Source organism: Rhopalosiphum maidis, chromosome 2, assembly GCF_003676215.2.
Source record: "Rhopalosiphum maidis isolate BTI-1 chromosome 2, ASM367621v3, whole genome shotgun sequence".
NCBI lineage: Eukaryota > Metazoa > Arthropoda > Insecta > Hemiptera > Aphididae > Rhopalosiphum > Rhopalosiphum maidis.
This window is the reverse complement of record NC_040878.1, coordinates 72,682,836-73,259,551: the sequence shown is the minus strand read 5'-3', so window position 1 is coordinate 73,259,551 and position 576,716 is coordinate 72,682,836. Positions and strand designations below refer to the sequence as shown.

Below are 576,716 nucleotides of genomic sequence, written 5' to 3'. Positions count from 1 at the left end.
TTTTTAACCACCGCGATGCTAAAATTATCTTTCCGCAGTACAACAAGAAACTTGAATAGCCAATAGAATTTTTATAAGTTTATTCTTTTCTGAAAGCCTATTACGAAGTGAATACTTCGATTTTAAAACATCTATAGCATTCATCTTGAGTATTATTGATTTTAAGTTGTTTTGACTTGAAAATTGGAAATTGTGTATGAACAATATGAACGATACCAATTAATATTTAATAAAGTAAGTACATTCTAAATTTATACAATTATATCAGTCGCTTTAAACTTTAGTACTTGACATTGACAAATACTTAGTAAATATAAAATCAATATCATGAATTATACCGATTCAGTAAAGTTGAACCCACCATTTAAGATAGTACTATCGTAGTATCGTGGTTGAGCTGTCTCCATACCGCAATTTGGTGTGAAACCATCACGGTTGTAGATATACAACCGTGATTATTAGTAAAATTATATTATCTTGAATCTGGTGTCAACTATTAAATATCTGTAAAACACACTGTACGATTTCATATTTACATTTATTTTTTAAATAAAAAAAATGTTCTATTTAGTTTTTTTTTTAAGTAGAAGAAGCAGAAGAAAAATGTATAAGATGTGAAGAATAAAGTGGTAAACGCGAAACATTTTTAAGCAAGACAAATTAAAACATCCGAGTACGTACATTTAATAGATTCTGAATAGATGATTCTAATGATTTTACATTTACAATGATGTTATTTATTATTTTTTTTTTTTAAAGCAAATTGTTTTCGCTCAGTATCATCTTTTGTTTACAATGATTTATTAATGAATTCAAATTCAACACATACATTACAGTGACTTAATCAATAACGAAGTACTCTGAACATCTACCGTACAGCAGATCAGTTACCTACATTTCCCTACTTGTATTATAAAATGTAGTGACACTTATTTGCCACTTCACTATAGTTGCGTTGTTGTTGATTTTCAAAAACATAAATGCAGAAGCCTTTTTTAATTTGCTCAACTGTGCTTGTTCTCTTAACATAAAAAATTTGTCATAAGCAACTTACAATTAATTGAAACAATTTACTATTTTACTATTGTTCTTATACTAATGATCACTAACATTCGTAAAAGAACAATGAATTCAATTTATTGTTACACCAATATCATTTTTATGATAATCATTAATGTTTATTCAGAATCATTTAAAGACTATTGTTATATTACAGGTAACGAATTTATTTTATATACTTACTCAAATATATTATATTCTTATAACTTATTTAAAATTTTATCGCAATGAATTTAGACGTTTTAGATGCTGAGCAGAGCGATTAAAATACTGATTTTACAACGATCTATATTATTATTTTTTTTTTTTGCGACACAAATTTTCATATTATACTAAAAATAAAAGATTATTAATTTTAATTTATTTTTTAGTAAGAAAATAAATTTATTGGTATATTTGGGTTCAAAAAAAAAAAAAAAAATGCACAGTACTTTTCTTAATAATTGGTAAAAACAAAAAACAATTTGAGAAAAACAGTACTTCGTTTGCTAATCCAGTTTTAAGCAAAATTGATTTTCTGATATTACTGTAATTTAAAAATTACCATAGATTACAATGATATATTTAACGACGAGATTCACTCAACACTTACTAACTATAATATAGCATATTGATTTTGCTCTTTCCTTCTTTCTAAATTTGACCTCTGCCCCCTCCCTAAGTATCTACTAAATTCATTTTTTACCAAATAAGATATTTATGTTAAAAATTGAAATACTAATTGGTACTCCAAAATTTATGACAAATAAAATAGAAGTTTTTTTTAAAAACACGTTTCATTGTAAAATGAATATTCATTGCAATGTTTAGAATTTAAATACTTAAATGTATAATTTAATTTGGCGAACTTAAAAATATTGCATATTCACCAACTTCCTCTCTCACAAAACTCAGCCATACTTACTAATTGCTTTGTTGTAGGCTTTATAAAATACAAATTTAGTAGGCTTATTTAATTTACATAACTATGCTTGTTCTTATAACTCACTATAGGGTAAAAAGAATAGAATAAAATATTATTTATGGTTTCTTGTCGCTTTCTATTTTGATTATTCTTTTATATTTTTATCAGATAAATATGACGCCGTCGCTACCTATAATACGATTTATCAAACGAGATTATTGTTGAAACGTGTAAACACTTAGTATACATGTATGCAATTAGATGAATAATTAATAAGAATAAGCATTTATTCAATGTTAAAAATAATTTTAAGAGCATTTTTCAAAAACAATTTCTATTATGAGTGTCTAAAATCGTATTTTTTTAAGGAATTTTTCTTGTTTTTCAGAACATTGAAATCCGTTGGCTAATAATAACCTTTTTCAAAGCAATTTTCAGATTACTATAATTGCGCTCTCTTTTAATCTTCAAATTTCAAGACGTTAGTAGATTAGATTATTACATTTATGTTTCATATATATTCTTATAATTTTTATTTGATTTCAATAAATAATTGTATCTAGTATATATTTCAAAGTTTTTTGCACTTTTTTACCATGTCGTAGATTTTATAGTAATTATAGAAATCATTTTTAATATATATAACGAGATAAAAAAATAATTTTAAATCTTATTAAAATGAAAATTTCATACATATTTTATTATTATAAGTATTATGATTGCTAAATACAACTTATTTTTGACATTTTTATCTTTTTGTTCCAGAATTCGATGATAATATTATATCAGAGGAAGAATATTTGGACTACTGCAGGATTATACCATATAAAAAATGTTAGTATTTCTACATAACTAAATATAAAAATTGTATACCACATTTATTTCAAATTTATTTTTAAAAATATTATTTTCTATAAAAAAAGTTACCTTCAAATAATATTTAATTTTTTAAAATCAAGCAAGTGGTACTACTCTGCTGTACATAAGATGTTCAGGGAATCATTATTATAGGTGTATTGAATTTAATGATATATTATTGTATACATGAAACGATTCTGAGTGGAGTCGGTCTGTCGACTTATAATTACATTTTTTGATATACCTAGCTATTAAAGTATTTTATTTTTTTGTTTTTAGTATAACTGTAGGTTGATAAATTGTTTTCGAAAATATTGCATTTATCATATTATAAGTAGAGCTTTTCACCCGAATTATCCCGAACCCATAATACCCCTAAAAACCTCTAAAAACCCTTAAAAAAAAAAAAATCAAACACTTTAAACGATTAAAACTAATATAACCCGAATGATTTTATTTTCAAAACTATCGAACTAACCAAAACCCGAATAAAACATTTTGGTTAACCCGAAACATTTTGTTTTTTACAACCTTCATGTGATATATCATCCACATCCAGCATTTGAAAACCCGAAACCCGAATAAAATATAATTCGAGTGCAAAGCCCTGATTATAAGTATTTAATTGTTATAAAAATATATAATTATACTATATTAATAACATCCTTGTGTAAATACCATAAAACATTAAAAAAAATAGGTTCATAATATAATATAGTATAACTCATGGTAGCTTTTAAAAATAAAAATGTTCCCAGTATAATTTTTACGATTGGGAAAAACAAACAGAGGATAAAGAATTTATTTTAATACAAACCCCATTTTTGACAGACGAAATCGATTTTGTTTTTGTTTTTGGTGTAATTCGAAAAGGAATAACTAAACGTTTATATTATCAATTTATGATGAAATTTTTAATTTTTTTTTCTATAAGTGTTGATTAAAAATTATTCGCTAGATTAAAATTCTTGAAAATTTATACAAAATCTCACATAAATTGTTCTTATATCTTTATAATAAAAAATATTAAAAGTACATAGGCACACGTTTTTTTATGCATTTGAAATATTTGAAGTTAGAACTTTGACGAAATGTTTTAAAACTTTTCTTTTTGTATCTAAGATTTGAATATTTATTACAAGATTCTTCATTAATTAGTATTTCATACTTAAACAATAAAATGTAAAATGTATAGAAATATAATTATTTTTACAGACATTTTAAGTTCCAACTTTGACAATATGTCAATTATTTGTAAAAAATTAAATTGTTATCTATTTTATAATATTATAAATTTTACTATAGGTACACAACAAATTTTTGATTTATTTTAAAATATTATTTATTTATTGTTATTACAATATACGATATTTACAAAAAGATGTTATTAACTTTTAAGTTGTATAAGAATAAGTTGATATAATATGGTATAAAATATAAATACATATTATTATAATAATTAAATACTAATAATATAATAAATGCAACGTTTTCGAAAAACTTAAATCAATCTCACATACTACTAAAAGTAAAATAAATTACTTCAATAGTTATATCAAAATAACATAATCGTAAAGTACACTTTATGATAAAATCTTACAGATCGTCTCTGCTCAAAATCGTTTTTCGTTTACAATAATATATTATTGAATTCAACACACTCATAATAGTGACTCACTCGACATCTTATGTGCAGCAGTGTGATACCCCCTTGCCTACCCCTTTTTTATTACTATTATTATTGTATTTTTTTTACCCTTTTATTTTTAAGTGATTTTATAAGAATCAAATCTGCCAATAAAAACTTTTCAAATTAACTGATCATTGCTCATTGTATAATAAATTAATACAATTTTAGTCAATCAGGAGATATTAGAACCAGAATACTATTATTTGTCATTGTATAGTAAGTTGGTTTAACTTTTAATTTTTCTAATCAATTTAATACACAATATAATGTTTAATACATAAATTAAGTTCTAAGAAATAATCCATCACAAAAATATCATACCAAATAAATGCATACGAATTATTAAAGAAAACCAATTAAGTAGATTTCTGTTATCAATATAAAGGTTATTCAAAAATAGTTATCTTATTCTATTTTAAATCTGAATAGAGTATATTACTATGCTATCTTTATTTTTTTAGACCAATCACTATTTCAAGTCTTTAAAGATATATATATTTGTGTATGTGTGTGGGTATGATATAATTACCAATGTCGGTTATTGATAATAAGTCCCTTGTATTACAATAATAGTAATAAAGCGATGCCGTAAACACACACTACTTCGTTTTTCATGTATGGCCGTTCGATTTTAATAAAATAGCTATTTTTGTCTTTGTTAAAAAAATTTTAAATTTTCATAACTCATTTTTGTTGAAATAATAAATTTATTAACAATAAGTACATTGAGTTGATTCACTCAACTAATATTAATTGTAGTACGATTGTAGACTTCGACAACTGTCAACCAGACAATATGCAGAACGAAGACAATATTCAACCCACGTCACAAGATAAATACGACTACAGTGAACCGTGTAGTAATAAAAGCATTGTCATTTAAAAACAGAGATTTAGCAATATTGCAATAAGGTTTACATCGATTGAAGCATATAGTTCGTTTTGAGCGGTATCACAAATTGTAGTAGTAAATATTTCTACATTAAAGTGCAGGCATTACGTGGTTCAATCTAAAATTTTAAACAAGAAAAAAATACTTGTTTTTTTTCAAAATATAATAATTAATATTATTGTATTATTGTGAAACTAAACACCATCATCAAAATATACCTAAATGGTATATGAAAATCATTTATATAAACCAATAATCTTTGTATATATAATTATAAGGGAGTTGTATAATTTTAGACAAAATAAATGAAGGGATGAAATATGTAAATTATAAAAAGTAGAAGAAAGCCTTTTCCTCGAGCTTTTTCCCACTTTGACAATTGAGTACATACTTTTACAGTTAGTTAATAATAGTTGGATCTAGTCAATTTTGTCAATAATAAAAAAAAGTTAAAATTAGGTTATTATTACAAACGAGAAACATAATAATTTTAACAATACATTTTGAAAGAAATTGGCTAAAGCCTAAACATTTTATTTGAATAAATAAATGGAATACAGGATCATATTTTTAAATAATTATAGGTAATAAGAACAATTGCTTAGTTAGATATAAAAATAATCAAGACAAATGTTTCTATAAGTACATTTTCAACGTAAGCAGTATTCAAAAAATGTTTTATTATGTAAATTGATATCAAATTTAATTATACAACATTATTTAACACCTATAGAAAACATATTAAAATAGAGGATATAAACTTTATTTATATTTATATCAGCTTAACAAATATTTTAAGTTAAACATTTAAAATGTATTTATTTCAATCCTTTTAATGTTTTATTTTAACAGATCCTTATTTTTTTTGTAAGTATTAAAATTTAATAATAATTATCTATATAAAAATAAAGTATTTTTACATTTTTGAGAATATTTATCCTTTACTTTCACTGCAATTGATGGAAGCCATCGCAATGAAACTATTTTCAATAGATTCGGCATGCAAGAATAACGCATTATGGTGTCCTATCTATTACACATACACATACCTACTTATTATTATTGAATATTCTGACTAAAGAGCTTTACGCTCTTACTAAAATGTACCGATTATCAAGGCTCTTTATTCTAAACTGTCATGGAGCCAGTCAGCCAGAAATATGACCATAAAATTAAAGTAATTTTGTATAACCTAAATGAACAAGTGAGCAACAGTAAAAGTATACTTGATACACTCAGACATATATACTTGATTTTATAAGATTCATCAACACTCAAAAAATGAAGCTTATAAATTCTAAATTCTGAACTTTGGAAATTATTAACTCATTATATAGTAAGTATAACCTAACCTATCACACGCCAAAAAAAAATTTACATCATTATAAAACCATAAAAACTTTTATTATTTCCTATAATCAAGTATTTTTAGTATCTCAGCTATATACAATTCATAATTAATGCTGTATTGAATAATGTAAAATAATTTAAATGTTCAACATTTATTTCAAAAAGAATAAAAATCGTCAAAATGTATATATGAATAGAAAAAGTTATTCGATTTTTATGCCATTATGACGACATTTTATTTTCTCTTAAATAAAACTGAAAATATTAAATGCCAGTAAATATATACTATCAATCAATATAAAACAAGATTTTTTTTTTTTTATTATTTAATATTAGGTTATAAATTATCTTAAATTATATAAAACATATAATAATAATTTTAATTTTTAATTTTATTTAAAATCAAGGTTATTTTGATCCTGAATACGAAAGTTATGAAAATCTAAGTAAGACTTTTAAACCATTGTATTGTTTTAATTTATAGTAATTTTTATATCATCAGTGTAATGATTAGTTTATTGATTTTATAATAATCTGTTTTTGTACTATGAGTATAGTATAAAAGTCTTTAATTTTCAACATAACTATTTTTTCTAGTTAGAAACAAATTTGTTTGGTACTGAGAGGTCAAAATTGTAAATTTTCATCGCTTTTTTAAAATAATGGAGAAAAAAATGTATCAGTCAATAAGCTTGAAAGTTTAATACAAAATTCCTCATAATTAGTTTTTACTGGAACTAAGAAATTTAAAAAATTTACTGGGTACTTAATTCACAAAACGTATTCACTCTGGTCTCTCATTGTTTTTATTTAATAATTAATTTATTCAAATTCTAATTTTTTAAATCAATAAATATAATACTTAAAATCTTAAAGACCATATTTTTAGATTTTTGAGTAGCACTATTTTGTATACTACTTAGAAGCGTAGATGATGATAGTATGATACTACATATAAAATTTTAAATAAGAATTTCCCTTTTTAATTTTAAATTAGGTATTAAGTGAATTATTAATGAAATAATAAATAGCTGCATTCGATTAAAGAAAACTCAAATTGAAATTTAATTCATGGGCTAGAATTGGCAAATACTAACGTTTCCTATCCTCTATTTCAAACCAAAATTTCAAATCTTACCAATACTTCGTCAGGCGAACAATCTAGAAATCTCTCAAGTATTACACATTACACTTACACAGTTACACTAGCTTCAAATAAAACCAATAATAAACTCTATATTTTAAAAAATATACATTTTCAATATTATAGACAAGAATTTTATCATATAATACAAAATGTCATAATTCATAAACAAAGAAAATTATATAGACGCTTCAAAAAGTCAAAACGAGGTTGGAACCACAGTATTGTGAAACAACACGCAATATATAAAATATACTCCCCAGCTCTATTTTAGTTTTTATAACAGTCTATGGCCGTGATAAAGCACTAAAAAATTAATATCTCCAAGACACTATCATTTTTTCAGACTCTCTGAGTAATATCAATAATATTAAAAATATATTTAATCCATTAGATATTAAGCTACATATTCCAAATAAAAATCGCGTTCTACAAAATGATTACAATTATAAGATCGAAAACTTTTAAATTTTCGGACATTTTAACAAGTAAATAAATTTGCTACTATTTCAGCCTATACCACAATAAATTGTCCTCTTTAATCATGCGAATATAATACGACCATTGAATTATCCTCTGTCAATCTCCAACATCATGAGGTTCATCAATACCGCCAAACTTAAAAACCATAATCACAATATGTTTTAAGTAAATTTATATAAGTGTATAGAAATTATTTGTATACTCAATGGCTTATTATTGAATTCAAATGACTCCTGCTATACAGCAAAAAAATTATTTACCTTTTCTCTTTTTTAAACTAGTTCTTTATTTATTTCACTAATTATCATAACAATTTGTCTTCTATAATGTGTTGTATTGGTAACATATTTTTACACTTGTAAATGTATTTTTTATACAATATAAATTTTTATTTAAATAAATAGTCTTATTATAGTTGTTGTTAAAGATTATTTTGTATATGATGTAGATAATTGTAAATTGATATATTTTCCAAAATATAAATCGTATGGTAATGTTAATATAAATATTAACTCAATACATACATAAAGTAACAAACACAAAGTACATAAATAATGTGAGATTTGATAATATTGATACGATACAAAGATATAAGAATATTTTATCATGTCTTAAATAAAGGCACATATTACAAAAAAAAGTCTGTCAACTGTATAAATACAGACAAAAGAATTCTGGTTCACCAAAAAATAAGTTGTAAATCTATTTCCTATCGTAATCTTATATCTATATATTTAAGTAAGTAAATAAATCATTTCTAATATATTCTAGTATAGATAATAATACCAGTTTAATGCTTAAACTACCAACAACTTGTATTTTGTGAGATCTGGTATTTTTGTATAATAATTGTAATTTATTCATTTTTATTCAGGTAAAAATTATGATTCTATTATGGAAGTTTCATTCTCATTAATTGCTACGGATGAAGGTAAGTTTATTTGTATAATAGTTGACAGTTTTATTGATTATATTTAGTAAAATGTACAATTTAAAATAAAATAAATATAAATTATCTAAGTCAACATTTTCAGATCAAAACTATACTGGCGTTTTTCCTAAATATTGGAATAAAAGACCAGAATTCTTTAGTAAATATACTATAGTTTATCACATCAATTTATAAAATAACATTTTAATTAATATATAATACAATTAATGTTAAATTTATGTCAATATTAATTCAATATATTACAAAAATTGTGATTTTCAGAATTGAATAAAAACATAGCAAAGCTTTTCACTATATACAAATTAATGCGTGAGCCATTTAATAGTTAGCTAAATAATGTAATTTTAGAGAAATAGTATACAATATTATTTTTAGTTATAATTTAATTAAATAACTTATTTCTTACATTTTCATCAGTAACGCCTGAAAGTAGAAGAATATAAAGGTTACCCGTAGTATAATCGCAATTAACGAGTTGTGTCCCAATAATAGAAGCGGGATACACGAATTATGTTCCAACTGTTTTATAAAGTTCTAGGTACACAAGTTGTGTGCTGATAAATTCAAAACGATATTTTACACAAGAATAAAATATTTATAAAATGTATAAAAACGGTATTATTTAAATAGTTGCCAAATATGTAATATTATTAAAATGATTTATGTAGTTATTTTTACTTTTTATTTATATTAATTAGACCACAATTGATTATTGTTAGGTTAGGTAATTATTTTTAGTACACTAAAAAGAAACAAGAATTGTTTTTGAAAAGTTAAAAGGAAAAGGAGTTATTCAAAAATATGTCGAAAACGATACTTTTCAGTTGTTCCAAAAGTTATAAATACAATATGTACAATGTACATATTATATTATTATTTATTCATTTTTAAATAATCAAAAATCAAGTATATATTATATTAACTGAATATAGACTTTAATTTCAGGCTAATATGAAAATGAAATTAGTAGATTCTCAAGTACAATCAAAAATAAATAGTTTCTTCACTTAATTTTTAATTTATTTTATTTTTATCTAATTTTAAACATACATATAAATATAAACTCATCAATAAAAAAAAATGTTTTGTGAAATCAACCGGTTAATAGAATCAAAATGATCTGAACCAATGTGATCACATTAAGCGGAATTCACTGTATACCTAATAATATGACAATTTTTTTACGAATTTCTCATTTCTCATTTTTCATATATAATATAATATATAACACAATTAACACATCTTTAATTGAGTTTAATATTGTAATGGAAGAATTTCTCAATGTGAATTTATAAAAATGGTTTTATTTACTTTTTTGCCTGATATTTAATATTATTAAAACTATTTGTGTAGTTATTTTTAATTTTAATTTATATTAGTTAGACCAAACTTGTGTGTAACACGAAAAAAACCGAGGGACACAATTCGAGTAACCTGAAAAAACCTAAGGACACAATTTAGTATTTGGAACACATCTCATTTGCAGCCAGTATAATATATCATTAGTTATCATTAATGCGTTTTTATTGCACATACTTGAAAATAATGGAAAGTAACTACATAGAAATTGTCTTAAAATTCAAAGAGAACTTTGTAAGAAGACGATAATAATATCACACATATAAACACTTTTAAATAGTGCTATTAACTATTCATATCAAACATACGAGTAAATAGTATATACAAGTAGGATAAAGTATATTGAAAACATAAATAAATTATTTGTTAAGTGTACAATTTACTATATTATGTTTTAAGAAATACATATCCAAAATAAATTTAATTATATTAAATTTAATTTTCAGATATATTTTATGGTTTAAATGATAATTTCGTTGGTATGTATCAATCTTTTATAATTTAATATATTTAATATATTTTTTTTTTTTATCTTTTGGTGAATAATCAATAACTTTTTCACAGTTGTAGATTTTATATACAATTAAAATAGAAATTTATTTCTAAATAATAATTGATAGTTATCATGACGTCGTACACATTGAAGGTTAAATGAAGAATATCGTAATGTTATTTGTTTAATATATGTAACAACAATCATACATAAGAAAAAAAATAAAAAAATATTTATGATTCGATAGGTTCTATAAATTAAATGTACAAATTCGTTTTAGAAATAGTATCACACAACTTATTCCATCAATATCCAATAATAAAAATGATTGTATATTGCATCTACCTTATTGATTCGAAAATAAGAAGAACACTAAAGAATAAAATATCAACACATCTTGTTATTATTTAGTTGTCCAATTTATAAATAGGTATTTCCTTTTCTTCTCAACAATAAGTGATTTTGATCGCATTGTTATGTGTTTTAATCCTCACCTCAAAATTTTCTATTTTTTTGATTATTAAAAATTATAAGAATTTCATTAAGTAATTTTGCATCTGTCATTAATCGTTATTCATTTTTAAAGTTTATGTTTTAATTGTTTGTTTCGATCATCATCTGTATATATCTAAATTTTTGTTATTTTTTTTTTTAATTCTAGTCTTATTTTATTTATTATTTTCCACGCAGGGCAAAATAGATAATGACCACATGAAAGGAATTATGTTGTCCCTTGTAACTTGTTTCGGGTTTTTCATGCGTTCGTGATTGTTTTTTAGAAAATTCAGTATACAGCTTTCATGAAATACCATTTAAATTTATTATAAGTGGTTTTTACTTTATTCTATGCGAAGCATTTCCTAATGTTTAGGGTATTACTACTTCTTTCGGTTATTTTTTATTATTCCAGATTTTTTTTTTTTGTGTTTTAACGGAGATGTTCTACGATTAAAATTTGTATTTAATCTATTAAAAATCTTCCTAAAAGCATTCCAGTACTAATTGTTAATCTAAAATACTTGATTTTTAAACTTAATTGTAACAAATATATTTATGTATTTACATACAAGTGTACCAATGAAATCTCGTAACATCAAAAGCTTCTCATATATATATATATTGAACCAGATAAACATAACGTCTAAAACTTACTACCTCATAACTGTAAATTGATCAATACATAATAAATACCCCAAAATGGATAATATTGTATCCACTTTAAAAATATCAAACAGCAATGTATTTATTTTTTAATGGATTACAAAAAATTTTAAAATGTATTTTAAATTGTTATCGTTTATACCAAACTTAATTATTTCTTAATAGATATCTGGTTTATAGTATAAATACTAATTTTTAGTAAAAATTAAAATTATATTTTAGGTAATCAGAAAAAATTTGAAATAGAAAAAAGTGGTAAAATTGATAAGAAAATTATGATTATAAATAAACGTGTAAAATGTATTACTTTAGAAAATACTAAATTGATTTACATTTTCAGCAAACAGAGCTTACCAAAAACCAAGTAATTAAATTTAACATAATTTTAAGCAGCAATACTAATAATTAGGGTTCGGATATAAATGCCCTTTCAAAAAATTCACTATTTATTAAATAAATTATGTACATTATGTACAAAAAAATTTGTAAAAAATTAAATTACATTTGCATTAAATTGTACATTAAGAAGAATTTACAATTTCAGCCTTGTCTATTTTAAAACTAGATTACTTGGTGGTTACCGGTTAAGTTCAAAATGAAAATAATTTATATTACGTAGTAGGTACTGTGTAGGTAGTACTTAACTTTCAATGAAGTCAATTTTTGTACAAACACATTTTTAGCTTGAAATATATCGTTTAAGACATTCCAAAAAAAAAGTTTCAAATCCATTGAAATCCGAGCCCTACTAATAATAAACTTCATATTATTGCTTACAACGTTCTGAGTAGAGTTTGAAATTAACCAACAATATATCAATTGATGTACTTTAAAAAAGGGTCTAGTATAAGGGTCTGTTAGTAAATATATCATTAATTCATAACAACTCGTCAATTATCAAGTAGGTAGTGTAATAATATTTACTATGATAATTTTTTTTTAAATACTAAGTTTTTGTCCAAAAAACTATTTTGCATATTTTAAGGTATTAAATTTAAAATAAAATGTATACAACAAGAAATTCTTCTTCTTAAAAAAAAGACATATAAACCGAACACGTTATTGAAGAAGAGTTAATTGATGGTATTTCCTGAGATTTGTCTCTCGTTTAACGATAATAACGATAGAACGATAAATTATATTGGCCACATATCGTAATTTTATAAAAACTTCATGTTTGTATTAATAAAATATTAATGTTATGAAATCGATTATGTTATAATTATCATAAGACCAATAATAAAACCATATTCAGTTATATAAGGTATCTTGAACGGTGTTTTATTTTTTTTATGCTCGTACAACGAGTATACGATACCAACGTATAATCGAGAACTGTTCCACCATACCTGACTATCGTTCGAAGATGTACAGATGACCGATTTTTGTATGGCAGTGGCATGCTCTTGCTGTACAAACTACAAAGTACAGCTTCCTTGTGAATGCATAAAATAATTAAAACATTCCCATTTTTAATTTAAAGCATTTATCATGTAAGGACATTCTGTAATTTTAATATAAATTCACTTGTCGCTATTAGAGTCTTTAGGTTAGAGTGCATATTTCAGTTACTAACACTTAAAAATAATTATATAATTTTTATGTTTAGATACATCAATACTGGATATAAAAGATATAATAATGCTGAATAAAGGTATAATTGTTTTAAAGCATTTAATTAATATTTAAAAATCATTATTTTTAATTATTACCCAAAGCATCATGTAGCTATAAACAATAATAATTTATTACTACTTATATCAGTTGTATCTATATTTTAATAAATTTAAGTAAATAATCGTATAATAAATCATCAATAAATTATTGTTATATTTAATTTGTATAAGTTTTTATAATAAAGTTAAATAATAAAACATGCAATTCTACATTTTATCAACAGTTTTTAACCCCAATCCCATTGATACAGGTAATAATAAGTTTACCTATATTTGAATGTTTAGTTATACTTAAAAAAAATATGGAATAATGTAGATAAACTTGATAAACGGATAATTAAACGATTTGTACAGCTAAAAATTATTGAAACTGTCGAATTCAAGTGAAAAAGGCTGAATTTAAAAATAATAAATTTATGCTTAGAATTATTTTTAAATGACGTAGTAATTATTAAGAAAAAATATTGTTTTAAAGGTTAACCTAATGGACTTGTTACAAATAGTTCATTACCTATATACCTTTATATTGTTATTATCTTTTTGTTTTTACACAATTTTATTACATAACAAATTCCAAATCAGATAAGTACATTGTTTGAAGAATTGTATTTATATTATGATTTTGATTTAAAATTATATTAGATATAAGTACCTATATTTACTGTAGTTTATTTCGTATCTATTCTTGAATATTTATCCTGTAAATCCACACGTACTCTGTCAAGTATAAAAATAATTTAATTAATAAATGATATGTGTGTGTATGTGTGTGTGTACGATCATGTATATATGTATTATACATGGTTGTTCGAGGGTGATGTGGATGAGTGATAGTGAATCACTCCCACCCTTTCAAAATTGTTGTGTTTAAAATTTTAAATTAGAGTTGGAAAAATTGTAATATCCAAAAAATGCACATATACAATTCAACTTTTTTTTTAAAAATATTAAACAGCCATATTATTACAACACTTACAAGATTAATTTTTGCTAATTTTTTTTATATTGGATCAAAAATATCTGACTGAGCTTAGTGAGCTATAATAATATTATGATTTTTATTATTTAAGATGCAACATTTAGGCAATTTTTAATCTTGTAGTAGACATTCGAGATTTGTATGATAGTTATAATTGATTATTAGTGTGATACTCAATATGTGGTATATTGGTACAAATACTTTTGGTCAATATTCTTTAAGTAAAAAGATTATAATCGGTATTTTTAAAAATGTTTAACCCCTTTGATTTTTATTTTCGGAACGCCTCTGAATATATTATATTCATTATATTCCAGTGGTATTAGACGAAAAAAAGGGTCCAGCTCGGAAAAATTCCCACCTAGCTGAATTTTGGTACACACCTTTATGACATCGTTGTAAACTACTAGGTGGGAATTTTCCGAGCTGTAAACCTAATATTACTGAATTATTATAATTGAAATAGGTTATTACGTATTAATGAGATTATCAGAATGTGAATATAAATATATATGTAATAGTGTAAATGAATAATACATTTTGCAGTTGATCCGAAGTTTTACAAACTGAATGAAAAAGAATTGAATTTGATTAAAACACGTAAGTTCGATAATATAACTAATTATTATATCAAAAAAATATGCTCAAATATAAAACATAATAACATCTAAGCCCTAATAGCTAAAAATTGAATATATATCTTACTGAAATATTTATATTGGCTGATCTTCACGCGTTTCAGCAAATCACGTGTAGATACACGAAAAAAATTATTTCATTTGTAACGTGCATAGTTCATACTGTAATTCCAAAGTCATGATTTTAAATGATTGTTAAGATAAACATAGTTGTAAATAATTTATTAATAATTACTCAATTAAATTTTATTAAGTTTACAAAAGTACACGGCGTAAAGATTTTGTATACTCGACCACCATGGTACATTTAAAAATGCTGTACTGCGAACTTTCTTATAATTTATGACGTTCCCGTTCATCTTTTACTTGATCTTAATTTATTTAGATCCTTAATTTAGCTACAATCCAGTTGTTGCATCTTTTTGGAAGCTATTTAATTATATTATGTGGCTTACTATAATATAATTCAAATATGTCGGAGCAAGTATTCGTACATTGTATTGTATTTAATTAATGTTATTATAACAATCGATTCCGATTTCTATATTTATACCAAGATCATGGTTTGGCAAGCCCCAAGTTTCATAATTATTGTGATATAAAATATTTCCTGATAGTTCTTAAAATCAATAATTTGTTACACCTTAAATTTTAAATAATTCTAATTATTATAAGATAGTATAGGTACTTGATTATTAAATAAAAATAATATGATTATTTTAATTATTTTTAGTCATGAAATGTAAGTAATTTTTACTCGCATTTTGTTTTTATTTAATATTATTTAACTTATAAAACTATTAGTAATTACATTTTCTAATACTAAATTATTTAATTTAGAAATTTAACTGATATAATAGGAGTTTAATAACATTAGGAATTACATAGCGATTTCATACATCACTAAATTTAATCCCTGATGATGTACTCTTCACGAAAAATTTGAGCGGCAAAATTTGTTGAATCACGTATACGTTGTTTTACAATATTAATTTTTTTATTTTACTTCAATTTTTGCCGAGTCATATTTACATTGATGAATGGTAATATTTAAAATTTTATTACATTATAAATTACATTACAAATTTTATTTTATTAGTAAATATCTCGACCGTATCGGTACCAACACCGATTTTCATAGAGACTTTTTTGTAGACAATTCTAATAGGTATATCAAATTCATTGAAAGATTTTTACTAATCATTATTCGTTAGTTAAAATCTAATAAATTAATGAAATCTATATTCTATAGTCAATTTTAAATTGATTATTACATTTGTATAATTGAATAATGCATACTTATTTTCAGTTCTACCTAAAAAAAATGAGCCACCTAATCGTTGTTTGATAAGACATTATAAAACAGGTATTTCAATATTATTTTAAGATAATATAGTTCTAAAGAAAAACAATAAGTTTTCAATATAGGCCGAGTTTCCACGTCCATCATTAAAAATTAGTTCTGCTTTCTTCAATTATCTTCTACAATTACTATTAAATAAATACAATTCATCTAATACTAGGTGAGAACGCAGTGGGGTTTTAGGTGTTTAAACCCCCCTCCGAATTATCAGAAACAAAAAATTAACTACCTGATCTCCTAGGATTTTTTTTCCTGCGTTCGCGACTGTCTTATACTATTTCCTACGAAGTTAAAAATATTTATAGTGATGTAGATTAATTTATTATTCATTGCCTATCCTACTTTGGCGTTAAATCAATATCTTATTTGTCTATAAAGTATTATTTATTGGCTTAATTTAAAAGTATGGAAGTGATCTATCTAGTATCTACTACACATACTCTTGTAAGATGTTATGTGAAAATATGCATTTTTAAGAACCGGTAAGACCCTTATTTAATAATTTTAAACACCGGAATCGTAACAAGAACCAATTCATTTTTATTTTTATGAGCTGAACCGGAAACAGGAATAGGAATTTAATGATTAAGTTACTAGTCTCTGGCGTCTCTGATACCAACTACCTACGTTTAAAGGAGTAATTCAAATGTAATTCATATACTTAAGATAAATATATCAGAATTTCTTCTGTAAATTAAATTTAATCTAAAGACTAAATATTTTTTAATATTTATTTAAACATGTAGTCATGATCTAATCTAGAATATAAATGCAATATTTATAATTTATAAAGTTATCACCCAACATCTTTATTCAAAAAAAAATACTAAATTATTTAGGATAGGTAATACACAAAATATTTTATACAAATACCTGTAATTCAGTATTAAATGACAAACCATCAATGTTACCTAATGAAGTAATGAATGTTTTGTTATATTTATAAATAAATAATGAAATTAATTTTTATATTTTATATGCAGTACAGGCATTGTGTAAGTACATTTTTACCAACTATATAAAGATAGGGAATGTTAACAATACTAAAATTCTTGTTTTAAACTAAAAATCCCATCTATAGTATATCTTAACAAAAATATTGCGAACTACATCGAGAATAACTTTACGAATGGTAAGTTAAAATTATTTTTAACTACTATAGGTTTATACTGTTTATAGGTATAAATCAACTATCAAAATTCTAATAGTTACTAATAAACCTACTACCTAGAAAAGATTTTTTGATTAAATTAATTTTTTTTTCTTTTTCATTTTCTTTAAATTGTAACTTTTATTTAAAAAAAAAACGAAAATTATAACAATTAATGAAAAACTATTTCTTAAAGATACCAACTTGCTTAATTTTAAATTAATAGAAAATTTCGAAACTTTTTTATAACAGCTTAAGAATTACAAAATAAATAACAAAAATGTTTCAATAATATTTTAATGGCCTACATTAGAATTTTAAATACTTGATACTAATACATAAACCTTGTTTATTAATATTTGCTAATTTTCGTCACGAAGATCAGCAATTCGTATTGATTACAAAATATGCATATAAACTATTTAATTTGGGATATTTTTAAATTTGAATTGTTTATTAATTACAATAATTCTTAAAAGTATTTTTTTACAGAATCAGTTATGAATAAAAATAAATAATAATTATTATTATTTATAGATATAATTTTCATTTTACCATACTTGTATAGTTGTATCTGCTATTTATTACCACTACAAATCTTATAATATGAGTCAACAGCAGTGACTCGCCCTCCGACCGGATTTCAACACATACAAATAATGTATAATAGAATAAAGTTTTATAAGTAAAAAATTTACTAAAAGTATTTATTTAATGGATAAATAAATTTAAATTAAACCAAAACAATAGGAACATCTTACATGATTAATCACAGAATATAATATTATAAATTACTAATTTATCTTTGCACTGGGAAATCAGGTGATAGGAACGATTTATTAATATTATTAAGTTGATGACTAGCGATAACTCGAAATTGATTTAAATTTTAAGATAAAAATTAACCATGATACAACGATATCATAAGTTTGTAAAACGAATGTATATGTATTATTTAATAAATACAGGAGAAATATAATATGTTATTAATTTTTGGTTTTTCGGCCGTTTATTGACAAAATCCTCTAATATGCTTACGACTTCCAAAATAGAATAAAAGATGTCCATACCTTCGATAAATTTAATAAATTGCCTAACAGTTTGTATTTGATGGAATATTAAATTCTTTCACGATATTTTGTTTTATTTAGTTACCTTTCTCCAACCAATTGTTTCACTCGAATTTTGTCAGCTATAGCTATATTTAAATGATTTAATTATCGTTTTTGAGACATAAATGTTTAAAAACATACAAAAATACGAACGATAGACATATGAGTATATTATGACACTAAGTAAAACAAATCTAGGAAAAAAAATCCCTATCATAGGAAAAAAAAGTCCCTTACAAGCTAAATACATTATTTGTTATTTTATTATCATTTACATAATTAAATATAATCATTATATTTATCTATGTAACACTTTTTAACATATTTATAAGTATAGCTGCAATCTGCATTTAAAATTGTCAATAATTGTCATTTGTACCTACATAATTTAAAAAATATTTAAAGGTAAAAATTTTAAATAATTTTAATTTGTCATTTGTATTATATAATTAAAAAAATGTTAAATAGATTATTTAAATTAAATAAAAATGACCATTAATTTTATATTTTTTAATTATTTTAAATTTTTACCCTAAACATTTTTAAATTATATAAGTACAAATGACAAATGACAATTATCGACAATGTTAAATGCAGATTGCAGTAAGTTATACTTTTAGATATGTTAAAGAAATGTTAAATAGATAAATGTAATGATTATATTTAGTTATGTAAATCATAATAAAATAACGAATAATGTATTTAGTTGATACAGCGCTTTTTTTCTGGGGCTTTTGTTTCCGATTACCAAGTAAAACACACAGTACACGCTATAACCATAGTAAAAATTTCAAACCTGATGGTAATTGCTCGGCATTACCCAAGTTCATGAAGTCTGCAAAATATAGTCGGCGCAGACGTATAGTTCAATAGTAGATATAGTAGAAAAAGTATTGTACTCTAGAATTTCTAAAATTCTTTTTACTAAACGATTAAAAATATTGATACTTTGTCTTATACTCTTATAAATTATAATAATAACCAACACTATTTTATTACGGGTCTTGTGAGAACCTTTACAACTGTATCTATGTCATCAGAACCGGTTAATAACTGTTCCACACGACTCGTACGCAATAACAAAGGTGATGATTGATTTTCATTGATACTATCAATTAACCAAGTTGGAAATTTAGCTTATTGGAACTCCACCGGCTAAAAAATTGTAATTAGTGAAGGTACCTACTCTCACGACCACTTTTTTTAAGAAATACTAAGAGCATTGCGAAAAAACTTCCAACATTGACATATATTGACATGACCGGTCTCCATATATAACTCCAGAACTGAGCAATAGTTGGCCAACTTAACAAAATACCTTATGTTAAATACTTTAAGTCATTAGACTATCATGATTATGGTACTAGCGGTCATGAATTTAAAATCCCTTCGACTCGGCATAATACAACTGTCAAAATAAACCAAATAACAAGCTTTCATCGATGATAAAAGATCCTGATTGGCGGCACTATTACATAACAAATTATGTAAGAATAATATATGATAATATTATCGATAAAACTTAATTGAAATTACTCTATAACTAAAAAAAATATGCAGTAGTTATATTAGTTTTAATATACTATAAAATATACACAGCTGGTTAGTTACAAAGTTTTTACTTAATTTTTCGTATACTAATATTTATCATTAGATTCTAACTTAATATATTAAGTAAGCTTACTAACTTAACGATGAGATATAGACATATAATCAAAAGCTACTAAACAGATAAGGGATTTAGCGGTTTCTCCTATTTCAATGTAAATTATTTACTTTGTTTTAATTAGGTTATTTTTAATGCTTAATTTTATATCAATTATTTGTTTACTTGTTTATAATATTTTATAAATTGTTATTAAATTATTTAAATTATTTATTACGAATTTTTAGTGAAGACGATGAGCCTAGATCGAGTGAAAAATTTACAATCACGTATGCTATTCTATATTTATGGACGCGCGTAAACCAAAGCATTACAAAAGAAGTGGCCAGCTTAATGAAGCGGGTCATGGCAGTTATTTTTTACAGTGCATTGGTATGCGTGTGCCCAGCCTACTATCTATATACAACATTAAGATTATCTTCAAATAAAACTCAACTTAAATTTACTCTATGAGTAATCTTTACCCTGCAATTCTGTCGAATTTCTAGCTTTTATTATATAAAATAAGTTATAATATTCAATACGGTAAAATTTACCACTACTATTTTCAAACCTTCCTTCAAAATTTTAAATAAAAAATACTCTTAAATTTTATATATTTATGTTTACAGCGTATTTATTAAGACATGAAAGCTATAACTTTTACGTATTGAGAATGAAAAATATGAGTAAGATATTTAATTTACGAACTTTTTGATTTTAGCTGTATACTTATTGCAATAACAATATGAAATATATTTTTTAAATTCTAAGTTATAAATATTATTGGCAGAAATGGGGAGTACTTGGGGGATTAGCGCCCCCTCCCCCAAATACGCGGGAATAATAATAATAATCTATACGGTTAAGAGTTAGGATAAAAATAAAATTACCAAGACTTTTCAATAAGTCCTTTTTAATAATAATATCTTTAACAATCAAGAAGGTATAATAAAAAATAATTAAAGAATAAATAATAAAAAAAAATTAATGAATAAGAAAACATAATTTGAACAACTTATAAGTAATATGTTTTATTAAAGTTCCATATACTTTGTTTAGCGGTAGGGTCTAATGTTATATACATTTCTATTACTTCTTCATACATTTTAAATGTGTATTTTGTTTTGTTTGGATCTAAAATGAAATTTTAATAAGGATTGCTAACGTATGTAAATTCACACTAATTTATTATGGATTTTAATATTTACTATTTTCAAGTGTTAAATAGCATAGGTACTAGTATACCGTATACCAATATTAAATATTTGAACATATTATTATTTAAATATTATCAAAAATTGGTAGGTATTATTGGTATTCAGGCCCGGATAGGGACCAAGAAACTAACTGAGCACAATAATTTTACCAGCCCAGTTAATTTAGCTAGATATTTTAGCAAGCGACCCATGTATCATAATAGTCTTGCGGCCAATTACGCTTATCGCGGCAGCTCACCAGTCCAATCCGGGCCTGTTGGTATTAATGAATAAATATAAGATTTTTGGGAAGTAGAAAATCTCGCAGGGGAGCCAGCTGCCTCCCCCATGCGCACTCTTATGAGTATATCTAATACAATCTACAAGAATAAGAAAATTATAAACTGTTTTATAAACTTGTAGGTATTCTCTTGAAACAGAAACAAATTAAGAACCCTACAGATTTTAACTTACTATACTAATTACAAAACTGATTCAATTAATTTTACTTGTCTCCTTATACAAAAATATATTATAATGTATATCCATTGAAAAAATGAAAACATTAGATAAAAGTTTTTTGTTATTATTAAAATTTTGTTTACTTCCACGCATCAATCAGGATAATATTTTTTATAATTTTTTATTACTTCTTTTTAGACATAATACCGTTCCATATAGACTTTTTCAAAAAGAAATTTGATTTGTTTAAAGGTATGCAACTTTTTAATTATTTTATAATATTTTTTCATTCATCATTAAGTAGCTTTGTATAATCTATCATTTACTAAATTATAAAGTCAACTATAAAATTAAAAATTTCATAAATTGAATAGTATTATAGGTGTTTCAAACACTTGGTTAAACATTAGGTATTATCGTGTATCTATTTTTATAAGTTATAATACTCGTATATTTTTTTATAGTTTATAGCTATATGATTGAGTTACACCAACACCAATTACAATGTTTTCTAATAAGAAATAAAATGAGGAATTTATATTTTAATAGCTTAAATATTTTATAAAGAAACATTAATACTATTTCAAATTTAATATCCGATTAGTATAATATTAATTATTAAACTAGTTTTACATGTTTTTGAAATTATTTGAATGGAATAGCAATAATAGCATTATTGTGTTATTAATTGATTATATTTTCAGACGAAGAACAAACTCTAATTTTTGATGAGCTGGAAGTTGATTTCTAAAATAATCCAGGATCATCTACAGCAAAGAATATCCAATTAATACACTTATAGACTCATTAGAGGACTAAGATTTATGCACTTACTCTACACTGCAATTTTACATTTACAGAAGTTATATTATTATATAAATCGTTTTTAAATATACTAAGAGGGCTGTATAATTAGTTTTACGTTTTTTTTTACTTTATATTATAAAAATTTTAAATAAAATTTATTGGCCACCAAAAATATATTATCTTATCATAATATTTATAGGTTATCATCGGTTAATATACCAAAAGATAATTAAATTTAATACATAATGATAATATGTAATAAGTAATGTTATAATTGAATTCCTTTATTAGTTTTATTGTCTTATTGATGCCAGTATTGTATTATAAGTATAATTATTAAAAATATTTACAGTTAATAGATTTTACCAAAATAAAATGCATGGTAGATCCCTATATTTTTTAATTATTTAGTAAATTAATGAGAATTACACTATTATATCAGCACAATATTGTATTAAAAATAATATTGAATTGCTTAAACTGAATTTTTATAATAGGACATAGTACATACAAAATAAAAAAAATTTAAAACAAATAGTATTCTACATTTATATTATACTTATCACCTATACATATACATCATACTTATAAATTGAGCTATTTAGTGTGAAAGCATTTTTTTTTAGTGTGAGCCAACAGTTCACATTAATTGTTGGCGCTGCGACAGATCTTACGAAAAAGCAGTTGTTTGCCGCAACTTGCGCAGATGTTAGACAGATATAGATGACCAATATATAATAATAAATTAATTACGAATTTTCAATATATATATATATATATATAATAACAATACGACACTTTCGCAAAGTGTTACAAATAAATATAATATTAGACTAACACGAGGCCCCAAAATAATGATAATAATAACATACAAATAATAATCATAAATAACATAAAAAAATATGAATTTTACAATAAATTATGACCTGAAAGTTACCTTTTAAAGGCAAATAGTGGTATATAATATAAAAGGAAAGATATAGACCTGATTCCGGTAGCGGTGTCGATCGCACGATCCAAGTTGGCAGTCTTCACTGGTATGATGGAATATGAATGGACGATGTAACAAGTGTAGTATTATAACATAAGTTACTAATGACGCGAAAATGTGTAATAACAAACACGTAGTTTTTGATATCACTGGACAACAAACCGGGCACACACGTACACAGTGTAGAGCCGACGCAATGACAAATAAATCGACGACTGTAATTTTATAGGACACGAACTTGCGTATAATAAAAAAAAGGAGCACGTGGTTTTTGTGTCACCATACAACAAAACGGACACACACATACATAAAAAATGTGTCGAGCCTACCGCGGCAACAACACACGTCGACCGGTTTTTAACGAATGTGTCAAAGGTGTGAAGATGGCGCAGCAAAGTTGACACGTCGATCACAACTTGACCACTCGGGAAGGAAAATGGACAATTGTGATGACCGGACTGTCACTTGCGTCGCGATGGCCTTTGACCCGGCTGAAACGCGCCAAGAGGATCGGTGTTCGAACATTAATTATCGAAATCTGTATGAAAAGGATGTCAACGTAATTACCTATTTGTATTCTCTCTCAGACCCACGCACAATATAGATTGCTTGCACCTAACATTGTTTTTTATGACTTTTAGGTAACCTCAGAATGAAATCACTTATTGGTTATTACAAAAATTATAGAGAGAATGACATACCCATAGGTTTTATATTTGATTGTTATTTGATTTTGTATTCGACTTTTAAAATAAAAAATTTATGTAAATTTAAATATCATTTAAATTGTTTTGAGACAATACTTAGACAAATCAATATGTCATACCCTCAAAAATGTTATTCTCTATCGTTTTTGTAATAAGTAATTTTACTCTAAGATTACTCAAAAACATAAAAAAATGATTCTGCGTAAATGTGTTTTATCTATGTTGTGCATAGGCTAGAGAGAGAAAACAGTGTGCTGACACCCTCTTAAGAAAAACTTTTTTGAAAATATTTTTTTATATAATTTCAAATCAAAATAAAACGTTTGAAAAAAAGCAATAATTTTTAATATTTTTTATCTTTATCATTTTTTTTAAATTTTACTTTGAATACTATATAGTAGAATTGTTAGTTTTTATTCTTTGATTCGATGGTGGTTTAATCAATTATATTTTAAACTTCATAATAATTAGGTGCATCATACATTTTTAATTTCATATTCTGAAGTTGAATATTTTTTGGATTATTTCGATTTATCAAATATAATTAAATACAAGCTATGCCTGTTATTAGGCATATGATATAAAATATTTGTTTTACTATAATAATTACTATAATTATTTATTTATATTTACTTAACAATTTTTTAATAATACAAAACTTTAAACAGTGTAAATATATACCTAATTAAAAAGTAAAATTACCGAGTTAATATCCAAGTGAAAAATGGGCATAGTTGCCGTTTAGCTCTCACGCGATTTTTTTTGTTGATACATACGTATTTCAAAGGGTTAAGAACGATAGTGCGAAAACGAATTTACTCAAATGATTATTTTGGAAGTTATACCCTTCCGAAGTTTGCGATTTTACGTAAATACGCATGCACACAACACATGTTATTTTTGCCGTGCGCGGCGTCTACAACGAATTTTTCAATGTTTTTTTACATATTTTAATAAATTATGAATGATGGTGAAATCATAACACGATCAACTGTCAAGATTTACAACAGCTGTGAACGGAGCTAGTGATCATGGGGGTATGACAACTTTTTGTATTTTACTGGTGGTTTAGATTAAGTATTTATTAGGTTACTAGCTGTAAGGGCGGGTATGCTTTCCCCCCTAAGACCCCGAAGGACAATCAAAATTGATATCGTCTTCCACACGATAACAATATATTTCAATTTCATTCATTCATTGGCTATTGTCTAAAAGCAAACAGACTAGCGTAAGGGACAGTAGTCTTATAATAATCACAGAATAAATGAAATATTTATTCTATGTAATAATTATATAAATAATAGGTACTAGTCAGTAATCAGGCGCAAGCGCCCAGCAACACATATAACTCGTAGGTATAACAATACATTAAATGTTATATTATATTTGTGGTTGGCAGGCGTCATAGAAAGCGTCAAACAACAATTAATATTTAATTCGATTCGAATTCAGGTTAAATATTGGGTTAAAGTAACAAAGTGCCTTATTTGTAAGTTGAATATTCAAATTTTGAGTTTTACACGGCACCATCCTTAACCCTTTTGAGGCCCTTGGGCCCCAACGAGCCGTGTTTAACAGGGGACAAAGGGGGCAACTGCCCCCGGCGTCATAATTTTCATATGTTAAGAACGGCGTCAAAATTTTAGTACCAATAACTTATTATTTGGAAAATTTATTTTTCCCTCGGCGTCTTTAGCTCTTAATACGTCACTGCGGCTACAACTTGGACAGAAATATTTTATAAAACAGGTAAATGGCGTGGTGATAAATAAGAAAAAAATCTAGATTAATTTAACTATAAATGATTTTAATTTTTTCATTATTATTATTAATTATACTACAGGGCGTAGATTTATATGCTCTAAAAACCTTAAAAATATATACTATAAAGTATGCATTTATGCCCTTATTTTGTAGAAATATATCCTTAAAACTAAAAAATATGATAAAAAAATTTTTGATTTAATTATTTTTAATATCTTTACAAAAAATTATTTTATATAATAATACATTTTTAGTGGTGATGTATATTATAATTATTTTAATCTGAAAAAGCAATAACGAAAATATTTCCTTTTTTTTTATAAATTCGGTATTTGGCTAAATGAAAATAAATATATTCCAATATCAAATTGTTATTTAAATTAATATAATACAAATATTACATATTATTATGCATTAAGAAACCGTCTATATGCAAAGAAAAATCTTAAAATCAGAAATATGCTATACGTGTCGAAAAACGGCAAAACATGTAAAAATATGGAAAATAAAACTTTTTATTTCAGGTCTATTGACTAGGTATAATTCAAACTTGTAGCTTATCTAGCAGCTACTTTTTTGACTGTTTGAAAATAACATACAAATTCAGGCCCTTTGCTATTAACGATTATTCTTTGATTTTTCTCAAAATAAGTTGATTTATCGGTAACTAGCTGTCCTGCCTGTCACGGCGTTGCCCGTACAAAAGGGCGGTGGTTATTTGGGCGAAGGTAATAATTTTGACCAAAAAAATAGTAGCCAATTTGGGCGACTATCATTTGTACCGTTTGGGCGAGTGAAATTATTTGTACCTATATGCGAGATAAAAAGTAAAAACCTGGTGACAAATAAGCATGATATTATTGCTAATCATTGTTAATCACTACTATCGAAAATTTAAATAATTAATTGTTGAATGTATATTATGAGCATTTTCATACAAAGCCAATAGATTACTTCAAAATGACGTAGGTACTAATCATATTAAATGTAATTTTATTTATAACTTTTTGACTGTAGATTACTATTTACCTATATAATAATATTATGTATTATTATCTATACCAATATTTTTTTTTAAATAGAACTTATTATTAATTATTTATATTTTGTACCGTATTTCCCGTTATCGGCCGTCTGTTATTGTTATTATTATATGAATATAGATATTTAGATATAAAAATTACACGTAAACATTTATTATTACCGATTTCAAAAATCATTCTCAGTGCGCCCTTCATCGTTTAAGGAACCTCTGTACAAAATGTCAAGTCTCTAGACCCAGCGGTTCGATCTGGGCGTTGATGAGTGAATAGGGGCGGTCTCCTATATGTATATTAGTAAAATATAGTATATAGATAAAAATCGATTATCGATTATCAATTGGTGATCTAGCAGGAGCTAGGGGCCCTGGGCACGTGCCCAATGGGTAAGAGGTGCCTGCGCGACCCGCCTTATAGGCCAGTTTTAGGCGAACTTACTCCTCACTCATTCATGGTTCACGACTTCCTGAGCCAGGAATCAGGATAACATGTTACGACAATCGAGAGTACTCGAAGTACTTGTTCAGTAAGTTTCCATCGAGTGCCCAATAGCGTATCACACTATCAAATCAAATACCAGTGTGTCACTGACAGACGACACTATATAGTATACTACGATTACTGCGACAGTCACCGGCCTGATAGCGAATTACCGGCTACCGAGAATCATTGAGACATTGACTGGTAAAGTGATAACCAATAACCATTGTAATAGGTACACACCAAACTTGACGTATAATAATATAATTGTTATCGTGACGTATCTAAATTATTATACAATAGTTATGCAAATGTCAATGCCAAATAACATACAAGTATACCATCGTACTTAACCGTTTAAAACCGTGAGACAGAAAAAGATAAAAATAAAAATGTGTAATTGTGTAAACAACAAATATTACACGAAATATGTTATAATTACAAATATTATACAACATGGTATAATAGGCGCTGTAACAGTCGACATCACACCGTATTAAAAATTAATATTATTACACGTTATACAGAGTGCTGTCGACCCGCGACCGTTGCTTCCTTCTCGCTTTACCCACACTGCTCGCAAATCGGAATGCATCTACAATCTGCATCACTCGCGCCGCACGAGTACGATAACGCTGTATGAAATCACTATAAAATAATAAATTAACATAATACGATATATCCCAGTTCAACAGTCGTAGTGTTGTACGGACGTCGTGGTAGCTGGTAGTGTGTCGTGCTGCACTACGGCCGTTCACGTGAAAGCCTAACGCCCAGACCGAACTACTCAACTACCGCACACGCGGCGCGCTCTCGCACCGACGGCAAGCCAACCGGCAACCGTCATTGTCGTTGTCCGGCAACCGTTGCAACGCACGCCGCTCTTGACTCTATCGCGCTTAACGCTTTACGTAACCCCTAACCGCCCGTCGTAGTGCCGCCGCCGCCGTCGTCGTTGGGCCTGCCGAACGCCGAACGTTTGTTAATTACGGTGATGGCGCGTCAATTGTTGGACGTGTCGTGTTAAGCGCGTATAATTTCACTTGTGTTCTTTCGCCGTACATTAGTTTTTGTTTGATGTATAACTCTGTTTACTCGTCGTCGTAAATCATAATATCACTATTAGGTACTGCCAAGTAACGTTGCTTTAATTTTTAATTACCAAGTACCTACATAATACATACCAGTAAAATATATTTTATTTTGTACCGCCTGCTCTGAGTTAGTTTTTTCACTCGGTTTCCAAAACTCGAGTAGTACCTATACTATTCTAACTATGTGAGATTGGTGTGCCGTCAACTGTTGACATATGTGCTCGACCCGTGTTTGGGTATATTCATTATTGTGACTTATTGACTGTGTTGGTGAAGTTTCATACCAAACACAATGTTTGCAAAAGTTAGTGTGCTGTTAGTGGTCCTGATTGCCGCGGCCACAACCAGCTCACTCCCAGTGGATGAAAATGATGATCTACTGCCTACAATGGTACCAGACAATAGTGATACGTTGACTTCCGAGCAGACAACGAAACATACACCTACCGTTTCTTTGGGATTAGTACATGCCTTTGTTGCATCACTTTCTGTGATAGTTGTCTCAGAGTTGGGCGACAAGACATTTTTCATTGCTGCTATTATGGCCATGCGACATTCAAGAATTACTGTGTTCACTGGTGCTATATCTGCTCTTGCACTTATGACTGTCTTATCAGGTAATAACTACATTTTTTATTTTATATCTAAAATAATTCTAAGTACCTACTTCATTAGATTTTGTACATGAAAATATTAAATGTATTTATTTACATAAACTGATTCATAACCCTTGCATTGTATTGCCTGATTGGTATTTAGTTACCTGCTAATCAGTAACTACTAATCACTAAAGGTTATTGCGCAATACTAGTGTAATTAGCATCAGACAAATTAATTTTATATTTTTGTTTTTTTTTTTTTAATATTCTTGAGTTTTCCTTAAAAGTTGTAAAATTAATTGTTTTTTACATTTATCTGTATAATCGGTAGTACCGTAGTATTATGTATCCACACAAATCACCTTTATAAATTTATTTTATGAGATAAGTATAGGCACAACTAAAATTCAAATATTGAGTATTTTTAAATTATGTAATGTTAACAAAATGTCTGTAATTACTTATCAGGCAATCTACCTAAATATGTGTTATAACTTATTAACATCCTATAATAAAAATGAAGTAAACACATATTTTTGTATATTTAATATATTATTATTTTAGTTAATAAAATATTCAATACCACAAGCCATCTCAAGAATTTTTTTTTAAATCTATATTTTAATAATTGTTTAAAGGAAACTAAACATTACATCTAGAATTCTATTTAATTACTAATTTACAGTATTTTTCGTTTGAATGTAAAATTGGACATCTTAAATGATTTACCTAAGTACAGGCTGGATTAGCCTGACGAGTTAACGAGTAAAACTCGATGGGCCGCTCAAAATATGGATTGGTTTTGAGTGTTTTATTGTGTTTTTTTTTTATTATTATTATTATTATAGTGATAAATTAATACAAACATTAGTAGAAAATATATTTGAATTGAATTATTTAAACCGTACAGTAGCTTCAGCTGTAGTCAAACGTTTAAAATTATTAAGCTCGGTAGGCTGATACCTTGCCAATCCGGCGCTGTGTATAGTACCTACCTAGTTTTAATAATAAAATTAATATAATTTAATGGACCCGGGACTTCTAACTTCTATAAAATGTAGTTTCAATCATAACTTTTAAAATACTTTATTTGATCTTTTATTTTTAAATGAGTGTATGGTATAATAATAGGTATGTACCTATAAATAATCTCTTTATATAAAATGTATATATCGAAATCCGCAGGGGGTGTTACATATATGTACCTAATAATGCACAAAACATATAATTTTTATCATTATGATATGAGTGGAATGCAAGATAAAAATAAAATTAAATACAGTTATTGCATCCTCCTTGTTGCGCCACTGTTATTAGTTTTAGAAATTAGTATAGCTTGTTCAGAATAAAGATTTTTATCTCTACAAAATTTTAAATAATTTTAATTATAGGTTAGGACGTTAGGTGGTACTTATTTGTTGTTTTAAATTTTTTTTTTTTTTTTAAACCCATAAATTAGGTACCTACTATAAAAGAGGTATTAAAATAAAAAAAATTGAATAATTTGATGCAAATTTTTATATTTTTTCTTGAACTTTAGGTACTTTTTAAAGAATTTATTGTTTTAAACAATTTTTATTATATAGAGTAAGTAGGTACCTACTTCTTTTTTATTGCTTAGTAGCAATTGTTTTTAAATAGGTAATTAAAATTTCTGTTATTAAATAATGAAAGGATATAATAACATAACTATTAAAAAGTTTTTGTTATTTATACATCTAAAATTTTTTTAATATTTGTATAGTGTACAATACTGCAGTAACAACAAATATATAGGTACTATATTTACCTATTACTATTGAATGCATATTGATATACTAATATAAATCCAATGCTATTACTCTTTGTTAGTAACTATGTTGAAATGCTAACATTGAAAGTTTTGACATATTCAATTGTTTATATGGTTTTGTTATTCATTGGCATACAGTATTTAGGAATGAAACTGTTTATGTAATAATTGTACATTATGTATAGGGTAGTTCACCAAGTCTGCTCAATCCTTATATCCTTAAAAGATGCATTTATTTAAATTCTGAATTTTGGAATCAAGTGTACTTACATAAAATTAATATTCTGATTTTAATATAAACATCTGTTTTTATAATGAGAACGGTTTTTAAAGTAAGTAAGTAACATATTTATTTTTTGAAAATGTTGATGTTTTTAAAAATTTAAATATTCTAAACTGAAATTCATATAAATAATTTCTCAGTTATTATATTTATTATTTTAACTATTATGGATAATACGAGGGATAATATAATGATTTTACATATACAATCTTAGTATAGTGTACTTACTACTAAATTCAAAAACTTAGAATTTTAATAAATGCATGATTAAAGATAAAAAGGAGGTGAGCATGCTTGGTGAATTGTACCCTGTATAATACAAAATATTCTCAAATATTTTAGGTTAGATACTCTGTTGAAGAAAATATTTTATTGATTTTGCAGTTTTATTTGGATATGCAGCAACAGTTATACCTCGTGCATACACATACTATATATCAACAGCTTTGTTTGCTGTGTTTGGACTTAAAATGCTAAGAGAAGGGTTCAAAATGTCTCCTAATGAAGGACAAGATGAACTTGAAGAAGTACAAGCAAATTTGCGACGCAAAGATGATGAGGTAATAATTAATTTTTATCTATAAATAAGCAGAAAGCTTTAATTTGGCAAACAACTTTATATTTTTTTGTGTATGTTATTTTAAAATTTAGTATGTGTTAATGAAAGTGGTGCTATATAAAATATAATGCTTGGTAACTTAATTTTTAACCAATAATATAATAATATTATAGTTCTATTAAATGTATACTAAAGTTAAATTAATTATATCATACACACAATAAAAAAAATTAAATCAACTTTGTTAAATTTAAATAAAAAATTAAGAACTAGCTCTGCTCTATAGTAGGTCTTAAGTATATCTCGTCATTGAGTGGGTTATGATGATGGATTTGTTAAATTTTAATTCAATGACAAATCATTGTATACTAAAAATTATTCTGAGCTTAAATGGTTTTGTCAACCAATATTTCTCCAGTCAGGACCGATATATAGTATAATTGTCAAGTCATTCATTTTCTAATTATTAATATTAGTAAAAAAGTAATGATATGTAAAAATTACGTATGATATTATTTTAATATTATTAACTTATAACTAGGGCTGTGAATTTAATACACTAAAAAACCTTAAAAAATGTCTTTAAAATGTTAAAAAATGCAATAAAATATGTGTGAATATGTTTATAACACCTATATAATAACAATAAAATTTAAATATTTTATTGTGTAGTTAATGTACGTATATAATTGCAAAATAAATCCCTTAAAATAATATTTGTTAAATTACAAAAAATAACTATAATAGTTATTTTTTATTCCCAATTTCATCAAAATAATGTTTAGAATATAATGATATAAATTTTTGGTACAAATTTTGTCTGTGGATATACATTTTTTAATAAATAAAGATCAAACTATTTATTTTTAGGCAAAAGTAAAAATAATAACTATCAATAACACTTAAGTATGAAAAATATATTATCTATAGTCACTAATTGTGTTTTCTAATAACTCTGTAAATTGTTATACTACTTTTCTATTTTGTATATAGTTAGATAATATGAAATAATAATTAATACATTCAATTTAAAATATTTAAAAGTTATTATCAAAAAATTATTTGTACAATACATTTTAACATAAGTATTAAAATAGGTTAAATATGAAGTACTATACCGTTGTTGTGCTATATAAAATAAATAGAACCTTTTTATCAGTACTTTAGTACTGCAGCAGTATACGAGCTTTTAACTTTTAATTCAAAATTTTTTAATTAAATTAGAGAACCTTATTTTGTGTATGATATATCCACGTCTAAAATCTATCTGTCATCTGACTTTTTTTACTGTCCATAAATATTTTTCTATTTATAATTTTTCTTTAATGAGTTAATTTTGAAACTTAGTATCTAAAAAAAAATAAAGCTCTCCTGTCAAATTAATCTGTTTTTGTAATATCACTTGTACTTATTCTGTATAAAAAACTTAATTTATTTATCAGTATGAATATAATTCTTTTATCAATGCCACTATTAATATCATAAAATGCATTTTAACATAACATAATATAATATGTAAATCAACTCTAATTTTACTTATTAGTTAAGATTTTAAGAATATTAAGTACTATATTTAGTTATGTTATATTATTGAGTACTTTAGAGAGTTAATTGCGATGAAACTCAAAATAAAAATATTTTAATATATATTTATATTTAAGCATTAAAAGAATAGGTATATAAATTGTAATACACAAAATTATACACAAGTAAATAATGCAAATTTCTGCTAATTGTTCTAATTGCTTTTTTGCCTGTGCTGATTACCTTTATTATTTGTGTAAACATCTGTATTATCTTTGCTTAGCTTACTTTTCATTTATATGCCATTTCTAGTTAAATTAAAAATAAATTATGATTATCAAATTAAATGTGTTTGTTTCACAGATGTATAGTATATATTAGATGCCCGACTCCTATATTCCACTATATGAGTTTTTGAAGTCAAATAAGATTGGAAATGTTTACAATTTGTTTTTTATGATAATGTAACCACAAATTTAAAAATCTAGTTTTCACTTCACTAATTTACACTCTACACTGAGGTCTTCAACTTTTTCAAACTAGTGAGCTACATTCGAAATTTTAAGTCTGGTGGTCTACATCTAGGAGAATTTAGGTTTTTAGAAGGAAATTTGTTTGAAAGAAGAGTAAACTCCAAAGAATTATTTATTGTTTCCCCATAATATTAATAATAATAATCTAATATTCTAATAATACACGAGAAAAAGTAAAAAAAAATCATATTTTGTTCGATAATGCCTTTTTAAGTTTGAAATTGAAAGCGTATTTTGTCATAATAAACATACGCACTTGCCTTTAATGTCAATAAAACAACTCCAACTTCCATTCCTGGTTAAAACGATAAATTTTGTATTTTTTATTTGCATTCATTTTATTATTCATTTTATTAAAAATTTAAAATTCTAAATAAATTCGGTAAAAATGAAAATACACGGAACATACAATACACGTTGCACGTGACTAATTGACAGTCAAGTTATAACTTATAACTGACAATAATAAAGTATTCCGACTATCACAATGACCAATAATGGTAGATTTCTAGAATACAATATATATATATCAATTTACATTATCTGATTATTTAGTATGCAATCGACTGATAATGGTAAAATTAATTTTTATTACGATCGACCTACATTCCTAGAAAGATCGACCAGGCGATCGCGATTGACTGTTTGGTGACCCCTGTAGTCTACAGTCTACATTTAATTTAAATACTATTTTAGCTTAAAGTTAAGTTTCAAGTTTCAATTTTTATACTTTCAACAATCATTTATTATAATTTTATTAAATATCGTTAAGATTATTAAAATTGGTTTGTAAACATTACCCAACGTACATTATGACGGTTTGCTTCAAGTAAGGGTGCCGGCCACCAAGTCGGGCGTCTATATACAGTATATAGTCTATACTCGATATAACATTGACTATTATAAAATCAATGTCTATAGTATACATCTGTGGTTTGCCTTTAATGCTTCATATTTTTTCCTTTGCCTTTTATTTTTGTTTGTATTCTCTAATTATGAAATATTTGGTACATACATCTAAATTAATATACTCTATTAATCTTTAAATGTACCTATACGTATTAATTAATTAATTTTTTTTTTGCTATTTATACTACTTATTATTTTAGTATCTGATTAAAAACTAAACATATTCTCTGAGGATAGGATTACTAACTACCTAGGTTTCACTTTAATGGTTAAGATTTGGGAAATTTAACATATTGTCCTTAGCCATCAAAAGTTATTATTATTAAAGAAACAGAAAATGTTTAAATCTAAGATTTTTTATTAAATAATTATATTACATAATATAATTTGAATAATTTTGGTTCTATAACACTACATTTAATAAAATAGTAAAGGATTGCATAATAATATGTGTCCGTTTTTAAAGATATCGTAATAAATAACTTGAAATATACATGCATTCAAGTCTTATAGTAGTTGATTATAAGTGCGTGTGTGTGCACAGCCACACAGGTATCAAACGCATATAACTTGCACGCACATGGGCGTTATGTTACTATTCCGCTGTCGTACGTTTATTATTAAAATAAAATATATATATGTACCTTTGTCCTGTCCGGTGGAAGTAGTCAGGATTTTGGATTGACTGCGGGAGATGCCGATAAAAAGGTGGGAAATGGGTAACCGCTGTATAGTGTATTAGTATGTGTCTTGCATAGGCATATTAATCTATGCACTACGCGTCCCCATCCCTATAGTTGTAAAATGCCAACATTTTTAGAAAGAAATAGTCCATATCTGTTCATACGATGGAACCTGAAGTGTATGCAATCTTTTTTAACAATGTTGGCTCCCGGACCTCTTTATTATCACTCCGTTTCTTTATACATCTATGATACCTTGTTATTGAGTAAGTCACTATACATATAATAAATTGTATGTCTTAAATTTGAATTCAATAATAAATCATTTTTATTTTCATTTATTCAATTTTTATCAAAATGCACGTGATAACATCATAATAATTTTTCTTACCATAGATTTAATAATTATTAAGATATTTATTATTATTATTATTTAACTAATTATCTTAAATCATCACTACAAATTGTGCCACAAAATATTTGTTCCACATTATATTTGTTCTAACTACTATTGCATCCTAGAGTATACGTCTTATGATAAATTATGGAACTATTTAAATAAATAGTTAAAATGAATTGTTTTTTATTTAGTTAGTCTTGAGTTTGTTATAATATTAGTTATAACTAAAATATACAATATAATATTTACAGTAATTTTTTTTTAGTTTGATTATTTATAAATATTTTTCATATGATTTAAAGAGGGGTATAGGGGGTGTGGATGCGTAGCCCCCACGGCTTTGTAACATTTAACAAGTGATGGGGAAGATCTTTTTTTTAAAGTTAATGGAGTCCCCCCTACTTTAATTTTACCAAGTCGAGCACTGTTTACTATTAGTAATTCAGTAGATTGAATTAATTTTTGCCAAAATCATTGTATTTTCAATTTCCCGAGCAATTTCCATTATGTGTATAAAATATAATAATAATATACATATACCTACGTTAAGTTTCAAGAACACACGAATTATATTTTTAAATTATAACAAAAGAATTATAAAATTGTTATTTTTCGTTTAAATACATCATTTTTTTCAAAATTTGAGTTTAAAATGTGTTTAAAATTAAATTTTATAAAAGATTGGTTTTGCGAAAAATGTTCATTAATTTTTTCGCTAGTTTTTTGTTGTTGAAAAGTTTGCATTTTGTATTCTGAGTTGAGAGGATGATAAAGGTCTTTACTTATACCACAACCTATATTACTAAGTTAATTTTATTTTATATTTATACAGTTATATTAAAGTAATTAATTTTACTATTTTTAATCCGGTAGGTTGAATAAGTTTTTACCTAGAACATAGTATGTATCTTTAAATGTCATTGTGTGTAAAAAAGTATAATAATAAACGAAAGTCTCAAACCTTCAATAATAATATTTTTAAAGTGCAAAAAAAAATATAATAAATTGTTATTCTTCGTTTAAATATTAAATGTCTATAAAAAGAAATTATGTTTATACATTTTTAAATTATTTGGTTTTAGTATTATTATTATTATTATTATTGAGTTATGAAGAACTTTGTATTATATTTTCAAACTCCTTAATGAAGTATAAAACGATTTATCGAAATTTATTAAAATAAAAAATGTTTATAAAAAGAGTCAAAATATTTTTAAAATTATTACCATCATTGGTAGATTCAAGGACGGGACCAAGGGCTCGCCACCCCCACAGTTATATTATATTTGTAAGACCTAACACTAAATCTTAAATATTATGTTTACGAAATTATATAATATACATATAATAATATTTTTAATTTCCCCCCCCCAAAAAATCTAGATCCGCCACTGTATGTGGCAACCATGATCATTTTGAAAAGTATTTGGAATATTATTTTCAGATTCCTCTCCCCTGAATACCGACTATATTCAAACTGCTACTAAAAACCATCTTTAAAATTAATACAAACATTTGTTGCTCTGTGCACCGCTCAGAATATAAAACTCATAATTTTATATAATATAATGAACAAAATGGTAAAAAATTTTGAAATAAATTAGTTTTGAAAAATTATTTTTATGTCGTGATTTTAATTCATGTCTTATCACACTTTACGTGCTAGCAGAAAAAAGAAAAGATATGAAAAGAATAATAATGTTGAATGAGCGTTAAAAGGGTTTGTGAAAGTCAAAAATAAAGATGCTCGCGTCAAAAAACTGAAGAATTGGCAGATAAAATGAGGTAGGTTAACTACTTCATGGCGACAGAAGTGTAGTTCCACCGGTGGAATAAAAGAGAAAACTATTCTTACTAAAAAAAAAACTCTTGGAGAATAATAAATTGAGGCACTAATTTTAATATAAACATATGAGTACGAGCAATATATCGACATAATAGTCGAAAGTAACAAAACACAAATAAAAATAATAATTTTATATGTATAGTGTACATCATACAAATTATAGGAGATTATTTACAACAGCGTTATTTAAATAATAAATAATAATATATAATATTATGTAAAATGAAAATAGCTCGATAAAGTTAAAGATTAATTAATTTTTTTCGTTTTTCTCTACTTTGCCTATAAGATTTATCGGGCTATAACTATAAGACTCACTTTGTGCTGGTCTCAAAACTAGTTTTATAAGCAGCAGCGTCCACTGTTTCGTTTATAAATATTATTATAATTTAGCCTAAAGTTTTTATTTTTAACAATTATTTTACCCAGTTCAGCTAGGTGTATTTTTAATCTAGTAAGTATGGTAATTGAAATGAAAAATTCTTAATTTTTAAAACATTTTAAAATTTTTTTTTTTTGGGGGAGGGGGTCTTGTTAGATTCACACTGGCTAGGAGAAGTACTGTGAAGATTTTCAGAACTTTATCTTCAATCGTTAACTCACTTCAAAGCTATAAAACTGAAAAACATAAAAAATGTCCAATAAATGTATTTTAATTTTTTTTTGAAACTCTGTAGTGAATTAAAAGGATGTCACACAGTTTTTTTCTCTCTCTAGTCCACGCGCAACATAGACAAAACGCATTTACGCAGTCTGTGTATAACTCGCTTAATTTTGGTTCTAGAATAAATATACATGTATATATTTATTATAAAATTAAATTTTGATAATATTCCTGAGTATAAGACGATGAGTTTTTTCCATTATTCTCAATACATCGTTAATTATATTGTTTAGAAATAGCTATAAATTACAACATTTTTAAATAACCTTTAACTTTTCAAAATTTTAATTTTTTAAAAAAAACTCGTCGTCTTGTACTCAGAAATATTATCAAAATTTAATTTTATAATATGTATATTTACTCTACAACCAAAATTGAGCGGGTTCTACTCAGACTGCGTGTAAAAATGCGTTTCGTCTATGTTGTGCGTGGGCTAGAGAGAGAAAACAAACAGTGTGTGACATCCTCTTAACACTATAAAAGATAAAGTTGCACTTCTCTTAGCCAATGTGAATCTAACAAGACCCCAAACAACAAAATTCGCTCTCCAGTTTCAGAGATCTATTTCACAAAATGAAAATAAAATACATTATGTATATTGCATACAATTAATACATTTCTAAAAGATGAAAATCAAGAAAGTAAGATCTCTGACTTGGCAAGCGTTTTATTTCGGCAAAAATTTGTGAATAATTTCTGGTTCAAATATTTCTTTCAGATTTATTTATTTGAATATAAATTTTTGTATAAACTTTTAATTTTCAATATTTAATACAGAATTTAAATTGTTAAAGGGGGTTCATAAATTCCTTGCCCCTGTTCTTCCTTACTATGTAACTGTTGCTGCCCATTATATCAAATAATCCATTTATCAACAAAGACTACCAAAACAAATTGTAATTCATCATTCTGAAGTAAACTTCATGATAAATTCAGTAATATTTTCAATCATAATACTACGCTTTATGTATGTTGAACAAATTACCAAATATTTGTATTTCTGATACTTCTTAAATATGTTTTGGCGCTAGATAATAAGTAATGACTGTTTGCAATCCCGTAAAAAGTGTGCTTTCGTGCGCAAATTACATAATATAATGTAATATACGTCCTGGTACATAATATAAAATTTGTTTTTGTCTAATTTGCCAATTATAAATTATTTTATTTTTTTATGTACAAATAAGAGGGTTAAAAATTGTGTTTAGATTTATGTAAAATAACTTATAATAACTTTAATTTTTACTAAATTGTATTATTGTATACCCCTTTAAACAAATAAAAATATTAGATTGTTTTCAGTATGTTTATTACGTGAGATAAATAATGCGTTTATTTTTAAATTTTCAAAATTAACTCGCGTTAAAATTGAAATATTTAGAAAAACTAACGAATGAACACAGATATTGTTTTATATGCAAGTTCTGTATTGGATTAATTTACTGTTCATTAAAAAAATTTTAATTTTTAAGCCACACGTTTCGCATGATGTATTTAAAGGATTATTTTACAGATCCTTATTGTCATGCTATAAATAATACTAACTATTTCCATTTCAACAGTGTCATAATTTAATTGATATGAAAATAATTATGAAAGATAAATAGATATATTATTATAAAGCTTATTTTCATTAAAAAGTTGAAATATCATTCTCAATAAAACAAGATAAGAAATTTAAATTAATTTTCATTATCACATCATTAAAAGACGGATTGTATGAAAATAAGCCTATTTATCTTAAAATTGTATGTTTGCAATCCCCTAAGAAATAATTTTCTAGTGTAGCATAATAGTTTATTAAGTGTAAAACTGTGAATTGTTACAACATTCATAACAAGATTTGTAATGTGTCTATTATTATCTCCATTAGTTTGACAAAGAAGATAAGGTAATGAGTGTTGGCTCCTTTAAAGTATATAACATGTAATTGATGGCCATTTTCATTAATGGCGTAGCTGTGTTTAATTTTAAAATTATAACCATAATTATCTATATATGACCTAAATGCTTGTATTAATTATTATCTGTATTGGACTCAAATTAATTAATTTTGCTTCCATAATCGGTAAATTAATACAAATATTTGGTCTATGGTTCCAATATTGGGTAATTTTATTATTATTTTTAATTATTTGGATTATAACATAATTGTGTTACTATTATCACATTAAATCGATTCTGAGCTGAGCTTGGTTTAAAAAAAATGTTTAACATCATTTTGTTAGTTGTTTCTAATTTTTTCTTTAAAAAAAAAAATATATTGGTAAATTTTAAAAATGTGTCATTGAAAAACTATAAATTGCCTTGCTCTATTCAGAATCCATTAATAATCTATATTGATAAACAATAATAACAATTTTAGTATTAAATATTTTAATTTTAAACTGTATTTATTATTTGCTGTAGTCTTCAAATTATTAATTAATATTTTAGGTTAATTCATATTTTTTTTTTTTTCATTTTGGCATTTTTTTAACATTATCCTTCTACACTTCTTTGGGCTGTTTATTATTTGGGAATAAATTATTAAATACCTAAAGAACAAGAAGAATAATAAAGATGCGTCACCAGTCACCGAGAAAGATGATAAATCGCCCGCGGTTATGCCATCCGTGGTTGAAACTATCAACGTGACTGTTGACAATAGTACTGACTTAAAGGTAAGAATTACTGAATAAAATACCTACATACAGTAAAATATGATTACAAAATCTGCTAGATCTCCTAAATTATGCATTACGATTTACGCTGTAATAAACAATACCAAATTAATAAAGATGTAGGTATATTTTGTTTTGTTTTTAAAATCATTGCAGCATGAACTATTTCCCCAGCAAAATAACCGCTCGTAGATTTTCAATGGCTTTTTAATTAGGTATAATTTATATTTCACTTAAATGATTAACTTTAGTAATAATTATTACCTAATCGCAATTTCTCTAAAGTACTCAAGTGAAATATAATGTAATCTGAAATTATTATATTCACAATTATAGAATTAAATAAATTCTATGTTTTGTGCTAACATTGACTTTGATATAGGATGCAGACATAGAACAACAAGCTCCAAAAAGATGTCGATTACGATTCGGCAGTAAGAGTTTGTTGATTGTGTCAAAAACTCTGATTCAAGCTTTTACAATGACATTCCTCGCAGAATGGGGTGACCGTAGTCAATTAGCCACTATAATTTTAGCAGCTAGAGAAGTATAAAATATTAAAACTAAATTTATATTTTGATTTTTAATTGTTAAATTATTTTTAGGATGCTTATGGTGTTGCGCTTGGGGGAGTCTTAGGACATTCTTTATGTACAGGACTAGCTGTTATTGGCGGTCGTTTCATTGCTCAAAAAATATCTGTTCGAACTGGTAAGTTTTTAATATAAAAATAAATAAGAACATAACATAATAAATAATATATTTGTATTTTTAATAGTAACTATTGTGGGTGGTGTTGTATTTATAATGTTTGCTGTGACTGCATTAATGTTTGATCCGAATGAAGGAGAAACGTAGCCATAAGAATGTCACAACAACTATTAAGGCCATTGCAAATGCTACAGTATCAGAGCTCAGCATACTTAGTTCATCTGTGATATTTATATTTCACTACTGTTATTTTAGTGTATGCTTTCATTCAAGTGTAAAATTCAATAATATTTGTTAATTTTTGTATTATTGATTTATTTATGTTTGTTATATTTGTATAAATAAAGTATTATTAATGAGATTTGCCATGAGGTATAACAATGTATAGTATATAATATAAAGATTGATGATAATAAAATTGATATATTTGCCTAAGTACTTTTGTCAATTATTTAATTATTTTTGATTATATTTTAATAGTTTTAATTATCTAACTATGTATGATAAGTATCACACAAATAAATTATAGTTTGTTTGAATATGCATCATGCAGCATATTATTTTTATTTTTAAATCAAATGAATTCTATCTGTATAATATAATATTTATTTTTAATTATAAAAAACATAATATAATACTAATTATTATTACTTTTTATTTGTCATACAATAACTGTTATATATTATTCAGCTGTACGTTTAAGTCCAATCTCTTAGTATCCATGAACCTAAATTGAAAAGTATACTGTTAATAATAATGATATAGTGATGCAAGGCTATGTTGAAATTATTAGTACATAGAATTATTTCATGGCATAGTGTTGGTTTATGAAAACTATAGTTTATTTAATAACTAATTTTTTTTTTTATAATATAAGACTTCTTTAATCGTAAAAATTAACAGTATATACACGTCATATATATACATTTTATTCTCCAGTTAGTAAAGTATTTTTAGTTTAAATGATTGGAAGATTGTAATTATCAATTTTGGAATAGGTATACAGTTCTTATTAGCACTCTTGATTTCCATGTCATTTCATAACATTCTTAAATCCTAAATATTTTCTCTGTTTCAAGAGTCTCCAACTTAAAGCTTGCAGGTAGATTCTGACCAATGTTTTTGCTGTCACGCTAATTAATGTTTTGAAAATAATATATTAGTTTTCATTATTCTTAATTTATTAATTTCTTACTAAAAAGAAATAATAAAATACAAGGTGTTTCTTTTAGTGTTATTCATAATAACTAATAATAGTCAGATTTATATTTGTTACGTATTCCGTATTTTTGAAAATCTGTTCACCATAGGCATATACAAATTTTTAACAGAGCATCAGCTTGAAGAAGTCGTCAAGTTGTCAAGCTCATTAAGTCATAACAAATAATTATTTCAAGGTACCTAGATTCTAGAATTTTGTACCATTTTGCCAGAAAAATGTTTTCCAAATCTTAAGAAATGTGCATATAAAATGATTATAACACTTAATAAAAGTTATTAATTCCAAAATTAAATTTTGTGATACATTAATATACAACTTCTTGTGATACAGATTAAATCATAGTAATCATATATTTATGTACACTTTGAACAAATTTCATATTAATTATTAATAGGTAAAATATTTAAATTTTCTTTATAAAACATTTAAATTATATGTTACGTTTGTTTTACTTAGAATTTTGAGGTAAATACAGGGTGTCACATGAGGATTTACTCATTGCTATATCTCCTGAAATAATGGAAATATCATAGTTGTGATTTTTTAATAAGATTTACAGGGACAAGAACTACAAATATTTCATATTTTAATTTATTTAAATGTTTTGGTAAAAATGTTAAAAAATATATTTTGTTTTATTTTATTTTTTTCAGAAAAATGAACTTACAAAATGGATATCTTCAATTTTTAAGAAAATAATTAAATAAAAAAAAAATATATTTTTTAACATTTTTACCAAAACATTTAAATAAATTAAAATATGAAATATTTATAGTTCTTGTCCCTGTAAATCTTATTAAAAAATCACAACTATGATATTTCCATTATTTCAGGAGATATAACAATGTCTTTGTTCAATATTAATCACATGCAATCATAAACAGGGACGGACTGGCCTATACATTAGGCTGGTACATTTTTTCTAAATATGCATTCAAATGAATGTATAATAAAAACTACCTAATTAATATTATTTTTTATATAATACTTAAAAAATCAAATAAATATAGAATGTTCAAGTTACTGGTTTTAATATTGACAAAAAAGATAACTCTGGTATTTTTTTTTTCTTGCACATTAGTTGTATTTGATTATAATTATTAATTTATTATTATATAAAAAAAAATTATAACAAATTTTAAAAGTTATTCAATAGTAACAATTATTATGTTATTTAGTACATTAAGTGTAAATTATTTAAGAATGAATAATTATTTTGTATTTACATGAATTAACTTAATACCTAATCAATATACAAACTACAAAGTCATTAAAAATAAAGGTATGTAGTGCGAAAGTATTACAAAGATGGCTTGTATTGCAAAGAATAATTAGTATTATATGTAATATATATTGGAACTCGGGGTCCGAAATTTAGAGGAAAACATAAAGCAGCATATTCACCTGATAAAAATAATGCAATCTTTCTCTTGTATTAATATTTTTTTTTTTTCTTACAAAACATGATATTGTGCTTGGTCATCATATCTAAATGTCCAATAGAAGCGAGTAAAAAAAGAAAAGAAGCTTATCAAAATACTAAGGGACATGGGAAGTTGATAACTTTTTTAAAAATCTAAAACAATAAATAAATCCATCATTATTTGTGGAAATCAAATAAAATTGGCCATCACTTCTCAAGTAAAAGAAGTGCAGAAGTTTAGTTTAAGTCATAATATAAGAATAATGAACCAAGTTACAATTTATGTTAGATATGTTCAAAATTGTATCATGCATGAACAATTATTACCTATGTATGACTACCAGAAGACAATACTACTATTGGTTAAAACTGCTTTGCATAACTTAGTATTAGATATTAAAAATATTATCAGTTCAGATTTTGACGGTTTTAGTAATTTGTCTGGTAGGTATAACTATACACAACTATAATTTTTGGATAAATCACCATTTCCCAATATGTCTTCCTGCTAACTCCAATATTTTTTATATGTTTTTTTAATACTTTGTGAAAAGTTAAAACATTTAATAAACAATGGGTAAAAAAAAAATTACATTATAACTTACATTTATAATAGATTAACGTCACTACGTTAATCTTATGAATCTTTTGTAGTTTTGTACCATTATGTTTAATGTTCGTTCACAAGTGAAACCAAGTATTGTTGCCAATGTGTATTTGGATTAAATATTATAAATTGTACAGTTAACCTGGACATTTTAGTTTTCAAATTCAAAGTCATGAATATCATCTACTTATATAACAACACAAAAGTAAAATTACAATACAATATTAAAACTATAATTGTATATATTGTATCTATATCTAATTATTGTTCTATTTTAATCAGATAAAAGCGTGACAAATGCATTAAAATGAGTTGTATTAATTTTTTATCCTTTTAATTTCAGTACTTGAGTATTGAAGCACACATTATTCAAGCAAAAGAACATGCAAATTTGCACTCAAACTATTTGTTGTTACGTTGCTCTCAATAACCATTGGCATTAGTACTTATCTTGTATTCATATTTTACTTATAATTAATAATGCAATATGTGAGAGCTATTTACAACATTTAAGACAAAAATTTTAATAGATAACCATCCAGTTATGATGAACTAAATGTTATGAGAAATTATACAGTGGGTAGTTAGGATATTGCATATATTTTAGCTGATGATGATAACTTTTTTTAGGATTTGTGAATATCTATTTATTAACTTTATTTTATTAATAATACTAAAGGCATTAATTTAGGTAGAATATGTGTAACAAAATGAAAAACTAGTATAAACAAACTAACCAGTAATATTTAGTCATAACAAATATACTTAATATAGTGATGGAATTTTTAGTATTATATAAAAAAAAAATTATTAAATGTAAATTATTATTAATAAATGATACTTGACATAAAGGGAAAGACAATTTTGAAGTTCTATTATTGAGTGGATTCTTTTTAAACATTTGTATTTTTTTAATGTGATAGTAACATTTATTTATTATTTTTAATTACTTAATAGTTCAATTAAGTAATTAACCTACATTTTAACATTAACCTTCTATTTCTTACAGAAGTCTAGTGTTTTAATTTTTTACTTTTCATTATTGAAAGTAAAATATTGTGACCTCAAACAAAAATTTGTTGAAAAGGTTCTAAATGTTGATGATTACAATGTAAATTGGGGGATAATGGTAAATATTTTTATCAGCAAACAATAATTAATAATGATTTATGTCAAATTAAAGACAGCTGATGAATGTTAAGCACTGAACAGTTCCATAAATAAATATATCAAATACACTTAAAAAATTGTTTTTATTATATAATATCATCGTAAAAAAACAAATTAGAACATATCTTATAAAATTAATGTAAATTACTTATTATATTATTATATAATAATAAGTTTTCTAAAAATAAAATAGATAATATAGATGAGAAAAAAAGGAATATTTAAGTTCATTCAGTTTGACTAGATCATTGTAACAGTATTCATGATTTTCTAACATTGAGTAAATAAGTATTATACAATTTTGAACAGTTTTGGTTTTGTAGATTTATAATTTAGATGTCTGAAGACATTGCTGTAGGGGCATTGGTAGTTTTTACGACTTGATTCGTACAAGATTTGGAAAGTGGAAGAAAATTAGGCCTAGTGATTGCAATAGCGTTTGGACAACTCTCTTCAGCTGGTGTCTGTACAGCAGTAATATCCGTTTGTGTTTCTGCAACACTCTGTGATGAGGGACTCACACATCGTAACACATGGTTCATAGACTCCTGTAGCTGTTGAACCTTAAAAAAAAAAAAAAAATAATCAAGTTTCAAAATACTGATATTACCAATTAAACTTGATTTATAATTTATAAATAAGATTTAAACATTAAGAGATTTTTTATTATCTAAACATTTTTTCATATTTAAAAATAAATTATACATTGTTCTAAACCAATAGTAACAATTTTCTCTCTCCATTTATTATTGTCTAAATCTAAAAATATAATATAATTACAATAATATTAAGTACCTTAATATCCAATGAAGAGCACGTCTGACACTTGGAATCACTATTATTATCACTGCCTAATCTGTTGTCCATACTGTTAACCTTTAATTATTTACAATGATTATTTATTAATTTTTAAATACATGAAAAAGATTGTATTGAGGAGGGTCCATATAAAAATAAAGTGACAAGAATTTTGTATGATTTTAGACTGATGTTATAATACTGATCATGCTTACACTAACAGCTATTCATTTAAATAGAATATATTATCAAACTTGACAATGAGCAAAACCAAACATAATTTAACACAAGATTACTAAGAAATTTTTATTAAAAAACAGTCATTACTTCAATACTATTGACTGTGATAAACATATATATTAAATATACTAAAAAAAGTACATTTAAAAAGATATATTTTCGAAAAGTTTTTGATTTACAATTCAATGCGCCCACCTATTTAGCTAACATGCCGTTGATGCTGTTCGAGAAACAATCTCACACTGGTAAATGTATGAATTTTATATTGATAATACATGAATAAAATTATACCACATTATTATTGCTATATAATATATATTGTCATTCAGAATTTTATTATTATTATTTTCATGTATTTTTATTTTTTGTTATTTTTGATTTATTTAATTAATTAATATTATTATCATCAAATTATTTGTGTTTACTTATATTACCTATAAATTATTTTTTTTTTATTACATAAAATTAGCTTTTTAACATAAATATTGTTAATACCTGTTCTATAATTTATATATAGATAACCCTGGACCTTCAAATGAGTTTGTCTCGGTGAGGCCCAGTAATCTCATAGAAGATTTAATTAAATAAATAAATAATATACAAAATACATTATATTATAGTATAAATATACCTTTTTCCACAACTCATTTATAGCTTGCATTTGTAATACCACTAATTTATGTTCTTTTTCGAGAGTACTTTTGGTATCTACTAAATCTTTACTCATTTGCCTAAAAATTTCAAAATGATATAATTTTTAAAAAAAACACTAAGATGAAAAACCTTACTTAATGTATTGATTAAAACGCAGCATTTGTACATGCTGATATATATTGGTTACATTTTTGTTCAAATTTCTAGTATGATATCCTCTCCACATTTTTTGTATTACTATAGCTGACTGGTGTAAATCTATATAATAAATAAATAACATATACATTATTAAGTGTTGAATATTAATAATGTTTATATTTACCTTTGTTCTCGATACCATTCATTTGTGATGCTTTATTTTTAATCATTTGCAATTTTTCCATAGTAGGTGCTCGTGATTCTTCACCAGCTGGTGTTTGAACACCAATTATAGGTCTTGATTTAGGTACACTTGGTGTCAGTGGGCTAGGTAATGAGTCTAATATTGGTAGCATAGTGCTAGCAGCTGGTAAAGGTGGAGATTGGACAAAACAATTGACTTCAGTCACTGGTAAATGGACACTACGAGACATACTACTAGGTGTTCCTTGGCAACTTTCTGAACCAGTAGACAGCCTTTGAGTAGTAGACTTCAGTACACTAGGGTCTAGACTCCTAGTCATCAATGATTCTTGTCCTGATTCTTTAATATTTGGTGTGCTCGTTCCTAATACAGAGCAAAATAATAAATATTAAAAGACAATAAAAATGCACTCTAATTCAAATTATATACATACTATGTAATTGTTCTCTATATTGTTGAGCTTTACTCAAAACTAATCTTAATTTCCTTTCTTGCTCAGTCTCTAAAGCATGACTTGTAATTGGACATGTTTCTGTTAAATAACGGACAAGAGCTGCATGTTGTCCAGTGTGAAATTTTCGTCCTTGACCTTGACTATACAGCCACTCAGCTTTAAGACTGAAAAATAATGAGATTTATTAAATAATTTCAAAACTTTTGCCTAGTATAAATTAAGTATTAATTTTCAAAAAATTAGACATACCTAAAAAAAATCAATTTTAAATTATATAATTTTGTTGTTGAAAATACATATTATTATTATCATTATACATATTATTACATATCAATCATATCATTATCTATTATTAGCAAGTATAATTTACATTAACTTATCAAATACTTACTTTTCAATGTCATCTACAGCATAACCATCAACTAATTTTACACTAGGACACCAATTGACTACAAATGGTCTATAGTTAAATGTGTACCCTTCTAGGCAACTATTACCATTTAAAGTGATTTCTCTTAATGAATCAAGACGACAAAGCTGTGATATTTCATTCAAATCATTAAGATTGTTATTGGCTAAAGTAAGAGTAAGCAAGTTGACTGGAAGGAAATGTTGACAGTTGGTTAAATGGCAAATATGATTTGAATGCAAAAAAAGTCTCTGTAAGAATAAAATGTTATTCTCAATAATTCATAGTAGTTATCAATAATTATAATAAATATCATAATTTTTATTTAGATAATTTAAATATGTATTCAAAATATACTTCAAGCTTTAAGAGATGACTCAAATTGGTAATGTACGATATGCTATTGAATGACAAATCTATGTGCACTAAGTTGACATTAGTTGATAAATGTTCAATAATCTAAAAAAAAAAAAAATAGGAAAAATATTTTATGCATCATTATGTTATATTATATATTTGATAGGAGAATAGAACATACTTTGATTTTGTTATTGGACAAATTAAGCCATGATAGGTTTATTAAATCTCTGAGCCCTTCAATACTCATCAAATGATTATTAGATAAATCTAGTTTTACTATTTTTGTTAATTTTGCTACTGTATACATTCTCATCATCTGATTGTGGCTTGCAATTAACTTAAAAAAAATTATGTATATAATTTGGTTACTTATAGAAATGTTTTATATTATTTTTCAAAATTATTTACTTCATTAAGGTCGGTAAAATATTCAATATTTTCCAGTTTCTGTAAACAATTTTTTCGCACATCTAAGACTTTAATAATATGGCTGTTTTCGTGTTTTGGCAACTTTCGCAATTCTTGACCAGATAAATCCAACAACGAAATATCTAAAAATTTGAATATTAAAACAATTATTTTACAATACAGTTCGTTTTTCATTTTATACTAATTACTATAAGCTAGAATATTTATTAAAATTCATTAAATCTAAACATTAAAGAAGCTATTGTTAATTTCTGGTAATTGTTATTATGTTCAAACATAATGATTATTATTAACACAATTATTGAAATTATCAATTCAAATTTAAAAAAATTAAGAATATATACAAATTAGCTTACCAGTCATTTTGATGAGTATGTATAAATAATATTTTTGTGTATAATACGTTATACGATTCAACTTTGGCACCAAAATAACACAAGTAATTGGTAAACAACGAATTTAAAATATTATATTCATACCATTAATACAAGGATCTGATGAAAACAAAATATAAATTGAAAAAATACAAATACTTATATTTAATAAATCAAACATTTAGGTAAGTTATGATTTCAGCGTAAACTGTAAATATCATTCCGATTCTTATCAAGTATCACTATCTTTTTAGACCGATAGTAAACTAACTAGAACTTACGAACGGACTTGAATGTTTTGTTATATTTTGAAAACCACATACTATTCGTATTTCATTGGTGTTACAGCCTACAGAGTACCTACTATTTACTGAATGCGCATGTTTATTACTATTTACTTATTATTTATTTTTATTATTTTCATCGCCTCGTTCACTTTAAGATCAATTCGAGTGAACGCAGTTCTTTCTGTTGGCTTTTTACATAAAAAAAATAAGAAAAAGAATAAATAATGTAAAATATACTTATTAGTATTACACGTATTTTTTCAATTATATTTATATATTATAAATGTTTGAAGGTTGATTTATTTACTAAGGTAAGTGCCGTTAATCAGAATTATAAACTTTTTAGATTATATGCTTTATGTACATGTAACGCACGTGTTTTGATAATTTAAATTATATAGTGTATTGGAATGTATTGGAACCGTGCTAACGTTTATTATGCGCAATGTGTGCGCGGCCATGGAAAATACTGTACCGTATCCAAATTCCAACAACGAGGCAAAATAACCGAACTGTTGGCCGAGAAATCTCGAAAAGAAGAAACTATGGTGTCAGACTCGTTGACCAAAATACCGCGTTTGATACCAAAGGAGAAGACGGAATTTCGTAAAAACCCATTGAACATTCAAATGTTGTCAGCCAACTTGTATGATCAGCTTTTCAACGACTCTCATACTACAGATGAAAATGTTCTGAAGATGGCCCTAAATGAGCTGTCCAAATATGATTTACCTTCAAAATTGCACAAAGTGCCCGATATTGAACTCCAATTACCTCCATTGGAGGGAAACATAGTCGATCACTTTTATGAAATTGGTAAAATGCAAAGTGAACCCTATTCAATACTGATGGATGAATTTTTAAAACAAAAAATACCAGATATGCCTAAAGAATGGGTGTTCAGAGAAGGTTGGACTAGGTATGGAAAGGAAATCGAGCAATGTGATTATCCTAAAGAAAAAGTAATGATTTTTGATGTTGAAGTATGTTGTAGAGAAGGTGACTTACCTACCTTAGCAACTGCTGTTACATCAGAAGCTTGGTACAGTTGGGTGAGTAAAGACTTAATCAGCTGTAATACTAGGTCAGGTAGATATCTTGGTTATTCGTGTAACGATCTTATTCCATTAGAGACATCAACTAAATCCAAAGAAAAAATTACAGAATGGTCAAATACTCCCAAGTTGTGTGTAGGCCATCATGTTGCTTTTGATAGAGCTAGAATTATGGAGCAATATTGGCTAAATCGTACAGCTCTTAGATTTATAGATACCATGTCTTTACATGTTGCCATCAGTGGAATCACTAGTTATCAGAAAACATTATTAAAATCTAAGGATATCATTGAAGATGAATCTTGGCAACAACATAGTTCATTAAATAGTTTAAATGAAGTGTATAAATTATATTGTAAGGCTGAGTTGTCCAAGAGTGATCGTGATATATTTGTTAAAGGTTCACTACAAGATATTAATAATGATTTTCAAAATTTAATGAGCTACTGCGCAAACGATGTTAAAGCCACTACTAAAGTCTTGAGTAAACTATGGCCTTTATTTTTAGAACGTTTTCCTCATCCTGTTACACTAGCTGGTATTTTGGAATTGGGTACATCATATTTGCCAGTAAATTCTAATTGGAAAAGGTATTTGGAGACTTCAAATGAAATATATGAAGACTTGGACATTGAATCTAAATTTTTGCTTTCACAACAAGCAAATCAAGCTTGTCAATTGATGTATAATGACAATTATAAAAAAGATTTGTGGCTCTGGGATCAAAATTGGATACCTAAGCAATTAAAACTGAAAAAAGAAAAAAAGAAGAAACTAGAGATTACAGTAGAAAATAAACCTATAGAAACAGAAGACATTTACGAAAAGAAATTCTTAGAATTGCAAGAAATGTTTAAGCCATTGATGGCAACATGTGAACGAATGCCACTAAAAACACCTCATCTAGCTGGCTATCCAGAATGGTATAGAAAATTGTGTGCACCTCCTAAAGACCTCCATTGGGTTCCCGGTCCATTACTTATAAGCTCTGGCATGCATCTTGTGCCTAAATTACTTTCTCTTATGTGGAAATCTCTCCCCCTACATTATGTGAGGGGAAATGGTTGGGGCCAACTTGTTCCATATGACACTGACATAAAACTTCCAGATGCTGAATTGGTACCACTTAATGAATTAAAAAACCACTATATTAAAAATAAAGTATCTTGCGACTGTAAAATAAAAATAAATAATACTGAACTCCATGAAAATGTCCAAACAAATCTAGTCAAATATGAATGTATTTTCAAAAAAAAAAATCACAAAACCTTAAGAAATAAACCTTGCAAAGAAAATTTAGCAACAGGCTGTGGTATATTGAAACTTCCACATAAAGATGGAAATCATTTAAATGTTGGAAATCCACTTGCACGAGATTTCTTAAATAAATTTTCTCAAAATGGACTGTCTGGCAAGGATAGCAATGCTGAGCATATTATTGAAATATCACGCATGTTATCTTATTGGAGAAACAACAAAGAACGGGTTGAAGGACAAATTGTGGTTTGGACTGATAAATCAAAGGGATATGGTGCTATCATACCGCAGGTTGTCGTTTGTGGAACATTAACTCGTAGAGCAGTTGAAAGAACATGGATGACAGCTGCTAATGCTATCGATGAACGCGTTGGATCTGAATTACGTAGTATGATCCAATCACCTCCTGGTTATTCTTTAGTTGGAGCAGATGTCGATTCTCAAGAACTGTGGATTGCATCTGTTATTGGAGATTCTTATTATGGTAAAGAACATGGCGCTACTGCTTTTGGGTGGATGACACTCAGTGGTAGGAAAAGTGATGGCACAGATATGCACAGTACAACTGCTAAAGCAATAGGCATCACAAGAGATAATGCAAAAGTATTAAATTATGCTAGGATTTATGGTGCAGGAAAACCTTTTTCTGAACGATTATTAAAGCAGTTCAATCCAGACTTAAGTCCTGCACAAGCAAAACAAAAAGCAATAGCCATGTTTAATATGACAAAAGGAAATAGAATCTACAAACTTCATGACACTGTTTTACCAGAAGTTAAAAAAAGAGAACATTCCCGACTTGGCGCACAAGAGCTATGTACTATTTATAATAAGAGTGTTGATGAATTGTTTAATAAACCTATTTGGAGTGGAGGTTCAGAATCTGCAATGTTCAACAGTCTAGAACAAATTGCATGTTCAAAACAGCCAAAAACTCCGTTCTTAGAATCAAGACTCAGTCGAGCTTTAGAAATGAATGAAGTGGACATAGATAAATTTATACCTACTAGAATTAATTGGGTTGTGCAAAGTGGTGCTGTTGATTTCCTTCATTTAATGTTGGTTTGCATGCGTTGGTTAATCCATCCTAATGTACGATTTTGCCTAAGTTTTCATGATGAGATACGTTATTTGGTACCAAATGAACATCGTTATCAGACTGCATTAGCTTTGCATGTAACAAACTTACTAGTCAGAGCATTTTGTGTCAAAAAATTAGGTATGACTGATTTGCCTCAATCAGTAGCATTTTTTAGTTCAGTTGAAGTTGATACTGCTCTTAGAAAAGATGCTCTAAATGATTGTGTTACACCATCCAACCCGCATGGATTATTTAAAGGCTATGGAGTACCACTTGGAGAATCTTTAGACATTATAAAAGCTATAGAGTTGTCAGGTGGAAACATTGGCGCGTTCAAAAGGAAAAAAAGGAAAACTGATAAAATTAAAGACTAAACAAAAAAATAAATATATGTGAATCATAGATTTAAGATTTATGTTAACATTGAAAATAATTTTGTAAATTTTTTTTTTTTTCGTGTTATTTTTTACAGAATGTCTAGGGCGACTAAACGTAAACATGTGCAGAAAGAAATGCTTACTGCTGATTGGAATGGTCCAGTAGATGATCAACGCATTGTTCGCATAATTGCTGGTCGCGGCAACAATCTTCATGAAGTATTCTCAGTTGAAGACAATGAAACATTTCTTGTTTCAATGCCAGCTAAATTCAGACGAAATGTATGGGTAAAGCGTAATGATTATGTTGTTATTGAACCAATAGCTGAAGGAGACAAGGTACGTGGTGAAATCGTACGTGTGTTGACCAAGGAAGACATGAAACTAATGAAACAGAAAGGATGGAGGAAGGAAGACATTAATTATGATATTGAACCAAATACAAATCGACCTATTGTTACTACGATCAGCGACTTAAGTTGTACTGATACAGATACTGATCATGATGACCCGTCAGAAGATACAGATTATTCTTCATGATCACTAGAATAAGAGTATGTTTATATTTGTAATTTCTGTACATGTATTGTGCCAAACTAAGACTATTCTGTTACTAAACATTATGTGATTTATATATTAAGCTTCGATTTGGAAAATAAATACATTTAAGTAATTGTAAGTACTATTATATTGTACAATACTTAAATAGTGTACAAGTAATTGTAATGATTTGTTTGTTATGAAATCAATTGAATTTTTTATTAAACGAAAAAAAGTTATTATTTAAATAAAAAATAAAATTATAATAATTTGGCCATTGTTTAAATAATTATATAAGTAGGAAGTAGATATACAAATCAGGGATAAATAACTAAACAAATTGAAGAGTTAAAATGTTTATTAAATTGTATGCAAGTTACATGAGTTACTGTAGTCTCTTTAAATCAGAACTTGCTTGATTTTTATTTAAACTAAATCAATTTGTAGGCTTTTAGTTTATTCTATACCATAGAAACAGTTTACTGTGGAATACTAACCTTTGGTCAGTTTTAGATCACTATTTAAAGTGACCAGACCATAAATTCTATCATACTGTAGATCTTTTTGTTAGCTTGATATTATAGAGGAAAAAAAATGTTGTCTTAAAAAATGTATTGAAGAGAAGAAACATATTTTTCATATTTCATTATAATTATTAATAAGTATTATATTTTTAACATGAAATTGTTAAATACTTTATTCATCCCTAAAACTTTAATTTATCTTAATGAATAAAACAATGTCCGATTGTATTCATCACAACATGTATTATTTAATTCATATTTATTAATGGATACTTTTTTTAATAAATGACAATAATTCTAATTAATATCTGTACATCTAATATATTGTTTTACTGCAAATATTGGCAGTTGAATATAAAATCTATTTGAAACAAACATTAACTACCTTCATAAATCATAAGTATTAAATCTAAGTTATTTAATAACTTAATATTGGTTCAATATTTCCAAAAAGGCAAAACAATAAAATTGCTTTCCTTTCACATATTGTTAATTTCATTCAATTTATTGTTTTAAACCAACAATCCTAAACATATGAACCATTAAGTGACTTCTTCCAGATCTAAAAATATTTATGATTCATTAATAATTTATCAAAACAACTGTAAAAGTAGGTTATTTACTTGTATTATCTTACATGATATATTACAATAAGTAAATATAGCTAATTAGTTGAGTAAAAGCTCAAAAAGCCATGTTATAGTTGTTGTACCACTTTTACCTTCAGAGATTATAAATTGAGTATGTGGGTGCATAAAGCAGAAGTCATTTTTTAAGAGTAGGAGAAAACAGCCTAAAATGATGATTTGAATGCATAAATAGCTTAATTCAAGTTCCAGTTGAATTTTTTTTTTTGCTTTTAAATTTAATATCACATTGCTCAATTATCTTAAAAAGTATAAGTAAAATCTAATATCTTATTAAACTAAAAAATGACTTGAACTTGCTTTTTCTCTCATTGGTACAATGCATTTAATATAATAATAATTGTCAATTGAATATATAAAACATTAGGAATTGTTGTGAAATTTTAAATTATGAATAAATCTATTAATATTTTGATAATTTAGTATAAAGGTGATAAATATGAGTTAATATGAGATAAATATTGAGCTTGTTCAACAAGTAAATGTCAAATATTTTATACATAATATGACAACCTATGTTATAACACTTACATATTATATGTATTACATTTTAAAGATGTGACTGAAATTTTTTTTTTTTATAATGGATAATCTTTGAACTAATGAGAAAACAAACTATATCAAATTTATAACCATTTATAGTCCAATTTTGAATATTTTTTATATTCTTATTCATATTATTTTTATCGTTACTAATTACTACAGCTGAAAAAAGTCAACAATATTTTCTATAAATATTAATATTTAACAAGACATATTATCACTTATATAGGCACAACTCATTATGGCTTTATATTTCAGTAGCTCAATATTATTAGCGTAGAACTAAATGTTTTGTATAAAATAAAATAAAATAACATAACATTTTTTTTTTTTACAAAAATGTGAAACGAACTATTTTTTATGTATATATTTATACTTTTACAATTTATTTATAAACAGTAATAAACTGTTTTCTACGAATAAAGGCCGGCATAAATTTAAAAGCGCAGTTCAATGTAAACCGATTAATAAATTATATGAACATATTGGTAATTTATTTTTAAGTTTCATTAAGGATGAAAAAAATAAAAATGGAATTATATAAACATATTTTTCCACCACTTTTAAGTACAAGTTTACGTGTTTAGGTAAGATGAGATTCTGAAATATAAATCAAACTATTATTGCTTATAATACTGAAAAGTACTGTCTATTCAGATCTGATCGGTCATACAATTAAGTTAAGTTTATAATGGAGGGAGAATAGTAATAAAATAAGACTAATCGGCATACCATCAGAGACTTGCGCTTACTATATGATATTAAGGCTTATATTTCGTTCTTAAACTGGCGTATAATTGCCATTAGGTTTGTAGAAAAACTGCCCACGCAGTATGCGCCTGATAAGTTCTTTTCTCAGTAATGTTTTCTCCTTGGCCAACTTCTTTAGCACACCCTTGTTCTCCATAGCTCGGCGAGACAGATATGGTAGCACTTCGTTGACTGGACCATATGGTATATACTTGTACGCTGAATATCCTGCTTGGCCTGTCAAATTCAAAACAAATTATATTTATTTTATGCTCAATAGATTAACGTATATGAATATATTATTTATGTAACATACCCAAGGGGAACGTGATGAAGTCACACATGCCAAGCAGCTGTCCGAAGCAGATTACTTTGTCTTCAGGAGAGATTCCAATTTCTTTCATTCTGATAAGTGAGGAAAACAAAAACGAAAAATGTTTTATGAAACAAATTTTAAATTATTATGTTGGTGGTGGTTTTCATAAATGATGAGTACTGTTGTTTTGTTTTGTTTTATTGTTTTGTGTAATATCCATTTCTGCATTTTATTCCAGTAATCGCTATTCCCTTGTATTGGATGGCGTTGGAAATGCTTTTTTAGACACTATTCTATGTGTCTCTGCAAAATTTATCAAATTAACAAACGTAGCCTAACCATTTCTAACCCCGTTTTGATTTTTACCTACCGCATTACATTTTAGGTATAACATTGAAAGATTCACTTAAAGTATTGGACCAATGTCAAAATGACATAAATAAATGTATTTATTTACATATTAGCATTATGTTAATTTTACTCACTGTGATAATGCGAAACGTACAGTATCTTCGTTATGTGATGCAACCATTATACCAATCTTGCTGCAAACATCACCTTGATCTTTCAGTTGCTTAATGCGTGTTAAACATTCAGTCAGTGTTTGATGATAAGTTTCTGTGGTGGCTTCATAAGATGGATTGGTTGGATCAGCATAGCCCAATGCTGCAGCTCTTGCCCTCTCCTATAAAATACATAATATTTATAGGATATTAAAATAATTTATTATAAGTCAAATAAATTTATAATATTAACAGTTAATAATAATTAATAAATCTTTCTAAATTAGAAGTATTCTTTTATTAAAAAATACAATTTTTAATAACCACAACTTAAAAAATTTACCTGATCAATATAAGCACCCCTCACAAGTTTGGCTCCAAAATAGAATTTTTGTCTCTTAGCTTGATTTAAATCAGTCTTGACTTCATTAAGTGTTTCTTTTAGGTAACATTGGTATGTGTTAAATACAATAGCTTTTTCTGTATTATACTTTTGCATCAATTCTAGAGTTAATCTAGATATAGCTGGTTGAAAATATGTTTGTTCAGCATCAATCATTATACGGACATCTAGGTCTTTAGCGGTCTGTTAAAAAATTGTATAAATTAATATAATTAATTTGACTCCACTTTGATCATTTAACATAATAATCATTATTTCAGACTTAAAAAATTTTCTTTTATTATTTCTTTTGGATTGTTACTAAATAAAATTTTTGAAATTGTTAAGATGTTATTCTTATAAATTACATAATATAATAATTATATTATGAAGCAAAATATTATTCAGAATACTTTTATCTATAAAAATCATATTTTGGATAAGTAATTTATGTTCATTAGTTATAACAAATTGAAATACTCAAAGTAATTCAAAACTACATGTTATCATTAAAAAAGTATGCAACTAAAAAAATTCTTATGTTTAAGTTAAAGATAAAAAGTTAAAAGTTTTTTAAGTTAAAAATTCTGTATCTTTCATACTTGGACTAATGTGTTAAGTCGATGAACCATATTACGGAACATTTCCTCTTCTTTTTTAGATAATTGAGATAACAGTCTGACCATACGACCTTCTTTCAAGCAAGGGACACGGAACGAATCACTTAGTTCAGAATTTTCATCTAACAGACCACTCCATGGGAATAAATGAATAACACTAAATAAAACAATAACAATTTTACTATTTAAATAAAAACAAACATTTTAAATTTATAAATTAATTTTACCCTTGACTGTCCTTGGTGACTTTTTCCAAAAACTTTTTTGTATCCTTGATTCCAGCTTCAAACAAACGCTTATCTAATTCCTCGAGAGTAAGATGCTGTCCAATTACATTACCTTTGCCACCCATAATTTCACTAGCTAATGTACGAGCTCTCATAATTACTTCTGACAATTGCAACTGTAATATAAAATAAATATTTTTAGTTTTATACTTAACATTTGATATTCTTTATCATTTATTTTTTTGAAAATAAATTATGAACTGAAATTATTTAACAATTTAAACAGGATATATAATTTATTTCAAGTAGGTACCTATTATTTTTAAGAAAATGTCTTAAGAGAATACTAAACCCCAGTGTATCAAAATCATTTTACACATAGCAAATTTTTTATTCACAATAATTCATTACACAATTATTTTAAGCAAGTTTATGAGGATTCTAAAAGTGTAATTGTTTTCACTATGTACTATGTATACTGGCTTATTGTTTTATAGAGCATTTAACTTAATAATTTAATATTTAATTCAAATATCAATAAAAGCCTCCTATATACCATTATAAATAATAATCTTACTTTTAAATTTTATAATAAGTAAATTCACTCTAATTTATAAAATAATTGAGTAAAATAAACAGTGTAAATGTAAAATTTAATTTTTTATAATTGTAATACAGAAAAATCACTTGCAGATATAGCATTCTTTAAATAAAATGTACAAATCTTTTTGAAATTTAAGAAAAATTTATTTTGGATATTAATATTTTCTTTGAATGTAGTGAATATTCAATAGTATTTAAATTGTAAGAAATGGTATTATCTGAATAAAATTGTCTTTGTTAAGGGATAATGTATTTTTTTTTACTTGAAATGAATGCACTTGGTTCAATAAATTTGCACATTACTTAACCATTTGTTTGCAATTTAACAATTGTTTTATAATTTACCATAAAAAAAATGGAGCAATAGGGTAAGATTAGTAAAAAGTATTGGGATTTCAGTCAGTATAATTACAATCATTACTGAATTATAGTAACCACTAGTAAGTGATTAGTAGAACACTAACCACTTTTATTCATTGTTAAATTGTAATAACATAAAAAATAAAATATATTTTGGCTTAATTCTTTCAGATAATTCAACATGTTATTAATTTGGTATTTATAAATAATATTAACCTAATATATTTGACATTAGTAGATTTCTACATTTATTAAGAGGACGTAGAACCCGCATATGTTATCTCCGTCTTACACACATGCGACAGAAAATTCTCGTTCATTAGTTTCAATATTGTACCGTTAGATTTTATATTAGAGTGAACTGACCTATTATACAAATTCAAAGTCAGTAGCTTTTTATTGGTACTATTATTTTTAAGTAAATTATGATCTTTTTGAAACTGTACACTATAAAATGATCATAACTTAATTAAAAATAACAATATCAATAAAAGGCTATGTGGGGCTCTGGATAATAATCTTACTTTTGAATTTTATAATAGATCAGTTGATCAGTTCACTCTAATATCAAATCTAACAGCACAATATTGAAAATGGCAAACAAGAATTTGCTGTCGCACGTGTGTAAGACGGAGACATACAAGCGGGTACTACGTCCTCTTAAGAATAATTATAGCAATTGTTTCAACACTTTTACATAAGTCATTAATCCATAAATATTTTTTTAATCTAAAATTTACCAAAAGTTGAGGACGTCCAAGAGCTGTTAATTTGATTGCTGTAATTCCTGTTCCATAGGTAGCACCTAAACAGTAATATAACATTAAAATTTTAAATATTTATAAGTAAAAAATTGTTTTTTAATGTTAATTAACATTTAGCTATACCAATACTATTAAGTATTATTATTTATTATCAATGTTTTTTTTTTTAAGTTATAACAAAAGTTTACATAAAATATACAGAGATAAGCATTACCTAACATAAAAATTGTATACTCAACAATCTGCAAAACATGTCACTTATCTACACCTTAAGAGGTTACAGGCCATACCTGAATTGTTGTCTCCGTCTTACAAACGGACGAAACCGTTTTCGACCAAAAAAGAGTACCCTTCCTCTTTTAGGCCGATTCACTTTTCAACCAAAAACAAACCTTTACCTTTTCGACCAAATTTAAAAAATACCGATTTTCCTTTCGGCTAAAACAAAAATTATAAACAAAATAATATTTATATATAATTTTTGTAAAATTATAGTAATTATATAATTTTGAAAATTATTCAAAATTTAAGCATATCTATATATTAACATTATTTTTATGTTAATATGTTATAATATGTATAATATTAAATAAAAACATAAAATAATAATGTACAATTTTTGTCAATAATAATTAAGTATAATAGTAATATAAAATAGGAAATTCTGAAAATTACATGATACAAAAAGTTTAACACATTACGTTTTATGTTATACATATCGAAAATGATTAAAATCTATATATAATATTTGTTATTATTCATTAATTATTTGAAGAAAAAAAATGGTCGAAAAATGAATCGGCCTTTACAAACGTATAACATGGCAAATATACGTCCAGCGAAATCAATTTTATGCTATTAGCTTTAATATTAGACTATTAGAGTTAATTTACTTTTAAATTTAATAATAGCCAATAGGTAAATTAAAAATTTACTATAATATTAAAACTAAAAGCATAAATTTGATTCCGCTAAACGCAAATTTGCCAGGTTTTACGTTCATAAGGGCATAAGGCGGACACAACATGTGCGGGTATGACGACCCGACTCCTCGAGCATGTCAGATTTGCAGTATGTGAGTTGATTCCCAAGACCTACTTTATGTATTAGTATTTAGTTGGATTCCCGGGTCATTAATAAATATGTACTAATTGATTCCCTAGTTAAAATAATATGTAATGACCAATGACCCGGGAATCAACTCAATAGTATCAGTGTAGGTAAACAGGTACCCGGGAATTAACTCGTACACAGTCGTCAGATTGTCAGCACACTGTTTATTTTCTCTCTAACCCACATTCTATATAGCAAAATTGATATTTGCGTTTAGTAGAACAATCTACTGTTATTACTTATTAACATTAATAAGGAATAGGAGTAAATTAAACATTTAAACCTGATATCAAATAAAAATTAAAATTAAAAAAATTATAGGTTTTCTTTATTACAGTATTTCGAATTGAAATGGTATAGTAAGAAACAAAAAAACGTTTTACGATATGAGAAAGCTAGTTTTATAATTTATTTTTTTTTTTTTGCTTTTAGACAATATTTCTTTCATTTTATACTTGATAATAGGTACACTTTATCATTAATTTATTTTATTTATATTTATGTACATAACCAAAATTGTTGGATTTAAATATATATCATATTATATAAATATATGCGGACACATGTATTTCCAAGAATCGCTAATTAGATTAATTTTATTTATAGTTATTAGTTGGATAATTTTTCATAGGACAAAATATAGTATGATCTATAATATCGATAAGCGGGTCATACGGGTTCTCTGATAACAACATAAACATATCACATTCAGGGTTCACTGTTCAGTCTTCTCTTCAGCGTATTTTTACGGTTTATTAAACACGTTCTGTCTGCAATTTTTTTATTTTTAAATTAAGATGATCAAAATTGAAGTATCTTTATTTTAGCAATTTTTTTTTGTTAATTGTTTATATATATTTAAAATACATATTTGGTGACTTTTTAGTACTAAGTCCTCTTCCCAAACGCATAGCGTTTTCTAAAAATTGAAACATCATAATAAAGCAAGTATACAAACAAGTCATGTTCTTAACTTTAACTTGTATAATACAATATAGATTAATTCACTCTAACAATAAAGCAAACACACGATTATTTCCGATGAACGCTACTGGCAATGCCTACTTTGAAAATTTATAAAAATAAATAGACAATTTGGATGTAGAATAATTTTACTGTATTACAAAAAAAAAAAATATGGAACACCAGATAAATAATTTTATAATTAAAAACTATTTTATGAATTATCGAGATTAAAAAAAGGAATATAATTATGTATTATGTTACATAAATCAGTTTTTATTAAGTTATTGAAAATGAACAATGCAACGCTTATAAGTTATAGGTAATACTCTTAATACCATAATATAAATTATCAATGGATTATATTTTATTAGCATGATATATTTATAATGAATGCAAAAAATTTCTTTCAAGAATGTGAAACAAGTTTTTTTATGGTCATAACTCACAATATAGGTCAGTAAATTGAGAAAAAAAAATGTTTTCTGAATTATTCCTTGACCCATAATGAAGGTCTGACTAACGACTAATGACAATTCTATTATTAGGCATTGGTTTGGTCACAAAACAAAACTCAGTAGTTTAAGTATAACGACTGGTGTTTATACAACTTTTGACTTGAAATTTATAAAGTTGATAATATTGTGATTAAAACAAAATACAAATATTAATATAATTATGAATATTAGGTATACTCCCAAAATATTTATTATCTTTAAAACCATTGTAATTTTAAATTTTTATTTGTGTCATTATTATTTTTTTTATTTATTATAATTAACCATAATGCATTAACTAAAATTAATAAAATGTATAGACATCTTTTGTATAATTTATTGAGAAATTAAGGATATACCTAATTTTATTTATTACGTTTATTGTTTTAATATTTTATTTATCATTAACATTTTACAAAGTTGTATTTTTCGACGTTGATTTATTAATAATAAAAATTAGTTTTATAAATCTTACCGGCTACTGCATGTAGACAATTTTGGAATACTTCCATGTTACGTTCACAAGTAGCTTCATTAAGGTAGAAATAGGTTCGAGCACTCTGCACCTTGTACCTTCTGTCTGCGAATTGTTTATCCACGTGGTACTGTGGTAAAGAACCTCCAACTGTTTCCGCTGTAACAGAACCTGTCCAATAGGAGCCACCCCAAACACAAATATGCATGCGTTAGTCAAATCAAACACAAAATTAGTTAAAATGGCAGTGTTAAAAATATGTAAGACATAATAGGACCGCCATGTCTTTTCTCCGTCAAACAAAATAGAAGATATTATACATATTTGTTTAACAGCAGTTCCAATTTTATGTAGCTAGCTAAATTAGAATGAATTCACCTATTATTAAACAATGGTAAATACATTAATATATAGTTTTATTGTATAAAACTTTACATAATCATAACTCAGTTAACAATTATTAAAATATTGTGATAAAGAATAAGAGAAGAGAGAACAAAGATAATATTCTTACTTCTTAGCTTAGAGTTAATAAAAGCTAAAAAAAAAAAAAGCTAATAGATTAATTATTAATTCACTCTAATATTTAACTATTTAGGCAAAATTGAAACTGCTGAATGAAAATTCTCGAATACATTACGAAGACAAAACATGTGGGTAGGTAGTCCTCTTTAAATGTTACATTAATATTTTATAATAAATTATTTTGAAATTTGTTATTTAATATTATTAAAAAGGTAGGTAACGAGTAGATCTATTAAACTTGAATTCAATAACACATCATTAAAGATGAAAAACGATTCTGAACGAAAACGGTCTATTAGCCTACATCACCAATAGGGCAATAAATAATGTTTTTTGATACAGCTATTAGTTATATATTTTAATATTAGTATTATTATAATACTATAATAGTGGGTTGCTATAATTTTTTCCGAAATTATAGAATTATTAAGTATTATTTCTTAATGTAAATTTATACCATATTATATGAACTATAAATTTAATAACATTTTTCTGTGAATACTGTAAAACGATAAAAATAGATTCATAGTATCTATAAATAGTATTGAATAGATAAAATTTTAAAATAAATAAAACTTTTATTTCCCATAACGAATTAAGATAATATTAAAATAATTATCATATCATTATTTATTGTTTAAATAAGTAATTTCGTCCAAATTGGAACTTAAAATCTTCATAAAAAAATAGTTGATTAATGCATTTTTTAGATTTTATATTTCAGTAAGAACTAATTATGAAGAATTTTGTATTACATTTTCAAAACTTAAATATAAGAGAAAAGTGTAATAAATTTTTACCTACAAATTGAAATTTATTAGATTTAGACGAATTTCGTAAATAAAAAAATTGTGCCTATATAGTATTTTAAATTTTTTAATATTTTTATACAGCTATAAAAATAATATTTGTGTAATCTTGTGTTAAAGTCAAAAACTTGATCAAGCGAATAATTTGTTTACGACATTTATAAGATTAAAATTTTTCATACCTATAAATAATTCAATTTTTTTTTTTTTAAAAACTGTATTGTATAATAAAAATGATAATATAAATATTTGGTAAAAACTTCAAGTACAAACTAGAACCAATTTGATGCATAAAACGACCCCCCATTTTTGAAAATCGAAGAATTTATTTGACAAATTATAGTACTATTATTATAATTATTTGTACTTTAGTACAAAAAAAATTTATAAACACATAAAAATAAAATCAATAGGTACATTCATCGTTCCGCTAAAAAATCTAAAATGGATATGTACATTCTACTTAGAATTTAATCTATAAATAATAGCACAAATTTGCTAGAATTTTTATTTTTTTGCTATCAAAAACGACATTATTTTGAAACTATTTTAAATTTGCTGTGTATTCTCTATTTTGTATGCATCAATTTAAGTTTAAAAAAATGCAGAACACCCAATTATAAACTAACATGTACTCGAAGTAAAATATCCTATACTCATTATATACGGCCAATTACTGACTGTAAAAAGTTAAGTATAAATAAATCAATATCATTAATGATAAATTAACAAATATGACAAAAATTATAGACAATTGAAATGAAAAGATCCATTATCTGATTACAATCTGTACGGGAAGGAAAAAAAATATATATATATCTGAGCTTATTTAGTGGATTAAAATTAGCACAGACATATTCAATACAAATTAGAGCGTTTAACAAACAAATAAATCGAGCAGTTAAATAAAATATAAACCAGTGCTGTTTAATTTCCATATTCATAAAAGTTTACCTTCTTTTTGAGCAGCATCTTGGTCTCTTTTTTCGATTTCCGACATGCTTGATCTAAAAATAAATATTAAATATTAGTAAATTTCATACTATTGCTATTGTAAAGTCATAATACTATAAATATTTTTTCATAAAATAATATACCTTTACATTCTAAATAGTGATATTTTGAATGACGTTTATTAATTTAAATTTAAATCCATAAATAATAAATAACGATAAAACAATAATAAATATATTGTATAATAAAATTACCTACTATTGAAGTTCAATTTTATGATTGTTATATATTTATAGTCTTAAGTTGCATTCTTATTGAATAAATAAATAATAATTATCAATATTTCAAACTGAAGCATATACTATTAATTATTATTAGCTAAATTGAAATATTGCGTAAAAAAGTCATCACCGAGTTGTGAATATTACACACAAAATTTGTCTACAAGCGTATTTAACATACCCTGGTTAGGTATATAATTAGATATATTTAAAAATAATAATAAAGTGTATTAGAACTGACTTAATTATATATATTTTTTAAACGTATAATAATTATACGTTATAGTATTAAAATGGTAGGTTTAAGATAAGAAAATATCAATTAATATAAGAATGAATAATTTATGACGAATCAATTAAATGTAATTTAAACATATTTATATTTTTGGGAACTTTTTATAATTTTAATTTTAAATATTTTATAAATAAAATAATAGGTGGAGATAGCTTGTATTATTATATATAGACATATCACTTAAAATATAAATCTTATATTATATACTCGGGTCAATTAGGAACGCTCAACACTAGCTTTTATTATATTTTATTAATTAAAAAACGATTTAGATACAATTGGAAACTATTTAGTTCAGTCCTTAGATTAGTATTTTTTGTAATTTTAAATTCTAACAAAGAAAATACATTTTAACATATCAAATATTGGCTATAAATAACTTATGTTTAATCATGGTTACGTATATAATAAAAGATAACATATGTAAAAAGTATTAAGCGTATCTTACACCATTATCCAACTTGAATATTCTTATAAAAAAATAATTTAGATAAATATTTATAATTAATAAATTGAAATTTTCATAAAAACGAACTAATTTAAAATAAGAAAAAGACTTACTCGCATTATTTTTTTAAATTTTTATTAATAACAACTATTAAAGAACATTTTATTTAACTCAAGGATTTTGATCAAGCGAAATTTTTTATATTAACGTTAAAAAAAATTAATTTGCCTATAAATAGCTCAAAAACAAACGAAATATTTAAAATACTTTGTTAAAATTTTAATAATTATGTTAAAAATCGGTTTAACGTGAAAATATCCGTTATCCTTAATTTTTTCGTTTTTGTTTTCCTGATTAATAAGTACAAGGAATTTATTACTATTGACAAGTACTCACGATTGCGTATGATTTTTAACTACAATTTTAGGGCACTGTTGCCATTTAATTTTACCTAACCTAACCTAACATATTCATGTATGTATAAGAACCATCTGAAAATCCTTGGTAAATATTAAAATATTATTTGTATCTTAATTACTTAGCATTTTTTTTTTTTTTAGTATAAAAAATGAACCGAAGAGGTTCTATCGAACTTATAACGCTCAGTTTTAAAACTCTCATCCTTCTACCAATTTAATTTCAATTCTAAAACAAACGCAAAAGAAAGAAATTGAAAAAAGCTGATCTAATTCGTACATAATAAATCACGAAAAAATATATTAATAGGTATGAAATTCATAAAAATATAACTATTTATCAAAAATGAGTTACACATTTTAAATTGAATACTCTTAATTCTTGAATACACGTAATAACAATTTCGTCATAAATCTTATTTTTTTTAATTATTGTATTTTTTATAGTAATATTAATATATTATATTAATATATATTTAAAATTATAAACTTTTTTTATTTTTTCATGTTTAAAACTGACGGCACTGTGGGAACTGCTTTCGTATTACTTCCACGAAAATTAAAAACTTAAATGTAACAATGATGCACGGCAAATCATAAACAATCGTTTAACTTTTGAGTAAAATTTATGGTATTTGACCAACTTTCAAAATATTTTAACTCTATTTGAGTTCTGATCACATGGCCACACCAAGTACTGGCCTACCAGAAAATTTCTCAGTGTTCCATTATGATAGATCATTGCTGCATACTCTTTAGTGACTTCTACTCAATGACGAGGGTCATTCTCAACACCTACTATTACTTATTACTTATTCTCTCACTTTTATTACTCTAACATTAAGAACTTTAAGATTCCATTTTTTAAGAGTTTAATTGTATTTGGTACAATATAATCATCAAGATTCTAAATTTTGATACAAATACAAACATGTAATAAAATCATTGATTTGAAATAAGTTAATATATCTGATGAAATTGAAAAAGTGGCTGATAAGAATATAAAATAACTTCTAGCCATTCAATAACAACTGTTTTAAAAATAATTGTTTTTTAAAATATTAATAACAAGTATAACAATTCATTAGGAAAGAATATGTACCTAAATTATAAACTTGGTAAAAGAATTTAGTATTCATAAAAATAAATAAATACATTTGATAATAAATGAATTACTTTTTAAAGGTTATTAAGAAATATCAATATTTCTGAGTGGCAATTATAAAAACACATTCTCAAATTTCATTAGATCCTGAGAGGGGGGTTCAAAACTAAAGCATATACAATTTTAACCGAAATCAATTTTTGAATTTGATTATTTATTGTTTTCAAAGTAAGAACCTTATATATATTTTAACTAGAACAAAATAATCATAATTGATTGTATTAAAACAGAGTACACTATTATTAATTATAATTTGAATATGTTATTTTTTTTCAGATATAGAGAAAAAAAATTATCAAAAGTAATAAATAAAATTAACATTAATACATTTTAGCTATGTAAAAAACAAATAATATATTATTAAAAGTAACCATGTAAACTATTAATACGCTAAACGTATGATTTTGTCCTTGGGCTTAATACATTTTATACAAAACAAACAAATATTATACAAAATATTTTTCCTTATAGAATAAAATTTTAATTAAATTGAGTTCTAATCCATAGTTGGAGTTATTCTTATAAAACTTGATCAAAATATTATGTTGCATGATTGCACACCATATGCATTTGTGTCTTTATCTTACAGTGTGTAATATTTTTACTTAACAAGTGCATGTTTAACTTAATTAATTTTAATATTAGAGTAAATTGACTCATTATCAAATGTAAAGGTTAAACCATTTTCCACTTTTTTCTTAGTATTTAAATGTTAAAGAAAGTAGTTATTAGTGCAAACTATTAGAACTTATAACTGATTATAAGTTACTACAACATAAAATTATTTCTAAATTGAATTTATATTTAAATTATAACATTACATAAAACATCATTGATCTATATACTATTTGTATTTTACTAATAAGATAAACTAAGTATGATACATTAAATAAAAGATCTCACATTCCTGTAATACCCCCCCTGGGATCTCTTTTCAACTTTGTACATATCAATGATCAAGGCTATTTAATTATAATCTGTAGGTACCTAATATTAAATTCTATCATCTTTGTGAATATTTGATTGATATAATAAACATTAGCATTTATTTATCTAATTTAATAAAATTTAATTTAGGACTATAAAATCATACTTACTCAACTTCACGTTTTTCTGCCTCTTCTTGACTAATATCTTCTTCAACAGAATAGTCCAATATTGGTTTAACACCAAAAGATCTTAAGCGTTTCAATGTAGGAACAATACGATACTGATCTTCTCCCGCAACAAAATGACCATAAAATGTCATTTTCATCATTAGGGTAAATAATTTTTCACCAAAAACAGCTTTGCAAAGTTTCATGAGCTAAAAAAGTTATAAAATATATAATAAATACAAAAATAAAGTTGTGTGATACAATAAAAATTGGTTCAAGCAACATGCAAGGGACAAACACTTTTGGATTAATTTAATGGGTAGGTCGTTATCCCTGTCATCATTCATATCAAGATATTGAAAAATACTGTAATGTCACATTCACATAAAAGTTACGTATGAGGTTATGTAACAATATATTTTTGTTTTCTTTACTACCAAACTATCTCAGATATCTAAAATGTAGTTAAAAATAATATATAGGCATCAACATAAAGTTAAAATTTAAAATATTTTAGCTGAGTTAATAGTTATAAGTAAAGTAGATTAAGTTAACCTCTATTCCTCAATCTATTTTAATTCTTAAAAAAAAAAAATTAAACTATAATTATATAAATAAATTATGATATAGGATTAAATAACCTACCTATCTGAACTCATAAGTCAATATTTGTGCATTTTACAAACATAATTGTTATATTAAATAAAGTATTAACTATCTTAACCTATCATCCAATATATTTTTTGCAGTGAATAAAATAAGGCTTGCATTTAAAAAAATATTTTAAGTTTGAATTAATAATTATAAAGTCAAAATATCAATCTCACATTTAAAATTTAACATCTGAATATTTTTATATTTTATATATATTTATTTATTTAATATTATGTGTTTATTATAATAGTACTGTAACTATAAAAAATACACAAGTTGAAAACTTAAAATTAAGTGGTAATAACTAACATGATGATTGGTGATATGATCTAGATTTTAGACTAATTACAGTTAATACGAAATAAGATACCTACAGTGTAAAAAGTGGTTGAGGTAAATAAACTTCCCAACTTATATTTTAATATTAAGACTAATAGTTTCTTTTTAAAAAAATATCCTAGGTATTTATAATTTTTAATAGATATTGAATGGCTATCTATACAATTTTAAACAATAAGTGAAAAATTATCCAAAATATACAAGATAATACCTAGATCTTATACCTAGATGTGTTCTGACATATGCCAAATATAATGTGCAGACAGATTTTTTATTTTTAGCAAATTTGAAACACGGGTTCTGTATTTAACCAGCAGCCTTATTGATCATAATAAATACAGAAAACATATTTTAAATATGGTGACTCATAATAATAATAATATTATCAATTTTTTTTTAATTGTTATCTATTATATGAGAAAGAAAAAATATGTAATTAATATAATACATAATAATTGACCAATTGACCTGTAACTTACATTTTTTTTTTAATGTTTTTAATTATTTTTATGATAACCTTCACATAAATTAAATCAATTCAAATTTAGACTTCATGAATTGTATCTATTTAATATCAATAATGGATTAGAAACATAAGAAATATTAATGTTAAAAGAGGTAGAAAACAAGCATGTTAACTTCAAGTTAATTATTTAGCAAACAAAAATCATCTGATTTTTTAACTTGAAAATTAAATAGGTACCTAGAATAGTGAAGCTATATAAAATAGTGGACGTATAGAATATAATTTATGTATCATTATAGATGAATATAAATACAAAAATTAGAAATAAGAATTGATTAGGCATATACTGAATATCACAATTACGTCTAATTTAAGTAAATTATATGATAAGTTGTATGGTAGTTTTTTTTAAGTAGGTAGGTAAAACGACAATAATTTTGTTTCATCACTCTAAATGTATAAGTGTATACTAAAATACTTAATGAAATAAAATGATTTTAAGTTTAAAACCATAATGTCTAAAGAACAAAGATAAGCATTGTCGAGTGATAAGTGTGTAGGGACACAAAGTAGGTACCTACTGCCTATAGAATAGATACAAACCACCAGTCACCACACACTAGTGTTACACGACTATGTAGTCCATGCACACACGACTCCTAGAGTGACGATGTATCCAACTACCCACAAATATAGTACACTATACTCGCGTTTAGCGTGACGGTGGTTACAGATCGAGGCAGAGTGATGTGTTTACCTGCATGTTGTTCTCGACAAGGTAACTGGACGAGCATAGTTGGTACACTATGTAAGCTCTAAATATTTCCCAGGTGGTCTTGCTCTTAAATGTGGCCTCCGGGTTGGCGAACGACGTGTCCAGTTGATCCCATTTGGGCTTCGCGTCGACAACGCCAGCCGTCGGGCCGGACACCACGCTGCTGTTCCTGCGCTGTTGGTGCTGTTCTGCGGATCCATTGGCGTTGGTAGTCAGCGACCGAACCAGTCGAGCGTAAACGTCGTTTCTGAGCGGCTCTTGCAATAGTAATTGACTGCACTTACGGGATGTGGATATTTTCAGAAAAGCCATTTAACGGACAATTTGATTGGATCGTTCCTCCGATGGACTGAGTGTGTACTTGTCTATATTACAATATCGTTAACGGCGCAGTTCGATTACCAACGTATATTTCCGCCGACCGACCCAATTCCACAGCACGAAACTGTCACGAAGTTGTGTGTGCACTTGTGAGCAGGCGACAGACGTTCGTGTGATCCCGTCGACTGGGGCCGCCGGTTGGTTCCTTCGGGTCGTCTACACACGCACGCACTCGCACACCACCGTCACTATAGAACACACGGACACGCGCTCTCACACTTGCACACGCACACTATCGTGCCTGCCCGCCAGTTGTAGCGAAAAGACACACACACACACACACACACAGCAGTGTGTGCGCGCGCCGCAAAACTCGCACAAAATTCGACGACGACGTTGACGCGCGCGCGCTCTCCGAATCCTGACGATTCGACGTAAGTCTCACGAACGCGCGTAGGACGGGGTGGGGAACTGGGGAACGGCTGAGGAGACGAAATTAGAAAACCGTCGACGTGAGAATGCCGTCGCCGGCTATCGAGTTAGTTGTGCCCGTTAGCGGGAAACACGACGGCAACCGATACGTCGAGCGAAAAAATATAACAATTATAATATTATATTATATTACTATAGCAATATATACACGTGTAAGGTGCGAGCGTGAGCCGCGGGGTGAACGCCAAACGGGTGCAGATTACGGGGACGAAAAAGTAGGGGCTACAGAGAGTAGTAGACAGCGATTTGGTGACTACAATACAACAGTGTTGAGAGAACGACCGTCGAGTGATAATCTCAACGAGGTAACCTTCGATGCAAAGGCAAAAACGTCCTCGGCCGTACGGCACCACCGTAGTAGGACGTATGTGTGTGTGTGTGTGTGTGTGTGTATACAACTGTACAAGCGGACAGCCGCGGTGGCGGCGTACCCGCAAGAGCGCCGGTCGCGAAAATTAATTTTGACCCAGTGCCGCCCGCTCAGACGCCGCTGAATCGTGACTGGCGCGCCGTAATAATGCTGGCGCCGGTGGCACTGCGGTAGAACCGCCGACGCGCGACGTTTGGCACATTTTTCCTTTTTTATGAATTTTTTTTCGTAAAGTTTTCCCAACACGGACGCATCAGTAGTTCGTTGTCGGAGTCCGGGTGACGCGACGCTATTTATTGACTAATCTATTATTTGTAATATTATTTACTATTAATTAATAATTTATACTACATCGACTTGCCGGACTAAACCTTCGTCAACACGGGTTTAGTGTTTAGTTATACGTTTTAGCTCCGTTATAGTCAACACATTCTTTTCATCAAACATTAACAACCAATCAAGTCTATTATTCGATTTTTTTAAACATAATACTTCAAATAAACATTTAAATTTTGTTGTTATTATGTCGTTACACAATATGATAATAAACATTATATGATGAAAAGAAACCCAATTTTTAGTTTGAAATACAACTCCATCGATGATTTTTTTTCACTGTTTAACAAATTAATAATTATTATTTATCTCGTATATTATTTTCGTCGTAAAAACCAATACTATTTCAATTAACAGCACATTATTCTTCTAATAATTATTTATATTTTATAGTTTGATTCACGAAAAATCTTTTTAAAGCAAGTTTTTAATTTCTCCTCAAACGGTTCAAACTCGAATTATATTTCTTTGTTTTGGATTTTTTTACATTTATACTTATGACGGATAGAAAAATAACCTTGTTCGAGTATTATTTTTAAATCAATAATTTGAGATGCCTACTTGAATTTTTTACAACATCTACTTACCTACATAGCAGTGGCGTAAACTGGGTGGTGCAAAATGCAGCACTTGCACCACCACATCTAAAATGTGGTGGTGCAAAGATGTTTTTGCACCACCAGAAAATCATTGAAATATATTAAATAATTTATAAACTGGTACAAAATTGTAATTTTGGTGCATGTATTGGGCATTATCAATTAAATTATTGTTCTATCTATATTCAAAAATAGTAAAATCAAAAATATGGTAATAATTCAGTACCTGACAAATTAGAATCAAAAATAGAATACATAAAACTAAATGACATTTAAAAAGATTTTCAATTAATTACAGAGACATTAAAAATATTCCGAACAATACCTACTAATACAGCAGATTGCAAAAGATCTTTTTCTTGTCTAAAGAGGTTAAAAACTTGCCTTAGAACGACTATGGGACAAGAAAGGCTTAGTAGTTTAGCTACTTTGTAGCTCGAAAAAAATAATAATATTAATTTGGACCAAGTAATTGATGAATTTGATTCGGGATCTGTGGGAAAAGGACGTCGTCTTAACTAAAAATAAATAAAAAACATTTTTGACTGTTTTTTTTATTAATATTATAATAATAAAGGTTTTACTGCTAAAATAATTCAAAATGTATGTATTATTTAAAGAAATATATTATAGTTTATAGGGAAGGATTTTACATAGGAAGTTGGATTATTGGTGTGTTGGAAATAATTATACGTTGAAAATATGCCACTGCACCACCAGAAATTGGACCCAATTTACGCCACTGCTACCTAATACCTTTTATATTGTTTTTCTTCAACATTAATATTGACGTTAAACGTTAACGAATCATAATCATTTACGATAATGAAACATCTATGATTGAAGTGTTCGAGTAAATATACTCGGGTACATTTTTAAGATTAAATTCAGCGTGATGTTGAAGGATCCATATTCACGTATGTGATATGTGTTAATATTAAATATTAGAACACTATCTTTGACATACTGCTTTGTCATAATTAAATAACTATTATATACTTTAATCGTTATATAGATCTCATGATCAATTTCTCTATGTGTAATTGTAATATGTATAGAAAACATCTTCGAAAATGTTACCTGAAGAACTTGAACAAATTCACAGGTAGATATAGTGGAATATGTATGGCTTTTGTTCCTTTGGCCAATTTAGCCATACTTAGGCTGCTACCTTGTTTCTTATAAAAAACAACGAACATAATTAAATTCATACATATTATTCTCGCCTATTCAAGAACACATCGATCGTCACGATATCGGGATACATTTTTGATAAATGAACGCTTTTATATTTTATATTCAAAAAGTTATGGACTTAAGTCACTAAGATTAAAAAATTAATATAAATATAGAATGAAGAAGAAAAGAAAGAAAGAAGCTATGAGCGGCACGAGCAGATGTTACGAACTTTGGCGGAAATTTACAATCATATGCAGGGCCTCGGGCAGTTCGGCCCCAAGATAACAGCCAGACTTGTTCTCATCACGATACTTTTTTAAATCGTGGTTCTCAATTTCTCATACATGCATATGGATAAGATAATCATAATTTTTGTTTGGTTTGAATTAAAATTAAAGTCATTAGCATAATGGCATCATATTTACTAGGTACATTATTTTTAAAATTCAAAATTAATCGAATACCTAATTTGAATTTTAATAACTTTATAGAGGTTAATGATTTCTCTAGCGCTTTTTGATATAAAAGTAGTTTAATTTTTGTATTTCTCGATTACATATTTAAATGGTAATAACAAGGTTTGACATACAACGGGTAAAATAAGTTAGGTAGGTATGCTAAACATTTTGGATAAGTAGGTATACTACATTTTGCAATAATGTGAGAAGCGTGACCTATAATTTAGTATTGGAATTTGGAAACAACACGTTTAGAAAAAAAAGTAACATTTAAAATTTAATTTCAACATCCTAATTAAAATTATTTTATATTTTTTAAGAGTATTATATTACATACAATGTTTTGGCTTTTAACAAAAACTATCGGTTACGTTTGATTTATTAAAATTTTCTTTTGAGAATCGATTTTGTCTAACATAGAGATAAAACGTTTTTCATAACGTTGCCTCTGGGCTCTGATAAAGTGACACGTATTATTTATTGTATTTTCATATTTTTATAATATTGTTTGGAAAAATACTAGAATACATTTTCTTTTTTATATTTTTTCCTATGCTAAACATCAAGTAATTTAAAATGTATAATAGGTATTAGCATTGATTATATACCTATAGTTATTAGTTTGATCTATTGACTACTCCATAGTCTATAAGTCAATGGTTTTAAGTATTGGAAAATACTTTTTAGGCACAGTGACCTAACCAAAAAAAGAAAGCTTCATTTGTATGTTTTATGCAGTTTATTAAGTTAAGTATGGGTGTAGTGTGTTTTATTTGTTAATATATATTTTTTTTACATTTTACGATATAATTATATAGCCACGTGGGCCTATAATTCATTAGAAGTGGGATAATGTTCAAGTTTGTTAGTTGTTACACACTGATCAGTATTCAGTATTTAGAATGTAATTTGGTCTTAACACTCATGATTACAATTGATCAGTCTTTCTGCTATATATCAATCTATTCAATAAAATGCTGAATTGCATGGCGCACGCTGATATTAGTGAATAGTGACTAGTATTTCACTCATTCGACATTAAAAAATGATTTGGTTATCACAGTTGTATGTTAATCAATATTTGGACGAATCACAGTACAGGATGCACAAATATGTAATAAATACTAATAACTGATTAGACGCTGAAAATTGAAATTTAAAATTTGAATTTTGGAATTCATATCTAATAGTCACTATTTTACTTTTATATTCACTTTATGTTTAATAAGTTATTCTAACGCTGTGTTTTAATACATAAATGTTGTGTATAATATTATTTATGGTCATCTTTTCAGTGAGTTTCTTAAGTTATACTTACTACCATAGTAAAATTTTGTTTACTGCTAACTAATATACTGATTTCTTTTGTATAGAATTGTGTCATTATTTCTAGGTACGATATTGACAATTGACAATGTTTCAAGAAAAAAAAATCCATTAGAATAAGAAACTAACTACTATCTGCAATAGTTACAACAATCAAATGGGTATTCAAATCTTCATAAAACAGATCAAATAAGTTCTGCAATTTTGGATTTACTATAATAAGTTATTGGTAATGATAAATGTTCTCCAACATGCTTCTGTTATTTCATCTATAATATTTGACTATAGTTTAATATTGTTTTTAGATATAAAAAGAAGATTTTTGGGTGACTTAATATTATACAAATTTATAATGGAGATGTTAAAGGATAAATTATATAAAATAAGCTCCATGGTTTAAAATAATTCCTGTTTAAATATGGATGGTGAAATTTAAACCATGAGAAAATTCTTATTTTGTATTATTCGTTCCATTATGACCTGACTGAATATTTTGCTTCATGATAATAACAGGTAACTCTAAGTTTTCATATATTCCTCAAACATATAAGTATATATTATATATGTTAACTATTATTTTTATATTTTTGTTTAATATGTTACTGTATGTAATCCTTTTCATAATACAACATATGTCCATTACAAATAATAAAAAATTGTAATATAGTTATGAGTATGCCTATACTTTGTTCAAGTTAAAAAATGTAGTTTGCAGTTACCAGTTTTAGTTGAGCGAGGGTCAGACAATACTCGTTTTTTCTAACTTCACCAAATCAACCTCGAAGGCCTATTGTGTACATACTGTGCATATTGTAATTGACAGAGCACATCATGCCTCTGCAAAATATTCAGCCACTGACTACGTTTATCATAAACAGAACATAAGAGTTATACTATTTGACTAAACTACTATTTTTTCCAGAAATATTCTGAAAATGTTGATACCTAAAAATATATATTTTTTTAAACTTTTACTGATTTTATATTGATGAGTATTATTTTAGTATTCAACTTAATTTGAATTTTGTAATTAAAATATACACAGTGGCGTCGCTGTAATCAAAAGTGAATTAGGGAAAAGGGTTGTTAACTATTAATTTGGATTACCTATGATTTTGTTACAAAATTAAACTTAAAAATTTTTTTATTTATTTGGGTATAATAAATATAATAATTGATTACATTTTTTTAAAAAATTTATATACATACTCGTTTGTTATTGAAATATTCAGTAATTTTTTTTTTGAATACTGGTTTTTATATTTTGCTCGAGTGCTTTATCTTGTATATGTCTGAGTAACATCATTTCCTTATAGTTTATATGTTATTTTTTATCCATTGGATAGCTGTGTTTAATGCTTTCATGGCTCTGAAGCTGATATTTTTAAAGGCAGAAGTCCATTGTCTCCTTCCTCTTCAACATCGTCTTTCGTGACAGCATGCACAATTTTTTCATTGGTTAAAATGTTTTGATGCTAAATAGTTTCATCACAAACACCTGATGTCCACTGTTGAATCTCGGTTTCAATTGTAGTCGTACTGGAGCTAACTTAGCTAATAATGAGGAGACTGTTCTCTTGAACTAAAAATGTTTCATTGTCAGTAGTTAGGTATGAACTTTATAATAACCTAATAACCTTCTAATCCCATTGTAATAGGAATAAGAAATAAAAATATAAAATTAAAATTAAATATAAATGGTTGAAGTCAAGATATGTGCACGAGTATATTTCTATTTCTTATCTCCAACTACTATTTAAAGTATTGTTCATTATGATGTGTAAATGAACATTAAATATGAGTAAATATTTTGTGTGTATATTATGTGAAATTATATATTTCTTATATTTATGCTCTGTCTTTTATATCTGTTTAAACACATATCAGTAAATTTGATAAACAATAATACCATTTTACTATTTGTGTTACTTCAATAGAACTGCATTGTAGCATTGTATGATGTTGATACCTTGCATTTATTATGAAAGTGAATCAAGAAATATGTACATATAAACTCTAAATACTTTAAATATGATTAGGAAGTGTTTTAAATACATTTTAACAATAGTATAATAAGTAACACATAATAGTTTAATCATTCATAAGATGTGTGACAATTTAATGGTTTACTTCTAAGATAATTATGTTTTATACTTACAAGACGTGTTGAGGTGTATTTATGGGCATTTTTGGCAGATTTAAGAGGAAAAAATAAAAATATAAAGATTATTTTATTTTTAAAGAGTAACTATGTGCTTTAAAGAAAAAAGAGTAACTGTGTAAAAATAAATATAGTTTCAAGTGAATCTATATGTGATTGTTTAAATTAATATGTTTGTATATAAAACACACTGACTAACATTATAGACAGAAGACTGAGAGACTTTTTCAGCTTCTGAAGCCTTTTTAAAGAAAAGCGAAGGTCATGGACTATTCCTATTATTTGCATGTGACCAATGACTTGCTGATAGAGATATGATTTAGTCAGTATGTAATTAGTGTAAATATTTTTGATTATTTGTTTAGTGATTCTTAGTGTTATTTTAATTTGTTAACTATTTTGCTTTTATATATTTTTAATTATAACCAATCAACTATATTACATTGTAATATGTATTATTTAAGTACTTTAAATAATAGTTCATTGGATAAAGTCATGGTACACTTATAATATATTTATATGATTTATATTAATTTGTTTATTTGTTATAGTCAGCAAAGAAGAGCTTCTAGAGAAACTATGTTAAGAACATCTTACATTTACTAACATGGATTACCCTCAGAGAACCATTATTGGATAGTCTCTCCACTCAAGGCACGCACCTGTAAATTAAAATAATTTATATTTTTAGTTTATTGTATTAAGAATGTACAGTCAGTTGAATTTATCAAATACACATTTTTTTTTCAAAAAAACTGAATACTTAACCTTAACATTATCTGATTCAGATCATATATCTTTTATCTTCTAGGACCATTACAAGTGTTTTTTTTTTACCTTTTTACTCTTAATTTGTATAACAAATAAGTATTATGGTAAGTATTTATTGACAAATATTAACAAAATTTATATGTTTTTTAATTTCAACCATAATTTATTTAAAAGAATTTACGATATAAGATTGCAATTTCTTTTTATATACATTTACATTCAAAATCCTTATATTATCACATAATATTATAATCATAAAATATAATGTTAATAACATATATTGTAAGACCTTTGATAAAATTATCTGATTAAATGATTAGATTAAGTTACATGATTTAAAAATAGAATATAATTCTATATTAAACACTAAATTAATCAATTCTTTATTTGGTCTATAATTCATATGATTGTAAACTATATTTTTAATTCCATGTTCATTAATTGCCAAGTACAGTTTACAAGTAATATTTGTTATAAATATATATGATAGTTCTTGGAACTGTATTAAATTAAAAAACAAATTATTGCATATTATAAAAAAATATCACCATTTTGAAGTACACTACATTTTAACGTTGATGTATTTAATTGATGGGTAAAGTACTGAAACTGAAGTATTTTTTCCCTTTAAATAATTTATTAATAATAAATCTGTACAATTTCACCAGCATAATATTTTAAGTTAATGTTCAAAGTGTTATACATATAATGTAGGCAATAAGTACTTTAAAATATCCTTAGGATAATATATGTGTTGTAATAAGGGGGTATGCATTAAATCAATAACATGTTTGCCCCAAATATTCAGCTGTGTTGTGATTAAAATTAATTTAAATATATTTTTTTAATTAATTATGTTCTAGGTAATGATTTTAAATAAAAGTAAATTAGTAATCATTTCTTGATTCAATAATTTAGTGTCTACCTACTAAATACACAGGTAGATATTTAAATTGACTGAGATATAAAAGTTTACAATAAAAATGAATAATAAGATTAATTAATAAAAAATGATGAGTTATTTAAAAAAAATTGAAAGTTGCATGATCATTAATCATTAATAGGTGACCTGAGTGTTAATTATCATAATATAATAATCATTTTTATTTGAATTAAGTAAGTAATTTTTTTTAAAAATATTTTAAATTGTTAGGCATTTCCTCCCTTGCTCTTCACACACGCAAAATAAACAACGTAATTGATAATATGTAAATTCAAAACTCAAAAAGAAATTAGAAAAAAAAATATGGAACTTGTGTATTTTATCGAGTTAAGAACGATGATGTTATTAGATATTTCCAAAATTAAACCCATAGAGTAATTATAATAATTATTACTTTTTACTTTATGATTTATGTATAGACGTAGGTATAGTTGTTACGTCGTCTACGTATGGAGGCTAATTTGCTTTATATCGTATTCTGCCAGCTTCGATCACAAACCTAGGTCTTTCGGACCTCTCGTTTAATAGAAGCTCATTCCCTGCAAGCCGGCCAAACCCTTAATTGTGGAAGTAGTCCACCTGCAATGAGATATCTTCTCTAACAATTACATATTTACATAACTACCCTTCGGATAGATTTTGTCAGTTATATAAGTATTATTGTCAAGTAGTCACTCTCTATGCCTACCAAGCACCAGCCCCGGTCGCAAAACTTGGCGGCAAAACAAAGATATTCCATTGCTGAGGTCGAATTGATCTCAGTATTATACTTTCTACGGTATAGAGTTGGTAAAGACTTAACTCAATAGATGTAACTATATATATCACTGTAAAAGTAATAAATTAATTCATCGCTTTGTTGAAGATCTGTGTATAACTACAATAGCTATATATAAATTTACATATTAGTCATGTACTCATATTGCTGTAGTTGGTTAGATTAGGTTTTATGACGCGTAACGATATTACACCGATGTCCAATTCACCACGACCAATTTACTGTGATGTATTTTCGCGACACCTGCAGCTAATGTCCGGCACATAGTACATTTTTTACTATTTCTGAATCAGGAAAGCATTCTTGTAATAATTAAGGTAGATAATCAGCAGATCAGCAGCTAAGATAAGTATATTGACATATTCTGATATTGGATATAAATGAAGGTATTTGAAATTGATATTTTAATTAGTATCTATATATGTGCACAAAGATTGAATTAATGTTTTCTATGCCGCTGACTATTCCGGGACTCCATCATAATGCTAGGATTAAGGATAGTAATAATTAATATTTGTTAGTGTTTTATACCTACCTACCCTGCATATTTTAGATAGTTCTGCTATCATTGACAATTTACAGAGACAATGTACTACATTTTAGCATTGATTATAAATATAACTATAGAAGTATTTATAATCAATGATTTTAGTTATAAAGAATTCTTTTTTTATCATTACTTTGGATGAAAAGATCATCATTCTTATGACGTTTTTAAGTACAGTGATGGATATTTTTATTTTACGAGGTAAATCTCTTAACATTTAAGGTTTATCCTCGAAATATTTCTCATTTTTATGAAGATAAAAAATTAAAAAACCAAAAACCATAATGATGATGATTTAATAGATAATAATAATAATAATAAAATAATAAACTTGTGTTTTCATGGTGTCTTAGACTAGTGACGAATTACTATGGTTATTAAATTATTTAAATTTATTTCCAAATTTCTATAGTAATATCGTAGAAAGTATCGATGATTTTATTTTATTGTTAAACTGCTTAACGACATTAATCTCAAATAATAATATAAAAGTTTATTATTAAGTGAATAGTGATATAATTTTTAATAATCATATAATTTGTAAAATCAAATTGGAATTGTATGGGAAAATGTGTGAAATAAATACTAAAATTATGTTCACTTTTTTATCTTACACCCCTATCTACAGGTAGTCATTAGAAGACAAAATAAATTTATTTTCTTAGAACAAAAAAAATCTATTACTATTTATTTATTAAATAATTATTTATTTCTTGTTTAATTTTCTTCGTATTTGATACTTACAAAAAAAAAAATTTTTTTTTTTTTTGTACTACTCAATTTATATTAAACTTTGCATTACCACGGGATGCTTTGCTTAATATATAAATTTATTTAAACCATACACATAAACACGAATTAGTCTAAGTTTCTGTATGAATAATATATAGTACATTATTTAATCTATAAATACATAGTTAACATTTAGCTTATATGTTACAGTTAAAAGTTGAAATCAAGCAAACCTCAAAAATGCCAGGAGCAAAATGCAAACTGCCCACAATACTTGGCCAAATGTCATATTTTGGTTTTTTCCCGGGCAAACCTTATTGTGACTAATCTTATTTGGGAAAAACTGTAGCGTTGTAAATACTCTAATATTAATTAAAAATTACTATAAAATAAATATTGTTATTAAAATATAATTAAGTATGGTTACGTATAAGGCATAAATGATAATAAAAATATAATGTGAATTAAAAAAATTTATAAATTTAATTATAAAAATACATGTACTTTATACTTATACACCTATATACAGGGCTAGGATTCGTATGCAATAAAAGATTGTAAAATATTCATTTTATTTACCAGAATATGTAAAAATATGTTTTTAAATTAGAAGATAAAAACAAAAATATAATTACAAAAGACTATTTATTTATTGAAATACATCAGTGATTGGCTGTTTGTCTTAGAATAGAATAATCGAAAAATAAAATAAAATAATTTAAAAATAAAATTTATAATTCACATTCAACAGTGGAAATACGTGTTACATGCTACGAACACATACTTTTTTAAATTTTCGATTATAAACGATCGGCGATTGGATCGTAGTATTGATTTATATTGACTAAAGATTTTATCGCATACCTATTGTACCATAAATTTGTATTTATAAAAATAAAGTTTATGTTTGACAAAAAAACAAAGTTTTTTTCTTTAATCAGCGCAAGGCTATAATTAAATAAGAAATATTAATCACGAAATATATTATAAAACATGCATTTTTTGTATTCTTATAATCAAAATATGCTTATTATATAATAATATAATTAAATATTATTCATTTTATTCAATATATGCAATAATATGCATTTTATCCAAAATATGCAAAAACATGCAAAATAAAAACACCACAATTTATCTCATCTTAAGGTGATTCGTGGACATTAATGACAAAATCAATAATCAGAAGTTGCAAAAAAACATGCTGTTGCATATAAATCCTAGCCCTGCCTATATATATTAAAATTTAATTTTGAGGTGTTTACATGTATGATTAATTATATTTAATAATATTGTTATTACCCTATCGCTTACAATATTATACCAATTAGATGAGGTGTATGTGAATTAATTATAGATAAAAACAATAAATTAACTACATGTAGTAAAAAATCTTACGATAAAAGTCACTGTGGTTTCGCCCAAATGTCAAGAGAAGTTCACGTTTTGCTTTTCTAGATTTTGCTCGATTTTGACTTTTGCTTGTTACATAAAATTATATATTAGGTATACAGAGAATATATTTTTACATAATGTATTAATAGATACAGAATATGAACGAATGAATTAAAAATACAAAAACAAAGAAAAAACACACTTACCTAGCCTTTTGTATTATAGTATTACATGCAATTATAGTTACTGGCGTTTCTGCTATTATATTAATGTGATATTAATTAAGTCTTAAGTGAGTAAGTGTATTTAAACATTAAATTAATATAAGAGTTTCATCATATTATCCGTATTAATATGAAAATTACTTTAAGTTATAAATACGTTAGGTAGGTAGTTGGTAGTATACTAATATACTATAGGTACTTCATAGTTTATATTACTATTAAATTTGCTCATATCAATACTTTAATATGTTATGGGGAATCTAAACTTTTTAAATCAAAATCGTAATGAAATTCAGACGTAGGTATATCCCCAGACTCCAACAGCTAATCACAATCCCTATTTAATATTTAAATATCATGCACGTGTGCAGAAACTTTGCAGTGATGACTTTTCACATAACTTCGCATAACTGCCATGCATATCGCATATGCATAACATGGTATGAAATATGGACTGAGGTTTTAAAAAAAATAATACTGCAAGATTATAAGATAATAATGTTATATATAAACATAAAGTCATAGGCGAGATGGCTGAGCTGCAACTACTGAAAAACCCACGTGACCCAATGGATTAATTTTTTTTTTTTTTAGACTTAGGATTTGTTAATTTTATTCGTTCTTATTATTATAATAATATTATCATCGTTCTTGTGATTGGCAATCGCCGTGATTTCAAATCGTTTTCGGCGAGCACGTCCGAAGACCTCCGTCGGTAGACGGATCGTCTTCGGCATTGGAGGACCACGACGAATGTTTTTTACTTTATGCTCGCCCAACGAAGATCTAACTTAATCGACCCCTCCTCCCCCAAAAAACCTTTATCTACGCGAAAATATACAACAGACACCAACACTTGCACGTCAACGCTATACTATGTAATATTACAACTACCAATACAACTATTATTATTATTAGGTATTGTTTATTATATTTTAATATTATCAACATCATTGTTATTTTGTCGTCTTATGACTGTTCTTAAAAAAATATTTTGATACGTTTTTTTTTACTAAAATAAATAGTTTTTATACAATTGAACGTCGTTTATCGTAACATTTAATAACAATAAAATAATATTTTGGTAATGCCGTAGTCGTTGTGCTAACCGTTGTTATCGTCGTCCATCGTCGCCGAACGTCATGAGCGATATTAATTTGTCTATGAATTCGTCGCCAGACAGTAGTGATATTATTAGTTTTCAGTCGAATCAGTCGATCGACAACGACTCACTAGCAGTAGTGACTCAAAGTTATTGCGGAAATTCCATCATTATTGCTCCCATCTTACCACAGGTAAGTAATTATTGAAATACCTAATAATAAAAAAAAAACTATACATCATAGGACATAGGCATTCTAAAGATTATGGTTATTTTTAGAAATGTCTCCTTAGTAATTAAATGACTTGTTTTTATCGTACAAATGATCATTTGAACGTTTTATAGGTTAAAAGTTCTAAAACTTATATGTAATGTAGGTATGTACTAGTTGCGTGATTAACCTAACCTAATATGTAAGACTATGATAATAATTGTAGGTATTATATTTTATATGTGTTAAAATGTTCAATGCATAGGAGAAACATAAAAAAAAATATTTCAATATTTAGAGACTTATTTACATGATATACGTTAATTACGTTATAAAAATACAATTTTTTAACCTGATAAATATTAAGTTTACAGTTTATCAATCATAAATTTATGATATTATTAATAATATCAGATTTCAGTACCATTATTCGATTTTGATAGAAAAAAGTTTTGGACTTGATTCATAATTTTTATTATTATAATACAATATAATATAATAAACAATGCAATATTTTAAAAAAATACCTATATAATATTATGCTTAACAGTTATCAATAAAAAAAGTTTATATTGCTATAGCACACTTCTTATATTGAAAATTATTTTTAGTACTTATTTTAAAATTATAGGGTTTTAAATCATTAAAAATCAAAATTTGAATAAATAGTTTATTAAAGGTTAAAAGGAGTTGGTGAACATGCTTACTAAATAATTATAATTTTTATTATTTTTTTTATTTATTTTTACATCTTACACTGACAGTGTGACCATAATACAACTATATGTATTCTAAATAAATCATAATAATATAATGACTCATTAGTCTTTTTATACGACTATTGAATACGATAGGATGACACATTAACGACTTGTAACACAGTTTTTAATGATAAACAATATTATTTTGTAGAGGTAGGTACCTATATTAACGACCGTATATTATAACGAAATGTCCAATATTATTATACTCTAATTAATAATATAATAAATAAAATAAAATAAAAAAATAATAACAATGTAATAATTAATTTTAAATTAATTTAACTAATTTATAACATATAAACAGAAAAAGAGAAATAAACAGTAAAACTATGTTCAATACATTATAATCTCAAAGTCTTTGTACAAACATTATGCCCTTTGATCTCCATCTTCAAATATTATATGAAATGTATGCGTATTGATTTGGCGGTGTATTTGTGTATGATGTCCTTTATGTTCACATATATTATACAGATGAATGACGATTAAAGATAGCAAAACATTTGTCCAATGTTTTAGATAATACTAAAATATTATATAAGTATATTGGTTGTAGTTATTATGTATAACTTGATAAAAAAACCGGTAATACATGATAAAAAAAACAGTTTAAAATTAAAAAAAAATTTTTTGTATAGTTTTATGATTTTAGCGAGTAATTTATTGAGATTATTGAAACAATTATGAACAAAATAATGTTACAAAAAAAAAAAAATAAATAATAATCAATTGTAATAGTAAACAGTAACAAGTGCCTACAACCGCATTGTATTTAACTTGTAACGTTTTAGTAGTTCTGGAATTTATTCTAGTAAAAATAAATATTATTATACGTTAATTTAATATATAATATTACGTTAATATAATATCTTATACACGGTATTAAATTATTTTTTTGCCATAATGTATAAAAACAGCTTTTATTTTATTAATTTATCCTAATACAATAATGAGAAAATTCAAATACACTACACTCGCATTTCTGCTTACATTGTATACACACATATTCGTATGCATTATATTATTACAAATTACAACGTATTCAATGTTCACGGTAACATCGTTATACCTAAGTGTTTACCAGTATTTTTAGTGTGTTTACTGTTTAGAATAAAATGTTTATACAACTAAATATTTTAGCTGGACGAACTTGAATTAAAATCGGATTTTTGAGAGGTATCTTATAGATACTTCGGGAAATAATATAGTTTGAATCTCAGTCGTTCGAGACTTCATAATATACATTTATTGAACATACGTATTATATACACACGAGTACTTAATCAACGCTGAAACCTACATTATTCAAATCTATGTTCAAATGTTTTATAGAAAATTACGATTTCAATTGTATGTTGTAAACTTTTACTACTATATACATGTGATTTGTTATTAATTTATTATTTTTCATAGAATTTTTTATTTCGTACGTATAATTGATGGCTGGTCAGAAATAATGAACATACTTACATTTAAATATAGCGGTTGAACATTTTGAATGTTTTAAAATTATTGTAGCATTATAAAATATTTTAAAGAAATATGTCCACGTAATAAAGTTAGCTAGTTAGGTAGGTACTTTATTTCTCCATTAGTTTTTTCCGACGATTTCCTTTTTATATTTTTCAATGGTTTTGTTTTTTATTATCATAAATTACCATTATAACTACTTATGGATGACAGGTTATACAATTTTTTTTCACGCTTAACTACACTATTTTACATTATGTTTATACAAATAATGTAGTGTATTTTTTTAAAAATAAGATTAGTGATCAATGTATTTTTTTAGTCCAGGTGTATTAATCAAAACAACCAAAGATCATTAACATGGAATATATCGTTGACTGATGAACAAGATGAAGTATCTGAAAACTTTTTAAGGATGTATAATGAGCCAATAACAGTTGCTGAAAATTTTGGTCCAGCTATGTTAACGGTTCCCGAGAACATAAGAAAACAAGCTGATGAATTATTCAAACCTTCGGAAATCAATCCAAACGAAATATTTGATTGGGTAAATACCAAAGTATCGTGGATTCTTTCATCTAGCTATCAACAATACCTTAAGTCTATTCCTCTAAACGTAAGTATTTTTTTTTATTACTTATGCGATAATTATCGTCGTTTATTTTTTTTATTGAAAACAATATAACATACAATATATTACAAAATACTATAGTAATTAATAATAAAAAGTAATAAAGCTAAAAGCTTGAATTTTAATTAGTAACTTATTAGAATATGTACGTCAGAGTGTAATAAATCCAACATTAATCACTATAAGAATTATCCTCATTAATTAATAGTGGTTATTATCTCATTGGAATACATTTGTATTTGTACAATTTAAAATAGTTGAACAATTTATCAGTATTTATGGAAAAATTCGATGATTTTAATTATTATTAATCACAGATAACCCTTATAATGCGTGTTTTTGATTAATTATATGACGGTTTTTTTTTAATTGTACTCGGAAATATAAAAATACCGATGGAATATATTTTAAAATAGGAATTAGTTACCAGCTAACGGAATAAAAATAAAATTTAAAAAGTAGGTAAGTATTTGACGTAACATTGTTATATATACCTATGGTTTGATTTATTTGAAAAATGTACACGTATTAATAGTCTATCAACAAAATCAACTCGAGATAAATTACCCGTCAGAAACTTTTGGCGGTATACACGAGTTAAATGTATTTAAATGTATTTTTTTCATGCGGGTCGTCGGGTACTTGTATTGATTTAGAATTAAAAAATAAAAAAGTATTACATAGACCGCTAAAGCAATAATGTGAAATATTAAATAAGAGAACGGGCGGCGCACATGTGCAGTAACCTATTATATTATATAACATCACTATCAAAACAATATGCATATTATATGTGTGACTGCATAATATGCTATTACGGAATTTCGTTATAAATTATAATAATATTCATAATAACGTTCGATGATTTATCGTGGCTGGCGCTTTCCGTCGAAAACTCACGCGTTTCAAGTATAAAATATAATAATATTATAATATCGCCACTGGCATGTTGTGACGGCGACGATCTCATATAATAGGTACCTAGTAATAGTGGCGGCGTGAAATTTTTTATTTCTTGAGGCCAATACACAGATATCCACTATAAAGGACCCAAAGAGGCCACGAGACCATCACCACCACCTGAATATTGTATAGGTATTACAAAACCGTACATGTAACAATAAATGTCATATTTTATAGCTGGCGGGCCACAGCCTCCCAATTGGTGGTCGTGAGACAATGATGGTCTCATGAGTTAATCTATCGCCCAACCACTATAATAATAACATTGCAATATAATGATATGCGAATTTGTCCTTCTTCCGATTCAGGTGATGGAGAAGAGAGAAAGACACGTGCTGTACCCTTGGACGCAGTGGAACACGTCGACCGGCACGCAACGCCGTCCGTCGCTCAACACAACAGCCGTAGCGTCTCCGGCGGCGTCCGACCGTTCCATGTCATCGTCGTCTTCATCGTCAGTGAGCGCCCACGCGGTGCACGGCAGATCACCAAACAACAACAACAACAACAATTGCAGCAGTAGCAGCAACAGCAGCAATAACAACAACGACTCATTTGGCTACCGGAGCGGCGGCGTCGGTGCGACGGTAGCGGCGGCGTCCGCGATGGCTGATTGCACGTTGTCGTCTTCGTCGGCCAGTGAACTGAGCTTTTCGCATTGGGCGGCCGTCGACGCTACATCGTCACCGCAACAACAGCAGCAGCAATACCATTACTACCACAACCAATACCACCACCACCACCACCACCACCACCATCACCACCACCAACAACAACAGCAACAACAACAACAACAGTCGGTCACGGGCTGGACACCGGTGGCGGTCCAATCGTCACCGTCCGACTGCGGCCGGTCAGTGTCATCGGCCGAGTTCGTTCAGCACAACGCCGCGGACGGCCGCTCGCCATCGCCAACGGTCCGCTGGCCGTCGCGTCTGTTCTACTGCGTGAACACCGACAACAACACGATCAACAAGTTGGTTGAGCACTATTGCACATTCTGCTACAAGAACCACGAACCGCCCGAGGTGTACGGCAGCCACCTGGTACGGGACGACACGCGCACCACTTGTCCCAAGCTCAGGGCGCTCCGGTGCAGGCACTGCAACGGCACCGGCGACAACGCGCACACCATCAAATACTGTCCGTTTCTGTACTCGAACTACAGTTGATGGACGGCCGGCGATCGTGTTGTGTAGACGTCATGCGCGATCGATCGATTCCGCTGGTAGTTTGTGGGGACGGATGGGTGGCGGGTTACTGGGGGGGTGGGTCTAAGGGTTATCGAGTGATCGTTTTTTCGTATCGATCTCGGATTTTTTTCGTTTTGTATGTATTATATAAACGTGTAAGTACTCGAATTTACCGTTATTCAACCATTGCATGTGTGTTATTATCATAATAATAATGTTAATGATCATTATTATTTTTTATAAACTTCTTATCTATAACTTTCGCACTCATTCGCGAGTTAATAACAATTATATCGACACTCTCGAACGAGCGGATAAGATAAGTACGATTTTATGAGTTTATAATGACCGTCACCGTTCGTTTATCATCATAATACAAGTCTACAATATGCTTGATGTTATATTATATTTAGCAGTCGGGTGATAATAATAATGTAATGTTACGCTTGTTCGTTGTTGCAATATGCGTCGTGCGTGTAGCGTGCACACACCGTGCACCTCATCGCGACGGCGGTTCTTGTCCCAATTCCGCCTTACCTGTGTAAACTTTACACGGCGGTACCTTCCTACATTTTTACACTATTATAACGATAACGACCGGTGTGGGTCTAGACTTTAACTGTACAGAGAAGATAAAAATAAAATCCAGAACTTTATTACGATATTGATGTGTTGCTTTTCTACGGTTTGTTATATTATTCTTTTTGTTATGTATTATTCGTTACGGTAAACTTTTCTTTATTCGAAGTCGTTATTATTAATTTTATTTTTTTATCATTATTATCAATATTTAATATTATATTTCACGGACGTTTGACACGCATGCTAAAATTATTCATGTTGGTATTCTAAAAATTAAAAACCATCTAGAGTTTGTTTTGTTTTTTTAATCGTCGGATGGAATATTTTTTACGTCGACATATTATAAAATATAGTTTATTATTTATTTTGGCTATAACGTTGTTTTGAGTTGAATAGGTTCTGTGACGCGCGTTCTCGGCAATATAATTTATATAAATTACCACTTCTTAATGTTAAAAACTGATTATATTTCGTGTATTACGTATTTACGTATGTTAATATTGTGTAGTGCAACTCAAAAATACCAATCCGTGTATTTTGTGACAAAATAATTTATTGACATTGTCAACACTGTCATACACTGTTTCAATATAGGTATTCAAATTTAGCTATATTTTTAATATTGTAAATATTGTCATTTTAAGAATATGCAGATAAATGTACTGTAAATGTTTATAAAATATTGTAATTTGTTTGATGTAATTATGTGATATTATTTTGTCTTGATAAAAATAACTATAATTTTAAGGTAATAGTATTTCAATATCTTATAACAAATCACACGACTAATAAATGAACTATTATTAACTACAATGACTATGTTATATTATTATTATGTACATTGGGTATCGAACATTCTTCGGTAAAACCAATTACTATTTCATAGGATGAAATAAATTAAATACATAACACAAATAATGAAGTATATAATTATTACTGATTGAACGAGAAATGTATTTAAATATAAAACGTTTTTAAAAATTATTTTTTATTCAATTAAATAGTTATAGTCTATGACCTATATAGTATAATAGTCATAGTTATATTTATTATTAAGAGTTGAAATATTTTAAATGGTGAACTTTAAGTTCCTACTTGTAGTTTTGTGTTTGGAAACAGAATGTATTTTATAAAAAATGTTGATGGTGTTTAATACATTATGTATTTAATATAAAAAAAATTAAATAAGTAATCGAATTGGTAAAACAAAAAATATTCAAACCCTGGATGTAAATTATTTGTTGTGAGTATTCCCTATTAGGTACAGTGTCTTAGGAACGATCACAGTCGTAATCACGTTTCGATTAGCTTCTGAAAAGGTAATTCTGCATTAAAAATGTTTTCTCTGTTTCATAGATACACATAGAAAATAGTAAAACCTCCATATTCTACTTATTAAGATTAAATAATTGAAATTAAAGTATAATTATATGACCCTTTACTTATAATAATTATCAAGAATAATATTATTTGTGTTTTACCAGAAGCATTTATTTATTTTTATTTTTAAGTTAGTTATGACTTTATGAGTATTGAGTATCTAACTAAAAAAAATTTATGAAAAGTTATGAAAAGTTATTATATAACATTGATTCGGACAATGTAATCACTATGAGTGAAATAAGAATAAAGGCTTAAACTATATTTAACTTAATACACGTGTGTAAGCAGACGAAGAAAAAATTAAACAGGTTTAGTGGTATGCCCATTTATAAGATCATAGCGACGCAAGTACACCACCGATCAATGATGAGTAAAAGATTTGATTGAGGTAAGAACTTACTTCAATAGGTACTTGTGTACTTCTAATAGTATTTTGAATTAATAAATATTATAGTCATTATTATTGTTTTATTTATAGGTACTTCTATCAGTTTTGTTATTGTTATTTTGTTGGAACACACAATATGAACTGAGAAAACGAATGTCTTTATTTCATTATGAAAAATAAAATCTCTTAGTAATATAACTAAAAATTACTAAATATGAGTTTTTTTTTGTATTAAATTTTAATAAATGAAAAATTGATAACTTGACAATTAATTTAAGTACATAATATAAATAATAAATAACGAAGCTAGCATCCAATACTAAATTAATTATTTTTGATAACCATCACTTAAGATTTAATGTTTAGTACAGATGAGGTGTTGGAGGGGGGATATTAAGAGATTTAAAGTAACAGAGCAAAATTATACGTTTGGTATGCAATGTAGGATAGTCTAAGAGTAGGTAAATATGAGAGATCGCAGACCCTTTTAGTTAAGTATAAGTGTACAAAGAGGAGAGACATTTAAGCTCTAACTCAAATGTATAGGCGTGATCGGATAAAAGCGAATGGCCTTCGTGGAGTCTGCTGAAACGGATAATAGTATTATTAGTATTTCTTGGCAGTACTCGGCTAGGACAAATTAAAGTAAGGGTACTCTGTTTACTTTAAAAAAACGTCCCCATTACTTGTTAAACATTATTGAGCTGTAGGGGCTATATACTTCTCTTTAAATCATATACAAATATTTATAAATAATTAATTTAAAAAATAAAAAAAATACAAGTTAATATAAAATATAGGTTATTACTGTACCTATTATGTACATTATAAATAATAATAAAAGTAAATAAATAAGAGACATCCATAAATTATTACTTATTAGTATTATGTTGTTTTTTATCTTCCAATTTTATCCTTTTTTGGATAACTGAATCTAATTGCCCTAATCGATTTTTATTATACCAAATGAGTAAATAAGGTTCAATAGAATACAAGCCGTAAAGTAATATACGATAAAAATATTGGAGTTCAGGATCGTATTGCTTGAAAGAGACATCGGTGATGTAGAGTTATCGCGAGGTTAGGGGTACTCGGATTAGACTCATTAAAATGTACTGTAGAGATAGCATGATTAATGATTATGGTAACAGACTAATCGTTGTCGTTGATAAGGATTTATTATAATTGGAGGCAGAGTTTGAAGTATTTAAAATCGGTGGATTATTTATAATATGTTGAAATCCAGCCAATCCAAAGAACGTCAGTATAAGTAAATCAGTACTTGATATACGTGCATTTTTTTTTTTTGAAGTGACAAGGGTGTAGCTGGGATTTGTACCACGATTAATAGTCAAAGAAGATTTGGTTTTATTGTTAGCAGGTAATTTACCTGCACGTGAGTTGTCGCCCAAAGACGATAACGTATAGATATATTACACTAACAATTTAGATAATGTAAACTGTTGTAACGAGTAAGTAGACGGAATAACAGCCGCGGAATTGCTGAAAAGCGAATGAAATATGAGCTTATGCGCCAATATTGACCAAATATCTGGTAAAATACGCTCATAATAAAACAATATTTTAAAAATAAAGACGAATTTGGTTTTCAATTAATATAAAGCAAGGTTTATCAATATTTATATTTTATTCATTTATTATTAAATAATTATGATTTTTATCAAATTAGCATAGATATTGTTGTATAAATTTAAAATTGTAAAATATATTCTAAAAACTGTATAATGTTGAAATATATTTTAAAATAATTCGCATTTTCAATCATATATTATACATTCATGTATACAAATATGAGCCCTTATTATAATATATTAAATCTATGCAGAGAGCTGAGAAGGAAAAGTATAAAATAGGGAAATTGTTGGACATGGTCAGAATAAAACGAGTACTTAAGTATATGAAGTATTAAGTACACCCAAAGTAAAATAAAAATATAATTATATAGAGGAAGATTTTTTTCATTGCGTACTGACGATTGCGCGAAAAACGTATAGTGTGTATTTTTTATGTCAAGGTAAATTTCACAACGCAATGCATTTTTCGGGTATGATGATTTAAGTCAATCACACCATGACAAAAAACATCACACAGACCGACATCTTTCCAAATAATAATCATAGTTATTATTAACATTATACATATATATATATACAATACACGTAATAGTATTTAATTATAGTACTGATAATAATACTAAGATAATATTTTATGACATTCAGTAAATCATCGTTGTCACTCCTCAAACTACTTGAACTTTTGAAAAGTCGACCTGCTGTTTCGACTACAATGCTGCTTGTACTCGCACCGTCATGTCCTGATTATTGGTTTTTGGTTATAGGATTACAACGAGGAACGCATAAAAGTGTACGAAAATCCACTGTTTCCCGGCACTTGTAATAAGTTATACCTTTAAAGGTATACGTACGTGTCAGTAGTGCAAATCAGGATTTTATTTCGTGGGTGAAGATCTGATAAAGAAATATATTCCCATACCATGCATTTAGATAGCTGTATACTGTACAGTAAGTAAAATTATAATAATAGGTACGTTGAGACGAATAGATCATTTTTTTTTATCATAGGAGCATTTTTTAAAAGGCCAAGAATGCAAATTGCATTGCGAATGACACACCACGCAAAGCCGTTCACTGAACCAAAAAAATAATGAAACAGATTTGTTGAATATAATAAATTATAAATTTTTAATTTTATTACACAATTACTATATCTATTTATTAAATAATAGTTATTGGTTACTATATACAAACATTGTTATTACGTGTCCGCATACATTTATACAATAGTAAAAATAATTTTAGTACCAACTTACCATTGATTGTAATCTGTAGGTATACAAGTTTGAAGTTTTCTTCCGCCACTTGTTGTGTGAAATAAATTTACCTATTATTTATGATACCACCAACCAGGCATATTATTTCATTCAGAAATTATTACCTAGAATTATAAACTATTTAACATATGGTGTGAAAAACAATATTTAGAAATTTTCATTTATCAATTAGAATGATGGACAACTTTTTTTTTTTTATAGATAAAAAGTTGGTATAGTAAAATACTAAAATTCATGAGAAAACAAACTATAGTGTCTTTTTGTAGGGTTTTAGGGCCACCAAAAGTTAGTGCCTTCAGGGCCGGTAAATACAGTAATGGTTTTGATAAACATCAAGGGGGGGCGATTTCAAGTTTGTTGGGCTTCCACACCATAATTACATATATCAAATAAAGAATACAATTTGTTGATGGCCCCCTATCATAAATAACGAATAACTTAAATTTTTTACTTCATAATTTAAAAAGTTTAGTTTTATTGGAATTTTTATCAAGCAACTACCTTCGAATTATATTTACTTTTAACCGTATACATTATATATTATATGATAAAAAGTTTGCAAATGTGTCTATAATCTAAGGAAAAATGCATTATATATATAATATACAATGATAATATGTAAGACACTTAAAAGCATTATTTAGATAAGCTGCTTAAAATAATTTAACATGCAAAAAAATTAAAGTTATTAATAATAATTAATAACTATAATATTAGAATATTCAGAATATCGCATTTACAATAATTATTTAAAAAAAAATTAATAACGATTAAATTATTTAAAGTATGATGCGTTTAATCATATTCTAGAATTCTTCACTCTAGTTGTGGGTTCTGTATTTTGTGATAACAAATATTATTCTATTGTTATGGTCTTAAATTTTTTATTTAAAAAAAAGTTTGAACATATTATAGTATAAAAATAATCTGAATATAAAACTTAGAAAAAATCCAAGGGGGCAGGTGCCCCCACCACCCCCTGTAAACCATCAATGAGTAAATATCCTATTAGCCCTATGTCCAGTGTCCACCCATGATATTCGAATCATTATTTATTCTTCATGTCGGTAAAAATATTATTTCATGTAGACCCGAAGTTCGCTCACTGCGGTGCACTGCCACTGACACGTGTACTCGGACTTGAAGACGGTACCCCACCCCCTCTACAGGAAATCGACAAACGATACTGTTACATTGGCGTCAATAACGTTATCAATCGTCATTATATGCTGTCTATGTATTTATATTTTTTCATCGTCGTTAGGGTCGTCATTTTATGAAGGTGGTTGCTGGCAGGATTCGATTAGCCTTGTTAGTTTCAATATATTACTATATTAGTGTCATGCAATTATATAGGATACACGTAAAGCCTTTAAGGCAAGAAACAACCTGTCATAATTTTCAAGCGAATCACGAACATTTAAATATTTTTTATAGGTCATAGACATATCCGTTTAATGATAACTCGCTTAAAAATTGAAATATCGCGAAAAAAACCGGGACACGAGAAACATTGCTGCCGAGATCGGCAATATTCAACATAGCGTTGTAAAACAATATACTAAAACCATATAACGATGGTAAAAGCTGAACTTTCATCTGAAGTCTGGCGAAAATTGTCCGTGTCGCGCACGCTTATACATCGTAAGTCGTACCACGTAGGGTGCCTATATTATATAGGTATAAGATTACAATATATCGTTTATTATATAATAGACGACAAACGCGGGCGTGGCATTTCTCATCTCGATGTTTACATTGTTCTGTACTGTCCGACGTGTTTTTTGCGTGTCGCCGATGGAAATGCGACGAAACACGTTTGGACGCGAAAACCACCCACCCCATAGCGTCGACGCGACGGCCGCGCGTTATCGCACGATTTTATTATACGCGCACATTATTATACGGTAGTAATATTGTTATGTTATGCCATTGATGGGCACCATCACCGTCGTTTTTTAGCCACTACACAGTTGTCGCCCGCCGTGTTATCTATATCATATATACAATAGTCGTCGTTTGGCAATAATGATTTATCAATTCGTCGAGAGTCGCGCACACGATATAGTCGACCAGGTGCTCGTGACAGGTTGGTTAGCTTACACGCACACACACACACACACACACACAAATACAACACACACACGCGCGCGCGGGCGCACACACACACACACACACAACACGGTTTCGAGTGTTCAAACAAATAATAATAATAATAATGACGATACATGCGCCCACGTCGAGCACCGTGTATTCCGCATATTATCGTGTGTGTGTTTTACTTCTGTCGTTTCTTCGTCCGCTATCTCGGCAGTCCGCGAACACACGCACCGACGAAAACGTCTGCCGCCGCCGATCATGACCCGCGGGCCGATTGCGGTCGCCGTCGTGTCGTTCGTACCGCCACCGCCGTCGTCGTTGTTGTTGTTGTTTTTGTCGTTGTCGTCGACGAGTGCCGGGTCGACCGCCGTGGGACGGCCGGTGGAGATCCGCGCGGCCGTCATACTGCCCGCCGAGCCCAAGTTCATCATTACGCTGTCCAAAGTGATGCCCGTGCTGGACATCGCGGTCCGCGACCTGTACGCCAAGGGCATACTCCGGGAGACGGACGTCACGTTCAGGTTCATGCAAAAGGACGACAACTGCGAGGACATCGAGGCCATGCGCTCCGGTTTCGAGCTGATCATCAACGGTCGCGTCGACCTGTTCCTGGGACCCACTTGCGATTATGGCGTCGGTCAGTTTGTTTTAGATAAGATATTATCAGAGGCGTGTCTATGACCAACATTTAGGACAGGTCTGGTTACATTCAGTATTCAGTGTGCTTATATAAATAAAACAAATCTTGTTTTTAATTTTAGAATGCATATTTTGGGTATACTTAAGGGTTAAAGATCAGGGTGAGCCCGGGCCTACCCGTTGGACACGCCTCTGGATATTATTATATAATATATATAGCGATAAACGACTGTGACGAAAATATATATTATTGTGATGAGCAGTTAAGTCTGTGGCATGCCTGAAAATGACGAAACATTTGATTTGATTTTCGTATGTGTTTGTGAAATCCACTTGTTTAAGTATATAACCCCCCTCTCCCCGAAAAACACAAACAAAATCAATTTTTATTTGATACGTGAATGAAATCAAAAATTGAAACACAACGCTACAGCACTACCTTCCATGACTTCGGTAAAAAATTTTCACCGTTAAAGATAATACGACTGTAAAACGTATATACAGTTTATTTCAACCTTCAATTTTCAGCGCCTTAAGTTCCATGTCATCGTAGTTTAAAATACCTATAGATTTAACAATGTAATTTTATTTTTTAAGAATTTATCATTATTTCATTTATTATACACCTTGCATTCCGATTATATGTGTTATTATTGTAGTAAATAAGTAACGTCATAATATCGTCACGTAGTGATTACTGGAACATCTTTATTATGCCACCGATGACTGACCGACTACGGGTCTCAGCAAATAGCAATGCCACAAGCGTATCTTACACATAGATAAAACGTGTATAACTGCAGTAATTGATAATCCTGGTGATAAATGATATCCTCTAAGAAAACTACGTAAACGCATGTTTTAAACATTGTGATAAATAAATATTTAAAAGTATAATATTTGATAATTTAAAGTTTAGGTTTTCAAAAGAAATCTTTAGATGGCTAAATAAGGTATTGTTAATGTTTGAATATGAACCATAAATATAGTCATCATAATTAAGTACATACTAGATAATATAAGTAAGTACTTAAGTTTTAAGTAATGTCAATATCTTCTTTAAATTTTAGTAAAATTCTTTAATTTTCTATGATTTTGAGATGTAATAAATTCTAACACGTGAAGTTCACTAAACAGAAATGCTTGTATGGAAAAATTGTTTGAAAACAGTAACAATGACATTAAATAAATAATTATAAACAAAGAAGTATTCTTTAAATGTTATGGATGTCGCATTAGCAGTCCTTGTTAGTTCAACAACGCGTGAACGCAGTCTTTTCTCAATACGAAGACTAAACAACTGGCTTGAAAGTAGTAGTTATGGTATAGCAGTGCTTCACCAGCTTAAGTGTCAAATATATTGAAAAAAGATTCGGATAATGCAATTGAAACAGAAGAAACATTAAACACATTTGTTAAAATTAATAGAAAATTATGTGTTAACAATTTAGTATAAAACGAGTTGAAATTGTTTTTTTAATAAAAGCATTATAAGTATCATAATAGTTCATATTGTCTGTATTTAATGTTGAAGGGTATGGTGGGAGGAACCTTCCACAGCTATGCGAGTGTTACTTAATTGTACCATCCCCAAGATGAAAACTTTAGATACGCCACCGGTCACTGCACAACAGTACCTTTTATACACTCAGGAAAACTTTTCACTATAAAAGATAATACGAATACATTATCACGAATCGTACATACGGTAACCTAACCCACACGGTCCTCGTTTCGTTTCAAATCAAAAACCAACCTACCGTTAGTATTCACAGGAAGTAACATTGTATGTACGATGTATCGACTATATTCTCAAATAGTCGTATTGATTATCCATCGACCAGGTGGCACAGACCGACGATCACAGTACCCATAACTATTTAAGTATAAAATAGTATAGTAACATAGTACTTTTTAAATATTGTAGCAATAAAATACGGTTTTATAGGATTTTCATATATTTCTAGTTTCTACCAAACTTTATTTACTCGATAACCTCCCCCTCACCGACTACGTCACAGTTACTTTGTATAAATATGACTGTGTGTATATTGTGGAAGTTAAATTGTATACATTTCACAGTGACACCACCACGCTTAGGGACGTGGCCTCGTTGATATGTGTGGGCGAGTATGTATTACGTATATAATTATGGGCGATGGGCGATGGAGTATACCCAGGTATCAATAATTATTTCGAAAGGGTTGTAAACTATTAAAGTAACATAACACAGAGTGATTTTATATACGTATACTGTATATATAATATTATATGGTTAAAAGTTTTATTTTCTCGAATCACGAAATTTTTTCTTTTTAAACTTTTACACATTTCTTTGAATGCCTTTAATTTCTGTAGGGTTTGATTTTGATTGTATGGTAGTCGAGTGTACCGGTTAACATAATTCATGTATTGTAAATAGGCATTGATTATTCATTGTAAAAAGTAGGTATTTTGTTAAAATGTGCATAAAAGTGTGGAAATCATCACAAGCGCATAATATGCCCATAAATAAAACTTCAGTATACAGGTTTTGGTTTAATATACTTTATAACACACAACTGTACATGAACACTATATTTTTGCAATAGTAACTGTGAATCGCGATTAGTAAATTTAAAATGATTTGGTAAGAATAGTTGACATATAGCTACTGAACCATGGTAAATGAGTTAACTTGTTTTCTTTTTTGCATAAAAATAATTTAAAAAACAATTGCCGTTCTGTGTATACATTTGCGGGTTGCAGAACATCAACAATAATATTGTATTATTTTATAACATTTTTTTTCACATTGTGAGCGCGACTCATCGTCACGCCTTTCATTTCGAGAAAAATCCCCTTAAAATGTTGAGCCGGCGCGTCGTCGTACTGCAGTTTATTTTGAGTTGTTGCGCAATACTGGAAATTTTAATTGCAACTATAGTAACATCGAGCTAACTGCATTAGCAAAGATTTAAAAACACCTCATAATTATTTTACTTGTCTCTGCGGACAACAGCAACGTTTTATTTCTATGGTACAAACTTTTATGCTATAGCGAACGTTTTCGATATAGACGACCACTATGATACACAAACATTGTAAACGTCACGAGCCTTATATTATATAATCCGAAATTCTAAACTTGTGAACGATATCGATTTCCGCGGGATTTTAAATTTTATATTTACATTTGTACAGTATAGTTAATTTTGTTTTAATATCTTATGATTTACATAGCATTTCTCACTGTCTGTCTCAACAATATTCGTACAATTGTAGGGATTATTTATCGGCATTATTTTTTAGCAGATATACATATAGGTAATTTCAATTCAAAACCATACACAACCAATCTTTATTATCTTAACTACAATTCTGGAAAACTAATAAAGTGGAAAAGTTTTACTGGTGAAGATTTTGATTTATTTCGATTAATAGAACTAATTAATTATACGTAATGCAGCAGTGTGCGTATGTGTCTATTATCATTAATTTGATTTATAAAATATTAGAAATAATCAATGTTTCGTTTGACTTGTTTGAGTCTTATCCCTGATTAGGACTTATTGATTTTATGTCTTATAATATTTTCGTTTTAATATGTTTTCTGTTGTAACATCATGTCTTAGTGACTTAGTATTAAGACTTCTTGAACATATTTCGGTAGGTTTTTGATTTTGTTGTAGAAATGTCATCGTTGATTGTGGATTATTATTTTTGTTTTTTTCTTATATATGATGGCTGAAGTAAAAATTCGACTGAAAATCTATTGAAGTTCAAATATCAATATTAAAAAAGAAAAGTTCTCAAAACTAATAATATAACTTATGTATTTGATAATAGGATTTTAACTTACATAGTTATATGTTATCTCAGTTTTTGATCCCTTAAAAGTATTATATAAAGTTTATTATGTTCCTTATTTGTCAGTTAACAACATGTTTTTTACATTAGGTTATTATTTGAGAGTTTCCAAACGGATATCAATGATTTTAATCAATGTATATATATATATATATATATATGAGTGTGTACTGTGTACCCATTTATAGTATACATACCAATAACCTGTATACAAATAAAATGTAAGTATAATATAATCCACGTACCTATAATAGATATAGGCGCTCTGCCATTATTGCCATTGAATCATGCTAATGGTGTGAATAATTAATAATTGATATGAGCTTAAATAAGATTTATTATGAATATTAAAATACGATTGCGATGAATTCGTCGAATTTTAGTTTAAATATTTTCATTTAATTCTTTTATTTGATTCAATGAAATTAGGGTGTCTAAAATATTTTTATACTTGCATCATATTTTTAGATATATGATGAATTATTTTTTAAGTTTGAAATGTTTGAATTAAACGAAATCATCTTACGTCATGAATTAATAAATGAGTATAATTTTGCAAAATTTTACATAACTTAAGAAGCTTTAACGTAAATTGATTATTATTGTTCTTTATTATATTTCAAATTATTTAAAAAATAATTCATTTTATATGGTATAAGTAAGTGAATATTTTTTCATTGAAATGTATACATTAATATTTTCTAATTAATAATAATAATAATAATAATAATAAAAAAAATTAAATTTGACATTTTATATTAAAAATAATAAACCAATTTGAATTAATATATCTTTACCATTTTAAAATTTTAAATGCTAAAAATGTAGAATGTTGAAAATAAAAGTACTTAACTTTAATCTTTATACCTTACTAAACGTGTTCTCGAAAATCTCGGGTAACATAGGCATTTATATAGCAATAGGATTATTATTGGAGTTCAGCGTGAATTACACAATATTTAATGACACAACACATAATGTTTTATAGGTAGTATACAATTTATCCGTACATATTATACTGCGTCAGTTTACCACTAATTAAATTATAAAATAATAATTTATTGATAATTCTTATTCCTAGCTAAATATAATTAAATTAAATAGTGGATATTATAATTGTTTATGCTACATTTTATACTTTACTACGCTATATACGTATTTAACCTATTTAAGTGTTGATAGTGTTTTATTCTATCCAATGTCAATAATACGATTTGTTAAAAATATTCGAATGATTGTTACGAAGTTGAACTTTTGCTTAAACAAGAACTGTTTTTGTATTAATTTTATTTAACCTACAATACGTGTACCAGGTATTTAATACTGTGCTAATACAGCAATACATAAGCTATGGCGAGTTGAACACTTTAGTAATTCATATTAATCAATTAACATTAATAACATTTATAATGTGTAAAAATGGTTCAAGTTTATTAAACTTAAGTTTCAATGACACATTTATTTAACATTTTTGTAAAATCATTTTTAAGGACATTTATGCTTAGTATATAATATAGTTAAATGAAAAAATGGAAGCGTGAATAATCCTCTATGCAATATTATATAAGCAATACGCATGATAATATAATCAATAAAATTGTATGATATTGATTATTTATTTTTTATGGTTACGCTTTATTTATGTTTCAGGACATTAGGACAAGAATAAAATAAACCATAATATAACGATCAATTTATATATATTATATACATAGGTGTAACTAAGGGGAGCTTGGGCGAGCTTTAGTCCCCTCAAAAATTTCTTAAAGCCCTATAATTTGCTTTATGAAAGTTACGATCTATGTTAAAAAATATCAAAGTACAGAACTATACCGTATACGGTATGCGTACAATGTTTGATATTGAATATTATTAATTATTATATTAGATATAATATATATTTTATAATTTTATGGAATTCAAGTAAAACAACAATTTTTATGGATTATTAATTATTAATCAATCTAAATTTTACTAGATAATAATTTTTCTAGATAATTCATATAAATTAAAACTTATAGCTTTGTGGTGGCAATATTGTGTTCTCTTATTTTGTTATAAAACATTTTTTGGACTCCCAATCTCCATTATAGATACATGTTCACACAAAATAAGTAATAATAATAATAATTCTTACATAATAAGTACCATAACATTTATTTAAAAATTTGAAGTATTTATACATTGAGCTTTTTTATATTAAACAGGTACACTTTTAATTCAAAAGTATAGTAGATATTTAATTAAATAAAAAAAAAACAATGATTCCCGTACTTAAATATTTTTTGATGCTATATCAACGTAATATGAGTTCCACGAACAACAAATGTGAGTGTCATGTCCTTTTTGCATTTAGTTTGTGTTTGAATATTCGTTAGTAAGTATATTAAGTTGTTTAAACATTAATTTATTCACGTCGGATGAGAAATGTATGCGTGTTGTTACCATGGAAATGTGTAGTGTGATCTTTATCTTTTCAAACATTTTACACCCTTCGTTAGTCTATTTTTTTAAAACAAATCTCAATATATAAAATAATAATTGTCAATAAGAAAATTTAAATTACAAAAAACTGATTTCTTATAAGAACACTTCTCTTTGTTTTGAAAATGCTGCTATTCAGTGTTCACTTATCAAATTTCTTATTATTTATATTTTGAAACGAGAAGGTGTATTGCTATAAAATGTGTAATACAATTACTTGTGTAGAAATCATCTTTTTTAAATAAATAGGAATGATTCAAAAAACTAAATATACTATAATATTTCATTCATTTATTGTAAATAAATAAATTTGAACATAACAAAAATCATTACTATATGTGTTGGCAGTATTTTATGTGCAACTAGAGCTAAAATATTTTATGTCTTATAAATATATTATGCTCACAGACCCATGGGATAGTATCACCCATGTATACTGTTTTGTTTATACTGATTTGGTAATTACATACATTTTTAAATATTGCTAAAATAACAACTTATTTAGTGTGTTGTATACGATTTCAAACTTCTTGACTTTGACTAAAACGTTTTATCAACTTTTTAAATTTTCAAATTTAAAATGCCTATAAATAGCAATTATTTTAATATAAATATATTGTAAATTTAATGGTGTATAGATGCCTATCGAACATAATAATTTAAGAGATAGCGGATTGCTTCAAGTTTCTACGATCCGTATATTTTGAATAATCATAATATGTATAACAAAAATCATTAGGTTAGGTATAAGGTAAGCTTTTTTAAAATAAAACAATTGAATTACTTATAAATATTACAAAATGAGTCACATTATTATGAACATTATATCATGGTACATTTAATACCCAGTATATGGTAAAGTAGATAATTCCCAGGTTTTTAAATATCACAAGATATGTTAATATTGTACTTATTGCAATAACAAAAAAAAAAAAAAAATATTTACTCAATAAAAAAAAAAGATGTTTTATACCATTTGATCCATTTTTGAAATGCAAATAGTTCAACAAGTGATTCAATATGTTTAAATTATTTATAATTTTTAATTGATTCATTACCTAAATCAATAAAACTAGTGTCAGTAATAACAGTTACAAGAATTCATCGAGTGAAAAAGTAGTTATTTTTCAATGTTTTACTATAATTCAATGCGCAAAATGATGCACTATAATACAAATACAATATTGATTTATGTATTATATTAAAACGTAAATGGGTTTTAATATTTATGTACCCACTTATGAATTAAATAAAAACACAATTTTATACTATTTTTATATTTAAGTTTCCTAGTTTCCTCATTAGAACACAAGTTTGATAACTTTGAAACATGTGTCTGTTATTGTTTCTTGCGGTTAATATAACATTACATAACGTCATTACTGTTAAACTAGTATAAAACTGTTAGTTTTATGGATATCATTCCAAATATTGTTTAATAACCATTAAAAATTTAATAACAAATTTACAAATACGTAGTAGGATAATTGAAGACTTAGACAAAATATATTTTTATTGTACAACTAGTACAGTAAGGTAAAAAATCATAAATCCACAAAGAGTAATTTAAATTTTAAACTACTGTAACAAAGGTTTTGATATGTAAATAAAGATTTACAATATAATTACATTTAAAGAATTTTTAAATTAATAATATTATGATATTGCTTATAAATGCGTAATTAAAAAAAAAATTATAATTTTAATGCATTTTGTACTTATATACTAAAACTTAATCTGACTTAATAATATTTTGAAAAAAATGTTGTTAATTTATTAATAGTTAAATTTATTTTTCTTGGATTTTAAGTTCTATAAAAATACTCTACGATATAAGTAGTAGGTACTAGTTAAAGAAGGCGTAAAATTACCTATATCGATTATCATTGATATTGTTAAATTTGTCTTTTATCACATTTCAATTTTAACGAATACTTATAATAATTATTCAAATGCATTGAAATCGTTTATCGTACATTCATTTTAAAACATATTTTTGTGAAGTGTGTAGTTTTTGTTTTTCAAATAATAACAGATGATGATAACTGCTTTTTTCAATAAGTATATGTTCGATTATAAAATATGTAGGTACCAATGTATATTAGTTACTTGCATAAGCCAATAACGATTTCAAGAGGTATATTTAAATTAGCTTTACATCTATTAGACTTATAATAATGCTGACTAAAGTGTTTTTAATATTCAGTATTATTTGTAGTATTTATAGACATTGGATATCATATATTTTAAATTTCATATGTGCGTACAATTGTTGCTATTACTATTCGTATAATAAGTACTATAAGTACACATATATTATGTAAATAAATGAACGATGACTATCGGAATATAATGATATTGATGTATCTTAACGATTCATTCGTGTACATTATAAAATACGTCACATGTTATTAGTATAAAAATAATCGTTATACATATAATTGAAATATCAAATACAATCAAACTATATTGGTCATAATATTAATAACAATTAACAATAATGGTTTATACAATTATATATACAAATATACAATAGTTGGCGTATCTAGAATTTTAATTCAGGGAGGGAGCCGATAAAATTGTATAAACATCGTCGTACAATAAAATAAAAAAATATATATATAATGCAGCATAAAATAAGAGATAATAAAAGATACGAATTTAAAATCAATAAATTTAAGACTATTGAAGCAACTTTCATAGACTTGCATGGAAATAATTTTTAGATTTTCTTAAAATGTCAAGGGGAGCTGAAGTCCGCTCAGTTTGCCCCCTCATAAATATGTCCATGTAGTGACTAATAAATAATACAATGAAATGTCAATTATATTTTGTATTTTTGTTTAAAGTATTACTATTTTTATTCAATGAAGTAAAAATATTAATATTTAATTTTCAATTATAAAAACTATATAAAAAATATATGATTTAATACCTCTTAGTTTTTAAGTGTTATCTATAATCTATAAGATTCTGAGCCAAATTTCGAAAAGCGGAAAAATAACAGAAAATAAATATAAGCATGTACTATTTGTTCAACTCAGTTAAGACAAATATTTAGTATTCTAAGGTCTCTGAAAAACGTTATTTGAATGCAATGATTTGTTTTTAGTCAATACTGCTTATAGACTTCTGTCACATTTTTCATTCATTCGTATAATTCGAGCATCAGACATTTTAGGCATTTTAAGTTCTGCTAAACTATTTTCTTTTTTTGTTAAACCTTACGATTAATCTAACTCGAAAAGTTTCATGTAAAGACACGCTAAAATAACTTAATTAGATTGAATAGTCGATGATTTTTTTTTACATAAATAAGTGTTTCGAGAAACGAAGAACATATATTTATTATACTTAAAAATTAACGAAATTATCTTTCCTGGAAATTCATGTTATAATATACTTATATTGTTATACTATTATTATACCCTCATAAAATGAAAATATGGTATTTTATAGTGTTGTAACTTTTAGATAGTGTTTATAAATATTAGTCTTTTTAATATTGAAAATGTAGATGAAAATTTTTAATAAAATAAATTAATTTTTAATTTTTAAATATTTTTCAAAAAATCAATACAATACTATTATTTAAATAAATTAGGTATATTAATAAATATTAATATTCAATAATTTTGGAAATAAATAATATTTTATAATAATATTAATAATCAAATAAACTGTTTGAACAGTATTTATGATTATATATTGATGTTACATATTATATGCTTTACTGTTAATCTTATTAATTTATATCCGTACGTTACACATTCGAGTAAATACATACTACATTGGATTTTAGAATTAAATTTTAAAAATATCTAGTATAAAAACCCTATGGTGTTTTTCCCGAAGAAAGCTATTTAATTTAAAAATGCTTTTATTGTTTATTTCAAAGCACTTTAAATTTGATAATGTCTTATTAAATATGTAATACAAAAAGAAAACATATAATTTTGTTTTTAAAAATTTTAAAAATAATCAAGCTAAAATAGTATTACAAATATAGCTTTAAAATAAACTATATAATATTATACTGATAATAATTATATTTATATATACAGTAATTAGGTACGTATTTTAATGTTTTTTTTTATCGATATCGGAACTGGTATAGTTTAAAATTATAAGAAAAAAATAATTGAAATGGGTTAAGACGAGCAATATAATATGTCATAAAATATGTGTACCTACTAAGTTACTTAGTCACTACTTACTTTAATGGCTTTTATTCAACATACTGCAGTCTTGCGTTTATATATTCGATCCAGTCCATGTATCTTGTCTGGCACTACTCGTTAGAATTGCTTTAATATACGATTGAAATAGTGTTTAAGGGATTAAAACCATCGATATAAGTTTTATTTGTTTTACAGTGTACAAATCCTAAAAGATTTAAATCAATTTTTATTCCGTATAGGTATCTACTTTTTAAAATTTGTGTGCTCAATTTTATTTTTAATTAGTTTGAATATTTATTATATTTTTAATTCGTGTATACCATAAAAATGTGATAGATACATTTATGCCATTAACAATAAACAGTATTTATAAAAACAAAGTCTATCCTTTTTTGGCACTTATTCTTGCTGTTCGCATAATCATTTCATTTGACTTAAGACAAATATATAAGATTCATATTTTATTGAAGTTTAGTTGGTTTTATCTTTTAGATTGTATTGGTATACCGACTCGACTGCAGGGAATATAGGACATCATTAAATAAACTTTCTGAAATTAGTCCCCATGATTATATATAATTATTATTACCTGAATGTGCTTATTGACTGAACAATCCCACTATACGCTGATGTTTATTAGATTGCAGTGATTGTACAGTTGTACTACAGATATTATATATACATATTTCCAATAAATTTCAGCCTACTTTTTATCATCCGTATGACGTGTTTTGTTAAAAGATATTTTGACTGAATTGACCGATCACTTCGTGATTTGTCATACCACATCCACTTATACTACATATACAAATAAAAGTTTAAAATAAGCCATATAATTAAAAGGTCCTCTTTGTCATTAAAAAATAATAATTTTCATAAATCAAATTTTAAATAATAAATTTATATTAAGAACATATTTTATATTCTATAGTACATTATAAATTGTATAATTGTATATGCCTGTATTTTGAAGTGAATACTTTTAAAGTATAATATGCATACTTTATTATAGGACATTTCAAAAAATGCACGAAAAATCGTGATGCATATTTCAGATTATTCTTCAATTTGTGGTAAAGAGTTGGCCATTAGTGTGATCTTAGTAATGCTTTATAATAAAACCTCACGCATTTTTAACGAGGGTCTAAAAAGTTATAAGAATATATCAATTATATGTCCAATAAATGGCCAACAATATTATTAAATAGGTTTTTTTATGAATTCTGTTACATAAGTATCACTAAGTTTATGGATGAAACTAAGTTATCTGATATTTTACATAATAACATATTATTATATGTTAAAAAAAATTGAGAAAGATATTTAGATATATTATACTACTCAAAAATGCACAGGTAATATATTTATTTAGTATTTGTAATTTGTATATTAACATATAATTTTTAAATTTTTAAATTTTCAAAATGTTTATTTATAAAGTTTATTTTTAAAATGTTGTTAATTTATTAATTCATCTATAAGTTTATACTAGCTGTTATAAAATTAAAAATAAATGGCACTTTATTTATTTTGTTTATTTCTTCTTATTTCGAATAATTGTAATAATATATGTGAATAAAATAAAATAATGACCATGGTTTATAGTTAGGTATAGAACCTTTATAATACGCTTTGAATAATGAAAATATACAATAATATTTTTAAATTAGTATTAGTCATAGTAATAATATGTTTACAAGTATCCTGTTATTGAGTTTATTTTGGAATAATAGTTATCTTGGATTTAAGGCAAACTAAATATTATGTGAAAATAGGTTATATTTAAATTGCATTAGATACTAGAATAATAGATTTATACATAGTTAGTGTTAATGTAAGTTAAATCATGCTTATATGTCTACTTTGAAAGTTACATGTTATTCTATATACGTGTTTTCATAAATCTAGTGGACCATTTTATTGGTGATTATTTAACTAGTAGCGAAATGTGTGGGGTAGCTTGTCCCCTTTATTCGCGTCAATTATTATTTGAATCGACTAAATCAACCAATCAAATAGTTGAGTCAGTTATAATATTATAAGCTATAAAATGAATAATGATTAATTCAAGTACGAAGATAGCAAAATTATAACTTATTCCACTATCTACTCACTATTAAACATTTATTTAGGAAAAATGTGTATAATATGATGGCTTTTATTTGTTAGAAATTTAAAATTGTATTAAATATTAACAACATATAATGATTACTAATAATGTAACTATACAATTTAGGCCAAAAATTATATTCAAACAATTATATAAATACCACCTACTTTAATAATTTATGTTTAATGTGTAGTGTATTGCTTTGGTTGAGCTATTTAAGCGATTGTGTTGAGGTGATGTACATATTGTATTATATTAATGTTGCCGTATTACATTTGAAAGCAATGAATTATAAAACTGTAATGAGTGAAACTAATTTATTATTTATAATAAACCATATTTTATGTCAAATATTGTCAAAGGCCTATAAATTAAACGTTAACAAGCTATTTTCGAAATATTGCGTTCATATCATTGGAGTATATAATCCAAGGTTTTGGACTACAAATTGAGATGAATAAAATCCTTGTTAATTGTAAAAGAATAAACATTTTTTTACAGAACTTTCAAGATAGTCAATGATAAAAAATTTTAATAAGTCAAAAATTAAAATAATCATTATATACTTTATTAAGAAGTAAGTTACCTATACATTTCATATTAATAACTATTTTAAAGTATATACTAAAAATTATATATACAATATTGTTAAATAATAGATACGTGCTTCCATATTGGAGTATTTAATATTAATAATACTATATTACTAAAACTATGTAAGCCATACTTAGTTTATTCAGCAGTTAAAAATTGTGATTTCTCATTGCATAGAAGGTTAACTCTATAAATAAGTTTAAATAATGGCATTAAATTATAGGTAAAGAGAACTAATTTCACGTATAATTCTACAAAATATTATTTTTTGTAAATGCATTTTCATATTGTTCATAAAAAAAAATTACATAGATATAATTTTTAGTTAGTTTACTATTAACCAAGATTTATGTTTTTAAAATAAAACTTTAAAAAAAAATATTGTATTTTATAAATTTAAAATTGTATTTGTATGTTGGTATACACAATACGACAGCTGTTTATACTTTGAATAATTTTAATGAACTTTGAGTACTTAAACATTCTAAATTTAAAAAATAATTGTTTAAATAAAAGATTTCACAATTATTTACTTGTTAAAATATTGTATATTTATGCGAGATCATAAATTATAATACTGTTAATAATAATCCGTAATTGAATTGTTCTATAATAACTTCAAGTGGTTACTATATTTACCGGACAACATAAAATATATTCAGTAAAAGTATCTTAAAATGATTATACATATTAATTTAAATAAATAATTAATGCTAAAAACGTACATGAAAATGTAATTTAGGTATATATATATTAGGTAAGTAGTTGTTATTTATAATTAATTATATAATTTTAAAGTAGAAAACAATCATCTAATAAAAGAAAAACTATTTAATTTTGTATCTTTTCTAGAAATGGCATAATGTATTAGAACAGATAATTCACTTAAAATAGTTACTAAAATTATATTATCTCAATAAATTTAATTTTTTCAATAGTTTTAAGTCGTTGTAAGCTTTTCGTATGTCGTAAGATAAAAAAACTATTCTTCTTAATTACACAAAAATACAAAATAAATGTTCTGTTAATTTTATAGTATTTAATGATAACCTATTATATTAGTGTAGTTTAAATAATTTCAAAAACCATTTAGACATTTGAAATGGATTTTAAGTTTAATTTGAAGTATATATTATTTTTTTAGATCTCGTTGCTAGGATGATAAAGTTCTGGAATGCACCATTGCTCACGACGGGTGGTTTTACAAATGATTTTTCATTGGACAAACGAGATCCTAAAAGCAAGTACTTCCTATTAGTACGCACAGGCACGTTAGATTTCCAAGACATAGCGGATGTGGTTGTCAGTGTTTTAAACAGGTAGCCACTACCGGTGTGATGTAACTTCCAGCGGTGTACTTAAAACCATGTGAGTTATATGAGCTTTTTTGAAAGGGTTTTTTCAGATATTCGTGGAAAAACGTATTACTTATATACGACATTGACGGGTATTGGAGAGTATCTGGAAAACAGTCTTGTGGATTGATGACAAAGACTCTAGTGGAGATGTTCAAAGGAAATGCGAGTATTAGGTACGATGCATTCGATTTGGCGAAAAACCCGCAGAACAACTTAACGGAGAACTTACGCAACGAGGTCGGTTCTAAGCACACAAGTAAGCATTGCACATTTATAATATACAAGATTATAATATTGATGCCAATTTTGGAAATGCTGTTATCAAGAAATTTCATAACACTACGTTAAGGGGTAGGTAGGTAGGTAGGTAGATAGGCGTTTTCTTAAAAATTACTTGAAGCATTTTAGACTGCACATACGTGCTTGCGTTACATCCTGTTTGGAACGATTAAGTATGTACCGAATTGTATGCGTTATTATGAACCGTGCCACGCCTAGTACCTTGCATAATAATAATAATAATACTATCATAACATAATATACCTAGCCATAAATATTTCACCACAGTTTAAATAATAAAAGAATATGTAAATTAATGAAATACTTTTGTAATTTGTTAGTTGTACAAATGTCTGTCAATATTTTATTTTAAGATTGTTGTTTTTTTGTTTAATGAAAATTAACATTTTGAAAAATATTACAAACCGTTTATTTGAACTTCGAAACTACCAAGTTTTTATATTATAATATCATAAAATTGAATAAAACTTCGAACGAACTATACACCAATATTTATTTAATGTTGTACAACGTAAACATATACCTACCAGTTTATAACATTATTAACTAGACATATTTGCTTACATTTCACTATACATTCCACAACAACAATTTTAGACCATTTTTTAAATTTCCTTCTGTATTTGAACAACCATCATTTCTAGATATGTGGACATATTAATGACAACTGCAATTAATATTACTTTATTAAGTTCAACTCTTTTCATTTTTTTATACTAATTTTAAGTTTCCTAAAATATTATTTTACTACATACAGTATACAATTTTAAAGTTATTATAGGTTTTATATATCTTTAATATTTAAGATTCATATACTATTTTTCATCATAATGTATGATAGTTTTTATCTACATACATTATATAAAACATAAAATAATGACCTATACTAAATGAGGGTAATTAATAGGTAGTATAATATATTCTACTATTACAATGATACTATTTCATTGACCACCTTGATAAATATTTTATTTATGTCCTCAATACCTATGGTTCTTAATATTTTACTATACACCTATGATTTAAAAAAATATATGATTAAAATACTTATTTAAATTGTCAAAAATAATATTTTATTGGTGTGATAATGTGTATTTTAAATTAATATGATATTCATAGGTACACCGCATAGGAATTATAATTTTATTTTACGATGATTGACATAGCCATTATGTTTATGTGAAACTATTTTAGAAGGAACTCATTTGACACGTGATTGTCTGGATGCGTTTTAAAGGTCTGCACGAATAGTGGACCTCTATGTGCTATGTAATTATAAGACTGTTTAAATTACACGTAAAAAAATAGCAGAGATCATTTTATAGTTGATCATTCTTGTACATTAAATGATTCAAAAGTTAAAATATATTACAAGTATTGACAGTTACTATTTACTAAGCTGAATACGGGATAAGTAATAAGTACGATAGTTGAAAGAAGAATTCGACGACAGTATTACGTACAATATATTAATGAGAAGTAGGTATTTATAAAGTTATAACTATATAGCACTTTGAATTATTTGAATGCATTGAAATAAACTATGGAACATTATGTTAATTATCTGAATTTTAAAATACCTATGGCCTTTATGCACGATAAAAGTTTTTTGTTACTAAAATATTATGTAGGTATTAGGTATCAGATTTGTCCAAAATCAACACCCCTCACCCCTGTCTAAATATAATATATAATCTATAACAAAAGAAAAAAATTTTTGCGCGCTTAGATATAAAATAAAATTTCGCATTTAGAACGGCAATGTATCGAATCAAATTTGTATCTCATCTAATACTTTGAGTCCTCAGATCGATGAATTCGTCCACATGTAAAAATCATATTGTCCACGGCAAATTATGCATATTCCTATTATATTTATAGTAGACATCTCTATGACTCTACAATGTAATCGTATACCTGCGACCCACTATTGAGCACCACATAGATAGATATCATAATGGTATACTTAATAATATTGTAACGCGTAAACGAACTCTTTGGTGGCGGCGGCGGCGGTGGTGGCGTGTCGGTGTATGATGATAATAATAATAATAATAATAATAATATTGTATACTGTTGTCGCGGCGGATCAACAGGTTTGAGAGGAAAATCGCCGAGCAATAGTCGGGAGAGTGTAAAAATAGGGAGGGGTAAGGGGGAAAGGGGAAAAAAAAGAAATGAAAATAAAAATTAAACGAAACGCGCGCGCGATGTCGCCGACGCCGACGCCGCCGCCAACAGCTGTCGGTAGCGGTAGTGAGGGGATATTATGCCGCGCGCACGCCGACGAAGAGACCTGATCGTCGTGTGGTCCGGACGTGCCGCAGCCGACAGAGCCAGTGCGTCGTGTTCGCTCCGCCGTCTCCGTCCGTTCGCGTTTTTACCTCGCCTCGCCGCTACGCGTATTTTAGGCACCGGGCACCTGTCGTTGTTGTTGTTATTATTATTATCGTCATCGACATCGCCGCGTATCCCCAAAGTCTGTCGGGCCGTCGTCGACATCAATTCGACTCGTTGTGCGTTTATATAATTTTTTTTTTTTTTGATACAATCGTTTTTCGATCGGAGTTCGCCGCGAGTATTCGAATCGTTCCGATTTAGCAAACCCGTCCGCTACCGCTGAACGACGGCCGGTCCCGTTCGCGGGTTGTCGGTTTTAAACGTGCCCGGTGGGAAGGAAGAACAAAAGCGACATTGTTCTCCGTCGAAATCCGATTTTTTTCGCCGAGACGCCGCGTGTGCGGTTCGCCGTGTGTATAGCCGTAATATAATACGATTTATTATAGTGACGTCCGTATACCTAGGTCTTAGAAAAATAAGAAATTAAAGATTTAACTGCCCCAGGCCAAAGGTTTTTACCTCGAGAACGGTCGCCTTCGCTCGGACATGTCCTGCCGGACAACGTGATCATCGGTTATCCTGGGCCGTGCGCCCGCAACATTATAGCTGCCACCACCGCTACTACCACAAAACGCCGCTGACGCATAGAGGTAAGACATCGATAATGATATTATGTTATTTTATTTTTACCACCGACTATACAGAGATATACATCGTAATATTATGTATTGTTATTTTTATGTATGCACACACAAGTGATATGATGTTCCTTACTAAAGATTATTATATTGGTCGGGAAAGTCAATTCATCAAGAATAATTGTATTACTAATAACGCATACGTTATACATAATATATTATATGAGTATATGCCTATTATACACATCGCTGTACCACCCCAAATAATAATTAACGGCGTAAGTGCATAAGCACACATTATTAAAAATAACTATCTACGTAAATATTACGAGTGATGATCTTCGAGGTATATAGTGTTAGTTATAATTAACAATTATTTTCAAAGCATCAAAATTTTCTACTCTTTTCGTAATCTCAGTGCTTAATAGTATTGTAGTTTTGGCGCGAACCCAAGCCAATTTGCACTAGTGAAATTCCGAGTGCACTTTTATGATGTTTGTTCGTCACCAAAATTATTTAGGTACACCTATATTGGATATATTTTATTCGTTTTGTAATGTTTTTTTTTTTTTTTGTAATCTATAGTCAAAATTCAGAGTTTTCGAGGGATTCAATAATATTTGAAATAGGATATGAATTTTTTCCGATAACATAGCAATTTTGTAAATGTTTAAATTTCTTAAAGAAGTGACATAAAATTTTGATGTATCTAAAAATATTATAGCAGCCATAAAGAAAACAAAATAATATTAGATATTATGTACGAAGTATAATAATAAAGTATTCACATATAAAATGTTTTTTCATTAATATTTGTATTTTTATAAGTATTTATATCTTATTGATAATCAATCTATTTAAAAAAAAAGCATTATACATTTGGAAATAAAGTATATATTTGAAATATACAATTATTTGCTTTAAGGCATGAAATGTATTATTACCTGTAAGTTATATAAGTTCAAATTATTTTAAAATTAATAAAATGTGGGTTGAAAATAATTAATAAATAATGATAGAATTTTAATATTAATATTTAAATAATAAGCAGTACCTACCTATATATATTTAATACATTTACACTCGATTAAAATTTTTTAGTGAACTTCTTATCAAACACTTAGAACATAATGTATATTTAATAATAATAATTCATTAACGAAAATATAAAGTATGTATATTAAATACTTGTACTTTCACAATTTACCGATTGCACTAATAGTTAATATATTTTAATAATATAAATATTTCAGCATTACCTATATATGTTATATAAAATAAAATATATAATATTATACTGCCCTAAATAATATTTATTATTTTTATCTATTTTAATGATGTAGTATTAAGAATAAATGCCTTTTAATTGGATATTTAAATAGCTATTTAATTTAAGACATATGTAGGATATTTTGTCATTATGAAAAATTAGTTAAAAGTTCATAATTCATAGCACCTTAATTACGATATCGTATTCATATAATAAATTATATATTATTTACTAGGTATATTATGTCATTAGAAAAATAATGAAGACATTTTATATATGATAACTAAAATTCATATTTTAATATTCTATAAACGTGTACTATTACGTACATTTATTTTTAAACAAAATGCATATTAAGATGCAACTGAACTGTATATAGTTATATATTGAACAATGGATATTATTATTTTTATTGTTATTTGTTACACAAAATAAATATATAGGTACATCAGCAAGCGTATTATTAGTCAATTCTTTTTGTTAATATTTTGCAATAACCAATAAAGTATCATTCACATGTTATGACACTTTTTTATTTTAAAATTGTATTTGAATAATCAACATTATACCATATGAAAATATTGTTGACAGCTGTAGACCGATTGTTCGTCTGAGTATAATTGTTAGTGAAGTTGGAAATGTCAAATATATTGGACATTTTGGATTTAGATTTTATGTTTACGACTCTTGTTTAGGATTGCAGCTGAAAATTGTTATCTAGTCGGTCACGCAATTTTATTACCAATATGTTTATAGGTAATATCAGATACATAACATTTACTGTATGAAAGTAAATTCGAATTTTGAATTTATATAAATGTATTCTTCTTATTATTATTTTTATGAGTGTTTGAGATATTTTATTTAACTTATTCAAAATATCACTTAAGTGATATTTTTACTGTAACTGTAATTTTTTTTATCCATTTAGAGAATGTAATTAGTTTTAAAAATTTTCTAACATACGTTTATAAGATTTGTTAACCAAACCCTGTGAAATAATTGTCAATGATATAGTATAATTTATGGTTGGTTAAAGTTCTTCAGGAAACGCGCTAAGTGAAATTGTTTACGTTGCTTTATTAATCATTGTTGGAAATGATTCGCTTGGAATTCATTTTTTACATTAATATTCTGTTTAGTTAATCTTATTTTTTTTTTTGTCTACATTTGTAGACATTAAAATTACAACTGTAAAGTTCTTCTAGTAAATTTGTATTTTTTTTTTTTCAAAAATATATTTATTAATAATATATTAAATTGTTTTTATAACGAAGAGTAATTAATTAAATAACAACATTATTTACAATATTGATATTATAGAACTCTAATTTTATAAATGAAATTATTTCGAATTGATTAATCAAAAAAACAAAAAAATTATTCACTTATATTAATTTAATGAACTAATTAATTATTTTATGTATGTGTTCAATTCATTTTTTTTTATGTTAAATTTTAGGTAATTTTAGTTATAAGTAACTTATAGTTAGTTTGTATTTACCAAAAATTGTGATTCGTATTATTCGATATTCATTTTTAAACGCTTTTAAATTATAAACTTTTTAATAAAAAACAGCATATTATTCAAATTCTAATTTTTTAAATAATATATTTAAATACCATATTTTAAAGTTCTTGACATTTTTCGTGGTACTTAAGCGTGTTCTGTGATGAAGCAATTTTCTAATTTCTAAATGAGCTAGTAATTTTTTACTATAAATTATTTTAAAATTGTATGATGTACCTATTTCAAAAGTTGAACGAACAATTAAAATGTTTTTGTTAAGGATAATATTATTTTAAAATGGTTTCATAAAAAATATAAAATGGATAAATCAATATTAATTTTAATTTTTCTTTCAAAACCCATTATCATGGACCTATTATTCTTAATACACAAAGTTAAATAACTCAAACACTTGTAGCTAGAATTTTGATTTTGATATGTTATAATCTTCAAATAAATGATTCGCTAAAAATATTACAGTAAAAAGAGAAAGGAGACTAATTTTAAAATAAATGTTTGTATTTCTACAATATATTCTTTAAGTACGTAGTAAAAAAAAGTTCAAGAAATATAAAATGTAGTCTTTAATTAAACTTGAAAATTCTAAAATCATTTTGAATAACTGCATTATTGAAGAAAAAGGGGTAACTCAGGGCGAGAATGATTGGTAAATCACCCTGTAGAGTATAAAAAGGCTTGGGTTCGTAGAAACTTTTAAACTTTTCCTCGTTAATATTCTAAACTTTTCTACTTCTATATTTAATAACAAACTTCTTAAAAAAAAAAAAAAAAAAAAAAATGATCTATTGAGATGATCAGTACTTCAATTTATTGTGGTCTAACTTTTATAATTTATTCATTACAAGCATTACAATTATTTGAAAATGTGTAATATATAGGTATATTTATAACTTGAAAACAATATTAGAAATCATTATGATGTTAAAGTTGATAAGAAGATGATTTTATAGTTACAATGACTACATTTATATTCAACAATTGTTAATCTCTAAGAAATATTTTACCTAATGACACGGATAAATAATATACTAATCGAGAATGTTCTATTATTGTAAGATGTTGTATCGTGTATGTATTTTTCTAAATTTATTTAAATAGTTTATTAAATATTTTAGGTAAATATGTTTTTAAGATAAGATTATTTACTTTACAGCAATGAACAATAATAAGTATAAAATGTATTGTGCGTTTGTTAATATTCGCTCATCTCTAAAACTGTTTGTCTGTTTATCCAATTAGCGCCGCCGAATGTTGTTCATACGTATACATTCCTTGAAAACCGGGGAGTGTTCAAAATTTCATATTTAAATCTATTTATATATTACTTTTAGGTAGGCGAATCTAGAATTAAAAGAGGGAAGAGCTAGACTAAAAAATTTACTCCAAGTACATAAAAACATAGGCATTAAGTTTAAGTTATTTATGTGTATTATAGTAATTTATTTAATATTAATAATTATAATAATAACAAACTTTAATAAACATATCAAATTTAATTCAAAAATCCTTTGTCATCCTTCTAGATGGTCTTGAAAATATATTGATCACTTCATCAATATGTATCGGTATTTTTTTTTTTATGAATGTTTAAACAGCTAAGCCGTTCAAACGCTTCTGACCCATGGTTGAATTCAAATAATTTTTTAAACGTTTTAATGACGAGAACCTTCTTTCAGTATTAGTTGATGTTTTTATAATAGGGAAAAATTCATCAGTTCATCACAGTGTTAAAGTTTCGTTCACGATATCTGGTTTCACAGTTTGAGTATTACGCCATTTATTCTTCCAGATTTACATTTCTGATTTGTTGTATGTGCATTTTTTGGGCTGATCAATCTTCTCTATATACCTATCATTGCACCTTTAATAATATTTCATTCATCATATATTGTATTAATTCTTCTAAAGGCATTACTTCTCTAAGTTTTTCATTGAGCCTTCTTTTAGTTTAGAAATCAAATGATCAATAAAAGGTAAAAAAAAAAAATTGTTATCCTATACCATGGTATTTGGATCAGTCGTTTGAATATTACATCGTGTTGTTTGATGTCTACATAAACAAAGTATTAGGCTTGTAATGTATCGTATTTAGGAATTATGTCCAACATAATATTTGTGAGTTACAGCTTTATTCGTTGTGCATGTCAATTTGTACGTTTTTCTTACGTCTAATCTTTGTAATATTTTAAGCGTTTACTTACAAGATAGTGTTGCTTACTTAGACATTTTTTTTAGCTCACGAAAATTGAATATTTAAATATAAGATCACATATATTACAAAATACAAGTTACTTTTATATAATACACTAGTTGCCGCTTATTTAACTCACAATAATTGATTTATTCACCTAATAAGCTCAAAACAGCAGATCCCTACTTGTACCTATATTAATAAATAGCAATAATTTTGTCTATTAAACTCATTACACCATTTAATGGGATCATTTGAAAATTAGATGAATAAAAAACAATATGTTCATACATAAAATGATCATGCTGTTAATGCGAGTCTATGGTACCGAGAGCGGAGAAGGGAAAATCCATTCAACCCTGGATAGATTTCTATCAAAAATCAATTAGGTACCTTGGTTATTATAATAAACAAAAAAAATACATATTTAAATTATATTTTTCTATTAAATATCCAAAAATTATATTACATATTTCTATTTACAAAATATATTTTATATATTTATTAATTTATGTATAAATACATATTACATACGTACATATCTGTGTAAGCTGAAATCTCAATAAATATTTTCAATGTTTGTAAAAAATATGTGTATTTTTTTTTTTGAGGGGGGGAGCCTTTTGCTTTATTAACTAATCCTGTTAATTAAATAAAATGGTACTGGTCTTAAAGTAAGTCCAATAAACAGTAATAACTACGCATAAAAATAAATTTATATGCGTAGTTTATAGATTCAATAACTGCATGACCAATTTTGACGAAAATTTCAGAAGTTATTATCCTTAGAGATATCAGAAACATGTAAAGAGTAGTTTTAAACATTTTTGAAAATATATTAAGTGTTCCATTCAATAAGCGGATTGTTTATTTCGTTGGAAATAATTCACAAAATGAAATCACCGACCCTGGTTCAACCGTGAACTTTGGTACACTAAAACTGAAATATACCTATCTAGTAATGTATTTTATATTTTTTCATATTTTCATCGGGCGAATTTGGTTTGTATTAATTAGTATATTATGATTAGGGCCCAGATTTCAATGCAAAGTGCATATTTTTTTGGTTGATATTACTCAATGCTTTCTAAGTACATAATTTGTTTCGTGTAACGAGGGTTTCAAAACTACAAAGTTTATTTTGCATTTTTTCTGCATATTTCGACATTTTTCATTTTTAGAGCATTTTTAGCTATATTGGCTTATTTTATTGATTATTAATGCATACTTGTTAAATATACGATAAATAGAAGATCTTTGAAGTTTGAACATATTAAACAATATATTATTGTTCAATGCAATGTTCAAAATTTAGTAAGTACAATAGGCTTACTTAGAATTTTAATTTTACATAAATTTTAATATATTTTGGTATGTTTAGAATGAATAATATTTCCCCAAAACGGCCAAAACGTATGCGTGTCAGCATCAAGTCTTCACTTCAAATTTTCAGTTTTTTTTTTTTTAATAAGATAATAAATAATAATTATAGCTTATTTATAAATTACAAAGTCAATATAAAAATATACGGCATTTTAAGGTCATTTTTTTCATTTTTAATGTCATTTTTGTGGCAAAATGCATTTTTTAAAGGCATTTTTGGCTATTTTTTTAGAGAATTTTGTATGGTTTTAAGTGCATTTAAATCCGGGCCCTAATTATGATAATTATAAAACTGAATTTAATAACTTGAAAACGTTTTTAGCATTACATTTCATTATTTCCTATTTATTAGTTTCACCATTTTTAATTATACTACTGGAGAGAGGTAAATCAAAACTGTGTTTATTTTAAATTTGTAAATTTGTAAACATTTCTTTTTTATTTAAAAAAAAAAGTAGTATATACTAATGCTACGTTTTACTGTTATTGGTTGGTTACATATATATTTTCATGATTTTTTTTTCTTTTTTTGCTCGTAATACATATTACATATAGGTAATTCATCATTTAATATTTATCCATAAATATTATAATTTAAAGTAATACAAGTTTGTAATATAATGCCAGTACTGGTTGTATTTATTAGAATATACATCTTTTCGCATGAATTGAGTATTAATTGCTACATTATTCTATAAATTGTTTTTATTTCTTATAACATTTTAAATTTTGTAATCATTTTATAAAGTTTATAAATTGTGTTTTAAATTCAATGGAAATAATGTTAATGACTCTTAATATAAATTCTTAGTATTGTGATTTTAAAATTTTGATTATAAAGACGCATTTTACTTACTACAAATTTTGGTCGCAAGCTTAGTAATTTTACTTTATTTTAATAATTTAAATATAATTTTATAAATTGATTTAGTTAATTAATACAATCTAGGGTTACTTAATGTGGATGTACCATTAGTTCGTATAAATACATTCTAAATATTTTGTTAGTGGACCACTGGCCAATTGAAGTGAATTCATTTTCAATGACTACCTAATGACTTTCAATGTTAATAAGTATTAACTAAAATCCTGAATTTTATATTGTTAGAATAATGTTGTAATATAAGAAACTTCAATGTAGAATAGTTAAATAATTAACTAATTTAGTATACAGGTTTAGAACACATATTTCACAATATAATCAGTGAAAAAAATGTGTACCTACTGCTCTCTTATAGCTTACAATCCTTGTTATCATCATTTGTAGTGTAACGATATATTTTTAGTATCACATTACATATTAACTGTCGTCTGTTTTCAATCATTATATTATTATTTTATTAGTAGTTAATATATTATTTTCAGTAATAATTTAGATACATTGAATACGTAGGTAGTATGAACGTAGAGCGTAGGCTGCTCATAGTTATAGACTAACATGAAGCCAGACGTGTACTTACTTGGAAAGGAATCAAAAGTTTTAGACCTCAGGAAAGTTGGACTTAAGGATAACCTTTCTGGAAAAGTCATAATAATCTGGATTACATGTAAGGTTTCAAAACTATATTGGTCATATTTTAGTACAATATTCCAACATATACATATTGTAATAACGTGGATTCAAAAATTGATTAGCTATGTATATATTGTATATTATTATAGTACTAAATGAAATGTAGAAAGTTTAATTATATGCTTGTACATTACTCTTAATAATTATTTATATGAATTTAAAATATATTTATGTTTACCTACTATAAATATTAAAAAATTGATAATATTATATACAAGATAAAATATAATTAATTTATTGTAAAATTACAGTATAATTTATGTTTTGTTTTGAGTACAACAAAGAATGTATTATTGTTGTTTTTTATATTGTGTATCCATAAAGGTCTAAAAAGTATTTTCTAGCAGAAAAAATTTTTCAATTTTAAATGTTGAGGGTGGTTTTTATTAAAAATGTATTTAATTTAAACTCTGTTGGGAAATGGACAAATATAAAAATGTACTAAATTATTATGGCCGATTGGAAGTTTTCAAAATAATCGGGAAAAACAAAAAAAAAAAAAATTATGGTAAAACAGAGATATTTATTATTTATCGATATTTATCAATATTTATCGATTTTGTTTTAGGTAGGTATATAACAAGTTTTTAAATTGTTATCAAATATGTTTAATTAATTTTTTTTATATATGATATAATTGTAAACAAAAAACTTGTATTTTGGATCTTTATAAACATTTATCACCTCTTCTTTTCTTTATTTTTATAAATGATTTACCTGACGTAATTTTTAGTTCTAATATATAATTATTTGCTGACGATGCAAAAATCTTTAAAGAAATACAAAATTTAAAAGACACAGATGATTTGAAAATGGATTTAAAAATTATACAGGATTGGTGTATTAGAAATAATTTATCCTTAAACCTAAGTAAATGCTTAAATATCTCGTTCTCGTTAAAAAAATTCCCATCATAGTTCATTATAATCTAAATGACCAATAATTAATAGAGTTAATATTGTAAATTATTTTATTGGTATAATCTTTGACTCAAAATTATCGTTTACTTACCATATTGACTCCATAAAAAAAGCGTTATTGTTATTTTAAACTAATTGTTATAAATCTATATGTTAAATATTGTAATTATTATGTTATATTTACACTGTTTTTCTTTACCACACTGTTATATTTAAATTGTAATTGGTATTATATTCCATAAATAAAGATTAAATAATTACTAAATTATTATCATTAAAATTATTTTAAATTTTCAAAATTTTTGATTAAGGTTGATATAATTTTGTTTTTAATTTGAAAAATTTGAAGAAAATGTTTTATTTTTTTTTTAAATAATAAAATTTCAAACGATCATAAAACAGTTTTCTTTCAGTTATAAAACTAAATTAAATCAATTAAAAAAATTTTGTTTATACATTTCTTTTTACTTGTCAAAATAATAAATGTTCACTAAAAAAACCACTCTGCATATGTTTTGCTGGATATTATAGTGCTTTCATTTAAAAACTAAATTAATTTTTTCTACATAGAACCTGAACAGATATATTATATTAAAAAGTCATCATTAACTAAATATTGTATGTTTAAATTTTAAAAATAATAAAAGAAAAACAATGTATTTAATTTTCATAATATTTAAAATATACTTAAATTGTTTGTTTCGCATGATATTATGCGTTATAATAATTTTTTTATTATATAATTATTATTTGTAATAAATCTGGTACACATACTTGGAACAATATAAAGTGGAAATTAAAAATGATATGTTAAATTTTTTTTAAAGATAAAATAATTTACTTAATAGTTTTTAATGCTTGACGTTTGATAAAACTAATGTTTAACACAATAATAGTATAATCTAATAATAATTAAAAAAAATTAAAAGCAGTTACAATATTTATAGCATAAAAGTTAAATTTATACTATTTACTTTAAACGATCATTATGCAAAATATTTTTATGTCTGCAGTGTGTCAGTGTGTGTCAAAATGTATCTTGTATATATATAATTCATTATAATATTGTTTTACGAACGTGTTTTAAAAAATTACAAATTCCTTGGATTATCTTGGTTTATCAAATAGTTAACAGTTTAATATTTCAAAAATTGTTTTACCACTATAATGGTTTTATTAGTTGTAATTAAACAATCAATGTTCGTGCATGGTGCTGTGTATGCGGTAATAAATTTACATTAAAATTATTATTCAGGTGACGAACTTGAATGAGTTGAATGTAAATAATATGCTTTGGTACAGTAATATAGGTATAATATATAAATATACATATTGTAAATTATTAATTGATTGTGACGTATAAAAATTGTTTTTATATTAGTCGTAGTACAAAAACGTATCCTTTTAAACGTAATATAATATGATAACAGATGAGTGTTCGTATTTTGATTTTAACGTTTTTAAATTGACAATGACTCTATTTCTTCGTTTAAAGAATCTAACTGTTTACTGATCGACGATAATAGGTAGACGTTAAATACATTTTTATATTAATGTCGTATGGTTTATGTTTGCGTTGAGTTTACACATATAGGAATATAATATATAAAAAGTATGAACACATTTCGAAGAACGACGTTTCTTTAAACATTTATACATTATGGTTGTGTGCGTTCATACTGGGGTTTGTACGTCATATTTATCATAACTAACAAAATTGTTCTACTATAAAAGCTATAAAAGCATTAAACTTCGAAACGTTGTCTGTTTCATATTGTGTAGACTCATTGACTTTTAGAACTTTTGTAGTTCAAACTATACTAAATTATTGTGTAAAAATATTTTTGTGGTTACACACTAAGACATTAATATGAGCATCTTATTAATCCTTTAATCATCATTATATTTTAAATCAATATTAGCAGATATTATTTTATTATTACATAAGTTTTTTTTATTGGTGCATTGATTTGTTGTTGTTTTTTTGAATTGGTATGGTTTATTAACTGTTTGAAAAAAACGAATAAATTAAAACGCGTAGTATTTGAATAAATGTATACATTATAATATTGTATTATTATTCAATTATAAATAGGTAAACAGACAACAGCTGATATATATATATATATATATGTGTGTGTATACAAGTTGTATAAAAGTTATCGAATAGTTCAGCGTTTTATTATTTAATATACATGACGGTTTATCATAATAATAATAATATACGAGTTCTAGTTTGCATTGTATGCAATTCGAGTTTATCGCGTAATCTTAAATGAGTTTTGTTCAGTTCTCATTAAAGACTATAACACGTGCAGACTAATTATATTATTACTAAATCGAATTCGCAATTCTCAGGTGTGTGTGACGACACCGACAGCAGCAGGGGCGACGTCTCTATCGTTATCAACTACACCGACACCGTGTGACGGCCGTGATTATAGGTATGATAATTTTGTTGTGTTCCTACCGGAGCATTGCGCGGTCCTGCGCAAGCCGCCCGGGCGCTCGTGTAAAATAGAAAGTACACGGTCAGACGTCGGCGGTTAACCATATAATTAACTTTGTCGTCGGACCGATACGAATTTCGGAGAAAAATAGCGTATATGTATATATTTTATAGTACATAATAGTATATTATAATAAGTAATGCGCACGTTCACGAGTACTATCGCGTTTATACCGAATAACAACATAATAAATAATAATAACTTACTGTTGTGGAATATTATAGATCATCGTCGTATCGAAACGAGGAATAAAAAACAATTAACCATTATAACTAAATTTATCGACTATTTTTTTTTTTTTTAACCTATCATTCGCCAAGTGTGTATCATGTGTTATCTGATGTACAGATGTTAATAATTTCAAATCTGTATACCTATAAGTTTGGATGGTCTGATGTCAGGAAAACTCGAAAAAAAATAAAAATAAACAGCGTGTATGTATGTAATAACGCCACAGTAGTTATTACGCAGTAAAATATAAGATGGTTTCTAACGATTACCTTTTTCGCACACCACTTCCTCGCCACTTGCAATAACGGGGTGTGACTTATGATAACACGTTCCGTTGTTCCGCAGAGCTTAATTGTTATTATCCTGTTTTCGGACGGTTGTCACCGGCAGGAGGTCTTTGTGCTCGTTGTTTTCGAAAAAATAAAAAATAAATACCTACCATTGTTGGTGTTTATTTTAGGTTTAGGTATTATAGATATGTATACACCATATATTTCTTCGTGCATATAGAAACTTTGACCTGATTTGAGTATGTGGATTTATTAATCGTTCGTATAACACATCGAATATTTTTTGTATTTTTTTCAATAATCAAGAGATGCGATAAAAAGTTAAAAAAAAAAAGTAATAACTGATGAAAAATATTAATATGGTTAATATTATTACGATTGTTGACCTGAAAGATATAATCTCTCTCCCTTTTCACCGATCCCCTCCGCCCCACGAATTTGATCGCTGTCCATTGCCCTTTGGCTGTCATGACCGAATATAATTTATACTGCATAACATACGATTGTCATCATAACAGTATTGGGATATCACGACCATGGAATGCCGATATTATATTATATACATATTGTACCTACCTACCTATATTACCAGTATTACCTAATATGCACGCTTAGACCATCTGCATTATTGAATGACGTGATGTATAGTATAGGCACCTTATAATTATTGTACGAATAACAGAATGTTTTTAACACATTCGAGGTTAGGTTGCTTCGATCGCATGGTATACCTATTTTGTTATCTATATGATATTCTTGACGTCGCAACACAATAATAATACATTGTAAAATCGACGCAAAACTGTCAATTGCGGTTTGTAATGATAATATTGTGTGTTTATTATTAATATTATTTATTTTGTTGATTCGCCGCCAAATGGGAGATGTCACATACCGGGAAGCGCAATGATAATGGGTTATTAGCAAAACGCGTGGGCATATATGTAAGCCGTGTGGTAATAAACGGTATATTATGTGCATCGGAAGTGTGGTGGCTCAGTCGCTCAGTTACGGGTTCTGTACATACAATATAAATTAATAATAATCTTGACAATTCACATTTTTAGCAAATTTCTTCATTTTTTAAGAATATTTTAAGATTGTTATGGCGTTTAACACAAAGTCTGGATTTCCTTTAAATGTTTGTTTTAAAATTTGTAATTAAAAAAAAATTTTTTTAGCCTGCTATCAAGGTTTAATTAATTGACTATTATTATTTTTTAAACGAATTCATACGGAAAAAAACCTAAATCACGAGTGGTAATGTTAAATTAAATAAGAAGAATTCGTTTTTCAGAATAAAAGTACAAAAAAATTAATTTTAAGCAAATTGGTTTCAAAACTTATTAAAATAAAAAAAAATATTGATATTATTTTGAATTTTTGGGGCATTTATGGGATTTTTTTAGGCCATTTCATTGTCAGTTTTAATTATAACTAATGGTATTATAATATTGTTATGAATATTCACGGGGCAGTGTCCACGGCGCCGATCGTCGCAGCCGTTGCCGCGGGACCGGTGTGTGCTCTCTACCGCGGATGTCGTACGTAATCCCTAGCGATCTCCGTGTACAGAACGATGTAATCCTCTCGCAGCACTTCAACTAAAAGACTGTACAACATAGTGCTCGAAGCCTTTTGTCCGTCTTAAAACCCTCCTAACCCATACGCCTAGACCGTTTTCTTCGTCCATAGTTGTAAACTTCGAACGACACTATTATAATATAGTTGTATGTACGCCGCGCCGAAAACGACCACTACATAATATTGTTTTTTTGTTGTTTTATCGGCTTTCAGTATTTTACAGATTATATTATTATTATTAACTCGACGGTTATGTGATTATAACATAATTAGGCGCGTGCACAAGGTAGTTGATAAGAAAATTAAAAATAAGTACCTCTACACCTAACGCGATAATTTTTAAAGAATATCAAATTTCAACAGTCACTATACCAAAAATGAATTGGTGCTTAGAATAGAATAATGATAATAATAATAATATGCAAATTATTACGAGGAGAATGTTATTGTTTTTTTTTTTGGAATTTCAAAACAACGATAGAGCGTTTAGAGAAGAACCCTCGAACAACTCGAATAATAGATTAGGTTAGGCATATATGTGAGAAAAAACGTATACATTTTATTTCCACGTAGAGTACTTACACGGAAGAAAATATTGAGTGAAAACTGAAAGTGAGGTATATACATGTCTATAAAAAACGATATTATCGACTATTGATTATTTTCTGTTTTAAGACTTAGTTTCGTTTATGATTCCAGATTTAGCGTTTTTAAAAACTAGTTAACATTTGTAGGTAATTTATTGCTTCATATTATTATTATACCACGATGGTGTTAGTTGGTATGTCGTTGTACTCAATAACAGATGATGCAGGACTTGATTTTGTTCCATATACATCCACATCTACTTTAGGTCTTCAGACCATCTTTAGATTTCGGACGTATGACGGAACGTGTATGATATTATTATCATGATGTAATACACTTTGGCATTTTGGCTCGAATATACTTGAATATAGACAAACATAAATTAAGATGCTTTTAAAAAAACCAAAAATGATACTTAAAACACCCAAATATACTAGATACAACCAATATATGTTAGGTACTTATTTATTCTGCTTGAAATTAAAAATATATTTGAAAACCACATAAAACGTCATTGACCAATACTTGGCAAGTATTACAAACCAATATTATACGTATATTTAATTTTTCTTTCAGATTAATGATTACTGTGATTAAAAATAGATTATAAATGCATATATAATTTATAAAATAAAATTAATTAACATACTTTGATAAATTTAATATTGTACATTTTGACAATTATTTATACTGTCTATATATTAAAAGATGTTTTTCAAAAAAATATTTGTTACTAAAACTCATTATTCATATTAGCATTCAAATAGACTAAAATATTATATAACTACCAGTTTATCACTTGTCTTATCGTTATCATTATGCACAATTATTTAAAAAATAAAATATTTAATACGATTAGTAGGAAAATTTTAAGTCACAAATATGAGAAAATAAGTGGGTAATACAAATTTAATTAAATTTTTTTAATTATCTATTTTAATAATATTACATTTTATACAATCCATTAATCCCATTTTCCGTAATAAAAGAAAAATTAAGATAATAACATAAGAAATCGTGTATTTTGTCTTAGAAAGATGTCACTGTAATGGATGTGTTAAAATTTAATTTGATCTAAATCACTGCACATGATTAATCATAAATATCAAATATTTATAAATAAAAGAGCTAAAATATTTTGAAAATTATATTACGTCTAGAAAAATATAATATTAATGATTTTGACGAAATTCGGTGTTGCGTTGATAATACTTCATCATAAAAGTATTGAACTTGATTAACTACCAGAAACCACATTCAATATTGAAGTAATTTTTTTTTTGGTACAAAAAGTGTCTTAAGACACAAATGCATATATAAATTGTCAGACGAATACATTCTTCGATTCGATCAGAATATAAAATAAACCTTTACTATTTGAATTGTAATATTGGTTCAAACATATTTTTATAATAAATTTATTCGTACAATTGGAAAATATCACATTTTTGATTGAGTATATTTTTTCGATCTATTTTAAAATCATAGGACCCTAAGGGGCAGTTAAGTATACACAACCCAATCTGGAGGACGTTTATCAAAACATATTTTACTTCTTATTGAAAATTGTGAATTTTTATTTTCATAATTTAAACACAGTTTGATTATCATACTATTTGACACTCAAAACAAAACAAAACACTTCAATTTTTTTTATATTACTATAAATATATATTTATTATTTATATTGTATCTATTATTATTTTTAATTTTAATAATTTAGTCTACTGTCAAATCCTATGTATATATGTATTGATAGTAATTAAGTAGGTATTCGGGTGTTTTTGTCGAACTTATTTCTACTAATATCACTTAAATTCATAAAATTTTTTTAAAAGTCATTATGCGTATCATCTATGCATATCGGTTTCAATAAAATTTATGTGAATGATTCTAAATACAACTGTTGATAAATATTGATCTATTATTCTTTGAACTCTATAATCAGAAGTTGGTAACTACTATCTTAATTCACTATTTAAATCTGATACATTTAACATGTGCTATTATTAATATGAGCTACTGTCAGAAACCAAACTCAAGTGATTTAATTTATAGTTAAATAGCTTCAAATAATTCATTGGAGCTATTTGCTCAATACTATGAAAATAATATAGGTATTGATATGAAATTTTCATGTTTAATAAGCAATAAAATGAAAATAATGAAAATGAAGGTATATGTATTTCTTATACGATAAATTTGGCTCTGATATATTAGATTTTTACTTTTATTTATCATACATTAGAATTAAAAAAAAGTTTTAATAATTGTTATAACTTATAAGTATCGTAAATCTAAAAAATACTGTTGAAAAAAATATAATATAGAGTACTAAAAATTCTTAAAAACAGTAGTATTATTATTTATTACGTAAAAATAGTCTTCAACAGATTCAAAAAAATTGTATTTTGATATTTTTTTAAAGTGAAATAGATAATTATTATGTAAGAGTGCATTTAACAATGAAATTAATGAGAATACCACGTCTGTGAACAGTGTATAATATGAAACTTCCTAAATTTCATTATATACATTATTTTCATTATTTTATTGTCTTTGAGTAACACTGAATATAAGTACTTAAAGGTTTTGTTTAACTTAGCTGGAGGTAAAATCTTTAGAAAATAACGTATTATTTAAATATAAAACCACAATAATGAAGAGCAGAAGCTTAATAAATTAAATAGAAACATCTTATTTAAACTGATAACATAATAATATAATCGGTACGAGTATAATGTAAAATAAAAAAAAATTATGAAAAACAATACAAAACAAGTTTCAATATATTACAGTCACTTAAGACTAATACATTTTATGAATGGGAATTACATTATGGAAATTAATTCAGTTAAAATAGGCGTACAATAAATTAAAATGTTTACACATACAATATTAAAATTAATAATTTATAATTATACCATACCACAATTCTGGTTTCATGTAATGACCTAACTATATTATATGTTTGTATATTTGTCATTACTTAATGATAATCTATTAAAATAAAGCTACAAGGTCATACATAAATAGGTATTGGTCAATCTTCTCAATCAATCAAAGGATCGTCTTGGTGCAAGATAGTTGTGTACTATTATTTAAAAAAACGTTAAAAATATTATCAAACCACTATTCTAACCAGGATAATAAAAATAAAAATTGGTAGCTTACTAACAATACTTCATTGATTCTAAATGCATTTTAAGAAATGAAAAAATACAAAAATAATTGTTTAAGATTAAATACAATTTGTATTGAATTTTCAGCTTGTGCTATATTACTAAAAACTTAAAAAATTGTTACTATTTAAAAAAAGAAAGATCCTATAACTTTACAAAGTCAGCATTATAATTATCTTTTCCTACCTAACCAATAGGTGCTACTGAAACTAAAACATATACGACAAAGTGAGTTAACGTTAATCATTTATTTTTTTTAGTTACTATTTATAATATTTTAATTTAAAATATTTGAAACAAAACCTATAATAATTAAGTTTGTATAAAAAAAAAAAACTTAAAAAGATTTTATAATTTAAACTTATTTTCAATAAAATTTGTTTAAGCAAAACAATCATTACTTTGAAACGCTAATAGAATGAAATTAATTATCTATATATAGGTCTTTTCATTATTAAAAATAATATACACATATATTACATTGAAATATCTCCCTCGGCCCGTTTAGAATTTAAAATGTAAAATATTTTAGGAAATGAATAATTTATTAAAGCAATACGATTTTTTTTATAATTGAAATGATATATAGATTTAAAATTATGTTCACTTACTGTTTTATAAATACATTATTATTAAGACTTAAATCAACAATATAATACTCGTAGAAATTTTTAATAATTTATTAATTGTGAAGTCGTATAAGTTTTTAAATTTCATTTAGGAGTATGAAAACAGTAATATTTGTAATTTTGTATAAGCTCATGTTATTATTAAACATTTTGCTATGTAATGTATTAATGTATACAGAATTACTATGTAAAAAATGTTGCGTCCATTGACCTTTTGTGACCAGTGTTCTAAAAAAAATATAGGAACACCATTTATATAACAAAAATATAGGCACTTATATAGTTATATCTACACTTTTAGTCATAATATTTTTTTTCTATTAGTTTGATCAACAAATATATATTTATTTGTATATCTTGTTGAACTTTAAACAATATTAAAATATATATATATATATATAAATTTATATAAATAGTATAGGAAAGAGTAAAGTGTATATAAGTATGTCTTTGTTTTTCTGTACATATACAATTTAATATAACTAATGATAATGTACTTGCTTGCATTTGCAGACATTGAGCCACCTGCTGTTGTTTGACATGTATACATAATAGGCGTGGCATGAAAAAGATTTAGTGTTAATAGTACTGTCTGGCGTGAAGGATATACACACATTATATATGTATTTCGGGATAAAAAAAAAACCGTTTAGTAAAGTCCATTTAATAGCTTAACAAGCAGTGTCGATGAACGGTTTCAGTTTATTGTTTCAGTCAACTAATTTCAAATTTTTCTAGAAAAAAAAAACAATACACCGATTACATATTATAATAACTACCTACTACTATAGATTATATGTTTACTATACTATCTATTGCTAATCGGGCTTACTGAATATATTGTTATAATTATTAATTTTATTAGTTTGTACAAATAATTTGCATGTTTTTTGAATCGCAATCAAATAAAAAACCTTATTGTACACTATCATGATATAGCCTTATATTTTAAAAATAAATTCCATTGGCAAAAGTCTATAATATTATATTCCCATTTAGATTCAGAAAAGTAAGCCATGTAAATATTAACTTTAATAAGATTATATTGGGCTTATAATCTCGTATAATTTTCATATACATAATTGTATTTTTATTTAGGGTTAAGTTGTCTGAGATGGGTCAAAGAATGTAACTAATGCAAGTGTTTCAAGTTATACAATATCAACATGATAATAAACCACGAACATTTTATAAGTACTAAAATGATAAATTGATAACATACCTTATTTTTAGTAAGTTACTGATCATGATAAAATTTTTAACACTATTACATTATTGCGTATCAAAAATAAACGTGGGGCGAGGGTTTTAAAAATCAATTATTGATAAACGTACATTTTCTATTTGTTATTAATCATTATTAGACAATAATATTTTTTTTTTGCATTAACCTTGTTGTTGTGTAGGTTGTCCTATAGTTTCAATAAAACCAACAAGTACAAAAATAATACATACTTTGTAAATTCGTAATGTAACAATAATATTATATTATAATTTCTACAGATACAATTATAGAATAACACTCGACCCGCTTTCCTAGGCCCATTTCCGTTTAGTTACGTGATCTATAGCCTACGGGTAACTTGTAGTCTCGTCGCAAAAACGTGTCGAACACACGCACTTGAACAAACGTTTATAAAATACCTACTAGTCGGCTTTCAGTCAAAATATTTTTGAACGGTTTTTTTCCTAGTCTCTATACTATGTCTTTGTGTCATTATTGTCTATATTATTAACTTTTCAACAGTTGCTATCAATTACTCGTACGTCATATTTGTTCATAAAATTAACGAAATACATTTAATAGCTGATTAAATGAAACACTATTTTTAATCACTCATTATATCTCAGATTTCTGAACTATAATATACATACATAAATTTATATTCATATTATGCAAAACAAATTTTTAGTCTATTAATTATTAATTGTAATACGATTGGAAGTGTTAATTATTCCTTATTACACGATAATTATTACATTGTTTGTTATGAGAAAAATGTAGTACCTATTTGGTAAATTTAATGCACGTTAAAAGTATATTACCCACTTAAATAGGTGTATTGTAATATATACTTTTGTTTTCAGCTCGGGTTTAAATTATTATAACTGAAAAAGTGTCTTATATTTTACTATATATTTTAGATTCTGAACGGAGTGATGAATGTATTGATTTTCTTTTATGTATTTAATGTTTATATAATAATTTTCACTTTGATTCAATTGGTCTAATTTGTAAATTCTATAGTATTTTAAACTAAAAATATCCGAGCTTATTCCATACAAATTCGTGATAATTGGAATTTCACTAACGATATTTTTTTAGTAATTACCTATCACGTTATTTACTGATAAGATTTCGTGATTGTTGGAGGCGTTAGATTGTTAGAATGTTGTTTCAGTAAAACGTGTAATATATTTATGTTACCTACATAACGTCCGTAAACTAAATTTAGAAGAAAACGTAATATAATGGTATGAACGTTGTATTATACTTTGAAATTTCATACCTGTATTTGTGATTTAATTTTTAATTCAGTATAATTCAGTACCTACTTACATATACTATACAGTTTTTATTTCCATATTTTTTCTACAATTTAAATAAATTAAATTAGTTATTGAGTTAAAACATATTTTATTTTTATTTTGTATTGAATTTTTTGAAAATACCGTTTCCAATGTATTGAATATTTATATTTATGTAAGTAATAATGTTATAAAATATCGAGTCACAATATCTAAATTTATTTATTCTTTTAATATTAAAAAAAGCCCTCAAATAGTTTGAACAATGCCATTCTCAAATTAAAATGCATATTAAACAATATTGAATTATGTTTTTAAGGAACTCTGATAAGTTATTGTAAGTCTAAAATTATACTTTTAATTGATAATAGTAAAAGTTGAAAATTAAAAAAAATTAAATTAAATTATTATTAGGCATTAATTATTAAAATTAATTATACCATTTTATATCAATACAAACTTTCCAATTGGAACTATTAAATACACGAATAGGCTTACGAGTATTAACAGGAATATTAAGCTAACATAGTAACATTACATATTATGTAAGAATAAATATTTGTTGGTATGATACAAAAAAGTGTTTTCTAGAAAAACGTTTATACAATTTCGTAAATTATGATGTTCAATAGGTTAGATAATATTTTTAAAATATAAACATTTCTCTTTAAGTTACATAAATATAAATATGATTTCAATAGATAACAATAAATAAATAATGTTTACAATTTTAAATTATTATTATTATTAATTATTTTTTGTGATCTATGGTACTTTAGTACTCTGGTTAGATTGTAGTTTGTTCATTAGGTTTAGATTTATTTGATTGGTATAAAGTCTAAACAAATTAAATTAAATTAATTGAAAAAACTAATCATCATTTTACTTATTATCAATAAGTAATAAAACAATTCTTAGTTAATATTTATTTTTTGACGAAACCGAAGTCTATTATCTATTTAAAACTACACAGTACTTACATTTTTAGTTCTGTAATAATAAATAATATAGTTTTAATCAAAAATATTATTAGTTATAACCATACGCATACCTTATAATAAAAGGTAATACAATATTTATTGATTTATTTTTATTACACAAATTGATTTTGTTCTATTTAATCAATATGAAGATAAATTTAATCTAAAATTATTTATCAATTAAATAATATTTATATCAGCTCATCTTTAAATGTAAAATAATAGTAATATTATGCATCAAAATATTAAGAATCATCATTATAAAACAGTTTTTTCCAAGTCGAATTTTAAAAACACAAATACTTTGTACATATTATTTACATTTAAAATGTTTGCAGTTATTTCATATTATTATTGTTATGAAAAGTTAAAAATTATAATTTTTTATGAAAATTATTTTAGTAGTATCAGTTGTTTTAGAGTTGACTCCACTGATAACATGGAGGAATTATGTTTAATTTTAATATGTTAATCACTTATTATATTGCCTGTAGTGAAAACTCATCCATTTACAACTGTTCACATTACTCTAATTTGTCTCACAAACAACAATAAGTTAAATTAATGCTTTTAATCAAGATATTATTGTGATTCGTCGTTTGTCTTATTGTTTATAGTTTGATTGATTTGAAAATTGACTTATTATCCATATTCTGTAGCTTGAAATATTATTGATAATGAATTTTGATAAAAAAAAAGGATATATTTTGATTATATTATTTGCAAGACAACGATGATTTTATATTCATCATAGCGATTCGGCACAGGGTAAAAGCATACACCCAATTAACATTAAGTAACGAAAAGGTTTTTATTGTTACGAATAGTACGTGTTGGAACACCGTAGAGTCAACACACACAGCACGTTAATTACCACGCACTGGTTTTAATAGCCATCGATAGCAGTATTACACAGTGAATACGCTACACTGCTATTCACTGGTAATGTATTATACCTTTATGATACAAGGTGCATAAAAACCAGCTATATTGTGACAAATCTGCTCATGGCCAAACGGACGATAGGCCTGTTAAAAACTCTTTAAATACACATATTCACAATGAGTCTTACATCAGGTTCAATAAACTCAAGTTATTCAAACGATATAAAAGAATGTAAAGTCCCTTCACGGCTTCACTCAATACTTTTAAAAAACTCAATTTTTTCCATGGATAACAAAGGTTTTCAGATACCATCAGGTCTCCTAAAAGAATTTAGAAGTCAAAGATTAATAAAATAAAAATAATTTTCCTCTTAACTTAATTGTTACTTCTCATTAGAAACAATGGAAACAAATCAAGAAGGAACATCAAATAATGGAATTAATTTATCACTCGACACTCAAATAGATAATCAAAATAATCAAACACCACAAACATAGACAAATGATAAAACTATATCTTCAAATTACCACCATTGTCATCAATCGTTCACAGTATTTTATTTTCATCAAGAAACATCAGAAGCAATAAAAATGATTTCACTGTTACTTACTTTGATAAATCAGACAAAATATATTAAATAAACATAAAACGATTGTTGATTTTCACACAAATTTCTAAAAGGAAAAATGTTTGAATACTATATTATATCATAGTATCAAAAATTAAAAAGAAATATCGACAGTAAAAAGAAGTCTGCAAAATATAATTATAATAATATAAATTTAATATTGGAAGAATTTAAAATGTCTAATAGCTATAGTGTAATTAACCAATAAAAAAATACGTCCATCCAACAAATATCAGTTTAGCTATTTAAAATCCTCTATCACAACTCATCTTCAGATTAAGTATATTATTAAATTGTTTAATTGTGTAATAATTACAGAATAATGTCGAAAATCTAAAGACGCCTCACAATATACTAATTTTCAATGATAAGAACATATCTATAAATCTTTTAAGTTCCAGCTTTGATGCGTTATATGTGATGATTCATATAAATACTGCACTTACTAAACAAAAAATATCCTCAACTTTCGTAAACTGTTATCTCAAAAAAAAAAAAATAAAAATAAAAAAAAATACAAACCTTAGCAAACATTCTTACAGATAAGTTTAAAGGCTTCTTATTTCAAGAGAAATACCTCTTCTACTAAAGCTTAGAATTAAAAACTAATTTAAAAATGTCCATATGAAATTCAAAATATTTCAAGAAACCCGGTACTATAAAATAGAGATCAAAACAAAAATGTACGTCAACAACCACAGCTGCCACATGTCATTTTACTATCAGGTGACACTGATAACATACTCTTATATTATAACGCAGAGTAGTATTTGCGTATATAAACTTAATTTTCCATATTATTTCAATCAATGGTTATTATCGTTAAGTAGAACGCATCTTTTCTAAAATTATTAATATTATATTATAATATGTATATACGTATTAAAATTATTACAACTATCAAACTTTTAATAAAATGTTATGTGTCGACATATTTTAAATATAATAAGCAAAGAAATTGTTGCGAGTCACTTACTTTCGACGACTACATTCTTTAAATCGATTATCGTAAAACGCGCATCACGTACGGTACTAAAACGGAGATGATTAATCAAACCTAAAAGCTGTACGGGTGTTGAAGTTGGATCAGCGGACGCAAATAATGATTCGATTGTTGTAGTTCGTATAATATGATGTAAATGTGCTGTAAATAAAACGACCGATTAACCACAGTCACGTCTAATCATTGTGGTTTATCAATATACAATCAAACTTTTATTAGCTTTTCATATCGTAACACAATGTTATGTGTAATGCGTTTAACAGACACATGTATGCCTTGATAAACAAACGAAAAGTAGAGAAACAACTTATTTGTATCAAACTACCAATACAACATATAAATAATAAACATTATGTATAAAAAAAAAAACATTTATTTTATCGACATTGCTATTATAGTGTAAATATTAACAACATATTATTAATTAGTATTAAATAATATTTTTATAATAAATAAGTGTGTAGTATAAGTTGTAGCCTAACCAAATGACATAAATACATAAATACATGATCAAGTTTTAGTTTCTGAATCGTATTATTATATATAAGTATTATGCAATAAAAATCAATTCTAGGTAAGAATTCGTAAATAGGTATAATATAGGTAAACCTAAAAAATCAAATTTTGTTAAAAATGGTTGTGTTTAGATTTTTCTTCTTTTGTTACAGTTTTAGGTTCTCATTGGAGCGATGAATATATTAATTTTACAATGACGTGTGTTTTTTTTCTCTCTCTCTATTATCACCTTTTGGAACAGTAAAAATTATTTGGTGGGGGTAAGGGGGATGGTTTCTGATAGGAAATTGGATCCAGTTTGTTTTATAAAATGCTTAGATTTTTTATGAACGAGAAAAACAAACAAAAACATTAACGAAAAACGTGAATTTTTATGTAATACCAATTTTCATCAAAATCGATTTTATTTTTTTTTTTTGGTATAACTCGAAAACAAATAACCGTATATACTTGAAATTTTCACCAAATGTTTAAATTACAACATTTTAAAAATATTTTAATTATTTTTGATCTAATTTAATCATGATGAGAAATTTTCAATATTTTTTTTATGAATGTCGATTAAAAATTATTCAATAGATAGAAATGTTAAAAAATACAAAGCTCCCCATAAATTGTTAATTTTTCAATTAAAAAATATCAAAAATCTATAGTCACGAATAAAATAATATTATTTAATAGCTTAAAGTTCGAATTTCGATAAAATTCATAGAAATCGCGAAAATTAGCAAATTATTTTGTTGAAATTTATAATAATGTTTCATGCATAAGATTTGAAAATGTAATATAAAGTTTTATTTAATTTTTTCAACTCTACCAAAAAACAAAATTAGTTTTTTATGAGAATTTTAAATCATAATTGTTACAACGTTTGATATTCATGCGTAAAATAATTATTTCTGCTCAAACAATTTTTTATATTTTGTTGTATTTAAAAAAATAAAAAGTAAATAATGTAAACCAAAAGTTTATTCTATCATTAAATCATATAATTTTCATTTTTTTAAAACTCTTTTTATTAAGAGGTCGATAAAATATTATTTGCTGGATTAAAATTCTTGAAAATTCAATATAGTATCCTACATAAGTTTTTTTACGTTAATACAAAAATATTTAAAATACACTGGTACAATTTTTTTTTTACATTTGAATTAAGAGTTTTGACAAAATTTGTTAAAAGGGTAAATAATTGGAAGCTATAAGAGCAATTATGTTTTATAGAATTTTTAAGTTCAAATAATTTAGACACAATTTATTATTTAAAGATAAAGAATGATGTAAATTATTTCGTTATAATTTAAAAATATTATTGGTGGAAATTTTAAACTTTAATGTTTTACGTATATTATATTACTATTATTATTATTTTTATTTTACGCATTGCGATTTATTTTAAGATTTATCTTAACTACCTATGCATTTATTTTTATATACATTTTGAGCTATATTAATTGAAATAATATGCTATTAAAATATATTGTTATAGTAATTAAATACTAATAATAATGTAATAAATTATATTAATAGCTATATCAAAAAATCATATCATGAAATATACTTTGTGATATAGGTTGACAGGCTGTCTCCACTCAGAATCGTTTTTCGTACACGCTAATAATACGTATATATCAATGAATTTAAATTTAACGCACCCTTTATATAGTAGCCCACTTGGCACTTAATATAATATAGCTAAGCGGTAGGTACCCACTCGCTTATCTTTTTTACTATGTTTTTTTTTTTTAATTGCCGTCTTTGTTTACTTTCCTATCAATTAATACACTTGCATTCCAAGATGTTGATCATATTATCTGGTCAACATTATTTTCTTTAAAATGCTTACATTTCATCATAAGTATACTTTAATTTTATTCGTTTTATTTTGAATCTAGAATAAACTAAATATGCCAGACATTCTCCTCATGAATAGTAAGCCACTATTTCGGGTAAGTGGTATTGTTAGAGGTGTGTTGTCATTTTTCATCGTCATGAGTCATTACGTTTTTAAAAACTATTCTCGACGATGCTCAATTATTGATGAGTAATGAATATTCATGTTTTATGTTAATATATTTATGCATTTATAAGATACTTTAGGTTCTAAAAATTTCTGAGAATCAATTTATTTTTATAATTTATAATATATTCGGTTAAATGCCCATACTTAATGTCTGGAAAGTTAAAAAGTTTTTGTTGTAAGATATAGACTTAAATTAGAACATTTTAAAAACGTAACCCTGAAAGTACTTGTATAATAATGTGTAATCTATCACAAATTTATGTATTTATTTATTATAATATTTTCAAAATATTTATAGATCATCTTACGGTAATAGTGGTTTATTTTGATAATTATAATATCTTTGTTATAGCCACTAGCCACATTATTATATATAATCGCATCTATTATATACATTTATGATTTATTATTAATCCGATTTCCTGTATAATATTCAAATTTGAATTGGTTTAAGTAACCGGTAATAATTTCTAAATTTCAGAAACTGGTCAAAGGTCCTTTAATGCGATACAAATGCCGGGCGAGTTTATAAAATGAAAACCGACTAGCGAAAGATCGGGTCGGTGTGTTATATACGTGGATTAGTATTCCTATATCATAACCTTAATGTTGGCTGGTTGATGGATATTATTTTATCGTCCGACCGACGGCGGTGTAGGTCATTTTACCGTGCTAACTCTGATAGACGTGTGCACTTAATTATAAGTAATCAGACTGAGTGTTTTACGATAGAGAAGAGGGAACGATTGGTTGATGTTAGGGTTTGTCTATTTTTCGATTAAATTTCCATATTATCCTTAACCTTTCTCAAATTTAAGCACAAATATGCAATTCACGGTAATTATTATGACAATTTTTATTATAGCAAGCACAATGATTATTAAAATGAAAGATTTGAACGTTATCAATGCGTTAATTAATTAATGCTGTTCTTATTTCATTTTTATTTATGTAAAGAATAAAAATATTTAGACTAAGGACTCATAAATTATGAATTTTATGTGATTATTATATAAAATATGATTATTTAGTTATTATACTTATTATGTATAAATAATTGATAAACAAATTTACAATTATTTACTTGATTATTCATTGTAAAATTAGCTATCAACATAAGATAGGTTTCACAGATAGATCTGTAGGTTTTTTTACAAATATAAATTTAAATTTAAGTTAAATTTAATTTTAAATAAATTGCATAATATTGACTTTTTTGTCTTTAGATAAAATCTTAATAATTTGTAGTAGAATAATTACCACTATAATTAAAACTTAAATAAAAATAAATTTAAATTTATTCATTTAGGTATTAGACTACAATTTTCCGAAGTAGTGAAACTTAAATAATATATAGATAATAAGGCCTATATTAGTATAATCATTGAAGTATAAAGATAAAGTGAGCGCATCAGTAAATATTTTTATTCCGTTTTACACACGTACAGACGTACAATATAGTAAAAAAACTTCTATGAGTATTTCATTCATTTTCATTATATTATTGAAACTGAAGAATCATCACTTATTATAAAAATTATAAAAAATAAAATAATCTGTATCTGAAGCTTTTTTTTTAGTAAGGTATAATTATTTATTTTTTTAATTATTTATAATAATTAAAAACTTTCTTAAAAATAAAAATACTAAAAAACACACTAAACACAAGATAGGTAATATTAATATTTTTAATTATAATAGTATGTTACAATACTTCAATTTAAATAATGTAATCACAATTGGTGAAACATGGAGAGAGAGGATATTACACATGCGTGAAAACGGAAACAAAAATTATACTGGCGTGACCTTTTAAGTAGTACAATTACTGCTGAATATGTTTAAAATCTGGACATATATATATATTTTTTTAACGGTTTATTTATCTATTTTTGTTTGTTGATGACTATGATTGTTATAAGTAATATGAGTACAAAAATATAAATTATTTTATTTTGTAATGTAGTTTACACACAAATACACATCATTCCTTTTATGAAGGCATATATAAATAAGGAGTTATTATTATTATCATTAGCAGGCCTATAAAATTGGTTAGAATAGTTAAATTTTAATCACGTGTCACTTATCTATACAATGTCCAGGTCATCAACTACATTCCATCATACACTTTTTGCAGTTACAGTACGTATATAAATTGATAAACATAAACACGATGAATAGCGACCTGATATATACTTAAATTAGGCGTGGATTGAAATTTTTTTAAAGCAAGACGAACAATTAAACTAGATTTTTAGCATAGAAGACGACTTTCACAAGCAGAAGCGTCACTGATAGACGGGCATCATTAATGTTGTCAATCAATTTCAAGTATTCTTTAAAGTGCACATGTGGCATTGAAAGAGGGTGCTCTAGTCAATTGTTTGTATTATTTTGAATTTCGCTATCCTAAAGTGATCATAGCTATTTACTTACGTGGAATAACGATGCAATAGTCAATATATTATATTGAACATTAATTGTCCGTCCATAGACTATATTTAACTTTGAAAAAAATATTAAATATCTGCACTTTACAGTATATTTAAGTAATGCAATTGAGGATAATCATTGTATAACTTACTATACTATTATATTTAAGTACGTACCTACAGCAAAATTTCACCTAAATAAAATATGATACGTAATGGTATAATTACCACAGTTTTAATAGTATATTTTTTGAATAAAGAATAATTGTTTCTCACTGGTATAATAGTTACTTAGAAGTTTGTTTTAATCTTCTGTTAGCAAATTCATTGCTTCGCTGTTGTTGTTTCATCGTATTCACTAAAATAATCAAACCGGATTTACTGAAGCGCGTAAGTACGCCAATAAATTGTAAATACACATCGTATAATTTAAGATCAAAATGTGATGATATAAAGTTAATCGTGTATAGATGTTCTCAATTTATATTTAAATTTACATGCATATTCTACTCCATAATAGAGTATTTTAACATTATTGTTGAAAATTATTATTAAATAATATTATTTTATATAATCTATCATTACTAATAATATTACTATCAATATTCATTACTCAATTATATTTTATATATCATATGCTTTTAAGACTTGCAGGACACTGCGTGCGATTTAAATTCACACTAATAACTTTATCCAATACTAATATTATTAGCAATAGTCCATATTGTCACTCCTTTAAACGGTTGATCGAAATAACATTACCATCATCCTTATAGTATTAATATGGGTCATTGGAATTATGTAGAAGACATTAATAGTATTAGAATATTTTAGGTCTTAGAGGACAGTAAAAATTTCTATATCATTGGATATAATAATTATGCCCATCCCATTATATTTTAATTTGAATCATTAGTAGTAAGATGATGTATAATCCGTATAGTCCATTTAATAAATATAAGAATGATATTGCTGGAAAAATTACTATGATTATTATTTTTAGTTCAGTAAGCCATACTATATTGGTTAGTAGTTAAGTTTAGTTAATTAGTAGTTATATCTGATTGATTTATGTACAGTTTACTATGAATAAATATATAAAAACTATAGAATTATAAAAAAATATACAATTAAATTGTTATTTCATTTTAAAAGTCTTAAAAATGTATAAACAGTTTTTCATTATATTAAATAATTGTTAACCGTCTTTAAGTGTAAAGTGACACATTATATAAAATGAGTGATCCTTTAATTAACGCAAAAATGGTTTTGAATATTAAATAATTTCAAAATAATCAATCAAAACAAAACATATACTAGCACAATATTTTCTAAAACTTTCTATAAATTCGAACTAAACTACCTATATAAATATATTATATAATTTAAAAACATAAGAATAAATTAAATATGTAAAAGAAAATTGAAAAGTACCGATGAATGATATGCGTACAATTTTACAATTTTTAAAAATAAATTTTATATATTATGAAAAAAAAAATAATATATATAAACTTATTAATTTTTTGTAAACAATATTATTCATTGAACGAATTTATGAAAAATATGTACTATGATTAAAATGTATAAGCATTTTATATTCAAATATTATATACTAATATATTATTGTTATAAGATGCTGGAATCCATTAATTTTCAAAAATACACAATAAAATCTTTTAAAAACAGTTGAATATTCAAATTTAAATTCGTTATTAAATATGCTTATAATGTTTATAATCAAAATTGTATTACATTTATTTTAACTAATGAATGAAATTTAATGATATTTAAAATCATTATATTAATTTGATAATTGGAAATAGTTCTATAGTTTAATGTTTTTCTATTTTTATAGAATATAAATTTAATTTTTGAAAGTATACAGAATGGAAAATAGTATGAATTAGAAGTTCGTCTATAAATGGGTTTGATAGTTTTTAATATTATGAAATTATTTTATTAAGTGCATGGACAATACCATTATAAGCTCAGTTGGTCTAAACTATAAACATTTTTAAAATGGGAAACATAATGAATTAAACTTACAATTTGTTCATAGATTACTAGATATTTTTAGATTATTATTATTATTATGTATTATTATTTAAATAAATTCATTACAAATATAAATAAATGCTATTTCCCTTTAGTATCTAAATATTTACATCTGTTATAATGTCTTAATAACTTACGATACCCAATACTCTCTTAAAATGTAAAATCAATATTGTATCATATTATTCTAATGCATTCATTTTCAGTTAATATTTTAGGTATTAGGCTTGACCATTTTGCAAAATTAGAAAACATAATATTAAGTTTAGAAAAAAGTTAAAACAATTTTAAAGCTATTAAAGTGTATGCAGTAAACTTTAGAATTTAGAAATTGTACATTGTACAGTTACTGTATAACCATGACGATATATAGTTCTGAATTCACTGTATATTATGATATTATGTTGTCCTATGTTTTAGAGTGTTTTAAATCCAAATTAAAATACTTTTGAAAATTAAAAATATATTACTATAATATAATACACTGAAATATGACATAAGATAAAATATTTTATAGTTTTATGTTACTCCATACCCGTGTTAAAATAATATCTGAGGTTCAAACAATTTTGTCATATGTGTGTGTTTTAAAATAAAATAAAATATCAATTTATTATCAATATATACAATATTCAATATATTTGTAGTAGGTAGAAGGTACCATTAATTTATAGAAAACAACAAACTAAAAAAATAATATTATTTATATTTAGTAATCTATAGGTACATATTATACTTATAAGTCATAACTTTAAAGATATAAATTATAATCAATATATATATATCTTCTCTCGCTTTATTTTGATGAAAATTTATCTCGGTTAGGAATGTGTTATTTTCATAATCTCGTATTTTAAGTAAATTATTTATTAAATATAGTTGGTCATCGGTTAGTTGTTGTAAGAACTGGTAAAATAGCTTAAAAAAATAATTTATTTTAAACAAGGAAAATCTGAGTGTACTGTACTGCTTTCCAACATTAATTATTGTTACGTGTAATATACAAAGTCAAAAAAATTAAGATTTAAAGGCAATTAGCCAAGTTTGAATTTAAAAAAGGAATAAATTTGGTCACCTGGGATTTTATTTAGTTTCCGAATGTAACAAATCGTTAACAATGGCAATTTTTGGTCTTTCGCCAAAAGCATTCAGGTTTCTTATTTCTGTATTAATCGTGCTCGAGTTATAGAGCGACGTAAACAATGTGATACCTACTTTTAGATTTATATTTACATTCTTTAATTATTGATCGTGTAGAGCTTTTTTTATCAAAAAAGTGTTGGGAAACTTTTACCAATTAAAAATTACGGTAATACAGTTTGTAGTTTTGCTATTGTAGATTTATACTTTGCCATGTCATAAACGAAATGCAATATCTTAATCTGTATTTTAGCCAAATAATTATACAAAACAAAGAGATAGTGCCCTTTGCAAATTAACTCTTTAAATTATTCGATTAGTGTTTGATAATATAATTATTTTATCGACCGGTAGAATTTGTTAACCATCTGTGGTATTTTGTCAAGTATATTATGGTACGATGCAATTATTAATGCAGCGTTGTAAACTTGACCAATCAATCACTTTGTAGAACTAATACACCCAAGGAACTTGATTAGGATTGAGTAGTAACATATTGTGCACGGGTTTCATTTTAAATATTATACAGAAATGTCAAATCCGTTATGGCTGTAAACAATTTAAACTACCTATTGATGCATTTGTGCACTTAATATATTGACGTATGGCTATGATATGTATTTATAATGATAATATATCTATCAAAATCAAATGAACATATAGTATTGTACCTATATATCGTATAGAATCTGTATAGGAATTGTGTCAAATCTATCATTCGTATTTCGTGTTGAATTTCACGTATGAAAACTTTAAACAATAATAGATAACGATTTAAATAGTAAATAAATCGTAAGTTTATGTATTCCTAATAACAATATTGTTATATAAGATTTTACCTAGCAGTTACATTTTACTCCGATACTTAATACTTACCAGGCTCACTGTAAAATTTAATTACTCTGTAACATTGTAACATCGAATGATTGCAACGATCGATCAAGTTCCTTGTCGTCTTTTAGATTGTCTGAATTCTCCAACTATATAATGTTTTTGTGATAAACTTGGATGTCCACAGGAATTTTATATAGAGAGCAAAACATATACGGTCACTCGGCATTGAAATTTTTATTTGAAAACAATTGGTCGTTAAACAATTACACGAATCCAACGGTGTGGCAAACCCCCAATTTACTACTACTCCGGAAGCCTTTGTTTGGAGGTTATATAATTGAACAATTTTGTCTGATGGATATCTAAACGTTTCTGGATTTAATTGTTGCATAAGTAATCCTAGACATAAATTATGCTTTGCTAATGATCATCGAAGATCTTGAAATACGCATGTTTGTTTATTGTCAATTATTTGAACGATTAAATTACAGTTAATTCATTTAATATTTAATTAAATCGTATTGAATCAGCTAGAGGCCCTGTATTATTAATAATACGAGTGTAAATTTTTTTTTTAATTTTAAAATATTTACTATAAATATAAATAGTTTAATGTACTTGAAATATAATGTTACGATTTTAATCTTAAAACATTTTATCGTTTAATTTTATAATAATTTATATAGTCTATAATGACTATAACTAGTACTATATAATTTTTTAATTTTAAGTTGTGTAAAAACTTTTTGACAGACATCCGAATTGTATATAATCCATGTCCATGGTACTTTGTCTAACTTTATCGTTATATTTTTTTTCTTTTGATAAAAATCTGTTGTTACTATAACTATAATTAGTGATATACCGAAAAACCTACTAGTTATATAGACGTAAATTTAATTTAATATAATAAATTATAATATTTTATCTACAATCGTTTTAAATTAGCTATTTTTGAATACTTCGTATTATCATTGATTAATCATTTATAATCAATGGTACTATGTTTTTATAAAAATTAATTGTAATATACTTAGTTCCGGTAATGACAACATGGTTATCAAGTTGTTGACATGTGTCTTTATTAAAATTTAAAGAAAATAATATCTGTGAATTATTAAATACTATAAATTATTATTAAAATTATTAAATTTATTATTATTAATATATTAGTATATAGTCACTTTTGTTAAATACAATTATTTTTTTCTTGCATCGCATAATTTTTTTTGATAGAATTTTATATTTTTAAGTTTTTTTTAAGAGGGAAAGGATGAAAATTATACGATTAAATTATAGAAGTTATAAACTTTGTTCATTGAATTTTTAAATAAAGTAGAAAATTATTAAATTAAAAAGTTTAATCTATTCAGGAAATAATGAATATCTTTAAAAACAACCTAAAATATGATATTGCTCTGAAATTTGAACTCAAAAAGAGAAAGGAAAAAGATAAATACATTTTTTTATCAGTATATCTATTATTAGATAATTTAAATTAATTTTAATAAAGTTATTTAAAATAGAAAACAAATGATTACGTCAATAATTGTAAAATAATTTAAGTCTCACTAAATTATGGTGTGAACATTTTGTTAGTTTATAAGTTATTTATAAATTATATTTATTGCACTTATAAAAAAAAATAAAATTTATATAGAAGATATTTATTACAAAAAAATAATATTGAATTTATTGAGGTTAGTCTTATAGGTATAATTCAAAATACAAATTATTATTAAAAACATAAATAATAAATACATATGTTTTATTTATCATAATTTTCTAATTATTTCAATGTACCTATAATATTACGACACTGATTAAAATGCGATTTATGCTTGAGACTATGCTAGTTTTACTATAATTATATATATATGTGTGTGTATAGTTTATCTATGTATTGTTAACGATCAGAAACATGGCTATATTAACCAAATGATGATTATGTTTAATTTGAATTTTAAATAAGTATATTTAAAGTTAAAGCATATTTCAATATTATGCATTGTTTGCGAATATAATATTATATCTAAGTGCATCCGGTTGAATTTGGTTTCCGGTTTCTGATGTAATAGTGCTTGTACCTATACAAGTCCCAACTTAGCAAGTTTAAAATAGGAATTTAAAGGGAGTTTTAGTAGAGTAAGTCTTTTGTTCAGATATTAATGCCGGTCAGATTGTGTTGACCATAAAATATTAATATCATGAATCCGTAATTAATTCGCGATCTAAAAATGGTCACTTTGAATTCCGAACCATCTTTGTCACATAATAGAAGTATATTGTTATTTTATTATGATGATTACCTATCTACCTTCAGAATACAATTTTAATGAAATATAGTCACATGTTAAATATTAAATTTGATTATTTGCCTATTTCATATACCATATTTTCGTATAAATAATTATTGTCGTATATATCAAGATAATAATTTGTAACACAAAATTTTTTCTAAAATATAAATTTGTTCTTTTAAGAGTTTGTTATGATAATGGAATACAGAGAATTTTAATATTACGTTTAATATTTTTTACCAGTTGTGTTCAATACATTAATAATGTTATTATTAATTTAGAGTATCTATTCTTAATATTTATAATTGTCATCTAATATGAAATTTTTAAAATGGTATTTTTAGTAGAAAGTCATATTTATAATATTATTATAACAAACTTTGTTATATTATTACAAATAATCGATTGATAATTGTAATACATTTTTAATAACAAGTAAATCATAAATTAATGTTTTTCATAAATATATTTTGTTCATAATTATAAATGTATATTAGGTATTCATATCACGTATAAATTATAATGATTTATTCCTTAAAATGTTAACCACATAAATAATAGAATATATAAAATAAAAAAAAAAATAGTTGCGTAAGTGTTTATTTTAATTCGCTCGAAACATGTATTTAAAACAGTTTTTGTACATCAATTAACACTTTTAAGATTAAAGTACAATAATTTATTATATTTTTTTAATAATTAAGTAATAATCTATACATTTTATATTACCATTAGATATAGTAAGTATAGCTTCAACGTCAATATATTGTACTTATATTACCTTGAAAATGGACTAAAAATCTCCAAAAATATTTTTTTTTGCAGGACAAAATAGTTATGAATATTCATTAAATTAAAAATATGTCTAGTATTTATTTAAATTAAACTGTGGTTAATCTAAACTATAATATAAACCTATGTAGTAGGTATATAAAGGATTCATAGATATTTCCCCGTAACCACTTCCCCGTCCAATACCTCTCCCCATAAGACACTTCCCCGTCTGATACCTTTACCTGCTAATATTATATTTATATCATCTGGTTAGGTTAGGTCAAAAATATAAAAATGTTAATTTATAGAGCATTTAAATAGTACATATTATAAATGATGAATTAAAAAAAAAATGTTAATGTATAAATCATGTAAATAGAATATACTATAAATTATACTATATATTATATTGATATAATTATATTAGTAACGAAAGGTATCAGACGGGGAAATGTCTCACGGGGAAGTGGTTACGGGGAAATGGCAGACGGGGAAGTGACCGGGTACTATATAAAGGGCCTAATATGCATATTAAACATACGCACATTTATAAATTTAAATGATAAGTTTTAAAATATAAAATATACTGTATACACAGTGAAAATATAAATTATTGATTACAGTAATGTAGAAAATTTGTAGTAGTAGAGCACTAAATTAGTAATACTTTTACCAAATTTAAATTGGAAACTGAATTTTCTTCATAAAAATTTAAACTTGCTTGATAATTTATTATTATTATTTTTTTTTTTGTGAAGTTATAAAAGTAGGTATATCTACAAATAAGTTTAAATGTATATAAATTTATGAACTTTTTTGAAGACTTTTACTATTTATTAGTAAAACTTTTAGTTGACAAATTAATTAAAAATAATTTTATTATTAAAATTATGCCTGTATTTGAACTAAATACAAGTTATACTCTTTGTTTATTTAACATAATTAATTATTTATTCATTTTTATTATTATATTAAATTTATTCTAACCTGTTTGCTATAAAAACACTCAATAATCAAATTATTATTTTTCCTATTTTTGTTTAATGAACCACAAAAAATGTGCTTTTTTATATTTTAAACTATAATACTAACTTATAGTAACGATACTTTGCGTGTTTATTTTTATTTGTAACGTGTTTATTCATTTTCTATTTATATAAAAAAAATAATTTAGTTTAGTGTAATTTTGATATTGTATTTTTGTAATAGCTTATTATTAATTTTTAAACTAACAAAATTATGTTTTTATTGACATTTTATAGTGACACAATTATTAATATTTATTTTTTGCGAAAAAACACGGTGTAACATTAACTTAATTTCAAACTATTATTTTATATTTTATTATCGTTATTATTATTATTATCTATCACTTTTATTCACAATATTGTTTGAACTTATTTATTTATAGATAAATACTTATGTTTATTGACTTATTGTTATTGTATTACTTAATAATTTGGCCGAAGCCATAGGCAATAAAAAAAAAAAAAATTCAAAGTGAATTTATGAAAAAAACAAATATGATGTAATGGTGTATATTATATACTTAGTCTTATTTTTTTGGATTTTATATATGATTATACCCAATCTGCAGTATTTTATACCAAACTATTATTATTAAATATCTAACTAAATTCAATAGGAAATATTTATTTTATTCAATGACTGATAATAATTTTTAATAATAACTTAACAGTAATGAATTAAATTATTATTTTTTTATTATTGTAAAATATTTTTACAAATCATAAAAAATTATAATACCTATTCAAAATAAATATTTTCAAAATATAAAATGTATTATGAATTTAAACGCGTATCTTAAAGATAAAGTAAAATTGAAAAAAAAAACACATTAGATCAAAATATGTATTAGTTACTATAGATAGCGAAAAGAATAAATTTATAAGTATAGTTGGTTAAGTAAAATGTGTTATATTACATTATGACGTGCTCTATGGTAAATATATTTGAAATTAGGACTTTTTTTGAAAAATAATTGAACTCAATCCGATCACTCCAGTCGAATATTCAATTTTTTGATTAGTATATATAGTTTTTAGTTTAGCTGATGAAAATGAAACAATACATTAAACTAATATTTTGTGGAAATATTAAATTAATTTTTATTATTTATCGATATTGTATAATATTATGATATTAAACATACTATATTGCAATAAATTAAATTAAAATTTATATTTGCTACCTACTTTTTAATTATTAATATTTTTATATATAAATCATAGTAGAGTTACTAGATATTCGTATAATTTGTATAAAATTATTTTTATTCGTTCACAATTTTATTACTTGCAAATATTACGATGCCTTAATTTGTCATCAATGTGTTTTAGCACCACTGAAAATTGATATTCTGGCAATATTCTGAATATTATTATATTAGATTATTTGCTTAAGGATGTTTATTTTGAACTCTAAAATAATGGTTCTAGCAATTAATTTGTACATACTATATATGTATCATAATTGTAATCGTGAATTACTCTAATGCTCTAACAGCATATATTATTTTAATTTTATAAACTTCAATGAACATACTTGTTCGATTTACTAAACTGCATAATTTCATTCAATATATTATTTGATGCTTGCATATTTATTAACAAATTTTTATAAAATTAACGTAATCAGCTCGTGAATTCCCCATTTCCCCTTTTTTTTTATTGTACAACATAATATTACATATTTTATTAATATATATATATTATTGTATTATATTAGTTTTAGAACAGTTGACTTATGGTATGGATTATTAAACATAAAAATATATGTCGTTTTATTTTAAATTCATGCAATTCAGTGCTACACCTATACGATTTTGAAAAAAAAAAAATATAAAGTTATAAATAAAAACTGAATGTTATCACTTGTCAATATTCATGCAATTTTTTGAAAAGGTTTTTCTTTATAGTTTATCCTACTTGTTAAAATCACTTATTTAATGTATTTGAGAAATGTAATCTCACTTATTTATTCACAATTCTTTACCTTGCGTTATCATTCAAATTATCTTACATTTTTCGTATCACCATTTATTTATTGTACACATTTATTCTTGAGACTACCATTGTTTAGATTTATATTCACTTACAAGTTGAGTATATTACTAAACATTATTCTGCCAGAATGTAGGTTATACTGTGATCTTTTTTTTTTGTTTTATTATTTCAGCGATTGTTCTAAATAATATAAAATGATTATTTTAAAGTTAAATAAATTTGATCCCTTAAATTTACGGTAATTTAACTCTATTAATTATAAATTAGACATTTATACCTATTTTTTCAAAATGTACACACGGCTATACAATTATAGTTGAATTTAAAAGTTATCATTAGCATTATTATTATTTTTGTATGAAACAAACTAAAAATTATATTAAATAATCATAGTAATCATCCAACATAGCTATGTTTATAGCTGAATTAATAATACATTTTTTTGTGAGGGGAGATGCTGATGTTAGTTAATTTTATTTGGTTTTAAGAAATTTTTCCTTTGTTACCTACTAATTATCCATGATTAATTACACACCTAAGTAAATACTACTAAATTTTACTAAATATTCTAGTGTTTGTGTCTTGTTATTATGATATAGATAATCGAATGATAAATTAGTAATTAAGTATTATTCTGTTATATAAAATATAGATACTAAATTGTAAATGTTAAATTTAGAATATTGGATACATTATTATTGGAGAATCGAATATCTAATTTATAAAAGGGAGAAGGTTAAAATTCTATGAGAAGTTAAATGTCTGTAACTTTAATGTAGAATGTTCCATTTTAATTTTATCATAAGTTCATAATTATTTTATCGGATACTTTTATGTAAATCGTAAATCGTAATACTTCATATTTTAGATTACCTATAATATATAATTACATTTTTACTGTATTTGTTTAGTTATTAAACGCTTTTGGATGGAGGTATATATTTATTCGTTACTACTTGGCATGATTCATTAGTTAGGTGTTTTTTAATGTACAAAAATTTCATCCAAGTACTTCTATTTTGTAACACTTGATATTAATGTTTGAATTATTTTATTTTTCTACCTTTTAAATGAGTTACATTTCAACATGCATTATTTTTTGATAGCTCTACGACGTTGACTTGTGAATTTCATCTATTATCCATGTCATCAACTCTAATGAGAGATAATATACGAGTAGTTGAATGTTTTGTGGCTGATAAGCATTTTAAACTGGAGGTACAGGGTCGTGATAAAAAATGTAAATAATAATTTATATAAAATATATATATACTTATTTATAAGATGCAATGATTTTTTTTCGGTTATGAAGGGAACCCACGTAATTTGAATTATATATTTTTTGTGTTCTACCACTATGAAAAATGACTGGCTTAGAACCTAAAATGTCTTTCTCAACAGAAATGTCCACACTTATCATAATCCCAATCGCGTTTTGATAATGTATTATCACATAATATTTGATAAAAAAAAAAAAATTAAAATATTGTCAAATGGGGCATTTTGATATGTAATAATATTTTAAATTATATTCAGAAATAAATTGATATTCAGATGAAGCTGAATTCGATAATATAATGTAATTATATGAATATATTTTTACTATTATTTGAATATTTATACCCAAATTTCTTAATTGTATTACTTACATAGTTATAGGTATATACCTTTAATATATATATATACTCAAAATAAATAATACGGTTGTATAATTTAAAAACATATAGTTCACCGTAAATTTAATTTTAAATATTTGTAAAAAATATTGTAATTTAATGTTTATGACAGGTACCTATTTGATACAACGCGATAACGTACCTATAGTAAAATGTACTTTGTATTCAAAACACGTAACAAGATTGCCAAATTTATAAAAAGACAACAGATGAATGGGTTCAAGTAGACACGGTGACCCTAGCAGAGATCTTGTATTATTGGCTTATTTTTTCTCGGTATAAAAATAATGATTGATTAAAGTATTATTCAATCATTATAATACAGTTATGCAAAATAAGAAAATCAAACGTCCGTGACATGATAAACGATTTAAGTATTTTGTTTGATTGTATGCTACCGACGAGATGAACCACAATAACTTGTTATGAACATTCTGGTAGGACTTATCGATCATTTTGAATATATTATAGGCATAAAAAATATAGTTTATTGAGTTGTTTGGTTTATCGATCCTTAATAAAAACCTTAAGAAGTATTTTTTATTTTTTTTATTGACATCGTTTTAATTTGTCTAGGTTTATTGGTTTAATGGTTGTACAATAAATCATTATAATTAAATATTATTATTTTAAATTAATTATTGTATGTTGCTTTTAATTATTTTACTACACATTAGATTAGATATAATACTATTTAATTTTTTTTTTTAAATTTAAAGTAAAAGCTTCAACAACATAGATTATTGGCCTACATTTAAATATAGAAATAAAAATAGGTTACGAAAAACAAGAATGAAATAATTACAGTTATTAACACATTTTTATTTAAATGTATTGCGTGGAAAAAAATGTAAATTGCTTCGGTGTTTTTTTTTGCTGAGAGCTAGTTGGAGAGATGTTGAGTTGATGAAAATTATTCGAGTTTTGGTGTATTTTGGACATCTAATAACGGTGTAGTGAATTGAAAGGTTTTCCTCGCGTGTGTCGTATACTGGAGCAGGTTCTTTGGTGATGAGGAATGAGTGGATAAGATGCGTCATGCGTGTGGCCTATTCTAGGCTTACGGGGAAATTCCATTTTTCGATGGAAGGCTTTATGTATCTTAGTTTATTTGTAAGAATAATACTATTATTAGAATTAGTTTTATATTATTTAAAAAGCTTATCAAATTTCAAATAAATAATTGTATGATTTATGTATATTTAAAAAGTAAAATATAAAATAGATAACAATTATAATTTGCTTAAATAGTTATTTAATATATGTAACTAAACTCAATTTGATTTTTTTTTCATAGTAGTACATCAAACATTTGAATATATTATTATTTAATTTTATTTGCTTTACAATCTTAAATTTTAAATTAAATAGAAAATTATACATATGAAATAATGTATTTATATTTTAAAAGTTAATAGTTTTTTTTTTAAATATTAAATATTTTCATCGAGTAAAACTCATTAGCTGTAATACTCATTAATTAAAAAAAAAAAAAATGTTAACATTGATTATTATAAAAATTGTCGGTGTTTCAGAAATAATATTTTGAGCTTACTTTATAGGTACAAATAATGTATTTACTATGAAAATGTCAAATATGTAATAAATTAGTCATAAAAAAACCATTTTTAATTTTTTTTTTAATTGAACAGTTTATAAATTTCAGTTTTTACAATAAGATCAATTTTATGATGTAAAGTTAACATAAAATAATCAATATATTAAGTTAAGATCTTAGAATCTGGGGACTTGGTTGAAAATTTAGGTACTCCGTTGATGGAACTTCGTGACAGGAATATCAAGGGAGTTAATAATTTAATAGATCAGGACACCGCGTTCGTTTTATGCGCCTTCTGGGATCACTGGGAATGGTGAGGATGAATAGTCTCGAAATCAGGGGTTTACAGTGGTTGAGTAAATTCGAATGAAAGCGCTTGTAAAATATTTTGGCAACACTTTTAACGAGTTGAATTGAGAGATCTTGGTGGTCAGTAACATTTGAGACAAAGTATAGGACTTAGATTATTTGGCGAAGGAATTTATACCTGAATGTATGAATTTTATGGATGTTAGAGGATCTGGTGACTCCCCATAACTGGATTTCATAAATCCATATTGGTTTTAAGAGCATCTGTATAAAATAAGTTTATCTTTTAGGTTGATATGTTTGGAAGACAGTAAAAGGCGTAGTTTGCGGGACCGGTTGTTTAGAGCCAGGCTTTTGGTATTGATATGGGTTGCACAGGTTAGTCGGCGATCTAGTGAAGATTTAGGTAAAGGACATTTTGGGAAGATAATAGGAGTAGATGATTGATGCAGATCGAGCAGATAATTTATCGAAGCGTGAATGTATAGTGGATTAATTTTGTTTTATTGGTTTTTACTCCTTTACATAACTTAAAAAAAATAAAATGAATCACAATAAATGTTTTGAATATTCTAGTTAATCTGTATATATTCATGAGAAATTTAAGTTCCTCTACATGGCTATCTACATTTACAAATAATTACTAATAATTTATAATGAAAAAAAAGTAATAAAAAGTGATCTGTTACCGAGAATTATACATGTAAAATAACGTTTACTGTAAACTGTGTACCGGTGTAAATCACTTAAGTTTTGACTGATTTTTACTTAATTTCAGACTTTTAGAGTCAAATTTTAGAGCACTTGTAAGCGTTCTAAGATAGAGAACTTGAAACTATTTGGTGTGGTCACCAGTGATACTAATATGTGAAAGATAAATATATATATAACAGAGTATGTTAGCAGAGGACATTACCTGACAGATGTCTGAATCCTATTCTCTCTTCACATGTATATAGGTAGGTACACTCATTATATAATATGTATATCGATACTCCGAATGTCACTTACACTAGCAAAAATGTAACTTATAAGTGCAAATGTTAGATGCAATGCACTGGGCAACTCGATGCGCATAGAAAAAATGATTTAACACTTAATTTTGTCTTGTCGTTAAAATATTGCTGTCCTATGGGAAACGTTGCAAGGGAAATGGACGTATGAAGTCCTTCTTCAAGGGCCTCCTTGGCCCTCTTTGCCGAGGTCCAAAGAACGACATGCGATGTAGAACCAAAAGATTCATTCCCACTAAACAATATTTATAATAGTAGTGGTGGTCATCATCGTCAAAAATCATCCACGTGGGAGTGGTCAAATAACAACTTTAGGTACTTTTGGACACTTGTCATTGTCCATTTCCACATCAGTGGGATCCTTCAATGACCTAAATTTATGTTGATCCTCTTAGACACCAATGCGTATTGATTTATTAATTTTTATTATGGATTAACTTAACCGAATAATAAAACTGGGTCAAAGCTTATAGATTTTTTTTACATGATCCTATCTCACTAAATTCTAATAATATCACATAAATCTACTTTTTTAATTTTTAAACAATAATTTTAATTTTAAATTATTATTATGTAACTCAAGTACTAAATCTTTAATTAAAAAAATCAGAGTTTTTAAGTATTAGCAGTGCATTGACGATATAATTAGCATTTGTTTGGTTATTGGATTTTTTTCATTGATTGTCATATTTCTAAAAAATACTTTTACTTCTCAGTGTCACTAAACCTACTCGAAGTATAAAATACTGAAATATTATGTACAACTGTACAAGGTAATATTTATATATAAATAAAAGCACCATAACATTTTTATTTTTATAATATTACAAGAAAATATTTTTTTTTATGCTTTACCTTGTAGGTTTATTCTCTATAATAAGCTACTTTAGTTATTGTTATATAGTGCAGCATGAAACTGATGCGAAAATTTATAACGAATGTTTAAATTGGATGGATACCTTATAATCCATTAAATGTTTTTAAGTAATAATACCGTGTACTTTCTATAAACTTCCTATTTGATAGAAACCAGACCACCTAGACTGTTAGAACATATTGTCGTAAATATATTTGTAAAAAAATGTGTATACTGTTAAGTGTTGTTTCCATATTTATTTTCATAAAAAAACTAATGCCTTAATATATTTCTTACCTACAATAAATATTTAAGTATTATTTTGTTCATATAAGTTTTATGATTTTTAAATATTATATTATTAATTTAGAAAACAAAGGTACTAAATCAAGTATTTTATACATGTAAATTACAGATAATAAAATAAATTAGGTACTTTTTTGTTATTTACAACATTGAAAATTTTTTATTTTACAATTATAGAATAGTTATAATATAATAAAGTGCATTTCTAAAATGTTTAATTAAAATTTATAGTCTAGTAAATATTATGTTTTTACTAATTTAATTGCTTATATTTAAATTTATAAACTAATTTTTATATTTTTTTATTTTTACTTATCTTAAAACTAGTAATATATATATATATATATATGGTAATTTTTACCAAAAAATAATATTTTCGTCTTAAAATGTACAGTAAAATTATAAAAAAGTAATTGAACAATTAGTTATAATCATTGGGAAAGACATTTACTTTAAAAAATATAATTAAATATTCAATTTAAACTTGTGGTTTTGGTGGAAGGTTGAAACAAAATTGTTTCCCTGAAAATGAAAGTTCTGATTTTCGTTTCTATATTATGATATAATAATTCGTGATATTTTCAATCAACATTATCGATTCTTTGGTGGTATTATGTTACGTGGTCATTATTACTTTGTAGTAAAAATCGTATGAATGCATTTTAGATGTTTAAATTTAATATTTAAACAACTTCTTGCTACTTTTCATTATATGTACTTTGATCATAAAATAGCTGTAGATAATATCCGGTCTTATTTATATGCTGCTGTGTAATAATACTTGCTTAAAAAATTTAAAATTCTTTTTTTCCTTTTTATACTCCAACCTAATTTTCTTGAGCTTCGAAATTAAATTTATCAAGATAAAATATAGCATGGAGATGATAACCTAGCCAATTATTATAGGTAATAGCGGAAAGTACTGCTTTAAAATGATGCAACGATTTATTTTTCGTACCTTATATATTTTACAATTTCGCTCGAATCGTTCTTTACATTGTCACTCAGTGTTTTTATGAAAAGAATTTTAATTCTGACCAGGTTTTATATTAGTTTTCATACGTTGACATTTTTATTAAACATAATTTTCTTCAATACCTACCACTTCTTTTTCTAAAAAAAAAAATGTTTCGTGAGGTGAATAATCGTGTGAATGATCCCAAATATTACATAACATATTGTCGAGGAACCAAATTTATTTTTTACTTGATGTATACTAGTACTTTATATCTGCGACAGCGTAATATATACATATCTAGATTATAATAATATTATATTATTTAATATTTTAACAAGAACCCTACATATGAAAAAAAAAATGTATAATTTGTGTGAATAATGATTTCCTATAAGGATTGAAAAACTATGCTTTTATAAATATTCTCCTTGTGTCAATGGTTAAGTAGTTTCTAAATTTGTAAGCTCCATTCAAACGTATATTAATTTATATACATATAAATATTTTAATATTTAATTTTTAAAAGTAATCAATTTACTAAAATTGGTATTATTTTACTTTTTTTTTATTTATGACATTATATAAGATATATTTTTGTACCATACGAAAATGTTACTTTTCGTATCTACTATAATAAAATTACTGTAGTGAGATTGTGAGAACGTCACATGTGTTTTTAAGTTGTTTTAACTAGGCAATTTAAAAAAAAAAAAATAACAGTTAAAATAAATTCAAATACCTACAGTAAACTTTATATTTCAAATTATCCCATGTTATAATGGCCGTATACTTACTATAGAAGATTGTTGCGTTATTTTGAAATTACATTTAGTGTATAGAACACTTCTATGTTACAAACCAACAGAACTTAAAAATATATTAAATTTAACATAAATAATAGAACATTTGAATAATTATTATTTGTTTTGTGTTTTTGATAACCCAGTTTAATAATTTAAAATAATAAAACAAAAATCTTAATGATTAACAAAAGCTTACAAATAAGACATTTTAAATAAATTAAATAAGTAATAACTTATAAATTGTTTCATATTTTATTGTTAGTGTTTGATCATTGATTTCGTATTATAAATTCATACTAGCAATATAGTGTTGTTATCTTAAATATGCACTAGTTTACACTGAAGTTTACTAGTCATGTAGTGTATATTATTACCATCGAAAAATATTTTTTCTAAAAATGTAAACTAATGTAAACATTTCATGATAACGGGACAAAGAAAAGTGATAAATAAACGGGATCTGCGTTCACTTAAACTGTAACTACTGATATATTGAAATATAATTTAATTGTATTTCAATTGTTTCCATTATAAACGTATGTTGAAATGTCTGTACATAAAAGTATAAAACACTAAAGTGTCTAAAGTATAAAGTGGTATTATAAATTGAATACATAGGTATGGGCGTATGATATAAAATGTAATCGACAGCAAATTAGATCCACTCAACGTCAGTAGTTTTACCGTGCTGATGATGATGGCTAAGTTTTTAATTATTCATAATTTTTAACATTTGAAAAATGTAATAAATTATAGGTATACTACTTTGAAGCAATATCAATATCGTACATTTTTATTTTAATTATATCTTTACGAGTTACGGCCCAAAAATTATTTATAATATAGTAATGGGCTTAAGCGAAACAGAACCTTTGTCTATTGTAAGTTATTATAGTATTAAACGAGGTATAAATTAAATTAATATAAAAGTGTTTAAATAGAATTACTGATAAACGGTTAATAAGGTTTTGAAAAAGTTTTGTTCATTTCGAATTTCGATACACCATAATATAAATCCGTTTAGGAAAAATTGCGTTGACCGTAAAGTTAGAGCTAAGTTTTTACTCTCTAAATTTGTTTCGACATTTAGTGAAAATGAAAAAGAAGAACAAATATGATGATATCTGTTGAACTGTTGAAAAATATTGAATACATTTTTAAGATGATGATTTTGTTGTTTTATTAAATCTATGATAAACATTCAGAGAACAAGTTGAAAGCAAATTTTCCTGTATTACCTATATAAGTAGGTATTTTGCAGTTTAGAACTCCAATACTTTAGATTCAGAGTAACACTTATTAATGTATTGATGTACAATTGGTAATTTCTCAATTAAAGAAAAAATATAACAATATTAATATTTACTGAGATGACGAAAAATATATCGCAGATGTATAAGATTATATTATTATTAAAATAATAATTTATATTCTTTATAATATTATTATTAATTTTTTTTTTTTACTGTTAGTTTTATTTCCTCGTTAGCAAACTTAATTTATTTTAAAACCGGTATGATTAATTAAGTACTAACATGCATTTTTCTACATCGATATTGAGAATATTCTTTAACGATAAAATATTATTATTATTAAAATCGAAAAAACAAAATTCAGTTTAAATGATTGGTGAACTTGTATTGAAAGAAAATGTTGAGATCATAACGTACACAACCAAACCGTAGGCAACCGTCAATTCAATTCTATTATCATATTCAGATTTAGATTTTATTCGAAATCAAACCCTTGTAAAAAAAGTTAGAGTTTTTTTCTATTGAGGGATACGAACAAACATACAAAATTCGTAAACGATGACACGACTGCGTGTGTCGTAAACGGACGTCTCCGGCGCCATTTTTATATACCATTGGTATGATCAGTAAAATAACGTCAGGAATTTGCTCGTTGCGCATCTGATAGGCGGCGAAGGTTGCAAAGTAAGACACTTTAAACCCAAATCTCGATGTGATGATGGGCATATGAAAAGTAAAATGTTATATAGTTTTGTGGAGCTTTACAATAAACCAATTTTTGGTAAAATTTTTTTCTTGATGTAATTCAAAAAGAAATTTTTTTAGATAAATGTTTCGACACATTGATTTATATATTGAGATTTTTGATTTTTTTTCAATGAATTTCATTGGTAAAAACCTTTGAAAATGTAATACCATATTCTTCTAATATGTTATTATTGTATTTAATAAAAAAAAAATTATGTATAATTATCACAAATATTTTTTGAAAATTAAATTTTAATTCTATTTACTGATTAAATTATTTCCTTATTCTTTTCGATCCATATGGTCGTGGTAATTAATAGTACCTGTTGGTTAATTGTTTATTTTATTTTTCATCGTGTTTTTATAATTATTTCAATGTATTTAATTTCGATAAAATAACATTATATTATGTTCTGCATTATTGATTTTTATCTTCAATTTATATCTTTATATTGTTTAGTAATAATTTCTTTTTTTAGTAATTTTTTTTTCATTTTATTTATTTTAGTTAATAAACTGTACTTTAATCTGGAAATATTCGTTTTGATTTATCATTGCTTTAATGAGTCGTTTTGATTTTTCTTAAACATTTCGGAAAAATAATGTTTTTGTGACTTATGTTGTACTAGTCTGTAGGGTTTTGTTTTTAGAATTTTATGGGACTTGAATAGTTTTTACAACATTAATGCGAGGATTGACAAAATTATTCTGATATTAATGATGTAACCAAATTATGAAAAATATTCAATGATTTAGCTTACAATAGTTTGTTGTACTGTATGATAAATATAATACATTCATTGGATAAACTTATATTTATTTAGTATATTTGATATTTTTTCATTCATATCAATGGCACGTTCATATATGACTTGCTGCACAAAGGGCCTAGAATTTAATCTTTTGACTATTGAAGCTTCAATCTATTTACCAAATAGAATCACTTAATAACAATAACTTTATGTAGGGCATTAAAATACTTTATGCTTGGGAGTGATATATATTATCCATTGTATATAAAAATATCAATAATAATAACTACAACAGTGCATATCTCTAAAAATTATTTATTTAGTACTTAATAACTATATAATATAATTAATATAAAAATTGTTATATCTTATATTTAATTCTTTTCTCACATCATACAGTATCAAAATTAAATACAAAGTTGAAAGTTTCCTGTTATTTTTTATTTATAAATCTATAAATAACATTTTATTATAGTTGAATAAATATGTTTTTACGATCGTCTAAAGTTTAAATTTTGACCAACTAGAATTTGAAACATAAAATAGTGATTTTTTATATGATTTTTTTTAATTATATGAATTATTATAAAATTACTGTTATTATTAAATATTGAACGAATAGTTTTTATGTATAAAATAGATAATAGTATAATACTATAGTAGAAATAGTATTATAGATTATATTAGATAGGTTAAGTATTAAGAATTAAATCTATAGATGGTTGTTGAAAATAGATAAAAAAAAAAAAAAACACGGAAGTTGATAAAAATCCAAAAAAGTAATTTTACCTTGATCAAATATTATATGCATATAAATTAAAAATCATATTTTATTTCAATTTTAAATTATTAAAAAAAAATTAATTAAAACATTCAAATTTTTAAAGGATTGCATAATAGTATATCATCAATTATAAATACATATATGTTTAGATAATATTATATAATATCTATAGGTATATGGTAACAAGATTCTCAATAAAACTGTTGTGATAAAAATTACGGTTTTTTATTTTCTAGACGTTGATGGATTGATTAAGATCTCGATGGAGTGTGATGATAGGTCATCAGTCTAAAGTCGATAATGCAGAGTTTACATCGGATAACGGTTATTTGCTACTGACGAGAAAAGTCTTAACGCAAGTATGGGTGCGTTGATATGGTTGTTGGTGAGCACAGCGATCTTCGCCGATTGGGCGATGACCACAGTACCTGGTGTGGTGCGGTTTGCAGTCATAGCACCATTGAATGCATCCAAGAATGAAGAGACGTTGGGCGCCATTTTGCCATCTGTTAAATTGGCTGCACAAGCAATCGCTCAGCCTAAAGGATCGTTGCCAGGATGGACGATAAATATCGAACACAGGAATGGAAATTGTTCATCTACAGAAGGTCCACTGGCAGCATTTGAAGTACACACTTTTAGCGGTAAGTCAGATTTTTCTCTAAATTTTTCAATTAATTAATTAAAACCCATTTACTTGAACAAACCGCTAATTTACATATTAATTAATTATTTATAAAGTATATATTTAAAATATTGAGTTAAGTAATTTCATTATTTCAATAAAAACATGAGTGAAAAATCGTTATGAAATCGGTATTAACTATAGAGATCCTTTTCTTTCATGGTTTTCATCTATTTTATAAAACTAAATTTGAAAAATATAAATTTTTATTTTTTATGATTTCACTAGGAGTCTTTTAAGGTAGCCATTTATCATCATTACTTTTCTTACTTATCAACGATATCAAAGAGTCGTTAAATTACTCAAAATTATTACAATATTAAAATATTCACATTTATATCAAATTTAAATGATATTATTAAGGATTTAAAATAACCGATATAAATAATGCTAACTGATGCAATGATAATAACATGGTTATAAGTATTAATAAATATAATTCTTTATTTTTTTATTATACAATGTATCAGTAAAATACTTGGGAAAAAGTTTTGACAACAAACAACTATTAAAATCAATCTAAACAGCATTGCAAATAAAGTTGTCTCTCAAATTTAAGCTTCCTAAAAAGAAGTTGCAAAAGTTTCAATGATTCAAAATTACTGTGTTTAGTTTATTAATCTTAGAATATGGTTCTCAGTCAATTGAAAATAAAAACTATAAACACAAATAATCTATTCAAAATAACTTTATATATTAATATATCATAACTATTACTATAGTTACTGCTAATATTATTATATTATGATTAACCTTGTTATCTTATAATTAAATTGTATAATATCTATTGGACTTTGTCCGTAAATAAATAAATAAATAATAAGAGAAAGGAACTATCTAAATAGTGGCAAAGTTAACATTAAAAACAAGACACTTATCTACAAATTTAAAAAAATCTCAAAAAAGAACTTATATAATTAATTTATCTTATATTGTTATATAACACTTTATTCAATCATTGGTGGAAAATGATTGAAAGTTGTAAATCATTTTTAATTATTAGTGGTTGGATCTTATGGGTTTTTAATTTTTAAAAAGAAAAGTTAATTTGAGATAATTAACCGTTGTTAATGCTTAGTAATAGTATATTACTAAAACGCATAATTAGATATTTTAAATAATAATATTTGGTTCAATAAATAGGTATGTAAATTACTTATTCATTTTTATCTACGTACGTACAATAAAAATCATTTTTTTATGGCTATACCTAAATTTTCATATTAAAATCATAAGTAAATTATATAAATAAAATCAGTTTTGTCATTTACGACATATTTATTAATTTATCAGTAAAATTCTGTTTTTACACAAATAGGTTGATACAAATACTTTATTTGGGAATATAAAGTATTTTCTAAAAAGAAACATAAATATTGTTGTATTATTAATAGATATTTTATATAATATTTATCATACTGGCAGACATACTGACAAAATATTTCTGGAATTAAAAAAAAAATCATTTTTATTTTATAAATTATTAAATAAATACATACTATTTTGGTTGTTTCTGGTCGACTGGTAGGGCTCAAAATACATTAAGTTTTTGGCTGTGCATGCGAAAAAAATAAACTTTTTTGTTGTTTAACTAAATCGCGATCATCAGTCTTGTCAAAAAATATTTTTTGCTCTATTTAATATACTCATTGATTTTCTACCATATTTTTTTATTTTCAAACAATCATAGTACATTCTATGTTAAAAATAATAATAAATTAATAATTGTCCTGGAAAGTGTTGTAGATAAATATAATTATAATACATAAAAAGTACAAAACTGTTTATTGACTCTCAGAAACCTTATTTTTTTAAATTTTTGTTGATTTATCAATCATTTTTTTAACCATTAATAACCATTTTAGTGTTATTTTATTTTGTAGTCATAGCATTATTTTTAACATTTTATATATACATCAAAAGGAAAATATCTAGCCTTTAAGGCTATGCCTATTTTTAGTCCCTACCGCTAACAAGTGCGTGTGACTGTGTTAGCATTATGTTCTTATTGGATTAATTATCAAACATTTTAATTCCCTTTGACATAATGAGATGACAGTTTAAGCTTATTAATCAATGATATTTTATCAACTTATAACATTAAACTTCAATATTTTGTGATGATATCGTGGTGTGAATTTTCACCATCAAACGTGGAATAATAAAGTAAATTATTCTGAAATATAATCTCTGATCCTGAGTTTAACGGTTCTTTATGTACATAATTATTTTAATTATATACATTAAAAACTTATGGTTCAATATTATATAGGTATTATTAACGAAAATGCATTGAGAGTGATATTTTTTAATCATATAATTATATAATATGTTTAATCGTTAATTGGTGAAAAACCCAGATGTGGATTTCTATCCTTCTTATAATACTTATTATTTTGTTTTAACTACAGTAAAAGGTATATTATGGTTCAGATCTCTAATATTTAAATTGAATCATAACAACACTATAAACTACACATAAAAATATTTTATGAAGGGTTTTTTTAATAAAATTAATTAAAATTAAAAAGGGAAGTAGCCAGTAGGTATTTTTTTCTATCGTCGAGTTGATTAATTGTTGTAGACCTTGGAGAAATGGAAGAATATTTCCGAGATTTAACAAAATTAATTCATAATCCCTAATTTTGAAAACAAGATATGCCTTTCAAATAACATAAACAACGTCCTTTAGCTTAATTAGGAAAAACCCGGTAGTCGTGTTTTGAGTTTCTACATTTCTAATCATAACAATGGATGACAGTGTTTTTGATACTTTATTTCTACCACTGGGAATTATAAGAGTCCGAACTTTTCACTTTTAAAGCTTATTTGGCAATAAACTAATATATATATATATATTGGATTTGTTTCATGTAATTCCATGCTAGTTCTATTGTTTGGCAACAATGAATGATTACTTTTTTGATTACTATTGTTTTTAATTCAATTTCATATTATAATCATCCGAGACCACATTCTTCATACATGTATTACTTATTTGATTATTTATTAAAACACGGTGGCATACTAATTAAAATATTTTAAACAATAATAACTGTTAATAAATGTTATAGACTCACACACAAATAAAATTTAATAAAATTTAATACATGATTAAGTAATATTAAAAAATTTAGATACATATTTTCAATATATAAAAATATAAAAATTAAATTTTTAATGTCTTTAGTAGTATATACAAAAAATTTAGGTGATACTATTTGAATCATAATGTAAGATAAAGCAAGTCTTTATTTTCCTTTATTGAATTTTTTTTTTTGTGTTTGTAATCATTTTTAAAAATACTTCAATTTTGAATTTTGAGATTAGTTTCTGGTGGAAAATTGTATGCAGTTGGTACTTGGTAAAAAAACTTCAATTGATTATTAAAACAATTGAGAAAAACAAAAATAAAATTAGAAATAGTGTTTTTTTTAAGCAAAAGCAAATTGTTATTTTTATTTTATTGTAATTTAAAATTAAATTACTTAAATTTTCTTGAAAATATTTTTATTTTTTATTATTTTAATGATAATTAACACAACATTTTCATATTTTGAATTTATTTTGATTTATGTATAATAAAATATTTGTTAGTGAGTAAAGCGCTTGAAAATTAAATATTAAATTATATTTAAATTGTTTTTGACGCAACTAAAAAAAATATTAAAAATACAAATATCAACATTTTTTTTTTTTTTTAAACGTTTGATTTTAAATATTGACAAAATTAGTCGATACCACCGTTTTATTACCACCGGTATACAATATTGTATATTTAACCAAAAAATAACAATATTAGTTATTTTGTTGTAATTTAAAAAATATTCGAAGATACTCAAACTTTTTCACTATTACTTTAATTAGTTTCTAGTTACAATACTACACATATAAATAATTTTTAAATATCTTTAGATAAAAATCAATCTATTTATACCACACATCTCTTCGCATTTTTCTACAGTATCCACGTCAGTATTGACTAATAAGTTAATGATAAGTGGTTATTTTATATTAAATAGTGTTATAATAATTATATCATATTATTATCACATTACATCATGCACTTTTTTCTCAAAGATAAGTTCAACCGATCGTATTACTAATTGCATTAAATATATAATATTTATTAAAAAAAACCTTAAAAATATTAAAATATAGAATATAGGCCGATTGTTTTTGCTCAGTGTCGTTGTTAAGATATAATGAATTATCATTGAATTAAAATTTTAAATATTCATTACAGTAATGACGAAGTAGGTATATGTACATTCGACATTTACTATAATACACCAGTCAGACAAAGAGTTACTTTACTTTTTTATTAGAAAACGGAACATACAATATACGATATTATTCGTTTTAGATATTACTACTAACCACTATAAATAAATAATTTGACCGTTACAATCATTAATACATTTGGAAAACCTGTTTTATATATAATTTATTATATAATTCCACAATGAAGAAGACTATAACAATTAATTTAGTCTTCTTATAATAATATATCTTATTTCCTTTACAATTTTCTCTGAAATTATGTACCTAGCTATTGCCTACATAATATTTTGATAACTATCACGATTTTATAATTTTAACGAAGTACCTACCATCAACTACTAAAATCTGAATATATTTTACATATAACATTCATTTCATTTATATTCACTATAATTTAAATATAATTTATAACGTTTGATTATTATTAAATTATAAGGAATTACAAGTATATATAGTAAATTATTAACAACATTTAAAATTAATTGTTTATTTTGGTATATAATATTTGTACTTTTAGTTTGTATACACATAAGTATTCAACTAACCTAGCTCAATTGGATCATTAGTTAACTGTGCATGTTATGTTATCTGTTTAATAATTCTTTATAAAAATTTAATGTTTGAAGCAGACATAAATAATATACAGTTAGTTACTGGCAATGTGAATAACTTATAAATAATTAATTACTTAAAAAGCATTAGTTTCTATCTGTTATACAAACAATTTTCAAAAAATAATTTCGTCAAATGATTGCCCTGGTGACCGATATTAGAGTTTTTTTCTAAATTGCAGGACAAGTAGGAAGAGAAGCTTAAAATATTAGATAAAGAACGTGAAATACAAAAAAAAAAAATAAATAACAATATCAAAAAAAAAAATAAAAAATCCGAGAAAATAATATACGAAAATACAAAAAGCATTACAACAAGAAAACAAAGTTACATTTAGAGATAAAATAACCAGATGCGTTTGAGTATTTAGATATTGGTGATTTAACGAAAAAAATGAAAAGATACCACATATGATGTATTGAGGATAATTTGCCAATATTAAATCAGAATTAATTTGAAACCAATTTAAGAATTTGTAATAAGTAACAAAGTGTATGTAAGGATAACATTAATAGAGATGTATTCTTGAGTTTTTATGTTAGCATTGTGGATCATTCATGAATTTATAAATGTTAACAGTTTATAATATTTGTACTATTTTTCGTTCATATTTTTATATTAGCTATAAATTCTTCACTCTCAAAAAAAAAAATGATCGGGGGTTTGGCGAATCAAAACGATCAGCGTTTAGAACCTCCTAGTTTATAATACATAAGACAATGTATAATATTGCATAATAAATACGTAATTGCTATTGAATTGAAAAACCTGATGTTCATGTAACCTATGGTAATATGTGGTATTAGTCTAAACAACGATGATCAAAAAACTTTACCCATTCAAAGTATATTAAAAACTTTGAGGGGTCATAAAATGTGTGTGTAAATGTACTGGAACAATGTTGCTTTCCATGATCCATTCTCATTTTATCATTATATATGTTCATTAGTTAATATGTATTTTATAACAAGAGTTTTGTATATTTAAGGATAATTTATGTTAACGAACACATGTACATTAATCTGCCATTAATTCGTTAAAATGCATTTTATGTATTTGACTTTCAAATAGAAAGAGAGCAGACTTTCCACATTCATTCGACTCAAAGCAAGCTAATATTTTAACTTAAATTATAATACATTAGAATTGATAGCATTTAAACACAATTGTTAGACAAATTTGATTAAGTATTGCGATGAAGTTCGTATGTTTTCAAGTTTTTGGTGGTAGATGAAAGGTTTTTGAATTTATTGCATTTAGACAAGACTACAATATCACTAATAACATAAATTTATTTAATTATTTAAAAAAAATAACAATAACAAATAATTATTAAACAAATTATTAGAGTCTAATACATTAGAGTTTTACTATAGTTTAAATATGAAGTTGAATGAATTATGAAATTAGCCTTTAAAGTATAAGACTTATAAAGGATTTTTTACATAATAATAATAATAATTATTATTATTATAATTAATAATAATCCTTGAAATAAATATTTAAGAAAATGATTTTCAAAGTTGACTGAAATAAATAATTTTTTAATTAGAATTTGTATGATAAATAATTTAGTATGTTTTAAATTTTAAAAATTAATAATATTTAAACAAAAAAATCTGAGGCATAGTTATAAAATGATGGTTATAAATAAAACATTTTCCTCCAGCGTTTATATTATGTGTCAAGCATTGTGATATAGTTAATGATTAATTTCTATGATTATTATGGAATATAGATAATAAATATACTATTATAATATCGTCTATATCTAAACTCTAAAGTAGGTATAATTTGTATCCAATTTTTAATTAAATCAAAATCAGTAACTACAAACAGCTATTTATAAATTATAATTCTTCAATTGAAAAATGTAACTAATAAAATTAAACATTTATTAATTATTTAGATGAAAACAATTACAGTGTCATTAAATTCAACATTATTTATATATTATATTACTTGAATAGTAAACAGAATTAACATTTATTAAACCATTACATGATCGCGGAGAAGCCATATTAATAATTTGAAATACTCAAAGGATCAAAATGTTATAAAATATATAAAATCATGTAGTGGTTTATTTAATTATTTATTAAGATATCATTGTACAAATGTTGCTCTAAAAATACAAAGTGAGAAAAATATTTATACGATTTGGATTAATATATGCATACGTTATTAGTTGGTAACTATAATATGCAGATGGAAAGAAGATTATTTTTTTTTAAATTATATTATAATTAAATTAAAAAAATATATATTATAAAAATGTATTACAATATTTCGGTATTTAAAGTTATTATTATAATTTACTAAGGCTTGATGGTAAATGCAAGAATACAATTTTCGCTTTTGTTGGAATAAGACCAGTAACCAGAAAAAAAATTCATCCTATCCCCCTTTAAAAAAATCTGAGCACGCCACTGTCATTTGAAAATTTTATTCTGAATTAAATGTATATTTAATAATAATTATACGAAAAACGAAAAAATTAACTAAATATAGTCTGAATTTATTTTTAAATCGTTCTTTGATTAATTCCTAATAGCTCCCAAATTTATATCATACTTTTAAGCATATTTTAAAAAAATATCAAAATAAAACACCTATAGCCTAATAATAATAATAATAAGATTACACGTGTTTTATTTTTAAACAAATGTATTTTAACTATAATATATCCGTAAAAAAATATCCTTAGTCCTATATCCTAAGTTTATTTTGTAATAAATTTTATCAAAGATTCAAAGAGAATATTTTATAGTTCTGTATAGTTAGCAGGTAGCGATTGATTCGTTACAACTCACAGCATATTAAAAATACATTGCAAGTATACATAGTATATTATGACTTTTATATAATCATAAATTATAAAATAAATAATTCTAATAAGACATTTAAAAAGCATAATAACCATTTTAAACCATTTTGTTTCAATTTTTTTCAGGATTAACTACAATAGGAATCATGCAGTTTACTGTAATATCTATTTATCTTAAAATATAAGCTGAAATAATAATATACTAAGAAAATTCCAGATAAAAAAAAATATAAAACTATTTTCGTGTTATTTTCTAAATAAAATTAAAAAACAAATTCCAAAATACCTCATAAGGTTGTATCTGTATTATCGGATAATAATTATTTATCTATATTATGCACATTATAAAATTCGTGTTATAGTGAAAATACATTTTGCGTTAATTGTTTTAACAATAGTTGTGAGTGGCATGGGATTGTATTACTAAAATATAGGTAGATTTGTTAAAAGAAACATGATTAATATAAAATTTTATTTCCGGAATAAAATATGCGGAGAATTTTTTATTTTTAATAAAAATAATTTAAAATCAATACGTTCATTTATACGCTAAAAAAATTAAAAATTAATTTAAGTATACTTATATATTATTATATTATTCATACAATAGTGTTTATAAAATTAAATTTTAAATAGGTACTTTTTAATTTTATAATACAGTGTTCGGCAACTTTTTTGGACTCTTGGGCCACATTCACGAATTAAAAAGAATTTGCAAGTCAGACAAAAATAAAAATTGTATATTCTTAAATTTAAAGCGGTATACGGTGCGTATTAGCGGCGCGAGCCACCGGTTGCGATCACTGTTGTAATAATATGTTAGTTTGGGGATATCAAGTGTATAATATATTTTTAACATCAAATAAATATCGAAGACTGGTTAAATATTTCTATGGAGTTAAAAACATTAGCACTAAGTACTTGGAGCACCCACTTAATATAATCATATTACACAATATATTTATATTAATAGTTTTATACTCTATTTAAATGTGTTAATTTATCATCGTTTGATTCAATTATTTCTAGTTTATAAATAATAGTCAATTATTAAAGTGAAATATTCGTAAATATATCGGTTTTTTACATTATACAATAATGTAAATAGTTAAAATAAATTATTGTTAGATGTTTGTCGTTTGATAGTTATTCAAAACTTAATAAATATAAATTTGAAATAAATAATAGTATTTTTATAAAAATTAAAATTTTTTTGTTTAGATTTTTAACATGTCGTTTGTAGAATAAATTGTCTTAGATAATATAATCCTAACAGACCAAACTAAAAAATACATTGAATAATTGGTATATTAATTACTTCAATGGGTATGTTGTATGTAAGTCCCTAATTCTGAATTCATTGTCTTCATTAGGACAATACATTTGTTACAATGAATTGTTGTAATATATTTCCAAAGTTGTTAATTATAACTATATACAAAGAAAATATATCAATTCTTTATGATAACTGTCAGAGTGCATAAATATTTTGATGAATTTTCCGTTAACTTTAGAAGGTAACGATGAAACGATTGTTGTTCTACGCGTTAAGAAAGGGAATGCAATTTCAATTTGTTCTACAGAAGTCTTTCATTTACATTTTCTATAAATTATTAAAACAATAATTACATTTACGATGTTATCGAAAACTTTATAAACTTGTATGTTCATTTAGGGTATAAATATGTGCACCAACTTCACATCAGATTCTTGTTTGTCTTGTTTGAACATTTGAATTAAAAGCCAAATTGAAATTATTATAAAAACTGAAATATGTTGTAATTCAGTTTTTCAATTTAAATTTTAATTTTTATTCATAATTATATATTATTATAGTTGTTTAATTTTCAAAGAATTTGTTATAATTGACTAATAAATTAACTAACTTTATTATAAAGTATGTTAAGTTTATCATGTAAAAATATAGATATTATATTTAGTTTTTTAATTAGTAGTATGGATGTTTTTATGACAGAAAATAATAGAAAATTTTAGATGTTTGAACAGTGTTTTATTTAAGATACTGGAAAAATATATAATATATATCACAGGTACCTAAAAATAAAACATCTGTTGAAATTTATATCTACATTAAGCCTAGAGCCAAAAACAAACTATGATTACATACATTTAAATTAGTCTCATGATTTACTGTATCTATATATTTCCATATTTTCTTTTTTTTAAATTCTTTAGTAGGCACACACTTCATTTATTTAATTTGTGATACATGGATTCAAATCATAAATCATCAGCATTTTATACATAACATAAAATTATAATGGGGTTAACATAAAACACGACAGTTGATGTCAGTAGCAACTACTTATGATTGGAAAGTTATGTACAAATAATATTTACCAAGAGTAAACATTTTCAAGTTTTATTTATCTGTCAACTGAATTTGTAAGAATAATATTCAATATGCAAATATATGGTTTTTTTTACTTATAATATACATTTTATAGCTTACTCTATATAATAATATTGTTCAATATAGATTTTAAAATATATAATATAACATCTGAGTAGGTAATATATACGATTATGCTATCTATTTACAATAAAACATTTATTAACTAATTCTAATGTATTTTTGCTTAAATTATTTTAAGTATAAAATCGTATAACATGTATCAATTAAAATTGTTTTTATTCATTTGACAGACAATGATTTATATTTTAGCAATTTATGTAGATGTACCTATTTATGAATTACATGTTTAAAAATATTTGTATACACTGTATAGGTAGTACCTAATATTATTTTCAATAATTAATAATTATCATAGTTAACATATTTTTATTGCAAACTAAATTGCAGTTAAATGATAATTTTTTTTACTGCCTAATATTGAAAAAAAATTAACGATCTATCATTATAATAAACAAATGTAAACCATGTACATCGAAATTGATTACCTGCTTTATTTTTGGTTGTAAATTATTGACAGATAATATTGAATAAATATGATTTGTATTAATAGTGGCAATATTATAATGTTATGCATTGCTAAATGAAAATAACTCGTGTAATTTGTGTAAGTAATACTAAAAATAAGCCTGGTTGTCGTGGTAAAGTTGAAAGTCGAATGGATATTTTTAAAATTATTATGCAAAATCTGAACATACAATAGATTATACTACATACAACTTTTCATTGGAATGTACATGACGATGGTTAAGTAATTTATTCTAAACAAAGTTTTAAATGAAATTCTATGTATTTTTGATTTTTATTTTCATTAAGTAAATATAAAACTAAGTTTCAATATTTAACAAATTGATGTATTTTTATTCCTATTTTGTTTCTAAATTTTTTTTGTGTTATTTTTTTTTTTTAATAACATCACGCGATTTATTTTCGTTTGCAGTAGTTACACGAGTATTATGGTTTTTTTAAATACTTAATCAATATTATCAAATCAGTATTGTTTAATTGCTTTTTAACATGGATAATTTAATTGTACGATTTATTTTTATTTTTAAAACTTAAAATTCATTATTTATACTAATTACCAGGCACTTTGGAAATATTATGTCAATACTTATGACATCATAGTAATACAATATTATTTGAATTTTGAAAGTATCTAATAAAACATCTAATAATTAATCAATTGTTATTAATTCTAGCATAAATTAAGATATTATTAACAACTGCTGCAAGTTAATCATACACAGCATTTTAACTTGACTAAAAGCAGATTTGTGCAATCATCATATATATATTTATCATAATTATTGTTTAAGCCATTTAAAACCATTAACTGCGTAACTATTGACCGGCGATTTTATTATTTACATAATAAATTACACAAACATTATATTGTGTTTATGTATTTATATTTGTTCATTGATTTACTGAGCTAATGGAATTCAGCTTTGTTTATGAAATTTATTAGTTTTCTGGATACATAATCAGTGGTGATTCCTATAATATTATACCACTAAGAGCCTGAAAATTATGACTAAAATGTATCCAAACCACCGTCGACTTGTTAAAACCATGCGCGGTCGATGCAATTACAAAACTTATCAGTTTGTATGTATAGTGTATAGTGGGCGTTCCTCTAAAAGGTACTGAGTCATTCTTTCTAAACTTAGAGGTGGGCGAGCGCAAAATTACATTTCACGCGCTTTCTTACTTTCTTATGAACGGATAACTTGGTTTTGTGGGTCTAATTTTTTTCGTTCAACCAACATAACGTTACAGAAATCGCGTCGTTTCAAAGACAAGTCACGCATTAGTTATAAAGTCAATTTTGAAAGAAGAAACCTAGTCCTTTAATCGAAATTTGTAAATATAACCACTATTTTTTAATAATATGTCATCGAAACCTTAAACTTAATTATACAATTAAATAAAAAATTATAAAATGTGTTAAATAATTCAAAGGTCTAATAGTAATACAACCAATATCCCTTATGTCTTATGATAATTTATATTTTATAAAAAAACATTACGATTTGATTAAAGTTTCGATTAAAAACAAATATTTAATTTTGGCTTGGTGGTTAATACTATGAGTATAGATAAAAGAATAATTGTAAAACTATAACTTATGCCTATATCTATCTAAAATTTAAAATTTAAATTTTAGTAATTTATTATACCAAATACTTACTACTAATAGTACAAGTCTGCTGCTTTATCTATTGTTGGTTTATTTATCTTAAGTTATAGTATCCGCATGGTTGAGAAGCGCTGCTGTTATTTTCAAAGTATGTGAATTATTTTTTGTAGCACTGGATAATGTTAGATCAGTTTAAAAGGATGGTAAAATTGGAAAAATTAGGCCTAAAACAGTTATAGTACATAATAATTTAATATTTGAACATATTTGACATCATATTTTGAACCGGTTATTGGAAGTTTATCAAAAAAGTTTTGTGTAAAAAGCAAAATAAATGTATGGTTTGTTTAACCACCTATTTGTAGAAAATAGTGTATACCATTTGAGTGAATAATTATAAATATGTTGATCAGTAAATCAATTTATATATATTATTTAGTAATGTACTATAATGAGTTTTTAGTTTTTTACACTGAAAAACAAAAATAATAAAATAAAACCATATACAATATACATAATATTAATAATGAACTTACATTTTAAAAGGTATTAGTATAGTAATATTGTAATTTAGTAATGTACAGTAAACAATATTAATAAAATAAATCGTATTGTGTACATTAAAGTCTGTAGGTATCACTCACGCCGGTAAAAATAATTTCATTAGTCCAAACGACAACTGACCGGCGTTACGGTGGTATATGCCACGAGTAACCTTAATGCAGTGCCAGTAGATCGCAATAATAGTAAAGATAGGAAAAATAATAATATGGGTAGGTGTAGGTAATATTGTATAATATTATGGCTGCCCATCTGCTGGTTAACCGGCTATACTTGTATATCACAGCACGCATGATAATATACGTAATATTTTAGCGTACCTCATACCCGACCCAAACCAATCTAACCACAATAATGGACATGTGCTGTTTTCAGATCTGTTCCTGGGACCGGTGTGCGACTACGTGATCGCTCCCGTGTCGCGGTACGCGGGAGTGTGGAAGATACCGGTGCTGACGGCGGGCGCGCTGGCCGAGAACTTCGACAACCGTTCCGAGTACCCGACGCTGACCAGGATGATGGGCTCGTACAAGCTGGTCGGCGAGGCGCTCCGGCACATACTTCACGTGTTCGGCTGGAACGTGGCTGGTCTGATGTTCTACAATCACGGGCTCAACTCGCTGATGGGCAACTCCAAGTGCTATTTCACGCTGTCGGCCGTGTTCATCGCGCTGGGTATGAAGCCCGTGCACAAGAGCTTTAACGACACCGACAACAGAGACTCGTTCAAAAAGTTGCTCACCGAGTTGTCGCACAGCGCACGAAGTGAGTGTCGTTGGTTTATGCGCGTCGTCGTCGTCGTCGTCGTCGTCGTCATCGTCGTCGTTGTCGTCGTCGTCGTTCGCGTTTATAATATTATTATTTAAAACCCATGGTGTCAGGTTTTGAGGTTTCAATTCGTTCTGCAGATTAAGTAAAAAGTATTGCGCTTCTTTTTTTTTTTTTTGACGTACACGGAACAAGTCAAATAATCTTACTTATTTATAATAATACTGTATTTTTAACAAGAAAATAGCGATTTTTAGAGTTTATAATAACCAAAAATGTCGAAAATCTGACTAATCCTTTTCGACCCTGCGTCGAAGATATATCGATTCGAGCGGCCCTATTTCACGAGTTGCAGCTGGTGCGGTTTCGTTTCTACGACTCAGTGGTCGGTGCCGTTGATGGAGGGCTCGATAATAATTCCGTTTGTCGACCATTGTTTTAAAAACGATAATCGTAATCCGTCCAAGTCAAATAATAATGTCATGATACAATATCACCATTGCTTTTAGTACACTGTATACATAATCCGAATTCAAAATTTATTAAAGCTTATCGTTAAAGAGCAACTGAAATAATTGCACCTGTAAATACCTAATTTAACTCAACTGTACTAGGAAACCTTATAGATTATAATCTACGGCATCTAGGCACTAATACAACTAGGTACTTTTAACTTATTACATTTTTCAAAAAACCTACACATTATTTATTAATTTTTTGTTCAATGTATTATAATTATATTTATAGCTGCGAAAATGTCCATTACAATTTTTACATCTCCAACGTTCCAAAACGTTTTTAAACTTATACCATTATTTAAATCTTTCTCGTTTCACAACTTAGAACGCCTTATTGTTATAGCAAGGGCTGAAAACGGAAACAAAATAAGTTGTGATAGATATTAGATTACCATCTACTTTAAAAAAAAAAAATAGTCTTATCCGAGAAGCTGGGACGGTTGAATGCTATTTTAAATAATATTGCTATACTCTTTCAATTCGTACCAAAAAAGGCATAACCATGAATATCCATTTAATTTGTTTAGAAATAATCTAAAATTGTATTTAGTATTTCAATCACATTCTTATAGTTTTTTTTTAAGATGAATGAACTGTAAAATAATTTTGATCGGTTGATAAAAATTCGTATAATCTTGCACGAGCATATGAATGTAAAAAAAACGTTATATTTGATATAAAATTTAATATCACCACATTAGTAAATAAAAAAATCGTGTTTCTTAAAGATTTATATTTTTGGGAATTGATAAAACGTCCTTAGCTATATTAATTGAAAAATGTTTATCTTGACTGACATTGATGTTTTTATAGAACTGTACCTTACGATGATCAGTCACTTATATTGAATTGTACCGTCTCGTGTACACTTTACTTCCTTTTTGAACATTTCTGTTTCAATCAAAACAAGGTCAAAAGTTAAATTTGGTTAAAAATTCATCAAACAATATTAGATAAAACTATAGTTTATTTTTTATGTTATTGAGTATAAAGACTTTTATATTAAAATGTCAAATACTTATTGAATTTTATATGCATTAGTATATAGATTTATTGCTTCTGTGTTTTCTATATGATTATATTCGAAAATGTTTGCTAAAAAACAATCACATACACTCAAAATACTTAAAAATATAAATTATAATTCGATGCGTAAGTTAAACGCTGATAATATGGATACAGTGTAGATAGAAAAATTTTACTTTTTTATATACTTAGATTTGAAGAGTTATACATTGTTGGTGTAAAAAATACATTTATTGTACGCTGTATATATTATACTATAAATTTTCGTTAATGATATACAAATATATTTTTATTGAATATTAAACAAACACTGGTAAATACAAAAAAAAAAAAATAAAGTTGTAACAGAATAAAATACATTTAAAGTATTCAAACTAAAGCATCACGGTTTGGACATCAAACGTATACAAATTAATTGTTAGAAAAAAAAGAATGCACAGAGAAACGTAATTTTCTCCAAAACACTAATTATATTTTGTAGTTAATTAACGTAAATTCGAGGTAGTTATAGAATAACAGATTTCGAGACAAATGTTTATATTTATATCCCTTCAGTATTTTTTTGAACAATTATTTATTATAATCAGATATCTTCATAAACGCAATATAGTTATTTAGTACCCACAGACATAGTTTAATTTCGAATTAAATGTGTGTTTTAAATACCAATAACAATATCTGTTGAAAAATCTAATCAGTAAATCTGGTTTATATCTAAAAGTACATCAATGTTATTATTTTTTTTTTTTTGCTATAACGGATAAATTCGGACAAGCAATAAATCGTATAGTGATTGATTCTGTAGAGTCATCAATATCGTTCAAATAATGAGAAAGTTAAGCTTAGATGGTTTTAGAAAAATTGCGTTTGTAGTAACTATATTGTAAACAGCGTTCTGTGTCTATGTGTAAATGGATGTGCGTCTGGTGCTTTGTTGAAAAGCTGTTTTAATCGAATAAAATAAAAACGAACAGTGTTTAAACATACAATAACCCACGAAATGTCTACAAAAACGTTTACCAAATTTATTTTCAAAAATATTATAACTTAGTACGACCACAATATCTCTACCAAAAATCAGTTAATCACCGTATATTTTGGATACTTCAATACTCGATGCCTCGTTTAAAATATTTATTGCTACACGCGATACCAGTGCCATTTTACATAGTTTTTTTTTTTTTCAAACGAGTATTAACAACAAATTGTATTAATTTAACATTGAATTAATAACGATTAAAAATATTGACGTCGGTATTTTTGAAGTAATTAGCATTTTTTAGCGCGTAATGAATCAACAACTGTGACGGGCATTTTGTTTATCCCCGCAGATATACTCAGGATCAATCGCTTAGGTTAATTTAATATGCACTGACATCGCACGGCAGCAGCCGCTTTCAATATATTTCTATTTCGTTTCATGCACACAGTGTTCGTATGAACGCGAACGCCACTGCGTCATTTAATTATGGCTCGTAGAGCTATCGTTTCTGTGAACTGTGCTGCCGTTTATATCGATAGCGTTGGTGGTTTCGTATATCTCTAATAATATTGTTCGTCATCTGCGGCGAACTCGGGGCGCCCGTGAAAGTTCTCTTCCACTAGTCCCACTACAGCTATTATATGGTGTACACCTACTTCAAAATAATATACATGCAGACAACGGTTGCAGTGACTGGTGACTTAAACGTGCAAGTTCTATATATTTCCTCCACCTTTCCGCCCTATCATCATAGCTATTAGTTTGATCAAACAATAATACTATTAACAAGCTCGTTTGAGTAATCGACATCGTTTAGACCCGTACCTTACACGCACAAAAATAAATGAAAAACACCACCGATTTTGTGCACGCATGATAAAATACTAGGGTCTACAATGCATTATAAAGAACAATCGTGTAGCCTCCTAAGTAAAAAGTATAGTTGTGCCCGTTAAATTTATGTTTAAACGAGTGTATAGTTATTTTTTGAAATTACATCGTTAATAATTTTTGAATTGAAATTGTATATTTAAAAATAAATAATCCGTCGTATAAAATGATTAACTAGTTTTTAATATTATTATTATTGGAAATATTGAATAATGAAATCGTATAACATGTTAGCTAAATAATTGTATTGAAACACCGTGATTGTTTCTGTTATTGCTACGAGTTAATTAAGTAGTGTTATTTATGTACCATGTCCAGAAAATGATGAAAACATTTGTAATTTTAAGGTGGTTTTTTTTGTAACGTCCCGAGACAAAATAGCACTTTGTTTCAATTCAAGTAGTCTCCGTCAAGTTCATGAGTTTCGAGGGATGCCAGTACGAAAAATTAACAGTAGACACGTTAAATTACGGTTTAAGATTCCAGTAAAAGGTTGTAATTTATTTGCTACGTACATTTTATAGTTGCGTCTTGGTAGGCCAGATTACAATGTCGAATTGGGATTAATAGTCAATTTATAGAGTTTTTACACAGTAGGCTGATTTGTATTAGTTAATGTCAAACATGAGCAGAAAGCATTACATTAAAGACTTGTAATGGATAAGTAAAATCGTAAATCATGCGTGTAACAAATGCATGAACATCACAACAATGATATATATATATATATATATATGAACATCGCGTAGGGAAGGAATGAATTTCTGAATGTGTCTTTGAATTTTATTAATCAACGTCATCTACATTTCCCAAATCAAACCATGTCAATGTTATAAATATTTATTTGTCATTTCAAAAACTTTACACAAACATTGAATATTATGTACTCAAATTTTGTTGACAGTTTAAATGTTTTTATCGTAAATCAGTGTTATTTTCACGTGGGAGATTTTTTTCTTTATTATGATTTACTTGCAGAATTTATTGTTGATGTTGAGTATAATTTTGTTCTTAGTATTTCGTTTTAAAATTGTATCCTTGTAAATAAATATATAGTGTGGAAATTGAAAACATATTATACTAATTATAAATAATTTTCTAACACAAGCCTTAAAAAATATGAATTTACATATATTACCCTATTAAAGCCTATAAGGTTTGGACATTTTTCTTAAAATTAATGAATGGAAATCATGAAATTTGTTATAAATTACATTATTAAACTTATAATATCTAAAGCGGATTTATTTATATCGTATAGGTATAATACAAGAAGCCACACAATATAATAAACAATTTAAATTTATATTGAGTATATAATAATAGTATAGGATTTTATATTTCGTTATTTGATTCGATATAATATTATATTTAACTAAACTATTGTGAAAATAAAAATTGAACAAGATTTTATCTTAATATTTTTATTTCCTTTACCAATTGCAATTCATGTTTTTTTTTCCAATTATATTTTTTTACCACGATTGTATCATAATTTTATGTTTGCGCAACACAACAATTTTCTAACTTACCACAGTTTTGTGAATACAATAACATTTTTTAACACGAGTATAAAATACAGAAGGATTGTTTACTTATATGTCACAAGTTTAGTATATATCAACATAATAATATATTAGTATGGAGTTTTACTGGAAATTTTTGTTTAAATACACAAAATGTATATTCAAGTTGATTCAGTGAAATTGATATGCTGAAATGATTTATGTTGAATATGAATAGACATATATATATATATATACAATATAATATATAAATGTTACGGAGAATAACCACCATGAAAACTTTTTAAAATATAAACAACATCAATGAACATAGATGATAAATTTAAACATAAAAGTACTTAATATATGTTCTATGAATTAATGAAAATAAATATATCATCGCCGTATTATTATTAACAACAAAAGTAGATTATAATTTTATAAGAATAAAATATGCTTCTAGTAGTCTGAGAGAAACTATATTGTTAACAGTTACATATAGGTAGCGGCTATTACATAAGGATTTCTTTTTTGATTGACTGATAAATCTTCAGAAAACATATGAAATATTAAAAACCTAAATACATTAATGTGATACAAAGACTATTTTTTCAAATACTACCGTTATTAATTCAAATAGTTATTTTGAGGTTCATAGTAGACATTGGTAATAATTTACAACTCATTAGTGCAATTATAAAAGTTTTAAGAATTGTGAAAATTAAAAAAAGGTAAAAATCAAATTCATAATCGTTAATAATATTTTTTAATACACATTCCCAAATACTTTTCAGATTAAATGATTAAATTCATAAAAACCATATTCAAATAAAGTATAATATGCACAGCGATTTAAGTTACAGTAAAATGATATGCACTTATTATAAGTAAATTTTTGAAATATTAGAAACACAATATGAGTGTTTAATTTGGATTAAAGAACCAAGGAAATTTTTTATAATGCAGTGATAATTTGTTAAACAGGTAAACAATTCCTATAATTTTTATAAATAAATTAAAATCATAAGTTAGTACAACATATTTATAAATTCTATAATATATGATTTTACTTTGGTAAATTTGCAAATATTTTTACATTTTACCTTAGTATTTAATTATAGCCATAAATACATTAAAGCTAAACAAGTAAAAATTAATATGATAGGAATTGACATTTGGTAGTAGTTACTCGAAATTAAATTATATGAAATAGGTAACTAAACATTTATAATTACATTTTCTTTGCTATCATATATGCAACTATAAGTTATTCATAGTATAAATAATCTGATTATAATGATAGTTATCTAGTATTTGAATAGTAATAAATAACTAGATTCCCATTATTATTCAAATTTATTAATAACAGTAGTCGACCAATCATAAATATAAATAATTTCCTACTATTCAAAAACAAATCATCACATACCTTTAGTTTTTGGCTTTATAAACCTAAATGTTTCAGATTTTACTTATTTAAAAGGAAAGTTTTTTTTTATGGTATTTGTCATTTTTATTAGTGCTTATAATGGCCTAAGCGCAGTTTACTCCATTTACACGATTTTTAAAAATATTCAATTGATACCATTTATACCATGATCATTATTTTGCATTACGTTATATTCTATAAATTTCCATATTATGTATAAGAACCTACCTTTTTGTTATTATTTTTACAATTGGTACATTCAAAATAAACATAAAATATGAGCCCATAAATATTACGTAACTATATATATATATTTACGAGCATATACTATCCTCTCATTTGTTATTTACAAAAAGAAGTTTATGAAATTCCCGAGAAAAAAAAATTCTAGATATAACATAACATAAATCGTCATGCGACCTAATGTCCTACGTTTTACTTTACCTGTGTTCCGTTATACATTGGGTAAATGGTCCACACATTCGATTTGAGTTAGTTTTCTACCATAAACATTGATTATACTCGTATTCTGTCGTTTAGTATTGTTTAGTATTATTATACGTTCATATATACTGATATAATATTATGTAATATTCAACTCAAATAGTAAACCATACATATACTCGAATTCAAATTTTATTGAAAATGCAAAATAATAAAATCCAATGAACACAAAACTGACCTAAATATTTGTATTATGTTACCTATTTGGTTTATGTTTTCACGCTAAAAATAATAATTGTTAAATTGACTTATATTACTTGTAAAATTGTATATACACAGTTAATTATTTTTGCAATGAGTGGCAAAATTTAATAAGTTTTTTTTTTAAAAAGTCAACTTGGTTATGTAAGAAATTTAACACGTTTAATATGCTACAATATAGGTGTACGGCACGGAAACTTGTGCGTTGCTGATAATTAAAAGTAGCTCGATGCCATTATTTTATGTAAAAGAAAACAATGAGATACATGAATTACAGACAAACTTAAATATATTTCTGAACGCAAACTCGATAAATGTAATGATGAAAAAGTTAAAACGTTAGTTTAAAATTTATAACGCCTTTACGGAAAAAAATTATTTATTAATATGTTTTGGTATCACACTGTATGCATTAACTTATGATATTTTATGTAAATTCAAGTATAAGTTTTAAAATTATTTTATAATCTTTTATTGTTGAAATTATAATATAATAATGTATATGATAAGATATTATTGTATAAAATACAAGTCATTGATGCATATCTACTCGAAATCGTGAAAAATAATTTAAAAATAGCTCTAATCGGAAATCTAACTATACCATACGACTCATGAAAAAGATATGAGCATTCATAGTGAAGAATAAAAATAATTCTATTTAATCCGGTAAGGCATCATAATAGCAATATAATATGTATATATTATAAATATAAAATATAAATTAATTACGTATTGATACCGCCAACCGGCGCGATAATACGTAAATTACTCAATTACTTGTTGACATACACGTTTAACGTGTATAACTATTTTGATATTATTAATCTATTAAGAAAAAACTAAAAATAGAGAAGAACAATACTTTTTGTCGTTTAAAAATAATGGAATAAAAATACTCGTTCTAGAAATTATATGGTATTGATGCTTTTGGAAAAACAATTTTTTATAGATGCATCTATGATGTATTTCTAAAAATCCCGAAAAAAATCTTTATTTCTACTATGAAAATATTATACTTACATAATTATTTTTATATAAAATAAACACATTTATTTATACATTTTATTCCATAAATAAATTGTTTATTAATATTATTGTTATTATGCTCATATAGTATATTTAATAATCCAATTAGGATTTTATGGACAATATCGTTTACACAAACAAGGATTACAAACGTTACATATTAGGATTAATGGGAATAAAATGGAAACGCTCAAGTAGGTTTGGGAATCGGCTTAGCAAGTTGTCTGATTTTATTTAGAAAATATGGTAGGTGATTATAGAGAAGAGTTAATAGTACAATACATTTTTGTATATAGATATTATATATGTATGTATCCATCGATTTACAATTAATCTGTTATAGTTTTATAAACTAGTTTTTCGGGTTATTTTATGGTTGTCAAATATAATATATTTTTAACTACATAATAAAAATAAAAATATTGTATTTTGTAACCCTTTGTACAAGTCACGAAGTCATAAATATTAAGAACAACATCAATAATCTTTCTCAGTTTATCTTTTTGTGTAGTCTGACTGGAATATCCTGAAAGGATACTGTTTTACAATTAATTGTAATGAAAATACAAATATTTTGTATCTTTATGACTATTGTGGTAAACTGATTATTTTCATTAGGTTAGAAAATATATTTCCATTAATATTAATTCCAAAAAATCTTTGTTCTATAGCGTTCTATAATTTTATTTTAATTTGCTGAAGTAAAATATTTAGACAATTTGACATTGGAATAATAATGGTTAGCAAAATACAATATTACACATGTCCTATTGGCATTGTATGTGAATTATCTATTTATAAAACCATAGCAGTAATTGTATGCATCAAAAAGAGAATTAGATCAGAGGTTAATTAATTTGGGTCTTAGGTTTGGTCGTGATTAACCTTCCAAAATACTTTTATGTTCCACGTGACCACGCATGCTATATACTTTAATTGCTATAGTTTAATCGCCTCGTCATTTTGAATCTCCGCTAAAACCCTATCTTTATTGTTTTGTTCCTACCTACACGTCTTACATATAATCCATTTATATAAAATGGTGTAGTAGTTATATTTGTATACGTCGTTTGGATTTGGACTACCCATCATTTTCTGTTATATTTTTTGTATTTCATGGTGCATATTATATTACCTTTTATTGTATTTATGGAAATATGGACAAACTATATGGAAAGGGTTAATTGGGATTTGCCTACCCGGTCCCGCCTCCGAAATGTCAACGGTATAAAATATTTTCATGTGATTAACATTTAATCTAATACATAAATTATATTATATATAAATATATTGAATAATATAATAATAGATATTAATAATAATTTTTAATTTTAAAATGCTAATGATTTGCTTTAAAATAATAAAATATTAATATATATATGTGTGTGTGTGTGTGTGTGTGTGTGTGTGTGTGTTTATATAAATCTGCACTTGTTAGCACATGTATTATAATTTAAATTGCAATGTCTGTATAGACCCTACCATAATAATATATTGTCTGAAATCAGTGTTATAATAAAATAATTTAACAATTTTTATTTGATTAAATAAGTAATTTACAAAACATATTTTAATACTACCCAAATATAGTTCATACACGATTTTTCTAATCAGCATTAGATACAATTTCAAATGAAAAATAATATATTATACATGCAGAAATTTACCTATAGTATACTTTAGATAAAATAAAAATAACTCGCAAACGTATCTGCAAGAATCACAATATTTTGAAAGATAACCCGTAACAACATGATAGGTTATGGTAGTTGTTTGTTGTAATCCTTGTGCTAAGTCCTCGGGCTAAGATAAAAGACTAAACGTAATTTGACATTTGATTATAAGTTCTCACCAGTTTGTTTCCTAGGTATTGTCACAACTGATTATTTATTTCAATTTGATATTATTTTTAGGATTATTTTATTAACTTATTTTAATAGTTTATTCGTTTTTTATCTCTTTAATTGATTAAATAGTCTGGAAAAGTACTATTTTTAGCACGCGTTGTTTTTAATTTTATAATTATTTACGTATATTTGGCAAAATAATGACGTTAAGTCAGTCAAAAATATTTCATCATGCATATCTATTTTTTTTTTAATTAGCAACTTAATTAGCGTAAAATCATATCACCTAAGAATATTAATATATACTTTAATATTATAGAATATATAATAAATGTATGATATTAAAACCAGTGTTTTGTTAACACTTGACTAAAAATTAGGTATAGAAAGTTTTTGTAGGAAACTTTTTACACAGTAATTTACGTACTATAATAATTCCATTAATTTAGCAGATATGTTCTAATTGTAGTAATTTATTTATTAAACGTAGATGTATATATGATATAATATTTCTGTTAAAGCTAATACATTTTATTTTTTGATATTCATATACATGTATAAATACACATCAAGTATCTATTTAAAAAAACTATAATTATCTAAATTAAAAAAAATTTATAATATGTTACTATTGAAATATAAATTCGATTTAGTTATCTTTTTAGTTACAGTTTTTCATTAATTTCATTAATTCTTATGTCTAAGAAAAATACTGTGAAAATAAAATATTATTATTCATAATTTTTATCATTTTAAGGGTTCTACGTAAATTACTGGTCATTTACATAAAATAAAATATTTATAATATAATTGTAAAACAAATACTTGCCTTACTTTATTTTGATTCTAAAATATAAAACACAAAGCTGCATTATATAATTTCAGTCTTAATAGTATAACATTAAGCTGTTTAATAATTCTTGAAAAATATTTTATTCTGTTTGAACAAAAATAATAATTTGATTATCCGTTTTAAAATGTGGAACTTACAATTATGCTTAAAAATGTGTTTACTTGTATATATTAATATATCATGATACTTATATATATATATATTATATATATATTTAAATATTTTAAATTTATGATTGAACTTTTCTTTTATATTATTTTTTGATGCGTAACATACCTTTTAAAAAGCCACAGTATGAAAAAAAATATGTAAGAAGGCAAATTAAAAAAAAATCAGTTATTTTGATAAGTTTTATAACAATAATCAAGAGAATTTCCGGCATTAATTATAAAATTAATAAACTGAAAATATTAAACAATTTTTAGATTTTTTTATAATTTTGAATAAGAATAATATATAATACACTTTTAAATAACTATTATAAAATCCATTTCAGCTTAATCATCATAAAAAATTCAATTTTTGATTTTATACTAAAAAATGTAAAACAAAGTAGGTACTTACACAATATTCGTTAATTACTCTAAATATTTTTAAAAGGCTACAAATGTATACAGTTGTGAATTTTTAAATCACTAGAAATTATATTTCAAAATTATTTTTTGTTTATATTTTTTTTTTAACTTCAGATTTTAATTGAAGTTGTTTATTTATATCTATATGTATCATTACTTCTAATATATTTTTTAACTTATAATCTTCTTTTTTTTTTAATTTTAATTTTTACATTCATTTTAAAATTGTAATTTAAGATAAATAATAATTAATGGTATAAAATATGTCTTGATGAGTAAAAATTATTATTATTTTAACAGGATTCACATTTAGTTTAATTTATTTTTAATATTACATTTTTGGTGTTTAATACAAATCTATGTAATTACTCGATAAAATTATATTTATACTATTTTAGTTTCCTACTTTGATTTTTTAGTATTTATTGAAATGACTGATGTATAGTTAGAAATATAATAGGTGATTTATAAAACTAAACATTTTCTGTAGTCGCAATGTTTTCCAACAAAATGTAGAATAGAAAAATGAAGTTTTAATTGCTATAGTTTTACACTGACTAAATAATCACTTTTTATAACTATACTATGTAAAATTTTAGGTTAGTGGTTTTTTTAAAGCAAAAACATAATATTAATCATGTGTTATTTGAATTCTTTTTATTATATCATAATTAGTAAACGTCAACTAAAAGATGAATTAATTGTTTTTATTTTGGGTAATTTTTGTTTTCTTTTGCCCAAAGTATATTTATGTTATTCTACCATTGTTCTAAAAAAAGGAAAGATTAAACCCTGAAATTATTATTTTACCCAATAGAGCTTTTATTTTAAGGTTGAGAAGACATTATTTTAAGCTTATTATTATTATTTTTTCGTCCCTTTTTATAGATTTTTTATAAAACTTCTACATCTGAAAGTATTTAGTCATTAATTGAATATAATTCAAATTTTTACTAATTGAATTAAGAATATTCACTAGATTAACCAAATAGTATTGTTAAATGGTTAATTCATATATTAAGCATTGTAATTGTAAATTATTAATACGTCAATTTCAAAGCTTTTTGATTTTCTTTATAAGCAATTTAATAAAATATATTATTTTTTAAATAATTAAAAAAAATACATATATGAGTTAATACAGCTTTCATTTATCTTTCACTTTTTTAAAATCATATAATTATTATAGTTTTACTTATTAAATCATTTTATTTGTTAATAATGGGTATATTAAATACATTATGCATAACTTAAACAGTGAATGTTAAAATTCATTGACATTTTAAACCTGTGCCTGAATACGTATAGTCACACGATATGTGTGCTATCTATCAGTGCGTTTTACTTAGCTTTCACATTCAACTCCTTTCGATGTACATTTAATTGAATTATTTACTAATTATAATTATAATTTTACTGTTCACTCTCTATAACATTATAATAGGTCTGATAGGAGTGACAGTTTCTTGATGAGGATAATGGTCATTCTTATGTTTATCAATCAGGAGTATAGGTAGATTTATATATATCTTCTTAACCAAATATTATTATTATATTGTTCTTGACAAATAATATTTCTATTCATGTACCCATCCATTCATTATTATGGTGGTTACTGGTTAACAATGGAATGCATACCTTTGGGATCTAGTCAATTTAGTTAGTTTATCGATATAGTTTATTATAATATATTATTATTCAATTTATTTTATACAAAGCCTTCTAAAATAATAGGTTTACTTTATTTTGATAGTTAATTTGTGAGCGATATCCGTTTTATTGAATAAGCTATATTGTTACTTGTTCGTAAAAACATTAACCTTTTTTGAGTTCGTTAAAAATAAAATTACCTCTTTTGTTTAAAATGATATGATTGTTTATAAAATTAAATATTTTTTTAATTATTGATTTCGTAAGCTTAAAAGTTCTCCATTAATTGACATACAATATAATAAATAATGATTTATATTAAAATTAAAATAAATATCAAACGATAAAAAATTATATTGCTTTTTTTTTAAAACTATTTAGTTATAGATTATATAATAATTATATTCTATAGGTACAAACCGTATTTTAATAAATACTTTACAATTCGTTAAGATTATTTTTGTTTTAGTTTATTTCAAGTACTTCTTAATGATTTAATAAACTAATGAAAATAAATTATAAATAGAAAAAAAAAATAGTTTCAACTACTTTAATGATACGAAAATATTGTTTTAAATTTTGAGTTTTAAAGCGTAGTTCTAATTTACGTGTTTGACAATAATTCTGTTATATTTGTAAAAAGCGCGTTAAATTAAAATAAATAAACAAAATTTAGTTGTCAATATGTTTATAAAAACCTTTTTGGTACTTGAATGCAATATTTAAAGTTAGTTTTAAAGGTTTTACTATAGTAGTTTCTAATACATTCGTTTTTTTTTTTAGAATTTGACTTGAATAAAATTGAAAGTTTGTAAGCCGAATATTTACAAAAAAAAGAAATTAACATTTGATTTGTTGATTTAATTTAATCTACGAATATTCTATATTGAACGCCTTTAATATTGAATATAAATTGTCAGAAACATTTTTATTGCGCTCTATAACATACTGCATGATTAATAAATTCTATATTATCGAAAAAGTCATTATATTATGTTGGTATTGTTCCATCCAATGTAGTGGGTGTATCTAATACACCAAATAATACAACGTACGGGTGAGACATTTTTAGAAAATATTTACCATAGGTGCGCAATGATAGTTGTGCTTCAACTCAACAAAGCTGCACTCGGCAAAAGCTTTTGAAAGTCTGTTTTTGAATTATGTTCTGAAAGCCGTAATCTCAGTAATACGGGCAACGGTATTGTGCACGCGTGACGTGCGGTGGGAAAAGTTTTTATCCTCGGAAATTGTCAGATAGAGACGGGTTCGGAAATGGATTGGGTACGGTGACGGGTATAATCCGATTAACTTAACGAGCCCCTGGTGTGCAATGTACTTCGACAGTGGTAGCGATGGATGTGGTAAGATTTCACGAGGAATGAAATGAAACATTATATTGTTGGGATCAGTTTTTCAAGCTTTATTATCATAGCAAATTGTTTCTAAATAGCGTTGGATGTAAAACATAACAAGCGTAATATATTATTTTTTTAGTTCAAACACAGTTATAGTTTACACGTTTATCATCAATTAAATTCAAAGGTTTAAAATAATTACATTGATTGGGACTATTATGATGAATAATTATTTTAAGCTGAATTATATTCACGTCGTTTTATAAAGTACATATATGAAATTTGTTTTATGAGTTCAGAAATTACTAAATTATTATGCGCGTATATTGAGAATGGACAAATTTAGTAGTTAAGTGGTTTATCTTTTATAGGTAAATCCCAACCATTATATATTTAATACACATTTTATGATCGAATTGAATTAAAATTTTTGTCGTCATAAAAATATGAAAATCAATGCTATAAAGTATTTTATGAAGGTAGTAGACCGTAAATCGTATGTAGCCATCGATAAAGTAATCTCATTAGTGAAAATGCAATTAATCGTTTGCATTTAACAAAAACCGTTTCATATTCAGTCAGTAAATACGTTATCTAAATCAGTTTTCTGTTTCATATCGTTCACTATTTAATACGGTTATATAATACGATTACGGTATATTACCCGCTTAATAAAGTTTATAAAAAACATTTGATGTTAAAAACGTGTTCAGTGAAAAAGACTCCGGAGAAATGTACAAATGTATAGATTATAGGTACAAAATAGACAAAATATTTTATTGAAAACATTTTATGACGAATAGATTATATGATAAATACTATGTCCCTACTTCTTAAATTAAAAAAAAATATATTTTATCGGATTAACAATGGGGTTTTAGAAATATAAGACCTATTAGAATATTACTAACTGCAGTTATACAAATAAAAATTAAACGTTATTATATAGACTACGGTGATTTTGTAAGTTAATATTATACATAGTTTATAGGTTGAAAACCTCTTAAGATATGTTGTATATATATCTTATTTATTATTAATTTTACGTATAATCTACCGGTCATGTACAGAATGCCTATTATATTATAATTAATCGAAGTTTGTGGGAGTTAATCGTGCATCATCAATTACATTTCTCGGTATGTTCGTTCCCGAAGTGCACTGGTTATGTGATGGACATTTATACGTGCACGGTCGATATACGGTGACCGCATTTCAACGTATAAACATTTTTGGTATACGATAGACGATAGGACGAGAAGGAACTTCATTATTCGGTAGACTTTTGAGGTGGTTTGGTGAGCTAAGGGCATGCCTTGCCGAGTGGTCAACATATGCCATATAAACCATATATATATATATATATATACGTTTATAAGTAACTTAAATTATTGTACTCTATAACAATATATCTATACATGATTACATAAGCCAATCAAAATGTCTGTGCGGTTTTGCATAATATCAACTATTGGCAATTTTGGATAGAGGTTTACAAAGCACAAAAGGTGATTGGATTTCGAGTGTAGCGCTGTAGTGTCTCTTGCACAGTATCCATTACTAATAATTTACTAATTATTATTATTGTAATATAATACGACTTGTAGACTTTAAGGAGAGATCACCCAAAATCTACTATCAGATGGTGGACTTGAATTTTCCTTATACTTAAAAACAATATTGTATTCGAATTTTCGTAACTTCAAACTTAAAAATATACGTGTATATAAGTAATTAGACGTTGGAGACTTCAACAGTTGATAAATTCGTCAAATAAAAAAACAATTATTTTACATAAAAATGTTAGACAAAAAAATGTGCATTGTTAATATTTTTTTGTTTGTTTTCTAATTTATAAAACCTAAACTAAACCAACTATAAGCACTAATACTCAATGCTTGGTATAATATTATGAAAATAAATGCAATAAAATCACGAGAATCCTGCATGTGTTAAAAATCAAAATGAAAACATCTGTTCAATTGTCGGTTGGGCGTTACGTGGGATGTTGTCAAGGGACCAAATATAAAAATATACCAAATATTATCAACGATATATACAATTTCCCAGCATTCGTTGGGTTGTATTTTATGTTTTATTCATGAAAACATTTTTCCAAGATTGTATAGTATGCGTGTAAAAATAATATACCGATATGGTCATTGTATACAATTTCAGAGATAGCCGATTGGTAGGTATAAAAGAAGAATCGAATGGCCTAGTAATAATATCTATTTGGCATTTTCTTTCAATATTTAGAAAAACAGGTTTTACCTTTAATGATTACCTAGTTAATGCACAAACAATAATAGTAAACTACATCACGATGAGGTTTTGTATTAGCTAACCATAAGTATAGTATGCCAGCTCCTTAGTTTTTATTGAAACCTTAACGTTATACAGGACAATAAACCATAAGTTTCATATAATAATAAAATAGTACAAGTATTAAAATAAGTCAAATATACTGGGCCTTAGTTTATTTGACTATTTATTTTTATTTAATCAATGTGTAAAAATCAATTCTACAGGGAATGTATAACTTTTTAGATTTTTTATTAAAGATTTATGTTTAATAGAGCGAGAAAGTAGATATTTATAACATGTAATACAATACACAGTTACTTAAATTTAGTATTTAAAAGTTTAAATCACACATGCGACTTATCACCTTTATTTTTTATGCAATAGAAACGTCTTTTACAAACATAAATAGGTATTTATATTTCGTAGATTAAATATCGAGGAAGCGAGTTCAAAGTTTTGTGCTTACCAGACGTTAAGTAACCCGATTTCTTGAATATCGTCCAAATAAATGACATTATTCCGTATCAAAGATTCCACGACACTATTAACGTGGCATGCGAGTAATCTGCTAGCTATTCCCAGTGGCGTTGATTCCTCAAACTCCAATGAACAAAGCACAACGGCTGAGTCTCAAAAATGAAGACACAAAGACCCAAACTTATAAATATATAAAATATGTTTTGTTTGTTGTATGTATTCAAGCGTTACAGAACATGGAAAAATAAAACATTCAAATTTTATCAGCTACATTTTATGTAGATAGTAGCGACACACAAGATGATCAATTTGAAATCAACCTATTTTGCGTAACATGATAAAAAATATTTGATTTTTCGTTTGAAATCTTTTTCAAAAAATGTATTACTTCGTTTTAAATCAAATCAATGTCATTGTGTAGGTACAATCTGGTACATTGGGTTGCCATATTAAATTTGAGACACAAAATTGAATTTTTCTCATAAACAATTAGGTAATTATGTATAGAGTTAAGAAATTACACGTTATTTAGGTATAAAAAAATATTAAAATTAATAATTTTGATTAGATATTTTACTTGGGATAAATATAGGTACAAATCTAGATAGATTTTCAGATTTATTATTTTTTATATTTGGACGCCTTGTATTTTTCAGTGCTGTGGGGCTTTTTTTCAGTATTGTACGATTTTTTTTATTATTTCGTTGTTAAGTTCAATGCAACTCAAGCCGTAGTTTTTGTTACCATATAACATTCTATTGTTTTTGTATCCATGTGATTTTAAAAATTAGCCCAATTGTTTATTATCAAAGAAAATACTCGCTCTATTGATGTGTTTGATACCGGTAAACAAAATACAAACTCTACAACCGTTGTAAGATTTGAAACATTTACATATTTTTCTTTGAATAATATGATATTAAATATTTGTAATAGTTTTTGCTATAGTAAAACATAATTTTTTCACCAGCTATTAAATTTATTTATAAAAGCCATAGACTCATCAAAGTATTCATTTTTATTTATCTCAACATATTTTGATAACATTTTTATTGTATTCTATGAACTGCAGTATTTTTATTTTCTCAGTGTAACTAGTTTAATTCAATCAATAGTGTCGGGTTAGGTAATGTACACTGTTTAATAATGTTACACATGTTACACATGTTTTATGATTAGTGTAAATCATATAACTTTTGACAATTTATATCAAATTCTTTTTCAATAACTAATTAACTCTCTTCTTTGTTTTCTTCAATATTACCTATTGAGATTTCCACTTCAATATTAATACAATGTTTATTGTTTATATTTTCTAGGTTATTTAGTATACTGCATAATATAATAATTAACTCAAATGTTAAAAATTGTTCCCTATAAACTGTTTAAAAAAGTTTAAAAATGTAAAACAAGGTTACTTGTAAATTATTAAAAAGTATTAAAAATAGCCAAAAGAATAAAAGTATTAAAAGTGAAATAAATTACTTTAGTAAATGCATCAAAAAATATTTCATGAAATGAACTTGGTGATATAGGTTGACACTATTTGAAACCATCTCAGCTCAGAATCATTTTTCGTCTATAATGATAGATCATTGAATTCAAATTTAAGGCACCCAAAATAATGACACATTCGACACCCAATATACAGCAGAACGGTATGTCGGTATCCACTTGCCACTACCTTTAGTAGTATTGATTTTACAATGATATATGTTTTCATATTTTGAGTAGAGTGACGAATATATTGATTAACATTGATGTGTTGTATTTAATTTGTACTTTAGAGAGATCAAAATTAAAAATGATCAGTATTTTTTTTTATAATTTCTTACGCTCAACTGGATTCCGATAAAATTTATTTTTTAATTTAAAAATAAATAATCATAGAAACTTGAAATTTTCACCGATAATTTATGTTGTTAATTTTTTATATTTTATATTTTTATAATTTTCAAAATATATGGACAATTGAAATTTCTTATTTTTTATTTTTTTTTTTATAAATGTCAATAAAAATATAATATGAATGGATAAAAATGCTTAAAAATGTAATACTAGGTTCTAGTAAGTGGTTAATATCCCAATTAAAAATATCATAAACATAATAGTCACAATATTTTTTATTATAAGTATTAAATTTATAATTATGAAAAAATGCATGAAAATTTCAAAAAAATATAAGATATTTATAAAAATGCTTGTTTTTTCCTGAGATTTATAAATTTAGTATAAGATGATTCTTTATAAGATTTTCAAACTATACATAAATATATATATATTTTCTGAAAATTCTGCCAAATTAATTTTTAAGAGTATTTGAAATTTTAACTTGAAAGAAATTATCTATTTAAATGATAAATTAATTAAATTAATTACTTTATTATGATTTAAAAATATTAATTTTGGAAATTTAAAATTTAATAAATAAGAATAGACAGTCTTGATAGTTTCAATAAAAACACACGGGTAATAAAATATACGTATATTGTGTTCACGTATGTGTATTTTAATTACATTAGCCTTAATCTCGTTTCAGATAAAGACACGTGTACCGCTGTACCTATGCGTATAATAATGGTAAACACTATTAAAAATAAATAAAAACATTTTATTTTACACTTAAGATTTGAAAATTAAATACAAGATTCTTTATTAGTTTTTCGACCTTTATAAAAAAAAATTCTACCGGAATGTCAAATAAATTTTTTAGAGTATTTGTAGTTCAAAATACATATTTTAGTATCAATTAATTAAACTTGGTCTTGTTAATTAATTTTAATAACGTACCTAAAATCTTCATGGTTTTTTTTTTAAGACAATTACTTCAAGGAATATTCAAAATAAACACTGTGAAGCACAAACACTACAAACTATACCTTTATGATTAACATAATAAGTGGTCGGTTTAAATAACTTTTTAGAGTGAAGCGTGAACGATTTTTTTTTTTTACTTAATGATAAGGTTTTTGCCATATTACTTGCCTATACGTCAAAAAGGCATAGCTAGTTGCTAGTATAACTCATACATTTTTTTTTTTTTTTGGAAATACATTATTATTTGTACCATATTAGTTATAGATTAATATAATTCAATAAAACATTAGTATCGAACCCAGATAGTAGATAAAATACAATAAGCTTGTATTTTTCTACATTATGTTTTCGATAATTTTATTTTATTACTATTAAATAATTGAGCTAGAATAATGCATAGAATTGTTTTCATACATTTACATTTATACATTTTTTTTTATTGTTCCTTAGAATATTACGGTTTTGATGTTTGTTATGACATTTGTAATTTAATAGGGGAGTGAGCAATTGTTGTTTTAGCCGAGTCTAGTCAATAAATATTGATGGTTCCGGTGTTCGAAGCTCCCATACCTCCGGTAGTGGCACCACTGCTGACTCAGTTGTATTATTTATTCTTGTTGTGATTTTTAACTTGTTGATATTTTGATGCATCATTTGTCATCATAATAACGCACCATGAAAATGGTTCACGCAAACGGGCTTTCGTATATCTGTAAAATACGTATTAGCTGATAGGTATATTAAAAAACAGTAGGTAAGGAACCTCAATACAATAATATAAAGAGATAAACATGGTTTTCTCGGAATATCCACACACCTATAATGATAAAAATGTGAAGTTTTGTACTTTTACGGGCTATAAAAAAACTATATTTATCATTTATATTTACATAAAATCAAACAGCCAACAAAGTTTAATTCAGACGAGCACACAAGAAACAGCCTCGGTTCAGAATAATATTATAATACAGAGCGTGAACTTCGAGTGTATGTGTATTTTTTACCTGTTTAACATGTATGTACGTATGTACTATGGTGCTCTACGTTAAAAGTTTGTCGACGGGTAATCCTATGAAATACGAACTAGATATCTCGATATACGGTACAGACAGTCTTTACAATTTGATTCACCCGACGTAACTTATAATGTATTAAATGGTTTACCAAGCACGCTCGCCTCTGTTTTATGCTATAATCGAGAAATTTATAATTATTGAAATTGTTTAGTACAGATATTAGATATAATACCATATTTTCAACTATGTATTTAAATTTAGTTATGTATAATTGTACATGATGTGTATTACGTGTGGTCCTATTGCAATTCAATCTTCATTTTTTTTTTTTATGGTAGTTGAAAGTTTTTTTATTGTGATTTTATAATAAATTACTAATAAATATCTTGCTAAAACAATTAAAAAAAATTATAATATTATCATTAATAGATAACTATCAACATTTTAAGACAACCCTAAATTATATTTATGTATACGCATAATACATATATATTCTCAATTCTCATATCTTTAAACCTATTATTTATTATTATATTATACTATTTATTTTTACTGAATTAAGTGAAGTATCTCAAAAACTACTTATTCGAATTTCGATTTACACAAACTAAAATGTACCTATTAAAAAAAAAAAAATCATGTTTCTAAATAAACAAAAAAAAAAGGAGTGTTCTCTTTTTTTTAAAAAAGGAGATTTTATTTCACAGAACACTAGTCATAAATGTTATGTGATTGTAATTATTTGAAAATACTCTATTTCAGTAAGTATACACAAAAATTCCGAAAATTCGAATTCGAATAAATTCAAAATTGTATGAACACATTGTGAGAGGTGAATATCCGGTTTTCTTTGGTTCTTTGGTTGTACCACTGTTGCAGTACGTGTAAATTTCAAATAACTTGACTTCTTTTATGCGTATTCATAGTGTATTATTTAAGCACGCATACATAATACACATCGACAATAGTGCGCAGTTTTCAAACGAAAGCTGTTTAAATTGTGTTCGCCAAGTGAGGGGTGATGAAAAAGTTGGTTTTTAATTATTTTTTCTTTTTATTACCATTAAATGCGATATTACCTAAAGTTCTCAGTTTTGTCTGCGTGTGTTTTTTGGGAGAAGCTTATTATGGTTCGTTTTAAGAATAATGATCATTATTACGGAGTAGTGAATGTATACAGATAAGAAATTATTCCGCATCCGGACCGTTAAACGAAGGCCAAGGCACTATTTGTATAGGTACACCAAACAACAATGCTTCCCCGAGAGATAAATTCGTTTTTAGGGGTGGTTATCAAAATGACATTTATTATACCTATACCTACTCACGCGCATCTTACATAAACAATAAATATTATCATAATTGGCTTTTATTAACAATAATTACACTTATCTCGCTTCGCATATATACATTTATATATACCTAAGTATACTATGTAACCATATTATAATATCATATTCTATAATATTTCATTGTACTTATATTGCAACTCGCAAATCTACAGTGTGTTTATTGTATTTATTTTGCATTTGATACGTTCGCGCTGAAACACCGTACACTAATGTGCCCTCATAAATATTCATTTAGTTGCAATAACCGTAATAAACATTACGATGTTCTTTATTTGTTTCGAAAATACTCGAACAAAATGTATTTTTAATGTAAATGTGACATCTGAAAAAACACGTATTGTTAAATTAATATATCAACAAATATAATATAGCATGTTATAATGTATCATTATATCTATAACGAGCGTAAAACAATTTATACAGCGGCTGCATATGTGTAAATTAATTCCCTTACCGGAACGTTAATTTTCAACTCGGAACTCTGTTCACGATTTATAATGAATTACACACGGTGGATATACTTGTAAGTTATAAAACAGTAGGTAACATAAAAGCGGAATTTGATTATAAATTAATATAATGATCTACAAACGTTGTAATATTATTATTTTATGTTATGAACATTATAGATCTCGTATGCCCCTGTATATAATGTTGTATTATGTACCAACAAATTATAGTTTCTCATTGTATAAGCTTTTTACATCAAAATACCCGTCAATGAATAACTACAGCCGTACATGAATTACCTTCAATATATGGGGTAACCCGAGAATTAATGTACAATTGTTTCTAAATGTTGGCAATAAATAATCTTATATTTCATAGCAGATATTATCTAATATCTGCCACCTAATTATTAATATTTATCCTTGAACTTTTCTTAAATAATTTGATTTATATATTTTATTGGTTTTATTGAAAAATCTTATTTTAAGTAAATGTTTAAGTGTTTCATATTAATAATAAAAGTGAAGTTCAAAACTTCAAAAGATAAACTTCAATTGTATCACAGTAAGATGATCATATCAGATCGTATAAAGAATTACAATGGAAGTTCAATAATTTCTAAATATAATTTTAGTACAAATTCCACAAAATATAATCTAAGATATGAAAAGTTTCTTAATGAATTAAAAGAAAAAAAAGATTACTTATATTTGAGCAGAGTCAACAAACTATTTCTTAGAAATATTTTCAACTTATAGATACGTGGAAATATATTTTAAGATAATATACATTGTACAATATATTTATATTTAAAAACTATGAAGAAGTTATGTTAAAATAAATAAATTATTAAACTGAAAATATTATAGAATTAAAAAAATAGCTATAGAGCTCAATTTATTATGGTTAATTATAATTTATCAGTATATCAGGTATATGAAATTATTTCATACATTTTTAAATTATCAAAAGTTCATTATTTAACTATTATACTTTTAACAAAAATAAAAAAATAATTTTTTTCTTAAAATAATCTTGCAATTGAATAATTAATATTGTATTCATATTTAACCAATATAACTATTTAGTCAAATAGTAGCAGGAGAAGCACTAAGAAGCCACAATTAATGTAAAAAAAAAATATATCTATTATCAGTTATCAGTTTATCACCAATGGAAAATAAAAATAAAAATAACTATCAAATTTCTTACATGCATGCAGGATTAATTATAACGTGTGTATTTATTGTTTTTATTACATGAAGCATTCATGTAATAATTATGTCGAATTATAACATAATACTTTATCTAGATATGTGAATTTTATTTACTAGATATTTATTTTATTCTGTACTCAACAGTATATTATATAACACAATTTAAGTAGGTAGGTAGTAATGATGATATACTAAAATCGTATGACATATTCAATATATTTTATTTTTATTAAAAGATCTTTTTTTATAATATATTACTATTGATGGTTTAAAATCCTATAATTATATTATTAAAATGCGAAAACTAATTTCGTCAATACAAACAACAATATTAATAATAATTTAATTTCGTGGCAAAATACGATTTGTATTTATATTATTTATACGTTTATGAACATTTATTTTGAATAATAATAATAATAAATTGTTTTATGTCTAACAAAGATTTAAAATTGTATTACTTTGATGTTATAATGTCAACACTTAACAGTATTTAGAACGTTTATAAAATAATTGAATACCACGTTGAAATTGGGTGTACTTTGCGAAGTCGGCTTGTGAAGGTAATATTATATTGATTTAAGTTTTTGTTGTATATAGTTTTCAATGTAAAACTGTTATTGAACATTAATTAGAAGGTAATACATAATACATTAAGCCCTTTGTTTAATTATTCTAATAACATTAATATAAAACTATGTCATTCCAATAAGCAATAATATAATAATAAGTATATGGAATATGCATGGATTACGAGTCTTTTTAATATTTATTTTATTATTTGGTGGGTATTTATAATACTACTTGATACAAGAATTGTGTTATATTTTATTTCAATGAAGATATAGCCAGAACGTGACTAAAAATTAGATTCCACTATTATTCGAGGTCGCCTTTCATAGGTATCTCTAACGATAGATATTAAATATTTTATATTTTTGGAATTTTAAATATATTATTGTTATTTTCAATTTTAAAATGTTTTAAAAATATTATACTGGAATATAATTGGAAGTTTAATGATAAAACATTACAAGTTAGTTTTATATTTGTAGATAAAATTTAAAATGTTTAGCTTAATTGTGAATATTGGAATAACGTGGAAATTGAGTTAATTTTCTCAAAATGTATAAATAAATAGAGGATATACTTGGTATATATGTTAATGGTTTAAAACTGTTTAAACAACTGATATTATTAGGTACAAATATGCATTTTATAATATACGCAATTTCAGCAACACATTGCTATAACTAAGTTCCGCATACTCAACAAATTGGGGCCTTTTTACTATCTTAGAGTAAACACTATAGTAGAATATTATGATAATAATAAATAGTTAAAACACGGTTGAGAGCGTTTTATTTTTGTAAATAATGTTTGTTAAATGTTGCAGAAATTGTATTTATTTATTTTTGTTCTCTTATAATTTATATAATATGTTTGTACTAACTTAATATATAGGTAAATTTTCTTAAAATGCGTTAACAAAGTCAAGATGACGCAGTAGGTAAACATACATTAGTATATATGTTGGGTTGAAACCATTTGAATACATAAAATATAAGTCAAGTATATATGTATACATTATACACAAAGTCGTTTGTCACACAGGTCGTCTAATTCATGTTCTTATGATACTTGCGAGAGCATTTAATTAAGTGCGTTTCAAACGTCTGAATTGTTTTGTGCAACACGGAAGACGGGGATAAGTGTAAACCGTTTGAAGATGCATAAAGTGTAATAATTGTAGCGATCACGTGTCGTAATTCATTCAACTATAATCATTGTGTTTAATTGGATTTGATGGTTGAACGATAAACATTAACTTTAAGACTAGTTAATGTCCTCATGATAAAATTTGTACTCAATAGAATATAAGACGTGTAGTACACATATTGTCAAATGTTTTAAGATTTATTCGTCTAAGAGTGCAATTTAGGAAATTCGATCGTTTTACTACACACATTATTATTATTATGACGCTCTAAGATAATAATTGCATTGTTTATAATATATACATTATAATATTACGTCTGTTAAGTGACTATGGGTCGCTTAATTTGAAGTGAGTTCCGTCCGGTAAACGAGGTAAGGGTCGACGAATTAGTTCATTATAGCTCGGTCGCTCCTGTCAGGAACACTTAGCTAAGTAACTGTTATATTGTCGTGAACAGACTACTGGATGTATTTAAACGATATTGTATAAAGGGTCGATGTCAAAAAAATATGAATATCACATCCCCCGATGATTTACCTACTAATTTAAAGCAGTATGGGTCAAACTCAATTATCACGCCGGTTAGATTAGCGTCGTAAAGCATCGTCTAGGGTATTATTATACTCGTGGTGGGGTAGGTTGATAGATAGGTAACCTAGCTATATATTGTATTTTCACTTCAATTTTCTACCGTTAATTTCACGTTCGAAGAACTAAATTTGCACTTAATATTCAACAACTTAGCCGACATGAGTATAATACCAGTTTGAACGACAAAACCAATCTTGTCCAACATATTTTATCGAGAATATTTAAATACATTGTTATTATAATATTAATAGCTAAGAAATCAAATACTTTAATCAAATCATGGTTACCATACATTGAATTGTATTTGCATACCTTAAATGTTTAAAATGTTACTTTCAAAAAACTTTGGGATAGAACTTTAATTCATAAATTATTTGTTTAGTTTAATGTTTTTAATTTGATAAAAGAAAACTTATTTTTTTTTTTAAAACATTCGATTAAAAAAAATAATTTGCTTGGCCATATCGTTTAAAGCTTAATTAAAATAAAGTAATGTTTACAGAAACATATAACTAAGTTAAATAAAAATGTTTGTTAATCAAAAATTGATTAAAAATTACGAGTTAACGAAAGTATAGATTTCCAATTATACAATGTTTTATTTGAAAAAAAAAACAACTTTAAAATAGTGGTTTTCAGAATAATTATATTGAATGGTCTACAAAGGGTTTTGAATCAAATTCATTATATAAGCTTGTCCAACTGTTTTGTTTTTACTACTTTTATATATATTAGAAATTCTATAAAAAGATCTATAGTCCTTTAGCTGTTGTGTATAGATTTAAAATATGTTGACTGTACAATGTAAGCTTGAAAACTTTTAAGAATCACTTATGCGAGGAATTGTATACTTTCCGAAATATAGCACTTTTAAATGTCTCTGATTTTGTCAGGAAAAACTTTGTAAAGTAGCACCTTATGTGCTTGTACGTGAACGACGTGTTAAATCCTCTTTACAATATACTTACCTGTCACCTTCAGTAGTTATGTTATTTAACCATGATTTTTAATGACGATACTGTAGTTATATCTATCAGCTAACATGTTGGAATATTTTTCATTCAATCATTGTTTTATTAATTAAGATAAAAATACGAGTATAATAAATAAAATATACACGGTATAATCTCAATATATATGTTAACGATGAAAACAAATCTTGCATGTTTTTAATTGGTATAATACTCAATGTAATATAGCTGCAGCTTTTGGTGGAACTTTGGTATTACGTACATGTGACACTTTCCAAAGGTCTCAAATATTTAAAGGAATCGAATGAGTGACCACTTAAATAATTTATTTTTATCACGCTTTATTATTACTGCATGAAAAAAAAAAAACGGTGGAGAAGTGCACTTCACTGTACGACAAGTGTTGGATAACTTTAATGGATATGTGCAATCTTAATTGCACGCGAAAACGATTTTGAATGGATGTGGTCTATATCACTAAGTATATTTTATGTTATGTTTTTTGATATTTCTATAAAGTAAAGTATTTTATTTAAATATTAGTAATACAGTAAGTGTCATTAATTTTGTTAATGATATTAATGATGTTGTTGATATTGCATTTCAAAATATTATTATGTGTATAAAATATAATACTGCTCATAATAATTGTATGTTCCATGAACGATGTTTTTGAACTATGACAAAAATAATGAATATCGTTTTTTATAAGCACATAGTTTAAATATGTAATTTTATCAAAATTTAAAATGTCTATAAAAAAAAAAATTATGCTTATATAATTTTTTTAGATTTTTGGTTTTAGTATAAGCTAGTTATGAGGAAAATAATATTAAATTTCCAAGTTTTAGCCATAAAAAAAATAATATATATATATATATTATATGCATTTTCAATTTCGAAAAATTTTTTAAAGTTTTGTGAATTTGGCAAATTTTCTCAAATTCTAAAATCAACTTCTTATAAAAACAAATTTCGACTATGAATGAATTTTAATATTTTTTTATGTCTATAAAAACAATTTATGTGGAATCTTATATTTAATTTAAAATTTTTTTGAACAAGTGAAATTTTTTATCAAAATTTATATGTTAAACTAAAATAACTTTAAATTTCAAATGTCTTTAAATAACTTAATATGATTGGAAGTATTTTTTAAATTTTATCATGCATAGTAAATTGCCATATAAACATTTGTGTTAGTTCATTCGTTTTCGAGTTAAACAAAAAAATTAGAATTTTTAATTTTTTCCCCTTTAAGTACAAAATTATTCAATTTTTTATTCAAAACCATTCTTGAATTTGAAAACTAAAGTGTTTTTTATAAAAAAAAACGCACATAGTTGTAAAATTAATACATTTATCACTTCGCTCAGAATCTAAAATGGGAGAGGTATGACGTGTTTTTGTGTATCAGCGTTTATAAATTGAAAACCCTTTGAATATTTAGAGTGTAGTTATTTGGCCATCAAGATTCTATTGCTTCAACGATAATATTTAGTATATCTATACCGATAAAAGTATAATTATTATCTATGTCTATATAGTTGTTTGCACGAACTAAGATATACTATAGATAAATCTTAGTTTGTGGTTGTTTGATATTTATTATCTACATATATATATTATAACCATAGACCTTATACTATTAGGTCTACGACTATAGTCTACATGTTTCTATTGCAATATCTGATATTATATTATGATAACGTGTACTTCTTCACAATTATAATAAATTGGTATTACTCATTAGTAATGAGTCATTACTTTTTTTTTTATAGTCAGAACACAACACGGTTTTGGTTCATTTCTTTATGTAGCTAACAAATACCGACTATTGTGTTTTATTTACAAAATCATAAATATGTATGCATTGGTTGTTTTACGAGATACGAGTGGAAACTGTAAGTGAAAAGGTGCTATATCATGAGATTTTTTTGCATTATTCAACTAGTTTGTAAAAATTATAAAAGACAGTAATTTTATTATTTCACATTATACTTGTTTTTAAACTTATTTTTCAAATAATAATAATTAACGAATCTGGTAATGGTCATTTTTGTTCTTTAGTTTTACATTTTAAAACAAACTACCGTATTTAGTGTTCAGTGTTCACGTATAGAATTAAATTTAAAATAGACGTATCCATATGTGATACAATTTTTTCTCAAATATTTAGTTAAACTACCTACCTATAGAATAACGATGACAAAGATTGGAAGGAAAAAAGATATAGTCCCTGATTTAAAATTAAAAGTTCATATTAATGATAGTAAAAATTAGTTTGTTTTTATTAGTATGTGTATGATGTTACAACTCAAATAAATTAGCAATGGGCGCGCGTGTCGTTGGAGTATGACTGTTTTACAAAGATGTATTTTTATGTTTAATCTACAGCCCTTTTAATTCAAGTACCTACCTAATGACTTCTTTTTTTTTATACTTTTGTGCGCTCTTTTTAAAATTAAAAAAATAATTCAATTTTTAATTAAATATTAGTTTTTAATATATATATTAGTATTTTTAGTAATTATTTTTCAATACTTATGCATTTTTTTTATGGCGTATATGATATGTATATCATCCCTAGCAAACTGATTAAATGACGCACTTTTGTAGTCTACGATTATTTTGTAATTTTATATGTACATTTGAAGATGTTGATAGTTGTCAAAAAAAAAAAACAAAAATATCCTAATATAATTTTTCTTTTAAATCATATTTTTTTTTTGTCAATTTACGATAGATAGATAAAAATATTTAATTTATAGGGTTTAAAGCAAAATAGAGAATTATAATAAGAGAAAAAAATGACTTTTGCATGTATAATAATTAGTAAAATATACATAAAATACATATTCTATAATATGGGTTATTTATTATAATTTTTAGTGTACGATGTACATATTATTATAGACATTTTAGAAATTATGGTGTTAAAAATACATTTTAATAAAAAATCTTAGTGGGGCTCTGGGAGTTCTATTCACCGGCCTTGGGCAATCTAGTTTCGCTACCAAATGAAAATAATACTATATTATACGCCTCGAGTATATGACATAGATATTATGCTCCGTATAGTGTTTTTTATTGCATTTTAAACGCATACAATTTATTAAATAAACCAACCAGCGGAATAATAAAAAAAAAATCTACGCTTTTCAATAATAATAAACAACTACCTACTCTTTTTGACAGCAGTAACAGCATTTCATTGTACACATACAACCACCCGGAAGCGGATTTTCAACCATAGTTTGAATTTTCAAAACTATTTTCTGTTTCAGTTATGGTGGTGTGTGCCAATCCGTTAACAGTCAGGGAAATACTGTTGGCCGCTGAAGAACTCAACATGATTGATAGTGGAGAATACGTATTTTTCAACATTGAGCTATTCAGCAGGTAATTCATCTTTATATTAATGCAATGCGCTTTTATATATAAGAAACGGCTTACTCAGTGGGAAAATAATGTATTTATTATTAGCTAAGATTAGTAGATCGCATAGGTGCACATGTTTTATAATTATACAGAAAAAAATGATTTTGCATAAATCCAACAACAACCTAAGGTAATACATATATTAATATTTATTATATTATTGACTACATTTATTAAATCAAAATTTAAAATACAATTATAATCTTTTAAATTATATTTTATTTAAAATGGCTGTTTAATATAAAAATTATACTGAATTTTAATTTACATTTAATTCATCTGTAGATAAATCTTTGTATTTGACTATACAAAAGAATTCTTTTGACAGTATAATTCTCAGACCAAATATTAATGCAATTGCTAATAAAATTGAAATAAATGTTACTGAAATTCTCTACATCTGACTGAATACGAAGGAAAATACTGTAAACGATGTGGAATAAGCTTAAAATATCACGTCTAATGACTTGCATTTCATTAAGGATTCGCTTATTGAATGAATATTAAGAAAAGACAGAAACCTAAATAACATTTTATTATTAAAAATGCGATAAAGTGAGTCTTTTATAAATTATAATTTATTTATTATGTAATTATAGACAGTAAAACAAAAGTAACTGGATAAATTAAAAAGTAATTTTGGACGGAAAGAGAATGTTTAGTTGCTATTAAATTATAAAAAAAATCTATACAACAATGTAAATAATTAAAAAATTGTTGCAATTCGATATTTAACTGTTATTTATGTGTGAATAATATGGCTTAAAATTTCCAAAAAATGTTCAAATAAATATATAATTGTTTTTAATAAAATATCAATATATTATCATATTCAAATCCAGTGTATGGTACCTATAGATAATTATATTATTGCATAGATGAATATTATCACCGATTTTACTTGTCAAATATTTTGAACAATTTTCTCTCCAGCTTCTAGGTGTGAATAAAAACCAATAATGGGATAGATAATAAAAATCAAAAACGATCAAAACTTATAAAAATATATTTTACAGCTTTTTATGGATAATAATCTTTCCCGAAAATGCAACGAGATCTGAGTAGGAAGTAAGAGTGAGTATATTGGCAATATTTTCCGGATAGTACATACGTTAAGTTTATTTGGTTTTCGTTTCTCTGCAACGTTTCATAAGTATCCGCCTATATAGTATCTACAGGGTGAATCTTATAACATAATTTCATAATATCAAATACAACTTTGAGTGATTATAAAACAGCATTATTAAAATAAAAATTATATTTTCATTATTTTAAGTTATACATTTTTTGAATTATTACATACATTTTAATTAATTTTTTTGATGGGGAATATTTTCAGAGTACTTTAATACATACAAATAAGATTTCTAACGAGTAATTAATATTAGTTCATAATATTCAAAGCTTGGATAAATGAAATAGAGAATACATTTATTATGGGGTACATCTGTGCAATTTACTCTCTCACTCTAATCCGATTATCAAAATATTTTATATTTTATATTTTATATATAAATATATCCTACTAAAAAATTAATAAACTGGTTAAAAACTTGATATTGATGTAGTACCTCGAAAATATTTTTCTATGGAATGCAAAATTATAAATGCATATTGTACATAAAAAAGGTAAAAATTAAAAAAAAAAAATCAAATGTTAACGATAAAGTTGTATTTCTTTTTTTTTAAATATGTGTTGTTTTTCAATGATTAATGTAAAAAAAAAATTGTGTTTGTGAACACTTATGTATCACATTGTATACAACTTTTCGAAACTCTCGACACAAGGTAAGTAGTTTATTGGCTGTAGATAAAATCCGGGGAGCGTACACGCAAGCCTGCTATGAAGCAATTGCCAAAATCTGTAATTTTTCATCCCCGAAGGCCATTTCCAGTATTTAGTGTGTACAAAGTACGTAAATCAATCGATTTATACTCTAAGATTCAAAGTGAAGTATATAGAGAGTAAAACTATTGAAATATTTTACTTTAAATTAATATTTCTATTATCAAACATCTTATAGGTAGTACATTTCTGAATTTCTAATAAGAATAACCTTTAAAACTATTAATGTATCATTGTATACGCATTTATTCTAAAAATTATTGTTGTTATATTTAATAATGAATTTATCTGGGATATTAGGTATAGTTGAATGATACTGGAATTTTTGAATCATAATTTTGTGACCTAATTTAAATAATTTCTAATTAAGTTATCAAAATACGAAGTTATAAATATCGGTATTATTAAAATTCTATTTAAATATAATTTGAAATAGTTTAAATAACAAAAACGATTCAGATAAAAAATTATTTACACTTGAGCTATGAGAAACCTCTCATGTATTAAATTTCCAAACATTATGACGGAGCAAAAAACATTTTATTAACATTTATAGAAAAAACGAAAAAAAAAATCCGAAATTATAAATGTACATAAATATTTAAAAAAAGAGTCAACATATTTTGAAAAACTCTCCCGTGTATAAACTATAATAATTTTTAAAAGTACTCTGGCTTTCTTTTTTAAATCCCCAAACTATCAAATAAATTTAATTTGCTACCAAAAACCTCACTCAAAGTTTAAAAATGAAGAATTGTTATTGCTCCAAAAGGCGACGATAGACATAAAAAAATAACACACACACATCATTGTAAAATCAATAGATTCACCGCTTTGCTTAGAATCAAAAATAAAAATATATTTTCTAAAAGACATACTAGATGACGCCATACACCCGTAAAATGTTTGTTAAAACCATTTCGTGTAAAAAAGAGCCAATAAAGAATATTTGCAGTGTCATACCGGTTTTTTTAAAGTTTTTATAAAAAAAAAGTTAGTTAAGTTAAAAAAGACATTAAACTACCGAATTTCAAAACTATAATTACTATTTTTATATAAATAATACAAATAAATAAAATAAAATAAAATAATAATACAAACGTTACGAAAAATAAAATATATTCTTTTTTATTGAGTATATATTTGATTTCTCAATTATGCTTAAGTGATTGTTTTTCGAGCATGATGTTTTTTTTATAATAATTATCTTAAGCAACAATAAGTGTAACTTACTTTCAAATAGTATTTAATATATTTAAGATTTTTAATTTTCATATTTCTCATTATGCCATTAGAGTTTACTACGTCAAATACCTTTAAAAGTGGATGTGTAGTTCAATAAGTGTGTGGCGTTCTTTTAAGAATGGATAAAATAAAAAAAAAATTTTAATCGTACATTATAACCTATGTCAAAAATGGAAAGCAAACGAGTAGAAATAAAGTTCTAATGTAATTGTTAAATGAAAATAATATTTTTAATAAATTATTTAAAAAAATTTTACCTAATTATTTTTTTTTTAATTATTCTTTTACAGCGCATGTATGTTTTATTTATTTTAAGAAAATTAGGTACCATCTAATATATATATGCGTTTGTATTTAATTTTATATATTTATTTTTAGTATTAAAGAAGTTTTTCTCAAATATTTTTCGTCTATTTGGTAATATGTTATCACTCAACCGTTGTTATCATTATAAACTTACACATTAATTTATTCGAATTATTTAGAAAGTTTTTGTACCAATTCATCATTATTTAAAATTTTAAAATTTTACAATTAAAGTTTGTATTTAGGTATTCCTCTACAACTTTAGATTCATTTAACTTTAAAAATAAATTCTATTTACGTTACTGATATATTCACTATTGTTTATCTACTATTCACATTACAACAATATTTTAGTCACTAAATTTTTAATATAGATGATTGTTGATTCGTTTTATTACTGAACTTGTCAATTTTAATATACAATTATAAGATATTAAATTGCATTTCGCTCTTTTAGATAACCTTTGGTTACCGTATTGTTCAAAAATTAATTAAAAATAAATAAATAAAATTAGCATAATTGTAATATACCTAGATACTTTTGTATAAAAATACTATCAATTTTATCACACATATTAATTTGCTTTGTTTTTTCAAAAAAAAAAAAACATGGATTTAAATTGATAAATGTACATTATTTTTATGCATCTAAAATCTATACACAACATACATGCTATCAATTATAATATTTTATTATTTATTAGTATAAATAACATTCATTTTTACTTTTTTGTTTGTATTATTAATGGATCACATTACCCGCACTCATTTGGAAGGGCCAGGAATTTTAATAAAAAATAACATTTAAATTATTTTATTTTGAATTGCCCAAATTTAAAAGGCAAAGTGGTATACGTTAGCCATATGGACATAAATATTCTGGTACAAATAATAATAATATAAAGATAAATACGTTTTTATAGAGCGAGATCCAAATAAAATGTCTGTGGAATCTATTGCATCATTCATCAAAACTAAATTAACACTGTTATAGATTGCTATTTAGTTTCACATTTTACAGAGTACCCAAAATAGGGTTGTAATTTATTTCAAACGTGGATTTCCCTTTAAGTTAAACTCTATTTTATAATCAAAAATCTTCTCGCTAATACATTTTTTTACACTAATTAATAACAGAAATAAAAGATTAAAATAATATTACGAAAATATTTAATTTATTAAATATAAAAATATTTAAGTTACACGGGCTTTGCTATTTTTAAATAATCATTTTTATCACAATTATAAATTATAAAGGCAGACAGAACAATAAGCCACGAGAGAAATTCGCGTATATTTTTTCAAAATAGCACTTAATTAGTTCTATCAATCATCTAATTCATTCAGAAAACTTTCCATATCTTAAACATCTAAAAATAAAAAAACTGTATTGATATTTAATATATAAATAACATGAACCATTCAAACGTACTGACAAAAATCATCGTGATCTTAATATTTTATATGGAACTCATAATTGAAAAAAAAATTATAAAGTACTCATACGTACTTTGTCATGAATGAAAATATAACTGCTAATATCAACAATAATGCATTCGAGTGATAATATTAATGATACATTTTTTGATAGCATTAATTTACTTTATTCAAATAAAATATAATAAATAATTAACTACCTACTCAAATTACTATTCGTATACTGTCTTATAGATATTAAATTTATTAACAAGTTTTTAATTTGTATATCCAGTAAATTATATTTATTGCTCATCACAACTGTGATTCATGATGCTGAAATAAGTGTTGAGTAGTATATTTTGTTTGATGAATGCCGAATGGTATTTTATTTTTGAATATATATTTTATCATCGCCTATTTTTTTTTTTTATCGAAAGATTAAAAGATATGATGTACATGATGTAATATAATGGTCTGAGTTTTTTTTTTTTTTTATTGAGTTTGGAATTTAACATAGGTTCTTCAAGTTCTCCATCAACGATAATAATAATATAATCGTGATAAAATGCAGCTAAAATATATTTTGGAATATTTTATACATGACAATACTTCTATGACAGCCAACTTTGTCGTTTACGTGTAACCATTTACCATTTTTCAATTCTTTTTTTTGTATCACACTCATAAGCCATTTACACTTAACCTATTTTTTTTCTTAAAAACGTCGAAATAACAAATAAATAATTTTAGTAGGCTAAAAATGCATGATACTTCCACTGTATTTTATAAAATACAATATTAATTTAGTTTCAATTAGAATAGTTTATTTCAATTAGCTTATATTTGCCAAAACATGAATTATGGGAAATAAATGTTCTTTAATTGTTGATTAAAATTGTAATACACTTAATCATACATCGAGAAGGGGATAAACCCAGACGCTGAAGCTATATAATTTATGCAGTTTGATGTTAATTTATTAATTTTTTAGTATTTATAATATGTTATAAATAAATACACCTACACTTTCAACGTTGTAATAAACATAATCGTTTATTCCTTATGAGTCAACAATTAAAAGAATTTATTATGTTGAAACAGATTTTTGAATTGTTTGAATATAAATAAAATATTTGTTTTAAGAAGTATTCAGAAAGTGACTTGAAAAATGATAAAAAAATGTATGTACTGACTTCTGTTAATATGAGTGACATTTGAAAATTTAATAAATGTATATTGTTCTTATAAGTCTGTTGTAAAAACTAAAAGTATAATTTAAGTGTTAGAACTAATAAAGTGTGTGTATTCGTATCAACAATTTTGAAACGGTAGGTGAACACAAAAAAATATCAATTTTTAGCTATAAAACAGAATAATAATAAGGTTTTTTTTTGGATTTTTGATAAGCAAGGATAAAATATTATAGATAAAAATAAATTCTACATATTTTGAAATGTAGTAAAAATAAATAAATTCAATATACAATCAACAAACGGATTTTGACTAATTTATATGGATTAAATACATATTTTATTATTTTCATTTTTTAAATGAATTACTTTATTTACAACATTAATCAGCTATAGAATTAGAACCAATACTTAATTATACTAGTTCTGAGTGAAAAAATTTCACAGACAAAATTTCATCAAATGAAAATTTATAATAATTTAGTCTGTGCATTACAAAACAATCTAACTACACGAATTTGTTTATGGTTAAAAATATGTTTATGTAAAATGTATTGTACACAAATAGTTTATTGTAATATAAGCTGTCTTGAAGTGTCCTCTATAGAGTTTTCAGATTTTTAGTATTCAAATAATATCACATTTATTTTTAATTGCCACGATGTATTGTGGAAAAATTTGTGACAGAAACAATACTTAAGCAATAATTATACTGAAAAAAAACTATCTTATAATTCATTTTTATTTTATCGCGTAATAAAAGCTCCTATACTATATTTCGGTATCGGATAAGTCTAGAAACGAATACGACATTTGTATTAAGAACGTTGATGGCGCGAAACCTTTCTCACTATTTTTATTTTTTTTTTTACTCTTTTCTTTCTTACTCCAATGTTTTATTTTTATTCTTTCGAACATGTGACAGTGGGTCCATTGGATTACGGGAGCAGAAAAAAAATGGAGTGAAATAATTGGGACCCACATTTTAACTTGACCGTCGTATGTCGGTCGTGGGTTTAACAACACGGTGAAACAATAATTTAAACGCATGTGTATACTAGGTACTGTAAGTTACTCCGCCTATATTGCCCAAAAACGCGAATAACGAAAATCTCATTAAAACTCAAGCCCGCAGTCAATGTATATTTTATTATATGATACCGAATAGTATACGTAGACCATACCAATTAAGCTAATTTGGCCGTATAAACGAAAAAAAAAATAAATTTATTTTTATTTTTATAACCATAATGTTCCTGCATTTATTTGTAAATTGCTTGTACGAGTATGACAGTCGTTTTCCGTTATTATATTATTATTTAAACCTCGTGCGTCTTTGTCAATTCGCGTATATTTGAAACTATTTTGTTATCTTTTTAATAATTTACAATAAACTAACACAGAAATATATTGCGTTTTTTTTTACAGTTTATATAGTAAAATAGGTACTAAATATTATACGGTTTATGCAAATTAATTTGTTTGATAAAAATATTCTGGGTGAGGTACTTTTTTTTCTATTAGCTGAAAAGGTACTTCTAAACATGTTATGATAATATATCATTCGTAAAATTATTTAAATTGACATTTACGGGATTTTCATTTTTTTTTTTGTCGAGAGTTCCGTATTGATATTTCACACGTCGTATGTTACAGTGTTTGAAGGACGAGAAAGGCTTTATCGTATTACTTTAAAGCAGCTTGTATTACCACCCTAAAATGAACATTCCACGAGTTTTCCCTAAAGTATATAATGCAATGTCAAAGCTTCTTTTTTTTCCATTTAAATTTAATAGTATATGTATGTTTTATGATGGGTATACGGGGACAAATATAGTTCAATATAACTAAGGTCTATGGACTATGACATTGGATTTTGAAGAACCTTTTTTTTCCACATTTAATTTAATGAAATTTTATCAAAAGTCACTTCAATTTTTAGTATTCATGCTTTAAGTATATGCTACGAGATTGAAATTTAATTTTTGAAAATAAATAATGCTCATTACGGGTTTTAATAATTTTCAAGCATCAATATTTCGATTTCAGTTTCATTTATATAATAATCGAATTTGTAACTGTTTCTCGATGTAAAATACTTCGTTAATATCAGATATAATTATATTATAAAATAAATGAAGTTATTCTTTGCGTGGCTCTTGATAGAAGAATATAATATAATTATATTATCAAGTGAATTTTGTTACAATATTATAAATAATATACACGTTTAAAGTTAATAACTGAACTGTGATAGGTATACAATATTATAATAACATAAATAAAAATCTATTAAATATTCATTACTATAATATTGTTATGAACATTATGGATATTATTTTAGTGTAGCGTAAAGTGAGAGAAAAGTCGTTGCGAAAATTATCTCGTCGAGAGAACGATGTAGGTGTGCGATGAGTTACATCAGCCACTGCATCTGTTCCTCGTCTCTAACACCACGCGTTTATATATTTATATATATATATATATATATATATATATATATTATGTATAATATTTATGTACACAAAATTTATGTTATGTATATAATATTGTATATATATATAGTATATACGTATAGTAGGTATATTAAGAGTATTCTTAATGGTCTGTAATTGTCGTGAATGTGCGTCTGGCGAAGGCCCGTGTTAAGCTACTTCAAATGGTCTTTTTATCACTCAGCGTAAAAGCCAAGAGAACATCCGCATACTTTTGTGTAAAATGTTTGTTATTTTTTATTATTTATTTATTTATTTTTTTTTGTTGTTAATTTTTGTGTGCTCTCTTCGCAGTCTGAACAACGGATCCTTAACACCATGGTACGTGGGCAACGACACAGCGGAGCGGAACGAACGGGCAAAAAAGGCGTACAGCGCACTGCTTACGGTGACGGCACGTACGCCCAACAACGAGGCGTATCGCAACTTTTCCGTCGAGGTAAGTAAAAAAAAGCGACGAGAACAAAAAAAAAAATCATTTCAATTTTTATTCTACTGACATTATTTGATGCATGATGGATTTTTTGTATTATTTGTATTTTACATTTAAAACACAGTTTTATATATTTGTGTATTTGGGTTGGTCATAAATAAATCAGTTTACCTTATTGCGACAATTCGCTATGGCTCCGCTAGGTCATGTGCGTTAGGTTAGACGGGCATTTTGTTTTGTAAAATGACTTATGTGACCCGAAACAATGGTCGTATATATCATCCGGAATATCAAAAATATTCATAATCATACGAAAATTATTATGTACAGGGTGATTCATTAGGAATGTTTACTTTTATTTTTTTTTAAGTAATATATGTATTTTGATTCTTATTTTTGAAGTTTTAGGTAAACTTATAGACCATATTTCCATTAATTTAGATTTGTTATACCGTTTCAAAAGTGTCCTATGGGCTACGAAACAAACTTCATAGTTATTCAAATGAAAACTATACGTTAAGTGTTAAAGTATATGAATCAAAAATTGAACAGATAATCAGTTAATTATTAAACTCTATATACTAAGAATAATAATCATAGTCCATGGTAATAGCTTTCAAAAATATGGGGGACAATTGATAAAGAATAATTTGAAAATTATATTTATACTGACCTTATATAATTCGCAAAAATTGTCTAAATATAATAAATACAAGACTAAATATTAAAACTGTACTACACCTTTGTATATTTACTATATACATTTTCATAGTTCAGAAATTATTAGTTTAGATTTTGGTATACAACGATAATTTAACAAACGATCTATTTCACAATTTACAATAAAACTATTTGTTTTCATTTGAAAATAAAAGATTTGGATTAGTTCATATATTTTTGTAAAAGCAAATTCGTGAATAAAAAAAATCCAATATCTACAAGTTACAACTACTGATTTTGAAACATTAATATAATTAATATGTAGGTAGGTATTCATTTTACTAAAATATAATCTACATAAATAATTAAAAAATATGCAAATGAATAATATCAGAATTAAATAATTATTCGCATGCATACCATTAATAAAATATTACAATATGATGATATTACAATATTATTTTAATTTATAACTGAAACAAATTTATTAATTTTTCCAAGAGTTAAATATCAATAAATTATTATACCAAGATTTTATATTTTTATATAAAACTATTAATAACCTACACTTATTAAACGTTAATGTATAATGCTTATGACTTATTTACATATTTTGTTAATTTTTTGGGTTTCATACATATTTTTTATCATTATATTTCTTAAATATAATCGTTTTTAATACGTGAATACTATTGTTTAAATCAGGCACCTATCAAATATATGCTTGAGTGCTTGAACATTACTATTTCGTTACCTACTAGACTTCATCAAACGTATAGAGTTATAAATTCATAATATTATAATACAAGCTAGTAAAGAATATGATGAGAAAAAAATATGATAAATATAACGAATATGATTTGCATTTCCGGATGATATGATGAAATAAATATGTCATAATATTATCTTTAATTAAGCTAAAATATTTTTTAAATCATAATGTGAAAAGGTGAAATGAATAATTTAAAATATAAAAATGTTAGGGAGTAATATCATTATATATATATATAAATAAAGACCTTAATATATATTTCATAATACTAAACAAATTATCATATAATTCAAATTACGAGGCGGTGTAGGTTTATCAACGGTGAGTTCATTCCGAAAGAACTAATTCCTGTTCAGTGTATATACACGCATGCTCTCGAATCCATATATTATTTACAAACTTATTAGGTGTTGAATGTGAGAAAAGCTTCAGTTTTATTTATTTTTCTACCCTCATTCATTACAACGTCCTTACTAAGTCCCCATTGCTCACGTATCGGATTAAACGGTTTATTTTTTATTTCATAATATATTTATTAGATAGTTAATCTTTGAATATTTTCCGTTGATTTTTACCGACTTGGAATTCAGGTTGTTGTTTAGGTGTACATAAACATTGCGAGCTAACATTTGTATAAATTGTCCATGACAAATTATCATAAAAATATGCAAAAACAAAAAAATAGATATTCGTTTTTACGTACGTTTTGTATTGTGATATATGCGTTTTGTATACCTACATTATTTGTTTAGTTTTAATGTATGATTAATGATTATACGTTATTGAATATTTGTATAATACGTACCTAAACATAGCACAATTATTTATTTGTATAATATGATAACGGGGACAATGAAACATATATACCATTACTATAAAACAAATTCCTTTGACAATACCCAGATAATTATATTAGTGGATATTAAAAACAAATAATAGTTAGTTTAAACATCAATGTTAGTGTGAAATGGTAGCTATTCTCAAAAACACATTTTAAAGGATGAAAAATAATGTTATCTATAATAGGCACCTTATAATTGTTGGGTAATTGTATAGTATACATAGTCTCCGGGACTTTTGTCTAACAAGCCATGTTAATTGTAAATACTTTGAGGACCTTACTTGTGGTGATGTAATTGGGTTTATATTTATCCTTTGCACAATACTAGGGTTTACTTTGTACTAAACAATCTATTCAAAAGAATTCCATTGTACCTATTCAACTTATTATTCATTGTTGACATAGGTTATTCAATTTATTTCACTCTATAATAATTACATTGGTCATATATTCAAACACAAAAATAACTCTGTGAATAAATGTTTTTTTTTTTTTTTACAGAAAGAGAAGAAGAATTATATAAAAACAACATAATATAATATAACTGGTATAGAGACGTGCTTAAGCAATAGAAGAATAATAATTAATAAAAATATCACCTTAAAATACACCACAAATACATATAAATATATTCCCAGCTCGAAAAATTATGTACCTCAATTAATGTGTTAATAAGTTTAATTAATAAATACGTGTTAAAATTCTTTGAACAAAATAATTTATTTATATAATAACTTTAAAAACAACATCATAACATTATTATTAAATAATATAAAACTTGTCGAAGTTGTACAGGAATAATACATATTCCGGGAAGACACTCGTCTTTCAATTTATAATACGACGATGACGTAAAGTTTACGTACTGTATATTGAATACATTCTTACTCGTTCCCCGGAGTTGTGTACTTACATTATAATATAGTATAATATAAACGGCTGAGACGCTATCTGTCGACGCGGCATTTACTTCTCTTTAATACAATGTAAATTCGTATTGAAAATTGAAATGATTTGACTTTATGCGTTTACGACGTAATATCGATCATCGATCTATTCGTGTGTTATACGACATTTTATAATAATTCGTTATCATTGGACTTTTCAATAATTATCAAAAATAATAACGAAGACTTCTAAATTATTGTTTTATTTTTTTTTTTTGTTTAGGTAAAACGCGTGGCCGAAGAGAAATATAACTTCACATTTGGCAACGAATCCGTGTCCACGTTCGTGACAGCGTTCTACGATGCGGTGTTGCTGTATGGGCTGGCGCTTAACGAGACACTGGCGAGGGGCGGCAATCAGTCCGACGGGACGGCCATCGTCAAAGCCATGTGGAACAGGACGTTTACGGGGATCACCGGCGACGTCAATATCGACGCGAACGGCGACCGGATCGCCGACTATTCACTGCTCGACATGGACCCAACGACACACGAATTCAAGGTACATCGATTTATAGCCTGTTATTATTTCGACCATAGGGTGCTATATGGTGCTATATAAGTACTTAAGATTCTCGGTGGGGGGGTAAAAAATTATAGGGACTAGAAAAAATGTTTACTATAGATGTGACGTGGAGTTTCTAAAGTAAAATATTTCTAATATTATAATCAGAAAAAACAAACAAACAAAAAAAAAAAATTATAGTTATAACTGAGATTTTTTACACTAATACAATTTTCGAATTGACAAAATCAATTTTGTTTTTCTGATTTAACTCACAATACACAAAACTACATTGGCTAATTAACAGTTTCATAAAATGTGGAAAATTATATTTTCTATATACGGTAGAAAAATTCATAATTTGTTGATTTTTTTGAGTTATTTATTGACATCTGTTTAGTTTATTTTCAATAAATATAGATTAAAAATGATTCGATGGCTAGAAATGATTGGGAATTTAATATAAAGCTAAAAATCTCAAGAAGTTCATAATTAAATTACACAATGACTTTGGTATCCTGTGTATATCTGATGAACCTTTATGCTCCATTGGCCATATTGGGAGCTAGGTTCCATTACAGTTGGTATTAAATTATTTTTAATTAAAATGAAGTAGCTGAACCTTTAACATACATGACACCTTAAGCAATTGTATTAATTAATTTTATCCTTAAAAATACGGTAGGAAATACTAAAATAAATGTTATTTCATATATCGAAGAATGATTAATACATTTTGTATATGAGTTTTGTACAAGTAATTCGATATTTATGTAAATTTTAATAAATATTATTACAAAATGTATACGGCAAATACCCTTCGGTATTGTATCTGACACATTATAATATCATTTCCAGTTCTTTTCCTTCTTGTCGTATTTCATTACTTGCTGACGGCGACGATGTCATATTGTCATGTCACATCAAAATATCTCAATCCTCGATATTTGTTTATTTGTTTTTCGTCGTAAATAATTGAAATGGGTGTATATTTTGTTACTTGTTATAATGCATTGTGTTCTAAAGTCATCATAAAAAAAAAAAAATTGAATTAGTTGTTGGATACTATTAACACAGTACCGAATATCATAGATCTCGCCTTGTGTTGTGCGAGTAGGTTTGATAATATGAAATATGTAGGTTAGGTACGTATTTCCTACTTTGGTTTTGTTTCGTGTGTACTTGTACATCCGTCAACTGTCCAATGTGAGTTCTATTGTCCGCAATGATAAGTATGTGCTTGAAATAATCATTCATCCGTGTTACATTTTCGCCAATTTGGATTTATCATATTTACTACTGAAGAGTGATTTCCGTATATTATTTATCGTACGTTCATTAAAGTCAAAGCCGTTTCGTGTAGATTACTAATCATTTTAACGGTGTAAAAACCACATTGCTACGATACTATTAGGAACTGTGAATTACTAGATATTATGTCTCTTTAGGTTTTAAATAATATGTCGTAAAATATCGTATTATGGTAACTACCTATATGTTATTAGGAATAAATTTATTTTTGGAAAAAAAAAATACAATAATTAATCAGTTACTCTAATCAGTTTAAAGTTTAGACTATAAATCAGTATTATAGGGCGTGACGCGCGCGTGTGTGTGTGAAAAACCAAATTACAAATTAATATTATCTCGTTACTGTTAAAACATATGACAATCTACAATATTCGTGTGTTTTGCTTTACGTTTAGTAATAATAGATCACTTACATTACATCGAAAACACCATCCATAGGACCTTATCTATCATTTAGAGGTATTTACCGAATAATATAGCTATTAATATTGTAAAATGCCACGACAAATATAAATTTATACTATTTTATTAAATTGTAAAGATTCTAAGTACTTTTTGAATTGCAAGGTAATTACTTACTAAATACTTTACGAAATTCACAACTTCAAAATTTAAATTTGGGATGAACGGTTATTTAAGTGATAAAATGATAAAATAAAATTTAGATAAATGCGTATGGTTTAATTGGTTTTATTTATGTGTTGTGTAAAATATACAGTTGAATTTTTCATTTTTTTTTTGTTATTCGTAAAATGGATAGAATGACATAATAATTATAATTTCAAAATTAGGTTGCTAATTTCCTACAACCTTTCTCGAAATAGCATCTAAAAATATCACGAATATAAAAATTATATTTCTATATTATATAGGCAGTATATTAAACAATATTTCAGTATAGAGTTTAAAAACTAAAGCGTCATTTTTAATTTAAAGTTCGTTAAAAAAAAAAAAAGATTAAAAAATTAAATTTAACATAGATTTGTGTTTTTAAGTTAAAGCAAACTTTAATTCCAGAAAACTGAAGAAAAATATTCCTTTTTTTTGTTATTTTTTATTATTGAATTAAATTACTTAATTTAAAATTAAAATTTTAATTTTGTAACTAATAACAAGTTTTGGCACACTTTGAAAATAAATTGAAATGTTTTTAAGCAGTGGTTTTCGTGTTTAATAAAATTCTTTTACTTTAGTATTAATAAATATGAAATATGTCTTTAATTTTTACACTAGTTTTAAAAACTAAAAAGAATTTTTGAACTTTGAGATGAGTTATGTATATTCTTAGAGTGATAGAATCAATAGTGGTTGAAAAATGCGAAAAGATAATTTTAGAAAACTAAATATTTAAATATTGTCTATAATGTATTTCTAAAAATATTTAAAAGATCTTATATAAAATTATAAACGGGTAATTAAAAATATGTTTGAACATCAATTTACGTTATTTATTTTAATAAAAGTTCTTTGTTTTTACTTAACATTCATTGTAGTGTTTATTATTATAAGCAAAAACATTATTAATGTTATGAAATTCTTTATTTGTTTTTAGATTTAAAAATATTTATAAATTTAAACAAGAAAAAAATGTTCATATCATGTAGTTTTATTTACAACATAAATTATACATCTTCACGAATCATGGATCACGTTATTTAATTTTAAATCGATGAAATTTAGTTAAAATACATCAAATTCATAATGACGTATATTATGTAATTTTTTCAGAAAAATAAGTTATGTATTATATACATTTTTAAAAATAATACAAATTTTAAATTTTAATAATTGAAATAGCGAATATAATAAATTATTTATAGTTTCTGTACCTATAATACTTACCATTTTTAATAAAGGGGTTTTCAAGTACTTTAGTAAATAAAATTTATCTTAAGCGTACAGATAGTGGTATACTTATAGTACACTCGATTTTAACGATAATAATATAAGATAAAATTAGCACTACTCGTATTATATATTATATTATGGTAAAAATGGTTATTTTTACCAGGAAAAATGTGTACGTGCTGTAATTCCTAGTTTCCGGGTAAATTTTATGGTTAGGTACATAGAAAATATAACATTTTACTACCATTATTAATTTTGTTTATTTTTTTTCGTAAAAAATATTTTATAGCGTATTCTATTCGTTTTTTTTTTTATTAGTAAATTTAGTTTTATGCTAACTATTAAATTGATGTCATGTAATTTGGAAGATACAACACACGTGAAAATTGAGAATTTTGTGTTTGAGAAAATAGAAGATATTATCGAGTAAAAAGGGCTAAAAATTACGGCAGTACGGCAGAGTACAAATAAAACTAACCGTGCATACTTTGCAATAAATAAAATATTTAGTTACAAAATGTTACCGTGGAAAACTAAAGAAAAACTACACATATTAATCTAGCTTTATAAGACCAATTGTCGTGTAGGATTGTGGGACATGGTCAATTAATTAATACTGATAAAAACAAATTATTATTCTTTGAAAAGAAGGTACTCGTATTAAGAAAGATTTATGAACCAACAAGGAACGCAATTATAGATGATTATAAAAGGAAAAAGATGAAGTCCTGGAAAAATTATATAGTAAACATACCAATACATTGTAATGCAAAAAAAATAGTTTATGGATTTTTTTTATTATTATATAAGAATTGTCAGAATTATAAGTAGACTACATAGCCTAGTAACTATGAATTATAAAAAGCTGTAAAAATACAAAATTTTTAGTAAAACAATTAGGGTGGTTATGTTTAATTAGGTATTAATATATTTAATCAATTACAGATAGTATTAAGTTAAATAATGACTATAATAATAATACTATTTTAATTGTATAACAATTAGTCAATAACCAAAATACTTTGTAACTAACATACCAATTTAACTCACTCAATAATGTGTCACAAAATATACTGTTATCAAATGCTTTAATTAGAAAAACCATGATTAATAATTAAAAAAAAAAATTAAGTTAAATTAAACTTTTATTAAATTGAATTGTCAAAAAATTAAAACAAATAAAAATATTAGAAATACTTTATGAGCACATTTAATCATCACAGTATAGACATGCTTCTATACCAGAAAGTAACTTATCAAACGGAAATAAAATTTAAATTTATGATTATAAAATACACGGTGTTGATCGAGCCACACGCAAGTATGTGCTATGAGGGGTATAGTTTTAATAGTTAGCATGAAAATCAAGTTAAGCATCAAACATAAGTAAAACTTAGGAAGTGTACAGAGAATTTTCACACCCCCAAATTTAAAATACGCACGCTATAAATAAAACAATTTTGTATTAAAATTTAACAGTTTTCAAGAAAATATTATTATCATCAATAAAAATATTTTGTACTGTAATACTGTATATTAAGAAAAATAAATACCAATCATGTCTCTAGTTATTATGCTAAATACACAATGGGATTTACATAACAAATAGTTTGAAAAGTGAACAAATTTTAAATAAATATAATTTGCATTCATGAAAAATCATGTTACAATAGTTTTGATCGTTTTATTTTGTTAACCTGTAATTATATTGCCAATATTAAAATAAAATACATACATATATTTCAAATAATATTGTTATTATAAACATAATGTGAAGACTATAAAGACCGCGCGGGTTTGTGAGCTCTTCATTTTTTGTGCACCCACAAAAATATTAGTCTACTTGCGACTATGTCACCAAACATTAATAACCCGTCAACCACCCACTCATCATAATATTTGCATATCGCTGATTATCATAAATCATATATTAGTGTAAATAATTTAGCCTACCGTCATGGACTTCAAATCTAAACATAATAACTATTGGAACTGTCATGTTATTATAACCCGATATTAAACCGCACAAAAACTATACGACAAAACACACGGAATATTTGTACCAAACGATCCAACTTATTGTTTTATGGTCATTAATTAACTCTAAGATATATTAGTTTTTTCATTAACGAAAATAATCCCGAATATATGCGTGGAAAAACATCTCACACAACTCATCTCATACCACGTTCTAAGAAAAATTACAACAAATAAATTATTATTCGAAATTATATCTTTAAAGTTCATCAAAGAGTTGAATCAAATTGCACGAATGTATTTTTTAATCAAGGAACGTCTTGTTTTAGATTAATAATGAAAAAGTAATTCACCAAAAATCAATTTTAAAATGTAAACAGTACACAGCAATCTAAAAATAAATTTCGTGTGTAGACTGGAAAAAATATAAAATAAGAAAAAACACGTAATGAGAACCGAGAACCATCGACGTTTTTGATAAATTACTGTGTAAGAACGTCGCAGTTCATTTTTTTCTTCAAACAGTATGGCAATATTCTGTTTACCAAATTTACGTTTTATGCATATGATATGGATAAAATAGTGCTGTGTCGTATATTTGTTTTCTATACGATGAAAGGCTTCTTCTGTACACATCAAGGAGTTTTGTAATGTCTTGTATAACTAAAATGCGGAATGAATGTAAAATTAGGGCTGTTCAGAATCGAAAAGATAGCCAATAAGTAAACGACTAAGATTTCTCGGCATACTCTGTGGCTTAAACATAATGTCGATAAATGCGTTTCCAACGATAACGGCGGCAGTAGCGGATTTGTATTATACGCATAGGTGACGCGCAAGACGAAACAAGCAGTGTTTGAAAAAAAAAAAAATAATATTATTATGAAATATAAAAGGAAAGTCAGAACGGTGTCTGCAGGCGTCTAAATACATATACATATATAATTACTTAGTGCCGAGAAGGGTGAAAAAGTTAAGCCGATATTTTCACAGCAGAGTTCCATTAAATTACATTTATATTCTTGCCGAAAGCAATGGCTTTATACAAGAGAAGTGTTTTCAATTTTACGGCGGCCGAAATATATTTCGCTGCGAACGAAAAACACCCCCAAACGCGTATAACCTATGGTTATATAATAATCAGTATCGCATCGGTCGCCGCGTGTTCACATAGTAGGTACATCGTCAGATTAGTGTTCTGGTGTACCGTTAAGCGGAAGGGTGGTGTATGGAGACCAAACGTTGTACTACCTGCGGTATTTCTCGTCGGGTTTTTATGATAATTTCTAAGGGAGTTATGAGAATTTTTTTTTATATTAGTGTTTTACATACTCACAACTCAATTAAAAATTAATATAATGAACGAGAAATAAAAAAGAATTTTTAAATTTGATTATAGGTTAGTTCACTCTATAATAGGTATTATAATTCTAACGACACAAAAGCGATTCTACTGAATGGGAATTTTCTATATCGTACATTTGTAAGACCAAACCAACACAAACGGGTGTAGTGTCCTCTTGACATAATATTATAATAAGTACCAATATACTGATCACAAAATTTAAGTTCTGGTACATTTATAATTCTTTTAAATTCGTTTTTATTTTTAATAATTCATTTTTTTTTGTCCCAACTATTTAATCGATGGGTCGGTGGTGTAAATATTGGCCCACTTAAAATGTTCACAATACCGTTTAAACTCTGAAATGTCGTGTCTACAAATGATGCACCACCTATTTTATCAGTGGGGAAATCAGAATTTTCTTATGAGCATTCAAGTATTATTATTATAAATTATGATAATCCTTAATAATAATTATTTATTAAGTTTCCTAGGTTGATGAAATAAAAACAATTTTAATTTATTATATTTTTTAAACAAATTTGCACTTAAGTAATCAATATTACACCAGAGTCCATCTCCTCTAGTTCTCCACTGACTGTATAATGTATTAGATATTAATTCTTTATTATTATCTTAAAGTAACGGTATACAATGTACATATAGTCATATACTCATATTATTATAATAATAATAATCTTTCTTGTTTATGAGTGCATGGATTTAATCATAGTTAATGGGTAGAACAGATCGGAGAGGATATGGACGGAGGCTATATCATTGATATTATAACGTTAAAAATAAATATTTGACTGAATAAAATATTAAATGTATTCTATTAAATATTTGTTTTTTGTTTTTCTCGATTATTATTGAAAATAATTAATAATTTTATAAGTTTTTACTAGCCCTAGAAAGCGATGATGCACATAATAACAAAAGTAATAAAAAATAATACACCTATCGTAAAATCAATACATTTATCGTTTTGTTCAAAAAATAAGAAAGTGCATTGGACCCTTTGCCTTAAAAATTGTTCTAGTTACTACGTCACTATATTAACGTCATAATATGTTAAATTATTCCCATACGTATACGAAAATATAATCAAACGTGTTGCGCATTCATATTATATCGTAAATGTTGTCACGGTCCATAGGTACCTATAGTTATTCTGCCGCTTTACATCGTTTTATTCGTTCGTCGTAACTATATAACATCACTTCGTATTTACGCGAAACGGATGATCCGCCGTGTTTGAACAGCCACACGAATATAACAATATTATTATACCATATAATAACATCGCTATATTGTAGGACTACGTTGGTGACACGAACACGCAGAGACAATGCAGCAATATCGTACAGGTACATTATTATTAATACGACGATGCGTATTTTCGATGAAATCGACGAAACATTTGATGTGTCGTACGTTTCCGATCGACGTGCTCGCGTCGTCAGACGACAAACAGTGTCAAATTCTAGGAAATAATAATAAGTATCTACCTACTCTACCGCCGCACAATACGCATAGTTGTCTGTCAGTATAACTACGACAACCACGACGACGATGTTGATGATTATCACGATAAATAAACGTGTGTACGACGAAATTTTTTTACGATTTATCTCCCACCCGTCGGTATCGGAAACAACGATGAATTGTTTTTAAATCGTGTTGAAAAAAAAAAAAAAAACAAAAAAAAAACACAAAAACAAAATTGTTTTACCTCTAATATAATATTATTGCAGCGTTTATCGTCCGGTAACGACGCGATGGATGCGTAGTCAGTACACCAATGCATTACACGATTTCACGATTTCTATTCACGTGGGTATGCGTAAAAGTACACAATTGTATGATAAACGCATTTTTAGTGTTAGTTTATTTATAATAAACATAAAATTGTACAAACTATCATGTTATTGTTTATTTTTATTGACAAATTTCATTTATAGTGATAATAATATGAGTTATATCGATGCTTTAAAATGTTTAAAGACTACTTGTGTGTTTAGTTTTAGTTTTTTATTACTTATCATTTAATTATTTTATTTTAGTATTGTATAACTACGGGCAAGAAAAGTAATAATAATATTGTTATAAAGTGAAATTGTAATGTTGGTATAAATTCATAAATTAGTTTTAATATGGGTGTATGAACCAATTTCAGAAAAATATTTTTCATACCATTTTAAGTTCGTATTTCAATATAAAACTAGGCAAATTCGAGTGTCTGTGTTGAGGTATAGGGATTAGGCACGAATGTTTAATGATTTATTGTATATAACTGACAAAAAAATACATGAAAGATTTTGTTAAAAAACGGGTTTCAGGTATGGATTCAAATATACAATAAAAAAAACAAAAATATATGTCCCCAGGAAAATGTATGTCTGTTGAACAGACTACGTATTAATAAAAGTATGCTTATACGATGCAGCACCTACAACACGTGACTCAGTACCATTTACGTCGTATGCATGATATTGCGATTAAAAACCTTCAATTGGAATAATATATTTAAAATTAAAATCAAAAAAAATTTATTTTAAAACGCATTTTAATAGGGTTTATACATTTGTCTTATTGGCTTCGAGTACCAAACAAGGGCGACTCGACTAATAATATTCTAACAACCCCCCAAACTATTCCCTTTGTTTTTGGCTCGGGTAGCGAACAATTCTCTGGAAGTAACGGCGTAACGCGTGCCACCTTTTGACACGACTTATCAAAATTGCCAGCCAAAACCAACAAAAATAATAAACATACAACAATGACAATAATAATAATATAATTGTTATTGCCATTAGATAAACAAAGTTCATTTTGTTTTTAGTAGTTAGTGCATTTTATATAAAGTTCGCTATGTTTAGAAAAAAAAATATATATAATACTATACCATGATGTACGTAGTTGTACCTACAATATATATTTAATTGACAAACGCGTTCCTCATTAAATGTGACAAAACTGAATTAAAATCAAATTAAATATACATTATCTTAAATTATTATAACAATATTATTTATTTCGAGTATACGCAGTGTTGAGATCGTGATCCCAATTGTTTTGACGCTATAGTTTGAATATTTAATTTAATTTTTAAAATATTATGTTTTTTTTTATGAACAATACAATTTTACTTGGTATAATCCAAATTCCAAGTGGTGTATCAATAATATATACAGCGAAAGAATGCTAATGAAAATATATAGAGTGATATTATATTAATTTCTATTGTTTATTTTGCTCAAACCGCTCAGGAATCAAATATAGAAATAAATATTGAACGTGTTTGCTGAAATGATTGTATCTGTATGAATAGAATTCAACCTTAAACGGTACACTTTGAACACAATAATATAGATTGTTTGTATATGACAAGATTGTAAAAATGATTGCATTGTGAACGATCTCAATAAAAAAGTTTAATAATTGTTAGGCTCTCCACTCTGGAGATACGATATTGTATCGTTCACTGGCAGTATTGTATGGAATCATCTTAAATTACATTATTCAATAATTTGATAACTAGATGTACAAAAAAAAAAAAAAATTACTAACTATTAAAAAAAATCTGAAATCCTATTTTTAAAATTAATAAGTAAAGATTTTTGGAATTTTTATCTATTTTTCAGGTAAACTCAGATTTACTAAAAAATTCGAAATCATAAACAAAAAAAAAAAATTGTTTCGTATTTATTAAAAACCATAACAAGATTAACAACGCGAAAATTATAAAAGAAAATAAATGTATATTTTACTGTTTTATAGTAATTTGGTGCATTAACCGTAACGATAAAATCAAAAGAATTTAAATTTGTCACCACGATAATGCATTTCCTATGTTTTATTTATAAATTACTAAACGGATAATCGTATTCAAATTGTGTTTCTTTTATAAATATCATGTGTAATAAAAAACATAAAAAATAAATCCATTTATAAAATCAAAACTCGATGTTGGTTGAACAACGGATCGTTGAGTCAATCAATTTGTTTTTATTCGACAAATGAAATTCATGACTAAAATCCGAAAACTTGACATACTCAGAACAATGTCTCATGATAAGTCATCAGGTGAAATGCATAAAAACAACTGTGTTTTATTTTTAATATTATCTCGGTTGTCATTATTATAATAAATTATATAGGTAATGTGGATCAATTTCAATACACACATTTAATAAGTTGTTTACAAATTATTGATTTTTGAGAGAATAATATTTAAATTTATTCTTTGTCGTTGTAATTGAATAATCATTAATGTTTTGCTTTTTTATATTTTTTTTGGCAGATAGTGGCAAACTATATTGGAAAAAATCAATCGTTAGAATACGTGCCGGGCATGAGCATCCATTGGGCCGGTGGCAGAACAAGCCCACCACCGGATATACCGAGCTGTGGATTTGACAATTCTCTTTGCAAAAGTAATGACTTTCATTTCTACTTTAAGTCTCTCTGAGGGATTTCTCATATGAGAATAACGGAACGTGTGTTATCTTTACATTCAAGAAAATCACCATTCGCCAGTATCGACATAACTTATAATGGTTTTCGCTATATTTTACTTAATATGATGTTTATAGTTTTTACTGTTCCAATTTCACATCAGCACGAAACATTCGTGATATTTTTTTATGTTTTTATTATTTTCCCTGCTTTTCTCACTTTAAAACCATTTATAAAGAAATACACAAAAATAAAGTTCCATCTACCTTTTACTTTATATACGAGTATAACTATTATTATTTTATATATTTATTTTATTTTTAGATTTATAATATCCTTCTTTTACCAATATATTTGCTCTTTATATTGGTTCTTTTCAATTTCAATGTTATCTGAAATTTGATTTTTTCTGTTCATATATTTTCAACTAACTTGAATACGGATTTCAATATAATATGATTTCGCAAGTTTTATCCGTTTTCTATTAGGAACGAATAAAATTAGTTGAAATATTTTATCATAGTATGAATTTAATAATTTTAATTTTAAATTAATTTTTCACGATCAAACCGTATACTCTTTAATATTAGTTAAGATAACTATTCAGAAGGATATTTACTTTTACTAATAATAATTAATATTATAATACACGTAATTATATTTATTGTATAATTTAGGGTTTTGGTGAATTATGGTGTAATTTGTTTACTATATATAGGTTAAGGTATAAGTGTATTTTAAATAAATATGAAATATTGGCAATAATATTATTTTTTATTTTTGTTTAGCAATGCCTGGTTATGCAATACTCAGTATAGTCCTTAGTTCAGTTGTAGTGATCCTCGCAATAGCTTCAGCTCTTATATACAGGTAATACATGAAAAAATTAAATAATTATTGTAGTTATGAAATAAATAGAAACTATAACGAATCGCAGTGTTATAATTTTTCGATTAAAATATAAAAATTCTTTAATTTTATCTCATCATAATACTATTTTTTACTATTATTTGTAGATTTATTTATAGTTCGAAAGAATATTTTCGTGTTGAATATGATTTTCATCGTAGAAACGCCGTAGTTTCCAAAAATGTTTTTATGCTGCGTTTTACCATCTCGTAAAAAGAAAAAAAAAATGAAAACATTGAAAATACCGGTTAAACGACCATATATTTTTTTTCTTATTCTTTGGCACGTATCCGGCTGCATTATTAATGGTCTAATCAGGATCCCTTTTCGTTGGAATTCGGGTGGGCATTGTTGCGTGCTTTGAATCATCCAGAAGAAGTATGGTTGACTATTATTCTCATGTTTACTATTTTTCATCAAAAATGATACCAGTTATTTGACAAGTTAAACTTTAATTTTCTACCTAGAAAAGTTTTGTTGTATATATTTTTTTTATTTTAGTAACGTCTTTACAGTTTTTAACCTGATATCTAGTTGGTTCTTTTATATTATATTTTTTCCTCGCCTATTTATATTTATTGAACGCTATTTAATTTGAATAATAATGAATAAAATTAAAGTATAAATTAGATAACTGTATTATTAAAATTTCATTATTTTTTTTTTATTTTTTAAAATAAAACTATTTAATTATAGTGTTTTTAAAATATTATTAGTTTAGAATAAAACGATAGTAATTATTTACATAATTAAATTCATAAGTATTGGGACTAAAATATTTGTTTTTGTAGGTACAGTTGAAATTCACTCATATTTTCATCATATAATATGCCTGTATTATATGAATTTCTAACTGAATATGTGTAAGTACTGTAATAATGTTAAAAATTATTCTAAAATTCAAAGTACTTTGTTAACCCTGTGTTACATATTATGTATGGTATAGAATATATTCCAATAAATTAAATTGTATAGTGATTATAAAATCATTGATTCTTTGGGAGAGGTAAAAATAAAAAATTTGTTTACTTGATTTAGAGAAATAATTATCTGATTTTATTTTATGTTATTTGTCTACACATTTATTTTTTTTGAATATAATTCGATTTATTTTATATTATCAACATGCATTATAAAAACTATTAATAAAGATTCAATATAATATTATGTGATACTAAAACATAGCACAGTAATGCTAATATAAAATATAAATATATATAATATATAAATTATATGTAGCTATCTACAATATTTGTATTTAAACAACATGTTTAAGATACGTTCTTACAGCATAATGTATAATTAAATCGTTTTATTAAAATATTTAAAATTTCAGAAAACTCTAACGAAAGCTTCTGAAATTCGGAAAAAGTTTTAAAGACTTGAATAATTTAACACAGCCGAAGGCATTTTCAGTTTTCATCGAGTATCCTATGCACTTTCTTCTGATCGAAAAATAAATAAAAAGAAAAAAAATGAAAAAGAAGTTTATTTGACCGCACGTCAAGACACGTCCTATACACTAACTTTTCATTACTAAACATTTATTATTCAGGTAAAGCTCTTATATAGATTATTTATGTTTACGATTCAGTGTCAGCGTTTTTTTTTTTTTTTTATATCCGATTATTTTTCATTGTATTATTGGTAGTGTGCTTTTGTGGAATATTATCAGATCCCTTTCAACGATATAAATAATTCAGAGTGATCTTTAAGCCATTTAAACAAATAATACAATTTTTTTTCAACCTTTAATAATTGAAACTATACTATTAGAGACGATCCAAAAAATAAGTTTTTTTTTTAATCATAATTTCTAAGTAAACATATCGTTAAATTTCTGTTATAAAATGCGATATTATAAGGAATAAAATAATTATTTATAATTGTTACAATTGGGATAACAATAAGCTGATTAACCCAATTCTAATATTATAGTATAAATTTATTATTTTTATAACATAATAAATATTGAGGTATTAAATTGACTGGTGTTATAGTATGATTTGTTGGTGGATTAAATGGCATATTCTGCATTTGCATATATTAAAGATTTACTGCAATGGTGATATATTAATAGGTTTACAAACATTTCACTAGTATTGTTAGAATTTATTCTAATAGTATTTTAGACTAGTGTCACAGTCAACGTGGACCATTTATGTGTAATTTAAATACATTTACAAGTTTACAACCCATAATCCATATATTAAACAATTTGAATTAATGTATTTTAATGAGTTGTTCAACGATACAATGAATTTTAACAGAATAATGTTTATTAAACATGGGTGTAATGCCTATTAATTAAATTGAAAATATTTAATTGACCAATGGAAAATATAAATTATAATACGTTAATTATTATTGAGAAATTGTTAAATCTATAAACCATCAAAAACAAATATTTGTGATTTTATAAATTAAAAAAACACTGCAGTGTTTTTGATAAACGGTAAGACTTTAAAGGAAAAACAATATCAACATTTTACTGAAGACTGGTAACTAATAAATTTTATTACTATGATATTGTTATCTAAGATTAGTTGGATAGATATTAAATTAACAAAATAGCAATGTTTGTAGTATAAATCGTGGCCTTATTTTAATCGTCTCAATATCGTTTTATTTAAAATTATAATTTTCTTACAGGATGATAATTTATAATATAAAAAAAGTATATAACAATATTATTTAATCACATACGATCAAATAAATTATAATTAATACTATTATGGTATAATATATATTAATTACCTATGTTTGAATTTCGTTTTATTCCACGTTTAATATTTAATATGAATCATTTCCAATGGTTTTTTTTTCAGTGGCTTTTGTTTATGACACATTGGTCTTTTATATATTAATTTATTTTCAAATCGTGTTTCAAACTGAAATTGTTATATTAAATTTGCATAAATAATGATAACTTTTATCTGAAAAATAAAGTAAGTTGTAATCGTAATGCAGAATATTTTAAAGTTTCATAATTGTATTATCTGATTACCGTTAAGAGTAATAGGGTTAATATGTTAATATCATTAGTAAGTACGTGTTGGTGCCGATCGCATTCATTAATTTGTATTCTTAATTTACGTAAAAATATATTCAATTGAGAATAACCGTAGATTGCTTACCAAACGAGTAGACAAAAGTTAGTAACTATTTGATGTATATTAGTGTATTTTGGTATATAATAAAAACAGATATTGCAGTAATATGTAATAATCTGATTGATAAAAATGGTTTAAAATTTAAAACGCCTCCCCCCTCCCTACAGTGGGCGGTGAACTAGTTTTGGGTAGTAAGGGGGGCGAAGAGAGTTTTCACCCTAAAAACGTTGAACATGGTGTAACCTAAAAATAATACATACTTGATCATCCATATTAACAATTATCAGTCATTAGTAGGTACTATGTTGAGCTATACACAATAACTTATTATTGATTGTTGACAAAATTATTATTTTTATTAGATCTTTATTAATATCAATTCTAATGTCAAAAAACTTGCTAAAAACCAACAAGTTCAACCATCTAACTGAAAATAATTTTTTATGCAACAATTAAAAATCATATCTACAAAAACAAATAAGCATAGCCATATTTTTTTTAAACAAACTAAAAAATGTATTTTATTATTATATATAAGTTGATAATATTATTATTATGTTTTTTTTTAAATGATTAATTTAATTAATTTACTTATAACTAGTACCTACTATAAATAAAAATATAAAACATAAATGAAAACATGAGTTAGATCTTTTTTTTTTTTTTTTTAAAGTTTCCAAATCATCAATTCCCTCCCTATCTCTCTTCCTATACCCTTAATTATAAAATTATCACATAGGGAAGGGGAGAGTTAAAAAAATTATTGCCACTCAAGGGGGTGGTAACTTAAATACGATTGAGAAAAACTGGTTTAAATAGTAAAAACACTAGAATAATGAATAACCTAACCAATTGTGACATAAAAAAATAACAATATGAGACTTTGTTAAATTTTGATTCAAGTCCATTACAGTATAAACGTATTTTTAATATTTATATTAGCATTAAATTAGGCCGGAAATAAATTATGTTGTGTTCTTTGACGCAATGTGTCGTGGAAATGAGTAGTCTTGGTAGTCAACCAAAATTGGTATTGTGGTTTGTGAAAAATTATTATTAACAATTAAATATAGAATAATGACATATTGCATTTTTGTTTAAAGTATTATAACAATTAATCAAATTTATTAATAATATAATAATTTTAACACTTAGAATTATTATCATGTTTTTTAAATATTCTAAAAGACATATACCTAAATGGTTAAATTGTTCAAAATAAATAATTGCACATTAATTTAGGTAAAAAATAAATAATATCTGACTGTTTGTTAATTCATTTGAATTATTTAACAGTTTTATTGTTTTGAGTTGAAGGCAATCAAAATATATAATATGTCTAATTGGAAACCTTTTGAATTAATTGAAAAATCTATAAATTATATACTAATAGAAGGTATTATGTTAAAGGTTTAAAGGACTTCATTTGATACTGGAATTTGATTGCCTCTTTAATTGTAAGATACTACGAAGGTAAAATCACCTTTAATACTATTCAAATTATCTATTGTCTCCAAAAATATTTTAAATTAAAATCCATTGACTTCTTATTTGTCTTATTCCCAAATGACGTATAAATGTCAGCAGTTTTGTACAATAATTACAAATGACTATCTTTATAAATTTATGTAAATATGTATTACAAGCTAACTTATTGGCTCTATTATTATAGTAAACATTATAATACAAATATATGGAAAAGAATATAATAAATACATTTATTCTGTTAATATTTGTATTAATTTTTTTATTTATTGTTATTAATTATTAATTAGCGTTTTGTGTTTTTTGTTCTTGTAAATTAAAACAGTACTTAAAGATTTTGAACATATTTTGTTTTGTACAAAATGTATTCTCGTTTATGTTTACCAATTTACCATACAAAAAAAGTTAGTAATTAGCATTGTGTTTTATGAATTCGACGGTGTAATAAGTCTAAATTTATTGTGTATAATTGGTGCACTTTTTAAAATAATCAAATGATCCAAAATTTGAGATTCAAATAATCGATAACTATTAAACCATATTTATTTTATTTTTATTTTAACCCTTAGGAGTTTTTTTAGTGTCACTACTCACTATTATTCCTTAGAGATTTAAAATGCAAAAAAAAAATTAAAGTGTTTTGGCTAAAAGTATTAATATTAAAGTAAAAAAAAAAGTAGTACGCAGTTAAAAATGTTATTGACAGTATAGTCGACAACATAATAATATATATAAATTATATGTATATATATATATATATATATGTATAAAATATGAGTATGATTTATGTATGCTTATTTTTTGCAATACTCATCAGTGCATTTAATGAATTGTATATACTGTTATTACGTAAAATGTTTCTCGACTGAAATTACGATTTTATAGTGAATTTTTAAAATTAAATATAGTAAGTGTAACACAATGCATATAGTTATTATATTAAATATATAACTACCTACTATCAAATGTAGGAATCAAACAATGTAAATATTTCACATTATTATAAATACATGTACAAGTAGTTGTATTTATACATATTTTTCTGTAACAAAGTAATCACGAATATAATTAAGTTTATACGTAAAATAATAACCAAAAATAGTTTGAAAACGTAAATCATGAATACATATGTGTGTCTATGATTTATCTGAAAAGTTTTTAGTATACGGAGCTTAAACTTTCAATAATTGTATGAGTGTAAACATACTTTATACTTTTCATATTATACTGTTAATGTTCTTTTGTGTTTTATTTAACTCCTATTGAAGGTTATGTCTTATATTAATTTCGGTACTTACTGAATCTAGAAACGTATACAATTCATGGTTACTTTCTCTCCTAGTAATCGATAAGGATATGACTTTGACGCACTTGTTCGGAGTATAATAGTGAAACACGGTATAACTTAATTTATACTTGTTTCGTTTATATTTATATAATTTTTACGGTAATATGAAACACTAGAATCTTTTACAATTAAAAAATAGATAAAAAAATACTTTCGTGAACAAATGTACATCTAAAAGTTTTGAGCTAAAAAAAAACTCAAATTAATGTTAAAAACTACGGATGAGTTGGGGTTTTTGTAACCAAATCATAAACTTTTATTGTGATAGGTGTTGAGGACTTTTAAGCACAGTTATAAAAACTTTTACGTGGTGGTGGCATACTCAACTGCTTTCATATTATGACTGCGAAGTTCACACGAAAAATATTATAAAAGTAATAAATCTTTAGACAACTATACCATTTATGAAATGTATACAACTGTCGTAGCGCCATACAATTAATTCATTGCCATTGTTTACTTATTATTTATTTTAAAGTGATAAAATGAATATCTGTTGTAATTTAAACTAAAATTAATTTAGTTTCTCTAATTTATTGCACCGTGTATATTTTTTTTTTAATTTTTAACAATAGTTTCGAGTTATGTATTACCCTTTAATTGCATTGAAATGTGTATAATAAAATGGTTTGAATCAAGCCGATATTATAAATAATATATAAGTCATAATATTTTTTTCTAGGATTTAATTTGCAATGCATATATACTTACAAATGCTATAGTTATTTAATTTATTTAAATTTAATATATTATATTGTATAACTTTATTATTAATTATATATTCCATAGTTAAAAATATAAAATATTCAGAATGGATATAACAAAGTAAATACTTACATCGAATAAACATTTATAAATATTAAAATATGTTATGAATTATGATCTAAGTCGGTGGAATTGTGCTTACATTAATAATTCTTTATACCATGACATAAAAAAATATAATAATAATAATAAATACTTTGTGTATGCTATAATGTTTTGTATTTTTAACATTTTTTTTTTTTTTATTACACTTGGTCAAAACAAAATGTTGTGTATAGGTAGTATCTAATATTTAATGTATAATTTCATTTAATTCTGAAACTAGTTATACTTTTTAGATGTTGGTAGGTACATATTATTATACCTGAAATAATATTTTTAATAATATGTTATGTATTTTCTAATAATATCAGTAATGTAAATACTTCGGAGGGGTTAATAGCTGTTTAGCAGTATATAAAAATGTTTTTTTATACATATCAATCGGACATTTCAGTACATACCGGTAATCATGAATATATATGTATGAATTTCTACAATTAATATTTATTGTATTGCATTAAAAAAAGGTTATTTATGAATTTATAAAAAAATGTCTACCATGGTTATTGCATATAGTATTAAGATAACGAACACTGAAAAATAGTGAACGTTTAATCTGACAAACTAGTAGAAATTTACACGTGTCGTATCATATTAGATTCTATTTGTCTGCCGTAAATGTCGGTAAATTTGTTCCTAAAACTAGTATTTACTCAAACACGCGTGATGTGTATAAATAATTCATTTAAACTATGAAGTTTTAGGCTCCTAGAATAATTTACTAAATGCAAAATTGTAGTTGAATTTTAACATATTTTAAAGTATATAAATCGATTTCGAAAAAAATTGGTTAAAAGTTAATATCCAAACGTTTGATATATGTTTTACTATTATTATTTATTTCCTGCATAATAGTATATTATATTATTTTACACTGGGAAAACTGTGACGGGATACGTTTTTTGTAAGTTTTATATTTGTTAAAACATCTAATACAACCACCAAACACTATTATCTGATCAATCATCAAAAAATGTAATTAATTTCATGACTTATGAACTTGTGGTTGGGTCTATGATAAAAAAAATATATAAGACATATGATATAATATTATATTATTTAAGTAATAAATATCTATGTGATTTTATAATTAATAATTTTAAAATGGATTTTCTAAAGAAATAATTTGCATTAACGAATATAAAGTTGAATTTTTGTATATGATCTCAAGTCTATATGTCCTTAAAATATTCTTTGCTTTACCAAAGTACACATTTAAGCATAGGGTGACTTAGTAGTTAATATAAATAAAAATTAGAAATATAAATCATTTGATTATTAAGTATGATTTTTTTCTAAATTTTTAATTTTTATTCATGTTACAGTAGTTATGAAACAAGAATATATCAGAAAACAAAAGTAATTGGTAAAGTAAAATAATCAATACGCGACCTAAAAATATTCATTATATATATTTATATTTAATATATCTAAGAGCTTCGACGCCTAAATGTAAAAATATTTTAGTAGAAAACCTATTTCCTCAACTATTTGTTTATGGTTCACAATTTTAGCAAAAATATATATTGTAAAACCGGCTTTTCACATTTCAACAATGTGGTTGATTTAAATTCGTTTGACGTGAAATTGTGTAAGCGTGAAAATAAGATTGTCGTTCAGCAATATTTCTATAGCTTATAAATTCTATTTTATTATTATTATTATAAGATTATGATTATGAAGGTTAATACAACATTTTCACAAAAAAATAAAATATATTTTAAAAATTTGCTTTTTTTAGAGTAATATTGTAGAATTACCATTAACAATAATAAGTAGAATTACTTTATTAGAATACTAATAAATAATAATTATTGCTATTAAAAAAATGAATAATTGTCTATGTGAAATTTATACAAATTCTATTGATTTACATAGTATACATATTGCTATTTTTATAAACAATAGTACCTATAAATAATTATGACGATATTAATATTTTTGTTTCTAGACATTATAAGCTTGAAGCTGAAATCGCATCCATGACGTGGAAAGTCAATTGCAACGACATCATACGAGTGCCGCAGGAAAAATGGAGAATGAGCATGACAAGTCTCATTAGAAGAAACAGCCAAAGGGTAAATTATGCAATTATTACATTTTGTTGTGCTTTGCAGAAATCGAAAATTATACACAGAGAAGAATTCGTTTTAAAAGTCCGTTTATGTTTCCGTCGTTAATACTTTCTGTGGTTGTTTCGTGAATCCACTTGTTTCATGATGCCAATTGCATACACTTATCAAACAAAGGACGGCAATGATGATAATTATAATAATAATAATAATAATATATAGTAATGTACCTAATATAACGATAATAATTATAATTAATATAATTTTATAATATATTATAATCGTCTTATTACATTTGTATTTTGATCACAAAACTAAATCTCATACTTCATTGGTATCGAAGTCAAAAATAAAAAAAATTAAATATTTTTACTCCTACTAACCATATTTGAAATAGAAAATTTTCATAAGACAATTGACATATTATGTTCAAATCAGATTCAATCAAAAACAAATTATTATAAAAATATAAAAAATAGCCTAAAGAATATTATTAGAATATATTCTGAAAAAAGGAATGGTGTTTACATTTTTTAAAAACACAAGTGTCTAAGTTATACAAGTTCTTTACGTACAATTTTACAACCTGTAAACTGAAAAATAGTATACCTACCTAATGAAAATAGTGTTGTAATACACATAATATTTGTGGTTGCGGAAATGCGGGGAGACAATTTTAAAAGCCTTTGCAGATGGTGTATTTTATACAAAGATTGTAGAACACATGTATTTTATTTAATATTAAACGAAAATTATACTTTCTCCGCGTCACCGCAATTTGGATAAGCACTTTTGGCTGCCTTAAACATTTACCATGTGCCCCGAGTTTCGAGGTAGGTACGAGGATTTTGCTATCGCCCGTCATTATTCAGCAGTCATGATACGACATTTTTGCTGCTTTTTATTAATTAATCATATATATTTTTTTTTTTATGTTAACCGAATCCTTTATCTGTATCTGCTGCTTTTCGATTTGTGACCGTGCCAAAATGATTGGTCTCTGCTGGATTTATAAAATATAGGGCTTCTTTTAAAACCGACGCAGCAATAGTTACACTCGTAGTATATATATCTGGTAATGCGGTTTTAACCATCATCGGATGACTATGAAAGTCAAACTGATTGCAACTCAGCCATTCCGAGCCTTACTAAATACCGCTGAGATACGTTTTTGTGAAAAATATAATATTTAAGAAAAAAAATCCAGGAAGGAATCGACTTGCTCTTAAATTCAACCCTCTTATCTTCCCTACCACCGCGCGTTCTCCTATGATTTTACGTCGTCACGCTTACACGAAATAATATTATTACATACCGCCACGGCGACATTCGTTTTCATAACGCCTGCATAGCTTCAAATCGACCCCTTCGCTATAACCGTCATTTGCGTGTCGAATAACAAACTATGTAATAAAATATCCACGAAATAATAATAAAATTACAATCAAGTATACTAAAATATTCTATTATGTTATTGTTACGTTACATTTTGCGCGTTTTACCAGAATTTCAGTTGCGTACTCGCTACTGTAATGACGCGTATATTTAAGTGTTGTTATACCACCACGTTAACTACACGATAATTAGCTCGTGGTGTATATAAGTTGTTGAACTTAACCCGTCAACATTTTTACTAGATTTTCCCCTTATAACAATTACGCGAACGTTCGAAAAAAAAATCGTGTTTTACAAATCTACACTTTTGCACGAATTCCTAAAAAGTTAATTAGGTGCATTATTAAGAGTACACTATTATTATACCTTAAGAGTATACCTTTATTCACTATAAAAATAATTTGGTTATTTTTTTTTCAATTGCAGACCGTCATATCAGATGACCTCATGAGTCTCATGAGTCAATGTGACTATGGACGCCAAATATTCATTCAAACGGCATTTTACAAGGTCAGTACCTGGACAGCTTTTCATGATAATTAGAATTATAAATGTATATATGTATATTGATTTTCTGACAAACACAGTACTATTTTATATACCACGTATATAGTTATTATTAACATTTTAACTATTGGTAATTTGTTAAATTTAAGAAAAACGTATTTTATGTACCTAAGTTCTGCATAGCCCATTGATAATAAGTATTTTTATTGGGTTAGGTATCATATTATTATACGTTGGTCAATGGGATATTATGTTACAAACGAATATATAAAGACTCCTATCATAGTATCTTCCCAATTTAAACATTTTAATAATTTGTTATTTTTCAAAGCAAATATTGGTATACATTTACCTGCGAATCGTATTATTACATTATTAGTAAGTAGCATAATTGATCAAGTATTTAATTAAAAAATATTCGTATGAAAACCCGATTTTTATTCAACGAACTAAAAATATATTAATACTAATTATAATACTAGTAATTCTGTAAAAGCACCTTTACTGAGAATATTTAAAACTGTATAAAAAACGAGACATTTTTATTTGCTTAAAAAAAAAGAAAATATGATAAATTATATGTAATTAAAATATTTCCGTTTGTATTATAAATTGGTTGAATAATTTTGTCGTAAAATATTATATTTTTGGTCACAATTTTTATTCAAATAATATCAAGCATAGTTATATTTTATAATTAAACTGGTGAAACATTTGTTTATTATCTTGGTCTTGAAAATAATGATTTTATCAAAAGTTCGTGTAGCGAATAAAATATAAAAAATGAGAAAAATCGTTGTTCAATTTTTATCTTTGAATTATGAATGTTTAAAAATTAGGTTAGAATTGATTGAATTAGCTGAATAGTACTTTTTAATCTTTATAAGAACTCTCGACAAAGATGTAAGCATTATAAGCTATATTTATTTACTATTTCAAGGATTATTATAATTATACTATAGGAAAAATTATAACGTTGTAAAACAATTACCTAAGATTAAATACCAATTACAAAATCATTAATATTTGTGATACTTTGAAGCATTTATATGGTTTTAGAAAAATATAATATTATAATATATTAAGGTTAGGTTTACTATAAATATATTATAATACTTAATTAATATATATCATTCAATTTTCCTGAAATACATATTACAATTATGTACAACTTTATTATATAATTTATTTAGATAGTTTTATTTTGTAAGATTTATTTTTGGTACATTTTACCGACTGCATAAAATTTAGACAGACAGAATTCATAAACGTGTATTTGTTCAATGTGATAATAACTGTACGTTGGCGTTTCATAAAGAAACTTTTGATTCAATTATTTTGTCACTGAAGAACCAAGGGTTGAACGATTTAATCTTATTATTTTACATGTATATTTTTGTTTCAAATTCTGTTGACTTTACTTGACGCATACGAAATTGATAGAAACAAGATATTATTAACTAAAAGTCAAAATATAACAGAGGATGTCTTAAAAAAAAAAAAAAAATATTTTGTTTATTTGAGTTTTTACTTTTGCCCTCATAACTTAAATGTTATATATTATGTTAAAAGTTTGGATCTGAATCGTTTGTTACTATGAAAACTTCATATTTCATGATTAATTCAAATGTTTACATAATAATAAACGATATTTAAACCTTAAAAGGATTGTAAAACAAATATTTTAACAGATTCTAGTGATAAAATAGCCAGGTAGTAGAATTATTTTAAAAAGTTACTAATCCGTGATTTTTAGAGTTACCAGGACGTACATCGGTTAGTTATAAGAACAAAGAATAGACATTTTAATTGCAGAAGAACTATAATGAGTATCAATAGCTTGGATAATTAGAAACTCAGAGATCGGATGGAATACCCGAAAACATAATATAATGGAGCAACAGTAAACAGTTATAGAATAAGATGTTTACGTATAAGCTACATTTAAGCCTGGAGACTACAAAATCAATTTTTTTTTAAAAACTAAAATAACAAGTGTCAGAGGTATATGGAATGATAAACTGATGAGATAAAAACAATTTAGAAGTGGTGTATGCACGACTTGGGAAAATAGAATTTAAGGCGTAGACGATAATAAAACAGTGGTGCTAGTGGCTAAAATATTTACAAAATATTATAAAGTCAAATAATAAAAAGATAAATTAAAACCTAATGTGTGTAGAAACATTAGAAAGATTTGGTTTAAAATCAAAGTTTAATGCTATGGAATATATCATATTTTATGGTAGCACTGGAAATCAATATATTTAATATCGTTCTTAATAAACGTTATCTTGTTGCACCCAATAATTTATTAGTTAACGCAAAATTCAAATTTATTGTATATCATCTATGATTAACTACGGTTATCCCATTCGCTATAAGGAATTGATCAATAATTTATTTCTTACTGTACGTCTCACATGTAGTTTCATGTTACGATTTTTCCATAATATTATGTCGATACTTTAATGGCCCCATGACTATACCAATAATACGGGTACAGCCATTACATTTGTATTATGTGAGTATTTCAATGGATTCAATGTAAGTACGTATACTGATCGTGGTAAATTGACCGTACCAAAATAGCTGGTGTCAAAGTTATTTGATCACGTTGAAATAAGGTCGGATATAAAATGAACAATAGTTATTTGGGATGTCTTCTCTTAGGTACTTAGGAGTATTATTAATATTGTACTCTTACTGTGTTATGTTGATTATATTAACAGCGGTACCACTCAAAGCAATATGAATATTCTAAAACGTTATATTATTGGTCGAGGCCAATATCATAGTTTAATTTTGATAATTTAATTAATTAAAATTGATTTTCTAGAATAATTATTATTGTATAATATGATTTACATTTTATTCATTATAAACTTGATTGTAATGAATAATATGTGTAATAATAATATTTTATTTTTAAAATCCCGAAGACACAAATTGGCACAAATTCAATTAATCCGAGGCATACTATATATGCACTTAATAACGATTGTACATATTTTTCTCAACTTACCCAATAGAACTGCTTAAATTTCTGAACAAAATAAAGTTCTATTGCGTTTTTAGATATTTTTAGGTATAGTTATTTTTTATTTCAAACATCATTGCACGGTGCTGGAAAATTTTTTTCTTAAATACATTAAAATTTGGAAAGATAACGGAGGATTGACTATGTTTGTTATATTATTGGTCTAGACTAATCTTATGGAAAAATTTCAAAATAATTGAGTCCAAGTATGTAATGTCGTTAGCACAATCGCCGCGATCGTGTCGAGTGGTGGAAGTTCCGACGCAAGGATCGGGGGTTTCGACTATGTTTTGATGTTGGAGAGGTATCCGCTGTGACTGTTGTCGTATTTGATTATTTCCATCATCACTGTTGTTGTATTGACGATTACTGTTCATCGAGGAAGTCATTCCTACCGCCGAAATTGACGCATTAGTAACATGCCTGCAGCTTTTTCGTTGTTCCTGTTGTCTTTGTTGTAGTTCCGGTTTTCGTTGTGGTGGCACCTTTTCGACGTTCCGTTGAACTTGACACGTGCACGCAAATTTCTGTCTGCCAAAGTCGTATTTATAGTGATCATAGTTGGAGTACGGTATGGTGGAGCCGATGCCGACGTTCGAGGTAATCCCGGGGGTGGTGGCATCGCACATCTTGTGTTCAAACCAGACGGGAACGACTTCTTGCTCAGAGCGATGCGGCCCATGAAGCATCTGCAACCGGATACGCCGTTCCCGGTCGCGGAGCACCCGTTCCCGGATGTGTTTTTCGGCGGGTGGTTTGGCCCATGACACGTCGATCCGGACGCCGGATGCTTCGTCCACAGCGCCATCCAGCGCATCCATAGCGTCCTTAGCGTCCGACCGACGTTCGAAATGCACGAACGCGTAATTTTTCAGGTTCTTGACACGTTCGACCTTGCCGTATCGGCCGAATACGTCGCCCAGTGTGCGCTCATCAAGCATTCCACCGTACTGCCGGACAAACAGTATTCGGACGGCGGCCATCTGTTGGGCATCTGCTTCCGGTTCCGGGTCCGCCCAGTCAACAATCGTCTTGCACCCAAACACCGTGCACCCAGACAGCCGGCGCTTGGCCTCTGCGGCCGCTGCACTGGACTCGTAGTCTAGGAAACAGAAGCCTCGGTGCAACATGGGGTTTTCAAAGTTTTTATACGTGATGACGCGCACCAGGCCGTCTGTGTTTCGGCTGACTTCTTCGCAAATTTCCATTTCCGATTTCACCTTTGGCAGGTTGCCCATGAACAGCCGGCGTCCTTCATCTCCATTTGATTGGTCAGAAGTGGTACTGGCGGTTGTGGTGGTGGTGGTGGTGGTGGTGGTGGTGGTGGTGGTAGTGATGGTAGTTGTGGTAGTAATGGTAGTGGTGTTGGTTGGGGTAGTCGCTATCAGTGGGGAGGTAGTAGTGGTGATGGTCTGCAGAGACGATACTTCTAACGATTCTACGGCCGGCGAATTATCCAACATGACGTAGACTGACTTGATAAAATGTGTTGTTATGATATTATTGAAACACGAAATAATTGTATCGTTGTCACGAAAATCGACCCCACAAATTTTATGTAATTCTCAAAAACTAGTACGAATGGATATTTTTAAATAATGAATGTTAATAATAATATAAATATAAAAAAAAAACCAACAAAAAATTATCAAATTGATAGTAGCCAGTGATTGTTGTCTAGTCTTTAAACTAGGTGTTTCGTTGAAACAAAACATTTACACTGCGGAAGATTTTCGATAAAATAACAGTACTATTGGTAATATTTATTGACAAATAAACAACATGATATGACCTATATAATTTTAATTATAATTACGATATTTATTCTCGTTTGATTACTTTATCATAATAAATTATAAAAATATAATATATGATTTTAAATTCCTGTAGGATTTTCGTCATTAATCTTTTATGATAATATATATTTATAGATATTTTTGTGTCATAGAAAAATAATAAGTACTTTGAAAATATAGCAAGATTTTAAGACGTATCTTTGTGCCGTTTTTGTTTTTATATATTTTTTTTTTTTTTGATCACTTGTCTCATTCTCGATAGATTCTAAACAGTTATTGTTACTGTAAATGGGTGTCATGACATAACTTGGCATTATATCCCACTTATTCAGCATGTTGGTTTTTTTCGATTCTACTGTAAGATAAACGATTTTAACTTTTTTTATTTTATCAACAACAACTATAATGTTAGGATACTTTCAACTATTGTTTCGCAAGAGTAAAGAGGTAATATTTGTAACAAACATATCGTATAAACTGTAGTATACAATTGTACACATAGGTTTTATACTGTTTATATTTTTATTATCATGTTCCAAAGAATTCTTCTAATGTAAATTTGTTTTAAAGTTTCATAAAGCTTCGTTAACCACTGAAAAGAAAACACTGCAAATGATTGATTCTTTGCAGTATTTAGAACCATTTTGCATGACATATTATTATTAACACCATTAATTAAAGTGTTCAATTTTTAGAGAATTAAAAATTTTAAAAAAATATCCTTAAGTAAATTAAATTAATGTTTAGTTTTTGTATATATTTTAAATCTAATCTATATTATTTCAATCAAAATACTTTTAGTGTATAATTTACTGGTAAAAGATCTTATTTTATGTTCACTTAATTAGTTTTATAAGGAATTCATAATAATTAATTATAACTTGTATTATTTTTATTTTGAAAGTTTTAACTCATGTTATGAATATTGTTATTTTTGATAATTCTTCTTATTATGTATTTATTATTTAAGTAAATAAAATAAGACATAGATAAGAAAAATAATAAGTATGATTTTTTTCTTCTTTTTTTTATAGTTTTCAACACAAAATATATAAATTTGTATTACTTATTGTGTGTTTATGCTTAAGAAATTAAGATAATTATTTACTAATGCACAATTGTATATCTAATTTAGTAACTGAAACATGAAATGAATAATGCAAATAACAATATTATTCTTTTGAAATAAATTCCATAACAGTAGTTTGCACATTGTATCTTAATATTCAAAAAAATAAACAATATTATCGAAACTTAAAAATAAATGAATATTTAAAAAATTTGAAAATCTAAAGTATTATAATATATATATATATATAATATGATTTATCATAAATAATTTCCTCTACAATTCTTGAAAAACATTTTATTTAAAATTAATAATTGTTGCTTAATAGTATCTCATATATTGCTTAAAATGTTCGTTAAAAGTATAAATTTATAATCATTACCTAATAGGCTAGAGATAAATAATCTCAGTTGCATATATTTTGTTTCGCTTTTTATAACAATATACATATTATTTTAGTATCTCAGAAAGTTTCGTCACTATTAATCAAAGTTCATTAAAATGGCTACTTATTATAGATGAAGCATTTTTGCATTAATGATTGCCAAGTCATAAAATAAAAATATTTTAACATTCGTTTTACTAAGATGTATTTAAAATTTAAATAATATTGGTGTAGAATGTAAATACAATTCAAATTTGACTTTATGTTTTTAGTAGTATTAAGATTATGAATTTATAATCCAAGCGAGAATAAACATTTAAAACGGAAACGTAAAATGTTTTTAATAGTTATTCATATAAATATACATACCAGATAATATGTACACAATTTGGTGATGAAATAAATAAATGGTTTAAAACAAAACTAGTTAATTCTTATTATAAACGTCACATAATAATTATCGTATGTTTAATTTCCAAAAATAAATGTGATTTGTGGAAAGTACAATTGAAAATTTTAAATAACAATGCATCGACGGGCTTTAAAACGTTATTATTCCTATGATATAAACATATAATTTTTAATTATTTTATTTTGAATAAGAATTGTAGTTTTTAGTTCATTTTAAATTTTATTTGAAAAATCCTTTTAAAGTGCAAAACTAATTTTTCATTTTTCGGTGTTCATTTTTATTTCTTTTTTTAAAAAGCTATATAATTTTTAGATATAGTGGATAGCTCAAAGAACAATGTTTGCTTATAAATAAATAAATAATATAGGTTGGGCGATACAAAATATTTCCATACATTTTGACTATAAATAGGAGAAAATAAGGAAACTTTTAAGTTTAGCACGGGCATGCTGCACAGTGAATATTTTTTTTATTTTGAATTCTGGTTAGTAAATAAGTTAAATACTAAATAAAAGTTTTTTTTACTTTTTTTTAGATTTATTCAAAACGAGTACTTAACGTTTAAATTAAATATTATTCATATCTATAGGTTACACGATAATTCAACTCTATCAATAACGTATTTTGGATCCATTGTGAAAACTATAAACAGCTTAAAAACATTCGGGGCATAGAATCGTTTAAATTTTGACATACTCACTTTTTAGTATGAGTAAATATTCTCTAATTTTGGAGGTGTTCCAGATGAAAAATTAATTTAATTAATTAGATTTTAATTAAAATCTAAATTTCATCAACTTTGTTCATAAAAATGAAATTTTATCTGCAATAATTACAAAAGATATTTATCATCTAAACATTTACAATACGCCGACATAATACATGAAATTAGTTATAAACAAGCTAACGGTAAAGGCTTAGGAAACCGATGAAACTATAATATTCATTTAAGGATCCTTAAAATGGACTTCATAATATCTAGAGCTATGAAATGCATATTTATTATTACGTTATTTTATGTACACTACTGTATAAGGTAGTTCAAAAAAATTATTTTTAGAAAATTTCAATAGACTAAAATCTTATAGTGATTGTGAAATACAAATTTATTTATTATTTAAATAAACCCTACGAATGTGGTAGATTTCAAATTTATATTAACTCATGTCTTAAATTGATACCACAATCGTAATGTAATAGATTTGAAACGTTTCGAACTTAAGGTTTTTTTTAATGTTTTAATTATAAGTGTTAATATTCATAGAAAATTGAATTTTTACGGGAACGCATTAAAGTAAACACATTCCCTACATTATTGAAGCCGATATCAAGCAACTACTCATGATCCTCACGTTGAATTTCACATAGCGTGTAGCATTATCGTTTGAATTTCTATGTATATTATGTGTACACAACACGAGAGATGTTCGAGTTTTATCATAAATAAATAGGCACAATGAACGCCATTAACAAAACAGATTATTGTAATAACCAGATTATAATTTTTATTTTTATTTTTTGTATACTGACATAACTATGTATTCAAAATGATACGTAATAAGTATAAAATACACATTACGTACACTAATGTATAAAATGTGTGAATATATCGATGGCGCAGTTGTATAATAGTTACAATCATCGCTGTTGTTTAACGTAATGTATTATATACATTTTTTTTTTAATGTATCATTTTTGTTATACATGATCAGTACCTTTTACTATAAATATTATATTCAAACCTATATATTCACATTCATATATACATGTACACACACTTATATAATTTAGGTAATAATATATACTTATTATATATTATACTATTTTGGTGTCGATTTCGAGAAATATGTTCTTATCTTTATGATTAAGTATTAATAATAAAATGAATGAAATGTTTTTGGCAAGAGTTAAATTAATAATTATCATACCCTAATACTAATAGTAAGATAAATAACAAAAAATATTCCATGAAATTTACTCAGTGATATAGGCTGGTGTACTGTCTTTGTTAAGAATCGTCTTTCGTATACAATGTTTTATAATTGAATTCAAATTTAACATATTCATTACTCAACACCTAGTATACAGCAGAACGGTAATCATTTGTTCACCTTTTTAAAATTAATAAAAAAAAAAAGTATTTTAAAGTTATTTTCAAATTACTATAGGTATTAACAGCATCGTACATTTGTAGTTATTATTTTTATTCGTTTCTCGCTTTTTTACGATGATAATATAATCTTAGGTCCTTAAAATAAAAATATTTGAGCTATTAAGCTTCTTAATTATTATTTTATTATATATTAAGAGATAAAGATATAGTAATAAGTGGTGTACTATACATATTAAATAGTGTATATGCAGAATGATTCACCAAACATACTCAACCCTATTTTTATTGTACTAATAAGTATATGAAAACTCCTATTTTTATAATTTTTAATATACACAAGAATCATATTTTTAATTATTTAGATAATTATACCATTTAAGGAGTTTACTGTAACAATACAAATTTATTTTTTTTCAAACGAGAATCAACTTATTTTGGAATAAATTGTTAATCAAATGACTTCATTGAAAATATTGATGTATTTAAATCAAAATCCAAACGAGTAATTTATGATTTATCAAATACATATTATGTACTATGTATACGAATTCTTTAAAAATAATTTTACTGAGAAAAAGTAAAGAACATAAATTAAAAATCTATACTAACCATCCACTATACTTTCTAGAGCATCATATACGCGTTTATCTAACCCTATTATTTATTAACTATTAATTTATTGTTAATTATTACATTTAATACTTGAATTTTGAAAAAAAGTATTTTTATAATTAAAATAAATAAACATCAACATTTTCAAAAAAAAAAAAAATAGTTTTCTTAACAACTTACAAGTTGCAATACAAAAAAGGGCTTACATTTTAAAAATAGAAGTTTATATTTTCATCATAATACATTCTTAACACTGCATAAGAAAAGGATTTGAAAATATTTTATATAAGTATAGGTACCTACTTAAAAGTTGCAAAAAATTTAAATTTAAATAATGTTTTATTGAAAAAAAGTTTATGGAAAAAAATATTTGGTGAACCACCAAACTCGTACTCGTACGATATATATTTAACTATATATTTAATATTTTTACTAACATTTTTCCATACAAGATAGCATTTCATCGATATTATTGTAATTTTTTTTTACTATGTTTTCTGATTACAGGGTAATAAGGTTGCACTAAAAACGTTAAAGAGATCGCGCTTGGAGTTGACACGTCCTCGCCTGCTGGAATTGAAAAGGGTATGTAGAAAACTTAATTCGATGCTCAAGAGTCAATAGTGTGTGAATGTGTATTTTAACTATATTATATACACGGATATTTGAATGTTTGATGTTTATATATACATTACACATGAAATGACCCTGTTGATGTATAATTAATTTTAATATCCTGTACTCTTGTGGGTATGTTTTTAATATAGAATTTCGCTAATGAAATGGGTTCGTTCTTAGTTTAAATTAATCTCGTATATTTTCATCCGTGACCTAATTTATGTACTTATTATGTTTATAAAAGGTCTATAATATAGACTCTATAAAGTGTAAATTTAATATATTATGTTGACGATAGTATAACATAAATAATAAATAAATAACTTACAACAGATTAAAATGATATGAATTATAATAATTTATAATATTATATATATATATATATTATAGGTATATCGTAAATATTAACAACACATCATCACTGTAGGTCTATTGTAAGACTAGCTCATAAGAGAAAAAAAAGAATTCGAGCATTTTGGTTGTTAGAAGGAAAAGATAAAGAAAGAGGGAGAAAATCAAAAACAACGGTTTTAAATCATTGAAAAACCAATTATTAGATAAAAGTGAGATCTAGTGAAGTAATCGAGAGGGATTAGGACACTGATGTAATGATTATTGATGATTACAAATTTTGGTGAAACGTGAGAGATAATACTAATGGTTAAGTTCTGAGCTTACGAAATACTGTATAATCAATAATTTATATTATACCATCAACACATATATATTTTATATAATATGGTTATTATGGTGATAGGTGAAGATAATTAAGTAATTTGATTTATGATTTATAGCATTTTAAGTATTTTTAAAGTACTTCAAAAGCATATGTCTAAGATATTGCTACAAGTTCAAAATATTTCAGGGATGTGTTTAATTTAGAATTTTTTTTATACGGGAGTATATTATAAAGAACTATATGCCGCCATCATAGAGTTAACTTAATTGTATTTGTTGTTGGTTTCATCAAGTCAATCTTTTGGTTTCGGGTTTTTATTTTCTGTTTCTTTACAATCATAATATTCATGGATTGATGTTAAATAAAATAGTATAATAGATATGAACAATCAAGATTTTATGCTTACAATAGAATTTTTAACTGAATATTACTTGATATTTTAAAAGTTAACTTTTTCAAAATATTTATAAGAGACATGTTGAAATTTTTATGGAATAATATCATTTTACTTTTAACTGATAGTAAATCTTACAAATTATTCTGATAAAACTCAGAAAACGGAATCATATATTATGACATAGATACAATATACTTTTTTTTTTATTCGTTTTTTAAATGTATTCTACAAATATCTTATTTGTTTTAAAAAAGAATATTATACATGGATGAACGTAGTAACTTTTTGAGTACACAGGTGTCAAGGTGGATTAATTAATGATAAAAATTTTATCAAAAAATAATAATGTTTTATTTCAGTTGAAAGATTTGCATCATGACCATTTAGTTCGGTTCTATGGAGCGTGCATAGAACCCAATTACTGTTGGCTATTGACCGAGTATTGTCCCAAAGGAAGTTTACAGGACATTCTTGAAAATGACCAATTTAAACTGGATTGGATGTTCCGGTACAGTCTGATGCATGATATTGTTAAAGTAATTATACATAATTTACAACTTATCATTATTTACAATTTATATTTATTTCTTTTAACCTTTTGTACTGAAGTCTATTAATAACAGTCATATTTTATATTTTTCTGTAAAGAATAATATAACATAGCTATTATAACGTATAATAAATACAACCACCGAGTTGTAAGATAATACGCAAGCAATTTTATTTTGTATGCTATGAATGCGTGCGCTGTGTATTATTTAAGATCGCGATACTTAAATTAACACAAAATATAGTTAGAAAGAGACCACACTCGCCGTATAGTGATATATTGATCTCGAGGAGTCTCAGCAGTGCGTGGTGTTAGACCGCAATTAATTTCAGATATAATGATGTGTTGACCACATCATTATTTTCTAGTCTGTTTTTACAATACTCGTGTTTGTAAACCATCGCGATAGCATATAAATATGGTATATAAAAATAAATAAATAAATAAATAAAAACAATCAAACAATAAAAATAATAATGGCGATAAGATCTCTTTGTATGCATATCATGTTTCATCATACAAAGTTAACTTGGGTCGAAAACAACAGTTTTCAATTACGAGTTATGTATGTTAAACATAATCCGCAAAACAATGTTTCGTGTACTTTTTTTTGTTATATAAACATTTTAGATATTTTTACAATCTGTATTTAATATCATATTTTTTCTGTTCAGCATAATCGAGGGTTTTTACTAGATGTGTGGTTAGTTATTATTTTTTATATACTTTTGTACAATATTTTTTAGACAATTCTTGATAGAGAATAGAAAACATTTGAAGTTTTATACATGTATATTTCTTGTAATTCACTGTGGTTATGCTTTTGAAAATAGAAATAGATATATTAATTATTATGAAAAGTATAAATAATTATTGAATAAATATATCTTAAAAAATAAGAGTATGGACGTTGAAAAAGTAAACGAAAAGGCCCAAAAACTTGACATCTTATTTATTAAGGTAAATGACAATGATACGTAGTACATACAAATAATACTTAGTGTTTCTAAAATGTATCATTTTATTTAGTTAAATTATGAGAGTAATGATATTATATTTTAGATCTGAGCGGGCCACCAAATATAAAAGTACAATAATCAGTATATCAACAAATGAAAAAAAAACTGATTTATAAATTTGTGACGGGTCACACAGAATACCTTCGCGGGCCGCGGGTTGGACACCGCTGTTTTATATGTATAATGTTTTTATAAAGGATACATTTTTTTTAATTTTATTTTATGAATCCGAATGAAAATTTTATCATGTAGGTTCTTCACAAAATTACAATATCTAACTCGAGTAAACTTTATTATAATTGATTGAGCATTAAATGTTAACAAAATAATGACTTTTTTGTTGTTGTTATTATTTAGATTTTTTAAAAACACTTTAATAAATATCTATTTAAATACTAAAATTATTGTATATTCATTCATCTTATTGTATAAGGGGATACATTTTTATCGCATTTTTTTCAGGGAATGTGCTATTTACATAGTAGCGAACTTCGCTCTCACGGCGGTCTCAAATCTAGCAATTGTGTGGTTGATAGCAGATTTGTTCTGAAAATTGCCGACTTTGGTCTTAGAAGTCTTCGAAATAGTCATACAAATGAATCAAATAGCGACAGTGATTCTTACGCTTACTGGAAAGGTTTGTACAATTATTATTTTTATTTTTCATCGATAGGTAATGATAAAAAATTTTAATATATTTAGTGTGAAATATCAACTTTATGTATTTATGATAATAATGAATATATATATTTTTGAAAATCCAACAAAAGAATTCCAATGTAAATTGCATATTTTATTCATGTATAGTATGTATGTTAATATAAATTTGATTTTTTATAAGGAAAGTCGATAACATTTACCTAATAACATATTGTGCATTGGAAATCCTTCCTGATAAATATTTAGTAGAACATTATTATTAAATTTGTTTTTATATTTATTATTATTTGTGCAAATATTATAATAGACCATTATAATCTTGGTATACTTAATATTGTACGATATATATATGGTTTCTAAATGATGTGCTGGACGAGCTATATTTTGTTTACTTAATTTATAAATATGTATAATTAATTAATTATTAAGTAAATTCAATAGTTATTTACATATATAATTTATTATAAACATTAGAACATTATTAAAAACAAAATTTATAAGACTATAGGTAGGTTACTAAAAATATGTCTAATTACTTTAAATATGTTTTTAGTATCCTAGCAACCGTTTAGAAGAAATAACAATTAAAAAAATACATATATCTATAGCTCTATATATAAAAAAAACCTTTTACCCCCTTAGAGGTCGAATTTTGAAAAATCCTTTCTTAGTGTGTCTCTTCATTGCTTAAAGAACCTCTGTACAAAATTTCAAGTCCCTGGTTCAGTTTGGGCGGTGATGAGTGAATAAAGGCGGTCTCCTATAATATGTATTTAGAAGATAACGATTCATAATTAAGACAAAATGCAATAAGATATTCGTATTTTGTAATTCATAAATTAATAATCAAATATTTATACATTTTAGTATGTTTTATATATATTTTAAATTATCATTGGGACAAAAACCTCTAAAATTTAATACACGATTCTTCATAAGTTTATATTGTTATTACACAAATATTTAAAAACATTAAAGTTAATTAGGTAATATATTTAAGCATTTGAGCGTAAAATGTTCAAGAATTTTGTCAAAACCAAGAACATTGCAAATTATTTTATTGCTAAACAGTTATAAAATATTTATACTATAACCAAAAAATCTTAAAAACATAAATAAATAATTATACAAATATAAATACAGAATTTCAATTTTTTTAAAAAAATTTTAAGTTTTAAAATTTAAAAATATTATTTATTGGTAGGTAAGTACTTAAAACTTCTAATGTGTTTTATTATATTTTATACGTACAAGGTTTTTTAGATTCTAAAAGCAGTGATGAACGCATTTATTTTACAATATGTGTTATTTTTTTGTGGTTGATTACCTAGATGTTATTTTTTCAACAAAATGCGTTTTTTTGTCAAAAATGGGAATGGTTTTAGATATTCAATTGGATCTGGTTTGTACTTTAAAATGGTTAACCCTAAAAATACTCAATACTTATGTATTTTTAAAATCTGGAAAAACGGGTATTTTTATGCAAACCAATTTTCGACAAATTGATTTTTTGATTTAACTCAGAATAAATGTAAAACTTTAAATTTTTACATAATAATTATAATATTATTTTTTATTAACAATAACATTTTGAAAATGTTTTTACTCTTTTTCAGTTATTATAATATAGTAATTTATATATTTATAGTTTTCAATTTTTATTTAATTTTTTTCTAAAGATGTCCATAAAAAATTATTCGCTGGATCATAGTTCTTGAAAATTGAATACTAAATCCCACATAAGTTATTCTCATACATATATGTATGAAATTATTAAAAATACATAGGCATATTTTTTTTATATTAATTTCAAGTTCAAATTTTAATGAAATTCGTCGAAATCGCAAAAAACTTCAAGCTATTTTATAGTAAATTCATAAGAATTGGACCAGAATTGGTTACACAAGGATAGCGCATGGATATTTGATGGCAAAAGATGACCCACCAATTTGCCAATTATGCAGCATCACGCTCACTATAAAAAACGAGAAACATAGAGAGAAATTCAACATAAGCCACCTGAATGAAAAAAGTTAAGATCCCAACCAAATAATAAAACGAACACAATTGAATTTTTTAAATTAATCGAAATATAAAATCTAATATAGCCAACAGTGATTGCAATGTATATAAATATCTAATTATTTAATTTAAAATTATATTTTTAATTTTTTTTCATAAATGTAATATATATAATATATATAATGTCAATGTCCTTAGTATCCGTAGCTGAAATAAATTACATATTTTTCAAGACAAATAAAAAAAATCATTTAAACTTTTATTTTAGTATCTAAGTTTTGAAATTTTATACAAGATTTTTTTAACGTAGTTCATGCTCAAATCATAAAATCTAAAAAAATGTAATAAGATAATTATTTTTTTATAGACATTTTAAGCTCTAATTTGGACAATATTTCTTATTTAATCAATAAATAACGATATGTTAGTTATTTTCAATAGTTTAAAAACATTATGCGTGGGAACTTGAAATTTATGTATTTTATATTATTATGGATTTTTCTATACGCAATAACATTTTTGATTTATTTTAAAATATTATCTATTTATAGGTACGTGGAATATATTTTTACTTCGTATAATAAATTTAATTTTTTTTAAATAATATATCAACATACTATAATACTTAAAGTAATATAAATGGCTTTAATAGCTATATTAAATAAATAAAAAAAAAAAAAACATATCACCTGGTGATATAACTTAACTTAGTCGAATTTAAATTGAAATTTAACATACCAATAATTAATAGTGTGGTCCACTTGACACTTAATGTATAGTAGTGTGGGACCCACTTACCTACCTTTTTAAATTCAATGTTGTTGGTAAAAACGAATTCAACCCGTAACATTACTAGTTGTAAGATAAATTATTATTACTAAAATATTAATATTAATGTATAATAAAATATATTAATTGGTAATATAGGCTGACAGGCAATCTTCGCTTAGAATCGTTATTCTTAGGTAATAATTCATCATTAAATTCAAGTGGCCACCTATATTTCCCTATTTTTTGTTAATTGAATAAATATAAAAACATACAATTGATTATTTAAAAATGTGTTATTTCCAAAGTAAATATAATTTAAAATAATGTATGATATTTTTATTATTAACTTCCTTACGAGAATATATATCAACTTTGATTTGTGATAAATTTATTGAGATTTTTATACGGATTTCCGTTATGGTTAAATAAATTTTCATATGACCGATAAAGAAAAATATCAATGTCTTTTTGGAGCCATAAAAATTCGAAATGTTTACTTGTGTAATATCTTCCACTGAAATCACAGGCCATATAACGACACGAGTCTAGAAAGCCATTGTGGAAATACTCTATCGGTATTTCCGTCATATATTGATGAATGAAAATTAGTATTACATGTTGTGAGTGACACGTTTTTCTTTTAATTTTATTCTGTGGTATGTATTCTTTGTTTTACGTTAAAATTAAATTAATTTTATTTGTACTTATAACAGAAAAAAAAAGTTGGTAATATCTTAAAGTGTATTATATTAGTATAGATATTGATTTATTTCGTTTAATTATGTTAATAATCTTGCTTTATTTTTTTTTTAATAACATAATATTACAACAATATTAATTTTTAAAATAATCAATAAAACAACGTATTATTATATATTGGAAATTATAACCATATAGATACTATTGAATACAATATGTTTTTTTAATGTATTGATTAAATTAAATAATAGGAAAAACATTAATGTTAAATAATTATGTCATTCACTATACGTCATCATTTAATGCATATTCGTTCAGCCGTGTGTATATTATGTATATCTGTGGGCTGTGCGATTATACGCATTTGTCGTTTTAACTAAAAATAAGTTGTACGTATTATAAGCTATTTACCTACTGTACGATTTGACTAATTATCTTTAAATTATACACCCCGTAAAAGTTTTTTTTCGCTTGTATATTGAATTTTGTTTGAATAAATTATTTTCACATTTTTGAAAGCACTATTCCAAGCATATATATTCAATGAATATTATTCATATAATAACGATACAATAGATGATATACCGTAAGCTAAATCCGTTAGTTTTAGATCTTGTATTACTAAAATTTAATCAAGGCACGTACAGAATTCTCCCTGTAGATCCTATACGATTATTCTATATTATTTCATGTTAATTAAACGTCGTTGTTGTTGTAAATTAAAGCAATAATAACTAAATATCATTGTATTCAATTCTGTTTAGGAATTCATGTGTAGATACATATTATGTGTAGTGTGTACGTATAATTATGTCCAGGTAATCAACTATTTTTAATTGTCATTAATACTACTAAGCGTTATGACAAGTGGATAAGAGATTAAGAGCAACAATAATACCTAGAAGAACAATTTCAACAATTTGAATACTATACATATAATTTTTAATTTCCACAGGTCACAACCTATTGTTTTGTTTTATTTTTAAAATTGAGTCAATTTTACAGGTGCTATTAATTCTAGTAAAACAAAATAATATAAAACAGTATTGATTATTGGTTCACGTACTATGCCTTGCAATACTATCCCATAATCATACGTATTTCCTTATAATATTATATTATACACGTACATTGTACAATATAAATGTTTACACAAGACAAGATGCATTAAAATTATTTTAAACTAAAATGAGTATAACAATGATTTTATTTTTTTTTAAAACTGAATTATGTGATTCATTTCTGACATCGATAGTTCACTAATTTACAATGAGAAGTTCAGAATGGCGGAAACCATATCCAAATTAGCTTAATTAAAATCAGGTACAAAGGTATGTCAGAAAGTTCGTTAGATGAGCCACTGGACATTTTCCAATCGTGGCAGATATATTTTGAATAATTCATACCTGAGTGACAAACGTAAAACTTAAAGTAATAATTAATACACAACTGACTCGCCTGACTCGTAAAAATAAATAAAGACATAATATAATAATTCATAGAAGAAATTTGTTAAAAAATAAATTATTTAGTATAGACTATAGATCAATACCAGTTAAGCATTTAGTAAACCATCTAGTAATAACTATATGTAGTATAATAGGTTTGTTTAATTGTACATATTGTATTCAGAACACAGGTTTAACAAAAGTTTAGATGGTTTACACTGTACACGTATGTTTCGAATAAACATGTAAAATCACAATCTTATTATGTTGACATGATTATGTGTTACATGTTATGATTACTTAAATCAACTATATTGATATAGAACGAGAAGTTAACAAAATAAATATTTTTTGATTCAAAACAATTGTTCTTACAATGCTTTATACATTTTTAAAATGTCTATAACATATAATTTATCATAATAATTTTTATTTCCTTTTGTAACTCTCGCATACCAGATAAACTTCGACTAAACGAGAATGAAATAAATTTTCATACACGTTCACTTTTTGTTCGACATAGTTATTTTTGAAATTAACTTAATATTCCCACATGTAATTTTCTTTTTACGTAAATATATGTATAATGCAAGTAAACCAAAAAATCTAATACAATTAACAATATTCTTGTAGCTTATACTTTATATTTAAAACTCACTATGCCATTGTATAGTTATGGTATTTTGTCATCAAAATATACAATCTAAGGAATTTTATTATTATAGGATTTAGCGAAAGACAAGATAATATTACGTTACAACATGAATAGGCCAGTTAAGTTTTTGTTATGATTCATTATATTTTTATTTTTTTAATTTAATCAATAGGTATATCGCATTATTATATACATTACTTTACGATAAGCGTACAATGTATGTATAAATAATCATAATATAATGTACCTATGGTATATATAATATTATTTAACTTTATAGATGTCAGTATCTATAAAGTTAAATAAGATTGAAGTGCAATAGTTTAAAGATACGCGTTCTTCTGATACAACATGCGAGTAGTAATATTATTATCATCATGGCTAGTATCTATAGCTTATATACGTTATTACAACTTGGCATGGCCGCACTTGAAGATAGATTAATCCATTTGGGTCTTAAAAACTACTGAGCAATGTCTCATCAATTATAACGTTGATAATGGTTCCATATGAACCGACATTTAACATGGTTTTAACGAAAATTCAAAAAGTAAAGGAATGCATTGACATTAAGTTAGCTGACTTCAACATGAAATTTGTTTTAAAAAATTATGTTTATGTCTAGTTAAAAAGTTTCAAATATCTTTGTTTCAAAAATTATTTATTTTAAATGTTTTTGTTACAAAACGGTTTCGTTAAAGGAAACACATTGGCTTAAATGTTTAAATTGTTGTAAAAATCTCATAACATTCACACAATGTTTTTATGAAAATATTTATTTTTATTTTTAGAAATGTATAATAATATTAATTGGTAAATTAAATGTTTATATTTAATATACTAATATTACCAATTATTCACAAACAAGTAAAATGGAACTAAAAATACACTGAATAATTATGATAGCCAAAATAAACTATAGAAACTATGAAACATAATAATTAACTATAATATAATATAATTTATCTTTTAAAACATTTTATTTTTATTATTAACTAATACGTGTAACACGGTGAACAACTTATAAAATATTAGAGTATAATATAATATTGAAAAAATACGAGAAGATGGCATTTTCGTATATAAAGCTAAAACAAGAAATACAATAATTCACAATTAAGTGTTTTTAACATTTCAAACATCATAAAATGTTACGTGAATAATGTTTTAATAATACACATTTTATATGTTTACGTGTCATAAATAATCATTCGATCGTTTCGCTTTTGATTAAATATGTTAAGTTTATATGAGTTCAACTAGACTAACAATTATTTTAATTATTTGATGTTTTAAGAGTCGTTTATTATTTTAGAACTTATTAGTTTATGTACCCGTATACTACAAGTTGGACAAATTACAAGCAAATCCTATATGGCGGTCTCGTTTCGACAAAACCTTATTTTATTGTTACAGCAATTATTATAAACAATGTCGTCCTCGAACATTATTTTCGACAACGATTTATTCAATTCAATTAATTTGTGGGTAGAGGCGTAAAGTGAGAAACGACCGCCCTATATTTTCATTGTACAAAACAAAACGATATGTAAAAAGTTATGTTTACATTTTTGAAATAAAATTATAAAAATAATATAATTCAAGTTTTTTTTTTTTTTTGTGTTATTTCTGCATTTCATCCATTTATTCGATATGGTCTCTGAATACCTATCTACTTCGAAAAACATTCCGTAAATAATGGTACCACAGTATCTTATTTTGTTATTAAGTTCACGTTCACTTTATTTGGGCAATTCGCCTCAAGAGTTGAGGTATAGGTATATTTATTTATATTTTGCTTTCATACAAAATTATAAGCGCAAAGTCCTGCACAGTAATAATCATATTTTATTTCCCTTAAAACAACGCGGTAATTGGAATATAAGGTAGCAGAAACTCGTGAATATATTATATATACAAAATTTAATTTACGCGTAACTTAATATAAAATATATAACAGTCAAATTTAGTTTGCTTTAAATTGGGCGATTTTTCTGATGTATTTTGTTTTGCTACATATCTACGTTTAATAAATTAAAGGTAACTTAAACACTATGTTTAAATACAGTATGCATAATTATTATACTCGAACATTTGGTATAAAATAATTAATTTTTCATTGTTAATAGTAGCTAGCATACATTTATTGAAAATTACTTGTTAAAATATCATTATTGTGTTTTTTTTTTTTTATATTCTATGTAAAAATTAAAGATACATAATATAATGGTAGCTATAATACTATAAATGTGTAAACATATTTAATCAAAATTAGTTTACAAACTGCAAAATAAAATTGATTAAAAGCTTAGATGGTACTAAAAATTTAAAAAATTTAAAAATTTAAAAATTTTATTTTATATGTACCATAGAATTAACAATTAGATGCAGCTGACAGATTATTCTCGTAACTTATATATTTATTTTTCTTATTAAGTTGTGTCATTTAAAAATGTTTAGATTCATATATAATAATTCTATAATTTATCTAAACCATTTTTTACACATTTATAAATAGCATACATTTATACTTAAGTTATTAAATACAATACAGTTAAATGTGATGATATTTTGTGAATTTATTTATTCAGGTAAAAATATTATTCAAGGAGTAATAATAGAGTTGCAATGATTATTATTTTTAGTTTTTAAAGTAAAATATTAATTTACTACCAACTTTATTCTTATGTCAATGCATATAATATGCACATTTTTTATAAGTTTCTATAACTATAAACTTTTCAAAACTTTATTTTATATAATAATATAATATAATATATTATAAAATTTTTTTTACGATATTATTTAGTATTATATATTAAAAACTATTTTTATTTACCAGAATATATGAATATAGAGAAACATATATTTTAGATTTACTTGTTAACCATGTTAACTTATAAATATCCACAAATTCTGATGTAACTTATAAATTTCCACAAATCCTCATCAGTGTATTAATGTAAAATATTATGTTAGTACGAGTTATGAATTTTGAAATATTAAATAGTGTGTATATTTTGAATTATTCAAACATTTAACAATAATTTATCCATTAAATGTAATAAGATATTTTGTATACTCTTTATAATAATTTTCGAAACGGGTAATTGCCATTTACTTAGTTGCTTTTATGTTTAAAAAGGATGATAAATTATTATTTCGTAATTAAAATAATATTTTTATAAATGTAAATAACAATATTATTTTAATTAATAGTTTTATAATAACTAACGTATATAAGAGGCTTTGTGGTTGATGGATTTCCTCATGTGGCACTTCTGAAAGGGAGGCACTTTTTTATTAAACTATTGTTATGAGTTATAATAACAATTAATTTAGAACAGTACAATATTTTTCAGAAAAAATTTAAATTATTATAAAATCAAATTTATATTTTAGACCAGTGGTTCTTAACCTTTTGTAGAACACGGACCCCCGTTGAAAGATTTTTATAAATCGCGGATCCCCTACCAATTTTTTGTCGAATACTTTTTTTTTACAAAACATCGAATGTTATCATAACTAAAATTATAATAATTATTTTATATTACAAATTATATAAAGTAAACATAACAAAACATACATATTTATAATTATTTTTATTAGACTTAATTTTTCATAAAACTGTAATATAAATTATTTTATTATTAATATTCTTAAAGCTGCCGTGGACCCTCAACATGAGTATCGCGGACCCCAAGGAGGCCGCGGACCACAGGTTAAGAACCACTGTTCTAGACTCTAGACTCATCTGGTTATCTTTATAGCTTTATAGATTAACTGATTTATCATTTATTTCGTTAACGTTATTATAAAAATTTATCACGGTTGAATATTTTAACGCATGGGAGAATGAAATATAACACTGAGGTGCTTAAATTCAGAATAATATTATGTCTCTGAATTCAGCAAAGTAATTGAGATGAAAGCTTTACAGTAGTCAGTAGTTCAAATGACAAAGGTAGAACAACGTTTAGTAGTTCATATCATGTTTAAAGTGATCCAAGTGAGTGTTAGAGAGGAATTTTCACGATGACCTGAACAGCAAAGATATTTTATTAAAAAAATTGAATAGCTTATAGTTAATACTGAAAGGATAATAGTGGAATACTTTGACTGTATAATAATTTAATATCGGTGCTACTCCGAGGACTTTGTAGTTTGTATGTTTTATTACATTATAAGCTTAGGATATCTACGGCGAATTTCCGGTGTCACTGAAATGATTTTATAGAATTATAGTTTATTTTGCTGCACCTCGTGATAAATATGTGTGTGTGTGTGTGTGTGTGTGATTATATACCTACATAACATAATATTTTGTAGAATTTTAATTTGTAACTGGTGTAAAGTTTAATGAGTATGGATGAAATAAAGTCTGAAATTTATTGTTTTTCTATCGGCTTAAAACGAAAATGCAATCAAAATTTAACAACTTTTTTTATTTATATAATTACACAATCGGTACACAAATTAGTACTATTATAAGAGTATTTACTATCTATAAGTAATACAAAATGTTTATTTATTATTTTTCATTATTACTTGCCACTTGATTGATGATAGACAAATACGATACCTAATTTTTAAATTATTAATTATTGTAAGTTAAATTAATTCAGTGTGGTAAAATATAATTGATAATAAATTGTATTATGTAAAACTACGTTAAACATTTTTTTAAATATTTAAATCATTAGTATAACCAGTATTTCCTAAAATGGTTGATATGAACTATTAAAGGGAGCATTGGAAGGTGCAAACTCGATTGGAAAGCATTTGTATTATAAAAGTTGTGGGTGACTGTTTCTTGAGTGTTTTTATGTAATTTAAGTCTGAAATAAATGATTACAACACATTTAGCTAAAATAAAAAGTAGTGAATAAACTTTATTTATAATTTCGTTATAAACATTTATGTTTTTACTTTATTACAATTTTAAAGTACGTTTAAGATGATTATAAATCATTATGCTATGTAACTACCCAATATAACTCCAAACATATAATAATAGTATATTAATCACATATGGCTCACAGTGTATAATATATTAGTATGTATTGTTTAGGATTCTTGTGGACCGCACCGGAACTTTTGCGGATCAGACATCCACCTCCGGAAGGTACGCCAAAAGGTGACGTATATTCGTTCGCCATTATTGTCCACGAGATCGTCACTAGACAGGGTCCGTTCTACCTCGGAAACAACGAATCGCTGTCACCCAAAGGTCAGTCACAATACTATGTTACCGTTATTATTATGTTTAGATATAACTACACGTGAATGTTATTAGAATTAATAAGATATCGCTAATACGTAATTACTATATGATACACAGTAAACTATACAATATTAAGTAAAATATAAATACTATCATACATTCATACCTGTTGCGCTATCCTTCGGACGACAAGAGTGTAATGCGTGTAAATATTATTATAGACAATCGATAATGTTTTATAATATTGTTGTCGGACTTTTGTTCAGTGCTGCGAGATCTGCCAACCCTCGACCCAGGTGAAACGTACGCTGTTTCAAACTAGAGGGCGCTGGCAGTCTTGAAAAAATTTAATGTACTTAGAATTTACGTAGGTTTTTCTATGACCACGTGTACAAAGTATTTTTGAAAAATATTAAATCGAGAATTAATTCTGTTAAAATAATATAAATATATCAAGTTCAAAAGACGACGAAAATAATTATCGCTTCTAGATCATAGTCGATGTAAAAAAACAAATGTTAATTTGATTTAATTAAATATGTCCTTATATGCAAGTATAATAACAATATTATTATATTATATTCGATAATAACAAGTTAAATTATTGTGGTTAAATAAAATTACACTTTGTTGAAAGCAAATTTTTATCAGCCATGCGTACACTGTAGGAAATAATAAAACATGTTACTTTACTATATCAACTGACAAATAAATGGTTATAGTAATTTATTGAAAAAAAATACCAACCTTCTTATATCAATAAATTGTATGTTTACACAAATCACTATAATTTGTTTGGTTAAACTACTCTAAAAATGTTAATGTTTTTATAAGTTGCTAATTAATAACTACTTAATTAAAAACGTTGTAAGTACACTTTGTGTAAAAGTAATTTTATCATGAAGATTAAAGATGATATAATATAATATGTTTTTATTATATTAATAATACTATATCTATTTAAATGTATCATAATATTATTATGATGATAATTTGTTACCAAGATCGTTAATTTTTCGAATAAAATATAATTGTATCTTAATTGTATCAATATTTTCTCATAAAATGTATGAAGTTAAATTGAAAATATTAAAAATAATATTTGTCGTCAGTTTTATACTTGAAAATAATAATACAACGTGCGGCGTGTAATGACTTCTTGATGAATATTGTAGATAATTATTTAAAATCTAACTCTCAGATTTAATGATATTTATTTTGAATAGTCAACAAAACTGTATAACTAGTTTTAAAAGTATAAGTCAAGTACCATAGAAATATAATAAAATAAGTAAAAATCATTGTTTTGATACTCACAATAAACAATACTTATGATGTTTCGGTATAAAAAATAATCAAGTTATCTGTAAAAATAAAATACAGTTACAAATGTTTTTATTTTATTTAGTTCAATATATATATATACCTACGTAAAGATATTGCATTTTTGTAATTTATCATTTTCTTTGAGATCCAAACTGCTACATATTTTAAATTAATGTACAAAACTATTTTTCTTCTGATAAACATAAAAAAAAACAACAAAGTGCCTCATTGTCTTTTGCACGTGTATATAACATATATTTACGTGGATAATTCAATTCAAATTGTCAGGTATTGAATAAAATGAAAAATTATATGATAATAATTGGTAAACAAGTCAAAACTATGACGTTTATGTGACTTTTACATGTCTATATAGGGGGTCTAGAGGTTTCCCTCTTCCGTTTACTAAAATTGTAAATTATGATTTATTCAAAAAAATTTGACTAAACATTCTATATATACACTGTGCATGCCACAAAAGTGTACAAAATAACATTCAAATCTTTAAAACTAGTAAGATAAGTATAGTTTTACTACAGATTTTATCGGAAATAAAATTGAGAAATGCACATGAAAATCTACCTAGTCGTGATGTGAAATAGCCAATTCATACTACTTCACTCAGTTACTTCATTTCAAATTAAAGACACTAGGAATAAGCCTATATAGACTTAATCCCCTTTCAAGGGACTTGTATTTGAGACAGGTATTGTGTGCACAGTTAGAAATCAATCAGCTTCAAAACTTAAAATCTCGTTGCTTGGCAACATCACAAATTCAACTACAACGGTATACTATTACTAAATAACTTTCGTTGGAATATTAACGGATTCAATACTTGGTTTTATACAGAGTGTAACTCATCTATTTGACATTATTGCATTTGTCAAATAGATGAGATATACTCTGTTTATATATATATATTTTTTAAACAATAAATTTTCAAAACTATAACAGTATAATGTATATTGTATATATATATATTATATATTAAATACAAAAATTCAACGTTTGAATAAAGTATCACAAAAATATTAAATACCTGCCCAATATAATAAACTTATAAAACATTAACTTACCTAGTGTATTTATTTTATTTTTATTGATTAAATAATCATTTGTATTTGTTATGTTTTCTATAAATATATACATGGTATTGAGATCAAAACATAATGTTTTAACTAATTAATAAACTTCGAGTACTCCTTCACTATATTTTAATTTACTTTATAAACCATATAAATACATAATATAATATAAATTATTTTAAAATCACACACATATTTTAATAGTACACTACCTATTGATATTTCAGAGGTACTAAAAAATCTTAGAACTTGCCTGAATATGTAAATTGGTTCAATAATGTTTTTTGATTACTTTACCAATACTTCTACCATTAAACGTAAATATTTTTATAGTATTTTTTTCTTTATTTTGTTTAACAATTTTGAAATAGTTATCGTTCATTGTTTATTATTCGTTGGTATTCTTTTGAATTTGTTATTTTATTTTTGTTTACAAATCCATACAAATTGTGACAAGTAAAACATGAATGTAAAGAAAAATAAAGGTTAGAGAATTCAAATAAACAAGAAGTAAATTACCAGTATGTGTCTAAAAAAACTAGTGTTACACAAAAATAAAAATGCTGTGAACAAAAATATATATAATATGAGATTGAAAGCATAAAAACATAAAATTAAGCAAATAAAAACTGTAGAATTGAGTTGCTAAAGAACTGTATAACAATATAAAATTTAAACTATCCAAACGTTTTCTATTATTCGGTACAAAAGTGTACTATTCTTATATATCCTCCCACTCATCTCACTGAGCTGTATTATGGTGATCTTATTATTTTAAAAATGAAAAATTGTTTTATATTAATAATAAATTGTTTCGCTTTCTATATTAAATATTATTATTTTTAAATAAATTAATTACCACACAAAAATAAATGTAATTATTTAAGATACATTTCATCAAATTTTAGTTACCAAATATAAATTACTATCATTTTCAATATTTAATTTTATAAATATTTATTATTATATATTTAAAGTCAGTGGTAATATAGTTTTTTTTTGTATATTTTCAAATAAAAATACTTGACATTATAAGAGCTATCATAATACAGCCAAGTATACAGCTGAAAACTATAAATAAACTAATAATTGTTTCATAAATGATATAGTTTATTATAGAATTATATACAACTTATATACGACTTATAACAACAATATATATATATATAATTGTTGTTATAAGTGAAATTAAACAAAATTTAATTGTTATCTTTTATTGTTAGAATCAAATTATTTATTATTATTATTTTTAAAAAATATTAAAATTTAATTAAACTTTCAAATGAAGGTAATAAAAAGTTTATATTGAAATATTAATTAAAAGATATATATAAATATATATATATTTATTTTAATATACCTAATTTTTGAAATTATTAATTTAAAAACAAATACATTTAATAAGTACCAACAATTAAATTCAAAAGAGGTATTGTGGTATCATGGTAATCAGAAACCGAGGATGATGTCTCATGGTATAACGGTTAATCATTTATTATTGAATGTATGCAATTTCGTGTACGTTCTTTGATCATAACAATATATTATCTTACTAATTAGGGCGATTGAAGGAGTGTTAAAGTAAAAACGTCGGATACATTTTTTAAGAAATTATTTAATTTAACAATTTTAATTTAATTTTACTACATCAACATATTTAATCAAGCTTTACATCCAACACGTTGGTAAACATCGTATCATATATAAATAATACATTATATATTATATTTTATAACACAATGACCGAACGTAAACGGTTTACAAGATAAAGCTTCTTAGGAATTATTAATTACCTGTCTAAATAGCAGGTTTTGTCTTAAACAATATGATTATAAGTTCTACTCATGCACGGTTGTACGGCTTACGTGAAACTTTTGAAATTCACTTTCGGGGAAGCTACACCGATATCTATTGAAATCTAAATTATCTAACAATAATTAATTAAACACCCTCGGGTAGAGGGGTGTATCTGGTTGCCATCTTTATTACAGTTGAATGCTGATTACGTGAAATAGGAATTGATCAATTAAACACGATGCGAGATTCAGTGGTACTTGGAATACAGGATATGTAAAGAGTCCTACGCAATATAATTGTGTGTCTGTAATATAAAGTGATTTTGCATCGTTAAATTCGCCGCGTGTCAACACACACTATTTATTATAAACGTGTAAGTACGTGAAATTAAACACTCTATAAATAAATTGCCAATAACGTCAACACGCCCTCCACTGGTGTAAAACTCAATTCAATTATATTTTATACATGCACATACACATATGTCACTATTAAATATTATTTATTCACATATTATATATATATATAATTTTATCACCAACTAATAACGTAAATTGCAGCCGCAATAAAGGACAAAAAGGACAAATATTGTTTTATGTGCACACAATGGATTATAATAATCACTATAATAGTTAAGTATTGTACAAATTATTATTGGAACATATTTCATCCTTAACACTAACAAACATAAAACAATCGACACTGTCTTGCAACAATAACTTAACTGCAATGATTTAGTACATACGTTTCGATGTGCATACACAGTGCACACTAACTGTCCCAATAAACTTATATATAATACATAAATACTTAATGCATATATATATATATCATACAACATTGTCTAACCGCCATTTCATACAATATGACAGTTCTGCTGAATCGATATTTTCATGATGAGCCGTTATGTATGTTATAGTGCAGTTTGCACTTCGTTTCAAATTGTTATTCATGGAAAATATTTTTTTTTCTTCTAAACGTATCCATTTATTCCATCATTAAAAATGTGCTAATATTATTAAAAATATTACGCAGATATAGTATTGTGTATGTTTTATTTTATATTTTATTTATAAGCTTCCTGTACTTATATACAATTTTTTACGACAAAAAAAATATATTTTATTTTTAAAATGGTTATTATTTATTGTTATTATTATTATATAAATATCAAAATTATTATCAATTAAAATATTGAATAATTAAAAACATTTTTACTATTTATCATCGAAATGAATTTAACTAATGGAAAATTATTTGAATAAAATATAAAACATTCCACTGGCAACCGCTGGAATTAAAACAAAACACACAATTTATTTATTTCATTCTATTACCAGACAATTTCATATATTAATGCATACAATTTCAAATAATTAAAAGAGTATGACTATAAATTCTCTATTAGTTGTAGTTCGATAATCGTATTACATTTCTCTATATAATTTACTATTCAATATCGTTTCATTTTTACCACTAGTTCAACGTAGAGTTAAGTCATAATGAATTATAGAGGTATAATACGATATAAATATTTTATTCGTCGAAATTATCTACATTTTACTTAAAATTAATCAAATAGTTACAATATAACAAATCATTCAACAAGCAGTAAAACCGATATTTTTCAACTCTATACAATATTCTATTTAAATTACATTAATACGTCTGTACAAAATGTATTCAGATGATTCAAAAGAATTTTGATCAGACGCATGTATAAATCACTATATTTTAAACTCATTTAAATCATTTGCAAATGTACGTACCTAATACAAGTATTCATATCATACAGCAGACACCGGCTGTATAATAATTTCAAATTGACAACAAAATTACATGCGCATCACTGATGAGCATATTATACCATTATTATAATTATTTTTATGTTTATTTATTTATTTTATTTAACTTAACACAATGTATATACACTATAGCACTACATAATTTACATAACAATATGAGTACATCGAATAGTTCTATAAAAAAAATATAGACGAAACAAATAATTGATGTCTGTACATATATTTATATAATCATTAAACATAGATATGATTGCGCTAAAAAAATAAAAATTCTAACTCCATATTCTTATCATATATTTATCAATAGTTAGTTAAACGGTATTACGGTTAGTAACAAATATAGTGTGTTAGTTATGAATAGTTAAATACTATACATTTGAACATAATTGTTGACATTAGATTTAACAGTTTAAATTTTCAACAATTGTATTAAACTTAACCGTATTTGTCTTAGTACTTATTTATAAATTGACTATAGTTATTCATGTCCAAATTAAGCGTCTAATTAAATTGCTCGCGGCTAGAGAAAAACAGCTCTAAAAAGTAAAAATTGTTTGCAGTCCTAAGACCTGACCTAACCTGTCAGTAAACGACTGGAATACTAATGAGCCACACAATTTGCGGTAGTTGTGACGTTGCTTTTACGGTGGTTAGTGTGGCGAGGTGGCACTACTAGGTGGAAAGAAGATCCCTCCCACTCGTTTGATTTATGGGCCGAACGCCCAGACAAATCCACCCGAAACCAATTTGCTTGTTACCGACGCTGATTTATTTAGATTTTATCAATGCCAACTTCAATTGATTAGATGCGTCGTTGTTAGACAAATAAAAAATAATAAATTTAAAAAAAAGACACGAAATATACAATTTAATATAGGTAATTAAGAGTATTGCGCTATCGGTTTTGCTTTTTATGTATGTCATGTATTCATAAATTGCCCATTATTTTTATACAGCTGGTGTTTAAAAATACCTAATAATAACAATATTTCAGTATTAACTTTGGTATAACACAATAAATAATTTTACTTATCTTCTATATTATATGATAAAAATACATAAAAAACAATACATTAAATAAAAATGTCCAGGTCGTCATAGACTTGTTCAACCGAATAATACGTCGAACAAGTTTCAGATTGAAGCTCATTTTCGGCGAATTTCTCGATATTTTTCCAAATACATTTTCTACCGTTCAATATAATAATCTGTATACTCTAAGGAATTGGATTCATCGCACACCAATCCTATCTCTCGAAACACCATTGCGAAAAACGACGAAAACCGATGTCACTTTTCACAAAATTGCTATTGCGCACAAACGGTTGATTAATCGTGTACACTTTGATTAGTGCTCGCCCGTACCGAAAAATCGACTATTGTATTGTGCATAATTACAAGTAATCGGCATTAATAATTATGTGTGACGATCTGTTATAGAAAATAAAGCCTCGATCAAATGATTTTAAACCGTAATGTCTAGGTGCACGCATACAATCAGTAACGAAATCTTTATGAATATATTAATTTTTGGAAAACCTCATGTAAATTATTATAATCGTGATAAATATGAATAAAAGTTATTATGACTAAGTAATTTAAATTAAAAAAATTGTACGCAATTGTACTCTACGATTTTCAAATATAGAATTAAATTTTTTTCCAGTATATGTGTTATACGTATTATATTTAAAAATATTTGCATAATCGTAAATTTAAAGGTAATAATTTTTGTTTCCGAGTATATTCTTGCTATCGTATTATCTGGCCGTAATGAACGTATATATTTAGTAAAATCATTAAACGAAATCAATATTATTCGTTTTTTTATGTTTTTATTAAAAATGTAATAGACAGATTTTTAACGGCTTTGAAGTATCAGACGGGGTGAAAAAAATTGCATTACGACGACCACCAGAAACCATCGGTTGATTTGATTTATACAGTAATGGAACACACTTCGTTTCAGAGACAACTTTATTGATGTCAGAATAAACTTGCTTTGTCACGCAATGAAATACCGCATCAGCCTACACGCTGCGGCGTAATTCAAAACCCAATAATATATTACATACATGTTGACCCAGAGTACCCGTAACGGCGATAGTATCGTCGAGGCTAAGCGTAGTCGCATCGCAATTCGAGATTATATTTCGAGACGGTAGCGCGATACACTTATGGGTTCGGCTAAGAACATTTCGTATGGCTGGTTACGGTTTTTTAATGCGGAATAAACGAATCACGCGAGTTATTCAAATGCGTGTAACCGCCGATAGAAATAAACGGCCGAATCAGACGAAAAAACAGACGTTTTGCGGCGTATACGACATCTCCATATGCCACACGCGCGCACACACACACACACACACACACACACACACACTCTGCGTCTGTGATCGGTGCACAATACATATTATTATTGCGGAGACGACTACCATTACACTCTCCTCGTGCGTCGTATAGAAGTGGCGCTCGTTTGCGGATAATCGCAATCGATCCGCGAGAGCTCAGCTCGTTACACTCGAAATAATATCGCGTCTACGAAATTAGTGGAACGCCCGAAATATATAATGCGATATGCATAATGTTATTATTATTGTTGTTACAATATACACTGTATCATTATTGTTACACAGTATACTAGCAATCGGACGGAACGCCGCTGCGCTACGAGTGCGCGCCAAACGAGTGGCTGATCCTCTCCGCGCGATCATATTATATAACGTCATATATTATGAGGTTCACTTACCGCGTACCCAGTTCTACCTACCGGTCGTCGTATAATAACGCGTCTGTGATATATAACGCTGTATGCGGTGAACCTTTGACGTACCGTCAAAAAGGATAATGGGTATCGCGCGAAGACGCCGTCTTGTTCGAATTCGTCTCGTCGACGGTTTTTCTATTCAATACCGTATTATTATTACCGTCCGTTGTATTATTATTATTATTATTATTATTATTATTATGTCATGTGATGACGATAATACACGCCCGTCTTACGCGCGCCGGCCATAGTGTGCACACGGCTGCCAAACGCGTCTATTGAATTCGAACAACCGCCACCGCCGCCGTCGCTCGCTACCGAGTCATTGTGATATTACGCGCGTAAGACGTAATAAGACATTATACCAGCTCGGTGCTCGGCGAAGTCCGGTCCCGTCCAGAATTGTTATGGCGATACGTTCACACGTCGAGAACAGATATATTAAAATACAATTACGTTTATCCCTTTTCGCGACGTGAAATACGACGTCTGAGACACCGTTTTAAAACACGCGTATACGTCATAATGTTACGCGTACAATATCATGATTTAATGGATTATCGAGGTCGTCGTCCGCGATTAAAATCGATTCGATCGCAATCGCGCCACTTTCGACCCGCGCGATTATCGTAGTTAAGCTTATACCGGTCGTGTACGTTTCGATATCCGTCTCGATCACTGCTGTACGCGAGCTGTATTATAATAATATAATGTGCGAATATTATTACGCGGTCCCGATCCATTTGTTTATTATCTGTCTCGCCGTTGTCGTGAAATCGTGAAATTATTGCTTATCGTTTCGGCCGTATTACGTTACACTATATCATAGGCAGCAGCAGCGACCGCCGTATATAATGCAATAATATTATATTATACGTACTGGAAATCGGACACAGCTGGATGGTCGGGACTTGGAATACACCAACACTTTTCGCAGACGTCTCGTTTCCTCGTGAAATAAACATTTTGAAAATTCCATATAGTAATATATAGGGTGTGACATGTGTCAAATCGTTTTTCATTCACCTGTTCATTCCAATATATGGCTTTCACGTATCTGTTACCACGTGCTGTGTCATTTTCAAAAGTCGACTAGGTGCGCTGCTTACAGGTGTTAAGCCGATATACTTTTATATACGTCTCGCGCAACGCAGCTCAGCAGTTAGTCATCGGATTTTGTTTTAAACGCTTGATTATGCACAATCGAAAGATGACGACTGCAAACACTTAATATATAAATAATTACCCACAATTTTACCAACTGTATAATAATTATAGGTCAGTATAAAGATATTCGCATGGTATACTATAAGGTAATAATTTAAACAGTTCAAAGAATGTATTTGTAATAAAATTTTGTTTATATTACTTCAAATGTTATATTATTGTTTCTCTCGCATCACATTCATGTAAAATATAAATTATATTTAATCAAAATGTTAATGTTGATTTGTTGCGTTTCATTTCCTCCATATTTCCGCTACTATATTAGATACATCATAATATTTTATTATTTTTACTTAACTAATAAATAACCGTGTACCTAGTTATTTATTTATTTTTTTAAATTATATTTTTCCGATCGATTATTTATTGTATTCTCTAGTGTAAATGTCATAGATATTACTATTAAAGTTTAAGTAATTATTATTAGTTATTAGGTCAAAAATAATATTTGTGATAAAATATAATCAGAGAGATTACTTACTGAAGAAACCCCAAACAATCACTTAATATTTAAAAAGAAAAATTTTAATTTTATGTGTTACCATTTACTAGCTCGTGTTATATGTTTTTACACTATAACTTTCCTATAAATTATTTTACGTTACATGTATTAAGTGCAGTTCAATGTTCTTGGTCGCAACATGGTCTACAAAGCAGAATAGTCTGATCTATATGACCATAATATTGGATGCTTTGAACTGCTGCACCAGAGTATTCTATTACAGTCTACAACATAGCCCTTTGGAGATATTTTAAAATCTAATCAAAATATTATCTAACTTTTACTCTATATATTTTTATCGTTGTTATTTCCTTTAGCACTACGTCGTTTACCATCTATCGTTTTATAAACAAAATAAATACAAATACCAGAACCATCCGGTATTTTAGCTATCACACAAAGGCACAAAGGGTGAAAATGTTACGTATAGTTTTATGTTTGATCAAAAATAGTATCTAATCTCTTTTTAAGTCCTACTACTAAGATGCATTTATCTCAAAATTTTCAATATTCACTTATAGGATTCAGTGTATATTACTATTATAAATATAATTATTTAATAATTTATATTCATATTTATATTATATATTAATATATTATGTATGTATTGAATTTGGCTGAGTTCTCTCGTGAATCCTGTGATGGCCTTATAGCAACGGTGTTCAGTTGTCTATAGCAGATGAAACAAAACGGGTATAATTATAGATATTGAACAATTAGAGTGGAAACTTATCAAGTATTTTGTTAATATTATATTATATATATATATATATAAATAATATATAAGTAATGAATAATAATTGTATAATAAAGTAGTGATGTTAATTAAGATATATTGTATAATACTTTAAATTAACATATTAATAATAGTAACAATGATGATAAAACAATATTGGAACGTAGACAGAAATAATTGGTTTGCATTTAAAATGTCTTATTAACAATATAATATTCGTAATATTAATAGCTCTGACTAATAAAATATAATATGTTTAACATATGTACATAATACTGTAAAGTTACAAAAGCGAAAATTAAGTAAATAAAATGAATTAACTTACTCGATTACTACTTTGGTGGTAAAATAATAATTTTACGGTAACAATAAATATATATCACTAATTTTACCGTAAAACAGTAAATATTTATGAAACGAGTAGGTGGTATTATAATTTTAACATGTGACTATAACTTACAAGTTTGGAATGGTCACAGAAACATATTTTTAGTGATACTTGTGCTTCTTAATTTCGCACTTTATTTTCTCTTTCTTCCTATCTCAACTTTGATTTTAAATCTAATGCTTTTAACAAATATATGATTATTTATTTAAATAATTAATAAATATTCGATACATGTATGTAATACGATTATACGATCAATTTTATTTATAGTGAGCCTCATTATAATATACTAAGTCACAAATAATCAAAACGAATATCACGCATTGAAGAATTATGCGTACAAACAAAAAAAATTATTCATAGTTATGAATTATTGTTCGTTTTAACACACTGCTATGAATTTCCACATAACTGCGTTGTCTTTGTTATAATTTATAAAGTTAACATAAAATACGGTATAGTAACATACGTTTGTTCTTCAAACGAATAAACACGGAATCCATATTTTATAAAATAATGAAAACGCCCTATTATTTCTCTCAAAAACGCAAGTGAGGCTGTAGTGGAAACTAGGTCGTTACTTTGTACTCACCAAATCTATACTTTAAGTTTTTTTTTTTTCAGAAACTATAAATTTATTTCAATAAATCTAACTAAAAAAATTGTTTCCCTAATTTTTAATACGATAATAATTATTATCCCGAATGTGTGGTATTTTATATGAAATGTAAAAGAGACAAAATTATTGATAAAATAATAATAATAATAATAATATTGGAGTTGATTACATGTAAATTAAAAATAAATTGAAAACACGCATTAGGTACATTCTAAATTGTTTGTTCGAATTAATAATGATTTAAAACAGTGTTAAATATTAATTGACCCCTTTTAATCTTCGAAATATTGATGATAAACATATATAATGATAATTAATTTAATTTTAGAATGAAATAATAATACAGTAATAAATATAATGTGTAATTTATGATGTAGCAAAGTTAAAATTAATTATGTTTGCCTTTTATAATATATATTATATAATATATTATCATTATGTAAAATTAGATTTAAAACATTTTAGGACAGAATAAACGAAAATGTTTGTACTTTATTGAATTCAAAAGACCGTTTTCCTGGACCCTTTTATTGTGTTCAAACATCGTTCAGAAAAATATAATAATATTGGAATGCGTCTTCTCTTACTTACTTTAGGTAGTTATTTCCTATATGTTTTACTAAAATATTATGATATACATATCGCCTCTTTCTGTCATAAAATTATTATATATTTTATCCTTAGTCCATACGTTTATGTACATACGCTAATGATGTTATAACTTATACATTGAATTTATTTTTACACTGTCCCATATAATTTATTGGGTCGAGTTTTTATCACTTTGTCTTGAGACTTCGTATCAATTTTCAGAATAGAATCGTACGTTTCTACTATGTACGTAAAAAATTAAATTTTAAATATCCTGTGAATTTCTAAAAATAAAATATCAAATGTAAACATAAAAAATCAAACAAAATTAAAATAATCATATTTGACTTCACAAAATCATGAAACATATTGTGTTTTATAAAAATTTGATATTCTATTTTAGATTGATAAAAAAAAGTTGAAAAATAAAATTATGTTTAATAAGTATACATATTGTTATATTCACTATCAACAGCCAATATTTAAGTTTACTATTCGTGTATAAACAAATCGTACATAAAGATTATACATCATATACACTAATATTATTGGTATATAATAATTTTTAAATTTTAAATTAAAACTAAACATCCAATCAGTGAAATTTTCATGTCTTTACAATACACATATAATTTAAGACACAATAATAATAATAATACCTGCTAGAGGTTTCAACAAAATAATTTGATCGGACTAATCTAAATAAGCTGCACGTAGTTTTATCGATTGATGAATTAATATGATAGTTGTTGAGTTATTGTCATAGTATTTTCAAAAGTAATTACTATTCATATTTCTCATCTAAAACTTTTTTTTTAACTGATATACATTAACTTTTTTTATATTGAATGCAATATTATGTATTAATTGACATTAATTGTGTGTGTGTGTGTGTGTGTGTGTGTGTGTGAGAGCGCGCGCGTATGTATATATATATATAATATATAAAATGTCTTGAGATGAAAATCAGATTCAAGAAAATGAAAAATAAAAACAAATAAGATAAAGAGACAAAATTATATCTTTTAAGTGAATTGCGAATGATGATTGAATACGAATACTTTGTATAGTTGTGGCAAAGATGCAGGGATATAATAGAGTTACATTTTAACTCATTCCTGTGAATTTTGTGTCAGGATATTCGACAGCAGGTTTTTGCGGGATGTGCCATAAATAAAATAACATACTGAGAGAAAAGTGATATTATTACTACTGTAATGGTGAAATATACTGAGTTCGTTAACTATATATATTCTAATACGCACGACCTGCTACAACGCTCAAGTTAAAAAAATTATAAAGTAGTACACAAGTTACGAATCAATTACCGAATCGGTCGTAAGAATAACACGCGTAGACCACTACAAGTATTTACGTGCAAGCGGGCGTCAGTGCATCGTTTTTGATCGCTCAAAATGTGAGTGCACACAACTTCGACGTTCTTATTTAGGTATCAATAGGTGTTAGGACTTCCGTATTTACGATACTTACATTTTTATTTAAGAATTATTATCACCATATCGTTATCTTTTCATTTCCTACATATCCTGCAAAATCCTATGAAAAAACTTAAATATTTCTACTAAAGTTTAAAAAAAAAACGACCCAGATACAAACATGATATCTGTAAATATCTAACTATAGTTGCATGTAACGAGTTGCAAACTTTTACACAGTCAAACGTGTTCAAATTAACCATCTTGTCCGATCGTAGCGGAACACCGTACTTAAATAATTCAAACGTATTTAAACTTTAATCAATTGTAATAATCGTAAATTTTGGGGATTTCGATAAATCGAATGAAACATATATGTTTAATTTAAGATTAAAGCCTTTAACTTTTGCCATACGAAAATCCTCATGGGATATGCATAATATTGGTTAAGTTATAATTTTGTAATTCCGGAATATTTATGAATTACAGGATATGCATGTGAACTTATTTAGAACTTTAAAAGTATAAATAATAATTACGCCATTTCTTCAAAACTGTTATAATATAAAATGTGACGCCATTCTGATAAAATCCTTACAATGGTTTTTATTTATTCATCAAAATATAACGATATTATTTTATTATAAAAAAAAATAGTTATAACCCTGTTGACAGTTGATGACTAAACTTGATCAGTTACTTTATAAAACCACGCATTGATAATTTAAAATATAATTTTATGCGAATTTGGTCCATAATTATTTCCACTAATAAAATAATGACTAGAAAATGCCAGAAAATAATTTTATTGATAGCAGAGTAATAAAAATGATACTCAAAAAATAGATGAGTCCTACACACAGGCTGCATTAAGAGTGTTGTAATCAAATAACCGTTAATTTTTTTTAGTAGTTAAAAATAAATTGGTAATAACGTTCGATTTATGGAAAATATAATTACTTTTATTCTGTGTTTTTATAATCAATTGAGAAAAAAACATTTTAGCCGTAATTTTCTTGAGATTTCGTTATTATTCTAAAAATAATGTAAATTCTCAGTAAAGTTATAATATTTTATTATATTTCCTTATATTAGAGCATAAAATAATTGTAATGTCTAGTATATTCTCATCTTCCAAAAATAGAATTGTATGTATTATTTATACATACAAACACACACACACACACACACACATATATTTACACACATATATAAATATATGTATATATTTACATATTGAATACACAGGAATGTCAAAATGTATAATATAATTTGTTTTTTATTTTTCACATAAACACTTCACGACTGAAGCATAAAAGTGAAAAAACGCTTTTAGTTCAATTTCAAAATCGATTTGACATCAAGCTCTACTATATGAAATGTAAAAAAATATATATTTAAAAGCGCTCTTGTATTGTAATGTACTTTATACAATCATATAATTGTATACAACTGACTTTATCTTGATCGTATAATCAATTTTTGAGATTAGAAAATATCCAATGTAAATTATTTGTAGTTACATTTTTTTTTTTTTTATGACAAACATCAAATGTTTAATTGTGTATTTTAATTTCCCTTGAGTATTCATACTTTTAAACAAAATCATAACATTATCAATAAAAATTGGAATTCAAAAAATTTAATTTTACTCAAAAAAATATAAATATTTAGAAGTACAGAACCATACCATTATGGTTTACGAGAAATAAAATACAAGTTACGAAAATAGTAATATCAAAGACTAAAATTTCGCTATATTCAATTCACCTACACCGTAGGTATTACAAGATACCTAGTACTTGGAACTCTAACCAAATCACATAAACATATATTTTATACATTTTACATTGTAAGTATATCAATTATATAGTATTATATCAGAAATAAATCGATAATTATTGTTGACTGGAATTTAGTTTTGAAAAAAAATTGTACGCTGATTAATACGGTATTGCCAATACAGTGATATTAAAAATTTTTTATCTACAGCGTTTTTAATAATATCTTATTTGATTTTATTATACATTTTATAATCCATTTTCAAAAAAGAAAAAAACTCATTTTTCGTTTCTAATTAAAAATTGTTTCGTGGTCCGCTTGCACAGAGTACTAAATTAATTTAGAGTGCACATCATATATACGTAGGCCGTGGACAATATGTTATAGGCCATAGGCGTGGTTGTGCAAACATTGACTAGGACGTATTTACAATCTTTGACTATAAACGTATCCTTAACAATACGTAAACCAACATTGCAATGGTTGTTTGTGAGTCTTTTTCGCTCCGGACGTGACGAGGGTAATTCTAAAATCCAGAAAATGATCAGATCTTCCAGTTCCCAAACGTATATAGGTTTTGACAAAGTTGAAATACAAATAAGCAAATATATTTTTACTGTTTATTAGATTTTGAGTTTGCTGTAAAGAGAATTTTTATTTTTTCGATATCTGTAACTACTGCCCCGATTGTCCATAGGTACATTTATAGTTATTTTTTTAGAAAATGAACAAAAATAATAAGAAATAGTTGGACTATATAAAATAAAAGCAATATATTGAAAGAAAAATAAAATAATATATTATAAAGTTAGCAAATCCGATGAAAATTCGACTCTAAAACATGAAATGCATGGCTTAAACAAATGGATTTAGAATTTTGAAAATAGTTTTAGTATGTAATATAGCTTGCATTAAAAAAACAGAAATTATGACAACTAAAATATAATAACAAAAATACAACTTACTTCAATCATGATACACCAAGGTTGGGTAAAATAAAATATGGTTTATTGCAAATGTAAATTTATGTATCACACAGAGCCATAGAGTATGCGGTAACAAGTGGTTTATAACGTATGTCTTTGGAACGCCTTATTGTAGGAATTGATAGATTGATCTTGCGTCGCAAAAATAACTGAAAGGACTTAATAATCCTATATCATTTAATAAAAAAAAAAAAAGCGATGTGTTATTTTCTTGTTCGTCATGTCGATCGATTTATCATCTGTATAATGTATATTCGTAGCTTTACATCTTATACCTAAAATATTATGAAAAAAATGTTGTCGACTAGATGATTAGCAACGAAATCACAACATCATTACGACATCTGAAGTCGGGCAAAAAAAAAAATATAAAAATATAAAAAGCTATATCCATTAATCCGTTAATCCGACTTACCGAGCAATCGCTGCGAACATATTATAATGTTATATTACAAAAACGTGTTTGCCCTACCGCTTTTGGCGTCGTATCGTCTTGTAGCGCCGTGTTCGGGCTACTTTAATACACTCGCATAATATATACGTCATGTATAAATATATATATATATATATATATCCATAATAAATGACTGAAGATCGGAGAGAACCTCTTCGGATGGGTGAGCGCGCTCAGTCGCTGATTGACAACGGCGGCCGCCGATATCTATTTGCACTAAATCTTCATGGACCGACCCCGTGCGCAGCGATCTGATGGAGTCGGTGCTCGCAGTAGTAGAGATCGATAGGACTTCAGCGCGTCGAAGCGGCGCGTTGGTCTACTGTCCGTGCGTGCGTGTTTGCTCGAGTCAGTGATGGCGTTGTGGTAGTGGCGTGGTGAAAGTAGTTGTAGTGTCGGAGAACGTGGACAGTGTGAGGTAAAAAAGTTGATGGGATGTGTGTGCAACGTGACTGTGTGTTTGTAGTTGTTTTAGGAACGAATAGTTATTGTTATTATTATTATTATTTCATTTTCTCTTATTTTATTTATCGTCCATATATAATATACATCGAATGATATTATTTATTTTTTTTAGCACAAAACACGCGTTTTGAAAATATTGAAATATACACGTTGACATTCAATTTGCAGCAATAAAAAAAAAAATGCTCGTTTTCTATTATAGTATGTAGTCATTATAAAATATAATTTGTAGAATTCTGGTTAGCTGATCGTCTGCCAGTGTACAAATATTGAACAACGATTAAAATCTATTATTTACATAACGTTTAGATATACGGAGAGTGGCAACAACTATACTAGAACTTCGGTTCGTCAATGTTTTCTGAACTACTTCACTGATGCTCAAATTGTTAATAATAATGGACCATTGCCTGAATATTTAGAAACGTTAGCTTTTTCAAAAAAAAAAAATAAACAAACAAACAAAAACGATTGACATTTTAGTACGAAATACTAAAAAGTGTTTTCAAAGCCCCAAAATTTGGCACGTTTTAAGTGGAATAAAAAAAATCTTCTTTAATACATCTAATACATAACACTTTATGACACGACACATCCGATGTTGTCTGGAGGAAAAGTTCTCAATCTACTTAAGGTAATTTACTGTTCGGAAGGAACAATAAAGTGCCCTGCCTAGGCTTCTTGCCTAGCTCTAGCGTAATATCCATGACTATCGTCATAAAATATTTTCACCAAGAAATTGTATAACTTTTTTTTTTTTTGATTAATATACGTACGCATGTGAAACGTAATAGTTTAATAGTGATGACGGTATAGTGTAAGTACAGTACGAGATCAATTCGTGATATAGTAGTTATATAGTTATATCGTATTATAGTTCGTAATCTGCACTAACATTATCCATAATACAACAAGTTAATTTAACTGTAATATTTTGTAGTTAAGAGTAAAACATTTTACACTAATGTTGAGTAGGCGTATACGCTTCCATCGCCCGGCAAAAGAATTGTGTCTATAGTCATTCGACGAGTAGTAATTTTAGAATAATATTATAAATTATTATACATAACATTATTATTAGAAACTTCATAACCAACATTCGCGAAAATATTTCAAGGCCACCATAATTTTGTACTTACAAAATAAGGAGTAAACATTTTAATTCAATAAAATTGTTCTATCTGTAAATGGTGCAACAAACCTCTACTATGGTTGACTATCATAGAGATTTCCAAGAGCTCAGGCACTAAACGTAGAATATTACAAATCCCTGGAAATGTCCGATGATTACATTATTTCCGAAAAAAATATCACGTATTTTTTCATAAGTATTTTTTTTTCTCTAAAACAATGTGCTTTATAATTTTAATATCATTACAATTCAATTTTAAAATATTATTTTATTATAATAGACTATTATAGATTATCGCTATACACACCGAAGTAATAAATATTAATCAATTAGTAAATGTGAATTTTTCTAATATTATACAAATGTACTTTTTATTACGATTTTACTATTATCATTAGATATTTTATTTTTATGATTGATAGAATGATAAGTAGTAGCTATTACATTGTTTAATTGTATACAATCACACAATATCTGTTATTCTAAGATATAACTGTTGTAAGCACCATATATACTATAGATCAATATTTATTACGAATATATTTGTCTCATCTTAAAATATAATGTGTAGTTTACATACAATGCCACGATGACATATATATTAAATTGCTTGTTTTTAAGATGTAATTATGTAATTTTTTTATTATTTTTACAAGACATGTTTATTATTTTATGATTAAAATATTCATAAATATTTTTTTTGTTTATAAGCTAGTTATGTTTTTAAATTTTAATCAAAAATTTTAATATTTAATTGAAATACGTAATTGGACTATTACGTTTAATATACTATTAAATTAATAAATAGTAGATGATTTCCGTGAATTTTTCGATATCCCCAATTTTCTTCACAGAAATTTCGTTTTCAAAACTCTCGACTTTAAGCTTTAAACTCGATTGTACGCCTTACGTTGTATTTTACATTTTTGCAACCCACACTGTATAACAATGGTATTAGTAACGCGTTTATAGGTTTCTAAAAGTAATTCAATGTGCTGGATGGTTAATTTTTGGAAAGATAAAAGAAAAGGTTCAGATTAATAACGATAGTTTCTGCTGAATTTGTTTTTGCGCTATTCTGTCTCATTTCACAAAGACACAAAAATGTTTAAAAATATTATTTTGCAAAATCTCGGTGTAACGTTGATTATAATTTGAAGTATATACCTGTATATATATTCGGTAATAAATGGTATTTAATAAGATTATGTGTAATATATCATTGGGTATGCCATGAATAATAAATATCTCGAGCCGGATATGAATAATATCACAAGTTATTTACCAGACATAACTTTATAATAACAAAATGTGACATTTTTCACGGGAAAATTTTTTGTCATGTTATTATTAATTATTATTCATTGCGAGTTCCTAAAATACATGTAAGGCACTTGATGGTCGTTACGACATTTATAATATATATATTGTGTTTTATTTTAATGGAATTAATTAAACGTACTGCAATTGTGCAAATTACAATATATATTCCTAGTTAGGTTGGATCAATATTATAAATTATAATGTTAAGCTGATTTTATAAGTTACAATCCATATAATATTATAATACTATAATATAGCCGTGTAGAATGTCGATTTTACATAAATATAACGTGTTAACCATAATGATTTGAAAAGCACAATATAATATGTTAATATGTTACCTATATAATATGTGGATTAGCGATTTTTGTCAAGATGTGTGATGTAGGTTTATAACTTATGATTGAAAACACAGAATTATTTTTTACATCGATAAAATATGTCCAGACCAAAAAATTAGTATATTGAATTTACCATTTCATACTTATAATTTTCATAACTTATGTAGCTGTGATTATGTACTAAAGTAAATTATTATTATTAATTTTTTTTTTATCAAGTTCTATTGTTCAGATAATCATCCACTGTTTGCACTGTATTTTTATACATTTGCAAGTTGTCATAGAAATTTGTATAACTCTATAATATTGTTTGTGGCGTGCTAATAAAATTATCGGTTGGGTTTTTATCGCCGGTCTTTTTTAAAAACTGTTACTTTTAATATTTTAATAGTTTCCTCAACTGATCGTTAAATATTCTGAGTATAGTAATAATGTTAAAAAAAAATAAACAATGCTAATGATAGTAATAATAATATTGATAGTGCCACAAGGGCGGTGGTTGGCTTGAATTATTCAGAGAAAGTTGAAATTGTTTAAGGGAAAATAATTCAGCTTTCATAAAACATCTAAATTTATGCAGACAGGCAAGTGGAAGACTATAAGTAACAACAGCCTTTGAGATATGCATCAACAAAATACTATTATTATTATTATCGTGTTGATGTACCATAATAACGGACAATTATTATCTCAACGTTTAACTAAAGGACGTACATAACTTATAAGATATTTCATATCTTATATGAAATATTCAATTTAGGAATTCGATAAAATAAACAATAATATCAAGAATACTAAATTACAATCATATTTTCATATCCAACACTGGTCAACTATGTGTTGTAATTTATACACCACGTAACACGTGATTTCGGAAATTCTAATTATACGCAACAGTACGCAGTGATAAACCTATAATGGGACAATACAAGGGAGTCGTATTATGTGGTTCACATTTTAATTAATTGCTAAAATACAAAAACAATAGAAATAATGCTAAAAAAAAAAAAGTTCAAATTTATGACAATAAGATAACTTTGATGGAGAGTCTGCTGAAAGGTTTTATTGAAAGGTTAACAACAATTACTTGGAAGAAAATTAAAATGGAACATGCGGTCACTGTATTCAGCAGGTGAAATGAAACGATAAATATAATCAGCCACGGCGACGAACTCCACCTATGAACCGCGGCCGTGAACCAAGAAGTGGTTAGTCCACCAGACGAGTATTATTTGAAACTATGAAGATACGTAACAGACAAGTAAAGCCACAGACGATTCGCAAAGCAGTTATCGCGCGTTATTATTCTCGTCTGAAATTTGAATTCTAATACATACACACAACGGTCGATATATTTATACACATCGGCGTTTTCGTGAACACACAATGTTTACTGTAAATATATAATACAAATGCGTATACCACACTACCGTGCAACTACGGTCAGGTTTTAATGATACCGTGGTACGTTTTTATCGACCCACAGTGATAAAATTGTCGACAATTCACGCCAGCGTGACATCTGCCGTCGTGCGATATCGGTGGCCGTATAATATTTTAAGCGCACCGACGACATTAAACGCAGGTGCACCTTCGCACATGGGGAAGGTGACTCGGGGGTAAAGCGGGTTTTGGTATAAAGTTCAACCGATGTGGTGGTGCGCGGTTTTCTTATTTTTCAATTTATATTTCTGCAACAGCAATAATTTAAAGGCACCTTAGTCATATATAAATTCGCTTTCGATGCCCTGTAACAAACACACTGTGTTGAAACACAGAACAGTTGCGCTTTAACGACGCGACGGCGACGTGGAAAATTGCTGAACGGTACACTAACGATATAACATAATATTATAACGATCGCCGGGGACGGTTTGTCACTAGCCCGGCCCGGTCGGCGGATAGTTATAATATTATGGTTTCCCACGCGTAAGTGTGTGCAGAACCGATTTTCAATCCTGAGTTTTATTTTTCTATATTCCTATCTACGCGATGCTATATTATAATATTTTACAAGTAGACGTAAATCCGGGAGCTTAGCCCGGACCCACTTCGGACGGTTTTTGTTCAATTTTTCAAACGGAAGATTGCTCGAGCTACACACACGTACTTAAAGGTTATGATTTCGAAAGAGAAAAAACCGCGTCAAGTAATAACCACAGCATTGCCGCGTTAAACAGCTATAGGAAGATTAATGGGTTGATAGTATATTTTTTTTCGCGCCCTTTCCGAATCACCGTTAATCGGACGAATACGTTATATATTTTATAATTTACGTTTCTGATCGTTACGGTGGTCGAATCACATACTGCATTATTAATATTGTACTCGTTCGAACTAACACCGCACTCACTATAAAACAACTTTAGCAGTGTAATGACAATCGCACATGTCCGAGTTTACATACGCGTCTAATGTACCGCCAAGGATGTGTGTTCTTCTGACCCGAAATATTGTGTTTTTCGTGCACCGTAAAAAGGATTGGCGCCTGCTGTTCTCGACCCTTCTGATCTAATTAATTCACGGTCGTTTAGATGTATACTCGACGTGACTTTAAACAAAAAATAAACAAACATATACGTGTATACATATTAAATTATTCAGAGCACTTAACGGTAAAAAATATATGCATGATAAAACCACTAAAAAAATTATCATTAATATCGTACAACCTTCTTAATCGAGAAACTAAATAAAAAATTCTTCACCTTGATCAAAATCTATAATAATCAATGTATATATATATTTAAATCTATTTGCTTCGGTCACTAATCGAGTTTTTTAATTATTTAAAGATTGATGTGTAGTCAATTGACATAAATTATATTTTTATATTCAAATACATGTTAGTACACCAATAATATTTTCGTTGGCAGGGTATTAATTTAATAGTAAAAAACTTAAATGTATAAATGAGAAACAGAAATTATGTGTTAACATTTTTCAGAAGACAAGTTACCGTGGGATTGTCTAAGTCTCAACATTATTTCACTCATATTTATTTTATAGTTATGTTTAAGAATGTTTATGCTATTAGAACTTGTTATTAAATATTTTATTTGTTTTTCATTTATGACATATAAATACTACATAGTTAAGTTATATGCTTTTATTTTAGGTCATATCTTCTTTCCTAGTACATTAATAACATTTATAAACATCATTCCTTGTGACTTTAAGTAGCTGTTTCGGTTTTAATTTTCATTAATGGAAATTATAATATTGTAATTAAGTTGCGTTAGTTTCAATTTTAATTGATTTGATGATGACGAAAATAGTTTGAATATCTATATAATAACAGTATAGGGTCTTAGACTCTTTTATTCCCAAATTATAAGTATATATGATTATATAATTGTACATTATAAAAGTACGTAGATTTTGACTACTTAGTGCATTGTTTTGTGACATTTTGGAAAAGTCTAATTACAAAAATTTCAAGTGCTTTAGAATTTTGCCACAAACAGGCTAAATTTCTGTACACAGTGCAGTGACAAAGGTGAAGTAAGTGGCGTAGATATAAGTTTTGTTGCGTACTATAATGATATTTATAGATGTAAGTACCTACTTGCACAATACCACTACAGACATAGTCAACACCACTAGTTTACTATGTATGATTAAAAAAACCTAAATCAACTAACTTCAAACTAAAAATACGTAATTATTTACAACTACAGATAAGTCAGCATTATTTTTTATTATTATTATTATGATTATTCTACTATGACACACTCTGAAGTATGAGTATACGTATACATTTATCAAAATGGACCTAGATTGATAAATGTATATGTATAAAAGTTAATCTGAAATCAATGAAAAAAATATAGTTAAGGTTAAGTAAGTCTTCAAAAAATCTGATATACAAGATGGTAATGATAATAATAGAAGTAAAATAAGCTACACAAAGCGAACAAAACGTCGGTGTTCATCGTAAGAAAAGAGTTAAGAACAGAGTATAACAATACGGAGATGCGGAGTAGAAATTGTTAGTTGTTTGATGAACCCCATCGACCGCATTGTATACAATATAAAGAACACTTTTATACTTATTATATAACACACACACCCACACACGGATATACACAACCTCATTAAATTCGACACGGAGTAGTTTTTTAATATTTAGCGATTTACAATTATCGTTTTGTGGTTCCCGTTCCACATAATACTGGCGATGAGCGTATTTAATCTTTTAAATATTGTAATTTTATAGTTATGATTCAAAGAACTTAAACAGTGAACGGTACGTTTTAAATTATTATAGTTTATCATCCAAACACAGTGGTTTTCAAGTTACTGCGTTTAGAATTAAATCTTTATCGCATTAGCAAGTTGTATGATTGCAAGAATACTGACGACTTACTCATCCTAAGATGTATATGCGTAGGTATTATTATATTATTATAATATAAATGTATATATATGTACAAATATCGATTTTTTACCATACTAATGGCGCGGAAAATAAAATATCACCAAACACTATTGTAATTTATATTAAATTTACTAACCACCTTTATATTTCCGTTTTAATAACTACAGCCAGTCTTTAATAATATAAACATGATTTTGTTCATTACCAGTCCCGTCGTTAGGTTAGGTCGTTTTAACCTGCCACATAGACACAAACCCCTTTAAAAAAATCTCAAAGCCGGCGGCTTATAAATTAACCCACTCTCGTTACGCCCCTGAATCCAGTTAAAAGCCATATAATTAATATGCACTAACTTTTTTTAAACAATATTAATAAAAACATATACCACATAAATATCACATGGTAGGTTGATCATTTGTTGATTAAATTATCCATTTAGAGAATTGAAAAAAAAAACTTAAACGAAACAGAACGCGAAAATAATTTGTCGTTTATGTGAACGAAAAATTAATGCTTTCTGTTTATTCTTCCATAACTCATATTTTCTTACCCATCTCAAAATATTACAGTTAAATTACTAATTACAGTGTTAGATACAAAATCGATCGTTATTTGTGTGTACAAAATATAATTGTCAATTCCATAAGTTAAAAGTCAACATATTTTCGTTCAAACTGTAAAACTACATATAAAATAGTATACATAAAATATGATATTCTGATAAAATATTATTATTTATCTATTAAAAGTACTTCATTGAACATAAAATTTAAACATAATATCTCATTTATTTCTCAACTCTTATTTACAACCAAACATTAAAGTTTGTCGCACAACGACGTGGCGCCACGTCTTTTTACTATTATTTTTTTACTGTAATTTTATATATATATATATATGTATATAAAGGAAACAAAGTCAAATCCACTGTACTCGTAAATAAAACGCAAATAAATTTAAATCTCAAGACGTCTTTGATTTACAATATTCGTACACATGTTATGTATATATACGATACCTACATATGTTTTTTCGTGTTTGTGTTAATCTGTGATGTACTGTGGAATGAATACTGAACGTGCTTACAATAAAATAATGAAATAATAATAATAAAAAAAAAATACTTGTCAGTAGTTGTAGCCGTCGATAACAATTTAAGTGTATGAAAACATTATTTTCTCCTGTATCATCAGCCATAACCACAATGTAATAATGCAACTTAATTAACATAACACAAGTTAGCTTTAATTCCATACGAATAATTATGATTATTATTACGCAATTGAAATATAATCGTCTAGATCATTTGTGTTGATAATACAAGTAACATAAATCGCTTTGACTCTGAAACTATGTATATAATATGTATGTATACATTAAAAGACAGATTTTGTTATAATATGGATCCGTATGAGCATTATTAGTGTTTGTCGATTAATTATTTACACAATTTTTAGTTTTTTGATACAAAAATAAAGCTTAAAAAAATGTATTATTTTTTTACACTAAAATATAGTGAACATATCACGAAAATGACGAGAATTATACTACGCTCACCCGGTTTTCTCTACATCTCTCTCTCTCTCTAAATAAATAAATAAATCCAGCCATGACTTTTTCTTCATACGACTATGATCGCGAGTATCCGTATAGTCAAATAAATAATCGAAGAATACAGGGACAAAATTATTTAATGTTCAGGACATGAGCCAAAATATTATTGCAGTGCTCAGTGGTAATGATAGTGGTGTGGAACTTCTGTGAGAAACGCCGTGCCAAAGTAACGCGACCGCCACGATAAACCCTAAAACGACTTCAGTACACAGTTAATGTATGATATTATACACCTAACGTGTACAGCGCAGTTTTTAAATGGTAAATGTGTTATTTCTCTTGTCGTCATCGGCCAAATAGTCGTGCAACACTCGTTGGACGAACTGAAGCTGGTTAGGCGTAAACCACGCCGAACTCGACTTCGACTGCACTTATTGTACAAAAACAATAACACGTGCGCTCACGCATATTATATAATTATTGTTACGATAACGTATAGTACTGTATACTGTATAGGTAATGCCATATTATGATATAATGTGTTATAGTTCACTATTTCTCGATAATACCCATACGGTAATGTAATATTATGCACATCTAATAATATATTACACTACACACTATAATAACATATTATTAGGCGTCCAGATTATTAGACTTACACTAATATTATTTACTTTCGTATGTGCTTATACACTAATACAGTTTTGTTCTTGATAATTTATTTTTAGATAATATTTATTATTACCAAAATAATTAACTTGGATTACACGTGCAACCGTATCAATGTATGAGTCTTATTTTATTTCATATATATATATATATTTTTTTTATGAGCGAAATACTCCACCACCACAGTTTGTCGCTACATTCATATTTTTTTTTAACTTCAAATCAAATTTTCATAAATCATGTTTTTATTCTTCGTTTAATGAAATAGATATGATGTCTAATGTTTGTAATGTAAAAATATAAATATAAAATTGCAGTTAAAAATTCATAAAATAATATAAAAAACACTAACATATATATACAAAATAAAAATCATAATATATTTAATTTGTAAGAAAAAATCGTAATAAATTCATGATTTACTATATTAAATAATCAAAATGATTTTCGTACTCGGTAATATTTTCTTTTAACTCGTTAAATAAAGCTGCTAATTATGCATTGTTTTTTTTTGTTTATAACTAAATTTAACGATACTTTATCGAGAAATGTTAAAAATAAATAATATTTTTATCATAATGTTTCATTTGATTATTGAAGGATAGTTACGTCAAGTAACTTATTGGGTTCGCAGCACTTGTGCCAAGAGAACAATAAGAACATGATTAATCGAATGTTGAATTTGTATTTGTGCGTACAGAATTATGAGTTGTGTCGCTGGATATTTCGATTTATGTAATATATACCTAAATGTCCAATTTTGTTTTGATAAATGCATATATAGACTCTATAGTCAAAATAGTAGTATACATACTTTGAATGTAATATCTTACAGTTTTACTACACTTCGATCTTTATACTATTTCGTATCGCTGTTTATAGTATTTCAATTTAGGTATAACAATAATAGTACACATAATATGCATCGCGCTCCGAAATCAAACCTTTTATTACACTGAGTTACTTGACAAATTGAAATATTGCAGTTTGATTTATGTTAAAACGCATTAATTTCATATCATAAGTGTTGTAGTTTAGAAGCTTCAAGCTCGAGTATTAACTGTTAATACATTTACCGACAGACCTCGTAGAATGAACGTACTCCTACAGCTATGCCAAAATATTATGCATTTCACTATTATTATGAACACATATGATCCATACATGCGTTGTGAAAATGGATAATTAATAATATGACGTCAATGTAAATATGAAATATATAAAATACATACATTCCATTTAACAATAGTCGAGAAAATGATTAATTAATTAAGGCATTTATGATATTAATTTAATAAAAAAATATATTTATAGTTGATGCAGCTGTGGAATGATAACATATTTTTTTTTTTAATTTGAATAATATTATATTTTAAAATATACATTTATATTATTGTTTTTTTTTTTTTTAGGGGGGGGACAAAAATAATAATTTTCCAATGAATAGAATTTTAATTTAGCGATAATTATCGTGCATTTTAAATTAATTTTACAATATTTCATTATTGTTACAACAGTGAATATTTATTCTTACAATATTTAACAAAAAATATTTATTCTATTTTGAAATTTTACAATACGTTTATTACATTAAATTTTTATTACATATAACTTAAATAATTGATTTTTGAAAATCAAATAAATCTAATAGTTAAAAAGTGATGATATTTATTCAATAAAAAATTATTTTTTTAATTTTACCAGTCACACAATGCCTTAATCATAGTTATAGGGATTCAAAATGTTAAAATGATTTATCTTGACGTGTTATTAATGTTTAAGTAGACGTTAAAATATAATTAAATACATTGATTTTATAATAAAATATTTTATGTCTATATGTACATATATAATGTTTGTTATTACAATATTTAAGTTTAATTACTCTGAAACTTCTATAGTGCAATATCAATCACCTGAACTTGTCGCTGGGATAATTATGCATTTTAAATTTATCATACTCGTTATTTGTATAGGTGTATAAGTACAAGATGATTCATTAGACTCATTAGAGTGTTTACACGCATTATTTCAACAAGTTGAAACTTATTTTGAAAACGTATATTTTATACATGATATATTCTGATGTTTATTGTAAGACACATTTTGTGAAAAAATTATAATTTTTTATCATTATTCATTTTTAAGGTTTACTTTTTAACTTTATTATATATGTTTTATTTCATATTTTAATTCAAAGTACTTTTTGGAGTATTTTGTTACGTAAAATTAAAATTTTAAACAAATGGTTAATTAGTTAAAACTTATAATTTATAAGTATTCAATGTTTAAATGAGTGGTAAAGAATAATAAAAGGGTTTCTCATACAATTTTGGACCACTAGTCTAATCAATGCTCGCATAAACTTAATTATTCATATATAACTAATTATTCCTTCAAAATTAAATTTTTATGTATTGTTTAAAATGTTCTTTTTTTATGAAATGTATTGTAAAATTTTCTCTTTTTCTTCATATACCATGACCGATAGTATAATAATAAATAATATTCCTAAGTTAACTAATAATAATTTTTACAACAACCAATGCTTTTATTTTTATTTTTATTTTTAAACATAAATTTATCGGTTAGTTAATAATTCTTTATGAAATTATCATTTGAATATTTTATATGTATTGCATTTTATATTTTTTTCACATTCAGATTTATAAATAGTTTTGTTTACAATATAACAAAATAATGAATAGAGTAACTTAAAGCTTATTAAATCATAGCAATCAAGAAATCGTAAAAAAATGAGGTTACAAAGTAGAATCCTTATTGTCTGATTACCCAGCTTGTAATCTAAAGAAAACTACCTATCCTAAAAAAAAAAATAAATAAAATTATTACCCTACTAAATCCGTTTTTGGCGTGTCCTAACGGTCGGATGCTCTCTAAATTATCTATGAGCGTATCTTCTCGAGTGAATTGCTCATAATATATTATTTCCATAAGATTAAATCTCAAGAAAAATCCTATGACCAACACTGAAATCATTGTACAACTGTTTTTGCAATAGTAACATTATTAATCAAAAAATATATTATGTAACCACGAGAGTGGTGTAGCTAAATTGCCTATTCATATCGCCGTGTTACCACAATGGAAATACTTAAAGTCATAAGATATTATACAATAAATGGTCACGTATTTTGATGTAAAAAAAAAAAAACTACATAGTTTTGTCGAAAGTATGCGCTCGTAGTATAAATATATATTTTTTTTTAGTTATAGTTAATTAACAATCTGACATAAAAGTGATTTTCTTTCGGTACCTACTAATTACTATGGTTATCCGATTTGTGTTCTTCTGATTAAAGTTTGTACCCGTGTGATAGCTATAGTTTTACATAATAATAAATTTATTAACAATTCTGTACTATCAACACTTAAATGTATTATATTTTTAATTTCTTACCAATATAGAATTCAGCAGTTGTCATATAATTGTATGCGTTGTAGTTTCAAAACCAACACCAAAACCAATACGGGAACCCGCCAAAATTAAGCTATTGCGAGTTGCGGCCACCTCGACGAAAACGGATTTTATAGTTTCCACCCTAACCGAATCGTACCAAATTTGTCCGGTTTCCGTTTTAGTGTCATCGCAAAGTATATTTGCGAATCGATAGAGCCGAAGACCATAGTGTGAATATCCACAAACACAGAGGTTTGTCCCAACTGACTTGCAGGGTTTACATAATAAAAATAATATTAATAATATGCCCGTTTATATCAGAGATAGCAATGTATCAACATTAGAATACCATCACGTGTATAACGTGGGACAAGAGCGGCTACAGTGGCGTCGGGTTGTAAGTTGTAACGGGGGGAGGGTAAAAAATCTCTTTTCGCGCGCGCACCACAGGCGACTGTCTCCCGTGCGTTTTCGCGTCGCTCGTGCTCGGCGGCGTTCGCTGCCGCTGTTTTTCGCTTAACCGTCGATCCGCCGCCACCACCGTCAGTTCGTCCCGACCCGTCGTCCCTGTCGCGCGTGCCGCCACTGACGACGACGACGACTCTTCATACATTAAACATCATACAATTTTCGCCGCCACCGCCATCGTCACAGTAAACGATGGCCAAACCCAGTGCACTAAGTCCACGCCGGGCACACTGTACACTCAACTGTTACACTTGCAACAACATACTGCAACAGCGGTACAGACACAGTGAGTAAAAGCTATCCCCTAAAACCACCACACGCACCATCAATGATTGTATCATTGTATTCATAAAATAGTCATTCCATCAATTTCACTACCGTAATTTGCGTTCGGCGTCTATAGGTTTACTTGGTTTTTGCATTTTTTAAAAATATTTTCCACTAAAACGATGGATATTGGATGCCATTTATGTATTTTTGGCTACTTGCCCTGATATTGTAATGTCCCTGCGTCAAGGCGTCGCCTCGTGAATCACAATAATGTATATATTACGCCAAATTTGTGAACTTGACGATTTCGTGAAATTGGCAGAAAGATTGCTCATTTTATGAAATTAGCTATGTCGTTAACTAATACGTGAAATCGGCAAAACCCTTCTAATATATTCTATATATGTATTTTATACATAGTCTCACGTTTTACGTGAGACGTAAAATTCAATCAAAATGTTATATATTATTAAATAAAATGTATTATGTTATTATAAAATGTATATAATTTAAATTAAAAAGTAAGAAATTAAGAAATTTTGATCATAACGGCGGAAGTGGCATTCTGAAATATACATCGTGCCATTTTTTTTAAATTTTAGAAATTTGGCGTACAGTATGTATCTATATTATAATATAATTTATATATGATTTAGCGGTCAGTGTCGATAATTTTTTATATTAATGTATTATAATGTGTCGTTTGCACAAAAGACCTAACACGCACATGTCTCATTATATAAAATAACATTATCGTTTCAAATATGTAATATATATGTATATAAGTTGAAAAGCAATTGTATTAATATAAAATACTACACTTTTAGGTGTATTACCTAAAGACGCCACCAAATAAGTTTGACTACCTAAAACTCGCAAATCTATCATTACAATCAATACCATTCGTAACATAATATTAATACACATGTTACAATTATTTATATCGGTCTAACAAAGATTGATTGATCATATTTTTCAAATTTAAAAAAAATTATAATTTATTTTTAAAAACTTTGTAAATATATCAAATCGTTTATATTAGCTAATCTTCGATAGTTTTAAGAGTTATGTAAATTGGCTGCAAATTCTGATCGCTTGTTGTATAATTTATTATAGAGAAGCTTGAAAGATATTATATTATACAAACTCTTGAAAGTCGACAAATAAATTACAAATATAAAACATTCAATATGTAGTCACGTTGAATATAATAAAAATCAGCAAAATATAGGTTATATAATTAAAAAAATAACTTGTAAGGTAACATAAAATATTAGACAATATACGCGGACAAAGCATAGTTATATTAATTATATCATAGCTTTAATTATTTATAATGAATATTTAATATTTATTTATAATCGATAAAACATAAATTATAGTCTCTAAATATATAACGTCACACAAAATTAGTTAATTGAAAATAAATTATTTTGTAATTAAAAAGTAGGAAAAAATTACCACTCTCGTCATTAGTTAAGCGTTATGAATATAATATAATTAGCTTAATGTAGTATCCTCTGGGAACAAAAAATCATGTTTACATTCTAATCGAACGGGCTTACAATAAGTAATCTTAAAGTAGATTCTAGGCGGACAAAAGGACTAACAATATCACCCGAAACGATATTACAATAAATAGTTTTCAATTATTAATCAATACACAACGGTCAACTAAAGAAGTGGTGTTTTTAATGATGTGACCAATGAGTACAATATTTTCGCCTAAAAACAACAGATTTGCAAGATATTTTTCAGCATAAATAAATGTATTATAGGTTTTTAACATTCGATATATAATCGAAACAATGCGTAGAATAAAACTTACTAAGAAAAAATGTCGAAGATAACTTGTCGATTAATGATTTCACCGTAGGTTATTATCAAAAACCCTAAAAAATAGAATGTAGTAGATACACAGTGCATAATTTTGAAAAATCTAAACATTAAGTATTTTTTGTTAAATTATTTACAAGAATCATCATAAAAAAACATTACAAAAACTTCAAATAATAATAATTATTGAAAAACTACAAATCATGCAGAATCTTTGTTAAAGTATTATAATAAAACTGCCCTGGTTTTGGGAAATTAATTAGTTTCAAAAATCTACTGGTTATTATTTACTATATTCTAGCGATCATTCCTAAAATATTTTAAAACATCAGGGTAATTAAGCTTTAGAAATTATGAAACTTTCTTATAACTTCAAACGCATGGCATTTCTTTATTCAAATAATAACCAAGCCTTGTTTTAACGTTAATATACAGTCTGATACACAAATATGTTTAATACCTTTTTTTATTCAATAATGCAGTAAGTAAAAACCTGATTTTATGAATTTTTAAATATAACTAGAGACTATATTTTAAAATTTATAAAATGTTTTGTACTAAGAGTGTCTTTTAACAATACAAACTTTTATTTTTCAAACAAAAATCCCATTTTTTTACTGTAAATTATTTAGCGGAAAACTTTTTTGAAAGTTTTGATATACTCAAAATTCAACTGAGTAATTTTCAATACTGAAAAAAGGTTTTTACAAAAGTATAAATAAATGTATTATTGGATCAAATATTTATTATACATGCGATCATACCAACTCATATATATATTAATTGCTAAAATATTAAAATCATAAAAACCTAAATTCTTTCCAAACACCAACATTATGGACATAGTATACTTAGTATATTATAACACAAAATCAACAATTTAAAATTTTGATTTTAATACATAAAAATTAAATATTCGCCAAATAACTTATAGTAAAAAAGTGGAATTATAGTTTGAAAAACAGAATTTCGTACTTTTACTGAATACTCCTAAAATAATACAAAAATCTCAAGAATTTAAAACTGATACCTTAAGCATATTTAAAAATAATTAAAAATCAAGTTTTGAATAATTGCTTTATCAAATAAGAAAAATGAGGTGAGCATGCTAATGAAGAATTATTCTGTGTATTGGTAATGACGTGTACTTAACGTTTCAATTTAAATATCAAATGAAAAATAAGTTAGCAATCAAAAATCATAAGTTCATATTATTTTAATGAAAAGTTAATTAAAAAGTATAATACATATTTATTAGGATTCAAAACAAAAACTAATTAAACTTTATATAAATTTAGTCCATTGCCGGTTTATAATACTATGTAGTTACTTTATCAAGCTGTATAAATTTGTGTGTACATATTATTTTAAATTACATAAAATTTGATAGTTCTTGTTATGAAAATTGTTTAGTGCTTTTAAAATATATAATATCTACCTTTGGTTCGTATATCAAACATATCATAAAGCTTGATATTATTTAATCTATATGATGGCATACACATAATATATGTTATTATGTTATACGCAAGTCTTAGTTAGATCGAAATGAAACGTATACAATATAATAATAACGAACCTCATTATTAATAGTAATATTATAATATATTGATCAATACGAATGTAAATAATATATTATAATTGTTTATTAAAAATAGAGCTAGTTCTGTCATGAAATAACAATTATTTATCGACGTTTACAAGTAATATAATACATGATTTTCATTTAAATATTATAATATTCTCTATTAGGGAATTTGTTCGAGTATGATAAATAATTTGCATATCATATAGAGTATAATAAAATGATGATTTTACTATAAGCTAATAATTTGTTACGATTTTATTAGGCAAAGGTATAATACACTGAACTGATAAATATTAAAATCGACAGCACTAAGTAAAATATTTTATTGTTTTATTTTCATATCTGACAGTAAACATTTAAATTGTTACAAAATATTATCACTTGAATATGCCATTATAGTTAATATCGTTTAAATTATAACAATTTAATGTATTGCATTATTTTTAAATCTTCATTAACTGTTAATTATTTATTTAATTGACCAAATAAATGCAAGAAAATAAGAATAATACTATATTTTACAATCTATTAATCGGAATTATTAGTCTATAATTATTAACTTAAAAATATTTTATTGAACGCAAATAATTACAATTACCATGAATTAATATTAATGTAAAAAACCGTAGTAAAAAATCGATTTTTTTGTTTCATTATTATTTTTTTTTTTTTTAATAGAAAGTGTTTGAACTTTAAATAGGTAGATATAAATGTAAATTATAAATTAATTGTATTACGTACTTTTTTAATGTTTTAATGTATAAGTTTTTGTTTTTGAATATAAAATAATATAAATATTTTTCAATTGATTTGCAAAGCATGTAAAATCCCTTTTTCTTTAAATTATAAAATATTAATTTTTGAATACACCTAACACCAGTCATTATTTTAATTATTGAGATTTTTCTTACATAAAATTAATTTTTTTTTCTGAGATACAAAATTCTATATTTCAAAAAATAATACTCAATTTTACACGTTATGTAAAGTCCTAATGGTAATTTTTCTGGGCATTTTTAAATATTAAAATCATTATTTAAATTAGTATACTTCGAATTAATTTTTTTTTTATATTCTAAAAACTAGTATAAGATTTGAGACATTAGAGATAAAACGATTTTAACATTTTATAATTAGTTTTTAGTAATATTAATCTATTTACATTTATAATTTGTAAAAATTTCCTTTGTATGATATAAGGTCAAATATTAAATCAAATTAATTTTTTTTAAAACAATTTTTACGTTTTAATAGGTAACTAAAAAACTATACGTGTTCGAATTTTTATTTTAATATATCAACATTCTTAAAAGAATTATTTAAAAAAAAAAAACAATTTACAGAAAATTAAAATTATTTTATTTTAAAATAAGAAGTTTTGTTTTATAAGACACTGGCTAAGTAGTTTACAAATCTCAAATACTTTAAAATATGGTTCTTTAGTTAATAATTCTAAAAATCAGTATTTTAATGAACTCATTATCAAATGAAAAACTGAGGATTTCTTATTCTATAGTCTAAAGTAATTTAAAATTTAAGTTTTGAAATAGAAATCGTTTATCTATTACTATTGCTTATAATTATATTATGGTAAATATTTCATTTACCAATATTTCTTTTATTACTGTTAGTAACGTTATTTGAACTAAAAATAATTATTTAATTATTTATGCCTACAAATCATATTATTTTTAATAATTTAATTAATGATATTAAGTATGATTGATTTTAATACATTAAACTTTCAATAACATTTTGATATTACTAATGTTACTAAGTATTGTTCAACACCCCCGTATAGGACATAACTATCTGACAAAAAAAATCAATGATCCTGGTTACTTTAACATAATACGAGGTAATTACCATGCGAAAAGACCACCAATCTCATCCATTTATCCCAAAATGATCTTATAACTCCTCACTTGCCTATCATGATATAAAAAAAAACAATTCAAATGGGTATACTTTTCAGTGAAAAAAAAAGAATGAAACAAACTATCCACCAAGCTTAATCAAATCAAAAGAACCATCGAACATGTTTTCCCAGTAAACACCCCTAGAAAATGTGAAACCTTTTTCTAACGACTTGAAATATTACATAATTATCTATAATTAATTAAGAGAGAAAAAAATACCATTTTCTCATGAGATGGTGTCTTTTCCAAATTCAAATATATTCTAACAGAATGAAGAATATACAACAAAAATAGAAAAAAATTTAGAATCTCAAGAATCTAACTGAAAATATTAACCGCGATACCAAACACAATCTTCAAATTCGTAGAATTCTAAAAATACGCATTATCAACCAAATTTGATAGAAACTCATAAATTATTACAATAAAAACCTCTATTTTATTTTACATCACATTAATTTTATTTTATATTCTCTATATTATATTACTTTCAATCAATATAACTATTTTTAACTATGTAATCAATAATTTATATATATGCCAATTACATTTTAAGCATATTATTATAAATCTAATGGATTATTAAGTACAATAAATATAGATTCCATGGACTGATTATAATAATAATAATAAAAAAAAATTTTGCGAAAAAGCGTAATATCATAAATTATTAGACATTAATATAAAATATGAGTTTCGTCAGAATTTCAGAAATTTCATATTTTAAGAATAATTAGCGTTTTTATTTTTATTGAGAATGCATTATTAATTTTCATCACACTGCATAATATTTTGTATATACTATAATTATTGTTTTCTGACTAGAATTTAAAATAATATTCTGAGTGGTTTAAAATATCACTCGGTTCGTTATCATCGACAAAGTACATACTAAAACAAATGTATAAACACGTATGGCTTACGGTTGGTTGATTGTATTATTATAGAAACGACCCAAATTGGTTATTTAAACGTTGTTTAATTCGATAACAACTACACTAAGGATGAAGTGAATGTGTTTTGTTCCCGAGAGGACACCAAACGTTTGAAATCTGATAGATTTGTAGGTATACTCCGTGACATTAATATAGGGAAATAAACCATGAACATAGCAAACAATCATGGTTAGATTATGTTACACGCGGCGGCAAACTATAATTTTATAGTTCTGTGCGGGATCGAGCTCGTTTGACCCGCACTCCGATGTCACCTGCTCGCCCACCAACCGCCATCGAAATTCTCTCTCGTGATTCACACTACAAGAGAGACGTTTCTGTTAGCGCGACAATTCAAGCTCACCGTGCCCCGTCATTTTCTTTGGATACGCTATTGTTATTGTTTACTATTATTTCAACTCACAGCTTAATGGTAGGTGCCAATGGAGGACTTACTTATAAATAAATATATCTCTCATTTGAAGTCTTATTCTATAATATTATTTATCGTGACATGACTACATGAGTGACCAAACATCCAACATTTTTTTCAACATTATTAAAAATAATACACATTAAATAAATTATAGTAAAAAGAGAGGTTTTTATTTTAAACAATAGATTGTATCACCAGTCATCATATGCAGAATGTAATATATATATATATATATGTATGTATAAAATAAATCTCAGTAATTTGAAAATATAGTCTTTAAGTATTTTAATATTTTAAAAACTAGATTTTGAATAAATTCATTATCAAATGAAATTAAATTAAGGTAAAATTCTTAGTGAATGACACTTTATATAAATATATAATCAGTAAGTGTGATGAAATATATTTAATAACCGACAAATAACGTGCGTACTTGTGTTGATGGGAAGCCACTTTAAAGCAGCGCCGAAGCAGAGAATCATTATTTAGTATTTGAGTAGATTTTAACGTCATGTTAAGTTGAAGTATATACCATTACATTTTATTGGCGATGAATCTTAGGAATAGTTGCTTGTTGCCAATCGAGGGAATTAAATGATTATTTGTTAGCGTAACTTAAAAATCGTTTTAATAATTATTCACATTTGATAAAACAAAATGTGGCTTTACATAATCAAGATATACTATTTAATATTTATATAGAAACCTATGCTAACGGCTGCCAAGATAGTCATAATAAAAATTATCAACGACGGGTATAATAATATTTTTGTGTTATAAATATTAACGTATAGACATTAAAAGAATTAATGAGAACGACGTTTAAAACCTTTGCGGTCGACCATTTTGATCACCTAAACTGTTTAGTCTAACAACGTATAATACAAAATTAATGGAAAGATAATAAAATGTTAAATAATATTGCAATGAAAAAAAAAAAATGTTTACTTTCATAAATAATATACATTTGCGGCCATTCGTTTATTGTACATTTTTATAGTAATGTTCCACATACGTTCTCAACATGAACTTACCTACTCGACGTCAAAATATTATATTCAAAAACATTTTATTTTATTTTCCATTTCGTTATTCGGATGTTGGTGCTTATATTATTATTAACATTATTATAATAACGAATATTAAATGTCCTGGTCGTAGGAGGAACTAATTACCAACCATGCTTGGATAATCATTCGACAATAATAATAATATTATTAATAATTTATTATCAGTTTGTTGTTCTGCGATAAATATGTATTAACTATTATAATCATTGTTATCATCGAATTATGATATTGTGGAAATATGATTACCACCACATCCTGTTTGTTCAGCGAAAACATAATAACACGATACAACAGATAATAATAATATATACACATCACTCGTGTAATATAATACTCTGCATTATAATAAATTATTATTTTGATTTTAAGTTTAAGGTATTCTGTAGAAAATAATTAGCGAACATTTTATTTTTCTCGAAACCGTTGAACTTTGAATAATAAAAACAAATAAAATAAGTATAAACTGCAGTCCACAGTCTTCGTTAACTTTAACAAACCTCGTTTGTAATAATATCAACTATATTAGAATAATATGCACAGGGGAAGCATCTATTTTAAAACTTTAAATAATTATTATTTTTATTTATAATATAAAATGTTTCATTGTTACTGCTATAAAACTTTAACCGGAACAAAAAATAAGATGAAGTATAATATGAATTGTCAATTGTACTTGTATGTCATGTTAGCATTTAATATTGTTATAATAGTGGAAACGACGTAAGAGGTCTATGCGTTTACAGTAGTTGCAGTTCCTGCAATCCTCTGATGCACTATACTGTATTAGTGAAACTCGGTGTCCGGAAAAAAAAATATATTAATGCTAATTTTTGATACTTACGTTTTTTGTTATAATATACACATAATGTATATATTCGTGTTTATATATATTTTATATTATGTTTTTTAATTCCTATATGCCAGTTAATCGTTGTACATATTATTTCATTCGTAACTGAATTTTCAACTTTCGATATAATGTTCTTAAACATTCGAAATCATCATTAATCTACATAATTCGTGTACGGAAAACGTTTGGATGTTTCATTAAACGTTTTTCGATATTTTTTTATTTAAGTGATCAGTCATGAATGCCATTATAGCACACAATTAAAATAAATTAAAGAAGTTGGATCATGAATATTATCGAGGTTTAATGTTTTTAATTATTATTACTGCGGATCTGATCATAGCAAACCAAAAATTGTTGACCTGCCCGATTTACATTTACAACTGCAATACTATTGTTTCATGTCTGCAGATCGTACACTCGATATGCCGGAAAAGTACTCTTCGCTTGCTCTACTGGGCGCGAAGCTCTATGTAGGTGGATAATAATTTGTTTAAATATTGTGATGTTAACACAATGAATAAATTACTTACATTGCTCATAAGACATACGGTGGGTTGAGTGGATATCTTCCCACTGCAAAATGTAAAGTTTGTACCAATCATAAAGGTGACATAGAATAATTAACAACAGACGTCTTATGACATAGTGTAGTTTACTATGCACACCCACACCAAAAACTATTATTATTCAATAATTATCTTAAGTCTTCTCCAAACTGTAAGAACACAGTAGCAATTAAAACACTTATCACAAATTAACTACTCTACGTTTACATAACTTATAGAACTCTAATCATGACAATTGTTTATCATAGAATAAAGTGGTGAAAAGTTTAAAGTCCCTTGTAGATTAATAATACATTATAATAGTATACCGATATTAATATCAAATAACAATTTCCAACAAACCAACATTTTATTTGCATTTAATACCAATTAGATATCATCTACATTTTAACTTAATTGTTTATCTAAAAAATATTGTTAGAACAACTTACAAGGAAAAATTCTATTACATTTTCAATTTTTTTGATTTCGATAAACACAAAACACAAATCAGAAAAATTAATATAAAAAAAAACAAAATAATTCTAACATTATGAGAAAATGTATTCATTGCTACACATAGATAATTAAAAAAAAAAAGTCGTCTGTAGTGAGATGAACGAAATTTAAAAAATAGCAATAACGTTGCCATGCAAGTCGCACTAATTACCCACGTTCAAATATTATTTTAGCGTACAGCACATATTTGATCAGAAGATTAACGCTTTTCTTGTACAAACACATACACGGTTCGCCGCCAACGTGATGATATTGTTATAACGTATATATTTATATATATGGTATATAATAGTACGCATACAACATATACATAATATATAATGTATATATATATATATATATATATATATACGTTTTTAACATGTATAATATGTTTCTAAGTGGTTTCCGAACCGGAGGGGTGGTTATGCCGTTGATAAAACGCGGATCAGTTGAGTACGATACGTTTGGGCAGGCGTGTATACAGTATGTGACGAAATATAATTATAATATGAACCAATAAAATAAAGGTATACAGTTAAGACTACAACTACCGTCCTATGACTTTTCTTTCTCATCAAACTTACATTTATCTGTTTTATTACTGTATGATTACAAGTTATAACGATAAAATATTAAACTTTGCTAACTAAATAATATATTTTATTATCATTCACGGTTGATCAGATTTCGTAGGCCATTATGTCACATCCCGTATATCGGTACCAGTTTGGTTATACATGGACCATTCGAACACATTACGATCGAACGGCATTAACATAATAACAATAATAATAGTAATAACAACAACAGCAGCAGCATGCATCGGTACAATGTATGTAATAATATATACGGTGTATATTATACCTAATACGTATACAATATGGACTGGGTAAGAGGTGTAAATGATTTCCGTACATTATGCCAGTATACAACAGTATAATACTTATAGACTACCCACCCGCTATCGCGTACATTTTTTTTTGGGCGGGACCATTTTCCTCGAAAAATAAAACGAGAAAGGTATATATTTCACTTTCTGCCATGATTTTTTTTTCGGAACAGAAACATGTAAATTTTACTGCCAACGTGTATATAGTATGTATAGTATTAATATGATTATGTTATGTCAATATTCTTCATATTATTTTGTACTGTGATCTATGAACTAAATTATAATTTGATATTTGATATGTTTATATAATGTAACACTTTTAAAATTAATATTATGTAAATAATTAAAAATCGACAATAGTTTGTAAATTATGATGTACAGCATGCTCATTAAATTTTAATATAACGTTATATTTTAAGCTCTAACATTTTCTAGAAATTAATATTTTACTGAATTTTATCGCAGTGGTTTTTAATTTAAAATTATTTCGCATTTAATGTTTGCGGTTTACATATACATAAAAAATATTTAGACAAATATTCTTGGTCAGAAAATTAAAGGTACCAATTCAAATAAATAAGTGGGTCAAAACTTCTTATTTTGATAAAGAATAAAGATGGACACTGGAGGAAAATTGTCTAGATTTTTTATGTATTTTGCCTTATATTTTTTTAATAAAAACGAACATTAAACACATTGTGTCATACAATATATCATTTTTGAAGTAAAGTTATGGTCTGTTATTTTATAGACTCGTTACGATGAGCCTTCTAGATTTTTCATTATTTAGTTTTCTCAAAACCGATCGACATTGGCGGCAGGGCAATTATTTTATTTGTTTAATCACTTATTCCGTTTTTAAATGTACTCCTCCCCTCTCCTATGTCATGATTTGTCATACAGCACATGTTGAAAATATGGTAGAAAAAAATATTCATTAAGTTTGTATCACATCAACCCTATACACACGCATAGTTTCGTCGGTGTTCAGATAAGCTGCTTTAAAATAACTGCATAACCCATTGTAAATTGTACAAACAGTGCTTTAGTAGCTCAGTCGTGTGATTCGGGACGAATCTCTCAAGCCTCATGTGCGTCATTGTTACCCCAAGAGGTCAAAACTAAATATAAATTTTTATAGTTTATTCATTGTGAAATTACATAGTTATATTATTTCATAGTTTACACCAGCCTATCCGACGGAAACATTTATGCGTGCCCATACACGTCGTGCGATGGCCGAAACCCATGGATAAAATATAGAAATATTGTTATCAACTTAGATTTATCGTCGACCGTTATTAAAACCATAATTTAGACGATGCGCTGACGAACCCGCACCGCGTCGGACCGAAAGTAAGAGAAAGGTTATACCTTCCAAACAAATTACGAGTCCACCGCTCGCGCAACCATAATATACGGCGCAAAGAACCTTTGCAAATGCAAAAATATGCTAAACAAAATGTCGCTCCCGGCTTTGTGGCCTGCCGAAATTTATTTCGTACCTCATAATAATGTATACTATTATATTGTGTACACAGCCGGGAGATCACTTTAAACGGATATTATGTTAATGACTCGACGATGTCCGGACTTATAGTTGTATTGTCGCAGCGTTTCATTTTTATGAACAATATAATATTATATTGTTATAATAATGTGCATCCGATCACGATAAAACGAATAAGAGTAATTAAAACAATTTTACAATAAAATGTCCGACTTAATAATATTATATACCAAGTGAATAGGAATACGAAAAAAAAACTTTCCTTTGAACTTAAGTTATTTATTGTAAAATATTTGATAGCAACGATAATAATTTCAATTGAAAATTGTAAACAAAAATATTGTTAAAAAATCAAAACTTTTTGCAAGAAAAAATTCAATTAATATTTAAAACAATCAATTAGTTAGGTACTGACGTATACAAATTGAATTGAAAATAAAATAATATAATTTTAATTGTTATGTATTTTTTCTAACGATCAGTTATTAAAATAGCTGTTATAAATAAGTAATAAATAATTTATGATATCTCCAATTTATAGACGAGATATACATAAAAGAGTTTTAACACTACTTTTATTTAATAAAAAATATTAAAATAGATAAAATTACGATTTATTTAAAAACAAAAGAACACAGAGATCTAAAATCATTGCAATTCTTAAGTCGGTTAGTTTTACTTAGAATCAAATACCATCGACCATGAAACTCGCGTTTCCTATAAAAAATTAATACACGTCAGTAAAAATATAAAGAAGGTTACGGTGTATATGAACTTTAAGCTCTTAAAAAAATCAAATTAACCTTGACCGATGGAATTATTGTCTGTTATAACTCCATGAAAAATGTATAGGTCTGTTATATCGTTATGCATAAAAAATACACACATCGACTCCATAAATCTATTTTATTTTTTATTTAGACGCAATTGATTAATACAAAATAAAATTTAATAGTGATGTATTACGTGTAGATCAATGATTATAAATGTATATAAAAAAATAATTGTTACTGCATTTATTTATATATTAATAAAAATTAAAAGTTTTTTTTCAAACTGGTCATCTAAACTTTGTGGTACTATAAAATGCATTATTTATCGTTAGAATTATATTTATTTAATTAAAATATACATATAATACAAAATGAACAAAATGTTTACATAAAACACATTTTACATAACCCTATTTATTATTATTATTTGTCATAAAATTATGTATAGAAAATCTATAATGAAAACTAAACTTGAGCTATCAATGTAGTTTGTTATAGTCTTATCATTTGGACAGTAAATATGATAATCATTGGTAGAAAAATAAATTGTTATAATAATATTTTAAACACATTATATAATTGTAGTGTTAATAAATTGTTATAACCTCATGTTGTATTTAATTAAAAAATAAAAATAGCAATCTTGATTTCAAATATTGTATTTACTATTTACTTAAATTGTATTTTTTTATTATTTAACTAATAATATATTGGTGTGTAAAATTTGATTTTAATTAAGATATAAACCGAAAAAATTGAAATAAACACTTTTTAGCTGAATGCTATGCATTAACAAAAATAATCAATCCTAGTATCAGTTTGTATTGACACGTAGAGTATTGATATTTGTATAAAAATTTTGATATATTAATTTAATACGTATCATACATAAACCTTATAAAGGTCTGCAACAAATATTTTAACATTTTATTTTAATCCATATATTTTTGAATAAAAAGATTATAAAATTATATATATATAAATAGAGTGATTATATGATTATAAATAGTCATATATATATATATATAATATTATACATAAATTATATTCCATATATTTTTTTTTTATTGGTAAGGTATATTATGTTGTGATAATAACCATTAATAATTTTATTTGGATATTTCAATATATGTAGATATAAAGTATATATTTAATTTAGTTTGATAATCCAGAGTGCAATATATTTTATTTAAGGAACTTTTTTTTTTTTTATTACTTTACACAAATTTAGTTCTAATTATGATTTAATACAATATCTAAAAACTAATAACTAGTGCATAAATATTGATTATGTATTATAATATGGTAGAATATTGTTAAAAATCAATCACTGATAAAACCTTTGAATTTGATAAACAAATTTAAACTACTATATCCACATAATTAATATGATTAATAGTCAGTAAACTACGCGATATTTAAATTTATTTCCACATGATCAATTTTTTTTTGCACCTTTAAACCCATTTAACCGATATCATATTATACCTTACAGCTGGTAATGCTCAATCAATTTTGTCGACATATTTTGTTCTCTGCACTAGAGTTTAATACCCTCAGTTTCACTCCATTAAGTTACATGTCCCATGTTCATGGATCTAAACAATATGCGAATCATGTTTTACGATTCGATAAATATTCAAATAAATAAATGGAATTTTTTTAAGCAAAAAAAATATATTTTTAATATATTGTTATATTTAAATAAATGAATACAAATTAAGAAAATTACGTTTTAGAATAAAAATTAAAATTGGATTTCCAGGAAAAACAAATAGAATATATTTATCTATGCTAAATAATTTGGTAATAAGTCTTCTTTCATTATTTGAAAGCTTTAATTTTTTTTTAAATATTGATTTTATATTTATTTCAATGTTATTGCAAAAACCAAATTGAAAGTAAAGTTATATTTTTATAAAAGTTTATAACTATTATAATAGTTATGATAATATACAGATTGAATTTTATATTCTACTTTAAAATATATTTTTTCGAACATAATGACCACATTTAAAAACATGTAATTTAGTTAGTTATAACTTTATTATATTAAGTTTGCATGTATGGCTCAATGGTATTCCACGAAATGTTAGTTACTAAATATTAGGGCTGTGAATTTAATGCACTAAAGATCCTTAAAATATACATTTAAAATTCCAAAGATAATAATATAATATGCGCTTTAAATAATTTTTAATTTAATTTTTATATTTATATTAATATTAAAATAATATATGCATAAAAATGTATTTTTTTAAAAAAAAATTAAATAAATAAATTAGAAAAAATTGATTTAATTGTAATTTTAATTGAAGTTGATTGATACTTTAATTATACTATTCGCCAGAAATATTTTTTTAAATTTTGTTTTTAGCAACATTTTTAAAACAACAATTAAAATTTTTAAAGATATTGAACTGATGCGACATTCAATAGAAAAAAACAACAAATAGTTTCAAAATAGTTGAAAAAAATTGGAAACAATGATTAATAACACATAAATAGGTCACTTTTTATTTGTATAATGAACTTAGTAAATATAATATTAAACCAATGCGTGTCGACGCAGTGTAAATTTCTGCTACATTTTAACTAGTAATACTGATTAGATTTATACAACAACTAGAATAGTATACGAAATCGTTTTAACGTACAAAATAAATAAATTTTACATAGTTATAAATAGAAAACGAACCGCGTTTGTATAAGAATTATTGTTTAAAATATCTATTTAAGACGGCGCTTCGTTTTATACAGAACTTAATTTCAATGCTAATTCACATTGCCAGCTGTAACTATAAAAATTAAATTTGTCATAGCTAAAAATATTGAATTGTTGAAAATCTCTTTTAATAAATCCTCTAAGACCAAATATATTTACTACATAGAGGTCATAAAAAATATAGACTACAGGTTTGTTCAAACCATCAATAAACTTAAATTTCAATTCTAAAATATTTTTAAATAGGAAAAAATCAAAAATTTTTCAGAAAAACACAATACTATAACTTTATAACTAAATACTTAAATTAATATTTAAATATAATATGAAATACGATTATTTAATTGAATCACAATAATTTGGTGATGAACGAAACAGACCTACTATATAAACGATAATTAAAAATCATCAGGATGAGTGGCGTTGTAAATACAACATACAGTATGTAATAACATAATAATAATAACATTGTAGTTTATTTACACCTGGACGGTATTCAAGCGGCGACAAGGGTTTGCTAACATATAATAATATTATAAAATATGATAATTATAATGTTTATGTTTATATGTGTTACTCATATATATCATATTATATGTGTATAATATACCACGTAGCACATAGCATGTTCGCTTGCTGATGTTCACATTTCCGATCAATTTCCACTGTTAATTGAACCGTCTCTGCACAAATTTTAATTTGGTCGTTTAATTATCGAGTCGTCACAAACCTCTATATGCATATATTGTACACGAAAAAGGTGAAAAAAAGGTCAATCGGATTGGTCGGGTAATGTCCATAAACCATAACGCCTCTTGAAATTGTTTTGATTAAGTTTACTATGCAAACAAATCTAAGAACATTAATTGATCTTTGATTTAAAATAAACGACATATTTTAATTCACAAGTAAGTTAAAAGACATTTTCAATTCGACGAAAAGCATTTGTTTGTTTTATTATCCTCCGTTATATCATAATTCACATTCCATTAACGAAAGAAAAAAAAACAACTATTATAGTTGAAAAATTGTATTTAAAATAAAATTATTTATTAATGCTTACATAATTTTCTGTTTAATTTTTATTTTATTTTCTCAACACAAAAGTTATGTAATTTTCCAACAAAAATACTCAAAACTTACAATTATTTTGTATTATTATTATTTTTTTTTTTTAACAATACATGAAGATAGTATTAAATGGATAACTCATATATTTTACACCTTAAATAACATAAATAAATGCACTTAAACTGAGTGCACACTTTTATATTTTTATAGGATATGTATACAGTTCAAAAATATGATTACACACACACACATATATATATATACTATACATAATATACCTATATGCCCTTTATAAAATCTAAATAACAAAATTTCTTAAACAAAACGTTAGAGATGCAAAAAAAAAATTCTCTCGTAAACGTATATAGAGTTGTTGAATAATATTTACTCAAAACATATATTATACGGAGAATAAAATGTCAGTAAGTGTATACATAAATATATATATATACATTTATATCATATATTTACGTATTTCTAAAAAAATGAATGATATCTATATTGAATAAGCTATATATGAATCGATTTCACGGGTCAAAAGAATAATCATTTCTACGAAAACATATTCACATTTAAGGCTGTTTACGTTTAAGCACGCTCTTCAGTGTTCACTAAAAAAATCATAATATTTAACTTTGTACCCAAAATAATTATGTGCGTTGTTATTTTAATATATTTTTGTTATAAGCAATTACTTCAACAATCGTGTGGAATGAAAAATGTACTTGCCAATTGTTTAATTACATGCGACAAGTTTATTGTATAATTCTGTCAGACATGCAGCTGCTTTTTACCTCTAAAGTCAAAATAAGTACATTTATTACTAGAATTTTACTGAAGTGATTTAGATATATCTGAAATAAAATAATATCAATTTTTAAAATAACGTAACAGCACGAAATTAAAAAATAAATCATTAAATTAAAAATTAAAAATTGCATAGCTATATTTGAATAATATAATGTATAATATTAATATTCGCTATTTAATATTAATTAGTAGGTGGTATAAAACTCTGGAAATAAATTTAAAATATTTATTGTACTTATTTGAAGATATTATAGGTACAAAACTAGAACGATAAAAATATTTTATTTAAATACGAAAGTATTCCAACGTAAAACACAATTATTTGTTAGGAATAATAAACTAAAATTTTATAAATCATAACGTAAATTAAAAGTGTATATATTTAGAATTCATAAATGGATTGGGAGTCTTGAATGTAATGAACAGTATACCAGAATTAACAGCTTACGACAATTTAATTTATATTTATACTAAATTAAGGTTTTTTTATTAATTTTTGAATAAAACTATAAAATACTCAAATATGGCATACACATAAAGATATCAATTACTCTTACTTACTAACAAATAACATTGAACATAACAATAATAATAATAATAATATAAATTCATATTGAGTATACTAATAATAATAATTTATTGTATTTTCGTACTTTAAGTAACGCTCATATGTACCTATTTTGCCTATACGAGACGCCGTATTACAACTTAAGTGAGATAAAAATCAACAAGATAAAATTATTACCATTAAAAAAGACCATTAAAGTATTTTTGTATTAATCAATAATGATTTTAAATTGCTCATAATTCTTCGCGTTTCAAAAAAAAAAACAAACTAAATTTCTACGAACATCCGTTAATGGCAATCACCGGTTCAATGAGTTTAGTACGTACTAATATGTGTATATAGTATAGTCTTAAAATCCTGTTTATTTTTTTCCAAGCTTGTCTATCGTTTAAATATCAGTGTATAGTGTCAACGTTTGTGAAATGTTGGGTGCTTATAAAAAATAAACTCTGATTCCACAAAATAATAGTTAAATCGTTTTGGTGAACTTAAATAACAGAACAATCGTGATTGAGGCGATTTGTTGTCAATAATCAATAAATTACTCAACGCTTATCATAAAATACTGTAAAGTAAACAGCTATTTCTGAAATACAACCGGAAATCTATATGATTTCTATAACGATTACAAAATAACAATTCGTTATAATGTTTGTATAAATATTTACCAAGTAAACGCAACATTAGTTGTCTTAAATAATCTATTGTTATCTTGTTGGTGATAGTACAAAAATAAAATTAGATTACGACTTATCCCATCGATCTATAAATATATTTATTTATAATTCATTTTCGTTGTTTTGTTTTATCTCTAGCAATACCTTAGTAAAACTCCGGTGATACATTAATATTGAAAAGTGTTTCAGCGTAAACAAAACCACTCAATGTATCTTTTATTTTATTTATTTAAACAAATAATCTCGATAAAATCAAATACTAACTATAAAAATTGTGACGGTAACTACTAAATGACTATACAAATAACAAATTTTAATGCTCATATTATAAAAACATATAACATCTAATAAAAATAAACACGTTAAAATGTTTAAATTGTTTTTCATAAATTTATTTTTTCTATATTTTCTTTGTAATAAACAATGTACGCAGTATTCAAATAAAATCCACATTTTCCACTACGCTCAAAATGATAACAAATTATATTTCGTTAACAAAAATGCATCGTATCACATATTTACATTAAATATACTACAATGGAATAACAATTGTTCTAAATATAATTGAACAGTTTCGGGACAATATGTAACATTAAAGCCGTGCTTTTATTATTAAAAAACACTACATCAAATAATAAAATGTAATTTATATAAATGTAATATTACAATATGGTAATATAGTTATGACGTGCAGTTTAAAACTCCAATATTCAATAATAGGCTAATAAACGTTATAGAAACACTATATACTTACACAAAAGTCAGGTCCAAAGAACAAAAATTGACTTACATTAATGCTAAATCGATTGGCTGAAACTAACAAATCGATGTGAAAATCCACTAGAAACACAGTGCACTAGTGCATACATCGAACATTTAAACAACTGCACAATAATTGTATTTACAATTAATTGTTATTTGTAAAATCTTCCGGAAACGGATCTGCGATGTCCGCTTGTTACATTTTATGTATCGCACGGACTCTATATTATATATTTTTATTTGCCACCACTATAATGGAATCGTGATAATGTGCGGTATGTATAATAAATATGTCACGAGTAGACGTCGACAACGACGTATGTGTTATATTGTCCGGAGAATCGAGCGGTGATGAAGACGATGATGTAAAAAAAAAAAAAAAAACAGAATAAAAAGCGTCATTAAAAACATGCGTCGTTCACCGGAAGAATAAAAGAGGGTAAATATTATTTATTTTATTTCCCCGTCGTTTTTATTTTACTTTACTTTTTATCATTATTATTCGTTCGCCCCGAAGAGAAACGGTGTCGAGGTCGCGTCTGTAAATTATTTATGACGCGAACGTATCACACACACACACACACACACTTACTCAAGTGTCTTTTTCAATGTTCTCGCAATATACGGTGGGTTCGTGAACGTGTATACCTAGTGGTTGAAATGTATCTTTCATTATCGGCGTTCGTGTTTGCACACTCTATAGCAACGCATGACACCAAGGAAATTGTATTCTGACTGCAATCTCGTAACCGTTAACAATAATAATAATAATAATTAATAACTGAAATAATTGTCACGGAATCTACGCCTATACCTTTTTCCCTCCCACAATCACAAATATAGATACGGTAATCTCAAATATATACTTATACTCGGCCGACAGTAACATATAATATATAGACTATAGGTAATAGAAACACCAACCAAGTACCGGTTACCCTACGGCTAGATATTCGCAACGGTTACAGTCGACTTTCGGGACGGCAAAACAGAATAACATTGAACTAATAAATAAACGCCCACGTATACTTGTCTATGTCAGAGGTCTTTAACAAATTCTAGGATGTGGATCGCTTTGAGTTTGTACAAATATTAAAACCATTTACCTCTTTTTAACTAATATTTTAATGTCAGTTATACATCAACATTTTTGGGAGTATCCTTGTACTACTCCACTCTGCTCAACAAAAATACTTAATACCACTTAAAATACTAATTACTCATTAGCTACTCCTTTGAATTTAGATTTTTATGTATCAAAATACTCTGAAAAAGAAATATAAAATTAAAACAGTATATTATCATTCCAAATAGTAAAAACACAAAACAATTATATTGATAAAAATATTAAAAATGTAATTTTTTTTTAATGTTTATTTTGATTAAAAATCATGAGTTATATTTAAAAAAATTATTTTCAAAAATCTCAATAGATTTGAAATAACGCGAGAATCGTTTGATAAAACAATCCTAGGTTATGTTAGGTATATGCTATATATATTTTGCTTTTCAATTGTACTGGATACATATTATTTGCCTTGACATCTAGGACCGTTATGGAAAAAACAATATCATCTTTTAAATCAGTTTTTATCATGACCAATTACAGAGATAATATGTAATTTAAATCAAAAATGGAATTGCCTTGAATAGACTCTTAGACAATGTCTTATAGAAATATGATTTCGTTTTTTAAAAAATGAGTACATATTAAAACGTTAAATTTGTATTACAACAATTTATACTTAAATCGATAATTCTAATACTTGAATCACCAAAACGTTTGAATTATATAAAATACGTAAAAAAATATTTTAAAACAAGAGCCCCCGCTCTATGGACTTTAAAGTAATCATATTTTGACTCTAAAGATCCATAAACCACTGATTATAATGGTGCTTGATTTACGTTATTATGTGAAATTTTAGATTATTACGTTTATTATATCTCAAACACAATGCTAATTTCAGTATTATAATCTAGTTTGGCGATAAAAAGGAATTAAATATTGTGCACATCAATTCTAAATGACATTCAGATTTCTATATTGAATGGACTTAAAAATTGTGTTCTGTTCTTGTTCGCTTTTCCTAGCAGTCCTAGCTAGACATGTCTCGGAGTATTTTTTCTCCGCTCATCACATAAAATGTTGAAAGAATTTCGGTTAGCATATTCGGCCGTTGAACTTGCTCCGAATTGTTCAACCCAGGACCTATTTATACCAACACAGACTGGCTCTAATATGCATTATACCGTAATAGTTTTCATGCATTTTCCAGAGTTTCTCTCCTGTACGACGTTGTAGCCCACTTTGAATTTATTCGCTTGTTCAGACAGACGTTCTCCACTCGTAATTGTTTTTTCTTCTTATTGTATATTTATCTTGCCACGTTTCGGAGAATTATATGTTAACTGCGTCACGCTTGACGGACAGTGACAGACGACGAATCCGGCTTTTTCTCTTTATTCATTTCTACACACGCTCGCCGCGATGTACCGACTACCGAGTATATGGTTTACACCCCTGACATACACGTTTTCAACGATAGCGAGTGCTTTACACCTATATAATATGCTATTATTAAAGCTCTCGCCTTGTTCTTTGTGAAAATAAAAACACTCTCCTCGCCATTTCTATTTTGAAGTTTCACATAATCACTATGTACATGAACTTAATGAAGTGCAGATGGAGACAACCACAACAGTCTAGGTACTTTTAATTCCTGGATTTTTTTCTACAAACCACGTTTACGATTTCATTTTGATGAAGAAATATAATAATTATAATTTTTTATTATATATAAATATTTTTTTGTTTTAGTTTTAGTTTTACCCTTTTGCAGTCGTATTATGACAATTAAACATTCATCTTGAGTGTAACGATTTTTCACAATGTTACTACTATCGCATTACTGTACGTAATAACAAAATCCTAGAGTCTATGCTTTCGTGTTAATTATTTTCATTTTAATCTAGATGGTTTATCGCGGTTATAATCGTTCTAGTACAAGTAAACCAAAGTTTAGATTTCAGACCTTTAAAACGACACATGATTTACATAATATTAATGAGCAAGACCAACACTCAATATTTAATATATTCAATTTTAAATACCCACTTAATTGTCCCAATTTATCTAGTTTCAGACTAATATCACCCATAATATTAAAATATTAAACTATAATAAATTATAGTCTATAACTATCCCATATTTTAAACATTTAATATTATATTGTATACTTCATGTATAACTTTTTTTTCAATATAAATTGAAAATTAAAAAAAAAAAACAAAAAAAAACTTTTTGATAGATGTAATAATAATTTAAAGATAATATTAAATATATATATATTAAAATAAAAATTAATTGATAACAAGTAATAACTTTGCTATATAAGTATATTGGAAATAAATCAAAATATAACAATCGTGTTTCAAAAATGTGTGAGTACCTACTACCTATACAACTAAAGAATGCGATATATTTTGTATTTGTAGTAATATATTTTTTCCATGCACTCTTATATATAATCATTATTTTATATTTAAATAAATACGTCCATAGGATATATAGGCGTAAATTTTAAATAGTCTTTCACCGTATGTATACTATATCGAAGATTTAAATATTATCGCCTTTAACATGAATAGTTGTAGTTTATTAATTATTATATTATATTATAAGTACTACTGATTAAAATAGAATATGTTGATCACATTACATTAATTTTTTAATACATGATACTATTAGTACAATATATCCACCTAAAAGTGGATCGATTTGGCACATTTAACCGGATATCGGTCAATGGTATGGCAGGTACTGAATCCGATTTCCGGCATCCGATAGCAGCTAGACTTCCGCAAGTCGGTAGATTGCGCAATATATAATTATAGTATTAAGCTGATCAATACTCGTGTCTCATGATAAAAACACTGTACGGGTCACACAGTAAGATTGAACAAAATTTTCTCTAAATAAACAACGAATATTTATATAATTGTTATAAATATTGATAAAGATTATATTGATGATATTCGTCCATAGTAGAACATTGCAGTAATGTTTGCCAGTGATCGATTTCAAAATGTATTAGCCTTTTTTATTTTAAATAATTCGATGTCCTGAGTATATCATCAAAATAATATTAAAACATAATATTGGTATTACTTTTCAATAGATATTTATAACAGATAATCTTATTTGAGATATATGACTATAAACATTTTATGCGGGTTATGTCATAAAATAGGAAAAGGAGTCCGTTATTATTATTAATATCATACTTAGTATATTTTAAAAAATACATGACAAATAAATAAACAAGATGATTTTTTTTATCAAGAACCACTCATTTTTTTAAAAAACTATTAACATTTTTGAAAATATTTCTTTTATATAATTTACAGTCAAAATACAACAATTTTTTTTTTTAAATAATATATTTTTTTAAGTTTTTAGTTTTTGAATAGCAACATACATTTCTAATTTCATATTCTGAAACAGAATATATTTTAGAATATTTCGATCAACAAAAGTCGAAATAAGGATCATTATTTCGAGTTATATAAGTACTTTTAGTTTATATGGGTGGTGTTTAGCGTTACGGGGGATACCCTAAAAAATATTGACTTACTACTCTACTTATCTATAAAATATTAATACTTATATAACGACACGAAATTTCTAGGCCCTTAATTTTACTGCCATATTTTTCGCTACATTATACGTGTTATGTCATTTATATTATGATTTCTTATTATTTCCCATCGGTTCGTTATTAAACAAAAAATATTATTCACAAGTCACTGAATAAGTATTAACCCTTGCTCATTAAGTGCGGAGAAATTCTATAAAATGAAAGAAAAATCACAATTTCTTGAAATAATGAGTGGTTCTTGATAACATTTCAATAATTCGTTGCACGATCTCCAAAAACCTAAATAGAAAAAACCCAGGCGTAATATAATACTTATACTTATTTAAATGTTAAAAAATAATATGATTCGACAAAAAAATTTCCTACATTAAGCAAATTGTTAGAGATAATATTTTAATATTTATAATTTAATTTAGTAGACCAATTCGATGAAATTTTGTATCTATCAATGCAATATATTTATATATATATTTTTTTTTTTTGGAAAACTATGTAATATCATAGTTATGCATAAGTGTTGTTTTTTATGCGTTGAAATTCTACAACAAAATATCCGTTCCCGATGTGGTTTATCCTTCGGGAATATGATAGCTTCTGATTGAAATCCAATATTACCGAGAAAACAGTTCAATCCTTGGTCCTCAAACGACGCATAAAAAGGAAATTTAACTCTATATACTAACTGTATATATTGTATAATATATTTATTCATATAGAATGATTCAATGAATTGCTAGTCCTACAATTTTATTAGGTATATAATACTTGAGATTTTATAAACGTATACGTATATTGTCTAAAGTGCTGTAGAATAAATACATTTTAAAACATAGTCACATGGATGCCAACAAGTAACAAAGTAACATAACATATTATGATATATTAATAATAAAAATGTGTGAGCTTTGTTTAAAAAAAATAAAAGTATAACGAATAAAAAAAACTCTCATTATGATTAAATTGTGTATTCCAATCGAATTTAAAATTATACAAAAAAAATTATTTTTTTTTAAAAACACAAACATTTTATAGGCTAATGAGCGTAAGATATTTTGGTCGATCTACCCAGGCAATAGTCACATTTAGGCTAGACTATGAAACTTAAAATTATTATAATATTGTAATATAATAAATAGATAAGTATGTATATCGATATAATTTGTTTTTCTTTAAATATAAATCATGACGCTCTAATTTGCTGTTTTTATACACAAATAGGTTTATATGGGGAAATTATTAGAGATAAAAAAGCGAGTAATAGGGTGAATGAAATATAGAGCATGCACAGGTTTGTACGTAAATCAGATATTACATTGTATTATGGAATTTATATGTTAATGGTAACCTAACATATAACAATACGGTACATAAATATGGAGTATGCCGTGTGTCTATATGTTTATATTTATAAACAGCGGTAGCGTTTTGACCCGATCCTATCAAATGAATCTGTAGCAAAATAGTCTATGTATTTTTTAAACTAACATACCGATTGAGTAAACTACGGTTTTTCTTTGATGATCGTCTACAATCGCTAAACGTAAGACTGTTTATTTTATATTAATTTAAATTAATTAGCTTTAATTGATGATGAAAATTTAAATTGCAACACACATTGCACTGTTAAAATTTATATATTAGTTTGTAATAATCCACAACTTTCGTTTTTGTTTATTGAAATCGAATTAGAATTTAGGAGTAGAGTTGTTATTCGTGTATATACCAACATTTTACTGAATATATTTTATATACACAGACTATATATGATGCAAGTAACAAAGAAAATAATAATAGTTATGAAATATTGTAATACAAGTTGTGTACGTATAAATTGTGTAAGTATCAATGAAGTTATAAAGTTTTATTTTTCACATAAAAAAAGTTATAAAACAGGTCAGAAGTTTTAAGTGTCATGGGAATATAAAATATTTTTTATATGAAGAACCACGGTGAAAAAAAATGTTTTGCGTTTAGTCACATGTTATACATTTTGTACATTCAATTTTTAATACAATATTGTGCTGAAAATATTCGAGTTCACGTTATTTTCATTGTTTAACACATAAATATTGTATGCATTGTTAAAATGTCTAAACGTACAAAAAAAATAATAGTTATTGGTTTATTGACAATTTTGACAGTGTCATAATAATGGCATACATAATTATTTCACTTCAAACGAAATATAATATAAATTTTAGGTTTCAATAAGAAATTGATTTTCCCGGATACTGTTGATTTGAAAAGTATCAACTGAAATTAATAACCTACATTAATATTATGCCACTAACGGGCTGATTTAAATTATTACCTGTAACTGATAAAGAAGTAATAATCGATGTTTTTTTTTTTTTTTTTAGTAGTAGAATTGTAATTTAATTAAAATGTTGTATAGATTAAATATTTATTTGTAAAACAATATTATGAAACTTCATTAGTCACACTTAACTTTATCATTAATCTATGCAACTAGCCGCCGTGTTCATTATTATAGATACTACCGACTTCTAACTTATTTTAGTTTTTTTCCACAGTAAGGATATTATGAAGTGCCGATTTTAATTTAAACAACACAATTTTAAACTGTTGCCAACTATCTAATCTATGTGTTTTTTTAATGATACTGTATATAATATGTTAAAACAATTTAAAAACCACGCGTATTTTCTCGTATAAATCGAGTTCGTTATATAGTCGCGGCACTGTTCCTTCCATAACCATTCAGGCCCCCAAACTTATAAATATACGTATATATTATATGTACTTATAAATTATAACTTATTATATTATTGTTATTTAAGCCATTGAATATAAAAACACTGGTATACAAATATTTTATAGATTTCAAAAAAACAGATTGAATTATAAAATTATTTATTGCTTTAGTCGGTATTTAATGTATTTTTTTAAATTTTTAACCTGTAATTTGTTAACTGCGTTAAAACCGTCGTGTTTAGATATTGACCTCGATTTTACACGCCTTCACTGTATTTTTATTATCAAGAAATGTGGCATTTTTTGAAGTGGAAACAACGATATCTTTGCGTATTGTCACTTTTTTGTGATCAGTTGTCTAACTAACCAGGCTGCTACTGCTAATTTCTCCATGATATTAGGTATTGAAGTGTGATGTTCTCAGGGGGCTAGAAAAATCGTAGATTTTCACGAGTTTTGAAGCTATTCCTATTGACTTAGTTTGAACTACTGGGAACATGCCACGTTAATCCAAAATTCAGACAAAATAATAACTGTATTTGTTATCGAACTACTTCATCTTTTCAGCGGACTAGTGAAATCATTAGTTCTTACATTGAAATTGGTCAAGCTGTTTTGTTCGATTGGAATGTTAAATGCAGACGTAACATTTATCTGAGCTCTAGACATAACTGACATATTGTTCATTGAGGTGAATAGGCCAGAATAGTTTCGTCAGTGCATCAGTGTATGACATAATTTAACATAAGTTAATTGAAAATACGTTAATACTTGTACTATATAATATAAACATACAACGAATGTTACACAATTTGTACTAAAAGAATTTAATCTCTGGTAACACTGCTGAAATAATTTTGAAACATAGATGAATTAATATTTTTCATAACTAGCTAATTATTTCTATTATAACAAAATTGACGTTGTTTTTGTGTCAAGAATAAAGCTTTATTTAATGAATATAATATATAATAACACAATTGATAGATAAAACATTTTAAAAATCGAAAAAAATTGCAAATTGTTTTAACTACCTCAAAGATTATAAAAATACATTTTTCATTTTAACAAGAATAAATATGCTTACATAATCATTTAAAAAAAAATGTAAAGTATAAAGGATTATAGATTTTCGAATTACAACACACATAACAAAAAATTAATTTTCTCTAAAATTTTTAATATATTTATATATATATATATATTTTTTTTGGCAATTATAAATAGCTGTACTGGGTTTTTTACGTTTACCCACTTGTCTCCTCTTACAACAAGTTAACAAGTTTAGACAAGTTCTACTTTGATACTAGAAAAAATAAATTACAATATTTATTTAGCAACAGCGATGGAATAACATATTAAAATCATAAATATAAAAGTTGCGATCTTGACAAATATGCATAAATAATAATGCTAGATCAACTAACTGAGTTTAGAAAACAAAATAAACAAATTTATAAAATACTTGAATATCAAAAATACAATATTAAATATAAAACAATTACAAATTATGTATAAGTGAAAAAATATTGCTATTATAATTCTTTTACTTTTTAAAATTGACACAATTGTCTAACTTAATATTGTTTTTTCAAAACAAAGAAATTAATAAAATAATATAATATAATAACGGTTAAATTAAATTACAATTTTTTTTTTTAATTCTTACATTTTAACAATGTGTAAGTTGGAATGTAGATACAAATATTAACTTTATGCATATGTAATAAAATCTGTCGTTTATAAATTTGAATAAAAATACCAACATTGAATTACAGAATAAATTAAGTTTTTAAACAGAGCATGCATTTAGGAGGAGTAAATACAACCTCTCACCGAGAAACCATAAAAAAAAAACTGATTGTGTAAGAGCTAAATAAATAATTCTAATAGTTATAGTATAGCATTTCTTTGAGCAATTAAACAAACCTTATAAAATAATTTTCTAATACAATTATTCATACGGTAAATATGCTCAACATATTTTACTCTATAGATAAAATGTATAACAAGATACAAGAACCATTCCAAAGATATACTCACACAGAGATAATTTATGAATATACAGTTAAAAGAGTATACACAAAATGAACAGTTAATACTTATGTCATGATATGAAGTTTTCATAATATTAAGAAAAATATGCTTAGACTTGGGTGATTTGGCTGAATTCAACTATAAATTATTATTATTATACCAATTTTCTACTGGCACTAAACAAATATTAACGTTCTTGTATAAATCTTCATAGTTAATGCCTTGCAAAATAACAGTTTCATCAACATAACATAGTATATCTGAATTAAGGTTTAAATTTAAAAGTCCACTTATGTAAATAATAAATAAATTGGGCCAAGTACTGTGCCTTGAGGGGTACAGTAAAACAATTTGTTTAATCATTACTCAAAGCACCTTTAAGTTTTACCTGTTGAACTCCATCAGTTATAAAATATTTAATTAAATTAAGTGCATTTACTGTTATGCCACAAAAATGCAATTTATTAAATAGTAAGTCATGGTTTACAGTTAGAGTCAAATACTTTTTTAAAATCTAAGAAAATACTTAGAACATTATTTTTTTATATAAATTACTATGTATAAAACGTTAACTTTTAGTTAAAAGATTTATGATAGTCATATTTTATTAGAAAACAAATTGATTAGATATGTAAAAATGTTTATTTAAAAATGACATTAGTATTGATTTAATACATTTTTGATATAGTAAAAGTTAACGCAATAGGTTTGTAATAACTATTAGTATTTTTTATATAACTAGATTGATATTTTTTAGTAATTATTTATGATCTATTAAAAAATAAATACAAAGTGAAGTAGAAACAGAGTTTGCTGTTTGTTTTAAAATCAAGTTATATAAGTCATTATTATAAAACAAAGATTTATCAGGTATTTTTTTAGTAAATTAGAAATTTTAAATGGTTTTATCGGGTCAATAAATAATGAATAATTTATATAGAAGTTATTATTCATATCATTTCAATTCAATTTTTTGAAATTGTTTTTAAAAGATCATTCGAAATATTCTTACTAATATTAGCAAAAAAATATTTATTTAATTAAAACTATTTGTTTTATCAATCAAAACAATTTTAACGGAATTACTTTCAATACAATTGGAATTAAAAATTCCTGTTTTTTTGGTTGTATCACGGGATCTAACAAATGAAATAATGTAATAACTTTTATTCTAATTAATATTTTCATAAAATTTCTTTTGAATATAAGTCATAAGCACTTGCACTACATTTTTAGTATACATTTTTATTTTTTATTTTTTAATATAGAAAATAAAAAACTTAAAAACTGATTAAAAAAAATTTTTAATTTTCAAAATAGCCAATTTGTAAATCTGATTATTAAAGATTCACAAATTGGCTATTTTCAAATATTTTGGAAATTTTTTTTATCAATTTTTTAGTTTTTTATGTTTGGTATTAAAAAATAAAAAATGTAGCGTAAGTGTCTATGAATTATATTTAAAAATTTTTTTTTTTAAATATTGATTAGAACAATAGTTATTTGTCAGATCTTCGTGAGACACCCCGTAAATTTCTTTATTTATTAATTTCCAGACATCTTTAATATTATTCTTAAATAGAGTAAATTTATTACTGTAATAAAAGTTACACACATTTTTATTAAAGTATTTAATAAATTTCTATATTTGATAAAAAAAAGTTTTAATTTTAAGATCAAAAGGAGCCTTTTGCGTTCTTATATAATATTATTAATTGAAACAAGAAGTCCTTTTGTTATTCTAAATTTAAATTTTTTTGATTTTTTAAGTTTATTTTAAAAAGGTAGACTTTTGAGATACCTTAATTAACTTTCAATTTTATTATTACATTTATTAGTGAAGTATCAATCTCAAAGTCAAAAATTGTAACACTAAAAGAATAATTTTAAATTATTTAGGTTAGAAAAATCAATAAATATTTTAGTATTGTGTAATATGTAATAATAATTAGTATTACGTTCTCCAACAATGATGACATTGTTAATAATAATAGTTAAACTAAAATTATCTATAATATCAGTTTTATTAATATACGAGAACAAATTTGCTGTAGGTATCTTCCATAAAATAATGGTCTATAATATAAGATAATCTATTCCTCTTGTCAATGCACGAAATACAATTATACACAGCAAATGTATTTAGATAATCTGAAACATAACTACAATTATCGAATATATTAATATTTACAACAAACTATTATTTGGAATCGTTTGAACCATTTAATAGACAATGGTGTACACTTAACAAAAAACTATTTATATATATATATATATATATACTGCAAGAGAAATGTATACCGATCAATAATTGTATAGGCCTGTGATGGACAAATTTAGGTTACAGTAAAAAATTAATTCAAATGAGTTATATCTAAGGATTGAATTTGAAATAACGTCAGTGACTGATATACTATCTTTAATGAGTACTATGATTCCTTCCAATTTGCTTTATGTGCCTAAATAATAAAAAGTATTATAACATTCAATGTTAAAATTCAACTCAACATCGAGGCAATCTTCGGTAAGAACTATTATTGTAAAATTATAAGGACTAGGATTGAAGTATAATCAAATTACATCAATATGACGAGTAATACTACAAATTTATAGTAAAAAATCGAAAATACACTATTATTAAAGTTAATATGTGACAAATGATTAATAATAATTGTAGCCATTTTATTAATAGTATTCATTTATTTTTATGTATTATTTGATACAATTTAAATATCATTAGAAAACAAATAACTTACTTAAACTATATTTATTAACACAAAAATTAGAAAGAAGAGAAAAAAATCGCTAAATTTGTATTAATATGCTTTTGTTCGTGTTCAAAATTTTTAGTTAATTAATGGATATGATTTTTAAAGGTTTTATGAAAGCATCAGAATGATTCGGTCGTGAAAAATGATTTTTATATGTTTTGGAAACTAATCTAGTCAGTCAGAATAATCGTTTAGTGTTTTTTTCATTAATACAATATACATTATTTTTAACAAACAATGGGTGAATTTCATTAGAAAAAATCCCATTTTAATTTTTAGCTTTTAATTTTATTGCTCTAATAAATTTAAATTTAGTACTAGTATTAACAATAATACTAGGACAGTTTATTTTATTTTTATTGATGGAAATTCTAAAAGCCTATTTTCTAAGGTTATTATCTTCGATCTCTACATTTAATATGTTTGATAAGGTTTTTATAATTTCTATAATATGGTTGATGACTGCCATTAGAAAACCGGATATTTCAATATTATCGACTTTATTATTTACTTTATTCTAATTACATTTATTTTGTGTAATTAATCATGCTAATTGGAAACCACTGATCTAGGCAATAACTATGTTTTTTAACTGCAAAAACGTACTTGTTTTGCCTATTCATTACGCCTTGCAACAAATATTTATATCAATAATCAGAACGAGGTTTATAAAATACGATATTACACGGTTATTTTAATTATTTTTTTTATGAGATAATGTGAATTTCCGATAACAACTACGGTTGTTGATGAATTATATCCATCGTTATATAATAATAATAATAATATCGTTGTTATCATAACATATTTTTTTTTATCATTCGATCCGTCTCGGAACGATGCATGAATTCTCGTGTGAATTTTACGGTCGCTATACATTATAATAATGTATTATTTGAATTGCATCCTTATTATATAGTGTTTGTATATATACTCGAAACAGATATTTCGCGTTTACGTACTCTAAGTGTATTTTTGTACCTACACACTCAAAAACAAAAAGACACCAAAAGTACCCATCACATATCTCTGTGTGATCACATTCGTTATATGACAATCCTCCCCAGTGGACCCAAGCCACGGATCAGTGAAAAGTCGTCGTTTGACATTCGCCACTGTCCCCTTTTAGGACTCGCAATTTATTATTGACTCGATTTCTGCGCATAAAACGCATGTCACGTTGTTGTTATTTTTTTGTGCTCGTTTATTATTTGTATATCGTATATAATGTTTATACTTCAACAAGTTTAACATCCAGTGAGTCAGTGATGTAATTTCTAAATTATATCTTTCAATATTAAAAATTCAACTGATTACAGGAGAACAAAATAAAGGCAGAACATCTGGATGATAACTTGATATCTTATAATTACAATTAATTATTAATATTATTAATGTTAATTTATCCATAATTTGTAGTAGAGTCTGATTAATCTATAAAAGTTATTTCAAAACTAAGTTAGTAAATAGGATATCCGATGAGGCAATTTGCTTAATAATTGTGTCATTAAATTTGAGACTTTTTTATAAAGTACATTATCATCGCAATGCATTAAAGATTTAAAAAAAATATATATATATAAACATATTTTTACTATAATGTGAGATCTTTATTTGGCTAATGGAATTAATGGATAACATATTGTTCAGCTTTTTTTTAAATAATTATTTTACTTCTTTCCATACATGAAAAATATGATGGGTAGAAAATCTGATAATAAAAGCATAATAGCCACGATACACACTGATATGCCACACATATTTTTTTTTACAAAATAATAATAATTTATAAGTTTTAAAATATGATAACATATAACACTTAAGTATTTATCAATCCGTTATAACGTGCTTTTACGTATATAATATACGATCCGAGCGTTGCCATACGAATTGTCTGCATTCTTTACTGTCCACTGAGATGAAAACACTCGACAAGTATTAATATATTGTATATAAGAACACGGAAATCCATATCCTCAAATATGTGTGCTTCTGTTCAAAATGATATCAATAACTGAAGTTGAGATCTGTTATGTTAGGTAATCATAATTAATTGTTAACGGTAGACTATTCTGCAAAACACTTTTCGTGAACTAAAACACGAACAGAACAGCATTATTTTTCAAAACTACGTTTAAAATTCTCTCCCATGAATATAAAAAAATAATAATACTACGATAAAGTATAATTTTTCATTTTCGCTAAACTTTCCACGAAAAACGCCGTTTAAAAAGATTTTGTTAAAAATTGCTATATTTCGTGGTTCGGTGGCTTTAATAATATTACGCGTATATGCCTGAATTGAAAAACCTGAATTCGTTGTTACTGAGAAATTCCAATAAGAGTCTTTCCATTTTGACAGCATATTATATGAAGAAATTCAACAAAATACTTTATAAGTGGTATGGCCAAACCTAGTCAACAAGTCTTACCGGTACATTTTAGTCCATCGTTTTATATCATCATCATATCGCTGTGTTTTTTACCCGTAATTTCGGTTTTAAATTATTGCATTATGAATATCTAGATACAGTGTTATAGTCAATATACTCACATAGAATTCACGTACTATTATCGATTCACAGTTTTTATGTAGGCCTATATAATTAATTATATCAATTTATCATTTCAAATTTAATAATATTGTGCTTATACGAAAATAAAACAGTTGAATTCAGGATTGAGTCATTCATCAACGTCTGCTAGCTGTGTCGTAGAATGAGTTTATGTTCTGACTTTTTGTTTCATAAATTTTAACCGAAAAGTCATATAGAATAATTGTTCGAGATAATTAAACGTTAAAATTAATAATATATAACAAGACAACGACAATCGTAAAATGTGCGATAAAAAAAAAAAAAAAAATTTCAGCGCTAATTTATTTATTTGAAATAACGATCAAGATGAGTTATATTATAGATAGTCGAGTGATAGTATTCTGTATAGTAAATATCATGTAATTCAGAACGATACAAATTCACCTATTACGATTAAAGCAAATATAATAAACGCATTAAATATTTTAACGTTCAATATTCATCCGTCATAATTATTTGATATATTGTCTAACTATAAGAACCGTTATAATATAACATCGTTATAGTCTTTAAATCTATGTACAATATAAATATGAAGTTAAATCATTAACCAACCACTTTTCGTTTTGGAATAAATTATTATTCATATTGCATTGAAATGTAAAATATATCAAAATATTAATTTTATAATAATATGAACTGTATGAACACTAACCATATTGTAAAATTATGTCAAATACCAATCATGGTAAACAACAATACAGAATTTATGGTATTTTGTTCGTGGAATGTTTTTTACCGTTTACGATCCGTTGAGTAAACCACTGGGTTATTCTTTTTCGATGTCACTGCATTGTATTCGTTAAACAAAACATATATGTGTTGTGGCGTGTGTAAAAATGCCGCAGAGTATATTATATTGTCAAAAACGTACAGAACAAAATGATCGATAGACTTGAGTAAAAGAGTACCTCCCCCTAGTAATGATAGAAAACCGAGTTCGAATGTCATATATGCAATATGTATATTGGAAAAATGATAGGTGCAAAATAAATGATCAATAAATAGGCTTGAAAACTTCGGAAAAGTGTGGTTCGAGAATACCGAGAGCAAATATATATATACCTTCACACCCGCACATCTACAAGCTTTTGAATAACTGGCAAGGTTCCATAACAACAATGATCAAGTGTGCAACGTCCTTTTGTCACGGATAGCACCTTTGACAGAAGCAGGATTTCCTTTTCAGATCTCAATTCTCGTCAACACTTCTACGAAAATGACTGGAATATGCAATCGACTATACACCCTGATTACAATAAGCAATAATAAAAAATTATGTTTATTTGTTGTAATATTATTTTTTAATGACTACAAATAAATCACATTATGCCATAAAAATGTTTTCAAAAACATAACTATTTGTCGATTTAAAGATTATTCGCGGTTTAACGAAATGAAAACCTACATTCTACCGGAAAAAAAGAACCTATAATTTCGATTAGGTACTTGACATCCAAGTAATTGTGCCATATATTAAAGATATTTTCCCAACCACTTATAAATCGGGCCTTATTTTGTATTTTTGTTTTTTGTTTTTGCATGTCTGCTTACTAATTCAATTATCAGGTCAGTATTAAATTAAATAAAAAATAAATATTTCCATTGGAAAAAATAAATTCAAGAGTGTTGATTAATGTGGGTCGTCGAGAAAAAACCTTCCGTATCGAGTTGTATTAAAAAAAAAAAAAAAATAATAATAATAATAATAAACCAACCCCATTCCTAGTTTGAACTGCAGATACGCCAACTGTCATACTGAAAACGTTTCACACAATGCGTAACGTTAGAATTATTAATGTACTTTCAAACTTGTATAATATTATATTGTACGCACAGGTATACAGACGTCAATTATTATTATTGTTGTGGTCTCGCATACGATATTGTGCCGTCAACTTTGCAGGTATATCCATATACCACCGTCAAAACCATACGTGGAGACATGGTATTTGCATATTGGTCGACTTAAACTTCGGATAAAGTTCGTTGCGTTTAACTTGACGTATTGTTTAACTGTCGGATAATTCGATAATCGGCAAAATTCAACGGGATCGAAACATCACCATATGAATATTTAATACATGACAGACTATCCTCGTCAGGGTTACGTTTAAATCAACATAATCATTTGTGATCTAATTGGGCTGTAATTTATATATTGCACGCATTTATCATCCCGTATTTATTTATGAGAAGTAGAGTTGGAAATCACATTTCAGTGGGTTATTAAAATTAATTAATTATTTTGATTTCTATCATTTCAATTTATAATATTTGCATAAAAAATTAATTAAAATCGGATTAGTTGCATATATCATATTATTATCTAGAAAATATTATATGTTTAATTAATCACATTACTGTGCAATAATTATGTACATGAAATTAATAAAATTGTTAAAAATTTTCTCTCGTACTCTAATAAAAAATTGTAAATTATAGATAACATTTTATATTTAATTAAAACAATATTATTATAATAAAATTAAATATATTATGATACATGTTTCATTTGAATATACTAATATACTACTATAAATGGTTTTCAACGATAAAGTATTAATTAAGTGATGTTTCGAAGATATATAATATATTTATTATTCTATAGATGCATAGAGCAAAATAACTTTATTGAATGTAGATTCAAACTTTGCAGCAGAATCAAGGTAAAACTTTATTATTCAGGAGAAAGCTTTAGACTACAGATTGTTTTGAAAACAGTATATTCAATAAAATAATATATTATGGTAAAATCAAGTTGAAAGGAATTTTATTCTAATATAATATTCTCTCAGATTATATATCTTAATATATTAAACTAGTAATGTGAGCACTTTTCACAAGTTTGAAACAGAATACATTATTTTAAATAACAATAATTACTATAAATACTTTATTTTTCAGTTTTTTAGAAAATTCATGAAAATCCTAAATTCTTAAATACATTTTTTTTATCGTTTTAACAACTTTTATAGCTTTTTCAAATGGGTTTTTTTAATAACTAATTGCATGTTCCAGCCAATGTTTTAAATATACTGAAACTATTACCTCACTTAGCTATCAAAGGTCATACTTGTTAGCAATATTTAATAATCAACATTATAATGATCCCTAACTACCTATATTATAAAAAAAATTATAAATATTATAATTGGTATCATCCAAACAAACTTGTTACTGTAAACTAATTATTATTATTGCCAATTACTATTGTAATTAATGTAATATAATAAAACTAAATAATTATTTAAATTATAAATTATTGAACAACAAACCGGTGGGTAATAAATTTATTTTATTTTAATTGAAAATAAAATATGATAAAATCTTGTAGAATTTTAATTTTTTGAACATGACTCAAAAGACTAATGAGTTTTATCGATTTTATGCCCGTAAGAAAAACATTTTTAACCAATATAGTATACTAGTTCATTGTTTCCATTATATTTTCCGTAAATAAACAGCACGTATACTATTTATTGGTATAATAACTAGTAGAAGGTGAATAGTTTCCTATTAAATATTAATTCAACTATCGCGCTAAAATGCTTTTAAGTTTGAAACTGCATTAGTGATTTTGTTTATAACGGAGTTGGTATAACATAAACTTGGATTTAATCTCAGAGTTAATATTTATATATTAAACACCTATATTAGCCATATTTATTTATGTATACAGATAACACCTTTGTAGACTATGCATATTAATTAACATTTATCATAAATAATATAATGAAGTGGCTTAAAGTTATTTTTTGTTTATGCTGCTATTAGTATTATTATTAATCATGATTATCGATGACTGCAACTGAAAAAAATGATATTTTCTAATTAAAAAAAAAAAAATTCTCTAATCATGAGGCATTCAACCTTCCACAAAATAAATGCAACCATGTTTTCGAGCTAAACAATATGGTTAATACGTATCTTATATTCTCACTGACTGTTGAATATAGTACCGCATCGAACTATTTATTATACAATTTACTATAAACTGCCAACATTATTGTTTACACGAAAAAAATACGTCTTTATCTGCGTATATGGGACAGCGTTTTCCTGACCAACGCCATACCTAATAATCTTTAGCGTTCCGATAACCGACTAATTTGATTTCTCCAACCCTTAAATACAGTATGGTAGATACGTTCCAATCATTAATACGTGCCAAATAGAAAACGTACACAAATCTATGTAAATATTTGTAACTCGGTAATGGAAAAAACAAACTTAATCGAGATTTGAGTACATAGCAGGTATGCGCGTACACCGTATCTCCGCCAGAATCGTTTGCGTATAGCGACTTACTGTGTATACCTATGTAATATAATTATACGACCGAATACGGTTGCGGCGGCCGTGTCGTCAGTGGAAATAACTTTGAAACCAAACACAACCGAGCGTTTCCCCGTACGGGCAAAACGACGGTACACATTCGGCGTTTACCCGTAATCGCATCGTTGCCGTATAAATACTCGTACTGGCCATAACCTGACCTATAAATTCATGTTTACGGTTAATTAGTAGCAATACGCTTATTAAATTCGTATAAAAATGTTTCACCTCTCCCCTCGCCGATATATTTATTCAGTACTCATGACACGGTATAATAGACGTGGAACTCGTGCCCGCAATTATACATGTCATTATCGTGCACGCAGCACACGTCCAAATATTGTTATACATTATTAAACGATTATGTTTTCGTTTTTTGTTGTCTCGAATTCGTCAACGAGATTACGCTTTCCCAGATGTGTAATAATATATTCAATAACGAATAACGTATTAGTGATGTGTCGTTAAGGTTGTAAACTATAGCGAGCGATCGTGTTGGTAAAATGTATAATAACAATGCAAATAATAATACAAATAATTTATAAAATATATTAAGTATTCAAAGAAAATGAAACAGCACAAATTGCATTCTTTTATATCAGTCTTTAATTTTCAATTTCAGTAAACGTGATAAAATATTACATTTTTATACAATAACAAACACGTGTTCTCGGTTTTATGGTATTATTTAAATATTTATGTTATATTTCGGTTTATTATTAACGATTTTTTTGTGCTCATAATACTATACTGCAAAACGCATTGTTATGATTTAATTATAATATCATTTTCCCATTGAGTGCATTTTAAAATTGTATTCAGTAAAATACGATTTATTTATGTACGAGCTTTCAGATTTCGAAACTGTTAAAACATCGAATCATATTATCCTCCTTTTGTGGCTCGCCAAATAATTAAATAACTGACCGAAAAGCGTGTTGCAGCTGATCATCATAATAGTATTATAATATAAAAAAAATATCAAATAAACGTACAACAAAATTGCGTACGATATATAATAATATAATATATTAATAACATTTATATTATGCAGTACGTACGAAAAACGCGTTATTCGAGCTTCAAATGATTTACATCTGTGTATGTATTTTATTCGTATAGTAATACTATTTATAGTGCATTATATTTTGAATATTTTTGTTTTCATCCGATACAACTCATTTCCAAATATTTAAAATGAAATATGATATTATAATAGGTATTATATGACCAACCAATAGTAATAATTTTTGTTTGCCTATTAAATGTGTAATATATTGAATAAAAACACAATTGTTTTGTGCTATTGAAAATTAATCACCGTTCAGTTGATATGACTTGACAACATTAGAATGAATATTCATTAATATTTTATTTATTATATTATATTTAATAATTTTTAGAGTTTAAATCAGGTGGAAACTATATGAAACATTAATTTCAGTCGCTGACACGTATTTATAATAAGGTTCACAACGATTTACAAGAAAAAAAAAATATCGAGAGCATCGTTTTAGTATCTCTGTATGTACATGCGTCTTAAACTCGAATTCACTTTATTATCTAGTACATGTTTAGTTAAATTGTTAGGATTACAGAAAAATAAAAAATTGTTAAAACAAGAATCGGGTAGATCATAATACTGTTTTGATTTTTATACCTGTCATAAACGCAATAATATTCAATATCCTATAACAAAATAATGAAAATCATTAACATAATTAATGAAGTTAAATGTCACTTATGGATAACTCCTTAATTAACATCTTTTATGTATGTACTTACTCACAATATATAACCTTTTATGTATCTATAAATATTGTTTACTTAAAATAAAATAAAATTGTATTTTATTTGAAAGACATGCAATAGATCGTTGCATTAAAAAAATAATTTTCAGTGTTGATCGGTTTTTAGATCATACTCGCCTAAATATATTTATTTATTTAATATGCAATCATTGTACTGTTTTTCTTGACATGCTTTGGGATAAAAAAATAATCTCTCCAAAATATGACGATTCGAGACTTTTGGAGCTTTTCAGCTCAATAATTGTTTGCACAGATATAGATTTTTGTTTCAAAAAAATTATAATTTATTCTCATACCAATAATTAAACTACTCTCCTCAGTTTAAATCAAAAACGTATCAAGTAAATATTTATTTTTGATATTTGACTTATGCAAGTCTGCAAAGAGTTCACTGCGTTTCCGTGGGTGGTCCTCGCCGAATGCTTTATGGCCCGAACATTTTTCATTCCACCAGTCTTGGCGTTTTCCGGTCTGAGCGTTTTCTTTCCGGAAAAACCACTATTATATCTATATAAAAATACATGTATGCATTATGCATATATGTATTCTATTATACATTATAATAGAAAATATACAACGCCGACGACCACAACAAATACGTCGCATATTACCCTTGCATATACGCGTATGTTACGACAGTCATGTGGAATACCGCAATATATTATAATATAATAAGATGTGAACTATAAATACAAATATTAACATTGTTTTTTTTTTTTTAATCTGTTTTGTTTTTATTTCAAACTACATATTATACAAAATCGTTTTTATGAAAATATAACCAAATTTTTATTTTTTAACAATCGATACAACGTGTACCTTTTTATTTTATTATTTAAATGTATTCAACGTAATATTATTAATAACAATTAGCCATTCCATAGCGTTAAGATCGTATGATTAAAATGCCATTACTACATATTCTACGGCTAATATTTTTACGCTAAAAATTGAGTTAATTGCTTTAAGAGCGCTTCACGGTTGAGATACCATCATTTGTAATTAGTGTTTTTAGGCAATGTTATCGTGACTAGAATATTATATTATGCGTAATTTCGTAAAAAAAAAAATTAGTAATTCATTATTTAATATATGTGACCTATTAGCAGTTCAAAACAAGAGCAATAAAATACATTGTAGATAATATGATCAGTGCACTCGTGTCCATTTAAAAGTGCATACCTAAAGTTATAGATGTAGAAAAGCGGACTGACTTTGAAATTTTCATTGTCAATCAAAATCCCAATCACATATTTACAAACAAATTAATAATCCACGATATTATAAAAAAAAGTACAGTATTATTTTTAATCATACTAATAATAATAAATTATTTATTAAACATACTTTAAAATAATACTAACAAAAAAACATCATATTTCGCATTTAATTGTAATTAAAAATATTTATAAAATCGTGCTAACAATTATTATTTATGTACCTATTCTAATTTTAAATAATTTATAAATGACAATAAACGAATAATATTATATCTCATAACCAATGCTCCATAATGGCTTCAACACTATACACTATTTAATATAGGTACCCGCACAATATTAATACCGCACGCTGTTATAAAATCAATGAATTACGTAGCGTAACAAACGTAATGGATGAAACTGGTGTGAGGAAGTTAGCGATAAGATAGGTGCTGATCAGGGAAAATTGTTTTTGCGAGGTTGAAATGCTTTTTTTTTTTTCCGTTCTTTATAATATTTCAATTCGAGGGGTCGTCGTCGTACGGATCGAGTACCAAAATAGTTAAACGACGCGCCATAAGGTCTGAACGGACATTAACGGCATTCTTCTCCCCCCCCCACACTCACACACAACCTCTCACGACCAGAGACCTGATTTATTCATACGCCAACGATATTTTAATACTGTTTAAAATTCGATCGAATTTTGATATTGATATAGTATATTTGATAGCATGATTAGCGTGGAAGTCTTTACTAATACATTTTAAGTTGAATGATGCTTTTTAATAATATTATTAATATGAAGTTTAAAATTATGTTTTTTATCTAAAGTAAGACAGATAATTTAATTTGTTTAATAATAATATATAAGTATTAGTAGCTAGTAATATGAAACCAGTAAAACCTAAAAATGGAACATCATGTCTCTCTCTCCGTCAAATACTAATATTATCGCCAGGTGAAAAATGAAAAAAATGAATGTGTACACGTGGTCTATGTAGCCACTTACAGCATATATTGTCGATCCACAAAAAATATCAATTAAAACTTAATTATGAACTCTAAGTAGATTTAAACAAAATATTCTGGATTTACACTAACGCAATTCAATACTAATACTTCTTAATTAGATAATATCATATTAAACCAACGGACAGTAAATTATATTCTTTTATTTTATTATGAATACATCATCTTATAATTTTGGCCCTTCATCCGTGCTTGAAATAAGATTATCGTCTTTATAACACCACTGCTGTTTAACATTCTCACCACAACCAGCCGATGAACACTACATTTTTTTACATTTAATCATTCAAACGATATATTGTATAATACACAACTTAATAATATATAGATATACCTATAAACAATACAATTAAAATGTTTCTATCTATTGCTAAAAGTATACATTTCGTATCGTTTTTCATTCAATACCGAATAAAAAAATATTTAAAAATGATCTACAATAAATAAATATCGTTCATTTTTACATATCAAACAAACAATTTTTAAATAGCTATTATATTTAACTACAAAACACCTAGATAGAAAATAATAAATTATGGTCCAGATGAATTTTGATTTTCAATTGAGGATCAAATTCTCTAAATGAGAATGCTCCTGCTGACCACATTATAGTTTAATAAATATTTCAATATTATAAATACAGATGTAATGATTTATTTTTTATCGTTTATAACTAGGCAATGTAATTTATTATTTTGCATTTTTATTACTTTTGTAACAATGGATACAATTTTATAAAAAAAAAATAATAAAATAATAAAATTAAATATTATCTTTTTGCTTTGTTATACTTTTATTTTTATTATTTGTTATGATTTTATGAATCAGACAAATATGACGCTGTCGCCACCTATAATACGGTTTATCAAACAAAATTGTTATTGACACGTGAAGACACTTAGCTATATATTTACATACATGCAATTTGACAAATAATTAATAAGAATAACAATATATTCAATGCTAAAAAAAAATTTTAAAAACATTTTTTAGTACATAAAAAAAAATTTCTATTTTAAATCGTATTTTTAATACATTTTTATTGTTTTTAGAGCATTTATATCCATTCTCTATTTATAACTATTTATTCGTTTTTATCACACAACAATGATATTATTTTCATAACATCTACCAAATTAGACTGTAATATTAATGGCAAGTTTTGGTTTTAAAAAATTTTTTCTATGTTTAAAATATTGCCTATTTATATAATATGTTAAACAAAAAAATATATTTTTCGATTTAAAATAATGATATTGTCAGTTAACTATTGAGTTACAAATGTCTTTAAACCAATTTCGGTAACCACAAACAAAATTGCCTGTCAATATGTATAATATTAATAAGTTATTATTTTGTAACTAATACAAAACTACTTAAGAACTAATATATTTTAATTTCGTAGTGAGTGCTATAAAATCAAATCAAACTCTAATGATTAAAATAAAAAGTTTTACATTGATCTATATTTTATTAATTTTCAATAGCCATGATTTTACGTTATCATTTATCTTATGACCATACATAATATTAATGTTCATGTAGTTTATTTTATTAATTATAAATAAATCGATCCTTTTTCCGACTATAAAACTGACATAAATGTGCAGACAGGCCGTTATAATATAATAATATTCATTTCGATTTCAATTGTATGTACGCAAGACCCTAGCGATTTCACTTGAATATAATACATAAATATATAAAAACACTACCACTGGACGTGTGCGACCTCCATTTACATTTTTCCACTTACCTATGAGCACACCAATATAACATAAGGACAAACTAGATGATTTTTTTCAAAAATGGACGGCTATTTTTTTTAGGTAAACGAGCCAAACAGTTAACTGTGTAATATCTAATAACATGCAGAGTGGTTTTTCTTCAAAAATGATTTTATCCTAATTCTGATTTTTGAAATATCCTTTAGGATTATATTTTCAAATATTTAGACTTCATATAACATTCAAGAAATGTTTGTATTGCACAAACATCGTTTTTTGTTAAATAAATACCGACCTTTTTTCTTCGAATTACGATTTTTTTTTTACGGCATAATATAATTGTTATTAAAAATATTAAATATAAAAATTCTAACTAGCAGTTTCTCAGTTATTAAAATCTATTACAATTTAATTTACTTAAAGTCTAATATAACTTTTACAATTTCAAAACGTTAATTGATAATTAATATCTATAATTTTACGAGTATTATATTATATTACCAATCCTACTGTTATTGAACTATTATCCTTTTTACACAAAGTTAAGTAATTCAAAAATTAATAGTTCAAACCTCAACTTAGATATTTAACAAGTTAAACAAAGTCATCTGCTTAATAACTAACAACAAAACGTGGTCATTCTCATTGGACAAACAAGGAGTTGGAACACTCTTTAAATGGTATAAAAATCTATTTTAAAATCTGATGGTTAAATATAATTAAAAATTCAAATAATCAGATTCTGAATAAATTAATTATTGAAAGAAAAATGGAGTGTTTGCGTGCTTAACAAATCACTATTTAGTAAAAATAAGACTAGCAATAATTTGTTCTAAGTAAATTAATTAGTTAATATATTTCATGCCATAAATATTTATCGTTAAGAGAAATTTTGAGATAATTCTTATAAATATTAATTAAATTTAAAAAAATAAATAAATAGCATATCATACTATCCCTTTATAATTGTTAATAGGTATTTATAATAGGGTTGAGTTGGTATCGCTTTCGTCAAGTTTAACGTAAATTATTCTGTTTTTGTTGTAAATTTAACACTTTGAAAATGGTAAATAATAAATAGGTTCAATATTTAAAAAATACACTGTATCATCAGTATAATTCTACTAATATATTATAAGCAAGTAAAATAAAGCCGGATGAGTAAAAACTTTTGTATATAATATGCAATACATGAAGTTAAATTTGGTTCTCGGGTAATTTTGAATATTATTAACACACCCGCAATCCCTCTGACCTATAATATGTAGACCAAATTTTACATAGTTTCCAGGTTCTCGATAAACACACATAACCCCTCGTCAAGTATATATATTTTGAAATGAATAAGACAAATACAATATCTTTATCATGGTTCACAAATCTATATTAAGCCACTGTGTAATATGTGAACAGGCCATATTTCACCCGTGCGAGTCGCATAATACTTTAAAGCTGGCTGATATTCTGATGGTCAATTTGTATGAAATAGTACAAAAAAAAGGTGAAATATTTACGTGATCATGAATCATATCCAATCCCGATCGTTGATTCTCCTCGAACGTACTAATACCCCATTTGACACATTTAATATCGAACAAAAACTAAAAACGGTTTAAACCTTTAAACAATGTAATGTAATATTTTATATACTGCGTAAATCTTCTTGGAACTAAAAAAATAAAATAAAAATACCATAGTAATTTTTAAAGCCGAATAAAACCTTTATTTCAATGAATACATGAATGTTTAGTATAAAAGTGTATTATTTATTATAGTAAACACCCAGATTTGAGTGATATTATATTACACGTATTTTATTTGCAGACATAATTTCAAATTACATTAATTTTTATTTTACTATTTATTACAAGATAATGCATTATTATTAAATATAAAAAATTACGTGGTGTATTTGCATCATAAGACAACCTTGGAGAATTCCGGAACCATCTCTACAATAACTGTATAACTGCAATACATACAAAATAAGATTTTTTATAATATAATTCTGCAAAATGGCATTACAGATATACATGAAATAATTTAATGATATTAATATTATACATCCATTTCATATAAATATGCTATATGATGATTAATAAATATTAATAGCATCGTGAACATGAATATTTTTAGTACGAGTGAATTATTTTCGTTTAGAACGTCGAACGCAAAAACAAAAAACAAAAAACAGTTATTCGATATGAATTTAAAAAAAAAAAAAAGTAACCTGTGCATGAATTTATTTCATAAATTATTTTTACGAATAATATAAAACAACAAAATATTCAACGATACACACAGGCTCTCCGAATACGTATTCTACAATTCTATTTATTACCTTCTTGTAAAGGCCCCTATCGGAATTACCATAAATTCAATTTTTTCCGTTGGGGAAATGGAATAGTTACAATACTGCCTTACATTATGATTAACGACAAACTCGATTTTTTTTTTTTTTTTTACGCGCAATAAAGAGATGGGAAAAAAAACACGAATAACTTTAATTTTTAGTAGAGTTATATTTTGTTACTCTGTGGATTCATTTTAAACGAAAGAATCAAAACCATCTAGATCAGTTGTTATTATTATTATTTTCTTTATAACAGAGCATTCAGCCAAATATTTTCATTTAAAATGATAAATGTTTTGAGAGATATTTTAAAACTGTACAAATTAAAAACCGCAAGTATAAAAACTATTCTAGTAAATAAAAAATTACCAAGATTTTTAATAACACGTGAAAATAAATCACGTAAATTAAATACATAAAAGTATTTTTCATTTAATGTAAAAATACGCTCCTATCTGCAATCATATACCATCATATCAGTTGAAAAATGTAACTTTACAAAAATATTGAATTACACTATCCTATCCATAAGTCTTGAAAATAAAAATGTAAAAATAAGATATTCGGTTATTTTTTCTATAAGACCGTACAACGAAGAAAACGAGTAGAATTGAAAAATGTCAATTCGACAGACATCCTTTTATACCTATATACTTTACATCGCTTTTACATTAAATTTATGCATACGATATAATGATAATTTACGAATATCGAATAGCAAAATAATATTACACGACTAGGTAGTTGTTTTTTAAATGGTTTTGTAGAATTAAAAAAAAAAATGTAACTCTATCGCAGAAAATGCAAATTAAATTGTTCAATAAGTTTGAAGCGCCTTTAACCATGTATATTATGTAAATAAAAATATATTATACATATATTTGTATATATGTGTGTGTGTTTATGTATATATATATAATATAAATTACCAATTATTAATTACAATGTTTATACTTCATACCAATGAAAAGTAATTTTAAAATCGTCATAAAAAAAAATACTTATAACATGGACACTGTTAGTTATATTTGACCGTTATTTCTGATACAGACTATGTAGCACAATATTATTTGTTTAGATGACAGCGCTCTTTGAAACTGAGTCGTCAGTGACTTTCAGCCGCAAAGTCTGGCTAATTTAAAATATATTTGCAAAGCCGTCATCCGCAACTGATTTTTTTTTTTTTTTTTTACTTGCATCGATCGCAGCGTGATGTCATATTTTCTACAAAACGTCTCTTACGGGTTTTCTCTTACATACGATTTCGTGTATTATATTTATCATACACACGAACCACCGGGGAAATAAAACGATCTGCTTTCGTACTATATATATTATATTATTATGTATACCAGCAAGTAAGTATTTATGAGATGGAAAAAAATAACGAGAGTTACAGAGTTAAGTTAGGTGAGTCGGTCATGGATCGCTGATTGCGCAACAATAGTAATAGTACTACGTTTAAAAACAATGAGAAATCACCATCGTATACGAAAAAAGATCCCGATTTAAACAGCACAATCAACCAAAATTCGACTTGCAGACGATAACATTTAAATATTCTTCAATCGTGTGTTTCTTGACAAATATATTAATTAATAAATTACTTTACTTAGTTTGTGTAAAACCAATAGACATTAAAATAGTGTTCAGTTAGAGATTTTAATACAATTTTCCGTTTGTAAAAAATGAGGATCTTTTTTAAATATTAATTTTGAAATTATTCAAAAGTATTATAAATAATATATTCATTCAATCATCAAACCTATTAAATGTTCTCATAATATAATATTACATAATACTTAAATGTTAATCTAGAAATAGCATAGTTACAAATATGTTTTTGTCAAAGTACATGAATAATTAAAAATATACATCATATTATGTTATCTCAACTTTTAACATGACCAAAACTTACACAATTAATTTAAAATATACTGCATAAACTGTAAATTTATGAAAATGTCCATATAATATTTATGAAAAACAAGAGTATAAAATATTACATCCAACAAAATCTATTAAAAAATATTAAAATCAGCTATTAAATTCAAATAGCTATCCGGAAAAAACCAAAATATAAAATTTAGATTACAATAATGTGTTGATTGATAATTGTTTTCAGTTTTATTATATCTATTAAATAATATTTCAATCAAACGTCGACGGAAATCCGTGTTAGTGACGGTGACGATGAAATCGACGTAGACCGATTATTATTATTTAACGCCAATTCACCGCCGTTGGCAGGCGAGAAGCTGTGCGGTTATACGTATAATATAACAGCTTACAACGATTTCAGAATTTCAGTGGACACAGAGTGTATAGTAGAAATAATTAAAAGAAACGTCTGCCGAGCACTAAACGCGAGATCTACGCCAGAAACGCGTGTGAACCGTGTGTGTGTGTGTGTGTGCTCTTTCTGCTGAAAAACAAATCGATTTCTTGCGGGATTCACGCTGCAAAACTGCCGTCGCCGTGTATGTTTATGTTTATGTGTGTGTGTGTGTGTGGGCTCGAGTTATTATCGAGGTTGCACGTAAAAGTCCTCTAGATGAGGATATAATGTATATATACATACATACGCAGGAAGGTCGGGACGAAGTTGGGACACGGAGAGCTTTTCAGAACAGTGACGCGGGCGGGTAGAAACAGTAATAATAATAGTAATATATTATATGGATTGCACAACACGGCGTTCGGTGACGGCGGCAGGTGCCTGTGCTGCCTGCATCGGTGCCAGTCGCTTCTGTAGTTCTTAGATTAAAACGTTAGTGTAATTCCCGAACATTAGGTGTATGGGTATACAACTATAGTGCGGTGCGTGCTGTGTACAGGTGTATATGGATCGTGACAGACGATATTATTATTGCAGTGTGCAGATTAACCGCGTGGATATTGTGCGTACGACCTACGAACCGATTGTTTTCCCGAGTTAATTACATTTCACGGAATAAAATAATACAACACCTGTGTATATGTAACGCGTGTAATATAGTGTCCGAGCTGCGGAAATTATTTGACCGGATTATACCGACATCGGATGACTGCGGTGAATCGACAGTACCCATACAATTTTCTTATGAAATATAATAATAATAATAAAAAAAAACAGCTTCACATAGAAATTTAATAACGACGAACCTAAACGATATGGTTCGCTTTAAGTTTCATTATATTCGAACAAAAACCGAAATTATAGAATTGAGTGGTTCGAAGAGATAAAAATGAATTGAATAAAAAAAAAAAGGTCATACAAATGCGTAATCGTTAATCCATTCGAGATTTTAAGAATAATAATATGACATCGTAGTGCAATTTTCATTGTTCGTTTTAAAATACCGTGAAATAACGGCTTAACAATGCCTTTCAATTTCAGTAAACAATAGTACCTATCATGCGTTCATCTCATAACTCGACGGCTTATTTTTCTAGATCATCTCTGCTATACTACTCCTTAAATCTATTAAAGCTGATTTTGTTTTTTTGTATATAATATATTCGTTCGACCTTATCGGGTTATGCATATATTATTATTATAGTTAGGCTACAAACTAGTATGTTTGAATTTTATCGGAATGATCGTTTTGAAACAAATTTATACTTCAATGTTATTAGTTTGTCAGGCGACCATAGACATTTCTTAAACAGCTAATGTGTTGTTATTGATATAACAATAAATTGACAGGACGATAAAAATTAAGATAAAGCATTATTGTTGTTAAATTGTGAGTTTAACGATCGAGGTGAGTGAAAATTATATGGTTTCTATTTCTAATTCTAAAATACACCGTTACTACGAACAATTAATAGTATGTATTTCTCAACTATAAATTTTAAATATTCTTAAAATTAAATTAAACAAATACTGGGTTTTACAGGTCATAATACATGAAACAATATTTTACCTTGAGATTTTTCTCTTTGAAGATTATATAATATTATAATATTATTACGTATTAGAAAAGTATATTGCCTATGTTGTTCATATTATAAGAAAAAGTTCGTGCGTAGTAAAAATAAAGTTTATATTTATATCGTGTACGTAAGAAAAAATAAAAACGTTATGATAACCATTTGCAGAAATGGCCTTTGCCGCCCTCACATTTATTATACTAAAACGTTACCGATAATATATTATGGTGGTAATGAAAGTTCGTGGGTGGTGACTTTTTTTACACTCACGTTCCATTGTGATTTATTATACTCGAGCCACCAAAAAAAAATAAATAAATAAATAAATAAAAAACATTTAGCGCCACAATTTTTAGGCTTATGATATCACACACCGATACGGTTGGACTTCATAGTATTACCGTAGCTTTACGCCAGACAGGTAGGTTTAGACGCCCCATATAGGTATTGATATTATAAACAAACGTAGTGCAAATATTTGATTTAAAAAAATATTGCAGCCTTTTCGGAACGACATTTTATAGACCGCCATGTCAATGATTTCAAACATTTACGAATGCCGTGAATATACGTATATTTTATGAGTCGTATTTTTATATACGTGTCACACACGCCTTTTTTTGCACAATTGCATAATAATTGTAGTTAACACCGTGCAATACATTTATTCGGCTGTTTAAGTTATAGTAAACAAGAATTATAATATTATGCATGTGTTATATTCATATTTTATTTTTAACGACCCATTTTATTCCAAGAAATCGCAGTTTTTATATTTGTTTTTAAATTACTATTAATGTCGAACCAACAAATTAACCAAATAATCATTTAACATCACAACATACCGAATGAAAATACGTCTTATTCGTGTAATATATACATTTAATGTATAAGATAAGAAAGTCATCATAATTTATTATTATTTCGTTTTATATTAAAAATAACATATTATAATCGCCATGCCGTTTTTCACTTCTTTTTTAAATCGCTTTCGGTTAACATTTTAAAATGTTTATTTCCATATTTTTCTGATTCTTCTCTTCAGGCATAGTTTCATTGTGCTTCAAAAAATATTGCTAAGTTATGGTTTTTATTTTTTTTAATACCAAACTTAAAAAGTTTATACAATAGAATTCCTTTTTCACAAAACTTAACGTAAAGTGTTTTTTTTTTTTAATAATTTTTACAACCCTTTGGTAGTTTAACCAGTCAATTATTCCAAGATAGGCATTTGTTATATACGCATAGTATAACGCCTTCTGCAGCTTTTTCCAACCAGAAAAAAACGCAAGTACTATAATATCGCACCCAGTTAATTTTCTTTTTTGTTCTTTGGTTTTTTTTTTCTTTCTGTCCATTTAAAATAACTACAATATGCTATATACAAACCCGTTCTTTTCAAGAGGAATTGCACACGAATCGAACTGTTTAACTTTGTTAATCGGGTTTTGAACTTTTTGATTCAAACTCATTCTACATCCTCACCCCGTTACACTGTTAGTCATTGCAGAAAGTTTGAAATGGTCAAATCGGCAACTTCAGGCTGACTTTAGCATAATTCAAATAACCGTAAATAATTATCATCTTGTAAGATGATATAATGCTTATAAGTTTAATTTGGTATTTATTTATTATATGTATAATAAACGATACTTTTTGAAAATAATAATGGAAAACGACTATATTTTACTATAATATTTGGTTATTATTTTCATTTGTCGTTTTTAAAATAATTTTCTATAATTATGTGAAAATAATAACAAAAAAAAAAAATTAAATAAAATGAAAATAGTCCATCATTTCTAATTTCTTTTACCTACACACAATTTTTGGTTAGTTGTAAATATTCGTAACTAAAATTTTAATTTGTTTAGATCATATTTATAGTGCATCAAATTTGGAAATTATTGTCTAACTATATTTCATTTTATAAACTTAAAATTAATGTTCTCGTTTTTTAAACTTAACATATAATACATGATAAAGTTTTTTTAATGGATTTTCCAAAATATCAATTAATTTGATTAAATTAATTGCTAAACTATTGTTGCAACACACTTAAATGAAATTCATTACCGTTGATAAGTATTTTTTATACATTTTAACAATATTTGTTCCTAATTTTCGTAATGGATTCCCAGCAAAATCTTTTTGATTAAAAACACGAACACTAGGCTTATTAAATAAAACACTTACGATTTTTGTAAATACCATGCTCGTGATGCACGTGCTACTGACATTTAATTGTTATAATCAATTAGGCAGGTCAAGATAAACGCCGATTAATCTTGACATTTGAAATATAATGTCCGTATCCATCCGTCAGAGAAACTAAAATAGAATCCTTTGCCAATTACGTTTCTAGGCTTATTCATAAAAATCTGTAAGTAAAGTCAAAATAAACGAGTAGAAAAAAATCTTAAATTGCTTTTGATTGCATATGAACTATTTACTAAAGTTACTTTATTTATTAACATAAATTATTTTAAAATCCCTCAAACAGTTTTTTTAAACAGACATTTTCTAAAAATGTTAAATTTATTTTTAAAATATATATTATATAACTACAAAAAATCCAATACACATAAATAAAATTAACATAAATTATTTATAATGTACGACTAACGGACTAACATTATCCCTTACGCAATATTAAAAAAAAAAACTGATGCATATTATAATAACTTTATTATAAGCATAAGTTTATAATTTGAGGCATGATTATTACACTATTACAAAACACAAGAAATTATATTTAAGTGACTGAACAGTATTTATAATTAAATAAATTTATTTAATAATCCCATTTTGTAAAAACAAATATTATAACTCATAATATTTTATTTTCCTCGCAATTTTAAAACGTATTTACAGAATAAGAGGCAGACAGATATAGCATCACAATACACGTGCCTTCATAATTCTTTCTAAATAAAACTTTCGGAACTCTGTTTTGACATTTGTGAGACCGTAAAAGCATAACCTTGTTAAACACAACCGCAAATAGGTATATGTGCAAAATTAAACTACTTTCATACTTTTTAACAATGCATACATTTATTCAAAAACAATGTGTAAAAAGTAAATATTTTTGTTTTGTTTGTAAACAAACAAATGCCATAATAGATTAGGCAAAATAAATACTGTAAATAATAGTACAAAATATATAATAATTAAATATTTTATAACTGCAAAAAACTATAAAACAATTAATAAATGAACATTATATATTGATAATAAAATATATTTTTTTAAAACAATTACAAATATTAAGCATTTAATTTGTATCACTTGAACATATATCTTATGAATATTACGTTTCCCTGTTGAGTAATTCAAGATGTTCATGAAAAATATTAATTAAATAAATAAAATATATTTAAATATTTACTTGATTTGATTTGAAAGTAAAATAACAATATCAATGAAAACATTCAAGTTCATTAAATTGTTCTTTAAAAAAAAAAAAAAATACACCTTGATGTTTATTCAGGGATCGAGCATTACTGTTCTGTTATTTGTATTAGCCTATCTGGATGGAATTGAAATTCGAAATTAAATTGTATTATTCATTTCCGATAATTCATTAGTAAATTAAAATTCTGAAAAATAATTGTTTAACAATTATTTTAATATGTAAAAACAAAAAAGTTATTTTCGAAATGGAAAATTACATTTAAAATTTACCTATCGCATATAGTCAAATCTTGTTTTCTTTTTAAAAATATAAGATACTTAAATAATGTTTTTATAGTTGGTTTGATTTATTTTAATATTTCAAAACAACCATCGAATTATAATTATAATATTCTAAAGTCAAACTTAAAATAAAATAATAATCACCTAATATATTAATAAAATTAGGTTAATAATAATAAAAAAAAAACATTTTACGTATATTAAAAATGAAATATATTTAAAAGAATTGAATATTTGAAAAGTATGATTATGAAAAAATCATATAATTGTATTTGTAAACATTATTTTTTCTTTATTAATAATATTCAGCATAATAAGCTATTTATAATTATATAGTTCATTCAATATCTGTGCACTATACAACTAAAATTCATCACTACAGATTCACAAAATTTGTTTACATTTTTTGAAAATGTTATTGTGTTTAAAAGTTTGATAAAATTTATGACACGCATTAAAGGATCCGATATTTTTATAAACTCTTTTTCTCCAATTATAATCGCTTTATTGCAATACATTTATTTTATAGTAGTTGGAAATTTAAAATTAAAAACTTAAATAAGTTATATTCGTAAATTATTGTAACTTACATAACTTTGAAAAATAAATATTTTCTAATCATAGGTAATCATATCTAAAATTGTTTACAACCGCTAATGATCATAATAATGGTATTCAATAGGTACCTACAATAATTTTCCAATAGTTCTTATTTCATTACAACTACCGATGTCGTAAAAATAACGAAAATCTCTACATGACACTTCCGTGGCGATAACTAAAATCAGTTACTGAACCGTATCGTTCATCGCCAAAACCATTGTAAAGGTTTCGAATAAAATAAACGAGTCAATTTGTTGGTATCGTTAGCCAATAAAATGTCATCTAAAAAAAGACAAAACAGTGATCCGAACAACTGCTTTTGATTTAGTAGTGGAACACGTCGAAAAAAACCAATCACAATATATTGATTATGTTTTATTTTTTCGTTAAAAAAAAAATATATATATATACTGAAAAAAATAACATAGTGTTCTCCCCGAATGCTTGTCATCCACTGATGATAACACTGTACATAGTACGTACACACTCGCATAACGATCATTATAGATGTATGTGCCAGATATATTTGCTATACACTGTGCTATGTTAATTTGATTAACACATACATAATTCATTTTCATCATATGTAATTAATTTCAAATAGAACACGTTAGAATTTTATCACGTTATTCTGGTGTGCGATAATAATATTATAATATTACCTATCCCATCGAGTGTGATGATAATAACAATATGACCATCGCGGAATACACGGCAATATTATCATTCACAGTAAGACGGCATTCCGGTTATGCAAAATAAGAGCACTGATGCGAGGCGGGTCGAAAACGGCGTACCTACACCGAGTGTCTCGTTATAGTCGTTAATAATCATTGTATTGTGCGCATCATCTTTTATACGGGGTATAGGAAATAATGACTGTCAAACATAGGCGAATAAATAGTACGTAGTAAATTTTAGGAGCTTTTTTTGCCCATTAATGTTGATTAATTTTTTTTTACCTACAAAATTAACGACAATCCTATTGCAATATCTAAATAAAAAAATATAAATATAATTAATAATATATTAGATGCAAGTTCTTACATAAATATGTGATAACGTCTGTCAGTTCGTTTTTTCACACTGTATAAAATGTCTGCATATTATCGTTGTTAACCCTCGTGATAATGTTATTAGTATCGTCGTGCTAGTGATTCATTATTCACAAAACGTGATTTAACTATTATTGTATTTCATACATTATTATTACACGTCTATATAACAGCTATATACAACTGTTACAGTGCTATAGGCTTATATTATATTATAGTTTACTAAACCCATCATCCACATCAACACACTTATATTATCTCCACTTTTATGATTATTTCCACTCATTACTGCCATAACGTAATGCAACACACGTCTTTTATGATAATAATAATAATTTACTGTATCGTCCGAGCATCTCACCCCTGTTTTAGCAGAACGCTGTCCAGGTCAATTCGGATAAAACCAACCACTCCAGGACAAAAAAAGACAACACTAAATGCATAATAAAGAATATTTTATACTATCCCATCCGTCATTCGGTCTAATTAGTTTTGATTGATTGCTTGACGTTTGATTATCACATGTGTTTAACATACATGTAGCGTAAGCCTCTCATAGAACAACTTAATTTTTATGGCTTTAAAATCTAGTTTTTTAATGCATAAATCCTGAATTATGTATGGAGTATGGACACGATAAGACTAGAAACTATTATTATTATTTTACAGAATAACTATATCAAATATTTTTTAAATATTCCGAAACTCAATGAATCACTTTTGCGTTGACATCCAATAACTAAAAAATTTTAAACACGATATTAGACGATAAATATTCACTCGAGTGAGAGTAAAATCGTAACAGCATTTCAATTTTTAAACGAATAATAACATAAAAATTCATAACATTATCGTTATTTCTTTATTTTATAATTATTTGAACAACATTTAGTATATTTTTGAATAAATAATTATTATTTAAAAAAGTTTTATTTTAGCAATTGTTATCCGGTAAAAAATGATAGCTCGTAACTAGCTTATCATGCTTATGTATAACATTATAAAAAAAAAATTGACATGATATTTTTTAATTAAAGATTTGTTGGTTCTTATTACATTTACTTAGATAAACTTAATACTGGTAAACACATGTTGTTTCCGTTGGTGTAATCACAATAATCTCCACTTTACATAATCAACATAAACGAATCAAAATTAACTTTTAATTTAAAGTCATGTTCGGTATTAATAAAATTCAACATACAGATGTAATTACCGATGGTGTGATAATAAAACGCGTTGAAATTGTAGTAATAGTTATGAGTTATAAACATTAAACTACAACTATCATTATTTTCATTGTAATTTATGTAAAGTAAACGTTAAATATATGTTATATTTCGTAATTATCGAAACTCGCACTTTTGTGCTTGTTCACGGCCCATAACTGGAGTTCATTAGCCACTACGTGCTTTGTTTTATGACATAAAATACGCTAGTTTCGCCGTGTTAGGTTATCACCAGATGTTGTACAAGAGCAATGACAAACATTTTAATATGTAAATCAAAACATGGCTATAGAAACTTTGCTACAATCTTCTACACAAGGATAACCCTAAAAATATATATAATATTGTTGTTCTGATACCATAATATTATACATTTTACTTGAATGATATTCAAAAACAAAAAGTATAAATATAAAATAAAATGTTTCATTTCATTTTTAATCAATTTACTTTTTTTTCAATAAATAGTTACTATAGTGTTTTGTAACTACCCGTGTATTTTCTCTCCAGAAACATTTATTTAGATTTAAATATAATACAACTATATTTGTTTGTTAGTTATTTAAATTTTAAATAAACTTTTATAAATATTATCTAAAGTTGATAATTGGACTGTTTTGGTTATGAAACATCGATATTTGAAACTGGTATATATAATAATATATAAAGTTATTAGTTTAGTATTTATTCAAGCTAGTTTTTTTATAATATTAATATTGTGTAAAATATAAACTATATAAAGCGTTAGAAAATTTAACACAGTCATACAATGTTTATAAACACAACGATTTAGTTTATACATCGTTATACCAATCAAATCAATTTTAATCTAACTATATCCTTAATATTATTATATTTTATTCAGAAAATCTTGATTTAGCTTAGATATTTGTATCGATAAAGTGTATTTTGTGTATATTATTATTTAACTAAGTTTCTCAACATATGATTTTATAAATAAAACATAAGTTTAATTATCTATAAAACCTTATTAGATATATTTTTATTATATTACAGAAATCGTAGACAGTGTGAAGAGCAAAGAAAAATGTCTAAGGCCAAGTGTAGCGGATTTAAGCTGTGACGAGGAAGTAGGTGTGTTAATGAAACGATGTTGGACGGAAGACCCTGCTGACCGGCCTGATTTTACTACACTCAAAGCAGTCATACGGAAATTAAACAAGTGAGTTATCAAAGTCTTTTAGCTTAATAAATCATTCACAATATACCTTTATTTATCAATTGTTGGTTCTCCTGAAGCGTGCTTTTCTTCTATAGCATAACAAAAACATACGAGCCCATTGTGACCAGTCTAAACTTTTGGATTTTATTTCTTCCGTATAAAATATTTAATTCAAAAGTTTAATCGTTCCCTGTACCCTTCACTATAGTACCAAGAGGAAAAGTTACACGTGAACGCTGGGTTCATAAATTTCTGGCTAGCTAATGGCAAACCTAATGAAAGCATTTCAAGTAAATGCCTGTAAACTGGACTTATAAATTAATAATAACTCAGCGAACATTGTCCTCATCAATATTTTGAACATTTTAGTTATTGCTTAATAGTGTCTACTGTGAATTATTATTTCTGCTAAAAATAAGTTATTTATAAAAATCGCTTTTCCGAAATTCAGTAAATTGTATAGATAATTTTTTGACAGTTTCATATTAAAATGTATTTTATAAAAACAGTTGAGTATTAATAAACCACATAAGATAGATTTTCACACGTCAATAACTTGTTTTAGTTATACATTTGTGTTTTTTAAATGTATTTATTGATGAAAAAATTATAATTATGATGTGACAGAAGTCAAATTATTAAATAAAATGCTTAATCTATTGTAAATTTGTCACCCATCCTAACAAGATGAATAGAATCAAAAAAAAATATTATTTTTCTGCAAATTTAATATTCTATGTTTTGTTTTAATTTGGCTGAAAATTAATTTAATTCCAGGAAGTGTAAATATTGATTATTAAGTAACAAGTTAACTACAGCCATCTATTATTACCAATCCAACCTCTGAATTTGATCATTTAGTCATAATTGTTATTATATTTTTAAACTATAACAACATAAAAGCTATTATAGTAATTAAATCTATAAATTTAAATCCTGAATAATTTAAATATAATATTTAGGTATATACTTTGTTTACGAATTTGAAAAACGGTTCATACTAATTATCATTAATTGTATTACAATTTATAATATAATATTTAATAAAGAAAATAACTATTTTCTTTTTATCTCTAACAATTATAAATTCAGTATACTTAAGACAGTAACTTTATATTAATTTTACTCAACGACAAAAATATATATAATATTACATTACATAACTGATAAAATTATAACTAGTTTATTATCGTAATGCAGACAAAAAAGTATAGTATATAAATTTTGACGTGTGTTTTTTATACGATTCGTAAGTAGTGGATAGTCGTCAAAATTGGAATTGAGAATCTAATAAATTGAAAAGCCTTTCAAAAAAATGTGTATCTCTTGTCATTTTTGTTGTTAGTTCGAATGAAGGATAAACTGAAAACGTAATAAAAAAACAACAATTTTTTTCGTATTTGTTACAATAACCCAAAAGGGATTGAGAGGCATTTTTGAATCATTCCATTCAGTGTTTTTTATTTTTATTTTATCTAGTCCACAGCGATAAATCATTTCAAGAGGTTATCATAGCTACTTCAAATTGTATATAGCTATTAAAGATGACATAAGAAAATAATCAATAAATTATAAAAATAATAACAGTTTTAAGAGTGAAAAACTTTGACATAAAACGTATTAGTTGAACGTAAAAATATTGAAATAAGTTTATAAAACTAAATTTTAACGTAGTTATTCATTAATTTTATATTAAATATTATTTTAGTAACAAAACAAAAAATAAAACGATGGATAAAAATGCAATTTACTATAATATTTAATATTCTTATTCGAATAATAAATATAAAGTAATCTACGATTTTATATCAAAAACTTTATGAGTTATACATAATATGACGAAATACCACTCCAATTTTTTTTTATCAATAATATTGAAAATAACTAAAATAATTTATCAGTTTGAATAAATTTTACAATTAGAATAGAATATGATACATTACTGAATTTGTTGTATTGTATATAAACTATTTGTGAACCATATTGTAGGCTTTTAAAATACCCACACAGAATATTTTACCGTAAATTATTTTTAAACTTACTATATAGTTTTTAAAAAAATAATCCTTTTTATTAAGGATTTTAATGATGGATTTTATCCATCATAAATTTTTTTTTATGGATTTATTCTATTGATTGAATAATATCAATAGAATCAATTGGTTGTGATTTAGTCATTTATAGTAACATTATTTAAAAATTATTAATCATTCATTAATATTTACAATGTACATTAAAAACTGGTTAATAAATCATCATACAATTCTATTAAAAGAAAGTCGCAATTTTTTAAATCATTTTAAAGGGAATAATCTTTAAAATATCTATGAACAATTATTTTAGTGATTAATTAGTGAAATTATATTTTTCTATTAAATAAAATATTATTTATTGAATATACTTTAAAAAATTGTTATTTTTATTTACCAAAACTAGTAAAATTCAAAACCCTGATATTTAATTAGATTTTAATCCAGAGATATTATTTGGTGACTCAACAATTTCGTGACGAGTTTTCATAAGAATACTTGCAAGCATCATTTAATTTAAGAGGTTTAGACTAATTGTTCTAACCACTTAAATTTGTGTCCCATGATAACTGCTGCTGACATCAAACTGCATAAAATCCATATACATCCATTTTAAAGTTAAATGTAAAGCATAATACATCTATTGTGTGTTATTTTCAACTAAATTTTCTATTGATATCTAATAATTATCAAAAACAGATTTAAAGATAATTCTTTCTCAACTGATAACAATTAAATAGATTATTAATTAAATATTAATTTAAAAAAAATTTAAATTCTTAGTTAGAAAATTTTAATATAAATATTAGTTTATTTATACATTGGGGAATTATAATAAAACAAAAAAAAATATTAGTTGTAATTATAACAAAAATGTTTTTTTTTAAAACATTTGTACATAATATATTTCAAATAAGGTTACCAATATATATCAGCAGATACAAACTATAAGCAGACAGATAAGAAATGTTTCCTCTCCGTATTCCTCTTACGTATATGCTATACATTTTTTTTTTATTATACATTTTAAGTAATTTAATTTTTATATTTTAATATTAAAAATTAATAACATTTTAATGCATAAAATAATTAATGCACCAATAAAATTTTGAATTTAATATTCAATTAACAAAATTTAAAAATAACTTCACATATTATTATTTTTTAGAAATAATTTCTCTTTCATGGTTAAATAACTTAAATTTAAATAATATTACATAATAAATACATGATATTGTATACCTAATATACTTGTATTATACGTTTAACTATATTCCTTAATTACCTAATTTGATAAATTTGTTTCAAATGGTATTTACGATTCATGTTAAGCAAAAACAGTATTCAATTTTAGAAAAAAATCGTCCAATAATAACATTAAATTGAATATATAGTTGGAATAGTATAATAAAAAAAATTTAATTTTCATAACCTTCATTTAAAATATATATTATAAAGTACTTAATAACCATACATATACGATATTTTAAATTTTAATATATTCCCATCTTTAAACTAAACTATCATCCGTAATGCATGTCAGTGATTTCTCAAAATCGTACGAAAATTTCATCACAGAACTTGCCCACTATGCGTACGTACTTAAAACTGACAATAAAATATAAAATATATCCTTTATGGTCGTCCATAAATGGCAACTCAAATCTGCGGCGAAATAGTTTCACGTGGGTCACAGTGTGAGCTGGCTTATCGGCTAACGTCATGCACCTGCAAACAATAATACGATGACAATTGTCAGAAGTGAATCGCTTTGAATAAATAACGTCAGACGAAAACTAACAGTTCGTTAATATAATTTGACGTCGGCCTGTATGAAAACTACTTACAATCGTTTTTCGTCTTTGGCGCGACAATATCTTTCGACACGTGGATTCTGAGCACGGTAATAAAAATCTGCTGTGAACGGAAATGCGATAGCGGATTTTCCGCCGTCATCGTAGATAAATCACTACAACCATGGTGGGATGAACAAATTACCACGGGTTTTAGTGAAAAGACGGATGTTTTTTATGCTTCACTGTTCCGGTAATACGGGGGTTGAACACCTTTAAAAGTCACGTACGACTTAAACTCGGACAAGCGACGCCAAAATTTTTAACTCAGACGATCGGGCTACAGGGTGTGAGAATTGGGATTTTTCCAAAGTAAATAAAATTTTAGTGATATTTATAGGATCATAATAAACCATTGAAAATTAAAAATTATAGGTTAAGTCTTTAAACGAGTAGCTTTGAGTATTTCAATTAAGAATGAATATTAAATGTGAAAAAAAAATGTATTTAAAATTGTATACGCAACCGTGAATTTGTTAATCATAATGAAAACAACTATGCATACATTATTGCTAATTGATAAATAATTATTTTTGTGTTTCCATGCGCCTATTGGATAAAATTTTAATAACAATTCAAGTATACTTGAATAATTAAGTCAATAGATCACAAAGTCTAATGGTCTCAGAAGGTATTGCACACTTTAATGACGTTTAATTTCAATAATATCCTTTGTATAAAATTTGTGTTTAAATTTAAAATATTAAACAATTTAAAATAAATTTAAACAAAATATTTTTATTTATTTATTTCAATTTTGATTTTTAAATTTATTAAATATCCAATTATTTTATATCCAAATATGTTTTAAAATTTATAACCTTTTTATATGAAAATATATAATGTGTAACGCCATAAGTTTAAGCCTTTTTAAGATTTTAAGAAATCAGTTAGGTTATTAAAAATATTGTTGCTAATTTTAATAATACATCAATACAATAATCGTAATTTATCATTCTATCAATGCCATCATGGAAAAAAGTTAAACAGTATTTATCATTTATTTGGGTGGCTATAAAATCTGCTAATATTTATCATCTAATCATATATGTTGATAATAAATTCTTACGAGACCAGTATGTGAAACTAAACATACATTTATTTTGAAATGTACAAAGTTTTATCTCAGTAAAATTATCCCAAAATATACTATAATATTTATACATAGGTAATATATAGGTTTATATATAATTATATATTTTAGCAATTGAGCTCAGGAAAATAATACGTTACTTTAATACATTTAAAAGCAATTGATTGTATTCAAAAACATATTCTGAAAATGAACGGAAATCAATAATTATTATATATTGGTAATTTGGTTATTTTCATGAATATGTTGTTTCATTATAAGTACTATAACCTTTAAATCCATCGTTAAATATAATAATAATCTCACATAAATGAAATAGTATTAATAATATTATTACAAACGAACAACTTAAGATACACAATAATTATTAAAATAATTGTAATATTTTTTAGTAATTGTTATTGTAAATATTTTCCAGGGACTACGAAAGTAACAATATTCTTGACAACTTGTTATCTCGTATGGAACAGTATGCCAACAATTTAGAAGCATTGGTCGAAGAAAGAACTGCAGACTATTTGGAAGAAAAAAGAAAATGTGAAGAACTACTGTATCAATTGCTTCCTAAGTAAGTAAACATTAATTTCATTCCTTAAAAACCAATGCGAAATCCATTTTCATTGCTATAAAATAAATAAGAACAATAAAGTAGGTACATTAATATAATTAAAAAAGTTATGATAAATTGGGAAAATAGATATATCTATAAGAATTTTCTTTTAAGGTTTACTTTATTCGAGAACAGAGGTTTAATGGCCATGTTATCAAATATTATATATAAATACTTAAAATAAAATAAATAACTCTTACAAAACTAGATGAAAAACGATCAATTAAAACTAGATGAAAAACGATCAATTACGAATTTTCACTGAAAGTTAACAACTAAACGCAATGACATTTAATTTTAATTGGGTATCTTGATTATGAATAAATTTATTATACGCTTGTACTAAAACTCAAGTTTTTTAGAAAACTTAAATATTTCACCAGTTCATAGGGTATGTGGTATCTAATCCAAATTATAACATTTAATCGTATTCCACTATAATAAAGAGGATCGTAATAGGTGATGACACAATAATATAATAACCAGTTTTATAACAAATATTTTTATTTATTACTGACTTTATATTTCTCTATTTTACTTGAACACGATAGTAATTAGTAAGTATATAACAAAATAATATTAGTCCATTAATCGCTCATAACAATAATATTTTAATATTAATTTTGTTCAGTTATAAGTCAATATAAATACTAATAAATCTTAAAACTATAAAAACGTTTGTAGTATAATATACTTTGACATTTTTATCACCTACAACCTGATATTTTTGAACATATTTAAACAAAATATTTACTATGAATATTTGAAAACAAAGAAGCTTAACATAATTATGTTACATAGCATTAAAAACTTATTTCACTTTATAGTTTATAGAAATTTAAGTTTCCTTGGTTCTTAAAAATATTATTAAAAATGTTATTACACTTCTTTCATTAAAATGTTTTAATAGTCTTAAAGGTGTTAAAGTATCTTCCTAAAAGGGTTAATTTTATCCATTTAACAAAACTTTCGATTTAAATTCTAATTTGTTAAATTACAATTATATAGTAATTATAGTTTACCCAAAAATTGTATTTTATTAAACTAATGGTGTGGATAAGTTATTATTATACAAATTAAGTAACAACATTTATATTACATTAAAAGTATATAATTTGTAATTAAGATTAATAAAACAATAGCAATTTCGTTCCCAAAATATTGACATCGAACAAAACTGATGATAATATTTTAAATTGATAAAATAACTAATAAAGACAGTTCAATAAGTGTAAGTGTAAAAACTACAAAGATAATAATTTAGCTAATAGCTATAAATAAAATGATACAAATTTAGTTTTAAAGTTGTCATAGTCTCACACTACAGCATTATATTGCAATACCTACGTTCTACACCGTCACAACTTGTATAGCTATAACGTTTAATGAATAATGGTTCTCCAATAATTCACATAACCTTTGATGGTTAATAAATCGTATAATTAATCATATAATTATGTCTGCTAACCAATAACCGTGATTCACAACTCGATAATTATATTTTATATAAAATATGGGTAGAATTTTTCAACTCAAAAAAATAATAACCATTTTTTTGGAATACGGTTTAAATTTAATAAAATGTCAATGTGGACGTCTAGTGTTGTGATGGTCACTGTATAAAAACCCAGACGATAAAAAACCGCATAATATGTAAGTTTGAAACAAATTCATTTATCTTTTGTAATCAAATTTAAAATGTTCAAAAAATATTTATTACAGCAACTATATTACCGCGTTTATCGAGCTTTTTCTCTCCTGTCAACAGAAAAATATGATGTTGCGACAGATTTCATTATTATTTTTATTTATCATGACAATTAAGAATAATTCGCGGAATAACAATTTTTAATAATTACGAATGCAAAAATAAAATGAAATGACTATTCTAAAAAACAATAAACAAAGTACACATTTGTAGGGAATTATTTCGTTTATAAAAATATTCAATTTCCAATTAAAATGATTGTACTTAAGGTATTTATAGACAAAGGGCAACATACCCTCATTATAAAATTATTATTTACTTTTCCTATTTGTTTATTACACCAAATTAACTTGTGAAAATAATTTATGATAATAATTTATTAAACATCCCATTAAGTGTTTTTTTTTTCAGACAACAAAAACTTAAAATTTATCTTAGATAATTGTATACCAAACTTGGCGTCAGAAATACTGTAATCTATATTTCGTTGTGAATATTAATCTAGATAAAAAAATCATATCTAATTACTTAGGAAATAATATAATAAAAACAGATTATATATATTGTTGTGAAACACAACCATAGATACATTAACTCTCGTTAAGCTCGGCTAATTATGCAATTCTGTATTGCTTCGGAATAGTTTTTTTCTAAATTACTTCAGAATTCAACTTATGTAACCGTATAGGCATAAAATATTTTTACTTATCAATTAAGTCCACTTATTTTACACTAATGAAACCTATAATGTAATAGTATATACTTGTATAAATATTTACATCAGAAATGAAGTCAATAAATTATCAAGTTGTAAACAAAACCATCAAAGTTAAAAATATTTTTTGTATTTTTTTATACTTGGGAAATTAAAATGAAGTAAAACCTTGTTTTACTTTAATGGGTTGACTTCCGATACGAAATTCAATATCATGTTTTTTGGGGTCATGTTATCTGACTATTTAGCAATGTACTGATGATCTTGTTATTTTTATCTCAAATTGTATTATTCTTACAACTATAATATCGACATAATGACGTGTTAACTTAAGTATGTACTACAAATAGTGTGTACCCATTAGTTATTAATGACTATCACTGACATAAGATTAACCGCCATATTTAACATTTAATTTCCAACAATTATTACTTATCAAACGGAAAACACAGTGTAAAATATAATACATTATATTGTAATTATAGAAACTCTAAAATTAAAAAAATGAATAAAAACAATTAAAAAGGAAAAAAATGTAGGTATTTATAAACTCCATAGAACAAAAAACATAGAGTATTAATATTTACACGGTAGTAAAACACATTTTAAGATTTTTAACTCAATACGGGATGATACACACGCAGCATAATGGACACGGACATCATGAAAAATGTGCACACGACTTTGAGTGCAAGATCAGCAAGCAATATAAATATATTGAATTGTTTTGTTTTTTTTTAATAAAAAAAAGACTTATTCGTATAAAAATATACAAAAATAATATATTTATGTTTGAAAAAAAATCTATATAAATAAAATAAAATATATATCCAAGAAACTATTGCTTAATGATTAATAAAACAATAAATACTTACCCTAAAAGATATCACTATAATATATTGTCACGGTCGATAGTGGCTCCAATGTGTTCGACACCATTGCTATAAAAGTATAATAATATTATGTGATAATATTATTATTATTATTATTAATGGCCAAGTTAATGCCCCTAACTTACTATCTATAGAGTGAACTTTAGGGTTCCACCTTCGGTTCCCGTAACATTTATCCCGGTCCGAATTCCATTAAGCCGCTTTGTGCAATCGACCAATACTAATAGAACGATACAATATTGGCCAACGAAGACTCATCAATCATATCAATCCTAAGTGTCTTCTATACTCAATTAATTTTAATGTGTCTTTTATATAAAAGTTAAACGCAAACACAGTGTAGAATAGCCTTAAAGCGTTTTCAAATATAAATAATAATTCGATAATTTATTTTAAAAAAAAAAAATATATATATAATATAATGTGTCGACGATTCGGCATTCTTCTCGATTTTCGACATGCAAACTTTGGCAAGTAAAAAAATAATACTATAATAATAGGTTTATAAGCTCCCATTGTATCTGGTAATCATACTGTACCGTTGTATTGAGATAATCTCTCGCACGTCATTAACCTCCGAAAATATTATACGATTTAATATCTACAACACAGGTATTAAATAGGTACGTACGCATCGATTCGGGACGGAGGCGGAGGTCATAAATGATTTTTACCATCGAATTTACACGAAACTTTTATACGATATATCGAAATGATTGATGGCGGTACGTTGGTGGGTACATAGGATTTATAGAAGCGCGATTAGTCCGAATCACGAGCTCACCTACCGAAAATTTGACGAGTTAATTCGCATGTACACAAAACAAAACGAAAAAAAAATGGAGGACAAATCCTATATCCGCGTTCAGGATTATTTCCTCCGCCATTTCGGAAGTCTTTTGACATCCGGGTAATGGTTATAAACGAGACAAGAGCTTTCCTCGCGACGACAGGGAACTTTACGCTGAACAAAAAGTGATGTAACATGGCTGCGGTACTATATAGTCTATAATGTAGGTATATTATTATCTCCACAACAACCGTTATTCTACGTATCGAAAAACGATAAAACAATAGGTTCTTCGTTACATAATAGGTTATTCATTAGGATTGTCCACGACAAAATAAAATCGCAATAAGTACCTATCCACCGTTTTCTTTTCTTTTTTTTTTTATATGAGAAAACGTTTATGCAAAAAACATTTGACCGTCGGCGTTCCGAACAAAAAATGTCATAATGACTAGTAATGTGAACTTGAATGTTTATTGTTTGATTAACTGCACTGTTGTTGAAAATAAGAATTAATAACATTTTTACAGTACAATACTATTCTACTCGTAGTACCTAATATGAATTATTAAAAAGCACCAACGTTCTTAATAAATCAATATTCTTAAAGTAAATATATCATATCTTAAAATAAATGTATTATACAGAAAACCTGTAGCACAATAATTCTACATTACTCGTATATTAATAATAATCGTATCGTAAATATTCATATATTATTGATTTATGTCTTATTGTTATTATTATTATTATTAAACCAATAATAAAGATATTTAAAAGTTAAGTTAATGAAAATTTCACAATGCAAAATTAGTAATAATTACATTCAAATATTTTAAAACTTACAGATCCACAAATACATATAAAAACAAATACTATTCAAGTAACTTGATAAAACTGATAAGTAAGAGCGTTTCAATTTCTCACGAGTTCCGAATAGTTCATTCAAAGAATTTGAATTAAAATCATTTGCTTGAATTGATCAACCTGATAATACAATGCTCGAATTCACATTTTTAAGCTGTTCTATTAAATATCTCTACTGATTTGGAATATTATACCAAAATTAAAAAAGATAGATATTATAATGAATTATTATTTTTTTTAACTGTAGTACGACTTTAAATAACCAAAACCGACACCTTACTGTCTATTTATAATAATTATTATTTAATTTATCCCATACTGCATATAAATATTATACTGAAATTATTAAATTATTTATAAAAAATTGACACTTAACGCCATTAAAATTGTATTATCTTGTTTAAATATTATTATGATTATATGTTATTGATTGTTACGATGTTCAATTATTTATTCGTCAATAATAAACATGAACTGTTCAGACAGTATTGATAAATAATTCATCGTATAATTTGAGCTCAGTAAAACATTAACATTTAAAATCATACGATAAGTCAATACTTCCGACAATACAACACAAATACATATCGTTGACATAATATAAACATAACTATACTCTGGATGTATAGAGCCGAAGGACATGCGAATAACGTTTATTAAATTCAAGTTTCAGATTCTGTGTGCACCAATTTTATTTTTCGTACCTACGTTCTACACAATAACTTTTGTTAAAATTGATATTTACTGTTGAAACTTAAGCAAACCGCCTTGAAAGTTACAACAATATCATGTTATTCCGAAAGTTTTTGTTACGGATACCGTAGTACCTATACATTTATCCATTACGTATACAATATAATAATACTATAAAGCAAATTATAATTTAATATTACAATATCGTATTCAAGCTCCTGCTTGTACTTTATATAACTATTATTATTTACCATAAAACAAACATTTGTGAGATGACAATTTTTTTTTTTTTAATCATTACTATTTTTACTTTATATGTTTACTGCTAATAATATATAGTGTATATATTATATAAATTGAGTAAACATTATATTAATTGCACTTCAAATACCGAATGTGTACCATATATACAGAAGCTATTTGTGTTTTACAGCAACCCTTAATCGTTATTTACAACTTATTTTTATGAACACTTCAATTTTTAAAAACGACATAAACAATGTATGATAAACATTAAATGGATCTTCGCTTTGAATCGTTATCCGAGTGCGACGTTTTATCATTCCTCTTAGATGTATAGAAACGCTATAATGCAGTGACACTGAAGCATTGCGCCGAATATGCGAATCGAAATATCCTGTGGTATTTACATCTTGTCTATTACTATCATACATTATAGTAATTTTTATTTTATGTTTTAATTATATGAATTTATAAAACCCACTGCTTAAAAAAACAAATTTAAACATATTCATCTATGTAATAGACAAGAGTATAAATAGGTAGTTAATAATATACCATGACGTGTTTTATTTGTAACGAATATCGTATTTAATTTTCTATTAAAATGTCTAACAAAGTAACAACATTGTAGAACTGCAATACTTATACGATAAAACTTTACAATGGCATTAAGTGTCGATTTAACAATAACGCACGTGTAAAAAATATATTTTTAAGAACACTTTGTTACTTCAATAAGCTATAACGATGAAAAACCTTGACCTGAACAATGTAAAATTAAATCCATTATTTTTTATTTTAATGGACCAATATAATTCTTAAAAAAAATTTAAGCAGAGGTGCAGGATAATAAATCAAATTTTAGTTTCCTCTAAAAACCAATGAATATACTATGTATTTCTCTGTACACAAAAAAATATATTGATCGCAATAATTTTGTCTACTATATTGATATGATACATACATTTTTATATCTAACCTAACCAATCTTATAACGTTATATTAAATATTTACTTATATAATTTTGTTAATATTTCATTATGTAGATTATAGGTATATTAAAATTTATGATCATTTTAGATGTATTTTAAAACGGGTATTATTTTTCATTTGTACTAAATATTATTTCTGAAATTATTTTAAACTTATTCAATTTGATTTATCTTCACTGCGATATCTGCCTATATTATTATAAAATATTATCAGTTATTAAATTTGTGATTAAATACTATCAACAATACCACCATTAAATTGAATTTATAATAGACATCGTGATCTACATTTACATTAAAAACAATAAATAGTTATTATTGAACATTAAAGTTTATTTCGTTTTCAATTAAGAAGTATTTATGAATTTTAATTACTATACAAAACTTTTCATTACGGTTACAGACTATTAAATTGTTCACGTAATATTTATAAATTTATATTTTCGCATATAATTTTTCGGTCAAAGTCCTCGTGTATGATCATTAATAAATATTGTATACTTAATAATGAACTGCAAACCATATCATACTCGTATCACTATAATTATAGCGGTGGAAATGGTAACTTATATAACTTCTGTGATATATACACTACATTATTTTATTTTCACATATAGTCTTTTCATCTATGAGTTTTCTACAGATAATTGTAGTTTTAAATTTATAAATATTTAAATACTATCATCATAAGAATAAATACTCGGTAAAGATATTTATAAGAGATAAAATCACAATTCCACAGATACTTGGTGGGTATCACCAGTAACAGACTTCATATTGGCACTGTCAACCTAAAATATGAATACTCATTTAGACTCCCTCTAAGTAATAAGATTATTTTTTTCATAATTAATTTAATACCATCTCTGTTCTCGTGCGATTGGCTATTAATTTTATATACTTTTTAATCAAGCGTAGCTCCGTTCCTTATTCATTATTGAAAATAGTTACCTAATAGTGAAACAATAAAAATGTCCATTGTTATTAATGCCAAATTATAATATTATTATAATATAACCATTGAAAATATATACATTCTCAATAAAATTTGAATGGTACTAATTTGATTAACAATATTTTTATGATTTTATTTTTTTTTTGCCAAATAGGTCCGTTGCTAGTCAGTTGATTTTGGGGCAATCTGTGGTAGCTGAAACTTATGACAACGTGACAATCTACTTCAGTGACATCGTTGGTTTCACATCTCTGAGCGCCGAAAGTACTCCACTTCAAGTAGTAGATCTGCTCAACGATCTTTACACATGTTTCGATTCTATAATAGAGAACTTTGACGTGTATAAGGCAAGTTCCGTAAAAAATATAACTTTATTATAAAAAATATTAACATTATAGTTTGAGTGGTTTTTTTTTTAAATTCAGGTGGAAACCATCGGTGATGCTTATATGGTTGTGTCTGGACTTCCGGTACGCAACGGAAACTTACACGCCCGTGAAATAGCTCGAATGTCACTCGCTCTACGATCAGCCGTTCACAGTTTCACCATCAAACACAGACCAGACGATCAACTTAAGTTACGTATCGGCATGCACACTGGTAAGTTACAATACGATGATTTCGATTTGTCAGACTTATTTATGAATCGATATCTACGCCTATACATTATACCCGTATGCATCGTAAACAACTATGACGTTGCTTCTCATTATTATATTTTAATTAATTTATACGAAAACATCGGGACACTGTAACTTTGGACGGTTTGAGATGTTTTCCTGGTACACCGGGTCAGTGCTCTTAAGCGAACTCCCTCGAGTTTGGATCACGATTATAGTATATGTCACTGAAATACAATATATTACAAACTATATTAAACTCGTTTTACTAAAATTTCAAATCGAGACATAATATCTTAAATATAAATTATTATTATATTTAACCATTTTCTACGCTAACCCCATAAGACGTAGCATTGTAATATAATACTCAAAACCGTTATATTATAAACGATAAGATACAGAGACTATCTCGTGTATATTATATAATATACATAGGTACAACCATGTAGTCGTAATATTTATATATGTTATGCTTAAAGTAACCAGTGTATATACTACTTATAGATATACATATGAGTAAGACTTATAATATGTAACTTTAAAAATAACATGATCGTCAAATGAATGATAAGGGATAAAAAGTTTTTCCAACTTAAAATACACTGTTTTAATCATATCTAAACGTACTAAACAATAAATACGCGATGAAATTACACCATTCCCAAAAATAAATACATTTTAATGAATATGATTCCGATGTCAATCGATAGTTATTGATGTTTTCTGTACACAACTATAAGCAAACAACTCGATACAATATTTAGATATATTAAACCAGTATATAAAATCCAAATAATTATTACAGTTTTATTCGATGAAATAAATTAAGATTTATTATTAAAGATTAAAGATGTATAGTTTATAAATATATATTTTAATATATTACAGGGTCGTTAAAATAATAAATTGTATGTTTGTATATCACTTAAGTACAGTAGAGTATATTGAGTTTTTTTTTGAAATCCATCGTACTGTTTGCGTGGTATAAATTACGCATACAAAATAAAGTATTTACATTGAATTGTGTAAATAGTATTATTCTTCTTGACAATTGCACACATAACGTGGGCATTTAATAAATAATCGATCTTAATATTTTAATACTTATTATAATAATTTAACTATAGACAATGTTAGTGGGTTACAGCTAGAATACCTAAGCAAATAAGCATAGTTTTGAATTTTTTACTGAAATATAAATAGTAAACTATAATTGAATAAAAACAATGAGTTATGCTTATTCATTTAATATTATATATATATACAGAACTAATGAGAATTTTAATTCTTCTCTTCTCAGAGTATTAAAATTTAAGCTATAGGAAATATTTGATTAATACAAATTTCAATGGTAAACAGTTAAATCAGTGTAATACACTATACACATTCAATAATGAAAAAAAAAAATAATATTAATAATAATAGTAGCGACAAACTAGTAGGACTTAAAAAGTGTTTTAAATATTACGTGTGAATCAACTATGTAGAACTTTATAAGTACCCATATTACTTTTCAGTTAAAAATAACTGCTAAGACACTAAAACGATTATGGAAACTAAAAATGCTATAGTGCATAATATTTAATTAGTTTAATAAAACTGTAGAACTAAATATTATTAGAAACTGATATTTAACTATGATATTAGTGTTATCATTTTATATGATAGCCTCTTTCATTTATAGATATTATATAAAAGGTTGTTAATATTATCGTCCACAAATAGTAATAAAAATTGAATGAAACGTAAATCGAAATCATTAATTTTCAAAAAACGAATAATTTCAGCATCGACCGCGTCAAGAATTTTTTTATAGATAATTTAGGATAAAAAATAAAAATTAAAATATATTTGAATGCTGAAAACGGGTACAATATTATTGTTTCTACATAATATAATCCAAAAACTGCTAAATTTGGCTAATAACGCACTTTTACTCAAATACCGTTCAATATTATTCGTGTTTGATCGTGTCGGTTTCTGTCTCTATAGACGCGTGTGTGTATTCGTCGTTTGCTTAAAGTTTGATACTTAGATATCTACGAAGAAAACAAATATACTCGCAAATATACATTCTAACCCAACGAAAACCATCATTAGCTGAGACCCGAAATATGCCGTCAATTGTCGGCTGGAATCGCGGCACTAGTTAAAATACGAATAACTAAAATAATATATTCACGTTCAACTGTTGTTAATTTCTTAGTATTTGCAAATGCACGGTGAATGCGAGAAAAGCTCTCAGTCTCGCTATAGTCCGTCTTTGTTTATTAATCATTGCCCGAATCGGAACAACGGATTTTAATCGTTTAGCGAAGAATTTCTTCGAGAAAACACGTCGCGGCGTACAAAAACCAACAATATTATTACAATTAAAATAAACGGATTTAAATGATAATCTTTTGCATGTTAAAAATCTATTTGTAATCGATAATAATTCGTTTTAAGCGCTACGCGAATTTTCATCGAACTAATGACGTTGGTCTGTGTAAATTAATTATTCCTCGCTTTTTATGCAAAACCAATAAAATTAAAAAAAAAAAAATACCGCAAAACTCCTATTCGGTCAATAATAATAATAATATAATATGACGTTCTCCTTTGTATTCCGCGCACGACATTCAATAATTAATGTTACATAGATTGCATCACAATAATAAAATTAATGTAAAGGCGTTTGTTGTACGTCAAACTAACACACGTTAATGAATGGCCGGTACAATGAAAATGTTCGCACACAGGTAATTGTATAGAACGCTGTAGAATTAAATAGTATTCTGATAATAATATTAACAATGATAATAGGTTTAAAAAGGTAAATTTAAGGGCTTAAAGTAAACAGCGAGCGGTTGTTTAGCTATTCCTCTGAGATTTACGGGTGCCAATTTTCGTATCACCCAAGTACTACTGCGTATATCTAAATCCCGTGTTTATTAGCATTCTGTGAATGTGTATGTGTGAGTAAAGCGTGGCATTCGACAATTTATTATTTCCGTTTAAAGTGTAACTTGGTTTAAAAGTCGGCAACCCGCGATTCTTTGGTGATGTAAGTCGTTTGATAATTATCGCCATATCAGAAATCGCTCTAAATTACCTATATCTATTCAACTCAGTATAGGTATAAGACAACCGACAATTTTATTGGACAATTAAAAATATACAACATGTTTTACCATCCGAAGACCCAGTGCGTTGCAAAGAGATTTTTTCTAACACAGGTAACACGCAATACTATAATTATTATAATGTACGATTCTCCGTCAATATTAACCAAAATGTATCTCTATACGTGGAATACATTTTACTATAAGGTATTGAATATAATAGTCATATTATAGTGTTTTAAATTAAAATTTTAATTTCACATTTTTAATAAAACTATTTTTATGCATAACTTTTTCAAATAAAACTGATTATTGAACTCTCATAAGATAATTGTTTATAATTTTATATAAACTTTTAATGTTTAAATATAAAAATATACAAAATTAATTATTGATTTAATAATATAATCAGTTTTTGCATGAAAATATGAAACATACGGTGGTCAGATAATCATTTATTTGCCTAAGAATATTAAGAATATACAGCTTAAAAATCGTCTAAATCGACTTGATAAAAATAAAGTGAACCATTTAGTTTTTAGTTTCCATAATTATTCGAAACAACGAGCACATTTTTACAATTTGTTAACGTCTATACTCTGTATTGTTAGCATTGCATTTTGTTTAATTGTTATTTTTTTTTTTTTTTACCACAAATGAATAATTATTGTCACGCGTTATTACCCTACTTAGCTTTTAATTTTATAATTTCATTCTCTGCGGCCAACTATTCGCGTGGCAAATCTAAACGGACGATAAAAGCCATTGTACAGCACCGAAATGACGAAATCCCTCGGCGTGATAATATCTCTGCAGAACCGATCGAGAGTGTTCCAACGAAATTGGCCTTTGCCTGCAGTGTTTTATACACATAACATTGCAAAAGTCCTGTTCGCTGACGAACACTAAGAAAAATAAAACTACGACAAAAGTATACAAATGTTTATATTTTCCAAAGAACGCAAAAACGGATTCTTTTTTTTGTATCATCTATTGACGCTTGGATTGTGAATAATACTACCCGTTTTTATGATATATTCACTGCACGCTATTGATATTTTCGCATTCAATTTTTGTAATCTAAAAAAAAGGTTTTTATACAATATAATCTCAAAGCACAGCAAATCTTATAAAATCAGTATAATTCTTGTAAAAAAAACTAATCGCTTACCATTGTTTATATGATAGTGTTTATTTAAGCAGCTGAGTATTAAAAAAAAAACTCCCATAAAAATTCGTATGCAAATTAGTACAGCCGGTCAAACAATATAATATAAATTTATGTTTATATTATAACGTATAATGATATGTCTGCCACGGTGATATTGGATCGCCTCGGCCGCCGGCATTCGGAAATAGAATTGCTCGGCGGGTCGCTCCTCAATACTAAAATAAAAAACCAAAAACAACAAAAACAAAAATAAATTAAAATAATTGCGCCGGCGGAGCCGAAAATAAAATTGACAGCCAAAGCGTTTTTCATTTCTCAGCGACTGCGCCGCGGGGACTGGCAATAACGGTAATCGCTCCTACGCAGAGCTTTCCGACGACTTTGTTCTCTCTCTCTTTCCCGATACACACATAATAACGAATATAAATATATATATATATATATTATATTATACGAACACGTTAAATTTTTTATTGCCAACGCGTCTGCACGTGCCGCCAGCGATCGCATATATACTAATCCCTTGTTCAACATTCCCGCAAATCTATTCGACGAATATCGCTGCAGGTATCATATAATAATATAATAATATAATATTATGTTCGTGTTTTGCACTACGCTGTGCTCTCGCGGAAGACGTCGTTTGTAATATGTGTGTACGAGAAAATTTACCTGAACAATTTTTTTTTTTCAGACACCCACCCCCCCCCCTTCGTTTTTAAATACCACCAGTAACACAAAACGCATCAATTATATATTATCATATAGTTATTTCGTGTTAAAATTTATCTCGAAACCGGAAAATTATACGACAATAAATTCTAGTGTTTTTTTTATGCGTTTGGTCTTTTATACTATTTATTATGGTATTTTTTTTTTTTAGCTCATGTAGAATTGTTTTATTTTATCTGTAGGCAGCTTAAAAATATCAATACTATGTTGTCACTATTTTTTCAACATTTTTATTTTTTTAATGTAATTACTATTTTTTGTTTGTACGACTAATTTGATTTTTAAATATAATAATAACAAAAACAATTTTCTTTACCAAATAAAATACTATATACGTAGTTGAAATAAAATTTAAAAACAATACGGAAATTTAAAATTCCCCTAAAAGCATAATAATTTATATGGGGAGTTAAATTTGAGGTCAGTTTAAGACAGTTATAAATTAATTTTTATGAAATTAACTTTTTTTTATACAAATTAAGCGCATTACATTATATTATTAATTTTAATTTTAAGTATTCTACAATTCTACATATCTAATTTAATATTTACTGAAATAGATCTTTTTGTATAAAATGCTTACTATAGAAAATAGGTACGTTTATATTAAATGTTTGACCTAAACTATAGTGTGTCATAATTTATATGAGTGAGACACTGTCGATATATAATAATGTATCATGAATTATATAACTGATCTTTATAAAAATAATAAGACTTATAAAAATTATTTTTTCTTCAAACGTCTTACTAAAAGCTTGTATAAGAATTAAAACTATCTAGTGTAAGAGTTTACCATTCCCCATTATAACTGTTATTGTATACGAACGAACCAAAACGGCGTGTACTGGTATCGTAATACTTATTAAAAAATAATTGGCTAAGTTACCGTATGTGGTGATCGTGGTTGGAGGAAGATGATTACGAGAGTTAAGCCCCTCTCCAATAATTCTAAACTTTTAAAGACAAAAAAAAATGTCAATGTCCTTTAAGTATTAAAATAATATGTATAATCTATGAATATAGAGACTATTTCGTCATTATTTTCAAATGATTTATAAATTGGGCTTTATATTATTAATTTATACTTGCAGTTAATCATTTGCTTCACTCATCTCGTTTAGAAAATAAATTGTTTCTTTTCTTTTTATTTAATATAATCATATTATATTATATTATTTTACTAATATCCAAAGAAAATTTAAATACATTTTTTTCTGTTATTATAGTAGAAGTACAATGTTTAATTACTAGTTATACCTATTATATGATAAAAGTAACAAATTTTCTCTTTTTTACGTTGATAGAGATATTTACGTAAATTTTTTTGTCTATATAGGTTAAAAAAAAGACTCACATACAGTATAAACATTCAGATATTAGATAATATACAAGACTTTTATAGATACGTTCGACATCAGTTTTGATTTAAACACATACAGAATTAAATATCCACGTCAGCGTTTAATATATTTTTTGCTTTGTGATTAACTTAAAATCGTACGACATTCGTATGGTTTATTTTTTTTTCAGTTACGCGCATGCGAAGTAAAAACTTATTAATGCCGAATCGTTATCGAAAATCACATAATAATCATTGTTGTTTACGTTTACACGAATTCCGACAAACGTGTTTGTTTTTCGAACGTAGTGATCGATTTCGTGTCGAAAAACTATTAACAAACAACATATATTTATCATTATACACCAAACGGGGAGGAGGTATAATGGCTGTTTCCTGTTCATTTGTTGCATGTACCTATATATGTGTGTGTGTGTGTGTGTGTGTGTGTGTGTGTGTGTGTGTGTGTGTGTGTGTGTGTGTGTGTGTGTGTGTTTCTGTGTATATATGTGTATAGTTTACACCCACTACGGAATATTTTAATACAAATGGATTTTTTCGGCTAACAACATCGCGCTGTGTAGTGCATTATATTTTAATCTGAAAAGTATTTTCAAAAAGGCTGATAAATAACGACGCGCGTACCTATATACTATATAATATAGGAGCTGTGGAGTAAAGCTCGGGTTTTCAAATTACAGAACAATATGTATACATTATTTTCTCTCTTTGTTTATCTTACATACAGAATTCACTGCGTGTTATTCTACGCTACGGAGATAACTACGAGCACGCGCGTCCGACATCTGAACTATGTCAATTTTAAAACTTTTGCATCGGACAGAAAATAGTTTGAATGTCTCTGAAACGGTCACAGACCAAATAAGATCTACTTCGCTTGTCTATAATAACTCAATGGCAATATAAACACCCGACCGGTTTATTGCGTATCGTAATAGTTGAATGTATTTACATACCCCCGATGTTCGGGATGACCTAAAGAGCGATTCTTATGTCCATTGATTTGGCCATTTCGTTTTTTGAGATCGCGCCATTCATCAGGTGTCGGGAATACATGAAAATTATAGTCTGAACTGTTAAAACATTAACATTTCGGCATTTATTTGTAAACTCAAGAGCGTTTCATTAATAATTATTGAAGGATGCAGTTTGTATCGATACGTGTGCATGTGTAATTTAAGCACCGAGATTTATATTTTACATCCAATGTACTGTAGGCAACGACAAGATTGTTGTTATTATTGCTATACATTGTAACAACATTTTCATGATAAATTTTAACACTTGCAGTCATTTGCGTATAACGAGTTTTCCTTTCAATTTTTAAAAAGAAATCAATATTTTAAACTCGTGGATCTGTTTTTAATAAAGTATTAATCTAATATTTGAATAATAAATGATGATGGCTATTAGGCCAACGTTCACGATTGATCGAATGAAAATGTCAACATCAAAAATGGAAAAAAATACTAGAAATATATATATTTTTAATTTCAATCATCATAAAATAATAATATTGTTATGCTAGTCGTGGGTTGTTGTCAACAACCAATACACGTTGTATATTATTTTTGCTATAAAATTTAATTAGAATTTAAAATATAATTAACGAATGTGCGCTTGTTGAAAAGATCTCAACTCATATCGGCTCACGCAATCTTTTAACAGTATAAATAATGTTATTAATTTGTAAAAGGCAATTTTACCGTCACAAATAGGTAACTAAACGATGACATTTAAATTAGCTTTAAATAGGTACGTTTTAAATTTCGTCCATAGTATTATACACTAGTGCGAACTATACGCGCGATAAACGCAAATACAATATTATATTGCCTGCGTTGACCGAGTTTCCGAAGTAATATATCTGCCGGTCCGATATTATAATATAGTGTGATCCCTTTGATTGCATCCATCGTAATATTATTTTAAGCAAACGCCTTCAACTTTATGGTTTATTTTATGAGTTGTCGTGCACTATAAAAAATCGACACACCCGGAAGATTTTGCGCGAAATAAGCGAAAAAATGTAGTCGTAACTGCAGTTGTTGTAAAAATCTACTTTTGAGTGCACGAAAATAACGATTGATCAGGTTTTCCATTAAAATTTCACTACAATATACTGTCTATGTAGGTGTATACTGTATACGAGACGTTTGCGAGGAATACGAATTTATTTTAAATACACACGCGGTCAGATTTTTATTAAAATTTAATTGAATGTTTCAAATGGGGAGCTTTTACGATAGCATTGTTTTTATAGCTTGTCTGATATTTTAATATAGACGAAGTCGGTGGTTCATAAAAATGATAGTCGTAAATAAACAATCAAATTAAGACGCCGAAAAAGATTCGCTTTGTTTTTAATCGTCCGGGTTTAAACTATTTGAATACCGTATACTTTAACACGTCTTGGTTTAAAAAAAAAATCTTATATTTTAAACATTCAATGAACTACAGTAATAGTTCTAGAGCATTGTTATTATAAATTTTAAATTGATCTATTTGTCTAAAAAACTATTAGAGCAAACATAATTTTACAGACACATTTTTTCTTTTCTTATTATAACATATTACAACCCCGATTAGAAATAAACGGTAAACTAAATAAAGGACAGAAAATAATATATAATATATTTGACGTTCAAAGGTTTACATTTTTAATACAATATTATATTATGCCTATACGCTTTTAAAAAACATGTCCTTTTTTTTTTCTCCAGGACCTTGTGTAACCGGAGTGGTCGGACTTAAAATGCCAAGATACTGTTTATTTGGAGACACGGTCAACACAGCCTCGAGAATGGAATCCAACGGACAAGGTATGCTTTATATTCTACTCCCCTTAATCTCGTTTATATTAAAAAACAATACACGAGCCGTCGCTTTAACCCAGAAACGCATAATGCCCATTTAAAACACGTATATATATTACGACGTACCTATTATCATTTCGCCACATTAACCGTGTACATGGAAATTCTAAAACAATAATGCAAAAGCACACGAACATATTATAGTTGTTATTATAGATACTTATTATTATTACTATTATTATTGTATCCGTGTGCATTCGGATCGGATCTCTTACTATATAGATCGGTCACTACAGGTCACTGCGGTGTACAGCAGACTACCTATAACTATATAGTAACTATATACATAATAATGTTATAATATACACGAATCTCCCTTCGCACTGCGCAATATTCAACCTCCCCGACACACATACATGAATTATATCGGTACGTCATATCCTGCGCAGTGCCGGCGTCCGCGGTAAAGCTGCTGTTCCGGTCCGTGTATCGGTACGTAATAACATTTTAGACGTATTGTGCGCGCATATATAATATCAGCGCAGACAAAACTAATCTGCATAATCGAATTCCGTGGACGGATTAAAATCATACGACCTACAACAACGACATATATATTATACATATAATAAAAATAATAATAATAATAACGTAGAATTTTATTTTTCTATATACGTCCCCACGCATTATTGAATCCGGACATAATAGCCATTATCATTTTTACTGTGCATACCCGCCTATCGTAATATCCGTTTGGGGTTAGGTATACAGTATATACATACTATCATAATATTACTTTTTCGAACAAGCCGAAATCAATTTTACGTGCCTTTAATAAATAGGTAAATAATATATAATACGTAAATATATATATATATATATATGTATTTAATAATACGAAACTGTTTTATTAGTTGGTAAAATGGGTTGGTCGTAAAGCCACACAATGGTTAAAACGTAGCGCGCAATATAAAAATACGATTCGCAATACTGTTATTATGAATATCTGCGACTGCGCTTTTAGACGGAATACACGTATGGATATGGGTGGATATAATATCTAATTAATTTTTTTTTTTTTTTTGAAATGCATTATTCCACCTGTCAGAAATCATCTCGGTACCAATATTTATGATCTTAAAAATTAACTTCGGTTCGCATTTTTCAATACACCGAAGTGTTCGTCATTATTCATTCAATCTGAGTACGCGTGCGTATGTCTATCCGTCGAACCGCATTTTCCGCATAATCTGTCAATTTAGTACGTCAAAAAACCCCACCGAACTCGTTCGTCAGTGCACGTCATACCAACCGATATCTATCTAAGAGGCGGTTAGTGTACATATTCGCGTAGGCGTCTACGTAAAATATAATCATCGGATTCTGATTAATCCGCGAATTCAAAAGATTATCCAATCACACCTTGATGGTTTGTCTATAAAATCGCAGTACTCAAAAATTATTACTTATATCATAGTAATAAAAATTAAAAATATATAACTTAAGTAACAAGAAAATATAAATTATTTGACGCCTGCGTAGCTACTAAGCTGCGTTGAATCAGCCATTCGTTAAACCTTTAATCTTTGCGTGTTATCATAATATAATATTATTATACAAATTATTATTGTAATATTCACATTTACCTCAATATAAATATTGCAGATTTCCCTTTTTATACACGAGTTCCGTGAAAAGTTAACAAATCTGTGTAAATATGTATTTTGCCGACTGTGGTGTAAATAATAGGTAATATGATCGCAAAAATGTACAAATTCAAATTGTCTTATTATTATATTTCTCCCGATGCTATTGTAATTTGTTTACTACGCTTAGATACTCTAGCAAGCATTTCTGGTAAAACATTTGGAATTCCAGAGACTATACGATTACGTTTAAGAATTTCGCACATACTTCGCACATACTAAAACAAAACAAATAAAATAAATAACACTGCCCTCGCCTTGAGTTTACCTCATAAATCGATACATAATAAATAATACTTATTATGTACCGACACATTTATATATTTTATACTAATTTGTACGAATATTCAACATTTCAATGGATGTAAACATAGAAAAACGATTTTATGTACACACGTTATTATTGAAGCGAAAAGAAAAAATAATTAAATGGGAGAAAAACGCAATTAAATGATAGTTTCTGGCTGTGCATACTACAAATATAATATATATATATTTATTTGGATGGCGATTATAAAATTGTAAATGTGTGTGTGTATGTGTGTGTGTTTTCTAGCGCTGAAAATCCACGTGAGTCCGCAAACAAAAGAAGTGCTTGACACGTTTGGCACGTTCGACTTGGAACTCAGAGGCGAAATCGAGATGAAGGTAAGGAAACGGATTTAGGTCCATTATTTTCTAGTCCATTACGCGTCATTTTTGTCGTCCACTAGGTCTATAATATATATTATATTATACGTGTGTGTGTGTGTGTAATATCAACTGCAGGCTATATATTATATATATATACTACTACTTTTTCTGAAAAAACGACGACAAAGATGACGACAGATGGTGTGAATCACTACGTGGCGTATTCAATAACTCCAAATCAACCCAATAAACCTCCTTCTCCTCCAGAAATAGACAATAAAAAATTTATAGTGATTTTACCCATCAGAAAAATAGGGTTTACTTTACAATGAATCAGCTAGTACATTACACAGCTGCGTATAACCCATGTTCTGACATACTACATCGTAAATAACTATTACGAGTACAAAATAATTATTATCATATCATTCATAAAATCATATCATTTTTTTTTTTGTATTCTAATTGCCCATCAAATATTACAATATTATAACTGTCAAGTTCTTCCTCGTGTAAGTCAATAAATCCCAAATTACGCCGTTAGTATGAGAATACCAGCTGCACTATACTTATTCAACACATTTTACCTGCATGCCTTGCGCACTTACGGTGCATATAGACACCAAACTAATGAAAAATCTTAATTTTTTTCGTCTCTCTGCCTCGTATAGGGCAAAGGAAAAGTGACGACGTACTGGTTGTTGGGCGAGAAAACTCCTACCGCCGAAATGGCTCCTGCGCTTCCGGTAAAACCGATCGGATCGTTTTCTAAATTACACGCAACAAACAGCGTCGGGTCATCGTCCACCAAGTCCGTGGCCAACAGCATAGCCAACCACAACAATATCAGCGCGTCCACGCCGCTTTTACAAGGCGACAACGGCTAAGAAGATTCATACAATTTAGTATTTTTTTAAAAATTTTTTTTTATATACATACATAAAAATAATTATATTATTATAGTCACTCAGGAAAAAAACCAAATAAAAAAAAAAACCATCACCCCTCCACTTCAAACTCTCTACACCACTCCCGACCTACGCGCGTTTATTCAAATGGTATTATGTATGCAATACGCATTTTCGTGTTTATAGTACTGTATATATATTTATGTATCGTCTGCTGCAGTCTAGAACTTTCCTTCTCGATTGCAAACCTCTCGCCGCTTATCGTCACCCTTCCGCACTCACCCATAGTCGCGATTTTTGTCACAGACACGTAATAAGTACATACGTAAGCGCGCTGCAGACTATGTAATATAATAATAATATCGTAACAATCATATCGTCTGCGGCGAAAGTCATCTTCGGTGGCAGACTGTCTAATATATATATATATATATATTTAAGTCGCGGATAAACTAAAATCGATGATAAAAGCATTTCGCCATTGTCGCGTATTAGGTTACGATAGGTACCACCTACTCTGCAGTCAAAAGTCAAACTCACTCGTCTCTCACGACAATGTGTAAGTAATGTATATAAATGGACCAAAACGATGACTGCCGGTGATCTCCTTGCACGACAGCCGTCCATACGAAATATCGTCGCCAACTGAAATGTCATAAAATACGCTGCTAAATAAAATGTATTATTACGATCGTTCCGCAGAGATATGATTGTTGTACAACGCACGTGATCAGTCCGATCATACGATAATATTATTAAGCAGCTGCGACAGTATAATGTAATATATTGGCATAAAATGCTTTATATTTACATCAAAATAACGCAATTGTGGCGGCCGAGGTGACGATGGCGGAGGACGATTGATTTGGGGGTCTGTGTGAACGTGTATGGGGTGTAACAAGCGTGTAGGAACTCAGCCGGGGGGGGGGGGGGTGATAAACGGCATATACCTGTGTAGTATAGCCGTATGCAATTGTGGGTGTCCAACACGACACGACCGCGACTGAACATCGAACGGCAACGTGGCTTAGCCAGAGGACGATGACAACAATAAATAATATTATTACATCCGTCCCCCGTCCCCCGTCCCCCATTATAACTTTAATCGACGGATTCGTGCGTACTGCGAGATGAATAGTTCGCTGCTGCGGCTGTCATCGGCATTGCAGCTGATGATCATCTATTTTTATAATCCGTAATATCATTATGATATAATTATATCACGTAAACCAGCCGAAGTTTTTCGCCGACCGCGCGCACAAGAGACCCGGTTACGATAATAATAATAATGTGTGTAAATTATAGGTACTATATATATAATATATAGTATGATATTACCTAGGTATACGGACGAGCGATTATGTATTGCGTTTTTTAAAGTGCTGTAAAAAATGGTCGTAGCGGTGTATAATGTCCGCGCGCTGCGATGCAGGTGATCGGAGAGAAGAATGAGCTGCTGTAATCGTGATTGCGGTGCGAGCACAATTTCTCGGTTAATATTTTATCATTATCTGTCGTCGTCCGTTGTTATAATCCCATTCGGAATCGCATAACTACACCTACCAATGTATTATGGCCATAACTATATAATATATTAATATATGCCGGCGACAAGCAACAGTGTAGGTAAGGTGTGATACATTTAGCACGTCGTGTCGTCGTGATATCATATGACCACTGCTGGAACGCGCGACAATCATAATGATCTTGTAAGGTCGACGGTAATGGGGGAGAACTACCCCATTCTGGGCGGCGTTGTAATTACCACGGTTTATGATATTGTATATATAATATTAGAATTAGATGGATGTACTACGCGATCGGGCGAGAGGGATTGTCCGACGACGGACTATTCTGTTTTGTGACGAAATATTATTACTATTATTATTATTATTGTTGCTGTTATTATTACTACCTGTATAGATTTTAATATTTTCTCGTCGAGGCGTGCAAGAATGCACACTTTTGTCGTACTTAAAAGTAATTTATATTTCCGTCTTATAAAACCATAATATTATATTGTAAATCGAGTAGATTAGATCTTTAATAATATCATGGGTGCCTCCAGTCTTCTAATGCGTTCAGATATTATACAACAGACTAGTGATACACGAGTTCGATAATACCGTGTTTTCGCCTCAAAAGCCGTGCAAAAAAACTAGTTTAAAAGTCGAGTGTAGTTAAAAAATGTTTCTCCCGATAAATTATATGATTCAATTACCTGTTAATTGAAAAATTTATTTACAAAAATAAGTCTAAAACACGACTATGTTTATAGTTGATAGGTTAGACCTAACTACGCATTTATTTTAATTAAAGAGTTAATTATTTCAGTAAAATAATAGATAATGTCGTTAAAAATATTGGCAAAAAAATAAATAGGTTTTATAAAAAATAATATCCAGTCTGGAAATCGTCAGGTTTGCACTAATATACTCTTACAAAAGTATTAAAAGAAAGTATTAAAATAATATTTTACAACACATTTGTATTTTTCATCCATTCTGTTCCTATTGAGTAACAGCAACTCGAATACAACAAAAAACTCAACTTAGTTCATATTATTTTCCTGAAATTGTAAGACCCGAACTATACAGTTATTAGATTTTCATAATATCTTAATATAACTGTTAACTAACGTTATATATATATATAAAAAAAAAAAGTGACATGAAAATTTAAAAAAAAATTAACTCGTCCAGCTCACTAGTTTCCGCAATGCTTTATAATTATAATATTATGATATAATAAATAGGTATGAACTTAATAAATAATAGATATTGCTTTAAGATGACGTTTCCAGACGAATCACCATAATATCATAATAGTCTTATCATTTTTTAAATTTAATGATATATAAACATTGTCTAGATCTTGCTGATCGAACTAAAACAGATATTATTAGGTACTGGTTATTTTTCGTGTACTTCCAATAAAACGCAATAGGGACAACGGCGGTTATCGGTACTTACCGATTTACTGATTTCCCTCCCGCGGATCTTAATTTCATTTCATTTCGATCGCATCGATGTTATTATTGTTATTATTGTGTAGGTGTGTAATTATGGCGCTGTATTGACAATTGGATTAAAAAATAATAAAAAAAAAAACCCGCATAAAAGCGTATTGTTATTATAATAATATTACGCTTTTGAAATTGTATTTGTAAAACGGTTCGTCGTAGCGCGAATAGGTGGTAAATACTAAATAATAAAAACAACTGTGGCGGCGAGTTGATTATAAAATATAACTACTAAGTTATTGCTGTTGATTTGTCGATGTAATGTGTAGATGTAGATAGGTATCTACTGGCTACTTGGTATTTTTAATACGTATCCATTCGTTCTAATAATATTAGGGTCTCTTTATCAATCTGTCTCGTCCCTTCTCCCTCCTTCACCCCTTTTATACAATTTATTTTAATAATTAAATGTTTAATAATATTAATTATATAACTGACGTGAACCATTTTTTTTATATAAAATATACTATACTTATTTTGTTTTAGATAATAATTAAATTTAAAAATCATTCATACGTTTTAAGTATGATTCTATACCTAGGTATATTATAATTTATGTATAAAGTTAAATATTATATTATATTATTATAATATCCTTTTACCTATTCGTTTTCAACAATGCGTAAACTGTGTATATTCGATGTGATTGCATAATATATTATATAATATTATTATTGATAATAATATAGGTTAGTTATTATATTATTTTATTATGTTGTGTATTTTTTTTTTCTTAACGCTAACAAAACTGTTGTGGATACTAAAATATATTTTACATATTGTACAATAATATCTACATAATGTCGATTCAATGGTAAACCAATGACCTACTGCATGCAGCTGCAGCATGCGCTAGAAATGTCTTTTATCATTGTTATTTATTTTCTCGACTAAAAACCGAGCGCGTCATCGTTTGAGTGTCTCAAGTTGTTTTTAAAATAATTTATTAGGGGGGTTATACTTATTATATCAGTCGTATTAATAAGTCCGATAAATACAGCCTAGCTAGGAAATACAAAATGATAACAATATTATATAGATTCCACGGAGTCTTAAGACAATCATCGACAAACATTAATAACAGTTTAATATATTATTATATGATTTTATAGCTATACAATTATTATTCTCGTTTTGTTACCGCTTTGTGTTGATTAAATAATAGTCGTTAATATTATTATTTTATTTTTTTTTATAAAGTTTAATAACTATATTATGCGTTTACCTAATAAATTGTGTTTTAACTCATTAAAAAAAAAAGGCGAATAAAAGAAAATTCGTGATCTCATTTTGTCCCCAACACTATATAATATAAAATACCTATTACATTATATAATATATTATAATTTATTAATTGTATTATCCTTTTTGTATTATTATTATTCTATATTACTATATTATTCGGCTTTACTTGTTTGTATTTTAATTTTTTTTTTTTAATGAAACCATACTTAATATTTTGTTTCTATATAGTTAATGCCTAGAGCACCTATTTATTATAATATAATTTCAAAATTATTACTCAGATTAAAATTGTATCAAATAATATTATATATTAGACCCAAGTGTTGTATTGCAGGTAAATATAGCACATAATATTTACGTAATTCGCTTTAATATACAATATAGAAAAATCACAATCGAACACATAAACTAACATAACATTGTATTATGTATTGTATAAAATCAAATACATTCCTAAAATCTATGATAATACTGTTGACCCATAATAATATATTAAATATAAGTAGTGTGTTTATGTATTTTATTTTGCTGTATAACGCTTTTGGTTTGATTTTGTTATCGTGTCGCTCGTTAAATGTCGTTGGAACGAAAATGTAATAGAAGTATTAAACTACAATGTATTCATACGAAAACAATAATTATATGTTTATCGATGTTTTTGTTAAGTGAAATTTATGTGTGCAACATTATTATTATTATAATATATATATATATATATATAGTTATTAAATGAAAAATTGTTATGATTCACATTATAAGCCATATCAAAACGAATGGACCATCCTGTGCATGTAACCACGAGTGAACATATTACTGTTGATTTCTATTATAAATGTATAATTATTATTATAATATTACCTATATATTATTATTATATATCTACGTGCGTATGTATATGCGCCCGACAGTACAATTTTGTATTGATTGTACTGGAGGACCAAATAAGATTAATAATCATAGTAAAAAAATGCGATTAATATAATATGGAACGATTTACTACAAAATTCATTGACACACATTAATTATTAGTATTTGTTTATTTCGTTTAATTATAATTGAAATAAATCAATTATATTTGACCTTAAATAACGAATGAATCGTATAATATTATCTGATTCTAAAACAATATATACGTCATGACTAGAAAATCGTTTATCCGCGATTTTAAAAAATATATTGTTATTGATGTTTGTATTTATCACACTAAATTTAATGATGAATAGGTCTTATTTTGATTAAGTATAATTATTATTAAAAGACTATAAACCGTTTTTTCGATACCACGAAAAATTAAAAATTAAAACGAAAAAGATTCATTAAAGTAAATCGTTTTATATAAATTATTATGACGCATTGTATTATTGTACATAATAAGCTAGTATTTAATAATGATAGGTGATAAAATGTATTCTAGTTCTTGTTTGTGTTTTCATTCGAAATAATTAATATGTCAGTACATTATATTATATTAAATAATAGTTGTAATAACTAAAAGGATTCTGTGTTATTTCATACGTTTTATCCTGTTATGACTTTAGTGGCGTACGGCAAAGTGAACTTAAGTTTTCCAGAAAGACTTCAGTTGCACGTATGCACCACCCACATATTTTATTCAAAAAAGATTAAAGAACCACTTATCATTATACCATGGCACATTTATTCTACTAATATATTATTTATTCATGTTATACTTCAATAAAATGGTTGTTCGTAGCAAATACTACTTATTTTATTTTTTACTAACGACGAAAACATTGTTAACAAATAAAATTAAATAATGAATAATTTAATGAGTTTTAACTAATATTCATTGGATGTATATTAATATCCGTTGCCGAATACAAACATATATATATATTTAATATTAATGTCTAGAGTTATTTAGACAAAGTTTCCTTAAAGAAAAATCAACATTGCTCTTGAAACCAATATATGCAGCACTTACTTTAGTAGTCATGCTCATTTTTCAAAATGTATATTTTGCTTTTACTAGCCTTTAGTGAAAAGCTCTTGTTTCCAGTCCACTCCATTTTAATCATCGGTCTATGAATAATCGAATATTATATACACTATAAAGTAAAAATAACAAAAATATTAGCAAAAAATTTGAAAAATTGATAGGGGATCAGGGAAACTCGAGCAATATTTCAAAATACTATCTGCAGCTGATTTAACGATAGCTGAACATCCATTAGTCATACACTGTGAATACACTAGTCGAAAGTCATTTGAATAAGAATGTTGTATAAGTAATAAATTGATTTGTTTGAAGGTTTAAATCGTTCAAAAATATTATAAGTATAGAAAAAATAATTATTGTGTCAAATGTAAACCATATGTTAGAAAATTTAAAATTATTGAATTATAATAATATTATAATATTATATAATAGTTGCATTAATGCAGACAGAAGCAACTAATAGGCGTGTATAATAATATAGTAAACGATTTTCGCATTTTTTTTACATAAAAACATAGGCCAACGGTCCCTCGTGCACGCTATAACGTTTGCAGAAGCGTCTTGTACGATTTGAACACTTAAATAAGTGTAAACCAGTTTTTACGGCGAAACGGTCAAAAAGTAACGAATGCTGTCAAAAAGTGACAAAAACCAATAATAAAAAAAAAAATATCGAATGTTTCGGTTTTTTTTTTTGCAGGAAAACTGTTTCAGCGACACTACTGAAGACGTGTATAAAGTTTCAGGATTCAAAAACAAATCCTTCAACTCGAAAACTTACATACTAGTTTTTTTTTTGAAAATGGTTTTAACTGGATTTAAGTACTAAATATTTGGGTTTTCGCAATTTTTATTACATGAAAACATAGGCTGACGGTCCCTCATTCTCGCCACATCGTTTGCGGAAGCTTCATTTACGATTTAAACACTTAAAAATTTGTAAAACCAGTTTTTACGGTGAAATAGTGAAAAAGTAACGAATGTCGTCAAAAAGTTACGAAAACCGATAAATAATTTTTGTAGGAAAACCGTTTCGACGACACTACTGACGACGCGTGTAAAATTTCGGGGTCCTAAAATAAATCCTTCAACTCGAATACTTTCTTACTAGTTTTTGCAAAAAAGTGCTTTTAATACCGACTAGGTTTCCTCTATGAAGTGGTGGTACACTCGAACGCACAATATAAAAACGGCCCTGTTGTACGACGTTTACGCGTCGCAACGGCAGTGATGGTCGTCGGACAGCTGAATGCAATCGTGGAGAGGGCAGGGACGCATAAAAATAATACGACAACCGATAAAGAAGCTTATCCAAATCGCAAATGGTATTTTGTGATCGTACAAATACATAATGTCGGTGTCGGAGACGTCTCACAAAAATATTGTAAAAGTAATAAAATTAAAATTAATCAAATATCGTGTGATTATGAGATTACGGAAACTCACAACCAATTGACAATTGCTGACAGCATATGTCATCTTTGAGTGCCGCAGTGACGACGATATATATTAATTTATTAATTTATTATATATCAAAACATTGTAGTGACATAATTACATCACTGACATAACGTGTCACGGACTAAACGTGGCACATTAATTTGCATCGGTATTGGCATGCGCTCGGGTTGCTGCATGTATATGCATTGTACCATTGATTATAAATAGTACTTACACAGTTATCCTCGCATTGCACAAATAAGATTGTCTAGTCAAACTGACAAGTATGTATTTCCAGCCACTGTTTTGTACCAAGTGGCAAGTTGGTATTTTATTTTTGTGCGCCGTTCCGCTCCTACTGTTAATATCGCGGTTAGCGGCAACGACTCGCGTAATGCTATGGACGGGAGGAGGGTCACCTACTGTATGAAATATTAATATACAACATAATTATAATAAGCTAAAGGGACGCTGGGCGCCAGACATATTATAATAACCATAAAAAAACAGCGTAAATATAATAATAATAATCATATTAAATAGGCGGTCCCGTATTATTCATAACAATACTAATAATTAATAATGAATAAAAAACAGATTTTTGTTTACATACAATATAAATGATAACAACAATAATAAATAAAAAGAAAGGATAACCTGTTCCGCTACTCGGCACGACCACGTTTGAATCCGGGCTGGTAAGGCGACAGCCTTTTGACGTAGATATATGTATCAATATAATGTCGCGCGGAATTATATACTATAGGCGACGGAGTGTGACGCACACGTCAGGCCCCGACTGTCTCGGAGCTTACGACGATTATAGCGCACACCAAAATAAAAAGTCATGACTATTGAAGGACCCAAAATCCAGGCCCACTAACCACGAGGTCAATGAACAAAAAAATACGGGACGAACGGGCGAGCACTTGGACACGCCAGGTTCGGTCGTTGGCAAAAGACAGACCGGCTATATCGGACGAAAGTTGTAGTGGACATCGGCCGGCCAGGAGTACGTAGAGGGGGGATGACTGTCGCGGACATTCCACACCGATCGCGCGAGACTTGTAAAGCCTTTAGCGATGACGCCAGGCAGACAATTCGGCGGGAAGTCAGCCGCGTTCAAACAATTTTTCTGTTTAGAAATTATTAAAATTGTAATCTAGGTATTAAAAAAACTATCTAAAATATAGTACACATTTCCAAAAAAATTAATTTAAAAAATAGGTGTCTTAATAATGAATATCTAAGCAAAAATTGTATTATATTAATAACTGTTTAATGGGGAAAAATTAGTAAGTGATTAATATAACATTGATAACTAAAAATAACATTTAAAAACTATAACAAAAGTACTGATAAATGATGTATTTAATATTATTTTTTAAGCTGTATAGTGCTGCATTGAACACAAGTTACAATTATTACATTTAAACTAAAAAAAAAAAAAACTTAAGATAATAATATTATGTACTTAACTTATAACATTTTTTTTTTCTATTTAAATAGTTTAGTGTCTGAATACTCTTTAAATTAAAATATATAACTCAGTCACACCATTTTACAACTAAACTATAAAATATAAATCCTAAAATTATAAGTTAAAATAACTTTTTGTACTTCATTCCTTTTTCTCAGGTTTACCTCTTCGTAACTAAAATAAATAAGTGTTCTAACTAATATGAAAATTATTTCTACACTATACATTTAATACAATACTAATTAAATATAAAATAGACATTAAATTCTTAAGTAATTTATACATTAAAAGATAAATCTAACATTTAAGTTATATTGTATCCTTTAAAAATATATTATATTTAATATTTAAATTATAAATAAATTGTAGTTTTTATAATCATTAAATTATCTTATAATTAACAAAAAAACTATTAATATATTTGTTATTTTTACATATACAAGCATTAAACATATTAAATAACAACTTTTTTTTATAATATATACATGTCTTTTTATGAGTTTGTAAAAATTGTAATATTACCATTCATAATAAAAATAGTCAATTTAAAACTTAATATGCAAAATCATATTTCCAAACAATATTATTTTAATTTCTTTCCTAAAACCCAACTGATATTCCAATTTTACTTTATTAATGTGTTTGTAAAAGATAATAACCTACACAATTAACAGCAATTTTCAATTAAACTTTTTTCATAAAATGATAGCATAAAATTTTCATAAAATGATAATATTGAATAAAAGAGTAATAAAACTTTAAAAAAAAATGTCTAATGAATCATTTATTAATTTATACTTAAAATGCTATCATGTTTTTCTTTAACCGTTGAACATGGATATTACATAAAAAGACTCCATAAAATGATTAAGAATGGTTATTTTAAATTTAAAAATAATGATATATTTATAGTTGTATATTAAATTAACTTTAAAAATTTAAAATATATTGTTAGTACTATAAATAAAATTGTTATTCATTATATTAAGTAAAAAATATTGTATACAACACGTGATTTTATTTTAAAAGTTTATTTTATAGTACTATTTAGTATATTCATCTGTGTAAATATCAATTGTCGGTTATATACAAACAAAATGTTTATCCTGCCACTACTTGCAAAGCAAACACCTGTGTAACAATTCCAATTCCTTTAGTCTGCCCTTCTCTGAATAATAACCTCATGCCTTCTGTTACATATTCTGGATGACGTGCAAACTTAAATATTACTGATGCAGAATCATTTGTGTGCATGCCTCGTTTATCACACTCCATGATAGCAACAATAGCAGCAGTTTGTCGTATATTCCCAATGTGTACAGTGGTTTGAAATCCATTATGTATAGATGTTGCATGATAAAGTACCACAATCCTAGCCTACAAATTAAATCCAGATAACAAAAATTTTTTCAACACGACTAAATTGTTGCTATACCTGGAAGAACATACAGGCACTATGATTCACGCCTAATCCCAATAAAACCATACCATTCCTCAGGCCCGGTATAGCTTTTTCTAAATTTAATGATGCACTCTGGGTTGCTTTTACTACACGACATGGAGCTTTATTTCTGTGTATAGACTGTACAGTGACTGGAACAAATGTTCCATTATCGAGAGGACCTAGAAAAAAAAAAAAACTTAAAATTGTTGCACTAATATTTTAATATTTAATAAATTTACTGTTAAGTACCTATGACTAATTCTGTAGCTATATTCACAACACCTTGTGTAAGTACACCACCGACAATCGTACCAATATCTGGTACTTTAAAAATCTCATCTATTTGAAACTGACAACATTCCTAAAAAAAAGTATAATCAAAATATTATGGACTTAATAAAATTTGATACTTTAAGCTGTTGAAAAATGTATTGCACCCATATAATAATTGTATTTGAATATACAAATTTACAATCACTATAATTGAATACCATTGGTGTCTTTAAAATTATGATAATATACATGATACACATTTTCTACATCAATAATATCAATATTATATAATAAAATATATAATAAACAATTGACAAAAAAAAAAAATTAGGCCAATAATCATTCTTATCAATTTTAATTTACAAAAATGTGTTCATTGTTGTCTTCCTTACTTTAATTATTTCAAAGATAACAGTTTTCATAAATTTGAATCTATTAAACTACATTTAATGTTTAGAGAAATGAAATATAGTAGAACCGTTTATGACATTCAAGGGACACCAGTAAAAATTGATCATAATAACTGAGTCATAATTTTAAATGTTAAAAATAATTTATAATATAATACATGAACATAATATTATGATGTATCATATTTTTATCACTAAATCGTGACTTATATACAATAAAAAGTAAAATAAAAGTATTTGCATTAGAATTATCGCATATTAAAAAATTCTGTTATCTTAGTTTGTTAAACTATATTTTTTCTTATAGATTCTCTGATATTCATTAATCGCATGTTTACTAAAATTAAGTACATAAACTTCCTGATAATGAAATTATCAAACAATGATAACATTTTTTCTAAAAAATACCAAAAATAACATTCAATATCTGTAAATAATATAATCATTATATAACTGATACAAATTAGCACATAAAATATAAGTTTTTCCGTGATCTTCAATTAAATGTCCTGAAATTTGATTTGCAACTATATAACCGGTTTCAACTATAGTAAAATTCTTCTATTGTTATATTCAAAAACTTGAGAAAAATCTATTCATTGCTAGTTTAAAATAACAAATTACAGAAACCCAACAATGCCAACCATATATATACAAACAAGATTTGCAAAATAAATCATAATTACAGCCTAAAGAAATACAAATAAGTACAGCTAAAGTTTTAGTCATGTAGTATTCAATTATAACATAAATTCTATTATTAAATTAGTAGTAGGGCAATATATTCTTTATCGACCTTAGTGGGGTCACACTTAAACAACTTTAGAAGAAAATGATATTATTGTACCTGTTCCAATCTTTCTTTTTCTTTTATACTTATACTCGGTGGTAAAACATATAAAAATCTGGTTAGTAAATCTAAATTTTCACCAGTAACACTGGATATGGTAAATATAGGTACAACATTTTGTGTTGGCTGTGTTGAACTTGCTGTAATGACATCATCGTCAGATTTAATAACAAGAGGAACCTGAAATTAAAAATGTATATGCTTATAAACTTAATAGATTCTCAAACAGATAATAAACAAGTAATATAATTTACTTTTCGACATCCAATTGATTTCAACACTGACTCCAACCAATTAATTGTATTGTCTGCAGGAGTAATGTCAGTCTTTGTAACAACAATGCAAAATGGAAGCCTAAGTGCTAATGCTAAATCCATATGCTCTTTGGTCATGTCTAATTGAGTAGGACTAGAAACATTTACAGCTGGACTGCTCACAACTAACATAACATGATTTGGACAGTAACCACTTAAACCAGCTACGGTAGTTTTAAGATATTTTTTATGTCCAGCCAGATCAAGAAATGTGATCAACTTGGATGAACGATCTCTAATCTCTTCAGCTGTACGTGCTTTTTGATAGTTAATTACATCACCCTAAAAAATGTTTAAATTGAATTCAATACAAATTGTAAATAGTTATGATGAAAAAATTTATTTATTTAATTTATATAAAAAATTTAATTTTTAAAGCTGTAACCCTAAATTTTTGTTTTAAGTTTAATTATTTATATTATAAATAAATGTTTGTGTAGTATTAACCTTAATTTATTCATTATTTATACATTGATAAACTATAATACATTTTAGTTACCTCAGTATCAAAACCGAGAATTTCATGAGATATAGAAGAAGTTCGTCCAGATCTAAGTTCATGTAAATGTCTTAAAACATTTAACCGTGCACTACCACGACCGTTATCGAATTCACCATGTGCTAAGACACCAAGAAGAGTTGACTTACCAGCATCTGCACCTCCTAACACAGCAACCATAACTTCAATACATTCTTGGTCATCTGGAACCTAAATCATACAAATTGTATTAAATTAAACTTGCTCTAAAAAATATGACATTTTGTACTAATATTAAGAATATATATATTATATACTTAAAATAATTAATATCCTTTCTTTAAACATGTATTATACAATTAATACAACTCGTAATTATTTTAAATAGTAATTACATAATAAACTTGATAATAAATACTTATAAATTATATTTAAATTAACTGGTTTCATGATAATAATGTAAGAATTAATGTTTTATGCTAAAACCAATAATTTATAATTTTAATTTTACTAATGAAAATAGTGATGTATTTAAATTACTTTCAGTTAAATTCTTAACTGTTTATTAGTCGAAATTGTGCTTATAAAATATGGCCTTGATATTTATATGTGATTAATACATTTTTAGAGTTATTATAAAAGAATTATCTTCATAATATAATATTATCTTCAATATTATTGATGGCAAAATAAATATAATCTTTTTTTTTTATTGTGTATCTGAATCCCGATAAGATTAATCAAAATAAAATAAAATGACTTGCTTAATATATCAAAAAGATCACTATAGAGTAAAGTAAAATAAAAATTTTTTTTTCAGGTTGTAAAATTAAAAATTTTTAATAACCTTCATATTCATTTAAATAAACAATTTATGTATGCAATATAATACAATAAAAAAAAAAAAAATAGTTTTATTAAGAAATTAGTAAATAAATTATATGATCAGTTTTTATTCGACTAATAGTCATTTTCTTAGATTATGAACTTGACCTTCATTTGTACAACTTGAATGACACGTATGAAAAAAAACAAATAAGTAAGCAATTTGTTGTTTATAAGCATGAATGTTTCATTTTTAAACTCAAAAATCAATAAATAAAAAAGTATTTTAGCTCTAAATAATTTATGAATAAAATATTTTATGTTAATATTACATATTTACATTATTTTAATAATATGTAACAATACACATTATTTTATAAGAAAAAATATAAATTTAAATGTTCATAGCTAAAAGGTTGAAAAATATGAAGTAATAGATAATATAAAATCTTCAAATGTTTATACTACGACCATATTATAGAATTTCTACTATTATTATAAAATATTACTTAAATTCAATTTAAATTAGTTAGGTATATAAAATATATATTATAAAAATAAATTTGTAAGATAATTTTGTCTTAATTTGTCAGATAGTTAGAAATTATTTTTACTAAGACTAATACAGCTTATATTAAATATAAATGTAAATCACACATATAAATAATAGTTTTATATAAAAAATAAAAACCTTTCTAACTAAGACTTCCGCAACTATTTTGTCTTTTCTGACAGATCTTTCTCGTAATACTGATGTAGTGGCACCGAGTTTGAGGGCCATTTGATCCAGTGTGATTAAACTGGATTTCATGTCATCAGAAGACAATCCGGTTAGCTTTCCCGTGTCTTCGACGCCGATCTCATAGATAGCTTCACCGTGCCCCTCTCTTAGCCTCCACTTAAGCTAGTCACAAATAAGCATAATGTCATGAATTTTGTTGAAAACGTAAAGTATAAAACAAATGTCTCACCTGCGTGACCAGATGTTCAAAGCGCAACTTCGACGGACTAGTCAGTTTGAGCTTGTACTCGACGTTGCCCATTTGCGGTTCGGGCGGCAGACGGGAAGCATCGTCGTCGTCTTCTGGCCATACGTCGCAATTGGTCGGAGGACTCGTGCCCGGGTCGAATAGGTCTAAGAACGAATCCATATCGGTCGTCGGCACTGCTTTCGACTAAACGCAATTGCAGATCATTTCACAGCTCCGCGATCCACCGTCGTCGCCGTAACAATAAAACGATTAATCGGCTTACGGGCGAAGACCATCCACCAACGTCCAAGACTCGAGAACGAGTGACGAGTGTACACTCGTACACCCACTGGCACCGGATTTATTTATAAACAAAGCACTTTAAGGTCGTCCGTCACCGTAATTTGGCAGTTCGTGATACTGCGGTGGGTACCCTACTCGACCGATTGCAGCCGTTATCAGTCCGACTACGGTTATCGCGCGACGCGAAAACATCCGACGATACGGCGTTTCAAGGGCAACTTTTCGAACAGGTGTTTTTTTTTTTTGTTTTTCACTTTTCCAACTTTCCGTGCCAAAACGAAAATTCGCTGCGACCTAGGAAAAAAATACCATCTACTCACCCATATCATCACATCGACACATCACTGACCTCCCGTTTGGCACTTACGCGAAACTCTTGTTCACTCGTTATAATTGTCGACAAAACATACATTAATCTATTAATAGCGTTCCCGAGTATAGTTTAGGTATTATTTCTAAAAATACGAACGAAAACAGCGGTGGTCGATAGAACGCGTGCACGGTTTAGATTATTTTATTATAACAACATAATATTATAAAAATTCGTATACTTTCATGTACTTAGTCTGTGCGTGAACGTTAAACTTCCAATGTTTATGTCGATTGGTGATATTCGCGGCTATCCAGCATTCCGGTCTTCACTGATGATCGCGATTCGTAGGCTGTGAACAGTGTAAACCCGTATGCACGTAAATCGTATAACATGGTGTAACGTGTAACAACGAGTATAATAAGTGCATAACGTAGGTAATCGCGTGAGCGCGTGACGTAGGTATATCTACTTATACTGCAGCACACCAGCACGCGCGTGTGTAAAGTGCACATATATGATACTAATAATATTATAATTATTATTTATTATTATGCAGTCGTATAAAATATGTATAACATAGTATATAGTATTATAGTGGACGGTCGTAATAACATTATATGAACGGATAGCCGTGAGTGAAAGGCTTGCGCTGACTATAGGTAATTGAGTAATACGTACCTATGAGTTTTAATAATTACGAAACGCTTAAATGTACTACAGACACAATGCATTTGCTTATATAACAATATACTATACCTATACGAATAAATTAGGTAATCTAGTGAATATAACTGGGTCGTCAGTCGCCGAGCTTACTTATTCATACGTCTAAGACCCAAGTACCCCCCCAACACATACGTACTACGTATATAATAACATAATATATATATATATATTTCTTTGATAATAAATTATTTACCTAATTAATAAATTAGTTACCTACCTACTTATATTGATATGCACTGCAGCATCTAACACGAAAGATAAAATCTTTGTTTTGAGATAGACAAGTCTCTAAAAAACAATAATAATAATTAAATATATATTATATATTATATAAATTATAAATTAAAGTTTATTGTATTGATAATTGATGTTTTACAAATGTTATAATGATGTTTTACTGTTTAATAATCAATATCAAAAAAGGAGATTTTTGTATAATCTTAACTGGGTTAACTCAGCTAACTGTTATAATATTTTGAGGTGTTTATTTTGAGAAATATTAGATTTTCTAATCTTGTATAATCTATGATTTGTGTTTATGAATTGCCGTATATGTCAAATTATTTAGTGCTAAATAATATAATGATTTTTTATTTTTTATTATTTAATTGTTTTACGAATAACAGTTTTGATATTATGAGTATATTAAATTGTTTAATCGGAAAAATCTATTTTTACGAAATAATATTTTTAGAGAGGTTTTTTGTGCTATTTGTAAGCAGTTAATAATATGTATTTCGTCCACTATAGTCTATACCATTACCATATTTTAGATTTAGTTAAGGCATTTTAACCATTGCATATTAAAAATAGTTTTGCCATATTATAAAAAGTATATAATTTACATAATTTTAGACTTAATGTTAAGATTCACATATTCCATCGTTAATGTTAGTTTAATGTAATTCCTAAGTATTTTGTATAAATTAACACTGTTTATGGAAAGGCATTTACAATGTATCTACCTACCTATATTGTCTTTACATTTTATTGGGTCATGGTCTTTTAAAATGGTAATATTTGGAGATGTTCTTTTTTAATTTGAAAAGGTTAAAAAGACAGTTTTATTATTATTAAAAAACTGTTTAATTATATACATTTTTTTAATATTTTTGTTATTTGTTTACTGTATTCCACGTGTTGCCGCATGCCGGTCATTATCAAAGATATATCATCTATATATAGATTACTTTTAGTTTAGTGATTAGACAGACACATAGACACCTGTGGTATAAATAATATATACTTATAATAAAGGGGATAGTATGTATAACAGGGGTCACCAATTAATAATTTTTAAGAGCCACACTCGGAATCTGAAAATTTTTCGCGGGCCATCAAAATTCTAAGTACATATAATAACACATAATGTTGTCATAGTATACCTATTATTTATTCTTTGTCCACGGGCCGGATAAAATTTGTTCGCGGGTCGCCATTTGTTGACCTCGGGTAATATATAATATATTCCTATATTGTACCCTGAATTACTCCTAAGGACATACATTTATTTTTTATTTTTGCATTGTTTATTTGAACTTTAAGAGCTTTGTATTCAATACCGATTTGGTTTAAATTATTTATTTATTTTAAGTTATAATTTATTACATGCTGTATCGAAGGTTTTACTTTTATCTATAAATAAACTGATTGATTTTTTTTTCAATCCATTGCATATTATAGAATTTTATAAGTTAAGCTGGTATTAGCACTTGCAGTATTTTGTCTTTTTTTAAGGTCAAATTGAATTAGAGGTAGTCGGTAATAAGTTTGCTTCGAAATAAATAGCAAATCTTAATTTAATTATTTTTTCAAATATTTTAGAGAAAGTTGCCATGAAACATTGATCTATAATTTTCTACATGGTTTATATTACGGTTTTATGGATTGGTATACTTATTGTTATTTTTAAAATTGATTAAATCAACATTATCTACATGTTTAGTGCCTATACGTTTAAGTTTAACCAATACTGTATCTGTATATGTGACGTATGGTAACTTTATTACTTTATTAGACATTGATTAAATATACTTTTATGTCTTAGGTATATACAGTATATTTATGAGCAACTAAAATACAATCTAGAAATTTCCGGATTTTGTGGTAATTTATTTTAGTGCTAATAATAAATAATTTTAAAAACTTTAAAAGTATTACCCATATCAATATATTATTATCATGACTTATGATTCATGATATAGTTATTGTATTTCAAATTATATTACTATATTATTAAGAATATAGTTAAACATTGTGACATCTTAGTACGTCCTTTAATAGCTTAATTGGTATGGTCACCATTTTAAAACTAAGTGCAGCCCGTGCAGGTATATCATCATAGATGTTTGACTATATAACAGAAAATGTACATTATAACTATGTAATTATTTGTACTAAATATAATTGTAGTTGACGAATTATATGATAAATAACAGGTGACAAGTGTTGAGATACCTGGTACCAATAATGTGACAATGTCCATAAAAAAAATACTATTCGATATATTATACTATTAAGTATTAGGATATTCATATGAACGATATATAATATACACCTAGCAATTATTCCTTCATCATTATTACAATTTTATTTTTAAAAATTTTTTTAATTAAATATTAATATTTTGCAAAAAGCAATGAAATTATAATTTGTATTAATAAATATTGAGTTCAGTATTTAAATATATTGACTACACAGTTACATATCAAGTTTATTTATCTATTTTTTCAATAAAGTTTAATTCGTATCTATACCGGCTATACCGACCTATATTATTGTAATATTGTATTATGTTTTTATTGATGAAGAATGTATAGTTAGTGGCTACTATGTTACTATATTTACTATATTTGAAGATTATGGTAAATAACAATTGCTAATTAATACCTAATAATTATAACCATGCACCTATAAGATATTATAATTAAATTATAATTATTGATATAACCCATAACTGTTTTAGTTCACATAAGTTTGCTATGGAATATGGATAGATACTCACGGTACTAATATGTAGTAATAAATAATAATAATATACTATTAACAAAAGAAGCGTGCGTTGTTGCATAATTATATTAAATCTTTTATAAATTATCAGTGCCTACCTATTTTACCTATTCTACCTATTTAAACATTAACAGTTTCATTTATAGCATATTCAAACACCATAACGTACCGTTTCCGCCAAAATTTGAAATAACTTTTATGGCATCGCCCATCTCCATCAATCTACCTACTATAATAAATGTAAAATTATTATACACATATTCTATATTTTTTCCAAAACGATATTTTGTTAAGTCAGAAATTCATAGTACAATAAAAAATAAGAAAATTTATTTTTTATTATATTCACAGACTCACAGTTCCCACTCGTTCCTAGTTTTAAAAAAGTGTAAAAAAGGTATATAATATATATATAGTCATTATTATTTTCTTAAAACCCGTATAGGTATTCTTAAAATGAGAACTTTTTAATGATTACTGACTAATGAGACGTTAAATGGACAAACCGTTAAGAATTTAAGATTTTAATTGAAATTAATCACTGTGCGACGTACGTGAGCAATGAAAGACGAAAGTACAACTTTATACTTGGTGGTATTAAGGGATAATACTAAGGTATTGCACCCGATAGTGAATTAGGTAGTGAATATATGTATCAAGAGTTTTTTGGAGGATTTGGGTAGCTGAGTTTTTTTAATATCTAGTTTACTTAATATTTAAGTATTAGTATTATCATTAAAAAATAATAAAAATAATATTTATTTATTTTTGTAAGGGGAGGGAGTCCGTGATTATATTTTATACTTCAAATGAGTCCATGGCACAGAAAGGGTTGAGATATAGGCTATAGCCTATCAAAAGTAACAAAAAGAGAACTGTGATTTAACACGAATCAAATACTTTATGAGCTTGAACGTTTTACTAGGAAAGGAAGACCAGAAATTGAGAGATGAATTAGTAGTTTACAACATTAATTAGATTTCCATACTGTCCTATAACTGGTGATTCCTGTGATACTGTGATCTACCTATGAGCTTTTGTATTATGATTTTATGAGCTCTAATCAATGCCTAGTTCCAGGGGACTTAGTTTCTCTATTATATCTTGAATATAGATATTTTTATAGTAATTACCTACAGTATTGTATTACTTTATTAGATAATAAATATTGTCTATCTAAATAATATTGTTAAAATTATATCAAATCTAAACAAGATTAAAATATATGAATATTAATAATAATAATAACAGTAACCTTAATCGAGCTGATTATCATGTTGTATGACATTGTTGGGATATTCTTCCTGCCATGATGGTAGTTGAATATAAGTATTTTATACATCCATATGAATTGTATCATTTCTTTTGGTGTCATATTATGACAGGTGGTTAAGGGGACATAATATCATCAATAAATGTCATACCTACTCTGTTTGTTCAGTCCTTTAAATATGATTTGTATTGGTCAATCTATTGAAAAACTTGCTGTCTAATGTCTATGTAGGTTACTTCATAATTCTTAAACTTATTGGAATGAATATAATACTTACACTTATCATAAGTAAAGCATAAAGGTACATATCATAAATTTTATCTTTAAAAATGTAGATTAATACAAAGTAAATATCCATTTATATATTTTTCTACCATTAGGCATTAGGTACTACAATAAACTTAATACTTAAATTTAAATTATACCTTTGTACTTAGTTTGACTTTATTATATGGAAAAAAAAACCATATGGTTAATGCCATCAATTTTAAATATTTAAATATCAATATTGATACCAACAGTCTACAAAAATATATCACTGCCAACACTTCTATAGTCATTTCAAAAAGGTACCTATCTTAAAGTTAAAGGGTAGATATAGTATCTACCTTATATTATATAAGGTAAAGATTATTCTTGGTTGCTTATATAGAGGATTGGTCAGTATTGTATGTTTTTATTGAGTTTCATAAGTCAAGTACCTATATGATAGTATAACTTAAAAAATTCAAACATACAATATCTATTTAATATTATATTAGTAAGACGTGACTATAATATGTGTAATCACACTATTAGTAAATTAAAATTAAAATGGGTAGGTGATTTTATTTTGATATAAACCAATAAAAATCTGTATTATTTGGTAAAAAACTATTGAAGAATCTTAGTCAATAATGCAATATATTATACTTATTGATAATATTGTATGCGTTGTATAGGTAAGTATATTATGTACCTACTGGTTAGTATATGATTTTATTTTATTGTATTTACTTCTAAGACAAATAAATAAATAATAATTTTAACATATAAATAATACTAAATATTCATGTTTCCAATGTGGTTTAAAGCATGTAATAACTAACAAGTAATAAGGTAATATAAGCTACACAAATGTAATATACAATTATTTTTACTTATTTATTGGTTACAGTTTAAAAGTTACAACTTAAAACCATGATGGCTATTTGAACATTTTTTATCCAGTATATGGTGTAATAATGTAGTACTAATAAATTAATAATTTTCAGGATTTTTAACAAATATTTACATAACTCTGCACTTTACTGTCAGAGTATAATATTTTAATTAATTTAATAATAAAAGATTGTATATAAAAAAAAGAAAAACAATTGTTATTTAATAACCCGTTTTAATTCTTAAATTAATTATTCAGAACAAATATTTACATTTTTAAAACAGTTCAGCTAAAAAAAAAACATACCAGTGTCAATTATTTATTGCTTGATTTGCATTAATATTTTAAGTATTTTAGAAACAACTGACACATACATAAAGGAATAATATAATATGTTATATTAATTTTTAATTGGATATTGTATACAAGAATAATATAACTAATTACATAAATACCAAAATAAAAATAAATATAAATAATTATAAGTTGAAATTTCAGTCAAGACCACATTTTGAACACACATAAAAAAAAAAAAAAAATAAAAAAAAAATAGAATGCCATTTAAAATAATTTATAAATAATATCATAATAGCATAGCCTTATACCTCTAAACATAAAGAGCTTACCATAACATTATTACATTAAAATATAGATAATTTTGAATTTACCAGTAAAATTAATATAATTTCCAATTGTGAATTTGATTATTAACTTTCTTCTTCCAGTTTAAGTATAGTCTGTTAAATTGAGGAACACAGAATAGGTAATTACTTTTCTATAGTTAGAGAAGTAACCAGATTATACTCATGTACAATGTTTTGTTTTTAATAAATAAAAAATTCTTTAATATTTAAAATTTTTTAGAGTTAATATGTATTCCATTTAAAAACATATATTGTCCATCAATATTTAAATAAATACACATTTTTGAATAATTTTGGTTTAATTCATAGGTAACCACTAACCATGTATACACATAATTAATATTAGGTATACCTACTATAGGCCAATTAAATGTTAATAACACTGACAGAGTCTAATTTTAAAGTCGTAGCAGAATCTAAAGATTAAATGTATACTTAATTGATTATAGAAAATAACTTTCTATAAAAAAATAAATATACACTTCAAATTCTTTCAAGTGTTTGATTAATAAAATATAACTCAGAATACTAATAAAATAAAAAGAATAATATACCAATTACCTTTAATAAATGCCTCCACCAGTAGGAAGTAGCCTATAATAAGTAGCCATATAGTACTCTGTCTTAGTGCGCACAGAAGTTTGACTGAATAGTAAGGCATTTACTCTGAAACATTTGTTTCCCTTCAATATGGTATAATTTGTTTTAAACATTATTATTAATTGCACTGACTAATATAGTATGTAATATCCAATTTGTAATAATCCGATTGAAATAGATGTTCAGAATAACATTGCATATTGTTCTTCAATGACCAATAATCATACATTTTCTGAAAACAAATGGTTTTTCAAACATGGTAGTCTGTAAGCTAAACAATGTGTTTATTTAATGAAAAAAGTAACATTTTATTTCTTCAATACAATCGATGATAATAAACACAAAATGGATAAAACATACTATACTCTACTAAACAAACTGAACGTAGGTACCTAATGGAACACAACATTGATAAAAGCCAATCACTTGTGTGGCATTTCTTAATTCTTCAGGCGTTGTTCAGTGAAAAAACAAATATTATCCATCCTGAAAGCATTTATAAGTCAAAATACTTTGTTTCTTGCAAAAAAATATGCAAAAAGGATACTTTTGAAAAATGATTTGAATATAAAACATTGATATTTGATAAAGTGTATTGATTATTATTAACATATAATGAATACACAGTAAATATTTTTATTAGACTTAAACATCTTTTCAGCCCTTTAGGGTTCACACAAAAATGAAAAATACAACTACAAATGAATCTCAGACACCTAATGAAACATGTCAATAATACACAAATTAAATATTAACTATAATAGTATTGTAAAAAATTATTTTATATATTTAATTTATTTGTAAGTCACAGTTTCTCACAAAATATTTTATGATTAATCAGTTTTAATTGTTTGTACCAGTATACAAAATACAAGAATCCATTGTATTTTATACAAATTTTGTTGTCAACAAAGTGTTTTATATTCAGCTCAGACACCTAATTCCAATTAAACATTAGGTATTATAATTAAGTTATTTTTAACTAGGTATTATAATAACACAACAAATACATGAATAGTATATAGCATAATTATAATTATACAAAATTCGCAGTTGAGTTAACTCAAATGGTGAACGCACTTGGTTCTTCATAATTTTTACAACCTTATAATAGAAATAACATCTAAAATAATATAATATAATGAATGCCTAACATCCTATTAATAAAATGTCATACTGTAGTTATACTAGATGGAATTAACAATGTATTTTAATAACCTAATCTAGTATATATATATATGTATATATATATATATATAATATACATATTAAATATTGATATTGATTTTACATAAAATATAAATAAATAAATATATACACACACACATATATATATATAGCCATACACATATATTATATATATATATATAGGTATATATTAATTATTCGACTGAGGGGACAAAATTATACAAAAAAAAATTTAACTTACAATGAGGCCATAAATGTGCTATAAATAATGGAACAGCGGGTTAAATTAAATTTATAATTTTTATTTTCATACATCTGTTTTCTAATATTTTAGTATTTTTTTAGATTTATATACAGAGCACAAATGAGAAAACTTATAAGATTTCAACACTCATAGAAATCTATTTTATCGGTTGTCACTGACTTTGATACTGCATTGAGTAAACCCCAGCTTGCATATTGGCTGGTGTTGACATCTGTTGTCCATTAGCAGCTTGTCCTGTTCCATTACCCATTTGATATGCAGTGGCATTTGCCATCTGATATGGATATCCAGTATATTGACTGTAAGCAGCGGCGCCACCATAGCTGGCTTGCATACCCTGCACATATTGGCCTTGCATTTGAGCATATGGGTACCAGTAATTCATTCCTTGATTATATGCCATATTATATGAGTATTGACCAGTAGTATCAGTACTAGCTGCAGCTTGTGCAGCAAGATTAGCTGCACTATTTGGGTCACCTGACTCTTTACCCCAGAAACATTTAACAGGGTGTCCGTTTATTTCTGTATTGTGTACAGCTTCAATGGCGGTTGTAGCCGCTTCTTTTGTAGAAAACTTAATAAATGCATACCCTTTATCTCGGAATGCTCTAATTTCAACAATTGTGCCAAAGCGTGAAAACACCTGTTCAACTAGCTCTTCTGTTAAGCCTTCAACAATGCCTCCACAGTATACTGTACAATTTGTTGGACTGGACTGATTATAAACATCATCAAATGTTACTGCTCGATAACCACTGTACTTGTTTGGGGCTCTAGGTGGAGGTGGCTTTCTAGTTGACCAATTTGTCCTGATGCTTCGACTACCCAGCCATTGGCCATTCATTGAATTAATAGCATTTTCAGCATCAGATTTTTTTACAAATGATACAAAAGCATATCCTTTAGATTTTAATGTCTGAGGGTCGCGTACAATACGACAGTTGGAAATCTCTCCGAATGGTGCAAATGCCTCTTTCAGAGTGTGTGTTTCAATTTCAGGGCTTAGATCCCCAACAAATATATGATAATGGTTGCTTGTATCAAGCTTAGGCTGATTGCCAGGCGTCGTGGCCCAATTGACTTTCATCTCTTTATCTAAAAAGAGTCGACCATTCATTGCGGCTAGTGCTGTAGCCGCACCCGAATGAGTATCAAATTCAAGGAACGCATAAGGATCACTGCCTGGCTCACGTATTACTTTGCATGCATTTACTGGACCAATGTTTGTGAACAATGCACATAGTAACTCTTCGGTGACTGATGGGTCTAAATTACCAACGTATAGCGTACGAGGGTTGCTCTCGTCACTCATTTTAAACTGTTACTTAAATCGTTTATTTTTATTTTAATAACAAAATAATACTTCGTACGTGTTTCAATAGCAAACGTATTTAAAGTGTTGGTTTACTCACAGACTGTTAAGCGTTTGTTGACGAAACAGACGACTCGTCTCGGAGCGGTTGCACAAACAATGGACGGGCGTATCGTTTTATCCGTTTCGGAAAAACCAAATTGAAACGTACGCGATTCACCGGACGTCGGTAGAATCGTCGGCAGACAAGGTGCAACTATTATACTTAGAGAACAAGCAAACGAAAACAAAAAAAATAATAATAACAATCAAAACACGATTCACTAACGCCTAACGAGATACACCATTTTTTTTCAGGAAAAAAATATAAGTAAAGCGAAAAAGTTCACGTAAATAATGAAAGGTTAAAAAAAATGTTCGTATCACCACTTTTTACAGTGTAGTCGAAATCGGCGCATCCAGTTGCCTGCACTGGTTACCGGTGGACGGCGATGACGAACCGACCGCGTTTTCGTCCACCAGTTACGACGTTGGTAGGGATTATTGTAGTAGTATGTGTTGTGGATCGAAATCGTTTCTCCGAAGCACGGAACGTCGTCAGCGAGAAAACCGACCACCGACGAGTAGTGTGACAATTTGATCCTTCCGGTGAGGCGGCACTGTGATCGTCGCTGACGTAATGCTCAGCGACCGAACGCGCACAGATAGTGCTGTTCAAATATGGCGGCAAAGGCAAAGAGAGCTACACCACTGCAGAAGCAAAGTGGTGACGTTTTGTCTTATGTGTTCTCATCCGAATGGTAGTTACTAACCAGCTAAACAAACAAACGACTTAATATAAAAAAATAATTGAATATTATTTATTTTGTGATGCAACTTATTACCATGTTGTACTTAATTACTATTATTATTAAGTATTAGTTGCCGCCACTTTAAAAGAATCTGTTCTACGAGTATATGTTTTTGTTGTTTTATATTTTTACAACTTCCCTGAAAACAATTATACCTAATAGTTATACATAAAATATTATATTATATTATAATACATATTATGTATTATTACATATTATATGTCTATTCTTGTCTTAATATGTATATACCTACTGTATTCTAACTATATATTGCTGCTAATTATATAAAGCGTAAACGGAAAAAAGTAATTTTTATGTATTTTTTAATATTATATAATAAATAAAAAATTTATTATAATTTTATATTTTATATTTTTTTATTTACATATGCAACGAGAAACTTTTTTTCCTAATATCTATATATTACACCCGTGTGGTCTCCGTCTTACAAACGTATGATTTAGCACATTTGCTTTCAGTAGAACCGATGTGATCATTTTTAATTTTAAAACAAATTGACTTATAATCAATAGGTATTTTTATATTTTAGTATTATACATACTCATAAAATCATAACTTGCTTAAAAATCAAAATATCGTAAAAAGTTTTTACTATAAATCCAATGAGCGATAACAGATAATGTTCTTACCTTTAAGTTTGACAATAAGTCATTTTGCTCTAAAATTAAAAATGATAACTTAAAATCGGTTCTACTGAAAGCAAATTTGCCGTGTTGCACATTTGTCAGATGGAAATAACACATGTGGGTAATAAAGTACCTACTTTTTATATTTTTATATGGTAGATAAATCGCGGATGAAAAGTCCGGATTCAGTTTTTATAGTAACAGTTTTCTATTATATTTTTATTTGATTAAAACGATTAATATCTCATATACCTATTGGTACTAATGGTACTTACATTGCTATACAATAGTGCAGTGTATACATGGCAAATGCCCTATAGGTTTTGAGGTAGACTTATTTTTCACGTTTATTCACATAATGATTTTGAGTACATTTTTACAACCCGTTGTGCATAGATTATACAAATACATTAGCATTATTAAAAATTCAAATGAAAAGCATCTTCTCCGTTGGTTATTTCCCTTTGTAGCCCGTTGGCAATTCGACATTATTATTTATCACAGATTATGTGAATATTGCGCATTTGATAATAATATGTTAGCAATAATAATAATTATATTTTTAACAATTTCTAAATTCAGTACCTTGAATAATAGAGAAAAGCTATTATAAGAAATGCACTTATAAGTAAGTACTAAGTATCTATCTACTGATTGTAGTATACATAACTTGTTAAGTAAGTAGGTAACTATAGGTAAAATAATAATTAATTTTTATAAGCTTATAATTTTCTCTGATATTTTATTATTATAGTATAAAAATTTAATATGATATCAGATAAATTTATTTATGGTTATTATTATAATATTTTATACAATTTAATATCAGTATCATATTTCTTTGACAAAGATTGAGTAAATTAAGTTAGAATAAAAACAACTATCATAATATATGGTACCTATGTTTGTTATGCAATAATTACCACCTGTAACGTAAAATGGATTTCGCAAAGTTACTTTTGGATTGAAAGTAATCGCAAGGTCTATATTCACAATTTTTTTTTAAGCGTTTAAAGTTAGAATTTTGACAATATACATCAAAATTCAAAAATGTACAAATTATTTTGTAGTTTGAAATTTATAAACATTTTTGTTTTTATACCTTAGAATTAAAAATTAATACAAAGTTCTTTATTAGTTTTTAAACCTTTATAAGAAAAAAACAAATTCTACCGTAAAGCCAAATTAATTTTTAATAGAATTTCAAGTATAAATTTTCATGAAATTCGATATTCACCCGTAAAATATTTATCTCTCCTCAAACAATTTTTATATAATATGTTATTGTATTTCAAAAAAAATACTCGTATATTAATATATATTTGAAATTTTCTCAAATATTTATATTATTATTTTCATTATACGATAATATTTTTAACATTTTGTAATGTAAGTAATTTTGTTATTTTTAGGCATAACTGCATAAGAAATTTTAACTATATTTGGTTTTTTTTTTATAAATGTCGATAAATAATATAATTTGCCTGGTTAAAATTCTTGAAAATTTAATACAAAATTCCAAATTCTTATATCTATATAAAAATATTATAATATAGGCACACATTTTTATATATGTATTTGAAGTTAGAATTTTGATGAAATTCAGTTAAAAATTCATAAAATAACCTTTTATTTTTGTATCTAAATTTTGAAAATTGAATACAAAACTCTTCATAAGTATAGTTCATACTGAAACCATTAAATCTCAAAAATGTATACAGATAATTTTTTTATACATTTAAATTCCAATTTGGGCTAAATTACTCATTTAAATAATAAATAAAGAATAAAGTTGTATGTATTTTATATCAATATAAATTTTACTACACGCAATAACATTTTTGATTTCTTTAAAAATTGTATTTATTTATAGGTGCTATCGCTATGAATCTATTTTTATTATCATAATAAATATGTATATAATATATTAATTTAATACAAATAACATAATAAATTACGAAAAATATACTCAACTTTAATTTAAAAATAGAGCTTGCATTTTGGTTTAACACCATAATATCGTATACATCTTTATTAGTGATATCTTTCGGCATTGAGCAGTCATGATACACTCCAAACTTATTATACAACAGAACGATAGATCTTTATGTTTTTTTGGACATAACTATTTCAATCCAAACAACATGTTGGTACATGCAATATGAATAATAATACAAATGATTAAATGAAAAACAAAGTTTTTCATGTATTATACATAAAAAATGTTATTTATTTTATAATACAAGAAATTTTCATAACAATAAACAAATAGTTATTAATTAACGAAAAACAATAACAAAAATACTTAAAAAACTATAGTCACAAGATAGATGGATAAAAAAAGGCGGGAAAGAAAACCGATGAGAATTGAATTATTATGACCAAATATATTCACGTTGTCGCAGCCGTTCCCGGGCGATCGAGATTCGAGAGCAGTGTTGGATATAGGGTTGCGAAAGCGCGACAACTGTGAACAATGGTGACGGTACGATTTAAACGGACTGCGAGCGACCCGTGCGATGTTGTGCACTTGGATTGCAGCGGCGGCGGGCGAAGACGGAGACTCGGGCGAGTACAAGCGCAAATGTAATAGAGTGTAACGACTGGAACTCAACTCGTGCTCGGCCGACGGGATTCCAGGGTGAAAATTCAGTGAACCACTTCACCGATTCATGTCCGATATGTCGTTTTCGCTCCGGTCGAGTTCGAACACAATCGCAGTCGCACCCGAATCTGTGCTTCTGCCGCTTCCGCCGCTGCCATCCCCGAGTACGGGTGAGTCGCGCCGATGCTCAACATCCGGTATCCGTGGAGCTGTCCGATACTCGCGTCTATCCTGCAGTCGACCAGCCGGTCGGACGGTCTCGGTATAAATGTCTTCCTGCACCGCTACCGATGTTCACCACAACACGTCTGTCTGAAAATCACGATCGCGGAAAACGTGATATAGATAACATATACCACCTTGCAAGGTTGTGCCCTCTCGATGTCTTTCGCCTTTTTTATGTCCACCTATCCGAGCGTCCGTCCGTCAAGCTTGACTTCTCTTCGGCTTCTCCTTTAACGCCGATCTCGGTAACACAACGTCGCTTAGTTTTGTTATAACATATACTATCCCCTATTTCAACCCCTTACAGCCCTTTTTTAGTATTAAAAAGCCTATGTCCTTTCTCAGTGTCTAAACTATCTATGTACCAAATTTCATTTAAATCGGTTCAGTAGTTTCGGAGTCTATAAAAATTTGTCCATGTATCTAAGTTTTGAATGTTTAATACAAGATTACTCATAAGTTATAAATTTACACTGAAACCATAAAATTTAAAAAATATTTAATTACAATATGTTTTAATTTTAAATTCGGACAAAATTATTTATGTACTATTTATACTAATAAATAAAAATATTAATTGTTATATTTTAAAAACACCCGTGGCCTCGTGGAAACTTAAGACTTATTTAATTTATTATATATTATTAATTATATTTTTATGGTTTTTACTTTACGCAATGAATGTATTTATTTATTTTAAGATATTATCTATTTATACTATAAATATACTTTTGCTGTTTTACAATATTTACAGAAATGTGTTATCACATTTTAGTGAAAGAACGATAGAAGTTGATATAATATTATGGTACGTATAAATACATATTATTTAATAATAATTAAATATTAATAATATAACAAATGGAATAATATTCGATAAAAATTATATCAACCTACCGACTAAAAGTATAATGTAGTATAATAAAATATGTTTGAGGCGAGGGCTTCAGCACTAAAGCTTCCCCTTGGTTGTATCACTGTAATAAAATCATAACTAATGATCTATAAAAAAAAAAAATTATAATTTCTATACTATATAGTTAAATAATATAGCAACAATGATTATTTTTAAGTATAAAGTAATTTTTTATGTAAATATGTAATAATTAATAGTAATTAACTATTAATAATACGTAATAAATAAAAGTTTAATATTACTGGAAACCATCATCATTATTATATTCACTGTAAGTAAGAATGTATTTAATGATAATTTATTTATTCAAAGATAATAAGATATATCTAATAAAATTTACCAAAACAATAATTATAATTTATAACATAATATAATTTCCAAAGTGGATTGATGAATGGTTTTAGATACTTTCTAGGTCGTATACCTATTAATAGTGTTTAGAATTATATTCGTGGTTATAATTTTCGTTTAGTACATAATTACCTAAATAATTAGATTTTTAAAAGAATAGGTGAAAATGTAAAATATTTTGTGTCGTCCGTTAATTTATAGTGGATGTGGAGGTACTTATAATCGATATATATATAAATATATCGTATTATGGACTATAGGTATATAATATAAAATATAATTAATATATTTATAATAATAATTAGACTTTAACAAATTTAATTATAAAAATCATTAAAAAAAGACCACTCTGTATGACAGAGATCATGTTGGTATAATTATTATTATTATTGATACTTTGTTGATAAAATATCTTACTTAAAAAAAGACATATCTGTTATGATATAGGTACAGTAGGATATATAAGTATCTAAATAAGTTAAATTCATCTTGAAATACATTTTGTTATTTGTGTAAGGGTTTGTTACTTGTTACTTTAAACTTTTAATTAAGTTTTAACTTATACCTGTTATAAGCGCTACTTACCTAGATATTAATTTAAAAAATAATATAATTAAGTTGCTCATTTGTGCAAACCATGCATTAACATGATTCTCGTAAGAACTTTTTTTGTTTTATATAAAAAAAATAAAAAGTAGGTAAATGTAACTTAAATTTAAAATTAATTAGTGATTTATAATATTATTTTTTAAACGTGGCTTTAATATACTTACACATTATATAATTGTCGAGTCTATCTTATATTGGATGATTTTTCAGACGAATGATCATTGATCAGTATGATCATACAAGACTATGAAATGTATTATAATCGAGTCTTCATAATTATTAAAATTAAAATTAAATTAGAATTTTTAATCTTCAAACAAAAATGTATAATAATTTTATATTCATGATCATTAATTGTTAGAAAATTAGCAATTGTAATGGGATAATTTTTATTTACAATAAATTACAATGAATTTTATCGAAATATAATAGAACATCACATATTCAAAAGGCATAGGTACATTATGCATAATATAATAATAATAATAATAATAATAATAATAATAATTATAGGTACAATAAATTTTTTATTATGATAAATTTTAAAATTCAAAATAAATATCATCGAAAATAAGTTGTGCCTAAATTTGCTAAATAAATGAATTAAACACCAATTAAATCAAAAACTAATTAAATAGTATTTATTATAAATAATAAAATATGATTGGACGACTATCAATTCAACCACAACTTATTTTCATTGAATATAATACAGAGTTCCAACAGGCAACAATAGTCTACATGAACATTTTACATATTCCAATATAAATATGTAATAATAATATTTTACAAATGACTTTATAGAACAGTGGTTCCCAACCTCTTCTATTCTACGCCCTTTTTAGAGACTTAAGTCTTGCTCCTCCTATAAATTGAAAAAAATTAAATACATAATTAAATAAATACATATTTTACTTTGTGACGACAGATTGTGCCTTCTCGGAAATGTGTACACGCCCTCTAGGTTGGGAAACACTGTTATATAGAACATAATATTATAATATAAAATAATTTAATATATTTAATATAGAGTTTGGAATAAGTAATTATACATATTTAAATGAACACAATGTCATTTTAATACTTCTTTATTACTTAGACATTTAGTTAATAGTTATACATAGGAATTAGGCAAAGTAAACAATAAATTAAGTTGGACATTAATTTGTTTTTAAACTATACATTAATTCGTATAAACACAAATTTAACGGACGTTAATTACTACAATAACTCGTATTGTAAATTAAATGTATTGTTAGTTGTTGTAGTTTCGTTCGATTTCGATAATAGTTTTGATATAGATAATTATAGATATTTCATAAATTTAATATCATTATAATTTAAACTGTAGAGATAAAATAAAACAATTTTATTGAATCAAATCAAATTGTATTGTTTTGCATATTTTGATTTATTATGAAATAACTACATTGCTATAAAATCAATAATTGCTTAACTACATAAAATATATTGTATTTTGGATCTATTGAAAATACATATTACCTGCGTTTTATTTTTGATATGTGTTTCATGTAAACAATTAAAGATAACATAATATAAAAAATGGTTTATATTTTCTTTTAATTGATCAATGAATTTATGTATGAATAATAATAAAAATATTGTACCTATACTCTATAGGTCGATATATGAACTATAAAAAAACATTATGTATAACAGTATCTATGTACCTTTTTTTTTGATCTTCACAAGTTGAAGTAAAATTTTTAAAACGTATCAAAGAAGAAACAAGTATCAATAAGAAAAACTACTAAAACAATTGAAACCTATTAATGTAGGCCATTAGAATATGAACTATTAGCTTATTTAATATTTTAGTAAATGTATTTGAACGGTTTAAAAAAACCACTATTATCTAACAATTATTAGTATTGTCATTGAATATAAGTAAATAACAATAATAATAACGCAATACCAGTAAATACGATAGAAACAAATAAATTAGTAGAACTTAAGTCAAAGAATTAGGTACTAAACAATCGTTTGTTCGATTTTAATATTTAAAATAAATTATAATTACTTATAACGTGAAAACATTTAAGTATCCAATAGGAAGAACAATTGGACACTATTTTTAGATTACCCTGTAGCGAACAGAATTATTTTAATATTTAGTATAGTAACTTCACAATTATGATACAAATATCATGTTGTACAACTACATTTACTGTGAACGAAATATATTTAAAAACATTTTTTTTTTTTTATCTTATGTAATAAATATTATTCCAGCAAATTCTATTAAACGTCTAAAAATCGATAAAAATACATGATAATATTTTGTTTCAAGCCAATAATTATAGGTCTTATTTAATTACGTGTTGTGTTTAGGCGCGAAAAACTATAAAACAATAATAGTAAACCAATATGGTTAGATGCGGTATTTGATATACAGATAGATGCGTTTCCGGCGGTAGTGTATGGCATAGTACAATAATATATTATTATTGTTTACTATAACGATGCGATTGTTTCCGGTCCGCGTACATCATATATATTCGATCGACGGCCGTGCAGAATTCATTGTTAAAAATATAACGTTAACAACTTAGAAACAATAATAAAACAGCTTTTCGCAAGTATTTCTCATTTTGTAGCCAAACTGCAGCTCATATATGATATAATGGTTTTACAACCTATAAAAAAAGTGCATCAGGAAAGTGGGTTCTTTTATTATAAGTACAAAGATAGCTGTGATAGTGACATTCCCCTCATTTATCGTCTTATTTACTGAGTAATATTATAATGAGTATTGAGTATACATATAGAAAGTAGTGATACAATTTAGAGATTATACAACAATTTATTAATAAGTTACGTCAACAAGTTTCTCCTTTCAAAAAGCCAAAAAGGGATCACCGCAGGCGTTTAGCGGAGTTTTTCGATTTTGTATATTGTTTTTTTGTTTTTTGTTTTTAAATTTTATTCTTTCTCGTCACCAGTCACCACATAAGTTTATTTCGTCTGTCTACCAATTGAATAGGCTCGCCCGGTCTCTCGTGCCTACGCGCACGTCGGACGAGCGTGGCTCGTTTCACAAAACAGTGTCCAGCGTATCTAGCGACTGGAGTATTCCTTCGTCCCGGCTGCACCATTCAATCAACTCGTCCAATGTCACGTTACCGTCATTGTTTTTGTCAATTAACTGAAACAAACAACACCGAATAACGATTATTATTTCAAATGAATAACAAATTTGTGCTGCGCTCTTATAATATATTAGCATGATTTATAAATTATGTCTTTACGGATATTGCAACGTGAATAATGGTCGATATTGATAGAAATATGCAAATATTATGAGACGCAAAAACTCGATGAAAGTAAAAAGTAAAAAAAATATATGCACCAAAGTTGTATATTTTCAATACATGTATATGATTATAACATGATAAGCACATTTATTACTGTTTTTATAGAAATAGATTTAGAATTAAAGTATTTTTTTTTTTAGTTAGATGAAGTAGGTATAAAAAATAGGTAAAATTTAAGATAAGTAATACATAGTATACTTGTACTACTATATACCTCTGTGTCTTTTTACTTTCTTTAATTTATTATTGTTTGTTTTTAAATCTGAACTTGTTCTTAAATAATTACGATAATTAGCAACTTACATGAAAAATTCGGTCAACATGGTCTTTTGCAGATTGGTCATCTACTTGTGGGTCAGTATGTCTCCCTAGCATGCTATAAATGGAATGTACTACGTCTTGCATTTCTTTTTTTGTTATAACTCCGTCTTTATTGAGATCGTACAAGCCAAAAATCCAATGAAGTTTCTCTTGAACACTTCCTCGAGAAACTTTGGACAATATGGCCAAAAAATCCTATAATAAACATAATGCGTTGTATTAACTAAATCAATATTGCGATAATATATGTATTGAGTAATATTTATTTAATTACTAGATTAGATAAAGCAATGAAATCCGTCACTCTGTCAGATTAATCTACAACAATTGTTCTCAACCTCTTCTATCCTACGCCCCCTTTGTAGGTTTTCAAAAATCTCGCGTCCCCTCCTATAAATCGAAAAAAGATCCATTTTTTCCTACATTTTAAAATAAATTTAATATATAAATATTTACTTCGTAATAACAGTTTGCGCCTCCCTAACAATATTTACACGACCCCCAGGTTGAGAACCACTGATCTGTAGATACAGAGTGTCGCAAAGTTAGTTCTCGTACGTATAGTCTGTAAAGTATATTATAAAGCTTCCTATTATGTATTAGTGTAGTACTCCTCATCACATTCTGCCCAAATTTTAAAAATTATTTATATTTCTAAACATTTTAAATAACCAATAGGTATTTAATACAAAATAATAAAATAATCTTATAGTTTATTAAACAAGATAATAAATAGACATGAAGCTTTTTTAACATAGTTAAAATTATTTTTAATTTTTTTTATTATCATTATAATTTTTAAATAACATTTGTAGTATATTTTTTAAATATCGTTAGTAAAGATTATGATTTACAATTGAATCAAGTTTGATGTAATATATTACTGTAGTGAATACAGCCATCCGGAAAACAAATATATACGTATATAATATAATATATGATTATTTTCCGGTTTAACGGACACGCTGTGTCACTGAAAGGTGTAGCACGATAATTCGTTATAGCGGTCTGGGTATACCTATACATATATTATTTTTAAAATCAGTAACGTGTAGGTATATAACAAAAATAATAACTTTTCCAATACGTGACAGTCACATAAAACACCATTATATTATGCATGACTGACATTTATAAAATAATGTGGATCACCAATTATACCATTAAAAATAAGCACCTGTACAGGAGATGAGTAATTTAAACTTTAATCGTGCCAATGTAGACGCGTAATAAAATTATTATTATTAGACAATATTTATCAAACCCAGTATAAATAAAATATCAGTATGAAAATGGGTTTTTTAAATTCATTTTGATTTTAAGGTATTTTTATGTTATTTAACACAATTTATGGTATTGTAAAGTGAAAGTTTATTACCACATACCTACACATTAGACAGCTATAACATATTTTCTCATTGAATATTTAATTCAGTATATTTCGCACACAAATGTTAACATTAAGTTTATAACTTAACCACTCATGTTGCTAGTTTTCAGTCACAAATTAATCAGAGCAATAAACAACTATTGGTTCGTAGCTGGCCTTATTATGACAATAACTAAATTATCAATAAATTACCCTATATATTTATTGAAGAAGAACTCCGAACTGCGTGTATTATTATTAATGACATAACTTATTTTGGATTGAAACTATGTAAAGTTTATAATACTGCGTCTCGATTCACTGTTATCAAAATTTTATTTTTTTAAGATACGATTATTTAGAAGACCTCTGCTAAACGTTTATATCATCTTGTCCTTTATATTTTATAAGTAAAATATTACAAATCAAATACATTTATAAAAGCAATGCAGTGAAAATATTGGAATTCATCGCACATTTAATGACTATCGTTCAATATTAATGGGTTCATTCAATATGGGTTTTTACTTATATTTATTGATTTTAGTTATTATATATATTATTTAACTAAGCCATGACAGGATATACAGATACCAGTTATTTGGGAATTCGTCTCGCTTCACTTCACCCGGCATGGGATAGTGGTTATAAATTTGAATTCAATGATAAATGAGTGAATTTGAAAAATAGTTCTAAACGTGAAGTTATTATAATTAAACTTTAAAGTATTGTGAATATATAACTTTTTGTTTTTAAATTGTAAGTTACTCATTAAAAGAATAACCTCTCAAATATGTTTTTACGTATGTTGAATGGGTACGAATTTATATTTCAAGTATAAAAATATGTATTCAACTTAAAAATGATATGAAAACCATCTTAATAAAATTGAAAATGTAATAATAATTTTATATAATAATAAAAATGGTGCCTATCTAATTTATGGATTTTTTTATTTTACACATATAATTATGGTAAATTCCATTGAAGAATAACTGTATAATTAAATAATAATAATTAATATAATATAAGTATAAAATAAAATAAAAAAATGTTCAAATTTAAATATTTATCTCAAAAATGAATGAACTCTGTTGATTATTTTACGTAAAAGATAATACATAAATAAATATTTGATGAAATATTAATATTATGATTTTCGTTTCATTAATAAAAAAAATATGCTGCATATTTTATAATAATGGTAATAAATTATTTGTCTATAGTTTACGCTAGAAAAACTAATTAGAACATTTTTAATTTTAAATAAATTTTATAAAAAAGGTTGGAAAAGATTTTAGTTTTATTGTAAGTTAACTGTTGATTGTAGTCTAAGTTAGATTTCTTATGTTAATTAAATTTCACGAGAGAAAAATAGCTTTAAATGAAATACAGTTGTTTAAAATAAAAATAAATAAATTATTCAAGCAGATTATATTTATTTTTAATCATAAAACCTTACACTGTGTTTATTTAAATACAATTAGTAAACGATTCATTAAAATATAAGGAATGGAATATATTTTATTTAATATCTAATTTTTACACTAAACACACCATATTATAAGTATTAAGCATATTTTATATAATATAATATTATTTAATACTTTATATTTGAAATAAATATGAATTATTTATTCTGATTACTTATAATAAACATATTATATACCCTAAAGGTATTTTTTAATAAGACAATTTCGTTTACGATAATTTGTGTCAACTTTTAAATTGAAATCACTTTTTTTATATTAATACGATTTGTAATACGATTTATATTATTTTATTACTATCTAATTTAATTAACAATATCTCAATAAAACACAATTTTATTAATCATTTGAATTTTAAATTTATAAAATAAATCATAAATAATATGAAATGTTTGTTATAAAAAATATTAATTTACAACGTATCTATACATAATATCATGAAGTTGTATTTTTATTATATTTATTGATTATAGTTCAGTAGTATTAAAATGTTTATAGGTATATTACCTCGATGGAATTTCAAGACTTCGAGGGAAAATTAAAATCTAGACAATAGTTATTTATTGAAAAAATATCGTAAAAATAAATTGAAATTCCTTTAGGTTATTATTATTAAGTATTTCGGTAACACACATAAAATGTATTATAAAGTTTATTTTTATACAGAACTGAGTAAGCTGAAGTTTTATAAATCTAAGTATAGAGATATTGAAATTAAATAAAACACAATCACTCATAAATATTAACATTAATATTTCAAATATATATTATAATATTTAGTGGTTAATATCACTTAGAACTTGCAAGCCTTATTATTTGAATGTCTCTATTTTATTATTAATAAAATATATAAAAATAATTTGAAATCAGTTTTGCAATGAAAATTTAATTTTAAATAATTAATAATTTATTTATGTATAAGTGAAGTGGGTTAATTTTAAACAATTATTGTAAATGTAAATACAATGTTCTTTAAAGAAAAAGTAACAATTAGGTTTAATGTTTTAATTAATTGTATAAAACTGTATAAAAGCATGACAAAATTAAAAAAATAAAATTCCTAACAATTATAATTGTTAATATTTTAGTATGAAACAATTTTATTTGCATTTGTTTACATTTATCCAACTCACATCTTATTAGTTTAATTTATATTCCTTCTAGACAGTGTCATATCATACAACCTATACATTTTTACAATGTATACATATAAAACATAATTGTTTTCTTTTATATCTATATTTAATTTATTTTGAAATAATTTCATAATTCAACTACAGTTTTTTAAATACATCAAGGTTCTACGTCAACACTCTATACAATTGTAAGCGTACATAAAAAAGGTTTTTTCATGATAATGGTTGAAAATTATTAATAAGAAACTTCAGGTATTTTTTTTCCGTTTTCATTTTTATGATGAATAAAAAAAAGTTTTTATTTTTATTTTTCGATTGGAAAAATAAATTTAAAAAAAAACCCTCGTTTAGATTAAAAAATAAGAGTAGATTAATTTACAAATATGTCAACTATGATATACTATATAGTATATAGATAAATATTGTGCAACACACACAGAGAGATAGAAAGAGAGAGAGAGATAAACGGAGAATGTAATCATTTTACATTTCATCAACTATATCAAAAATTCTGTTTTTTTTTTTAATATTATAATTATTTAAACAAATTAACTTACCTCGACAGATTAGATTGATTATTTTTAGAAAAAAAATTAACTAACACATTTTCAGAATGTTAGGTACTCGTATTAAAATTTATAGCTATTTATTGAATTGCACTAATAAATTACTAATAAATAAGATATTATATATTTTATAAGTTTAAATATTTAGGAAGAAATGTATAATTACTCAATACAAAAGAGCATATTATAAAATCTAAAGTAAAAGTAAAGAATTACTTTGAAGATGAAATACGTGCAACAAGTTCTATAAGTACACATGTTATTATTATTGTAGATAATACTATAATATGCTTTATGCTTTATCTGGCATAGTTTCCAAATGTATTCTTGTTGATTTAAGAGTAAGTACATATGTGTTTACGGACATCCGGTGTTAAGTTTAATTTATTTTGCTAGGAGAATCGTTTAATTTATATCTAACTTTATATGCATCCAACTCATATATATTTATCAATATGAAGATCAAAACTATGAAAAATGTATATGTTAATCAGACATTAATAATGTAAAACTAATTTACTGCTAAATATTAATAAGCAAAATGTAATTACCTCGAAACTAATTTTTCCAGTTTGATTTCTCTTGATTGTATTGAACACATATTGGGCATATTGTGAGGCATCTAAAATAAATGGTATACATAAATTAACACACACTTTAAATCACATATCATTGTAAGACTAATACACTTCTCTCTCTACTTAGAATTTAAAAATAGTGAAACAATATGAAAATTCTAAATGATGATGTGTTAAACCATATATATTGTCAATGATAAGTATACTATCGCATACTATACGTGAATACGTGATATATTATGTATAAGTAATTTAAATCAGATCACTTTATTAATGAGATTAATTGTGTTATCAACACAATGGATTCCTGATGGATTTAAATACGTTATATGATAATTTAGAATTTAAAATTAATTATTATTTATCAAAAATATAAATAGCTATACTTGGAGTGAATATCATAAATATGTTCGCAAGTCATATGAATAAATAAAATAATATTAAGAACTTAAGTATTTATAAATTAATTTTATATAATTTGATAATTTTTTAAAAATGCTTCATAAAAAAATTCATAATAGTAATAATTACATTGTTTTTTTTTTTAATAAAATAGTCACGAGTCGCAAGTTGGCGACTTCATAGAACTGGCTATACCATAGAAATGAAATGTATGTAATACATGAATATTAAATTAAATATTCACATAGAAAATGACATATAATATTTTGATGTTATTTTCTCCCTTACAATTATTACTTGATATTATATAAATATATTGTATCTTAAAAATATTTAATAAGACATTTATGTGTAATATATATTAATTTATTTACTAACCACCTTGGGGAAAAAATTGTGAAAATATGTGCTTGAACGAATCTTCATCTACCATACCAGTAGGACACTCCTAAAACAAAATGTAAATATTAGTTAAAGAAATGTATTTAACTAAAATATAAACGAAAATAATTATAGTTCAGATTTTTGTACTTTGAAAATTATATAAAAATATATCTAAATTATAAAATTCTAATATTTTACATTGCTTAAGTAGACATATGCAAATTTTATAACTTTACTCTTTTACCAGGATATATGCGAACAGTATTATATTGCTTTAAAAACTAAATAGTTCATGGAACCAAAATTATTTATTAGAAACATCTGTGTTAAGTTAATTTTAGAAAAATCTGTTTTTGGTAGTTTAAAAGCACACAAAACTTTAAGTTTTTGTTTTAAATTTATATACATTTTAGTTGAGAAAATGAATTTTTTCAATTTTTCTTGTAGTTATCTATAAGTTTATGAAGTATGGCAAAAAGAGATTATATTATTAGAAATATAAAGAATTATTAAATCAATTATTAATTTTAAAAAAAATCTTTATAATATAGACACGTTATATCATACGTCCATAAATAATTTTGTTTTGTGATAAAAAAAAATTAAACTTAGATCTTTACCAATTTAATATTTGTTCTAAAATTAAATCAAGCAATTTTAATAAGGTTGCCTATTTTTTTACGTTTAAAAACAAAGATTGTTTATAAGTAATCAAAACCACTCTTTATTATCATACAGATGAGTAAATTAATTAACGCAATGAGCTTTATGCTTTTATCTGCGAAGCTTGGTATTATTAATCATTATGTCTTACGAAAATGCAATGACGCAAGAAAAATGTTTTCCTTTGTTAGTCATATACTCCTAGTTGAGATGTTAAAATTAATTTTCTTTAATGCTGTCTCGAAGTATCAAACAAAAATAAATGTCAAAACTTTACATCATAGGAACATACCTGTTTAAAACCTCTATAAATTAGTTGGATTTCTTTTTTATTGAACTTGGTGATTTTTGTGAGCTTTGTTAACTCTTCTGGTCTGTACCTCGAAACGTGTATATTGAACTCATCAATATCTTCTTCTGTAACACAAATCAAAAACAAATGTATGAGTATTGCGAGTAAATGGTTTTTACTGATTCCCATATAAATAGGTATTATAATTGTATAAATTACGTGAATTACGATGATAATTATTGATAATTAACCATGATAAGTATATCTAGACTACTTAGAATCATTTAAACAACTCTAAAGTAATTTATTTAATATTAAATATACCCACACCATGATAATATATTACATTTACATACAATATTAAATTAAGAATATTATAATATACCTATCTACCTAGGTAATAGTAAAACATTTATTTTAATTTAAATATTTATCACGGTTATCGGATATTATTTTGTATTTAATACAAGTTGTCTTTAAAATTAATAATTACAAATGAAAAATTAAAGCATTTTTAACTGAAAAAATAATTAAAATTTTTTCTGGAAAACAATTTTGCATATAATAAGCACTAATGTATGTGATGGTTTTTATTGAATACACAATTTAAAAATGATAAAATAGATAGGAACTTAATGTACGTTTTACAACTAATGATAGTCGGGTAAATATACTATAGTTTCAACATACTACTTCTCCAGTACTCCGCCTTAAAATTAAATTATTCCAAATTAAAATCCTATCTCTGCTTAATATTTTGCTCTGGTGTATCCTCCTCCTAGTTGACATGTATAAAGTAATGAGATTAAGGTCGTAAATAAAATACATTTAATGTTTGTAACGTGTCTAAAAATGGGAGGCTTTTTTTCGCTTTAATTTATTTTGATTCATTAGCATAATATTCCATAGCATATAATACAAATTATAAAAGTTAAATATTTACGTACGTAAAAATAATACCACAATTTTAAGTTTATTTTAGTCATTCTATTTTACTACAAATAATTAGTTTTGTAAGTTCTTAAAGCTTAAAGAAACAATTTTTTTACCATACATTTTACTGTTTACAGTATGTTATTGAAATTTTGCTTAAAAATATATGAAAATATTTTCATATCTTATATACCACCTTGGTATGTAAATAATACAAATTGTGTTAAATTTAGATAAATTGACTACCGCATATTATGTAAATATTTTAGTGAACATTTTTATCCGGAAAATATATAAACAACGCTTAAAACCAATAGTTTTCACTTTGCACAACATATTTTGTAAAAATAGATAGTGTCACGAACAATAACAAAATATTAAATATGTAATAATATCTAATAATTATTTTTATATTCTTTTAAAAACTAAAAATGATAAATAAAAAAGTATTTTACAAAATTTATAATATAAATATGTGATAAAAAAATCAACTAACAAATGTTGGTCCCTATGTAAATTTTTTATTTATAAAATATGAATAATGCTGGCAAAAAAAAATAAAATGAAAACATATTAAAGATATTAAAAGACATAATTTATTAAAATCAAAATGTAAAAATGCACAGTATTTTTAAGTTTAATTCTTTGCACTACAAAACAAGTTTTTAGCGAACACTACGTCTCAACAAAGTATTTATTAAAACAAAATGAAGCTCATTAAAGCATAATACTACAACATGTATTTAGAAAAATATTTGGTACATATATTATGTACGCATCAATTTGCAAGAGTACTTTCTAATAAATAACAATGTTGGAATTGTTTAAAATGTGTAAATTATAAAAACTTATACAATAAATTAAATATTTATTGATATTGATGTTAAATTATTTGGTTATTACTATTCGATTCCCCTTTGAGATTTAATGTTAACATCAAAAATGGCATTACCAGACGAAGGAGTTAATGGTGTTCCCTTTTAAGGTATTTTATATTGTTTATGGGCCAAGAGAGGCAACAACAGCAATAAAACCTTTTTGATTTTCATTTCGTACTTTTAATAATAAACTATTGCCGTAGCAGATTATATATATTTTCTGGTGCGAAACGACCCTTACCGCAGATATGCAATAAAACATGTCAATAAAATAAAATATAGTCAGACTGTAATAAAATTTAAAGATATGTATAATACAAACATTTGTATATCCTTTACCTATACAGACTGGCTACTGATATTTGTATATATCGTATCGAAATTATACCAATATTAGTAAATTATTACTAACTACCTATACCTATATTGTAATATTCAAAATAAAATAATTATAGTTCAGTGAAATTGTATAATTATGTGTCGCAACTCGCAATGTTGATTAGACGATTTATCAACGATATAAACGTTATTACATAAGTAATTTATTATTATATTACCAACGGTATTGTTAACCAAAGGTACCTCCTACATATTTTTTTTTAAAATAAAATTGTGAAAAAATAAAATAAAAATTATACAGTAGATTTAACGATTTTGGATTGATGCCACACATTATAGAATTATATTTAATTAGGTATAAAATATTACTGAAGTATAAACTCATTTGATTTAATGCTATGACGGGATAATATATCATATATATTCAATAAATATTGATTACGTAATTAATAATCAATCTGTATTATATTATTACGCAGTTTTAAATTGTTCGTGAATATTTCTGAGGTAGGTATACTTTCAGGCAAATATTAAAATTTTAACACTCTGGTCAATAAAAATGTGTACCTCCTATAGTATATACAAATCCACTTTAGCTTCGTATTATAAAATTAACTTACGAAAAATAATTAACATATTTGTTTTTATGTTTACAACATTAATCGTTCAAAATTATTCCGTGAATCCACAACACTAATAGATAAATTACCAAAAACTATGAAAAAAAAATGAAAAAACATGTATCTCGATTATAAATGTACTGCTAGAAATTACCTTACACAGCGTATAATGTTAAAAATGTATCATTTTTATTAAATTTAAATACGAAGGTAAAGGTTTTTTGATCATCATTAATAATCTAGAAATTAAAAAGGCTTTTAGAAAAACTTTACTACATTCAAAATTTTTTTTTATAATTTTATAATATGATTAAAAACCTCAGTAGCTCGATCAATGTGACATTTATTGTAGCTAATTATAGTTTTTGATAGAATTATGAATTATCTACTAACCATAATTCATTATGAAGTTATAAAGTAATTTCACTAGTATTAATCATTTTATATTATAAGAATTAATGCAATATTTGTATTATGAATAATTAATTATGTTATATATACGTTTTTTAAATTGTGAATGCGATAATAAATGAGTATTAATTTAATATAATAATTAATGTAGCTGTACATAAATACTGTAGTAAAAAAATATTGTACACTTGAAATATACTTCATTAATGTTAGAGGCACTAATTAACACTTTTAATATTATTTGATAACGTTTTTGAATTAAATACTGATGAAAACAAGTTGAAAAAATGAATTACCATAATGAACTTCTATGATCTTATTAACTAAAATTATAGTACGTTTTATAAAAAAAACTGAAATTCTGTAATACTAACCTAAAATTGCTTATCAGGTATTGTTATTTCGATAATATTGAAGTATTTATATAGTGTTATTATGAAGAAACATAATTTACATTGAAAAATAAACATGCTTTAGAGTTACAAACATTTAAAAAAGAAAAAGTTATAATTTATAATTACAAACATTTTATTAAGTTTCAGCTAAATAACACATTTCGATTATTTGTTTGTAATAATAATTGTATACTTTAAAGATGAGCTTAAAATTAAAAAAAAAAAATACAGTATAGATTTATTAAAAGTTTTAGATAATGTTTGACGTAATTATAATTGTAAACTATCATTAAATTGAAAGAATGTATAATTTTCTGACAATATTATCTACTTTGAAGTTGTGGCCGAAATAAAATTTAAAATAATATATTTACAATTCCTTATATTTTATTTGAAATTAACAAGAGTAAAAGCTAATAAACTCTATTTAAACACCGTTTAATGTTGGGTAGTTAGATTCATGTGGTATAAAAGTTGTGTAGAAAACTGAATCCGTTTCAAAATCGTTACTTTATAATATTATTCAAGATGGGGCTCGCTATAGTCGTGTTTTAATCAAAAGTCCAGAACTATCTAGTGATACACGTTCGAGTTATGGGTACGACGATAAAATTATATGTATGTATGTATGTATGTATAATGAATATATATGTATTTAATTCATTTTTTTTGAAAATATGATGTGTTAAAGTACATATTAAGTATAATAATATAATTATCATAATAAGTCAGTACAATAATAATGACTAATTAGCTAGATGATAATTTGAAATCGATGATTAATAATTTATTTATTATCTGTCTAAACTTCTTTTGCTTACAAAAAAAATAAAAATAAGATTATAATTTATAATCAATCAGATTAAGTTTAATGATAATTAACTATTTATTCTTAGCGTGTATAGTTAAAATTAACATTCAATAAAATCATCATTATATATAAAATTAAATAATAATATATAATGCATTATATTATGTGAGTATATAGTTTTGATCATTTTATGTTTATTATTATTAACTAAGTAACTATACTCATGACCTATCTTTATTACTTATCATTTTGTAGTTCGAAATTTATGTAATTTAATTTTTTTTATTAATGTTTTATTTATAATAAACTTAAATTATTTTACAATTTTATTACTTTTTATGATACTTATAACAAATGTAAAATATTAAAATGATAAATTATACAATTTTGAATTTTCTAAATGTAAATTTAATGTATGAGTACTAATACAATTGTTATATAAACACAATTATGTAGTTATGAAATATAATTCTTTATTAATAACTTTATTCAATAATATAAATTATATACAATTTGCCTGAATGTTCCATTTATTTATCAAATAAACTCCAAAATCTGTGCCAATATTTTTAACCATTCATTACTAAGTTTTTATAGTTAGCTACTTATTATTCATGAAACAATACCTCAACTTTTTATAAGCAAGGGAGGGAGCATACTCATTAGTTGCAAAATATTGGCACCAATTTTAAGCCGATCGAATAGCTTGTGAGTAGGGCAAACTTCTATCACGTAAATATGTCAATTGATTTTATCTAGATACTTAAATGACAGAGAATAAGTATTTTTCTTACGAAAAATATCCACATATATTTCTAGTGAAAAAATATTATTTTTTATTCTAAAAAAGCGGTGTTTGTAAATAATCAATCAAATGTTCAGTGATACTTTCGGTTTAATTAAAAATTTGCATCTTTATGAAAAATAAAACAAGGGTTGGTATTGAAAGGGGTTATATACAAAAATAACTTAAAATTAATCTCATAAAAAAAATTGACCTAGAAACATCTCTTTTATCGCAAACTTAACAAATATTTTAAATTCTCACTTATCTTACTGAATTAGTCAATTTTACAAATTTATTTAATTAAATTGTGGTACCTAGTGTTATTAATATTGGGACTTCATGAAATATGCAAATATATTATTTATAATTTTGAAATTATCAATGATAATTATTATCTTAAGTCTATTAATAGTGCCTATGTATTATAACTATTATGTTTATATTAATAATTATTATTAGACAATGAACAGTTAAACAGTAGCCAACAATGGATAAGGACAAGTCCACTCAGTAGTATAAATAACGTCAAGTTTTTAGTGTTTGTCATGTTATCAATTTATGTGTCTAAAATTAAATAAAACTAATAATGAGCGTTATGTGATAGAATGTTCCATAGTCAAATTTAATGTATATAGAGAAACTAAAACATGCTAACTTGAATCTAAATTCTTTTATCTTGTACTAGTTACTATCCCAGTCTTGTAACTTTGTAGAAATACATTATATACTTGTTTTTAATTACTTATCGGAGCTTCATTGCTTTACATATTATATTTTAAAATAATATTTTTAATGAGACACCAAATTTATTTTTAAATTGGTTTTCCAAGTCTTGAAATATTTTACTAAACATTTATATATACAATTGCTGGTTATTAATTTAATAGTTTATCAAGATTAAGGATTTGAGTTTGGTCATGATAGTTAAAATATAAACAATACCTATTAGTGTAAAACTAAACTATTTTCATACCTGGAAGTACAATAGTTATGTAAACCACCTTCTTTAAATTAAAATTATCAACATATTTTATTAAATCATCAATATTTCAAATTTCAATCATTAGTGAATAAAAAGTGTTAATGAAAATTGTAGCATACGCAATACAGTTAATTTAACAGGAAAAATAGTATATTCAACAAAATGTAGCTGATAAATCTAAGTTAATACGTTTTTAGATATAATTTTATGTATTGTGTTTTTATAGTACACAATAAAAATTCTTCCACTACCTATATAATAATATTGACTACGTATTAAACTACACAATATTGCCTGAATGTGAGGATATGCTTTGTTTTTAGTCGTATAAACTTAACGTTTTATATGGCTAAAATTTAAGATGGTATTTACTTGTAAATAAAATATGATCATAATAATATAGCTTAAGTATAAATAATATTTTTTTTTTGCTGTTTTGTATTTTCAATTCTTATTTATTTGAATTTTCAGTTTTCAATAATAATGATGTTATATAATAAAGATAATTTAAATTTTATAGATTTTTGTTCAATTATTTCCATTAAATATTTGTATGTTATCCAGCTGAGTTCGATTTCCTGACAGTTAAAATGAGTAATTTTTTTTCTATCGAAGTAAATAGTTTTTTTTTCCATTTGTATTCGGTGCATTGTATAGTTCTGAATTTAATATTTTCAGTTATGTAGGTAGTAGGTACTGTTTAATATTCCATTTTCCTAATAATAATTGTGCGTTAAAAATATTCAAATTTAATTCTTAAGTTCGTTCTTGGTGTACAATGACATTATTATTTCCATTGCGTTGTCATTTTACATTTATTGTTATTTTTCAGCTGCAAAGTCGGCATTTTATTTTTAAATATTCCCTAGTGGTTAGATTTTGTCGGTTAGGTTTTCCCTGGTTTAATCTTATTTTTTGCTTTAGCCGATTAAGCGCCATTCACGGATAAATTTCAAATAGTTTTTGTAACGTTCATTGTTTCATATTATAAGGTTTTTAATTAAACTTAACTGTACCTATTATTTTTCTAATTTATTCTTAGTTTCTTTACGCGATTGGAAAATATTTTTACGGGTATACCTAATAGTCCAGTATTCCTCCTAAATACTTTTTGATGTTATACCATAATATATTGGATGAAATGTTTGCTTTTATAATCGTCATGTATTAATAGTATAAAAGTTCATCTAATATTTTTTTTTAAGTTTCAAATATTTGTAATTTTTTTCATATTATCAGATTAAAATAATTTATTCTTTATGCCAAATCCTTACTCTTTATCATATAATATACAGTGACCGGATATTTGTGGATTAATGTTTATTTTTGTTTTTGATGTTGGATTTTAATTAGGAATCAGATTATTGGATCGATTGTTTTGAAATAAAGTTTGCATTTTGGGTCTTCATTCGGTTGGGTTGTACGATTGGAATATTTGAGAGCATGTTTGATTTATTTAAGTTTACATTAGCTGTTCTCGAGTTTATTAAAGTTTTGGTTATATCTGAACCGCTTGTAGGCAGCACGTCAGCTTAGTTGGTTTATTAATCTCACTTTATTCTGCGAATTTGTACGTAAATAATACATATTACGCACGAGCGCTGATAGCGATGATGTTTAACGCCGAAGGGTATACTGATTATAATAACGGAAAACGTAAAATTTTCATAGTTTTAGAAATATAGTGTAAGGTACAACACGTATCGGGTGTTCATTAAAATGTCAAAGTCAAACTATGTATTTTGTAGGTTTAGTAATTTCTAATATCATATCAAATACACGCATTCAACATTCAAATGAGTTACGAATATACGATATGAATGATTATAGCACACAAATTAACTATATTTACATAATATTTAGCCAGTATTATTTAAATAAATTCAACACGAATATTGACTATTGGCTATCGTCAAAGCATGGATGTAGCCTATTTAGGTGCAATTATTTTGTAAGCGGTCGTATATTAAAAAAATTTTATACATATTATGACATATAAACGCGTGTGTGTAATTAGGTATACTTAATTCAACAGTTCATATAAATGAACAATTTATGCAAGTATAACTTTTTGATGAAAAACGAATTCCTGTGAATTATTTTTATTTCTAATTTGTTGTTTAAAACACTCATTGGGGTTTTGAAATATCTAAAATTCCTCCTCTAATAGATAGAATACACATTTTTGAGTCAACCTTGTATTTAATCATTATACAAGTTGGGCAGTTAGGTCGGGCCTTCGATAGCATTGGGAATTCAGTACATCTTTCTGACATATCTCTGGTAAATATAGCTAAGCTCTGTGAATACAAATATTGTTTGTTGTGTTGCAATTCCCACAGGAGTAATAATTTAAAAAAGTACGAGTACTTTCAACTTAGAAGCGTTCCAGAAATATTTTGTATTCTTCCATCAAAAAAGTTTGAATATTTTAAAACAAAAAACTATTAAGTCAAAATATTACTGACAACTATTTTAACACAAAATACAATTTATTGTTGTATAAAATATCTTATATGTTTTAATATGGTTTAATCAATTCATTAAATGGAAAATATTTAATAAATTATTTAAATATATTATAATTTTATATATTTTATACTATTATCGATTCTATAGCTGTATAATATATGAAAAAAAATATAAAAATAATTACTATGAGTATGTATATTGTAACGTATATAACATTTAGAAACACGATGTAAAACTGAATGGTAAGTAAAATACTATAATCAGAACTTTATTATATTTAAAATTGTTATAACTTGATAAGTAACTTCAAAATAAGTCAGATTGTTGGATTAAAAAATTTAATCAATTTTTCTCATAGTATGCTAAAAAAACAACTTTTTTGAACGCTTCGACTAGTAATCTTCGTCTGAAAAAAATATTTAATCACGACCATACGGTGAGTATTATAAACGCCGTGTTCCTTTTGTATTAAATATACTCATTGTTGAAATCGACGAAAACAGGATTTGATAATCTAAATACGTAATCTAATGAACTCAGCGATCTACTCAGATAATAATAATATATATAATATGCATAAAAATTACACAATTAGAACCATTGAATGAATATTTTTAGTACTCTCGTCAGCTAAGTGAAAAGTATTTTTAAATTGAATTGCTTAAGACTTCATCAGTGATAAAAATACATAACCATATAATATTATATATTTATATACTTCCTTATAAATAATACACCTATTGTTATGATAACATTGAACGACGATGAAAAACGGTCCATTGAGATGAACGCGAGTAATTACAACTCCTCAGACCCTGTAGCCTTTGCCGATGGCCATCAACAAAATCCAAGAGCGAACATTTCGATCGCGTATTTCTATGGGCGGTTTAATAAACGACGGTTTGGTACTTCTAGTTCCTCTATAAATTATCCATTAACTTACCACGAGTAGAATTGTAAACATTTATTAACAATGTTGTCGAATGTATCCGATAAAGTAAAGTTAGAAACATGTGTTGTTTATTCAGGAATACTCTTGCTCTGTATTTTATAATAATAACTCGAGTGCTGTTCGAGCGTTAAGTCTCATCAAGTATGATAATGACATTATTCATTCGTCCATAATTTATTTGTTTATAGTTTAAATTATGTTATTCGTTATTGTTACTTTTTTTGATAATTAAATTGAAAGTTTTTCAATTTATAAACTATATGTGCATACATATATTTACGATATTAATATTTACATAATATTATAGTAGAAACAGATAATTGGATTTGTTTCAATGTTCACGATTTTTGGTTTAAGTATTATAAAGTAACTGGTTTTTGCAGTTTTATTTTTTATTGTACCTATTTTATTTTTATAACAAGTTTGATTCATGAATTTATGTATAATATTTAACACATTTTGAGAGGTTCTTAAAAGTGTTTGCCACAGACAAGACTATACTTTATAGAAAGACGAAAACAGACTTTAACTTTTGAAAATTATTGTTTATTAAAACTCTTGATACATTATATTATTGGTTTGAGATAATATTTAAAAACTATTAAATACATTATGCTTTTGATCTATTTCAATAAATTTAAATATATCAACAATTTATTTAGGAACAACAAATATGCTGATATTATTTTCGTATGTATTAAGAAAAAATATATTTCCTACTAATCCTACTTTGATCAATCAATGAATGAAATTCAAAATTTTCTTTTATTTAAGTTATTATATATTTAAGACTATCACCTTTATATTATAAGATGGTATTTATTTTTGATTTTGAATGTAAAATATATTTTTATTTTATTCACAAATAAAAAAAATACCTTTCAGAATACTATATAATATGTATATTCTATTGTAAGAAAAAACATACAAAATCATCCACCGTATTTTTCTGTTCAATAATACATTTTTACCAAACCCTTCTTTTATATAGAAAAAATTATTTTTCTAAATTCCAACTCTACTATGGCTCATACTTTTTTATTTTTTTAGTTAAATTACTTATTATATTATAAAGTATTCATGGAATTATGAATTTTAAATTTATCTAGAAAATAATCCATATGAAAAATTTACGTTTCTCTGAATATTTAATGAGAATTAAAATATAATTTTACTTTTACATTTTGTGGAAAAATCAGGACTCCAACTTTTTAACCAAATACACTCAAATACAAATATATAAAAAAAAATTATAAATAAATACGCGTTTTGCAAATACAAGTATAATTATTATAAATACATATTTAAAAAATTAAAACGATAAAAAGTAATTTATAAATTGGGTTAAAACATTGTGAGACGCACTAAATATTAGTTTCGGTAATACAATTATTTGTTTAGCTTTTGTTTATATTTATGATTCATAACTATATTATTGTGGATTTCAATGAGAATTTATAAAATTACCTAAAACACACGTAAACAATAATTTATATTACATTTTAACGTAACCACTTCTATCAGGTTCCTGAATATTGAATTCTATCAAACACAATTCATTGGTTTTGGAATATCAATTAATATTAAATTTGTGTTTTAATAATATAAGCTGCGTTTGATTAAATTATAAGTAGGTATTTAATTTTATTAGTTTTAGTTTTCAAAGTTTAAAAATGATAAAGATAACCATGTTCAAAATATATTATAGTAAAAATTGTGTTTTATTATTTTTTTTTAAATATGAATATTAGAAAAAAATAGTTGTATGAATTACATAACTTTATTATTGGCAAAAACAAATCATTGCGGTGAGACGCAATCGTTTTAAATTTGTAATGTTTCTATTCAATGATACATCAATTGTGTAATTATAAATATTATAGAATACGAAATGCAATTATTTGTTTCGACACATATTTATATTTAAACATAATGTTGTATCAATATTTTTAAAGATGTAAAAAATAAGGATTATAATGTTTTTTCAAAGGCTTGCTTAGTAACTCACGTTGGGTTCGTTCCAACGTCGCGTTCAAGTTGTGTCGAATGTACTATGTGTAACTTGCGACGAGGAGGATAGGTCCGTCGTCGAGGGCGCTGATTGTACGTGTTAGATATTGAATATACGACTGCATTCAGTAATTAAATTCACAGACGATAATATTATAATCGGACTTACGGGCGTACACAATAAACATCGTAATAAAACATATAATTATCATTCAAGAAACAGTAAACGTGATATGACAATAATTCTGTATATATACCGTCTGGTTGCTATCACGATTGCATGGATATTAATTATTCGAGCGACGACGACGTAATGGACGGGGACCGTAAGGGTCTGAGTTGTTGTATCGATATGCACGTCTTATTAAATGACAGAATAGATAACGCGAATTCAATAAATTATTAAAAATTTACTTGCTTTAATTTGTAATAATGTATATTGCTGAGTTGTTCTGCTGGATAAATGCACGCGTTGTCGCGCTGTTCTGTTGAGGATGTAGTAAGCCCAAACACATTTTCTTTTAAAAATGCTAACGTAGTCTAGATTTTAAACTATGCAAATAATATAATTCACAATAATATAATATAAGCAAGTGTTAATAATCGACACACTGTGCACACATACGAACCTATGGAAAGCACATACGGAAAGCCTAGTTCAAAAGGTGAAATCAAAATGTTTTATACCGATTCACATTGAAACAAGATTAGAATTAGCTAGCGGACATCCGCCCGACATTGACGGGATCATATCATAAATATGGGTAGAGCACTTAGTGTTAGGTAGAAGGTATAGTCACGGCTCTAGACTGACTATATTTACTCTGTTATTTGATTATTGCACGTCGTGGACATTTCCACAGCTACACCGCCGCGAGTATAATATAGTCCTAGTTCTAGTCCTAGTAACTTTTAGTAATAGCGGTAAGCTATTTTAATTTGTTTTAATATATTGTAATAAACTGTTAACACATTTTACGTTTAATTACGAGTATTCATGTTCTTCCGCACCCACCTTCTCACGACCACCTCGACCGGGAACGTGCGGCGTCGTTAAATAACAATCGAGGTGGAACAGATGTTCGGCACGGCGATCACTATAATAAGGAGATAAGGAACTCTGTCGGTTCCGTTGTCGACGCGGAAGTGCCGGACTGCCCGCAATAATGATATTATAACGAACTCCTTGTCGCATGTCGTAACTATAAGGGACTACCCGCGGTGCATTATAACTAGACCGACTATTATATCTGACACGAATGACGGGCGGCGGACGTGTCGGCGCCCGCACAGCGTTATATCACAAAGTGTGTATATATATATATATATATATATACAGATATAATAAAAAGTCGAACGGCCTAAAAACTTGGAATCACACAGCGGTATGTACTGGTGTTGGGCCCGGTCCAACTATAGGTATATGTGCGTCTTGCAGGGGAGAGGAGATCGGCCGTCGGCACATTGTCGCGATAATTGAATCGATACGAACGACGATAATCGCGACAACGCGGGACGCACAATATGGCCCTATTTGTAAACAATTTACACAACGATGCGATCGATTGATTAGGTGATGTTTTGTTATTTTATAAGTTTATAACCGCTCGCCACTGCGGTGTCAATTTAAACGCGGAAATGTGCCCATATAACTGCAGCTATCGGTAAAACGTATAGAGCCACCGCCACGAGTGCCTTTATACTATACACATATCATATATGTATACATAATATCTAGACATCTATACGATATATATATATATATATATATATATTTATACCAGATTAACGACACGGTGACGAATGCACATATATACCTTGGACTTTGTCCAATTCCGCGTTCGTGTTCTATCGGCACCGTCTGCGGCTTTGCGCGCGCGCGTGTGTGTGTGGGGGGGGGGGGTGTAAGTCCGTCGTCGACGGAGCTGCGCAATACATTGGCGATCGTGCCGCAACGGTGTCGTTCTAATAACGGAAATATATTTTTGGCACCGGTCGGTTACATTCGATAACACTGTGGTGATTGATTTTTTTTTCGGCGTTTCTTCCTTTTTCCTCTGCATGCCCTCACGTCAACGGTGCAGCACCACACGGGGTGGTGTTCGGTGGTGGAGTCGAAGTCGGGGTGGTCTGAGTGACGAGCATTCGGTTACGTCGAAAATCCGGTAATTCCGCGCTCGCACCACTGCCCCGCGCCCCGGACGCATATATACAAACCCTTAATTGCACACCGGGATACAAATCACCCCGATCCGCCTCGTGCCCCGAACTCCTATCTCATTTGGATTGTAATGGCTTTCGGCGCGGCGGCCGGACGACGGACCATATAACACGGACATTCGGCACCGGCGCAATCGATTTTTCACCGGCTAATTCGACCGGTCATTTGTATCGGCCGCGCACTACAATAATATACGAGATCTATCGTGCAATGTAAATCCGGCACACTTTCAGAGTAAAAAATATGGTCAGAAAATAATATCACGTACACGCAGTGTATTTATGCGCTATACTCGTTCTCGTATTTTATGTGTCATAATTGCAAAAAAAATGTGTCATACATTATGTACACAATACGCACGCTCTGCGAGAGCGCATTCGAAAAATCCGACGACACGCGTTAAACTCTCATTAAGCTGTTTATGATTATGAAAGTACGTTCTACGACGCTGTGATATTATTGCGTGTCTTTGTAGCGAAACCATTTTAAGCATATACTCTACTTATTTAAGTACAAAACCGCAAAATGTGACGACGATCGTGATACAATAGAATACAGTCATTATGAGTAATAACTGGTAAGCAGTATTCTATTATTTTTTTTTGGCAATCAACGACAGTATACAATGCCTTAAATGTTATCGGTTCGTTCACTCCGCCTTACGTCTGATGTGACCACGATCACAGACAGATAGCCTTCTCGTTTTGATAACTGAAACGGATCATGATTAGTTTTATTGGTCAAGAGTTTTGAAGAGTCGCGCAATAAAGCTATCGTTTTATTTCAGATGACGTTTTTGTTCTCTTTCTGCGGCGAAACAAAAAGATATAATCGTTTGAGTCAGCCAAAAACTATCAATGTTTACGTTGTAAATTAAATGCATTTGGTAAATTAAAAAATGTATGGCTTATTTATGCCTCGGCGGACGATGGCAATATTTTATTTTATTATGAAAACTGTATTTTTTCATCGTTTTGAAAAAAAAGCGGAATGATAATTTGTGAACGGTACAAGTTGTTTTGATACATTGCATATAACCTCCTACACGTGTAGACACATATATTGCCTATATATTACGCCGTCGTACGTTATTTGTAAAGCGGCAATGGTTTATTCCGCCTTAAGAATAAAAATAAAATAATAAACCTGATTTTTCACGTACTATGACAAATTGGGATTTTGTGACTGAAGGTTATAAAACTTAGACATTTCGTCGAAAAATGATAATGGTGACTTTTAAGGTTGGTTATTTTATTAGTCTCAGTCATTTTTTTTATTTTATTTTTAACAAGGAATAATTCATTTTATGGGCGGTTCCGTGGCTTTGTGGTCTGGATTTTCTAGCGAACACTGATAAATTAAGATTGATGCCGTCTCCATATCAAAGCTATAAATAAATTCTCACAACAAAACGTTGGGTGTATACGCATCATTGTATAAAATAAAATTTATGTGTTCGGAATAATAATATAAATTGTATAAAAACAACGAATGTTTAATAAAATAAATCAAACAGCGAGTGGGTTTCTTTTGAGTAGGTATAATATGTTTAGGACGGTGCATCTTGCGCTTTATTTTTTGTTGGATCCAGTAATCTTTTTATATTTCATTTGACAAAGCCTATAAAACAATAGACGTTATAAAAAAAAACATAACAACTCACACCGAATATAAAATACACAATATAGTTTCGAATTTATTTAAATCTGAAATGCACAAGTCGTGAAATTTTAATCGCTTTAATTATAAATCAAAGTGACAAACGAAAACGTCAATTACCAACTTTTATCGTTATCTCTAAAGCGGACCAGACGATTTTATTTATTTATATAATTATAATTGTATTATCTATGTATACGAGAGTAATTACAAAATTAAAGTTAGAACGCGTGTCCCACAAGTATCGATTTCTTCGATGTACGTACAAAGATTAAGTATATTATACTATTATAGGAAATAATATTAGTGTATTAATAGTTTTTAAAATGACAAAAAATGCTAATTACAAATCGATAAGTGGTCGAAAACAAAATCGCAAGTACAATTATTTGTTTTTACACTATCAGTTTTTAATACTATCTGTATAATTACTGCTATTGACGACTGGTTGTAAAAAATTCATAAAAAATACACCATTTACTGATTCCAATATAATTTTATACTCACGCATACCCGAGGCGATCACATGATATTTATGTTGACAAAATAATAGGTTCGATGATATTGTCGTCGGTTATAATATTTTAGAGATCAATATCCCCATGTTCAACTATCTCATTCCTATTATTTTATTTTTTTAATAATGAATTTACTTAAGTCCAGAATTTTAGAATTTTTAAGATTATTTTTAAAACCAACTTTTATTGAATTATTTAAAAATAGAGTTCTGTAGCAATACCAATTTATTTTTTCATACAATCATTTCAATTTTTAAAGAGTTGAATTTTTTTGAAAATGTAGATATATCTAAATCGAAATCCGAACGTAATTTTTAAGTAATTAAATTTTTTGTAATAAAAATAGTAGATTTATCCTTAGAACATACATTCTAATAACTCTGAAACTATTTGTTCATACATGGGATTTAGATACATAACATTTTGAACAGAAGTTTAGTTTTAATTTGTTTTTCCCATAGGACACTCCTTAAAGTACGAAAAGTATATATATTTTAAAATATAGTCAATTAGTGTATTTGAAATATTTAAATAACCAAAAAATTAGAATTCAAATAAATCATTATACATTATCAAAGGATAAAATAGTATAGAACTTTCGTGGTGAATTTTCTTGTATATAATATGCACTTATAGGCACACGAATGAAAACCAAAAATTATATTCTCACGAAACTAACGACGGTGACGACAGATTTTAATCCGGTTTGAAAGGACTTGTGACATTGGGAGTACGTATTCGTAAACATCAAAATATACCGTAAGGATTGGGGTCTTTTATAACGGGAAAGAGGCCGAAGAGAGTATAATTAGTGTACACGATACACGAACCACACTGTTGGAGTGTAATTCATTGTGTGTGTGTGTGTGTGTGTGTGTGTGTGTGTGTGTGTGTGTGTGTGTGTGTGGGTTGGTGGGCGGATGGATGAAAGTGTGTGCGTGCGGGTCCGTCAACACACACATCAACGCATAAATCATAGTATACGAAATATCGTGTGAAAAACAAATTTTACCGTACACGGCACGAGTCTTTTCCACGATGGTTCATAGCGCACATTTACATGTATAATATATTATTATTATTATTATTATTATGATGATGGCAGTGTCATGGCCGAAACTTTGAATCATTGTAATAATATTGCCGCTTTATTATCGTCGACATCGGATAAATCACAATCATAATATTATAGTTACAATACGCGATTGCGTCGCTTCACGCGTAGTGCGTGCCATGTATTTATTATAATAAATCACCGGGCGATTCTTTTAACGCGGCAAATTTTTAGCCGTTCGTGATTTCTATTGTTCGAAACTCGGTCGTTCGAATAGTATTTTTTGAAAGCGGATAATATTTTTGTAATAAGTGATTTTGACTTGATTTCGTTTAACTTTTACAATCTTTTAGGATTTCAACGTTTTGATAAATTGTGTTGTGATTACTCGAGTTTTATTTTGCACAAATAAAGTTCCATATTTTATTTGATTTAAACATGACGACAAATGTTCCATGTTAAAAGAATCGTACTTAACTCTGTGTTTGAAAATTATATTATGTATAGATTTATGTGTAGTTTTTGAAGTCACGGACTTATAAATTATGTCACTATCTTTGTGTTTGAAATTCTAATAATATGATATGATTTGTATAAATAATATTTTTTTATTATATTTATAGTAACTTCATCTCCCTATAAACTAATTTTACGTATGCCGCTACGAGCTTATAGGGTAGATATGTCATAATATTTATACCGGTTAGATATTGTGATTTCAAAGGTATAGTCGGGGTGGCGTGTATGTGCGTCATCGATCGCACACACTATACCCATAAGCGTATACCGAGTGATCCATTAAATGTAAGACACTCATTAGTTCAAAAACTATTAATGCGTTTTATAATTTTTTTTTTTAAATTTAGATCGTTAAAAACATAACTTTAAAAATAAAGTTTTATTTTAACTATTATTTTGAATACTTTTTTTTGTTGCCATCATTCATTTTTAATTCCTTACCCTAGAGCAAAATATTTTTTGAAACATTTCTATATAATTTATAAACATTGCATTTTAGACGATATATTTATGAGATAAGTATATTATTTTAAAGTTTAGATACGTCGATGTAAAATAATACTACAGCAGTACCCCGTAAATTATTGGTCCACTATTTCGCCCAGCAAACTTTAAATACTAATAAGTTATAAACTGTAATTTATAAATAATAAACTAATTGTCCGAAATTTAATTGTGTTAGATCAAAATACTTAAATAATATTTCAATCAGGGATATGAAATTAAAAAAAAAAAAAAAAAACCATAATTTTTACCAAATATGTTATTTCGTAACGGTTCAACATTAAGTAAAAGAAATATTTTCAATAACGTAAGCGTTTTCTGAAATAATTATAGTGATATGTTAAATGGATCACCGCAAAGAAAATTTTTTTCCATCCTATCTATCTTTATATAATAGTATATCATGTTATTATATACGCGTATGTCTCGAATGTGCTCGTTATGTGCACGGTGACGAGTATGATGTACGATTAACCCGTCATCGGTTGGACGTGTGCTCCACCGCAACAAACTGATATATTATTATGAAATTACGGATTAATATTAATCATATTATATTGCATTTCGCGATAACATTATATGTCTAGCTGTTGTTGAAATTTTACACGTACAATTATAATTCATAAATATATATATATATATTTATAGGTGAACATTTTAATTTGGTTCGGCGTCCGTTGATTTATCCACCACCCGAACGCGACAATCGACTAATTTATTTGTGTAGCTGATAATATGTTAAAATTTCACATTTACGGAATATCTCGTAGTTTTACATCGATACATTTTTAACTTTGTCAACGCGATATTTCTAGAATTTAAATAACGCACATTCAACTCGGACTATTGTTGGTGAGTTCCGGAGCATAACAGATTAAATATTTAGATACCTACAGGCAAAAACTACTATAAGACTATATTATTATAATGTAATTTAAAAAGGTTCACAATTTACAATAATTGTCTATGTATTCTATTCAAATGCAATAAAAAATAGTTGTAAAGCCGATGTTTTTCGATTTTTCGCACATTTTTAATATATTTTTTTATTCATTTATATTAATACACAATACAGAAATAACGAATTGGAGTTTAAATAAAATACTTACTGTGAAATAACAACGGTTGGGCCTTATTCACAATCTTCCGGCAACACGTCACTATTTCATTCACGATTAATGTTTTATATTAAATATTATAAATTATTTAGTTTTTCGAATGAAAACATAACAGTCTATAATAAAGCATTTTTTCTTTGAAATATTAAACAATTTTATTACCAAAGAAAAATGGAACATTTATATTTTTAAAAGCGACTATTTTGATTATTATGAGTTGGATTATTCATCGTCGTTTTATCTTATTTATATATTTAAGTATAAAATAAAAATAAAAGTTTTTAAATCTGATATATCAAATTTTTACATTTTAAATATTACTCAGTTACTTGTAAAATTATATAAATTAATAATAAAAATATTATTGACAAAAAGAAAAATTGTATTTTATTTTATTTTTTATAACAATGACATGCAATAATATTTTATAATTATATATTATATATTTATAATTTAAAAATATTTTGTCGAAAAAACTTTGGAATAGAACCAAATAACTGTCAGTCGTATACTTAAAAACGAAATAAAAAAACATTGATAATATTAAAATGTCATAATATGAAGATTATAAAACATAGTAATAAATACTTAAAAGTTAATTTATTTAATTTAGATAAGCATATTATAAATAATTTATGAAATCAAATTGTATTTTATTTATCTCTTTATTATCAAAAAAAGTTTTTAAAATATCATTCAGTCACTGAATGTCACTGAATTTCAGTGTTATATAATTGCCACGAAAAAATAGCCATTATGAGTATTTAAATATGAAAAAGCATTTTAGATAAAATATCCGAGGTTTAAAATTTTAGGTTTATTAGTTACTCAATATTTTTAAGTTTTGATTATCTTTTTGATTTACATTTATAAACATATTAATATATTACAAACTGTATTTATATTTTTAAACTTAACATATCTACTATAATGTATATTATTATTATTTCAACTGTTATTAGACCGAAAAATATTTTTTCGAATAGAATAATTTAAGAATGGATTATTATATCTAATTTTCAACGAAAAGTTATAACTAATTTTGTTTAAAAGCTTTTTTAAATAATTATCGTACATAATTTTAATTAATATTTAAACTCACAAGTTATAAATCTGTTGACACGAGAACATTCAAAATTATCATGCTTTACAAATTATAAAATCATAAATATCCCGAATAAAAATATAGAGTTATCAATGGTAATGAGTTTTATTCAACGTAAATTAAAATGTTTAAAAGGAATACAATATTTATAGTTATAAGTTGTTTATTATTTTTATTTTTAACGTATATAAAATTGATTACAAAAAATACCGTTGTAATAATAAAAATGACAACAACGGTGTCACGCTTTTATTGAAACGATTTATAGGCATCCGTGTATCAAGGTTATGAGTTTTTTCTTGGTTATTTTTGAGGTACTTTTCATTATGTTTTGTGGTCAAGCATGATACGATATAAATTTTTTCGCCAAATGATTTATTCGGTATTCAACGTTCTTGCAGTTTGTTCAATGAATCGTTATTGGTTTTATGTTATATATACGGTAATATAGACAAGTGTCATTTATCGAAAACGTAAGGTATTGGTTTTTAAAAGAGTATACTATAGATACTATAGAAGTAAATAATAAGGTTGGTTGGTTGAAAATCAAAAAAATATAATCGATCAATAAACTTGAATTTTTTTTATGTAATTCATTTACAACACAAGTGAAAATAATTTATGTAAAAAAAACTAAATTTTGATCCTTGTTACACTACATCACTTTTCACTTCGATGACATGTTTATGTTTTTTCGAGAATCTTTTAAGACTTTAATCGTAAAAAAATAAAATAAGCATAATATTATATGCAAATTGTACAACGGGCACTATTATTTTTTGTATGATTATGTTATCATATTTATGGATCAAACAATATACTAAGGCAATTTAAGTATATGAGTAACAAGATTGTGCATTATTATAATCTAACTTATGTAAAGTGTTAAAAAATCAATAACATAATCAACAGTCTGGCGACGTGAACAAATAAATTAACCTATTTTTTTCCTCAGACTGAATCTTTGAACTTCATAAAATAATATTGTGATTATTTAGGATTCGATAAATGTTTGTTTGCTTAAAATATTCCTACGCGATTTCTTAATTTCATGTAAACAATGCATTTTTTTTTTTTAAAAATATGATAAAGTTTCTAACAATGTGATTCTCTTCATGAATATCAGCCGTGTTTAAAAATGATAGACTTGTATATTATGATTTAAGAAAAAATCATGTTTGTGTACAATTACATTTACATTTCTACAAAAGTTAAACAAATATTTATATGTGGAAAAAGAAAAATAATAAACATTTCCGTTTTCGTATGTAAATATTTTACGTTATACTATGCAAAACAAAATTATAAGGTGAACAATAACAATAGGTTGTAATATTTGTTTAATACTGAAATTTACAGTGAATCAAAACAGTTATTTTAAGTCATAATCGATAATGGAATAACACAAAATTGGAACATGTCAAATTCATTAAGCTATTCCTTCATTGTTTTCCTCCCCCATGTGAACCAAATACAATCGTAGTTTTTTTCCGTTTTCACTGACTAATTGTCGATAAAATAATATAGTGCCACGCGAAACGTTTGAATGTCAAAACCGCACGGAAACACTATAATTCGTCGGTAAAAACATCGTAGAACGCGTCCTGCGCAGTTCAACACACACAAAGTATTTTCACTCGTCTGTGAAATTATGCACACCCCAAAATAGAATTATAAATTTATAAATTATATAGGCAATAGTATTACGTGGTATATATTATTATTATTATTATTACTATAATGTTATATATTATATTATAACATAAATTCGAATGAAAACAATAACTCCCGATTTCCGTACATGGACGATCGATCATTTTGGTTCGTTCGTCACCAATTGAAATTTCAACAAATAAAATATTATTTGGGTCAGTTTTACTAAAAATCTAAAACTGTCACCTATGTTGACCATATTACATTAACCTGTTCTTAGTTTCATTTATATCATTCGTTGATTTAAATGAGATTTTGATTGACCTCTCTAGTAATAATGCAATTTGAAAATGGCATTTATTTTGTTTTAATTAATTATTATTTATATTTGAAATCTAAAATTTTACATGTGAAACATAATAATTATTAAATTTATTGAAAATAATAATTAATAAGTATTATTAAAGTTTGTATTTAATAACACAAATATTTGTATTAAAATGTTGAAGTATTTTACGCAATTGAAATTTTATAATATAATTTATAATTTTATGTTTCATAAATTTTTTATTACTTACTATTAGTATGTATATTATACATTATAGTCATCTGCGATAGGAAATACATCAATATTTGTTTTTAATTTAATTTATATTTTTAGAAGTATTCTGAGAACATAATAAGAATATGTAAAAAAATATATTCAATATAGGTATATAATGTATTCAAAATATTTTATATTTTTTAATACTACGCAATCTTCTTTGGATAGTTGACCCAAGTTTAGTCGAAAGTAATTATCATAATATTGACATTACCCATAATTCAGTATTACTCGTATTATACACACACACACACACACACGTGTGCTTTTCACTTTGACGAGAATATTAATTATTTTTTCCACTTTGGGAATGAATTTGGGTTTGCCGAACGTCCGAGTTTAAAATATTCTATATTAACTATATAGAATTTACTGAAATACTATTTTGTAAAAGAGTTAATACATTGTCAGTTATAGAAGTGTAAGATTGATTGGTAAGTGATTTTGTCTGTTTTTGTGTTATTAATCAAACGGGACTGCGACAACGTAATTATTATATCTAAACCAATAATTGAAATGTATCACTATAGTATTATAATTAAATATTTATTTCGATTATTCAGGACGTTTCCGATTGTTCAGAATTGATACGTATAAAATAGTTATATTTTATATCGATCGATCAGAAGATACATTTTATATAGGAGAATTTATTTTAAATAACATTCGAAGCTTTTGTCGACTTACGTGTCGTTTTTCTGCGACATATGACTGCACTGTATTGAAGTAAAACTTTTCAATTTTCTAATAATATTCAACGAAAGAAAAAAACTCAGCTTCATATGAGTACATTAGGGTGCTTTAAAGACATTTATCGTATTGTAAAAACAAAATAAAAACACTTTAAAATATGACTCAAAACGGTACTTTGTCCACATTCAAACGGAAATAATGAGTTAAAACAAAGTTTTATACAAATAATGCACGCTGAAAACACATTTGAAATCTCTTGACAATGAGAGAAAGTGCCAGATGTTTAAATATTGTGTACATAATAAACACATTTTGTTTCTCTCTAAAATCGTTCCAAAGCGCAAACACTAACCAAACGAGAGCTTATTTCACACAAGATCGTCTTTTCTTTATTCTCTTTAAATTATTATTAGACAGTATGTATAAAATGATACATTATGGTATTATTTTATTAAACTAGTTATTTTGACAAAAATAAATTTCATAAGATTTAAACACGGATTTACTACGTTCTCGGTTTATGTATTTTTTATGATTAGTTTCGACTTTTGATTTTTGTTATTGTACAATAATTATTTATGTTGTATAATACACATAATATACATAATTCAGAAATATTTAATATTTTAGTTTACAAATATAAATTATAATAGATCAAGTATAATTTTTATTACTCTTAAACATTTATTTATTTAATTTTTAATTATTCTTATTAATATATTATTTTTTTGTAAATATATCGTTTTTACAAATTTATTGTTCAACTACGATTTATATTCTTACCTTAAAAATATTTAAGTTTATATCAGTAGCAATTATTATTTAAAATTTTAAACTATTCAGTTAAATATAATATTTCGATGTAATTTGGTTGTATGCATTTTTGAAAAAATGATTATATTTGTTTGATACGTGGAACACCTCTGAAAACATTTTAAATTTAGTTGTAAATATTATATATTGGTATTTTGAAAACAATAGAATAAACATTTTTAAATTATACAATAATTAATGTAAAAAATAATAATAATAAAATAATAAATAAAGATAAAAAGTTGTATGCAGAAAGAAATTATTTGAAGTAAAATCGGAATAATTAGGTTTCTAATTTTTTATAATAGTTTTGATGTTCAATTAAAAATTAATAATTTCATACAAGTAATTAATTAGTATAATCTTTTAATGTTGTTTCTATTTTCAGTAAAATAATGTATACTGCTCAATGCTCATAGATCTTTACTGGAGTAGTATGTTTATAAAAAAAAAGTTATAGTATAGCAGAATAGTATAAAATATATTGATCAACCCTTTTGAACCCTTTGTGGTTAAAACTTACGCACACGAAGTTTTCCGTTTGAGGGATCGGCTACCTGTTAAGATACTACACTACTACGGAAAAGACTTTCAAATATTATCGGATAATAGTTTTCCTTTAGTAATACATTGAATTACTCGATTCGTCACAGTATGCCATTACGTCCATAAACATCATTGACATATGTGTTTTCATTTTCTCGTTTTCGGGAAACGAAAGTTTTTCTTGGACGAGAAAAAGATAAAAACGGTGATATTTTGTTTGTTTATTATAATGTAATGGTAATACAGTAATTTGATTTAATATCATCTTTTGCATGTATCTCTATACCTTGTAAACCGTATTATAATTCGCTATTGGATCGTATTCAGCGGTAGTGCTGTTAGACTTGAAACACGTCAGTTTAATTATGATAATCGTATTTTAGTTGTTTGATTCGAAAAGGAAATCAACATACCTATTATATTTACGTTTAAAAGGATTTTTTCTTTTGCTTATTCTTCTACACAAATTAAGTGAATAAAATGTACTATGGACGTCAGTGGCTTAGCCATGGCGTGTAAAACCTTTCGGGCGATGGGAAGTTTAATTCTGGTCGGGAAGAGAGGTGACCTAGGACGAGGAAGTGATAATTTATCACGTCATATCTTGGGAAAGGGTAGATCGATCAAAATACCGGATCGCTGATATTAAATATTAAGAATAGTGGAAAACAACCCTCTCGTCGATAGAGAGGTGGTAAAAAGCGGACGTGGAGGGGAAATGAATAAATAGCTTTTCTGAAGTATAACAATATGGGTGTGTATGTATCTGCGTGTGAGTATCAAAAACAGTAATATTATAGACGCACTCATGATTAATCACGTCACACTAATTTTGTGGAAACTTAGTCTTATTAACAATATTTTTTGTTGTGGCTGTTGGTAGAAAACTGTATTGTTTATTGTAGTATTGTAAATACTCGCAATAACTTAAATATTTTGATGATAAGTAAAAACTTATTATAGCATTAGTTAATTAATTTATGTATTAGCATTTAAGTGTTACTCTTATCACTTGTCTACTGTGTATGTTAATTATTTAATAATAAGTATTCCACGGCTAATGAAAACAAATATTATTTTATTTTAATTATTTCTTAATAAATAATATTATTTAGAGACTCCTAGTTTAATCATATTTTCGTTTTAAACATTATGCGTAAAACGTATTATTAAAATTAAATTTAACTATTATAATTATTATTATTATTATTATTATTATTACTAATACAATGGAAACTTACGAAAATGAAGTTTAAAAGATACATCATAATAACCATTTACATTATACACTCAAAATGGCTACTCCTACAATATCCACCTCCGGTCGTGCATTCGATTGGTCTATACACGGTGAATGTGGGGTTAGGTCGTAAGAAATCCGAACTCGTAACATTAGCCACTCGGAATTTATGTACACAGGTAAATCGCTTGTGAGACTACAACGTGAGCTTATTGTATGTGAAGCAGGCAAGGCAGTGAATGGTCTGAGTGGATTTCATTGATTCTTTCTTGTATGTGTGGCAATCGGTTTGGATTATAGGAGCCAAAAATATTGTCGTAAGCAACTTCCGGTGGAAATATAGCAAATGACCGAGCGTAGAACAATGGTCGATAAATCAAAAACAACAAAAGAAAAAACTTTCGGACCAAAAGTATTTTTACTATTGATAAAAGTCTACTAAAAGTTTGGTGGCTTAATGAACTCGTTATAGCTCGTGTTTTTAAAATGGAGGGTGCAATGGGTGTTGATGAAGTGCAAAGTTTTGCATCGCGAGATTAATGCTATAGTAATGCAGCAGTTTTTTTTAGAGCAAAACCGTAACCATTTAATTGTCACTCTCGGATAGTGTTTTGAGAATATAAGCTATACATTTTGATTTAGCATACGTATACACAAGAAAGTTACACGTACACTCACAAGAGTGTCTTACAAAAATTTCCGCACGAATCGTATCCCGAAACAAAATGTTTACAAACGGCAATTTTACTTCCAAGGAAAAGAGTTTGTAGTAGAAGTTATATTTTTGAATTCACTATCAGTATTCATTTTACAATAAAACATATTATATTATATTAAAATTATTCACTGTAACTGCTGTTATGCATTGAACAATTTTTATATAAAAAAGAACATACTATTCCGAATGACTTGTTTGAATTGTTGAATATACTATTTAAATTTAATCGTAGTCTCAATCGTCATAAATTATCCATACTAAGCGTCTACAAGACTGTTTAAATAAAACTCTCAATTCCCCTAATGTGACACTACGGAAACCGAATTGGGTACTGTAGCACTAAATACTATTGAGTACCCGGAAAATCAAAGTTTACCTATATATAGACAATAAAACATGTATATTGCTACCTTACATTATGATGTACGTTTAAAAATATTATTTTTAACATATCGTTTATTCAATAATGTGAAATGTATATTAAAGAATGATATACCAAATAAATAGTCCATTAATATCACAACATTAGCTCAACAATAGCTTATTAACAGTACTGATGGCTGATATTTCAATTAATTAAGACTTAGGACATCTAAATTATAAGTAATATAAAAATGCAACATGCTTAATATTCATATGGATATAATTATATATAATTTATATATATATTTATTTAGTTAATATATAGTATTTATTTTTCTCTAAAGTTCAGAAACTAATTACTTTTTACAATATAGAGACTGTTATATGATAGATAAAATAAATAATTATTATCCATAGTTCATTCAATTAATTTATATCTAATTTAATATAATATATTCATTCATTGAATACGGATATGTTGATATTTAGGTAAAATATTTTATTAATATAATTATAAGATGGATAGACAATAAACAGAAACCAATTTAAAATTTAATATAGCGAGGTAACCGAAGCGAAATGATGAGTGCTCTAGTACTTTGCCTCTGTATCTTGCGCAGGATTTTTTTTTAATTATAATATTATTATTATACAAGAAGAACAAATGGCTCTTAAAAATTCTATTATTCTTAGAAATAAAAGGAATTTTATCTTTTTAAAATATTTTACTTGTCTATTACCTAAATTTATTTTTTGTTGCATCATTATAAAAATTAAACATAAAAAATATTACAATTTAATAATTTAGTTCTAACAGTTGCTTATATTTTTTTCAGTTAATAAATTCCGACTGAATTCTCAAATATTATTTAAAAGTTAACTGTTCTTTAAAAATAACATTTTACATTTGATGATATAATATAATATATAGGTATATATTAATAAAATATATATTTATATAACCATAACATCATCATTTTTTTAATACCTTATAAAATACGAACGTGTTCGTAGAAAATTGTTTTGATGTGAAACATCTAATGGCGCGGTACGGTAATGAGACCGACTATAGCGTGGCGACGCCCCACTCGTGGCTCGTCGGCTCAATTCGTCGAAGCTCGGAAAAAAATTAATAATAATAATTAAATAATAATAATTTTCAACATTATTACAAAAAGAAAATTGTTGATATTTCACATTTGCCAGGCGTCCCGTGACGGCTCAGTTTTTTTAATACTAAATTGTATTTATTTATAAAACAATTCACAAATTAAATCAATTATATATTGTACATAAAAATATACTAATTATTATGTAACACATCTTTATTGGCCAAACAATTGTAACTATTAAATATATTACCAATTGATAACGGTAATTATTTAATATAAATTAAAAATATAAATTTGTTTTGGAAAACGATACAAAATATACATAGTTTAATATAAATAAAGATCACTAGATGTGGTTTGACGTTTGAAATTACCCATACTATTCGAAGCAATTAAATTTGCTTACGTGTCTAATTTAAATTTACAAAAACGTTGTTACATAACATACAAGTTACTTATTTTTTGCCAATGTCCAAAATACATGGTACTTTTGGAAAAACAGCAATTGATTATAATGATTACACTTAATAGGTGCAAACGAAAAATTACAAATTAACATTTTGGATGTTTCTATACTTAATTATTTATTTATATCATCATGATATGTATAATGTTATTACTTATTTAGGCATTAACTAGAGTTAGCGTATTTTATTTAGTGCTTGATGTATTTACAGAATTATAACATTTCCTTAGATTTATATAATTATTTTATTAATTTTAAAAACTTTTTAATGCAATGTTTATTATGTAAGTAAATATAGTATACAAGTAATGTATACAATAAACCATAATTTTATGATTTTGCATTATTATAACTATTTGTTTGTTAAAATATAAATAATATGTAGGATAATACTTGGTAAATGACAAAAAAAAAAAATAAAGTAAACAAATAAGTAGGCGGATAATGTAAACAATTTATAATTTATATTTTATTTTCAAAGATTTTTATTTCGAAAATATCGTATACTGTTAAAGTCTTAAAATGTTTTCTAAAACTTGACTTTGAACTTTTTTGTGAAATCATTTTACAAGACAATATTTTGTATTAAAATAATTTTATAAACCATCTTCTTAATAATCATAAAAAAGTAAGTATTTACTTTATTTCCACTTAATTAAGTTGATAAAATTACATATAAACAAAATCATCTCTCCAGACATATTATAATTTAATAAAAAATGTTTTTAACTATAAAAAAATTGCATGTAATTTATGTTTACATTAATATTTTCCTAATAAAGTGTTATTTAAAAATGTTTACAGTTACGCCTTCGTGCTTATGTCAATATAATGATAGTTTTAATAAAACTTCGATAAATGTAATTATTGTATTGTTATTAATTTATATATATACATGTCATGGGTTGCTAACATGAATAGGTTCGCAGACCAGGTGTATAAATACAATGATACCAATAGCCAACAGTTTTATAGATACATTTTATATAAAGTGATAATTTTTAATAAATGTATACCTTAAAAATATATCTATATATTTTATTAATAAACTTAACAATATATTCGTAAATTTCGTATGTCAAGTCACTCGGAAGGCCGCACATTTTATTTTTATGTTGATAATAGAATAAATTAATCTTAGAAAAACGTCTTATCGTAAGCAAAAAAATGTAATTTATATAGTCATTACATTTTAATAGTATAGCAAAAGTGTAATTCAAATGTCTTAAACATTTTATATTATGCTTTATGAAAAATTGAAAGAAAATTCCAAGAAATCCAAATCAATGTTTTTTTAATTCAACAGCGTACACAATTTTTAGTAAGTACAATTAAGTTATAACATTAAAAAATATTTTTTAAAAATTTAAAGAACTTCTTTTTAAATTATTGTTTTTCAAGTTTTTCGTATTTATTTGTTATATTTCTTTGTTAAATAATACATTTTAAAACATATTCACTGTGCTATCTATATTGTATAATAACCAATAATATTTTAAGGCGTTAAGCCATACATTGATCTTTTGTATTCTAATAAATGTACAAAAAAAAAAATTAAAAAAAAAATGTATGGTGTTCAATAATATTGTTTAAATAATAGTAATTGAAATTAAAATAAATAAATTAGTACACGAATTTAATGAAAAAATGTCCAGTGTGCATTGTTATACACGTCTTGAGTAAACCGTAAATTTTTTAACAATACGCCGAGATTTCTATAGTGTAACATCATTGTTGTAAATACGTAAACATAAGTATACAAATGCTACAATATACAATTTGGAATGTAATGCAGTTAATTATTTTATTTAGCCAGTCGCATGCTATTTAAAACGCCAAGAAAAAAAATACAATTTATTGTATTACCAATTTTGTTGTGAGTGATATTATTCCAAATCATTTCGTTGATCACATCCTCTTGGACGGTTTCATAATTAAAAATATAAATTCTGTGTTATGAAATAATAAATTCCCCAAAAATATTATTACTATCTTATTATTATATAATTATTTTTTTTTATTATATAATTAGATTTGAGCCCTATAATATACGCCGTATTATATTTTTAATTTGTATAAACAAGAACAATCGGTATTGATATTTCATACAATCGTTTATTGTTTATAGTTACGACATGAACAGATTGATAAGAATTATTATACGTATTAATATAATAAATAATATATTTTTTAAAATATTTAATTTGTCTTATAAAGTTCTTAAATTAAATTTTAAAAGAATTTTTAATCAACAATTATATTCATTGATCTTATGTTATGTATTACAATCGACTTGGTGTCATATGATTTAATTTACTGTTTTAAGTCTGACTATTCGAATGGCGTGTTTGAATTATTCACTTTCGGATAGGATAATTTCATAATATGTGGTCAGTTCAAAAATATATTTTGGGAATATTTTGTATATTTTTGATTAAAATAATTATAATTTAATAAAGATGATTTTATGAACAAATGGATATCGTTGATGATACTTAACGTATATAACATAGTATGATTACAATATTATGATACATTACAAGTTACGACTACTGAGTCAAATTTGGCTATTTTCTGGGGGCCTTTATTTTATACTTCAGAACGTTATCCACTTAACAATTTTCCGGCGCATTCAAAACTTAACCTAAGGCATAAGACCCTGCTTCTAAAACAATGGGCTGGCTATAAAGGAAAATGTTCTCGTTCTGAAAAAAAAAAAATATAGAGACATATATTGCACACTATGAAGTAGAGTACAGTATAGTAAATCTCCACTCACGGCTACTCGTGACCCAAGCGATTTAGATTTTATAAAATGTGCTAGAAATAATGGGAATGATCAGTGGCGCCTCCGATTAAAGTTTTTTCGTGGGAGAGCCATAAAAATATAAAATGTCTCACAACAAAATAATACGAAATCCTACAGCTAAACAAATCCGTTAAAAACCCGCTTGATTGTGGAAAAGTTATTTTCAGTGGGTAAGTTATACCAAAAAATAATGGAGTTTTGTCGTAATTTTAAAAACCTAATAATAAAACATTCTATTATCCGAGTTAGTGGGGGGACTTTCTGAAACATTCTTCTTGTAAATATTCACATAACGCCATTGCAAGGGTCTCGGGGCTAACTAAAAGCCCCGAGCTTACGTTTTAGGAAAACGATATCGTTGTATCCGACTTAAATTACGGACACGTGGTCCATAAGAAACGATCTACACCATACTGGGTAGTGGAAACAGAGTAAGAGCTGGAACACTGAACGTTATAGGCGAGTTTATAGGCGAGTTTATATAAGTCGACCTTTCACAAAATATTAAATAATAAATTTAATTATGTCTAGACGAATTCATAGTGCAACAGTATTTCGTTCTTTGTAATTAATTTCCGGCAGAGGATTTTATTAATTTAAGCAATATGATGCGAATACGATCGACCTTTTTACACAAAATGTGTGTAAAAAAAATAAATAAATAATATAATTAAAATTGTTTACATATTAAGAAGACGCTACACTAGTTATTTTTAGCGCGTAAAACTTGTCTACGGAAAACAAACAAAACGTGTTTTGAAAAACCAGTGTATGAAAAAGTAAGTAAGTAAGTATCGTATGAAAAAAATCTCGTGGATTTCTTTTGTATGAAAAATAATAATATTATCATACTGTTATATCATTGGAATCGTTATATATTTTATTATTCTGTTTTATTTGCATCGAGGAGAAAAAATACAATGGTGATTATAATAACCACCGAGTGATATAGAACAAACATTTTGAACTGTAATGAGCGCTGTAGATACCCACCATAATGACGACAATAATGATCACGATAATAGTAACTATTATTATTATTTTATTAATAATATAAATAAATATTAATATATTTATTACTAAGATTAAATTTTCGATAAACTTTGCATTATTTTTTATAGATTCGCATGCTTGTTTTTTTTTTACAAATTATTATACTTACATTTTAAATAATTTTTTTGAATGAGAATAAAAAAGTTTTTATTTTGAATTTTTTGACTTAAATATAGTTATAGTATTTAGTGTTTTAATTTAATCTTATGATTTGAAGGTGGTAATATTTTTTTTATATAACTATATAAAAAGTAATAGAATATTATGATTCATTAATTAGAGAATAGGTTTTTATGATGTCATATTAATAGTATAACGAGTATTGGCGTCAAAAAATATATAGAATCACAGTATATATCTAAAAACTAAAATTAGACGCATAATACAATTTTTTACAGAAATTTAAGTCGAAAATGTGAGATTATGCAGTCCTGTAAAACTTTTCATTAACAATTAATAAACGATTTAAAACTTAATTTAAAATAAAAATAATGTTTAGTGTATTTTTTGTATGCAATATTACAATTTTTGGTATTTTTTTTTTTTTTTAATGGAATCCTATTCACAGCTCTAATTATATAGTCAACTATTGCAACTATATGACCGCAAACGGAGTATCGTTCCGTCAGTATGTTTACCACGTACGTGTTTGGGACAACGGTGACGTTTTCACTCGTGTATATATGTATACATTGTTTGCGTGTATACACGATACACTGCACGTTTATAATTATTAGACAGCCCGGAGCCAGTGATGTTTTCACGACATTGTTGTCTGTTGTTGTCTGTTCGCACTACGGACCGTTTGATAGACTTTCGACACCGCGTCTTCCCACCGCAACACCACAACAGACCGACGCAGTGCATCCGGGAGATAATTTATCGTGCCATAGTGCCTACCTCCTACCTTAAAATATATAAAATATTAGGCCGAAAAGTGTGCGCCGGGTTATACAATGCGTTGAATTAATGGTACGTTCGTCCGTCCGGTATAATGATTTTTCGTGTTTGAACGTGAAATAGGAAAAAAAAAAATATTCTACTCCCGATAGCCGAAATCGACATTTAAAAAATTTGCCGAATATTTGATACCCCGATGACGGGGCAATTTAATAACAGTTCACATTTATACGCCCGCCATGGAGATGTTTTAACATTAAACACTCATTATCTTGTAAACTCGGTAAAGTATAATTAACGCTCTAAAAATAAATTGTTTTACTTAATTGGAATTCATTATAAAATAATGTTTTTTAAAAAAACGTGGTACGTGATACTTATTAAAATTCGATCGGTTAAAGGTGAAAACCAGAATTAACCTATATTTTGTTAAGTAAAGACATCGGGTCATGATCATATCTTTTGAATTGTCAAGAATTTTAAAAAGCATTTTGTTTAGCGTTTATACATTATTTACGCGTTTGTTATAGTAACGAATGATTTCACCATAGAAACTGATAACAGCGATGTAGCAAAAAATCGTCTTATGAATTTCATATAGACCACAGATAAAAGGACACATTTATGTTAAAATATTAATTCTGATAAATGTCTTACAAATAAAAAAAGAAACCTCTACATATCGGGCAAACCTCAGAAATGCCCGAGAAAAACGCAAATTGCCCACAATCATCGGGCAAAATGTCATATTTCGGCTTTTGACCGGGCAAACCTAGTTGTGACCAACTTCATTTGGGCAAAACCGCCAAAACCGTATACTGAATTTTATCGTAAGGACAAAACCGTAGAGTTTTAAATACGTTCGCTAATATTATATACAAATTTAATAATTATAAAATAAGTATTATTGTACAAATATAATTGAATAAACTTAAACAATAAAAAAAATAAACATAATATAATAATATTAGGTACTCTTATAATGTTAAAATAAAGAATTAAAAAAATTAATACATTTAAACCTCAAAACCGTATACTGACTTTTATTGTAAGGGTAAAACCGTACTTAGTGTATTAAATACGTTCGCTAATATTTAATACAAATAGTAATTTTTATCGTACGATTTTATTACGATTATAGATGACCACGGGTATCTTGTTAATTTATCGCTGTTGTTGTATTTTATCAACTCGTTATATTAAAGGTACACAAAATACACCTTTTCTAAATGGTATAATATCGTACTGTAGTTTGTATTTTTATGAGCTTATATTAGTACGTCTTTAGCAATGGATAACGAAATGTGTGTGTCTGATTTTAAAACTAAATTTGAATTAAAACTCAAAGAAATTACAAAAAGTGAATGCAAAAACTGCATGCGAAGTTGCATACAATCTTATAGATATTTTTTTGTATATTTGGAGCTCTGCGCATACTACAATCAGACAATGGTAGAGAGTTTGTGAATCATATTATAAATGATTTAGTTCTAATGTGGGATGGTTAAAAATTTTTTACGGGAAGCCACGTCATTCGCAAAGCAAGTGGAGTGTTGAGCGAGCTAACCAGGGCATCGAAAAAATCATTTATGCTTGGATGGAAGAAAATCAGTCTAGAAAATGGAGTGAAGGATTGAGATTTTGTAAGTTTGCCAAAAACAGTGCTTATCATGCTGGCATCAAACAACCTCCATATGAAGCTATATTTGGAAAAAAAGTTAGTCTTGGATTAAAAATGTCATTTTTATCCAATGATATAATTAATAATGTAAATGACGAAAATGACGAAAGTGACTTACTACAATTTGTAGAAAATGAAAATGAAAATGAAATGGAAGTATCAAATGAAAATAAAAATGAGATGGAGGTATTAAATGAAAATGAAAATGAGATGGTGGTATCAAATGAAAATGAAAATGAAATGGAGGTATTAATTGAAAATGAAATGGAAGTTTTAAATGAAAATGAAAAAATTTTAGTCGACCTATCTGAACAAAAAAAAATTTTAAAAAAGCACGGGAAAAGGTTACTGATGATGGATTAGTTGCGCAAACAAAAAAAAAAAATGAAATTACTGAGTGAAAATCAATTTCCACCTCTAACAGTCAAAACGATAGTGAAAATTCCAGTGCCTTGTGTTGATAGAGGAGAAGTGGATGCAAATAATGTGTTAAGTGTTATATTAAGTGTTACTGATGATGGATTCTATAAAATAGGAACCAAAAATGGAATTTTTTCATCACTTTATGCCAGAAACCAAATATTTTAATGCAAGGAACAATTTATTAGTAGCAATGATGTACCGAATATCGAAATACCACTGAGGACTGCTAGCACTCAAAATTCATTAACTGGAGGACAAGGGTTTATTTTTTGTTCTTGCAAAACTAAGTGCACTACGAGACGATGCAAATGTAAACAACAAAATGTTTTGTGTAGTTCTAAATGCCATGGTTCTAATATGTGTAGCAACAAATAAACAAAAATATTATTTTTTTATTATTATATTCAATTATATCTGTACAATATTTTTTTTTAATTATTTATTTTAACATTATAAGTGTACCTTATTTAAGTGTATTCAATTATATTTCTACAATACTTTATGATTATTATTTATTTGTAATTAATATTAGTGAAGTTATTTAAGACGTTACGGTTTGGCCCTAATGAAGTTTAAATGTATTAATATTTTTAATTATTTATTTTAACATTATAAGAGTACCTACCTAATATTATTATATGTTTATTTTTATACGAGTACTTAATATCATTATATTTTTGTTATTATTTAAGTGTATTCAATTATATCTGTACAATATTTTATGATTATTATTTTTTTGTATTTAATATTAGTGGTTATTTAAAACGCTACAGTTTGGATCAAGTGAGGTTTAAATGTATTAATTAAGTTTATTCAATTATATTTGTACAATAATACTTATTTTATAATTATTAAATTTGTATATAATATTAGCGAACGTATTTAAAACTCTACGGTTTTGTCCTTAAGATAAAGGTCAGTATACGGTTTTGGCGGTTTTGCCCAAATGAGATTGGTCATAACTAGGTTTGCCCGGTCAAAAGCCGAAATATGTCATTTTGCCTAAGGATTGTGGACAATTCGCGTTTTGCCCGGGGATTTCTGAGGTTTGCGCCTGATTTCGACTTTTTTCCGTAACATATATATTATATATTATTTTAGTACCTACGTGTAAGAAAATTTAAAATTTCTTGAAAAATGCATCGTTTACATGTACGGTGGTATACTATTTAAATATTTAAGCCATAAGGCAGTCATGTGATAGCTTATGATGTAATATTATTCTTATTATTATTTCTTCAAAGTTATTGTTACGCACAGTTTCTACCGATTCAAAAGATACTCGCTCACTATTTTTACTATAAAAGAAATAAGAATATGTACATGGACTATATGGTGTACCTATGTCCTATATCTACGGTACGTCGTTACAAAATAATAGTATATTATATTGGTATTATAGAAACGACTTCAACTATACTGTAAATATTGTAGAATACGTTTCACCATTAAATTCATACTTAGATACATTATTTAAGTAAGTGCTTTGTTTAACAATGGTTTTAGAATATTTTATTCCTTTCACATATTTCACCGAGAGATATATAACGAAATATCTACCTGACCTAACATTACTAATATCGTCTATGCTATTCAATGATTCGTAAAGCAAAAGTGATTATAAGTAATAAAATAGTAAAGTTTATCCTGAATAAAATGTTTTAATTTTTCTTTATTCATCATATTCATTACTCGTATACGCAACGATTTGGTGAAAATATAAATATATATATTTTTAATGCAAATCATTAGTTGTATACGTAAAATAAAATATGAGATTTATATTTCTGATTTGTTACATAATATAATAAAAGAATAATAATGTTATGACGTTCAATTTTAACATTTTATGTAATCTAATACACTTTGATCCATTACTAGATTGCAGCTGGTACAAAAACAAAAGACGAATCATTGCAAACATGGCGTCTGGCAAACACTTATTTTGGATTTTAAAATGTCAACTTCAACAATCAACTACACATTTATATATTATATGATAAAGTCAAACTCTGGAAATATATCTAAAAATTTACTTTTTACACAAATAAAAATAATTGAATAAATTGTCAAAATACATAACTTTTTTAGAAAAATAACGATGAATTCCATTTAAAGTACCAAATAACTAAGCCATGAGTAGGTAAAAACAAAATATACAATATATATTTTATAAATTAAATTAAATATCTACATATTTAGCAAGTAAAAAATGTATAGCGTTGGACAAACACAAACCTTATTGCGTTCATACTGCTTGGCGAAATGGCGATTAATCAATTTATATTTAGTTGGTATAATAATTTAATTAACTTTTTTTAATTAAGTAATTTTATTTACTTTTATGTTTCGAACAATTTGTAGTAATTAATTTTTTTATTTTACGTTGCATTATTAATGAAACAGTAGAATCCATATTAATGGTTTTTCCGGCAAGTAAGTTTTAAAGCTGTGTGAAACTGTTCCAGGAGCATGGAAATTAAAACCAGCAGTTTTAATACTGTTAAATAAAGTATACGTAGTCACTAAGCACACCTTGTACTAAGGTTTAACGGACGTTTTTAGTGGCGTTAACAATTAACACGGAGAAGTCACGAAACCGGAAATTTATTGTACATAGTGTATTATTCAATTACCCATCGGGAAATTAAACACTGTATAGTGGTTGACCTTTTATTTGGTCGCTCGAAAACGCGGTAATAGCAGACGTTTTGATTTTTCGTTTTTCACATTTGAAACACATACGTACACTGTTGTTGTTGTTGTTGTTGTTGTTATAATTATTATTGTGGTTATTGTTATAATTATTTTACTATACCCTGGGGATAGATTCATTTATTTTTTAATATACGAGATACGATCGGTCACGAAACTGGACAGTAGTGTATATACTATATATAAAAAAATAATGATACACAGATAAGCCAACCGGCAAAAAGCTCGAATCTCGGAGCTGCTTTGAACGTGTAATTTCATAGAAAAATATCGTTCGTTAAAACGTACATTTCGTGACGCTCACCTCATTCTTTAAACATATTATTTTATACATAATTTACACTTCCCATTTATATCATTTAGCGGCCGTTCCTCGTACGTCCGTTGGTGTGCACATTATATAATAAGTAATAATTAGGGCTGGTTTAAACCTAAAACTCTGAAGGTATATAGTGCAAGATGTGCTCTCACAGTATGGCACAGTTGGTAGAAATGAGTTATTGAGCATTTAATATTTTTGGTTTATAAATACTATTTTTAAGTCAGTTATTAACAATTCTGTCAAAGTATAGTACAATATCTATGGATTTATCACGTGAGATAAATAATTGGTTGGATAAAAATTGACTCGAATTATATTTTAATGTAGTCGTCCATATTCATTGATGGGCATCATTTAGTCGCACGCCGTTGAATTGTTAATGGAGTTCCAAATAAACGCTTAAACACGCCGTCACTGATAAAAACATTTTGCACATAGCACCGTCATTGAACAATTTATTTCTAATAATAATATTATATTATATCACAATAATATCAGTATGGTAGCCGTCGTCGTTCAGATCGTTTAACGTGTTTAGGGTCGCGCACGAAATACCTGTATACACCTAAATAACATAATATAGCTTTCGGGCGCGTCAACAGAGTTAATTAAGTAACACTACGATGTTGTCGTCGACCACTATTGACTTGCATCTGGCAAACATCTTCTTTGAGTTCGAGGCAATGGGCACATAGCAATATAATCGTGATAATAAATTTTGTACATAATATATGCGAGTATAATGCAGATAGGTACGATTGTGCGTATTATTTTATTAGGTTAATTAATAGCCGGATAAGTTATTATCGCATTGATTAATAATAATATCAGCAATTGTACTCAGGCCACGCGTTTAAGGGCGTATCCAAAAATATTGTGTTTAGCGACGAGCTATACCCCCATTGTATTCCTGTCGTCGGTAAATCACAGTGCTTTGACCGTTATTGAATACTTAATCGAATTTACTGCAAATACTCAATATATAATTAAGAGCATGTAATGTACATGAATAATATATCGTTCTAGTAATAATAATGGTCACCCCACACGATATACGGATCAAAGATAAACTTCTGCCGATGCATGTTGATACGGAATTTATTTTGTTTAACTGAGTTTGACATTTGTACTCAAAATACTACACGAACGTATACATTTTTACAAACTATAAAAATTGTATACTTTAAAAAAAAATATTTAAATTGTAATAATTTATTGGGTATACATCATCAAAACATTGAAAAGAAAAAAAATCACTTACTCTAAGGTTTTTAGGAATGAAGATCAGTAATCGTTTTAAAAAAAGAAGTTTGTATTGACACTGGAAACTTTATAAATGGACTTTTAAATTATAAAAAAAATTCCGAAAATATAATTATTAAGTATACCTACTTATTAGACACTTACTAAAAAATTACACAATCATAATTTGATTAAATATAATACATAAGGATAAAATAATCGTTGAGCATGAATCACTCTGTATATACATTTATATGTTGTAAGTTTCAATGTGATGTAAGATGTAAAAAGCCAACAAAAATACAAAATATTATATTTTTAGTATTTTCCAATATTAAATATCTATAATACTATAACTTATTATTACAATATTATTATGAACTATATAACAAAAGGATCTTACCCCCCCCCCACAGCGAAAGTATTAGCTAGATTCAATTTTTTACCAGAAACCACTCCCAAAGTTGTAAATTGAATCATTTTTTACTACCAAAAGATACTGACAGTTAGAAAAAACACACATCATTGTAAAATCAATACATTCATCGCTTCGCTCAGAATCTAAAATAATTTATGACATTGTATTTTTTTTTTTAATATTTAAACCAAATCTATTAATTCATTTTTTTTTAAGTTTGCGAGGCTTAGATATTATGTCACGTATACCTCAGACTTGACAACAGTAAAAAAAAAAAAAAGTAAAAAAACTTTTATAATATTGTAGCCAAGTATTGATTGGCAGAGACATATTGGAACCATAGCTTTTATTCTCTTTTTACGTCAAAATATAATTAAGGCTTATAGTGAATGAACGGAGAAAAATGTCCAATTTTTTCAAACACAATCAATCACATTTTTAACAAATGTGTTTTCATAGAAAAATAATATAACTAACGATATAATAAAGTTTTTAGTGTACAAAATAAAGCTCAAGTGTGTTTTACACATCAACAATTATTATAATGTTAAATCACCTGAAACTGATATGATAATCAATTCATTATCATATTTATTTTTTAATAAAGAAGTTTTTATTTATATGATAGAAAAGTACATCTTTACATTAAATATTAAATAAGCATAAAAAAATATAACGTAAAAAAAATATTCAATACTTAAAAATGAACTACCTATGCTAAAAAATATAATACCGTTTGGTTTATCTCTCATTAAGTATATAAATATTTGGTTATAGTAAACTTAAAACGTACAACATGAGCACTATCAAAATATTCAAAAGTTTGACGAAAAAACATTAGAGTTTTTAATTTTAAATCTAATAATTCGGCTTAACTTATTGAATTCGTTTCAATATGTTTTTTATTGACTAGATATGATCTAGCGTGTTAAGCGCTAGCGTAATATATATATATCTATATATAATTATTTTTATTTGAAAGTTTAACAAATGATCGTTTTCCTGATTTTAAAAGTTCCGTAACCAAAGCATTGATGGATTTTTCTTTGGAAATTCTAATACATATGCGTAATAGATTTGATCTAAATGTGTATCAAATAATTTTTTTTATTTTCTAACAATTTAAAAAAAATATAGTAAAATACATCTTTATTCAATTAAATGTTCTTAAATTATAAAGCATCAATAAATAATAATGTCTTAGTTTCTTTAGCCACAAGGAATGTGTATAAAATGCATTTCAATTGAATAATCAATAAAATATTAAAATATATCTGTGTTAATAGCATGTGTATTTTAAATTCAATAATCATTATAGTCAAAATGTCGTTGACTCAAATAATCCGTTTCATTAACTTAGGCGATATATTTGATAACTAAATACATGTCAAAAACACTACACTAAGCACTAAACTTATGAGTAGGTACGGATGTATAATATTTTGATTTATTGTTAGTAAATGGATGTTTTGGAAGCGATGTGTCTCTATTTTTCAAAGAATTAATGCCTGGGTGAAAATGAGTTAGTTAATTTTAAATAGATACTATTCACTCGAAGTTTGAGTTCAAAATTAATATGACCAGTGGCGAGATAAATCAGACACAAAAATATAGAGTTTGACGAAGTTACCAAATAAAAACTATTATAATGGTACTTATAACTTATATGATTAATGGAGTGATTATGTAACAATATAAACTTGGTATAATCGATTTCCAGCTTTCTAATAAACATTTCTTCTAAATGTGCTCTTTTGTGTAGTATAATATAATATTATGATTTATGATAATTTTCAATAAATTGATATTATAAACAAGTAATATATCAAAAATGGTAAAAAAAGACCAAAAATAATAAGATAAAAATTTAGATATCAAAATAAATTATTCTTATTAAGTGGGAAGGGAGCAGGCTTTTACTAAAAAATATCAATTAGTAAATTTACCAAGCGATCCAGTTATTCTTTCTGTCACAGTTTTTTTCCATTTAAATTATTCATAAGCTTAACATTTGATGTTGGGTCAACGTCAAATTGAAAGAGTCGTAAAGTAAAACTCGACTCATTTCCATCAGATGTTATTTGATTATTTTTTTATTACGCTAATTATGACAGTGCAGACGGACTAGTCATTTGAAAATTAGTCCAAAAAGGTTGAGTTTTAATTAAATACATTTAAAGTAGTTTCGATATTAGTATAGCTAAATAACGATATTGAACTTGAACTTTACCTTGCACGTTTCACAGTAATTTATCTAATAATAAATCGTCAGTCCTGAAACGATAATAATATGTTGTCAATTTTATTTAATTTTTCATGCATCAGTCGCGTGTTCTCTTGTTATTCTACGAAATTTTTTATTATGAATCCAAAACGACTAATTCATTGAATTGTGCGCGCGTATCAATGCAAATGAGCGACGGCGGTCGCTTAACCTTTTTGATCGGATTCGATTACTCTAATACTCGGTCATTTTGAATGTATTTTTTGTTTTAGTTTTTTTCTCTTCCGTTTTAATTTAGTGCAATTAATATTACTGTCTAGAAAATCCGTTAATAAAAATTCTTTGCATATACACTATACAGAGTGTGATTTGACAAGTATACTGTTGTGATATAAACATTTGTATTTAAAATGAACCCCCTTCTTTTTTTATTTTAAATCATGTAATGAATAATTATTTTAAAAAATATGATCTATTTAATTTGAAATTCAAACGAATAGTCTTAGAGTTATTTTTACAGTTAGTTTTAAAAAAAGAAAAATGTTATTTAATATTATGGTTTAGCAAAACAATCTAATGTTTATTATACTCTGATCATTTTTGTTAAACTATAATAAATATTGATAGATGAAAATAAATTACTGACATTTTAAAATTATCATAAGTTAAATAACTTAAAAATTATTCGTTCAAATTTTTGATCTAGATACGTAAACACTCAAAAAATGACCTGCTAAATAATTATTTAATGTTTAAAAGGGGGGTGGGTGTAATATTAGTAAAACAAAAGTTTGTATCTTCACAGGATACTTTTTAAGTTGAACAAAAAATCGCAATAATTTGAAAATATGAAATTTCAGTGTATTTAAAAATTAAGTTTTAAATAACTGCGTAATTGTAAAAGTTATAAAGTTATAAGGAGTAAGGATGCTTAAGTATGGTACTCTGTATATATTATACCGTAGTCCGTAGGTACAGCTTTGTTTATTTCCACCGTTTAAAACATAAAACGATCAAAACCGAGATAATATCATTATGTAATATACATTTATTATATACTGTTTAGTGTAATTTTCGATAGCATATTATTATCATTATTATAAAAATTTAACGAGAAGAAAATGCATATTTTATTCATTTATTTCTATGGTGGAGAGGAAGCGAAAAGTGGCGTGATTGAGGAGTTGAATATTTTTCATTTTATTATTATTATTATTATTATTAAAATTCTTATACCGGAAGAATGTGTTAATTCGTGCGGACATCATTCATGAAAATATGATACAGTATTCGCATGTCCGGCAATCCCGATTCGAACCCCGAGACTTTTCGACATTCACAACACGCGGCGTGACTGTGGATGTCACCGCTTCCGTCCCGCGGCGTCTGAAATTCCAAGCGACGATATCATAAGACCCTTATCGTGTCGTAATATAATAACTGCTGGGTTTGCCTTTTTTTTTGGTCCGCTGCTTTTATCATTGTCGTTATTATTTCGTATTGCACACACGTCGAGCGTCGGCCGACTGGTCGTTTTATTCGTACCCTTCAATTCAATTATAACGTTTCGTTAAAATTATTATTGTCCACACAAACTCTCCGGAGAACGTTTTACTAGTATATTTTAAACACGTTTTGCCTCTTAAACACAACGCAACACAGTATTATTACTACTATTCTGGCTCACTGTTATTATAACGAGTCGTTTTCAAATCTAACGCGCGCCCGGGGTTATCTAATTAAATATGCGGGTCCGTTTTGACGAGAAATAAAACCATTTAATATATGCGGCTTGCATTTTTATTTCTTCACTAGATTTTCTGTACGATTCTCGTTGACCGCGTAGTCAGTCTTAGCGACAGCGATGAGACAACAAATGATATCCTCTAGGTAACCAAGTAATACCTCCACTCGGATTGATTTGAAAACTGGACATTTTGTGTTTGAATTATTTTCAATCCATCGTCTCCGTCGTCAGTTTGTTCAACGATCTTTTTCCATTGTGTACAATTGATATCTCATCTAAAATACTAGATACCTTCACGTTTATAGTTTACTCGAAATCATTCAATTCACGCTTCACTAGTCTTTCGAATTGTCCAAACAATTCAAGTCTATTTTGTAGTTTCGTTTTACTGTCCACTGAGCAGGGATGACGTTTCTGAATTACATTTTATAAACTAATTTTAATCAGAAGTTTATATCAATATATCTTTTAAACCAGACGTAACCAAAGTCAATTGGTTACGTATTGTATTATTATGATCTTGTTATATTTTTAAATATTTAATCGAAAAACTCAACAAAATCTTATTTTGTTTTGCCGTGGTGTTTAAATAAAATAAAGCCTTGTAAATATAATACATTTTAGTAAACACAATCATTAAAATATATTTTTGAGTCAACACGTAAAATTTAAAATTCAATTATAATTCGTTAATATTCTAAAAATATGATAAGTATGTTACAAATTCTAGCAATGAACGATAAGTTACGTTTTTCTTAAAGTTTAAACGCATCATCGTAGACGGCAATGAATACGGCAAACGACACATATTTTGTGATTTTTGTACACAATATATTTTATTATATTTTATTTTACTACCACTATACTTGTTCAACACCGGCGATTAATGACAGAAAGCCATCTACCGTATAATACGTAAATCAATATTGATGAGATATGTGGTTTGTTTGAAATGTCTATACTTATGTATATGCTGTATAATAATATATTATTTCGAAACATTTTTTTTTCAACTTCAAACAATTTGTAGTAATTAAAGCAAAAATAAGTAAATGCATAACAACCGCTTGAATAGATTCGTATTAAAATAAAATACTCAACAACCGCACTCCATATTTTATTATGATATTGTAACGTCAACGTAAAAGTGTTTTAAAACGATGCGTATATAATAATTTTTACATAAACCTATACATCTGCAAGCTTCAAATACATATTATTATGCACTTGTATAGGTACCCGTAGTATTAAACGAGAATTTGCGGTTTCAATCGCATTACGCCTCTTTCTCCGAGTAATAATAATAATAATAATTATTATTATTATTTGATACGCTTTTCCACGAGTGGGGGGGAGGGTTTAAAGCGCATTTCTGGGAGCACTCCGAAGCACCAGCGGCAATATATGTTTTCAGAGCTGTTAATTAACAAATTGTTTTCATTAGACTACAACTCTAGTACACACACACACACACACACCCGACCATAAGTACTGTTTCCCACGTTACTGCACTACACTGCGTTATAATTTAGTATCTTCCTCCACCCGGTACCGCCATCAATACCACCGGTACAGTGTTGTACGCGAATATCCTATGTACGCGACAGCCGGTACGCAGTTAACGATGATCGACTCGCGGTGATTATTATGGTCAAGAGCGAGCGGCTCTCGCCGCCACTAGTTTATTGCGTGGGACGTATCCTCGTGAACGATATTGGCGGTTGTGTAAATATCGCACTAGCCGTTCACTGTGGCCGCAGTGTATCACAACGATATGATTAACGACATATGGTCGTCACATATTTCGGCGTCGAAATAATAATATTTTTACGGTAGTTGTTCGCGTGAACCGTATATATTTGGCATGTGATATTATGAACGGTCATCATCTGGATAGATAACCGATAGGCAGACCGAATAGGGTGTCCCGTCAATAGATAGCGGACAATTGGTAGCGCGACAATTGGTAACGGTCAATTGATAGCGCGTAAATTGATCGCGAGCGACTATTCATAGTAAGACAATTTGTAGCACCGTATAGAATTCAATAACCGAACAATTATTTAAAAAAAAAAATATTTTAGTAATAAATATTAAATTAAAGTCTAGCTAATAAAAGTTATATAAACAATTTGACAATATTTATGGATATTATAATACGATATTTATGCTAAAAATAATAATTAAATTAATTAATTAAAAAAATATATTATAATAATAAGATTATAACTGTAGCTGGGCTATCGCGAGTGACTATTTTCAGCAGAATAATTTGTAGCGTCTTACTGAAAAAAACCAATACTACTATCTGAAATAATTGGCAATAAAGATAATGAGACTATTCAACAGTTATACTATAGTATATTATAGTTATACTCAGTTGCTCAGTTGGTATAACACACACCGTATACAACAGTAGTACATCTAAAAGTTACCCAGTAATTTTAAAATGTCTTTAAAATATATAAAAAGTGAAAGAGGATCAAATATATTAGTTGATGAAGGTTTTGTGTATCAAAATGGAGTACAAAAGACAATATGGAGATGCGTACGTTTTAAAAATAAATACAAAATGCAACTTTAATTCCACGCATTCAGTCATTGGAATATTTGCTTCTCGGGTACCTACTATATTTCTATAAATGTTTTTATTATTAATATTATTATTGTTATTATTATTAATGTTATTGTTATTAATAAGGTATCTGCTTCAGTTGCTAGACAATTGTCAAATGTACCAACTCTAAAAAAATGCGTTCAGCGAGTTCGTCAATCTCATTTAGGAGCTCCAATAAATCCTCAAAATTTTTATTTTGAAATTCCAGACCAATTTACGAAAACAACGAATGGTGAGCAATTTTTACAATTTAATAACAAATCCGAGACAAATCGAATTCTAATATTCTCTACAAAACGGAACATTCAATTAATGGTTAACCGTTAAAATTGGTTTTGTGACGGAACATTCACATGTACTCCTCAAATATTTCAACTTTTTATACTATTCACGTTGTTTATTATTCTAATGTTATTCCTTCTGTAAATATTTTACTACCCTATAAAAGGAAAATAAATTTAAATTAATGTTTCAAGCTTTAAAATCATTAATAACTAATATAAATCCACTTAATAAAATGATGGACTTTGAAAAGACGGCAATGAATGATGTCGAATTTGAGTTTCCAAATGCATCTTTAAATGGATGTTTTTTCATTTATCACAATGTGTATGGCGTCACGTTCAAGAAACTGGATTACAAAAAAAATATAGGAAAAATTCAGATTTTGCATTATACAAACGAATGTTACCAGCTTTGGCGTATGTACCAACAAATAAAGTTGTTGATGCATTTGAAAAACTTTTAGAAACAGATTTTTATATTCAAAATTAAGAGACATTGATGCCATTAATAGATTATTTTGAGGGGGTAATTGGATTGGTCGCTTACACAGAAATAAAAAGAGAAGAGAACCTAATTTCCCAATAAATTTATGGAACTGCTTTTCTTTGGTGTCTGCTGATTTACCCCGAACAAAAAACTCCGTAGAAGGGTGGCACAATTGTTTTTCTGCAATGTTAAACTCCTCCTCGCGCCCAACAATATGGAAGTTTATAAATGCGTTACAAAAAAAAGAGTAAGTTAACAGAATGAAAATAGAGCAATAAAGATCAGAATAATAAAATTAAAAAAAATTGTTTAGATTATGACAATAGAACAACTGAAGATTATCTCAGAGGTATAGCACATAATTTACAGCTACAGGTATAATCTTATTATAGTCGTTATCATTATAATACATTTTTTAAATTTATTTATTTAATTATTATTTTTAACATAAATATCGTATATCGTAAATTCTATACGGCGCTACAAATTGTCCTACTGTGAATAGTCGCTCGCGATCAATTTACGCGCTATCAATTGACCGCTTTCAATTGTCGAGCTATCAATTTTCCGCTATCTATTGACGTATATCCGCCGAATAGAGAGCACCGTGATACACGCGCGATAGGTTATAAAACAATAAATGATGAAGTATTTTAAATGATTTTTTTCTCCGTTAATAACACATAATTTCGTGTACATTTAATTTACCAGATGAATAATATACCGAAAAGCCGCCTCGCGGTAACCACTGGACATTTATGATGTTAATGGCTTTCATTCGGTTTGCACGCATAATGCTCAAGTTTCATAATAATATAGTTCAAGTGGCACGCACAATAACATCCTCATGCCTGCTTAGAATTTTAATTTACCATACAGTTCAACCGATACAAATGATTCACTACACTGTTTTTACTACGCAATGTAAATTGTCATCCCTTCGCCGTGTGCAATTTATACCTTCGCGGCGTTGCTCTGTCGATATGTGCCGTACGTTTGAGAACCGTTGCCAAACGCTGAACGTTGGTGCAGTGCGCGCATACCGTAACATCAATAATATAATGCACGTGTGTGTACTGTGTATAAATATTATGTTATTATGTATGTATTATTTACATCCACGTGCTGGTAGTATTAAAAATGAAAAAAAGATAGCGAATGGGTATGACGGCTATAATAATAATACAGAATCATAAATATAAATAAAATAAATATAACAGCGTGTTTGTGGTTTGTACGACGAAGGTAGTAAATACATAATAATATGTACATAAAACATGTATATAACACGAATTCGAATGAGTTACCAAAAATATGAAAAAAAGCACATTATGTGTGCGTATAATAATTTAGTCACACGCATGGTATACGTAATACTATATATTTTGTAGCATTATAGGTATACCGAATACACGATTTTAGGTAAATATTGTTATTATACATCATATATAATATATATATATATATGTATGTGAGACATTCAATGTGGTTTAAATCACGCTGCGATGTTATGAGAACAGAATATTATGCTGCACATGTAAGCCTTCCTATATAGCGGACGAACGAGTTAATTTTTTTTTATCTACTTGCGTTTTCGCGTGAATAAAAAACCATATCGTACCTACATAATACATAATATATATATATTATATTTGTATTATATAACTATTTTTCGATCGAGACGCGTGTCTTAATAAATCTTCAACCTCGCCGTGACTTTATACCTAGTAATAATAATAATAATATAATAATGTAGTTAATAAAGAATGATGCGTAAACCAAGCTTTGTGATGCTGCTGTGTAGTAAAATAACATTCGTCCGCTATGTTGTTCTAAAAAGTAATTATTGCTCCCTAAGCTCTTATATTCTAAACCATTTTACATTATGTTTTGGTGGCGGTTGGAAGTTATGGTACATTTTTACATTATAAATTATAACTAGGTCAGCGAACACTGTTCGTCTGTTTTACTAAAACGTTTTTGTATTTTGAACGGCTTGGTTAGTTTAAAACCTCACCTAGTAGATTTGACCACCATCTATCATTTTTACTTTTACGATTTAAAAAAATAATAATAATTACAATTTAAAAAAAGCTTATGATTTCCGTGAACATGTCTTTTAGGTAGTGATAGGAGGGGCATCTAAAATATACAACATTTTTTTGTTACACAAATTATTTTCAGTTGTTATGGTGACATCATTAATTCTTGTACCTATAATAAATCCGTCGATAGTATATCATTTTTAATAATATTGTCGTAATATATATAAATACGTATATAACGTTTAACAATTTTTTTTTCAATTTCATGCAATTCAAAATACATGTTTAATGTGCCGATTTAGCGTCTTTCCCAAAGAGTGAGTGGTTTTTGTATGAGCTTCGTCAGCTCAATTGACAAATTGTAATTCATCAGAAACTTTTTCTGGGTGATGATTTATTTACTTCTCAAATTTTTATATTCTAGCCATGTATGATATTAAAATATTCAAAACCTAATAATCTATATTTTTATATTTTAGACTTGGTATTATAGTATACACTACAATCGTATGTTTTATATTGGAAGGAAGGCATACACAACATTTATTTTAGCGATTATAACAGTTAAAAATAAAATTTTAAGAAATCATAAGATGTAGCTGTTAAAGAAAATTGAATTTCAGTATGGTTGGTGGATGCTAATCGGTACGGGACGTCACTAGTTGTCCACCTTGACGCTTTTGCCTTTTAAATTTTAATAATTTATAATTAAAATAATAATGATTAAAATATTTTTGTATAAATAAATTAATAAATAGTATTTTATTTTTGTTGCTATTATAATATTATTGTATTTTAAGAAACATAGTAATACAAGTAATAAAGTACTTAAAATCAAATTGTAAGTAGTACCTAAAATTATGAATTTCAAGTTTTTTTGAGATCCGATTAGTGAATTGATAATTATAATAGTTCATAATTATTATTCATTAACTACTTAAATAATAAATATATCCTGTAACTCATACAAAAATATCCAAGAAAAATATAGGTATGTATAATACTATGCACATTTTACTCTGTAGTTATTTAGGTTCTAGTACAGCTTTGAAATTGTTATATACTTTGTAACGTATTTAAAATACTATAATTTAAATAAAAGTAATTTAATACATTTCTAAAATGTTTCTTTTTAATTATGTTAATGAGGAAATTGTTTATATTTTTTAAATTCCATAGAAGTATAAAATAGATAAACAGATAGTGGGAATAAAAATAATTACTATTTTTATTATATTTTTTTTTATTAAACAATTGCATCCTTAATATTTTATTTTAGTAAAACGTTTGGCTCGATAGTTAATTGTTCATTCAAGATAAATACTTAGGTAATTAATAAAATATAATTCATCACTGCACTGAAATAATTTACATTTATAATTATAAAAGTCAATTGATACCTTTAAAATATATTATTATCAGCAATTAAATGTTCAATTACAAAAAGTAGTTAAATAACTGTTTGAAATTCAAATTAATATATTTTTTAATCGTATTCAATGTTAATAAATTACATTGCACAACAGTCACAGTACTTAAAGTATCTGAATCGTTATATTTGGATGATTTAAAATTACGGTATATTAAAACTGTTTTTTTTTTTTTAATTATTAGAATGCCATCAAAATGGTTAATCTTTTATGGATGTCAAAATTAAACATTTAGCATTCAAATAATTTTATTCTTAAAACATTTTAATTTTTTTTACGTAACGTCGTAACGTCAATATCTTTTTTTTTTAAATACATTATTATTTATTGGACTATAGCTGTAATTTAAGATATTTTTTTTGTAAATTATATTTGATGTATAATGTAATTATGAAAATCAATAAATTAATATTATTTTGAATGCCAAATCTAAAATCTCCATTGAGTTACTAAACGGCAAACAAAAATTTAACTTTTGTTCGCATCACTCTTGATATAACGTTAAATTTAAATTATGTGCATGTTTTGTAAAATATATTGTTTTATAAAAATGTGTATTGTCTATAATAAAAATAGGTTATCATGTAATCTAGAAGTATCGACGTATTTATAATTACGCAGTTATTTATTTTTTGTAGAGAAATTAATTTGAAATCAAATAAATATTTTGCTTATTTAAATGATATTTGTTAGGATATAGATGATAATTTAATAAGTGAAATAGTTACTTTTGTAATGATAAACATATTTATAATATTTTAGTAATTCAATATTATTTAAGTTGTTATGAATAGAAATATGTACTTATTTTATATTTTGTGGAAAATATTAAGCACTTTATAAATTATTAAAAATTTGTTGGGTGATTCAAATAATATTATATTATTAATGTGTATATATTATTTGAAAAATTGTATATTTAACTGGAGTTCAAATCAAACATATTATTGTATGTTATTGTGAAAATACGGATTAATAGGATGAATTATATTGGAAGGGTACATGCAAATATTATTATATTTTCAGTTTGAAATATAATTAATGCTCTGAGTATAATACATATTGGTTTTTTTATTTATGAAATATAAAAAAATAACTCAACAATCGCGTGCATTGTATACATTTTTTGAATTCTGTAATATGATATGTAAAAATAATAACATGCATTCAAATTAAAAAAAAAAACAGCATAACATAATTATATTACTATAGTACAATCAGTATAGTAGTAAATAATAATAATGATTATGCTCTTAAATTTTATGTCAATCCTAGTTCATCAGCATTATCGTTTTTTGAACTACACTCATAGCACACAATAGATGAAATATAATTCATCTATTCTGTGCTCATAGTCCGTATTTAATATTGACCCGATTCTATACAGTTATTTATTGTTTATTAGTTAGAACGCACTGAGGGGCCACAGAACCTGACGACATTAAGCTCATGCCCGGATTAGAAGCCCCCGAATGGCCAAATATAAGGGTTAGTAAGTCCAAAATATATTATTAAATGGTGGTTTGTACTTATTATAGAGATAAATATCAAACTTCAAAATAAACTTGAGAAAAAAAATGGTAATTCTGTATTATCTATTTGAATTAACTGTCATAATAAATGATGAACATAGCCAATAAGGATCATAAATTCTACTTCAAAATAGCTTGTACAAACAATATTTATTATATATTTTAATACTGTATTAAATTAGGCACGTCTTGTATTGTTATATAAAATAAAATAACATAAACAAAATAATATTCTTGTGGAAATAGTATGTAATAATCTACTATGTCGTTATCAGACAAGGTTTCCTTTCAACTTTGTTTATATTTTAGAATATCTTTAGGTTTATTTCATGGAATATTTAAACATGATATTATGAAATAAAAAATATAGTCATATAGGTACCTATTATAGTAATGTCTGAAAAAATAAACTCGTTGGAACATAGGTTAGAAAAAAATGAAGGAATACAATAAATCATCCACAATTTTTGATTTAAAATTTCCAAAAATTATAAGATTTTTTTTAATTTTAAAATTTATATATTTTCATATATGAATATAAGTTTAAAAAATATGAAACAATGAAAAATATTATATACTTTTTAGCATTATATTATATGACACGTACTACGGATGTAGTACAAGACATGTACTACGATGGGAATGATACTAAAATAGTTGAAATGATACGATTTTTTAATATATTTGAAAATGGTAATAAAATATTATTAGAACGACAATATGCCTATACATAGACGTATAAGTTTTTCTGCGCCGATGGAAGATATTATATTCGGTTAGTTTGGCAGGAAACAGCCACTACCCGTGCGATGTGTTATACGTACTTCCTATAAGTACTTCCTATGACAAACGGAAAGCGTTTTGACCGTACTGACGAGTGGCATATGATTAACGTTGCAAGTTATATTTAGGTAATCTAGCGAAATTACTTACCGTTTAGTGTCAGTAGATATGAATACAAATCCAAAAATGCATTGAAATTTTAATCGTTTAAGTTTTTCATTAACCTAACTTAATTAAATCGATTAAGGTCTATAGTAGATTTCAAATCTAATTTAAATTTAAATGGAATGGAGTATCTTATGTATAGCTTGTGTGGTTAAGGATAAGGTTGATTTAGTATTTTTAATTTATAATTATAAATTGATAAGATTTTGTGATTGATATCATCATTTTATATAAGGTTTAATAATACTTAAATCTGATTAAAATTGGGAAATTAAGACTAAGAAAAAGACTTTTTTTTCATGTGATAGCGAGGAGGAAAAATAATAATACATTTAATTTTAGAAAGTATTTCAGAAAAACGTAGACAATAATTTTTAATAATTTATAAACTTACCTGTTTTAGGTTTAAAATTGAATTTTGCAAAGTATCGATTAAATACATAGTTAATTTAAACTACATGCCTAACATATAGTTGTTCACAATTGAAGACAATTATAAATTATGTTTACAACAAAAACTATGGCACGTGAAATATTTTTTCTTAACAGTGATACACAATAATATATTGTTTTATTAAATAATAATTTTCAATACATTTAAATAAGAGAAAATATATATTTATAGTATGATATTTTCTCTTATTCTTGTATCGTGATGAAATATGATTGAATAAACCATAAATAAAACAAATCTTGTCAGTGGTGGTCAAAAGGTGGAGGGGGATAAGGGGGATCCCCCTGACTTTTTTCTTTAATATTTATAACAATAAAATTTATATATATTGTACTACGTATAATGTTGATGTGTAAAATTTTGTTTTAGTTTTTTCTCAAAACAACGCCAATGAGCGTATATTATTATCATTATCTAGATTCTAGACTCATTCTAGGAACAAGGCTGTTATTATTATTAATATTTAGTTGCTAATACAAAATATACAGGAATTGCCCCGTCCGATATTCGTGAATATTCAATAACATAAACTCCTCACTTGTTACAAATAAAGGTTAGGTTAGATTAATTAAAAAAATTGATATTACACATAAGTGCTAAGAGCATAACAATGAATTATATTTTAATGATTAAGTAGTGCGTATTACAAAATCAGCCACATCCCCTCCCGTGACAAAATCATTTGAATCTTGTATATAGTATCTTAAGACAAAAGGTAACAATGTTCTATGATACCTACAAATAGTATTCTAACGAACTGTCAAAAGTTGAAATAACAAAATACAAAATTAAATTCTATTTACATATCAGAGCTGATGGTACACGTGTTTTCTAGGAAAATCAGAAAATTATAATTTAATATTATACGAATTTCACATTGGAAGTCAATATTCATAAAATAGTCAAGTTATGATGTACACAATTTCACACAAATTTAAACTTATGGTATTTTATTATTTATAGATTCGTTTTATTAATCTTACCAAGCTAGCCTATAACTTATGATAACTTGAATATTTTTATTATCCGAAGTCAAACATTTACACAATGTTCCCACATGGAAAAGTTTTGAGTTTTTTTTTTATCAAACGACACTGATAAAATGTTTAAAACGTGATTTCATATACGATATAGCGGTATATATATATATATATATGATGTGATGGTTGTCAATCATATTAATATTTTTTGGTGAAAGTTGACAGTTGTATGCGTCAGTCTTAATAACGTTTATCCCGTTATATGAAACATCAACGACTTGACGTTAAATACGATTATGCTACTCTATATAATATGGAGAAATGTATATCACAATTAACCACGAAGTTAGATAGACATCTGTGGTTCCTGACTTTCAAAGTATGCTCGTGGAAGATAAAAATGCCACAGTAATCATTTTAGGTGCCTATCGTTCTCAGTATTTGAGTTTCCTAGAAACGGTATAAACAAACGAAGTGATAAGCGATAAGCCTACTAACCAATACTTTGGATGTCATGTGATATTAATAGAATATTTCTCATTGTTAGGAATTTTTAAAAATTATAAACTTTTTTCAAATATTCCTTTCAAATATTTTTTAATATATAGTATTATACATCAATATAATGTAAAGTGTATTCTATATTTCATCAGATATTTTCAAATTTAGGACGTCTTCATTAGTATTCCGTGTCATTAATCTATATATTATCCAGGTTTAATTTTATAATTTTGTAAAAAGTATTTATATTTTAGATAATATTGAAACGAATAGGGGAACAAACCGGAATGTTTTTTCGTTAATAAGATTCCGAACCCCGATCGATGTTGATAATAATTAACTCAACCGTTCGCGAAAAAAGCATGGAAAAATGTGAAAGCCAACCCGGATGAGTGGACGCGATAAAAACGGGAAACGTACATATTATAACGGAGAGGTATAAAGGGGTGTTATACGGTGTGATGGATAGAAGCTAAATAATTTAAACGTCTGACCCAGAGCTTAAGAGATAGTGATAATACACTAATGGAGTATATGGACAAAGGGATGGTGTAACGACAGTATAATGAAATCTATCTGAGAGAACGTAAATATTAATGACGTATCGCATACATTATTTAAATATATGTTCATGCATATTAATGGGAGTTAACTGTAGGAAAATGTCGTACCTACTTAGTATTGATTCGGTGCTTCTATAATATTTTACGAATATTCGTAAAACACTGAAGTTTAGAGTGGCAATTATTGTGTATTATACGAAGGATAGAAATATAAAAAAGTCATATTGCGCGGTTAAAGAAAAAAACAATAACAATGGCTTTGCCACCGAGTAAAACGTCTCGTGTTATAGCACAATTTTAATAATAATAAATAATAATAACAACGATGTATCAACTGTGTAAATATTTTAATAAGCCGTTTAAAAAAAACAATACGTTATGTTCTTATATTTTTTACAATAATAAAAATAATGTACTTGCAAGAAAATGATTCAAACTAAAACATATTGACAATGATGGTCATTATAAAAGTAAGAAAGTCCAACACCGAAAATCATCATGTGAGCTCATGCAACACACCTATAGGAAATAATATATCATAACGCCTAATCGTAATCGTGATATGTCAAACATACATTATCGATTTAATTTGTGTTTATTGGCTTTATGTAAAAGACGAGCATCGTAGTTGGGTTTTCGGATTTTCTAACAGATAAATAAAGATAATATTCTGTTTATAATTTATTTAGTTCAACGGCGGCGATCGCGAGTGCGAGAACGATGACCGACCAGGATGTCGCTGCTTCTCCGATGGATACTTCCAGAAAATTTTGACCAATATCACTAGTTCACTGATTTAGTTATTTATTACAAACGCACATCGTATTAATACTTCAATTACTGCACATGTTTTAAAACACACTTTATTACCTAAAAATGGTTCATTTTTACATTGAGTTAGTTCTCTCGATATGATACAATCACACAATATAATTATAAGTATATGTTAAATAAATTAAATATTTAAGTTTAGAAGACTCCGTTTTTGTGTCACGATTTGATTGGATGTCACTGGTCTATACATTTAATAGAATACAAATGGCAATAATTCGTTATCAAAATAACGATAGGTAACATTGTTGATTATTAATAAAAATTAATTAAAACAATTAAACGTTAAACACGAATATGGTCGCGAATTAATGTAGAAATCCTATTGAAAAAGTACATTCAGTTTATAAGCCGAATCGATTTATCTATTTTCGAGTTAGGTATATAGCTATGCTTACCAATGGACAACATTTAATTTATAATATACTATATAAAAATGTTTTAAAATTTCTAGAAATATTTTTTTGCTATTTTTTTGTTTTTATAATTTTTTAAGTTTCTTACTTTTATGAATAATTGCAGTTTTCATATTCTAATACGGTGCATATTTAAAATAATTTTAATATATACAATTCGTATTTAAAACGATGAGTTAGTTAGTTATCTTATAAGTGTTTTAAGTATAATTACAGTAGAGTAATGCATCAACTTTTTGAGAGACATCACCGTACTGCTCCCAAACTACTTTCTTTGAATGAGAAAAAAATGCTGATTGGAATTGAAAATTCAGAAAGTAAAAAAATTCAAATAATAATGATAAAAATAGAAAAAATATAATTTTATTTTTTCAAAATATTGTTTTGTAATATTACTTCAAATTAAGTATAAAAGAAATGATTAAAAGACGTTGGTGCTTTAAAAAATAAATAAGAAAATATAAACCTTTATTAGTCAAAAGATGTTTAATACAAAGTAGGTTAATAACCTAATAAATAAACCCTTTATTTATAAAAAAAAATGATAGTTCATCTACTGTTTTAAGCCTTCAAGGTTTATGTATCTTGAGTTTCATTCTTCTTATTTTATTTTTTTTTTTAAGAATTACTAGTTACAGCGCCATCGTTGCAGTAGATTTATCCCTTCCCTCCACGGCGCACACTATCATTTTTCAAGTCAAGTCTTCGGTGTTATCTCTTTCAGGCTACCATTATCATTATTATTATTATTATTATTATTATACATACGAGTAAGCTCTTAGATACATATTGTACACGGGGCATACCACATACACCAACTCAATAGACTTGTCTCTAATTTTTTTTTTATAGAAAATATTAAATATTTAAACAGTTGCTAGGTGGATATAATATATAAAAATACATTTTCAGTGGCATACATTATAATATTATTAATGGATCAATACGATCTCGTAAAATACTCATGGATCCTAACACTTAAATTATTATATAGCTGCAATACAAAAAAATAATAAATAAATAGGTGAGGTAAAAATGATTAAATAATCTTCACTCTTCTAATAATATCTGACAAATATATTTTTATTAATTAACGATTAAAGCTCATAAAGATTTTATTTATATATTTAAAAATTCATACATTTTAATAAATATAAAATTACATTCATTGAATTTGTCAATACCTCAATTAGTTATAATAATTATACGTGCATTTTTTTAATGTTTATCGATGTAATATTCATAAAAATTAATAATTAACCATAGTGTTTTTTCGCTCAGTGTCATCAAGTATGAAACTTATTTGTTTCTAATTATTCAAAACTTTAAAAATATTATAAAAATGTACTGCTTAAATTAATTCAGCTGCTATAATAAAGTCACAAATAATAAACGTATACTTTAATAAAGAGTGACAGAAAAAACAATCATTAAATGTTGAGAAAACCAAGAATACTTATATATATATATATATGTATTTATGGCGATAAAAGTCAAGGTAAAAGCCGGTATTAAAGTCTCTGAAAATTACAAAAATATATTGGCTTTATAATTTGTATATCAAGTTATTTTTTTTTTATACTTTGAGCGGATTTTATTTTGTTATTTGTTGTTTCTATTTTTGATGAGGATGTTTTATATTATTCATTCAATCAGTTTGCACAAAAAATAAGATAAAAAAGATAAAACAGAGCAGAGAAAAAAAAAACTAAAACCAAAACGTATAAAACTCTCTCGTAAATATAGGTATACGTTATAGGGGCAATGGAATTACACATACAATAAAGTATATAAGTATATACACATTATACATTTAAAAATTTAAAGTTTTTGACGTTTTTCAGATTTAGGTTTTAATTTGTTTAAAGTTTTTAAGTGTAAACTATTTATTTTTTTATTTTTAGTACGGGAGCCGATTTTATTTATCTGTTATGGATTTGTTAGAATGCAAATGAAAAAAAAAAATCCAATAATTTAGAATGTAAATTTATTGGACTTTTTGTGAACAAATATTAAATATTCTGTAAAAACATTCAGGACGAAAATTTAGTTATTTGAAATAATATGCAAGGGAAACGTTATGGTGCCCGTAAAATTAAATGTTATTAACCATTCAATAAAAATGAAATATTCCTTCGAATTCACTTAGATATATGGATACTGGACGCATGCGGCCGATACGTATCGGGTAATTTAATTTCGTTAAATATGAGCTCCGATTTGTTGATATAATTGTGATTCACTGCATTTGAATAGTGATCAAGTGACGAAAACTATGTCCGGTAAAAACAGAAAACGTTTAAATCATTTACATCTTCTTTTATTTCAACATGTGCTTCTGTTCTTTTCAAAAAGCAATACTATCAGTGATCACGATTATAATTAATATAATTACATAAAGAACAAAATAGTACATGTATTGGCACATAACTATTACTGTAAATATATACATATGCATGTCTGCATATATATATATATATATATATATATATATATATATATGTGTGTGTGTGTGTGTACATACATATATTATACAGGCAAAAGGTTTTCAAGTATCAGTCATTCGTATCAAAGTTAAGAAACAAGTTATAATTGTAATTTGTAACGAGTAAGAAATTACGTAATTTCCATCCAACTTACTGTAAAATGTAATTAATTAAATTTGTATTATACATTTAAAAATTTATATTTCTTTATACATGTATGTAAAGTTATATTTAAATAATAATCGAAAATAAATATTGGTAAATCTTATAATTTTTACTAATTTTTAGGTTAGTTAACTGTTTTTTTTCGATTGGTTAAGTTAATATTGAAAAATATAAGTTGGGTTTAAAGTTTAAAGTTAAAAATTACTTCACTTAGTTCACTGAATATTTATAATCTACGTTAAAACTGTGAATGATGAATTTGATAAAATTATATTAAACCAAATAATATACAGTAAAAATAATACGTATACGAGTAATTTACAGTGAAATAACAGAGACGGAGGCAACCCAATGATAGAAATCTACCAACAAAAGTTATTATTGATTTAGGTTAATTTTAATTTTTCAAGAGATCACGTACCAACGTTTATTTAAACGTTGAACTGAGTTATCTGGTAGTGTTATTGTTGAGAGAAGTGCAAAATTGTAATTTTCTATGGAATATGTAAATGTATAATAATGTAAATTTTTTTTATATACGTTATTTATATCTTTATAAAATTCCAGATATTGTTTAAATCTGGACTCCATCAATCTTGATTAGTGGATTTATTAATTACGTATTATATAATGCATCGATGCGTATACGTATTATGCAATTATTGATATATTATAAACTAAAAATAATAAAATAAAATAAAATCAATTTTAATTTTTCAAAGATAGGACTGATTGAATACATAATATACTATTTTTATGTAAGTTTTCGATTATATTTAACATAGTTATTCTATATGATCATGAATGGAGCTTGACAATCTAATTTCGAGTAGCTAAAGCCTTGGGTTTATGTATAAAAAAAGCTTAATTTATTATGATTATAATGTAATTATTATTATGGTATAGGTACAAAACTATAATTACAATAATTGTAAAACCATATTATTTAATATCCAAGTTATAGGTTCAAAACGTTTACCTAACATTTTTCATCAAATTATTAACTTGGAATAATAATCTAAACAGGGCGACTCCAGGGACTTGATTGGAGGGAGGAGTAAGTCATAATATCATACCATTGTATATTTTTTATTATTGTAGTTTATACTTCGAACTTTCGAAGTATAGATAATAATTAATAGGTACAAGGTGCATACCCCTAATTACACACTTAGATGTGTCTATAATAGTCGATGATATATGTAAATGTATTTTTTGAACAATAAACGTTTTTATTTTTTAGAATTACGAGCTTAGTGAGGAATGACCTCCCCTAGAACCACTTCTGAATCCAATAGTGTAACGTAGACGTTAAAATTAAAATCATAAATTTATCTTTTTCCTATAATCAATTTCTATTTAATTATAAATTGATATATTTTTATTATTTTATGAAAAAACATAAATATATAGAACGTACCCATATTCGTAATCGAAGAGCGAAGGTCATTTATGCGTATTTTTCAGTTCTATTTTAATTGTACGAACTTAATTTAACGTTAAACGGAAAGCTAAAGAAACCGTGCACGTGGCGCTTTAGCCGTCCTCGGTCCGTTTGTTTCTAGCGATCGCGTGCGTTCGACTGCGACGACGGACGATGTTAATAATAATGTGTTTTAACCGCCGCACGTGCGAATCGTGCGGTACTTTATCATTTTGTCATTTACTCATTTGTGTCGGCCAGAGTTATACCGGTGATGATAATTAGTAATAACGATACAAATAACGATATTTTACGAGAAAATATCGTGATGTGTACCGGGGACTCGATTTACGCGTACGTGGGGCGTATATAATAATAATAATATAATATTTGCGTAGTGTCGCGTGCGTGCAAACGATGACTTTTGACATATTTTATCGCATACATTTCGTATTATACCACAATCATAGTTGCCGTCGGACATTATTATTATTATTATGTATATAGGTAGCCGTATAATGTATTATTATTAGTAGTAGTATTATTTATTGATACGTACGACGATAATGCGCACCACCCCGTGAATAATGCAAAACTTATTCCGACGGAATAACACCCATGATATTATAATATTTTATGCATACATATTGTTATCTATACAAAACTATAAAACGAAAAAAAAATTCAAACTATCAAATTATTATAATAATAATATCGTACACTGCAGTCGTCTCCGCCTGCGGACGACGGATAGATGGTAGTTGTGGTATCTATCGGGTAAATCAATTGAGCGAATGTACATGGTAGGTATCCACGGAGCCGGTAACGTATTATACGTCGCGCCATTAGACGATCGGTTAGTTTTTTTCGGGCGAGCAGCGTGGACTTTTTCAAAGTAGGTCGAAACAATATGTTTATTTAGACGTTTACAACAGCTTATATTTTATCAGCAAATGCATTAGCTAATAAATATAATATTATGTTGTACTATGTACACGCTTTTCAATAATCGTTCGCTGTGGCTTGATGTTCATATTGTTTAAATCCACTGGTATTCCCTCGTCGGCAATATACAGCACAATACGCGAACACTTAATTATATATAAGCCGCAGTAAAATCACACACACCGAGTAAATACCACGAACATCGTACACTGCATATAAGGTATAGGCGCCGTATGCCCATGTAGCACTAAACTAAAACATTAGTGCCGCGTTAATCAATATAATATCTAATAATAATAATGATTATTATTATTATTATCACTATCATATTTTGTAGTACAGGCACGCGTCTAATTATTATTCGCCAGTTTTGAACTGAACTGGCCTATAAACTCTCGGAGGGACGTGTAAAATGTAAACACACATTGCACAAATACATTATTACGATACAATGTACGTATTATTACCTATATATAATTATTATACGAGAAACTATGTAATATTGGAGATTAAACACTTAACATGTACCTTTAATTGACTGATTATGTATGAATATTTGTCTTGAACTGTTAGATTGTTATAAAATTGAGGCATCGCATAATACATATCTACTGAAAAGTGAACTTTTTCATATTCTCTTGGATGGATTTTATACCATCGTTAAAATATGATTATATTTTTGCTATGAATATTCAATATAGACAAAAAAATTAAAATACAATTTTAGTTCAAATTCTATCGTCATTGAAAATACAAATAACTCAAATTCGGATTTATAAAAATAAATTATAATTTATATCGCCACCCCTTTTTGTAATAATGTACTATAAAGAAAAGTGGTCACATACATCAGTTTTATTATGTTAGTGTATATATATTATAACTAGTGCAAAAATGAAAAAAATACAACTGAAAAAATTGAAATGCAACAAAAAAATATACATATGAACAAAAAGTGTAATCGTATTATACAAATGCGAGTGTTTTTTTTCTGAAGTTAATGATGCTAGAAAAAATTAAAACAGTTATAGATTTTTTTAAGCCAAAACAATTTTGTTTAGTGAAAGTGTCAGTTTTCGGCAAAACCGTTCGCGTCCCCATAACCATCTACTGACCCCATCGTGTATGTGTCGAGGAGTGTACGCGTCATCCAAATGGCTGGTAAAAACTAAGTTAAATACGTTACCAACGCCAACCTTATGAGCTGTGTGCGTGTGTGCGCGCGCACGAGCGCGAGGGAAGGCTAAGATCCTGTCGGTTGACACTTTAATAATAGTCACGGCGTGGCGGTGATGACGGGTTAGTAGTCTATATATAATTTTTTGGGAAAACCTATTGTTGAGTCACATATAAAAAAATATATTAATAAAATAAAAGTTAGACCAGAAAGATGAGAATGAGAGAATAGCGAGGCTGAAAACGGACAATAACTTACTTTTTTAAGAGTTCATCCTATATAAGAATATTATATAGGATGTATAATATGTTTCTATGTAAGAATACATTATGTTTGTTAACATACCTATATTCTTAATTGCGTGGAATTTAAAGTATCAAAAGACGTATAAGCTATATTTTGTCTAGCTTTCTAGTTAAATATATACTTAGCAATATAGGCTGACGCAGAGCGATCATCTTATTTCTTTTTTTTTATAAATAATTTACTTTTTCAATTCTCCTTTACCGTGCATAATACATTCAAAATTATTTTTAAATTATCATTTAACACGTTGATGATCAGTACAGTCATGCTATAGCATTTATGATTTTTGAGTAGTAGGTATGTTTTCAATTTTTTGTTATTGCTATAGTATTCGAATTTTAATACATGGGTAGTGGGTTGCATCTATGTTTTTAGCTTATGATATTTATTTATTTTATTATTGGTTTTTGATATGTTTAGGAACATTTATATCAATACCACGTGCGCACGTCCCGCAAATTTTGTTGTGATAATATATTTTCTTTCAACAATGTGTTATGATTTATTCAAAATATAAAAAAACCTATACAAATAATGTAAATAGATACCTATTTAATTGAATTTTTATTTAAAGTGTTATGTACGCTATTGTTATTAATTTGCAATTAAATTTCATATTCTGAAATGGCTGTACGCATAATGAATAATGAGGATGATATATCGGAAACACTAGGCGAAATCGATGAAGATAATTATTAACAATGATCTATAGATGTAAAATAAACCATAAAAATAGTAATACATTAATTCGAGTAGGTACCTTAATAACTATATTAATAAAAAATATATAAATAGCTACATTTGAATGAATTATAATAATAATAATTATTATTATACATAATTAAATAATTATTTTCATAAACTATACACATTTAACAAAAGCAATTTAAATAAATCCTCTAATGTTCTTATGAACAATTATTAAAACAATATAGCATAATATTATACGAGGTCAATAGTTATTAATCTCGAGAAGCACTTTTATGTAGATATATTAATTTTAATGAAGTACTTATTATAAAATCAGAATAGTCTGCAATTAATGCGACCAAATAACGTAACTCACTTTCCAACATACTATCCACTCGAGCAATCTATAATCTATAACTATTAAGTATATCTAGCTATCAAATATCTATTACAACATATAAATAAAATAGTTTGTTAGTTCTTTTTTTGTTTATGAAAAAAATAGGGCAATTAAAAAAATTAAGCTTATTATTATTGTTATTTTTACGAAAAACTTATTTATATTATAGTTTTCGAATTCCAGATTCCACATTTTCTACAGTGTTGTCAATTTATATCCTGCCTTAAGCGGGGAAGCACCTGCACGGTTATTCTCGGATCTGTGTAAGGCTTTTCGAGTGTCTTATAAGAACATGGATCCGCTTATCCAATGCATTTTTCCCATGTGTAGGTACATAAAATATAAATGCACTTATACAGTTTAAAAGCGTATTTCGAGTTGAACCGTTTCGATGGTAGAAAATTTATTTCGCATATTAAATTATAGCCACGTACAACTGGTAATGCTGGTAATGTGTACCTACATAAAATAATATACACATTATGATGATAATATGGCATTGATTATTTTTACTATATACGAACAAAATCGACGTGGCGTGCTCGAGCGGCAACGTCGACTGCTACCGTCAAAACAATAAAAACGTTTCTTCGTGTTAGAACTTAAAATGTCACCGTTTGACATGGGATATATAGGTACATATTATATTGTATTATAATATTATGCGGCCCACGGGAAGCAACAAGAAACGAACGAAATGGCATAATGACGGCGGTCTAGTGGGTATATCAGTATATTATAATATGTGACGTGCGGGTAAATTTGAGATTCGCGACGGCCGTAGCGATGGTGGTGGGGGGAAGAGCATAGTTATTTCGAGCGCGCAAAATACGAGATTAGTCGCGAGTAGTTAATTAGCGACGTGTTTCGTTATCCGAATTTAAAATGTTCACAATGTAAACAATCTATAATGTTATTGTAAACATAACACAATATAATATGTAATGCGCGCCGCGAAGTTTATACCTACCGTTTATAGGTAAGTATTACGCCGGTGGCGTATCTGGTGTGTATGGCCGAGATAGGTGAAATAGGTTTTGATTTTTTTAAACGCCTACAATTCTTGATACACGAGCAACATCATAATATCGATCGACTTCTCGCATTATTTTAATGGCGATATTCGTTTATTCGTATTTTGTCTAACGATAATTTGACGGTTTTTCATTATATATTTATAAATAAAACCGCAAACACATGGAAAAATTTCTAAGTCTAGGTCCCCGAGGGGTATATTTCCTGTAAAACCACTCAAATACGCAACCATATTTTGCGGGTTATTTGACGGGTACCTACTCCCGGGTTGGGTAACACGTACGCACGCGTACGCGGGTAAGAGACTTATTATAGCCCCTTGTCGTACCGAGTCCGTGTTAGTTCATCATCAGTTTCATCTCGTTCGTTTAGTCTTGCGGCTGCAATACTGTCTGCTGCAAATGCCGCCGACATGAGCGCATTACGCGGGTCGAGACCGGCTGGACGGGAAACCCTCTCTTTTATAATCAAATTTTCACGTTGCAGACTACGTCACGTGACGTCCGTTTGACGGGACGAGCCACTCGAGATAAATGATGTGCTTGCAGATTACATGCACGTTTTGGATTAATGTCGCGTTGCAAACACCGTCCATAAATCAGCATCTGGAATCCGGATTGTGAAACGGCGGCGGTGTTACTGCAGCGACGATTTTGAAATATTACTTGACAAGAACCTAACTAGCTTATTACTGTGGGAGGGGAATCAATTTTGATCAGTTTGGTTTTATTATTTTTATATTTTTATAATATTATTATTAACTAACTAACACGTCTCAAATTGGATCTACATGATATACTCGATCTCTGTAATAATAGCCTGGTATTGAGTATTGGACACTCGTCACAACCTCGAAAATATCTAACGTTTTTTGAAATATTTTTTTATACTTAATCTGAAGTAATTTAAAAACAACGATATTTATTACTATTTTGTATATTTATTTTTTTATAACAACTATATAATAGTGTATAAGCTTAAGTAAAAGCATATATTTCGATAACATTGTAACAATCCACGTATAAGCAATCGTATATAGATGGCAGTAGCTTGTGGTATAAATAATTGAAGTCTCAAATTATTTCTGAGTGTTTTTTTTTTTTTTTTTTTATTGAAAATATTACTAAGCGTATTTTTCAATTCATATTATTTCGAAATCCAAAAAATACAATTCTTTTATAGGTCATATTAGTCATAAAGGTGTTCCCTCTAACTTAAGTAAATCGAGTCTAAAAAAATCCTATTTCGGGCTCTCTTATTTACGTAGTATTTCTATACTATTATTGTCATATTCATTCTGATCAAGTGATGCGCACCATCGTGTTTTCATGGTTCACGCGTCCTCGGGTTGATGCGCACGTGCGATTACCTTACTATCTCATGATGGATAGTTATGATGATTATTACGTACTCACGCCTAAATCATTTCGATTACAAATACATGCAGCTACATGTATCTGGTTTAAACTACTACGTATATTTGCTTGCGTCAAATAAGTATATGCGTTATAACTGCATACAATGCATTTTATATAATATACGAAAATATAAGATATACTGTTGTTAATGACTTATACGATTCTATGTCGTATATGGATGAGTACAAGACATACCAGACCTACCTCAGAAATTAAATTTAATAATATTGTACTTTTCTTCCCTTATTTTATGCACAGGAATGTTTAAGTATACGACGCAGTACTTGTGATGTATTATGTAAGACATTAGAACTCATGGCAGTATACTATTTTGAGGAATATTTTTTTAACAACTTTAATGTATAAAAATTAACCTAACCTTAGATATGTATAACTTTATAAGTATTAAATGTTTATATAATTGCAGTAATGAATCAACAATCAGCGGAATACCTCTGTACTTACTAGTTATTGTCAAATTACCTGAGATAATAGTTATTGATATGATGTTATAAGTATTTGTTTTATATTTCGCTAATAATACTATATAAAACATTTCTGATGTCATTTTAGTGCAGACGTCATCATTTTTTTTGGTAAAAAATTTGACTTACCTAACTTTGTTATAAAAGTAGTTAGAAATAAATTTACATTAGGGCTCACTGTGATTTTTCAATTTTTCAAAAACCTAAGTATTTCAAAATTAATCCAAAATACTTTTAAAATTATGGTAAAAAGTGTTTTAAAATACGCTATTTTAAAAGTTTCATAGTTCAATAAATAATAATTATTATACTGCCGTTCTTGAAATCAAATTTCACAGCATTTTATTCAAAATTGAATGAACATTTTCGTGGACTGTAATTTAATAATTTTTTTCTTACTTTAGTGTAAGAACGTGTAAATATATAGTATTATACTTAAAACTGCAACAACTTTATAACTAAGTTCATCCGGCCAATTTTTATTGCACTATAATTTGAAAAAAATAATTAAAAATCTGTGTTAGCATTAAACTAGATTTATACTCGGTTAATGGTGAAAGTACTGCTGTGACTGGAGGGATCGCATCAACATTGGGGTAACCAATGGTCTATCGGTTGAGCGCTAAATAGTAGTAATGTCGAGGTACGATAACTTACTGTAATCACAGAACAATATAGAAATTACATATGATAAACGGGTTGATCGAATCGTTATATCCCTAGGGTATGAATAAGTCGTACTGAAAACTAAAAGTTGAAACCTTTATGTAATCTGATAATGGGTAGGATGTTGGAAACGTGTAACCATTTTTGTTAATAAATAACTAAAATGGAAACACTTATTAATTGGCGAGTTTCCGCAGTATAATAGGCATTTATGTAATAAAGCGTACCTACCGTAGTGTTCAAAAATATTAATTTATTAGTACTTTGTAAGTAACATCATGTTTTTTCAGTAAATCATATAAGTCTGTTAAATCACTGTGAAATCCATTTAAAATACGTTCTTAAACTATATTTTATGCATAGTAATATCATATATATTTTAAAAGCTTTTCCTCTTTTTTGAAAAAAATGTATGTTTAATAATATATAATATACACTGAAAAAACATCGCTGTTGATTTACAACCTCAAAGCAGTATCAATAGTACAGATGGTAGAAAACGCACATACAACAGTACAACAAATACATACATATTACATTCGTATACATTATACATGCGTATATACTATATATATATGTACATACTTTTTTGACAGTATAATTTGACAACTGGAAAGAATAGATAATCGTTCATTCTATCATCTTGAGTATTGTAAACGCGTTAAGATGTATAAAAATGAAGCTCAAAATATTTCAAGCATTTATATAATATATTTATCGTATACACCGTAGTATGTTTACGCATAAAGCTCACTGTGAAATTACGAGAATATATCATCCGCTTATAAATTATTATTTACAGATTCAATAATACGCCATCATGTTTATATTTTAATGACGAAAGTAATAATTAAGCTAACAATATTTGTGTAATCATTTTAATTATACCCCAAGTATTACAAAAAAATATGGGCAAGTTAACAATTTAAACTTTATTAATTAAAAAAACGAAGAAAAATTAAACAAATTAAGACTTAATCAAATAAATGGTTATAAATAAATTAGTAAAAATTAAAAGTTAATTAAAATGAGTTATCTTTAGTTGAGATAAAATTGTTTCATACATGATTTCGATCATGATATATAATTTGTATAATTTAAATAATATGAAAAACTGGAAAAGTTGTAAATAAATTAAACTCTTTAAGTTACAAACGTTATTGCAATATCTCGTAACTAAACGCATTTTTCGTATACAAGGTTTTGATAACATTAAATTTAAAATGTTCATAATTGTTTCTACAATTTACTTATATACTTTAGTTTAGTTTAGTTAGCATTTTGCGCTTAAATTACAGTTTTTCTGATACCAGTGATACCATTTTATTTTATTATGATAAATATAACACATATCTACTTAATTATTTACAAAAAAAATGCATATGTTTACAATATAAGTATTTAAACAACAATAAACTCAATATTGCAATAGATCATATTTTCATCGTTTTCTTTACAATATTTCTTAAGTAGTATTAAACCTAGCCCAGCCTAACCTAGGTAAAATAAAATGATATTAAGCTCCTTTCACTGTTCTAAGAAACAGAACTAGATAATTATTTTTATGAAATATATTAAATTGTTTTTTTGGCTCTTAAACAATTTGTAGTTTTGTAATAATAACATGGTATTACAGTGAAAGTCGTGAAACAATAATACATTTAAGTTAATTAATTTAAAAAAAAAATTATAAGTCGATATTCCTAACGAAAGTTATTATTATTTATTTTAAATAAATTACAGAGAAGTGACACGTTGAAATAAAATTAAGTATTAACATTAATTAAACCCATCGAATAGTTTTTGGTAGTCGAAAAGGTCGTAGTTATAAAGTTGTTGTTGTAGTTATTTTTTAGTGTATACTCTGCAATCAATTTAACTAGATTTTTGCTATAGGTACTAAAAATCTACATAATTTCTGTCTTAATTATATATATATATATATATATATATATAATGTATTTTTTATACTGTTTTATGGAGTAATAATAATTTGAATTACATAAAACTATAGTACAGGACATATAGCCTATAATTTGTAAATTATTATAAAACAATATATCACCTACGTTCCATTATAAACGCGTTGTCCGCGAGCGATTTTCGCCGTATTGAATAAGCTGCTATATGATAAATCTATTATAGAAACTTTAACGCACCGAGAATCCATTATTAATATTTACTCGGGCGGGCAACGGTCGTTTAATATCGCGTTACACCCGCCGGCGGCGAACAGGCTTTGTTTTTATTACGCGGCGAGTTTTGACGACGGCCAACATCGCTGAAAGTTTTGCCTTAACAAAACACGCGCGTGCTACCACCGTGTATTATCATTATTATTATTATCATCATTATCATAATATACAGGATGATTCACAAAGCATGCTCACCTCAATTGTTTTCCTTTAATAATGGTTATTAAAAATTTTAGTATACCTACCTGCTGAATAATAATATTTTAAAATATGAACATTTTTCAGATTATTTAATAAGTGTTTTGATTTATTACACATAATGTAATTTGTTTACCTTTTTTATTATAATTCGTTTAACATATTGTTTTTTTTTTATTTCGATTTATTTAAATCGAAATTTAAATTATTAGTTTCTGAATTATCAAACTGTATGAAAGTATTTAAAATAATAGGTTTAAAGAAATAAGGATTATGACAATTAAAAAAATATTGTAATTAATATTCTCTTAACTACCTACTCGTTTTAATTGTATCAATATTTTCAACAGAAAAAATATATGCTTAATAGATATTTAGTTTGTATAAATAAATCTAAGTACCAGTCTAAAATAATGATATCAAAGTATGCTAAGACATTTAAAAAAAGAAATTTAAATAAATTTATTATTATAGGGTGATAGAATAAGGAGCATGCTTGTTGAATTATCCTGTATAGTCTGGTATTATACATATATTACACCCACAAATCCCTTTATGTTTTCGTAGCAAATGGCGCACAGTTTCCCAGCTATGATATAATATTAATAATATTACTTAGTATATTAATTATTATTATTGTTAGAACAACGATAATGATAATAATATTTAACCAAAATAATATTGCTCACAACCAGTCGTCGATTCTAATTCCGGATTATAATTATTATCGTTGTTGTTAAAATTATTATTTCCCGAAACTCTGAACTGATAGCCCTTGCCGTAAATGCCGTTTGATTATTGTTATGAATGAACGAATTCCTTTTCAGTGTACTACATGTGTTCGCGAGTCAGATTAATTAGATTGTATCGTTGCTTAGCAAATATCACAATTATTAATAAAACTACTTTTGTGGATGAAAATGTGTGTCGATGTAGTTCGCTAGATTAAAGTATAAAAGTATATTTATATAGAATATAATATATTTTTAAATTTAAATGTAAATTTACCCAAACAGACTTTTTTTTTTACTGATAAACATTAATTTTTTTCATTTTGTATAAAAATATACTTAAATGAGTACAGTATTTTTTAATTAGGTATTTCAAATCAATATTTTATTTAAATTATTTAAATACTTTATATCCCGTATTATAGACTCTAATTGCTACGTAAACATTATTGATTATTATAAATATAATACGGTAGTACACATAATAGTGTAATGCTATAATACTGAAATTGAAGATAAGCACATAAAGTTACATTGTTCATGTACCAGAAGAAAGACCGTAACAGCCATTCCTTACAATAATATATTATAAACTATAATATATGTGTGACCCCGAGTCCCGTGTATTTAGCTGTGTGTACGGCGTGTAATGTGTATACTATTATACTATATTGGCACTAAATAATATCGTCTTGCAGTCTACGAGTTACAAAATAACGCGTATTTGGTTCGACACGACAACTGTCGCAGTTAAGTTATTTTTTTTCCCTCTCCCGCAGTTTCTCTCTCGCAAAGCATTAAAAATGTATTGCACGCTCATCGACACGCATTATACGCATATAAACATATAGGTATATATATATATTAATATATAATGTTATATAAATAAAACGGTTGGTTCTCTTTTGTCCAGACGGTTCGACAAACCGATCCCATCGCGGCTGATGCAATAAATCAACAGCCCACGGTGTTGACGCACTATAAAACCAGTAGGGCGGTGGCGGTGGTATGCGGGACCGTCGAATGGGTTTTTGCATAAAGTTGCTGTTGCCGCATCGATCAATCAGATTTAGCTTCATCAGACAATTCCTTTCGTCACTTATTGACAGCAAGTTCGCTCAGTCCAGCAACCGTATTTAAGGGAATACAATATATTACACCTTATAATTTACCTGTCCAAAGTCTCGAAGTGCTAGTTTTTTTTTATTATTATTAATCTAATATTCTAATTTAAGACTTGTTGTTTGTTTTATAATCAATAGAGATCACTGATCAACACATAAACCAAGTAGTGAATATCAAAGTTAGTTTATTCGAGAAAAAAAAACCGTGCATTGTTATTGGGTACCTAACAGAGAAGAAATGATCTTTTGCTATAAACTTGGTTTAAAATATAAATATTGAATAATATTTTTCTTCGTATGCCTAAAATTAACTTATACTTAAGTTCGATTGAAGTAATATTCTGAGCTGAAAATCATAATTCGTCTGTCTTATTTTCAATTTTCCTATTTTATTTATTATGATTAAGAGAAATATCACCATTACAAAGTTATGTAAGCTCACTAATAGTACTTAATAATCGATTTAAAAATGTTTAATTCGAGAACGGATAAGATATACTTTGTGTAGTGGATTGTGTAGTGCGTTACAGTATTATTCATCGATCATAGTTGTTGGATATAAAAGCATTACATCAGCATTCTCTTTTCTTTGGATTTTCGATGATGAAACTGTATTATATAAAGTAACCACTTCTTCTTTATTTTTATCTTACCAATAATTTATTTCAGTTGTGGTATACGAAATTGTAAACTAGAATTCTGAATAGAAATATGAAATTTAAAATATACTTTTGAATTTTATAATTTAAAAGAAAATATAAATTATATATGTATTTAAAATGTATCTAGTACAAAAATAAATATAAAAATATTTTAATCGTAAACAATGAAACAAAAATTAAACAACAACTTCATTAAACAATATTTTTTTATTTATGTACTATGTACATTTCTGCTAGCTATAATTATTATTGTCTTAAATATAATACTATAATATATTAAACACCTACAACAGCTGATGTATTATACGCATATAGGAACGTGTTAAGCTTGTCGCCAAATCTAAATCGGCAGTGCGAACATTTGTTCCGTCAAGTAATCTCGAGTGCAATCCAATGTTTTTATCCGTCACGTCTTGTTCTGCTGGCGTGCTTATTGTTGATGTTCAGCATCACACTGAGTGCCAAATAAATTCGTAGGTTCAATATTATTGTCATTTAACACTGTCTCAATCTCGTAATGGTGGACCCACCTATTGATACGAATTTTACCATCATCACGGATTGGAGTCAAAACAAATCCAAAGTTATGTACTATAGTTGATCGCCATGTTATTTTTGACAACGTGATTCTGTCGTTCATTTTTGTACGATAATCGTTGGCCTAGTCATTTCTGGTGTACCGATCAAAAAGCTCGGTTATTATTACAAGAATGTTATTATGTCTAATTATTATTAGTTATTGGTTGTAAACTGTCCAGTGTTTTTTTTTACATATAAACTGTCGCTGATTCAGTGTACCTATACAAAACCATATTATACTAGACTCTTATTGTTTAAAGCAGGGACGGCCAAACTGCGACACGCGTGCCATTTGTGGCACATTTGTTGTTATTGAATGGCACACTAGAGTCAGATAAAATAATATATAATTTTTAAAAATAAGTATTAATAAATTAGATTATATTATCGCAGTGGAATTTTCCGATTATTATTCCGATACGAGAATTGTTACGGTACGTGTGTACTAGATTACTACAATAAAGTTAGTCGTATTAGAACCGCCGTGCCCGTGTGTTAACGAGTAGTTTGTGTTGTTGTGTGTGTGTGTGTGTGTGTGTGTATGTGTGATCGTGAAATGGCATCTAATTACCAGGAACTTCAAGTTTAGGCGTAAAACGAAGTTATAAAGATGATATTTCTTCGCGAAATTTTAATACAGAATAGATAGAAAAATGTTTATGTATAGAAGGGAAAAAATCTAGACCGAAATGTTTAGTATGTAACTCTGTAATAGCAGTTCCAAAAAAGTTCAATGTCAACGGCACTATAATAATCACAATGATATTATTGAAAAATACCCCGAGGGTTCTGTAAAGAGGACAGAATAAAAAGAAGACTAATTCATTGTTAACTCAGCAATCAATTTTTACTAAACAATCAAATGAAAAAAAAGACATAGAATTGCCTATAATGATGAATGTGAACTGTTGAGAGATAAAAATTTGTTAATTAACCTTGCATTTTTAACTGATATTCTCGGACATTTAAATATTTGGCACAATATAAAAAAAGGTTGGCCACCCCTGGTTTAAAGATATAGTTAACGAGGTGTTTTTGTCACATCACTGTGATCGGTTACCCACTTAAAATCACACGACGTATTATTCTCTAATATTATGTAAATTACGAGAGACCCGCTAACTTTTGAAATTCTGTGTAGTTTTTTCGAGATCATCAATATCTTAATCCATACAAATTATTTCCAAAAGACGGTTCGTTAAAACAATAGTAGTTTAGCTATATTAAATTTCAAATTAAAAACAATTTCCGCGCTTCTTCATGTCGTTAGTATGACTACAAGGTACATTCGGCAGCCGGTAAAAATTACACTAAAATTATGAATGGTCGTGTCGGTCCGGTCACGATCGTTTTTGTGCCGACAAAACGCTAGTCTGATCGAATACCGACAGCGGGTTGGCTGTCATCAGCTGTTTAGTTTTAAAGCATATTCGTGTATAGTATTCGATTGCTACTCGTACACGTCTATATTATATTTCGTCATGTCCCGTCTTCGCGTGTGTCGACATGCCGTCAATATTACTAAATTCGCGACTCTCGATTTTGTTGCGTCGCACGTTAGGTTAGGTCCGTTGTTTGTCCATGAGGTGTCTGACGTAGTCGTGCATTTGTGCATGTTTGCCTTGACCGTTAATGCCGTCGAAATAGTGACCTCCGTTGGTCGCGTGTTACGTTTAGATTCGTCCACAATTTATTTAAAGTCTGCGCTTTGAACTTTCATCGAAGTGGATTGTGTTGCGACGTATAAAGTGGTCTGTGTTGCGTTGTGGTGCTAAAGAATTTATAAAATGTCTTGTAATATTATGTGAAGCGATAATTTCTTCGTTATACTTAATTTATTAAAAAAAAATATTTCAATAAAGTAAAACACGTAAACGTAAATTAAAACGTTTAATTGTTTATTATTGAAATATAAAATTTAAAACGTACTGTTGAGTATAACAATATTTAAAAGATCGTTATATACAGTCATACAGAGCGATTAACAAACCATGGCACCTCAATTTTTAAATTTAATATTGAATTTATTAAATACATTATTTATACAGAAACTACAAAATTATATTTTTAAAATAAGACTTTCGTACTAGTTTAGGAATGTCAAATGATGATACAAACTTTTGTTTTTCAAATGAGCGCCTCACTCTTTTTTACTGCAAATTATTTCGTGGATAATTTTTTTTTTTATATAGGTACCTAATGCGAAATCCATACGTGTTTCAGCAATTAAAATATATATATGCATAAGGAATAATAGTAAACAGTAATAATGGATCTACAGTTTATTATAATCGGACCATTTTGACAAACTATAAATGATGTCAAATTAATATTAATTACTAACATTTTCAACTTACCATAGCGGCATGTCCTCTATAATGGTTACTTATAATAGTACCTAACCTTGATAGTAAATCAAAAACATATAAAACTACAATTTTTTTTCATTTAAATTTCTGATAGCCAATTTTTTTTTATTATTAATTATAACACACCATCTTCAGATGTATTAAACATATGTAGAATAATTTAATTTTCATGACTTTAATTTTGTTGGCAACCTTTTAAGTCAATATTATATTAATATATATTATACGAGTAAAATATATTAAAGTACATTTTGAATGGCATGTACTAGTTATAGTTATTTTCTATAATAAACAATGACATTTTATAAAGTTCAAGTATTAGACTTAAAGAGGGTAACAAAATAATTAAAACAAAAAATAGTTCCAATTATATTATTCTACGTAATTACTAATGAAAAAACAATTTTGTTTTTGGAGCACAACTTTTAAATAAATTGTGGATGTAATTTTCTTTTACCTTTCGCCTATTGACACAAAAATAACCGCGAGTCATTACGACAATACATTTTAACAAACATTATTCAATTTCGAACACTTTACGGGAGGTGTATTATTTTTATATGCCGAGCATGATATCATCTTTCCTGCGGCGATCTAAACCACGATAACGATTTGGTTAATATTGCGAAGGTGTCGATTGGCTACTTGTTGCAGAGGTGTGATTTTAACGTAGTACTATATCAGTCGCGTGACCAGTACTTGTGCAGCTACAAGGTAATTGTTGAAACAAAACGATTTGACGCTCTTTTTTAATGCCGATCATAATCACTTTGCCAACCTACTTTTCTGTTTTGTAAAACAATTTTAATTTAATATGTATTTAAATTGGGTATTCACAGTAATACTTTAAATTTAATATTTCTCAGAAAATGCCGGTTTTAATAGTTGACTTTAAATGGCAACCAATACATCATTGGTTTTAAATTCTCGAATTCAATATTTTCACGAGAAAGTTTAACGTATACCTAAATAAGAGTTATTGAAAAAATATGCTAAATAATTGATATTATGTATAAAAATATATATAAATTTCACGTAGTAGTCGCCGTACGGACAAGAAAATATTGAAACAATAACAATATGTTAAAGAAGTGATACATAAAAAATAAAGATGCGAGTGAAAAATTATGACATTTTGTCCGCGACCTCGAAGAGGACATAAACTATAATATACGTAGATTCTTTCATAGATATACTCGATACATGCGCACGGACGCTTTTTGGTGTGTCAGCACATTCCACCGCGCTTGAAATTTAATGTCATCACGTCTATACCTACTCAGTTTACTCCACACAATTCACACGCACATTATACCCACATATCTACATCGTTATATTACTGACCGCCAGCTATAATAATAAGGTAACAGTGGTATATATATATATTCAACAGCGGACGTTCTGTTATCAAAGTGCGTCAGACGCGTTTCCGCGTTGGCTGTCCCGTCGTGTGCAGTGTCATAGGAGCAACTTCCGGTCTTCCGCTTTGCATATACGATAAGTCCATACAATATTAGTACACGGCACGTTTGATGATTAAAAATAACGACGTGCAATTGTCGGCTCGTCACTTCGACGTCGTAGACGAAGGTCGGACGATAACGAAGTTATTACAAGCACCGCAGCTTGCCGACCACGTCCCGAATCGAGGGGATAATATTATCTAGCATTATATAATGCATAATATATGATAAAATTAGAGCTTTGACGTCAGCAAATGATGATAACTCGGTCGTATTTTTTTTCTTCCGTTTGTTGTATAAAATTATGTTTTATCTTAATTTACATTACACGTAGTGAATTTTAAGACGTAGAAATTGATCGTGCACACGTTCGTGGTTTGTTAATATTAACAGTATATTTATTTACGAGTATTAAAAGTAGATTTCTGAATTTGAATTATTTAGCTTTAAATTATGAAAAAATATATTTTATACGTCTCTTGATATAGTGATATATTATATATATATGTTTATTCATAAGTATTTATTTTTTCTTTACATAAATATAATATTTCATGAATTGTTTTAAAGAAAATGAATTACATAATATTTAAATACCAAAACAAAAAACATAATACATGACTTAACTCTTCTCTTCTAATCGATAATTTAAACATCACAACGCGAGTAGTTTTTTTAAATTTAAATATTTTTTTTATATTTATAAATAACCTTAAAATTATTAAACCAAATTCGAAGAGAAAATTCATACAAGTAATGTTTTCATCTTGTTTCGTTAAAGGTAAATTTACCTTAATGTATATAATCATTAATCATATTAGTAGTATAATATACAGCTAGGTACCTTGTAATCAATAATATCGTGGAACGATATAAAGTGCTCTCTGAACGTGTATTATAATTAGTTGAATTAATTTGTAACATTTTATATTATGTTTGTTAGAACGAGGAATGTATAATTAAATACCAATATTTTAAATTTAAAAAATGTAAATTTATTCAATTTACATTTATTATTATTTAGTACGTAAAAAAATTAGAAATAATTAGACAAAACAAAAAAAAAAATGTATTCATATCGATATCAATATGCTCTACACATTTGCTTTGTGCATACATGTAAATTATTATTATGGAATGTGAAATGTGTGAATGATTTTTCAGAAAAATCAACTGATAGTACGTAAAATTAAATTGCGTAACATATCAAAGGCAAATATTCAAATGTATCGACGTCATATGAATAATTAAATTTTGTCCAAAACACCATTCACAGTCCCACATCACATATAGTACGTGTCAAGGAAGGATATTATATTCCTAAATTGAATATAATATATATAAATGATTTTCTGTGCATGAAACTGATTATTTCGTCATCATTAACATCATAATTATTATGTTACAGTTTCACTAAAATTGGAAGTCACGATTTTTCACTTTTTATTAGTCTTACAGTGTAAGTATTTGGATATGTTATATTTAAAATGTAACAATTTATTCCATGAAGCAATGAGCATTCTAAGGAAAATGATGAAAACAAGAGCTTTACGATAACAACTCTGAAAACAGATTTTAATAATTTTTCGTTAAGTCTGCTTCTTATTGTGGCCTCTATGTTTAAATGTTTAAAAAAGTTAAAAACTTAAAATCTGAAATGTTAGAATATCGTTTTCAAGTATACCTAACGAAAGCTAAAATCTATTTTAAGAGTTTTTATCGTACTATACCAATCGGTATAAAAACACGTCTAAATTTCTATGTTACGCGTGTGCTGCACAAACTCAAAGCCGAAACAAATCACTATTTACAAACCAAACTTAACTCTTTTGTATTTGTTCCCCCACCATCGGGGACCGCATAGAGCACGGCTGATGCGGACATTATCTAATCTGCGATCGAGTTACGTTACTTATTGGATTTTGAATATTTTTGAAAGATCTATTATGTATTATATTTTGACTAATTTTACAAATGATAAACATCGTTAGATTAATATAAATATTATTTATATTTTTTTAATATATAATATAATATATCTATTATAAATTATCCTTAGTATATAAAACTAAATAACTCTCAAACTACCAAGTAGTTTGTTCAAATTGTACTGTACCTATAAGTGGGATATTAGTATTTTAAATAATATAAGTTAGGATATTCACAGAGCACTTTGAAGTACCTTATTTGAAAAATATCTAGAATTTTAAAATATCATCTTGAACTTTGATGTATATTATTTCAATATATTATTGAAAGCCATAACATTTTTTCACTGGGAAAACATTATTTGTATTCTATATCTGCGTTTAACATAATGAATTATGTACATTTATTCCGATAAATAATCAAAGAGATATTAGGCTTAAAATTAATGTGAATAGGATTTGCTCCGTTCACGATAAGACGTTACACATTTCAGTAAAACTCAGTTAACAATTTTTTGATTGTTACATGTTGCTACTGACGTATGGTGGTTATAGATCGAACGTTAATCGAAGATTATGATTTATTCGTCTTCTAGATTTGAGAAAACAGGACAAGTATTCAACGTCATTCTAGTCCGAAGTGGTCAACTTTGTCATAAAATCTTGAAATCTATATAGATCGTTGTTTGGTTATACGCGTTATGAAAAAATAGGATTGATTAGTAAAAGTTACAAAGTAGAATCAATGAATAACCTAACTATGATTTTTCGTTTCATACATAAAAAATTTTCTATGACCACCTCTCTTTATGATTAAATTTGTCGTTAGACATAAAAAAAGAAAAAAAAACCGCTGGTTTTTACATCTGAGTTTAAATTGCAACCTATGCATTAGTTTAAAATACTTGAGTCTAGAATTTTCACGCAATGGTCGCCTTATGAACATGAATTTTGAAACAATGAAAATATGTTAAATAAGTGATATTATAAAAAAACTGTAGACGTGAGCGAAAAAATATATGATTACGGCAGCGAGATCAAAGAGGACGTTGAAAGCTCGCCGACTATAATAGGCGCGGTTGCCATCATAGATATATTCAATATGTGTGCTTTTTGGTGTGCCAGCACATCCACCATCGCGCTTGCACTATTAAATGTCATCACGTCTATACCTACCTAGTTTACTCCACACAATTCACACGCACATTATACCTACATATCTACATCGTTATATGACTGTCTTTACTGTATACTTACTCACTTCACTCCACACACGGTCCACATGCATATCACACCAACATAAACCAATGTGCCTTTATATTACCAACCGCCAACCACAAGAATATAAGGCAACAGTGTTCTATATTCCGCAGCGTATACGATGTAGAACGCAATGTCGTAAGCGCCGGTGTCGGCATTTTGCTGTGAAGTATATACGATACATATAATATTATATTAGTACGCGGCACGTGTTATGATTAAATGACGATGTGCGATTGTTAGTTTGTTACTTTGACGTCGTTGTAGATATGGTGGTAGGACTACCCCGTTAATTCCTTACAACAGTTCGCCGACCTACTACGTCCAGGAACGAGGATAATATTATCATCTACTATGTTTATATGCAGCAGTTAATGCGAATTAACTCAATGCGCATCGAATTAATTCGCATTAGAGACCGGGCTTATATGCATCTAAAATATCAAGATTAGATGTTGAATAAAATTGTAAGTTAATGCGAATGTTTTTTAGTCCTCGCTTTATACTTTGGATTCCTTGACCAAAATAATTATAATTTGACATTTTAAAATTCCCGCTAAAATATTAATTACCATTAAAGTGTTTACATGAATTTCTTAATCCCGGAGTAAGAGTTAATTCGATTTGACGAATCGAATTAAATAATAAATGCGCATCAGCTTAATGCGAATTAAAAATGAGTTTATGTGCACCCAACTCTCGGACTAACTCAATGCGAATTAACTGCTACATATAAACGTAGTAAATATTATGTTATGAAAAATGTGATATCGCGGTAAAATTATGGCTCCACGATGTGACATCAATGTCGACGAATTTATATTTATTGGTTTGTATATTGCGTTCGGTGCCGCGCGATCGTACCGGACCACAGCCAATAACGTGTTGTTATCGTGCAACTATGCATTAACCCTTCGTCGCCCGCTTGTACAACTGTACTGTGCGTCGCGTTTATCTTGTGCCGAGTCTGTGTCATACACGTGCGGGAACGTATCGCTGTCCGTTTTGTTTCTCTCGCGTTTGTCGGCTGTGACGAATATCCGCGGCGTATTACGACGATTATCGTTGCCATCGCCGTGTGCGCTATGCGACTCGGTTTTACTTTTTATCACGTCCGTAGTGTGTGTCGTCGGCAGACTTATGGAGCGCTTATTGCAGAGACGAGACACTTTGGGGCTGGTCACTAGAATCGCGCTAAAAGACATGCGATGTGTAAGGTATGCAATCAGCCCTTCACATTAGACACGCCTCCTCGTCGTATCAGATTCAACAATACAATATTTTAAATATACCTATATAATTAATTAAGTCAATTCAATTATTCATTGTCGATCCAACTGCTGAGGTAGAAGGATGTATAATTATATAAAAGGATAATATTTCTTAAAAATTGTTTTACAAAAATATAAAACTATACGTTATATTGAATCTAGAGTTTAGTAAGTAAATACGTTATGATTAAATCATTCTTACAAATTATACATATTAATACATCACGAATCTATTATCATTAGTACACACGTCAAAATAACTATATAACTGCCTATTAAAATTTTGATTTTGATTCGTCAACAATAGAGAAAACATCGCTTAATAACTTAAGACAGAAAGAGGATATGCATTTGATAAAATAGAAGTTTATACCTCTAAAAGATACTACTTAAGTGGTACGAAAAATCTCGTTAGTTTTAAACAATATTATTTAAGTATATTTAAAAATTCTAAAAATCAGATTTTGAATGTGTTTTTGATTTTGAAAAAGAAACAGGGCGTAATAATTCTTGGTGAATCATTCTGTTTGTACATATATATCGTTAAGTTTTTGTAGCCAAAATTATCGAAATCTTCAGATGAACGACGCCACAGCTGGACATTGTCTAACGATATTATTTTTGATCATTGATTATTATTATTACTGTTCCGCTGTTTTAAAATGTCGCTGTCATTGACATTTTTTGTATAATTATTCAATTACATTTATTCTTTGTGACATATTATTATTTAAAACTAAATACTATATTTTATTGAAAACCCTCTGTTATATAGCGACGTGAGCTGAAGTAAATTAGGAGTCAGCTTACTTACAGTCGACAACGATCATATTCCCTATCTATACCCAGCTGATAACTATACTCAATTTTATTGTTACCAATAAGGCATGAGCGCGATAATAGTTGGTTTCCGGTTCCAAGAACTCATTTATAATTAGTTATTAATAATTGCTACTATGTTATTTGCTGCACTCCTACATTGTCTAGTTGGCAGTTGATAATAACGAAAGTAATATTGTACTTAAAGTTTTGTCGATGACAAATGTATAGACGAACTGTCGTCGAATTGTAAACCATTCAGTGTTATGCCATTATTAAACATCACCAAAATGATGTAGGAATACGGTCTGTTGAAGGTTTGTGTCTTTTGTGGTAATCTACCCGAAACTTTAAAATAATTAAAGGTTGCACTTACATGAACTTGAACTGCACCACAACACACCCCAATGAGGACAAAAGCCTCGTATATATATTTATTCGTATTTAGCACTAATTTATAGGTAGGTAATGTGTTTAGTAAAAATGTTAACATAAATTATAACTGTTTTTAGTGATCAGTTGACAAGGTTATCTTATTATTTTACAATCACCTGCCACTATTCTTTTTCCATCTCAACCACATTTAGTATTTATGACGTCGTCGTCATTAATATATCATACAGTTTAATCTTATATTATATATATATTGTATATTTGTCTCGATAACAGAATATTATACAATACACATATTATATATTTACATATATTCATAAAGATTTCTGTTCTTCAATATCACGGTATAACGGTACTTTCAGTTATGGAATTTCGAACTATTTAGTTATGAAATATTATTGTCAATGTTTGAAGAAATTTGTTGCTTTCTGATTTTGACTTTTGGTCTGTTTGACGGATAAATTTATTTATATATATTTAGTAACTATTTATGAGTATTGTATTCAATACCTATGTACCATTTACATGATTTTAATAAATTTCCAGTTGCATCTTTCGGCGTAAATTGTAGTTTCATGTATTAGCTATGCATTATAAAACTTGATACGTTTAAATACTGTACTTATGTATGTTTTCACACTATTGCTATCACAATAAATAAATACTAAGCATTTTGATGAGTTTATTATAATATTTATTATAATAAAATGTATAGCGATATGACGACGTTGTATAATATGACGTACGGTCCTAATAAGTATAGTGTGCTAATAATTTTACTATAAATTCTCGAGCATCGGTTCTGAAATATCTCTTTAAATACAAGCAATGGTTAGTCGTGGTAATACAGTTATAATAATATTAATAACAATAATAATAATAATAATGATAATAATGATAATAATGATATGAGGGATGATTAAGGATGTTATTTGTATGCTAATTGGTCGTTGTCGAGTATGGGATTTTACAACAGGTGTTGCAAACTAATACAACCCGACTGTATGCACACCGATGTATAATATAATATAATATACTGCGTATAATGTACAATATAACATACAACGGTAATCTAATTTGAATTAACATAGATAAACTATTAATATTACCTAAAAACAGTTTATTCAGAGTAACCTTACCAACGTCTGTTTTAAAAATACGTTAATATTTATTGAAGCAAAACAACGCGTATTTTGTAATATGTATTTTTTTCATAACACGATATTTAAACATCTTAATATGTATTACAAATATATTAACAATATATTTTGCTTAGATAATATTATATAATATTAACGTGTGTTGATGACTATCATCACGATAAAATATAATATTACCCTCATTTGACCGAAAATGTTTACTTTAATATAGAACTGATTTATTTTAAATGGTTTTTTTTTTTATATAATCACCTAATGATTAATACTTAAGTCATATACTTAAATACGTTCTATCCTATCAAATAAATAACTAAATATTACTAAAAAAATTTTAACCTTTATAAATTACGAGATAATTTATATTTACCTAATGTTATAATTTAAAATAAATATCTGTAAAACATTTTATTATCTAAAACAATAAATAAAATATTTTATTTTTCACGAAAACAGTAATAATTATACTTTTTATGTGATGTAGTAAGGCTACAGCAGATGAGTAATATATTTTAATCAGATTTTTCATAGTTAAAATAAATGACTGGTAGTAAACATTTTTATGAAAATATTTACATATTATATTATTTTCTTCTAGAAAACTATTAATTTTGAATCCAAAATTTAGTATACAGACCAGTCTGTAATGAAACTTGTAATTTATGTACTTATATGTTATATAGTTAATACTTTAAAATAAATCAAAATCAATATTATAAAAAAACTAGTATCATTATATCAGACGTAGAATATGCTCAACATATTGCTATTATATAATACAAATATAATGTTTTTTTATTAAAAAATATTTTTTACCTAAAGTTAAGCATATTAAAATTAAATAAAAATACCGATGATATCGGTTAAATGATATTCAATTAATGATGAATATATGTGTATTAGTTTGTGTTTTATTTTTTACATCAAAAGAACTCAAGATAATTTGAATAAAAAAGATGTAGTTACTCAGTTAGGTATTGGGCTTTGGTAATCTGACTGCGCGGGGAGACGAAAACGTTGTAACCAAAGTCAGGTTGACAGTGAACGAGTCCGGTCTTCCTTTTCCACTGCTATAACCTAACATAAATATTATGTACACAAACTAACTAGAAACTCAATCAGCAGATATACAGAATCGAGACATTCAAAAGATTTACTCTTAATCCACTGCAGCGAACAGTAACTTATGGACGGTAAGTCGTCGCATTCCGATTTTATACCATTTACAAGACATTTTAGACGGTATCGAGACTCGTTTATAAGGATTACAAATAACATAACACAATGACGAACCAGCGGGTGTTTCAACGGGGTTTCATCTAGAGCTGTGCGTTTTTGTTTGGTTGGTCACTATTAAACCGCTGATTTAATGGACATTTACAATACATTTTGGGTAATATGTACTTTTAAAGGTAATCGAAAATTTCTGGTATACTTTAGTAAATCGAACAAATGTATAGTAAAATAACAACCATGGATACAGTAGGTGTACAATAATATTATAGAGTAGAGATCAACTATCGCGAAACGCGCTCGAACGGTTGATATATATATATTTTTTAAATTTTATAATATTTCATCGTGTTTACTCTCTAACAACGTTTATTAACATTTCATATTTTTAAGATGTAAGTTGTCACTGCCGTGTAATTTAAAACGACTGCAGCTTTAGACATGTACGATTTACATGCTGTCAATCGATTTCCGTGTTTTATACAAAGTTGAATTATCGTTCATACTAATATTTGTTTTTGAATAATAAATCAAACGCTTTGAACGATTTTACAACGAATCGTACAGTTCACTATTAAAAGTTTCAAAATAAATTTCACTTTATCTAGTTAATCAAGTAAAACTTTTATAGCGGTGGTATGGAAAAATGCATAACTAACGATAACAAATTCCATACTTAATACTATATTATAAAGTAGATAATAATATTAAACTTAGTAATTTTTAGTCAATGTTAAGTTTTTGATTTATGATAAGTAGGTAACTGTGTAAAAAATACAATTTCCGTTTACGCCTTACGCCTTATCAAATTAAAATAACTAAATTAACAAGTTTTAATTCACCAAGAAAACTGTGTTATAATTTATGATTATGTAAGATATTCGAATAGAAATCGATGGTTAATGAGTAGTGCCACAAAAGGAATATGGTTAGACAGGAGAAAAAAAGAAATGTTTATAATTTACAGCAGTTTAACATTTACTGGACAGTACAATATTATTCGGTCGGGGACATTACTTATACCTATTACTTCGAGATTACTCCTTCAGTGTTGAAAAGTGTAATTGTTTGTCTGTCGAATATTCCGGTAACAAAATATCACAAAAGTCTGAAACACTAGAGTCCAATAAAAAAACCACTCTATATAACATAATGATGGTTTTACATCAAAACCGAATTGCATTAATTAAAAACTCGAGACATTTACAAAAGTAATAGGATATCATAAAACAGCAGTTTTTTAAAACCAATCTCGCGGGAAATTAACGATTAATAGTAAATAATAACGGCTTTGTAATTAAATATAGGTATGTTAAATATTATTTTGAACGCAATTGAAATTGTTTTTCGTTCGAACGAAATAATTTTAATATTTCTATTTTGATGTTATAAGCGAGCCGTCATTGAAAACCAATAGAAATTGTTAAAACATCAATTTTAAAATAAACTCAATTATAAAACGAAAATATTACTCGGTGAAAACAACTCTCGAGTAAACGTCATGCGCACGTAATTTTCGCTGAGTGCAAATAACTGAAACCTTATGAGTGCGAAGGTATACCAACATTTCTTTGTAGATGTTTACAATAGAGCGATCAGCACGTTATATAAATAACAGCAAAAACTGATATGAATGTAATATCTATACCATAGGGCATAGAGTTTGGGTTTTCTATAACGCAATATATAGATTTTATATTGTAGGGTTGTTTTAAATTACTAGTAAAAAAAATTAAAATGTAGTATAAGGTTGTTCAAAAACTTGTTATAACAATACATTTTAAATCATTATTTTTACTATTATATAGAGTTTTTAATTTAAATACTTTAAGTTTGAACATTCAATATAAGTTTTTTCCTAAGTTGTAAGTTTTTCTTACAGTAATTTAAAATTGATGTATTTTAAAAATTCTAACCTAGCTTTACCTTTATATTTAATACTATTATTATGGAACACCTATCGGAAAAGTGATTCCACGACAGCGCTGGTGTTTTTGATTTGCCTACTTATAACGCTGTTTCATCGAAATCGTATTATCGATAACCCTTAAAAAAAGGGGTAAAAGCAGGTAACCGCTCTGCTGACTGCTGTTCAGTAGGTATCGAATGAACCTTGTAATTGAACGATTTTGAGTGAAGGAATTCTGTCAGATTAAATTACTAAGTATATTTTGTCATATATTTATGTTGCTATTGAAGTAATTTATTTTTCTATTAATATGAATAATACGATAAATTAATTATTTTTTGCTAAAAACATTACATTTAAAAATGGTATAATGTATACATAAAATATACAAATAAATGTTTTAAGTTCCCGCAAATAATATAATAATATTTTAATTTATAACAAAATAACTAAAATCATTATTTTCATAAAATATCTTATTTCATTCAAATTTGAACTCAATATGTCTATTGTCCATGAACAAAAAAAGAAAATTATATTTGTATATATTTAAGATTTTTTCGTTCAATATAAATTTATTATAAAAATCATTGCATTAATAATTTTATCCTTATAGTTATACGAATTCAAAATGTTTAACTAAAATTATTTACGAATTATCATAATTTGTAGAAGTTAAAATTTTAACATCAAATGTTTTTAAATAAAATTCTCTCTGTGTATCTTTAATATTATTAAATGGCTATAATTATCACTTACTAGAAACCTTTTGTTTCTAGTTTCTTTGTTTCTTTTGTCAAATACTTTTTGACTTTGCAAACAATTTGTTATTAAGGTTTATATAAAAAAATATTAAAAATGTTTATAAATAGTTTAAATGGTTTAATTAAGTTTACCATTGTAGGAAATTCCAATATAAATGTTTGGTACGTAATTTATTGTGTAAAATTAAAAAATAAAATCGGTTTTATAAAATTTCCCGTTTTCACTTTGTTATTTTTAACTCTCTTGACCACCTAAAGTATCGACTAGATCTAATTTACTACCAGAAAACACTCTCAAAATGGAAAATCGTAGCATTTATAGTGTTCTAAAAATAAATGACTAAAATAAATAAATAAACTCACATCGTTGTAAAATCAATACACTAATTTCTCCAATCAAAATGTAAAATATACTTTGAGACACAAATATACAGATTTCCTCCTAATAAGTGTTACTCTAAGCTAAATTTACAAAAAACTAACAACTAACATGCATTTTTCTTATCTATTCGTTTAGTTAAGTTTATAATAAATAAATGTAATTTAATAAACAAGTAAAATCTAAATTTAGAAACCTCCTGAAATCTGTCGAACTTATGACGTAATTGTTTGCTATTCAACTTATTTTTGCAATCGATGTAGAACAGTGTCGTTTCTCGAGTGCCATCTAAATAAAATTATCTACGCTGAACAAAAATATATGGTAGTCGTTGATTAAATTTAAACCATTTTACTATTTATATATTATTATTTTACATGGCAGTGGCGCGTAATTATTTTGTCGGACCACAAAACACAGCAGCTGCGTTGACAGACTACGTACGTCATATCGTATGCGTTTATATTTTATGATATTATAATATTATAATCGTTGAGAACGTTATCACTCTTGGGCCTTGTATAGAAATACGTATATAATTTAACGCACTATTGTGTATTGGAAGACTAAAACTGTGTGGAAAGAAAATATTCTTTCAGTTATTCGAGTAAAGTCTCGATGTTGTAGATTTATTAAATTATATTAAACTATGTTTTTTACTAATTTATTATTTTATGTGTGGTCGTCAGCCGGTTAACCGCGATCGAAAATTTACAATAGATGACAAATCTTATGAAATTTCTACTTTCATACTTTTCAGAATAGATAAAAAAAACATCGATAAAACCGTAGTAATTTACAGGGCATCAAATTTAAACAAAAATTTGACCATTCTTGCGTATCCCACTAATTGGATCGTTTTTAAAATAGAATGGTTCCACCAAGGGTCTGAACACCAAACTAAATAAAATCTTGGTATAAAAAAATACACAAAACCCGATGTTGCCGAGTGACATCGACCCAAATCAATTCAAATGAAATCAGATTTATCAAACTTAAAATATTTATCTGTTTCCACGTTCGGTTATAATATAGTCACAAAACATTTTTTGCACAACGCATTGTACAATATGTATTGTAAAGGGTATTATTTTATACTTGATGAATACTTTTTTCACGATACATCATCAATCTAACCCCGATTAAAATTTGTCAGTCAAATATAAAAAAAAAAATATACATTAAAAAAATAAATAAAACACTCAATACCAAATATCGATTTGATCGGTTCTAAAATATAGAAATAAACATCGTATTCAGATTTTAAAATTACTCGGTAACATGACGGGTGTTAATAGGGTCTTAGTTAAACGAGTGATCCAGAAATACATTTGTATACCGTCAGTTCCAATTTACTATTTCCAATATTTGGGATATCCTACGCACCGTTATTGGATTTTCACCTTGTGTTTATGATTATTATTGCTGTACACACGAGTTTATGAAGGACTAGCAACAATCAATCAATCAACGAAAACGTGTCGGTGTCCTTCATTGTATGTAATTAATAGAATAACGATAATTTTGTCTTACACGGTTCCTGCGTTTTAACGTCGTTCCTACCACCACATAAGCACATTCACCAGTTTAGTAACACATCATTAAGCCGATATAGGGTGTCACTACCACAGTTTCGCGAATCGATGAACTCTGCGCCGGTGATTTCTGCACCGACGACGGTGGTGTGTTGCGTGCATTGATAAACATTGTCAACTATGTCCGTAAACGGTTCTCGTGGTAAAATAGCCAGGTAATGCGCAAACGTTTTCACTCGCCCCTAACCTCGAAATTTCACGATTAAAATATTATGTGGTAGTACAACAGCTGTTGAAAGCAGTGATGATGACATCGTATTTTTGATTTTACCATTCGGTAGGTGTGAATATAATATTTGCGATGCCGTGAGAAAACCTACAGTCGCTGTCTTATTGACTCATGCGAAAAATTGAACGAACTTTTCTAGATAGGTTGTTATGGATAGCATTACTACGCGAATACGAGGCCTTCTCTTATATTATCATATTTATATTACATATGCGCGTATAACAGATACGGGGAAATACAAAACAAATATTTGTAATTTTGGCGTTCCGTCGAAATAATAAATTTGAATCGATATCTGCGCGCGTGTTCGGAACACATGAATAAAACAGCTGTACAGGTAAGTGCGCACAGGTATATATAGATGATATTGTGGTTAAATAACTAAATTAAATAAACTATACGTCTATTATATGTAGATACGATGTTATTATTCTACATGATGTTATTATGCTACACGCTATTTTACGTATGTACTTACATATTCTTTTCAATTTTATAGTTTCGACTCCGTTGTACGAAACTTTTTTCTACTCGACTTCGCTATATAATTTAGGTAATATAATATATAATGCATTTACAGCTATTTTTACTTTTTTTTTTCTCATGCGTGAGATAAAACAATTCATTTTGACGTCACGTTCTGTTCAATTAAGTCTGTCTTGAAAGCTACTGTCTGCTGTAGCATAATATTATACATCGTCGACTACGGCCAATGAAATCGCGATTTTTTTTTTCTTGTTTGGTTTGAAACTAACCGCGCGTTCCTTCTCGATTACACTCGCCACTCGCGTGATATCATTATTGTTATTTACTGGAGTATGTTTAAACTCCGTTTCTTTTCTCCGCGAGAACGAGTGGGTCGAAAAAAACTATTAGACGAGCTACACCAGTACGCGATATTATGTCGGTAGAACATAGTTAAATGTATTAATAAACACCGCGAATACCGTAGTACATACACACACATCTATAAGTATAATTGTATACACCTGTAGAAGGCATAATACATGCGGTTTCGCGATGCATTTGGACGTTACGTATAGGTAACGAACGAAATAAACGATAATTATATTTATGAACAAACTACCTACGACCATGGCCGGATTAAGGGGGCGGGGTCATGCCGGGGCGGAAGCCCTGGGCCTTCTCAAGTACCAATGTGAAAGGGGCACAAACGATTTTAGAGTAATAAACGTTTTTCTGTGATTTTAAGGAATAGTTGTTCTATATTTTAAAAACCATTTTTTTATCAACAAAAACTTATCTAAATACCTACAAAATCGTAGAAAACCGCTCACTTCTAGTAGATATTGTATATCTTATCTTGGTGCATGAAGTTATTTAGTAACCCATGGTTTTTATAATATATTGACTTAGTATTATTTTATTTATTATAAATCTCATACAAATAAAATAGAATTATCTACGAACAAATAATAATAATTTAGTTTAACATTGTTACAAATAACTCTGGTTCTGTTCATTGTATTATTTATTGTGTTATTGTGTTAAAATAAAAAACCCTGTTGGTTATCTTCGTTTTTTCAAAATAATGAAATCAAAAGTTTTAAGTGGATCAGTGAAAAGAAACAAAAAACAAATTTACAATTAAATAAAAAATTAACAATTTTTTCAGATGCAACCGACATGATAAGTTCAAAGTAGCCAAATTATTAGAGTTATTATTATGATGGCATACATAAATATTTGTTAGTTTAAATTGTTTTAATTTTAAGTTGAGCTATAAGAAATTTGAAGGTGTTAACAACTTTTTTTTATTTTCAACGCTTAACTTAGCTTGAAGCTTAACTAAGTATATACTATAGAAGGTTAATATAAGTCAATAATATTTTGACCCTTTGCTGAAATAGAAATTATTTTCTTTAAAAATATGTTTGGCAATTCCTGTGGCTAATTGTTTTACTGAGAGAGCTTTTTCAAAATTAATTAGAATAAAAAATAAGTATAAAACCAATTAAACCTAAGACAACTTAGGTATAAAAATTATTTTATATTCCGAGAATAATTTGTTAAAATCATTAGACTTAAATTAAGTACTAAAAGAGTTGGCTTCAGTAAAGCAAGAAAAAAAATATATTTGATAAAATAGTTTTTGTTTTATATATTAACTTTTTTTGATACTTATTGTAAAAACTCACTGTTAATTTTATATGATAAATATATATATATATATATTTATGTATACAAATATATATATAGTAAATAAATTTAAAACTTATTATTACAATTTTTATCTAAATTAATGAAATATGAAGCAGAAACTGGAACCTTAATGATTTTTACAGTTCCGGTTTTGGTTAGGTTCTTAAAAAAACTAAAATTTCGGTTTCGGTTTCTTTTTGGTTTTTAATTTGGGTTTCAGTTTCTTTTTGGTTCCTAAAAAATGTAAAAATACGTTTGCTATTTTAGTTTTATACTTCTCCAGATATTCTACTAATTGTTTAGGTCAACGGGAAAGACTAAATAAGTAACATAGCTATTTAGTACATTAAACATAACTCTGTTTTAAATAACCCTTATTGTTTTTTTTTTTTTAATTTTTATACCTAGTTTATACTTTAATTGTTATGTATTATTTACTAATTACCATTTATTGTATCAATATTCGGTATTTCAAATTTTAAAATATCACCAACTTTTTATTTATTATCACCACATATTATATCTATAATATACTATTTACTTTATTAAAAACCGAAATTAATCGTAAAAAATCTTTACAAAAAAGTAACGGTTTTGATAAAAGTTCTGGTTTTTAAATTAATTTAAATTAGGGTTTTGGTGAGGTTCTGGTTCCCAAAATTCAAAGGGCTCTGGTTCCAAAAACGGTTCTTTTTGGTACGGTTCCAGTCCCTGATATGAAGTATTAACTTTTATTATACTATATTATTTATTAGTAGTTTTATAGACATATAAAAGAAATAAACATTTAACAATACAATTTATTAATATACATTAATAATTTTATAATATAATTGTCAATTTGTGAAATAGTTGGAAAATGTATTTTCCTGCAAGCATAGCGAGCAGCTTTATAGAGCTTGTTTTGTCAAAAGGGACCATATAAAATTTCAGCTCCGGGCCCAATAGGTCTTTAATCCGGCTTTGCCTACGGCTGTGTCATAATACTATAGTGGTGATCCCCAAGAGATTTTTTTGGGCAATAGTAAGAGTGATTGCCGTAAATAATTCACAGTAGGCGCAATATTTTTAGTAATAACTTATTACCATGTACATAATATAATCGCGTTGACGAATTTTCAGTGTCCGCGCTCCTCCGGCCACCACCGTTTCTGACGGACGACGACGATGACTTTACGATATATTACGATATTATTATTATGTGTCCGGGTTTCGAGGTAAAACGGTTTTTATGAGGGTGGAAGCGGAAATGTACGCGCGTCTGCGGTTGTAGGTCGCCTGTAAACTGTCATCGGTATATTATGCGCGCGTGCGTGTGTAAGTGTGCGCATGACGTATTTGTGTGTCAATTAGTGTTTTTATTTATTCGGCAGCACTGCATCTAACTAAAACCTTGTGCGTATGTGTTTGTAACGGGGGAGAGGGTTGTGTGGTACGGAATACATTAAACGAAATAACACTGGATTATACGAACAGGTAGGACGTGGCGGCGGCGGCGGCGGCGGTGAACCCATAATAATTAATACCTATCTACATAAGGCACGAGATCTGTTCGGGCATCATTCCAGATACTATACTTATATTATTTTATGCATTATACCGACGTGACATCTATAACATAATGTCTACAACTGAAATTTCTCCGAGTAAAAATTTCTGAAATAGACATTTTATACCAAATCAAAAAAGGATAAACCCGTTAATTCATAAAAAAAAAAAATTAATTCTATGTTACATATTTTAATTCAATATTATATAAAATATAATGACATTTTATCAAGTAAAAGTATATTACTTATCAAACTAATACCGAAATACCATATTTATAATAAAAAAAATAGTTGTACAATGAAATCGATAAATATGGTTCATGTTCTTAATCGACAAACTAAGTATTTGTTGGGTAAATATATAAGTAATTTTAAACGAATAAAACCAAAACGGCGTAAATTAAAGTACAACGTTAGATATTATTTCAAATACGTTCCTTAAATTTTAGTCCTGCAGTAATAAATTATCCTCGTTTAACATACAACATTTCGTAAAGCGAAAGTCACAAATATTACAACATTTACTTATTGCTGACGGGGTTTCTCATTGTTTTTGCCTATTTAGTTTTCAATATTTCTGACAACAGATTTTGTAGTTGATGATATTTGTTTAAAACTTTATTTTGATGGGAATTATACGTGTTATTTACCTAAGAAACTTGTAAAGGACGATCTGACTGTTTTTTACTCGCTAGTTACGTCATAATCTTATTTTTTGCAGGTGGCGTTGACAGTTAAGGGTCGAAAACTCTGTGGCGACATTACAAGGTTAAGGAAGAAAAAAAATACGAAATAACGGCATATAATACACATAATAATTATAATAATATTATCCTGCAGTAATTTGAGTATTATCGACTGCCGTATCACCGGGGTAGTTTTAAACGATCGGCATTCGTACGGGACATTATCACTGCAAGATAGACGGTTGTCATCGTTAAGTCTGCCCGAAACGTATCGAAATAATATTACATACATCATGAGCCACCGCAAATAGCATTCACACACAACATATAGTACATATTATATTATACTAATAATATGTAGGGTTGCCAGATTTTGAAGCCCTAAGCCGAAACATCATAATATTATGACTTTTTTTTTCATGTAATGCTTGTATGGAAATAAGTGTAAGAGTATATCATAATATCCTTTTTTATTTAAATATTTATTAGCTAATACAAAGTTATATTAATACATTATTATTTATTAGTGGTATTTTATAGACATTATAGTTATTCAATACTTTAGTAGTAAGTGTAAAAATGATATAATTTTTGTATTTGTTTACATTAGATACTATTCATTGAATTTTTTTCAATAGAGTTGCATAATTCTTATTTTTTTGTAAAATTCATTACAAGTTCAACAAAATTAATTTTACAGATCGAAAATAACTGTATGACCGGCCGGTACATGCTAGGTTAAAATCGATACTGTCCTGGTTTAACCCAAACGAATGGCAAGCCTATTGATATGAGATTACCGTTTCGTTATTATTAGGAAATTATTATATATTTGTTCGACCGAAACATATTACAAGTATATTTAAAAGTATACAAGCAGCGTTTCACTGTTTTCCGTGGACGGTCACGTCATAAAATTGTCGCAATTTTATGGACACTACCGGTATAATTTATATTACCGTTCGATTTACAACTCCCTTTGGAAAATTTTTAATGTGCTAGAGGTATAATATAAAAAAAGAGTTAGTGTGCATCTTGTTCGCTAGCGTCGTAGACAGCGGTAAAATAAATGACACGATGGCACTATAACGTCCCTAAATGAAAATGCGAGGAAACCAACAAATCGCGTACACTCAGAAAGTATAAATAGTGTAAAAAAGAAAACATGTATAGTTAAGGCCATATATATACACGCACATATACCGACCACGACATCGGAGACTGGACCCGCCGACCCTTGAACGGACTAACACGGTATACCCCGAGGTCGAATAACTGTCGACATTTTTTCGGTTGTCCGGGAAATGGGTTTTGCCGCACCGCTAACGCGTTTTCCGAAATGGATTTCGCTTCAGGGTGAAGATGCCCGCGGTAACGGTGTGGTAACAATTGTACAAGCAAAGAGTTGGGATACTCTATATACCAAAATTATACCCAATAGCACGTCTTTTTTTTCGATTTTCTCATTATTATGAGTTTTTTTGTAGGACGCATACGTGCTGTTCGAGATGGCATCAAGGAAAATAAAAAACAATTTTCTCGTCGACCTAACGTGATAATAATGTATTTTTTCTTCGATTGTATGTCGTATAGCGTTCTTTAATAATCTTAAAAAAAAATAACTTCTACACAGTCCACAAGACACGTGTGCAGCATTTATATATTCGAAATGCTATTTCTAAAAACATAATATGTTACGATAATTCGTACGGATCTTGCAATCTATATACATGGCACATCAACTTACTATTATAAAGTTCTTTAAAGCGTAGCCAAAAATATGAGAAATATTGTATTACAATTCACACACTCACACTATATAAACATATATACTTAAAGGTTACATTAAATTCACGTTAAATTTTTATAAAAAAAGTTACAAACAAGAAAACATTTTAATAAATCTAAATATATTATAATATATTTATACTATAATATCTCTTGGAATTGAGTTATATCAACTATATACTGTTATATTATTATATTACTTGTAATTGAATTATTAGTTTTTATATTTTCAAAGGAAATATTTTCATACTATAATCTTTTCCAAGAACAATACATTTTGAATTATTTCCTTTGGTCCGTAGAGAAAAAAATATTTTTTTAAATATTATGCGATGTTGTGAATATATTAAATTAAAAACAATATTATATTGTGTGTGTGTAAAATATCAAACAGTATTCAATTAGGTTTTACACATAAATCCAAACAGAAAATGCTTACAAGTCAAGTAACAATTTTAATTAATTAAACTATACATTTTACCCCGGCACTATTCAGATGATATTGCTATGTATCGGTAGTATAGTTCCCCTTCTCGATCAAAGTGTATGTATACAATATATCTATTATAGTACATAGACCATGTTAATTAAAAACTGGGTTTGAGCCACTTTATTTTGCACATTGCCAATTTCTAACCTCCTAAAATGCACCAAGTGTCCACATGTATATAGTTGATTGTTAACTAGAAAAAAAAAAAATAAAACTTTTACTCGAATAATTATTTTTAGTGTATATAAGTGGTTTCAGTATAAGGTTTTATTGGTCAACTGGTCAATATCTGTTATCGACCTAATTGGTAAGGAATATAGAAGTGGCATTGTTTTTTTAACTCCTCGTCGACTTTGTTTCAAACTTGTGTCAATTTTTTAATTTGATTTACAGTATATTATGTCTTTATTTTCCAATCAAACGTTATTTTTTTTCACTTGACACTTGAAAACCAACAATGTCTATCTTAGCGAACACTCCAAACGTCTAGTGAGTAGTATTTTTCTACCAATGACTTTCTTTCGCTCTGCCTTCTTCACTCTATCACTCTCTGTCCTACACTTTTTGCGTCTCTCAGTTGTACTCTGAAGCGTCCATCTGCTGCATTCCCAACGCTGTCACACGGTAATTGCTATTTGGCCTACAAAACCCCATAAGTGGTACGTGCTTCCACAAAGGACGTGTCAACTAAAAGAAAAAAAAATAACTAACTTTCCGTATCATCATATATTCATCCGTATCACTTTTCATCATAATATTATTGTTGTGTTTATTATAACTATTTCATAGCACACGTCCGCATTATAATTAAATAATGACGATTATCGTTTTCCTTCTGGGCCTTACAATGTTTAGATTAATATATTAAATTATGATTCACAAACATTTATTATTTTATCTTATGTTTTATTATACATTTCATCTATTACGGGTTACGTCGGGTGTTTGAATTTAACAAATATGCTGAAGATCGAATTGTTTTATTTTTAATTAATGTTTTGCTATTTTTTGCTTTTGTGAGTTAGGCACGTACCCAGCAGCTGCAATGACAATCGAATTTAATCCTTTGTTTACGAGGGCGCCTCTACCAACCACTGAAACACTTATTAAACGATTTATGGCGCATTGCTATAAATTTGATCTACATTTATGACCGTGAAAATGTTAATACGGTATACGTATCATACTATTTACCAGGATTGTATAAAATCTAACAGCGTAAAATGCATATACTTTAATGGCCGTAGGGTCTGCCAGATGGCTCATGCAACCACAATATTAACAAACGTTTTATTTTCTATACTTGCAAAATTATGAAGTTATATGTTTTGATTTAACTTAATAAATATTTGGCTTTGTATATTTGGTCAATTAAATAAAAAAAAAAAAAAAATATTTTACATACGATTAAATATTTTTAATATTCAATGTTAAATTGACGCAAAACACCTTGTTAACTGTGTGTGACATATAATGAACACCGGGGTCTCTATAACGCGGTGACGTAGACGGTACGTCATTAGACGAGTTGTATTCAGAGAAATACCTGAACCACGATATACCGAATGGTAGTCGATTTTAAATATTACTATACATAGAATTACTATATGTATATTATGTATAAATGGCTGTGTTCAATATCATACTTAGGTACACATTTTAATTGTCAGCGTATAAGTAGATATAGCGAACCGCATACACATAAAAAAAATGGTTCATGAAGTCGTTAAAATAATGTAAAAAACACATCAAAATTACACACATGGATTAAAAAACGTTTTGTAATTAAAAAAAATTTAATTAAATTCATGGTAAAATTATGAAAAAAATGTCGTTTAAAATTAATTTTGTTAAAAAATATATAGAAAAAATAAAAACTGTGGGTTGACATAATTAGAAAAAAAAAATCTTTCTATACAAATGATATAAAAATCAATTGACCTTAACACAAAAAATACTATCACACTGGATATTTTTTACTTTATATAATAGTCCTTTTGGAATTAATATGCATAATCCTCTAAATCATATAAGCTATTTATAAATAAACAAAATAATGATATTACATATTTGGTTCTGAGCTTTTACAGTTTCCACTTCAAATGTACAAACACAACATGAGACGTTTATATATATGTATATGGTTACTTAACAGAATTATTTTACACCAGGTATCATACAGATATAACGTATATACACAATACATTTTAGCACATATTTTATGAATCCGAAGTAATTATAGAATTAGATATACACGTTTTATCAATTACCGCAACACCTATTATTGAATACGTTGTGTATATTCATAATATAAACATGGGTTTATGGCACGCCCTGTTAATTAATGTTATCATCGAATTTATGTTACGAACTCCAAGCAACAACATTATTTATTAAGAATTCATACCGAATGTATAAAATTCGTTTGTAAATTATTACCGTAAACCGTTATTTGATCACTTTGAACAACAGTGAAAATACTGTATTGTGTACCTGTATGTTTCGCTTTGAGTTTATAAGCCACAAAAAATATGGCAACTCGATATCTACAAACATTATACATCATTGAATATTGAATACATATAATTATTGTTACTGTATTAACTACTCGTTTTGAATAAAATGTAACTAAATGCGCTAGGAATAATTAAATATTTTATTTATGAAAAGGGCTAAGGTGGATTCTTATATAGGAAATCTTCTTACCATTATTTGGAAGTAATGTTAACACATTGGTTTCTTAAACAGAAAAAAACTCATATTTTATCTCTTGGGCAACAAAATTATCTAAAAAATTTAATTTAATAGCTTTCAAAGTATCCATTTGTTTTAGTTACTATTTTTTCTTGAATGTATACTACAATAAGATCTATTATTTTAATTCATTGAAAATGTCCCAAAAAAATGTTTTTCGTTTTTTTGTTTTGATATTATTATCAATTTGTGTTTTTTTTTTAATTTTTTTTTTTTAATTATTCACATGATACAAAGACTTATTGTTAGTATTGATACTTTAAATTATTTACTTGTGAGATAAATAACATTGATACCAATTGTAATACAAAGTTGAAAGTTGATAACTTGGCAATTTACGTATAGACCCATGTTTTCTGGTTAACCAATCACTTATATTTTTCTCTTTAAAAGTAAAAACAATCAGTGTTGTAATCGAAGAAACAAAGACAATCTATAATAATGTATACATACATATTATAATCGAGCTGAATAATTAAATAACTTTTTGAATGTTTAGATTGAAAAGAAAAGCTATAGTATTAAATAATAAAATCCATTCGTATTAACGTGGTTGAATGATATAAAATAAGAAACTGGTATCAAATAAAGGGCTTGTCATTTTGTTGGTTAATTAATAAAATTGTAACCTCCAGATGATGATCTAATCGATTAAAATACCATAAAAACGTGCAAGTGCATAATGTATTATCATAAAAACAAAAATATAAAATAGACTTATAATAACTTCCACGCTAATTTAACATCAACAAATCAACCCTTTTTGAAGATTTGAACAGAACGGAAGTTGTAAAAATTTCCAAAAACAAAAGCGTAAAAATAAAACAATCACGTAGTGTAGATATTTTAAATAATATGTATAAACCACCTACCAGAACCGCGCTTTTATATTAAAAGCAACTATAGATAAGAAATTGAGATAAATTTAACTGTTGGTAAATTAAACTGCGCGTCTCTGTAATGCGTCAAACACCAAGACATAACTTCATACTAAAAACACTAAGAATCGAGTATACTCAGTTCTCATAAAATAAAATAAAGACAACTGACAAGTAAAATTGCTATCGAATTCGAATGAAACCATGCAACACACGATATTATGTCCAAACTTTCTAGACATAGTGAAATTACGTTTAGTTTTCATTAGTGGTTTATTGGTTCCTTTTAACGAAAATATTAGTAATTATTATGGCAGTGAGTTGTTAATGCTTCGTATAATAGTATATTGTAAAAAAAATTTTTGAAAAGTTACAAGTTTAAATAGCGAAGACTATTATAAACTTCGAGACACACGTTGATTATCCAAGTTTATGTTCTTTGATTACGTGCATTGTATAATAAGACATGACTTCCTATAACATTTTTATTATCGATAATATTGGTGAAAAAAATAAAAACTTTTAATATATTATATATATATCTATTAAATAATATAAATACATTGGACTTTTAGGTCTGCTTAAAAACATTTTTGAAAATATATTTACGTCGATAAGGAGTATGGTAATACCATTTTCAGTATATTATTATTGTCAAATTTCAATTAATATCGAAAACCATCATTATCATGTTCATTATTATTCACGTACCTACATGACCACTTGTCGACGCAGTAGTTCACTTTCACACTTCCTCCATCGTATAGGGTTCGAGTAACGCATACCATTAACAATGGACCCAGATTTTTGTCCGCAAATTGCTTGACAAATTGTTATGCAAAATCACGAAACGTATTAAAAGTAAAAAAATTGGTGACTTGTCGTCATGCATCAATAATTTTTTGGCAATTCAAGTTCCTAGGAATAATAAGCTTTGTTTTCAAGTTGTCAACTGAAAATCGTTATGTTGTCAAAAAATATTCTTTAATTCGTACGGAAATAAATTATTATTATTCATTACATATTAAAACAATAATCTGTGACTTTTTTTATAATATATATTTTTATAAAAATTGCAATGTTTTTCTACTTTTTTTAAAGTTTGGTTTTGATCTCATATTTTTAATACCTAGCCATAAAATTTGACACTCTTTGTATAATACTTCGATATGTAATCTTATCATTTATCGTCAATGATATCATGGTCATCACGCGGTCATTACAGATAAACTATTTGTCTAAATTTATAAAAATACATATGTATGAACGAAACAAAAACGTCACAACAATCGATCAAAATTAAAAACTAACATAATAATATAAAAAATTTTTGCCAGGTCATTTAATACTTTAAGTCCTTAAATCTGGTATGCCATTACGACCGGTGTTACTATAAATGGATTCAGCTGTTTACACATCGATATATTAATGACTTGCTTTCAATCTTCAGTATTCAAAATTCCTCCCCAGTGTAACCTGTCGGGGTGGAAATGGTAGCCAGTGCAGTAATAATACGCGTAACGGCAGCAACGTACGAGGGCGGTCTCCGTTATCGAGCCGCTAGCCACTTTTCGCGTAGGAGGTGCGAACGGAAAAACGTGATGAAAGAATGCAATCTCGAAGATATATTGTTTTTGTCGAACACGCGACGGTGCTCGTTAAAGATCGCTGCGGGCGGTGAGGAGAATCAAAATCAAATTGACAGATAGTTTTTACGTTTATGTAAAGGGTTTTATTTTTTTATTTTCCGTTGTCGTCACAATGACAATTTGACGTTCTTAACGGAGTCATCGCCTGATCTTTCTCTCCGATGATGAATAATGGCGTGCCCGCAAGGAAAAAGAAATAAACACAAAATAAGAAGAAAGAAACCGAGCATTTTTGCGACGATTTTTTTTTTGCCTTCTGCGTTTTGATATTTCATGTCTTAATGAGTCTAATCGGCATCTGTTCCAAAATAAATCTACATAAGCAAAAATCAACAGTATTGCCATGCACATTTTTTCAAATTATATTTTCAGTCTAATTTAACCGAAGAAAATATCATTATTTCCGTTACACAGGATGTATCGTTGGAAAGGTACGCCGTTACGACTAGCGTATAGGTCGACACCACTCCACCGTCATACAACCAACGCTTTCTCCACCATTACCATCATCACTATCGATAGAGCACTATCGACATGACGGTAGATTTATTCGCTGTATAGACTGGAAAAAAATCGTCATTAATCTAAAGGCTGCTACTCCTTTCAGGATTAAGATTTATTTTATTCATCTGACAGTTATTTTTCTTTTATAGCGGGGTACGACCAAACCAATTGCTTCCAAATGTCCAACTTTTTGGAAAGTAATTTTCAGTTAATATTACAAATAAAATTATCTGCTTCTACTTATATTCAACATGTCTGTTGCAGTGTCGTGACCTTCATTCCATTTTAATATTCATTATTTAATTCAACTCGATCAGTATTATCTACGTTTAAATGCTTTTACAATAAACTTTTATTATAAATATTTCAATATTAATGAAATACAAGTAATAACTATAAACCCAATAGAATTACGAGCTCACATTTTTTTTCAAAAAACTTATCTTACCGATGATTATAAAACAAGCAGTCTTTGGGAAAATATAACTTGTATTTTGGATACCGGATCGGGATGAATACAATAATTTACATTATTTTATCTGGTCGATGCTAGAATACTATTTTTACATACTTTTTAGTTTTTATATTCTCGTTATTATTTACAAATGTTTCTTCAAATATATATAGACTATTACAAACTATCAATATTCTAAACACTTTCTGACACGCATAGTATGCATAACTTTTTAAGTACTTTTATATTTATGAAAATTCTGCACACGAAACGAATATAATTTATGTTTTTTGACTTCAAACAACGCTTGTACTGTAGATGATCATAACTGCGTTCACAAAAATACATCAATATTTCTAAATTGTTTAAACCAAACAAATAACGCTTTAGAAATATAATAATCTTAATCTTAACAGCTTAATGGACATTTTAGATCCATAACTGTTACTATTATTTTATTCCATCGATCTTTATGATGCACATTCTCTAATAAATATATTTTAATGAATTATCGATAAAAAAAAATCTATTACGTCCTTCCATCTTGTTTAAGGCTTTTCTACATATTTTATCCTAACGATTCTTCAATCTATGAATCGTTTTACAGTTTTTATCTCTGACCTCTATTTACACGTGCACTCTATTTTTAAATAATGTATGAAATATAATAATACAAATTTAAAACTTAACAAATTGTATAATAAATTAACAAAATAATATATTAAGTATGTTTTACATATAATATGCCAATCTAGAAGACAACTCCAAAATAATTTTTCTTCCTATCAGGTTTTCATATTATTATGTTTTGTTCAATATTACATACAAACTTTACTGCCAATCAAACTACGCTCCAAACAAATACATTAAAAAATGTCAATAAACTCTTAATGGATAATTGTATAATATTACGATAAAAATATTAATGGTGGACGCAGTCTTTAGATTTTTCTACTCATGATGGCAGAATAATGAAAAATGCATAATGTCAAACAAAACATAAAATAGCCTATTTATGCAAGTGTGTGTTTGTGTGTGTGTGCATATACTTGGTTGTTTAAAAGATAGGTACGTCACGGTCGATAAAATTTGCCGCAGATAGTATTGTAGATTATAAAAACGATAAATATAAATTTCTAATCGGTGGGGGTCGGTAAACATCGACGTTTCTCTAAACGGTTTTCTATAATAATTTTCTGCGCGAAATGTAAACAACTCGTTAAAATGTTATGATCGCTTGCTATTATATACACGGCACGTATATACACCCGCTCGCGGAGTAAATATTGCAAGTACGAAAGAATATATAAAAGTGCAATGAGATGAAAAATACAAAGCATTTTAGGGATATAATAGGTAATTCATGCGCACATCTGTCAGTACATTATACGATACGTCCTAAGGGTCGTGTTGTATACCGTTGTTGTTGCGATGTTTTTGTTGTTATTATTATTATACGTTAATCTTACCAACCGTAAAATTGAAAGTAAGGCGAATGTCTAACCCTCCGGTGTAATAGGTCAACCATTTAAAATCCCCAAATCGTTATGATATAACTTCACCACGATGTATTTTAATGTAACGAGGTAAATACATTTATTGGGAGAGAATGAGTTAGAGAGAGAGAGATGACAAATCATCGTCATCGTGTCTCCGTGCGGAATAATAATATTTATATTGTTTTACTCGTATCCATGTAGTATAATAATATACATTCATAGTTTGATCGGTTTTGCGCACTAGTGTAACGTACCGAGTATGATCACTGTACACTCTGGTAAACAAGCTGTGACTGGAAATGTTTAAAATTGCGGAACGTTATGTCAGTTATGTAGATTTTATTGTTCCGGAATATTAATGAAAACCATAAAACGCACAGCTCGCCAAAAACATACATTATAATAATATTATAAAGTTACTAGCTATTACAGACACAGCCCAGCCCCTCGCGGCTGCATCATCCTGCAACGAAAGTCTCACGAATGTGCAAAATAATATGTTTGCTACGAAATATTAACGAATTGATAACAGCGCTCAGTTACGTTATTTATTTTTTAATAGCCAACTACAATAAATTCGTTTTAAAACGAAAAACTTAATCCTTTAAATTTCAACGAGTTACTTTTCGTCGTTGGTATGAAAAAATAATAGCCTCCGGCAGAAGTATAAAATATGTGATATTCACGAAGCACATATCACTACAGAATAATCATAATAAGTAATTAGTTCATCTTTCTCTCGGAACTTTTAATATAATATCACCGCACTAAGACCTAAATACAAAACAAATATTACGAAACTAATATAAATGCATTCAAGTAGATTCTCATACATAAAGCGACGATATACCAGCAAATTATACTAATTTAAATTGGTCGGGGCGTGTTAGTATTCGCATTACTCCCATTACTTTAAAATATTAAACGAACGCTGAACACTCCAATTTAAAGAAAACACGATTTCAATCATATCGTATAATATTTTATACACCTTCATGGCTACATGTAATTTTATAAAATACTCATAGCTTCAAATAAATTATATTTAATGATAATAAAAGTTGTATATTATAATTCTGTTGTGATTCAAATCGTGATTTGACATTTAAGTGAAACAGAAATTTGTGTAAGTCGTGCACATAGATGTTTTATATTTTCCCATATAAATTAACCAAATAAAACGAAAACCTTAGCTAAAGTTTAAATCATGATAAAAATGTATTCCGGACTTTGATTAGTGATTACTGAACGGAAACGTGTGAAATAGATTTCTACATATCATAATAATATGACATTCTCGTATTAACCAACAAAGTATATTATAATATTGGGTAAAATTGTAAAGAGCAAAGATTTGAGATGAATTCAATCGCGCGGGTTATCGCCACCGCCCTAACGTCGAGTATTTCATTTTTTTCAGACATTTCACGTACAAAATTGTTTAGGTATTTCCATGGAATATTATTATTGTTATTTATTTCATTTTGTATATAATAACCGTTTATACGAGTACGCCACCCTGGTAATAACCATTGGTATAACACCTTCCTAACAACCCTAGCAATTCTTATTCCGGCGGAACGCGGTTCGTCGGCGAATTATTCATCCGTCGTTTTCTATTTCCGGTACCCGCAAACGCCACGCGTATAATATACCTCGGTGGGTATAGAAATTTAATGTATTTTTTTTCTTTTCTTTCATAATATATATATAAGACGTTTTCGTTTAACCTCAAATACTGCGATTTCCAATTCACCGAATCACGAATCCAAACACGTGTCATCGTATCTCCGACACGTACGCACCTAATATGCGTAAAGTTTTATTCGTCGTCAATCCTCTTGACAGTCCGGAAGTCTACGACCGGAAAAGACCGGTATCACCAGAAAACGGAAGTGTAGTGTATAATATATACTGTACTGTTGACAATATCATGTCACCCTTTGTCCGAACTCGTTAATGCCTATATTACGTCCCCATCATACGTATAAGTATAATAACGGGTATTAAATAGCGTATGTTTGACGTTTCGAGAAAATATATTTGTTATATAATTTTATAGTACGTTATTTGAAATATTATACACATTTTTTAACCATTTTACTTAAAAATATTATTGAAAAAAAATGTATGAACATTTGTTACATGTTGGACTGCAGTAGTTATGAATAGACCACTCAAATAATGTGTACAGAGATACAATATGCATGTTATAAAGTTTAATTTCAAAGTGATTTATTATTTCAATCTAATAACGATTCAGAGTTGGGCTATTATTTTTTTAGGTTTTCTGACTTTTTGAAAAAAATATAAAATACATTTTTTAAAATGTATGAATATTGCTTTTATTGTTGTATTATTTTTTTCTCCTTTATCATAATAATAAATAAAAAATGATACATTAGAATTGTTTATTTTAAGACTTTGAGTGATTTAAATCGATTGAGGATAATAATTTATATTTTGTAGGTCTAATAAAACATCTAATAATATTGCTTACAATACAATCGATTTCGTATCAAATTAAATTATGATTATTTACTTTTATGTATTTAAAAAAATATATAAAATGTTAAACATATGTTTTAAATTATTTAAACCTACAATTTATTTAGATTTTTTTTTCTTAAGTAAATTTACCAACAACTTATATTTTACATAAATAATTTATGGAGGTACGTATTATAAAATGTATACATCAATATAGGTACTGAAAATGTTGGTAATTCAATTATTGTAATATAAAAGGTTTACTCCAACATTCATCGTATTCCCATTTTATCTGTTGGATATAACCATTCGTATGTTAACTTTATACATTTCAAATGCTAAATTTCACTTTATGTTAAGCCGTTACCGTTGGGCCACATCAATCGTATATGTTTTACTAGTAGTGTGCCTATCTAGCCACATATATCGGTTAAAGTGTATATTTCTGAACACACATTACCTTGGGACATTGTTGATGCCCCAAACGGTTTTTCCTTATTCATACATTCCCCAACGGCTAAATGGAATGCCCTTTTTTATCTTTTTATCGTACCACTTCAATATCATCCTTGCAAATTGTGTAAGTGGGTCGGACTATCGTAGTGAAATAATAATGTATTCAAAAACCACAGAGTACGTACTCAAGCACCAAGTAAAAAATATAATAATAGTTGTGGAATTATATTAACATAATTTAATGTATAAAGTTTAAATTATCGAAAACAACAAAATAATCGATGCGTGTAATATAGTTGACTGCATAAACATTGTTTACACCAGTGTTTAAAAAAAAATAAAATACTGAAAATATATAATAGTTTAAATCGAGAGAAAAAAATTGGGTAGAAATATTGTGATTAATAATGAGAAAAGAGAATAAATAAAACAGACAAGGATTAGACAAAAATGCGATAATAGATATACTTTTTTCAATTAGAAATAGATTAAAAAGTTTTTTAAATAACGTTAAAAAACCTCTCTCACTTACATAGTTGATAATGAAAAAAAAATCAACTATATTTTTATAGAGTAAAAAAAAAAAAATCAAAATATCGACATTAGTTATTTGACATGTACTATTTAAAAAAAAATTATGTACACAAAATATAGGAAAAACAAAATTTTCAATTTCGCTTCGGTGTACTATAAAACAATTTTTTGTTTTAAAATATGTTTTAAGTAAACATACATAGAAGCACAGGATTTATAATAATTTATTAATTATTACTCGATTCATCATAATATTATTATATTAATTGTACATGTCTATATTAAAAGTAAATATTTTATTTATCTATACTCGAAAACTAGTTGAACATCCTGGAATTTCATTTTAATTCATTTTAATAGGTAACCTAAACTTGCTACATTTAGGAGAAATGAAAAAAAAAAACTTCAAATAACAATTTACAAATATGTCTTTTTCATATTTAAAAATATAACCTAGGGCCTTAAACATATAAGTGGGTATACAAATGAAAATATTTTGGCAAAGCTTTACTTTTTCTTCTTCGTGTTTTTCTTAATATAATTCGTTCCTTCAAAAGATATTTTTTCCAAACACTTGTCCGTGTCTGCTAGTGTACGTCATAAATCGTTTTCAAAACATTTCCTTATACCACTACTATTTCACCACAAAAGAGCATCTTTACTTATTTATTCGTCATATTTCTAGATGCACACTTTTATCTAGAGATATAATAAAGTTACTTTAAAAAATATTTCTGTTTTTCTATATTACGATACAAGATAATATAGTTTTACACATTGTCGTAAATTCAGTATTGTGCTATCCATCATTACTTACTATTGTAGATACTCTAATAAGTAACTAAAAATAAATATAGAAATAAAGAAATTTAAAATAAACTAATGAATATCATACTTTTAAAACTATTGTGAATCTATCGCTGGAAATGACATAATATTTACAGTTGATCAACGACGTCGAAATTATATAAACGCGTGAGTGATAACTGATAATATTATTAATAAATATTGGAAATCATCATCAACAAATACGGTGTTTTTCTTAGATATTTCAGTTGAAATATTTACTATGGATGTTAAAATACGCGCTGATTAATTGATTTGTGTTTACTATATTAAAACCAGTTGATTATATTCAGACATTTGTGTTTTGTCACTTGCAGACTTGGGATATTACAGGTAAAGTATTTTAACTATAATAACGCTATAAATAATATCAGTAGATATAAAAAATTAAAACTATAACATTTTGCTTCATAAATGTACATAGTGATTTCAATTACTATTACAAATAACTGTTTCAACAATAGGTACTTAAAAATACGACATATTGTTAAATAAAAGTGATTGTGGCCCAAATATATCGATGATTAATTAGAAAATTATAACATAATATAAAAATGTTATAAGACACATCACACATATGTATCAAATGAACATAGGATATTAATTTGTTTGGTGTGATAAGTCTTAAGTATAATGTTTAAAAAAAAATATGTATATTTCGTAAAATATTAGTGCGTTAACACAATTTTAAGGTTAGACAACATTATTCGAAATATTATAAATTTATAATATTATGAATGAAAGTAGATAACATATTAAACTTTCAAGTTACTTTTACAAGTTATCAATTCAAGAATATAATGTGAAACATAGTGATAGGAAAATTCTGTTGTCTTAAGACCTTGAAGTAGTAATGTATAGTATGTTTGCAGACAATAATGTATAATTAAAAAAACAAACAAATTAATAATACCCAGTTTCGTGATTTATGAAATACTACTAAAATATCTATATAAATTGTTTTTATAGTTTAAGTTATATTTGAAGGTTAAAATAAAGATTGTGGGATACTACTCGTAATTTTGGAGAATTTAATAATATCTCAAACCAACTGTTTTTTTGTTATAGGTAGGTATTATCGTACTATTATTATTATCTTTGTATTATTTAAATAATAAAATGGATATTAGCTTATTATAAATAATGATAACAGGTATTATTATTTTTTATATACATAAATAGATCTAATATATCAAACAAAATTCCCATTTTTCATATTATATTGAATCTAAAAATTTAATTTTAATTTTTTGTGTATAATTTAAGAATTTTTAATTATTAAAGAATGTAAACGTATAACTTAGTGTTCAATACTTTGTCTTTAATTATTCTACAGAATTTAAAAATTAAAATATATATATCATATTAATATTATGCTAAAATATATTTTTTTCAAGACAAACTTTGTGCTCCACGCTGCCAATGACAGTCTTTATATATTGACTTATTATTATTATTTTTTATTATTAATAGACCTGATGACAGTATTATGAGAAATTAACTATACAAATAAATAGGTATGAAATAAAAATTTTAATAATTCACTTAAAAAAATAATTCCATTTTTATTCTCATCGCAGTTTTTTTGTACATATATAATACCCGCATACATATTTGAGTGATTTTAAATAATTTATTATTTATCTTTTGTGTATTTGATAAATTTGTGTTGCATATCTGCATCTGTATTCAATGTACATGTATATATTAGATTTGCAGTGGTTTATAACCTTTTTCATTTTACACCCCCTTGTAAATTTACTAAAATCTTATTCCTCACCTTAAATTAGAGTTTAAGCTGATTTTTTTTTTTTTTGTGAGCGGTACAAATAAAACATACAAAATAACTATAGAATATACAATATACATTTACTTACTTTTATAATTTTCACAATTTTAATAATTTATTATAAATCAACTTACGAATTAATAATATTATGTATAAGAAAAAAAATTGAATACAAAAACAAAAATATTAATATAAAAACAGATAACTGTGAGTCGTTCAAATCAAGCTTTGTATCTATTAATATTAAATAAAATGCAAAAATGTATACCTACTCTGTCGTCAAAATAAAATTTGGATCAACAAGTCTATAATCAGTTTTAGTCCTCAGTCTATTGTATTCACTGAATAAGAACAAAAAAAAATTGAATGAATATCTAATATACATAAGACATACAATGCAAAAATCAGAGTTTACTATGAATGAAATATATTATACCTTTTAAGACATGTCATCATTCAGTTATTATCCTATTATTTACATAAAAAAACATTGCAATAATATTGACGATGGTGTATATATATAACGAATTTATCGAGGAAGGACACATAATTGGCATATTTTTTCAACCGTCAAGAATGGTATATAAATATGTCAATATAATGTAAACGTACTCAATTCGTAACAAAGAAACGTTTCCTTAGTGCGATAGCTATAGTTTGTAAAATTCATATGAATCTTTCCATTTCCTTATAACGTTAGATTGAGTGGATCTAATAATGTCACCTACACATAGAAAAACTCAGCTTGTGCTTTCGAATGTCACAGATTAGAGAATATTTGTACTAAAACTCTATTATAAGTTACCAAATAACGGAGAGGCAAAGTTTTAGCTTAATATAATATTAGGATACAGATGATTATTATATAAAAAAAAAATACAACCAAAATTACATTATTGAATCAGTAAGAAAGAATCTATTCAGACAAAACTACACATTTTGATCGCTCTTTTATGTGTCAAGAAAAAAATTGTTTCTTTGGAAAATAATATTTCCATCTCCGAGAACGCTTTACAGAAAAATAATATTTTCTACAACTAAAAATAAAGTAGAATAAGTTATGAACCCTATTCTCAAAGTTATAGTTATACCAAAAAAAAAAAAAAATCCTTTAGAAGGCAATTTTTGTTGAACGCGTTCATATCTCAAATCGTGTTAATCTTTGAATACAGGCTTTTAAAAACACTTCACTCTGTATTTTTAATGGCGCTCCTTGACACGTAATAAATCTAAAATTACTAAATGGTATAGAAAACGTAGAAACGACATTTACATCATAAACGAATTAAGCGCAAATGAAGCATAGAATGACCGTAAAAAATATACATACGTATAATCGGCAAATTAAATTGATACGATCTTAAAATATATAGAAATAAAAGAATTCTGCTTATATCGTATCTGCGATGTGATTAATTTTTTTTTAAATTAATGAAACGTTAGGTTGACATTTCACCAGGGTATTATATATAATAATGTATAATATATTCATGCACAAACTCAAACTGTTATAATAGTTGACCCTTCTATTAACGTGGAATAAGCAGATGAAGATGATTACAAAGTTGAGTTTATTAAACATAGATGATATCGTAAAACGTGAGGAAATGTGATTTTGCTTTTAGTTTATTACGACAAATATACCTGTCCAATAATTCAAACACTACACGTAGAACTTTAAGCATAATTAATATATTTAAATTAAATTATTGTAAGATATACTAGGAAGTATAGAAATATATGTGACTATATCATAATAGGTATTTTATGTTTACTTAATTTGTAATTTATGAAATAACTCTGTATGTTTTGATTAAATGTGAATGTACCGTTGCACTGGTACAACTTATAAACTATGAAATATAATATATTCTGTAAGTTATCATTTTATAATGTAAAAATCAGTATGATGGTAATACATTTCGTAAATATTCACACGTCATAATATATCTAAAAATCAAACGCAATTCTTACACATAACGATACTATTAAATATTTAATCATAATATAATATTCGAGTTAATTTTTTTACCATAGAGTTGATGTATCAATTTATATTATATAATAATATAGGTATAATAAATGAACTTCAGTTTGAGTTTATTTTCCAATATCAGTATCAATTTAAAAAAAATTGGTTGTGACGTGTGTCTATTAAAACACCGGTCCTCAGTCACAATAGCGTAATAATGGTATGACAATGTCAAATTCACTACTTATTACAAAAACTCGCCTATAATTTACAACAACGAAAATTCATCACCGAAAAATTCTTTCTCGGCGTGATCAACGTATACCTTCCGTAAGGTATTATTGTTTCGGAAAAATAAATTGCGTTCAAAACAAGTATATCAACGATTACTCACCTTTCTTTTTGCTCCCAAACATCATATTTTGGCCGCGAATATGGAAAACCCGATTCTTCTCAAGATCGCCAATCCCACATATTCGATCCTTTTTTTCGAATATACATATTCACCGAAACTTTGTACACATCACTTTTGAATCAAATCCTATAAAACCGTAAGAACTTTATTCGACCGGTATTTCAACCACCCGAAGAAGAGACCTTTTCAGATGCAGTTTCGTTGTATATTATCTATATTATATGGGTTCGACGTGTGATATATATTCTTTCTGTATATTTAGTGATTTACCAAGCCACCTTACCCATTATAATTTAATAATTTATTTATTCAAAATTTGGTACTTATATTTACTTAAATATCACATTTTAAAATTACCTAAGTTTCTAAATTTCAATACCATTTATAAATAATAGAGTATACTGTTTTGATGACTTTTTTTAAAATTTAAAATCACTCTTTTCAATTTAAATTGTTTATATCAATACAAGACATTTCGTTAATAGTTTATAGTAAAAAAGGATGGATATCCTTTGAACAAAAGCAGTTTGGATTTATTTGAAATATAAATTACAAACAAAACGAAGTATTTTAATATATGGCCCTTAAATATACTTTTGAACATTTTTAAATTTAAAAATTGTTAAGTTTGAATATGTGTATGAAAATAGTACTTGCATATTTTTGTCAGGCATATGAATTAAATATATATATATATATATATACTTAGGATAGTTTCAATGGATTTAGGTTTACCCTCACTCGTTTGACACAAAACCAGGATTTTCCGTACTAGAAAATGTGCCAATAATCTATGTGATTGTAAAAAAAATAATAATTTTACTTTTTTTTCTGGTGTAGGTTATATGGTTTTAGGATTTAGTATAAGAAGCTAAATATACATTACAGAAGGTTTTTGGGAAAGAAAATATCCATAAATTGGTGGCTTCCGTACATCGCAACATTGAACGTGTATTTTCTATACTAAAAAAACTAATACAATAGTATCACGTCTACAATCAATTTCAACTCTGCCAATTTCCCAAACATACCCTATTATTGTGAGATGTTAATGATTTATAAAAATGTGTGTTTATTGACCAATAGAATAATTTCGATGATTTATGTTTGATTCATAATGAGGCTGTGAGTCATAACCAGAATCTTTGGTTGTTGTGATAGTTTTAAATAAATAATACACAAAATGAGCACTGTTTATTTTTTTTTTTTATTACTTTGTTCACAATGGTCGTATACGTGTTCAATAAATATAATTATTATATTTATTAAGAGTATAATTTGAAATTAATTAGTGATACTTTGCTTTCCCCGTAGTAGAGGTACCTATAATTTGAAAAAGAATCAAGGAACTTTATACGAACATTTTAAATTTTATTGTACCAATAATAAATAAACTATTTAATATTTCAGTAAATTAGTTACATAATAATTAACAAAGAAGGAATGTTGAACATTCGAACGTTTCCTGCGTTGAAGAATACCTTTTTATAATGAACTCAACTTCACTGGTACATTTAAAATTTTAAAATATTAAAAGAACATTAGGCTCAAGTCTCTGTAGAAAACGTGAAACTTTTAAAATACATTAAAACCAAAAGGGTTTTTATTTTAATATAACTAGGGTGTAATAATCTCTTGGGAGTATTATACGAATAAACCAGGTATATTTCAACAACTCTTTCTTTTTCTGTACATAATTTAAAGGTTCTGTATGATATACAAATTATCATCATTTAACAATGGTAGGTACTAAGGTACCTATTCGGTGAAACCTCTACAGCTTCAGTAAACATCGTTGAAGAAACCCAAAAAAATGTCTAATATTGAAACGTTATGAATGATAATATCATGTTTGTTAAAATTTTAAAACAATTACTATAAAACGTGCATAGCAGATTTGTGATTATAAGTATTGTTTTTGCAAGTTCTGAATAGGTACAAAATTTAATATGAAATCTAATTTAATCAATAATCTAAAAATAATCAACCTTAAACAACCATTAGTATAACTTGAAATGGAAGTCTGGTTCATAAACAATTTTGTATTTAATAAACCACTTTTGTTAGACAAAATTATAAATAAACGCATCATCAATTTTTATAATAGATTTTTTTAAATTATTATAAATCAATTAGTGTTCAAGTAACAATGCGGTAAAGAGGTATTCAAATACTTTTATTTGTATGCATTCACTAGAGAATAGTATAGAACAATTCTAAATTTTATAAAGTTTTTCTAAACCGAAGTCTTATTGAACAAAAACTATAAAGTTGTATTTTACATAGATATATATCTAAAGTTCAACGTTACCAGCCATTAACAAAGAACTTTTTAAAATTATGTCATATTTCGTTTCAATATTTTTATATTTTTTTGATTATTTTATATTTATAATTTAAAAATTTAATAGTGCACTAAAAACATATTCAAGAAAACTTGAGTTTTTTTTTTAATACTATTAATGCCACTGTTGAAAAGATAATAATGTAAGTTATTAAAATCTACCATAACGTAAATATTTTATGTGTGTTTCAATTATTTTAAATCCGTCTTAGTTAAATATTAAAATGTAATTTAAATTCCTAGAAGCGCCTAAATGTTATTAATATTTATTAAAAAAAAAAAAAAACAAATATAACATAAACAAACAAATTATAAATACTTTTAGGCCATACACAAATTTTAAGAACTATTAAAAAAAAAAAAAAAACCCAAAATTAATTTTATGAAACGTAACGTACACAGGTTTATATAAAATGCATAAGGTATTTAGGTGGATACTCTCCTCTAACTACTTTATTATCGTTACACTTCGACCTCGATGATTTTTTTTTTTTTTATTTTAATTATTTAAAGCCATGTATATTTTGGGAGACGTAATTGGTACAGATTTTAAAAGATTAATGTTTAGTGAAAAGGGGATGAAAAAAAACGAATTACCGTACTTAGAAACCAATTATCATCTGATAATACGATGTTATATCGTGCAAAAAATTCTAACCCGTTATATATAAACGTGTTTTAACGAGATATTATTACGTCGTGAAAATGTCACACTATTTCGGCGGATGACGGCCTACATAATGTAATATAATAAGTACTATAAATCATTCTTGGTCTGTAGAAGAGTTTTTTAAGTATTAATTGTGTGATTATCGATAAAATTTACCTAGTGATGACGATACGATAGTCGCAGCGGAGGCACGTGTGCCTGTGTGGATAATAATTGTATGGCAAACATTTTAGGAAACTTTGTTGTTTTGTTTTTTTTTTCAATAATCGAATGAAAAACAACGTCGTGTTGAGGATGGTCAGGGGAGATAGAGAGGTACGAAAAATAATTTTAAAAACAATATATAATATTAAGTATTATAAATATTTCGAATTCATCGAAAAATCACGTCACTATAGACGTGGTGTATACGAAACACTTCCGGCATGGATTTCGGCGGAACGATCGGGTAACGAAAAATTAATTTGTTTTTTCGAACGTTATCGATAACAAAAAAAAAAAACAGACCGAATACGTCGCGGCGGCGTTGTAAACTCGATACACGAGGACCGACCGGTGTACGTCCAAGACGGCGGTATGCGAGCGCGCAAACTGGCTGGACTTGGTGTCGTCGACGACGAGCTTGTCCCGTTCGGCTCGGTGGTGACGGGCAATGACGGCCGCGACCGAACCCCGGCGGTACGCCACGAACGCCCCCGTGTGTGTACGTTAAGCCGCCGCTGCCTACGACGACGTCGTCTAAACCGCGGTTCAAGCCGCTCTGTATGTCGCGCGCGTGTCCGTGGCTCGGCGAAAATGTATCGCCCGAGAAGGCGAAGAAAATACGAAACGGTTTTTACGTATACCCACTCGGTCGATCCCGACCTGTACCGAAACGACCATGTAACCATACGAAACGGTTAAGCTTCGAAAGTGCTAGACGTGTTTGAAATTTTCCAAACGTAATATTTTGCTGAACGGACGCTTCCGGAACTGGTTAAGACGGTATAATGCGCGTGTACGAGAATGACGAGTTTTGTTGGTATATTAATATGTTATTTCGAAGTACACGTCACGACTATTATTGCGATAATAATGTAACCGTGCATAGTGCTTTGTTTGGCGTCCAATACATTTACGCTCCCCAACACATCAAATCCATTAATGGTATATAACAGTCAAAAAATTATTTTGTATTTAAATGTGCGGCGATTAAGTACAGTCGTGTACGTTGTGCTCGCAATAATGCTTAAGACACAATAATGTAAGTTTAACGCATTGACTATTTGTAAAGACGAATACGAATCCGATTCATCGACAGTGTCATCAATACCACCGCGTGCGACGACAAAATTCAAAATATGTGTATTACGGAGTTCTGTTTGCCTGGTAATTTATCGCCGCGGTCGCATATTTATGCCGTATCAATAGATGTGCAAGTCTTGATCACTCGATATTTACGTAAAGAAAAACCGAAAAAAAAAACCAATTCGATTTCGTCTTAATAGCTTATTAATATTGTCCATTAGTGTTATTAACTTTAATTTATAAGAATAAAATGATTCTAATGTGTGTTTATAGTTATTAATTATTAATTTTTATATTCTTTTTATTTGTTTATTTATTTATATTTACGTATTGTATTTGTATTTTAGATTCTGAGCAGAACGATAAATGTATACAGAATATTACCCAAAGCTGAAATTAATAGTTTAATTTAATTTATAATTCTATGGGTATTTGAAAAATGTTATTAAAATGTGTATTCAAATTATTTATACTTCATTGATTTATTACAAGGTATTTTAAAATAATATTATTTACTGTTAATTTTCCATATCCACATTTGCTAAAAATATAAAATTATTTTCTTTTTTTACATATTGTACAACTTATTCGTGGCTGATAAAATATAAAAAACAGCTATTATGGTTTAAGATGTACTTAATTTTATGATGTATTTAGAAAAAAAACAACAAATAATTAATAAAATTAATAAAATATAACGAAAACTGAGGTTCAATTATAGTTATCTATTCTACAAGTATAATATATTAAAATATTATTTTATTGAATATACGGACTTTTTATAATCACTTTAAGTTTCCTTATAATAATACTCTATGTGATTTTGTGAAAGTTCAATTTAAGTTTGAGATCTTTTGTATTAAAATACGTACTTATTTAAATATCAATTTGTATCTATTTACTTATTTAACTCGATTTAATTGTAAACGAATTAAATGTTATATATATATAATATCTGTAGGCAACTCCAATATATCTTATTTAATTTAGTAATTTTCGTTATTTTATTTGTCGTGTATAAATTCTAGTATAATATTGTATCAGTTATATATTTATAAACGTAGACCGTTGCATCTTATATTTTTTCCTCTTTATATTGACATGTATTTCAACAACAACTTTTAGTGATTTTATAATGCATGTAATTAGGACTAAATCCATATAATATGATGAATAATATATTAAATGATATACAACTATCACTTTTACTTAATATTTATATTTTTAAAATACGTGAAATCCAATTAAAATTATATCATTCATGCTGATTGTGTCTCATAATTGTTTTTATTTTGTTCATAATATAATATTACGATATTTGAAAAACATTTTATTCTATAGAATAATCAAAGCTGATATGAAATAATTGTTACTAAATTATAAGCCAAAATACGAAATTTACATTAATTTTTTAATAATATGTTAAGCACTATAGGTACTAGTTAAGTGCATCGAGTTGATCACCCAAATAATTAAAGCAACGTTTGTAAATTTATAATACAGTTTGTTGTTGTGTAAAGAATTATAACCACGGCCGTAATTCACATTACAAAGGGAATAATAATTCTCCAAAACCCGAAACCCAACGCGAGCGGAAATGTTTGTTTTGCATAAAGTTTTTTTTATTTTCTATATATTGTAAAAAAAAAATGATATATATTATAAATCTAATTAAAGTATATAATTTAATTTAAAAAAATTACATTTTAATTTCTACATATTATTTACATTAATTATTTAGACGTACGCGGTAAATTATTAATTTATATAGTTAGACTATATAACTCAACTCACCGAATTTCCAGAATGTTTCTTTTTATTCAACACTTTAACACCATTGAGCTCACGGTTTCCTTGAAACTGCATTCGTCTAATTTAAAAATCGATTCAATCTCGGCGTATCATCTCACATTCCTTACCCATGACAAAATAAAGACGGTCGCTTAGTTATAATACTACATTCAAAGTTGAACACAGCGCCGTTTACTGTTGTTGCACATGTTACATGCTATATAGTATACATTATATAAATATTATCACTGTAAATACTGAAAAGTGAGTAATTCTAGATCAAATAATATGCACATTTTTATTTTTGAGGTTTTCCCATTTCCATGTCATTATTAAATACTTGAAACGTTCAAAAACTAATTTTTTTTTTACGTCCTTAAGTATATTTTTGTCCATTTTTCTATCAATTTTAATTAAAAAACAAAAAGTTTTTTAGATCGTTTAAGTAATCGCGGAAACATTAAATATTCGCAATAATAACATACACTCTAAAAAGATAATATTTACTACCGTTAAAATCTATTTAGGTATACTAAATCAACATAGGTGGTTATTTAGATTGTTGTTGTAGAATTCAAAGATACAAGTTAGACTATAATTATTATTATTATTACCAGTTTTGTAATGTTCATAATTTATATTGAATCGTAATATCGGACCGTCGAGAATTTACCGTTTGAATAGTACAATATTTATTTTACTTTGAATTTAATTTAATAAGCTCTATACCTAGACATATTTATAGCAGTCAATATAATCTAATAGTAAGTTTTATTATCGAACAGAAATAAGTTACCCATAAACAATATTACATCGAAATAACATTATGGTTTTATGATTGTCATATTATTGAAATACATTTTAATCAGAAACCACATCAATAAAACTATGATAATTATTCTTATATTTTAGTAGTTATTAATAAAATAGTATATAATATTAAAAATAAAAAAAAGAGTTTAGTTAGGTTAAAAAGAAAAGCTAATTGTAAAACTGTTAAAGTAAATAATAACTGACTTTAAGCTTAATGAAATCTCTAAAATAAATTATAGTAAGGAACTTTTTGGGTGTTTTCACTTTTTAGGTTAATCTCTATAGAATTACACAGACCTAATTCGTATGTTACATTATATAAATTATAATAAACGTAAACCATATACACAGTATACTCTTATCTTGAAACGTTATAGATAAGATATAGTAAAATATAATTTTCAGTTAACACAATAAAAGCTCAACGAAATGTTAGAAGTTTGAACACATTATATGTACTTTACATATAATATTATACTATAATTTTTAGAATATAAACCCCGGAGTTAACATGATATACCTTTTTACTCGATTGTAGCACAAGGATTCTTCAAATGTTTCATCCTGATGTTTCAAGATATTCATAAATTGTCAACGTATGGTGCGTAGATACAACGCATTACGCATTATACTCGTCTAAACATACATACATACACACATATATACATACATGCATACATGATATTATTATTCTTTCTCGTATTTTTCAGCAAATTTTCAGAATAAATAAAAAACATCTATAAGAAACGTATTTCAAATGTAAGATGATAAAAACTCAAAATAATGAATCAATTAATTAAAATTTACAAGTCAAACTAATTTATATCCACACGTAATATTATTATAAACATATAATAATTGTTTAACCATAGTTGTGTAGTTTAATAATATATGATATTTTCCTGATGGAAGTTTCAAAAAATGTATATTAGTCTTTAGTTTTTATCATTAAGTATTGCACAAAAATACGAAATGTCGTTATTATTTTGTGAAAAAAATCATTAGGTACGATAAAAACATCTAAACTCCATACTATTAAAATATTTAATTTTAAAGTCTACAAGAAAAAATGTGTGTACTGGATATAACAGTATAGTATATACTATTGATTAAAAATAATAAAACAACATTTTTTGAATTATTATATTTACGACATAATATGTATTGCAAAATATGTAAACTATTGTCGTTGGCGTCCTGTCGTCAGTAAGCATGAGAATTATAGTAGTTTCATTTTTATAATGTTATTTTTATTATATTAGTCATTATCCAATGTGCCATTTTTCACGGTAATTTCCTATTATACATTACGTAACAGTCGCATTTCAAACATTAATTCTTAAATATTCTTCTGAAAAAACACGTTAATAAAATGTATATGTCTTTAGTTACATAATAAATAATTTAAATTAAAACATTTTATTTTATTTCGATGCAATAAAAAAATCGAAAAGTTTTTTCTCGTTCATGTAATCGTGTAATTTAAAACACCCTACGTTTATATTTTTATAACAATTTTTATAGTTGTTTTACTGTTTCCCACTTTGGTCAAAGTGATTACTAATTATAAAATAAAACAAAAATGATAATAATAACTTATTTCTTTCTAACAACTCCAAACAAACTATGTGGTGAGATTAATGTAAACACTGAGACAAATTATCGTATTATTCGTATATGTAATTTGCATTCATACATTACAATATAATTGTTTTATATACTATAGTAATATATTCTATTAACATTGTTATACATTTTAGAAAGACACATTCTAATATTATACTGACGAAATATACTATGATTATTGATAATAAGGTAAGGTGAGAAAACGTACTTTTTCTCTGCAGTGACAACAAAAAATATGTTTAAATAATTATCTAAATGTGCGATTATACAAAACATGGTAAATTTATGATATTATATTGACTTTTTATACAAAATACAATCACGCTTAACGCCATGTAAATATTTAGTTCCAGGTTTATAATTAACCATATTTCAAACAAATGGTTATATTTTAGTAAATATAAATGCAATTGCTTAATTCTGACGATAAATTGGTTTATGTGATCATGTGATTTTAATAATAGGGTGTTTTTTTCTATTATGTTATTTTGGCCTTAACTCATTACTTCTATGAATTCAAAATAATTTTTTGGATCTTAACGTATATTGAGACATAAGATAATTCAAAAGAGATATTATTGTGAATTACAATAAAATAATATTAAAATACACAGATTTTACTAAAAAAAATAAACCACTATATGAATTTTATCGGTATTATTTTAAAGTTTGCATTGATTATCCTGTTATACATTATGATCTCTCCAAATGTATTTCTAAATCCATTTCACAGTCAGAAAAAGTGTTTGTAGACATTGAAAAAACAAATTAAATCGCAAAGTCAATTTAATTTATTATTTTTATTCAGTATTCATAACAATTGAGATGAAATATTTAAAACTATGTACAAAATGTCGAACGACCATGAATTATATTACAGTTAGTCCCCATTAATTAAATTATATCCGTGCACCCTACAATTATTATATTAATCCCTATATTCTGTCAAATGACAGTTAATTTATTACAATGTACATTTATAGATACACCTTGTTCATATTTTTTTAGACAACCCGATAATAATTGAATCATTTAAACCATTACCGTCGTTAATTGTCGAGAGTCCATTATTATTGGGTGATTATATTAAAATTAAAATATAGTTGTAACAGCCTCAACAACCGCGGTAGAAGTATATTATTATTTTAATTATTTTTCTACCATATAATAAGAACTAAATTGAGTTAGTACTTAAAAATACCAATTATATGACAATGAAAATAAAAGAGCATTGCATGGTGCGTGGATAAACTTTAGTACTTATGTTTTATAATAATAATAATATAATATCTTTCACAAAACAAACTTTCAGTTCTCGGTTCTCAGTTTCGATGAAGGAATAATGTTAAGCCGAGTGGAGAACGAAAAGAGGGACGATACTGCAAAACTTCGGAACAGATGTTGTTGTTATTAAAAGTTGCACGTGAACAACGACAATCGCGTTGATAAATTTATTCTCCTGGTAATACTGTATTCGTTCAAATCCTTCCGTGGCCTTTTTAATTTCATTTTTTTTATTTTAAAGGGCAGACCGTTACAATATTTGTCAAAACATAAAATAAAAACATTGTAATAACTCAATCAATCGAATTCAAAAAAAAAAAAAAAAATAACCGATAAAATAATAATTTCAGTATATTATTGTAAAGTTAAAAAAATTACCTATTATTTTTTTACACGCTATTGTTAAATATATTTTGTTTTCTTAGTCGATTGCATTTTCAATAACCCAAACGATCTCACAATGAAAACTTTGTGACGAAAAACGATTTATAATACAATATTATCATGGATTGTTTTATGAAATATTATAGTTTGATACCTATATAATATAATGTGATCATATTACTCGTCTTTTCAACATATATAATATGTATCTACATACACATTGTAAATATAAACGCCTTATTCGTATACTTATTGAACATGCCATAACTACACTGTACTACAACAGGCTATAATATATCATCTGTACACTTTGCATTAACATTAAATTTGCTTAAAAATTGACACAGAAGATGAATATGATATATGTGCGCTATATATACGTTTCCTACAAATAAGGTATCTACCTAATATAAATAATAATACATAATATTATAATACATTTCATCTACACACTGTGGTTGAGCACATATTCGTCGTCAATTGTCGTGTCTGTGTCAAATATAATATTAAATGATTTAGGTAGTAATGTAATATTGTCATAATTTTAGTATTGCATTTAGATATTTTTATTTTTACTTACAATACCATTTACTACCACAAAAAAAAAATCAATCATATAAATGTTTTTTAATTTTTACAGAATCATGACATTGTGTGTCTTAATTTCTTATGATTAAAACTGAGTAAGTTGTATTAGTATAATCATGTTAAATATATACATATTGTATTTATTATATTAAATAAATACATATAATGAATCCATTAACAAAATTAATAATTATGAGAATTGATATATACAATAAAATATTATATAGATTTGTCCACGGTCCAACAAATACAAGTACATTTTGTCATATTAAAAAAATATTATTTTATTCATTTGAAAATATGAAGAGTTTACGAAAAAGCATCCAATAATTAATACAAAATCTACTGCTTAATATTTTTAGATTTTTAGTAGATTAAAAAAAAACACTTTATAGTGGTAGCAAATGTGTTAGTTTTATTAATATTATGCTAAATGTAATCATTTTGTTGATAGAATTAGACCACAAGAGACGAAGCTTAAAACTTTTAAGATACATTTGAGTTTCCCAAAAGCTCTTAAAAAGATTTTATCGACATACGGATAGAAGTTGAAAATGTTCCTATCCTTCTTGTGTTAAGTCATAAAGCAAACTGATTAATCTACTCTTGGGTGAGCTTTTAGTAAGCTTGGACGATTCTACAGACACTTTTTTAGTATCGCTGAGTGCTGAGAAGAAAATAAAAACATTCTCATAGCTTTTATAGCTATATGTAATGTACAAATCAAATTAAAAAAAAAAATTGTTAATGGTATTACTGTCAATTCTTTTCTGAAAGAAAACATTATAACAAATTAAAACTAACTTAATAAAAATAAAAATGCAGTGTCTATTGTAATATTATTAGGTTAAGTTTTTATAGCATTATTCTTAAGATTTTTTTATTGAAGGCAATTATTAATGATTTAAAACTTTAATCGTAAATTGATGTTTAATTATACTAAATCACACATTCACACTATTACTATTAAAAATGCTTAATGTAATTATTTTACTTTGTGAACTTTTAAAGTTTTCAATAATAATATAAAGAGTTGAAAATAAATTCCTTTCCAATGGTAATAAGTAAATTAATATTATTTCTAGCTTTTCTTGATAGACATTTTAACTTTTTGTTTAAGATAATAAAATATTTAAAACAAAATAATAACTAATAAGATTAATCTTTTAAAATTAAATGCAACCCGTACACTTCGACGGCACTAATTATCTCATCTCTTTTATAAAATTACAATAGCTAATGTTTATAAAATAATAACAATAATACACACTGAACAATTTTATATAATATTAAAATGTAAAGCGTTTATCAATTGTAATCCAATATTTAACTGTAACAATTAATATATATTTTAATTAAATACGAGTATATCGTATGTTTATAATAATAAGATACATCACAATTTTTTTAATTTAACAACGTTTTAAAACATATTTGCCATTGAAGAAGCTCATTTATGTTATTAACTATTATAATAAAATATATAAGTATTGTTTATACATTTTTTTGACAAGAAAATATTACAAGGTGCCTACATGTATGCATAATATTATATCTTTTTTTATGCAAAATGATTAACACGGATTAATTAATTTGATTTCACTTAAGCATATTGTTCTATATTGTAACAGATGACTAAATATAGAATTTTGTTAAAAAAAAAAAATTAATTTAATTTTTTAAAAATTATTTAATCATTAATATGAAATAAAATGATTATTTCACATTGTTGTATGCTTTTATTTAAATCATATAAGGTAAATCATAATTTTTCATAAATTAAGTTATCATAAAAAATGTAGTTTTTTTAGTAAAAATATTAATAAATCCTAAATATTTTAAAAGCTTAATTTAAATTAAATTAATTGCATAAATAATCTTTTATTTTGTTTTTAATTATTTATAGGCAAAAAAAGAAACAGAAATGTAATGAAAAAACAAAGAAAAAAATCATTTCTTTGATTTATGTTATTTAATTTTAATAAAATAAAATGTTAAGTAAATGAAAAGTATAAAAATTATTAAGACATTTTTTACTAGGTTTTATTAAAAGTATAAACATAATAAATGTTGCTACACGTTTTGTATTCGTTCTTGTTCATAAAAATAATGAGATTTGCCAAATAATTTTTACGCTACGATAAGTCTTACCTGTAAGCTATTGTTTTTATTTTAATATATTATATTTTTATGTAAACATAAACTATTGTTATTTTAAATAATTTATCTAAATCACAAGAAAAATATGGTAGAAATAAAAGTGAATTTTTGAATTGTTAAAATTGGAATGTTTACTTAAAATGTGTCAGTGACTTCATAACTTCGACTTAGATAAACTTAGGCCCATCGTATGATTTCCAATTTTCTTAAATTAATCAATAACAAATTACATTACTGTTAATAAGTTCACTTATTAAGCATTTGAATTAAGGTGTAACTGTGTAAGGTGTAAGAATTTCAAATGTATAATCACTTGGATAGTAATAAAGTGTAGTACATATACTATATCCTCAAGCAGGGGCTGACGCAAGAAAAAATGTTGAGTGAGGTTTTGAAAAAATAAGAATAATTACCATTATTTTGAAATAATTATTTATTTTATTTTTAGAAGTCATAACAATTAATTATAAAATCAAATTTATCCACCTCGGTGTTTTGCCATAATATTCAAGATATCTTTATAAGATACCTCTACGTCTCTGTATAAGTTCAATAATACTAATCCATTCAATCGGTCCTTCGCCGTCTTGTTTCGTAAATAGGTTTTTAATCTACGGGGACAAAAGAATGATCTTTCACTCGAAGCAACTGAAACGGGAGGCGTTGCTTCAATTTGCAAAAATCGATGTATAGACTAATATAACGTAGATTTGCAAAGGACTCTCTTCTAATGTCACGGGGATACCAGGGTCGTCAATGTATTTGTCATTGTCATTGCTCACTTTAATACACAATATACATTAAAAATAATACACTTTACGTATCAATAAATCGCACAAATCCCACCTTCTATCATACTTAATCAAAATAAGACGTTATTAGTCATGAACTCATAGTTTTATTTAAACAATTCTTATGGTCTCATTGTCAAAAAACATATAATTAGGGCTCGGAAGTTGTTGCATTTGCATTTTTTTTTTTTTTGAACCATTAGATTTATTGCTAAGTGAGCTAAAAATTCGTTCTAAAACACTACGAAAAACATATTAAAAGTTTATAGTACATATTTTTGCATATTTAGTGATTTTTAGATTTTAGAGCATATTACTTAGTTTTACAATTTTTAGAGTATATTTTATAATTTATGAAGATTTAGTATGAAAATGTTTAAACAAAAAAATAAATACATTAATATTGAGAAATATTATTAGATATTCTTGTATTGTATTGTATTGTATTTTTTTTTTTTTAAATTATGATTAAAAATTAAATATCAGAATTATTCTTATTGTTTTGCTTTTTCCGTGTTTATAATATTTTATAAAATATTTCTGCAAATAATAGTTTTGTATAAAAAATAAAATATAAATGCATATTTGTACTTTTTTAAGTGCATCAAGTTTCGAGCCTTACATATAATTATCAATAAAAAAAAATTTTAAATCGTATAAATTCAATTTAGTTCCTTCCGCTATTTTCATTTCTAACCTATTTTAACTTACGAATTAAATCAAATAGACTAGGGGTAACTAAACTGCATCTGTTCCAATTGTTAAATTCTTTTAAATACATAGTAATTACTTTCGTTTTTTTCAATTATTGTTTTGGATTTGGAAGAAGAGTTTAAAAAAGTCGATTATAGATGTATTTTGCCTTTTCATTTTCAATTTTTATTTATCAGCTGTCACGTATCGTACTGATTTGGCAATAAAAATATAACACTTATTCACTAATGTCTAATTCGGACTTAATACCGAGGCAATGTGCGGACCCGTAATGACCGTAACTCAATATAGGTACATAGGAATATTTATATTATCTGCATATCGAAGGAAACGATTGATTATTGTTGATCATTATCGCATGACCATATAACACTACATATAACATATAAATAAACATAATAGATTATAATGTGTAACGTCTAACGAGGAAACGAAATTTAGGGAAATCCATTAATCATAATGTACCATTGCAAATAATAATATTATATCGATTACGTATATGTTTACTTATTTTTACTTACTGATAATAAGAGATTTATAAACACGCCTTATTATTACCAAGTATTGCTGTCATTGAAAAATTACAAATTATTATAGATTCAATTTTATTACTGAAACATTTTTTTCTAGCATATTTTAACGCCTTCTGAATAATTAATTTTTTTTTAAGTACATAACTATTACGTTTGAAATTAATCATCCATTTATTTTGGTGGGGGGTTAAAACCCCCTCTCCTCCGCCACTGGCCTCAAGTAGATAAATTTTATGTCAAGTATATCATTGTTTCAAAAAAAACCATACATTTTACTATATTATAATTATAATATTGTAAAAAATAGATATAATAAATTCAAATCGTCATAAGATTATTTCAGAATATTCTTAAAATGCAAAAACTAAATAACTATATTTAACTTTTATAATATTTATCGTATATAAATTCTATTTCCTAAAAATAAATCTTATAAACTTTCAACATTTTATTAAATCCAATTTATTACTTCAATTCAATAAAAGTCATGACTAAATAAATTATTGTATGAAAATTGTGTTTTATGTAGTTACTCTCTACTTTGTTAATTTGTAATAACTAACTTAATTTATACAATTAAGATTTAAATGTAAGCATTTTAAATTTATTGCAAAAAATTAAAAACGGAGTATAAGAATTTATAGTTTTAATTAATATTTAAAAATGAAAATTATTCAATAGAAGTTAAATGACTATTAATTAGTACAATAATACATAATCGTATATATTTAAAAGTATACTTTTAATTATATTTTAATTTTAATTTAGAAAATTATACATTTTTAATATCAGTAAATGTCACATATGGATTTTAAATTTATATCATAAAATAACTAATATATGATTCTTGTTAAAGGATATTTGATCTGAATCAAAAATGTAAGTGAAAATGGGACATGAAAAACCCGCAGAAAGAAAATGTATGGCTTCCGTAAATATTTTAAATTTATCCTTGGATTAAGTCGGAAATTGAAAAGATATCAATTCATAAAATATCTAGGTAAGCTACATATTTTTGAATCATAATATATTAAATTATTATATTGTATACTTTAATAGCAGCTTTAATGATCAGGTAATAGTATCATTAAATCGTGTTAAGACATAATAATAATATCAGCAAATTTGATTACTCGTGATATTATTATAACTAGTGATCTTGTAATAATAATATTATGTATGTATAAAATGTATAATTTATGTTTAATATACATTTGATATTATTTATTAAAAATAACTAATAATTTATAGTAACACGGCGAAGCCGTTAGGCAAATGCGATACACAACATTTGAAGTTCTACTTTTTAGACAATACCATTGAACGATATTCATAACAGTTTTCTCAAGGTTAAATAAAAAAATCAACAATTCTATCAAAAGTTAAAAAAATTATTAACGAGAGAAGTGATAGGCTATAATATATTATTATTAAAAAGAAAGTAAAAATAGCTTAATTCAACGGTATAAAAAGAAAGGGAATGTTGACACAATTTGTTAAATAATAATGAAAAAATAATACATAGAAAAAAACACCTTAATTTAATATTATAATATTGTTTGGTAAAAACAAGATACTATTAATCGTAATCATATGTATAATAATATGCTTAAGCTATAATATTTGTTTTAAAATATTAAATAAATATATAAAAATAATATAATGCATTATCATTTTTGACAAGTTTTTACAAAATATATAAGATCTATTTTTAGAAAAATTATAAAAGAATGAATTTTCTAATGATTCCTTTTTTATTATTACTTAAGAAATTTTTAACAAGGATAAATAATTAAATTTCCTATATTGAAGGTGGTCTCTAATAAGAAAATTAAATTTGGTTTGTACTTAAGCTAGTCAAAAGTTGAAATACCAATGGTATTATTGAACAATACTAACTAAATAACGAATTCACATAACAACAGCCAAAGGGGAAAAAAATAAAATATTAATATAACAATGAAATTAATTATTTGATAATTTTAAATGAAAAAACTGTAGATGTTTGACATTTTTAATAAACATTTATGTCAATGTTTTCTAGATATGATATAATTATAAAAATATTTTGGAGTCATAGCACTATTAACTAAATTAAAAATTTATTAATTTTTAAATATTTATAGTGCTTTAATTAAGTAAAAGTTATAAATCAAAACAAAATCGAACAATTATTACAAATATAAAAAAAAATGTTGTGATATCCAATAACGGATACAGTAAATTCAACTCTCATTGTTACTGGTAGTTATAATATAATATATTTTTTAAATTTATCCCAAAAAATAAAAACATGAGAACTCATATAATATATAAAATTATTATAATCAGCGTTCAAGATTATATTAAAGTCGATAAATGAGTGTTACGAAAGTTCTATAAAAGTATATTAATTAAGCGTGAACGTAAGCATAATTTATAATTTTAATGAACTTGAACTAAATTCAAATTATTAAAAAATAAATAATTACAAATTAAATGTACCAATAAGTGTTAACGCCTTGACCGGTTCTTATTTAATATACAAATAGAAGGGATAATGTGATGGATTTTTAGCATAAATACCACGTCTCTGGTCTCCGTAATCATCAGTTCATTTGTGTGCACAGTCGTCGAATAATTTGACAACAACACCGACGAAAAATTAAAATGGCCGCTAAAGTAAGTCGAAATAATGTTGATTGGAATACATTTCAAGTAGTATTATAAAAAAAACTATTTGTTGCGCGGATATTAATTTAAAGACTTTTTTCTTTATTTACAGTTCATCATCTTCGCCGCTTGCGTGGCCACCGCCCTCTCCCAGTACGCTGCCCCAGCCTACAAACCCGCTTACTCCGCACCCGCTTACTCGGCACCAAAGGCTTACGCCCCAGAGCCCACATACGCACCAACACCTTACAACTTTGAATACAGCGTAAACGACCCACACACCTACGACGTGCACAGCCAATCCGAATACAGCGACGGAAACGGTTACGTCAAAGGAACCTACAGCCTTGTCGAAGCCGACGGCTCCATCCGTACCGTCGAGTACACCGCTGACGACTACAACGGTTTCAACGCCGTCGTCAAGAACGAAGGTGGATACAAAGCTCCATCATACTCCGCACCAGCTTACAAGCCAGCTTACTCCGCACCAGCTTACTCCGCACCAGCCTACTCCGCACCAGCATACTCCGCCCCGGCCTACAAGCCAGCCTACAAACCAGCATACTAATTTATTTAGTCGTGTAAACCCCAACTTTCTTCTTCATATTTATTTCTTCGTGTACCACTCTGGACCATCGTGTTCATATTGAACCGTGGTTTCAAACACATACCATGTCGTATTGATATCCATTACAATCGATACGACTTTGTATTTATTCTGTAAATAAATATAATAATGTATATTTATTGAAAATTTTTACTTTTTTTTTTATTTCTTACACCATCCTTCAGTCCTACTAGAACACAGGCTCTATGTTCAAATATGAAATTATTTGTTTTTTATATTTTATATATTCTGTGAGCGCTTGATCAGTTGCAGAGCAGAAAACATGCATTATAGGTGAATTTGAAAATTATACAAAAAATATATGGACTTTGTGTAAAATTAGATTAATTATTTTACATTAAATAATTTTTTTTATTTATATGTCTCATATCTTTTTAAGCAGACAATATGATGCTTGAATATTGATAGTTGTTTGCATCAGAAAATTGAATCTACTTGTTACTTGGAGGGAGGGATCTAAACTATAAAATATAGTTCTAAAACAATAGTAAATTTTACTCAAAAAATTAATTTCTTTTTAGTGTTATGAAAGAGTGGTTGTAGGACTTTATACATTTTACGTGAAATTTAAATTAACATTACATATATGTGATATAACATTCAACATTTTGTAAAATTATAATTTATTAACAGCTTCTTTTTTGAACAAATCTAAATGAAAAAAATATTATAATTTATTTTAATCATATCATCAGATTATTTATACGGTTTTAGTAGACATTTTAAGTCGTTGAAAAACAAAAATAAAAACAACGTATAAAAATTTATAAACATAAGTCAAATCTTTATGAGTATTAATAAATACAAATCAATTTTATTATACTATAGATTTCTTATATTTATGAAATCAGACACATATAAAATATTATGTGTACATATATATATTATATTGTACATAGATATTATATGTAAATATACATTTACTTATATTGTATTTAAATAATTTGGTATAAAGCTAGTTTTTTTTCTAAAAAATAAAACATATTTGTTATTTATTCAGTTTTAATATGAATATAAAATAATATAAAATTATATATATTTTATCTAAACATATTTAAATTTATTGGAAAAAGTTAGTCTATAAATATAATTTATCTTATAAATAAAAAAACCTAAAATATTATATAGAAGTTTTTCATTAATTTAACATCCTTTTTAACCTTTAACAACCATTAATTTCTTTATAATTTATACTTAATGCTAATGTCATTAAATAATATAGTCATTTTCATCAATTTTATATTATAAGATAAGTACAATATTTTATGACTTATGAATACTCGCATAAAATAATAAACGATAAAGTATATATTAAAGATTTAATAGTATGTTTCCAGTAATTCTATGTCCATTCTGTACTTGGATTTTTTTTTAGTGACATCTTCATTAATAAAAAGCAAATATATTTCCTATACTAATACAAAAATACAAAAGGTACAATAATATTTAAATTACTATAATTCATTATTTCATTTATATAATATTGTTATATACCTAAAAGTTATGAATCATAACTTATGACGCTGTAGAAATATAATTAATATAATATTATGGTGGGTTTTTATTACATAAATACACATTTTTATTAAGCTAAGATAAATTTAAAATTAAATTAAAACATTTATGAATGTACAACTTATTAAAGTAAATAACGACCATTTAAGCATACAAACCGGCGTGTATTTTAAGAAGTGCTTAACAATCTTTTTTATTTGTATATTTTTATAGTTTGTTGCGTGTATACAATGGTTAGAATGTAATACTTTATAGTTGAACAGCCATCTATAGTTAAAAATAAATAAATACTTGGTATACAACATTTTTTTAATAATTTTATTAAAAGATTATTATTATTAATTAATATTTTAATGGCTATGTATTATTATTTACTATTACATCATAAATGATAAATTTCAAAAAAAAGTTTAAATATTAATTAAACTTATTATTTTTTACTGACGACTTCGTGTTTATCAATAATATAACTCCCATAGTATAGCATAAATGACTTAAAATAAGTATAGTCATTTTGAATGATTCGAAGCAATTATAAATTGTAACAATGTGCACAACAGTAAACAGTAAAACTTTTTGGATTACAACTAAGATCGTTAAGGAAAAACCGTTATATTTTACATAATTTTCTAATTTGCCTATAATGCATGTTTTCTATTCCGCGACTGATGAAGCACGCACCGAATATATAAAATACATTTTGAAAAAATATATATATTATTTTTACATCTATATAAATATGTGTTGAAAATAAATACAACACGATATGTGTTTGAAACCACGGTACAATATGAACAAGATGGTTCAGAGAAGCATACGATAAAATAATAAGAAGAAAAAAGTTAGTAAATTTTAAAGTAAGAATAATCAATTAGAAAACTCATTGTGCAATCATCAGATATTCCTAATATTTAAAATATTTTTTTTTTAAATTTGATGGAATTTCACTAAAATTCTAAAATTATATACAAACGTATGCTAATTACAAACTATCGTAGTTACGTATCTACAAGAACAAGAAATAAAAAATAAATATCATAATATTAACAATTGTAACTATGTATTCTTAACCAACGATCGGGTGGACGGATAAAACAGAGAAATCGGGTGAAATATACTCATGTTAAGAAACCAAAATTTATGAATATAACAATAATATAACAAAGCGATTAAAATCATCAAGTATATATGATATACTACTAGTAATTAATAAATTTAAGCGAGAGTAGAAAAATGAATTTTAAATATAGTATGTCAACATTATATAACGAAATTTATGTTTTCAATGAACTTGATCCATATTTACACTATTTGAACACAATTTAATAAAAATTAAATACATTTATTGGGAGTTTACGCCCCAACCGGTTTTTGTTCTAAGCTATACAGTCGTTATACACTAACTGTCAATGGGATATTGTACGCATGGAAGGGATGATAGCATTTTTAGTATAAATACCACGTCTCTGGTCTCCGTAATCATCAGTTCATTTGTGTGCACAGTCGTCGAATAATTTGACAACAACACCGACAAAAAATTAAAATGGCCGCTAAAGTAAGTCGAAATAATGTTGATTGGAATACATTTCAAGTAGTATTATAAAAATACTATTTGTTGCACGGATATTAATTTAAAGACTTTTTTCTTTATTTACAGTTCATCATTTTCGCCGCTTGCGTGGCCACCGCCCTCTCCCAGTACGCTGCCCCAGCCTACAAACCCGCTTACTCCGCACCCGCTTACTCGGCACCAAAGGCTTACGCTCCAGAGCCCACATACGCACCAACACCTTACAACTTTGAATACAGCGTAAACGACCCACACACCTACGACGTGCACAGCCAATCCGAATACAGCGACGGAAACGGTTACGTCAAAGGAACCTACAGCCTTGTCGAAGCCGACGGCTCCATCCGTACCGTCGAGTACACCGCTGACGACTACAACGGTTTCAACGCCGTCGTCAAGAACGAAGGTGGATACAAAGCTCCATCATACTCCGCACCAGCTTACAAGCCAGCTTACTCCGCACCAGCTTACTCCGCACCAGCTTACTCCGCACCAGCCTACTCTGCACCAGCATACTCCGCCCCGGCCTACAAGCCAGCCTACAAACCAGCATACTAATTTATTTAGTCGTGTAAACCCCAACTTTCTTCTTCATATTTATTTCTTCGTGTACCACTCTGGACCATCGTGTTCATATTGAACCGTGGTTTCAAACACATACCATGTCGTATTGATATCTATTACAATCGATACGACTTTGTATTTATTCTGTAAATAAATATAATAATGTATATTTATTGAAAATTTTTACTTTTTTTTTTATTTCTTACACCATCCTTCAGTTCTACTACAACACAGGCTCAAATATATTTTATATATTCTTTGAGCGCTTGATCAGTTGTGGAGCAGAAAACATGCATTATAGGCAAATTAGAAATTTATACAAAATATAACGGTATTTTTCTAAACGATTTTAGTTTTAACCCAAAAAATATTACTCATAGAGCTTTAACACTCTTTACTGTTATGCACATTATTACAATTTATATTGAATATACATAACTCAAAATAATTAAACTAAGTTTAAGTCATTTAGATTATATTACGGGAATTATATGATTGATAAAAAAGAAATCGTCAGTAAAAAATTAATATTAAAATTTTTTTTTAATTAAGCATTCAAATGTATGTGGTACACCGGATTAGACAAATTACGTAATAATAATAATTAAGAATTATTAAATCTACGATTAAATTACAATTTTTGATCATTTTCGATGAGTTAGTAAAATATTATTTGATGATAACTCGAAATGCTTCTATATATAATGGAGAACAGTCATACAATGAATGGATGTATAAGAGAAATGATTCGAAAATATCCATTACAATCGATACGACTTTGTATTTATTCTGTAAATAAATATAATAATGTATATTTATTGAAAATTTTTAATTTTTTTTTTATTCTTACTCCATCCTGCAATCCTGCAGTCCTCGTGTCCTAGTCGTGCTAGAACACGAGACAAGTTAGAAAATTATACAAGAAATAACGGTATTTTCCAAACGATTTTAATTGTAATACAAAAAATATTACTCACATTTTTTACACTCTTTACTGGTATGCACATTTTTACAATTTATATTGACTTTACGTCATTCAAAATAACTATACTAATTTTAAGTCATTTATATTATACTACAAGAATTATACGATTGCTAAAAAATAAGTCGTCAATAAATAATTAATATTTAAACTTTTGTAAATAAAGTTTCAAATGTATGTAGTATGCGGGATTTGACATATGACGTAAGAATAATAAAAAAAATTATATAATCTACGATTCAAAACATTTTCAATAATTTAGTAAAATGTTATTTGGTAATAAATCGATATCACCTATATAAAATGATACTATTGTATAAAAAAATTATTCTAAAACAAAACAAACTATCATTCGGTATCACAAAGTTGGAAAAACCTGAAACCACCCAATATTGAAATGCTATATCGCTAAAAAAATTTACGAAATATAATATTTGAACGTTAAAATTCATAATAAAAATGCAACTATTAATTTAGTTATTTTTAATATAGTTTTCTATTTAAAAATCAAAAATTGATTGTGTTTCACTATTAAATAAAATGCTGAAAAAACAAAAATGTCATACAGTTTGAGTAAATCATAATACAAAATACTTTTTTATTACTTCTTGCTTCTGAAGACCAGTAGTCACAATATTTGTAACAATAAGAAGAGTTACATATATGTACCTGCAATTATACCAATGCCTCACAGTTGTAAAAAACTGTACGATGTATACCTACAAAACTCAAACAACCCAACTTTAAGCAGCTATAAACTACTAATAGATAAATTAAAAATAATAATTTTTACGTTAAAAATTATACCTACTTTTTAATTCATTTTAAATATAGGTTATCATTTGAAAATCACCAGTTGGCCATAATTTCACCATTAAACAAAAGAGAAAAAATAAAAATTTCATAGTTCGAAATAAGTTGTTACAAAGTACTTTGAAAAAAAATAAGTGAAAAAATATGAAAAAATAAAGAGTGTATATTAATAAAACAATCACCATGTATATAATATGCAAATTATGCCGCTGTAAATATAATATAGAATATTAAGTTACGTTCTTATTATATACATTTTTGATAATTATTATAATATTATCATTCAATAATATAGAAGACAGTTTAAACTTGTAGAAATGAGTGTAATATGTCTTAACTTTAAAAATTTGTAATTGATTTAAATCTTTTTTTAGATTTTGAGCAGAGGAAAGAATGAATTATAATATGGAGACTTTATTCTACTTACATTATATTCTTATGAATTTCACAACGACCTTTTTTAATTTATTAAAAAAAATAATTATATATTATATAGTATGATAATATTAATACCGTAATATTAAAAGTAAGCAAATGACTCATGATATAGTTAATTTTATGAAATTAACTTAGTGATACAGACTGTTATACCAATATCGTTAAGAATCATTTTTCGTATTTTTCTGTACATGTATATTTAATTTAATATAAGTTAAAATATTTAAATTATTTACAGTTTATATACATTGTAATAATTTGCATAACAGTAAAGAGTGTAAAAGCTCGGTGAATAATATTTTTTGTATAATTTTCAAATTCACCTATAATGCATGTTTTCTGCTTCGCAACTGATCAAGCGCTCACAGAATATATAAAATATAAAAAACAAATAATTTCGTATTTAAACATAGAGCCTGTGTTGTAGTAGGACTGAAGGATGGTGTAAAAAATAAAAAAAAAAATTAAAAATTTTCAATAAATATACATTATTATATTTATTTACAGAATAAATACAAAGTCGTATCGATTGTAATGGATATCAATACGACATGGTATGTGTTTGAAACCACGGTTCAATATGAACACGATGGTCCAGAGTGGTACACGAAGAAATAAATATGAAGAAGAAAGTTGGGGTTTACACGACTAAATAAATTAGTATGCTGGTTTGTAGGCTGGCTTGTAGGCCGGGGCGGTGTATGCTGGTGCGGAGTAAGCTGGCTTGTAAGCTGGTGCGGAGTATGATGGAGCTTTGTATCCACCTTCGTTCTTGACGACGGCGTTGAAACCGTTGTAGTCGTCAGCGGTGTACTCGACGGTACGGATGGAACCGTCGGCTTCGACAAGGCTGTAGGTTCCTTTGACGTAACCGTTTCCATCGCTGTATTCGGATTGGCTGTGCACGTCGTAGGTGTGTGGGTCGTTTACGCTGTATTCAAAGTTGTAAGGTGTTGGTGCGTATGTGGGCTCTGGGGCGTAAGCCTTTGGTGCCGAGTAAGCGGGTGCGGAGTAAGCGGGTTTGTAGGCTGGGGCAGCGTACTGGGAGAGTGCGGTAGCCACGCAAGCGGCGAAGATGATGAACTGTAAATAAAGAAAAAAGTCTTTAAATTAATATCCGTGCAACAAATAGTTTTTTTTATAATACTACTTGAAATGTATGCCAATCAACATTATTTCGACTTACTTTAGCGGCCATTTTAATTTTTCGTCGGTGTTGTTGTCAAATTATTCGACGACTGTGCACACAAATGAACTGATGATTACGGAGACCAGAGACGTGGTATTTATGCTTAAAGTTTACCAAAATATCCCTTCCATTTTATATAAAATATATATATCGTACATGACATTTTACATATTATTTCCCATCGGTAGTATATAATATGCATAATATGTATTATTGATCAAGAACCGGTCGAGGCGTAAACGCGGTTGAGGTACATTTAGTTTATATTAAATTATGTTCAAATTGTTTATGGATCAAGTTCATAAAACTTGTAAATTTATTTTACAATCACATTCTGTTTTTACAATAGAACTATTGTACTAATTTTTTTTTCGAATAACTGTTTACTGATTTTAATCCATATTATTTTGATTAAAGATAATTTTATCATCATATAATAGTATTTCTTACTTTTATAGTTTTATTTTTAATTTAACATTATATTTCTCTATATCTTTTTTATGAAAAATAGTAAAAAAAATGTTAAATTATCACTGATACTATATTAAGGTATTATAATAATAATTTTTTATACTAGATAATTATTATTTTGCAGTTTTTTAATAGTAATTTTGTAATAAATTCATCATTGATGAGATTTGAATGGTTGGTCGTCTTGTGAATTATAATTTTGAAATAAACCATTCATTTTGAAAAAGTAAATGATGAGCAAGAATTATTTAAAACTTGTCTTATATTGTACGGGAGTGAAAGTATTCAAATGCTATTGTTAGTACTTCAATCAATATTTTAAATATGTTTAATCAGTTAATTTATAATTAATAAAATTAATACATTTTATGTTTAATATGAGTTAGTAAATATATCTTTTAATAGTTTAAATACAATATTATTATTGTATTTCTCTAATAGTGCGTAACTCGTATATAATTTATTAACCATAAAATACTCGTATTATGCATGTTTTTAACAAAATATTTTTTTTATGTGTATATTATACCCGAACTAAGAATCATGTTCCTTGATGAAATAAACAAATGTATAATTTATACTCAAATAAATTTTATTTGTTAATTTATTAGATAAAAAAAAGTATTATGTAAAGAATTTTAACGTATTTAAAATAATTTATAAATACTTGTTTAAAGTATCAATCTGTCTATATTCTTAAATAATTTTTACCAACTTCTCAAATACGTATTTAAAATAACTGTACTATATAAACTTTAATAAAATTATTGTAACAAGTATTTTTTACAAGATAGGTGTTGCTATAGTCTTTTGCTAAGTAATAATATTAAGGTAATAAAACTTAACAGTTTATTTACTTATATGCTATACGATTGGTTCTTTACCTTTATACAATTACAACCTTAAGGCCGAGTAACTCGTTTTTTTGTTCAATTGAATTTATTTTTCACAAGACTACATAGAATTTTTATTTTTGATTATTTAAAACACCATTATATGTCTGTAGATAATATTTTTGAAACCAAAATCAGAAATGAATTATTCTGCTTCTCTCTGACCACACAAAAATAATAAATAAAAACAAGTTTAAAAACTCAATACAAACTAATACATTCTCATCATAATGCTCAAAAGCAATTTTTTCTCTAAACGTCTAAAAAATTATTTTTTTGTTTTTATTTTACTTTCGATATTCGATACATCGAAATTATATTACACAATATTGTGAAAGCATAACAGTAATAGAGTTGTATAATATAAACCTCAGGAAAATCATTATTTATTGTTTTATTATTAAATTATATTTCATAGGAGGACAGCCTACTGTGGTAAGAGCTTTAAGACATGTACTGAGCTGATATAAGATTATTGTGGTTTTTTTTTAATTTTGAAATATTGTGAGTGGTGCTAAGAAGCCAATTGAAGTAATTTAAAACGCCACACACAACTAGACTGTATAAAACTTTATAGAACAAAAAATATATAAGACATAATAAAATGAATAATATTATCATAGAAAAAAGAAGATATTTTATGCCTTATAAATTTACCTTTAATATTATTGTCGTTCAAATGTGTACTAAGTATAATGGTATAATATTCCATGACTGTGTATAGTATTTGCATATGAATTCACGTACCGAACTGTCGTTTATTTTTTTTAATTTTAATTTTCGTTAGTAATTTTATTAAAACGTAAAGAATATAATATAATAAGTGTTCAAATCACCTAACACGTGGGTATCATTTGTCACAAGAGGCCTAAGCCAACGGCGCGTGCGTAGTCATCGTCGTACCTGTGTAGTGTATATGTGTCAAGTATCATCGCTGAACTAACTACACCTCTATCGAACCCTAACCACGACGAGTGCTTCTTCAAAAATCGTTGACAATTATAATAATGGCATTTTTAATTTATATAATTTCAAACACTTTATTCGCAGAAACGTACCTATAGTTGTACATAATATTTTAACCTCTATATATTATAATATAGTCATGACACTCTGAATCGATGTACTGTGTTGCTTAACGGGCGAGGGTAGTCACTTATAAACGTGCAAAATCCAACTGCGAAAGTCGTTTATCCTGGTTAACTGGTCAAAATATATTATTTGGACAAGTAATTTATGGAAAATAGTTATTTAGCCATGATCTTTACATTTATTTTAAATTATAAAATAAGGTTAAACAATGCTCTAATATTTTTTTTTAAATATTATTCTCTGTCTTATTCACACATATAAGGAATATTATCCTATTATATTTAAGAACTAAAATATAAAGTTTCTTAAAAAGTAAAATATTAAATATTTTTTCTTGGTTGTACTCGCACATATAAACTATAAATCATTATTTTTATGAACAGATTTACAAGTTCAACATAATTATTAATTGTTTTCCAATTCATTTTCTTAAATCAATTAGAAGTCATACATAGACTTTTTTAAGATGTATTTATTTTATTAAATAATATTATTTTTATAACAGTCCTAATAAATAATTTATCTCGGATACAATTATTCAACTAGTATTATATTATCTTGATGCATAGAACAATAATCTGAATAATCTAAACTTGTAGTAGATTATAATATTATTTATTTTTTAAATTTTGTATTCAATTTTATTTTAATTTAAACTAACGTTATGCGATTTTTATAAATCAAACTTATAATTACAATTTAGTTTTGCATTTTATTAATCATTAGGCATTTTTATACGTAGAATGTATACGATAGGATTTTAATTTTGTTTAGAGATAAATGCAATCACCTCGTGATATATAATTTACTTTCGTAGAGTGTATATATAAAATGTGTTTAATGAAAAATTGCGATGTTTTTGTTATGTGTCTTTTTTAGCTACGCTAAAAAACAACGATATTTGTTATCATTATGTCGTTAGAGTAGAGTAAATTATAGTTTATTCTTCACATTATAAAATATATTTAGAGAAAAAAATTCAAAAAACAAAATAATCTAAAAATACAAGGCAAGTATTATGTAAATCGAATAATTTGGGTTTTCATTTATACTTCAATAGTATTGTGTTCTATTCCAACGAATTTCGTAAATTAATATAATAACAAATAAAAAATATTGATCGTCAATTCAGAAAAATCAAAAATAAAAAATATTTTTTTTTTAAACTAAACATGAATCCTAAAACAACATTGATAGCAATCGTTTTTTAAAGTATAGTAAGTATATATTTTTTACAAAAGATTTCATAATGTAAAAATACAATTGAAACCAATTCATTAAAATCAACTTATTTAACATAATAATATTCATTGTTAAACATTGATTGTTTAAAACACAGGAAAACTCCAACTGTGATTGTTATAAGTTGATGGGAAAAATATATATTTTGATCATCCGCTTTTCAAGAACAAATATTCAAAGCCGATCTCTGTATAGATATATATCATACAGATATTATTTTATAAATAATAAAAAAGAAGAGAAAAAAATTATATTATTTCAAACTGAAATAAGATTAAAACTACGTTATTTTATCTACTATTTTTTTTTTATTCACAAAATTACTAAGGTCTATTTAGGTAATTTATTGAACTTGATCTACATTTATATTATATTCAATCATAATGTAATATTAATGATATTGAATTCACAGATGTGTACGCCCCAACCGGTTTTGGTTCAGTGATATACAGTATCCACTAACTGCCAGTGAAAAATTGTACGTATAATGAAGTATACATATGGAAGGGATGTGTTGGTAAGCTTTAAGCATAAATACCACGTCTCTGGTCTCCGTAATCATCAGTTCATTTGTGTGCACAGTCGTCGAATAATTTGACATCAACACCGACAAAAAATTAAAATGGCCGCTAAAGTAAGTCGAAATAATGTTGATTGGAATACATTTCAAGTAGTATTATAAAAATTCTATTTGTTGCACGGATATTAATTTAAAGACTTTTTTCTTTATTTACAGTTCATCATCTTCGCCGCTTGCGTGGCCACCGCCCTCTCCCAGTACGCTGCCCCAGCCTACAAACCCGCTTACTCCGCACCCGCTTACTCGGCACCAAAGGCTTACGCCCCAGAGCCCACATACGCACCAACACCTTACAACTTTGAATACAGCGTAAACGACCCACACACCTACGACGTGCACAGCCAATCCGAATACAGCGACGGAAACGGTTACGTCAAAGGAACCTACAGCCTTGTCGAAGCCGACGGCTCCATCCGTACCGTCGAGTACACCGCTGACGACTACAACGGTTTCAACGCCGTCGTCAAGAACGAAGGTGGATACAAAGCTCCATCATACTCCGCACCAGCTTACAAGCCAGCTTACTCCGCACCAGCCTACTCTGCACCAGCATACTCCGCCACGGCCTACAAGCCAGCCTACAAACCAGCATACTAATTTATTTAGTCGTGTAAACCCCAACTTTCTTCTTCATATTTATTTCTTCTTGTACCACTCTGGACCATCGTGTTCACATTGAACCGTGGTTTCAAACACATACCATGTCGTATTGATATCCATTACAATCGATATGACTTTGTATTTGTTCTGTAAATAAATATAATAATGTATATTTATTGAAAATTTTTACTTTTTTTTTATTTCTTACACCATCCTTCAGTTCTACTACAACACAGGCTCAAATATATTTTATATATTCTTTGAGCGCTTGATCAGTTGTGGAGCAGAAAACATGCATTATAGGCAAATTTGAAAATTATACAAAATATAACGGTATTTTCATAAACGATTTTAGTTATAACACAAAAAATATAACTCACAGTCCACAGAGCTTTAGCATTCTTTACTTTTATGCACATTATTACAATTTATATAAACTATACATCATTTAAATTTTTTAACTTATATTAAATTAAATATACATGTACAAAAAAACTGGTATGCAATACTTCGGCATTGACATATTATTATTATATAATCATAATAATAATTACTATAGTTTTTCATATAATTATATTATGAGTTATATCAGCGATATAACTATCAATGGTTTATTAAATGATTCACGATAATTAAGTATCATACTATATCAGAAGTAACTCTAATTTACTTTCACAAAAGGATAACATTGTACACGAAAAATGATTCTTAACGATATTGGTATAACAGTCTGTATCACTAAGTTAATTTCATAAAATTAACTATATCATGAGTCATTTGCTTACTTTTAATATTACGGTATTAATATTATCATACTATATAATATATAATTATTTTTTTAATAAATTAAAAAAGGTCGTTGTGAAATTCATAAGAATATAATGTAAGTAGAATAAAGTCTCCATATTATAATTCATTCTTTCCTCTGCTCAAAATCTAAAAAAAGGTTTAAATCAATTACAAATTTTTAAAGTTAAGACATATTACAATCATTTCTACAAGTTTAAACTGTCTTCTATATTATTGAATGATAATATTATAATAATTATCAAAAATGTATATAATAAGAACGTAACTTAATATTCTATATTATATTTACAGCGGCATAATTTGCATATTATATACGTGGTGATTGTTTTATTAATATACACTCATTATTTTTTCATATTTTTTCACTTATTTTTTTTTCAAAGTACTTTGTAACAAACTTATTTCGAACTATGAAATTTTTATTTTTTCTCTTTTGTTTAATGGTGAAATTATGGCCAACTGGTGATTTTCAAATGATAACCTATATTTAAAATGAATTAAAAAGTAGGTATAATTTTTAATGCATTTTAACGTAAAAATAAAAATTATTATTTTTAATTTATCTATTAGTAGTTTATAGCTGCTTAAAGTTGGGTTGTTTGAGTTTTTTTAGATGACCATCCTACAGGTTATTACGCCTGCTGGGCGTTGGTATAATTACAGGTACAAAGGTTATCACTACGCCGATAGTCATTAACGAGTATGTTAGATATGAAAATATTACTGTTCTTATCATTAACCATATTGTGATTACTAGTCTTCAGAAACAAGAAGTGTTAAAAAAACCGAAAAAAATGTTAAAATTCATAATAAAATTGCACCTATTAATTTAGTACATTTTAAATGTAGATTGCAGTTTGAAAATCAAAAGTTAATCATGATTTCACTATTAAATAAAATGATGAAAAAATTAAAATGTGATACAGTTTAAGTAATTCATGATATAAAATATTTTGAAAATAAAAAATGAAACAAAGTCAATACTTGTCGAAATAATGAGTATATTATGATAAAAGAATCA

The 576,716-nt window shown here is 26.4% G+C and overlaps 14 protein-coding genes, 2 long non-coding RNA genes and 1 pseudogene across 21 annotated transcripts; 10 read left to right on the top strand and 7 right to left on the bottom strand.

Annotated features, from left to right (window-relative positions):
• Positions 1-12,587: 12,587 nt before the first annotated feature.
• On the top strand, positions 12,588-23,560 carry LOC113553093. The gene is made up of 13 exons (XM_026956240.1): positions 12,588-12,600; positions 12,686-12,709; positions 13,955-13,999; positions 14,246-14,272; positions 15,547-15,600; positions 16,372-16,380; positions 16,948-17,004; positions 17,985-17,996; positions 18,083-18,133; positions 21,157-21,198; positions 21,541-21,597; positions 22,768-22,821; positions 23,274-23,560. Exons 3-13 carry the CDS (start codon positions 13,987-13,989, stop codon positions 23,318-23,320), a joined length of 423 nt encoding a protein of 140 aa, XP_026812041.1. The 5' UTR covers positions 12,588-12,600; positions 12,686-12,709; positions 13,955-13,986; the 3' UTR covers positions 23,321-23,560.
• A 5,353-nt stretch (positions 23,561-28,913) lies between these two features.
• On the top strand, positions 28,914-43,056 carry LOC113551636 (transmembrane protein 165). 2 transcript variants are annotated; one of them, XM_026953990.1, is made up of 6 exons: positions 28,914-30,069; positions 32,511-32,686; positions 41,788-41,907; positions 42,290-42,454; positions 42,513-42,618; positions 42,686-43,056. In XM_026953990.1, exons 1-6 carry the CDS (start codon positions 29,745-29,747, stop codon positions 42,763-42,765), a joined length of 972 nt encoding a protein of 323 aa, XP_026809791.1. In that variant the 5' UTR covers positions 28,914-29,744; the 3' UTR covers positions 42,766-43,056. The 2 variants fall into 2 exon arrangements, with proteins under 2 accessions (XP_026809791.1, XP_026809792.1); XM_026953991.1 differs by lacking the exon at positions 41,788-41,907 and having other exon boundaries at positions 28,915-30,069.
• Positions 43,057-47,213: 4,157 nt separating this feature from the next.
• Positions 47,214-51,309, bottom strand: LOC113553156 (centrosomal protein of 97 kDa). The gene is made up of 11 exons (XM_026956332.1): positions 51,084-51,309; positions 50,707-50,849; positions 50,477-50,635; positions 50,296-50,397; positions 49,921-50,189; positions 49,509-49,693; positions 49,055-49,438; positions 48,867-48,990; positions 48,710-48,809; positions 47,836-47,916; positions 47,214-47,603 (listed from the first exon to the last, which is right to left on the bottom strand). The coding sequence occupies exons 1-11, from the start codon at positions 51,088-51,090 to the stop codon at positions 47,373-47,375; spliced, it is 1,785 nt and encodes a 594-aa protein (XP_026812133.1). The 5' UTR covers positions 51,091-51,309; the 3' UTR covers positions 47,214-47,372.
• A 134-nt stretch (positions 51,310-51,443) lies between these two features.
• Positions 51,444-55,298, top strand: LOC113554070 (DNA polymerase subunit gamma-1, mitochondrial). Its single transcript, XM_026957746.1, has 2 exons — positions 51,444-51,699; positions 51,790-55,298. Exon 2 carries the CDS (start codon positions 51,799-51,801, stop codon positions 55,153-55,155), a length of 3,357 nt encoding a protein of 1,118 aa, XP_026813547.1. The 5' UTR covers positions 51,444-51,699; positions 51,790-51,798; the 3' UTR covers positions 55,156-55,298.
• LOC113554072 (probable RNA-binding protein EIF1AD) lies at positions 52,422-55,837 on the top strand. The gene is made up of 2 exons (XM_026957750.1): positions 52,422-52,440; positions 55,254-55,837. Exon 2 carries the CDS (start codon positions 55,255-55,257, stop codon positions 55,696-55,698), a length of 444 nt encoding a protein of 147 aa, XP_026813551.1. The 5' UTR covers positions 52,422-52,440; position 55,254; the 3' UTR covers positions 55,699-55,837.
• Positions 55,838-58,160: 2,323 nt separating this feature from the next.
• Positions 58,161-74,388, bottom strand: LOC113554071 (proline dehydrogenase 1, mitochondrial). 3 transcript variants are annotated; one of them, XM_026957749.1, is made up of 11 exons: positions 73,192-74,386; positions 70,976-71,184; positions 67,274-67,326; positions 64,986-65,144; positions 61,914-61,978; positions 60,211-60,386; positions 59,966-60,140; positions 59,325-59,567; positions 58,964-59,163; positions 58,479-58,567; positions 58,161-58,399 (listed from the first exon to the last, which is right to left on the bottom strand). In XM_026957749.1, the coding sequence occupies exons 1-11, from the start codon at positions 73,519-73,521 to the stop codon at positions 58,194-58,196; spliced, it is 1,905 nt and encodes a 634-aa protein (XP_026813550.1). In that variant the 5' UTR covers positions 73,522-74,386; the 3' UTR covers positions 58,161-58,193. The 3 variants fall into 3 exon arrangements, 2 of the variants coding, with proteins under 2 accessions (XP_026813550.1, XP_026813548.1); XM_026957747.1 differs by having other exon boundaries at positions 64,986-65,156; positions 73,192-74,385; XR_003405228.1 differs by having other exon boundaries at positions 58,339-58,399; positions 58,479-58,781; positions 64,986-65,156; positions 73,192-74,388.
• A 3,150-nt stretch (positions 74,389-77,538) lies between these two features.
• On the top strand, positions 77,539-81,368 carry LOC113552157. Of its 2 annotated transcripts, none has more exons than XR_003405160.1 (4): positions 77,539-78,258; positions 78,358-78,519; positions 78,596-78,803; positions 81,003-81,368. It is a non-coding gene; the product is annotated as an uncharacterized LOC113552157 (long non-coding RNA). The 2 variants fall into 2 exon arrangements; XR_003405159.1 differs by having other exon boundaries at positions 77,541-78,258; positions 78,338-78,519; positions 81,003-81,367.
• Positions 81,369-86,983: 5,615 nt separating this feature from the next.
• LOC113554018 (phospholipase D C-like) lies at positions 86,984-92,202 on the top strand. The gene is made up of 3 exons (XM_026957660.1): positions 86,984-87,136; positions 89,711-90,004; positions 91,291-92,202. The coding sequence occupies exons 1-3, from the start codon at positions 86,984-86,986 to the stop codon at positions 92,152-92,154; spliced, it is 1,311 nt and encodes a 436-aa protein (XP_026813461.1). The 3' UTR covers positions 92,155-92,202.
• Positions 92,203-99,724: 7,522 nt separating this feature from the next.
• On the top strand, positions 99,725-114,958 carry LOC113555130 (atrial natriuretic peptide receptor 3). The gene is made up of 3 exons (XM_026959467.1): positions 99,725-100,137; positions 114,502-114,676; positions 114,752-114,958. The coding sequence occupies exons 1-3, from the start codon at positions 99,759-99,761 to the stop codon at positions 114,840-114,842; spliced, it is 645 nt and encodes a 214-aa protein (XP_026815268.1). The 5' UTR covers positions 99,725-99,758; the 3' UTR covers positions 114,843-114,958.
• Positions 114,959-117,323: 2,365 nt separating this feature from the next.
• On the top strand, positions 117,324-393,296 carry LOC113555129 (atrial natriuretic peptide receptor 1). The gene is made up of 21 exons (XM_026959465.1): positions 117,324-118,005; positions 168,255-168,662; positions 181,940-182,329; positions 212,906-213,020; positions 221,855-221,999; positions 225,437-225,715; positions 236,506-236,638; positions 237,449-237,530; positions 246,334-246,460; positions 248,276-248,359; positions 258,291-258,368; positions 259,837-260,013; positions 261,509-261,683; positions 272,373-272,531; positions 362,290-362,455; positions 367,850-367,999; positions 376,052-376,244; positions 376,323-376,497; positions 385,614-385,712; positions 387,969-388,060; positions 388,717-393,296. The coding sequence occupies exons 2-21, from the start codon at positions 168,380-168,382 to the stop codon at positions 388,930-388,932; spliced, it is 3,318 nt and encodes a 1,105-aa protein (XP_026815266.1). The 5' UTR covers positions 117,324-118,005; positions 168,255-168,379; the 3' UTR covers positions 388,933-393,296.
• A 5,816-nt stretch (positions 393,297-399,112) lies between these two features.
• LOC113551405 (GTP-binding protein 2) lies at positions 399,113-403,845 on the bottom strand. The gene is made up of 8 exons (XM_026953634.1): positions 403,666-403,845; positions 403,386-403,598; positions 401,891-402,100; positions 401,332-401,673; positions 401,075-401,257; positions 399,794-399,905; positions 399,536-399,723; positions 399,113-399,477 (listed from the first exon to the last, which is right to left on the bottom strand). The coding sequence occupies exons 1-8, from the start codon at positions 403,843-403,845 to the stop codon at positions 399,202-399,204; spliced, it is 1,704 nt and encodes a 567-aa protein (XP_026809435.1). The 3' UTR covers positions 399,113-399,201.
• A 7,088-nt stretch (positions 403,846-410,933) lies between these two features.
• LOC113552539 lies at positions 410,934-415,289 on the bottom strand. Of its 2 annotated transcripts, none has more exons than XR_003405177.1 (3): positions 414,543-415,289; positions 412,035-412,160; positions 410,934-411,906 (listed from the first exon to the last, which is right to left on the bottom strand). It is a non-coding gene; the product is annotated as an uncharacterized LOC113552539 (long non-coding RNA). The 2 variants fall into 2 exon arrangements; XR_003405176.1 differs by having other exon boundaries at positions 412,067-412,160; positions 414,543-415,287.
• Positions 413,076-414,544, bottom strand: LOC113552538 (nucleolysin TIAR). The gene has a single exon (XM_026955402.1). The coding sequence runs from the start codon at positions 414,440-414,442 to the stop codon at positions 413,279-413,281; it is 1,164 nt and encodes a 387-aa protein (XP_026811203.1). The 5' UTR covers positions 414,443-414,544; the 3' UTR covers positions 413,076-413,278.
• A 7,305-nt stretch (positions 415,290-422,594) lies between the features above and the next one.
• LOC113554878 (Kv channel-interacting protein 2-like) lies at positions 422,595-431,371 on the bottom strand. Its single transcript, XM_026958964.1, has 5 exons — positions 431,183-431,371; positions 430,222-430,291; positions 429,415-429,485; positions 424,285-424,497; positions 422,595-423,812 (listed from the first exon to the last, which is right to left on the bottom strand). Exons 1-5 carry the CDS (start codon positions 431,369-431,371, stop codon positions 423,702-423,704), a joined length of 654 nt encoding a protein of 217 aa, XP_026814765.1. The 3' UTR covers positions 422,595-423,701.
• A 46,770-nt stretch (positions 431,372-478,141) lies between these two features.
• LOC113552582 lies at positions 478,142-478,878 on the top strand (annotated as a pseudogene).
• An 83,348-nt stretch (positions 478,879-562,226) lies between these two features.
• LOC113552581 (adhesive plaque matrix protein-like) lies at positions 562,227-575,068 on the top strand. Its single transcript, XM_026955438.1, has 6 exons — positions 562,227-562,317; positions 562,421-562,867; positions 565,971-566,006; positions 566,109-566,576; positions 574,304-574,339; positions 574,442-575,068. The coding sequence occupies exons 1-6, from the start codon at positions 562,306-562,308 to the stop codon at positions 574,880-574,882; spliced, it is 1,440 nt and encodes a 479-aa protein (XP_026811239.1). The 5' UTR covers positions 562,227-562,305; the 3' UTR covers positions 574,883-575,068.
• LOC113554885 (cuticle protein 7-like) lies at positions 569,290-570,098 on the bottom strand. The gene is made up of 2 exons (XM_026958970.1): positions 570,005-570,098; positions 569,290-569,901 (listed from the first exon to the last, which is right to left on the bottom strand). Exons 1-2 carry the CDS (start codon positions 570,014-570,016, stop codon positions 569,476-569,478), a joined length of 438 nt encoding a protein of 145 aa, XP_026814771.1. The 5' UTR covers positions 570,017-570,098; the 3' UTR covers positions 569,290-569,475.
• Positions 575,069-576,716: the final 1,648 nt, after the last annotated feature.

What these genes read in the sequence shown, in the direction of transcription:
- LOC113553093 (XM_026956240.1), top strand. An exon ending in CGAGAATAACTTTACGAATG is followed by an intron (nt 18,134 to 21,156) that starts GTAAGTTAAAAT and finishes ACGAATTTTTAG; the next exon opens with TGAAGACGATGAGCCTAGAT. An exon ending in GAAATTTGATTTGTTTAAAG is followed by an intron (nt 22,822 to 23,273) that starts GTATGCAACTTT and finishes TTATATTTTCAG; the next exon opens with ACGAAGAACAAACTCTAATT.
- LOC113551636 (XM_026953990.1), top strand. Translation starts at nt 29,745, where the DNA reads ATGTTTGCAAAAGTTAGTGTGCTGTTAGTGGTCCTGATTGCCGCGGCC. An exon ending in ACAATAGTACTGACTTAAAG is followed by an intron (nt 41,908 to 42,289) that starts GTAAGAATTACT and finishes ACTTTGATATAG; the next exon opens with GATGCAGACATAGAACAACA. An exon ending in AAAAATATCTGTTCGAACTG is followed by an intron (nt 42,619 to 42,685) that starts GTAAGTTTTTAA and finishes TATTTTTAATAG; the next exon opens with TAACTATTGTGGGTGGTGTT.
- LOC113553156 (XM_026956332.1), bottom strand. An exon ending in TGTCCAATAACAAAATCAAA is followed by an intron (nt 50,398 to 50,476) that starts GTATGTTCTATT and finishes TTTTTTTTTTAG; the next exon opens with ATTATTGAACATTTATCAAC. An exon ending in GAATGGTATCGAGAACAAAG is followed by an intron (nt 48,991 to 49,054) that starts GTAAATATAAAC and finishes TTTATTATATAG; the next exon opens with ATTTACACCAGTCAGCTATA.
- LOC113554070 (XM_026957746.1), top strand. Translation starts at nt 51,799, where the DNA reads ATGTATTGGAACCGTGCTAACGTTTATTATGCGCAATGTGTGCGCGGC.
- LOC113554072 (XM_026957750.1), top strand. Translation starts at nt 55,255, where the DNA reads ATGTCTAGGGCGACTAAACGTAAACATGTGCAGAAAGAAATGCTTACT.
- LOC113554071 (XM_026957747.1), bottom strand. Translation starts at nt 73,521, where the DNA reads ATGGCTTTTCTGAAAATATCCACATCCCGTAAGTGCAGTCAATTACTA. An exon ending in GCAGAAAAACGTGAAGTTGA is followed by an intron (nt 67,327 to 70,975) that starts GTAAGTATGATT and finishes ATTTATTTTTAG; the next exon opens with ATCAAGCATGTCGGAAATCG. An exon ending in GACTTAACACATTAGTCCAA is followed by an intron (nt 59,568 to 59,965) that starts GTATGAAAGATA and finishes ATTTTTTAACAG; the next exon opens with ACCGCTAAAGACCTAGATGT.
- LOC113554018 (XM_026957660.1), top strand. Translation starts at nt 86,984, where the DNA reads ATGAGCGATATTAATTTGTCTATGAATTCGTCGCCAGACAGTAGTGAT. An exon ending in TTGCTCCCATCTTACCACAG is followed by an intron (nt 87,137 to 89,710) that starts GTAAGTAATTAT and finishes GTATTTTTTTAG; the next exon opens with TCCAGGTGTATTAATCAAAA. An exon ending in TTAAGTCTATTCCTCTAAAC is followed by an intron (nt 90,005 to 91,290) that starts GTAAGTATTTTT and finishes CTTCCGATTCAG; the next exon opens with GTGATGGAGAAGAGAGAAAG.
- LOC113555130 (XM_026959467.1), top strand. Translation starts at nt 99,759, where the DNA reads ATGACCCGCGGGCCGATTGCGGTCGCCGTCGTGTCGTTCGTACCGCCA. An exon ending in CACTTGCGATTATGGCGTCG is followed by an intron (nt 100,138 to 114,501) that starts GTCAGTTTGTTT and finishes TTATTTTTTTAG; the next exon opens with ATCTCGTTGCTAGGATGATA. An exon ending in GTTGTCAGTGTTTTAAACAG is followed by an intron (nt 114,677 to 114,751) that starts GTAGCCACTACC and finishes CTTTTTTGAAAG; the next exon opens with GGTTTTTTCAGATATTCGTG.
- LOC113555129 (XM_026959465.1), top strand. Translation starts at nt 168,380, where the DNA reads ATGGGTGCGTTGATATGGTTGTTGGTGAGCACAGCGATCTTCGCCGAT. An exon ending in TTCAAACGGCATTTTACAAG is followed by an intron (nt 248,360 to 258,290) that starts GTCAGTACCTGG and finishes TTCTGATTACAG; the next exon opens with GGTAATAAGGTTGCACTAAA. An exon ending in CTGTATCAATTGCTTCCTAA is followed by an intron (nt 368,000 to 376,051) that starts GTAAGTAAACAT and finishes TTTGCCAAATAG; the next exon opens with GTCCGTTGCTAGTCAGTTGA.
- LOC113551405 (XM_026953634.1), bottom strand. Translation starts at nt 403,845, where the DNA reads ATGGATTCGTTCTTAGACCTATTCGACCCGGGCACGAGTCCTCCGACC. An exon ending in AAAAAGAAAGATTGGAACAG is followed by an intron (nt 399,906 to 401,074) that starts GTACAATAATAT and finishes ACTTTTTTTTAG; the next exon opens with GAATGTTGTCAGTTTCAAAT. An exon ending in GTGCCTGTATGTTCTTCCAG is followed by an intron (nt 399,478 to 399,535) that starts GTATAGCAACAA and finishes TTTAATTTGTAG; the next exon opens with GCTAGGATTGTGGTACTTTA.
- LOC113552538 (XM_026955402.1), bottom strand. Translation starts at nt 414,442, where the DNA reads ATGAGTGACGAGAGCAACCCTCGTACGCTATACGTTGGTAATTTAGAC.
- LOC113554878 (XM_026958964.1), bottom strand. Translation starts at nt 431,371, where the DNA reads ATGGGAATCAGTAAAAACCATTTACTCGCAATACTCATACATTTGTTT. An exon ending in ACAATTTTTTCCCCAAGGTG is followed by an intron (nt 429,486 to 430,221) that starts GTTAGTAAATAA and finishes CATTTATTTTAG; the next exon opens with ATGCCTCACAATATGCCCAA. An exon ending in ATGTTGACCGAATTTTTCAT is followed by an intron (nt 423,813 to 424,284) that starts GTAAGTTGCTAA and finishes TGTTTGTTTCAG; the next exon opens with TTAATTGACAAAAACAATGA.
- LOC113552581 (XM_026955438.1), top strand. An exon ending in ACAAGCCAGCCTACAAACCA is followed by an intron (nt 562,868 to 565,970) that starts GCATACTAATTT and finishes CGAATAATTTGA; the next exon opens with CAACAACACCGACAAAAAAT. An exon ending in AAATTAAAATGGCCGCTAAA is followed by an intron (nt 566,007 to 566,108) that starts GTAAGTCGAAAT and finishes CTTTATTTACAG; the next exon opens with TTCATCATTTTCGCCGCTTG.